This window comes from Pinus tabuliformis, chromosome 9, assembly GCF_031772625.1.
Source record: "Pinus tabuliformis cultivar Carrire ecotype Pingquan chromosome 9, CPIR1, whole genome shotgun sequence".
Taxonomy (NCBI): Eukaryota; Viridiplantae; Streptophyta; class Pinopsida; order Pinales; family Pinaceae; genus Pinus; species Pinus tabuliformis.
Window position 1 is genome coordinate 749339077 of NC_142307.1, and position 576716 is coordinate 749915792.

The following is a 576716-nucleotide window of genomic DNA, read 5'->3' on the forward strand; positions in this document are numbered from 1 at the left end:
GAAAAACAGCAGGTCATTTGAGCAGAAGCAGCAGTACATTTCAGCCACTTTGCTCTTGAAACCATGTCAGAAACCGAAACCGACTATGAGCAAAGTGATGACCGTGAGTCAACACCAGAAGTTGAGATATAAAGGAAGCCTCATAGGGGTGGTAAGAGTGGTCATCATCTGAGAGAGGAGCCCACCTCTTTGACCTATTTGCAGGCTTGTCCACTTGCAGTCACATGTTTCCGCTACCTCTCATGTTATGAATTTTGCGAGAGGATTTCTCAAATTCAGAACCATAGGGAATTGGCCCGCTTGTTTGTTTTGCATCTGCATGATGGGCATGTAAATCATGAAGACCGCAACTTAGCGCGCAAGAGACCCGGTGATTTGGTACCCGTTGAGCGAGAGGTTATGCTTCTCCAGGTCAATGCTCATTTGGAGAGGTTGCTGGCCAAGGCCAACAAAGATAAGGACCTGCTCCGGAACATGAAAAACCACTATTGGGCCCGAATGCACGTATGCAAGGCAAAAATGAAGGTGATCCAAGGGCGGTTGGCCAAGGCACTAAAACGACGAAAAGGCCCGATCCCCTCCACATCTTGGCTGAGGCTTCCTTGAAGGAGAATGATACTAAATGACTTAACTTCAGCACAAATTTCAAAAAATTTTGAGCATTTTTGGTCACTTGTGAATTTTTGGGCAAAAAATAGGTTTTCCTCCCCAACAGGTCGTGCGCCGCGCGCGACCTATTCCATGGCAACTCCATTTCAGGAAAACTCAGCTTTTTTGGATTTGTCATGCAAAGATACACCTTCTCAGCAATTACCAAGAGATTTCATCAAGTTTTGAGCCTCCAGAAGGTCAAAAAACAAGCAAAAAATGACTTTCTGCCACCTTTTTGACACACAGGAAGCAGTCTTGGGAGATTGCAATTTTGGAGGGGCAAATGGCCACCAAATTAAGAAATTCCACTTGGGTTGGAAATTAGACATCCAGACCTTTCCAACAAGCCCACTTTTGCTTCATTTGGACACCTGGAAGTGCCTCAAAAGCAGCTCCAAAGTAGCGTGACCTGTTCAGGATTAGGGCGCGACCTGTTGGGCAGTTTTTCACAGAAATCCACCTACAGCTCAGCAAAACGCAGTTTTGACTTGATTTGACTTTTTTGAGTGAATTTTGATCCTCCTTGTTGTAAATGATGTAATTTTATGATATTTTGACACTTATTTATCTCTTCTAGAAGATTCATTCATGAGATAGGCAAAAATTTAATGAATGAATTGGTTTCCTAGCTTATAGAGGCAAGTTGTTTTGACTGCCTAGTTTTTAGTGCTCAGTTTAGAATTGGTTGAAACAGCTCCTAGGATAGTGAGCTCGACCCCTAGAGGCAAGGAAAGATGTTAGATTGCCTATATTATGTACTTTCTTGGTCATTTTCATGGTTGGACTCTTGAGGGAGAAAGCTCTATTGTATTACTCATTGTATCTCTGCAATTTTGGCAAAGGAAGAAAGACCAGGGTTTTGCAGTCCTTTTTGGGATTCCTGTGGTTACATGTATTGATGGTGTGTTTCTATTTGTACTTGTAAGTTTGTTATGTGATTCATCTTCTTACTTTTCCTTCTGCAAATTAGGCAAATGAAGTGTTAAAGTAGAATTCATGATTGCCATGCTCTGCTTTTAAGTTTGCTTAATATTTATGTTTTCATCTGTCTAAAGAGAACCCTTGAAGGTTTCTTGCTCTCTTTAGCTCCTCACCGGTCATTCCTATCCATTCACTTAATTCAAAGGCATCAGTACAGTCTCCTACCTTGCCCCAAAGAACCCCCTGCAAAAACTGTGTCCAATCCCCGCACCCAAAATTGCCTTTCCCCAACTTTCCACCAAAACCCTAAAAATCCCAAATCAAACCTTTTATCAGTTTACTAGCCTAAAATCAGTGTTTCCTCATTGGTTATCTCGCCCGTTGAAGATCCCTATCGAGATAGACCGGAGAGAGCCCTCTCCTGCCCCGTAGGGCTAGCTACGAGGCTAAGTGGTTTGATGTTACCTTGGAGTTTACCTTTCTCAGCCTGAGGTGAAATTTCAAGCGCTAACATATTGGCAACCATACTGGGGAGAACAAATTGCTTGTTGATTGATGTGTTGGTTTCATAAGTCTTAGACGGAGCCTGAAGTTATGCCAGGTAGCCTTCGAAACGCTTTTGCTTTGCATTAGCGGAAGTAGATAAACGCTGCTTCAGTCAATCTCCGTGAGCTTGTGAATACAGCCACCTCGATTGTATTTCACCCCAGTATATTTGTAAACTCTAAACTTTTGGATGATTGGTTAAGAGTTTTCACAGGCTAATTGGCTATTTATTCCTTGATATCCAAACTGGCTTCAGATTCTGGTCATATATTCAAATCTCATTCATGTCCATCTGTTTTTGAGTATCTTGAAGACATTGATTTTGACGAGAGTTTCGAGTTGTCCTTGTTCAAAACTAAATCTGAAAGTGCACTTGATTCTCTAGTTCCCAACCCTGATTTTGCAGCCGCCCTTGAAATTGAGAGACACAATAAATTGGTTGACAATTTCATCCTAAGATCTCTTCAGTCAGATATTCACCCTACAAATCTTGCTGAGTTCATTGAAACTATATCTGTTCATATCAGATCCACTATCACGGCGCATGAGCAGTCCAATCCTCCTTTTATTTATGTTTCTCCTATAATCACTTATCTGGAATCTACAGTTGGTTCGCCCTCTACATCCCATACCACTTCTCCTCCTCATACTCCTCATACTACAGCTACACTCACTCCACCTGCTACTCCTAGACCCAATCTACCTAAAGCAATGGCTGCCCGATTTGCTCCTCTTGCTCTTCCCCAAAATCTGCATGATATGCCAGCCGATTATCAGAGTAAAATTCCCATGTTTGATGGCACTCCACAGAGTATTTCTGCTTAGCAACATATAGATAAAATGACGACTTTCTTTGATCTATATGAGATAGATGAAGAGGATGTAACTATGCATTTGTTTGTACAAACGTTTGATGGCGAAGTAAGAAAGTGGTTCAGAGGTTTGACAGCCCGGAGCATTGCTACCTTAGAGGCACTTCAAAGGCAGTTTCTAGATCGATGGGAAATCAGAAAGGATCTGCTTCAGATTAATTCCGAATACAACAACCTCAAGCGTAATCATGGTGAGTCCGTTCAAGACTACATAATCAGATTTAATACAGTGTACAATGCTATTCCCGATGATTTGAGACCGTCAAGAAAATCAGCACTTCTCAAATTCCCGGATGGCTTTGATCCGGAGATGGCTTATTCATTGCGAGATAGAGATCCGCCTACGTTGGAGGATATGCAGAAAATTGCTGTTAGTGTTGAAGCGAATTTGAATGATAAAAGAGCAAGGATGAAGGCAGAAAAGCGAGTCACAATCAAAGAAGAAGCTTCTACATCATATCAGCTCCTCCGTAAGGTTGAAAAGATTGAAAGGGCACTTGAACATACTCATCTTAGCAATCCGGAACCGCAAATCCGTAATCCTAATTTCCGAGGTCCGCAGCAGCCGCAATATAGAATAAAACAGCGTGAAACAAGAGCACAAGAGGCAGCAGTTCAGCAGCAAATTAAACCTCCTTTTCAGCAGAATTTTGTTAGCCAAGAATCCGAGGATGAAGGTGATACGGTGGGAGAAGAAAATCACTTTTTCACTCCAGATGATCTGCCTACCTATATTACAGAAGAAGAAGAATTTGTGAGAAATTCAGTCATACATCAGGATGAGCATTATATCCTGTCAAATGAGGCAGTACTTGAGGAAGAATCAGAGGAATACCAAAGAGGATATCTCAATGCTTTGTCCGCTCAGCAGAGGCAATTAAGAAACCGAGTTGTTCCCATAAATCCCATTCAGAAAAGGAAATATACTTCAACAAAGAATGATTCAGCTTCCCCACAGACAAAAGGAAAAGACATAAGCGATCCTTCAGCGAGTCAATCATCATCAGCAAGCAAGATAGATCAGCCATTAAGTACACCGAGAGATAAAGTTGAAAGAAGAGAAGTTCCGACTAAAGAAGGTGAGAAGGTTGCAGCTTTCAATTTGGAAAATGAAATTTCAAAGTTAAAAGTGTCCATTCCTTTGACGGAAATCATGAAGAACATCACTTACCGAGGCCAAATCTCCAAGATGCTGAATTTTGATCCAATGCTAGACACGGTGAATGTAGAAGATGATCAGCCGGAATTGATTTTTGGGCTTGCTTTAAATGGTGAGTCTCCTGAAAGTGATGTTCCTCCATTCTATATCAGTTTGCGATTGCATGAGTATGTTTTACATAATGCCATGTTTGACTCGGGAGCTTCGCATAATTTGATGCCGAAAGCAATTATGGAAAAGTTGGGGCTAGACATCACAAGGAAGTATCATGATTTGTATTCGTTTGATTCCAGTCGGGTAAAATGTATTGGTTTGATCAAGGACTTGGTGGTGAGCCTAGATCAAATCCCAGCAAAGAATGTTTTGATGGATGTGGTGGTGGCGGATATTCCTCCACGGTTCGGCATGTTGCTTTCGAGATCTTGGGGAGCCAAGCTCAAAGGTACACTTCAGCTTGATTTTTCCTATGCTACAATCCCGGTCTTTGGTCAAATGAGGAAGTTATATAGGGAGCAAAAGATGAAATACATGATCACTAGTAAGGAAAAGCCAGTGAATCATCCTGTAAATTATGTACATACAGATTTGGAATCGTTTGTTTTGTTTGCTGATAATTTTAATGAGATAGATAGCCAGTTGGTTCAAGCAGAAGATATACCAGACATTACAGAAAATTTTAGAGAAATTTTGAGAAAAGAAAGTGAAGAAAGGTCCGCTGTCCTGAAGCCAACAGCTGAAATGAACGGGCAGCAAACAGAAAATGCAGAGACATCACAATTTCAACATTTAGAAGATGATGAGGATGGTCTTTGGACCATGGATTTTGATGGCGCTGTGGGTAGCGATGGTGTTGGTATAGGTGTGTGGATTCGAAGTCCATTTTCTGTCCGAAACAAAGTCCCAAGCAAGGTACGAGTATGCTCTTACAAATTGGCATTTGATTGTTCAAACAATGAGGCGGAATATGAGGCTCTCATTGCTGGCCTGAAAATCCTTCGGAAGTTGAAGGCAAAGAAGATAGCAGTATATGGCGACTCTGAACTGGTTATAAAGCAAGTGAAAGGTGAGTTTCAGGCCAAGCATCCTCGTATGCGAGCATATCGAAATGCTGTCTTAGATATCTTAAAGCTGTTTTCTGAACATACTTTGACATGTGTACCCCGTATCCAAAATGGTGTTGTGGATGCATTGGCTAAGGCAGCGAGTAATCTAAAAATCCCCATGAATTCCAGCAATAAGTTTGAGATTTATGTGAAGCACCGTCCTACAGTCCCAGACAATCAAAGATGTTGGCAAGTTTTCCAAGATGATGAAGAAATCAAGGATTTTCTGCAAGTTGAAGGTGAGTTCAAAGACATTTCCATAGATACAGAACCTGAGGGAGTAAATCAAATGGATGTATTGCAGCTTAAAGACAATTTCATTCCTAAAGGATTAATTCCTTTGGAAGAGCTGTTTGATCAAGATGATGTGGCCCGCAAACCATCCTTGAGGCCAACGGAAGAAGGTGTCGAAGAAGTGAATCTTGGAACAGCTGAAAATCCAAAGATGGTGAAACTGTCGAAAGCATTGTCGCCAAAGGTAAAGAAAGAGTATATCAGATTGTTGTCTTCATTTTCTAATGTTTTTGCATGGGATTATTCAGATTTGAAGACTTATGACACAAGTATCATTCAGCATACCATTCCCATAAAGCCAAATCGAAAGCCTTTCCGACAAAAGTTGAGAAGAATTAATCCTAAGTTGCTGCCATTGATCGAGAAGGAATTTAACCGGTTGTACAAGTCTGGAATTATAGTGCCAATCAGATTTTCCGATTGGATTTCCAACTTGGTGCCTGTGAGAAAGAAGACCGGTGAGATCCGCTTGTGTATAGACTTTAGAAATCTGAACAAGGTGTCGCTAAAGGACAATTATCCGCTGCCCAAGATGGATCATATATTGCAGCGGGTAGTTGGGGCATCAAGGATGTCGCTACTTGATGGTTATTCCGGGTACAATCAGATTTTGGTGCATGAGGATGACCGTGACAAGACTGCATTCACTACTCCATGGGGAACATTTCATTATGCCAAGATGCCATTTGGATTGAAAAATGCAGGTGCCACCTTTCAGCAGGCGATGGACATGGCCTTTGCTAATGAGAAGGATGTCTTTTTGGTCGTTTATCTTGATGATTTAACTGTGTTTTCTAAATCTGATGAAGAACATTTGTATCATTTAACAATGGTGTTTCAAAAGTGCAGAAAATATGGTATCTCATTGAATCCAAAGAAGAGTCTTTGCGCCATGAGTTAAGGCAAGTTGTTGGGCCACATCATATCCAAAGATGGAATTCGTATAGATCCTGCATGTGTGGAAGCCATTCAGCAGTTAGAGCAGCCCCGAAACAAGAAAGAGATTCAGTCCTTCAATGGCAAGTTGAATTTTCTGCGCCGCTTTATTCCGAATCTTGCCGAGCACCTTAGAGAAATCACTAACATGCTTAAAAAGGACAGCCAGCTCAAGTGGACCGAAGAGGCGGTAAAGTCTTTCAATTTGGTAAAGTTAATTTTATCTTCAGCCCCAACTCTAATCAGCCCGGATTATACACAAGATTTTATTTTATTTTCATTTGCTTCTGAGCATACATTGGCAGCTGTGCTGATGCAAAAGAGAGATGGAGTTGAGAAGCCCATTGCTTTTTTCAGTCGTATTATAAGGGACAGAGCGCTGAAGTATGATATCATTGAAAAACAAGCATTGGCGCTGGTAAAAGCCTTGAAAGATTTCCGTGTGTACATACTGAATTCTCACATTTTGGCATATGTTCCTAATGCGGTTGTTAAAGATGTTTTGGTACAAGCGGAACCGGAAGGAAAGCGGGGTAAGTGGATTGCTGCATTGTTGGAGTATGATGTGGAAATCAAGCCTACCAAGCTGATCAAGGGCCAAGGTCTCGCTAAATTGATGGCTGAAACAAATCTCCATGTCCTAGACATTAATTTAATTGCTGCCTTGTCCGACGAAGATGAAGAAAATTCAGCGCTACAGGTATCTGATATCTTTATTTCCTCTCCTTGGTATGCTGATATTGTATATGTGCTTCAAAATTTGTCTTCACCTCCCGGAATGCCTCGAAACAAAGCTAGGACATTGAAGTTAAAGGCTGCCAAATTTTGCATCATCAAATCTGCACTATATTGGAAAGACCCCGGTGGCATATTGCTGAATTGTTTGGTCGAGGAGGAAGCTAAGAGAGCTGTAGAGGATTTTCACAAAGGTGACTGCGGGGGTCACTTGTTTTGGAAGACCACGGCAAACAAGATCCTAAGGGCAGGTTTCTATTGGCCTTTGTTGTTTTCAGTTGTATATAAAGCAGTCAAGAGTTGTCATGAATGTCAAATTTTTCAAGGAAAGCAGAAATTACAGCCCTTGCCTCTCAAGCCCATTGAAGTCAGCGCACCGTTTCAGCAGTGGGGCTTAGATTTCATCGGCGAAATTCATCCAGCATCTTCCGGGTAGCATCGATGGATATTGACAGCCACCGATTACTTCACGAAATGGATTGAAGCCATTCCCACCCGGCAGGCCATGGACTTGGTAATTATTTCTTTCCTTGAAAATAACATATTGTCACGTTTTGGCTGTCCACATAAGTTGATTACAGATAATGCAGCAGCGTTTAAATCAAAGAAGATGGTTGACTTTTGCTACAAATATAACATCGGCTTGGGGCATTCAACCGCCTATCATCCGCAAGGAAATGGGTTGGCTGAATCTTTGAATAAATCTTTGGTAAACATCATAAAGAAGTTACTGGAAAACAATAAGAAGAGCTGGCACAAACAATTAGTAAATGCATTATGGGTTGATCGTGTAAGTCAGAAAAAGTCAATTGGTATGTCACCCTTTGAACTAGTTTACGGGATAGATGCGGTGTTTCCTACTTCACTTAGTATTCCGGTAGCAAAGTTGCTTCAAGAAACTAGTGGTGAGGAGGATCCAATGCAAAGGCGGATTAGTCAAATGATTCATTTATAGCAGACTCGGAGGAGGTTCTTCAAAATACTCTTAAGTTGCAAGAGCGCGTAAAGAAAATCTATGACAGAAAATCAAAGCCGGATGATTTCCAGATAGATGATGTTGTTTTGAGGTGGGATGCCCGAAATGAAGACAAAGGGAAACATGGAAAGTTTGATAACTTATGGAAAGGTCCTTATAAGATTGCAGCATACCTTGGTCCAAATGCCTTTCTTCTCAAAGAAATGAATGGTGATGATTGTCTTGGAGGGTCGGTTAATGGCCGGCTGCTTAAAAGGTACCATGTCTGAGCATTTTCTGCTCTAGCCATTATCATTGTAATTACCATTTTACTTTTATTTCACTGCAAGTGTGAACTGATCTTTCATCTTTAGTCCGGGGCCCGCAGTGAAGGCTATAATTCTGAAGATGGAGATTGGTTGGTGTGAGTTTTTTATGTTGTTTTTATTAGTCTATTTCTGTCCAAAAGTTGAGTTAGTTTGGGTCAAAGTCAGTCCAATTTTAAGTCAGTTGTTAAAGTCAGTAAAGCTGTCCCGGTTTGGGTCACATATGTAAATAATGACTCCATTGCCCAATGATTGAAAGGCATTGGTCTGCTCTCCCAGAGGTATAAGGTTCTTGGTACCTCCAAGGAGCTACCATCCCCATTGGAGCCAATGTTAGAGTCGGTCTAGTAGCCCTCCATCAGTGATCAAAGCTCTTTGCATTTGCATAAGTAGGTGTCTCATCAGTGTCATCTCATTGCATTCCATTAGGCATGCCATAACCCTGATGGAGGAGCTGGTGTCTTTATTCCCCTCTTGGCACTGCTGGATCAAAGTTGTTTCAGTCAATAAACTCTTTCAAGGTTTCTTGTCTTGTCTTGAGGTCAAAAGTCCTAGATCTAGGGTTTAGGTCCAATTTGTCTTTGAGGTCATGTCTTTAAAAGTCAATAAATGCCCAGCAGGCCAGAGGGAGGACTATCAAAGTTTTTCTTCAAAAAAGATCTCATCTTGTACAACTACATTTTACCTTGGATTTAAAAACCCTGTTTTTAAATACAAGGTCATGTTTCCTCATTTTTGTAAAAAATTGTAAAAATTCAAAATTCTTTGAAAATCAGCATGCAGCCCTGGTCCCCTTTGCTAAGATTCCTCAGAAGCTATCCCTGCAAAAATTTTCAAGAGAGAGCATCAGTTCAATCAATTTCAGGACAAAAGGAAACCATAAAGTCAGCAAATTTTGAAAAAGTGTCAAGTTAAAAACATTAAAAAGAGGGTTTGAGGGGAAATTAATTTAAATCTAGCTTATAAAGCCCCTCTCTCCCTCCATTTGATCATCATTTGCCTCTAAGCAATAGTGAAGAGCGATTTGGAGAGAAATTGAGTGAAATTGTGGACAGAACCTGCGCGCGACCTATTGGGCAAGCGCGACCTGTCAGGGGGGTCTTACCAGTTGGGAAAATACACTGGCGTGACCTGTTGGGCGCGCGCGACCTGTCAGCACCTGCGCGTGACCTATTGGGAATTCATCCATAAAAAATCGCCAGTAAACTGCCAAACGACCCCAAAATTTTTCAAAATTGCAGGTAGGCCTCTGATCATCAAAGTATTTTGCTTGATAAAGAAAAATGAGCATGGGAAATGTGTTTTAATGCCATCAAGTTGAAATGAGAGGTTCATGTATATTTGCTTTAAAAATGTCAAAATGCAAGTAGAGATAGGGTTTTGTTTTGCTGCTCTCAAGGTCATCCCTTTCACTCCCATTTTTTCCCCCCACATCCCAACCATCTCCCTTGTCATTTTTACCTATTCTCCCTACTAAAAAATATCAAAGGCCCAACACCCTACCCATATCCCTAAAATCCAATAATATAAACTTAAACCCTACTTCCCATAAAATCTTTGCAAATGATAATGGTATGATGTTGTATATGTCATGATTCCTTCCCTTAATTCCCTTTTTCATGTATTTTCCCTAATTACCCTTAGCTCCCTTCCCTAACATCTCCCTTGTGTTATTTGTCCCCTTGAAGTAGCATTTCAAACAGGGAAAAACAGCAGGTCATTTGAGCAGAAGCAGCAGTACATTTCAGCCACTTTGCTCTTGAAACCATGTCAGAAACCGAAATCGACTATGAGCAAAGTGATGACCGTGAGTCAACACCAGAAGTTGAGATACAAAGGAGGCCTCATAGGGGTGGTAAGAGTGGTCATCATCTGAGAGAGGAGCCCACCTCTTTGACATTTTTGCAGGCTTGTCCACTTGCAGTCACATGTTTCCGCTACCTCTCATGTTATGAATTTTGCGAGAGGATTTCTCAAATTCAGCACCATAGGGAATTGGACCGCTTTTTTGTTTTGCATATGCATGATGGGCATGTAAATCTTGCAGGGGTGGATTTTATATTGTCATCTGAAATTATTGCTCAAGCAACAGGGATACCCAATGTGGGAGAAGAGTGGAACAAGCGCAAACTGTTGGACAGATCTCAGTATGAGCCCTACATTAAACCTGCCTACATGAGGTACATGACTGGTATGTTTCCCTTCAGATTTTTGAGGGATGAGTATGCTCCCTTGATGAGGCTCATCATGCGCTATTTCACCTGTGAGGGCAGATTTTCATATTTATATTCGTACCATATTCGTTTGTTGATGCATTTCACATGGGTACGGATGATGAACATACAATTTTTCATGTGCCGGAATATTGAGAAGATGATACCCTTGGTGCAGAGAAGGAGCCCAGCACAGCAACACAGGAGCATCTATCATTATGGTTTGATCCAGCTTGTGGTCATGCATCAGTTGGCTCAGCAGGGTATCCCATGGGAGGACTTTATCTCTCGAGATTTTTTCACTGGATCAGCATCATCACCCCTTGAGGTTGTTCATGAGGAGGGAGGGCCTTCACAGCAGCATGATATTCCTGGGACCAGACATGTCAGCTCCCCTCCATTGGTCACATATCAGAGAGGCCACAGGGCCTTATTTGCATCAGCTAGGCGAGTATTATCTCCACACCAGGTGGAAGGGGTCTCGCCTTCTTCATCAGCACCACGAGTGTTATCTCCACACCAGGTGGAAGGGGCCTCATCTCCGATAGTAGCACAGGTACCAGAGAGAGGCAAGCAGCCCAAGATTGATGAGGGGCCATCAGGTGTTCCAGGCATAGAGGTTGTTGATCTTGATATCAGTTCTCCTAGCCTAGAGCCAAAGGAGATCATTCAGCACCTAAGAGCTGAAAATGACTCATTGCAGCAAAGGTTGGACATGGAAAATTGGACAATCACCTACTTGGAGCAGCGCAACAAGCAACTGGAAGAGGAGCATACTCTTGATGAGTTGCGGAGGATCCATGAAGACCGCAACTTAGCGCGCAAGAGACCCGGTGATTTGGTACCCGTTGAGCGAGAGGCTATGCTTCTCCAGGTCAATGCTCATTTGGAGAGGTTGTTGGCCAAGGCCAACAAAGATAAGGACCTGCTCCGGAACATGAAAAACCACTATTGGGCCCGAATGCACGTATGCAAGGCAAAAATGAAGGTGATCCAAGGGTGGTTGGCCAAGGCACTAAAACGACGGAAAAGGCCCAATCCCCTCCACATCTTGGCTGAGGATTCCTTGAAGGAGCATGATACTAAATGACTTAACTTCAGCACAAATTTCAAAAAAATTTGAGCATTTTTGGTCACTTGTGAATTTTTGGGCAAAAAACAGGTTTTCCTCCCCAACAGGTCGCGCGCCGCGCGCGACCTATTCGATGGGCAACTCCATTTGGGGAAAACTCAGCATTTTTGGATTTGTCATGCAAATATACACCTGCTCAGCAATTACCAAGAGATTTCATCAAGTTTTGAGCCTCCAGAAGGTCAAAAAACAAGCAAAAAATGACTTTCTGCCACCTTTTTGACACACAGGAAGCAGTCTTGGGAGATTGCCATTTTGGAGGGGCAAATGGCCACCAAATTCAGCAATTCCACTTGGGTTGGAAAGTAGACATCTAGACCTTTCCAACAAGCCCACTTTTGCTTCATTTGGACACCTAGAAGTGCCTCAAAAGCAGCTCCAACGTAGCGCGACCTGTTCAGGATTAGGGCGCAACCTGTTGGGCAGTTTTTCACAGAAATCCACCTACAGCTCAGCAAAACGCAGTTTTGACTGGATTTGACTTTTTTGAGTGAATTTTGATCCTCCTTGTTGTAAATGATGTAATTTTATGATATTTTGACACTTATTTATCTCTTCTAGAAGATTCATTCATGAGATAGGCAAAAATTTAATGAATGAATTGGTTTCCTAGCTTATAGAGGCAAGTTGTTTTGACTGCCTAGTTTTTAGTGCTCAGTTTAGAATTGGTTGAAACAGCTCCTAGGATAGTGAGATCAACCCCTAGAGGCAAGGAAATATGTTAGATTGCCTATATTATGTACTTTCTTTTTCATTTTCATGGTTGGACTTTTGAGGGAGAAAGCTCTATTGTATTACTCATTGTATCTCTGCAATTTTGGCAAAGGAAGAAAGACCAGGGTTTTGCAGTCCTTTTTGGGATTCCTGTGGTTACATGTATTGATGGTGTGTTTCTATTTGTACTTGTAAGTTTGTTATGTGATTCATCTTCTTACTTTTCCTTCTGCAAATTAGGCAAATGAAGTGTTAAAGTAGAATTCATGATTGCCATGCTCTGCTTTTAAGTTTGCTTAATATTTATGTTTTCATCTGTCTAAAGAGAACCCTTGAAGGTTTCTTGCTCTCTTTAGCTCCTCACCGGTCATTCCTATCCATTCACTTAATTCAATGGCATTAGTACAGTCTCCTACCTTGCCCTAAAGAACCCCCTGCAAAAACTGTGTCCAATCCCCGCACCCAAAATTGCCTTTCCCCAACTTTCCACCAAAACCCTAAAATCCCCAAATCAAACCTTTTATCAGTTTACTAGCCTAAAATCAGTGTTTCCTCATTGGTTATCTCGCCCGTTGAAGATACCTATCGAGATAGACCGGAGAGAGCCCTCTCCTGCCCCATAGGGCTAGCTACGAGGCTAAGTGGTTTGATGTTACCTTGGAGTTTACCTTTCTCAGCCTGAGGTGAAATTTCAAGCACTAACATATACAACCCTGTTTTCTGGTTGTGTCCCTTTGTAAGTTGACACACTTTGCACCTAGTCACAAACCTCTGTACATCTCTACGCATCTTCGGTCAATAATAAAAGTGGCTCAACTGATCCAAAGTCTTGTCTATGCCAAAATGCCTAGCTAAACCTCCATTATGCTTTTCCTGGATTAAGTTCTATCTCATAGAACATTCCAGGATACACAATTGCCCTCCTTTGAACAACAACCCCTCCTGCATATTATAGTCCAACCATGAACTGTTATCCCTCAACAGTGGATTTTGGCAAGTTTCATAGGCTTCCATAAAATCTGCATATGTTTCATACAAGTCCTTAAGATGTTTGAATCCTAATACTTGTGTCGTGCTTTCTTGTAGGATCAAATTCCTCCTGCTTAATGCATCTGCCACTTTGTTGGCTTGACATCTGATGTGTTTCAACACAAATGTAAAACTCTTCAAGTACTCCACTCACTTCGCATGTTTATGGTTCAGCTTATCCTATTGCATAATATATTGTAATGCATAATTGTCTGAAAATAAGACAAATTCATTGGCCAATGGATAATGTCTCCAATGCCTTAGTGCTTGGACGACTGCATTAAATTCTTTGTCATAAGATGCGTACTTCTGCCTACTTTCATTTAATTTCTCACTGAAGTAGGCTACTGGCTTGTCTTCTTGGCTGAGTACTGCAGCAATGATTGTCCCACTGGCATCACAGCAAACTTGAAAAATTTTGCTAAAGTCTGGTAATCTTAAAATTGGTTTTTCAGTGATCTTCCTTTTCAACAGCTAAAAACTCTTCTCAGCTGATTTTGTCCAATGAAAATGATGATTTGCCTTCTTAATGGTGTCCACCATGGGTGCAAAAATTCCACTGAAACTTTTAATAAATTTGCGATAAAAACTCGTTAATCCATGAAAATTTTGTACCTCAAACAAACTCTTGGGAGACAGCCAGCTAACCATGGCTGCAACCTTCTCCGGATCCATTTTTAGTTCATTCTCGGAAATCACAAATCCCAAATAAATTAATTCTTTCTTGAAAAAATAACATTTCTTCTAATTTATCAGCAATCTAATTTGCTGCAATTTTTCTAATACATACCTGGCATGTCGGAAATTCTCTTCCTTAATTTTGTTGAATATAAGTATATCATCCAGATATACAAACACAAATTTACCAATGAATTCTTTCGGCATCTTGTTCATCAAACACATGAACGTGATGGGGGCATTGCTCACTCCAAATGGCATAACCAACCATTCAAATAAGCCTTCATTAGTCTTGAAAGTTGTCTTCCACTCATCACCTTCTTGAATCTTGATTTGGTGGTAGCTGCTTTTCAAGTCTATCTATGAAAAGTATGTTGCTCCACTCAAACAATCCATCGTATCATCCATTCGAGGTAAAGGAAACCTATACCTGATAGTGATCTTGTCAATTGCTTGGGAATCAGTGCACATCCGCCACTCACCTCCTTTCTTGGGAGCTAAAATAGTCGAAATCGCACAAGGGCTCAGACTTTCTCGAATCAACCCTTTATCCAACAACTCCTACACCTTCTTCCTGATTTCCTCATTGTCCTTCAAACTCATCCAGTAAGCAGCTTTGTTTGGAAAACTGGCTCCTAGAATGAAATAAATATGGTGAATAATGCTCTACTTTGGTGGCAATTTGTCTGGTAGATCATCTACCACAATATCACTAAATTCCTGCAACATGTCCTGTATCTCTACAGGCAAGTCAGTAATCTCAGTATGTATCAATATTATTTTTGGCCTTCACACAACTGCATATTTTACCTCATTATCCTCAATCTGTCGCAGAAACTCTTTTCCACCTAACAATAATGCTTTTGTTCCAGTGGTTTTTGTAGCATCCTTTTCCTTCATGGGCACTATTATATGCTTTATCCCATCTTTAACAAACCTGTAACAATTTATTTCCCTATCATGGACAACCTTTCTATCATACTGCCATGGTCTGCCCAGCAGAATATGGCACACGTCCATCGACATGATATTGCAAGTCACCTTGTCCTTGTACTTGCCAATATGAAAATCTACTTTGCACTGCTCATCGACCAGCAGTTCGTGCCCTTTTTGCAACCAAGACACCTTATATGGAGTTGGGTGCTTCAACTTCTTCAAACCCAATTTCCCCACCATTTCAGTAGCTACCAGATTATCAATACTTCCACTATCTATGATTAATTTGCAACATTTCCCATGCGACTTGCACACAGTTCGGAACAATGCTTTCCTCTGTGTCTGATCAGCTACTTCCTTAGCTAGTTTCAATAACACCTTGTTCAACACCAAGGCCTCCCCTGTTTTAGGCATATTCTCCACCTCCTGTGGTGGTGCCTCTGCTTCATCGGACTGAGCAACATATGCTCCCCTCTATCCAGTTTGTTCATTTTTAGGACATTCAAAGGACCTGTGTCCCCACTTGTGACACTTGTAACATAGATAGGCATTTCTTCTGCCTCTACCATTACCTCTTCCTCGTTGGTATGACCTTCCTCCTCTAGTGTTACCTTCCCTTTCAGTCTGTCCCGAAGTTTTCGAACTACTACCCTCTTCATTGCTATTGGCAGTCCTACCTCTACCAAAGGACTGTCCCCTACCTCTGCGAGAACCACGTCCCCTTTTGGCATTCTGTTTCCTGGCAATCTTTTCCTCTGCCTTCAAAGCACTCTGATAGGCTTCCTCTATGGTCTTAGGGGAAAGAATACTAATTTCATCTAGGATCTCCATCCGTAGACCATTTACAAACCTCGTTGTTTTCTCAGGGGTATCTTCAACATAGCCAGCTCTCAAGTTTACTTTATAAAATTCTTCAGTATATTCCTTTACGGTCATCATTCTTTGTCTCAGGTTCTGTACTTGTCTATAAAGGGAAATTTGGTAATCTTTAGGCAGAAATTTTCTCTTCATCTTAGCAATCATCCTATCCCATTTTTTAATCAATGGTTTGTTCAATCTTCTCCTTTCTGCCTGCACACTGTCCCACCATAGTGCTGCATGTCCTTTCAATTTGGTGACAACAAACCTGATCTTCTTGTCTTCGCTAATTTCTTCATATTCAAAATATTTATCTAGTTCACTTATCTAGTCCAACAATGCCTCTGTGGACAAACTGCCATCATAATTAGAAAGCTCTGGTCTTGGCTTGCTACTAGCCAGCAAAACTGATATCAACAATTTAATCTCTAGTCCTTCTTCATCTGACCCATCCATCGTGGATGCATTTTCTTCCTCACTGTCATCCCCACCTTTCGGTTATCTGTGCCTTCCTGCTTCCACTACTGCCAAACGTGCAGTTAAGGTCCTGATCTCTTCTCGTAGCCCTTCATCTGCTACTCTTTTGATGGCTCTACCTTGACCTCTTCTACCTACCTCCATATTTACCAAGAAAAGGGACTAACTGGCTCTGATTCCAAAAATTGGTGGCAATGCCGAGGAAAGGAAATGTGTTAACAAACTACTTAACTTCGTATATCTTCCGAATAAAATACCAGGGTTTTAGGTGTGAGGGTTTAATTCACTTTTAACTGTTTTGGCCTACCCCTTTGTACTGGCCTTGGTTTTGAAAATGTAGCTAATTCACATCTGCTGAGGGAAAACTAAGAGTTGGCCTCCATTCTTGCATCCACTATTGGTCTGGTTCGGCTCTGTGTATGCATTGTGCCTTCGCTTGTTTCCTATGGTGGTTTCTAATTTTAGTTCTAGTGTTGACTAGCCTTTGTGTATCCACAGGTTCTTCCCTTGCTACTTCTGTGGGCGGCTCAGCAAACACTATTTCAGGTAAATTTTTGTTTTGGTTTCATTTATGCATTTCATTTTTTTGTGATTCCAACCCTCTGGCCCCTTGGTGAGTAGGTAAACTTACCAATGGTGTTCTCGCTGGGAGAAACCCTTTGGCTAAGGACTCGGTTCTCGTCCTCTGACTTGGAGACAGGATTTTTCCAGGTAAACCCTTGTTCTTCCCTTCTTTTATCTACTCTTTGTCACCTTATTTTACTTTCCTTTCCGGTTTTTGACTACCCATCTCGTTTTCGTGGTGATGTGCAAGTCGTACTTGGAGAATGCTGCTCCATGACCTCGTTCTTGGGAGTCTTTGCGGCTTGGGGAAACAGGGTAGGATCCCTCCGTGATTGTCTTGTTTTTGCTTGTGTTATCCTTAGTCAGGCATAAACCCTTGGGGTTTCATTTTCTCAGTTATGTTTTGTATGGTTTTATGGGTTTCAAACCCTCACTGTCAGACTGGTCTTGGCCTGCAAAACGTTGTTTTCGGCACTTGTGGGTTTCGAAACCCTCTACTGTTTTGGTTTCATAAATGTATATTGAATTGTTAAATTTTGAAATGTAACAAATGCACAGGTGTGCTTGAATACTGAATGTAAATGTACCTGGGTTTCTGAGAAAGAATGTGATATCTTTGTTGGCTTTGCCTTTGTCTGGTTTCTGGTCTGAAATGCCTTCAGTCACGAGATTTCTGTCGATGTCATTCGGCCTCTTTAATGAAATACTTCACTATTTTGCTTAAAACAATATTTGAAGCACTAATGCACAGGAAAAAATAAATTGTCTTTCTTTCTTTATGACAGAGATTTTAGATTCATTTGCTTTCACATATACTCAAGAAAACAAATTGTAATTTCAATTTTTGTATTCTTTCTTCTCTCTAGATGGTAGACCCTCATAGTGGGGATCTGGTTTGGCTTTTATGCCTTACCAGTAGTCCCTTACAGTTGAGAAACTGTCCTTCAATTACCTTACAGTTATCTAACAGTTTCTTTAAACATACTCTTAACTAATCCTATTTTACTTGCTTGCTTAATTTTTAAAGGACAATGGTTGTATCAGCCTTAATTTAAATAAAAAAAAATTCGTAATTTTTTCCTTCCTTTCCAGTAGAAAGTAAAAAACCATTTCCAGATGTCACCTTTTCAATTGGATGCTCTTGCATCAGAAGGTAAGGTTGCTCCGCTCTCTTTCTCTGTCTGGAAATATGGTTACAAGTACAAATAAGTATGGTCTGTGGCCCATGGACTACTACAATGCACAAATCCTCTCTGTGTACTCCACCTACTATCCCTCTTGGCTATTTTTTCTCAACTATGGAACAAATGCACTCGAAAGAATGGAATCCATTTTCCCCCTAGTGGCCCGATTATAACACAACCTAACAGTCTACTAGTGGTTAAATTTGACTACCTCAACTATTAACCAAAGTTACAATATAGACTCTTCTAGAGTCTTTTACATCATAATCATGTGGTTATCTCCTTTTATATGAATAATCGGGGCTGATGCAACATCCTCCCGAATTATGGGTGTGAAAACAGGGATGTCAACTTTTGAGTGACATAAATTTTGCATACAAAGTCCGATTGACACGCTTCTTGCACCGTTGGAAAGATAATTGTGCATGGAATAGCATAAAAGAGTGCGGGGCTAAATTTTTAAAGCGCCCCACTCCCACACCCCCCCCCCCCCCCCCCCCCAAAAAAAAAAACATCGTTTGATGCCTCAAAATGCTCTCGGAAGGTTTCAAACCCCATTTTGCCAAACTGAGTCACGCCGTTAAAAATGATTCCATGAGCTAATTCCTCCACTTTTTCCACTCTGAATACATCAATATGAATGAAAAAAAATAGAATGATCCAATCCAGATCATTAATTTTGAGGAATTTTATGATTTACAAAGTAAATTGTGACATCTTCATTTGTAGGAATATAATGCTTACACAAGCCAAGTAAATTTTAAATAACATGTCCCTTTTGAGTTGGGCCAAGTGAGGAGTGAGTTAGTAATGAAAAAGAAGGTTATATAACAATATTTATATTTGGAAAAAAAAAAGAGAATTTGTGAATATCTTCAAAAATAAAATTGGTGGGTGAGGGAAGAAAAAGTTATTTGATAGCCTTTGCCCTTGAAAAACATATAAAACTATTTGTTAATATTTTCAAAATTTTATATTAAATGTTTCATATGTAGTTCTTTCTAAGTTCCTTTATTTCTTCCTTTCTTTGAATGGATGAAGAAGAATAATAACCATTATTAATTTCTTGATAATAATAAATATTATTTTAAATAATCATATCACTTTTTTATTGTCTTGAAAATATATGTAATTCTATTATATCAATATGAACATCAATTCATATGAGTGACTTAGATGGTGCCATCCTATGTGTGAGAGATAAAGAGGTGTTGAATGCTAAGTAGAGAAGAGCTCACAACTCTTGTGTGAACTTTGGAAAATTTGTGAAGACTTCTAAAGATTGGATACCCTTAATTTTTGAAGGACTATAACCTCTTAAGTTAGAAGAAAAGCTTGGATATATCTAATCTAATTTTTGTTAATAAAGGATATGGATATAAGAAGATTTATAGGTTCTTGGAACCCTTGCTTTCATGCCTACATTTGAGAGTATATAGGCCTAACGCTTGGAGTTATTGGTACTCTTCTTGAGTGTAAGGCCTTAACATGAGCTTAGCCTTTTACTTATGAAGTTGAATAAGTGTGAAGTTAAAGGTGTTGGACCTATCCTTACTTAGTAGAATCCAAAGGAGGGTTTAAGGGGAGTGTTTTTCCCTTGGGAAACATTTGGCAAAGATTTTAAAAAGTCAAGAGGAAAACTTGGAAATTTGAGGTGTATCACATGAAGTTATTTTTCATGCAAAGTAGCATGTATCACATAAAAACTAACTTCATGTTATGCAACATGTATCACATGAAAAATAACTTCATGGTGTTTGAGGTGTATCACATGAAGTTATTTTTCATGCAAAGTAGCATGTATCACATGAAAACTACCTTCATGTTATGCAACATGTATCACATGAAAAATAACTTCATGCTAGGCACCAAAGATGATGACCCTGAGACTCTTAGACTCATCCTCCTTAGAGCTACTAGGGACGACTATATAGATGTACTAAATCCCATGAGAGTTGGAGATGTCTCTTAGTTGACATATGAGGAAAGAAATGAGCTACAAACACAATACTCACATGCCAATAAAAATATGAAGGCAACCGTAGACTGAATGAATTATGAAGTCATCAAAAGGAGTCACTAGGATTGAGCTATTGTTGGCTTAGTGGGGCCTGACCCAGGTTCAGAGTTGATTTAGCCAAACAAATCCAGGTACTATTGGCCCTTTCGGAAACAATTTGCGAAGTGCAGACTGAGGTCTCACACGAAGTAGTATGGGAGGGTGCTAGAACCATGTTTCCGCACCTTGGAGATGTCTAATGAGTTCAAGTGGTCCAGAGTTTGAACTTGCGTGCAAGTCGCTACGCGCACGTTCTCTTACCTCACATCCTGATATACTGCCTTCATGCAACACCGAGGGGATGAACATCGCGCTCTACGTTATTACCCAAGACCTCAATGGTATTCCAACGTTAGTTAATTAACTTTGCCTATTTGAGTGCTTTAAGTATACTTAACAATATAAACCATTCATACAGGTGCACGTAGTAAATAAACAATATAATTGTAAATCGTACAAACATGCATTAACCCAAGAACAAATACATAAAATTATGATAAAACTTCTCTTTATTAATTCCTTCCTCGATTACAGACTCGACTCTGCCCTGCGCACTCAACTGCGAACTACTAGGCCTCTGCGCACTCAGCTGTAAAGCCTTCTCCTACTCTACGACCCAAAGACACACTTCACACTTGTGACTCAATCACTTAGACTTGTTATTCTTCTCCCTCCTTTTTCTCTTGCACTTAGAGCCTCACTCTATTTATACTATCCCATGGTCCGATCTATCCAGCCGACATTACATTACAAAACCTAGGGCAGACAACCCTGTGACTCTATTATACTTTGGCGCCCCGCACCCATAATTTGCGGAGATTTACAACAAAATTGGGTCAAAATTTGGGCTTTGAGCCCCTAAAACATGCCATGGGGGGATTCCATGCTCAACAGCCCCCCCACACAAACATCGCGACTCGCCCTCAAGTCACTCTGTCAGCGCGATGATTTTTGTGCGAAGTCCCTCCAACTGTTCTCGAACTGCATGGAGGTCGACAACACACTGAGATGCTGCTTACCGGATCTATTGCATGAGCTGTTCCGAGACCTCTGTGTCCGAATTGCTTCTCTACATCTATGCCGGTATCCCTTGCATTTGTTTATGGTCTCGCGCCTTTGTCCAGATCCTTGGAGGTGAAGACTATGCTTCTATGGTTAGCCAGATAATCGGGCCACCTATGTAGAGCTTCAAGCGGTTGCCATTCACTTTGCCTGGGAAAGGCTCTCCATTTAGTTTGACTAGCTGGACTGCGCCTCCATCTGTGACCTCCTTAACCACATATGGTCCCAGCCAATGCATTCTAAACTTTCCTGAAAATTTTTCAAACTTACTGTCATACAGCAACACTAAGTCATTTACCTTGAAGATGTACAAATTAATATAGCGATTGTGCCAAGATTTTTCACACTGCTTTTGTAATTGTTGATGAAAACTAGCCAAGAACCGTTCCTCCTCAAGTTCTTCTAATTTCGCGAGCTTTTCTTCCAGAGCTTCATGGTCTGTCATACCTATGAGCGCTGCTATGCACAAACTAGGTACAATATACTCCATTGGCATGACAACTTCCATGCCATAAACTAATTGGAAAGGTGTTTGTCCCATCAGTTTCTTGCACGTTGTCCTATAATCCCATAGTATTGCAGGTATGCGCAGGTTCCAATCGCTTCGCTGCACGTTGCACACTTTGGTTAGCACAGGTTCCAATCGCTTCGTTGCACGTTGCACACTTTGGTTAGCGCAGTCTCCAGTATTTTGTTGAATGCTTCTACTGTCCCATTGGCTTGTGGGTGATACGATGTGCTTTTCTGATGATACACCTGGAACTCTTCTGTGAGCGCACTAATGGTTTCGTTCAGGAAATGTGTACCACGATCGCTCATTAAGATTTTCGGACAGCCAAATCGATTCAACATGTGTTCAAACAAAAACTTCGTATCCATGGCGATCGTGTAGTCTTTGTCCGACTGCGCTTCTGCCTAGCGCGTTAGGTACTCCATCGCGGTGATGATGTATCGCGTGCCCGTTTTTCCCTGGGTTTTGATAGGTCCCATAAAGTCGATTTCCCACTTTTTGAAGGGTTGCAACGTCATTTGTGGATTTAAAGGCATTTTGTCCCTTCGCCATGGTTTACTGTTCCTTTGACATATATCACAAGCCTCACAGTGTGCTTTTGAATCTTGATGAAGGGTTGGCCACCACAACCCTACGTGAAGAATCTTTTGTGCGATTGCTCGTCCTACATAGTGTTCTCCTACAACACCCCATGTACTTCCCTGAGGATCTGACTTCGTTCAAATTCAGGTACGTACCTTGGAAATATCTCATCATTTTCCATTTTGTATAGGTGCCCCGCGATGACAGAAAAAACCACCGCACACACCACCAATTCCTTCTTTTGTTGGACGGAGTATTCCCTCAGTGCAGTCCATGTTGTTAGAAAGTGGATTATATCGTCGAAGTGTCTGTCTGTGACGTGAAAAACAAAGAGCTATGCATCAAGTAATCCTTCTTCCAAAATGGTAGGTTCCTCGCTCGTCTCAATATGCGACAAGTGATCTGGTCCTATGTTCAAGCGTCCAAGTTTTACCACGACCTCAAAGTCATATTCTTGGAACAATAAGAGCCACCTACATATGCGCCCCCCCAGCACATGCTTATTGACCAAGTATTTTAGCACGGAATGATCTGTATACATCTTGAAATTTCCTCCTAGAAGATAGTGCTGGTATTTTTGGAGCGCGTACACCATAGCCAATCCCTCGCGCTCAGTTGTGGAATAAGTCTTTTCAGCTTTGGACAATCTACGACTTGCAAACGCAATTGGGTGATCCAAGCCCTCTCCACCCTCTTGTGTGAGCACCGCTCCCAGCGCGATACATGACACATCAACATGGACATGAAACTCCACATCCCATTTTGGGAAGACGAGGATTGGAGCGGAGGCCAATTTCCCATTTAGGACATCCATGTTTTTCATGCAATCGTCATTCTAGCAGAATGTGACATCCTTTTTCAATAGTTTCTCCATCGGCGCGGTGATCTGGGCATAGCTTTTGATGAACTTCCTGTAGTACCCTGTGTGTCCCAAGGTAGCGCGCAACTATTTAACATTTCACGGTGCTTCCAAATTCAGAATTTCTACAATATTTGTGGGGTTGACCATTAGTCCCTATTTGTAGACCACATGTCCTAGTAGGTTCCCAAAGGGAATGAGGAATGTACACCTCTTAAGGTTCAGCGCAATCTGGTGTCTTCGGAAAGTATCCAGCATCAAGTGTAAGCTTGCTATGTGGTGCTTAACTAATCCAAAGACAATCCAATCATCCAGATAGACCTCCAGGAATTTGTGGATATATTCTTTGAAGGCGGCAACAACTATGTGCAAAAAGATGGCTGGCATGTTTTTTAACCCAAACGACATGACAGTGTATTGAAAGCATCCCCATTTAGTGGCGAAGGTGGTCTTTCTCCTGTCTTCCGGCCCGATTTTGATCTGGTGGTACCCTGAGAACCCATTGGTGAAAGAATATGCTTCTTGCCCGCCAACATTTTCTAATACTTCATCTGTGAACGAGGTTAGGAATGGGTTGTGTACACAGGCATCATTCAACTTCCTAAGGTCCATGCATATTCTTATCTAGCCATTCTGATTCTTCTCCTGCACTACCATAGGGCTCACCCAGTCGAATTCTTCCACCGGCTTAATAATTCGGGCTACGAGCATTTTGTCTAGTTCTACGCGGACCTTTTCTTTATACTTCGGATTCAAGTGGTAAGGCCTTTGCTTAACTGGCTTCATGTCGGGTTTTAGGGTGATCTTCATCATCCCTAAATCGCCAATGATCCCCTTTAAGTTCGTAATCTTGGTCGGGAATAAGTCTTGGTACTCGCGGAGTAGCTCAGCGACCTTATCCACCGTGGCATCATCCCAATAGTCATTGAGAATTGTGTACTTCGGTTCAACCTCCGTCCCAATGTTTACTTGCTTTGTTTTTAGCGGCACGGTGATGTCAGGATCTTCAATCAATGGTCCTTGAACCTCGCGATAGCCTTCAGTTTCTGGAATGTTAATTTTTCATGGATCCTCATCATCCTCCTCAATATTTACATTGTAACACTCCAACACGCAGCTCAACTGGGTTGCCCATTAGCTCTTGGGGTATTTTGAAGATAGTTGATTTTACTGCTTGTTGCAACAGTATCCCATCAACGATCCTCAAACATGAAGGTTAACAGAACCCTTCGCGCAAGATATCTCATTCGCTCATGCCATGGCGGAGCTCCGTCTCAATATACCAATTCATGGGTATGATATCTAGGGTATGATAGAACAAGTGCACCCACTCAGGTTGTGGCTCTTCCCTGTAGACCTTGGTCCATTTCGCGAGGTGTGCACGTGGATCATCCCATCTGTCATACTTGTTTGTTAGCTACATCTAAGGCGTCCCAAACCGCATGCGCATCATCCTTCGGAATTTGCACCAGTCCTCAAAATTTTGCTGGTGCATACCCCACCACCTTGTGGGCATAGCACCCAGTACCCATTTCAGAGCATCGAACCGCTGTTGTTCTAGTACTTGACTTTCAAATTTGTTCAGGATATCCTCCACCTCTGTCAACCCGTCATACATAGGTAGATCTCTTACCTCTATTGCCATGTAACGCAGTGACCTTATCATCATGTTGCATTTGAGCGTGGTTACCTCGTGTAACTGGTTCTTCCTTTGTTCTATTTCCTTGTCCGAATCTGAGGTGCAGGAGCTTTCACACTATCACAAGAGTCTACCATCCGTTGTTGGATTCACCCAATCTTACTCCCGTGCGGTTATCTTGTAAATACAATCTAGACCGTCGTCGCTATCGTAGTCGCGCACTGGCTCTGTGTAGCGCGATCCTTCCACAGGGTCTAAAGGTACCACTACGCGCAGTGAATTTTTCTCAAAAATCATCTTGCGCTTCTTTAGATTTATCACTCCATTCATGTCAGTGGCAAATTTTATTCCCAGTAGCGTGGGATAGGGATTGTTGTCATCAACAATCTCTATCACTTCGAAATATGCAAGCTCGCTCGCACCTTTTATATCTACCGTTATTCCCTGCAATCTTCCCATAGATAGGATCTTTTACTTGTTTTCCATTCGCAATTGAATAGGAGACCATTGCAGCAAAGGACTTCCCATGCGCTCCCATGTCTGCTTTGGCAAGATGTTCGCATCTGATCCTAGATCCAAAATCACTTGATCCATTTCATATTCCCCGATCTGCGTGGTCAATCTCATCTCTCTTCTTATTCGCATTGTGTGTTTCTCGAGCTTCTAGACTACATGTCGTTCTCCTGGCGTGATCCCAACAAATCTAGTTATGAGTTCTTGTAGCACCTTCACAGCCTTGCTGTCACGCAGCAGCTTCATGCATGTCTCCAAAAAGGTAGTGAGCATTGATGGGTCCATTTTCGATTCCACTTTGTCTTTACTACCTGAAGTGGAGGCCTCCGCAAAGCTCTTTTTAGCTTCCATGAATGTCTCCTTAGCGCGCTCTAAATCAAATTCTGATTCTTTTGTTGGAGCCTTGCAAACCCAAACACTCTCCTCGCATTGCTTGCCTTTGTCATCTCCTGTCATAATACCGCTTCGGAGCACGATATTTACATTTAAGTCTTCCTCGCATGGCTCAGACCTCATCATTTGCAGGTTTTGAGTTAGGGGAGGTTGGAGTGTTCCTTTATGTTAAGTTATGGTATGTTCTATGCTTATAACAATTTACTTCTTTTTCTTATTATATTCCACCGATTAGCAATCACATGTACGTAAAGTAAAGTGCAGATAGAACATTAAACGATCGACAGAAAACAAGCCAAGACAAGAGACATAAGATGTGGCGGCTAGCCAGGGACAAACCCCACAATGTGTGGGGAAACCCTTTGATCAAATCTTCTTTTATCTTCAATAATTCGGCAGAGAGAAATAGTACAATAAATCTGATTCATATCAGCAGTAGCAAACCCTAGATCAGTAGCATCAGCATTAGCGGCTTCATTATCAAACTAGGGCAGACCATATCTCACAAACCGACAGTCGGATTGACTTCATTCCACCACCAAAAGTTTCGGCTTCCAGAGGAGGTTCATATGAACCTACAGCGCAGTTTAGATGAGGAGATCTTCTAGGCCACGCAAGTCAATCTTTACTTCTGCAGTTGCAGCTTCAGTTTCAGCAGTTTCCAACTTCAAACTAGGGCAGTCGATATCTTGCAAACCGTTCGTCGGATTGAGTTCATTCCACCACCAAAAGTTGTGACTTTCAAAGGAGGTTCAGATGAACCTACAGCGCAGTTCCAAAGAGGAGATCTTCTAGGCCACGCAAGTCAATCTTTACTTCTGCAGTTGCAGCTTCAGTTTCAGCAGTTTCCGGCTTCAAACTAGGGCAGTCGATATCTTGCAAACCGTTCGTCGGATTGACTTCATTCCACCACCAAAAGTTGCGGCTTTCAAAGGAGGTTCAGATGAACCTACAGTACAGTTCTAAAGAGGAGATCCTCTAGGCCACGCAAGTCAATCTTTACTTCTGCAGTTGCATCTTCAAATTCAACAGCTTCCAGCTTCACATGTGTGAGAGAGAGAGACCCATTTCAGCGCAGTAGAGAAGAGACTCATATCTGCGCAGTAGAGAGAGAGAGAGATGTGATGAGATGAGTGAGTCCAAATGAGGAAAAGTCCTCTTATATTTATACACAACGTTGGTGGGTGAATAGATGCGACTGTTGGGCTTCTGAGACGACATGAGTTGTAGGTCGGCTTGATAATAATTCCATAATCAAAATAAATTCATATCTCCATGAATACTTATCAGAATCGGATGATCTTTATATCAATCCTACACCACTCGACGAGAGGAATCTAATAAAAATATTATCAGCCATGAATAAGATGACCCACATGAAGTTTTGCCCTGGTTGCCAATGTTAACACTCCCTCTCAACCATGGAGAACTTCATCTGCAATCTGTCTATCGGTCATTACTATTCATCCATCAAATGCACTGCCCTGTACAGCCTGACCCTTGCCCTGCTCTGCTCTGCCTGTTCTGCTTTGTCTTGTTCTGCCCTGCACTGATTTGTACTGTTTTGTTCTGTTCTGCTCTGCTCTTGCATTGTTCTGTTCTACTCTGCTTTTGTCCGAATTATGAAGAAGAAGAAATGATCGAGGATGTATCATACTGACTCAAAGTCAGTCTCAGAGTATGTACCACTGGTCCCAGACTAGTCTCAACCAACCCAAAGTCAACGTCATAGTGAGTACAACTCCAATGGTCCCAGACCAATATCATCCTCCACTGACTCAAAGTCAGTCTCAGAGTATGTACCACTGATCCCAGACCAGTCTCAACCGACCCGAAGTCAGCGTCATAGTATGGTACAACTCCTACCACTAGTCCCAGACCAGTATCATTGATCCCAGATCAATGGAGGTCATCCTAGCGTAGGGAGTACGGTAGTTACAACGATGCGTCCATCGGTACTACTATGGTCCCTAACTTCATTTCCCTGCTCATTGATCAGATGAGAGGTACTTCCCATGAGTCCTAGACTGCTTGGGTAGGATGCCTCGATAGGAGAACTAATCAATCCTGTCCTCACAGGAGAACACATCAATCCTGCTACAATTGCCATGGAGAACACATCAATCCAGGCCTCACAGGAGAACACATCAATCCTGCTACAATCGCCATGGAGAACACATCAATCCAGGCCTCATAGGAGAACTAATCATCCTGCTACACAGGAGAGCAAATCATCCTGTTCCACAAGAGAGCGAATCATCTTGTCCCACAAGAGAGCGAATCATCTTATTCCAGTGTGCACCACCAGGGGAGGGTGAGTCACCCTGTGGTCGTATGTTGCTCCAGTAATAACCGCAAGCCCTCAGAGCTCCCAGAGCTCAATGTATGCAACATGCAAGACCCTTGTACAAGGGTTTCTTACCGACTCCAATTCGTTTGGGAAAATCACAGATTAGATCTTTCCTCGGGACTTTGACAAGGTGTATCAACCTGTACATCATCTTAATGCGATGGAGCCTCCTTGCTCATCAACTTACCATATCCAAGATGATGTCTATCTGCTGGAGCAATCGACGAATACGGGATTCCTCAATAATCGAATCCCACCTCTGGTTGTTATAGAGAATCACAGTGGTATCCAATGTAAATCCAAATAGCTTACTGAAGAGCTTTCGCAACCAGACTACCTCACACGAGGTTATGCTAGCAATAATATATCCTGCTTCGGCGGTGCTCAAAGCCACCGACTTCTGCTTCCTGCTTATCCAGGATATCGAAGCAGATCCCAAGGTGAAATAGCACCCGAAAGTGCTCTTACGGTCCACCACACTGCCTGCCCAATCAACATCAGTATATCCAAGTAGTCTCACATCTCCGGCAGTGTATCTTAATCCATGAGAGATTGTGTCCTGAAGACATCTCAGAAGATTCTTGGCATCAATCCAGTGAGGCTCAACCAAATATGAGCTCACAATGTTAACTGCAAAACATATGTTAGGACGGAGGTTCGCCAAGAACATCAATGCGAATGAGTTTTTTGAAACTCAGAGGCATTTCCCAAGTCTGGTCCGACATCACTACCATATAACTTCTAAAAGTTAAGATCCTCGAGGTAGTCACAGGCTTGCAGTCCATCATACCGAATCTTTCCAATATATTTACCACATATTTTCCTTGAGATAGGAAAATTTCCCTTGGCTTCTGCCACACTTCAAGTCCTTGGTCCTTCATTTCAAATTCAGAAGCCATCTCCCTCTTACATTTGTGAATGAGAGGGTTTGCACCTGTTAGAAAGAGGTCATCCACATACAATACCGGTATGAGAGGCTTGTCATCTTCAACCTTAAAGTAAAGGTTAGGATCGGCTTCACTCCTAGTGAATCCCAGCTTCATCAAGTAGCTATCGATCCTCTCATACCATGCCCGGGGTGCTTGCTTCAGCCCATAGAGAGCTTTCTTCAACCTGCATACATGAGATTTTCGATCATAAATCTCAAATCCTTCGGGTTGCTCAACGTAGACCTCTTCTTTGATCGAGCCATGCAAGAACGTAGTCTTGACATCCATCTGATGTAGGTTCCATCCTTGTGAAGCGGCAAGGGCTATGATCGAGCGGATGGTCGTATATCTGGCAACAGGTGCAAATATCTCATCATAGTCTATACCTTCCTTTTGGGAGAAACCTCGAGCAACAAAACGAGCCTTATACTTTTCCGTGCTTCCATCTGCTGCATGCTTTATCTTGTAAAGCCATTTGGAAGTAACAACAGTCTTGTCCTGGGGTCTGGGAACTACTTCCCAAACATCATTCTTTATGATAGACTCATATTCTTCGGTCATAGCATCCTTTCATATTTGATGCTTGATGGCATCTGAGAATGACGAAGGCTCATTTTGTATGATCGTGCTCATGATGGTCAGGTATCCTTGATACCTATTAAGTTTCTTACTTTGATGGAAGGTTCCTCAGGGTGCAGCATGTCCTTTAGCATCATCAAGTAACCCCTTAAGCCATGAAGGCCTCTTCCTAGAAGAGGAAGGCTCATATGGAGGAGGATCAATCGGATCCATGGGTTCTGCTACATCAGGCATTGATTCATCATCCTTTTCTTTCGGTTCCCTGGTGTCGGCTTCTTGAGAGCTCCTCAAAGTCGGAAGATTGATCACCTTGCTGAGAGCCATATCTTCGTCAAAGGTGACATCATGACTAATTATGACTTCCCTTTGACCGGCTACATAGATTCTATAGCCTTTAGTATTTTCACCATAGCCCACGAAAATTCCCTTCTTTCCAGATGCTACCAATTTATTTATTTTCTCTTTCGGCACATGAAAGTATACAGGGCTTCCAAAAATTTTAAAATGAGAAACATCAGGTTTCTTACCGGTGAATTTTTCTTCAAGAGTCTTGGCACCCAATGCTTGATGAGGGCATCGATTTTGTACATATATGGCAGTGTTTGCAGCTTCAGCCCATAGAAACTTTGGAAGTATTTGATCATGTAGCATGGCCCGGACAACTTCCATCATTGTGTGGTTCTTCCTTCCCACCACACCATTCTGCTCAGGAGTATGTGGTGTAGTAGTCTCCCTCTTAATGCTAGCCTCAGATGTGCCTAAGTGAACCAACTGTAATATATCAGAGGTCTTGCTTTGGCTTGAGGGGAATGGTCCCCTTTTGAGCTTTCCTTCAGCACATCCCGGACATACACCTTCTTTCTCTACTTGGAATTCGGGCATCCCTGTTACCATTTGTCTTACATCGAGTATAGCTTTATAATGAAGGTGGGCAAACCTCCGATGCCAAAGTTCGGACTGAAGAGTTGTGTCACAAGACATGACACCTAGCGGACTTCCATCGACCTAATATAATGAATCAACACTAAACCCAAGAGTAAAGGCATATTTAACATTATTTTTCCATATACATACCTTGCCATTGCTGAAGGTTGCCTTGTAGCCTCTGTCTTCCATTGCCAAGATGGACACTAGGTTCCTTTTGAGGTCAGGTGCATTTAATACATCCTAGAATTTCTAGCCTTCTTGAATGCTTGTTCTCTTCCTTGATTCCCAACTCTCCTCTTACCTTTGCTGTTGAATTTGTCATTCCTTTGATTGTCATTAGAGGGATTTCGAGTTGCACCACTGCATACTATACCATGCTTCTCTAATCATGATTATCATCATGCTGCCCATGTCCATGATTTTATCCATCATAATGCTGCTCAAACTAGTGTGCATCATCATCATGCTATCCTATATGTCCATGATCTCATGTTGCCCTTTATGTCCATGATCTCATCCATAGTTTTCCCATTGTGAGTGCCATTTCTCTGTCAGTAATAGTTTCCCCAATAGATAGGAGATCGTTCTTGATCTCGGAGATTCTTAAGAAGTATGCTTGCATACTTTCATCTTTACCCTTCTTGATTTCCCTTAACTTATTTCTAAGAAACAAAACTTGATTTGCATCATTAACTTTAAATAAACTCACCAATATGTTGTAGATTTCCTTGGAGGTGTCTAGATCAGAGATGTAGGCCACCAAGCGCTTGTCGATAGAGTCCCGGATGATCTTCTTTGTTTTGACTTCTCCATTTTTCCATTTGTTCCAAGCAGCAGCATATGCATTTGATGAAGGCTCAACAATATTGCCTCTTACATGGTCCAACACTCCTTGATCTTCAAGGGTTAGATCGATAAACATCTTTCATCCGTGATAGTCAGCTTTCTCACGAAGCTTGTCTTCGGCAGGAAAGAGTGTTGAGGACCCCATAGTTCTTTTAGGATAGCCTTGCCAATCTTCTCTTCAATGATTGCTCTTGCTCTTGCTTGGGCTTTGTCTTCACCTCAGCTCTGATACCATGTTAAGTTATGGTATGTTCTATGCTTATAACAGTTTACTTCTTTTTCTTATTATATTCCACCGATTAGCAATCACATGTACGTAAAGTAAAGTGCAGATAGAACATTAAACGATCGACAGAAAACAAGCCAAGACAAGAGACACAAGATGTGGCGGCTAGCCAGGGACAAACCCCACAATGTGTGGGGAAACCCTTTGATCAAATCTTCTTTTATCTTCAATAATTCAGCAGAGAGAAATAGTACAATAAATCTTATTCATATCAGCAGTAGCAAACCCTAGATCAGTAGCATCAGCATTAGCGGCTTCATTATCAAACTAGGGCAGACCATATCTCACAAACCGACAGTCGGATTGACTTCATTCCACCACCAAAGGTTTCGGCTTCCAGAGGAGGTTCATATGAACCTACAGCGCAGTTCAGATGAGGAGATCTTCTAGGCCACGCAAGTCAATCTTTACTTCTGCAGTTGCAGCTTCAGTTTCAGCAGTTTCCGGCTTCAAACTAGGGCAGTCGATATCTTGCAAACCGTTCGTTGAATTGACTTCATTCCACCACCAAAAGTTGCGCTTTCAAAGGAGGTTCAGATGAACCTACAACGCAGTTCCAAAGAGGAGATCTTCTAGGCCACGCAAGTCAATCTTTACTTCTGCAGTTGCAGCTTCAGTTTCAGCAGTTTCCGGCTTCAAACTAGGGCAGTCGATATCTTGCAAACCGTTCGTCGGATTGACTTCATTCCACCACCAAAAGTTGCGGCTTTCAAAGGAGGTTCAGATGAACCTACAACGCAGTTCCAAAGAGGAGATCTTCTAGGCCACGCAAGTCAATCTTTACTTCTGCAGTTGCAGCTTCAAATTCAACAGCTTCTGGCTTCACATGTGAGAGAGAGAGAGACCCATTTCAGCACAGTAGAGAAGAGACTCATATCTGTGCAGTAGAGAGAGAGAGAGATGTGATGAGATGAGTGAGTCCAAATGAGGAAAAGTCCTCTTATATTTATACACAACGTTGGTGGGTGAATAGATGCGACTGTTGGGCCTCTGAGCCTACATGAGTTGTAGGTCGGCTTGATAATAATTCCATAATCAAAATAAATTCATATCTCCATGAATACTTATCGGAATCGGATGATCTTTATATCAATCCTACACCTCTCGACGAGAGGAATCTAATAAAAATATTATCAGCCATGAATAAGATGACCCACATGAAGTTTTTCCCTGGTTGCCAATTTTAACACTTTATTGTGCAGCCTCGCTATTAGCGTGGGATAGTCCTCTGTCTCATGATCAAATTGGGTACAATATAAACATGATGGTCTCATCAGATTTGTACAATCATGGGCATAATTCCCTGGCCCTCCGTAATTGTAACAAATTAGTTGGCCGCGACCTATTCCTAGTCCCATTCCACCTTGACCTCGTCCGTGCCCCTGAAATCCAGTGCGCGCCATCCATGCATTTTGATCGAGGGCCCATGTTTCGGTCTAAACTCTGTAGGTAGGAGTCCGATCCATCATCAGTTCATAACTTCTACAGGTGCGCTCATCGTGGCCTACTAACCTGCAAAAATTACAAAACAACTGCTGGGAAGTCTGCGTATACTTATGTAATAGATGGCAGTTATCTGTAGCATGCTTCCCTCCTATCTGACAAATCACGCACCATAATGCAGGCGCCATGCTCGGTCCTGCTTATGCCTCTGGTCTCAATGGCATTGGTCCTCCTCCCGCCAGGTAGTTCGTGAACACTAGACAATGGTCCTTGTCATGTGCCTGGCCCTTGTACTTTATGCACTATACATCCTCGCACGCTTCTAGGCGAGCTGTCCTGTCTTGTTTCAAACTCTGCATCTAAAGACACAAGTTTTTCAACTGCACGTGTATCTGTTGAACTCCCAGGTTAGGATCTTGTATTGGGGTCTCGTGCAATCTTATTACAATCTCCAAGGCCTCGACCTAAGTGGATAGCTTCTACTGTGACAACGCGTTCCTTAGATGCGACGTTAACGATGCTACAAATTATGCGCGGTGTTTCCCATCCGTCAAGGTCATGTTGGCTTCACGAATCATACCCTTCAGTCTCTGATCTAGCTCCCCAGGGGATCTCGCCTGGAAAAATTGCAATTTCCTTAAATCCAATGATCGACTGTGTCTCTGATTCTGGCCTACTAAATTCCCTGTTTAGCGCAGCTTGGATATCTGCAATCCCTTCATTCAGATTGTCATTGGAGTGCTTAATGTACCAAGTCAGTGTGCGATCCTGCAAAGCGCTGACCAATGTTGCTTTCTTTATATTGTCATCCGTGACTCCCTGTGCTTCCCATACAACCCTTACCATGAACCAAAATTAGTCCGAATCTTCATTCCCTACTCCTTTGAACACCGACAATTTTATCACGCTTGCAATATTGAACTGTGGTGGTGGCGAAGGTGTTGTGGGCGAAGAGGGGGTTGAAGATGGTGAAACTGGTGGTGGTTTAGGTGGAAGAGGTATGCGCAGATTTCGCTGCTTTATCAAACTGATCACACTTCTTGGTGAGACCTTCGCGAGCTCTTCCTCGCTTTCTTACAGAGGTGAAATCAAGGGGTTAGTTTCTAGTTCTACGCTACCTTCGTTTCTGTAGATCCTCCCACTTCGCGTAGCCCCAAACATAAATTTATTCGCATAACCCGATTTTCACACAGTAGAATTTTAATCCAAGTGTTCAAAGATTTAACATACTTACCTCGCGGTCATTTGAGGAAGCGTTGTTCTGCCTCGCTATAGCTGACTACCATATCTACTGGGAACTCGGTGATAAGTCCCCCTATAATTCGATCAAGCCAGTGATCCACAGTGCGCGCGATCTTATATTCCGATGCTTCCAGTTTTCACACCAACTCTGGAGTCCACACAATAGGTTTTTCAAGCCTACACCTTCCTTGACTATCTGCTAGCTTCACAATCCACTCGTACAACTCAGAGGGGAAGGATGCAAAGAAAATTTCATGGATTTCCGTATATAAGTAGCATTCTAACCACTCTTCCTTCGATAATCGCGGATTCCTATTTTCCTACACTGTGAACTTGTGAATATTCCTGTTGAACCACTCTTCAATTCCTTTCTTTGTCGGATTCCAGTGATACGACATCAAACATATCTATGCAGATCCCGGTCCTGACAACGGAACCATTTGTTGGCTTAGTGGGGCTTGACCCAAGTTCAGAGTTGATTTAGCCAAACAAATCCTGGTACTACAAGCCCTTTCGGCAACAATTTGTGGAGCACGGACTGAGGTCTCACCCGAAGTAGTATGGGAGGGTGCTAGAACCAGGTTTCCACACCTTGGAGATGTCTGATGAGTTCAAGTGGTCCACGGTTTGACCTTGCACGCAAGTCGCTATGCGCACTTTCCCTTACCTTGCACCCTGATATACTGCCTTCGCATAGCCCTATCGAGGGGCTGAACGTCACGCTCTGTGTTATTACCTAAGCCCTCAATGGTATTCCAACGTTAGTTAATTAACTTTTCCTATTTGAGCACTTTAAGTATACTTAACAATATAAACCATTCATATAGGTGCATGCAATAAATAAACAGTATAATTGTAAATCATATCAAACATGCATTAACCCAAGAACAGATACACAAAATAATGATAAAACTTCTCTTTCTTAATTCCTTCCTCGGTTACAGACTCAACTCCGCCCTGCGCACTCAGCTGCAGGGATCCGCACACTTAGCTACGGACTACTAGGCCTCTGCGCACTCATCTGTAGAGCCTTTTCCTACTCTATGACCCAAAGACACACTTCACACTTGTGACTTAATCACTTAGACTTGTTATTCTTCTCCCTCCTTTTTCTCTTACACTTAGAGCCTCGCTCTATTTATACAATCCCATGGTTCGTGGACCATTGGTAGGTCTATCTAGCCGACACAACATTACAAAACCTAGGGCGGACAACCCTATGACTCTATTATACTTTCGCGTCGCACGCCCGTAATTCGCGGAGCTTTACAACAAAATTGGGTGAAAACTTGGGCTTTAAGCCCCTAAAACATGCCTTGGGGGGATTCCATGCCCAACAACTATGAAACTTATTACATGATTTCAAGAATGATATCCTAAAATTGACTCAACTCACAATTAGATACCTTGCAGGGAAATAAGAAAGAAGAGGTACATTTGGAATTAGCCATATTTTGCTCCAAATGCCAAAAGAAGCACCTTCTTTGGGAACATCCTTTGAACAATGTGGTGTATGTTATTTTGCAATAGAAGCATGCAACCAAAGACTAACCTTCCTTGCCTTAGCTTAAGATAGTATAACAAGTTGTTAGTGAGGAAATTAAATAAATTTTCTTTGCAATCGAGAAGCAACCATGGCCACCTAGTGTGGCACAAGAGCCGCCTCAATATTTTGTTTCATACCAATATCCATCGCAAAATCGGTACTCATCCATGCCATGGTACCAATGGCTACGCATGCTCAAATCGAACCTTGTAAATAGGATTGGTGAGGGCCTTCATCCTTTGGGAACTTCCCCAACACACCCAGTAGTATCCTTAGTCACACCCACCATTCCAACATTCACAACAAATTTAATTACCATCTAATCAATCTCCTCAAAAACCACCTCAAATACTTTCCCAACCCATACCTAACCCTAATAATAAAGTTGTCTAGTCCACCTACAATGCTAATCTATCTCCATTTCAAACTTATTCATTTCTCCTGCAATAATAATGATATTCATTATGCTCAAGAAAAGTGATTAATGATAAGAATTCCCCTAATTTCCAAGAATATGAAGATGAGATTAGTCCCATAGAACTAGACGATCAAGTTATTAACTCTTCCTCTAGAACACAAACTACTACCTCAAATCCTAGCCAACAACACTAAGAGGGTAAATTCCAACTCCTCCACCTCTAAAAGATAAGGTTATATCTACACTTTAGCTTCAATTCTAAAATGTCTTCAAGAAGACTGATGGTCATCTCCTTGATGAAAGGTGTTTTTCCTATCTATCTTTGGATTATTTGGTTTCTCCCTTCCCTTTCCATAGATTGCCTCTCCTACAAATTTAGTCTTAAAGGACATCACTCAAAGCATACTCTATAATAAGTTTACAATTGCTTCTACCATTGACTCCACTTTCTTTAATCTAAGTTTTCCTTCATCGGTTTCATATTGATCCTTTATATCAGTTTGATTTGGCGTTTGGCTATGGGTTATTCCAAGCAATAATGGCTCTTCACTTGATAGAGATCCAAATCTAGTTTTCACCGTACACTCTAAAGGAAACAAGAAGCAATTCAAAATCACCCATTGTATCTATATTCTACATAATGAATTCCATTATAAACTAAACAACTACGCCTTTCTAATATAATAGCATATATTTCATATCTTATTAATCAATATCAAATACAAAACAAGTTAAATACACACAATATTCATCACAAAAGACAAAACAATTTTTATACTAGAAAATACCCCCCTTGGGTTAAAAAATTGATTCAAAAAATATAATGTGCTAACAAACAATTTTTTAGCTATGCACTGTTCACAGCTTTCTAGATTTATCATCCATGGAGATGTGCTTACATTGTTTGACAATCCTAATAATCAAAGTTGAAATTTCCCTAAAAGGAAAATCTTTCTTCTCTTCTTCCTTTGCTGCAATCTCACAATCAAGTTTCTCAATGAACAATGGGTTATTCAATCTTCTAACACACTAACTCTTGAATCCATCCTAAAATCTACCTTATGGGCCATTTAATTATCAATTATTCTTCATCTTGTGCCCTTTTAGTGACACAATGATTTGCTTCATGTGGTAATTAACGTCGTTGTCCAATGAATAATTCTTGATCCATAAATAACCCCTACCAAAAATCTCTCATTGACACATGTACAAAATAAAGATAGTTTTTGGCATAATTTATAGCTGAACCAAATCAATTCAATTGAGCAAATCACATACCTCATTGACATTAACATGAATGCATTAATTGATTCTAGTTTCAAAAAAACATATAGCAATTTTTTGTAGTCAATTCCCCTTAAGCAATGGAATTGGCCTAATTGAGCTTCCATATTCTAACTTGTCATTGATCCAATTTTGGATTATATAGATTACAATTTATATTGAGAATATTGGCCATTTTTTAGTGGAGTAATTATGTGACATTTAGCTTGGTGTAATTTTATAATATATAAAACTTGTTTTATTTATAGGGTGCATGATAATTTGCATTAGATGAAAGTATTTAACTTAAAACAAATTTGCAAACTCTTGCAATAACTAACTACACAATCTTTTCACTTTATTTTTTTGAACATTTCTTATTATATTATTTCACTTTCTTGCTAAGAAAACTATAGTTTTCTCTAAAGGACCTAGATTTAACTTGTCAAAAAGATAATACTTAGCTAACATTTGAATAATAAAATGATCTCTAATATTGTTCATTACATAAATTATCATTTTGCTTAATTTGTACAATGGTAATTTAGTACAAATTATATGAATTATGTTGAGTTAATTCACTAAATGAAGTCGAATTTGGAAATAACTTCCACTTGAATTTTCTGTATTCATATCTTCCCTTGTTGTTATTGTGTTTCACCTATAACACTCCCATATTGCTGTTATAATTTCAAAACACTTAAAGAATTGAATTTTGAAAAGGGATCAGAAAATATATTGTTGTTTCTTTTGTGTTTACATAGAATCAAATGGTGTAAGCATAAGAAAAACATGTTACCTTTTTCGATGAAGATGTTATGATGTACTTTTGAATATTTAATCTCACCTCCAATATAATTTGAACTTGTTATTCTAGATTGTTAAATTTGCTATCAATGGTTTGAATTGAAAGTTTTGTATAGAATCCACTTTACTTTGATGTTTAAATTTATTCGTTTTCCTTGAATTTATTGTTATATGCTATGATAATCTCATATATGCCATGTTTCTATATATCTTTTCATCAATGGAATTGGTAATGCAAGGCCATCGTGGTTGATCCAAGAACATTATGCTATGATAATCTCATATATGCCATGTTTCTATATATCTTTTCATCAATGGAATTGGTAACGCGAGCCCATAGTGGTTGATCCAAGAATATCATGCTATGATAATATCATATATGTCGTGTTTCTATATATCTTTTCATCAATGGAATTGGTAATGCAAGCCCATAGTGGTTGATCCAAGAATATGGGAAGTTGTGGCTTGAGCGCATAGGTCTCCTGACTCTCTTGGATTGCTATCTTACCACATTTATAAAAATTAGTTCTATTTCAAATAAATTTATGTAAATGGCATCAGGGAAAACTTTAGGGGCTAATATTAGTAGGTGGGCTCATTTTCTATGTTTTTTCCAAAAAAAAGATTCGCCAATTTCCATTTTTCGTAAAAATTGTTTGCCCAAATTTTAAATCATAAAATTATTTTACCTTAAAAATCGCCAAAATTTTATGAAGACTAGATAAAATCATTAGAAATTTGAATATTTTTACAAACATATCCTTAAACATTTTATAGTTTACATGTTAGGGACTATTAATATTCGCCAAGGTTTCTAAACTTTAAGATAAATTTTCATCCTTAAAATTTTCCCTGAATGACATAATATTAACATTTTTATGTGTTTTCTATCTTAAACAATATTGGCAAATAAAATGTGGATATAGTGGCTTCTAGTATACATTTGAATTCTCTTATTAGTCTATCATGGTATGCCAAACTTTTGGTAAAAGATAAAGATGGTATAAAATATAATCAATAAAGAAGTTTGAACTTTAAATGTTATCTAACAAATCAAAACAATAATAAATAAATAAAATCACTGTTATCACTCATTATGAAGTTTAAATATGTCAAGAAGTTTAAATATTGCAAAAATTAATTGTTAAAGAAATTCTTGTGAAAAAACAAAAAACAAGTTTGCCAATGTCAAAATAGGAGTTTCGGAATATTGTACAAATAATTGGAAATAATTATTTGAAAATATAGATGTAAAATAATAATTCAAGTTTGAAATTTAATCCTTATTTGTGTTTTAGATTAAGGATTTTTTTGTAAGATCAAATAGCTTATATTACTTTGAAAAACACATATTTACAAAATTGATAATCTCTACTTGTCTGCTGCTATAGAACCCAGACCAGTGGCATAAACTCAAAATTTTGAGATTATTTCTATTGTTCCTAATCTACTGAATTGATAAAACAAAATAAATATAGAGATCTACATAGAGAATGCTAAAAATATTGAAAAACATTGCCATATTGGAAAATAAAATATTAAACTAAGCATGAGCCATGAATTCCCTCATTCCACTAAATTATGTGTTTGATCTTGTTGAGGATCACCATCAGTGCCTCATGATGAGGGGTTTGTGCCTGTGATTTGCTCAGTGAAAAGGGTGACCTTCCTGTTGATGTTGTCCTTTTTTTCCAAGAGCTTGGCCATACAAATAATAATTTCCTGTTGAGTGTCAACCTTGTCAATGAGAACTCTCCCCATGAGAGTTTTTGTGTGCTAACACAGGTTGATGGTCTACATATAAGCAAATTCTCTAAGAAAATGCTCTGACTCTAGTGGAATTTCCAACATCAAGGATCCAATCTCTGATCTCCCGCTCCACGTGTGTCTCTGGGATGAACCCGAGCTTGTCTAACTTGCTCCTTGACCTCAGATATTGCTTTCTAGACATCTTCAAGGATAATATTCATGTGTCTTTCCATGGCTACCATGGTAAAGGATTGGGCACACGTGCTTCTCAGGGTTGGGGGACTGAAGTCAGGAGAGGGTGAAGCCCTAGGTTTGCCTCTTCTGGCTCTGCAGGAGGGTCCAACAAGGCGATGCGTTGGGAGAGACTAGCTGAGGAAGAAGGGTGTGAGCAAGAGTAAACAACCAAGCACCAAGCAAGGGACCGGGCCACCAAAACAGGGTGGAAATAGAGGGGGTTGGGGAAAAAAAGAGAAGCTAACAAAGGGACCAACAAACAACAAAGAAGAAAACACAGAAAGGGAGAAAAATCAAAGAGAAACAAGTGAGAAGTAGCCGTCCATATACATCGAGCCAAGAACAGGGATGGACGCCCAAAAACAAAAAGAACTTGCAGAGGACAAAGAAGTGAGCATAAATTGTTGTAGATTCAAAATTGAGTTGCAGGGAAGGATGATGAAAAAGCTGACCTTGAAAACAAAGATCCCACGAAGAGGATTGACATGCAAGAGCGAGAACAATTTGGAGCTATCAAGATGGTTGTCAATAATTGAAGACTCTATTTTCCTGTGCTCCATGAGGCTGTGCTAAGAACCCAAAGTTGTGAATCTTGAATAAATTTTGCCATAGCTGGTGGATTATAAACAAATTAGAGCTCCTCTTGCCCACAATGTTACACCATTCTCCCCATTCCTCTGTATAATGATCTTGCCCCTATCTATATTCTACCATGATTGTTGCTATGGGTCCTCTAATGTGCAAATCACCCCTCTAGTGTACCTTCCCAACTCCTCAAACACTTTCTCTCTGCACTAGTGCACTGAACACAAACTTACCAAACACTTTCTCTCTGCACTAGTGCACTGAACACAAACTTACCAATTTCATAGCATTCCTTGTGGCAACAGGGTGGCCATGAAGGCTACCAGGTGGAGGCAACCTGCCCCTGTTCATGCAAACCTCATCATTGTCATTGCATAGTGGATGGGCACCTCGTGAGGAATGTTTTAGATTAAAAATTAAAAAAAATACTTAGAAGCAAATAAAAATCCCCTAATATAATAATGCAATTAAAATTTTTTAAATATTTTGATTATTTATTAATAATGTTAATCTTATTATATATGTTAATACTTTCAAAAATTCTTCTTCCTAAATGTACTTGTTAAAATTAAAATTATCCTTCATTATCCCACTGTATGGAAAATTAATGAAAAATATTAAAACATTTTCAAGATTGACATATTCATAATAACATATTATTTGATATCCCAATTAGGCCCAATCAAAATTCATGCCATCGATTTATAATGGATTCAATTTTATGCGACTTCAATGTACAAGAAATCTGGACAATTTCCTTTTAATTTAACACACGCTTCAAATATTTTGTCGAAGAATATTGATACTTTCATCCATGTGGACGAAGATACATGCAGATAACATTACAGAGACTGGTCTGAAACAACTTATTTAATTGATAGCTTCCTCAAGCATTGTTTTTAACCTTTCCGGTCTCCAATCTAATAATGACAAATAAACATACGCGAACTACAATGTCCCTGAGACAAATGAGAAACATGGTTTTTTCAAAAAAATCTCTCGTAACTTGAAACTTTCTATCCCACGTATATGGAAAATCTAATAATCTAATAGAGACAATAATTAGGCTTCCACGACATTTATTTCTTTCATAAAGATACAATAATACACAAATGATGAGGAAACATACAATATACTGGAAACAGTAATGCAGAAATTGGAAATTTTCTATTCAGTAGCATCAATTTCTCCAGCGCCAAAATAGCAACCGACTACTACACCAATATAAAATTTCACGTGAACCGCAGTTGGAGAAATCACAGATTGCCATTCGTAAGCTTCTCAACTAACGCCAATCTCCCGTTGAACCGAAAAGAAATTGTTGAACATGCTAAATTGAAATCGAATACTGTAGAAGTTAGAAATCAATTCAAGACCTTCAGGGCACGCGCCTTCTCTTTGATCGTTTACTTCGCTTTGGTCGAGGATTATTGGCGTCTTTTCCATTAACACTAGCAGCATAAACCTGTTCTAATGATTCCTGCAAAAAAACACATCAGAAACAGATTAATCATTTAAGATAGAACTCGGCTGGTTGTAATTTCACTAAGTGGAACTCAAAACTCAAAATTTATGCTAACTGAAAATATAGTTTTGATCACTGTCCAGGTATTTATATTCGCATTAAATTTTATGTAAATATATTATCTATAGTGTTTCTATCTATTTATAACTTGAATCTGGTATTATTTTCTTAATCTCTCTATACAGCAATTCTTATATTAGGCATACAGATCAAATCTCTCTATTCCGTCTGCATCTATATTTGGCTAACATATATAGCAATTCTTATATTAGGCATATAGATCAAATCTCTCTATTCCGTCCGCATCTATATTTGGCTAACATATAGCATTAGCAATTATTTGTTATAAGTATTATATTGTTTTTAGACTCGCATATGATGACAAAAGCATTAGCCATGTGCATGGCAACATAGGCTATAGAACTAGCACCTTTCAGAGCAACAAGAACTTATCACCTTACAAATATGCTTTTTAATACAATATGTAGTTTGGACGGTCGAAAATTAAAGAACTTGGCCATTCTTGTCCCTTAACTTCCTAACTAACTGATACCAATATTATTGGACAACCAAATGACTTCGCTTTCTTTATTTAACTATGTCATAAATTTACCATCGTCTTTTATTAATGAGGGTAAGAGTTGTAAGTTGTTGAGATCCACCTATCAAATGGGTGAAAGCCACTTGTTGGCATCACTTCTCTTGCTCTAATATTCTTTCATAGTTCCACATATCATTAAGAGAGAAATCAAGGAAGCTAGGCTATTGAAATAAATAGAAATTAACAAGGTCTTACTAACTACACCTTAGCCCCAAGATGGCCTTTGTAGAGAAGCGCTTGTGATTGAGTCCTACATGTACTTTGGTTGAAGTAAGTCATCTTGTGTCAAGACACATCCCCATCCCCCCTTCTTCCACATTTTTCTTGAGAATAGATTTCACCAGGGATTATAGTGGACCTTGTAGCAATTTTTATTTGTATCTTTGGTTGATATGGGTATTCCACAAGGAAAAGGGATTAATACTCTTAGAGAAAAGGATATCCTAAATGGTTGCTTAGATCCCCTAAGAGGTATTAGAGGAGATAACAACATCATCATAAATCCTGCATACAAAAATCTAGGACTTATCATCCTCAACAAATCTTGGTACACAAATGGACTCCAACAACTATCTAAACATCTAATCTATCAAGTCACTGAAGTGCCTTGGCAAAATCTGGAGTAAATTAATCAAGATTATTGAGAGGCATCCTAATTATTTTCAGGACAGTAGAGTTCTCAAAAATGATTTTAGTTGCACCAAAGCTTGTGCATTTTATCTCCTTCCTAAGATTCATAAATCTGAAGTCATGGGAAGACCAATTGACAACTATAATGAGTATATGATTAAACTGGTGTCGAGATATCTTCACCATCATCCTATGCATTCTTTGTTTTCTTTCGTTTTCTTTTTCTTTTCTTTTCTTATTTCTTTTTGATTAGAGATTTGACCTCCACATTGCTTTGGTTGAAGTCCCCTAGACGATCTTTACACACCACACGCAGTATTGTACCTGATAGCTAATCGAAGGTCCTCTTGTTGTGTCTTGTTACCCACCAAAATCAGTAACCCCATAGGAGAAAACGTTTCTCCTACATTTGACAGCCAGCAGCCCCTAACATTCACTTCTCAATGATGATATGCCATGTGCCTTTTCCATATGCATCAGTGATATAGCGCACACCATCCGACATTCCTCTTAGATGAAGGCAGGCTACTATTCAAGAAGTACTTTGATCATTATGCAATCGGGTGCTTATACATGTTTGTTTTGGGCATTTATGTAATATCCCTTTCCAATCCACAACAATAGAGAGAAATGAAGTCATAGTCTACCATGATCCCTATTACCCACCAAAATGGGTAACCCCATAAGAGGAAATTTCTCATACATTTGACAGCCAGCCAGTCATCCAAATAACTAGCAGCCCCTGCCAACAACCATTAAACGATGATATGCCATGTGCCTCCGCCGTTTGCATCAGCGATGTGCCTTTCACCATCCAACATCAACACTTGGATGAAGGTGGGTTGCTATTCGAAAGGTACTTTGATTATTTTGCAATCGGATGCCTATACTTGTTTGTTTTGGGCATTTAGTATGGATAATGGGGTGATTTGGAAGATTGAAAAACCTTCATCGTAATTTTGTTCTCTCACCTTACCAAGGGGTTAATCATTGACCCTAGTCTAGTGGGGCCTCCCTTAAAGGCCCTTTGGTTTATAGGTGGGGCACTACTTGAAAGCCATGATTGAGATAGTATGTTCCATTTTCACTATGATATACTTAACATCTTCCATCCCACATTACAAGACCCATATCTCACCTCCATTCTTCAGGTACCACTTGTCATTAGTTCTTGGGGATTTGGCACTCATATGCTCACATACCATGAGTAGGGCCCAAATTTTTTTCCCTAGGAGGTTGATGTAGCTAAAAGAAAAGAAAAAGCATATCATGACCAAAACGAAACAAGAGAAGGAGAATCAAAATGAAAAAGATGGTTGAAGCATAAAGATTAGCACCTGGGAAAAAGCCCAGTGCAAACTCTTCCTAACTCAAATGGCCATCACCCAATTCCTAAGCACATGATGCTCCACTATATCAAAAGGGAATCCTTGCATCTCCCAACCTTGATGAGCATCAAAAGGGAACCCTTGCATGTCCCACAACCCCAATGAGCGATAAACTAACTCATCTTAAATGGGTAATAAAACTGCTACATCATACAAAGCAAGCTCTAACCCTTGAGCTATAAGCAGTAATACAAGGAATAATCAAGAAGTAAAACACGCAGAGAGGTGGAAAAACCAAGCCGAGATGGTAACTAGTGCATCTACGAATGCTCCCTCCTCACATCTATACACTCAGAATGTGGACATCCCCATCAGTGGGTCCCTTTTGACCAAGGCACTTGATCATTGAGTGTTCTCCCCTCCATTACTACATCATTATACACTAACAACTATTAATTGAAGGGTGGACTAGGGAAATGTCACTTCCCCTTCGGGGCCAGAAGCACCTACTAGGGTTCACCATTAGCCAGCGATACCAAGAGAGAAAATATGAAATTTCCTTAATTGTAACCACTGGGAATTAATCTTCTAACTTATATAGTTTATTCGTCTTCATAAATTATTATGGAAAATAACACTTATTCCACTACTGCAATCTTCACAAATAAATATAGGAACTGAGAACTAATTCACACACACAATTATGGACACCAATATTTTTGGACAAATCTTCCTTGGAAAAAACCCCAATGTGGGGAAAAGCAGTCTGCAGATGAGGGTTTAGATTAATTCTTCAGCAAATTAAAGAGTGCATCCACTGATTTGCTAACACAAGCAAAGCTCCAATAATTTTCTCTGCTCGAAAAATCGATCTGGAAACACAAATTTTCCTTCCACAAATCAAATCGACCTCCTGCCTACATCTTGTATTGGAAAAATTTGGAAGTGTGTAGGCACTCTAGGAATTTGCAACTCCTTCAACTCATTCCTGCAACTCCTTCCACATGCAACTCCACTGAGTTATTCGCTTTTACTCCCAGCAACTGGAAATCGAACAATTGCCCAGTAATGTGCACTGTCTAACTCACACTGGCTAGTGCGGCATCTCTGCAGAAAATTTTTGCCTCTATTCTCTTCTTTCAAAGTGTTGGAATCTCGTGAAGAATTCCTCCAGCAACCACTCCGCAATTTGTCTTGCTAAAACCCTTGTTGCTAGTGTCTCCTTCTGCTTCAACTGCACCCTTGTTAATCAATGCAACTGAGTAAGTCGAATTGCTTGAATTTGATCTATGTGTTCTCTAAGGCCCCATCAACTTGCCCTTATAATCTCTCGTTGAACAACCAACAACCATCATCTAATCACAATCGATGGCTAAGATCATCTTAACCCCATCAAATAACTTTTCCGGAAGTCTCTACAACAAGATTGGTTTTTCTCAATTAATTTGATTCAGAGTTTCGAGGGCGTGCTTTGGGCGGGAGCGGCTCAGGAGCGCTCTCCCGATAAAAAAATTTGCACTCCCTGCCAAAACAAGGAGCGATCTCGGGAGCGTCGCTCCCGGAGCGAAAATTAAAGCCAGGGAGCGACCCAAGCTTTTAATTTTCGCTCCGGGAGCGACGCGAGCGCCGCTGGGAGCGAATCACGCAAAAAAAATCCACAGACGCTAAAAAAAATTTAATTTAAAAGAAAAAAAAATGTTTTAAAAGGGCTTGGGGGGCAAAAAATATTTCATTGTGACTTGAATGAGCGAGGAGAAGCGAGGAGCGAGCGCCCAGGAGCAAGGAGCGAGCCCGCAGGGGGTAAGTAACTTAGTAATTTAGTAGTTTAAACTTTAGTTACTTAGTAATTTAGTAATTTAGTTTAGTTTAGTTAGTAATTTAGTAAATATATAACTTATTTAGTAAATAAATCATGAATCCAAATAAATTAAATAAAGTAATCTAAATTAATTAAATTAATTTTCTCATTCCTATTCCCATTCCCATTCCCATTAAATTTTGCAGATTCAAAAGCCTACAAATATCAAACATCATGGACCTGGTTATATTTCTTGGCATTTTCCTCTTTTTGGTCTCTTTTCTGGTTATTATGGTGCTGGAGAGTAGGAAACGGAGGGGCAAAAATGAAGAGGGGGATGAAGAAGCTAGAGAAAGTGGATTTAATAAAAACCACGGTGAGGAGGAGTTGGAGGAGGGTGAACATGACTCTCAAAAAATTAAACAAGACCAAACCCCATTGTGAAAATATGTTAACAGGTCTGAAGCAGGGAAAGGGGGTGGAACCACTAAATTTCATTGCCCCCATTGCGACAATAATTACACAGGTTCATACACTCGTGCCAGAAAACACCTCTGCGAGAAAAGATCATGGGATGGAGATAAACAAATAGGAATCAAAACTTGTGCAGCTGTGTCAACGACAGATAGAGCCAAATACATAAGGGAAGAGGAGGAAGCCCAATACAAATCTAAAAAATCAAGGGGTTTCTTTGAACCAAGCTCACAATCACAAGCACAAAGAACTCCTTCAGTGTCCTCCCAAGGCAGTGGATATGGAGGCATAGGGTCACCAGCTTAAGGCGTAGAACCATATTAGATTTCCATGATGAGGGTGTAGGAATGATGTGGATTCAAAAGTTTACAAGTTTCTCTATGCATGTGGGATACCATTCAATGTTCTTCGCTCACCTTATTGGCACGAAATGGTTTCTGCCATAAATGATGCCCCTAAAGGATACAAGAGCCCTAGGTATGACAAGGCAAGAACCGTTGGACTTGATCATGAAAAAGCAAAAATATCACATTCTTTGAATAGAATGACAAGTTCTTTTACTGACCATGGGGTGTCCATTGTATCTGATGGATGAACAAATGTAAAAGGCAAGCCATTGATAAGTGTTTTTGTTGTCTCTGTTAGTGGTGCCATCTTTCTAAATGTATATGATTACTCAGAGAAGTTCAAGACCACCATCAACATTGCAGAAGCATTACTTGAAAAAATTGACCATATTGGGCCATACAATGTCATCCAAGTCATCACTGATAATGCTCCTAATTGTAAGGCAGAAGGAGTAATTATTGAGGATAAATACCCCAACATATTTTGGTCTGGGTGATTGGTTCACACAATGAACCCTTTGATGCATGATGTTGTTAAGAACAAAAATGAACAATACAAATGGATTGGTGATTTGTACAAGAAAGGCAAACAAATGATAAAATTTATTACAAATCATAACAATACCCACGGCCTTTTCCGCAGTCACTCAAGATTGGAGTTGTTGAAGATTGCGAAGACTAGATTTGATAGCTATTACCTCACCTTCAAGCGCCTTTTGAAGGTAGGAGAGTCATTGGCTAGCATGGTATCAAGTCCACACTGACAGGTATTAAAGGAAAGGGCTACAAATGCAGCTGACAGGCAAGGTTTTGAACTGGTGGAGGAGGCCGCTCTTGATGGTATGTTTTGGTCAAGTGTGAAGCAAGTATTGAATTTCACCAAGCCCATTTATCACATGATTCAGTTTGCAGATACAGATAAAATAGTGATTGGCGAGATGTAATGGATACCATGTTGGGGCAAATAAAAGATATTGTTCATAAAAAAGATCCCAACTTGTACAAACTGATTCACGATTGTGTGTGTGTACGGTGGAATAAACTTAATATTCCACTACATTGCTTGGCGTATATCCTAATGCCAAAATACTACTCTACATCTTGGTTGGGCCAACTTGCACCAGGGGGTGGGATTAGGACCAAACCCCATTTAGATGCAGAGGTAACTAGAGGATATTTGGATGCATTAGAAAAGTTGGTACCTGACAGGGCCTTGAAATAGGCAGATACTTCAGTGGCACTGGTTTGTTTGGTACCTTCCATGCAATGGAAGATAGAGACAGATTTGATTCTCTCACATGGTGGGAAACATATGGCGGCCAGGGACTCTTGCCAAAATTGGCAAAAAAAGTTCTATCACAGGTTGTAAATACTTCTTCTGCAGAGAGGTGTTGGAACACCTCCAGCTTCATACATAATGTGAAAAGAAACAGACTCAATGAAAATTGGGCAGAAAGCTTGGTTTATGTGCACTACAACTTGAGGTTGTTGAGTCATTACTGTGATCAGGCTTATGAGGATCCCACATATAAAATTTGGGACAACCACCCAAAGGATGACAATTTGGAGGATGGCACTATACATCTTGAAGAACTAGAAGAGGAACTTATAAGGGATGAAGATGAAGCAGCTGCAACAGCTATGCCACCTCCACCATCCAGTAGCAGTGCTCGAGTTTTGAGTCTTGTTCCTTTGTTGTCGCCACCTCCATCTACACCCTCACATGGAGGGCATATGCCTTCTAGTTCTGGTCGTCATTCTGTGCGGGAGACTCCTAGAAGACCACCACGACCTGCTCATACAGGAGACTCTCGTGGCAAGGGCCACATGTAGATTTACAGTTTACAGTTTACTTGTCTTTTCTAGTTTCTATCAGTTTTCATAACTGTTGAGTCTTGAGTCCTTGACTCTTGACTCTTGACTCTTTCATATCATAATGATATTTTTTGTAAACAATATATGACTGTGAAAATGAAAGTTTGAAGTTTGAAGTTGGCAATTATAACTCATTGGTAATGATTGTGAATTATGAATATGATGCTTCGTGAAAGACTAAAGTTGTTTCATTTCATTTCATTATTCATAATTCATTTTATAACATTTCATTTTATGTTAACAGTTAGAACTTAGAAATATCTAAGATATTATTTCTTGTAATAGTTAAACTTATCTTACAAGTACAACTTTGGTGATCAATGATGATAAATGTTATATATTGAATTTTCAATTTTGAAAGTTTGAAGTTGAAACTTTAAGATTGAATTTGATGAATCATGATTCACGAGACTCAATATGTTGCAGTTGTAATATGTATGTTACTAACTTGTGGACATGGTTGATGAAGATTATAACTTCTAGATGATTGATGTGATATGGTTCAATGATCAATCTATGTTTTTTTATGTTTTTTTATATCTAATTCATCATTCTACATGTTTTTGTTGACATATATGTATCAAAAATTAAAAAATATAACATATATATATATATATATATATATATATATATATATTTTAAAAATCGCTCTGGGATTCGCTCCCAAATCAGGAGCTTTTGAAAATGTCGCTCCCCCTCCCCGCTTTCGCTCCTGCTCCAAAGTAACACTAATTTGATTTGATTAACTAGTTTTCCTAAGTTAGGAAAATATTTAATAATTGGCTAATTAATCTAATTGAGGTGTTTCTTATGAAACCTTTCCAAGGTATTGGATAAAATGTGTTCTTTAGCCTTGTAGACACCATAGAGACTAGAAGACTTGCCTACTGCTACCAAACACTAACAGTGCCTCTTAGAGAGGAAGGTGTTCTCCACTACTCCCATCTTTTCCTTAAAGTAGACAAACTTTGCCTTACCCAAGGATTTCGTGTGTATATCCACAACTTGTTGATCTGCGGGAACATGTTGTAGTCGAACTGATCCACATTACACACAATCTCTGATGAAATGGCATCTTATATTGATACACTTCGAACTATCATGAAAGACTGGATTCTCAAAGACTCTGATGCAACTCAAATTATCACAATCGATACTGCTCGAATCCATCTTCTAACCAAACAAACCCACTAGCAACTTTCGAAGCCAAATAGCATTGCATGTGTCCATGATCACTGCCATGTATTTTACCTCTGCAAAAACTCAGAGCCACGAACTTCTGATTCCTACTGCACTAGGAGACAACCCCTAATCCAATACTGAAACAACACCCTGAGGTGCTTTTCACATCACTGAACTGCCTGCCCAGTCTGCATCCATATATCCACAGAAATTGACAAGATCACCTTGAGCATATCTCAGACCATACTCGATTGTGCCACACAGATACCTCAATATGTGCCTCGTTGTTGTCCAATGCACTCTATTTGACTCCACCATAAACTGACTAAGAGTGTTGACTACAAAACAAATGTTTGGCCTTGTGTTGACCAGATACATAAGAGTTTCGATGAGTTGCCTATACAAGGTTGGGTCCACATCTGCATCTTCTGATGGAACTATCTTCCTCCAGTTCACAATCATAAACATGGACATAGGTCTATAGTCTTACATCTTGAATCTCTTTGGAATCTTCATAGTATATCTCCCTTGTCCAAAAGATCTCCCCGTCTGTTTACCATACCTCCAGTCCTACGAAGTAATGTATTAGCCCCAAGTCCTTCATCTCGAACTCTACTGCCAAGTCCCTCTTGCAATCCTTTATGAGCCCTAATGACCCTGTTAAGAAGAGATCATCCACATATAAAACCAATACAAGTGACTCACCTACTACCATCAGATACTAGAGGTTGGAATCAACTTTGCTTTTCACAAAGCTCGTCTGCTGTAAGTAGATATCTATTTGAACATACCATGCTCTACGAGCTTGTTTTAGCCCATATAATTCCCTCTTCAACCTGCATACATGTGTGTCCCTCTCATGCGTCTCAAACCCCTCTAGTAGTTCTATGTACACCTCTTCTATCACCCCATTCAAGAATGTAGTCTTGACGTACATCTCGTGAATCTGCATTGCTAATGAGATCACTGCCCAGATAGAGGTATTTCAGGTCACTAGTGCGAAGGTGTCCTCATAATCTATGCCTTCCTTCTGCACATACCCCTTAGCCATGAACCTTTCCTTATACTTTTCCATGTTGCCATCTGCAACATTTTTGATCTTGTAGATCCATTGAGAGCCTACAACTGTCCTGTCCATTGGTCTAGGCGTGACCTCCCATATATCCTTGATCATGATGGAGTTGTACTCCACCATGACATCCTACCACACCTGATGTTGTGCAACCTCATCATAACTGGAAAGCTTCTTGTTGATGACCCTTGTCACTAATGCCTTGTACTTGTCTAGTTATTTGTGCTCTCTAGTGCTTGCCCTAGGGCTCCCACAAACTCATGTGCACCTCTCTACTCCTTCCACTGGTGGCGGTTGGAGCTTCAAGCTCCTCATCCTGCCCCTATTGCTCTGTCTGTTATGAACTCGCAAGACCTCGTGCACCTGAGCTAGTGTTGGTCTACTCTAATCATATGTTGGCAACTCACAAGATCTCCTAAAGGCTTTCTCCTCCTCAAACTTCATGTCCCATCTCACGACGAACCTCTTGCTACCAAAAAAATATATCCTGTATGCCTTGGACATTTCGCTGTAACCAACAAAATAGCCCTTCTTTGCAGTCTGATCCTGTTCGGTGCATTTATCATCTAGGACAGGATAAGAAGAATGTTGGGTTGTGTTATATTCTTTGCACGACTAGCCTATGTAGTTAACTAGGAGGTTAGAGGGGGGGCCGAACCCCCTCTTCGTTGTGCTGATTGCACAGCGAGGGGGTCATTAGGGGGGCAGTAGCTCCCCTTGTCCGGGGGGTTTGAGGGGGGCAGGTAGCCCCCCTCTACAGGGTGTGGGGTAGCACCCCGGGGAAATTTTTTTTGGACCCTATATTAGGTTGGGTAGACCTACATATGGTTTTGTGCATGTTTTTTGCACATGGTTTTGGACGCGATGGTTTTTAGTCCATGGTATTGGATGCTTCAACATGCATAAGTATGTATTGTAACATTGAAAGGAACATAATGAAAAATCAAGCTAATAGTCCCAGTTTTGGGATCCAAGGGAAAATCTCTGTGCATATGTGTTTTATGTGTTATGCTCTTGCATTGTTTATTTTCTGTGTTTTAGAATTCGTATGCAGGTAATTTCTGTACGGGGTTAAAACCTACATTTGGTATCAGAGTTGTTTTGGCTTCAAGGGGACGCCTTTGTTGCTGAGGGGTTTCGCTCAGGCCTGTAGTAGACCCTGTTCAGTGGGAGATCTGCGAGATCGATTCCGGTGGTGAAAGAAGATGGCGAGCAGTGGAAAGATAGATATCGAGAAATTTAATGTTCAGAGTTTTAAGAAATGGAAACTCAAAATGGAGGATCTGTTGGTGGATAAAGATTAGTGGATTGCGTAAATCTAGGTACTAAACCAACGGGAGTGTCCGATGAAGAATGGACGAAGTTGGATCAGAAGGCAAAGAGCACAATACGATTGTGTGTCTCAGATTCAGTATTGCTGAATGTATTAGAGGAAGCTATGGCTAAGGCTTTGTGGGACAAGTTAGGGACTTTGTACCAATCTAAGTCTCTGGTGAATAATTTATTCGTACAGAAAAAGTTGTATAACCTGAGGATGAAAGATGGAGACTCGGTGACAAAGCATTTGAACGCATTTAACACCGTGGTAAGTCAGTGATTATCTGTTGATATTAAAATTTCAGATGAAGATAAGTGCATCAGTTTGTTGTGTTCTCTACCAGATTTGTGGGATACTCTGGTTATTGCAATAGGTAGCAATGCTGCTGCCTTGTGGTTTGATGAAATAGTCTCATCCTTGCTAATGGAGGAGATGAGACGGACAAATATGGAGAGCCAAAATGGTGATGCCTTGTCTGTACGAGGACAATCCCAGAACAAAAACAAAAATAAGTCATCGAGTGGGAGATCTAAATCTAGAGGGAGGTCTAAATCTCCAGGAAAACCTGTAAAGATGGTTTGCTAGAAATGCGGAAAGGAAGGGCACTACAAAAGGGACTGTAAATCTAAAGCTCTTGACAAAGGAAAAGGATCTGATGATGCTCCTTCTGCAGAGGCGAAAACCACCTCAGATGAAGGTTGGGATGTGTACTTGGCTTCTTCAAGTACAGATGTAGATCATAAGGCACAGTCGATTGACTCAGGTGCATCCTTTCACTTCACTCCCCATAAAGAGTGGTTCTGCGAGTATGACAAATATGATGGTGGTGATGTCTTCTTAGGGGATGATAGGAAGGCTAGAATCATTGATCGCGGAAAAATAAAGTTGAAGTTGCAAGGTGCAAGGGTTAGAACACTTCCAGGTGTTCTGCATATTCCTGCATTGGCTAGAAATCTGATTTCTGTAAGCAAGTTGGATGATGCAGGTGTAAAAACAATGTTCGAGAATGATACCTACAAGATGGTCCGGGGAGCACTAGTATTGATGCGGGGAGTTCGGATTGGAACTCTGTACAAGCTGCAAGGTAGCACTGTTATTGATGGGTGCAACAGTTCTGTGGTTCTTGAAAGTGTAGCAGAAAATGTAGTGGTCTCTGGAGAAAATACCATGTTATGGCATCAAAGGCTTGGACATATTGGAGAGAAGGGCCTTCGAATACTTCATGGTAAAGGTATGGTAGAAGGTATGACTAAAAGCTCTCTGGATTTTGATTTCTATGAAAATTGTGTATATGGAAAGCAGAATCGGGTGAGTTTCCCCTTTGGAGGTAAGAGGGCACAACAAATATTAGAGCTTGTGCACGTAATGTGTTTGGACCTATGAAGGTTCCATCACTGGGTAATTCTGTGTACTATGTATCATTTATAGATGACTTCTCAAGGAATACATGGATATATTTCCTCAAGAAGAAATCTGAAGTCTTTGACAGGTTTAAAGAATTTAAGGCTCTGGTGGAAAACCAAACAGAGAAGAAGATAAAGGTGCAGAGGACAGAGAACAGTAGAGAGTTTTGCAGCAAGGAATTTGAAGAATTCTGTAAGAAGTGTGGTATAGCACGGCAGAAGACTACTCCATACACATCTGAGAAAAATGGAGTTGCAGAAAAAATGAACAAGACGTTGACGGAAAGGGCAAGAATCATGCTCAGTGGTGCCAGGTTAGGACAGGAATTCTAAGCAGAGGCGGTGGAGACAACATGTTACCTGGTCAACAAATCACCTTCATCAACATTGGAGGATAAGACTCCACAAGAGGTATGCACTGGTAAAAAACCCTCTCTTTCACATTTGAGGGTATTTGGATGTGATGCATATGTACATGTTCCAAAGGAGAAAAGAACCAAGTTGGATGGTAAATCTGATTAGTGCATCTTTATTGGGTATAAGGATGGTTTAAAGGGTTATAAGCTTTGGAACCCAGTAACAAGGAAGGATGTGTATAGCCGAGATGTGGTGTTCAGAGAGGTGAAAGATGTTATTAAACATGAAGTCCAACCAAATGAACCTAAGAAGATAGAGTTAGAGCTCAAGAAGGAAGAATCAGACTCTACAACAGAGGAGGAATCAGAAGATGAAGAACCATAAACTGCAGGTGTGAGAAGATTAGTACAAGAAAGAAGGCATACAGAAAGGTATAGTCGATCTGATTTCTGTTCAAATTTTGCTTTATCTGTCACTGATGATGATTCCAGAATTGTGAAGGAAGCAGTAGATTCAGAGGATGGCAAACTCTAGAAAGAGGCCATGGTTGATGAAATGGCATCTTTGCACAAAAATGAAGCTTGGGATCTGGTGGAGTTGTCGACTGGAAGGAAACCCATTGGCAGCAAATGGGTGTTCAATAAGAAGACAAATGCAGAAGGAAAGGTGGAGAAATACAAAGCTCGATTGGTAGCAAAAGGTTATTCCCAGGTGCCGGGAATTGATTTTGGTGATATTTTTTCTCTTGTTGCCAAGGTAGCTTCTATTAGATTACTTTTGTCTGTTGTTGTTGCTTTTCATTTTGAGGTAGAATATATGGATGTGAAGACAACATTTCTTCACGGGGATCTAGAAAATGAGATCTATATGAAGCAACCTAAAGGATTTGCAGTGAAGGGTAAGCAAGAACTGGTATGCAAGTTAAAGAAGTCTTTGTATGGGTTAAAACAGTCACCAAGGATGTGGTATCAAAAATTTGATACATTTATGCGGGGACTTGGTTTCACCAGAAGCAAAGAAGATCACTGTGTGTATTTTAAATTAATTGGTGACTGTGTTATTTCTCTGGTCTTGTATGTGGATGACATGTTGCTGGCTGGAAATGACAAAGAAATTATCTAGGATTTGAAGACCCAATTGTCCTCCAAATTCGACATGAAAGATCTTGGTGTTGCAAACTATATTTTGGGCATGGAAATTAAAAGAGATTGAGCAGAGAGGAAGCTCTGGTTAAACCAGAGGAAGTATGTCGAGACAATATTGCAGAGGTTTAATATGCAAGATAGTAAACCAGTGAACGTTCCTATTCCTGTAGGTGTGAAGTTATCTGTTGAACAGTGTCCCAAGACACAAGAAGAGGAAGAGGACATGTCCCGTGTTCAATATGCAAGTGCAGTCGGTAGCCTGATATATGCAATGGTCTGTACTAGACCAGACATTGCACATGCTGTGGGAGTATTGAGCAGGTTTATGTCAAAACCAAGAAAGGAGCATTGGACAACAGTGAAGCGGGATTTCAGGGATTTGCGAGGCACTAGTGATTATGGTTTGTGCTACCAAGGAAGACCAGGATTGGACAGAGTGTTGGATATTCGTGGCTTTGTTGATGCACACTGGGTTGGAGATCTGGATCAGAGAAGATCTACAAGTGGGTATGTGTTTAACCTATTTGGAAGTGCAGTCAATCGAATGAGTAAGAAACAATCTGTAGTGGCACTATCAACTACAGAGGCAGAATACATCGCAGCCACTCATGCAAGAAAGGAAGCAGTTTGGTCGCAGAGACTGTGTTCAAGTATGGGATTACTACAGGGAGCTATAAGGATAGACTGTGACAGCCAAAGTGCAATTTTCTTAGCAAAGAACTCGGCTTATCATTCAAAGACAAAACACATTGATGTTCAGTATCATTTTGTGAGGGATATGATAGAAGACAAAAAGGTGTTGCTGGTAAAGGTGGACACTTCGAAGAACACTGTAGATGCATTGACAAAATTTGAGAGCTCTGAGAAGTTCTCTTGGTGTAGAAAAACGATGGGTGTTGTAGGGCTGGATAAATGACTAAGCTCTCTTGTGGTCCCTTGCGTAAAGAAAACAACAAGTGGGAGAATGTTGGGTTGTGTTATATTCGATGTGTCGATTGCGCAGTGGGGGGGTTACAGGGGGGCAGGTAGCCGCCCTCTACGGGGTCCAAGGCAGCGCCCCGGGGAAATTTTTTTTGGACCTTTTATTAGGTTGGGCGGACCTACCTATGGTTTTGTGCATGTTTTTCACACATGGTTTTGGACACGATGGTTTTCGGTTCATGGTATTGGATGCTTCGGCATGTATAAATATGTATTGTAACATTGAAAAGAACATAATGAAAAATCAAGCTGGTAGTCCCGATTTTGGGATCCAGGGGAAAATCTCTGTGTATATGTGTTTTATGTGTTATGCTCTTGCATTGTTTATTTTCTGTGTTTTAGAATTCGTATGTAGGTAATTTCTGTACGGGGTTAAAGCCTACACTAAAGGCTTTCTCCTCCTGGAACTTCACGTCCCATCTCACAACGAAACTCTTGCTACCAGAAATATATATCCTGTATGCCTTAGACGTTTCGCTGTAACCAACAAAATAGCCCTTCTTTGTAGTTTGATCCCGTTTGATGCATTTATCACTTGGCACATGGTAATATGCAATGCTACCAAAGATCCTGAAATGCCCGACCTTTGGCTTCTTCCTCGTGAATACCTCCTCTGAAGTTATCTTCCCCAACGCTCTGTGAGGAACCTTATTCTGTATGTACACTACCATGATACATGCCTTTGCCCATAGAAACATGGGCATATCCTAATCATTTAACATCACCTTTTCTGCCCTGACAATTGTCTTGTTCTTCTACTCCACAGCTCTATTATGTTGTGGATTGTATGGAGTTTTCCACTCTCTCCTGATGCCCTCCTTCACACAGAAACTTGTGAAGGCATTATCTGTGTACTCACCTTGATTATCCATACCAAGCACCTTGATCCTTTTACTTGTCATATTCTCTGCAAGAGCCTTAAACTCTTGGAAGCAACTGAAGACCTCATCTTTTGTCTTCAAGAAATAGATCCAGGTTTTCTTGGAGAAGTCATCTATGAGGGTCACAAAATACACATAAACCTTGTCAGATCTGGTGGACATTGGACCACAAATATCTGAGTGTACTAGCTAAAGCACACCACTCTCTCTACTGTCTCTCCTTAGGAATGTTGCCTTTGCGAACTTCCCAAGAACACACCCTCTGCACATATCATTGTGTTATTTGCTCAATTTTGGAACACCGGTCATGGTTTCTCTGAGCAACCTGAGCGCTCCATGGTGTAAGTGTCCCATCCTCCTATGCCACAACTCTCCCAAGTCTCTGCCACTGCTACCACTGTTGATCAGTGCATTTGGAGAATCAAACTGCAACTTGTATAACTTGTTGCTTCAAACCCCAATATTTTTGACCTTCCTCCAACTCAAGTGTTTAATGAACACCTTTTTCGCCGCGAAGTAGACATCATACCCCTTGTCCTATAGTGAGAAACTAAAATTAGGTTCATACCCAATCTTGGCACATGCAGCACATCTACAACACTGGTGTTCTTGCTTAACTCCCTTTGAATGTTGACGTTACCTCTCCCAACTGGAGTACATTTCATGTTGTTTCCCATTTGGATCTAGAAGTCCATCTGCTCCTCCTTGTAACTAGAGAAGTAGTCTCTAACTCCCATCATATGTGTTGATGCTCCACTGTCGATGTACCAAACACCTATGGACGTTGAGCTAGAGAGGCAAGCTATGAGAGCGAATTCATATTCCAACTGGAAGACAAATTTTCAATGTTCGCTGAAGTTGTTGTCTGCTTCCCCTTCTTGTCCTTCTTCTAGTTAGGGCATTGGCTGACACAGTGACCATGCTGACCACAACCAAAACATTTGACCTTTGATAGGGCTTTCTTCTTCTTCTCTTCTTTTGAGCCTTGTCCCTTACTAGGACCTGTTATCCACCAAAAGTGGGTGACCCCATAGGAGAAATTTTTCTCCTATATTTGTCTTCAACCGGCAGCCAGCAGCCCTGACAACCACCAGTGTAGCCGATATTATGCTAGTTGATCTCTGCTCCCTAAGCTAGTTGTATGTTCCCTCGCCCATCTGTTGAGAGTGTATGTTTGAAGGTGGGCCATCCAATCCTAAAGGTATGTCTTTCACTGTGAAATTGGGTGCTTATGCTTGTTTTTCTTGTGCACATTTGGGTATGGATTATTGGGTGACTTGGAAGAAAGAAAGGGTTTTGACTTTAATTTTGTTCCCTCACCTTAAATGGGGAGTTAATCCTCAACCTTAGTCTCGTGGGATCTCTCCTATTGGCTTGTAACTTTAGGATGGACCATTGTTTTAAGAAATGGCCATTTCGAAACCGAAATGGCCTGGTTGATCCGAGTTATTGGCCCAAGTTATGACCCGGCCATGGAAACGGTTCAGTTGGCCGAGTCATGGGTGACTTGGCCAACTCGGCCGTTTCCGTTATGACTCGGCCGAGTCACAAAAAAACGCCCAGCATCACGTCAAACTGCGATTTAATAAAATTTTAATGGATTTTTAAATTGTTTTTTGGTTGGTTTGGACTCCAAGCAGTTATATGAATTTTCTAAATGATTTTTGGGGTCCATTTCCCCCTCCCAAACCCTATTTAACACACCCAAGTGCTCTTATTCACTCACAACAATCTTATGCATTTGAGTGAGAGTCTTCTTTGAGAGTTAGTGAGCAGTTCTTGAGCTTGTTTTGGAGCAGCAGTGAGGAGTCTTGGAGGAGCATTGTAGCTGGAGTGAGGAGCTTCTTGGGCAGCCATTTGGAGCAGCATTGAGGAGCTGATTCTTGGAGCAAGCTTGAGGAGGCAGTTTGTGCCTGGAGGTATTTTTTTCCACCTCTATAAATCTGTTTTTTCTTGGTAAATTTTAGGTGCATATCTAGAAAGCTTAGAGAGTGTTTTTTGTCAAATAAATGAACATTGAATCAATGTTTTTTTTTTTTTTTCATTTTCAGATTGTTTGCTTTCATTTCCTAGTCAAAAAATGGCACCTAGAGCAAGAGATCCTGCTTGGGCATATGTTGAAATGGTTGATAGTCAAATGCAACGCAAATTTTTCCATAGGAAAATTAAGGAAGGTCCTGGGGGCATTAATAGGCTGAAACAACACTTGGCAGGGATTAGAGGCCAAATTACCCCATGTACCTCACCACAAATTGGGGAGATTAGAAAGAATTTGTTGGCCAACTTTGAGAAATTTAAAGAAGATAAGGCTAGGCAAAGAGACATACAGGCTGAAATTGGGAGGAAGAGGGAGATACAAAAAATGATGGCTACCAATCCCCACTATGATTTTGAGGGTTCTTCCTCTATCCCTCAAACTGATACATCCAACCCTTTCCGATATGTTCCTCCCACTTTTGGTTCTGTTCAAGATAAGGGAAAGGGTAGAATGAATTTGAAAAAGGGTGATGTGACTATCAAAAGTTATTTCACTCCCTCCTCTCCATCAGATGCACATGGTCCTGAAGTTAGTAAAGCTCAAATGCAGCCCACTTTAGATGACCATTGGAAGAAAGAATTGAGGGAGACTGCTTGTGAGTACATAGCTAGATGGTGGTATGATGCTGATATCCCCTTTAATGCTGCTCGTTCACCATATTATGAGCCTATGTTTGATGCCATACATGCTGTTGGAAAAGGCTTCAAAGGCCCTACTATGCATGAGCTAAGGGGGTTTCGTTTGCAGAAATAAATTCAATCCATTAATGAGTATTTGCAAGAGTTCAGGGACTCATGGGCAAGAACAGGGTGTACCATCATGTCAGATGGATGGACTGATCAAAGAAACCGTACCATCATAAACTTTCTTGTCTTTTGCCCACAGGGAACCATGTTTTTAAAATCAGTTGATGCATCTAATAAGATAAAAGATGGCCACTTGTTGTTTCAGCTATTGGATCAGGTTGTTGAGGAGGTGGGGGTGGCTAATGTTGTTCAAATCATCACAGATAATGCCTCTAACTATGTTCTTGCTGGTAAACTGTTAGAGGAAAAACACAAGACCATCTTTTGGACCCCATGCGCTGCACATTGCATAGACCTCATGCTTGAGGATATTGGAAAATTAGATTGGGTCAAAAACACTATAGATCATGCCAAAAGCATAGCAAAATTTATCTACAATCATACATTGGTTTTGAGCCTCATGAGGAAACACACTGGGGGCAAGGATATTATTAGGCCTGCCATCACTAGATTTGCTACACATTTTTTGACATTGCAATCTATGCTTTCCCAACATAGAAACTTGCAAAAGATGTTTTCCAGTGATGAATGGAATCAAAGCAATTGGTCTAACAAGCCAGAAGGCAAAGAATTGAAAAGGAAAGTCCATGAAGAAACTTTTTGGAGAAAGGCAGCAGAGATTGTGAAGCTTGCTGAGCCACTAGTTAAGGTGTTGCGGTTGGTGGATGGGGAAAGGTTGGCTATGGGCTTCATTTATGAAGCTATGGATCAAGCAAAGGAGCAAATAAAGACGGTATACAAGGATAGAGTGGCAAAGTATGGGCCCATTTGGGCAATCATTGGTGAAAGATGGAACAATCAACTCCATCGCCCTATACATGCAGCTGGGTATTTTTTGAACCCACGGTATCATTATAAAGCTAAGGAGTCAGGAGCTTTGAGGGGGAGGTCAGAGATGGACTGGTTGATTGCATTGAACGCATGATCCCATTGGAGTCTGATCAGCTGGAGATACACCGACAGGCCAATATCTTCAGCAATGCAGCAGGTACCTTTGGGAAGAACCTAGCAAAGATTGCAAGAGAAGCAGATGAGCCAGGTAAACAAAAATTTCAATTTTCAAATTCTTAATAGTTTTACTTTTTTTTTTAAAGTTTGTTAAATCGTTTATAATTTGAAAGTTAGATATAATTTGTAATTTTGTTGAGCTAACTCATTACACTCCTATGTTTTTTGCAGCACAATGGTGGGAGGCCTTTGGTGGCCATTGTCCTGAATTGCAAAGGTTTGCAATTCGTATTTTGAGTCAAACTTGCAGTGCATCTGGGTGTGAGCGCAATTGGGCTGTCTTTGAGAGGATTCACACAAAGAAGAGAAACCGTTTGGATCAAAAAATGGTTAAATTATCTAGTTTATGTCCAATACAACCTTCGGCTCAGACGAAACCATTTGCTAAACAAAAGACCTGATTCAGATCCCATTGTGTTGAAAGACATTGATCCAACATCAGATTGGGTAGTGGAGAGTTGTCCAGCAGAGTTTGATCCTGATGAGGATCTTGATTTAGATTTAGATATGGAGACATCAATTGAACTTGAACATGTTGTTCAACTTCAGCCTGTTCAGTTGAATGCAGATCCCAATCCACCAGCCTCAGTGTCACAGCCAGCAAGGACTCCAGTTGTAGGTGCTTCCTCTGCTCAGCCACGACAGAAGCGCAGCCGCATCTCTACTCTATCTCAGCTTGCATCTACTGCAGTTGCACAGCCTGCTAGTGGTACCACTTCTACAGTTGCAGTTGGAGATGATGATGATGAGGAGGAGCCATGGGGCCCCCTGTCTGACTCTGATGATGATGATCCAGAGATTGATCGACATGATCTTGGCTCCTCTGACAGTAGCTACTAGCCAGTAGTACTGTAGTACTAGTACTAGAGTCTAGTCACCGTCACAGTTTACTTTTGTTGTAGAGGCCATTTCTAGCCTCCTTGGTTATGTGTTTTTTGTTTTGAGTCTTCGATCATGTATGACAATTGACTATGTATTGCCATTGGGTACCATTTTGATATAATGGATTGGTTCATGAGCCTACTTTGATCATGTGTTGTCTTCCATCTATATTATAATGCTGTGTGTTTGGAAACATGAATGAAAATCTTTAAAATTATGTTTAAAATCTTTAAAATTATGTTTTTTTATAAAAAAAATAAATATTTAATGTATTTTTTACAACGACCGAGTCACTGAAATCGAGCCGGCCGAGTCATTACCGTTTCGGAGTCGGAGTCGGAGTCGATCCTCGGTCGAGTCGGAGTCGGAGTCGGAGTCTTAAAACATTGGGATGGACACTACTTGGGAAACCTTATTTTGGTAGCATGGTCTCGTTTTTCCGTTCCATATTTTTCACTCCCCTCCGCACATTACATGCTCTATTTCATCATCTTCCCTCTTCGGGTCAACATGACCATTGGGTCCACCAAGCTCTAGTGCTCCCCCTCCCCTTGTCCACATGTCTGGGTCAGGCCTAGAACAATACTCTGTTGGTTGATGCAACTAAAAATAAGGATAAAAACATATCATGGTCACATAGAAAAGGAAATGTACCACAAAATGCGAAAGATGGTTGGGAAAATTAAATTTAGCATGTGGGCAAAAGCCAAACATGAGCTCTACCCCTTATCATCATGGACATCACCTTGGTGCCTAGGGCCCCTATGATTGCCCCTTGCATCATTAAGGAACCCATGTATGTCCCAACCCTTGGTGGGTGATGAATTGCCCCACCTCAGGGGGTAATCACTGTTATATCATGAACATCATGGTCTCATCCCCTGGGGCCTCAAGAAATAAAATAAAAGAAAAATCAACAAAAGGCAAAAAGAAAGGTGGAAAAACAAAGGTCGGGGTAACTCATGTACCACAATTTCTCCCTCCTACATTCATACTCCCAAATATGTGGACATCCCTCATCATTACCACCATTGAGCTCATAGCATTTGGCCTTGAGACCCCTATGTCCCCATCCACCTCATAATTCTCCACATGACATCTACCATTTGAAAGATGTATCTTGGACATGTCTTTCCTTTTAGGAGTTGGGAACACCTACTAGGTTTGTTCATTAACTACTCCTACCTAGGGAGGTAACACCATTACATGATCAAGCCCCAAATTTGGAAAGGAAACCCACTATGAAGTCTCATGTCTACCCTTGATTAATGAGCTTATTCACTCAATTGCACTAATGAATTATTGTATCTAAAGGTGAGGAGACACATTGGATCTTATACAGGCTTCGTAAGTGGATTCATCATGGGATGGGAAACTTAACTGGGGCTCAAGCCCAGCAGAGGATCATATCAACACTTATAGAGGACACGTTGAGAGCCATGGGTTTCCATCATATGACACAACATTATCTCATTCCATGGGCATCCTCAACACTTTCAACGGCTTATTCATTAGCCCACATTATATGCGAGATGATGCACTTGTACCAGCAGTGCTCCTAGCCAACATAGCATCGTATACAAGGTTTGGCAGCTAATCCGAGGCTCAAAGGAGGTTTGTCTCAACTTGGAGACATGGAAGGGAAAGCACCATCTTTCGTGCCCTCATTTGAAGTAGTCTACATGTTTATTTTACACCAGGAGACCCATGAGACCACTACTTATGCCCCAGAGCCACTTTGAAGCACCACATGATGTTTTACTTGGACATCAACAGGCCATCCCCTTGACCATCATTCATGGAGCCCTCTTCTTAATCATGGCACCTTGAGGACTCAATTAGGCCTTCCAACGACCCTCCTACACCATTGCTTCATCATTTTGACTTCATTTTGGATGGCTTATTCTACAATTTATGAGCTATTTGGTGGACTTGTCACCAAAGTTATGTTATTTTGCACATTAAAATATTTTTAGGGGCATCTTAGGCTAATTCAAATTAAAAGAGGCTCATATAAATAAAGCTAAGCCTCATTTGTATCAAACATCGTCATCATCACTTGGATTCTTCTCTTATAAAAGAACTCACATTTTTTCTTTCGAAGTTATTGGAGTATCTTGGATGCACTATGATATTTGGAGCTGATTTTTTATCTTTTCTTGGAGCTATTTCTTGAATATGGATGGATATATTGCATGATTATCTTGTAAGTTCTTTTGTTGATGAAATCTTTCTCTTGAAAATGTCTAATGTATGTAATTGTAACAACTAATGTAAATGCTATTGAGCCCTAATTTTGTTGAAGAAATTTCTTGGAAGCTATTTGGCTGGCTCTTGCATATATTACTCATGATATAACATGCAATGAATGTTCCTAGTGAGGAAATTTTATTTTTCTTCATGAAACTCCATATTCTAATACTAGGTTATTGTTGAAGGTTGGTAGCTAGGGCATCAACTTTTAACCTCCTAAAGGACAAATTTGCCCAATCTAACCCATCTAGGACTCCATAGCCCAAAGGACTAGGAGTTGGTACAAGAGGTTTGGTGATCAACTTCTCTTTTCTCCATCGTTTCTCCTCCTAAATTTCAGTCCCCTAAAGGCAGGGTAGAAATCTTGAGCTTGCAACAAAATTTTAGGTGGGTATTTTTTGGGAATTTGAGGGTCCAAACATCAAGCTCAGGGTCTAGGCTACCTATGCTCCAAGTTTGGTGGGCATCTGCCTGAGTTTCATCCATAAAATCTATTGCCCTAGGTGCTACTCCAAGAGGGAAAACCTAAGTCTTTCTCTCTCACCTTGGGGAAGTCTTTGAGGGTTGTATGAGCATAGTATTCATTGAAATAAATCATAAGAAACCCTTTCTCCTCCCTTGCCTAGTGAGTACCATGGAAGTATTAATTCCTAGGATCATTCATAAAACCCTAGGTCTAACGCAAGTCTTTCCTGGTTTCTCAAAGGAATCAAAGAGCCTTTGGAAGTATTAAAATCATCACATATATATTCTTTGAGAGGTCCTACCTCGTCTCCTAAAATCTTGGCCTTACGAATACCGATTACCATCATCATATCTAAAACCCTAAGTCTTGATCTCTTCATCTTAAAGGTTTTCTCGGAGAGATTTTAGCTTCTTTGAAGCATCAAACTGTTATTTTTTCTATCCTTCAATGGGCTTTGTGGAAATCACTTCACACCTAAATCATTGATCAATTCATCATAAGTGATTCCCTTTCTATTGGAACTCCTCCCGTCAGTGAATGCTTGTAAAAAGCAGGGCACCTTGACTGAGGTGACAGAGTGTCATTGTCCCGTTGTTGTCACTTAGTCTAGTAGTTGTCCCTAAGGTTTCCCTTCCTTAGGGTCCTGCTAGATTGTGTGGTAATAGGACCCTTCTTCGCCTTTCCCTTCCCTGCTAGGGCGACATTTTCCTGCGCCTTTTCCACCTTTGGAACCTTACTGCTGCTACTGGTGCCATTAACCAAGCTGAGCATAAGCTCCTCCTAAGTGAAACCACTCCATAGGTGATCCCAATCTAGAAGTTTGTCTCACCCGGAAATCACTTCGATGAACATACTCCACTCCTTTGAGAACCCATGGAGTGTTATGCACACCAGCTCATCGTCACTCGGCTTGTCCCCTACTGCAACCAATTCATCCCTGACAAGTTGAAATCTGGTGAGATATGAAGTCACATCTTCACCCTTATGCATCTTGATGGTCCCCAACCTTTTCTTAAGAATCATCTTCCTGTTTTTTGAAGGATCTTGGTACAGTTTTACTATGGTATCCCATGTTTCCTTCATTGCCCCTTTCTTTGCGATATGTGGAACAATGTGGTCCTTGACTCCATCAAGGATCATCCTCTTTGTTTTGGCATTCTCCTTTTTATAAGTAGCCAATTGTTGTTGATCTGTCAGTACGACAATCACATTTTCCACATACTCCTTCATACCATACCCATCCAAAAGGAATGACACCCTGGCCTTCCAAACGCCAAAGTTGGAGGCTCCATCCAACCTGTCCTGATTTGTCAATCCTACTGCAACCATATTTGAAAATCCATGAAACTTAAATAAACTGGAGAAATTATTGAAGAAAACAAATTGGGTTAAAACCCTCGGTTTTCTCTTCCTGTTCCCTACGCTGATTTAATCTTGCAAATCCTCTGTGCCTAAATCTTCTTTAATACAAAGCTATGTTGCCAGGAAACGTGGGTTCAGGGACGGGTATGGGTGTGGGGACGGGGACGGGTACGCCATTTTTCAAAACAGGGTGCGTGGGTTCGTCGGTGGTATATATATATATAATATAGATATTATATTTTATAAATTATAATATATATGAATTTGTATATTTTTCAACTTTAAACAAGAAAATTAAAATATTTATGATTTAAACTTTAAATATTTAAACATGCACATCATTGAACATTCAACATTCACAATGAAATTTCAAAATTTCTAGTTTGATATCAAGTGCAAATTGGAGTTTACATATTAATAATAATCATGATATATGTCCATTGTCATACTACATTCAAAATTTGTCTTAAGGCATCTCCAAACAAGATCTGGGAAATTTTAAAATACTAAAATAAAATATCTAATAGTGAACAATGGCTTCCTCAAGCGATGTCATCAACATCACTCAGATCTTCAGTTAGCATGCTCTCCAAGTAGGGATCACTCTCATCCTGAGGCTCTTGCTCATCCATAGCAATTGGAGGTAGCTCAATAAGGCCATCTGGTTGTATCGCCTCGTCCACACACATAGCATCGTTTGTGTATTGGTTCCATCCCTTAAAAGGACCCTCGTATCCAAGGTCTTTTCGAGATATGAGACGAAGTGTGCTATGAACGTACACTAAGTTCTCTGCCTTCTTTGAGCCCAATATATTTCTCTTTACTAAATGGATAAAGGCATAAGTACTCCAATTCCTCTCGCAAGATGAAGAACTAGCTACCTAGAATATTAGGGGAAGCCCATTAAATTAATTAAAAAATAAAATATAAAAACTAAAAGAACCCAAAAGAACCTGATTTTGGCATTCCAAGTACCCATCATCAGGGCTCTCTGTACCCGTCAAGACAAAAGAACCCAATTTTTTTAAATGAAGAACCCGGTTCTTCATAGAGGAACCCGGTTCTTATGGGTTCTTCTCAGAAGCACCCGAACCCGAATCCGGTACTTGGGGACGAGAACCCGGGACGGGTTCGAGAACCCCATCCCTAGGTTCGGGAACCCATGCAACATAGATACAAAGTGAAATTTCCTTAATTGTGGCAACTGGAAATTAATCTTCTAACTTATGCAGTTTATTTGTCTTCAGAAATTATTACAACAAATAACGATTAATTCACAACTGCAATATTCACAAATAAATACCAGAACTGAGAACTATTGCACACACACAAAATTATGGACACCAATATTTTTGGACAAATCGTCCCTGGAAAAAACCCAATGTGGGGAAAACCAGTCTGCAAATGAGGATTTAGATTAATTCTTCAGCAAATTAAAGAGTACATCAACTGCTTGCCTAAAACTAGCTAAACTCCGGTAACTTTCTCCATTGGAAAAAATGATTTGGAAACATAGTTCCTTCTGCAAGTCATTTCATCCTCCTTCTGCAACTAGCACTTCTGCTTGCAACACGCACTGGAAAAATCTGGAAGTGCGTACTATTGAAAAGTGTAACTAGGTTCAGTCTTCATAATGACATGTGTAATTGTGATTTTATGTAATTGATGAAAAAGAAAAAGAAAATTATTATTGTAATGCTTGTCTCATGGGTTTCATGAGCAAGGAATTTTATTTTTAGTAATGGCTCCCATTGTGAGCCTTTACGATTTGTCATCTAGTCATAAAAGTCAATTTGAGTCTATGTCATGTAAGAAGGACCCTTCTTGGGCATGTTACATTTTGTATGAGTCATTAAATAAGTATGAAAGCCCTCCAAGACAAGCACAAGACCTCTCCTTCAAGTCGGCTTCAAAATAGAATAAATGATCTCCTCCAAATGACACGTCGGCTCACCCTCCAACAAGTCGGCTTATTTGATGAGGAAACAACTATAAATAGGGTAGCACGATGTCATTTCAGAATCAGAGTTTCGGTCATCATCAAGTCTGAAATAAAGGGTGCAAAGATCACCTAAGAAGGAGACTTATCATCTGCGAAGAAGGGAGAGGAGGAGAGCGAGGTATTGGGTATCATTTGGATATGTTTTAGGACACACCTCCGAAGAAGGAAGAGTACACTTGCTGCAGAAAGAGCTGAGAGAAATTACAGTCCTCCTAAGTAGCCCAATTGGAAGTAGGGCAAGTTTAAGAGGAAGTTGAGGCAAGCTAGAAGGAGTCCTTATGCAAAAGTGAAGGTCGAATTCAAGGAGCCTGAAACTAGTGAAGGTCTGAAGCACAAGGTAGCCGAAATTGAAGAGAAGTCGAGAAGAAGGAGAGGAAGGTTGACTATCGTTGACTAAGGATCTCATAAAGGAGGTTTTGTGTCTTGGTCTTGGAGTGGAAAACAAGTCAGGGGTCTTGGTCTTGGTATTCGTCATTTGGAATCTCTATGAGAAGAAGAATTTATTCAAGTTTTCCTCTCAAGTAGGAGAGGTTTTGACCCTGGCTGATAGCCTATATTCAGTGTCCCTTGTCTCTTTATGGTTTATGCCTTGGTAGTTGTTTGATGAAGAATAACACTATACTAACATAAGTAAAGAAGATCCTAATCTAAGAAGTAAAAAGCATTCACAAGCAATAATCTAAACAAGAGAAATCACTTAATATTGATGCCCTAGATTTCTCAACACATACAACCCTCCAGGAATTAGCATTACCTCAAGAAGTCATTCCTACAACTCCTTCTACCTAAAACTCGCTTGAGTTATTTTCTCTTCCTCTGGGCAATTGGAAATCCAATGTAGATAGTCACCACAGTCTCCCTAATGAAATTCCTCTAGGACCCTATCTGATTCATCTTTCAACAAACAATTTAGTAACATTTCTCCAGCATCTTTCCAATATAAATTATTGTCAATAATGCAGAATTTCAAAGATTTCATTTTAAGGAACCTTGCCTTGGTTTTAATTAAACTAGGAGGAGCACAGTGTTCCACGGGGACGCATCCCCCAGGGTTGGGTGCGCGCAACCCACGCACCCGGGACAGGGGGACATCTGGGGAAACATTTCCCCACGTCCCCCTTTTGGGTAGACGCGGGGAGACGCAGGGGGGACGTTTCCCCAGTGTGGGGGACGCGACTCCCCAAAAGGGGGCTATGCGTCCCCCATTAAATTTGCTTGTAAACAATGATTTATGACAGGGAAAACCTAATATTTGACCATATTTCCCTACTAATGCTATGCAATTCATGGTAATGTTAAATTCTTAAAGTAAAAGTGACATTCTCCTTTATCTTTCATTTTCATCCTTTTATTTAAATTTTTAACATTACCATGAAATGACTCAGGATGTTTGATAGTGGTTCCGACCTCATTGGATTTCATATGGAGAAAGAAGAATTTTAGATCTCACTCAAAATCCATCAGACTTAATAGTTTTTCAGGAATTCAAGATTCGATGGATTGCAATGTTTCCATTGCATTTTGTCATGTACAAGGGTATGGAATTTGTATTTAATCAAGAGCACCAAGCCCTCTTTGTACTTTAGAGTGACTTTTAGACCCATCACTCCACTGTTTTTGAGTTTTAGTTATATCAATTTACTATTCTAGTATTCAGATTTCAGTATTTATTATAGTCTATTTTGCTTAGTACTAATTAGATACTAGAATGATGAATGATGAATTCTAATTTTAAATCAATTTAGAATCTAGAATTATGAATGATGAATTTAATTTTTAAATCAATGTAGATTCTAGAATGGTGAATAATGAATAATGAATATGGATTGGAGTATTTCATTATTGAATCTCGTGGTCTATGGATGAATCATGTATGTATTAGTAATGATGATGAGTATGGATCAATGTATTTCATTATTTAATTCAATTATGTATGTATCATTGTATTTATGCTTTCATTATTGAATATGAATTTGAAATATATATATATATATATATATATATATATATATATAAAAAGGAAAAAAAATATATACCTCGACGTCCCCCTGTCCCCCCTAAATTTCCCTAAAATTTGAGGGTACTCCCACACGTCCCCCTTGTGCGTCTCCTCGCACTCGTGTCTTCCTGTCCCGAAGTCTTGGTGGAACATTGGAGGAGCATATAAGTTTTGTAAAACAAAAATTATATCAACATACCATGATGATGTGCTGAAAAATTTTGAGATCAGTGGACTCACCTACTCTTCCTGTTCATCTAATTTTGCAACAAAATTGATGTCTAACACATTACAATTGGACTCTTCCATAAGTTTTGCTAACCCTTGACCCTTGATAAGCTTTGTTGGTTTGATTTCAATATCGTATTCCAGAATGGTGGCAATCCATTTGCCCCTTTTGCCATCTGGATCTGCTTGTGTGAGTATGTCCTTGACAACTGCACTAGGGACAAAAGCAATAATATGTGAGTGAAAAATATAAACCCTGAAATCCTTGATTGCCTTAACCAATGCAAATGCCTGTTTTTCCATGATGTTGTATTTTAGTGATGCATCTCTCAATACTCTGCTGAAAAAGGCAATTGGTTGTTCATGTCCTTCAGCATTCTTCTGCAACAACACAGTTGTTATTGTATGATCAGACGCAAAAGAGAATACCATGAAATCTTTAGTAAAATCAAGACCTATTAAAATAGGTGCAGTTGTTAAAGATTTCTTGACCTTAGTGAAAGAATCCTTTGCATCATCATGCCATTTAATTTCAATATCCTTCTTTGTTATTTCTTTTAGGATTTTAGCCAAATTTGGTATAAATCTCCGAAGGAAGTTTATTTTTTCAATAAAGGATTGGACCTCTTTCTTGTTCCTAGGGGGATCTATTTTCAATATTGCTTCCTCTGCTAGGGTCAATTTTTATAACATCCATTGAAATGATGTGTCCTAGCAGTTTCCCCCTTCTAAACCAAATAATGTTTTCTTAGGGTTAAGAGAGATGCCAAATTTTCTACATTTTTCAAAAACTCTCCTTAAATGGAGCAAATGCTCCTCATCTGTCTTTGACATGACAGTGATATCATCCAAATAAATGACTATAAACCTACCTAATTCATTTGCAAAGGCAAAATCCATTGCTCTTTGGAATGTAGCCCCAACATTCATCAAACTGAAAGCCATTTTCACATACATGAAAGTGCCCCAGGGTGTTGTAAATGTTGTTTGGGATGTACTAGAACCTAGTTATAACCAGAAAATCAATCTAATAAAGAAATTCTTGTTGATCCAACTACCTTCTGCCGGATGTGGTCCATTTTGGGCAGAGGATAGTTATTTTTCAGAGAAGCTTTATTGAGATTTCTAAAATCAACACACAGTCTAATCTCCCCAATCTTTTTCCTAGTAGGAACTAAGTTTGATACCCATTTTGAAAGCCACAGGGGTACAATGATTTTGGCATCATACAGTTTCTTAACTTCTTTCTCAACTAAGGGCAAAAGCATTGGGTTGATCCTCCTAAGTTTCTATTTAAAAGGTTTGTTGTCCTCTTTTATAGGAATTTTATGTTGTACAATGCTAGTGTCATAGGACTTTAAATCCTCATAACTCCAAGCAAATACATCTATGTATTCTTAGAAAAGCTCTATATACTTTTGCTTTTCAGCTGAAGGCAAAGATTTGGACAATTTAACTATTTTAGGCTTTCCTTTGGTTCCTATGTTACATTCTTCCACATTGGTTCCAGTAGGTTCTTTTTAGGTTTTTTAGCCACATCATTAAAATCAAATAATTCTTCCAAGGGAACTAACCCTCTAGGAAAAACATTATCCTTCAACTGCAAAATTTATAACTCTTTTTTATCTTTATCCAATTCATTCAATTCTATTTTATTCATTATTTTATGTACATGATTATCTACATCACAATCTATGTCTATATTGGCATACTCGAATTCTTCCTTTGACTGCAAAAAAATTTCAGTCTGTTCATCATTTCCAAAAACTTGCTAGTCCCTGATGTTATATGGGACAACTGGTCAGTTTTTAACTTCAATTGTATACTAGTGACTAGGGCGATAAGGCATTTTGCAAGTACTAGATGAAGTAGCCATACCATCAGCTTTAATATTTTGATCTCTTGGAACTACAGATAACTCATACTCAACAAAACGTTCAAGGAAATCTAGAACAACATTCCTATAAGCCCTTATGAAGCAAACAAAGTTCCTTTTACAAATTAATTACTCCAGAATACTTGGAATATAAAGATATCCATGAGGATACAAATATTATATATTAAATATGTGAGTAAGAATGAATTATTTACAATGAGAACGAGAGGCTTGCTTATATATCAAGCGTCTCTTCATGGAGAGTCATGCCCTATTAGACATGCCTCTTCAACCTAACTATTGATTATTATTAACTAATCATTATTACAATTATTATTGTTTACATTATTTTATATATTTTATTTGTAACATTGCCTCCTTCCTCAAAAAGCTTTGTCCTCAAAGCCTGTCGATAAAAAGGCTTGATCTCTTTTTCGGCTTCGAACATCTTTCTCTCTCAGAATAGTCATCCTCGTTGATACAAGTTGATATGATCTTCTTAGTGACAAACAAAATTGTCGCACTGAGAAGGGATCAGACCATCCTAGATTAATCTTCTGTATAGTATTCTGATCACTGGAATTTTGTAACGACTTGTTAGCATAAGACTGGATTGAGGTTACATCACTATTATCTGGAACATCAGTTTGTTGTTTCGGTTCTGAATGGTTCAGATACGTAGCATGGTTGATTCGTCTATTCTCATGATTTGGATGCTGATATGGGACTTTACTTTCCCTTATTGGGCATGTGGCAATTTTTAGATTTTCTTCTGGCGAAGATGTTGTTGAGTTGGTTATGGAACATTCACTAGGGATGTTCATTGTTTGAACTGCAACATCTAAGCTTGTTGTTTCCTCAATTGACTTGTCTTCTTCAATTGTCATATTCATTGGGTCAGTATTCGTTCCCTTATTTTCAACTTGAACTGTTGCGACTGGAGATTTCGATACTTCTTCTTGAGTGAATTGTTCCAACTTATCTTTTAATGCTTTCTTATCATCCTTAAGCTTCTTAATTTGAGTGAGTAGACTTTGATTATGGTTTCTCAGACGTAAAAGTTCTTTGATTTCTGATTTATCAACTTTATTTTCAGTGTTTTGAAATTTAAGCTTTTCATCTTTTAGATCTCTGATTTGTTCTAATAAATTTTTATTAAGGTTCTTTAAATGCAAGGTTTCCTCTTCTTGTTCTGATAAGTGCTTCTTGAGTTCTTTTTTTGTGACCTTAGTCTTCTTCACTTGCGCCAATAATTTTTCGACGTGGTCCTTGAGACGAGAAATTTCTTCGTCCTTTTCCATTATTTCTTTGTAATGCATATCCACAAGATCTTTATGTTCGTGTTCTAACGCTTTCTTGTTTTGTTGGATTTTGGCTATTTTGCCATTCTCTTGATCTTTTAGCTGCACTTTCTCAGTACACTGGATTACATCATTCTGTGGGAGTGATGATGGATGTAGAGAATGGAATAGGGATTCCCTTCTCTTTTTCTCCTCAGCATATTGTCGCTCAAGTATTGTGATTACTTGTTCTACATCTCTTTGGAATTGTTTTTGTTTATTACTTAGAGATTCCATATTTTTTTTTTCACTTCTTTTATCTCCTTTTTTTTTATATACATATTTCAAATATTCTCTCCTCCTTTTTTTCATAATATAAAACCTTTTTTTATTCTTTTCTTTCTCTTTTCTTTCTTAATAAATACTTTTTTCTTTTTAAATAATTAATATAAAACTTCTCTTTATATATTTTTTTTGCAATCTTTTCTTTTATTCTTTCCCCATAATTTTTTTTTAATATTTAGATTTATATATATAACTATATAATATATGTATATATAAATAAATTATATATAATATATGTTATATAATATACAACTATTTAATATAATTTAGTTATATATATATTCTAAATATATATAATGAAAGTTCAATATCGAATTTAAGTCAAAATGAAACGGCACGACGGTTTGGCGGCAGACGTGGCCAGATAACGAGGTTAAGGAATTTGTGGATTGTCAAAGGTGGTCAACATAAGAATGGCAGTAGCTTCGTGGCGTTTAATGGGAGGCTGCAGTTGTGTGATCACGACAATCTACATCGGCATTGCAGAGTGGAAGTAACTGCGATATGGAAGAATTCGTGGGGCGAGAATTTGATAGCAGTGAATTGCACTGGAGCGGTAAGCTTCGATGGCTTGTGTGCACAGGTTCGCTTCAGCGTAGACGAATTCACGGTAGCGGTAGGACGATCGACAGAATATAGTTATATATATTAAATCACATACATTAATTTATGAAATCGTACGACCCACACACAATTGTTACACACGACTGTTGACAAAGTCGTGAGTCGACTTGTAAATGGAGTTGACGAGGGTTGATGTCGGAAAATAGGGGACTTGACAAGGTGAACACTGGGGGAGCCGTGGGGACAAAGGATGGAGGACGTTTGTGCAGAAATTCGTATGGTTATGGCGTGGTCGGACCTGCGGTTGGAAGAATGGAGCGATGGACTAGAGGAACAAGCAACCACATTGGATGCAATGGGTCGTTGTGGCAGCGTGCTATGTGTTGTGTAGCAACAATCGATTATGGCTATGGACATGGCGACAAACAGGGCATTATGTAGTGGTGGTTGTTAAGACAGGATAAGGAGTGGGGGTGATGACAGACACAGCAGCACAAACACGGACAGGTGGAAGAAGGAAGGCAGGACAGACAACACGGGGGAGTAGTGATTGATTGATGCGGTTTAGGTGTACAAACAACGGGTAGACACAGGCAATGGCGTGCAAGGCAGTGGACAGTGGAAGCCCACTGCAAGTAACTATGGGTACAACTGTGGAGGCAGCGTGTCTGTGGAGCGCAAGGCGTGGAATGGTGTGCAATAATTGAGAGAAGAAGGGAGCGAGAGAATGCGTATAGTACAGATTGCACTGGGATGCTTGACGTAAGGCCTAGGTGAGTGGTTAGGTTGTGGTGTCTCGGTTTTTTGTTTTTTTTTAAATATTTATATCAACCTTTTTAATTCTCTACTTTCTTTTAAATCTTTTAAATGGCCAAAGGCCTAGAGACAAATCTGGTGAATTGGAGAAACTCCAAAACTAGTAGTGAATGCTGGAATAATGACGGCAACACAATTGACGACAGGTTGATGGCCAAAGGCCTGGTGATCAGCCAAACGTGACTCCGATACCAAATGAAGCGAACAAACTTCCTTCTAAAAATTAATTACTCCAGAATACTTGGAATATAAAGATATCCATGAGGATGCAAATATTATATATTAAATATGTGAGTAAGAATTAATGATTTGCAATGAGAACGAGAGGCTTGCTTATATATCAAGTAAGTGTCTCTTGATGGAGAGTCATGTCCTATTAGACATGCCTCTTCAACCTAACTACTGATTACTATTAACTAATCATTATTACAATTATTATTGTTTACATTATTTTATATATTTTATTTGTAACACCTTAACTGTAATGTTCCAAACTTAAATAAACAGTGATATGCAAAGAAAAAACGATTTACATCACATAAATTTTAAACAATCAGCAAATGCTCATAAAACTCCAGAAGTAATAACCAGTTGATCCATTTTCTTAATCAATGGAGCAAGTACAATAGTATGGAGGAATGAACCTGGGCTTGCCTTAATGGAAAGCGTGACAGAACCCAGGTGATAATACAATGATCTCAAATGCTGGAAATGATTACTACTCTAATGCTCTACGCTGCCCAGAAAACTACACTACTAGCTAGAAAGGGACTACAATAAACTCCACCTCCGATGCTCAGAAAATGCTACAAAATTAACCTCAAGCTCCTTGACCAAAACCCAAAAAGTGTTTGGCCTATCTCGGAGCCAAAGTCGAACCCACAAAATGGTGAGAATTCCCCAACTAACTAACAATTCGCCCTATTATAAGAATTAGGATTTCAGGCCAGACTAGCATCTGAAAAATTCTGAAACTTTAACCACGGACTCCCCTTAGAAAACCCAAAAACACCCACGAAAGAATTTGGCTGGTTTAGACTTCTGAAATTCGACCCCCTTGGACCCTAGCTTCAGTTGCAACTGCAAAACTCAGCTTGCTGGAATCTACCTGTAAATCCTCCCGGAAATGGACCCAAAGTGCTGGGTTGACCTCCACTATCAATCCCCTGACTTCTCGGATGGGCTTCTGGCCTATGGCACCTGCTCCATAGCTCCACGAAATTGTTGGACTGGCCCTCTACGTTGTCCCCAAGCCCAGTAATTTGAACTGTTGGGATGCTGGTTTTGTTGGCTCCAAAACTCACAAAAAAGGTTGGCCCTTTGCCCTTTGTTTCTCTCCCAATCCTCTCGACAAATCCTTGATCACTAGTAGCTCCAAAGTCCCCCTGCGTATTCTCTAGCTAGCCGGAAATACACACTCCCTGTTGTGGCTGAATAGTAGTGTTATAACACACTCCTGGAACTCTTGAAATACTTATGGAACTGCCTCTCTAGGGCGGGCACGAATGGTCCCCTGAAGTAGAGGTTGAATCTTCCGCTTGAGAGATTCGTGGCTAAACAGCCGGTTAACTCAGCTAAACAGCAGAGCAAACTGTCAAGTAATTTTGATTGCAAGGTGTAAGAATGAATCCAAATGAGATCTCTCTCCTCCTTTTATCTTTGTGGGCCTTCCTTGCCTCATGTGGGCCCCTCCATCCAGCGCTTTGAATTCCCTCCAAACCATTCACATGGCCTAGTTCGAATTCCCACATGGGTGGCCCCCACCTTCCTCTAGCAACCAAATTAAGTCGAATTTCCTCCTAAGTCCCTAAGTTGAAAACGCTGGGTTCTTTCCCTTAGCCAAAATTGTGCAAAAATGTGTGGAAACACCATATTACAAATGGATTTGAGAAGGGACATGACAACCCTCCCCTCCCAAATGTTGCTTTTTCTCAAGCAACTCAAAGTTGGGTGCTCCAAAATGTGCTCACCCTCCCAGGTGGCATCCTCATCCGGCAAGCTCCTCCAATGCACCAAAAATCGCCTTTCCTCAAGTAATGCCTAAGCAAGCATCCTCTCTAATTGCTTCTCCCCACTGTCACTACAAAATGTGCCAAGGTCCCAGATGTGCCACTGGATGAAGCCTGACCTCTGCACTACCCTGATATAAAAGAATCCTTCAATACCAAGATCCCAGGCAACCCTATCCAACATGAAGCTCCCATCGCTCCATCCACTATCCTGCCCGGTGAAAGTACCAGAAGTCCCCTAGTCCATCAGTGACTCACTAAAGCCCAATGGAAGATCTGTATCATATCCCCCTGTAGTAGCCGACGCATCCCTAAAGGTTATTGAGTTGTGAAGAGCTGTGATGCCCTAGTTCCCTACTAGCCCCAGAGTGGTGCCAGCATGCTGGCGCTGCGCTACTCTGACTATGTCATACTCCCCATCGTGCGCAATCAATATCCCCCTCTCTTGGAACTCGATGGTGGAGTAATGAAATAGGCGAGACACATCCTGTCTGGGCATCTCCATGGCACCAAGGCCTACCCATCCAAATCTAACTTTGAACCTGTGCAACAACAGAGAATGTTTGCCTCCCCATATGATGAAACCCTCTGTGAACCCCCATGTGTCATCCCATGAGCGAACTATATCACCTTCTGCCATGACTCCGCTCATCACAAGTGATCTATCGATCAACTGAGTCCCTACATCCCATAGCCAAACCTGTTGCGGCATAGACTTATCAACGGATGGAATCCCTCTAGCCCTCATCTCTAGTCCCCGCATGTGATCACTATGTCCCCGCATGTGATCACTATATAGGCTCCATCTATCGCGGGCTAATCTGATGCATGCTAAACTACCCTGTGCCTGCCACTGTGTAGTACCGATGATCGTTGGGAGCCACATGTGCCAAAGAGCTACCCCCTGAATGCAACCAAATGATGGGTATCCGATACTCATAATCGACTTAGGGTATGTGGACCCCTCCTGTCCCTGCCAACCATCTCCCCTGGGTCTACCATCCGCCCTCTCAATAATGTGCCAATACAATGTCTGGAGGTTGAACACATATTGGAAAGCTACCTCAATCATACATGGTATCCACTGCTCATGCATGGTCCTAACATGCCCTATGGAAAGAGTGACACATGTCTCCCTTGTGACTTGCTCCCTAGGCGTAGATTCACTGATGAACGATATGCCACCCATGCAGATGATCAGCGAATCCCCCAACCTGTGGTTGTCAACTCGTGCGCCGACCCAATGCCACCACTGAGGAGTCTCTCCCCTAGTGTGTTGAGTGTCATCCCAATATCTTGGGTGAGCTCCCTGTCCCCAGTTACTCATGCCCAAAGCGTCAAAGGACAACATCCAAGTCGTCTGTCCCTGTAAGTGATGTATAAGAGGGACAGGCATGTGAGTCCCCATGGATACCATCGAGTATCGCTCATCTATGTTGTTATAGACATTTTTGGGCACTGTAACCCCAATCATAAATGTCCATAAACCAAGGGCTCTTAAGTCCCTAAAAGTGTTGTTCCAACCCCTAAAAGAACAAGGTCAGTTGATTACATCATCTCCCAGAAGTTCTCCATGAAAAACTACTCAGAACTGGTCAAAACTGGACCATCTCACCTGCTCCATGGTCAAAGTGCGCTACATCCCACCTAAATGCACATGGGAGGTGTGATGCATACTGAAAAGCCCTTCTATGGGGTGCAATGGGCGAGAGTGGACAAATGGCAGGGTCAATTTGCGAGGTGGAAGATCATGGAATCGTCTAGAAACTTCTCCTGTGACACTTGCCTCTCTGCATTCGCCCAGGGTTGAGTAAGAGATCATCAATCTCCAAGTGGAATCAAGAACTATCAGACAAAGGAAACTAATCAAATTCAAAAGCTGACTCACCCCCCTTGCAAACATCTATATATGGATCCCTCATCCCAGAGATCCAGGGGCTGGAATTTTGTATCTTGTAAGGAAGTGCTACTGGTTTCTTGGTGTAACATCATAGTGTTGGGTGATCTAAGCTTTTCATGAGGTGAAGAAGGGCTTTCTCGCTGAGAGGATGACGCTAGGTCAGAACAATTGGTTGTAATCCTCTTTGCTATTCTTGATTATTAATAAAGCTATTCAAGTTTTCCTCCACATTCTTGTATGATTGATGATATATGCATTTGTGTGGTCAATATATATCTAGTCCTATATTGTTTATGATAGTAGATCTCTGTTCTTGGATAGTGTTATGCTGCTTTGATTCCACAGGTGCTCTTTGAAGCTGGGTAGACGAGGAAGCGAGTGGCAAAGATCTATCAGAAGGGAGAGGAATCAAGCAAGGAACCAAGCGCAAGATAGAGGTTGGTCTCCTTTATTCCCCTCTTATCTACTTCTCATAAAGGAAAACGAAAGTGGTTTTAGTTTGTTTGTTTCTAAGGTAGCTACCAGCCTTAGTGGGACTAGCAGCTCTGCATAGACAGTAGATTTCCCGATAACAAAATGGCGACTTTGCTGGGGAGCGAATAGATTGTTTGTTTTTCTATATTTGTTTGCTTTTTAAACTTACAGACGGAGCCTGAAGTCAAGCCAACTAGCCTTCGAACTGCATTTGCTATGCAAATGCAAAGTAGATCAATGTCGCTTCAATCTATCTCCGGGTTTTGTTTATGAATTGAACAATCGATTTACAAACTCTCTAATTGCCCTTGTGGTGCCTCTAGTAACCTCCTTAGATCCACCCCTGTGATTTAATTACTGATTATCACTTGCTCGGCCAAAATCCCTGAACTGTGCTGCAAACTGTGATCAAGAACTGGATCAAAAGTCTCGCACTGTACCATCGCACCCTCTCTTCAAGGATATCAGTATGCATCGCACTTCCAGTGTGTTGTAGGTGGGATGCATACTGGAAACCCTGTGTAACAGGTGCGCTGATCAGAAAGGGCTAATTTTGCCTCCAGACTTTGGGTTTTTTCACTCCTTTCAGCTCTATTCAAGAGTTTTGTTGTCTGTAGTCAGTATACCTCTGTTGGAAACCCCCTTCCTTGCCATTATTCCGCCTCCATTGTCCAAAGAACTGTAAATGTTTTTATGTATTGTGAGCCATTTTCAGTTCTCTTTTACAAAGAAGTAGCGTAATTGAACTGTCGTTTCTTGATTTGGAAGTGTCGCAAGTGTCGTTTTCAGTCATAGAAGAGAATCCGATTGTTCTTGATAGTCGATTACACTGTTACTCTTGTATTTGATTTGGATTAGTAGTTTTTCAAGTATCGAAAGCAAGTTTTCAATTCCAAATAACAAAGTGTCGTCATTGTCTTCATTTTGTCTTGAAAAGAAACTTGTTAGTAATGTTGCTTTGAAAAATAATTCAGATTTGCGCTTAGCTTTCTTTCTATCATTCACACATTAAGAAGGCTAAAAACAAATACATGCATGTGCATTTGCATTTAGACTGTTTGTTGGCTTGATTTAGGATAGTGCATATAGTGTGTGCTCTCTGCTCTATGTTGAAAGAATATCGTCTCTCTTTCCTTAGTAGCTAGGATTTTCATTGCAAAAAGAAGATTAAACGATTGTTTATCATCTTAGATTGCATTTTAGGAATTGTATATCTACATCACGCGGTGAACCTGAAAGGCAAATTTCTTAAGCAAGATCAACTGTAAAATAAATTTAATGAATCTAAAAACGCTTTGGAACCCAACGCACAACATTTAGAAGTCTAGGCTAGAGACGTATTCCGACGTCGTAAAGCCTGGTAACTATTGTTTTCATTGCTGGTTGGTTGATTCCTCCACTTTGAGACGATAAGTGCCAGTACGGACTTGTGCTCCCACGTACTGTCGAGTATATATTCGGCGACCACAATAGGCTTTATCCTTTATCCATAGGAAGCCGTGTCTGCCGCCCTATCGATCGCAATGCACTGAACACAGCATTCGGGAAGATTGACTACCGTACCGTAAAAAGTATTCTGCAGTTTTGCGATTGGTTTGGTAATCCCTCTGTCTAGATTTCCAGAGTAGTCTCTTTCGTTCCTTTTCAGACTCCTTAAAGGAAAAGGTCCATCTGAGCACTTGTCACTTCAAGCTCATTAAAAATCGAAGGCGACTAGAGTCATCTTTTGTTTTTTCTCGACTCTTAAAAATTGAAAAAACAAGTTGTGTCAAAGCGTCTAAAATTTATTTTAATCGGAATAAACATCACCTTTCCTACGTTGGTCTTAGGTTGAGAAAAATGGAGTCCACCAACAAAGAATTTCCCCTTGGAGGAAATCCTAGTCTTTTCTCCTCTTGGGGAGATGTTGGTGCACCCCATATGGCCACATTGTCGCTTCCAGGATTGACAATCGGCTTGCCCATATGGCTCTTCTCGACCTCTGTTGTTCAGAACACTGTGACTCTTGAACAATCAAGTCAACAACTAAACGATACCAAAGTTACCCCCCAACCTTCTACTTCGTCCAATTCTCCCTCTCCTCCTTCCTCTTCGCTTGATGATGCTGGTAAAGCAAAAAATCAAGTAACTGAGAAGAAGGAGAAGAAGAAGAAAGAGCCGAAGGTGAAAAGGGGCAACCAGGCATCGTCTAGCGAAAATCCACACACGGCACCGTCCAGGCCTAAATCGACATGTGTCATTTGCAAAGGAGACCACTATCATCAAGATTGTCCTTGCATCCCTCAGATCTTAAGGGACTGGTCTCCTCGTTTGCACAATCCGGTGTCATCAACCTCTGACGATCATGTTGAGAATACACCGTCAACTAGTGAAAGTGAAGCCCCTGGACAAAAAGGAAAATGTAAATTTCCTTGTAAACTGTGTGAAGGCAATCACGCCGTCCACCGTTGTCCCTTCTTAGATGAGGCTAAAAGAGTTTTGGATGACCGTCCAGTTTCACCGTTACGGCTTCCTCCTGGATATAAGAAACTCTTGCCGAGTCCGTCACTAGTTGAAAATCCGGCTGACACGCCATTGTGGTCGGCCGAAGCGTCTATCATTGAAGATGAACCCTCTGAATCCACACCAGACGAAAGTCAAAAGGTCGAGGCGGCAGTTGACCCGGTCTTGCCTTCAGAAGGACCATCTTCAGATGATACAGTCACCGGAGAGAATAAGAATGACACTGTTCAAATTCTCTTCGTAAGCACAAACTCCAATGAACATGGGGGCAGTCTACCCGTTCCTTTACCGCGGGAAGGAAGTTCGTCAGAGTCATATCTGACCGTCTATTTGGTCCCACCTCCAAGCAACCTAGTTGTTTCCTTCGATTGGCATCTACTAGGCAGACCCTGTTTACCAGCTAGTGTACCATTTCGAATCATTGCTCAAATATATAGAATGGTTATGGCCGGTACCATCATAGATGAAGGGGCTTCTGTGAGTATCCTTTCCTCAACTACTTGGAAAGCGCTTGGTTCGCCATCGCTTTTGCCTGAAATGAGAAATCTAACAGGCTTTGACAAAGGAACCAGTCGACCGTTAGGGATCCTTCCCAATGTGCCGATAACATTGAGAAGGAAAACCGTTCACATGAACGTAATGGTAGTCCAAGGACCCCTGGATTATAATCTACTCCTTGGACGCGACTATATTTATTACATGGGAGCCATTGTCTTCTCACTCTTTAGAGTAATGTGTTTTCTGCATGAAGGAAGAGTGGTCAAGCTCGTAGACCAGCTTTCATTCCCCGGTTCACACATAGCAAATAGTCAAATACCATCCCTGAATGGTCTTTTCACGCAAGGAATGTCTCATCAATCCCCAGTCCGTCCACCTGATGAGCGCGAGTGATTCGAAGGACATGACTGAAACCCAGGGGGCATGCACCCTGGTCTGTTTCGGCAGGAAAACCTTGGGTATAGGGTAGGTTTCCGCGAAGGATATATGACTAGTCTATGAGATTAGACTGGAATAAGATTCCTTCGTCAAAGTTATGTCAGTGGAGCTAATTGCGCCACTCACCTTTGTTTATTTCGGTAGACATCGCCGAGGAAGTGTTTTGTCCGCAGTACGGATAGAACAATCTTTGGTAACTTGGAAATTTTTCGCTATACCCGGGGGCATGCAAACATTTTGGTGTGCAAGCGAAGAACGACCATTTATTTTTTTAAATTTGTAGGTCCTCTAACCCTTTAAACTCGTAGGATTGGTCGTTTCCTAACTTGCATAAAGAAAGGATGCGAGGCAAAGCTTTGAAAAAATGCCATTTTAAATGAGACATCCTTATTATACGACTGGATCGAGCAGTTTTAACGCGGAATTCAAGCTTGTTAAAAAATAAACATAAACAATGAGCAAACGTTCCCCCAGAGTTTAAGCTCAGTAAAAAATGAACCAATTTTCGATAAATAACCATCGTGAATGCATTATCATCAGCCTTTGAAGCCTTGGTCGTGTTCTCATCATCACCTCCACTCTGTATTGGCCGATCATTCACCTCCATTTGATTGTTTACCCTTTTTGAGGAACAGCTGCGAAGAGTGATCCTATTAGCCATCCTTATGACACTGCCGTGATTGGAAAATTCCAAACCTTACCTGGAATTAGCTACTACCCGAATTTATCACTCGTTCCTCGAAAAACGAGTCTCCTTTAAGCTCTTTTCATCTGACTCGTAAAATATGAAAAGATTGCCGAGCAATTGGCCTCTCCAGCTCGTTAAAGTGACCGGAAGTGCTATCCCTCCTTTAGATGTTAATATTTTTGGCCCTGAGGGATTATTACACAAAAAAATCGAGCGCTTGTTTTGTTCGGCTCGTCCCTTATTCACACCACGTGAATTGTACTGTAGTACCTTGAGGGTCATCATCATTATCGGTGATTCCTTTCACGCCTATTAACAGCTTACGTCATTGGCTGGTAATCAGGCGATGTCTTTCCATGTTCGACTCCAAAACATCTCTCACATGGATCGACTTGTACTTTGAGTGAAGATCGAACGAGATTGAAGACCTCGGATCTAGTTTCATCCATCCGGGCTGCGATATATATTCAGGAAAATAAAGACATTAAATGTACATCATTGCTGCACAGATAATCATCCAATCCAAGGGATGATGGCTCTACCAGAATCATCAGTCTGCACACAGACGATTGTTTGTCTTATGTACATGAAAATGAATTTATAAAGTTGAGCATGGAAATGCCCGCCTCAGCTAGATCATGAAAATGTTATGGAGATAATGTGTTGTATTGTATCTTATTACAAGTCGCCTTCTAGCTCGGAAAAACTTTGGATCCTCATGATAAAGCATTTCACCCGACATCAAAAGATTAACGACCTCATGCTTTAGGGGGCAACTGTTATAGACATTTTTGGGCACTGCAACCCCAATCATAAATTTCCATAAACCAAGGGCTCTTAAGTCCCTAAAAGTGTTGTTCCAACCCCTAAAAGAACAAGGTCAGTTGATTACATCATCTCCCAGAAGTTCTCCATGAAAAACTACTCAGAACTGGTCAAAACTGGACCATCTCACCTGCTCCATGGTCAAAGTGCGCTGCATCCCACCTAAATGCACACGGGAGGTGTGATGCATACTGAAAAGCCCTTCTATGGGGTGCAATGGGCGAGAGTGGACAAATGGCAGGGTCAATTTGCGAGGTGGAAGATCATGGAATCTTCCAGAAACTTCTCCTGTGACACTTGCCTCTCTGCATTCGCCCAGGGATGAGTAAGAGATCATCAATCTCCAAGTGGAATCAAGAACTATCAGAGAGAGGACACTAATCAAATCTCAAAAGCTGACTTATCCCCCTTGCAAAAGTCTATATATGGATCCCTCATCCCAGAGATCCAGGGGCTGGAATTTTGTATCTTGTAAGGAAGTGTCGCTAGTTTCTTGGTGTAACATCATAGTGTTGGGTGATCTAAGCTTTTCATGAGGTGAAGAAGGGCTTTCTTGCTGAGAGGATGACGCTGGGTCAGAACAATTGGTTGTAATCCTCTTTGCTATTCTTGATTATTAATAAAGCTATTCAATTTTTCCTCCACATTCTTGTATGATTGATGATATATGCATTTGTGTGGTCAATATATATCTGGTCCTATATTGTTTATGATAGTAGATCTCTGTTCTTGGATAGTGTTATGCTGCTTTGATTCCATAGGTGCTCTTTGAAGCTGGGTAGACGAGGAAGCAAGTGGCAAAGATCTATCAGAAGGGAGAGGAATCAAGCAAGGAACCAAGCGCAAGATAGAGGTTGGTTTCCTTTATTCCCCTCTTATCTACTTCTCATAAAGGAAAACGAAAGTGGTTTTAGTTTGTTTGTTTCTAAGGTAGCTACCAGCCTTAGTAGGACTAGCAGCTCTGCATAGACACTAGATTCCCCGATAACATATGTCCCTGTCGATCCTGGGTGAAGTACACCCAAAGGTATGCTTGGTGTCTCCGTCCATAAGTCTCCTTGGAGGCAACCCTCCAAGACCTCGTTGTGCAACACCATATGCCCCTGCATCCCACTGAGTATCCCTGTAGTCCTCGACCTGGCACTGTACCCTGCAACCTATCCCTGTACACCACTAGATACCCTGTGCTATTGTTGTACCATCCTGTACTCGATGTGAGGTGAGTTGCTCAATGCAAACCAACATACTACATCAAACAACCACGCATCTCCATGCTCCTCTGCAGGCCACTGTTCATCATTGCATACCACTATACAACACTAGATGCTAGGTTCTAAAATTGGGTTTGTATGCATCAGGTCGCATCCCTCTGCATAAGACTAGACTCTGCGGCATATCCTTGTGCACCCCTGGGTACCACTGCCTACTGTCGTACCACCCTGTATCATATGCCATCCTGCATGTGCCAATGCATCCACCAATCTGCTAGTAATCCCTCCATGATGTGGGCTACATCTCCCCATCTTCCCTGAAAGACTTGAGCAGTCTGACTCCTCACATGGCAATGGGAATGACAATATTGTGCCTATCCTCATTAGCTCTAGTGTCCAATATACAAATGACAGAGCATCGTCTCCATGTAATGCCCTATCCGGTGGTCTGCCGATGCCACCTCCTCCTACCAGCTCCTGCCATAGTAGGCTAATCACCCTATGACTCCATGCACAATCAATATGCCAAGACAACTCATGAAATTGGTCTGCTCCCCTGTCAAACCATCTTGTCACTAGTGTTGTCCTGGGCTCTAATGGGGATTTGAAAATGTGTGCGCACCAAATGTTGGATCCATCACGCAGTTACTACCGTCACCTAACGACTCTATGATGTGATGGGAAATGCCATCTAGATCCCAAAAATAGTCTAGCCCTCGAGTCCCTATGGTTATCCATGGCCTCTGTTGAAATGTGGCCATGGATGTATCCAACCGCCTAGCCTGCTCCATCGGGTACCAGCTCAGTACCTCTCACCACCCAATCCCAAAGGAGGGATCGAATGTACAATCCCTTGTGGAATAAACAAGCCCTCCAAGTTGATTCAGTGTCATACTCAGCTCATGTCGCTCAATCCTACTAACCTGGCCATCCCCTAGGGTATGTCTAAACAACATTGCCTCCCTCAATCCAATGCATAAGGGTGGGTTAATAACGTTGTAGATCTCGTCAATGTGCCTTTGAAACAAACTGTGCTGAAATCCCAATGTTCGGTCTCTATGCTGCCCCTCATCAATGGCTAGCCCAAAGGATGTTTTCACATCCTCCTCCATCATGGACTCAACATAAGCCTCCAACTGCTCCTAAATAAGCAATCCAACATGCAAGACATGCTCGCCAATCAGCTGCAGGTGACTATTGTCTGGTAACTATGGCATAGATCTAGATGCCTTTGTATCTATCAGCTCCTCATCAGCGGTGGAGATGTCTCTTGGCACCTCATCAACCTGTGGTGCACTACTATCACCTGAGTACTCAGTCACAACCCTGGATATCTCATCAATGGATACCTCAACAACGGATGGCACCTCCTCAATGGTGGACACCTCTGTGTCTCTTGGCACCTCATCAATGGAAGGCCCAGTGGGTGTGTGCTCTACTCTCTCCCCCAAGGTGTCAGCCAGAGCTATCAAAGGAACCTCCAACAAGGGTGACTCCTGCGTACACCGGACACATTGACATGTTCCTCACGCTCTAGTGTGCCAAAAAAAACCTCCTCCTTAGGCACCTGATATCTAAAGCCAGGTCTCCACCAATAAAAGCACCCCTCGGTCTCACCCTCTAACTATTCCTGTCCTGTTTGCTCCTTTTGAGGAGATCTGATGCCCTGAATCTATCGACTTTACCCACACAATGTAGATGGTTGCACCCCCACAGCCTGCACACCACTAATGTCTCTACTATAAGGATGAGAATGGATTTGATCCGACACCTTTCTCAACTGGATCAATCTCTCATCATTCCAATAGATTCCACCCCAGAATTCCTGCATACTAAATCTTTTTTGAGCCATAAGTTGTCTATGGTTTAACTCGTCACTGTGCATACATGCTCAAATCTTCCATGATCTAGATGGCTACCCCACAATTGGCCAAGATCATGGCTCTGATACCACTGTAATGTTCCAAACTAAAATAAACAGTGATATGCAAAGCAAAAACGATTTACAACACATAAACAGCAAATGCTCATAAAACTCCAAAAGTAATAACCAGCTGAGCCATTTTATTAATCAATGGAGCAAGTACAATAATATGGAGGAATGAACCTAGGCTTGCCTCAATGGCAAGCGTGACAGAACCCAGGTGATAATACAATGATCTTAAATGTTGGAAATCACTGCTCCTCTAATGCTCTGCACTGCCCAGAAAACTACAGTACTGGCTAGAAAGGGACTGCAAGAAACTCCACCTCCGTTGCTCATAAAATGCTGCAAATTTAACCTCAAGCTCCTTTACCAAAACCCACAAAAACCTAGAAAGGGTTTGGCCTATCTCCAACCCAAAGTCAAACCCACAAAATGGTGCGAATTCCCCAACTAACTAGCAATTCGCCCTACTATACGAATTAGGATTTCAGGCCCGAATAGCATCCAAAAAATTGTGAATCTTTAACTATGGATTCCCTCAAAAAACCCATAAAAACCCACGAAGGAATTTGGTTGGTTTAGACTTATGAAATTCGACCCCCTTGGAGCCCAGCGTCAGTTGCAACTACAAAACTCGGCCTGCTGGAATCTGCCTATAAATTCTCCTGGAAATGGACCCAAAGTGTTGGGCTGACCTCTGCTATCAATCCCCTGACTTCCCGAATGGGCTTCCAGTCTATGGCACCTGCTCCTTAGCTCCACGAAATTGCTACACTGACCCTCTGCATTATCCCCAAGCCCAGTAATTCGAACTACTGGGATGATGGTTCTGCTGGCTCCAAAACTCACAAGAAAGACTAGCCCTTTGTTTCTCTCCCAATCCTCTAACTCTCCCGGCAAATCCTTGATCATTGATAGCTCCAAACTCCCCCTGCATATTCTCCAGCTAGCCAGAAATATGCACTCCCTATTGTGGTTGAATGGTAGTGTTGTAACACACTCTTGGAACTCTTGAAATACTTATGGAACTGCCTCTCTAGGGCGGGAATGGATGATCCCCTGAAGTAGAGGTTGAACATCCCGCTTGAGAGATTCGTGGCTAAACAGTCAGTTGACTCAGCTAAATAGCAGAGCGAACAATCAAGTAATTTTGATTGCAAGGTGTAAGAATGAATCCAAATGAGAGTTCTCTCCTCCTTTTATCTTTGTGGGCCTTCCTTGCCTCATGCGGGCCCCTCCATCCAGCACTTTGAATTCCCTCCAAAACATTTGAATGGCGTAGTTCGAATTCCCACGTGGGTGGCCCCCACCTCCCACTAGCAACCAAATTAAGTCGAATTTCCTCCTAAGTCCCTAAGTCGAAAATGTTGGGTTCTTTCCCTTAGCCAAAATTGTGCAAAAATGTGTGAAAACACCCTGTTACAAATGTGTTTGAGAAGGGACATGACATTAACCTTGGATGTTTAGTTGAATATTCCCCTTTGATATGTTTAATTATGAGTTCAGAATCTCCATGAACTGAAATCCTCTTAGCACCTAATTTTTCAAAAGATGCAATCCTAGGATTAAAGCTTCATACTCAACTATATTATTGCTACAATGGAAGTTCAGTTTATATGAATGTCCTTCGGCTTTTCTAGTTTGTGAATTGAAAACCCATATACCTGCTCCTAATCCTTCTTTGCTTACAGCCCCATCAAAATCCATGTTCCATAAAGGTTCATTATCTTCATCCAGTTTTACCATGTCTATTTTGTTTTCTTCTATCTCACACAAATCAATTTCTAGATTAGGGAGTTTTCCTTCTATACCTCCATCATTATACAAGATAAAAGAGTCTAGGTCTGAATGAACTGAATACAAGGGATGGTTGTTTGGTCTATCTTGACTGCTAACCATGTATTTCATTAGGGTTTCTTTGTAAAGTCTCCTAGGCTGACCAAAAATAGGTATGGTAGCATAACTCATATCCATTTGCAGTGTGCCTTGCAACTTCGCCCCCCATGATCTAGAAAGAAGAATTCCATATTTTGGGGTATGTCTACCATTACAATATACATGACTATGCTTTTGGTAGGAATTTGAGCTACGGTGACACAAAGGTCTTTAATGAGACCAAGGCACCTTACCTTGCTGGAATCAAAAGAATACAAGTCTTTATATGGCCTAGTAATGTCAAGATTCAATTTCTCCATTATGGCTCAAGGAATTAAATTGTGTGAGGCACCAGAGTCAAGCATGGCATTGTGAAGGATTTTATCAAGGATATTGAGACTAACATAGAAAGGGGGAACATTTCCATCTTGGGGTTTACCTTCTACCTCTGGACCAAATAGCAGTTCAAGCTTGTCATCAACAAGGTTTATAGTATCTATTCCTTCTCCTACCTTTAAGGCTTTCATTACTTGTGTCCTATACACATTCTTATTCATCAGTTCAGTGAGGGGGGTTGAAATTTTAACTTTTTCCAATTCATTTTCTATGCTAAAAGAGGTTTGTGGCTTCTCTATTTCCTTGGGGTTCTGATGTTGTTTCTTAATGTTTTTTCTTTGAGTATCTTCTTTGGATTGACTAGAGGAAGGAACATCTTTAGTTTGACTAGAAGAAGGGATATCAATTTGAGTTTTCTTTGATTGATTATCGGCAGCCTTTTTGGAAGGAGTATAGAAATTTTCTTAGGAGGAGCATCAACAGTTTTTCTACTCCTGAGGTTATATTGCCCATGCACTTCCGTTATGGCATTCTAATATCCTTGTTTGTATTCCCCAGACTCTAAAGGAATTGTTTCTGGTTGTGAAAGAAGAAATTGATCTTGTTCTTCTTTAGTCAAAAAACTATGATCAATTTTTGTCTCCCCAGACAAATTGATTTGGTTTTCCTCTGAAAATTCTTCTATTCCCACTTCTTCTTCGGCATAGTTTTCCTGAAATGGAGGCCTAAGTCGCTGATCATTAGGGCTCCTCTATTCCCTTTGTTTTATCAAAGGTGGATTTCTTCTAAGATTTTGATTTCTGTTTTGAGAATTTGTTGGGTTATCCCTAGGAGGAGTTCTATCAGCCACTGTCATCCTCTCCATCATTCTTTCCATCGTTTTGACTAGATTGTCTATTTTTAAGTCTGATGAAGAAGAGGAAGGTTCCTCCTTGATGGTAACCCTTCTTTCAGTTTTAAGCTTGGCTTTTTTGGCTAATAAATTAACCTCTACTTTGACAACGTTACATTACATTTCTTTAAGTGTGGTAGGGTCTCTTTCCCTTAATTTCTAGACCATGTAAACATCAAACCCTTCAGGGAAATGAATAAGAACTAACCCTGGTGGGGGCTTTATAGCAATTGGAATGGCATTATAAACTCGATTAAACTTATCACAGTATTCTTCAACAGTTTCATCAGGCCCTCTTTTCAGATTTTTATATTCATTTAAAACTTGGAGGAGATTCTTTTTTGTTTCCCATCTGTTGAGGAAAGAGTGATGAAAGGCAGCGAGATCATTAATGGTAGTTGTTGATAAAGATTTAAACCAATTTCTTACCTCTCCATTAAGGCTTTGGGAAAACAACCTCATCTTCACATCATCTTCATCAACCTCCTGGAGGTCAAAGAAGTCATTCATTTTATCTACATGTTGTTGTGCAGTGAGGGCCCTAGTGCCATCAAATTTAGGAATCCTACTTTGATAGTCTTGACGCATGTTATGTGATTGGGCAAGTAAAACCAAGGGAGCATATCTGCCTGCCATGACTGGTATATGGGTAGGAACAATAGATGAAACAGTGTGATGTGTAGATGCAGAAGGGATTAAGACAGTTTGTATTATACTCCGTGATATTAATGGAGAGGTAGTGGTAACTGTTGAGGAGGTGGAAATAGTGGAAACAAGATGTAGAGATTGTATGATGTGAGAAGAAACAAAGAATGATAGGGATGAAAGTTCAACTGATTGTTGGATGTAGGCTTTGTGGATAGCTTGATCTAGGTCTGACACTAAGTCTTTTAATTTTTCAAACTGCTGGAGAGTTTGTTGGTCAAGATCCTGGTCTACAGACTGATGTTCAGATATGTATGGCTTTAATACAAACTCATCGATGACAATTTCAGCTACAAAGCTTTCAGACTTGGTTCTAAACAAACTGAGTTCAAAGGGTAGATCAAATTGAATGTCTTGTATGGTAATAAAACTCTCAAGAAAAGAATTGGCTCTTGGCAGAGCACTGTTACTTCATTGACTTTCGGTCAAGCTTTTCTTCCTTATCAATTTCTTAGGATTATCTAGGATATTGGGAGGATTCAGATCTGGTTGAGCTTTGGTATGAATTCTTTTAGGAACCAGATCTATATAGTATTTAACACACAATTACAGTATGTACAAAAATTACAACCTCAAAAACATTTATTTCTAAAAATAACTCTTAAATGTGCTGAAATAAAGTTTTTGAACCAGGGAAATGAAATTTTAAACAAAGATATGTTCAATTCCCCAGTATGGTTGCCAGGATGTTATCACTCCATAATTTTTGAGGTTGCAGAGTAAATCACAGAGGTAACCTTAGAACCACTTTGGAAACTGGGAATCCAACCCTTCCAGTTTCAGAGAGGGATCTCTCTATATGATTTAGCTTTGTTTTATTGATGATATTAGGCTAGTTATCATGTTCAGATTTGGGTTTTTTGTATTGTTGGGTTCAGTTGGTAGAATTAGGCCATTGGGCAATGGAGTCATAGGTTTATATTGATCAAACACAGAGTTTACAGGCTAAACTTACAAGGCAAGGTAGGCAACTTTACTGGATCCTTTAATATTTATGGTGTGAAAGAGGAAAAAGATAAAGCAATCCAATTAATAAACAGAGCAATTAAGAATTACGTTTTTTATTTTCAGAAGAAAACACGAAAATTATTCATAACTCAGATACAGAATGTACTTTTAAACAAATTTTGCTCGTACTCTTCTTAGAATAATTTAGATTATAGGAACATTTGTGAAAATAATGAAAACATTCAACTGAGAAAAATGCACTTCACCAATGAAATTGACACCAGAATCCTGTAATGCTTGAGCTGTATTACTGAGATATGATCAAAAGTAAGTCAGCGAGCTTCTTTATAATATAAGTCCTTTCTTTAAACTAATCCCAACCCTTCATAATTAGAATTATGAAGTACTTATAGAAAAATTTACAAAATATCTTGATTCACAATATCAAGATAGGATCCTAAAAATATCTAACAACTAATTACAAAAGTAGTATAAAAATTTAGGAATCTTCTTACTGCTGGAACTGTTAGTACCAACTCTAAGGAAAATTGTTGATGACTTGGCATCAAAATGTGTTGCCTTGCTTTTTGTCTGTTGGAGATGAAAATCTTTCACTCAATGATGTCACACAATTGATCCCATCTTTCATCACTGAGGATAGAAAGATTGAGTAACTTTCTATACACTTCGTCAACTTATGTATACTTCTCAAAGGTTGGCTTGTTGATGACAATGTGTTTGATTTCATGTTTGATAGTTAAATCAAACTCCAAAGATTCTAAGAAATATTTCCCTGTGATATGTCCCTTGATACCTGCAAATTTGAATTTATCTGTAGCAATAATATAAAGTTTATGACAATCATCCTCCAAGCTAATCAATCTATCATCTGGTGCTACTAATCCTAGTAATCCTCTCTGGTTCAATAAATTGAACTTGGTGTGCAATCTCTAGACAACATTTTCCAGAGTCAAAGTTGTGGTCTCCAATTGGGTCATCAAGTTTCTTTTTTGCAATACTTCCTTGATCTCCAAGATAGTCTCTGTCCTGTCTGCATTATACATGTGTTCTAATTCTGATCTAGTCTTTGAATTCAACACTTTAATCATGGTTGTGGCCTCGCCTGGTTTGTGCCCCAGGTCATCTCTAACCTGTTCTATTATGGTCTTAAATCTTTCTATCAGCTCTTCTTGTTCAAAAATGATCTGAATGGATGGTCAAATATTAGTCATTGCTTGACTAATTTCCAGCCACAAATATTCCCTGGCCTGTGCCAAAGTCTAAGCCATCAGTGACTCATTTTCCAATCTTTCAATCTTTTGGGCAAGCTGGTGAGATTTCTGCAACTCAGCTACATAGAAGTTGTCAATTTTCAACTTTTGTTCTTCCAGATTCTTCAATTTATTCTTTAGCTTATCATTATCTTGTCTCTGAAGAGACAGGTCCTGCATGAGTTTGTTCAGGTCACTTGAAGTTGATGTAGAATCCTCGGCTGTCCCTGCAACATAAATCAGTATAGTTGTGACTGTAGTCATAGCTAATTGTGCACCATCTTCCTTGTCTTTCAGTAACTTTTCTATTTTCTCTTCCATCTCCTTAGTCTGTATATTTTGCTCAATGATGAATTTGAGCATGTCTTCTTCATCCTACTCATTTTCTTCTATCTCTTTTGCTTGTGGATCCTCTGAAGATGGTAATTTAAGTTGCTTTCTAAGTGCTTCTATATTTGTGTCCTTTTTCTTCAGGATTTCTTCCACTGCTTTCACATCACTAGGATCATAACCCAGTTTGATCACTGGGTCCTCCAATGATTTGATTTTGTTGTCTTTTGCTAATGATGAGATTTTCTCGAGCTTTAATTGTGATTGGACATTGCTGAGTCGTGTCCTTAACTTTGAAGTTGTCATGGCAGTGTTGGCCATGGTGGAGAAAAGTATTTCTCCATAATGTCTATGCATATCCATTTGATCTATAGGATGTATCTGCTTTGCATCAAATGAAAAAATAGTCTTCTTGTAATCTGAAGGGGACTTTGGGAATGGCACTTGAGCTTGTAAAAATGCCATCTACATTCTTCCTTGCTCACTGTCAAATGTTGTTAATAGTCTATGCTGGGAAGTAGAGGCCTGTTTCCAAAACTGAAATGTGTTGGCCTTGAGTGATTCATTCTTCAGATTGATTTTCAGAAATTTATTGAAGATGTTTGGCTCATCTTGATTATCTCCCAATTATGTTGACTGTACTAATTTTGAAGGATCTTGTGAGGTCGAGGAGGATGGAGTTGCAGAGAAAAGATCCTTTGACCCTATTGAGACATGTGTACCAATCATGACAATGGTTTCCTGCCCTTCTTCATGCTGAATGGTGACTGTTTTAGGGTCAGTCTTTTGCCTTTTCTGATAAATAATGAATTCTTTGGCACTGATTTCTGTAACTGGTGAAGATCTTTCTTCCCTTGGTCTTTTGTTTTGCTTCTCTTGAGGCACTGGAGTTTGGGAGGTGGCTATTGACAGAGTCTGCTCCTCTGCTTCTTATAGTGTGTTTTCCTCCCACTGATTTTGATTGATGAATTTTTCAATCACTGGTCCAGGGGTATGATTATACAGCGTGGTTTTGTGTTCCAACCTTAAATTGGAAATTATACTGAAGGGGTCATAAGACCGGATAAAACTTAGGTGGAAATTCATTTGTTTGAGGATTGAATCTGCCTCATTCCCTGCTACTCTGCTAATACATATAAAAGGTCCCACTTGTGACTTAATTTTGAACTGTGATTTTTTTTTTACCTAAAACAAAGTGGAGTACATCCATGTCAATCATTTGCCTAATATATTCCAGAGAAAAGATACTCATTGGAACATATTTTCGCAGCTTATATGGGGGTAGTTCACACCCATATAACCTTATTTATGTATAGCTCTATACAAATACCAGTCTCCAGTTTTGGTCTGCTCACTTAGGTGCAAAATCCTCTTAATTTTTCGACTGATCCTTGGCTCAGTCTGACTGTTGAGAAGCCCTGCAGCGATATGAATAAACATGTCTATGAAATCTGTGAAACTGAACTCCATTGAATTTCTCCTCACCAATGAGGTCCACTCTATTACTGACTGACTGACTCCTTGATCATCTTGCTTTTGCAATACTATTGGAAATTTGTCACCTTGCTGAAAAAGGGACATATAAACTAACACAGATGGATATTTGAAGATGCCTTTGGTAGTGATCTTCATCAATGGTTCATGCATATTATCAGCCAAAAAGTGACTGAAATTAAACATGAAAGCTGGCTTATTCTCCTTAGAAAAATTGGAAAGAAAGCCTAGAATAGGCTCATCCACCCATTGGTCTGACTGGTACCCTAAAAGGCAAGACACTAAAGAGATGATCTGTTTAATTTTTTCTGGGAACATGGAAGTTGGATAGGGAGGGCTTTTCTTGGGAAGTTGAGCATCCTCTAGGAGGAAAATCTCAAATATTTGTGCTCTCTGAGGGAAGGTGAGTTTATGATACAGATCCATTAGGGCAGGTGCAGAAAAATAACTGAGAGAATCATTTTCAAGAATTAATAACATTTGGTTTATGGTTTCTGGCGAAATAGTGACCAGAATGTCTCCATTCTGGGCCACAATGGTTCTCTGAACTGGATTGTATTTGGTTTGACACCATATGATGAAATCAAGAAAATAATGGACCTGTGCAAACATGCACATGGGCAATAGGGATTCCCAGATACTGATGTCATCCCCCTGGTCCAGATAAGTTTGCTTCAACCAGTGGTGCAATTCAAAGAAGTCAAATTCACACTCATTATCAACAATTTTGTATTACTGGTTAGCCAAGGTTAAATGGTCGAGCTCCGAGGTGGCAGAGGACATAGCCTTTTCATCATTTGGTTTTGGATTGGAAGATTTCCCCTTTCCCTTAGGTGCCATATTTGAAAACTTTGGAAAGACAAAAGGGATGGCATAGACACGATTGGAACGCTACCTAGCTAGGTAAATTTGGCCCTGAATTGCAGAAAATAACGGGCGCTGGTGGTGGACGCGAGATGCAATATGAGAGATGAATACCTGTAAATTAAACAAGCAACAGTGCAAAGAAGGACCACACGGGGTTACTAGGTTTTATTTATAATGACCGAATTGGTGGTCGTTGCATGCAGATTCGTTACAGAACAAGTGAATTAGGGAAATGAATGATTAACGATTAATCGTAATGGGAGAGTGCCACGAGCTCATGGTGTAACGGATAGGTTGATGGGAGAATGAGGGAGGGACAGGTGGCGCGATGACGGGAGCAGAGAGTAGGATACGGGAGTTGACGTGGTTGACTATTGGCAGAAGCGAAGGATAGAAAGGTGGTTTTCGGAAGGGGGGTAGTGATATGTGGTTTGAGGCGGGGGGTGCGAACTCACGAGCAGCCGCCACGTAGCGTGGGGCCCGAGGATTGGATTACTGCTCTTCGTACCCCTCCCCCCCACCGATAATGATAAGATGGACTGGGGGGGCCAAAAACGATCCCCCGTCATTGATCTGGGTGGGGTAGATCAAGGTCGTTGAATCGTGCGCCCGATATATCACATGACAATAAAGCATGTTTTTCGTTTTCTGACTTTATAACAAAACCCAAACATTACCTCCAATACATATTTTTAATTGTGATAAAATAACACGATTAATTACTCTAAACCTAATTACTTATCCTAAGCATGATTAATCTATTCTAAAGGCACGTTTTGATTTGCAAGCCTTTTATTTTATTTTTCCTATTCAAAATAATATGAAATTTTATTTAAATACTTCATTGAACTTTAGCCAAGTTTAAACAGTTTGGCTAACTTTTCTCTAATCTAACTAACCATTTCAACCAAGATTAAGTTAGATGGTTGATTTATTTCCCTAACCTAACCTACTGGATCCAGTTTAATCATGATTAGCCACTATGATTCACTGAATCATTTATTTCTAAGTGACATTTAAACAAGCTGCATACTTATATACAAAAATTAAATGAAGGTCTTCATGTATTTTCTTCTTTTTCTGGTGGCATTTGGACTTGCTCATATATATATATATATATATATATATATATATATATATTGTCTTCTGTTTTCTTTGTTTTTGTTTTATATTTTCTTTCCTTTTTCTTGTCCCCTACAATTTTTTTTTTTCTTTTTTATTGGAAATAAATTTCAAACATGAAACATTATTTACATTTTTCAAATACAAAATCATCAGGTAAAAACAACTCCTCCTATGAAATATAGAACCCTAACAGACATCATTGGATTCCTCTGTAGGCTTCTTTACATTTCCTCTTACCAAGTCTAGTACCTTGTTCTTTTCAAGGATTAGGTCAATCCTCTTCTTCTAGGACCTGAAGTTAGGGCTCCTTCAAGTTTGTTTTCACCCTTGATAGAGTTAGACATCTTCCTTGAATATAATAGACTTCTTCCCTGGGATAGTCCCTTTGAATGGTTTCTAGATCAATTGCCTTTTCCTTCCTTCTTCACCAAAGATCTGAATCCATGTTAGAAAATCAAAAAGGCGGAAATATTTTCTTATTCTTGATAATTACTTGTGATGTTTCTTATTATTATGATTCTTTATATCTTCTTTCTTTTAATTCATCAAGCAATTACCAGAGCAACAACACATAAAACAATAGACACCAGATGTAGGCAAATGCCAAGGCAAAACCCCTCTCGAGGGGAAAACCCAATCAAGGTAATTCTTCCTTTCAATAGTAATCTTTGAGACTCTTCACCCTAGACCAAGACCAGACCTTCCATCCACAGCAAGTCAGCCTCTCAGAATTTCGACCTCTTTCCAGCAACTTCAACTAAGCAACAATTTACGACAACTAGCAGCTTCTGGCAACAGTGAAACTTGGAAGACTTTGATCTCCCAATCCGAGACATGAAACAAAGAGAGAGACACCGAAATTTCGATTTTCCTTCTCTCCTTAGACTTCCCCAAACTCGCATTCACTTCAATTCCCCGACAACAACATTCGCACCTTTTCCCAGCTATAAGATAACTTTGCACTTCTTCCCAGCTACAAGAGAATTTTGCACTTCTTCCTAGCTACAAGAGAATTCGAACTTGTGTGTGAGAATGATGCTCCAAATGAATTCAATGAGCTTGCTTTTTATAGGCTTCTTGTGGGGTCGAATAGGGTCCTTAGGCTGGCCTGATCTTCTTCTAGGCTGACATGGTGTGGAGATTACATAATACATATTTGACTTAATACTTGACCTTTCTACATGATTCAAAAGCCCAAGAAGGGTCTCTTTAAAAGTACAATAACTCTATAGACTCAGAATAAATCCTAGAAGTCCTCAATTGGGACTTTGGCCTAAAACAAGGTGACCCAAGCATGAAACCCATGCTTTAATAAGTCACAATAATAATAATAATAATCATTTTCTTTATTCTTTTGACAAGTACATTACATGATGACTCAAGTACATTATGAAGACTGAACATAGTTACATTTTCCAATATTGGAGACCCATGGAGACCACATGTTGGTACCCCAGAGGAGGATTTGGGGGCATTTCCTCAAAATTTGGATGATCCAGACACTTTGATACTTTCCACACCTCATCACACCTTGGCATGGCATTTGGAGCCCTAAAAGCGATTGACATCAACATTATGAGAGGCTACAACTCACACATGTGAGCATTTATGGTCTAATTTGTCATTAAGCTAGTAGGTTGGTTTGTAACCCATGTCTATCTTATGTCAAACTTGTTATTAAGGGCTTCATTAGGCTCAAAATTGTTTGAGGTAGACCTCATATAAATAGAGGTCACCTCACTTATGTTTTCATCATCACTTGTGGATCAATTGGGCCTCTCTAAAAGATTTCAACCTCGCTGAAATTAACTTATATCATGTGGAGATGTGATCTTTTGTGGAGTTTTTGCTTATGGGGCTTTTCTCTTACTTTGGATATGTCATTTTGGAACAATAATGGATTGGTTCATGCATTTTTATTTTAAGTATTCTATGTATTTGAATATCTTTATGGCTAGTGCATGGAATGGATAATGTTAGGATTTTTATGTGCTAGTTTTTGTTAAAAAAACTATTCTGAAATCTTGGCAATGGGATTGTATGCATTGCCCTTTTAAGATTTTGTGTTACAATCCCTTGAGTGATCTTCATGTTAATCTCTCCTTGATGACTTTTTTCCCTCATAAAATGATAGCTAGGGTATGAAACTAGGGTTTTCATACTCCCTTACTCCATTCTCGGTTATAGTTTTCTCCTACGTAGATCTCCCTCTAGACTCCACCACCCAAGGTCAAGCATTGGCCTTCCACATAGATGATCAAAACAAAATCAAAAGCTTCAAAAATCTCTTCTTTTTCTTCTCTTCCTAAAACTTCAGCGTTAAATATTTTGGTCTCCAAAATTCTGAGCCCCAAAACTTTTTTCCTTAAACGTTTTGCCCCTAAATTTTCAGCACCGAAATTTTGGCACTAAAATTTTCAGCCCCAAGTTTTCAACCCCTAAAATTTTGGCTTTGAAAATTTTGACCCCTAAATTTTTAAGCCCTTAAAATTTCATCCCTTCAAGGCAAGCTACTAGGGTTAGGATTTGAAGAAAAATTCAACTAGAGCTTGGGTGTTGAACTAATTTGAAGTCACTTCACCTTGTTGATCTTTAAAACATCGAAATCTAGCAATATGCATGGTTGAAATTGCTTCCCTAGGGTTGAAAAACCCTAATTCTACTCTAGGGTTGGAAAAACCCTAATTCTACTCTAAGGCTTCAACTAAGGGGCACTTGGAGGCCTTTTACTCCTTTTGTCAATCATACCAATTTTTATAAGCCTTTTCTTAGTCTTATGTGCCATAGTAAGACGTTATCATTGCTTATCCCTTAAACCCTAGGCGATAAGTACTTTTGATAGGTCCCTTGGGGAGCATGTTATCCCTCTTTTCACTAGATTGGACCTTATTCTTAGTTGGAGTTCCCTCCTTGAGCCTTTAGTAGGTTGCTCCTAAGGTATGTTATTCCTTGTCTAGTAAGATTGAGCTTTGTCCTTAATCAGAGTATCTCAAGTAAGCCTATTCAACCTCCTTTATAGGTTCCTTTGAGGGAACGCCTCTCCTTATTACATAGAATTGAGCCTTGTTCTTAGTCCTAGTACCCTGTCTGAGCCTATTCAATTGCCACCTTTGAACCCTATACCAAGAATATCCTCTAGGTGACTTAAATCGAGAAGACTCCCTTGTGAAAATCCACAAAAGAGTAGGAGGTGGTATGTTGCGGTGACAATGGGCATCCACCTCGTTGTTGCTTGGTCTAGCTCTTTTATTGTGAGCTCCCCTCAAGACCTAATATATTTTAAGGAAACAAGGGCTTCATTAGCTAAAACTACGTGAGTTAGACTTCATATAAATAAAGGTCACCTCATTGTTACATTTCATCATCACTTGTGGATTTTTTCGAGCCTCTTAGAGATTTCGCTCTAGCTCTTGTAGTTTGGTATTCTTGTGGAGATGTGATCTTTGTGGATATTTTTGCTATTGGAGACTAGTCCTTGTTGTGGAGACATTACTTTGGGATAATGAAGGATTTTTCATGGATATCATGTGAGTATTTTTATTATTGAATACCTTTTATGGTTATTGCATGAAATATATTTCGTTGGGGTTTCTATGTTCCTTGCCTAATTGCATATCTTTATATCAAACTTTGGTGGAATGTTGTATGCTATAATTAAAGAATCTTGAACATCCCTTGAGAATCTCATAGAAATATTTTCTCTTGATTTTAACCCCATATTGAGTGATAACTAGGGTTTTGAAGAGGAAAATTAGGGTTTTCCCCCTTACTCCCTTCTAGGGTTTGATATCTCCATAATAATTTTTCTTTAGACTCCATCACCCAAGAAGTAGGCATTGGCTTCCACATAAATGATCAAACACTACTATAACTTCATTATTTTCTCTCTCCTAAGCAATTTTGGCGCTTCAAGGCAAAGTACTAGGGCTAGGGCTAGGGCATAGGGCAAAATTCAACTAGGGTCAAGTCGTTAGTTTGTTATGAGGCTATCATTGCAATTTGGACCTTGTAAAATCAAAATCCTTTTGCATGGTTGGAATAGCTTCTTAAAATAGCATCCCTCGGGATGATGGCAAAAACCCTAGGAATTTTATCCCTAGGAAATGCCAATCTAGTGTTAAGACTTCAACTTAGGGCATATTGAAGGCTTGTGGTTCCATCTTGTTAACCATGCCTATCTTACAAACCTTTTCTTGGTCTTATATCCCTAAGTGTGCCACTTTTATAACATGTTACTCAAACCTAAGGCTATAAGTACTCTTCGTACGTACCTTGGAGGGCACATTATTCCTTATTCCAGTGGAGTGACCCTTGTTCTTAGTTTGAATGCCCTACGTAAGCCTATTAAAGTTGTCACCTTTGAACTATTTCCTTAAAATATCTATTTGGCGACCTATACTAAGCTGCCTCCCTCAGGGTGAAACTCCGCTAGAAAGTAAAGGATGGAGTGCTAAGGTGACAGTGGCCTCCACCCCATTATTGTATCTTGGTCTAGCCTTTGTCTTGTAAGGCCTCTAAAAAGACTTGCTATATTTTGAGGAAACATGTACAAAAGTGGCCACCTTGTTGAAAACACCCCACCTAGTGCAAACAATCAATTTTCTAGCAATTGGACTTGAACTTAAGACCTCCCAAAATCCTATTATAGAAAAAACTAGCACCTTAGTGCAAAGCCTCACTAGGAAACCTAAATCAAATGCAACAATGGAAATGCCACCACTCTCACGGTTACAACACAATTTAGCAACTTAGTGCAAAGCCTCACTAGGCAACCTAGATTGAGTGCAACAATGGGATTGTGGCCACTATCACCTCAATAACAATTCCCCTCAATTTAATGATAGACATAATCCACCACAAGGGAGCATTCCTTGGTAGGACATGGAGATCAAGTAACCCAATAAACTTAAGCTAAGGAGCCCCTAAGGACACTATAATAAATATCCACCAGAGATCAATATAGCCAATTGGGGTTCAAGGTGGAAAAGGAGTAATTTCCATATTTGGCTTCAAAGTTGTTATGGTTCAATCTAGAGGTTATATTTGACTTATATAGGCTCAAATAGGTTTCCCGAACTATTGAGAAATCTAGGTCAGCTAGATTAGGGTGATTTCTCTTTAATTTGATAATTGCTTGTTCTGTTCTTTTACTTGAACTTAATGTAGTTTTAATTAGCTTCTTCTTCACTTAATTATTATAGTGTTCTTATCATCAAACGACTACCAAATTATGAATATCAATAGAACAAGAGGACACAATATATAGGTTGCTAGCTAGGGCCAAAACCTCTCATTTGAGAGGAAAACCCACAAGAATTCCTCTCTTCTTATAGAATCTTCAAATGACGAATTCCAAGACATAAGACCCAAGACAAAGACCCCTCCAAGACCAAGTCAACCTCTCCTTTGATGAGCTTGTCCTTCACAAAGTCAACCCAAGTCAAACTACTTCAACACTTGAGATTTTCACCATCTGCTTCAGGTCTGCACTTTTCGGCGCTCCTGTAATTTTTTCAATTTCGCACGTGTGGGAGATGTAGGTCAAAACAAGGTGTCCTTCTTGCTCGCTTCTGTTCCTTAATAACTCGGCTTCCAAACTTGATGTTTTAGCTTCAGACTTCGGTCCTTTTAGTGGATTGCAATTTGAGTTTTGGCTGCAACAATGGATGCCCTAATACTTTTCGCACATGTGAGGAAGTAGCCCAAAATTTGTCTTTAGAACTTTGCTCTTTCTTCCTTTTGTTCTTCTCCTCTTCACTTACCTTCTTTTATCTCCTCCTTGTCCTTGTGATCGAACTTGTTGGATGATCTTCAAATGAGGTCGAGCACCTCTTATATATAGGCTTCCAGGAAGCCCTAATTAGGCTGACTTCATCATTGTAGGCCGACTAGTCTTCTTGCAGGCTGACTTGGTCTTAGAGGGAGACTTTTGACTCTTTTGACTCATAATAAATTTCTCTTACATGATACAAAATGTCTAATAGGGTATTTTACATATGACAATGACTCTTTGACTTCTTTGACTCTATGACAAAGCCTAGAAGCACAAAATGGGTGCTTTTACCTATAAATAAAATGACCTTGAGAGCATGAAACCCATGCCAAAATAATAATAATAATTTTCTTTTCTCTTTTACATCAAATCAAGATTACATAAGACATTATGAAGACCGAACCTAGTTACATATTTCAACATGAACAAACCAAACAAGGGAATACCCAAAAAAACACGAAATAGGGTTTAAAACAATGTTCCACCAAGGTTTCGGGACGAGGGGGCGAGGGACCAAGGATACACGGGAGCAGCCTATGCAAAAGCTCCCCACCAATTTTTAGGAAACATGGGGGGACGTCGGGGTCTTAAAAACTTATAAATAGAAAATATAATTTATAATGAATCATATCACTGAAACAAATTTAAAACGAAAAATTAAAACCTACAAAGCATGATCATTGATATGAATATCATTATCATATAAATTTAAAATTCTAATTTATAATCATACATCATACATTATCATTAAACCATATTGATGTTCCACTTCCTACTATGAACATTCAATATTGAACAGTGAATATTGACATAAAATTATAAAAGTCAAGTATGATACCTCAAGAGTCAAAATTTTATAGAATTATAAAAGTCAAGTCTGATACATCAAGAGTCAAAAATTTATAGAGTCAGAATAACATAAGAACATTAACATATCAAAAGATAAACAAGCATAATTTTGCTCAAGCCTCAAGGTAATGCCCCGCTAGTCTCTGCATCCAACTGTTGCATGAATAAATCAGGATCAACCATATCACCATTTGAATCTAAATCACTAGCATTCTCAAACATGTTTAGTGGCACACCAACCAACCCCATCTGTTTCTCATCAAGTCTCTCCTCCATATCTACCTGTGCATCATCCTCTGGATCAACATCCCATCATGTTGCTGGTCCTTTCAAATACTCAGGTGTCTTCCTATGCTCAAGACGTAGGCCACTGTGCACAACAACTAACTTCTCCGCTCTTTTAGAGGTAAGCTTGTTCTTCTTGATAGAGTGGATGAAGCTATATGTGGACCAATTCCTCTCTGCTGCAGAGGAACTAGCAATCTAAGACAACAAACACATAGCTAGATCTTTGAGCTCTGGAGCACTATCCCCATGCATCCTCCACCAACCAATCAGGTCATCTTGGGCTAGATCTATGCGATCTGCCCGAGAACCACATGTGTTGAAGGGGCCACTAAGAGATGCAAACTGAACAAACTATCTTCGAAATCTTTCCCCCTCCTCCTCATTGTATATCTTTGCAATTGCATCTAGGAAGCCATTCTTTACCTCAGGATCATCAACAGGAAGCACCCTCCCAGGTCTCTTAACATACCAGTTTGGGTTTAATGCATATGTTGCCATGTGCAAAGGTGTGTTCATGCGATCCCACCTACGCTGAATGATGGGTTGAATCTGGGATGTATAGAACTCTAATGAGGGCTCCCTCTGCTGAATGGCTACCTTCACACGACCCAACATGCTATCAAAGGTCTCATAGATTTCTCCAAGACTAGGAGCATCTGAATCAGTATAACGAATGGCCTCCACAACAGGGCCCAAGAATGACACCAAATAAGAACAATCTGCCCACCAATCATTGTCCAACACCTGAAGCCTGACCTTCTTCCCCGTGTCTGTCTTTGATTTTGACCACCTTGCCAACTCTGAACTCACAACCAAGGATCGTAGAGGTACTTGTACCTCTAGTATCCTCTCCAATAAGAGAAAATAGTTAGCATATCTAGTATCAGTGCGCTTGAGGAATTCCTTCCTCGTGTGAGCCCTGTAAATAGCCAAGGAGGTCTGGTGGTTGCAGATAAACATCTACACATCTCTTGCAGTTATCACCAAGTCTGATATCCACTGAATCTTGCCAATGTCCTTTAGTGCATTATTGAGTGCATGCACACAACAAGGAGTCCAAAAAATATGTTGATACCTGTTTTGAATCAATAACCCAGCTGATCTACAAACTGTTGTTGCATCTGTCACAACCTACAGCACATTATCAAGCCCAACATCCTCTATAGCTTCTCGAAGAAGCTAAAATTGGAAAGATGCATCCTTGCGCTTTCCAGAACAGTCAACAGCTTTAAGAAAGAATGGACCTTCTGAAGATGTCACTATGATGTTGATTAGTGGGCGTTTTCGGATGTCCGTTCATCCATCCATAATAATAGAGCAACCAAACCTCAATCATGTTTGTCTCATTCTCTCTTTTTGCACATTAATTTTGGACACTTGTCTATCTAAAATTGTTGTTTGTAGCTTATGTTCTTCGAGTGGTACATATGAAGGCCCTATTCTTGCAATTGCTTGGACCATTTCCTTGTGATAAGGAGAATGAACAACAAGGAAGGGAATTTCATTGGCAAAAAGAAATTTGCCAATCGCATCCTCTGTGTCATCTCGATCTAGAATGTTGTACATCCCAGACATTGTACCACCCATTGCACAAGAACGAGATGCACCAATAGAAACCTTTGTCTTTTTTGATAAAGCACTGAATGGAGGAATATTTGTGGATGGATCAACATGTCTGCTAGAAAACAATCCTTTTCCAGTGGTTGCCCTTTCTAGCCTCCAAAGTTGCTCTCTTTGAGCTGAATTCAAGTTCTTTGAGGGACACATATTGACTCCTTTACCTGTAATAGCCAAAATGTGTTGCTTCACCTTGGTATAGCTGCCAACAAAGTGATGCCCACAAATATTGCAGACCCTATCACGTGAGCCACCACCAACTTTTGAATTCTTTTCCGGCAGTCTGGTTGCATAGATTAGAAGCAGTTTTAGAGGATTAAATGTCCCCTTTTCAAATTTTTCCAGGTGGGCCTCGAGAATCTACACCATGTCTATTTTGGTTTCTTGCCCCCCTGTCACTGCATTCAATTTCTTCTTGTGCATCTTGTGGCTCACTACCACTGTCGCTGTTGTCACTATTCCCACTGTTCCCAAAAGAAGTCTAATTCTGACTCATAGTTGTAACTTTGTAAGTTGAATGACAAATGTAGGTTGCAGCTTGTAGTGAAAATAAAAAATTTTAAAAACATTACACGATCTGACTAATACTAACAACACACACATTGAACACTAAATTTTTGTTTTTTTAAATTTACAAGAAAAAACTTAAAATTAATACACAGTCAAAACTAAAAAAAAAAATGAAAAGAACACAGTCAAGTTTCACATTTTTTTTAAAAACACAGTCAAGTTTAAAAATAAAAAATAAAAAACACAGCCTACAAGACTGAGAAAATTTTTTAAAATTACAATTTTTGAATTTACAAAAAAAAAAAAATGGAAAAATTTAAAAAACAACAGTGGGTACTTACTATTACAGCTTGACTGTCGATGGGGGATGGAGGCTGCAAACTGGACAATGGACTATCAGCCTTCAGGCAGCACGGTGCAGTGGTCAGGCAACAGTAGCATGGTGCGGTGGTCACTGGTCAGGCAGCAGTAGCACGGTGCGGTGATCACTCGTCAGGCAGCAGTAGCAGTGAGCACGGTGCAGTGGTCAAGCAGAAGTCAGCACGGTGCTTTAGGTGACGACGTCCACAATGCTTCAGCCTTCAAGTGACGACATCCACGGTGTTTCAGGTGCAGCGTGGCTTCCAACAACGATGGCGACGAGTGTCCACGGTCCGAGTGATGGCGTCCGAGTGTTGCAGCAATGGTATCAGCGGCGTGATGGCATCCGAGTGTTACGAATACAGTGAGGGAGGGAGGGCAGCAAACACACTTAACAAGTTAACTTGAAAAGTTAAACAAAAACCCTTGCCCGATAAAAAAATTAAATTTATGATTTAAAAATTTTCATTTAAAAAAATCGAATTTGGTCAAAGGGAAACAACGCCCCTCGACCCCCCACGACCCCTTTTTCGGAAACAACCCCTCAACGGGAGGAAACAACCCCCTGGCACGTCCCCCTGTGTACCCTATTTTTTGGGAGCGTGGGGAAATGACCCCTTCTCATCCCCAGGTCCCCAAAGTGCGAGGGAGCTAGGAAACTCGACCCCTAGGGGGGGGGGGAGTCCCCGTGGAACACAAGTTTAAAATCAACAAATTGCATCAATACAATAGTTTATAACAACAAATTAAGTTCTTGAAAGTTTCAAACTATGATATAAAAGTGTAAAATAAAGGTTAAATATAGAAGTAAACTAGGAGATAAATTATAGCAATATTTGATGGTTATAAACGACATACAACAACAATAAGACCCTCAAAGTTAGCCCTAGAAAATGGTTGCAAGATGCATGTAAAGAAACATTTTTACTTCTCTAATGCACTTTTCAACAATGTCTAACCCTAAGGTATAGATCAATAAGTCATTTAACGCTGAAAGTATAAGATTTTCTTGTAAATACTAATTTACCATAAAACAAAAAGAAAAACATTTTTTATAATTAGGCAATTTCCACAAGAGAGATAGACTAGTGCCTTCTCAATCTACGGCATATGGAGTCTAAGAATCAAACTATTCCAAGTTTTCCTTGGAGTGTAAACAAGATTCAAACAAACTGGGGCAAGTAAACTAACTTTACTCTAAGGTTTGAGATCAAGGTTCTCAATATGTTTTAGATGATTAAGGGAAGGAACAGAGTATCTATTAACTCAAATTCTTGGAAGAAGTATAATGTACCCATTTTGAGTTTCCTCTACAGTACAGCGAGGATGGATTTGCGGGGTACGTGATGGCCAGGTCACAGGAGCAGGATTACATCATCAGAGGTCTCGAAGGGGTTTTTAGGAGTTTTATGGGATTCGACGACGTTCACTTGGCATATTCCATCATCAAGGTCAAATCTACACAACTTGCTTTTGGCTTCATTACATTATGATAATTCTTGTAAAATGATGTTAATATTGAGTCTAACTTAATTAATTATGCTTAAGGTGGCATTCTAAGAGGAATATTTGATGGAACATCTTAATGTAATAGCTCGTTGGAATTGGAATGAGAAGATCAACATGATGGGATGATGAGAAGTGATTTTCAGTGGCTATAGAAAGTATGGTGGGTAATTTACCATTTTCCCGAATTAAAAGTGACTTTAATTAGTCACTTAATTAAATAAAAGAAGGGGAAATTGATTAATTGAAGGAAAAAGGCCAAAAGTGATTTGAGTAAAGTAAAATAAAATTAAAAGCCACTTAAATGAAGTCAAGGGGGAGCTTCTAGAATAATACTAAGATAATCAAAATAAAATACTTCTAGAAGATTGGAGATCTATCTATCGAGCCTTTAAAAGGAGGAGAATGAGATCATTTGGAACATCTTGGTTTGGTTGTTTATTTGTTATAGTGAGGTTTGGAGAACGAATTTTCTAGCTTCAACAAGCCCAAGGACAAAAACCCTTGGGTTTCCATTGTGTGTGTTGGACGTGTTACCCACCACTTTGTGGGTGATATCCCCAGGGGAATTTTTTCTCCATGATGAGCCTCAGTTGACAGCCAGTAGCCCCTTGATGCCTCCTACTAGCTCATTGCGCCATTTCTCTGCCACTTGAGCTAGCCATGTGGTCCCTCACACACCTGTAATAATTGTATGTTTGAAGGTGAGCCTCCCGAATCTAAAGGTATGTCTTGTCATTTGGTAATTGAGTATTGGGTTTACTTATCATGGATATTTCTGGGTATGGATTGATAGGGGGATATTGCGAAAAGAGTGGGCTTAGTTTGCACTCTTGTCCCCTTGATCTCTTTTGGTTGTTATGCTAGGATCTTAGTCCCGTGGGATCTCTTTTATTAACCATTTGGTTCTAGGGTGCTACTACTTGGGAAACCCTAACTTTGGGTGTGTAGTCCCACTCCTTTATCCGCACATATTACTCCCTATCCACTCATTATACCCCCATTCATATTTTCTCCCACCTGGGTCCACATTCCCATTTTGGGTCCACATAGGGCTAGCCTCCCTATCCCTTTGCAACAACTCCCCTCATTTAGTGATGGAAACAATCCAACAAAAGGGAGCCTTCCCTAGTAGATATTACAAATAAAAAAAACCCAATAACACAATTACCTTAGGCTAAGTTTCCCCTAGAGGCTCTACAATGACTTCCACTGAAGGATAAGAACAGGAATTAGAGTATAGGGTGGATTAAAGCGAAATTCTAAGATTTGAGTTCAAAGGTCTATATGGCTCAGTCTAAAGGCTTAGGATAGCAAACAGAGGCTTAAATAGGTTCTCAAACACACACAGTCTAGAAATTACGCTTGTTTGCTAGAAACTAGCTCTTTAAATAAGAAATAGAAGGAAGAGAATAGTTTATAACAACAATAAAACTAGCCCCAAAATCTATAATTTAGAAAAGTGCAAAAATGAGGGATAAGAGAATGAATGGATTAGAGAATAAATACAACATTTTTTTTAGATTTAAGGAAATATAAAAGCACTAAAAACCGTAGATGCCAGCCTTAAAAAGGGTTGGAAAATGCTTGTAAAATGACACTTTGACTTTTCCAATTAATTAATAACAAACACTAGCCCTAGGACAATAACATCCAAGATAATTAATGCTGAAAATGTATGATTTTTTTTTAAATAAACCATAAAATTCTTGTAAAATGACACTTTAACTTTTCCAATTAATTAATAACAAACACTAGCCCTAGGACAGTAACATCCAAGATAATTAATGCTGAAAATGTATGATTTTGTTCTAAAAAAACCATAATTTACCCTAGACAAAATTTGGAATGAATTTAGGATTTCAAGGATTGCCACAATAAAAAGGACTAGTGCCTTCTCAATTTAGGGCTTGATGAAGTGATTCTTGTTGGAATTGTGTAAGTTTATTGCTATCATCTTCCATTTTGCATGCTATATTTCTGAAATTAGGGTTTCTATTGTGCCATATTGAAAAGCATAATATCTTTCTACGAAATCTTGATTCTTTATGGGATGTAAAAATTTGTCTTGCAACAATCCATCAAAGGAACTTGGTTCATGCATCCTTTGACCTTAAATCTCTCATATAGAGATGTTACTAGGGTTTCTAAGGGACGAAATTTGGTCTTCCACCCTCTTCATCCACAACCCTCTAACATAGGCCTCGCCTTAATTGACTCCAATGCCCAATTCAGAGAACCAATGAGTCTAGTTGTGGTGATCATCTTAACTTTTTACTAGCTTTCTAATTTCTTGCTAACTAGGGTTAGGGTTTCGTTTTAATTTGCATGTTATGGTAATTTTGAATCTATATGTTATTATTCTATTGATAAAAATTGCATTTAATACATTGAAAGGAAATTTTTAGCATTAGTTGCATTGTCTCAAAATTAGGATTGACATTTATGCTCTTATTGTTGTTTTATGCATCTTAAACCATGAAAAATGATAATTTTTTTCCTTTCCCTAGCTTAACTCTGGATAGTCTTCGATATTTTATTGAATGTAACCCTTATAGGCCATTTCTTGGATGCTATATGCTTCTGCACGCTGTAAATCTGCATATTAATAAAACCCTATTTTATAGCAGCCCTCTTCTAGTTCATTGGGTTTGGTGGAAAGTGTGCTTGACTGCTTGTATCTCTTATCATGGCCATGAAGGTCCTGCCAGTACCTTCCTCCATAACCATTAAACCATATAACACCCTTCAACCCTTGTTTATTGAAAATCTTGTTGGGTGATTTCTTTAGGGAAGCCTCCCTTGTGGGGATAACATCTACCACTAAATAGCTGGACAAAGGCCACTGAGTCGACAGTAGTAGCCAATCTAGTTGTTGCCATAAGACCTAGGTAGCTTAGTGAGGCTTTGCACTAGGCCTACTAGATTTTGCGGTAACATACCCTAAGTTTGCATCTTTGTTGAACTTAAATATTTTGATGTGCAGATCATAGAGGTAGCAAGTACACTAGCATGTACCTTCAATCTAAAAATCACTCCTATCTTCCATCAATTTGTGGATTTAATTGACATCATTTACTTCAAGGACAACACAGATCTTGGTCATTGGGTGCTATTAGAAGCCTCGAAATGTTAATCAATATTCCTTTTCTTCCTGAAAGCCTCACAATAACCCTTTCTGATTAATGACCTAAGCAAATATGAAAGATATCCTAGACCCTTCATTTTGCTAAGGGATTAGTTCGTCAAACACCTACGGTGGATAACAAAGGAAATTGCAACTGCATTGTTTTGGTAGAGTCTTTGTTAGGGAAAAGAAGCATTGCTTGACCAACTTTGTTTTAATAAATTTGAAAGAGAAAGATGCTGCCCCCACTTTTAATAAAATTTGGGTTACAATATGGCTTCCAAAAATCTGAACTTGGAAGCCACCTAAAGTTCTGAACCCTACACTCTTTCAGCTTTTCCAATAAGACACCACACTCAAACAAATCCCACAACCCAAAGTTTGTTGGAGAAACCAAAAGAAATTGAGTTCCTTTCTTATGTGCAGCAGGTAATCATCATCAAAGAATCAAATTAGGAGACAAACACAATTTTTTATATTATATCTTTATTTCTATTGAAAGTTTTTTGGGGGTGCGACTTACCCACAAATGCTTATTTTGAGAAAAACAATTTCTCATGTAGGTTAATTTTCATAAAGACTCTAGGGAATATTTATACTAGGTAACAGCCCTCATTTTTTCCCACAAGTTCCTTGATGAGATCATAAGGACTGAAACTAGTTTGGAATCTGGATACAGTACAAAGTGTGAAAATGATGACCATTTGGGGTTTTATGTAATATTCCACTTTCTTCATATCATATCCCCTAATTGTCTCTTGTCACCCATCTCTCTCTTCTTGGTGTTACCTCTCACGTGATGTTTGCCAGATGATGTTGATATGATTTTTGATGGACATGGGGATTGATATTAGTGCGATATATACTATGATGCATCAACAATAATAGTCAATACCAGAATAGGCATCATAGCAGTCCTCCAAAATGAAAAGATGACAAAACGAGATGGTCCATGAACAAATATGCATCCAAAAGATTAACATATTGGCCTGAAAGGCAACATCCTCTAGACACAGTCTGCTTGGGAAAGTTCTTCAACTCAGAAATCCTAATGCTACATGTGAGGGTAACAGGGCCTCCACTACATAACATGGACTTCTTTTGGCTTAGATGCTAGGTTTTGAGGCATAATCACTCACCAAATTTTTCAAGATTTGCCCCCAGTCTCATCCCTTTTGAAGATATCCCATTTGGGTGGGGTAACAGAACCAAGAAAGAAGCCCTGGCAGGAAGTTGAATAAATTGTCAAACTCACCAATGAACAAAGTGTAAGCTTTATTATTTGTAGTTTCCTATTTTTTATACTTAGCATGAAAACTCCCTTGGGATAATCTACGTGTTGTATTTGAAAGTCCTGGGACTACTAGTTGCTCATCCATAAACTTCAATATAATTTCTTTCTTTCTTTCTGCAAGAGGTTCTGCTTTTGCAAAATATGTCTTTGACCCAATCAAGAATGATGGCAGAAATTAGAAAAAGAATGAAGCCAATAAAGGAACATCACAATTAAAAGAAAGATATATATAATCTATATGTTGTATTCGAAAGTCCTGTGACTGCTAGTTGCCCATCCATGAACTTCAATATAATTTCTTTCTTTCTTTCTGCAAGAGGTTCTACTTTTGTCAAAATATGTCTTTGATGCAATCAAGAATGATGGCAGAAATTAGAAAAAGAATCAAGCCAATAAAGGAACATCGCAATTAAAAGAAAGATATGTATACCCAAAAAACCTGTACCTAGATTCAGCATTGGTACAAAATTTATCCCTTGTTATACTTATAACCCATTTTCATTAGATTCTTCATTGAGGATTCGAGTTGTAGTAACTACCTTTTCTGAAGATATGCTGTTCATTTTTCCATCACTCTCTTCATGGGCATCATCACTTTCAGATGATAAACTGACTGTTTGATATACATTTTGCTCTTTGACATCTGTTCCCATTTGTCTTTCGTGATCTAATTTCTTTCTTTCTTCTTCTGCCTTCCTCTGCCTAAATCTATCATTCCCAGTGACAATTAAGGTGATGAAAGGAATGTATCTTTAAAAATACTAGCATATTAGGTTATATAGAATATAAAATTTCAGATATAATTAAAGGTATATACTTTTAAGAAGAGAAATTAAAATTCTCACATTTCACCCCGGCGGGCTTCTTTTAAATCAGTGACAGCCTTTGATGATGAGCGTTTTGCCTGTCCGGCACTAATAATTCCATTACCATCTTCACTGACAACAAGTTTAGCACCCCCTAACTTACGAAGCCAAAGTTGTTGTGCTGTGCTTAAAATGTTATTCGTAAACCTGATACAAAACAGGACATAAGCCTCATCTAAAATCTAGATATTAGCCAATGCCATGCACACGACTGCCCTTCTTGGACCATATATATCACACATAAAATAAGAACACAAAACCAGCCATGACATCCAACAAAATAATAGCCAAATGAAGTATCAAAGTTGAACAAAAACAAGTTACACACATGGAGAAACATTATAACATTATTCAATCTCATTTGGTTTGTTGAATAACTACAATAGATAACACTCATTTTGCAAGTTTCCCAACAGAAACAATCCAAAGACAACATTTTATTTACATATCACAATTTCAAAATCTCTATTGGCATATTCTTAGTCTTTCCCTATCATTGTTGCATAATCAACATAACCATAATATTTAACATCATGGCATATATTCAGCAAATTTCTCTCTTCAGCAAACTCGGCCTTCTAATGAAGATGAAGGTCGGCCTCTCAAGAAAATATACTCAGCCCTCCACAGAAGATGAGTGAAATCAACCCAACACAAAGAAATGATACTTGGCCCCTCCAAAGATAATATGAATCAGTCTCCAAAATGATAGAATGCGGCCTCCAAAGAAAGACAGATAACTCATCTATAATGAACTCGGTCAGCCAAGAATGAAGAAGCAATTCGGCTCTTGAATATAAATTTGTGAGACTCGGCTTCTTGCTGCAATGAAAAATTCAATCCTTGGAAGAAGAATGACTCGACCCTCGAAATTAGCTCTCGGCCTCCACTCAGAAAATGCCTACAGCCTCCAAGGAAAATAGGCTCTTGACCTATTAGGAAATATACTCAACCTCCAAGATGATATGCTTTTGGCCTCCAAGAGATCAAGCACCCGGCCTTTGAGAAAATGTGCACTCGGCCTCTCTAAATCAATGTCACTCTGTCTCAATAAATTCTGAACTCCTCCTCCTAAAGGAAATGGTATTCAGCTTCCACACTTTTGAACTCGGCCCAAAGGAAACAACAATAAACTCGACCTCTTGAGATGAGTACAATCTCCCAATAATAGCAGTGTCAGCTCTGGCAAATATGTTTCACTTCAACACTAGAGAATCAACTGAAAAATCACTTGCACTGAGGATCAAATGAGAAATATGAATGATTTCTCCATAAGCCAACTAGGGTAGCACTTGAAGTCCACTAAAACCAGATAGAGAGCTTCGCCTAAAAGCCTAGAACTAGACTCGTTTGAGCCCCAATCAATCATCAAGAAATAAGCATAAACCAAAATGCTAGATAAATGACCTTCTTTCCTCTTTTATAAGATTTTGCCGGATCTTCTCCAATCTTCTAGAAATCTCCTTTTATTATTTTATTAATAAGCTACTTAGTCTATTGACTATTTCCCTCCTTTTCCCCAAGTGACTTTTTCCCCCTTTTATTTAACCATTAGATAAAATCTATTTTTCTCCTTTTATTTAATGAGTGATTTTTGTTACTAATTAAAGTCACTTCTATCTCTAGAAAATGCTTACAATGCCACCATGATCACATCAGCCTCCCAAAGCCCCTTTTCATCATCCTGTCTTGTAGATCTTTTCATCTTGATTCCAACGAGCTATTACACTAAGGTGTTTCTCCAAATAATTAGCCCAAAACAACACCTTAAAATATGCTTGTTAATAACTCTGTTTTACGGAAATCATCAAAAAGTAGCGGAACCAAGATCGGATTGCACGGAACTGATCTTTATGATGAAAGATGGCAAGATATCCCAGTCAACCCCCATAAAACTCCTCAAAACCGTCCAGTCCCACAAATAATGTAATCTTTCTCCTCTTACCTAGATGACATAGCTCTGGATGATGAAAGATGGCAAGATATCCCAGTCAACCCCCATAAAACTCCTCAAAACCATCCAGTCCCACAAATAATGTAATCTTTCTCCTCTTACCTGGATGACATAAGCTCTGGAAATATCCCTATTCACATCACAATATAATCCAAAAATTGGGGACATTATAGTCTCCCCTCCTCGAAATTGCTTGTCCTCAAGCAATGCCATCACACATTGTTGCTCCACAAGCTGGTCCAAATTAATACCAATGTCCCAAATGTGCCACTCCAGACCACTATATTATCCCAACATGTATGAATTCCATGATACCAGGGTCCCAAACCACCCTTATCTGTTGATTTGGGATAGCATCGGATGTGCTCTAGCCATGAAAATTGGTGGAGAGGCTAAAGCACATGAGATCTCCAAGACCCAGAAATGGTTTGGACAGATTGTATCCGGTTTGGGAGATATTAAAATAATTAATATTTTTAATGGAGTTCCTAAGTCTAAACTTAGGAAAAATAAAATATTAATGGGTATTAATATAAAATTGGGTTAGAAGGTTCTAAAAGTCATGGATCAAGCCAAATCTAATTTTAGTTGTTGATTAGAGATTTAATCTCAGTTGTTGAAGGACCAACAGGAAAAGTATAAGAGGAGGCTTGAGGGTCAGTTGGAGAACACACTAGAGTGATCAACCATTCGATTTGCTAGAGCGGCGTTGCTAACCAAATTCGAACCAGTGATCAGCAGCGAGGGGTAGTGAGTACTAGGCAGAGACAATGCCAAGAGACCAGCGCAAAAGCAGAGAGCGAGAGGCAGCGACTAGTTCAGGCCACGCAGAGCCCAACAGAGACAGCGCAGAGACTACAGGAGTGACGAAGAAGGTCCCAGAGGCTGTGCAGTGCCTCAAAGCGCTGACGCAGAGAGGTTTGAGGCTGATGCAGAGGCCAGAAGGGCCAACACAAAGCTTTAGAGACACTGGAGAGGTTTTCGTGGGACAGGTTTTCTGAATACCTGTTTCCAAATAAACAGGTACCGCTGCCGTGTATTTTTTCTCTATCGAGTGAGCTAATTAGGCACCCAATTCTACTCAAGGAAATACTACATAATAATAAACCTAGGTTGCACGAAAAGGGGAAACGGGTACGAGTTTCCGAAACGGGAAGCGATACGAAACGCGACCTCCCCAAATTTTGGAAACGGGGAAACACGAATATATATATATATATATATATATATAGGACATTTAAGAAATATGTGCAATCATAAAGCATATATGATACATTCTAATTTATTACATTATGATAAAATTGTCAGTTGTCAATGCATAAACTATAAGTCTCTAAATTTACATCACATTTACTCATGAATGATCACATAATGAAAATAGAAATATCCAAAATCAGCCACGAGAAATTTCTAATTTCTTGTCTCGTGCTTGATTGGGAGTCTCCTCCTACATAGTCGAACGACCTTAGTGCTCTTGATTAAATACAAGTTTCATACCCTAGTACCCTACATGCTTTTCATTATTGGGAGTCTCCCCTGCATAGAGGGCATGGTTCTCTTGATTAAATACAAGTTCCATACCCTAGTACATGATAAAATCCAATGGAAACATTGCAATCCCACCAATCCTGAAATCCTGAAAAACAGATAAGTCTGTTGGATTTTGAGTGACATCTAAAATTCTACTTTCTCCATATGAAATCCAATGAGAGCGAAACCACTCTCAAACATCCTGAGTCATTTCATGGTAATGTTAAAAATTTAAGTTAAAATGAAAAATAAAGGAGAATATCACTTTTACTTTAAGAATTTAACATTACCTTGAATTGCACATCAACACTAGGGCAAAAGTTCACTTTTATAACTTTAGACAGGCATCTAAAAGCAACTAGAAGTCACTAGGATAACCTACAAATAAATTAGAAAACAAATTTTAAAAAAAAAAAATTGAAAAAAAATACAAGTAAAAAGCTGAAATGTGAGTTGTACGGCCCTGAAACGCGTTTCAGGCCGTACTGGCCACGTTTCAGTTTCGTGAAACGTGGCAGTACGGCCATAAACGTGTTTCAAGGCCGTACCATACACGTTTCAACGTTTCGTACCCGTTTCCGTACGGAAACGCCCCCTTGCCCTACGTTTCCTGCAACATAGTAATAAACCCTAAGAATAGTTGCACCAGTTTCCCGCATTGGGTTTTTCTTGTAACATTTGTCCAAAAATAATAGTGTCACTTGTGTGTTTGTTTTCTTTCAGCTGATGATCTGTAGATGTTGTAACTATATTGTGTTTATTTCATTATTTAAATGTTTTAAATAACTTGTTCAAAATTTACAAGTAGAAGAAATAAACCAGCAGAATACAGATTAATTTTCTAACAGATAGACTTAGAAAATTCAACATTATCAATGTGAAGAATTCCTTGTGTTAAAATTTCTAAGTATTACCCATTAGAAATTTTATCTATATTCTCTGGTTTATTTCTCCTACTTGTTAATTACGAACACGTTATTTAAACAGATAAATATCGAAATAAACACAATACCGTCTTAACCATCTACAAATCAAGAGTTGAAAGAAATAGCAAACAAACAAGTGACACCATTATTTTTGGACAACTCGTCCCCAGAAAAACCCAACTTGGGAAAACCAGTGCAACAATTCTAAGGGTTATTTTATTATGCAGTTTATCTGAGTACAACGAGGTGCCAAACCAGCGCACCCGACATAGAAAATAACCTGGTAGTAATACCTCTCTATTCGGAAGCAGATATTCAGAAAATATGCCCCACGAAACCCTCTCCAATACAACTGAAGCACTGCATCAACCTTCTTGGCCTCTGTGTCAACCTGAAAACCCCCTGTGTCAGCTTTCTGAGGCTCTGCGCAGCCTCTATCGCTCTCAGCGTCACTCCAACTGTAATATTCCTAGCCCAGAATATTCCTCAAACCCCAGCAAAAACTCCAACCAAATATATGCAAATGATATAATAACCCAGAAGTGATAAAATAACAGTGGAACAACATATAATAATGTAAACCGGAAATATAAGCAGATACACAAGAAATGCAGTGAGAAATGCTAAGCCATTTTATTATACTGAGCAATAAAATGAGTACAAGAGGTGATTAGACAGATGGCACCTCAACTTGCACAAGGCAAGTGAAGAAATACTCTCAAAATAACAAGAAAGGCCTCTCTACATAGATGTTGTTGCTGTGCTGCTTTTGTTGCTAGGAAACAAATGATGATTTGGGGCTGCTCCCCTCCTCGAAAAACACTGAAACTCTTGATTCGGACTGTACTCAAGAATCCCAGAAAAACCCAGAAAGCTTTCCTAGAATGGTTGACCCCCGAAAAACACTCTCTTGGGGTTCTGCGCAGTTCCTTAATGCCCTGCGCTGCCACTGAAGAAATCCCCTCTAAACTCTGCCTGAAATATTGCCTGAAACCCTGCCAAAAATCCTCCAATGAGATAAGAGCGGGACCCTAGCTCAATCTCCCAGCATAAATCCACCTGCAAAACCCCAATCCAACACTACAACCAAAAAGAACTGTGTCCCTCTCCAAGTGTTGTGCAGTCCTCCAAAATGCTGATGAAACTGCTGCTGAAATGCTGATAAAACTACTGCTGAAATACCGATGGAAATACCTTGCCCGAGCAGGCACTCAAAGTCCCCCGGGGCTAAGGGTGAGATCTCCGAACAGAGACACTCAATGCACTAAACAGTGTTGCAGACCAGCTAAACAGCCAGCGTGCTCAGAAGTCGAAACGACTAGCTCAAAATGCACATAACTGAATGATCCAAAATGAGGGGGCTCCTCTCTATTTTATAGCCTCTGCCTCTCACAATCCCTAGGCTCACCTCCTCCTGCATGCTTCTTTTACCACGTGTTCTTCCCTCCTACACAGTCTCCCCATGTGTCTGCGTCGGCTCCATTTCTGCGTCCCCCATTTGGCCCCCTTGGCTCCCCTTTAAGTCACAACATTATGCTACCTAGGAAGTGACTTTTTATTCTAAAGTGAGTTATGTCCCCCTTCCTCACTTTTTTTTATTTACAAATAACTATAGAAGGCAAAAATTGAACAAAATCGAATATTCCAATTAGCCATAGCTAATTAGGAATATTACAGTCTCCCCCGGCAAAATGTTGCTTGTCCTCAAACAATTGAAGAGATGGATGTTGCAAGATCCTCTCACTCTACCAAGTGGCATCCTCATTGGCAAATTCTTCCACCTCACCAAGAATTCCCGAACCGTCCTGCTCCGCAGCTACCTCTCCCTGGTATCAATGATAGCCTCCGGCTGCAATACCAAATGCCCCTCGTCATCCATGGGTGGTAACTCATCTGTCACTGTCACCTGTTGCCCCAATTTTTCAGGCATGATTCATGAAAAACGTTATGAATCTTGCTGCCTTGGGGCAACTCCAGCTCATATGCAACCTGTCCAACCCTGTGTATCACCCTATACGGCCCATAAAAGCGGGGCTTGAGCTTCTCAGCTGCCTTCTGCTTTAGTGACAACTGTCGGTATGGCTGTAATCATAGGTAGACCATGTTCCCTACCTCGAACTGTCTCTCCACCTGACCCCTGTCGGCATACAACTTCTGTTGATTCTGTGCTGTAGCCATGTTATCCTTAAGAGCTCGGAGAATATCCTGACTCTCTTGGATCCAAATCTTGGCTCTGGGAGCCTTGCTATCACCAAACATCACGTCAACAAAAGATAAAGGATGATACCCATATAAGGCATAGAATGGTGACATACCAATGGACATGTGATGTGAAGTATTGTAGCAATACTCCCCTAGATGTAGCCACCTCAACCATGCTCGCTGCTACCCACTGACATAGTTACGCAAGTAGCCCTCTAGCCACTTGTTAACTATCTCTGTCTGCCCATCTGTCTGTGGGTGATAACTAGTACTCAGTGTCAAATCCATCCCCACCAACCGGAAAAGTTCCTGCCAAAATACGCCCATGAAATGACTGTCCCTATCACTGACGATGGTCTTGGGAAGACCATGTAACCTGAAAATCTCTCTAAAGAACAGCTCGGCCACCTATGTTGTTGTATAGTGTGAGGATATGGCAAAAAAATGTGCATACTTCGTCAGTCGATCAACGACGACAAAGATGCAATCCTTGCCCTGTACCGTGGGCAACCCTGTGATGAAGTCCATCGAAATACTCTCCCATTTCCCCTCCGGAATGGGAAGAGGCTGCAATAATCCCGCGGGATGGCTCATCTCTCCCTTGTTCCTCTGGCAAACATCGCACTCCCGGATGTGTTGGAGTACGTCCTCCTTGAGGCCCTTCCATGAGAACCTCTCCCTAATGGCCCTGTAGGTTTTGGTGAACCATTGATGTCCTGCCAATGGTGAATCATGTGATGCCTGGAGTATCTTCTTCTTGAGCTGAGACCCCTCAGTCAAGAAGATCCAGTCCCTGTAATAGATGATCTCATCGACCACCTTGTACCTGTCATCTAACACCTACCCATCTAGAACCTCAGATGCAAACCTGTCCTTGGAATACTCTACTAAGAGTCGAGCCCTCCAGTCTGTATCCAAGCTCATAAGAGACAACGTGGCTTGTCTACGTGAAAGGGCATCTGCTACCACGTTGTTCTTAAACTTGACATACTCAATATCAAAGTCATATGCTTGGATCTTGTTGATCCACTTCTGTTGCCTCTCCTGTAGCTGCTTTTGCTCCAAAAAGAACTTGAGGTTGTTGTGATCAGTCCTCACCCTGAACTTGTTACCCACAAAGTACTGTCAGTACTTAGCCAATGCATGCATGATGGCCAGCATCTCCTTGTCGTATATAGAATACAACCTCTCATGCGGAGGAGCTTCCAGCTCTCAAAGGCTATAGGGTGACCTCCCTGCATCAACACTGCGCCGATCCCCTCTCTCGACGCATCACACTCCAAAATAAATGGCTATGTAAAATCTGGCAATGCAAGCACTAGGCAGCTGCTCATAACCTCCTTGAGCCTGTCAAAGGCTTACTGTGTCGTATCTGACCAACTGAATGCCCCCTTCCTCGTCAAATCTGTCAGGGGTGCAGCAAGCTGCGGGAAACCTTTAACGAACTTCCGGTAGTAAGTACAAATGCCAATGAATCCTCGAAGTTCCGTCACATTTCTCGGCTCCGGCCATTCTCTGATGGCCCTGATCTTCTCCTCATGGACCCTCACTCTGTCCACCTCTATGATGTGTCCCAGATACAACATCTGCATCAACCCAAACTCGCATTTGGAGAGTTTGGCATAGAACTGCTGCTCCTGTAAGATACGTAATACCGTCTCAATGTGTTGGAGATGCTCCTCTCAAGTCCTGCTGTAAATGAGAATGTCATCAAAGAATACCAACACAAACTTCCTCAAGTGACTACAGAAGCTGTAATTCATACAGGACTGAAATGTAGCTGGGGCGTTAGTTAGCCCAAAAGGCATCACCAAGAACTCAAAGTGCCCATAGTGACACCTGAAGGCGGTCTTGGGAATGTCCTGCTCCCTCACGCGAATCTAATGGTACCCAGATCTCAAATCAATCTTTGAGAAGAAACTTGCCCCTCTCAACTCGTCCATCAACTCATCGAGCCTGGGTATGGCATACCTGTTCTTCGGGGTCTTCTTCTTCAAGGCCCTGTAGTCAATGCACATCCTCAATGTACCATATTTCTTCTTCACCAACACCACAGAAGAAGCAAAAGGACTCGTGCTCGGTCGGATATGCCCAAGAGCCAGCAACTCCTAGATAGCCCGCTCAATCTCATCCCGATAGGCCTTGGGGTGCCTATACGGGGTGGTGATCACGGCCTGTATGCCCTGCTCAACCTCGATGGTGTGCTCAAACCCTCGATCCGGTGGTTGTCCTGGTGGAATCTCCCCAAACACTATGGCATACCAATCAAGGATGGACTATATCTCTGGATGTACTGTCTGCACTATAGTCCCTGCCTCTAATGCACGCAGTTCCACTGCCCACTCTATGTCTCCCTTCCAGAAGACTGCCTCCCTCTGATGAGCCGAAACAATCTGAGGTGGATATGTGTGTTGTCCCCTTATCTTCTCATTCCTCCCTGTCTTCTCATCATCCCACTCCATATCTAGGGTCTTCCAATCTGTCATTACTTTCCCTACAGTGATAAGCCACTGAACACCCAGTATCATGTTGGTGTCCGGAATATCGACCATGAAAAAGTGGTCAGTCAATGTGTAGGTGCCCATTGTCACTGAAAGCTCTAGAACATAACGAGCACACGTCATGGTCTGATCTCCTGGGACCAAGACTAAAAACCCATCGAACCTCTCCCTCTATATACCTCTCCGCTCAACCATCTGGGCATCGATGAAGTTGTGGGTCACCCCACTGTCCACCAAAACTGATACTCGCTGGCCACGTACTGTCCGACGTACACGTAGCGTCAGATACTTGGGAACTCCTCGCAATGCTGCAAGGGCCCCTCCAGTAGGTGCAAAAGATGCACCACCTGCTGCTGGCGGTGGAGGTGGCAAAGATCCCTGTATGGCATGGCTATCTCCTGCCTCCACATCATCCTCGTCATCCTCTTCTCCAATGCTCTCGGAGAAGACCTCAATAAAATGTGCTTTGCCAGCTGCACATCTATGTCCCGGTGGCCACAACCCCTGACATGTGAAGCACAACCGCTTCTTCTTCAGCTCCCTCCTGGCACCGTCATCAAGCTGTACTCGTCCTGGATTCCCCTTTGGAGGAGGAATCCTCACACCCTTCCCCTTAGACTAAAAAGTCTGTCTCTGGGGGTAAGGTGTCTGAGTCCTGGGTAAGACATCCTTTAAGTCCCGGGTCCTGCTGATAGCGTCCTGGAGTGTGGCTGGTTTAATGGATCGGACTAAACCCCAGAGTGTCTCTGCTAACCCCTCAACATACATATAGACCCTCTGTGTCGTGGATAGGTCTGGCACCATCACGGAAACCCTCAAGAAATCTGCAATGTAGGTCTCTGGGCTCCCTGTCTGTTTGAACCTCATCAGCTCAACAAAATGCTGCTCTGGATCCCTCCAATAAAATCGCTCCATCAGTCTTCTGGTAAACTCGGCATATGTCGTCACTGTGGAGTGCCCCAGTGTAACCATCCCATGAAACCACCAATCCTTGGCCTCGCCATCCAAATGCAATGTTGCCACCTTGATGGCCTCTACCTCCGACATCTGGTTAAGTTGGAAATAAATGTCTAGCTTCTCCACCCAAGACTTTGCCGAACTGTTTGATGAACCATCAAACGTAGGCAAGTGGAATCTACTCGTTGCGCGGTGGGTGTCACCATCATGGTAATGTCGGTACCCTCTGTGATGGTCGCGGGGTCTACTGTCCCGCTGGAGCTGAACAAAATCTCTGAATGAGAGGGCTTCCCCGAACTCCTACACATAGGCCTGGTACTCTGCAAAATAATCGCCCATATGTTCGGGCTCTGCCTCTTGCTGGGTTACGGCCCCCGTGTCGGCTCCTAAGAAAGTGGGCATGGTAGAGCGTGTAGGGGCATGTGAGGCCACCTGCTGCACAATATCACGCTGCTCTGGCAAATGGTGGGATGCACATGATCCCTCACCAACCTGGAAAACCCGTGGGCTCTCACGCTGTCTATCCTCTACTGCCATGAATCTCTACTCCATCACCTCAATTTGTCTCGACAGATCCTGCACTGATTTGAGCAGCATATCTGCAAATCTCTTCCCATCCTCGTCTGCCATCTGATCCTTCTGCTCTGCGTCCACCACAGGCTCCTCCTGTTCTGCGTCCACCACCAGAACACAGTGTCCCTCTCCGTAGGTATTCTCCAACCTATGCTCACTATCTCTGTATTTCCTACCTCTGTAACAGATGTAGGGTTTTTCCCTGGTGTCATAGATTGCTAGCTCCACAGGCTGAGCTAGGTCTATGCTCTGATACCACTGTAATATTCTTAACCTAGAATATTCCTCAAACCCCAGCAAAACCTCCAACCAAATATATGCAAATGATATCATAACCCAAAAGTGATAAAATAACAGTGGAACAACATATAATAATGTAAACCAGAAATATAAGCAGATACACAAGAAATGCAGCGAGAAATGCTAAGCCATTTTATTATAATGAGCAATAAAATACGTACAAGAAGTGATTAGACAGATGGCACCTCGACTTGCACAAGGCAAGTGAAGAAATACTCTCAGAGTGACAAGAATGGCCTCTCTGCGTGGATGTTGCTACTAGGAAACAAATGATGATTTGGGGCTGCTCCCCTTCTCGGAAAAAGCTGAAACTCCGGATTTGGACTCTACTCAAGAAACCCAGAAAAACCCAGAAAGCTTTCTTGGAATGGCTGACTCCTGAAAAACACCCTCTTGGGGTTCTGCACAGTGCCTCAATGCCCTGCTGTTAAGTTATGGTATGTTCTATGCTTATAACAATTTACTTCTTTTTCTTATTATATTCCACAAATTAGCAATCGCATGTACATAAAGTAAAGTGCAGATATAACATTAAACGATCGACAAAAAACAAGCCAAGACAAGAGACACAAGATATGGCGGCTAGCCAGGGACAAACCCCACAATGTGTGGGGAAAACCTTGATCAAATCTTCTTTTATCTTCAATAATTCAGCAGAGAGAAATAGTACAATAAATCTGATTCATATCAGCAGTAGCAAACCCTATAACAATTTACTTCTTTTTCTTATTATATTCCACAAATTAGCAATCGCATGTACATAAAGTAAAGTGCAGATAGAACATCAAACGATCGACAAAAAACAAGCCAAGACAAGAGACACAAGATATGGCGGCTAGCCAGGGACAAACTCCACAATGTGTGGGGAAACCCTTGATCAAATCTTCTTTTATCTTCAATAATTCAGCAGAGAGAAATAGTACAATAAATCTTATTCATATTAGCAGTAGCAAACCCTAGATCAGCAGCATCAGCGTTAGCGGCTTCATCATCAAACTAGGGCAAACGATATCTCACAAACCGACTGTCAAATCGACTTGATTCCACCACCAAAAGTTGCAGCTTCCAGAGGAGGTTCAGATGAACCTACAGCGCAGTTCAGATGAGGAGATCTTCTAGTCCACGCAGGTCAATCTTTACTTCTGCAGTTGCAGCTTCAGCTTCGGCAGTTTCCGGCTTCAAACGAGGGCAATTGATATTTTGCAAACCGTCTGTCGGATTGACTTCATTCCACCACCAAAAGTTGCGGCTTCCAGAGGAGGTTCAGATGAACCTACAACGCAGTTCAGATGAGGAGATCTTCTAGTCCATGCAGGTCAATCTTTACTTCTGCAGTTGCAGCTTCAGTTTCGGCAGTTTCCAGCTTCAAACTAGGGCAGTCGATATCTTGCAAACCATCCATCGGATTGACTTCATTCCACCACCAAAAGTTGCAGCTTTCAGAGGAGATCCAGATGGACCTACAGCACAGTTCTAAGGAGGAGATATGATTGTCAACGCTGGTCAAACTTTGGATCTGCAGTTGCAGCTTGAGGTTTAACAGCTTCCGACTTCACATGTGTGAGAGAGAGACCCTTTTCTGCGCAGTAGAGAAGAGACTCATTTCTGCGCAATAGAGAGAGAGATGTGATGAGATGAATGAGTCCAAATGAGGAAAAGTCCTCTTATATTTATACACAACGTTGGTGTTTGAATAGATGTGACTGTTGGGCCTCTGAGCCTACATGAGTTGTAGGTCGGCTTGATAATAATTCCATAATCAAAATAAATTCATATCTCCATGAATACTTATCAGAATCGGATGATCTTTATATCAATCCTACACCTCTCGACGAGAGGAATCTAATAAAAATATTATCAACCATGAATAAGATGACCCACATGAAGTTTTGCCTTAGTTGCCAATTTTAACACTCCCTCTCAACTAGGGAAAACTTCATCTGCAATCTGTCTATCGGTCGTTACTATTCATCCATCAAATGCACTGCCCTATACAGCTTGTCCCTTGCCTTGCTCTACTCTATTCTGCCTGTTCTGCTTTGTCTTGTTCTGCCCTGTACTGATCTGTATTGTTTTTCTCTGTTCTGCTCTGCTCTTGCATTGTTCTGTTCTGCTCTGCTTTTGTCCGAATTATGAAGAAGAAGAAATAATTGAGGATGTAACACACTGACTCAAAGTCAGTCTCAGAGTATGTACCACTAGCCCCAGACCAGTCTCAACCAACCCGCAGTCAGTGTCATAGTGAGTATAACTCCACTAGTCCCAGACCAGTATCATCCTCCACTGACTCAAAGTCCATCTCAAAGTGCGTACCACTGGTCCCAAACCAGTGTCAACCAACCCGAAGTCAGCTTCATAGTAAGTACCACTCCTACCACTGGTCTCAGACCAGTATCGCAGTCTCAGAGAGTGTACCACTGGTCCCAGACCAGTCTCAACCGACCCAAAGTCAGCGTCATAGTATGTACCACCCTCACTGGTCCCAAACCAGTACTGCACTGACACGAAGTCAGTCTCAGAGTATGTACCACTAGTCCCAGACCAGTCTCAACTGACCCGAAGTCGGTGTCATAGTATGGTACAACTCCTACCACTAGTCCCAGACCAGTATCATTGATCCCAGATCAATGGAGGTCATCCTAGCATAGGGAGTACGGTAGATACAACGATGCGTCCATCGGTACTACTATGGTCCCTAACTTCATTTCCCTGCTCATTGATCAGATGAGAGGTACTTCCCATGAGTCCCAGACTGCATGGGTAGGATGCCTCGACAAGAGAACTTAATCAATCCCGTCCTCACAGGAGAACACATCAATCCTGCTACAATCACCATGGAGAACACATCAATCCAGGCCTCACATGAGAACACACCAATCCTGCTACAATCGCCATGGAGAACACATCAATCCAGGCCTCACAAGAGAACTAATCATCTTGTTCCAGAGTGCACCACCAGGGGAGGGTGAGTCACCCTGTGGTCGTATGTTGCTCCAGTAAGAACTGCAAGTCCTCAGAGCTCAATGTATGCAACATGCAGGGACACTTGTACAAGGGTTTCTTGACGACTCCAAGTCATTTGGGAAAATCACAGATTAGATCTTTCCTTGAGGCTTTGACAAGGTGTATAGACTTGTACATCATCTTAATGCGATGAAGCCGCCTTGCTCATCGACTTACCATATCCCAGATGATGTCTATTTGTTGGAGCAATTGACGGATACGGGATTCCTCAATAATCGAATCCCACCTTTGGTTGTTACAGAGAATCATAGTGGTATCCAATTTAAATCCAAACAGCTCACTAAAGATCTTTCACAACCACACTGCCTCACAGGAGGCAATGCTAACAGCAATATACTCTACTTCGGCGGTGCTAAAAGCCACCAACTTCTGCTTCCTACTCGTCCAGGATATCAAAGCAGATCCCAAGGTGCAACAGCACCCAGAAGTGCTCTTACAATCCACCACACTACCTGCTCAATTAGCATCAGTATATCCAAGTAGTCTCACATCTCCGGCAGTGTATCTTAACCCATTAGTAATTGTGCCACGAAGATATCTGAGAAGATTCTTGGCATCAATCCAGTGAGACTCAACCAAATATGAGCTCACAATGCTAACTGCAAAACATATGTTCGGACTGAGGTTTACCAAGAACATCAACACGAATGAGTTTTTGAAACTCATAGGCATTTCCCAAATCTGGTCCGACATCACTACCATATAACTTATGAAAGTTAAGATCCTTGAGGTAGTCACAGGCTTGCAGTCCATCACACCAAATATTTTTAGAATCTTCACCACATATGTTCCTTGAGATAGGAAAATTTCCCTTGGCTTCTGCCACACTTCAAGCCCTTGGTTCTTCATTTCAAATTCAGAAGCCAACTCCCTCTTACATTTGTGAATGAGAGGGTATGCACCTGTTAGAAAGATTTCATCCAAATACAACAACAGTATGAGAGGCTTGTCATCTTCAACCTTAAAGGTTAGGATCGGCTTCACTCCTACTGAATCCTAGCTTCATCAGGTAGCTGTCGATCCTCTCATACCATGCTCGGGGTGCTTGCTTCAGCCCATAGAGAGCCTTCTTCAACCTGCATACATGAGATTTTCGATCATAAATCTCAAATCCTTTGGGTTGCTCCACGTAGACCTCTTCTTTGATCGAACCGTTCAAGAACGCGGTCTTGACATCCATCTGACGTAGGTTCCATCCTTGTGAAGCCGCAAGGGCTATGATCGAGCGGATGGTCGTATATCTGGCAACAGGTGCAAATATCACATCATAGTCTATACCTTCCTTCTGAGAGAAACCACGAGCAACAAAACGAGCCTTATACTTTTCCATACTTTCATCTTCTGCATGCTTTATCTTGTAAAGCCATTTAGAAGTGACAATTGTCTTGTCCTAGGGTCTGGGAACTACTTCCCAGACATCATTCTCCATAATAGACTCATATTCTTTGGTCATAGCATCCTTCCATACTTGATGCTTGATGGCATTTGAGAATGATGGAGGCTCATTTTGTATGATCGTGCTCATGATGGTCAGGAATCCCTGATACTTGTCAGGTTTCTTACTTTCACAGAAGGTTCCTCGGGGTGCAGCATGTCCTTCAGCATCATCAAGTATCCCCCTAAGCCATGAAGGCCTCTTCCTAGAAGAGGGAGGCTCAGGTGGATAAATAAGATCCATGGGTTCCTCCACATCAGGCATTGTTACATCATCTACCCATAGAGACAGCTTCCACAATCGTATGGTTCTTCCTTTCTGCCACACCATTCTGCTCAGGAGTATGTGGTGTAGTAGTCTCCCTCTTAATGTCAGCCTCAGATATCACTGAGTGAACCAACTGTAATATATCGGAGGTCTTGCTTTGACTTGAGGGGAATGGTCCCCTTTTGAGCTTTCCTTCGGCACATCCCGGACATACACCTTCTTTCTCTACTTGGAATTCGGGCATCCCTGTTACCATCTGTCTTACATCGGGTAGAGCTTTGTAATGAAGGTGGGCAAACCTCCGATGCCAAAGTTCGGACTGAAGAGATGTGTCATAAGATATGACACCTAGCAGACTTCCATCGACCTGATATAATGAATCAACACGAAACCCAAGAGTAAAGGCATCTTTAACATTATTTTTCCATATACGTACCTTGCCATCACTGAAGATTACCTTGTAGCCTTTGTCTTCCATTGTCGAGATGGATACCAGGTTCTTTTCGAGATCAGGTACATATAATACATCTTGTAAGTGAATCGTATTACCTTGATTCAATTTGAGAGAAACATTGCCTACACCTTTCACGGGGTATTTCATGTCATCTCCAAGGACAATTTCCAGGTTAGTTTCTTTCTCTACCAGATTATGGAGTACTTCTTTGTAACCAGTGAAGTGTCTTGAGGCACCACTATCAATGACCCAAATTCCCATTGAGTTCGAAGGAGCGGAGGTAGATAGAGAAGCTGGTAGATAATATTCAACCCGCTTATTGTCAACAGTGTTAGATTCATACCTGGAATTTCTAGCCTTCTTGAATGGTTGCCCTCTTCCTTGATTTCCAGCATTCCTTTTACCTTTGCTGTTGAATTTTCGATTCCTTCGATTACCATGAGAGGGTTTTGATCATCGTCACAGTGAGAGTCCTTTATATTAGGGCATCCCCTTGCATAGTGACCTGCTTTATTGCAAATAAAACATCGTCCTTTTCTTCCACCCTTAGATCTAACCTTTCTTTTCGATTTAGACCCAGAATTATTTCTTTTCTTAGCATGAGAATAAAAAGCAGCAGGAGGACCTTTAGGCAAGGGAATTTCTTGCTCTTCTACCCTTGTTTCTTCTTGAATGCATCTAGCCATTAATTCCCCGAAACCAGGAATTACATTATTGTTCAGAAGAGTAGTCCTGAACACATACCATTCAGACGGTAATCCTCCAAGAGTTGTGAGTGCCATTTCTCTGTCAGTAATAGTCTCCCCAATAGACAGCAGCTCGTTCTTGATCTCAGTGATTCTTAAGAAATATGCTTGCATACTCTCATCTTTACACTTCTTGATTTCCCTCAACTTATTTCTAAGAAACAAAACTTGATTTGCATCATTAACTTTAAATAAACTCACCAGTCTATCGTAGATTTCCTTGGAGGTGTCTAGATCAGAGATGTAGGCCACCAAGCGCTTGTCGATAGAGTCCCAGATGATCTTCTTCGCTTTAATTTCTCTGTTCTTCCATTTGTTCCTAGCAGCAGGAGGTGCATTTGATGGAGGCTCAACAATATTGCTTCTCACAAGATCCAACACCCCTTGATCCTCAAGGGTTAGATCGATAGACATCTTCCATCCGAGATAGTCAGCCTTCTCACGAAGCTTGTCTTTGGCAGGAAAGAGTGTTGAGGACCCCATCGTTATTTTAGAATAGCTTTGCCAATCTTCTCTTCGGTGATTGCTCTTGCTCTTGCTTGGGCTTTGTCTTCACCTCAGCGCTGATACCATGTTAAGCTATGGTATGTTCTATGCGTATAACAGTTTACTTCTTTTTCTTATTATATTCCACAGATTAGCAATCGCATGTACATAAAGTAAAGTGCAGATAGAAAATTAAACGATCGACACAAAACAAGCCAAGACAAGAGACACAAGATGTGGCGGCTAGCCAGGGACAAACCCCACAATGTGTGGGGAAACCCTTTGATCAAATTTTCTTTTATCTTTAATAATTCAACAGAGAGAAATAGTACAATAAATCTGATTCATATCAGCAGTAGCAAACCCTAGATCAGCAGCATCAGCATTAGCGGCTTCATCATCAAACTAGGGCAGACGATATCTCACAAACTGACCATCAGATCGACTTGATTCCACCACCAAAAGTTGCAGCTTCCAGAGGAGGTTCAGATGAACCTGCAGCACAGTTCAGATGAGGAGATATTCTAGTCCACGCAGGTCAATCTTTACTTCTGCAGTTGCAGCTTCAGTTTCGGCAGTTTCCGGCTTCAAAATAGGGCAGTCAATATCTTGCAAACCGTCCGTCGGATTGACTTCATTCCTCCACCAAAAGTTGCGGCTTCCAGAGGAGGTTCAGATGAACCTATAGCGCAGTTCAGATGAGGAGATCTTCTAGTCCACCTAGTTCAATGACAATCTTTACTTCTGCAATTGCAGCTTCAATTTCGGCAGTTTCCGACTTCAAACTAAGGCAGTCGATATCTTGCAAACCGTCCGTTGGATTGACTTCATTCCACCACCAAACGTTGTGGCTTTTAGAGGAGATCCAGATGGACCTACAACACAGTTCTAAGGAGGAGATCTGATGGTCAACACTGGTCAAACCTTGGATCTGCAGTTGCAGCGTCAGGTTTAACAGCTTCCAGCTTCACATGTGTGTGAAAGAGACCCTTTTCTGCGCAGTAGAGAAGAGACTCATTTCTGTGCAGTAGAGAGAGAGAGATGTGATGAGATGAGTGAGTCCAAATGAGGAAAAATCCTCTTATATTTATACACAACGTTGGTGTTTGAATAGATGCGACTGTTGGGCTTCTGAGCCTACATGAGTTGTAGGTCGGCTTGATAATAATTCCAAAATCAAAATAAATTCATATCTCCATGAATACTTATCGAAATCGGATGATATTTATATCAATCCTACACCTTTCGACGAGAGGAATCTAATAAAAATATTATCAACCATGAATAAGATGACCCACATGAAGTTTTGCCCTAGTTGCCAATTTTAACACCTGCACTGCTACTAAAGAAAACCCCTCTAAACTTTGCTTGAAACATTGCCTGAAACCCTACCAAAAATCCTCCAATGAGACAAGAGCTGGACCCCTGCTCAATCTCCCAACATAAATCCACCTGCAAAACCCCAATCCAGCACTACAACCAAAAAGAACTGTGTCCCTCTCCAAGTACTGCGCAGTCCTCCAAAAATGCTGATGAAACTGCTGCTGAAATGCTAATAAAACTACTGCTGAAATACCGATGGAAATACCTTGCCCGAGCAGGCACTCGAAGTCCCCCGGGGCTAAGGGTGAGATCTCCGAACAGAGACACTCAATGCACTAAACAGTGCTGCAAACCAGCGAAACAGCCAGCGTGCTCAGAAGTCGAAACGACTAGCTCAAAATGCACATAACTGAATGATCCAAAATGAGGGGGCTCCTCTCTATTTTATAGCCTCTGCCTCTCACAATCCCTAGGCTCACCTCCTCCTGCGTGCTTCTCCTCTTGCCACGTGTTCTTCCCTCCTGCGCAGTCTCTCCATGTGTCTGCGTGGGCTCCATTTCTGTGTCCCCCTTTGGCCCCCTTGGCTCCCCTTTAAGTCACAACGTTGTGCTACCTAGGAAGTGACTTTTTATTCTAAAGTGAGTTATGTCCCCCTTCCTCACTTTTTATTTACAAATAACTATAGAAGGAAAAAATTGAACAAAATCGAATATTCCAATTAGCCATAGCTAATTAGGAATATTACAGTGCCCATCGTCACTGAAAGCTCTGGAACATAGCGAGCACACGTCATGGTCTGATCTCTTGGAACCAATACTGAAAACCCATCGAAGCTCTCTGTCTGAATACCTCTCCGCTCAACCATCTGTGCATCGATGAAGTTGTGGGTTGCCCCACTGTCAACCAAAACTGATAAGCGCTGGCCATGTACTGTCCCTCGTACGCGTAGCGTCAGATACTTGGAAACTTCTCGCAACGTTGCAAGGGCCCCTCCGATGGGTGCAAAAGGTGCACCACCTGCCACTAGTGGTGGAGGTGGCAAAGGTCATTGTATGTCATGGTTATCTCTTGCCTCGACATCCTCCTCGTCATCCTCTTCTCCACTACTCTCGGAGAATACCTCAATAAAATGTGCTTTGCCAGCAGCACATCTATGTCCTGGTGCCCATGGCCCCTAACACGTGAAGCACAACTGCTTCTTCTTCAGCTCCCTCTTGACATCATTGTCAATCTGCACTCGTTCTGGATTCCACTTTGGAGGTGGAATCCTCACATCCTTTCCCTTAGACTAGAGAGTCTGTCTCTGGGGGTAAAGTGTCCGGGTCCTGGGTAAGACATCCTGTAGGTCCCGGGTCCTGCTGATAACATCCTGAAGGGTGGTCGGTCTAGCGGATCTGACTAGACCCCGAAGTGGCTCTGCTAACCCCTCAACATACATATAGATCCTCTGTGCCGTGGATAGGTATGGAACCATCACAGAGACCCTCAAGAAATCTGCAATGTAGGTCTCTGGGCCCCCTATCTGTTTGAGCCTCGTCAACTCAACAAAATGTTGCTCTGGATCCCTCCGATCAAATCGCTCCATCAATCTCCTGGTAAACTCGGCATACGTCGTCACTATGGAGTGCCCCAGTGTAACCATCCCATGAAACCACCAATCCTAGGCCTCACCATCCAAATGCAATGTTGCCATCTTGATGGCCTTTGCCTCCGACATCTGGTTAAGCTAGAAATAAATGTCTAGCTTCTCCACCCAAGACTTTGCCGAACTGTTTGATGAGCCATCAGACGTGGCCAAGTGGAATCTACTCGCTGCACGATGGGTGTCGCCATCATGGTAATGTCGGTGCCCTCTGTGATGGTCGTGGGTCTGCTATCCCGCTGGAGCTGAACAAAATCTCTGAAAGAGAGGGCTTCCCTAAACTCCTGCCCATAGGCCTGGTACTCTGCAAAATAATCGCCCATATGTCCGGGCTTTGCCTCCTGCTGGGCTATGGCCCCTGTGTCTGCTCCTAAGAAAGTGGGCATGGTAGAACATGTAGGGGCATGTGAGGCCACCTGCTGCGCAGTATCACGCTGCTTTGGCAAGTGATGGGATGCACCTGATCCCTCACCAATCTGAAAAACTCGTGGGCTCTCACGCTGTCTGGCCTCTACTGTCGTGAATCTCTGCCCCATCACTTCAATCTGCCTCGACAGATCCTACACTGATTTGAGGAGCATATCCACAAATCTCTTCCCGTCCTCATCGGCCATCTGCTCTGCATCCACTACTAGCTCTCTCTGTTCTGCATCTACCACAGGCTCCACCTGTTCTGCGTCCACCACAAGAACACAATCTCCCTCCCCGTAGGTATTCTCCAACCTACGTCCAGTGTCTCTATTCCTCCTACCTTTGTAACAAATGTAGGGTTTTTCCCCTGGTGTCATAGATTGCTAGCTCCACAGGCTGAGCCAGATCTACGCTCTCATACCACTGTAATATTCCTAACCCATAATATTCCTCAAACCCCAACAAAAACTCCAACCAAATATATGCAAATGATATAATAACCCAGAAGTGATAAAATAACAGTGGAACAGCATATAATAATGTAAACCGAAAATATATACAGATACACAAGAAATGCTAAGCCATTTTATTATACTGAGCAATAAAATGAGTACAAGAGGTGATTAGACAAATGGCACCTCGATTTGCACAAGGCAAGTGAAGAAATACTCTCAGAATGACAAGAATGGCCTTTCTGCGTGGATGTTGCTGCTACTGCTAGGAAACAAATGATGATTTGGGGTTGCTCCCCTCCTCGTAAAAAGTTGAAACTCTGGATTCAGGCTCTACTCAAGAAACGCAGAAAAACCTAGAAAGCTTTCCTGGAATTGTCAACCCCCAAAAAACACCCTCTTGGGGTTCCGCGTAGTTCCTCAATGCCTTGCGCTGCCACTGAAGAAATTCCCTCTAAACTCTGCCTGAAACACTGCCTGAAACCCTGCCAAAAATCTTCCAATAAAACAAGAGCAGGACCCCTGCTCAATCTCCCAGCATAAATCCACCTACAAAACCCCAATCCAGCACTACAACCAAAAAGAACTGCGTCCCTCTCCAAGTGCTACGTAGTCCTCCAAAATACTGATGAAACTGCTGCTGAAATGCTGATAAAACTATTGTTGAAATACCGATGGAAATACCTTGCCAGAGCAGGCACTCGAAGTCCCCCAGGGCTAAGGGTGAGATCTCCGAACAGAGACACTCAATGCACTAAACAATGTTGCAGACCAGCGAAACAACCAGCGTGCTCAGAAGTCGAAACGACTAGCTCAAAATGCACATAACTGAATAATCCAAAATGAGGGGACTCCTCTCTATTTTATAGCCTTTGCCTCTCACGATCCCTAGGCTCACCTCCTCCTGCGTGCTTCTCCTCTTGCCACGTGTTCTTCCCTCTTCCGTAGTCTCCCCATGTGTCTGCGTGGGCTCCATTTCTGCGTCCCCCTTTGGCCCCCTTGGCTCCCCTTTAAGTCACAACATTGTGCTACCTAGGAAGTGACTTTTTATTCTAGAGTGAGTTATGTCCCCCTTCCTCACGTTTTTTATTTACAAATAACTATAGAAGGCAAAAATTGAACAAATCAAATATTCCAATTAGCCATAGCTAATTAGGAATATTACACCAACATCCTCTACGTGGATGGCGTGGGCCCTCCTAGCCTCTGCGCTGTCTCTGTTAGCCTCTGCGTGGCTCCTTCTACCTTCTGTGTTATGAAACCAGCTCAAGAAAAGATAGAAAAGATAGATCAACGCCTTAGAATTCAGCCTCTTCGAGGGGGCAACCTCCTTTACATTACATAAATGAACAATTCTTGAATAATTCAAATGACAAAACCTCCTTTCTATATATAGGAGTCTAAGGAGTCACAATATAATCCAGCCGACCTAACAATAATAATATATAGCCACAAAAATAACAATAGAGGGATTCTATAGGGCACAGTAATAACAATATGGGGGCAATAGGGGCACAACAATATTAATAAGGTGTATAACTACAATAGTAATGGGGTAATCACTAGTATTATAGGGACCCAACATGCCCCTCTCCTTCAAAAAAGTGTTGTCCTCAACGCTTGAGTAGTTTTGGATACTTCTGCATAAAATTCTCATCCTCCCATGTGGAATCTTCAGCGGATAAGTTCTTCCACTTGATAAGATACTCTGAAATTGAACGATTTCGTAGCTGTCGAGTTCTTGTTTCTATGACTGCTTCCGGTTCCAATATAATTTTTCCTTCCTCGTCAAGTTCTCGCAATATTCTTTGAACTGGGAGCTTGTCGCCTATAACCTTTTTTAAACATGAAACATGGAAAACTGGGTGCAATCGAGAAGCTGCAGGAAGCTCCAATTTGTATGCCATAGTACCAATCTTTTGCAACACCTTGTACGGACCATAATACTTTAGTGATAATTTATTATCCTTCTTAGCTTGCTTGAGGGACATTTGCTTATATGGTTGTAGCCTAGGAATACCCAATCACCTACATCAAAACTTCTTTCACTGTGATGTTGATCTGCCTGTTGTTTCATTCTATTATGTGCCAACACGAGGTTATCCTTTAAGAGTTGGAGGACTTGTTGTTGATGTTCGATGTGATGTTCCACTGCCTGAACCTTAGAATTTTCTCTTAAATATGATGTGATGGATGGTGGTTGATACCCATAAAGTGCCATAAATGGGGTCATTTTTGTTGTTGTATGGAAGGAAGTGTTATACCACCATTCAGCCAGAGGCAACCATTTGACCCATTGTGTCTGTTTATCAGATACAAAGCAACGAAGATATCCTTCCAAACATTTGTTTACTATCTCAGTTTCCCCATCAGATTGAGGATGATAAGATGAGCTATGAGCTAACTGAGTACCAAGACAAGAAAATAATTCTGTCCAAAAATTTCCAGTGAAAATGGGATCTCTGTCACTTACAATAATCTTTGGGTTTCCATGTAGCTTTTGAATTGTTTCCATAAATGCAGTAGAAACTATACTGGCTTTAAATGGATGTGATAATGCACAAAAGTGTGCATACTTGGTAAGTCTGTCAACTACCACCATGATGACACTCTTTCCCTCAGACTTGGGTAAACCTGTGATAAAATCCATTGAAACCTCCTCCTAACGTTGGCTTGGAATGGATAAGGTTGTAATAGACCCGGTGTCTTAATTTTTTCAACTTTATTTTGTTGGCAAACCAAACATTCAGCCACAAACTTTTGAATATCTGATTTAAGGCCATCCCCAAAAACTTCCTTCTTAACCCTGTTGTAAGTTTTTAAAAATCCTGAGTGCCCTCCTAAGGGAGAAGTGTGCAATTCCATAAGATCTTTTGTTTTAGCTAGGAATTCTTACAGAGGTATAAGCGATCTTTGTACCATAACGAATCATTTTGCAAGCTAAATGTATCAGACGTACTGGAATCTTGTTGTAACTTTCGAATAAGTGCCCACACTTCTTCGTCATTCTTCCATTCCTCCCTTGCTTCGTTTATCCAATCTGGTTGGATAATAGAAATGGCACACAACAATGCTTCCACATCCTCATCCTTTCTTGAGAGTGCATCTGCCACCACATTTTGCTTCCCTTTTTTGTAGATGATTTCAAAGTCATAACCCAACATCTTTGTGACCCACTTTTGTTGCTCTTCAGAGGATAATCTTTGTTGTAAAAAGTATTTAAGGCTATCATGATCCGTTTTTACCTTGAAGTGTCTTCCCATTAGGTAGGGTCGCCATTTTTTAAGTGCATGGAGTATTGCCAACATTTCCTTCTCATAAATAGCTTTGCTTAAAAACTTTCCCTTGATTGGACGACTTTCAAAAGCAATGGGTCTTTCATCTTGCATTAGAACAGCACCAATTCCATTTCCTGAAGCATCACATTCCACAATAAAGGTTTTTGTGAAGTTCGGTGTAGCTAAGACCGGTGCTTGGCACATTGCCTCTTTAAGATGTTCAAAGGCCTTTGTTGCTTCCGGAGTCCATGAAAATGCATCTTTCTTCAATAATGTTGTTAGAGGTGCTGCTATTCTCCCATAATTCTTAACAAACTTGCGATAATACCCTGTCAACCCGAGAAATCCTCGCAGATGCTTTATGGATGTGGGATTTTCCATTCCTTAATGGCTTTAATTTTGCTAGGGTCTACCTTAACTCCTTCATGAGATACAATATGACCCAAATATTCCACCTCCTGGACTCCAAAGAAACATTTGGATCTTTTTGCATATAATTGTTTCTCCTTCAATAGTTGTAGCACCTTGTCAACATGTTCAACATGATCCTTCCAAGACTTGCTGTAGATTAGTATATCATCAAAAAATACTAACACAAATTTTCTAAGGAATGGTTTGAAAATTGAATTCATCAAACCTTGAAATGTTGAAGGTGCATTGGTAAGGCCAAAAGGCATGACCAAAAATTCATAATGACCCTCATGAGTTCTAAATGTTGTTTTCGGAATGTCTTCAGTCTTCATTCTGATTTGATGATATCCTGAACGAAGATCCAACTTGGTGAAGTAAATTGATCCATGCAATTCATCCAGTAATTCATCAATGACAGGAATGGGGAACTTATCTTTAATAGTGAGCTTGTTGAGCTCCCTATAATCCGGACACATGCGCCATGATCCATCCTTCTTGTGCACCAATACTACTGGAGCAGAGAAAGAACTTTGACTCGGTTGAATTATACCAGCCTCTAGCATTTCTGCAACCATACGTTCAATTTCACTCTTTTGGACATAGGGATATCTGTACGGCCTGATGTTTGGAGGAACACTTCCTGGAATCAGATGAATAGCATGATCATGATCACGCATAGGTGGGAGACCTTTGGGAGTCTCAAATACCTTGGAATGATTGTCCAGGACTTTTTGGAGATCTGGAGAAATAGATGATTCCGATGTGGAAACATCTAGCAAGCAAAATTGTGCAATTACACCTCTTTGCTCCTTTTTTAGAAGCTTTGTCATACCATTAGAGCTGATTATCTTTCCTGGTTTCCCTGCAATACCCCTTAATTCAACTTCCTTTCCTTCCGTACAAAATTTGATGAAAAGTTCTTGAAAATTAAAAGCTATTGTACCCAGGGATTGTAGCCATTGGACTCCTAGTACAACATCAGCACCTCCCATTGGAATGGAAAGCATTGGGCTAGTCAATACATATTCTCCCATGGATAGCTTGATATTATGGCACTTTCCAGAGCAATTTATTGTTCCTCCATTTGCAATCATCACTTGACACTCTGGTGCTGGATATAGGAAGCAATTCAATTCTTTTGCTACCTTACAATGAATAAAATTGTGGGTGCTTCCTGAATCAATCAACACTATTACCTTTTTCTTCTTGATTTGTCCTTCTATCTTGATGGTTTGAGGAGTGGTAATTCCCGCCAATGCATTACAAGATATGGTCGGATTTATTTGTTCTTCATCTAGGCTTTGTTCCTGGAGTATATCCTCTTCTTTTGACCTTTCTTGCTCCTTTTCTTCTTCCTCTTCACAATCTATGTAGAATAATTTCTTCTCAGCACACTTATGACCTTTAGTGTATTTGCTATCACAACTGTAACAAAGCCCTTTTGCTTTTTTTTCTTCCAATTGTTGTGGTGTCAACCTTATAGGTTGTGGAAGACTAGGGGCAACAACACTTCCGTCTTTATAGTTGTGAGTGGTATGCTTCCTGGTTGCCATAATTTTGCTTTCCATTTTTCTTGCTAACCTGAATGCCTTTTCTAATGAATCAGGTTCCCAAAGGCGAACATCATGTTGGATATTATCCTTTAAAGACCCTATGAACACATCAATCCTATGCTCCTCTGGAATATCTTTTACCCTTATGTTCAATTTTTGGAACTCCTCAATGTGCTCCATTATTGAACCCTTTTGTTTGAGACTTATCAATTGGCTAAAAAAAGTGTTGCTTTTTGTATCCTCATAATGTGCTATCAATTCTTTCGTAAAAATTGCCCAAGTGATAAATGATTTACGAGAGCAAAGCCATTGATACCATACAAACTGATTTGGTTCCAAATATAAAGTTGCCATATGTACCTTTTGTGTGTTTTGCACATTATTGAGATCGAAGAATTGCTCCATCTGTAATATCCATGTGGCAGGATCCTTGCCATCAAACTTCCTCATATCGATTTTTGGAATATGGTAAGTCTTCGATCCAACATTAGCGTCTATGGAATCATGATTAACATTTATTTTGTTCTCATCATGAGTTTTTTTAGTACCATTTCACCCTTAGGGACCATTTCTTGTAGCAACTTATTCATATTTATCTTCAATTCGTCCATGTCTGTCTTCAAATCTATCTTCAAATCATCCATCTTAGCCTCCACGTCAATCATCTTAGCTTCTACGCCTTTCTTTAAACAGTCCATCTTAGCTTCTAGACCTTTCTTTAAACCATCCATCTTAGCTTCTACATCTTTCTTTAAACCATCCATCTTAGATTCTGTTCCTTTTTGTGCAAGGGACAGTTGTTGCACTTGGTCTTGTAATTTTGATATATCATGTTGCGTTTCTTCCTCTTCTTCATGAGTCATGCTAGAGCTTTCAAGTTCCTTACTAAGTGTTTGCATTTTCTTTCCTCGGGGCATCAGTTACCGATAATAATGCTCTACTATGCCCTTTGAATTCCTTCAAAATAAATTTTCAAACCAAGCTTAAGCAAAAATTTAAGAAAATCTACACACCTTTTTTCACTTTGTAGGAGCTCGATATTGCCTCTGATGTATCTCTGTACTTTCCAATCATCTAGTTCTGGATTTGTGAGCTGTAGTAGCCCTCTGTGTCCTCTTTCCAATGCCACAAGTCTGACCCAAATTGGATTCTCCAAGGAAGAGTTATGTGAAATCTCCCACAGTGACTTGCTTATAGACTAGTTCAGTAGAGCGAACTTGTACGACGTGCCACGAGTCACTGTTTCGACCTTTGGATCTGAAACATGCATACAAAAAACTATAGTCCGTCCTCTTTCTATACCTTCTTACGAAATTTCAATCCGATCCACAGAGAGAAAGTTATGACGATTTTCCCCAGGTCACATGTTTTGAATGTAATTCAGGAGTCTGCAAAAAGACCAACTTCCTCAGATCATATCTCCGCAAATATCACGCGAAAAGCTCTAAAATTTGGACCCAAGGTTCAGCGTGATTTCATCTCAAATGGGTTTTTTTTGCGACTTCTGAAACATCACAGAAAAAAAGTTATAGCGAAAATGCCACGATGACCTGTTTGGAGCAACGAAACCCTAGAATCTAAAGCTCTGATACCAAATGTTATGAAACCAGCTCAAGAAAAGATAGATCAACGCCTTAGAATTCAGCCTATTCGAGGGGGCAACCTCCTTTACATTACATAAATGAACAATTCTTGAATGATTCAAATGACAAAACCTCCTTTCTATATATAGGAGTCTAAGGAGTCACAATATAATCCAGCCGACCTAACAATAATAATATAAAGCCACAAAAATAACAATAGAGGGATTCTATGGGGCACAGTAATAACAATATGGGGGCAATAGGGGCACAACAATATTAATAAGGGGTATAACTACAATAGTAATGGGGTAATCACTAGTATTATAGGGACCCAACATTCTGCATCTGCCTCTTTGCCTCTGCACTGGTCCTCCGGCACTATCTCTGCCTCTCTGTCTCGTACTCACTGACCCTCGCTGCAAATTGATCACTGACTCGACTTTTCTTAGCAAACCACGCTCTAGAAAATCGAATGACTGGTCACTCTGGTTTGTTCTCCAACTGAGCCTTAAGCCTCCTCTTATACTTTTCCTCTTATACTTTTCTAGTTCTTCCTTCAACGGCCGAGATAATATCTCTAATCAATGACTAAGATTAAATTTGGCTTGATCAATGTCTTTTAGAACCTTCTAACCTAGTTTTATATTAATACCCATTAATATTTTATTTTTCCTAAGTTTAGACTTAGGAACTCCATGAAAAATATTAATTATTTTAATCTCCTAAATCGGGTAGAATCTGCCCAAACTATTTCTCAGTCTTGGAGATCTCATGTGCTTTAGCCTCTCCACCATTTTTCATGGCTAGAGCACATCCGATGCTACCCCAAATCAACACTCCCTCTTAGCGAGGATTGTGCTCTAGTAATACTCCATACTGAGCATCACCCTAATTATATGGCATCGGTACCTGTGCTAATGATAGGCCTCCTCGCCCAACATACTCTGTACTGTTACATCCTATACTGCTACCCATGGCTCTGCGACTACCACTGTTGCATCTGTACAACAGCTCCCTCTGCATCCGTGCTGCCGCTGGTCCTTTCTCCCAACACTGCATCTGCACTACAACCCCCTCTCATCATGCTGCATCTTGCTACTGCACTACAACTCAGTTACCAAGAAGTAAGTAACCGATCCACCCAACTATTAACATCCTTGTCAGGCTAGAAACACTCCCGATGTTGAACCTCTCTCTATCGCTATCTTGTGCTCCCTATACTATCTACACGTTGCTTCAACAACTCCCTACCTCTCGCACCGCTGCAAACCTCTCTGTGCCATTCTGCATTGTTGCAACCTCCTGTGTGCCTCTTGCACTATTGCAACCTACTAGCTCTGCGCTACTCAAGACTACTGCACTGTAGCTACTCTCTGTCGCTTCATCCGCATCTGTTTCTACCGACATCTGCCATCCTGCTACTTCTCACTTCGAGGCTCCTGTAGCAAGGTATAATCCAAGAGTTTGGGTATCTCAAGGATCCTGCCCCTCATTGCCTGTAGTCTTCTTGACTACAACTCGATGTCTCCCCACCTCTTCTCTAGAGGTACATGAGCACTCATGGCACAATCATCATCCTTCTCTACCTCTTTTTCCGCCTTCACTGCCGCTACATTGGAGTCAGACGCCTCTCCCTTATTCTTCTTCCTCAGACACTGGTTCGCATAATGCCTCAGTTCCCCACAGTTGAAGCACTTTCTTGGATAGGTGCTTTTTCTTCCTCTTCTTCTGCTTCCCCGCAAATCCCAAAGTTGCATCCTCTTCCTCTTCCTTCTTGATCCGAACTCCTTTGTTGCTCCTTCCCGTCTTGGACAGCTGTCTGATCTCTTCTTGGCAAAGAGTTGCCCATAATTCTTCCCAATCTAGAAGATTCGCCCTGCCCAGAATACTCTGGACAAATGTCTCCCACTCCTCGGAGACTGCGTTTAGGGTGGTCCTCACCATCAACTCCTGATCTGGCGTGGCCCCTATGGAAGTCAGTTGGTCCGTGATCTCCTTCAATTTGTCAAGGAAGTGATCTATCTGCTCCCCCTTATGCATCTGGTATGACCACAGTTGATTCTCTAATAACATCTTCCTTTGCACAGAAGTATGCTGGTACAATGTCTTCAAGGCGTCCCACATTTTCTTCGCCCTCTCCTTCTCGGCAATATGTTGGACCACATGATCCTTGACCCCATCAACGATGATGCATTTTTCTTTGGCCATTGCCTCGTACTTTTCATTGTCAGTCGGGTCAACTGGGATAGCCATTGTTTTCAAGGCGAAGGCCTTGATGCGATGTCTATCTAGAATGGACAGGATCTTGGCCTTCTAGACCACAAAGTTGGACGCTCTGTCCAGCCTATCCTGACCCCTCAGTCCATTCATGGCCATCTCTCTGCTCTTCCTTTCGACTCCTCCAAGTCTCTACTTCCCTTTGGAAGTTCTCTCTTCGACTCCCTCTGAGTCTCTACTTCCCGTCTGGAAGTTCGCCTACCAACCGTTGAGTCGCACCTCTCCGATCTCCTATGCACCTGCAACACTGATCTGGATTTCTTGGCTAGAAATCTACCTAGGTAGCAACTCCCTCTACCTAGGTTTTGCCCCGTTAGGTTCTGTTCTGTCTCTGCAGCAACAACACCCCACTAGCTTCACTCCCCGCAATCTGCCCACAGCTTCCTATGCCCCAGCAACTGAAGGACTGAGCCTCTAAGCTCCGCGCAATCCTGGCACTAGTTGAAATTCTCCCCTAGCCAATAGCGTCAACCCTCCTGGTCTCTGTGTGGCTCTTCATGAGCCTTTTCTGCCCTCCTCAGCCTCTGCGTTGGCCTCTCTCTAGCTCAGACTGATGACACAATCCATCTGCGTCAATCCTTATCCACCGCTTTCTGCTAAGAACAACTTCTTTGAACACATGCCACTGTGATTCTTTGTAACAACCGGAGGTGGGATTCGATTATTGAGGAATCCCGTATTCGTCGATTGCTCCAGCAGATAGACATCATCTGGGATATGGTAAGTCGATGAGCAAGGAGGCTCCATCGCATTAAGATGATGCACAGGTCGATACACCTTGTCAAAGCCCCGAGGAAAGATCTAATCTGTGATTTTCGCAAACGACTTGGAGTTGTCAAGAAACCCTTGTACAAGGGTCCTGCATGTTGCATACATTGAGCTCTAGGAGCTCTGAGGGCTTGCGGTTCTTACTGGAGCAACATACGACCACAGGGTGACTCACCCTCCCCAAGTGGTACGCACTGGAACAAGATGATTCACTCTCGTGGGACAAGATGATTCGCTCTCTTGTGGAACAGGATGATTTGCTCTCCTGTGTAGCAGGATTGATGTGTTCTCCTGTGAAGCCTGGATTGATGTGTTCTCCATGGCGATTGTAGCAGGATTGATGTGTTCTCCATGGCGATTGTAGCAGGATTGATGTGTTCTCCTGTGAGGTCTGGATTGATGTGTTTTCCATGGTGATTGTCGCAAGATTGATGTGTTCCCCTGTGAGGCCTGGATTGATGTGTTCACCATGGCGATTGTAGCAGGATTGATGTGTTCTCCTGTGAGGCCTGGATTGATGTGTTCTCCATGGCGATTGTAGCAAGATTGATGTGTTCTCCTGTGAGGACAGGATTGATTAGTTCTCCTGTCGAGGCATCCTACCCATGCACTCTGGGACTCATGGGAAGTATCTCTCATCTTATCAATGAGCAGGGAAATGAAGTTAGGGACCATAATAGTACCGATGGACGCATCGTTGTATCTACCATACTCCCTACGCTAGGATGACCTCCATTGATTTGGGATCAATGATACTGGTCTGGGACCAGTGGTAGGAGTTGTACCATACTATGACACTGACTTCGGGTCATTGAGTCTGGGACCAGTGGTACATAATCTGAGACTGACTTCGTGTCATTGCAGTATGGGTTTGGGACCAGTGAGAGTGGTACATACTATGATGCTGACTTCGGGTCGGTTGAGACTGGTCTGGGACCAGTGGTACACTCTCTGAGACTGCAATACTGGTCTGGGACCAGTGGTAGGAGTGGTACTTACTATGAAGCTGACTTCGGGTCGGTTGAGACTGGTCTGGGACCAGTGGAGTTGTACTCACTATGACGTTGACTTCGGGTTGGTTGTGACTGGTCTGTGACCAGTGGTACATACTCTAATACTGACTTTGAGTCAGTATGATACATCCTCGATCATTTCTTCTTCTTCATAATTCAGACAAAAGCAGAGCAGAACAGAACAAAGCAGAGCAGTGCATAACAGAGCAAAGCTGTACAGATCAGTACAAGGCAGAACAAGACAAAGCAGAATAGGCAGAATAGAGCAGAGTAGGGCAAGGGTCAAGCTGTACAAGTCAGTGCACTTGATGGATGAATAGTAACGACCAATAGACAAATTGCAGATGAATTTTTCCCTAGTTGAGAGGGAGTGTTAAAATTGGCAACTAGGGCCAAACTTCATGTGGGTCATCTTATTCATGGCTGATAATATGTTCATTAGATTCCTCTCGTCGAGAGGTGTAGGATTGATCTAAAGATCATCCAATTCCGATAAGTATTCATGGAGATATGAATTTATTTTGATTATGGAATTATTATCAAGCCGACCTACAACTCATGTAGGCTCAAAACCCCAACAGTCGCATCTATTCAAATATCATCAGTTGTGTATAAATACAAGAGGACTTTTCCTCATTTGCACTCACTCATATCATCACATCTCTCTCTCTCTCTACTATGCAGAAAAAAGTCTCTTCTCTACTGCGCAGAAAAGGGTCTCTCCCTCACACATGTGAAGCCGGAAGCTGCTAAAATTGAAGCTACAACTGCAGAAGTAAAGATTGACCTACGTGGACTAGGAGATATCCTCATCTGAACTGCGTTGTAGGTTCATCTGAACATCCTTTGAAAGCCGCAACTTTTGGTGGTAGAATCAAGTCAATCCGACGAACGGTTTGCAAGATATCGACTGCCCTAGTTTGAAGCCGGAAGTTGCTAAAACTGAAGCTGCAACTACAGAAGTAAAGATTGACCTGCGTAGACTAGAAGATCTCCTCATCTGAACTGTGTTGTAGGTTCATCTGAACCTCCTCTGGAAGCCGCAACTTTTGGTGGTGGAATCAAGCTGATCCGACAGTCGGTTTGTGAGATATCGTCTGCCCTAGTTTGATGATGAAGCCACTAATGCTGATGATGCTGATCTAGGGTTTGCTACTGCTGATATGAATCAGATTTATTGTACTATTTCTCTCTGCTGAATTATTGAAGATAAAAGAAGATTTGATCAAAGGGTTTCCTCACACATTGTGGGGTTTGTCCCTGGCTAGCCGCCACATCTTATGTCTCTTGTCTTGGCTTGTTTTCTGTCGATCGTTTAATGTTCTATCTGCACTTTACTTTATGTACATGTGATTGTTAATATGTGGAATATAATAAGGAAAAGAAGTAAACTGTTATAAGCATAGAACATACCATAACTTAACAGTAAAGCATATTTTAAATGCTAGAGTCAAAAAAAATGAGTCAAATCCCAATTGGACTTTTAAAAAAAGAAAATTTGAAATTTTTGGCTCCTAGTTTATCAAGTCGACCTCCCTACAAGTCAAGTCGACCCCCCTGCAAGTCAAGTCGACCCAGGTAGAGTCACACCCATTCAATCTAGCCAATTCACCATATAAAGGTAGCTCGACATCCTCCTCAAGGCACCAATTCACACTCTCTCAAGTAAGACAATTTTTGGGCATCCTAGAGCAAGACAAGAAGAAAAAAGAGGACGAAGAAAAGGGAAAAAATCATCTCTCTCTCTTCTCTAAATCGCACATCTAGAAGGACTCTCTCACTCTCTCTGCAGTTTGCACTTTTGTGGGCAATTCTGTCGTAGGGGCCGAAATTTTTGGGCAATTGCAGGGGGGTGTAATTATAGGATTCAGGCAGTTGCAAGATGGCCAAAATTTTGGGGAAGATTAGTAGAGCGAAGTCTTGGATCAGACTGAAGGGCTTGACTTGGAGGGTTTGACCAAGTTTGACCTTAAAGTTGCACTACAACATATATGGGGTTTGAAATGGATACGGCAAATTTTCAAAAAATCTGGATACCATACGACAAGGAAATGATATATATATATATATATATATATATATATATATATATATAGTTGCACAGGGACCCGTTCCCCCCAAAAATACTCACGTACCCTGCATCCCCATGTTCCGGGTACTTTTGGACCCTTAGGAAATGTCCCCAAACTGTTGGGGACTTGTTAGACATCCCCGAGATGTTCTGAACAAATTTCAGGGGTGTTCTAGACAGATTTCAGGGATGTTTTTGGCAGATTTCAATGGTTTTCTGGGCATATTTCAAGGATGTTTTGGGAAGGGATAATCCAAGCACAAAGCTTCAGTTTAGACAATCATGGACATTGATGATTGAACAATATAATCATTTTTTCCCATTCATTTTTTTTGGAATGCATTGAATCTAAATTTTTTGTACAAGTTGCAGCTCAAAACATGGGTTTTGTATGATGGGTTTCATTTTGGATTTCTAATGATTTAGATATTAGATTTTCAATGGTAAAATTACAAAAAGCACCCTCCATGTCAAGAAAACAGAAAATACAACCTTTTAAAAGGATGATCCTTGTGGTTATCTTTCATGTTCTTTCTTAGGTTAATCTCAGCTTTTAGATATTGTATGTGGGTTTTGAGGACACATTCAAGTTCAGTGCTTCCATCATCCCAACCCCAAGCATTGTGAAAACAATCAGATAGTTGTGAATTGGATTGAGTACTAAATGTTTAAATAAATTCCTATTCAATCCCCTTCTTAATCTGAAATATGAATTTAATATCAATAGAAAACCAAATTATTTTATAGTGGTTTTCAACACAACTATAAAAGTTTGCAAAACCTATTTAAAAGGGAATGCCTTTTGTGTTTAACATAGTCATTATTAGCAAGAAATATGAGGAAAAAAAACTAATATAAAGGCAGTTCTCCTTGATAGATTGTTTGTAATATTCCTAATGGGAAAATCACAATGATAACAAAGACATGTAATAAATTTCACAAATAAAATGTACTCAACAATTAACACAAACAGAAATGTTTCCTCAAACACCCAACTGGCTCATTTTCATTAATAAATATGCTAGAGAACAATAGAAGATGGATAAGGTGCACCTGAGCTTGCACAAGGCAAGCAACAAGCCTCAGGTGATCAACACAAAAGTGCCCAGCTGCTGTAGAATTGCGGCACTCAAAGAAGTTGCATTGTTCCTCCAAATATGCACTGCTAGCTAACTTCGAGCTCTAATTTACCCCCTCAAAACAACCCAAAAATTTTTGCAGATTTGGGAGTGTACTTCTTGCCAAAATCCCAGAAAAACACAGAAAAGGCTTTCCCTAGTTTTGACCCACCAATTTCAACCTCCTAGAGCTTGGCCCTCCTCCAACACTAGAAATTTGCACCTGTAGTTGTAACTGTTGTCATCTGCTCCCAAAATGCCAAGAATCCTCCCAACAACTCCCCCACAACCCAGCTCCTAAATCCTCCAATTTAGGCTCCTTCCAAGCAACCCACTCTAGTGACTGCACAGTCCTGGGTGAGGATGGCACAGTCCCTTCAATCAACAACTCGTCCTGAGTGCTTGGCTCCTCCTCCTGCTGTGATATCACTCTCTCGGATGACAACTAGATGAGAAAGCCTCCAGCAACACTTCACCCCCAAATCTCGACTCTATAGCGCCACCCAAACACACAGTCTCTCCCCCTACATCCCTGTTGCTCCCACTGCATCCTTGCTGAGCCAAGGCAACGTAATTCCCTAAAAGGGGTCGCTCTCTCTATCTCCAATCTACAAAGGAAAGCCCTCCTAGGGTGGCACTCGAGGTCCACCAAAGGGAAGGGATGAGCTTCACTCCTTGGGAAGCTCTGGTGCTAAACAACACATTGTAGCTTAGCTCAACAGCCAAAGCAACAATGAATTCTCAAATTGACAAAAGGCCCCAAATGTTGCTCCTCTCCTTCTATTTATGCTTGCTCCCTTAGGCTCCACGTAGGTCCCATCAAATATTTCGACCCCCAACTTACGAAAATCGAACTGCCTGTAAGGGCTGCATCTTTTTGGGTGTGTGAGTGATCCCCACAATCCACTAAAGGCATATTGACCCTCTTTTCTTCTAAGTTCTTCCACCAAAAATGCATTGAGCCAAAATAACAAAATTGACAAAAAAAATCCTCTCCTTGGGAGAACAATTAGGAAGGGACATTACATTGTTTATGGACCTTGCTACAAATTTAAAGTAGTTACACTTAAGTTTTCTAAAGCTAAAACTCATGTCTAGTGGCCAATAATGGAATGTCACTCAACCCCTTTTCAAATTGTTTGAGATTTTAATTGGCAAGTGTAAGGGTTGTGCATAATACTAACTTGAAACAACAACAAATGTTAATATTGAATTCTTCATATATATATTGTCATCCCCAACCCCCCGTCCCCTAAAAATTTGGGGGTGCACTCTAGTCGTTCCAGGGACTCGTCCCCCCGTCCTCATTGTTCTCCCATCCCCAAAACTAGTGCAACATAGATATATAATAAAACTTTCATATTATCATTCATCTTTGAGTCTTTAGAATCTAGATTCTATACTTAAAAATACATAATCATCATCATGAATTCAACATAAACAAATTATCATCATCAATTCAGTATAAAAATTGTCATAATCATCATCAATGATTATTATAACATTCAAGTTGGCACCTTTGATTAAAATGTCAATAACCACTCACAGTTTAAAGGAATATGAGATTGTTTTCAGAGTCACATCATACTTCACGAAATTATATATTTTTCTAATGAATTTGACAACATTAACACAGAGGCAACATAGTGAATTTGACTTTGTAAATAGTATGTTGCACAGTATCTTGGTCTAGACTCTAAAGGAGTCATGACATAGAAATATTGTTTAGTATCACTGAATATAATGTAAATTTAATCATTGTAAATAACAACGTCTACACATTATAAATTGGACTGTATTCCAGTAGCTACAACAGGGGATGCTCTGAAATTCATAGAAAGAAGTAAGTTGGATTTATTTATTTACAACCTAAGATCATATGACCAAGAATAAAGATTCCACAATTCAAGCAATTAAGTATTGTAAAGTATGATACTAGTAAAGAAATGCTGAGAAATTTAACCTAATGCAAAGAAACTTCTTCCACCAGCCAACTTTGTGGGTAACAACTTTCCTTCTTGATTTCATAGATACCTTATAAGTTTCCATTCCAAATTCCAAGTTTCCATCCTTTAGATCTAGTATTGTTGAAAACTTGTTGGCAAATACATCTATCATGTCATGAATCCTTTTTCAAGATAAATGTTCACTTTCAGATGAGATGTAGTCAGTAGATTCAAGGTTTGCAAAAAATCCAACTGCATTTACATGCTCTAGTCAAACAAACCTGGAATATATTCTTGCAATAAAGTGCCTAGAACATTGGAAACATGGAAAACTGTAAACCTAGAAACTTGGAAATGTATCCATATTTTCTGGAAACATATCCAACTTTTTTGGAAATGGATCAATTTTTCTTGAAACTCCTTTGAAACGTTTCCGATCTTAGGCTCATTGTTTCCAAAAAAGTGAAATGTGGCTGGAAAGGTTTCCATGTTGTTTCCAAGTTGTTTCGAATTCATTTCCATATCAAAAATGCCGAACAACATTTCTAGGAGTTGGGGGCAGCGTTTACAATAACTTAGGTTTGACAATATATTTGTTGAAGGTTGGTTTGACCTAGTTGATGGATAGAAGGTCTAGGTGTGTCTCTTGTTGAATTGAAGAATTTCACCATTGAAAATGTTGTTGGGTTTTTCACCTTGGTGGGTTTTCCCAAGGCAAATCTTGTGCTCCCTTTATGCATTTTGATCCGTATTGTTCTATTGTTCTTGTATGGTTGAATTTATAAAGTATAATTGCTTAATGATATATTGGAAAAATTAAAAGAATATCAAAATCATTAGAAGTAATTATCAATTTTCAAAAATATTGTGCTAGTATCTATTGCACTTGAAAAATCAACATGTTAAACCAGAGGAAGCCCTAATGCTAGAAGGCATTATTTGACAGTTGGAGACCCACAGAGACCACTCGATGGTACCCCAACTAGCACTTGGGACACCACAGGAGATATTGAGGTGGACTCGAGGGCAAACCCTCAAATTTTGGATCATACAGACATCTACTCACATTTGGACACCTCATCCCTCTTCAACATGGAATTTGGAGCCTTAATTAGGCATGATGTAAGCAATTAAAGAGGTTGCAACTCACATGTGTGGGCCATTATGTCTATTTTATCATTAGCTAATGGGTTGGCTTGTAACCCAAGTTCATTTAATGATCAAACTTGTTTTTAGGGGCTTTGTTAGGATAAATTAGGAGACCTTAGCCTCATATAGATAGAGGATAGGCTCAAATCATTTTCATCATCACTTGTGATCTAATTCGTGTGAAATTTCCTTAAAATGCAGCAACTGGAAATTTATTCTTCTAACTGATTAAATTATGTAATTTATTTGCTACGGAAAACAATGAATAAATCACACTGCAATTTTCACAAATAAAAACATTGCAGAAATATACTGGAAACTGAGAAAATGATAGCGCACACAATAAAATTGACACAACTATTTTTGGACAATTGTCCCAAAAAAAACCCAATGTGGCAAAAACGGTGCAACAGATGAGGATTTTATTATTATGCAGCAATGAAATTTCTGAGTACAATCTAGATGCAAAATTGGCTATTCTCAGTAAATAATCTGGCCAAAATTATTAAGGGAATTTCTCCCTTCTCCACAAGCAATCTCAGCATAACTTGCCTCAGAAAACTAGCCCTCCAAGAACCCTTACATAGGTCTTTACACAGTGCTTACACAAACCCTCACACACACAGCCTGAATCGTCCTTTGATCAAGTCATTTTGCCTGTTGCTGCCTCTGGAAGTGGTTCTCCGGCCCACTTGAAAATTATTCTAACCTTTGTCTACTGAATCAACCTCCTTCTAAGCCAAATCAAACTCCCCCACTGAAGTTGCCTGCACAACCTTTAGTGGAATAACTTGGCCTCTTGTTGCTTCCTCTCTAAAACTGGAAATTCCACTAGAATTCATTTTTGTTGCTCCCTTGTAATATCCCGTTTCTGAGATATTCCCCCAAACGCCAGTAAACTCCAACCAAATACGTATAAATGATATAATAACCGGGAAGCTCAAAGTGATGGAAATAACAATGGTGCAACATATAATAATATAAACATGAAATGTAGCAGATACTCAAGAAATGCAGAGAGAAATGCTAAGCCATTTTAAGATACTGAGTAATAGAATGAGTACAGGAGGCGATCAGAAAGATGGCACCTTGACTTGCACAAGGCAAGTGAAGAAATACACTCAGAATAGCAAAGGAATGGCCTCTCTCTGAACTGTGTCCAAGCTGCTGGAGAACTGTCGTGCTGTTGCTGCTGCTGGAAATCAAATGAGGATTTGGGGCTGTTCCCCTCCTCAGAAAATGCTGAAACTCTGGAATCAGACTCTACTCAAGAAACCCAGAAAAACCTAGGAAGCCTTTCTGAAATGGCAAACCCCCGAAAATCGCCCCCTTGAGGACCCACGCAATCCCTCAAGGCTTTGCGCTACCACTGAAATAAACCCACCAAAACTCTGCCTGAAAGTCAGCCAAAATCCTCAAATAGACAACGTCTGATCCCCTGCTCAAACTCCCAGCACAAAACCCCCTGCCAAACCTCAATCCAGAACGCCTGCCAGAAAGAACTGCATCATCCCTCTCAAGACTGTGCAGTCATCCAAGATGCTCAATCCTCCTGCCAAAATGCTGATGAAACTACTGCAAAAATACTGATGGAAATACCTTGCCCGAGCAGGCACTCGAAGTCCCCCGGGCTAAGGGTGAGATCTCCGAACAGAGACACTCAATGCACTAAACAGTGTTGCAGACTAGCTAAATAGCCGGCGTGCTCTAAGTTGAAGTGACTAGCTCAAATGCACATAATCGAATAAAAAAATGAGGGGGCTCCTCTCTCCTTTATAGCATTGGCCTCTCCTAATCTCAAGGCTCACCTCCTCCAACGTAATCCCCTCTTGCCACGTGTTCCTTTTCCATCTGTGCAGTCCCTCCAAGTGTCTGCGTGGACACCCATCTCTACGTGGTCCTTTGGCCCCCTTGGCTCCCCTTTAAGTCACAACGTTGTGCTACTAGGAAGTGACTTTTTATTCTAAAGTGAGTTATGTCCCCTTTCCCTCACCTTTTTATTTATAAATAACTATATAAGGCAAAATAGAGTACAATCGAATATTCCAATTAGCCATGGCTAATTAGGAATATTACAGTCTCCCCCAGCAAAATGTTGCTTGTCCTCAAGCAACTGAAGTGATGGATGCTGCAAAATTTTCTCATTCTCCCACATAAAATCCTCATTCAGAAAATTCTCCCACCTCACCAAGAATTCTCGGACCGTCCTGCTCCGCAGCTACCTCTCCCTAGTATCAATAATAGCCTCTGGCTGCAACACCAAATGCCCCTCATCATCCGTGGGTGGTAGCTCATCTGTCACTGTCACATGCTGTCCCAACGCCTTCTTCAGGCATGATACATGAAAAACGTTATGAATCTTGCTGCCTTGGGGCAGCTCCAACTCACAAGCAACCTATCCAATCTTGCGTATCACTCTGTATGGCCCATAAAAGTGGGGCTTGAGCTTCTCAGCCCCCTTCTGCTTTAGTGACGACTGTCGGTATGGCTGTAATCTTAGGTAGACCAAGTCCCTTACCTCAAACTGCCTCTCCACCTGACCCCTGTCAACATACAGCTTCTATTGGTTCTGCGCTGTAGCCATATTATCCTTGAGAGCTCGGAGAATATCCTGACTCTCTTGGATCCAAATCTTGGCTCTCGGAGCCTTGCTAGCACCAAACATCACATTAGCAAAAGATAGAGGATGATACCCATATAAAGCATAGAATGGTGACATACCAATGGACATGTGATGTGTAGTGTTGTAGCAGTACTCCCCCAGATGCAGCGACTTCAGCCATGCTCCCTGCTGCCCACTGACACAGTTACGCAAGTAGCCCTCCAGCCACTTGTTAACTATCTCTGTCTGCTTGTTCGTCTGTGGTTGATAACTGGTACTCGGTGTCAACTCCGTCCCCACCAACCGGAAAAGCTCCTACCAAAATCCGCCCATGAAACGGTTGTCCCTGTCACTGGTGATGGTCTTAGGAAGACCATGCAACCTGAAGATCTCTCTAAAGAATAGCTTGGCCACCTGTGCTGTTGTGTAGTGTGCGGATATGGCGAAAAAGTGTGAGTACTTTGTCAGTCGATCAACGACGACAAAGATGCAATCCTTGCCCTATATCATGGGCAACCCTGTGATGAAGTCCATCGAAATACACTCCCATTTCCCCTCTGGAATGGGAAGAGGCTGCAATAATCCTACGGGATGGTTCATCTCCCCCTTGTTCCTCTGGCAAACATCGCACTCCCGGACATGCTGGAGTACGTCCTCCTTGAGGCCCTTCCATGAGAACCTCTCTCTAATGGCCCTGTAGGTTTTGGTAAACCCCTGATGATGCCTGGAGTATCTTCTTTTTGAGCTGAGACCCCTCAGTCAAGAAGATCCAGTCCCTGTAGTAGATGATCTCATCGACCACCCTGTACCTATCATCCACCACCTACCCATCCAGAACCTCATATGCAAACCTATCCTTGGAGTACTCTACTAAAAGTCGAGCCCTCCAATCTGTGTCCAAGCTCATAAGAGACAATGTGTCTGGTCTACATGAAAGGGCATCTCGTACCACGTTGTTCTTACCCTTGACATACTCAATGTCAAAGTCATATGCTTGAATCTTACTGATCCACTTCTGCAGCCTCTCCTGTAGCTGCTTCTTCTCCAAAAAGAACCTGAGGCTGTTATGATTAGTCCTCACCCTGAACCTGTTACCCACTAAATACTGCTAGAACTTGGCCAATGCATGCATGATGGCCAGCATCTCCTTGTCGTATATAGAATACAACCTCTCGTGCGGAAGGAGCTTCTGGCTCTCGTAGGCTATACGATGACCTATGTGCATCAATACTACGTCGATCCCCTCTCCTGGCGCATCACACTCCAAAACAAATGGCTGCGTGAAATCTAGCAACGCAAGCACTGGGCAGCTGCTCATAACCTCCGTGAGCCTGTCAAAGGCTCGCTGCGTTGTGTCCGACTAGCTGAATGCCCCCTTCCTGGTCAGATCTGTCAGGGGTGCAGCGAGCTCTGAGAAACTCTTGACGAACTTCTGGTAGTAAGTACAAATGCCAATGAATCCCCGAAGTTCTGTCACGTTCCTCGGCTCTGGCCAATCTCTGATGGCCCTGATCTTCTCCTTGTGGACCCTCACTCCGTCCACCCATATGATGTGTCCCAAGTATAACATCCCCGTCAACCCAAACTCACAATTGGAGAGTTTGGCATAGAACTGTTGCTCCTCCAAGATGCGCAATACTGTCTCGATGTGCTGGAGATGCTCCTCCCAAGTCTTGCTGTAAATGAGGATATCATCAAAGAACACCAACACAAACTTCCTCAAGTGACTACGGAAGATGTGATTCATGCAGGACTGAAATGTAGCGAGTGCGTTGGTTAGCCCAAAGGGCATCACCAAGAACTCAAAGTGCCATTAGTGACACCTGAAGGTCGTCTTGGGAATGTCGTGCTCCCTCACGCGAATCTGATGGTACCCAGATCTCAAATCAATCTTTGAGAAGAACCATGCTCCTCCCATCTCATCCATCAACTCATCAATCCTGGGTATGGGGTACCTGTTCTTCAGTGTCTTCTTGTTCAGGGCCCTGTAGTCAATGCACATCCTCAATGTGTCGTCCTTCTTCTTCACCAACACAACAGAAGAAGCAAAAGGACTCGTGCTTGGCCGAATGTGCCCAAGGGCCAGCAACTCCTGAATGGCCCGCTCAATCTCATCTCGATAGGCATTGGGATGCCTATAGGGGGTAGTAATCACTGCCTGTATGCCCTGCTCAAGCTCAATGTTGTGCTCAAACCCTCGGTCCGGTGGCTGTCCCGGTGGAATCTCCCCAAACACTATGGCATACCGGTCGAGGATGGACTGTATCTCTGGATGTACCATCTGCCCTGTAGTCCCCGCCTCTGAGGCACGCAGCTCCACTGCCCACTCTACGTCTCCCTTCCGGAAGACTGCCTCCATCCGATGAGCCGAAAGAGTCTGAGGCGGATATGTGCGCTGTCCCTGTATCTTCTCATGCCTCCCTGTCTTCTCATCATCCCACTCCATCTCTAAGGTCTTCCAATCTGTCGTGACCTTCCCTAGAGTGATAAGCCACTGAACACCCAGTATCATGTTGGTGTCTGGAATATCGACCACGAAAAAGTGGTTAGTCAATGTATAGGTGCCCATCGTCACTAATAGCTCTGGAACATAACGAGCACACATCATGGTCTGATCTCCTGGGACCAAAACTGAAAACCCATCGAAGCTCTCGGTCTGTATACCTCTCCGCTCAACCATCTGTGCATTGATGAAGTTGTGGGTTGCCCCACTGTCAACCAAAACTGATACTCACTGGCCACGTACTGTCCCCCATATGCGCAGCGTCAAATACAAGGAATTCCTCGCAATGCTGCAAGGGCCCCTCCGGTAGGTGCAAAAGCTGCACCACCTGCTGTCGGTGGTGGGGTGGCAAAGGACCCTGCATGGCATGACTATCTCCTGCCTCCACATCATCCTCCTCATCCTCTTCCCCGCTGCTCTCGAAGAAGACCTCAATAAAATGTGCTTTGCCAGCAGCACATCTATGTCCTGGTGCCCACGGCTCCTGACAGGTAAAGCACAACCGCTTCTTTTTCAACTCCCTCCTGGCATCATCGTCAATCTGCGCTGGTCCTGGATTCCCCTTTGGAGGCGTAATCCTAACATCCTTCCCCTTAGACTAGAAAGTCTGTCTCTGGGGGTAAGGTGTCCGGGTCCTGGGTAAAACATCCTGTAAATCCCGAGTCCTGCTGATAGCATCCTGGAGTATGGCTGGTCTAGTAGATCGGACTAAACCCTGAAGTGGCTCTGCTAACCCCTCAATGTACATGTAGATCCTCCGTGCCATGGATAAATCTGGCACCATCACTGAAACCCTCAAGAAATCTGCAATGTAGGTCTCTGGGCTCCCGGTCTGTTTGAGCCTCATCAGCTCAACAAAGTGCTGCTCTGGATCCCTCTGGTCGAACCTCTCTATCAATCTCTTGGTGAACTTGGCATATGTTGTCACTATGGAGTGTCCGAGTGTAACCATCCCATAGAACCACCAATCCTAGGCCTCACCATCCAAATGTAATGTCGCCACCTTGATGGCCTCTGTCTTCGATATCTGGTTAAGCTGGAAGTAAATTTTAAGCTTCTCCACCCAAGACTTTGCCGAACTGTTTGATGAACCATCAAACATAGGCAAGTGGAATCTACTAGCTGCATGGTGGGTGTCACCATCATGATAGTGTCGGTATCCTCTGTGATGGTCGCGAGGTCTACTATCCCGCTGGAGCTAAACAAAGTCTCTAAATGAGAGAGCCTCCCTGAACTCCTGCCCATAGGCCTGGTACTCTGAAAAATAATCGCCCATATGACCGGGCTTTGCCTCCTGCTGGGCTCCGGCCCCCGTGTCTGCTCTTAAGAAAGTGGTCATGGTAGAGCATGTAGGGGCATGTGAGGCAATCTGCGGAGTAATATCATGCTAAGTGGTACCCTGCTTTGGAAAGTGGTGAGATGTACCCAATCCCTCACCAACGTGGAAAACCCGTGGGTTCTCACGTTGTCTAGCCTCCATTGCTGTGAATCTCTGCCTCATCACCTCAATCTGCCTCGACAGATCCTGCACTGATTTGAGGAGCATGTAAGCAAATCTCCTCCTGTCCTCATCTGCCATCGAATCCTCCTGCTCTGCGTCCACTACAGGCTCCTTCTGTTCTGCGTCCACCACAGGCTCCTGTTCTGCGTCCACCACCGGAACACAGTCTCCCTCTCTGTAAGTGTTCTCCAACCTACGCCCAGTGTCTCTATATCTCCTTCCTCTGTAACAAATGTAAGGCTTTTCCCTCGGTGTCATAGATTGCTAGCTCCACAGGCTAAGCCAGATCTATGCTCTGATACCACTGTAATATCCCGTTTCTAAGATATTCCCCCAAACCCCAGTAAACTCCAACCAAATACGTATAAATGATATAATAACCAGGAAGCTCAAAGTGATGGAAATAACAATGGCGCAACATATAATAATATAAACATGAAATGTAGCAGATAATCAAGAAATGCATAGAGAAATGCTAAGCCATTTTATTATACTGAGTAATAGAATGAGTACAGGAGGTGATCAGAAAGATGGCACCTCGACTTGCACAAGGCAAGTGAAGAAATACACTCAGAATAGCAAAGGAATGGCCTCTCTCTAAACTGCGTCCAAGCTACTGGAGAACTGTCGTGCTGCTACTGCTGCTGGAAATCAAATGAGAATTTGGGGCTATACCCCTCCTCAAAAAATGTTGAAACTCTTGAATCGAACTCTACTCAAGAAACCCAGAAAAACCCAAGAAGCTTTTCTGAAATGGCCGACCCCGAAAATCGCCCCCTTGAGGACCCACGCAATCCCTCAAGGCTCTATGCTGCCACTGAAATAAACCCACCAAAACTCTGCCTGAAACTCAGCTAAAATCCTCCAATATGCAGGTCTGATCCCCTGCTCAAACTCCCAGCACAAAACCCCCTGCAAAACCTCAATCCAGAACTCCTGCCAGAAAGAACTGCGTCATCCCTCTCAAGACTACGCAGTCATCCAAGATGCTCAATCCTCCTGCCAAAATGCTGATGAAACTACTGCAAAAATATTGATGGAAATACCTTGCCCGAGCAGGCACTCGAAGTCCCCCGGGGCTAAGGGTGAGATCTCCAATCGGAGACACTCAATGCACTAAACAGTGCTGCAGACTAGCTAAACAGCCAGCGTGCTCTAAGTCGAAATGACTAGCTCAAATGCACATAATCAAATGACAAAATGAGGGGGCTCCTCTCTCCTTTATAGCATTGGCCTCTCCTAATCCCAAGGCTCACCTCCTCCAACGTAATCCCCTCTTGCCACGTGTTCCTTTTCCATCTGCACAGTCCCTCCATGTCTCTGCGTGGGCCCCCATCTCTGCATGGTCCTTTCACCCCCTTGGCTCCCCTTTAAGTCACAACGTTGTGCTACTAGGAAGTGACTTTTTATTCTAAAGTGAGTTACGTCTCCTTTCCCTCACCTTTTTATTTATAAACAAATATAGAAGGAAAAATTGGGCAAAATCGAATATTCCAATTAACCATGGCTAATTAGGAATATTACATCCCTCTCTATCTTTGCGTCTCTTCTGGCTCGAAACTCTCTCCCTTTCTCGTTCTTTGTAGCTGGGTAGCTCGATCTGCAAAGGAACTCAACCTCCCAAGTGTGTTCTCCATCTACCCATTAATTTGTTCTTATAATCTATCGTTGGTGAACCAACGGCCATGATTAGATCCCCCATCAATAGCTAAGATCATCTCAAACTCGATCAGTGTGAGTTTCTAGATAATTCTCACTTTTCTCAATTAATTATTGTCACTTAATCACTTTTCCTAAGTTAGACTTAGGAGATATTTAATTATTGATCAATTAGCCTAATCGAGCCATCTCTAGGTGTTTTCTACTGAATTTTTTTCTAGGTTTTGGAGATCTAGTGTTTCTTAGCCTCTCTGACCAAAGTCGAGACTAGAACACCTATCTGATGCTACAAAACTAACAATTCGGCCTTCTTAGAGAATTTGGCCTAGCTTAATTTGAACCTTGTATCTTGTGAAGATGTGATCTATTGGGTATTTTTGCTTATGAAGCTATTATTTGGCCTTGGAGATGTATTTGATAAATCTTTGCACTTTGTGGCTATTGTATGGAATGGATAATTCTCTAGGGTTTCTATGTGTTTAAATTTCTGTCTATTACCCGTTAGTAATTTTATCTGTATTCTCTAGTTTATTTCGCCTACTTGTTTGATTACTAACAAGTTATTTAACCATATAAACACTGAAATAAACACAATACAATCTCAACCATCTACAGATCAACAACTGAAAGAAATAGACAAACACAAATGGGACACCGTTATTTTTGGACAATTGTCCCGGAAAAACCCAACTTCGGAAAATCGGTGCAATAGCTCTGAGGGTTTTATTATTAAGCAGATTTTCTTGAGTACACTGGGAGGCAAACTGGCTCACCCGACAGAGATAAATAATCTGGCAGTAATACCTCTCTTCGGAAGTAGATATTCTGAAAGTCTGCCCCATGAAACCCTCTCCATCACAATCTGAAGCACTGCGTCAACCCTCCTAGCCTCTGCATCAACTTGAACCCCTCTACGTCAACCCTATGAGGCTCCGCGCAGCCTCTCTGGCCCTCTACGTCACTTCTGCAGCCTCTGTGTGGATGACGTAGGCCCTTCTGGCCTTTACGCAGTCATTACTAGCCTCTGTGTGGCTCCCTCTGGTTCTGCGTCTGCCTCTTTGCTTCTGCGTTGGTCTTCCGGCACTATCTTTGCCTCTCTGCCTCATACTCACTGCCCCTCATTGCAACTCTAATCACTGGTTTGATTTCTCTTAGCAAACCCCGCTCTAGAAAATCGAACTGACTGATCACTCTGGTGTATCTCCAACTGACCCTCAAGCCTCCTCTTATACTTTTTCTGTTGAGTCTTCAACAGTCGAGATTACATCTCTAATCAATGGCTACGATTAGATTTGGCTTGATCCATGTTATTTGGAACCTTCTAATCTAGTTTTATATTAATACCCATTAACATTTTTATTTTCCTAAGTTTAGACTTAGGAACCCATTAAAAATATTAATTATTTTAATATCTCCTTCACTAGGTAGAATTTCCCCAAACCATTTCTGGGTCTTGGAGATCTCATGTGATTTAGCCTCTCCACCAATTTTCATGGCTAGAGCACATCCGATGCTACCCCAAATCAACACTCCCTCTTAGCGAGGAATGTGCTCTAGTAATACTCCACCACTGAGCATCACCCTGATTATATGGCACTGGTACATGTGCTGATGCTAGGCCTTCCTGCCCAACATCCTCTGCATTGTTGCATCCTGTACTGTTGCCCATGGCCCTACCACTGCCACTACTACATTTGTACGGCAACTCCCTCGGCATCCGTGCTATTGTTGGTCCTTTCTCCCAACATTGCATCTGCACTGTAGTTCTCTCTCATCATGCTGCATCATGTTGCCCATAGCACTACCACTGCTACTGCTGCACTGCAACTCAGTACTTGAGAAGTAAGTAACTAATCCACCCAACTACTGACATCCTTGTCAGGCTAGAAACCCTCCTGATGCTGAAACTCTCTCTCCCGCTAAACTGTGCTCCCTCTGCTACCACTGCACTGTTGCAACACCTCTGCGCCTGTCGCACTGCTGTGAACACCTCTATGCCTTATTGCACTGCTGCAACCTCCTCTGTGCCTCTCGCACTGCTGCAACCTCTCTCCATTGCCAGGTACTACTACACTCTAGCACTCTCTGTCGCTCCATCTACATCCACTTCTACCGACATCTGCCATCCTACTACTGTCACTTCGGGGCTCCTGTAGCTGGGTATGATCCAAGAGTTTGCGTACCTCAAGGAACCTACCCCTCATCGCTTGTAGTCTTCCTGACTACAGCTCGATGTCTACCCACCTCTTCTCTAGAGGTACATGAGAACTCATGGCACAATCGCCATCATCCTCTACCTCCTCAGCCTTCGTTGGCACTGCCTTAGAGTCAGACGCCTCTCCCTTATTCTTATTCCTAGGACACTGGTTTGCATAATGGCCCAGCTCCCCACAGTTGAAGCACTTAATCTTGGAGAGGTCATTTTTCTTCCTCTTCCCCTACTGCCCCGCAGATGCCAGAGTTGCATCCTCTTCCTCCTCTTTCTTGACTCAAGCTCCTTTGCTGCGACTTCCCATCTTGGTCAGTCGTCTGATCTCTTCTTGGCAAAGAGTTGCCCACAATTCTTCCCATCTAGGAAGATTCGCTTTGCCCAAAATGCTCTGGACGAACGTCTCCCACTCCTCGGAGACTACATTCAAGGCGATCCTCACCATTAACTCTTGATTTGGCGTGGCCCCTATGGAAGTCAGTTGGTCTCGAAACTCCTGCAACCTATCGAAGAAGTGATCTATCTACTCCCACTTCTGCATTTGGTACGACCGCAGCTGATTCTCCAGTAGCATCTTCCTCTACATGGAAGTGCCTTGATACAATGTCTTCAAGGTATCGCACATTTCCTTTGCCGTCTACTTCTCAGCAATATGTTGGACCACATGATCCTTGAACCCATCAAGGATTATGCATTTTGCCTTGGCCATGGCATCCTCATACTTTTCGTTATCAGCTAGGTCGACTGGGATAGCCACAGTTCTCAAGGTGAAGGCCTTGATGTGATGTCTATCTAGAACAGACAGGATCATGTCCTTCCAGATGACAAAGTTGGACACCCCATCCAGTCGGTCATGATCCCTCAGTCCGTTCATGGCCATCACTCTGCTCTTCTTTACAACTCCTCTGAGTCTCTACTCCCCCCTGGAAGTTCTCTCTTCGACTCCCTCTAAGCCTCTACTTCCCTCCTGGAAGTTCTCTGCTAGACTCCCTTTGAGTCTCGATTTCCCTCCTGGAAATCCTCCTGCCAACAGTGGAATCGCACCTCTCTGATCTCCTATGCTCCTGCAACACTAATCTAGATTTCTTGGCTAGAAATCTGCCTAGGTAGCGACTCCTTTCTACTTTGGTTCTGTCCCGTTAAGTACTGTTATGCCTTGACAGCAATAGCTCCCCACCAGCCTCACTCTCTGCAATCTGCCCACAGCTTCCTATGCCCCAGCAACTGAAGAATTGAGCCTCTAAGCTCTGCACAATCCCAGCAAGGTTGATTTTCTCCCCTGGCCAACTGCGTCAACCCTCCTAGTCTATGCGTGGCTCTTCGTGAGCCTCTTCTGCTTTCCTCTGCTTCTGCATTGGCCTCTCTCTGGCTCAAACTGATGATGCAGACCCTTTGCGTCAACCCTTCTCTATTGCTTTCTACCTAGGAACAACTTCTGTCACTCGGGACAGCTGTTTCCGCTGCAAATTTTTTGATTTAGTTGGCGCCTTCAGCTCTCCTGTGATCTGCAACGCTCTAGTACCATGTTGAAAATTCTAAGTATTACCCTTTAGAAATTTTATATGTATTCTTTGGTTTATTTCGCCTATATGTTTAATTACTAACAAGTTATTTAACCACATAAACACTGAAATAAACACAATATAGTCTCAACCATCTACAGATCAACAGCTGAAAGAAAAAGACAAACACACAAGGCACACCGTTATTTTTGGACAATCTTCGCCGGAAAAACCCAACTTGGGAAAACCGGTGCAGCGGTTCTAAGGGTTTTATTATTAAGCAGCTTTTCTTGAGTACATTGGGGGCCAAACTGGCTCACCCAACAAAGATAAATAATCTGGTAGTAATACCACTCTTCTGAAGCAGATATTCTGAAAGTCTGCCCCCAAAAAATCCTCTCCAGCACAATCTGAAGCACTATGTCAACCCTCCTGGCCTCTGCATCAGCCTGAATCCCTCTACGTCAACCCTCTGGGGCTCTGTGCAGCCTCTCTGGCCCTCTGTGTCACTTCTCTAGCCTCTGTGTAGATGATGCAAGCCCTTCTGGCCTCTGCGCAGTCACTACTGGCCTCTGTGTGGCTCCCTCTAGCTCTACGTCTGCCTCTCTGCTTCTACACTGGTCTTCCAGCACTATCTCTGCCTCTCTGCCTCGTACTCACTACCCCTCGTTGCAACTCTGATCACTAGTTCGATTTCTCTTAGCAAACCCCACTCTAGAAAATTAAACTGACTGATCACTCCGGTGTATCTCCAACTGACCCTCAAGCCTTCTCTTCTACTTTTTTTGTTGAGTCTTCAATGGCTGAGATTACATCTCTAATGAACGGCTAAGATTAGATTTGGCTTGATCGATGTCATTTGGAACCTTCTAACCCAGTTTTATATTAATAACAATTAATATTTTTATTTTCCTATGTTTCGACTTAGGAACCCATTAAAAATATTAATTATTTTAATATCTCCTTCACCGGGTAGAATTTCCCCAAACCATCTCTGGGTCTTGGAGATCTCATGTGCTTTAGCCTCTCCACCAATTTTCATGGCTAGAGCACATCCGATGCTACCCCAAATCAACACTATGTGCTAGTTATTATTGAAAATTATTCAATGAAATCTTACTAATATTATTGCATGCATTGCCCACCTATAGAATTTGTATCACAATCCCATGGGTGAATCTTTCAACTATCTCTCCCCATTGACTTTGCTCCCTCACAAAAGTGATAACTATGGTTTGCAACCTAGGGTTTCATAATTCCCTTACTCCTTGCTAGGGCTTAGTTGTATTCTCCTAAGTTAATCATCCCATAGACTCCATCACCCAAGGTTAAGGCACTGACCATGGTCACATTGTTCATCACCTTGAAAAATCAAATTAAATCTCATTCTTCTTCTCCTAAACCTAATTTCAGTCTCTTAAGAAAAGTCGTTGGCTAGGGCTAGGGCATTTATTTCAACTAGGGTTAATCTCGTTGCCTTGTGGAGAGATTCATCAATCAACACGTGGTTGTGAGGTAGTTTCCTTAAAATCACCCATTTCCCATGGCTAATTTATCTATTATAGGGCCAATCTCCTTTGCCCTAGCTAAATTGTGCCCTAGAAAAGCCCTAGTTTGCCTTAGGCTTCAACTTGAGACTTATTGAAGGCTTCTTGAGCCATAAATTGAGAATATACATCTATTGTAAGCCTTTTCTTGGCCTTGTGATCCTAGATAAGCCTATTAACCTTGCTTATTGATAAGCCCTAGGTCACACCCTAATTAGGCCTTTTCGAGGATGCGAATTGCCTTATTATGCTAGCTAAGCCCTGTTCTAAAGAAGAGAAGCCCTCCTTGGCCTATCTTTGTCACCTTTATCGCTAATACTTGATAAATCCTTTAGGTGACCTAATATAGGGAAGCCTCCCTTGTGGTGAAAGTCGACTAAAGAGCAGGAGGTAGTGGTTGTGGTGATAGTGGGCCAGACCTCATGTTGTTGTCCCTTGGCCTAGTTCTTGTGTTGTGACCTACCTTCACAAGACCTGCTAGATTTTGAGGTAATAGGACCTACTCATCCTTTAAGATCAGGATGCTTGGATTGTTAGTGCTCAATCAAAGCCTACCAGTTAAATATAGACTCCACCACTACGAACTAAAACATAACACCTAAGTCACAGGACACGAGGACACGAGTATTCGACACGAGACACAACAACCCCGAAAACAAGACACGAGGGACACGTTATATATATATATATATTAAAAAAAATACTAAAATATAGTGCTTGATCCATATAGATATGAATCATGATGATATCTATTTAGTATACACTTTTACTATTTAGTAATTTACTAATTAGGTTATTAATTTACTACATCAATGATGATCACAGTTCAATGTTCATTGTTCATGTTATAATTTTTGTTATTAGCTTCAAACAAGTTTGATCATGTTCAAACTTCACATAAGGTAGTTTATGAACTATAAATTTATATGTGTTCAAACTTCATTGTTGACTAGAGCGTTGATTGAGCTTTCCCTCCCTTTAGAGTCTAGACCTCAAAGGTGTAGTGAGCAATGAGCACATGACGGGGAGCTGGCATTTTTATCTCAACACAAGATCTATACGTGGTCACTCGTGTATAATTAATTTAAGTTATGTAGGCTATAACACAACTTACAAGAAATTTAAGGGCTCCAAACTCTCGGCAAAGCATGCGAACACTTGTCTCTTACATCTCCAGGTCCAGGTCGATGTGAAGTTGTGAGCATTGCGCTCGAATCTGATGGAATTCCTCACACTGCACAACAAATTGGATTCCGGCGACGATCAAACTCAACTTCGGTGGTGAAAAATGACAAAAAAACCTAAAAATAAACCATGTTGCAGGTTTTAAATGTCACTTTTCATGGGACACGTGTCCTAAGAACCAAAAACGTTAGAGTACGTTTTCACCACGTCCAAAACATGTGTCTTGATTAGAGGACACGAAGAAAAACGTTTTCGACACGTTTTAGGGCGGTTTTCGTGTCTGACACGTGGAATATGGGACACAAGACCCTGAGGGACGTGACCTGTGACTTAGCATAACACTTGTCAAACAAAGATTGAGAAGCATATGGTCTGGGAAAGCAGAATTGCACACACATTTTGGGAAATGAATCACGTCTATGCACGTTGTTCTTTTTTCTAGCTTGCTTCATTGGAAAGGAATCATTTTGAGGGACAGGTGGACAATCAAACAACATATATGCAACACAAGGTGGCAAGATGGAATCTCCTTGCCATGGAAAAGGTGTTGTTGATGTTCTTTCAATGGGGATGCCTACCCTTTTCAGTTCAGTGCGATTAAACTGTACAGAGAAGAATTGGCAATTCAGATCTCAGCTAGAAATGCCATTTTCTGTAAGAATGTAATTCTTGAGACTAGGGCTATGGAAGATAGGCCAGCACTCTAAAGTACACTGGAAGGACTGGTTTGTGTAGTAACCTGGGTTATTGATCTGTCTGCTATGTATTCTTTTTGGTGCATAATGTAATCAAACATGCATTTTCAAAATATAATTGTTTGAATACAAAACTCATCAATTCTAAATAACCCAACAAACTAGCCACTATTGAGATAAACCAGACATTATCATTAACTGTTCAGAAAAAAAGAGGAAAAAAGTGGATGGCACCTTGCTACTTCACATATCCATTGACTATATGAACAGATTCTTTATAATCATTGTAGAAAAGATAAAAACAAAGAAGTTGAATAACAAAGGTGCTTCGCTTTGAATTCTATGCAAATATTATTGTCTAGATCCAATATCATTATTTTTGGATGGCCTTCATCCACTCTGACTTGTTGAATATTTAATATCGCTTCTTTAGCCGTGACAGGAAAGAATAAATAAAGACACTAAAATAAGATTTCATCCTTTTATCCTAGAAAGAGAGAGAACTCGTAAATTGATAATCTTGAATGCTCACCAGTAAATGCTCAACCCTGATGGCACAGAAAGAGAGAAATAACCAATCATAAGAGGAAGAAACTTCAGTGCAATCTGTGTGTTTTTTTGACTTGGATCATTAGCCTGCAACATTCAGCCATAGCAGAACTAATCATATCAAATTAAAAATTGATGTCACGCATGCTTGATATGTACTGACCTGAACATCACAGACACTTGGGATTGAAACAATTATCCTAAGGATTATGCATGCTCTCCATTATATCTACTAAAAACAATATCCAGCACTGGAAGAACATACTTGAGGGGTCTGCATGATCTGCATTGATATATATTGAGAACCAACAAGCAACAACGGTAGAACAAGATAGGCAAAGGTGTCTGACCAACCTAGTGGTGGATGACCATCCTGCAAGGACAAAAGCCAGATCTCCAAATTAATGCCAAATTTCATCATGATTCCTACATTATACTTGGCATAATAAACAGACTAACCACATATACAAGATGTCATTCATGTTTGTTCCTTTGAATTTGTAAGACAAGTCAAAGGCAAGAAGTGGTAGACATTACATTATTAAATGCAATATATGTACGTAAAGGAATCTCAATTTTGATAAACCTATGAGTTACTTGATGTGGCATTACTTATAATTCCGTGGAATCATATTCAAACTACACTCACAAGAGCACACCATTGCATTGAACCATTCTCATAGCACAAAGCTATAAAGCAGTGTTTCATAATTGGAATCCAGAATTGAATAGAAAAATGAAGCCCAAAATTCAAGACAAAAGGGAATTAAAATCAAATAATACTATCCAATGGGACATTGTAAATCTGCATTTTCTGTTGAATTTAACATGACTGGTTTCTTAGAAGGCATGATTTTCCCCAGGAAGTCACCAAGACAAGCTAGAGATTTGATATTAGCTAGTAGTTACATAACAAAACTTGCCACATGTTTGTATGGTTTCAAAACATTAGGAATAATATTACAGCTAAGGGAAAGGGAATGGACGTTTTTCATATATAAGGCACAGATGCCCAAATAATGAAAACGTTGACCCAATCAACCGGTCAAGGAAAGAAACTTGAAAAAAGGCCTCAGTTTCTTTATTAATGGAGGCAGAAAAGAGGGGACATTGTAAAGCTGCATTTCTTGTTGATTTAAACAGGACATTTTTTTATAAGGCATTATATTCCACAGGAAGTCTCTAGAACATGCTGGAGATTTAATATCAGTTAATACTTACTTGACAAAACGTGTCACATCTTTGCATGGTTCCAAAGATTTAAAATAATATTACAGCTGGGGGAAAGGAGGGGATGGACATCTGATATGGAAGATGCAGATGCCCAAATAGTAAGAAGGTTGAACCAATCATCAGTTCAATAAATAAACTTGAGGAAATGCCTAAGTTTTTCTAATATGGAGATAGAAAAGAGTAGAAGATGAGCAAGAATTCCCTGAGGGGTAAGATCTTAACGAACATCAAATTTGACTGAAAAAATATAAAAACCCTTTTAGAAGTCCTCTATAAATAAAAGTCCAAAGTGGCACTGAATCTGAACAAATTGAAACCGAGATGAATTGAGACATATTTAAAAATATTAATCAACTGCAGAATCTCCATTCAGGCTTCAACAGAACCCAAGCCACAAGCCATGGAAACACAAGTTATTTTATGATCCACCAACTACATGATGCAATTTTCTGTCACCTTGGTAACAAGGTGATAGGAGAGTAGCTTTCGTCAAACAATGCTTTTTGTATTCCTTTATAGGAGTTTGTATTCCTTAAGGAAGTTTAAATAGTGACGGAGGGATCTGGAGATTAGTTTCAATCCAGCAAGGGAAAATGGAATCAAGAGATCAAATCCTAGAGGGCAAGCTTGTCAAAGGGTTGAGACTACAAAGACCACAATATGCATGTCTCAAGAAGAACTTAACATTTTTGAAAAATAGAAGTAAAGAAATGCTAGGAGTATTAGATTATGGTAGCAGCGGACATGTGTTCTAGTCTCTACGATGTCTAAGAGGCTAAGGAACACGAAACCTCCAAAACCCAGAAAAAGTTTCGTGAGAAAAGACTTGGAGACACCTCAATTAAATTAATTGGCCAATAATTAAATATTTCCTAACTTAGGAAAATTGGTTAATTAAAGTGAATTAATTGAGGGAGTTTGAATTTTCTCTAGAGACTTCTAGAAAAATTAATTGACGGAGTCAAGATAATATTTGCCATTAGTTCAGATGTGATCGTGACCATTGAGACTCCAATGAGAGATTAGAAGAGTGGGTCAAAGGGTTTGGAGAAGGCATCAATTGTGAGTTGAGCAGTTCAACTACTCAATTGTAAGTATTCAACAAGGGCACAATTGAAGCTAGGGAAGCATCAGAGGCAGGGGTTTCAGCAGAGATTTGGAAGTAGCAGTCTAGAGGAGATTTCCTCAGTATTTTCTAGTGTCTGGAAGACAGGAAGAAGAGGCTGAATTCATCTGCAAAGGAGGCTGCATCAGCTAGTGCAAGTAGCCAGATTTCCTAGTGCGAGTTTCCGAAAGAGACAACGTTTCAGTTGCTAGAGGCCGCATCTATTTTCCGAAGGCAGAGTGAGTAGATTTCAAAGGGAGACAACTTACTGGAAAGAGTTCCCAGTGGCTGATCGAATTTCTAGAGGCAGCAATGCGCATTTCCAGAGGCAGTGTGAATATCCTGGGAGAGTGCGAGTTGCTAAGAGAGGGTCAGATCAAGTTGCAGAGAGACAATTAGTCTCTAGATTATTTTGCCAGTGGAGATCAGTGTTTGCCGAAGATTTGCTAGTAAATGGAAACTAGTTGTAATTTCTCCTAAATTGTTGAATACTAATAAAAACCCTCATCTGCTACATTAGTTTTCCCTTCAGGGTTTCTCCAGGGACAATTGTCCAAAAATAACAGTGTCATATTTTCATGTGTGTGTGCATATTTATCAGTTCCAATTTATATCTTCTACGGCGTATTTTATTTGTGAAGATTGCAATTGCGAATTATTCTTTTTTTGTCATAATATTAATTTACAGAGGACAAATAAACTGCAAATGTAGGGAGAATAATATCTAGTAATTGCAATCATGGAAATTTAACATGCTATCAGAGCAGATAGGATCAGAGAGGCTCTAGAGCAAAGTGAGCAAGGGTGGTGCAATTTAGAGGGAGATTTGAAGCACAGAGAAACAAATCTGTGCAGGCCTAGCCAGGTTGTGCAATTTGATGCGGCAATAGTTCGATTTCCATTCCAGGGAGGTGATCCGAAGGAAAATCGATTTGTTTCAATTGCAGCAGCATATAGTGAGGTTACCGGAAAGGGTTTCCAATGAGCAGATCCGAGATTCACAGAGAAAATCTAGCACAAAGATTTGCAGCATAAGGGTTTTGCAATAGTAGATCAACGTAGGGCAAGGAACAAAAAGCACATGAGGGTTTCATTTCTCTAGTATTCTTAGAGTCATAGAAATGCCAATTTATCTGCAGATAACAGGGCCAAATCAAGTAGATAGAATAGCTAATTTACCCAGTTCACAGATCTGAAGCAATACTTTCATTTCCATTTACTGGATCTATTTTTCGTAGGAAGTGCCAGTAATTTTGGAGGACGGAGGGAGGCAGCATATGCACCGGAAAGAATTTCCAAAAGCATTTCTCAGTTGCCAAGTCAAGTTGCAGGATCCAGTGCAAGCTGTAGGATCCAGTGCGAGTTCCAAAGGTAGAGGGTGTGAATCTGCGCAGAAGGTCGAGTTCGTTTTTGCAGAGGAAACATAGTGTTTCCAGAGTGATTTTCCAGCTGGGGAAGTGAGGTCAATTTCCCCAGTTTATTGGATTTCAAAGATTTTCTCAAAGATGGTCACAACAGGACTAAGAGATCAAGACAAGTTTGATGAAGCCTCCAACTTTGGCATCTGGAAGGCTGGGATGTTGCCCTTGTTGGATTAGCATGGTCTGAAAGAGTTTATAACAGCAGTTGCTGTTGTACCAGCAAATCCTATCTTGTTACATGATTACAGGAAGGACATGGCCAAGGCTAAGAGGATGGTCCTCAACATAGTATGGGATCATATCGTCTTGCATACCACAGAAAATACTAGAGCGAAGGAGATGTGGGACGCCATCATCAAGTTATACAAGGATCCTTCCCAGAATCGGAAGATGATACTCAAGGAGAAGCTGAGAATAGTCAAGATGAACAAGGGCAAGAACGTAACATCCTATCTCACCAGGATTCAGTGAGTCAAAGATGAGCTTGCAATAGATGGAGAGAAGCCAGAAGAGGACGAACTGGTGCATACAACTCTAAATGGGTTTACAAAGGAATATCATATGTTTGCTCAGGTGATTACTGGATAGGACAAGCTACTAGATTGGGAATGCCTGTGAAGTGACTTTACTCAAGAAGAGTTGAGGCTCAATCTCATCAATGGTGCTACCAGTAGCAGTTGCAAGGGACCGAAGGTAGAGAAGGAAGAGGAAAGCGTTGCTCTTGTAGGAAAGGGAAAAGCAAAAAAAGGTCCCAACTAGGGACAAGACTCAAAGGGAGATCTGTCGAAGGTCAAGTGCTTCAAATGTGGTGACCTTGGTCACTGCGTCAGCTAGTGTCCAAAGAGGAAGAAGGACAAGAAGGGGAACCAGACAACAACTTCGACAGAGATTGAGGATTTGTCCACCAGATTGGAGGATGAGTTCATTATGTTTGCAACATTATCCTTAGGAGGAGGAGTATGGCACTCCAATATCCCAGATTAGGTAGGGTCCAAAGAAGCAGCAAGAAGGTCTACATCTAGCCAAGTAGGGCTTGATCAGTAGACCAGATCCAGTTGTTGTATGTTCCTCGGTTGGACCTTTGCTACAGGAGCCCAAAGTAGTGAAGTAGCAGGAGGATTGAAAGGTCAACATGGTCAGTTACTTGAAAGATAGTGCACAGCGAACTAGGCACAATCAAACACTTGAGAGACAGTTGCAAATCCAGTGACAATGACTCGGTAGATCAGGAGAGATCGAGTTTCCAATTGCAAGTGTGAATTGTAGGCAATTATATAAATGGGGTGGCAGTTTGAATGACCAATTGTAGAGTGCAGGCACAATTCCAACCAGAGAGAAACTCTAAGAAAGGGTTTCCAGCCAGAGCAAGTTTCAAGCATTCCAGCTAGGAACTAAGACAGAGATTTCCAATAGAAGAGGTTGTAGCAGAGGATGTGAATTGTCAGTGCGAAGCAGACAATTAGCCAATACGTGTTGCAGAAGCCACAGATTGTGATCTGGAGGAAGAGTGAGTAGCTTTAGTGACCAACAGGATGCAAAGTAACTATCGGGAAGGGTTCTCAAAGTCAATATTGAGTTTCCTAGTAGTAGCAGTGCTGCACAATCCAATTAGCCAGTGTGTGTAGCAATGCCGCACAATCCAATTAGCCAGTGTGTGTAGCAGTGCCGCACAATCCAATTAGCTAGTGTGTGTATCAAGCAGGAGTGCGAGTAGCAGGAAGGCCAAGTTGATTTGTTGGAAGGAAAAAAGATTTCCTCTTACTTTTCAATGGGAGAATGAGACTCACAGAGGCAATAATAGCAGCAGTGATAGCAGCAACCTAGAGACAATGCAAGGGCATCAGTATGGTGAGATTAGACTAGTGTAGTGAAACCATAGATTTGTTCAGCTACAGCATGTAGCATGTTAGTTTTTGTAGCATCGAATGTGTTATAGCCACGAATTTTGTGAAGAGCCTAGAATACAAGAGATCTCCAAAACCCAGAAATTGGTTCTGGAAATTCCACCTAGAGATGGCTTAATTAGATTATTAGCCGATTTTTAAATATTTCCTAAGTCTAAACTTAGTGAATATGATTAATTAATCATAATTAATTAAGTCAAGGTGTGAATGTTCTAGAAACTCACACGGATTGAATTCAAGATAATCCTAGCCATCGATTAAGAATTAATCTTGGTCACTGGATCCCCAACAGAGGATTATAAGAAGAAGTCGATGGGCACTTGGAAAAGACACTTGGAAGAAGTCGATGGGCACTTGGAAAAGACACTTGGAAGAAGTCAATGGGCACTTGAGCAGATTGATTTCCAGAGTAGCAACAGTCAGTTGCCAGAGAGAGAGCTAGTGAGATCGAAGCAATGAGAGAGGAGCAGAAACAGTGATCCGGTGGAAAGATTTTCCAGATCAAGAGAGGTAGTAGCAAGTGAGCTGAATTATCCTACAGAGGCAGTGTCGAGGGGCAGCGCAGTTGCTTCAATCGAGCAATTTGATTTGGAGAGAAGAAAAATCATTCTCAGTTCCACAGGACAGGAAGGAGTCCCAGAGAGCTGGAGAGACGATTTTCTCAGCATCCAGAGGCAGAACGACTTCATCAGAGCCCAATCTGAAGCAACTTGTCCAGCTAGCTACACAGAGCAACACAGAGCCTGATGTAGTGCTTGCTGATTTTGGGTAGCATCGAATGTGCTCTAGCCATGAAAATTGGTGGAGAGGCTAAAGCACATGAGATCTCCAATACCCAGAAATGGTTTGGGCAGAATCTAACCAGTTTGGGAGATATTAAAGTAATTAATATTTTTAATGGAGTCCCTAAGTCTAAACTTAGGGAAAATAAAATATTAATGTGAATTAGTATAAAATTGAGTTAGCATGGTCCAAAAGTCATGGATCAAGCCAGATCTAATCTTAGCCATTGATTAAGAACTTAATCTCGGTCGTTGAAATGTCAACGAGAAAAGTATAAGAGGAGGCTTGAGGGTCACTTGGAGAACACATCGAGTTGATCAAGAATTCGATTTTCTGGGGTAGGGCTTGCTGAGGAAATCGAAGGAGTGATCTGAGTTGCAACTGAGGGGCAGTGAATACAGAAGCAGAGAGGCAGAGAGGGTACCGGGAGCATCAGTGCAGAAGTTGGGAGAGGGTTGATGCAGAGCCAGCTAGAGGCCACGCAAAGGCAGCCAGGAGCTACGCTGTGTCAAAAAAAGCCAGTGTGGGAGACGTAGAGGCTCCAGAGGCTGACGCAGACCCTAAAGGTTGACGCTGGGAGATTTCGTGGGACAGATTAGGGCTGATATCTGTCTCCAACTGAGAGGTACTACTATAGAGCGCATTCTCTATTGGGTGACCCATTTCTAGCACCCATATTGTATTCTGAAACTGCTTAATAATAAAACCCTCAGATAGCTGCACCAGTTTTCCCACATTGGGTTTTTCCAAGGATATTAGTCCAAAAATAACGGTGTCACTTGCATTCTTGTTTTCCTTCAGTTGATGATTTGTATGTGTTGACATTGTACTTGTATTTATTTTCAGTATTTACATGGTAAATAACTTGTTAATTAACAGAACAAGTAGGAAGAAATAAATCAGAAAGTACAGGAAGGATTTCTAACAAATAGACTTAGAAAGTCCAACATGGTATCAGAGCGTGGTTGCAAATCACAGGATAACTGAGGGCATCAGCCGAGCAGAGTGGCAGCAGCAAAAATGGTTGTCCCGAGTGACAGAAGTTGTTCCTAGCAGAAAAGCAGCAACGAAGGGGTGACGCAGGCACCAGTTCAAGCCAAGAAGAGGATCAGCGCAGTGGTAGAGAGGAGCAGACCTGACCTACGCAGTACCCGGTCATCTTCCTTAGTGAGGAAGTATTGACACCTGTGGCCAGGAGGTGTGGATTTTGCTGGTGCCGGGATTGCGCAGAGCTCAGAGGCTCTAACCTTCAGTTTGCTAGGGCATAGGAGGCTGTGGGTAATTTGCGGAGTGAAGCTGGTGGGGTACTGTGGTCAAAACAGTACATAACAAGGCAGGACCAAGGAGAAGGGAGTTGTTGCTGAGGATTTCTAGCCAAGAAATCCGGATCAGTGGTGCAGTTGCACTAACGATTGGAGTTGGGGCATCTCGACATTGGTAGAGGGGTTTCCAGGAGGGAAATCGAGGCTAAGAGGGAGTCACACCGAGAACTTCCAAGAGGGAAGTAGAGAGACTCGGAAGAGTCGAAAGAGGAGCAGCGAAATGTCAGTGAATGGGGTAAGAGATCAGGACAGACTGGACGAAGCCTCAAACTTCGTAGTCTGGAAGGCCAGGATCTTGTCTGTTCTAGATAGGAATCATCTCAAGCACTTCGCCTTGAACATGATAGCGATTACAGTTGACCCCACTAAGAATGAAAAGTACCAGGAGGAAATGGCGAGGGCCAAGAGCATCATCCTTAACGAGGTCAAGGACCATGTGGTACCACATATTGCCGAAAAGGACATGGCAAATGCGATGTGGGAGGCCCTGAAGAAATTGTATCAACATACTTCTGTGCAGAGGAAGATGCTACTAGAAAATCAGTTGCGGTCATACCAGATGCATAAGGGAGAACAGATAGACACCTTCCTCGGTCAATTGAAGGAGATCTGGGATCAACTAACTTCCATTGGGGCCACCTCGGATGAGGAGATGATGGTGAGGACCGCATTGAATGCAGTCTCAAAGGATTGGGAGGTATCTCTGGACAGGTCGACCCTTCCAGATTGGGAGGAACTGTGGGCGGCTCTTCGTCAAGAAGAGATCAAAAGGCTAACCAAGGTGGGAAGCAGCGGCAAGGGGGTCAAAATCAAGGAGGAAGAGGAGGATGTTGCCCTAGCATCTAAGGGAAAACAGAAGAAACGGAAGAAAAAGGACCTCTCCAAGGTCAAATGCTTCCACTGTGGGGAACTAGGTCACTATGCGAGCCAGTGTCCGAGGAAGAAGAGCAAGGGAGAGGCTTCTGAGACCAAGGTTGCGCCAACAAGGGCGAAGAAAGAAGTGGAGACAGATGATGACTGTGCCATGAGTGCTCATATGCCACTTGGGAGGAAGTGGGGAGACATTGAGCTGTAGTCAGATGGACTATAGGTGATGAAGGGCAGGATCCTCGAGGTACCCAACCTCTTGGATTATACCTTGCTACGGGAACCCCAAAGAGGAGTAGCAGGACGAGCGGATGTCAGTAGAGACAGATGCGGATGGAGCGACAGAGGGAGCTACAATGTAGGAGTTCCAGGACAGCATGAGGCAGCAATGCGAGATGCACAGAGTTGTTGCAGCAGCGCAGAAGTCAGAAAGGGAGCACTTGTCAGTGACAGAGGGAGCTTCAGCGTCGAGAGTATTTCTAGCCTGATGGAGATGTCAGAGTTGGGAGATTAGTTACTTCTCAATAACTGAGTTGCAGTGTGGCAGTTAGCAGTGGCAGTGCTATGGGCTGAATGATGAGAGGGGTTGCAGTGCAGATGCAGTAATGGCAGTGGCAAGGCCATGGGCAGCAACACGGATGCAGAGGGAGCTGTCGTACAGATGTAGCAATGGCAGTGGCAAGCCCATGGGTAGCAGTACATGATGCAGCAGCGCAGACGATGTTGGGCAAAAGGCCTAGCATCAGCACAGGGACCGATGCCGGATGATCAGGGTGATGCTCAGTGAGGAGTATTACTAGAGCACAGTCCTCGCTAAGAGGGAGTGTTGATTTGGGGTAGCATCGGATGTGCTCTAGCCACGAAAATTGGTGGAGAGGCTAAAGCACATGAGATCTCCAATACCCAGAAATGGTTTGGGCAGAATCTAACTAGTTTGGGAGATATTAAAATAATTAATATTTTTAATGGAGTCCCTAAATCTAAACTTAAGGAAAATAAAATATTAATGTGCATTAATATAAAACTGAGTTAGAATGGTCCAAAAGTCATGGATCAAGCTAGATCTAATCTTAGTCGTTGATTAGGGACTTAATATCGGTCGTTGAAATGTCAACGAGAAAAGTATAAGAGGAGGCTTGAGGGTCACTTAAAGAACACACCGAGTTGATCAAAAATTCGATTTTTTGGGGCAGGGCTTGCTGCGAAAAATCGAAGGAGTGATCTGAGTTGCAGCTGAGGGGTAGTGAATACAAAAGCAGAGAGGCAAAGAGGGTACCGGGAGCATCAGCGCAGAAGCCGGGAGAGGGTTGACGCAGAGCCAGCTAGAGGCCATGCAGACGTAGCCAAAGGCCACGCAGAGGCATCCAGGCGCTGCGCAATGCCAGAAAGAGCCAATGTGGGAGATGCAGAGGCTCCAGAGGCTGACGCTGGGCTAGTTGGGCTAACGTTGGGAAAGTTGGGTTGACGCTGGGCCACAAAGACTAACGCAGACCCTAGAGGCTAACGCTGGGAGATTTTGTGGGGCAAATTGGCGCTGATATCTATCTCCAACTGAGAGGTACTACTGTCGAGGGCATTCTCTATTGGGTGAGCCATTTCTGGCACCCAGATTGTATTTTGAAACTGCTTAATAATAAAACCCTCAGATAGCTGCATTGGTTTTCCCGCATTGGGTTTTTCTGGGGACATTAGTCCAAAAATAACGGTGTCACTTGTGTTCTTGTTTTCCTTCAGTTGATGATCTGTGTGTGTTGAGACTATACTTGTATTTATTTTCAGTATTTACATGGTAAATAACTTGTTAATTAACAGAAAAAGTAGGAGGAAATAAATCAGAAAATGCAGGAAGGATTTCTAACAAATAGACTTAGAAATTCCAACAATGCTCCAGGAGGCTGAGTTTTCGATAGGGAAAGTTGAGCTAGAGATTGCTTGAGGGAGAAGGGTAATTCCCTTCAATATTTTTCTCAGATTTTCTTGTTGTTTGGATTGCCAGCTGGGCATCCATAGAATGATAGATGCACTCATATTTCACTATTGAATAATAAAATAAAACCCTCATTGTTGCATCGGTTTTCCCAAGTTGGGTTTTTCCAAGGAGATTGGTCCAAAAATAACTGTAAATTTATGTGTGTGTGCTAGCATTTCTTCCAGTGTCTATTCTTCTGTAGATTTATTTGTGTAGGTTGTAGTGTGAGTTATTCAGTATTCGTTGTAGGAAATACTAAATAGTGATTAATTTGTTAAATTAAAATAACAATTAGGTAAATAATTTCCAGTTGCTACAATAGGATTCTGATTTTCGGAATTTTCGCATAGCAGGTGAATCAAAGTAGCGCAGTAGCATGGTGCACAATGATTTCCAAAGAATTTTCATCGTAGATATTTCCAATTTCTCAGTGGCAGAGCGAGATCTATTTTATTTGCAAGGGGAGTATGAATTCTCTCGAGGAGTGCGAGTTCAGTGAAGCAAGGGGAGTTGATGGGACAATGAGATACCTTATCAGATCAGATCGATTTGTAGAGGAGACACAGTTTCCAGTTTGGCTATTTAATTTCTAATGGAGGCTAAGTTACTTTCCCAGTAGTGCGAGTTTGTCAGAGATTGTCGGAAGTTGGAACGCAACAACGAAGGTCAATTTAGGGTCTCAGCCAAATTGATGGGCCAAGTAGCTTCCAGGAGGTCAGATCAGCTAGCAGAAGTGAAGGAATAAATTTACCAGAGGTTTGATACTTTATGGAAACCAGTTGTATTACAGATATCAGACACCAGTAGTACAGATCAGTTCGAATACAACATGTTCCCACATACCAGCAGATGGATGATATACTCACGAAATCCTTGGGGTGGTAACTTTTAGGACTAGATTGTTCTCTGTTGTAGATAATTCCAATTTTAAGCCTTTTCAACATTTTCATATAACATTTGCCCCATAACTATGAAAATTCCCCAACTAGAATCCTTACTCCAGCAACTGATGATATTACTCCTATTTGTTAATTCGCTTAAACAAATTACTTGCAGTTTCCTATGGCAAATATCGTAATACATACACTGCATCCTTCACTAAATTTAAATATATGCGGAAACAAGAGACTGAGCAAGAAAGAAAATACAAAACAATAAACACCATTATTTTTGGACAAATGTTCCCGGAAAAACCCAATGCAGGAAAACCAGTGCAAAAATTCTGAGGGTTTATTATTATTAAGCAATAGCAAATTATGAATACATCTCTAAATACCTCTCGGGTTATTCAGTTACAGAGAGATTAATATTGGCAGAAAGATTTGTGAGATTACCTCACACAATCACTGAGAAAATACCAACTGATCTAGAAACTGAATGAAGTGCCTCTAGCAGGCCCTACGCTGCCTCTGCGCAATCCTCACGCAGTCCCTACGTCAACCTCTCTACGCACTGCGTCACCTAGTCTACTGATTGATTTGTTGCCCAAAGTCTCTGCTCTCAGCCTCCTAGTCTCACATCCCACTCCCGGCTTCTGAAACTGACACCCCCCAGCAAAATCTCGGACACTCTTTCACCCTCTGTGTGGCCCTACATTAGCCTCTGCGTCTGGGCTACTGGGTCACTCTCTGCCTCTCTCTACTGATGATTCTCGGGCTGAGAAAATCTCTCTCTCCGGATGTTATCCCTGCCCCTCAACTGCAAGAAATCTCCTTGATCAAAATTTCCTCCTGAGAACTTCTCACTTCATAAATTCGATCTCTTGATCTCTCAGTGTGTTTTCCAAATGACCCTCAAGCTCCATTAAATAATCTTCTCGTTGACATTCAACGGCCCAGATTAAAAGATAATCAATGGCTAAGATCATTTTAGCTTGATCCTTGTCTTCTTCCAGAAGTTACACCCACAATCAAATTAATACCCATTAATATTTTTAATTTCCTAAGATTAGACTTAGAGGCCTATTAAAAAATATTAATTATTTTAATAAAATTGTCACTGGGTGGAATTTCCCAAAACGCTTTCTGGCTTCTTCAGAATACATGTGCCCAAGCCTCCCTGACGCCTAGAGCACATCTGATGCTACCCCAAATCAACACTCCCTCTTAGCGACGAATATGGTCCAGCAATATACTGTTGCTACATACTGCTCTGACTCTGAAGCATCGTCTTCTGCGTTGTTGATGTCTGACATACTGTCCACCAACTACTATGGCATTGCTGCAACTGTACTGTTGTTGACACTACCACTATCAACACTGCATCCATACTATAGCTCCCTCTCAAGTGTTGCATCTTTGATGCAACTAGCACTGCCACTGTCAACTGTTACTGCACTACAAACTGTTGCTGCTTCTTAATCCACAACGAGAAAACACCCAAAATTACTGAACTAACTGTGTTTCGTATGATACTACGTGAACGTTGAAGTCTAACTGCTGCTAGTCTCTGTGTTGACCCTCTAAATCTATTGTGTTGTTGCTGACCTTTGCTTTGTGCCATATGCACTGCGTCCATGCGTCCCACCAGCTCTCCTCACGCTGAGGCTTCAACACTTCTCCCTCTAACACAGTGCCTGGAGAGTGGCACAGAGTAGTGGAGAAGCTTGGAGCAGCTTTCGTTGTCCAGCTAAGGAGTTGTCGTAGTTGTTGTGGGATCGATCATCCGTGGGTGATCAGCCAAAATGTCTATCTCTAAGGAGAGGTACTTCTGCCAAGGAAAATCTCTAAAGGGTGAGCCATTTCTGGCACCCTAGTTGTATTCAAAAACTGCGAAATAATAAAACCCTCATATCTGCTGCACTGGTTTTCTCGCATTGGGTTTTTCAGGGACGATTGTCCAAAAATAACAGTGTCCCTTGTGTGATTGTCTCAGTTATTTCAGTTGTTGATTTGTATATGTGTTGAGGTTGCATTTGTGTTTATTTCGGTATTTATATTTATAAATAACTTGTTAATGGAAAGAACAAGTAGGAGATAATAAACCAGATAATGCAGTAGGAATTTCTGACATGTCAGACTTCGAAATTTCAACATGGTATCAGAGCATTGCAGATCACAGGAGGACTGAAGGCAACAACAGTAATCTAAAGAATTTGCAGCAATAGTAGCGGTCCCGAGAGACAGTGCTATTCTAGAGCAGAAGTAGCTAGAGAGGAAGTGACGCAGAGCCTACGTCATCATTTCGAGCCAGGAGGAGGGTCAGCGCAGAGACAGAGAGGGGCAGATCAGACCTACGCAGTGCCCATCATCTTTCTCAGCCAAGAAGGATCGACGCTGTGGCCAGGAGGAGCAGAATCAGCATTTGTCGAGATTGCGTAGAGCCTAAAAGGCTAAGTTTCTTCAGTTGTCGGGGCTTGGGAAGCTGTGGGTAGATTGTGATTTGAGGAGTTGGTGGGATGTTGTTTATGTCGAAGCAGAACAGTGTCTAAGGAGACAGAGCCAAGGTAGAGGGAATCACTACCTCAACGGATTTCTAGCCAAGGAATCTAGATCCGTGTTGTAGCGCCAAAGGAGGATTGGAGAGGAGCAGTTCGACAGTTGGCCAGAGGATTTCTAGGAGGGAAATCAGGACTTAGAGGGAGATTTCCAGGAGGGGAGTCGAGACTCGGAGGGAGTCCAGAAGAGGAGCTAAAATGGCAATGAACGGATTGAGGGATCAAGCTAGGTTGGACGAGGCTTCCAACTTTGTCATCTGGAAGACCAAGATCCTGGCAATCCTAGACAGACATTGCATCAAGGACTTCGCCTTGAAAACTATAGTTGTCCCAGTTGATCCGAATGCTAATGAGATGATCCGAACTTAAATAGGAACGCAACAAATTACAGAGATAACCATAAACACAGATATGCAGCGGAAATAATACTTCATTTCATTAATGTAAAATACTGAAATATGCTTACAAATAGTAATGGAAATAAACCAGCTAGGGCGATGGTAGCTTATCTCTGAGAAGAGATGTGGTGCCTACATGCCTCTGAACTGTGTTACAATGAGGCTCGAAGGCCTATTTATTGTTGCAAAACAATGGAAAACCCTTCACATCCCAAAACCTAACCCTAGAAGATGAAACGCCAAATTGTGGGCCCCGTTTGGTTAAATTGGTACATCAATTTCCCGGGGTCGTAACTTTGGCATACGATCTCCGTTTGATGTGTACGATAGCTCGTTAGAAAGATCTATCCAAGCACTACCACTTTGGGAAGGGCAACATCAGTCCATGGATCCATATTGCCCCCAGATTTCCCAAAAAACGTCGTTTAGGGCCTCAAAACGGCTCCGAAAGTTCAGGACCCGAAAAGCTGCTAAAAATAGTAAATTGTGCTACAATTTAGGAAACTGAAAAACTGAAAGAGACAGTTGTGGGGGTCCAACTGGGATAGGTGGGTGGCCACCAACATCCACCTGGATCATTCCTCCCCCCTTAGGAAGCAATGGTCCCCATTGCGTTGAGTTCCTCCCTGAGATGAGGAAGCTTCTGCTGAGCTGGGTCTCTAGTGAGCTGTTCTGCAATCTCTAATGTGTCTAGTAATGGTGGGAAGCATGGCCGACGACAGTCCACATTGAACACTCGGTGCAAGCGAAGGAATGGAGGAATGTTGTGCTCCAAAGCATTATTTCCCATAGCCTTGGTAATGGTGTAAGGACCATGTCGATGTGGTCAGAGCTTCTGATGGGTTCTGGTAAGGCGTTCTCTCTGCAGATGTAACCAAACTTTGTCGCCCACCTCAAACTTGTGTGGTACCCCTGTGGGTGAGGAGAAGTTGTTCCTGTGTTCTGTCATGACCGTATCCCTTTGCTGTTGTTGCTGCATGGAGGAACCCTTTGTGGGGGTCATGGATGTAGCAACGATCTTCCCCTTACTTTGGGAGCGAACCAGACAGAAAATGAATTTCCTAGTCTGGGAGATGAGCTTGCTGCCTTTCTTGGCAGTGATCAAAGAGGTGGCAGTAGGTGGGGCTACATCTGGTATCCTGTATAATGAATTATTCAAAGAAATAATGACAGCACGAGGCCTTGACTCATACACAGCATGTCACCTCCATAAGTATGGCTGGCCTAATAGTACATCGCAAACATCCAAAGGTGTAACATCACACAATGCCTCGTCTGTGAAGGGCTTGATGCTATAGGGAAGGCGGCACTACTGGCGAACTTTGAAATCTCGTCCTTCATGAAGCCACCCAATACTGTACGGCTGTGGGTGTGGTGCAGTCGATAGGCCCAACCGCTTCACGACCTCTGTTGAAACGAGGTTCTTCTGGCTCCCACTGACAAAAATGAATTGCAGCAGTGAACCCTTCACCCACATTTGTGAGTGGAAAAGGCGCTCCCCCTCCTCTGGGTCTTTAGGCTCATTCTTCTGGATCTTGGCGGTGGCAACAGTGGCGCTGGGCTTCGCATCAATGATCTGCTTCCCTTTACCATTCCCCTTGTCGGGTTCTGGCTCAGGGTCAGAACATGCATCTGATTCGGAAGCCTTCAACTTGGCCACCAGCAACTACTTGGTCCGACACTCACTTGTGTTATGAGTGGGACTCTTGTGGAACTCACACCACTTTCTTGTGTTCTTCGGCTTCGTGGTGTTGTTCTTGTCTTGTGGCTTCGACGGATTGTCTTGGGTCACCCCGCCTTGGCTTTGTCCTTTGGGCTTCGGATTTGCAGAACCAAAGTCTCGCTTCTTCTGTTTGAACTTTTGCTCGATTTTGACAGCGTATCAGTATGCTATGCCGAGTGAGGAGATATTCAAGAACTCCATCTCTTCCTGGATGTATCTGTGTAGGCAGTCGTGGTATTTGAGTACCAGACGCAGCTTAGAATCTTTGATACCCAACTGTGTGCGAAGGGTATGAAAAATGTTTGTGAACTCTGGCACATCTTGGTCTCGTCCCTGCTGCAGTGTGGTCCATTTGATGTATTTGTCCTCATAGCTTTTGACAGGGTAATACTGCTCCTTGATGGCATCTTGAAAGTCATTCCATGTGGGTGCAGCTAAAAATAGTGAGCCTGTACTTTCATCCTTCTGCTCGCAGTAGGTTTCCCACCAGTCCTTGACGTGGGGGGCTGCTTTGAGAAGAGCGAAAACAATCTTTTCCCGACTTGAAGATTCATGAACAGAAAAATACCCATCTAGCAGATTTAACCATTTATCTACGGCATCTGCGTCTATTTGACCCTCGAAGATGGGGATTTCAAAATTAACTTGTACCTTAAACGGTGTGGCATTTCCACAGTAGCCTGTTGGAAGCCGATGCGTCGCCTCTGGGTAGCCGCTGAAGGATATGGGCAAAGTTGTCCATCATCGCATTCCTCTGTCGCTCAAGGGCTTCTTCGAGCAAGATTTTGATAGGATCTCCTACCTTCTCGTCTTTCCTCTCATCCCCCATGGGAGGCCGTTAGGATTTGCGAGGCTGGTCTTGCAAAGGTTCAACCAGCTCAAGCCCTAACTCCTTATATCCCGACCTCGTTGGGGACATGCAAAAAAAAACAGAGAAAAAGCAGACCGCTCTGATACCACTGATCCGAACTTAAATAGGAACGCAACAAATTACAGAAATAACCATAAACACAGATATGCAGCGCAAACAATACTTCATTTCATTAATGTAAAACACTGAAATATGCTTACAAACAGTAATGGAAATAAACCAACTAGGGCGATGGTAGCTTATCTCTGAGAAGAGATGTGGTGGCTACATGCCTCTGAATTGTGTTACAATGAGGCTCGAAGGCCTATTTATTGTTGCGAAACAATGGAAAACCCTTCACATCCCAAAACCTAACCCTAAAAGATGAAACGCCAAATTGTGGGCCCTGTTTGGGTAAATTGGTACATCAATTTCCCGGGGTCGTAACTTTGGAATACGATCTCCATTTGGCGTGTACAATAGCTCGTTAGAAAGATCTATCCGAGCACTACCACTTTGGGAAGAGCAACATTGGTCCATGGACCCATGTGACCCATGTTACCCCCAAATTTCCCAAAAAATGTCGTTTAGGGCCTCAAAACGGCTCCGGAAGTTCAGGACCCGAAAAACTGCTAAAAATAGTAAATTGTGCTACAATTTAGGAAACTGAAAAACTGAAAGAGACAATTGTGGGGGTCCAACTGGGATAGGTGTGTGGCCACCAACATCCACCTAGATCATGAGAAGTATGAGGAGGCTTAATCGAAAGCAAAATGTTTGATCCTAGACGGGGTCAAAGATCATGTCATACCACATATTGCTGAGAAGAACACAGCGAGGGAGATGTGGGAGGCACTGACCACCTTATACCAGGGCTCTTCCATGTAGAGGAAGATGCTATTGGAGAATCAGCTGCAGTCATATCAGATGCAGAAGGGAGAGTAGATAGATCCGTTCCTTCTCAGGTTGCAGGATATTCACGACCAGCTTACTTCCGTGGGGTCTACAGGGATCCAAAGTTTATGGTCAGGACTGCCTTGAATGCAGTCTCCGAGGGGAGGGAGACATTTGTCCAAAGTATTTTGGGCAGGCCTACTCTTCCCAGTTGGGAGGAGATGTGGGCAGCGCTTCACCAGGAAGAAATCAGGAGGATGACCAATGCGGGGAGTAGTGGCAAGGGAGGTTGAATCAAGAAAGAGGAGGAGGATGCATCTTTAGCATCTGCGGGACAACAAGGGAAGAGGAAGAAGAAGGACATCTCCAAGGTTAAGTGCTTCCATTGTGGGGAGCTGGGACATTATGCATCCCAGTGTCCCAGGAAGAAAAACAAGGGAGAGGCTTCTGATTCAAAGGCAACTCTAGCTAAGGCGGAGAAAGAGGTCGACACTGATGACGATTGTGCCATGAGTGCTCATGCGCCTCTAGAGAAGAGGTGGGGAGACATCGAGTTGTAGTCAGGAGGACTACATGCTAGGGGCAGGATCCTTGAGGTACTTAAACTCTTGGATCACATCCAGCTATGGGAGCCCTTAACGAAAGTAGCTGGATGACAAGGGTCGGGTGGAGAAAAGTGTAGTGGAGCAGCAAGACAATGCTTGGGTGCATAAATATGAGGCAGCGCAGTGGAGGTTACAGCAATGCGAGAGGCACAAAGGTGTATGCAGCAACGCAATTGCAGCAGAGGGAGCATAAGATAGCAGCAGAGGCAACTTCAGTTTCACGAAGCTTCCAGACTGACTGAGATGTTAGTATTTGGGAAAAGTCAGTTACCTACTTCTCGGTAACTAAGTTGCAGTGCAGCAGTTAGCAGTGGCAGTGCTAGGGGAAGCATGGGCATCATATTGAGAGGGAGCTGCAGTACAGGTGCGGCAGTGGCAATGCTAGGGGCAGCATGGGCATCATATTGAGAGGGAGCTGCAGTACAGGTGCAACAGTGGAGTGACAGTGTCATGGGCAGCAATACAGGAAGCAGCAGTACATGGGATTTGAGGCAGCAGGCCAAGCATCAACACAGGTACCGATGCGGAAAATCAGTGTGATGTTTCTATAGTGAAACATTGCTAGAGCACATTCCTCGCTAAGAGGGAGTGTTGATTTGTTGTAGCATCGGATGTGCTCTAGCCATGAAAATTGGTTGAGAGGGTAAAGCACATGAGATCTCTAAAACCCAGAAATCGTTTGGAGCAATTCTACCCGGATAAGGAGATATTAAAATAATTAATATTTTTAATGGGGTCCTAAGTATAAACTTGGGAAAATTAAAATATTAATGTGTATTAATATAATTTTGGGTTAGAAGGTTCCAAGAGATGAGGATCAAGCCAAATCTAATCTTAGCCATTGATTAGGGACTTAATCTCGGTCATTGAAGACTCAACAGGAAAAGTATAATATGAGGCTTGGGGGTCAATTGGAGATAACACCAAATTAATCAGTCAATTTGAGTTTCTGGAGCGGGGTTTGCTGAGAGAATCGAACCAATGATCTGCTGCAGCGAGGGGCAGTTCGGCAGAAGGCCGAGAATACATAGCAGAGAGACAGTGATAGTGCCAGAGTGTTGGCTTAGTGGGGCGTGACCCAGGTTCAAAAGTGATTTAGCCAAGCAAATCCCGGTGCTACTGGCCCTTTCGGCAACAGTCCGCGGTGCGCGGACTGAGGTCTCACCCGTAGTAGTATGAGAGGGTGCTGGAACCAGGTTTCCACACCCTGGGGATGTCTGATATGCGGTGATAGGGACGCAATCCAACCTTAGCGCTTACTAGGCTACGCGCCCCTGCGGGCGCGTTACGTCCTGTGTTACTGCCTTCACGGAGCTCTAACCCGAGCGCGACCCGTGTTGCTTATCCAAGTCTTCCTTAATTAGGTTCCGATCTCTAATTACTTAGAATATTTTCATACATAAAATTTCAGACAAGTGTTTATCAAGTGCGCACATATAAATAAACGAATAACACTTAATGCATAATATGAAAAAAGTAGATCCACGACCAGATGCACAATATTCCGAATCCAACATATCTTTATTAATGATCTTTCCAAGTTCAGTTCAAGTACAGACCCAACTCCGCCCTGCGCACTCAGCTGCAGGGGTCCGCGCACTCAGCTGCGAACTCTACTAGGCCTATGCGCACTCAGCTACAGAGCCTCTTCCTACCACTATGACCCAATACACTTCAGATCCACTTCTATTCTCTGACCATGCCTTCGCATCTATCTACTTACTTATTTCCCCAAAAAGACTTGCTTTACACTTAGAGCCTCACTCGGCTGACACAACTTTACATTATTTTACAATTCTTAGGGTGGACAACCCTATGATTCATCCTAGACTTTTGCGCTCCGCGCCCATACTTCGTAGAGTCTTTACATGATATTGACCAAAATTCGGGCTTTAATCCCCAAAAACATGTTGTGGGGGGGGATCCGCTGCCCAACAGGCCCCCAACACAATGATCGTGACTCGTCCCGAGTCACTGTGCAGCAATCCTGGCACGGAGCCCTTCCAACTGTGTTTGGGATGCGCGAAGGTCCACACAGCGCACTGCTCTGCCGTCTGTTGGATCTACTCTACCCGCTTGGCTGAATAGTCGTTGTCAGGGACAAATCCCTGTCTTAAAGCATGCATTACTTTCATCTGTGCGAGCTTTCTTTCAATGTCGGTGGTGATGAGGAAGGCCTCATCAATCCAAGGTTGGACGCGTGCTTTAAGTACTGCCTCTTTTTGGCGCGCTGCATCCACTTGCTCCTTCAATGCCTTCACCTGTTGTAGCTTTGCAAGTCGCTGGGTCATGACTACTGTCTTCATCGTCCTGCGCACACTATCATATTGCATTTGAAGCTCCCTCACCTCTGTTTCCAAGCGTTGTATGGTGGGGTCTTCCTGTAAGGAAGTGAGGACCCCAAAGGATTCTTCCAACATAGTGGTACAGGTCTGCACTACCTGTCCTATTTCCTCCAACCCCTTTTGGATAGCGCCAACGTGCTATTCCCGAACTTCTAGGGGCATGGATGACTGCGTCTTTAATCGTAGTTCAGCAATCTGAAGGTTGAGGTCCAGCTGGATCCTTGTTGCTTCCTCCTTTGCCTCGCGAAATCCACTGGCCAATTTGTGAATCCACACTCCTATTGGTAGGTCTGTCGCAATTTCTAGCTCTGGGGCGCGGCGACATGCTTCCTCTACTATCTACTCCAGCTGTTGATTCTGCGCCAACACTTCATCGCGTTGTAGGCTAAGCTGCTTGATGTTGATTCGTTGTTCACTGAGCATTTTCACTGCGCGTCCTTCCCTAGCGCGGAGTTCTGCTGTCGCTCCATCCTGCAGTTGGTATAATATATCTCACGGAAGGGCAGCCAAGTTTAGGCCAAGTCCCTTGATCCAGCCCACCGTGGCTCCATCCTTTGTGCTGTCTGCGGTCAGTGCTCCTTCCGATAGCACGACAGTGTTAGCCATTTTGGCCCACAACAACTGCTCTGTTGCCGATGTACCTGCGGCATTGTAGGTAACCACTGTTCCTTCTTATAGGGGCCGCACCTGAAGTCCCTGCAGTTGTGCCCTAAGGGCCCCCAACACAGTCTGCTGCTCCATCATTGCTTCCTGGAGCGCTTCCCTAGTGACCTTGCAAATGGTGTCACCGATGTCGTATAGGTCACCCTTTGTCAGTGTAATAGGCTCACCATCCAGTTTGGAAGCCTTGGTCTTCTTTCTAGGCTTGTTTGTTCCATACCGCGCAGCTATTTCAGTTGTGTAGATGTCGTGCTTAGGTCCACGCCTTCCGCTGTGTCGTCTGTCCCCTGTCCTGTGGTCAGGTCCGGGCCTCTTTCTTCTTGCGTCATGGTGGCCCTAGTTGTCGGTGTTGCTGCTGTTTTTTCAGCGGCCTGGGTCTATTCTGCAGCAGCCTCGCGGGAAGCCCTTCCCTCCTCAGCGAACTACTCATTGCGCTTCTGTTGTGCCAGTAGCTTGGTGGCATCCTTTTGTTTTTGTATCATTGTCTCATCACGCGCTGCCAAATCCGGGACGCGCCACACGAGTGGCCATGAGTCGAGCACAGTGAACACAACGTCATCGATCGCGATGAAAGGGAGTTTGGTCCAATTCTGCTCCACATCGTTTCGCGCTTTGATATACACATTGTGCATATCCGCCTTAAAGTCTGTAAAGCTCCACAGACTATCGTACACCGTGGGGGATAGGCGGGGCCTTTTGTTGATCCACATCCAGACACTTGCCTCCATGAGTATCCAGAAGATCTTGGTCTCGCGGATTCTCGTGGTGTCCTTTGTTGCCCAGAGCGACGCGTATTTTGCCGCTTCTGGCAAGTCCTGTTCAAGAGGAGGAAACTGACTGTCCTCAGGTAATTCCCCTGCAACCAACAAGATGGATAAGAGCAACCATGCGTAGTGGAAGGTCTTACCCTGCTCCTGAGCCTCCTTGAAATTCGTCAGAAACTCCTCATAGAGGAACTGCGCCCAGTTGAGCTATACCCCTTCTGCGCATTGTTTGGCCAGCGCAACAACTGTCGCTGGTACCTCGTTGCCACGACATTTTCTCATCACTTTTGCTGCTAGCAGCTGGGTGGCTACACGCACCCCTTTGTCTTGAATGCTAGTAATTACGTAGCCCCTCTGCTTTTTCTCCAACTTGTATTTCTTCTTCATGGCCTCTGCGAGCACCAAATCTCCGCTTTTGCCAGCTATTTCAAGAAATCTTGTGAATAAGCTCCGTCATGATAGGGATAAGCTCCTCCAGCCACAAGTACCCATCATGCACCAAGCAAAGCAGTTGCCTGATGACAAAGATCGTGATTGGTGCTCGGTGAAAGTGTGGAATCCATAGAAGGTGGAGTAGCCTGGCCTCTTCCACACCACGCAGCCATTTCCGCGGCTCTAGCGCTGTAACCGACCCTTCCTTGCTCTGTTTCATGAGTTGGCTAGTCTCCAAATGAGGGAACTTTTCATTGTCCGCGAGGTCCCAATCTTCAAATTTCATTGTGGGCACGCGGCCCAGAACCGAACCTTCAAACAGAATTCCCTCCGGGAGGAGCAGGGTTTGGAGTGCACTCTTAACGACATCCAAATCTTTGGGTACTTTTACTCTTCCTTTCCGTGGAGGGACATACTTGGGCAGTTTTGCTGCAGCGCGCACTGGCTGAATGTCTTCCTCCATTTCTTCACCCGCCTCAATCTCTTCTACGAACGCCTGGAGATCCTCCTCCTCATCATCTGTCTCAAGATTAATAGCCTTGCCCTTGTCTTCCATAGACAGTTTACCAAACCGCAGATTCTGCGGAGACATACGGACTAGTCCTACTGCCTCTGGATCCTTTTTGGGCCTCTGCGTCTGGGGCAATTTTGGAATTTCCGGTGCATCCCCCACTGGCGGCGTAGGGCTCTGCGCGGCTCACTTGGTTGTCGACATTAGTCTGTTCAAGAAGTCCTGCGTCTCCTTCGACAACGTCTCAAACACTAAACTTGCTCTCAAAGCCTCTAAATTAGGGTTCATACTCAATTGATAGCGCAACCACTGAATTCTCAAAACACCAAGGGTGGTTCAGCAGATAACCACTAGTGATTTATAGGCCCTTTTGAATTCAAATTCGATCGTTCCCCCCCTTATTCAGCTTATTAATGCGAGCTTGGCGGCAGATTGTCCCAAATCTAGTTCTGACTCCGTGTCTTAATTGCCCGTCGCTCGCTCCTTGTTGCCTTAAATTGGACGTCTTGTCATGAACAGTGATACCAACGGTCACTTCCCAGCCTACCCGCGCGAAAGGGCAGCCCCCTATGCATGAGTGCGTCCCTTGTGGCATACTGATCCGGCGCACAACCTCCTTGTCGCGCAGCTCCCCGATAGACTATTTTATAGTCCCGCACTCTCTTTCAACTGCTTGGAGCACTGACACTGTGCTTCCTACGGATAGTCAGGTGGTCGCATCACCTGTGTGAAGCTTCAATTTACCTTCCAACCCAGTCCGTGGGCACTCCTCAATTACCCTCGCGGCAGTCAGCACCTCGCGTTCTTCCTTGTGCAGTGTGCTCCCCTAGTTACTTTGCCTGGTAAGGTGCAGTCGCAGCCATGGTAGCAGAGCCACAAATTCTTGGCAGAAATTTTCTAATGCAGTAGTATGGCTGACCATATCTTGTCCTGTCATTCTTAGTTTCACGGCGCAACCTGCTGGTGCGATTTCGGTTTCCAGTTTGTTGATTTCTACGTCCATTAACATGCTTTTCCTCCTCAGCCGTACCCGATCTTCTTCGAGTTTGCGAAGTTTAAGGTCCCCTTGCCGGATGGCTTCCCGACTCTGCAGATGTTCGTCCTCGCGCGGCTGCATAATTCCTTCGTCCTGGGCCTCGCATACTGTCTCAACTGTGGGAGCTACTATGGGAGGGTTCCTTCCTTTCAAAACTATGGTCTCGACTCTGCTCTTCAGCTTCAGAATCGTCTCCATGCTCAGGTTTTTGTACATGGCCCTATAGGCCCATCGGACCACTGGTACGCATAGGTCCCAATCATATTGTCACGCTTGGTGAACTTTGTTCAGGATCCCACACACCTTCTGGAATGCTTCCGCGTGGAACATTTGTGGTGTGCATCGCCTTTCCTGCTGTTGTGCCCCGTTCTGATTTTTGATCCTGAGTTCGGGTTGTGCATGTGTGCATGTCTGTACCCATCGAGACAGGTGGGTGCGCAGGCCACTCCACCCTGGCTGACCAACTCTTGTTCGAGGCTGGGGGCTGGCAAACCGTAGGCATATCGTCCTTCTACATCCACCCTAGTCTTCAAACCTGCCTTGATGTGTACTCCACCATCGTGTGGGTGTTGCACGCAATGCCCATTTCAACGCATCGAACCACTGTTGTTCCAGTACTGCGCTTTCAAATTTGATCAAGAATTCATCCACCGTTGTCAATCCATCATATGTCGGCAGTTCTCGAGCCTCTATTGTCACGCAACGCAGTGATCTGATCATCATGTTGCAATTCAGCGTTGTCACCTCGTGCAACCGATTCTGCCAGCACTCTACTTCCTCATATAAAACCGAAGTGCAGGAGCTTTCGCACTCCCATGAGATTCTCCCATCCGCAGTCAGATTTACCCAATCCTAGTCTTGCGCAATTATCTTGTAAATACAATCCAGCTCATCGTCGCGCACCGGTTCAATGTAGCGCGCTCCTTCGGCTGGGTCCAGTTGGACTACTACGCGTAGTGACTTCTTCTCGAACCCAAATCTAGGATTTCCTGATCCATTTCATACTCACCAATCTGCATAGTCAATCTCATTTCCCTTCCGGTGCGCAATGCATGCTTCCCTAATTTCCGGACTATGTGCGATTCCTGACCCTGCGCACCTGGTGATCAGCTCCTGTAGTCCCTTAACTACCTTGCTGTCGCGCAGCAGTTTTATGCATGTCTCCAGAAATGTAGTAAGCATTGAAGGATCCATTCCTAGCTCTGGTTGATCCTTACTACCTGAAGTGGAGGCCTCTGTGAAGCTCTTCTTAGCTTCCATGAACGTCTCCTTTGCGCGTTCTAAGTCAAACTCAGGTTCCTTTGCAGGAGCCTTACGAACCCATGTATCTCCCTCTAGCTGCTTCCCCTTATCCTCTCCCGTGATCGCCCCGCTTCTGAGCATCATGTTTACATTCGAGTCTTCTTCACACGGTTCAACCTCGTCATTTGTATATTCTGAGTCGGAGGAGGCTGGAATACCCCTTTTTCGCACATCTATGTGATCAACGTAGGACAATCTATCGTTTCATGATCAAACTGAGCACAATACGAACAGGATATCCTCGTCGGGTTGGTGCAGTCGCAGGCATAGTGCCCTGGTCCTCCGCAATTGTAACAAATTCATTGTCCGCAGCCCCTCCCTGGTCCCATTCCTCCTCGTCCTCGACCTCGCCCCTAAAATCCAGTGCGCGCCATCACCGCAGCTGGATCAAGGGCTCGCATTTCTGTCTGCATCCTATAGGCTGGGGTCCGATTAATCATTAGCTCATAGTTGCGACAAGTGCGCTTGTCATGTCCTACCGACCTGCAGAAATTACAAAACAGCGGCTGGGGAGTCTTTGTATACTTCTACAACAAAAGACAATTATATGTCGTGTGTTTTCCTCCTATCTGACAGATCGCGCATCATAATGCGGGTGTCGCACTCGGCCCTGCCTGTGCCTCTAGTCTCAACGACATTGGCCCTCCTCCTGCCAAATAGTTTGTGAACACTCGATAGTGATCCTTGTCATGACCCTGGCCTTTGCATTTTATGCACCATACCTCCTCACGCGCCTCTAGCCGCGGTGCCCTATCTTGCTTCAAACTTTGCATTTCGAGGAATAGATTCTGTAGTTATGCGTGGATTTGTTGAACTCCCAACCCAGGGTCTTGTATCAAGGTCTCATGAAACCTCATGGCCATTTCCAACGCTTTGACTGGGTGGAAAGTTTCTGTTGTGACAGCGTCATCCTCAAGTGCGGTGTCAGAGATGCCACAAACCATGCGCGATGTTGTGCATCCGTTAGCGTCATATTGGCCTCACGGATCGTACTCTTCAGTGTTTGGTCTAGATCCCAGGGGGTTTCACCTGGAAGCATCGCGATCTCTTTAAACTCGATGATTGATTGTGTTTCTGACTTTGGCCTGCTGAATTCCCTGTTTAGCGCGATCTGGATTTCCGCTATTCCTGCGTTTGGGTGGTCGTTAGAGTGCTTGATATACCATGTCAACACACGATCCTGCAACACGCTCACCAATGTAGCCTTCTTAATATTGTCGTCCGTGATACCCTGCGCTTCCCATACTGCTCCTACCACGAACCAGAATTGGTCCAGATCTTCATTCCCTACCCCTCTGAATACTGGTAGTTTGATCGCGTTCACCATACTGAACTGTGGAGGTGGTGGAGGTGTAGTGGGTGGAGATGGAGGGGAGGGAGGTGAAGCGGGTGGTAGCATGGGTGGAGGTGGTAACTGCAGAATATGTTGTCTTATCAAACTGACCACGCTTCTCGGACAGACCTTAGCAAGCTCTTACTTGCTCTCTCGCGAAGGTGAAATTAAGGGACTGTTTCCTAATTCTTCGCTGCTTTTGTAGATCTTTCCGCTCCGTGTTGTCCCAAACATTAATGTATTCTCATGACCCTCTTTTCACACAATAACATCTTAATCCAAGTATTTAAAGACTTAATATACTTACCTCGCGATCCTTTGAGAAAGCATCATTCTGCTTCGTTGTAGCTCACAGTCGTGTCTACCGCAAACTCAGTGATAAATCCCCCTATTATCCGGTCGAGCCAATGGTCCACAGCTCGCGCGATCTTATCTTCTAATGCCTCTAGTCTGCGCACTAATTCCGAAGTCCACACTATTGGTTTGTCGAGCTTACACCTTCCCTCGCTATCGGCTAACCTCGCGATACACTCATACAATTCAGAAGGAAATGATGCAAAGAAAATCTCGTGGATTTCCGTATACACGTAGCGATCCAACCACCTTTTCTTACATACTTGCGGAGTTCTTTTTTCCTGTGTCGCGAACTCGTGAATCTTCTTGTCCAACCACGTTTCAATTTCCTTCTTTGTTGGGTTCCAATGGCACGACATCAGACATCCCTTAAGCAGATCCCGGTCCCTGCAACGGAACCATGTGTTGGCTTAGTGGGGCCTGACCCAAGTTCAGAAGTGATTTAGCCAAGCAAATCTCGGTACTACTAGCCCTTTTGGCAACAGTTCGCAGAGCGCGGACTGAGGTCTCACCCGAAGTAGTATGGGAGGGTGCTAGAACCAAGTTTCCGCACCCTGGGGATGTCTGATATGCGTTGATAGGGACGCGATCCAACCTTAGCGCTTACTGGGCTACGCGCACCTGTGGGCGCGTTACGTCCTATGTTACTGCCTTCATGGAGCTCTAACCCCAGCACGACCCGTGTTGCTTATCCAAGTCTTCCTTGATTAAGTTCTCATCACTAATTACTTAGAATATTTTCATACATAAACATTCAGACAAGTGTTTATCAAGTGCTCGCATATAAATAAACAGGTAACACTTAATGCATAATATCAAAAATATAGATCCACAACTAGATGCACAACATTCCGAATCCAACTTATCTTTATTAATGATCATTCCAAGTTCAGTTCAAGTACAGACCCAACTCCGCCGTGCACACTCAACTGCAGAGGTCCGCGCACTCGGTTGCGGACTCTACTAGGCCTCTGCGCACTCAGCTGCAGAGCCTCTTCCTACCACTACGACCCAATACACTTCAGATCCACTTCTATTCGCTGACCATGCCTTCGCATCTATCTACTTACTTATTTCCCCAAAACGACTTGCTTTACACTTAGCGCCTCGCTCTGTTTATACAATCCCATGGTCCGCGGACCATGGGTAGGCCGACACAACTTTACATTATTTTACAATTCTTAGGGCAGACAAACCTATGACTCATCCTAGACTTTCGCGCTCCGCGCCCGTACTTCGCGGAGTCTTTACATGACATTGACCAAAACTCGGGCTTTAAGCCCCAAAAACATGTTGTGGGGGGATCCGCTGCCCAACACAAAGAGACAGCGCAGAACCTGGGAAGGCTGATGTAGAGGTAGTTGAGACTGACGCAGAGGGTGTGGAGGCCAGCGTGGGTACCGCAAAGGGCAAGAGGGCTGACGCAGAGAGCCAAGTTGTTGACGCAAAGGCAACAGTAGATGCGTAAAGGCTAGCAGAGCTGACACAGGACCAAGAGGCAGCGCTGGAGATTTTCGTGGGGCGGATTAGAGCTGAGAGAGTGATGCAGTCCGTGGAGATTGAAGCAGATCAGTGGAGAAGCTTGGAGCAGCTTCCGTTGTCCAGCGATGGAGCTGTCATAGTTGTTGTGGGATCGATCATCCATGGGTGATCAGCGAGAATATCTGTCTCCAAGGAGAGGCACTTCTGCCAAGGAAAATCTCTGAAGGGTGAGCCATTTCTAACACCCTAGTTGTATTCAGAAACTGCATAATAATAAAACCCTCAAATCGCTGCACTGGTTTTCCCGCATTGGATTTTTCCAAGGACTATTGTCCAAAAATAATTGTGTCCCTTTTGTGATTGTCTTAGTTATTTCAGTTGCTAATTTGTATATGTGTTGAGGCTGCATTTGTGTTTATTTCGGTATTTATATTTATAAATAACTTGTTAATGGAAAGAAAAAGGAGATAATAAACCAGATAATCCAGTAGGAATTTCTGACGTGTCAGACTTAGAAATTTCAACAGGGATACTTAGAAATTTCAACAGGGATCATCTTGGTATCACCTTCTAAGAAGCATATCTTGTTTTCATATTGACTTGCTTTCCATTGCACAAATAACATAGCCGAGTATGAGGTCCTCAATTGGGGATTAGATCTAGGTCTTAGAAAGGGAAAAAAGCACCTAAAAGTAATAAGGTGCTTTGTTTCAAGATTTCTGAACTAGTACAGGTTCATTAATTGCTGCAATATATTTTCAGGATTCTTCACTGTGGACTCAGATAATAAAATCACCTGTTCGCTGGTTTTTCCCTTCGGGGTTTTGAAAGTAAAATATTCATGTCAATATTTTTTGAATGGTTTTCAGTTTTTGCTGTGCATTTTATAGTAAGTTCAGTGTATTTCGGTTCATAAAAATCAGTGCTGGAATATTTTCTCTTTTCCATGCATGCATATGGGTATAAAAAAAAGATATTGGGATTAGAAATCAGATCTGAGCTTAAGAAAACTAACACCCTCCGTGTCCCATGTCATCGTGTCAGGTGACTTAGCTTAACAGCAAAAAAAGCAATGGAAATGGCTAGGAAACACCTGAACCAAAACTCTTCTCCAGTGACAAAACTGCCCTAAAATAAAGCATTTATTACAGCAGAAATTTGAAGGCTTTTCCAACCATGAGAAATCAGCACTAAGAAAAAAATGGGGAACCATACATATATAACAAACCTGACAATATCATAACCTTCACAAGATATTCAACTAAGATCAAAGAGTTCTCTAAATAGCCCAACCACCTAAACAATGGAGTGAGCTTCTTTTATATAGAGCTCTGGCTTAATCTCCTTACAATACAATAATATTAATGGATTCTATATCCACTTTTCTCACTAGAAAATAAGGATAAAAAATGCATGAATGACTCAGATAATCTTCTCAAGTAGGGTGTTCCTCACTTAGGTATCTTTGATGGCGTTGTAGAGTGTGCATGACGCCTGCTTGGTGTTAACTATCTCATCCTTAGCTACAGCACTTTCCAAGAGGACCACTTAGTAACCTCCTTTTCCATAACAGCATAAAAAATAGGAGATAGAGTGCTACCTAGAGAGAGTGACATTGACCATTAAACAGGAGTCAGGAACAAAATAGTAGAAACTTAACTTTTGGGTTGAAGTTGTCCGTAAAAGGGAAACAAGGGAATGTTGATTTGGGGTAGCATTGGATGTGCTCTAGCCACGAAATTTGGTGGAGAGGTTGGGGCACATGAGATCTCCAATACCCAGAAAGGGTTTGGGCAGATTCTGAACAGATCAGGAGATATTAAAATAATTAATATTTTTAATGGAGTCCCTAAGTCCAAACATAGGGAACATAAAATATTAATGTGTGTTAATATGAATCTGTGTTAGAATGGTCCAAAAGACATGGATCAAGCCAGATCTAATCTTAGCCATTGATTAGGGACTTAATCTTGGCCTTTGAGATGTCAACAGGAGAAGTATAAGAGGAGGCTTGAGGGTCACTTGGAGAGCACGCCAGAGATCAGTCATTCTATTCTCTAGAGTGGGGTTTGCTAAGAGAGACAGAAACAGTGATCGGGAGAACAGTTGAGGGGCATTGAGTACAGAGAAACAAAGAAGACAAAGATTGTGTAGGGAGAGCAGCACAGCAGCCAAGGACGGTGACGCAGAGCCAGCAAGGGCTCACGCAGGGCCACACAGAGGCAACCAAGTGCTGCGCAGAGCACCAGAGGGGCCAGCGCAGCTGAAGCAGAGGCTCCCAGCGCTGACGCAAGGCCTCCTGGGGCTGACGCAAGCCTAGAAAGGCTGACACAAGGCCAGCGTGAGATAGAGAGGGGCTGATGCAGTCCAATTTGGGCAAACGCTGGGGTTACAGAGCAATTTTGTGTTGAGGAGCTGCCGGAAGAGTTTTCCAGGGTTTCAGCCAGGAGATTTCTCTCAAACTGTGAGGTATAGTTGCTAAGGAAATTCTCTGTTGGGTAGGCCAGTTTCAGCACCCAGATTGTACTTTGATATTGCTTAATAAGAAAACCCTCAGATAGCTGCACCGTTTTCCCGCATCGGGTTTTTTCGGGGACATTGGTCCAAAAATAATGGTGTCATGTGGTGTGTTTGTTCTTGTTTCTTTTAGTTGTTGATCTGTAATATGTTGAGCATTCACTGGTGTTTAGTTTCAGTATTTACTTTGTAAATAACTTGTTAAAGAAAAATAACAAGTAGGTAGGAATAAATCAGAAAAAGTGCATGAAGGGTTTCTAAACTAAGTAAACTTAGAAACTTCAACAGGGAACAGTGCCCCTCCTCCCCACCCCGCTTACAATGGTTTAGGGGCTTGTACAAGAAAAACTGAATGTGAATGCCTATGTTGTGCTCGACAGCTTAATCTGAGCGTATGTGAACTGCCCCCTCCATTGGCTCCATCAGACCCCCTTGAGCTAGGTACATCTTTCCTCCGTGACACGTTAGACCTAAAAGACATCACTTTCGATCGTGCATGGATGGGGCCCAACTCCACACTCTTCATTCGTTTCCAGACCTCTGAGGACTGTATGAGAACCCTTCAGGCCAGGAGAAAACTTACCTCACTCCCACCCTCACAAAGAATATCTTTTGATCGTAACCTCACCAAATCCTAACAGGCAGAACTCAAGTTATCCAGAGATCAAGCTGCAGTTGCACAGAAAGAAGGGAAATGGGCAGTTATCCATGACCTCAAAGCCATCATTTGAGATTCAACTCCTCGAGGATACTCCCAACCGTGGGCCAAATGATGCTCCCTTTCAAACGAAGGACATGATGGGGGGCACAATTCCACCATCTCGATTAGCTTTTGGAATTGTAATGGTATATTTTGGTCTTCCTGAGACAAGCTTCTTGACACAATTGGGTCTCGTGAACTCCTTTTCCTTACAGAGACATGTGAGTCCTATGCGAAGACCACCCTCGATTTATGGGTACCACTAAGCATGGTCTTGCAACCACGAAACAAGGGCCGACAACGTCAAAGTCTCAGGTGGTGTGGCATGTCTTATACGAGACTCCTTCCATGGCCATGTCACTTTGGTTTAATCAGATGAGCACGCCAGATTCCTGTGGGTCCAAATCCATCATAGTAGCCCCCTACTATGAGACAGATACATTGCAGTTTGCCACTTTTTGCTTGCCACATTGCACTTTTCACTTCATAGGGAGTCTGAGTGACCCCCTTTCCTTGACCTTGATACATACATCTACCACTACTCCTCCCTCAAAGATATCATCCTTCTAGGAGACTTTAATACGCAAACCAGAGACTTGCAAATGACCATTCATGACAAAATAGATGATGCATTTTTCCTCCAGGATTTGGAGCCAACATAGTGGGTCTTCATAAGAACTCGCAGGACAGGCATGGACCCCTCATAGGTTACAGGAGATACATGATCTTGAACGGGCTCCCTTGTTTCCCTAATTCAAGTGATTTTACTTTCTTTCCTCATAGCGGTGGAGCTAGTGTAGTTGACTATGTCCTAGCCATTCAGGACCTCCTCCCCCAAATCTAGCACTTCTTTGTCTCCACCTCACTTTGGCTGACCATGCTCTCCTCGCCTTCCCCATCTTTGCAACCTCTTCTTGTCCTCCCCCCAGCCCATTTTCCACCTGTAACACCTTTCTTTTGTTGGAAAATGTAACTAGTCTCAGTCTTCATAATTTGTACTATTTTATAAAAAGCAAAAGAAAAAGAAAAAATTATATATATATATATTGTTATTATTATTTTAGAAAAGCATGTTCTTCATGCTTTTAGGTTTTGAGTCAAGGAGTCAAAGTCCTATTTTGGACCTATTGTAAAAGAAAAGAAAAAGAAATTTTTATATGTAATTTTGAGACAGAAACCCCTCTAAATGCCAAGTCAGCCTACATGTAAGTTGGCTTTGCCCCAATGGGCATGTCAATTCACACCCTCTCTAAACTATATAAATAGAAGGAAGATGGAGCTCATTTGAACACACACACTTCATGGATTGTGGTCTGAAATATCGCAGAGAAGGTAGAGAAGAAGTGGAGAATCAAAGTTTGAAAGAAAGGATTTCTTCTTGAGCTATGATTTGTGGAATATCTGCCTTGGCACATCTCTTGTTGTTGGTCTCTTGCTGGTGAATCTACTGGAAAGAAAGAAAGCTTAATTTGGCATCTACTGGTGGAAACATTCTATGGTTATTGGTCTTGGATATCTCATTTGATCTAACTCTATAAGAAGAAAACTTCATGGGTTTTCCCCTTGGAGGGTTTTTGCCCTAGCTTGGAGCCTATATCGTGTGTTCTTTTTGTTTTTGTGATCTTATATTTATGTTATGGTAATTGTTTGATGAAAGAATCAAGATAAAAATTAAAAGAAGCTAACAAACTTCACAAGCAATTACTATGAAAAGGAAAATCTTAATTAAATCACAAGCCTCCCGATTTTCCACCATCTTTTTGATAGAGATTATGAAGACACCTATAATACGCAACCCAATACATTGCTCCCACCCATCTCTGACTTTAGAGCATTAGAAACAACCACAACTAAATACAACACTTTCCATGGCCCTCATGGAAGTAGCCCTTAACTCCTACCTCCGCTCCACTCGCAAGTCTCGCCCTAAAACTAACCCCGGAACTTGTCTTATGAACCGTTGGTTTGATGATGATTGAAAATCTTTCAATAAGTGTCTACGCCTCACACTTACGCATGACCCATATTCCTATCATAGCCTCTACAAAGCTTACCGTAGACTACTTCACTGCAAAAAAATGAACATTCCTCTCCCAATAAAGACAAGAACTTTGTTATGCTCTCTGCCACTCCTCGAAAGCTTTTTGGCGGGCCCTTTTTCCAAGACATCACACCATCTCTCCTGGCCTTAACCCCCATGCCATGTTCTCCTAAACCACCTCCCTTTACGAATTACCTGGACAACCCCCCACCCATATCACTTTCCCTCCCACCTTATGCCAAATCTTCTCTTAACTGGCAATCGAGAGAGCAACTAGAGCTTTAAGCACCAATAAAGTAGTTGACGAGGAAGCATTTTAGGCCAAATTCCTCAAGCATGGCATTCAGTGGCTTGAGTCATATATTGCAAATCTTTTTAACCATGTTGTTTGTTCAAGCTCCCCCCCTCCTGGACAACACATATCATCCATCATATCCACAAATTTGGGAGTAGTGTTGATCTGAATAACTACAGAACTATCATAGTGGGCCACACATTCTCCAAGCTTTATGTCGTAGTTCTACATCAATGGTTTTCTGAGGAACTGGAGAATCAACATCTCAAAGCTAGAGGAAAAGCATGCTTTCGCTTAGAATACCAGATGATTAATCACATCTTCATCCTCAGAGCCATCATTAAGGAGTCTCCCTCCATCACTCTTTGCAGGTTTACAATTGCTTTGTAGATTTCCGAAAAACTTTCGACACGATTCCAGGGGAGGATCTATTCCAAAGGCTCTGCAACATTGACATATCAAATACCCTCTTAAGTGTTATCGTGAGACTCTTTGAGTAAGTGTTAGGATGCCTCAAGGTGGCACACAGTCTTTCAGACTTCATTCAGAGTACTATTTGGGTGAAGTAGGGGTGTCCCCTCTCTAACTCTCTCTGGGATTTATACTGATATGCTTGAGTCTTTCCTCCATGAGAACATACAGTAGACTGACAGCTGCTTATTGCACCATGTTTTAATCTCCTTGCTCCTCTTCGGTTATGACTTGGTCTTGTTGGCCTGTACTCCCTGAGGGATTATAGAGACAGATTGACATGTTCGCTAGTTTCTGCAACTTTCGATAGTTGAAGGTCAACCTAGGTAAAACCAAGGTTATGATCTTCAACACATCGAAGAACTCTATTACAAACCTACACTTCTAATACCATGGGACAGAGACTGAGATCACCACATCTTACACTTAGTTGGGGGTATAGTTCACAGGACCTAGATTTAGTATGCGGCCAGCACTCCAACCTCAGCTCAACAAAGGTTACAGCTCCCTAGCCCTCATCAAGCGACAATGCTTTTAGGCATAGTTCTGGGCATCTCGTCCCAGCTCCACCTCATGGAGACCATTATCAGACCCATGGTCCTCTATGGTTCTGAGATTTGGGGACCTAGTATACTACAGTCAAATTAGGCCATGAAGGAGAGAGTATAGACCCTGCTTCTCTGGCATATCATCTGCTGCAAATGTATAGTTCTGTATCCCATTATTCAAGAAAAGTTCCAGGTCCACCCATTTCGCCTTGAGGTCATTTTTCACTTGGTCTCTTTCCTCCATGAAGCCAGGGCTTATAGAGACTTTGTTACCAAGAGAGAGAAATACCCCTATCTTTCACCTTGTCCTTTGGAGGCCATTGCTTCAGATACCCCTTCAGGTCGTGCTTGAATATGGTTCACAGAGGCATCTTTGCTCCTTTAGTCGATGACCATCTCCCCAAAGTGCCTTCCTCCATTTAGTTTCCCCCTTGACAGACCATCACATCTCTTACCAACTAAAGGCATACAAAATCAAGCCATCAAAGAGGATATCTATAGATTATACATTCAGGTCACTTGGACACTCCCCTCGGTGATCCTTAGCTCAAAGATGTCCTACCTAGAGAACTTTTTGGAGTTGCAAGATGGCCTCACCATCCGCCCCCTTTATACTCATAAGCACCAGATGCACTCACTAAAGATCCCACTAGGCTAGTTTCAAGTTGGATCTCATCAACTTCGAGTGGAGATGAATCACCAGATACCATGATCTAATAGGGTCTACCAGTTGTGCCACCTACAAGAGCCAAAGACTGAGATGCACCTCATTTTTTGGTGCCCCATATACTATGAGATTAGAGGACGATATCATTACCTGTATAGAGTCGAGAGGATCCCTCTCTACTTTCTTCCATTATCCTAATCAAAGATGCCTAGAAATTTTCATTAGGGAGATATTTAAACACAGATCTCAGATCCTGCATACCCTACCTCACTCGAGGACGATTTAGACTATCACAACATACTTTCAAGTTGATCAGGTTGATCAGAGAAACAAGCGACAAGTTTAGTCCCAGGGTATTTCAAACAGTAAATCAGTGAGACCTCGAGTCTCCCTCAGTTCCTCCCCTTTGGGAGGCCAACCGGTACCCTTGAGACTATGAAAATTTGGCTAACCCCAAATCCTATCGCAGTAATTGATGTTAATTCTTCTAATTGTTAATTCAATTAAACAGTTTACTTGTTGTGTGCTATGAAAAATATCGAATTAAATACACTGCAACCTTCATGAATAAATACTGCAAAATAAATAAAAAAGATGGAAGAAATAGATGCACACACACAAAATACATCGTTATTTTTGGACTAAGTCCCCGGAAAAACCCAACTCGTGAAAACCGATGCAGTAGCTAAGGGTTTAGATAATATGCAGTAGTGAAAAATAAGTACAATCTATGGATGCTTAAACTAGCAATCCAAACGGAGAAATAATCTACAATAATAACTAGTGAGAAAAATTTCTCACTCCGCAGGTGATCCAATACTGACCTCAGCTCGAATTGAGCTGTTCCTGGCTCCCTCTGCACAATCACTGCGTCAGCCTACGTAATTATTGCATCCCACAAGCTCAGAACTGCATCTCCTCTCACTATATCATCAACTGTTGTCTGGGAAACTGATACTCTTTGCCTCCAGACCCTTTGCCTAGCTTCTAGCTCAAAATTTCTCCTTCTCCCAGGAAAAACGGAAATCTCCCTGAGAGGGCTCTGCCCTGCCTTTACGCTGCCTCTCTATGGCAATCACTGCCTCTCTGCGATGTACTCATTGAAACTGGAAAAGCTTCCTCCAGCCTCATTATCATTGCCCCTCTCTCACTGTTTCATTCGCACTAAATCACCTCCGGCAACTAAATGTTGCTACTCCGGACATCGATTTCCGAGCAAAATTGAATGCTCAATTGATTTGGTGTATTTTCTCCAAGCCCCATCGACTTCCTCTTATAATCCTCCGTTGAGACTTCAACATCCACGATTAAATCTTAATCGATGGCTACAATTCACTAGAAATCGATCCATGTACTTTTCTAGAACATTCTCACCATGACTTAATTAATTTTGATTAATTAATCATATTTCCTAAGTTTAGACTTAGGAAATATTAAAAAACTAACTAATAAATCTAATTAAGTCGTCTCTAGGTGGAATTCCATAAACGATTTCTGGGTATTGGAGAATACACGTATTCTAGCCTCTCCACCAAATCTCGTGGCTAGAACACATCCGATGCTACAAACACTAACAAAGACTGTTGCAAAGGTGCCAAGTAGCACATCAAATCACTCACACCCAATGCGTCAAAGAATTTAGTACTAGATGATTCTTGAGCGGGGACTCCAACCCCCCCCCCCCACCATCAAGTTTCTCCCTAGCCCCAACGAAGCAGCCATAGACTTATACAAAGCTTCTTTCCATTAGCCTTAGATGTTAGCAATATCCCTCACACCTACATCCCCCCAAGACCATGCAGCTAGACTCCTCATTGGATCTAGAGGACTCTGATAGCGAGCCAGCGCCACTATTGCCCCCCTCGTCGTCGGCTATCAAACTCAGGCATTCATGACATCATCAACCTCCAATCTTGACATATTCACTTAGCCTTCTACATGAACCATTATATACATGTCTATAAGGTTGTCCTATTATTATTGTATCCTTCCTTACTTTGTTTTATCCTAGTTTTAGTTTTGGCATTTTTTAGGAGTTGCATTTGTAATCCTACATTGCACTTGTTTTGGTTGTATCATAATTGCGGGGGAGCGCCCCCCCCGGAACCCGCTCCCAAATCGCGCTCTGGGCGGGAGCGGCTCCGCAGCGATTTTCGGGAGCGCGCCCCCGAAAAAAATTTGCACTCCCTGCCATTTTTAGGAGCGGTCGCTCCGGAGCGAAATTTTAAGCCCGGGAGCGATCAGGGAGCGCTCGCTCCCGATCGCTCCCAGACATTAAAAAATCGCTCCGGGAGCGTTTCAAGCGGCGCCGGGAGCGATCCGGCGGAAAAAAAAAAATTCCACAGACCTCAAAAAAAAAAAAATTTAAAAAAAAATGTTTTAAAAGCCCAATGGGCCTAAAAAAACTTCATTATCACTTCATTGAGTCGAGTTTGTTGGAGAGCAAAAGCAAAGGAGCAAGGAGAAGCGAGGAGCAAGCCTGCAGAGGTAAGTAACTTAGTAATTTAGTTAGTTTAGTTAGTTTAATTTAGTTAGGTAGTAATTTAGTTAATTTAATTTAGTTTATTTAGTTTAAAAATCATGAATTTAAATTAAATTAATTAATCCCAATAAATTAAATTAATTTGCAGATTCAAAACCCTACAAACATCAAACACCATGGACCTGGCTATATTTCTTGCCATTTTGCTCTTCTTGGTCCCTTTTATGGTTATTATGGTGCTGGAGAGTAGGAAACGGAGGAGCCAAACTGAAGAGGGGGATGAAGAAGCTAGAGAAAATCGAATTGATGAAAACCCTGGTGAGGAGGAGCTGGAGGAGGGTGAACATGACCCTCAAAAAACTAAACAAGACCAAACCCCATTGTGGAAATATGTTAATAGGGTTGAAACAGGGAGAGGGGGTGGAACCACTAAATTTCATTGCCCCCATTGCAACACTGATTACACAGGTTCATACACCCATGCTAGAAGACACCTCTGCGGGAAAGGCCATGGGATGGAGACAAACAAATAGGAATCAAAACTTGTACAATGGTGTCAGCAGCGGATAGAGCCAAATACATAAGGGAAGAGGAGGAAGCCCAATACAAATCAAAAAAATCAAGAGGTTTCTTTGAACCAAGCTCACAATCACAAAGAACTCCTTCAGCATCCTCCCAAGGCAGTGGATATGGAGGCACAGGGTCATCATTTTTAAGGCATAGAACCAAATCAGATTTCCTTGATGAGGGGTGTAGGAATGATATGGATTCAAAGGTTTACAGGTTTCTCTATCCATTGTATCTGATGGATGGACAAATGTAAAAGGCAAGCCATTGATAAGTGTTCTTGTTGTGTCTGTTAGTGGTCCCATCTTTCTAACTACACATGATTACTCAGACAAGTTCAAGACCGCCATCAACATTGCAGAAGCATTACTTGAAACAATTGACCGTATTGGGCCATACAATGTCATCCAAGTCATCATTGATAATGCTCCTAATTGTAAGGCAGCGGGAGCAATTATTGAGGATAAATACCCCAACATATTTTGGTCTGGATGTTTGGTTCACACATTGAACCTTCTGTTGCATGATATTGTCAAGAACAAAAATGAACAATACCAATGGATTGGTGATTTGTACAAGAAAGGCAAACAAATGATCAAATTTATTACAAATCATAGCAATACCCATGGCCTTTTCCGCAGTCACTCAAGATTGGAGTTGTTGAAGATTGCGAATACCAGATTTGGTAGCTATTACCTCACCTTCAGGCGCCTTTTGAAGGTAAGAGAGTCATTGGCTAGCATGGTATCAAGTCCACATTGGCAGGTATTAAAGGAAAGGGCTACAAATGCAGCTGACAGGGGAGATTTTGAAATGTGGAGGAGGCCACTCTTGATGGTCAATTTTGGACAAGTGTGAGACAAGTATTGGATTTCACCAAGCCTATTTATCACATGATTCGGTTTGCAGATACAGACAAACCAGTGATTGGCGAGGTGTATGAGCAGATGGATACCATGTTGGGGGAAATAAAAGATATTGTTCCTAACAGAGATTCCGACTTGTACAAAATGATTCACGATTGTGTGTGTGAACGGTGGAATAGACTTAATCTTCCACTACATTGCTTGGCGTATATCCTTACGCCAAAATACTACCCTACATCTTGGTTGGGCCAACCTGCAGCAGGGGGTGGGGTTAGGACCAAACCCCATTTAGATCCAGAGGTAACTAGAGGATATTTGGAAGCATTAGAAAAGTTGGTACCTGACAGGGAGGAAGGTGCAGCTGTGCGCTTTGAAATAGGCAGATATTTCAGTGGCACTGGTTTGTATGGTAACTTCCATGCAATGGACGACAGAGATAGATTTGATACTCTCACATGCTGGGAAACATATGGCGGCCAGGGACTTTTGCCAAAATTGGCAAAAAAAGTTCTTTCACAGGTTGTAAATACTTCTTCTGCAGAGAGGTGTTGGAGCACCTACAGCTACATACATAATGTGAAAAGAAACAGACTCAATGAAAACCGAGCAGAAAGCTTGGTTTATGTGCACTACAACTTGAGGTTGTTGAGTCATTACTGTGATCAGGCTTATGAGGATCCCACATATAAAATTTGGGACAATCACCCAGAGGATGACAATTTGGAGGATGGCATTGTACATATTGAAGAACTGGAAGAGGAACTTGTAAGGGATGAAGATGAAGCAGCTGCAGCAGCCATGCCACCTCCACCTCCACCTCCACCATCCAGTAGCAGTGCTCGAGGTCCGAGTCTTGTTCCTTTGCTGTCGCCACCTCCATCTACACCCTCACGTGGAGGTTCTAGTTCTAGTCGTCGGTCTGTGCGGGAAACTCCTAGAAGACCACCACGACCTGCTTATACTCCTGGAGACTCTCGTGGCAAGGGCCACATGTAGATTTACAGTTTACTTGTCTTTTTTAGTTTCTATTAGACTTTAGTTTTCATAACTGTTGAGTTTTGAGTCCTTGACTCTTGACTCTTGACTCTTTCATATCATAATGATATTTTTTGTAAACAATATATCACTGTGACAATGAAAATTTGAAGTTTGAAGTTGGGCCTTGGCAATTATAACTCATTGGTAATGATTGTGAATTATCATTTATGAATATGACGCTTCGTGAAAGACTAAAGTTGTTTCATTTCATTTCATTATTCATGTTTCATTTTATAAATCTATAACATTTCATATCATGTTAACAGGAAATATCTAAGATATTACTTCTTGTAATGGTTAAACTTAGCTTACAAGTACAACTTTGGTGATCAATGATGATAAATGTTATTGAATTTTCAATTTTGAAAGCTTGAAGTTGAAACTTTAAGATTGAATTTGATGAATCATGATTCATGAGACTCAATATGTTGCAGTTGTAATATGTATTTTACTAACTTGTGGACATGGTTGATGACGATTTTAATGCATAGATGATTGATGTGATATGGTTCAATGATCAATCTATGTTTTTTTATGTTTTTTATGTCTAATTCATCATTCTACATGTTTTTGTTGACATATATGTATCAAAAATTAAAAAAAAAAATATATATATATATATATATATATTTAAAAAATCGCTCCCGGATTCGCTCCCAAACCGGGAGCTTCTGAAAATGGTCACTCCCGCTCCCAAGCAACATGGGGTTGTATCCTCTTGTTCCATTGGCCTATTTATGGTCATTCATTGGACATTAATAAAATTATTTTATTTACGAAAACACTCTTGGATCAAGCAATGAACAAGTCATTATGGAGGGGTCTGCCTAGATAGTGCACCATGACATATATCAAAATATCCCAAGATATAGGGGAATCCTCAAAAAATAAATATACAATTCATTAACCAAGCTTTGAAAGCCACTTGTGTTCATTTTGTGAATGTGTCCCTTTGAAATATGCTCATTTGATCAAATATCTAGGCTTTCTTATGCCATATGCAGCTTTCACCCTTGGAACACTCATCAATATAACCAATTGCCCTTCAAATAATATTAAATTTCTTTGTCAAGGAAGCACTCCTCAAGAAGAAAATCAAACATCCTCAAGATGCCCAAACAATGCCAAGTGTAACCATATGAGATAGGGTGCTCCTCAAACCAAGGGGTTCATCCACCTAGAGATGCCAACAAGATGTCCAAAATAGAAAATATAGACAATGTTCTCTCTAGCAAGCCAACTAACTCCCCAAAAAGTGGATTCCATTGATAGGCATGCCACTGTGGGTTTTGGTTGTTAAAACAGCCCCCTTAAAGTTAGAGATTCCCTCAAAAAATGTGCCAAGAAGCCTAAATCCATGTGCATTTGACCAAACCAACTCCAAATGGAAAAAACACTCAAAAGAAGGTGGGCATTCAAAAGAAGTGTGCAAGGTGGAGTGCTCCTCCATAAAATATATCATCCCTCTAGTAAACAATGATATATCTCAAGGTAAGCACCCTAGATATGTGTGCCATATAATGTAAGCACACCCCCTCAAGATGTAGACTCAAATAATATCATGTTAAAACCTTAGGAACCCCTAAGTTGATGGGTATTCCCAAAATGTGCAAGAACCCATGTGAATGCATATCATGCTAAACAAAAAGATAAAACCCTCATCAAACAAGGAACTCCTCCAAATCCACATGTACTATGATGTGGCATGCCTCCTGTTAGCGTAAGTGCTAAAACATATGCAAAGTCCATCCTGAAACTCTGTCTGCTATTGCGAAAATAAGATCTTTTGCACTGGTGTGAATGCTGGAGGACAGTAAACACAAGCTGCAAGGAGTATGCCCAGCTACTGGCTGTGATTCTTCATGACAGCATTGACATATGGTCAAGATATACTCATGAAAAGGCACTTTAACACACATAGAGAAGAGACACAGACAAAGAGCATCCTAGCAAATAAGAGCATGAATACTTTCTGAATAAGAAAACAAGACCTCTTAGGAAGGGCAACAGCAACATGAAAACATAGACCAAACCCTCAATGAAGGTAGAAGTATCCTTTAATCATGATAAACTCTGTTGCTTGTTCTCTCCCTCCAAGACACTGGATAGTTGGCTGACATGGAACACTCAAAGTATGCTGATATCATGAGTTTGCACTATACCTTCAGGTACAACAGATCTCAAAGAACATGATCAATTGCTGGTTCCATGTCTATACATGCTTTGTCAAAATGCCCTTCTCAAAGCACCAAAATGGATCATGCATTTTGAGGGGTAACAGTACCATTGCTCCATATGATACCCAGCTAGCATTGAGGATAGTGTCTAAAAGGAGGACACCTCCTTAATGGAGATTATTTACTGGTGATCAAAACTTCCATTTATTATCTTAAATACAATGTTAGCTGCTTGTGCATTAATTTATTTAATTTTACAAGTGATCACTTAGGCACTAAATTTTAACGCAGTACCTCACATACTTCCTCACCCATTACTTCCTAGTCTTTTTATATCTGTCTACTTTCTACATCTAAGTATACTCTTAACAATACGTTACTCCTAAACATGCACTAACAAGGCATTCGTAGTGGTACAACCTCTATCACTGTAATTTCAGTAAGAAAAATTAGCTTAAAGGTTACATTTATATAATTGTGAATTAGCCCTTGACACAAACAAAAGGACAACTTCATTAAAGTATATTGTTATGTTTACCGCAATTGCTATCAACCAAAGGTTTCAACATTTTTAGGAACTGCTAAGCTATTCCATTACCAAATCAGTAATTGCAATCATTTACAAAAGATTATATCTGGCATTGTTTATTATATTCCTGATATGTTGAAAGTGTACTTTACATTCAAAGGAAAAGAAGAAAAAAAAATAAGTGAGATGCACAAGCAAGTCTACATAATGAATAGGAAAACTAAACCACTTTTACACATTGAAACAGATGTATGAGCTTGACCAACATCTACTAAACGATTTTACAGCACACCTTAAATCCTAATCATATGAAGCATGCTCATTACCACAAATGGGAAGAGCCACGAAATGCCTGATCCATTTTGTCGAGCAGCAATTGTGGTTGGTCCAGCCAAAGAGGGAATCCAAAAGAAACCTTCTGTCAAAAGGCCCTTCAATCCAAGATCAAGCACAAGCGTTAAGAAAGACAGCTTCGCAAACCACAAAAAATAAAGATTATATCTAAACTGATGTTTGGACATTTGACTAGAAGGAACTTGTAAAGAACACAAGCCAATTGCAGATTTTCCTGATAAAATCTACATCAATACCTCATTAGCCACATTTGAAAGAGCCTGATATAGCCCAATCCAAACAGGCATTGTAGCAAGCGTGGGTAAGCATCCTGTTGATATATTAAAGTCAAAAGCAAACAAATTTCATTAAAATAAAAAATTTCATGTCCTGTTAACCTACCACTGATGCAAATTCTTCAACACTTCATCTTTGCAAGCGTAGACACAAACTGAAACTTCAATATGTTGATCTAAGAGTCATAAATATACATGTTTTAATTAGTAGCCCAACCAAAAGGGAACTTGGGAACATTGACTCATTCTAAAGATTTTAGAAAAACAATGCAACAGCACTTCACAATATCAATGAAATCATAATAAGAACTGTAAAAATAAGAACACAACCACAGTTTGTTAGCATTATGATCAGCGATAAGACAAGGAGACAATAAAAACCAGTGTCAATAACCCTTATACTGGAGATGGATGTCTACAGTGTTGAAGTATAATAGTTTTTCTGGTCCATGCAATAGTGCTAACTAATTTAGTCTTGTTGGCCAATACATTGCCAATACTGGTTGTACTTGTACAGATTGTATCCTTCAGTCCCGTTGACCTACTTATGGTCATTCATTGGACATTAATAAAATTATCTTATCTATGAAAACACCCTTGGACAAGCAATGAACAAGGCATTATGGAGGGGTTGGCCTAAATAGGTGTACACCATGATATATATCAAAATATCCCTAGATATAGGGGAATCCTCAAAAACTAAATAAACAATACAATAACCAAGCTTTGAAAGCCACTTGTGTTCACTTTGTGAATGTGTCCCTGGAAATATGCTCATTTGACCAAATATCTAGGGTTTCTTACGCCATGTGCACCTTTTATCCTTGGAACACTGTTCAATATAACCAGTTCCCCTTTAAATAATATTAAATTTCTTTGTCAAGGGAGCACTCCTCAAGAAGAAAATCAAGCATCCTCAAGATGCCCAAACAATGCCACGTGTAACCATACGAGATAGGGTGCTCCTCAAATAACAGACGCATGAAAGTGTTATCGTCATTCCAATTTTAGATAGTTGTCAGATCATTTAGAAGTGAAACTAAAACTTATCCAAGAATATTTCCAAGTGACCAAATCTTAACCATGATGATCCAACACCTGACTCAGTTGTTCTGCTGCTGATGGCTTCCAAATGGAATATAGTGAAGCTAATAGCTTTCAAATGGAATAACACTTACGAAATAGGTGAGTCAACGGAATGAAAAACCATCTACAAGTTGCCTTAGAAGCTGAGATATGCATTAAAGAGCAAGGTGCAGAGACAAATTGCAAAGCTCTTTAGATAAACTTATTTCCGCTTTTCTTTCCTGGAAAGAATTTGCGTGCCTGATTAGTTTGACTTAGTCAAGTAAACATGTGTCAATATGTATTATATTTATACTCTATTATGGACTTTTTACTGCACTCTTTTACCTGATCTCTTATCCTTTTTGTGTGATTTGGTCCAAAATGATCAGTCACCTACATTATCATATTTATTATTTGAAAAATACTTCTTATTTTATTTAGAAAACAATATGTACATGCAATTAATACTATGTACCAACATACAGATCCATCTTAAGTCTGGATCTATCAAACACCAAGAGGGACCAATCTATTGAGATGTAAATTTGGTGATCCTTGAAGATGGATCTAGAGAAGGTAAATATATTTCAATGTAAATATCATATTTATACTATTTCTTGTAAATTTGAATCTCTCATTTTCTCTCTATATTGCAGTTTTTATATTAGTTGTACATATCAACCCTTTCTTTTATATAAATAGATTTCATATGTATAGCTAATGTATTACTATTTAGAGAGAGAAAAGAAGGGAATCAAATTTATATAGAAATACTATAAATATTATATTTACATAAGAATAGTATTACACTTCTCTTCATCTTAGCCTAGCACCATCTTAAATAATCACAAATTTAAACCTCAAGAGATTTGATCTCTCTCGATACATATCAAAATCTTGTTAGAAATTAGCTAGGAAAAGTGTATTCTACATAGGTTTGGAGCTAACATGTGGGAAATTTTCCTAAAGTGACTTGGGATTTAATTTAAATTTGTGAGATATAAAGTTAATGAGAAAAAGTGCACTTTATTATTGACAACAAGAGATTAAAACATGGCCATTAGATCAAGAGGGCCCAAGATTAACTCTCAGCCCTTGATCTTGGAGGTTAGGTGGAAGGTCAAAGGTCTCAGTTTGTGTCTAAGAGGCTATGGAACACGAAATCTCCAAAACGCACAAAAGGTTTCGCGACAAAAGACTTGGAAACACCATAATTAAATTAATTAGCCATAATTAAAATATTTCCTAACTTAAGAAAATTGGTTAACTAAAGGGAATTAATTAAGGAAGTCTGATTCTGCTCTAGAGGCTTCTATTGATGAAGCCAAATTGATCTTAGCCATTGGTTGAGATGTAATCATGGTTGTTAAGACTCCAACAAGAGATTATAAGACCAATTCGAAGGAATTGGAGAAGACACAGTTCATGAGTTGAGCAGTTCAACTACCCAGTTGCAAATATTCAACAAGGGTGCAGTCAAATCTATGGAAAGCATCGGAGCGAGCAATCAGCAGAGATTCAGGAGGAGTCAACGGAATTTTCCTCAACAATTTTCCAGTGTTCAAGAGACAAGAAAGAGGAGGTCGAATTCATCTGTAGAGGACACCAAATACAACAGTCTGAGTTAGCCATATTACCCAGTGCAAGTTGTCGGAAGAACCGCATTTCAGTTGCCAACTGCCAGATCAAGGTCCCGGAAGCAGAGTGAGTGGGTTCCAGAGGCAAAGGGAGGCTAAACGACTTGCCTAGATGTGATTCTAGGGTTGTGCGATTTCTCCACAGCCAGATTTGCACATTCCAGCAGGGAATTCGACATCCAAACAAAAGGGTGTGAGTGGCTACGGTAGGCTAGATTAGTTGCAGAGAGAGACAAGGGTCTCTTCCAATTTATTTTTACAACAGTATATTGCCGAAGCTTTGCCAGATTGGCAAGCAGATCATTGTACTCTTGAATTGCTTAATATAATAATAAAACCTTCCTCTGCTACACTAGTTATTCATTCGGGGTTTTTCTAGGGATATTTGCCCAAAAACAACAATGTTATATTTTGTGTGTGAATCTATTTCTCAGTTCCGTATTTTATATTTCTACAACGCTTTAATTATGGAGAATGCAATTGTGAATTTATTGTTATTTGCCGAATAATAATTCAAAAGACAAATAAACTACTAACAGTTAGATGATATATCTCTAGCAATTGCATTCAAGGAGTTTTCACATGGTATAAGAGCGACAAAGATTGGATCAAAGGCTCTAAAAGCGAAGGAAGCGAGACTTGTGCAATTTAGAAGGAGATCTGAAGCATAAAATTCCAAATCTGCGCATGCCTAGCCAGCCGTGCAAATTGTAGGGAGGCAGAAATTCGATTTCTAGTCCAAGTCGGAGGAAAAGTTCAATTTGTCTAAGAGCAATAGCAACAGGGAATAAAGGGTGCCAGGAAGGGGTGTCCGGAGAGCAGATCAGTTATTTCATAGAGCAAATCTAGCACATTCATTTTGCAACAAGAGTTTTTCACCGCATATCAACGCAAGGCAAGGAAGAGAAAGCACACAAAGAAGGAATTTCCAAAAATTCTCAAAGGGTTTCCAGTTTTCCAGCAGCAGGAAAGGAGGCCATGATTTCCAGCGAGAAAAGGCCATAGTGTTGACTTCTATTAGCATCGGATGTGCTCTAAGTCTCAAATTTTGCAAGGAGGCTTAGACATATGTATTCGACAATACCCAGAAATCATTTTGGGAAATTCCACGCAGAAACAGTTTTATTAAAATAATTAATTATTTTTAATGGGACCCTAAGTCTAAACATAGGAAATTAAAATAATTAATGGGTATTAATCTAAACTGTGGGTGTAACTTCTAGAAGAAGACGAAGATCGAGTCCAAATGATTGGAGCCATTGATTAGAATCTAATCTAGGTCGTTGGTTCTCAACTAGAAGATTATAAGAAGGACATTGAGGGGCATTCGGAAATACACCAAAGGCAGATACTCAGTTACCCAAGTAAGTTCGATTTTCTCACTGGTCGAAGTTCGGCAAGAGAAAATTGAATCAGAGGGAGAGTTGCAGGTGAGAAAGAGAGAGAGGGTATCAACATCAGTCTAGAGGTCAAGAGCAGAAGACACAGAGCAGAAGGAGGGCAATGCAGAGGTTGTGACGCAGAGGACAGCACAAAGGCAGTGTGATGCAGGGATAGCGTAGATACCACGCAGGGGCTGACGCAGTGAGACGTCGAGGGGACAGCAGGTCCTCTCTTGGATCAGAAACTCGTCGAGAAGTGTCTGTAAAAATTCTCACAGAGAATCCTCTTCTATTCTGCTGGTTGTATCTTGTACATGAGATTTTTGCTGAAGAATAATAAAGAAACCCTCATCTGTTGCACCGGTTTTCCCACATTGGGTTTTTCTGGGGACATTTGTCCAAAAATAACTGTGTCATTGTGTTGTATCATTTTCTTGTTCAGTTTCTTGTTTCGACATATTATTTTTTATAGTGAATGTTGTAGTTGTATTTACTTTGATATTTACCGTAGAACACAGTAAATAACTTGTATGGTTTAACAAGTTGGAGAAGTAATATCAGTTGCTGCAGTAGGGATTCTAGGTTTAGGAATTTTCACATGATATCCGAGTTGCAGGTGAAGCAAGAAGAACAAATCCGAAAGACCCAGTGTTGAAGGAAGAAGGGAATTCAAAATTCTTGCAGAGGCAGCAATTCGAATCCCCAGAGGGTTTGCGCAGTTTAGGTCGGAGGGCTAGATTTTCGAGGGAAATCTCTCTCTGAATGAGTCAATAGAGAGGTAAGATGGCCAAATCGAGAGTTGTCAGCGGCAGAGGGAGCAATGCAGTAGAAGCTTCAATGAAGAGTTTTTTCTGATGGGACGTAGTTTTCTACAGGGAGTTGCTAGGCCAGGATAGCGTCAAAGATCGTTAGAAAAAATAACACAAAGATGGAAACTCAAGATGTCTCTGAATTATATTCTAGATTACAAGAAGAATTTGCATGCTTAGCAAGTTCAGCATTTGCATATGTTTGGTACATTGATAGCGGGGCTTCAACCCATATGACTAGAGTGCGAGAATATTTCTCGAGCTATCAAGAAGAACAAATAGACTTCCAAATTACTATGGGAAACAGAATGAAGTGTACTCCAGTAGGGAGAGGCACCATAGCATTTTAGATGGAAGCAAGAACCAGCATCCAAGTCACCAATATTTTGCATGTGTCCGGGTTAGGAATTAATCTAATTTCAGTGTCCCAGTTACAGGACAAGGGAGACGATGTATACTTCAATGGAAAGAAAGTATATGCAAACATCCAAGCTGGAAGAAGAAGAGACAAATCGGAACTCGAAGCAACAGAATGTATAGGTTGCAGCTCAAGTCTCCAATGGCACTGATAGGCAGTAGTCATAATGGTGAAAAGGAACTGAATGAATTATGGCACAAGCGAATGTGATGTTAGTTTCTGGTAGCATCGAAAGTGCTCTAGACTTGAAAATTGGTGAAAAAGCTAAGGCACGTGAGTTCTAAAAAACCTAGAAACTGTTTGGTGAAATTCCACACGAATTGTATTTTATTAAAATAATTAATATTTTTAATGGGGTTCCTAAGTTTAAATTTAGGGAAATTAAAATATTAATGGGTATTAATCAAAATATGGGTGAGAACAATTTAAAAGGCAGATCAAGTCATGTTTTAATCTTAGCCATTGATTAGAGACTTAATCTCATCCGTTGAAGTCTCAAAAGGAAAATTATAAGGAGGAGGCTTGGGATTCATTTAAAAACACACGAAGAGATTGAGGAAATCGATTTTCTAAGGTGAGAAGTTCTCGGGAGGAAAATCGATTGGGGAGATCTTGCAGCAGAGTGGCAGTGAGATTCTGGGAGAACGACTTTCTGGAGAATACAAGGCAGAGAGAGGACAGTGTTATATACCTAGGGGGGATAATATGGGGTACAAAGGGAGGTACCCAAGGGAATAATGTAATAATGGGATGGGCCATAGTAATAAATAAGGTGGTTAACCCGTATCATGTAAGGGACCACAAGTAGTTAGTAATAATGTAATGGGCCCATGGTATTAGATAGATAGTATTGAGGGAACCACGGTAATGACCCATGGTATTGTATGTATGAGGCCTATATAGAAGCAAGAGACTCCACATTGAGAGGTGTCAAAGAATATTGTATGAACAGGCATATGGCTTGTGGAGTGTTCTCCTTCCTTAAGGAGTGAATGTATGGTGTTGCGCTACCTTAAGGGTTTTGATCAATAAAGAAGCATTTCTATCTATTTCTATCTTATTGTTTCTGGGTTTATTTGCATTGTCTTATATTTTTGGGTCAGATCTATAACAAGTGGTATCAGAGCACTTTCTTGGGCAAAAAGTGGAGAATTTTTTTTTTTTTTTTTCCGGATTTCTAAGGCGGCGAGTTTGCAGATCAGATCTGTACGTTTTGGGGCAAAATCTACAAAATCTAATTGCAAATCTGGATTCTTGTGAAAAAATACCCGATTTCAAAAAAAAATCGACCGAATTGGAGGCCGAATGAAGGAGATATCGCTGATATAAAAATCAGTGGTGTTGCAGACATTTTTTCGGGGCAGTGAGTTTGCGATGCAGATCTGTACGTTTTGGGGCAAAATCTGCAAAATCTAATTGCAGATCAGGATTCTCTGTGGAAAAATACCTGATTTCAAAAAAAAATCAGTCGAATCGGAACCCGGATGAGGGAGATATCGTTGATTTAAAATCAGCGCTTTTTTCTGAATTTTTGGTGACAGCGGGAGAGTTGCAGTGCAGATCTGAAATTCCAGTGCCTGGATCAAGATTTCTATCACATGAGCAAATGCAGAATGGTTGTTCCATTTCCGAAAATAGATCATAATAGGGATTCTGAGCAATATTGACGGAATTGTAGCCATTTCAAATTTTCGCCAAAATTTTTTTGTGATGGCAGGCCTACATCAAAGTTTGAGAGACGTGTATAAATTTGATGGTTCTTATCCGACTAAATGGCTAGCACAAATGGAGAAATATTTCAGATTGAATTACATCATGGATGATGCGACTCAACTGAGTGTGGGAATCATGTACTTGGACCACGAAAGATGGTAATGGTGGCAGTGTCATCAGAAATGCCATCCAAGGACAACTACTTCACAGATGTTCGCAAAATCTATTTGTGCCCACTTTGACCATAAAATCTAATCTTGTGGGTCCTCTTACTAAGCTCACACAGGCAGACACACAACCTAGCAAAGATTTTATTTTTACAGGAAAGAAGGAAACCAAGAAACCTAAAGGGTTATGTTCTGTTGGTATCTCCTTATTGCAGGTTCATGGATTGATTCAAAAGAAGAAGATCATTGTTTCTATAAATCCTAGTTGCAAGCATAATTTTATCAAATTAATTTTGGCAAAAAAATTGCAAGTTCCAGCAAAACACATTGAAAACACATAGGTGGATGATGAGGATGTTCAAGTGTATAAGGATTTGAAGATTTCTATGGATAAGTATGTGTTGCATGGTGATTTTTATACTTCAGATATGGATAACATGAATGTTGTTGTGGGATATCCTTGAATAGAATCTGTGGGCACTATCAATATTAATGTGCAGAAGAAATTCCTGAAGTTCTAGTATAAAAAGAAGAAAATTACATTACAGGATATTTCCATCAATAAACAGGTAGAGTACATGGAGGTTGAAGCAGAAGATGTTCCAGGGACTGACATATCAAATGATGAGCCAGTGATGATTGACAATCAAATACAAACAGAGGCTGAAGCAGAAATAGTTACAGGTGCTGATACATCAGATGAGGGCTCAGTGGTTGAAGTAATATTGGAAGATAAGACACCACAACAAGCACCACAACGTGCACCAGATAACAGTCAGGCTCCAGTGAAGGGTGAATTAAAGAAAAAGACACCGTGGGTTAAAACTTCAACATATCATCACCCACATCACCCCGCAAAAAAACAACCAACAAGATGGCAACCAATTAGCCATAAGGACAACAACCTCCGCATGACGGATAGTGAGGAGCGAAGATCCACCTACTACACATCAACACAGAAGAGCTGCCACGGTCAACTTCCATCTCAAGCGAGTGAAGCACCAGCGAGATCGAGGGTTCACCTTTCTTTTGAATGGCTAGACGCACGTGCATGGTACCAGTGGACTACTCTTTTGAGTAGATCTTATTATTTGTGTTCTTCCCATGTTTCGGGGACGAAACATGTTAAGGGGAGCGGAATGTTATATACCTAGGGGGGATAATATGGGGTACAAAGGGAGGTACCCAAGGGAATAATGTAATAATGGGATGGGCCATAGTAATAAATAAGGTGGTTAACTCGTATCATGTAAGGGACCACAAGTAGTTAATAATAATGTAATGGGCCCATGATATTAGATAGATGGTATTGAGGAACCATGGTAATGACCCATGGTATTGTATGTATGAGGCCTATATAGAGGCTAGAGACTCCACATTGAGAGGTGTCAAGGAATATTGTATGAACAAGCATATGGCTTGTGGAGGGTTCTCCTTCCATAGGGAGTGAATGTATGGTGTTGCCCTACCTTAAGGGTTTTGATCAATAAAAAAGCATTTCTATCTATTTCTATCTTATTGTTTCTAGGTTTATTTGCATTGTCTTATATTTTTGGGTCAGATCTATAACAGAGAGAAAAATTTCCAGAGGAGGGTTGACGCTGGCCTACGTAGAGGCAACGCACTCAATGAAGGGAGTCAAGTTTCTCCAGAGGGAATTCGAAGTTTCAGTTGTCAAAAACCAGCGTCTGAAACTAGAGGCAAGAAAGTCGAATTCTCAGCCAGCAGAAGATCCAAAGCAGAGAGACAATGTAATACCCAAGAGGGGTGACACAAAAGCTGCCCAGGGGGGTGCAGTTTGACGCAGAGGCCATCAGAAGGTGCCGCAGAGCCTCCCAAAGCTGAGGATCAGTCACTGATTCTCCAGTGATAGTGTGAAATTATTTCACTAGTCTTTTGTCTAGTATTTTCTCTGTAAAGGATTGCTAGTTGAACATCCTAGACTTGTATTCAAAAAAATTTCCTACATAATAATAAACCCTCGGAGCTGCTGCACCAGTTTTCCCGCATTGAGTTTTTCCAGGGACTATTTTGTCCAAAAATAACTGTGTCCTATGTATCTTGTTCTTTGCTCAGTTTTCTGTTTCAAGTAATCAAATTTAAAGTAGTGTAGGTTGCATAAGTAATTTACTTCAGTGTTCAGAAGAATAACTTTATGAATGTAATTAAAATCAAGTAGGTGAAGTAAATTTAAATTTGTTGCAGTTGGGATTCCTTGAGGATTAGGAATTTTCACATGGGACAGTTACACCATGGAGCACTAAGGATGCTCAAAGAGACTGTTACAGGAGTTCCAGTCCTTAGTATTGAGCATGATGATTTATGTGGAGGATACGTAGTAGGGAAGTATGCTAAAGAATCTTTTTCTAGAAGTAACAATAGAGCAAAATGTGTATTGGGATTAATACACTCAGATATCTGTGGTCCAATGTCCACAAGAGCTTTTAATCGTGGCGAATACTTCGTCACCTTCATTGATGATCACTCTAGAAAAACCTAGATCTATTTCTTAAAAATCAACAATGAGGTTTTTGATTGATTCAGAGAGTTTAAGGCTCTCGTTGAAAATATGACAGGGAAAAAGATAAAGGTATTGCGTTCAGATAATGGTGGAGAATATACGGACAAAGACTTCACAAATTTCTGTGCAAAGGAGGGCATCAAAAGAGAATGGACAGCTCCATATAATCCAGAGCAGAATGGAGTAGTAGAGCGGAAAAATAGAACTATTATTGGGGCAACAAAAGCTATGTTGTTTGATCAGGACTTGCCTAGATTTTTATGGGCAAAGGCTTGCAACATAGTAGTATATATCCATAATAGAACTCCTCACAAAGCGTTGGGGAAGAGAACACCCAAAGGTGTCTTCACAGGGAAGAAGCCAGAAGTAAGTCATCTCAAGATATTTGGAAGTGTGGCATAGTGTCACATTCCAGACGAAAAGCACAGTAAACTAGATCAGACTGAACAAAAGGAGTAACTTGTAGGATATAGCAAGACCTCAAAGGAATACATAACCTACATTCCTAGCAGCAGGAAGATTGTAGTGAGGTGAGATGTCAAGTTCATGGAAGATAGAGCTTTCAGGAAATCTCCAGAGATGTCTGTAGAAGGTCAGTCAGTGCATGTTCCATTAGTCCAGCAGCAACAAAGGCAGCAAGGAGGATAGACACCTCAATCAAGTACAGTGACCAATACCAGCATTTCCTCGAAGAAGGAAATTCAGATAGTTTTTCAGCAAATGGAACGACAGGACTAAGCGAAGGATTTGATTGAGCCTCCCACCACAAGTGGTAGAAACAGCAGGGAAGTACAGCAGACGCTGAGGGACGCAAAGGAGTTTGTTGGAGCTCTTAGAACTGAGAAGAGGTAGCGTAGACAACGTGACAGATACCATGCCTTGGTCGCACAGGTTGAAGAACCCTCTAGCTTTCAGGAATTCGTTCACCACCAAGTGTGGGTGGATGCCATGGTAGAAGAGTATAGCTCTATCATGACAAATGATGTCTAGAAAGTAGTACCTAGACCAAAGGATAGATCAGTTGTAGGATTAGGGTCAATCTACAAGATCAAGTATGTTTCAGATGGCAGTATAGAGAAGTACAAGGCTAGGTTTGTGGCTAAAGGTTACGCACAGAAACAAGGAATAGACTATGAAGAGACCTTCGCCCTAGTAGCTCGATATACCTCTATCAGATCTATTATATCCCTAGTAGCTCAAATGGGATGGGAGATTCATCAGATGGATGTCAAGACAGCATTTCTGAATGAGGCGATAGAAGAAGAGGTTTATATAGAACAACTTGAATGCTTCGAAACGCATGAAAAGAGAACTCATGTGTGTAGATTAAAGAAAGCCCTGTATGGGCTCAAGCAAGCACCTAGAGCATGGTATGGTCGGATTGATAGTTACTTGCAGCAGTTGGCATTCGTCAAGAATGATGCTGATCCCAATCTCTACTAAATTCTAGAGAATGAGCCACTTATTCTAGTATTATATGTGGATGACTTGTTTTTAACAGGGTCATATAGGCTCATACAGGACTACAAGAAGAATCTTGAAGCAGAATTCAACATGAAGGATATGGGGTTCATGCATTATTTTCTAGGGTTAGAAGTTTGGCAGAAGAATGGACAGATCTTCCTTGGGCAAGGAAGATATGCTACATAAATTTTGAAGAGATTCAGAATGTAGGATTGTCAACCCATGGCTACTCCCATGATCACCAACTGGAAGAAAATAGATGCATCAGGAAGCAAGGAGGTGGACCCCACCTTGTACAGACGGATCATTGTGTCGCTCATGTACCTAGTCAACACTAAGCCAGATAATTGTTACACTGTTAATACCCTTAATCAGTGCATGGTGGAACCGGAAAGGGTGCATTGGGCAGCAGCTAGGCACACCCTGAGGTATGTGCGACCAGGATTTACTGCAATAATCAAAGTTGTATTAAACTCTTTGAGAATCCAATATTTCATAATTGGTCAAAACACATTGATATCAAATGTCAATTTATCTGACACTGTGTTTAGTGTGGGGCAGTACAACTGCAGTATGTCCCCACAGGAGATCAGGTAGCAGACGTACGCACAAAGGCTCTAGGAAGAGCTAAGTTCATTCAGTTCAAAGAGCAGATGGGTCTGGTAGAGAACTTGTTTCAGTAACAAAAACAGGAAATTTCTCAATTACAGTGGCAGGGAATGAGAGAGAATTGCAGTACAGATGCAATGTTGGGAGCGGCAAGGTCAGCAACAATACAGATGTAGCATTTGCGTAGTAGTTGGTGGGAAGTGATGTCAGACATCAGCGGCACAGAAGGAGATGTTACAGAACTGGGTGATGCTTTGGCAAGTCGCATTGCTAGAGCACATTCTACACTAAGAGGGAGTGTTGATTCTAGTGGCATCGGATGTGCTCTAAGTCTCAAATTTTGCAAGGAGGCTTAGACATATGTATTCCACAATACCTAGAAATCGTTTTGGGAAATTCCACCCGGAGATCTATCAGATCTAGGGAGTGTGAGTCCGATTCCGCTCCCAGATCTGATGATCTGAGGATCTCAACAGCTAGATCTAACAATTTAGCACAAAAAAATTAAATTTTTTGAATTTTTAAAGGAGGTATCGAGCTCGAAACCCTTCATGCATCACCCATAAAAAATATCTTATGATAAGCCTGGGATCAAATTTAAGATGGACTCTTCAGAAAACATGGATCGGGAGTTCGTTGGTTCAACCGAGAACTTCCCCGAACACCCGATGATCTAAAAAATCAAGACTTTCCTGCAAAACTCAATTTAACCATCAACATAGAGCGAGAAAACGATAATAAAATTCAAATTCAATAGAGATACCTGCTATTATATTCAAAACTTAAATTATCATTCAAACCCCAGCCACTGAGCAAGATACCTGTACTCAAATCACTCTTCAGAAAGCTACATCAATGGCTAAAAAGGAATCCGTACATGAAAATGACACATCTTACAGTATTTTCACAAAGAATAACACCAGCAGAAATTAATCCCAAAGTCTTCTTTATTGCTCAGAAAAAGATTACAAGAGAGTTTTTCGCTTAGTACACGATCCAGAGATCGGATGATACTGACTGACAAATGACCTCCTATTTAAAGATAAATCCTCCAACGGCTAGTTCGAGTGATCCTTGTCAAAGCAATCTCGACCGTTGATGAGGATCAAAATTTCTTTTAATCTCATCCGTCGAAATTTTAAATATTGAGGAAATTTCGTATTTTTCAATTAAATGCATTTTAATTAATTCAAAAATTAAATTTTTTGAATTAATTTCCTCGAAATTTTGACTTTGACTTAACCTCAGGGACCAAAGGCATAAAATTTAGCAAAATAATCAATTAACCTTAGTCCTTGGACCTCTTAAAATTTAATTTTTTAAAAGACCCACGAATTTTGCCTTTGGAAAATTTAAATTCACTTAGGACCTAGAATTAATCAAATGTCTAGCTTCAGATTTTAATTAATTTTGGCCGGAAAATTTAATTAATTAACCTATGAGGGGATAAATTATTTTTTAAACCCTCAAGACACTTTACATCATGATTTTTACATTTTTTACATCTCAAAGGGAAAAACCCATTTACAAAGGATCCTCACAGAGTACCCAGTTCTGCGACACAAATATAATCTAGCAGATCAAGCAATTTGTAATAAAATAACCTAACCAAATAATTAGGATTATTCCCAAATCACTTTTATATAGACTCGATCTAGAACACTAGGACTCCCCTAAGATCCCAGTGACAAAATCCATTCTAGCTTTGGGGTAAGGCCGAAGGAAAACTCTGACGACCATCCGAGAATGGATCGGTGAAACAAAAAACCTCCCGAAATGTAGATCATCACCAAAAAAGTAAGTTTACCTAGGTGATTACATACACGACACGGATCTGTTAAGATTATTTACATTATACACATGCAGACTGGGTTTACATTATAAGATGATCCTCAGGCTGATGATGATAGCTGGATGGCAGGAACACATCGATCAGGCGCTATCCCTTTTGTGAAAAAGGGGGTGTACTGCTATGGGTCTTTGACATGTAGTGGTCAACAAGACCCTAAGTCTAAACATAGGAAATTAAAATAACTAATGGGTATTAATCTAAATTGTGGGTGTAACTTCCAAAAAAAGACAAAGATCAGTCCAAATGATCCGAGCCATTGATTAGAATCTAATCTAGGTTGTTGGTTCTCAACTGGAAAATTATAAGAAGGAAAACGAGGGGCATATGGAAATACACCAGAGGCAGATATTCAGTTACCCAAGTAAGTTCGATTTTCTCACTGGTCAAAATTCGGCAAGAGAAAATCGAATCAGAGGGAGAGTTGTAGTTGAGAAGGAGAGAGAGAGGATATCAGCATCAGCCTGGAGGTCAGGAGCAGAAAACGCAAAGTAGAAGGAGGACAGCACAGAGGTTGTGACGTAGAGGACAACGTAGAAGCAGTGTGACGCTGGGATAGCGTATTTACCACACAGGGGCTAACGCAGTGAGATGCAGAGGGGGCAGCATGTCCTCTCTTGGATCAGAAACTCGTCGAGAAGTGTCTATAAAAAGTCTCACAAAGAATCCTCTTATTCCGCTGGTTGTATCTTGTACATGAGATTTTTGCTGAAGAATAATAAAGAAACCCTCATCTATTGTACCGGTTTTCCTACATTGGGTTTTTCTAGGCACATTTTTCCAAAACTAACTGTGTCATTGTGTTGTATCATTTTCTTGTTCAGTTTCTTGTTTCGGCATATTATTTTTTATATTGAATGTTGCAGTTGTATCTACTTTGATATTTACCATCGAACACAGTAAATAACTTGTATGGTTTAACAAGTAAAAGAAGCAATATCAGTTGTTGTAGTAGGGATTTCGGGTTTAGGAATTTTCACACATAGCAGGCAAACTGATTTTCCAGTGCGAGCTTGCCAGTCTATCCAGTGCATGCTTCAGGGTTAGCAGTGCGTGTGCTAGTATCGGAATAGGTTCTGGAGGTAAAGCGAGTTGCCCAAAGGAAAAGTAGCAAGCAATGCAAGTTACAGAAAGAGACTCCAAAGGCATGTGCGAGTACCCAGAGCAGATACGCACAGTCCAGAGAGGAGTGTGAGTGCAAAAGGGAGGCCGAGATAATTTGCTGAAAGGAAAACGAAATTTCCCAATTTATTTCTCCAATTTTTGAGTTTCGTAGAGATGGCTGCCGCAGGACTCAGAGATCAGGACAGGGTAGATGTAGCCTCCAACTTTGACATCTGGAAGGCCAAGATGCAATTCCTATTGGATGAATACAGTTTGAAGGAGTTTGTGACAATAGTTGATGTTGAGCCAACAGATCCTACTAGTACCATGAGTACAAGAAGGATATGGCCAAAGAAAAGAGGATGGTCCTTGACAGAGTTCGAGATCATATTGTTCTACATATCGCAGAAAAAGCATCAATGGAGAACATATGGAATGTTGTCGTAAAGTTGTAGCAGGATCCGTCTAAGAATCGAAAAATGATTCTCAAAGAAAAGTTGAGGACGGTCAAGATGCAAAAGAGCGAGAACATTACATACTATCTCACTACGATTCAGGTTATCAAAGATGAACTTGTAGTTGTTGGAGAGAAACCATCAGATATTGAGCTGGTGCGCACAACACTCAACGGATTTACCAAGGAGTGGTGTACATTCGTCCAAGAGATTTTTGGGCGAGGCACACTTCCTAGTTGGGAGCACCTATGGAGTGACTCCACTCAAGAGGAGCTAAGGCTCAGACTTGTAGATGGTACCACCACCAATCATGGCAAGGGATCAAAGGTAGAGAAGGAAGAAAAACACATTGCTATTCCAGGTAAGGGAAAAGTGAAGAAGGGTCCCAGTGAAGGACAAGACTCTAAAGGAGAGAAAAAGAAAAAGGAACTATCAAAGGTCAAGTACTTCAGTCGTGGTGAGTTTTGTCATTACGTTACCCAGTGTCCAAAGAGGAAAAAGACAAAAAGGGGAGCATATAACAGCTTTGGCAGAGATCGATGACCTGTCCGCTAGGTTGGAGGATGATTTCGCTATGTTTGCGGCATTATGCTAAGATGGAGGAGTATGGTACTCCTGTATGCCAGATCGAGCGGGGTCCGAGTGAGGAGTAGCAAGACGTCTAAATCTAGCCATAGCGACTTGATCAATAGGTCAGAGATAGTTGTTATTTAGGAGATTCCTTAGATGGATCATTACCTATGCTACGAGAGCCCGAGAGATAAAGTAGCAGGAGGAACAGTCATGATATGGGAGGTACATAAGTTCAATGTCAACAAGGTGCAATCAGATACTTAAGAGATAGTTGCAGTGCCAAAACCAAGTGTAGTCAAATACTCGAGAGACAGTTGCAGAGCTAGAACCAGGCATAGTCAGTTACATGAGAGATAGTGCAGAGCCGGCTAGGAGTAGTCAGACAGTCAAGAGATAGTTGTGGAGGTAGTTGCAGTGACACAAGCAGTGTGAATTGGGCAGTGGTAGAGAGCAAGGTGTAGTTCCAACCGGTGAGATTTCCTAGTTATTTCTAGTGGGAGATCAAGACTCAGAGGGAGTCCTGCTTCAAAGGGAGATGCCCTATGGAAGTTTGAATCTTCCGGTTCTAAGGAGATCGACACATAGTTGCAGTGATAGCAGTAGCTGTTATGCTCTTGACCTGCGAGAAGATACCATAATACCAAATATGCGAAGAAATATACCCAGAACACAGAACAATAAGAAATAACATGTATTTTATTATTTAGAAAGGAAAGCAATGTTCACTTGCCTCTTCGAGGGGGCAACCTCCAATAGAGTTGGGCTCAATTACAAAATAAGACACGACGCTCCTCAAGGGGAGTCTCTATCCTTTATATACGATTCATACATCCAATCCCATGGGTCAGTACCATGGTTCTTCTTAATACCATCTATCTAATCCCATGGTCCATTTGCAACTAACTGTGGCCCTTCTTTAAATGCGATTCAACCACTTACAATTATTAATATGGGCTTTATTGACTCTTTGACTAACTATAACTATGACTCGACCCTATTACATAAATAAGGGGGTTAGGGTTGGACCCTGACATGCCCTCCTCCATAAAAATAGTCTTGTCCCCAAGGCTGAAGCTGCGGAAACTGCGCAAGAACAGTGGTTGGTTCCCAAGTCACATCTTCTAGAAAGGTGTCTTTCCACTTGACGAGGACTTCCTTAATCGTGCGGCCGCGGGGGTGCCATTCTCATGTGTCAAGAACCTGTTCATGGTGGAGCCAGATTGAACCTTCTTCATCCAATTCCAGTAGACTGGTTTGAATTCTGGAATTGTTCCCAACCACTTTCTTGAGGCAGGAGACATGGAAGACGGGATGGATTTTTGCAGTGGGTGGCAAGGCTAGCTTGTAGCCTAGTTCTCCGATGCATTGAAGTATTTGATACGGTCCATAGAATTTTGGAGATAATTTCTGACAACCCTTATCTTTGAGTCATGTTTGCTTATATAGTTGCAGCCTCAAGAATACCTGATCCCCTTCTTGAAATTTGCGCTCTGAACGATGTTGGTCTGCCTGTTGCTTCATGTGATTTTGAGCTTGATGGAGATTCTCTTTGAGGTGGGCAAGCATGGTTGCACGGTTCTGTAGGAGTTGATCCACTGCTTGTACCTTAGAGCATCCCTAGATATAAGAAGTAGGTGAAGGGGGGAGTTGACCATAAACTGCTTCATATGGAGTCATCTTGGTAGTGGCATGATAGTTAGTATTATACCACCATTCGGCTAGAGGTAACCACTGTACCCATAGATGTTGCTTTTCTGAAGTGAAACACCTGAGGTAGGTCTCCAGACATTTGTTGACTGCTTCAGTTTGACCATCAATTTGGGGATGATAGGAAGTACTGAGTTGTAGTTGGGTACCTTGTAGCCTAAAGAGTTCTTGCCAAAAGTTATTGGTGAAGATCGGGTCACGATCAGACATAATGGAAGTGGGCATACCATGCAATTTGAAGATCTGGTCCATGAAAGATTGAGCCACCAAAGCGGGTGTAAAAGGGTGGGGTAGGGCGCAAAAATGAGCATACTTAGAAAGTCAGTCCAACCACCATGATGACTGACTTGTTTCCTGACTTCAGAAGACCAATAATGAAATCCATAGAAACCTCCGTCCAGATTGAGGCAGGGATGGGCAATGGCTGTAAGGTGCCTAGGGATTTCACTGTTTCTCCTTTGCGGCCCTGACACACATCACACTCAGCGACAAAAGTAAGAATGTCCTTTTTCATGCCTGTCCAAAAGAATGAACGTCGAGTGCGAGCATAAGTCTTCTGAAAGCCTGAATGGCCTGCAGTGGGAGATGAGTGCAACTCTACCAAAATGCGACTTTTAAGGGTGGATGTTGGTGATATCACTACTTTGTCCTTGTAGCGAAGAATCTCATCCTGCCAAGAGTAGCCCACTGTGGAATTTGGATCTTCCTGCAATTTATTAATGAGTTGGGAGAGCGAAGGATGTGAAAACCATTCCTTGCGAGCCTCTTCAATCCACTTTGGAATGGGAAGAGAGATTGCGAGCAGGGTGCTTTCCTCCTCAAATTGGCGTGATAAAGCATCCGCTACAACATTTTCATGCCCCTTTTGTAAATTATCTCATAATCATATCCCAACATTTTGGCTAGCCATTTATTTTGTTGTGGCGAGGATAAGCGTTGCTCCAAAAAATATTTAAGGCTTTGATGGTCTGTGCAGATATGGAAACGTCGCCCCAATAAGTATGGTCGCTAGGTATCCAGTATCCACTGCATGTAAGATGGCCATCATCTCCTTCTCATAGGTAGATTGTCCCAGATTTGTCCCACTTAGTTGTTGGCTAGTGAAGGCCAAGGGTCGACCTTCTTGCATTGAGACAGCCCCAATACCCGTACCTGAAGCATCACATTCAATCACAAAAGATTTGGCAAAGTCCGGTAGTGCCAATATGGGAGTGGAACACATGACATGTTTAAGAGCTATAAATGCCTGTTGCGCTTCACCATTCCAGAGGAATGAATTTTTCTTGAGAAGGTGAGTGAGAGGTCTAGCAATGCGACCATAATTGTGTACAAATTTGTGATAGTAGCCGGTGAGACCCAAAAATCCTCTCAAACTCTTCAACGTCTATGGTTGAGGCCAATCCTGCATTGCCTGGATCTTTTTGGGATCCACCCTAACACCTTCATGCCCCACAATGTGGCCCAAATACTCAACTTCTTTCATGCCAAAAGAGCACTTGGACAATTTGACAAATAATTTATGCTTCCGGAGCAGATCTACATGTTGAAGATGTTTTTCCCAGGGGACACTGTAGATGAGGACGTCATCAAAGAAAACAAGGACAAATTTTCTAAGATGTGGTTTGAGCAGGGGATTCATGAGGCTCTGAAAAGTGGATGGGGCATTACAGAGACCAAATGGCATGACCAAGAATTCATAATGGCCTTCATGAGTTCGGAAAGCAGTCTTTGGAATGTCTACTTCTTTCATGTGAATTTGGTGATAGCTCGAGCGAAGGTCGAGCTTAGTAAAGAATTGAGCCCCATTTAGTTCATCCAGCAAATCATCAACAACCAGGATGGGAAATTTATCTTTCACTGTTAGCTTGTTGAGGGCCCTGAAGTTTGGACACATACGCCATTCCCCATCTTTCTTGAGTACCATGACCATAGGTGATGAATAAGGACTAATGTTAGGACGAATGACACCGGCTTCCAGGAGTTCCTTGATGATTTTTTCAATTTCATTCTTTTGGGCGAAAGGATATCTATATGGGCGCACATTTCGTGGTTGTGCTCGTAGGACCAAAGTAATGTTATGATCATGTTCCCCTCTCGAGGGTGGAAGCTCATGAGGCTTGTCAAAGACCTGCAGATGGTTGTTTAAGACCTGTTGCATCTCAGGATGAATATGAAGAGAAGTGGGCTCGAAGGCCTAGATGGCATTAAATTGGGCTATAACTCCATGGTGGCCCTTTTCAACAACTTTTCCATCCTATGCGAATTGATGGTAGAAGGAGCACCTGCCTAGAGTCCGCGGAGGGTATGCATGTGGTCATTCTGCTTCAAGCTCATATATAACTCCTAGAAATCCATTGTGATTGGGCCGAGTGTGCGAAGCCATTCAGCACCCAAGACAATGTCACACCCACCCATGTTGATGGCAAACATGTGGGTCTTTAGGTGATAATCCACCATTTGAAGTTTGACATTTTTACAGCAGCCTTCACATTTCATTGTCCCCCCATCAGCAATCTGGACCTGGAAATTAGAGACTGCTTTGACAAAACAATGCACTGCTTCGACGACTCTTTGATGGATAAACTTATCTGTACTGCCACTATCAATCAAGATTACTACAGGGTGATGCTTGATAAAACCTCTGATTTTGAGAGTTTGGGGAGAAGTAATTCCTGCCAAAGCATGAAGCGAGATAACCGGTTCTTCTGGTGTAGCTGGGAGCTCATTTTCCGGCTAGTTGTCCTCATCTTCCTCCCCGGGTCCCTCAAACGATGGGGCTTCCTCAGATGAACTGTGATCAGTAGTATCAATTTGAAAGAATTTGGGTTTCTTACATTTATGCCCCGGGGAGTATTTCTCATCACAGTAGTAACACAATCCTTGCTTTCTTCTTTCCGCCTTTCCCGCTAGTGACACCTTTTGAACCTTAAGTGTTTGGGTAGTGCTCGGAGCCTGGGTGAGGCGTCCCTTGGCTATGAAATTTGGATGAGTCGACTGGGCCACTAACGCGCGTTCTACTTCCCGAGCTGTCTTGCAAGCTGCCAACCATGAGACTGGGTGGTGCATTCAGACGTGGGCTTGTATGGTGTCTTTGAGACCACTGATAAAACATTCCAAGTAGAATTCATCTGCTAGACCTCTTGTGCGGAAGGCTAATGTTTCAAAGGATTTAATATATTCTTTCACTATGCCTGTCTGTTGAAGCTTAGTAAGACGACCCAAAAAGTTAGATTCATGGTCGAAGCGATCAGAAAGGGCTTTTGAGAATATCTGCCAAGTCATTAGCCTTGCATAGCAGCGTTGATGCCACTGCCACCATTGCCATCTTTCTTGGTCCAAGTACAGGCTTCCCACACTTAGCTTAGTCACATCATCTCTGATGTGATTCAATGTGAAATATCGCTCCATTTGTGATAGTCATATGGCCGAATGAGAGCCATCAAATTTATACATGTCCAACTTGGGTGGTCGAGGCTGGAACTGTTGGTTGTTTCCAAAGAAGTGAAGAGAATGGCTAGATTCGCCCTCAAGGTTTTCATTAAAATCATATGCCTTTGATTGTTCCCCCGCCTTGCCCTTTGTGTTTGTGTCATTTAAGGACTGGATCTGCTTCGTTAATGCCTCCAAATTTTGTTCAAGGGTGTCTATCATCTCATTGGCCATAGCTTGAGCTCTGGTTTGTACCATGCATAGATCCGATGCACTTGTTACTGTGAAAAAAAAAAATTGGGACCACCTGAAATTTTGACGCTGACAAGTGAATGGTACCACCTTACTCAGCCAGTGGACCTGATTCTTATGGGCTAAGTCTCCTATAAGCGTCATGGGAGGGTCTCAGACTCTTTTTTGATAGATAATGATCTGAATGGCAGATTGGATTGTTGCGGCTGCGGCAGAACCCAACCTGCTAGATCTGATCTAGAGAGAGATAAGGGAACTATGGTCTCAAGGAGTGTCAGGGGCTATAGATCACAATATACATAAGGGTCCAACAGTAGTACTTGACCCAATCTTTCAGGGCACTAACCAAAGAGGATCAACCGTACCCTTAGCCGTACTACCCGACTACCCTATCATATGCGCAAGTAATCTCCGCGAGTGTTGTTCTCGGTGTACTGTAGCAACAAGACGGCTGACAGTTTATCTATGGTGAGGTTTCAAGTGAGCCCAAGGGTGCTTCCTATATACCCAGAGGGTACTTGGAAGACAGTCCGTGCGCGGTTCTGTCTAATGCGCTACTACTCGAAGGGGTACGCATAGGGGTTACAAGGGAGTCCAACAAGCGCCCCCAAATCCGCAAGTTTATGCGCTCAATGACAGATCCCATGGTTTAAAGACGCCAGAACACGTCTCTAGCCAAAAAAAATTCTGCTAAAAATGGGGATCCCACCGGCCCTGGAAAGTGCTCTGATACCACTTGTTATGTTCTTGACCTGCGAGAAGATACTAGAATACCAAATATGCGAAGAAATATACCCAGAACACAAAACAATAAGAAATAACAACATGTATTTTATTATTTAGAAAGGAAAGCAATATTTACTTGCCTCTTCGAGGGGGCAACCTCCAATAGAGTTGGGCTCGATTACAAAATAAGACACGACGCTCCTCAAGGGGATTCTCTATCCTGTATATAAGATTCATACATGCAATACCATGGGTCAGTACCATGGTTCTTATTAGTACCATCTATCTAATACCATGGCCCAATTGCAACTAACTGTGGTCTCTTCTTTAAATGCGGGTCAACCACTTAGAATTATATATATGGGCTTTATTTGACTCTTTAACTAACTATAACTATGACTCGACCCCATCCATCAACAGTGTGAGATCAGAGTATGCGCAGTAGCATGGTGGACAATGTTTGCCAGAGTATTTTCTTCACAGTGATTTCCAGTGACAGGGAGTCAGTTCAGCTTGAAGATGTGAAGGAAGGAGGTATCACAGATGTCAAACACCAACAGCATGGATCAGTTCAGCTACAACATGTTCCCATAGACCAGGAGGTGGTTATGCTCACGAAGGCCCTAGGGAGGGCTAAGTTCGTCTATTTCATAAAACAAATAGGTATAGTGGAGAGCGCATTCCTCGCTAAGAGAGAGTGTTAGTTTTTGGATATGGTAGAAGTGGACAAGCGTTCTAGTCTTGGTTTTTGTCTAAGACGCTAAGGAACACAAGATCTCCAAAACCCAGAAAAGGTTTCGCGAGAAAAGACTTGGAGACACTTTAATTAAATTAATTAGTCATAATTAAAATATTTCCTAAGTCTAACTTCGGGAAAAAAGTTAATTAAAGGGAAGCAATTAAGGAAGTCTGATTTTGCTCTGGAGGTTTCTATTGATAAAGTCAAATTGATCTTAGCCATTGGTTGAGATGTAATGGATCTTAGTCAAATTGATCTTAGCCCATGGCTCTCAACGCTCACCCTACAAGTGACATCATGACCCTCTCGAGGGCATGGATTCCGTATAGGTAGACCAAACCCCAAGATGAAGACCCACCTGCAATCCTGTATAAGATCTAATGCATCCCCTTACCTTCTAGTACAACAGTGCATTAGCGCAATTAAGCAAATGAGCTTACAAATCATGGAACCAAATGGGCACTTCATAGTGGCATGCCCTTCCATAATGGGCTTTAGAATTTACAAGTGTCCCCAAGCTCGAAAAGGAGGTTAATAAAGGACCCTATTAGGTGGTTTCAACCTCTAAGGGATGGTACATCCGTCAGATGGCAAGTGTCATATGAAATAATGAAGGAACGAAGTGGGGTAGCAGGGGAAGGCTCCAAGCCACATGTCATCGTACAAGGGTAGTTATAATGAGGGAAGCCCACACATGGGTGTATAGATGTAGGAGGGTGCAATCATGGTACATGAGTTACCTCAACCTTCGTTATTCCACCATTCTTCATATGTTTTTTTCCTTTTATCGATTTTTCTTTATTTTAACTGCCCAAGGCTCCAGGGAATGAGAGCATGATGTGAATGATATAGCAATGGATACCCCCTCAGGGTAGGGCATTTCATCGCTCACGAGTGGTTGGGACAATCATGGGTTCCTTAATGATGCAGGGGGGCTCACATAATGGGCCCTAGGAACCAGGGTGATGGTCGTAATGATAGGGGTAGAGCTAATGTTTAGCTTTTGCCCACGTGTTAAATTTTAATGTTTCGGCCATCTTTTGCATTTTATGGTACATTTCCTGTTGAGAGTGGCCAAATTATGCTTTTAACTTTCTTTTTAGCTGCATCAACCTCCGGGGCATCGTTTCAGGCCCGACCCAAAGCGTGGACAAGGGGAAGGGGAAGCTAATTGCTCGTGGACCCAAAGGACAAATGTCGACCCAAATGGAAAATATATGGAAAAGGCTTATAATGAGCAAAGGGGAGTGATGTATGTGGTGTCAAGAAGCGGGACCTGTTACTGCTCAAACTAACAGGGGACCTAAGGGGAATCCCTAAGGGAAAATGCTAGGCCAAGGGCAACAAATGGACACTTAGCTCACTGTCACCTCAGCTAAGGCTCCCTTCTACTTATGGATTTTCACCGATGGGAGAAGTCCCAATATATATGGAGTCACTAATGAATGATAATTCAATGGATATAAGTGCCTCAAACAAACCCTTCCCCAAAATGTTTGAAGGATGGAGTTTGCTTTCTTTCTAAGCAAGGTACTATGTATTCTAGGGAAAGGAAGAGAGGATTTGAGGGCTAGGTATCCCGATGGTTCTTGAAGAATAGTTCTTTGAAGGAGTGGGACCACATAGGGCCAAAAGGACCCAGTCTGGGGTATGAGGAAAGTATGAAATAATCAATAATTTTATTACCCTAGACAAGGTGGGAAGGATCAAAGAAATTATTTCACTTAATGATGTTGCTTTGACCCTAGGAAGTGTTAGCCTTGGGGATGGCAGGGCCAGTTTTGGTCCCAAAGCTAGGGCTTGGCTTTTCTCCCAACTCCACCGTCGGAATGTCTTCAAATTTGGAGGAGTGCTAGAGGAAAGGCCAGCGCAAGAGACCCTAGGAGATCGAACTTTTTCAATGACTAACTTGTCGGGAAATTGATGCCCTAGGCACCCCAATGTGGCTAGACTTGGGAGAAGGTGAAAAATAAGTGTTTTGGTCAGTGTTGATAATATCGCCGAAAAATCGGCGATATTCGCAAATATCGCGATATTTTCGGCGAGCCGAAATATCGCCCCGAAAAAATCGCGATATTTGCTGATTTCGAATTTATCGCGATATGCACGAGATTTCGGCGATATTTTGTCAAATAGCGCGAGACGACCATAAAAATCGCCGGCAGCCTTTATAAAATGGGTTTAGGGTTTTCGTTTGACGTCAATGAGCCATTCGAACTTTCGTGAGAGCTGGAGACGCTGCGAACGGTGGCTGCGGAGGGTTTGAAGTTTGAACTTTGGCTGTTGCGGAGGGTTTACAACTTTACAGGTATGCCGGATGCCCCAGCGTTATAATCAACAACGAATTCCATGCGGGATTGTTTGACGTCTGCCTTATGCGCTATACTATAAAGTTTAAACACAACTTAATTCATCGTTTATATATATATTATAGACTACAGCCTTTTAGCCATTCACATGTCTGGTGTTTTATTTCTCCATCTTTTATGTTCTATTTTTCGTTAAGCTTATTGTTCAGTGGTCAGATCTGTCACGACTCACAGTTACCAACTTACCACAATCATATTATACTAAATCGTTTCATATTCAGAGTCCAGACATAGCATTAGCAGTCTCCATACGATTCTCCCATAAACAATTTAGCATAGCATACAAGGGAATGCGAATGTTTGCAGATAGATAGTGCTCACTGCTAAGAATTATCATTTGGCAGATGATTATTGTAATATTTTAGGCTTCTGTACAATGTATTTCAAATCTTCTTTTTAATTTCAAAGTGAAATTTCAGAGATGACCACAACTCAAGTCTCAAACAATAGTTTTTTCTGTTTTAACTTTTTAAGTTTTTATAGCATTTCATGGGTGGTGTTGTGTCATATATTTGTTGCACACATAACGTATGCCCTAAGTTGATTGATATTTCTTCTAACTGCTTGAGCTTCTGTTGTATTTAACCGCATCTCATAAACCCACATCACTTTCATAGCAACAAATCTACACACTAATTTGCATATTACCCATATTTTAGAATGACAAAATTTGAAAATAATGCATGTATAAAAGTTTAAAACAGTGTAAATAAACAGACTCCAGAGTTCCTGAAAATAAACTAAGAGATCTAACCTGTGGGTTTTACAGTTTACTTGACATTGTTGCAACTAATTTTGTCTGTTGAGGTCTCTTCTTATGGATCATACTTTGAAGAATAATTTCTGAGTGAGTCTGGATAGCCATGATATGCAACCTCTAATGGTGAGAATGTAGTTCTGGGATGAAGTTATGAGAATTTTGGCAGTTGATTTGAATGTTTGGGATCTTCTTTACAGGCATTGGCACATTTTCTTTTAAGTTTTTCTTGGTTAAATGATAAATCTGAGGACATGGCATATGTGGTAGTATTATATTTTTTATTGTGTTCTTAAAAGTTAAAAAACATCTAAACACGGTAATACGGTATTGCTTTATTGAACTTAGTTCAAACTTCAAAGAAATAGTTCTCACCTTTTGACAGTTTCAATCTTTAGCAGATTCACTTTTTTTCCAAATCAATGGCGCTTGCTTTTGAGTCTATACAATGGTTCAAGAGCCACCATCTAACACTATTTTGGCTCAGCCGCTCAGATTCCTAACTTATTCCAAGACTGTCTACGACATATAGACTTAGCCTTTAGAATCTATCCTTACACTTTTAATTTTTAAAAGCTAGGCTATTAAAAATTTAATTTTCTTTCAAGACCTTTGGATTTTTCTTGTAGAACTTTGTTAAAGTTTATTCCATTTGTCTTTGAAGAATGAGGATTTGATATTGAGACCTGCACCCATGGAATTTCGTAAATTCGTATTACTTATTAAGTTATTAAGTTACTAATTCCAAATTTTTTTTGGTGCTGTAGGTTTCCTTTTGAGTTAGCAACTTAGCCCACTACAAAATACAAATATGCCAAAAAACTTGGACCCATTTTGGGAGTATGGGATCCCTGATGGTGGGACAAATCGTGCATATCTTTCATGCAAATTGTGTGGGGACAAGATGACAGGTGGGGTTACACGACTGAAATACCATCTTGCTAGACTCCCTGGACACGATGTTGGCATTTTTCAAGTTTCTAGTCCGGAGCTTATACGAAAAGCTCTTGAGGCAATTGAAGAAAAGGACAGAAAGAAGGAAGAGGCTGAAAGAAACAAAGCTGAACGTGCAGGTAGATCTTTTGGGATATCTTCTCCTGATTTTCATGTTCAGGGTAGTGGCCCTACTGGCCCTAGTGGGAGGGGCTCCACAACTGGCACACCATCACATGCTAGCGCTACTGCTAGTGTGAATGCGAGGTCATCATTTTTTGTTCCACGAACAGGAGCTGGAGCACAACCTGGCATAAAATCGCTTTATAAAAAAAAGGAGAAGGAAGAAGCAGATAAAGTCATGGGGAGGTGTATTTTTTGGAGCGACTTACCTCTCAGCATCACAAAAACCAATCCATTTTGGCAACCAATGTGTGATGCTATTGCTGTTGTGGGCCCAGGGTACAAAAGTGCTATTGCTGTTGTGGGCCCAGGGTACAAAAGTGCCACATATGAGGAGTTGCGGGGGCCAATTCTTCAAGCAGAAAAACAGGACATCAACTCTAGATTGGCAGAGTTGAAACAGACATGGGAAGTCACTGGATGCACAGTGATGTCTGATGGTTGGACAGATAGGAAGGGTAGGACCCTTCTAAATTTCTTGGTACATTGTCCTAAAGGTACCATGTTTATTAAATCGTTGGATGCATCAGAACATATCAAAGATGCAGCAACGATATGTGAGTTGTTAGATGGGTTCATTCAGGAGATTGGTGTGCAGAATGTGGTGCAAGTCGTAACAGACAATGCAGCTAATTATGTGTCTGCCGGCATAATGCTTATGGAGAGGCATCCCACATTGTTCTGGACTCCATGTGCAGCGCATTGTCTTGATTTGTTGCTTGAGGATATGGGGAAACTCTCCTTCATCAAGGAGGCAGTTGATATGGCTAGGAGCATCCCCAAGTTTATTTATAACCATGCTTTTGTTCTTAGCCTTATGAGGAGGTTCACTAGAAACAAGGAGTTGCGGCGTCCTGCCATCACACGTTTTGCCACAACCTTTATTACTCTTCAGTCTTTGCTTCGATGTCAGTTCGAGTTGAAGCAAATGTTTGTGTCTGATGATTGGCGTGCTTGTAGATACAGCAGGAGACCTGATGGGAGAGCCATTGAAAAAATGGTGTACTCTGAGACATTTTGCCGTGGAGTACAAGAAGCATGTGCAGTTAGCGAACCTATAGTAAAGGTTCTTAGATTGGTGGATGGAGAGAAGCCTGCAATGCCTTATTTGTATGAGGGCATGGATAGGGCCAAGGAGGCCATTCGTTCCTATTATGCAGACAAGGGTTCTGCTGGCCTTAATAGGCAGATGATGTTATGGGATGTGATCGATAGTCGGTGGACAGGGATGCTTCATCGACCCATTCATGCAGCAGCACTCTTCCTCAACCCTGCATTTGCATACAAATGCAATTTTCGTTTTGATGGCGAGGTGATGGAAGGGCTCCATTCCTGTATTGAGAGGATGGTACCTGATTCTGAGCTTCGTCGCAAAATCAGCCGCGAGATACATAGTTATCAGGATTCTGTTGGCCTATTTGGCTTTGATGATGCCATTAAGGAAAGGGCCCTCTTCATGCCACGTAAGTGACAAGTCATCACTCATTAGAAATTAGAAATTTGAATTTAATTATGTTTTAACTTTTAACTTTTAACTTTTAAGTTTTTGAATTTTTTATTTCATTATTTTGTTGTAGATCTTTGGTGGCGAAGCTATGGTGCAAGGGTACCAAATTTGCAAAATTTGGCTATACGAATCTTGAGTCAAACATGTAGCTCTTCAGGGTGTGAGCGCAATTGGAGTGTATTTGAGAAAATACACGCCAAAAAGCGCAACAGGTATAACTTTGAACTCAAGCCTTCAGTTGAGCAATTACACTTATTGTAATTTTTAATTTTTAATTTATGACCTTCAAGTGTCAAGAGTCAAGAGTCAAGACTCATTACTTTTTTTGACACTCTTACAGGTTGGAGTTCGCACGCCTCAACGATTTGGTGTATGTGCATTACAACATCCGACTTCGAGTGAGGCAAATAGAATCACCAGTGGATCCAGATGCCATTTCCTTAGACAATATTGATGTATTGTCTCCGTGGAGGGTGGAGTCTCAGGAGCCCATATTGGAGGAGTCACCTTCATGGTTAGAGCCAGTGGCAGATGATCCATTAGAGCAGGGGCAGCAAGAGGAGGACTCGGAGTCAGAGGAGCAGCAGCACTTAGAGGAGGAGCAGGAGGAGCAGGAGGAGGAGGGCACTGCGGGAGCATCAGCATCAACACCATCTGCTATAGATATAGGAGAGCATAGCTCCATGCCTATCACTCATTATTTGACATTAGGTGCAGAGGCAGTGTCAGGGCCTTCTACTACTAGGGGCAGGCCTGGCAAACAGCCCATCATGTTTTCCCGTAAAAGGGGGAGAGGGCAGTAGATAGATAGCTGTTGCCTGCTAGTTTTATTTGTTATGCTACATGTAACTCATGATGATGAGATACTTTTATTATTATATGTGATGTTATTTTGTATTGGTTCTCCACATTTGAGTCCTTGAATGGACAATTATCAGGGATTAGCACGATTTGGTATCGCCTTTGATATATCATTTCTATTTGACATCATATATATCAGTGTTTTCTTCATATTTATGTGCCAATGTGTTTATTTCATGTTGTTATTGCTTTATATGTTTAAAAATCTGAAAAAAATGAATATATTATGCATTTTTTATGCTTGCTTTTGTTGTTTAAATTCTGAACATGAAGATGTTGCTTTAAAAATTAAAATAGTTTCTTGAGTGTTTGCTGGGCACTGTATAGTTATACTCATTTAATGCCAATTTTTTGTTTTTTTTGTGCCCTAGGTTTGAATTAGTTCACTACAAATGTCAAATATGCCAAAAGCCTTGGACCCATTTTGGGAGTATGGGGAGGCTGTTGGTGGGGCAAATCAGGCATATATATCATGCAACTTGTGTGGGACCAAGATGTCAGGAGGGATTACACGATTGAAATACCATCTGGCTAAACTCTCTGCATATGATGCAGATGTGATGCCTTGTATGGTTTCTAGTGCAGAGGTTATACAAAAAGCTCGTGAAGCAATTGTTGAACAAGACAGAAAGAAAGCTGCTAGGGAGAGGCCAATGGTCTCAGATAGATAGCTGCTAGTTTTATTTGTTTTGCAACTTTTGCTACATATAAGTTTATAACTCATGATGATGAAATACTTTTAAAGTTTTATATATGTGATGTTGTTTTGTTTGAGTCCTTGATTGGACAATTATCACTATCAGGGATCAGCAGGATATGTGATGTTATTTTGTTTGAGTCCTTGATTGGACAATTATCAAGGATCAGCAGGATTTGGTATCGCCTTTGAAGTTTGATGTATCATTTCTATTTGACATCATATATATCAATGCCTTCTTCATATTTATGTGCCAATGTGTTTAAACTTTAGTTCATGTTGTTATTAACTTATTTCTTTATATGTTTAGAAATCTGAAAAAAATGAATATATTATGCATTTTTTATTTATAACTCATGATGATGAAATACTTTTAAAGTTTTATATATGTGATGTTGTTTTGTTTGAGTCCTTGAATGGACAATTATCACTATCAGGGATCAGCAGGATATGTGATGTTATTTTGTTTGAGTCCTTGATTGGACAATTATCAGGGATCAACAGGATTTGGTATCGCCTTTGAAGTTTGATGTATCATTTCTATTTGACATCATATAGAAGAATGCCTTCTTCATATTTATGTGCCAATGTGTTTAGTTCATGTTGTTATTGCTTTATATGTTTAGAAATCTGAAAAAAATGAATATATTATGCATTTTTTATGCTTGCCGATATTTTCGCCGATATTTCCGATAAGATATTTTCCGGACCCTCGCCGATATTTTCCCGATACCGATATTATCAACACTGGTTTTGGTGACCACCCTTGGTAGAACAATGCCTTAATCCTTGGGAGAATGGAGTCTATGTTGATTATGTGTAAGATTTCTTGGTTCCCAGTCAAGAAGGCCTCAAAATTACTTCACAAACCCTTCCAGGTCAAGTAAAAGCAATTTTGCAGCTTTTATATTTCAAATGTACAAGAGGAATGGCTTATCAAGGTCAGATTTACACCTAGGAGATTTCACTCATACTACATGGGCCAATACATGGAGAGAATGTATAACAGAGACAATCCCAAAATATTAAGCAATAATTTGCATGCAGCAATTAGCCTTAAAACAACGAAAATCCCATCCAGCATATGTGACAAAAGTAACAAGAATAACATCAAAAATCCATACTTACATGCAGTAGAGTATATCCAACCATTCACAAATGACAATAGAGAAGCTCCAAGAGAAGTTAGACCAATAACCATACATCAAAATTCATCCATAAATGCTCCAATTCATCCTCTATGGAAAAGTGCGAAATTCTCTAAAGAAGAGAGAGATCCAATCCAAAGTGATGATGAGAAATGATCTCAACTCACTTGTATTTATACACATCTAAGGAGTTTGAATTAAGCCTCCTTGGCCTACATAAGCCCCAAAAATAAAATAATGTGCTAATAATACAACCGTTTGGTGATAAGCCCACCAAACTAGATCACAAATGAAAAAGGAAGCCTCTCAAGAGGTCAAATAATAATCTATGCATATCGTAGAGCCCTCCAAGAGGCCTAATGAGATCCATGGGTGCCACAATGAAGAATAGGACCCTCAAAAGTAGTGGACAAGGGGTTGGCCCCTTGTAACAACCCGTGGTGTGCTCCAAATGATTGTGGGGGCGCATAAGTGTCCTCATGGGTCTCCAAACAAATCAAAGATGCCTGTAGGTTGCCCTCAAGGGATAGAATGATAATGTAAGAGATGCCACATCATTGTAGAAGTCCTGGATCATCCGCCGAGTGTGTGGTGTAGATCTGGGGCCAATTGGGCATGATGGATCAAATGCATCCTCCTCATCAAATAAGTGAACCATGAGCAATCTCTGAATGGTTGTAGGGATCCATGAAGTGTAATCTGTTGTTGTGAAGGCCCATGGCTCTGAACGCTCACCCTACATGTGCTAATGTAGCCCTCTGGAGGATTAGGGCCCCGTATATAGAGACCAAACCCAGATGGAAACCCTCTGCGATCCTCCATAAGATCAAATGTGTCCCCTAGCCTTCCAGTACAACAAGTCATTACAGAAATCGAGTAAATGAACTTACCTAATCATGCACCACAAGTGAGGACTTCATAATGGCCTTCCCTTCCATAATGGACTTTGAGATGTCCTAATGTCTTCTAATCTCCAAATGGGGTTAACCAAGTATCCTATTAGGTGGTTTCTACTTCTAAAGGGGATAATATAGTCGAGGTACATCCGCCATAAGGTGGTGGCATGTGGCAGATAGGTGAATGAAGTATGGAATGAAAATGGGCAACCCTAGGTCACATGTTAAGGCACAAGGGTAGCTATCAAGAGGGAAGCCCACACTTGGGTTTATAATGTGTAGGAGGGAGAAATCATGGTACATGAGGTGCCCTGGCCTTGATTTTTCCACCCTTCTTTATATGCCTTTTGCCTCTTTATGATTTTCTTTGATTATCTGCTCGGGGCTCGAGAGGTTAGAGCATGATGTACAAGATATAGCAGTGAATTCCCCCCTTTAAGGTGGGGCGGTTCATCGCCCACCAGGGGTTGGGACAATCATGGGTTCCTATATGATGAAGAAGGCTCATAGAACCTGTTGGAACCAGGGTGATGGCCATGAGGATAGGGTGGAGCTCATGTATTTCCTTTTGCCCACATGCTAAATGTTTTTGTCCCGGCCATCTTTTGCATTTTGTGGCACTTTTCCTGTTGAATGTGGCCATATATGTTTTTAACTTCCTTTTTAGCTGCATCAACCTTTGGGCTTTATTCCAAGCCATGACCCAAGGTGTGGGCAAGGGGATGGGGCAAGTTGACCTTGTGTGGGCTCGATGGAGGAATGTGGACATGGGTGGGAGAAATGATGGATGGCGTAATAATGAGTGGAAAGAGGGTAATATAAGCGGATAAGGGAGCGGGACCACGCAACCAAAATTGGGGTTTCCTGTGAGATACCATCCCTGAAACCAAATGGTCAGTAAAAGAGATCCCACAGGACTAGAATCCAAAATTAATTCCTAAAGGGGGTCTAGGGGACAGAAGCACATACCTAGCCCATTCTTTTCGCCAAATCCCCCCAATAATCCATGTCCAAAAGTGTCCATGATAAGCAAACTACAAAACTCAATTTCAAAATGACAAGGCATACCTTTAGATTCGGGAGGCCCACCTTCAAACATACGATCATGGCAGATGGGCGAGGGACCATCTGGCTGGCTCAAGTGGAGGAGAAAAGGCACAACGCGCTAGTTGATGACCGCAAGGGGCTAGTGGTTGTTGGCTGAGGACCATCTTGGAGAATAAATTTCTCCTAGGGATATTACCCTAAAAATGGTGGGCAACAGGACCAAGCAACCAAAATCAGTGTTTCCCATGTAATGCCACTAATAAAGCTAGTGACCAATAAAGGGGATCCCATGGGATTAGGATATAAGACTAACCACCAAGTTGGACAAGGGGACAAGAGTACAGACCTGGCCCATTCTTTCCGCCGAATCCCCCCACTAATCTATGTCCAGACGAGTCCATGATAAGTAAGCAAAAAACACAATTACATAACGAAATCCATACCTTCAGGGTTGGAAGGCCCACCTCCAACATACGATCATAAAAAGTGGGCGAGGGCACATAATCGTTGGCTCATGTGGTGGAGATAGTGGCACATCATGTTGAAAAGTGTAACTAGGTTCAGTCTTCATAATGACATGTAATTGTGACCTTTGTAATTGATGTAAAAAAGGGAATAAAATTATTTTTGTAAGCCTTGCTTTATGGGTTTCATGAGCACGTGATTTTATTTTAGCTGGCTCCCATTCAGAGCCTTAGGATTTGTTAGTAAGGTCAATGAATTAATGTCATGTATGAAGAGCTCTTCTTGAGCATATGTAAAATGTATGAGTCAATCAAGTTTCTAGAAAGCCCTCCAAAAGATAAGCACAGTCCTCCTCTTCCTATGTCGGCCTACAAGATGATATAATGGCTCATGTCGGCTCACTCAAGAAGACACATCCATTCAGTGCCCATGTCGGCTCACTCAAGAAGACACATCCATTCAATGCCCATGTCGGTTTAATATATATGGACCCATCACTATAAATAGGGTGGAAACACTTCGCATGAAACACAGTGAAAAATTTCGGATCCTTCTGTAGTTTTTGAAGCACTGTTACAATGAATTATTTCGGATATCTATTCACAGTGCAGAATTATGATAAGGTAAGGACAACAAGGATATCTAGGGATAAAACCTCATAGATTTCTGTGATTCTTGGACAGGTAACAGTAGAGGCAAGTTCTAATATATATCTCTAAAATTTCGATGAATAGAGACAGCAAGGATTCAGATCATCTATATTCTCGGTGAAGGACAAGACTACAGTTCTGTGGAAGGGAATTCGGATTCATCTCTAAAGTAGATCAGAAGTAAATTGGTCTCTGGATAGACCACAATCCGAAGCTCTTGAAGTAGTCACAGTTTCGTGTTATGCTACAGTGATTCGGTACTATCACTGCTAGAAGAATTCGATCTCTCACAGAAGAAAGGTCACAATAGATCTCATTGTTGTTACAAAGAAGGAAGGGTTCGTTGGTATATTAGAAGGCAGTGAATATGGTTCAGTGTCTGAAGTTTAAGGAACCCAGAAAAAGCAATCAAGAAGGAGGAGGAGGACTTGTGTCTTGATCAGGGAGTGGCTAATAGGTCAAGGGTCTCTGTAAGAAGAATTTGTGCAGGTTTTCCTCTCAAAGAGTGAGAGGCTTTGGCCCTGGCTCATAGCCTACATATTGTGTCTCTTGTCTATTTATGTTCTTGCATTGGTCACTGTTTGATGAAGAAGAACACTAAGACTCTAATGTAAAGAAGATCCTAATCTAATCAAGTAAAAAGCATTCACAAGCAGTCACCAAAGAAGAGAAATCAACTATGGTATGAGAGCTAAGGTGCTAAATTCAAAGGAAGGGCATCTAATCAAAGAGACATTCAAGGATCGAGTTTCAAGAAAGGCATCTAAGGAAGTTGGAGGTTATCAAAGAAAAAGATCAAGATCTACATTGAAGAATAAAACCCTAGATCAAAGAAGTAGTCTACAGCAGCAAAAGTTTTGGATCCTCTGGTCATCATCAAAAGACCACAAAAACCCTCATCAAGTTATCTACAAAGCAAAGTAGCTCGAAGGAATTTAAAAATGAATATCACATCATCTTGGAGAAATTCGAAACCCTAGAAGCAATTTTGATCTGCACTCATTCACTACCAAAGAAGTTGAAGTATCTTGAAAGCAAGGCATTATCATCATCTTTAAAGCTATGAGGCAAGTTCCCTCTCATTCAAGCAAGGTTCCTCTCCTTTCCCTTGAAGAAGATCATCCAAGGAAGCAACAAATACATCTTATTCGACCACCATCAAAGTGATAAAGTAAGAAGATTTCATCTTCACTTGTCAAGTAAGTATCTTTCATTCTTTAATCAATTTGGTAAAAAGACTTCATGTTTGCAAGCAGAGCTATAAGATGGATGGGTCATCGAAATTCCTTGCATAGAAAAGGAGGATAGATATAGTCCTCGAAGAAAGTGAAGTCATTGAACATATCTCCTAAGAATTCATGGAAAGAGATTCTTATGAAAGGTCCCCTCATATAGCAATATTGAAGAAATCACAAAGATTTATATGATAAACTCGTAAGAATACTCTCTGAAGATGCGGTAAAGAAGGTCACATGACTTAGATCTCATCTACACAAAAATTAAAGGTATCAAAGGATGCAGGGATATATTCATAAGATCTCAACTACGAGATCTGGGAGAGATGATAAAGAAGATAATCACCATTGATCTAAAATGCACTAACTGATGATCAAGGTAACAAATATCCATGGAGATAAGAAAGTTACCACATTCGACAACTTGTGGTTTCTATGCAAGATAGAAGAAGACAAGTTGAGGGAAAAAGTATTGAAGGTTGAATGACTCAAACATTTGCAAGAAGGAAAGAAAGTTTGGAAAATTCTGGTTCTCAGAAAAGAAAGAAGAGCATAGCTAAGATTCAATGCTATGGATGTAAAGACTATGGACTTTACAGGAAAGATTGTCCTAAAGGGACAATATCAAAAGAAAGGAAGTCCAAACAAAGAGGAAGTAAGAGATCTTGATTGAGATAGTCTCCTTCAAAAAGTTTCTTATCATAGCTCCTAAACATTATAGGATATGGCTATAATAAATAATAAGACACATCATGGCATCATGGAATCATTAGAAACAAGAGCTCGTGACATCACCATAGGAAACATGAAGGATGTATGATAGTCAACTTTGAAGGATATAGCTCTTGGTGACCTCATTGAAAAATCAAAGGAAGAAGTCATCCAGGACAAGTCTCATCATACATCTGTTTAAAAGGGAAACATCTGCTGAATAAGGATATGTGAGATGGAATCCTCATTGGAGGATTCACCGATCTAGAGAGAAAGCAAGTGTTTCATCAAAAACTCCAATTTGTGGAGTTCATGGGATGATGGTATGATGACATGAGAGATGAAGCAGATCAAGGGGTTGAAGATCTTTTCAATCAAGGAAGTTGTTGAAAGAAACCTAGATGACCTAAAGGTAAATAAAGTATGTATGCTTGTATTTAATATTATAAAGTCATGCCATATGGTTGCTGATAACAAGGATCACTACTTCTATTTTGAAGCATGATCAAAGGAAAGGAATCTCCTCCTATGAAAGAATGTCGGAAGGCATGAGTCGCACTAGATGAAATCAACATAATATGTCCTCATATGAAGTATGAGGTGGTTGACTACAATTGAGGAACTTTGATTGGAAGCCCTGAGAATGAAGTGTGTGAAGAGATGGGAAGAGAGCATGATAATACGCAATGATGGTAGAAGGCATTCAACATCCAAAGTCCAAGAGGATGTGACTAGAATACCTCCCGGAACGATGTGAAGACTCTAATGGAAATCGGAAAAAGATAGAGACCCTTGACACTAAATATTTGTGGGAGATATGTCACTTTGTATACAGGATGTGTTGATTTGGGGTAGCATCAGATGTGCTCTAGCCACGAAAATTGGTGGAGAGGCTAAAGCACATGAGATCTCCTATACCCAGAAAGGGTTTGGGCAGATTCTAAACAGTTTGGGAGATATCAAAATAATAATATTTTTAATGGAGTCCCTAAGTCTAAACTTAGGGAAATTAAAATATTAATATGAATTAATATAAAACTATGTTAGAATGGTCCAAAAGTCATGGATCAAGCCAGATCTAATCTTCGTCGTTGATTAGGGACTTAATCTCGGCTGTTGATTTGTCAATGAGAAAAGTATAAGAGGAGGCTTGAGGGTCACTTGGAGAAAACACCAAGAGATCAAGATTTCAACTTTCTGGGGCTTGGTTTGCTAAGAAAGTTGAGAGAGTGATCAGAGTTGTAGCTAAGGGGAAGTGAATACAGAAGCAGAGAGGCAGAGATAGCAACAAGAGGATCAGCGCAGTAGCCAAAGAGAGGGACGCAGAGGCAGCCAAGGGTTCACGCAGAGCGACCTAGGGCTCATGCAGAGGCAGCCAGGAGTTGCGCAGTGCCTCAGAGGGTCAGCTAGATGACGCAAAGGGCCAGAGGGTTGACGTAGTGCCTCCAGAGGCTGACGCAGGCCAAGCCGGAGTGACGTTTGGCTAACACTAGGCCAAAGAGAGGCTGACGCAGTCCCTAAAGGCTGACGTTGGGGTTTCATGGGGCAAATTGGAGCCGTGGAGCTGCCAGAGTGTTTATCCGAGGTTTCAGCCAGAATATCTGCTTCCGAGTAGAGAGGTACTACTGCCAAGATTTTTCTTTTTTGGGTGAGTTGGATTTGGCACCCAGATTGTATTCTGAAACTGCCTAATAAATCAAACCCTCATATAGCTACACCGCTTTTCCCACATTGGGTTTTTCTGGGGACCTTAGTCCAAAAACAACGGTGTCAGTTGTGTGCTTGTTTCTATTTCCTTCAGTGGATGATTTGTAATGTGTTGAGCATGCATTTGTATTTATTTCCAGTATTTACATGGTAAATAACTTGTTAATTAACAGAACAAGTAGGTAGGAATAAATCAGTAAAGTGCATGAATGGTTTCTAACGTGTCAGACTTAGAAATTCCAACAGGATGTTGATACTTACAGGAAGATGTCATGGTAAAAGATCATCACAAAGGTAATTTTGATTTGAAGTGCTCATTGATTATTTTTGAACTAACATTTGGTTGGGCTTATGTAGGACTGTCAAAGGAAAGATCTGTGAATGACTTCCAAGCAGACCATATAGAAGGATGTAATGTCCTTCCGAAAAATATGGCATGAAAGCATAATGACATGAAGCAAAGCCAGATGGAAAATCTGATGGATCACTTTCTAATGAGTTAAGAACATGACTAACTCATGGATAAAAGTGATGGATGATCTGTGCCCTATGTAGAAGTTCCCAAAGATGAAGACTCCTTGACGAAGAAGAAATTCATGACATCAAAGGAAGGATCTCTTCAAGAAGCTAGTTGTTTCAGGATCTCCACATGAGGAGCTGTAATAGGTCCCTAGTTAAGAGGGAGCCTGAAAAGAAGCTTATTACTTCGAAGAAACTTGGAAAATTCCTAAGCAGGGAGCTTAGGTACATTCCTTTGTGATAGGAATGAGTACATTCCTTTAATGGAATATGTCCTCCTGGTTTGAAAAGGAGAGATAGACATGTCGTTCTGTTCTTCACCTGGAAAGACAGAATGGAGGATTGTGTAATCATTTGGCATCCGATGCTCTTTGAGGATGAGATAGGAAATCCAACAGTAAGAGTAATCATGGAGGACCAATATTCTTTGTGGGACAGGGGAGTCCAAGAAAAGAATGGTCCTTATGGAGCATATCCTGACTGAACCCAGGTGGGGTATGTTCCTGGAGAGACAATGATGAGTATGTCTATAAATCATTCGCCTCACCAGCATTGTGATCTGATTTTGTTGAGAGATAGAGTTGTTAATCAAGGCCTTGCTATATAACAATGTTGGTTGATATGATGCTATACAAATGAGTTACAAATACGAATTCTTCTTATCAGAAATTTTTCAGATTGAGAATGTCCAAGTACCATTATGAATACCTCCCTAGTTAAGAGAGAGTGTTGAAAACTGTAACTAGGTTTTGTCTTCATAATGACATGTAGTTGTGACTTTTGTAATTGATGTAATAAATGAAATAAAATTACTTTTGTAAGCCTTGCTTCATGGGTTTCATGAGCAAGTGATTTTATTTTAGCTGGCTCTCATTGAGAGCCTTAGGATTTGTCATTAAGGTCAAAGAATTAATGTAATGTATGAAGAGATCTTCTTGAGCATATGTAAAATGTATATGAGTCAATAAAGTGTCTAGAAGGTCCTCCAAAAGATAAGCACATTCCTCCTCTTCCTGTGTTGGCCTACAAGATGATATAATGGCTCATGTCGGCTCACTCAAGAAGACACATCCATTTGGTGCTCATGTCGGCTCACTCAAGAAAACACATCCATTTGGTGCTCATGTCGGCTTAATATATGTGGACCAATCACTATAAATAGGGTGGAAACACTTCGCATAAAACACAGTGAAAAAGTTAGGATCCTTCTATAGTTTTCGGAGGGCAGCTATAGTGAAGTATTTCGAATGTCTATTCACAGTGCGGATTTCTAATAAGGTAAGGACAGCGAAGAGATCTAGGGACAGACCCTCATAGATCTCTGTGATTTTAGGATGAGTAGTAGCAAAGGCAAGTTCTGATATATATCTCTGAAATTTCGGTGAATAGAGACAACAAGGACTCAGATAATCTATATTCTCGGTGAAAGACAAGACTACAGTGCTGTGGAAGGGAATTAGGATTCATCTCTAAAGTAGATCAGAAGTATATTGGTCTATGGATAGACCACAGTTCGAAGCTCTTGAAGTAGCCACAGTTTCGTGTTATGCTACAGTGATTTGATACTATCACTGCTGGAAGAATTCGATCTCTCACAGAAGAAAGGTCACAATAGATCTCATTGTTGTTACAAAGAAGGAAGGGTTCGTTGGTATATTAGAAGGCAGCGAATATGGTTCAGTGTCTGAAGTTTAAGGAACCCAGAAAAAGCAATCAAGAAGGAGGAGGACTTGTGTCTTGATCAGGGAGTGGCTAATAGGTCAAGGGTCTTGGTCCTGGTATTCGTCAATTTGAATCTCTATAAGAATAATTTGTGCGGGTTTTCCTCTCAAAGAGTGAGAGGTTTTGGCCCTATATCATAGCCTACATGTTGTGTCTCTGGTCTATTTATGTTCCTGCATTGGTTACTATTTCATGAAGAAGAACACTAAGAATCTAACATAAAGAAGATCCTAATCTAATCAAGTAAAAAGCATTGACAAGCAGTCACCAAAGAAGAGAAATCAACTAATTATAATGCCATAGATTTCTCAACACATCGAGCTATCTGGTGGCTGCAAGGGGCTATTAACTGCGGGCGAAAGATAATATAACAGAAAAATTTCTCCTATGGGTGTCACCCACTAGTGGTGGGTAAGATTTGGCTCCAACTAGGGCATGATCTCTCAACAGAGTGCACGAACGTACTCGAACGGGGAGGTCATGAGAACACCAACAATCTCTTGGGATCACAAACTTGTTTCCTGCACATCAAAGACTAAGCACATAAGGCAACATGTTTTTGTGGCGTCTTATGATCGCCCATGCTTTTGTTAGGCCATAAAAATCAACAAGAAATAAAATTTAATTCTGAATGCAATGCATGTAACCTAACATGAGAATAGAATATGATGTTAGTTCTAATGCGAAAATCAACATGCAATGCGTCCTACTCTAACATGCATATTACATCATGCAAATACTAAGTGTAATCATAGACCCAATGCAACCTGTTGTCGCGCAGAGTGTCTAGGCACCGCGACAACGCTCAGACCAGGCGGTGTCACCCTGATCCTTGATCTCTCCATTTAAGCCGTCTCCCTAGGTTAAGGGGGTAGACCCTATGGGATAAGGAAAACCAACTGGGAACCAGCTGGGTTGTGAGACACAGTGAGGCAAACAAGCACCTGGAGACTTTTGGAAATTGATTAACCCTTTAAATATTTAAGACCAGTGCCTTCGCTAGATGAAGTGAAAATATGCTTACGAACAAACCTTTCAACAATTGCTTGAAAATATTTACTGAAATGTCTAACATTTAAAACAATCAAGCAACAATTAATTTCACCAAATGTAAGACATTCAAAGGATGCATAGAGCTCTAGCAATTAAATTTCAAAGGATCAAAATTCATTATTCAACCATGAAATTCAAATGCTAACCAGTTCTTAAAATGATTTACCACGTTCAGATAGCCAATATTCAAATAAAATTTAAGCACATTTGACTATATAAAAATGACAAATATTAATCCCACATTAAAATTTTTAGCCTTAGCGGAAAAGATACACCAAAATTGTAAATGTGACAAATCCTTAAGTGAATATGCCAAGACTAAAGGTGACAAAATAAAAACAAAATTTAATGATTAAAATCAAAATAAAAACTAAATTCCAAACCAAAGAAAGGAAAAAAACTTATTATGATTTTTTTGTTTTTATATTTTTCTAATTTTTATTATTATTATTATATATATATATATATATATATATATATATATATATATATATATTATGACATTTTTTAATATTATTTTTGAAGTCAAGAATTTAAACAAAACTAAACTAAATTTAAAATCTAAATAAAAATTTAGATCTAAAACCTAAATCAAATCCAATTTTTTTTTTCTTTTTTTAATGAGATGTTTGATTTATGTTAAAATCAAAAGAAAACTAAACTTAAAACAAGAACAAAAAAAAAATAATAATAATAATAATTCTAATTGTCAGAACTAAAGCGTAACTTAAGAAAAAAAACAAACTAAACTAAAAAAAATTAATTCTGAAATCTAAATATATTAACCCTAAGCTAAACTATAAAACTTAACTCAATATATAAAAAAATCGTAAATGTCAAAATCTAACCTATACACACAAAGGAAAAAATGAGTGTATTTTTTTTTAATGTGCAGGTCTTCGACAGCGGCAAGGAAATGAGGATACCGCGATGGAACTGCGCTTGCAGGTTAGGGAGCGAGGAATGGCAATGGAGGGACGCAGTTGCAACAGGAGCCTAAAAGGATGGACGCGGGTTTGGGCAGAAGTTAAGCAACGAATAAAGGGAATAGAGCAGCGTTGAGGGACATATGACTACAGAAGATGCAGCGAGGAATGCAGCAGGTAGAGGAGCGATGAGTTGAAACGCTGAAGGTTTTTGGACAACAAAATCACGTGGAGGAGAGCAGCGACTTGGAGAGGCCGGATGGAGCTCGAGCAGAGAGCCACGAGAATGATTTTTGTTTGCAGGTGCATGGAACGTGGAGGGGCTCGACGAATGGAGGACGCAGGCAAAGGGATAGCCAACTAGAACAACGTTGAAGGCTACAGAAAATCGTGGCAGCGTGAGGTGAAATGAAAAGCAGAGGGGCAGTGTAGAGATCAATGGAGTACGTTGCGTGAGTTTTAGAAGAATGTGTGGGCAAAGGAAGAGCGAATTTGCATGTGGTTTGGCAGGTATGGAAGGGGGAAGCTGACAGCAGCAGCGTGCAGGTGATTTGGTGACAACAATAAGGAATGGCAGCTCGTTGGTGAACACGGCGAGGACAGGAGTGAAACGCAGAGTGAGTAAAATAGACGCTGCAGGTTGAACGTGGAGGAGGCATCATGAGGGAGTTTGCAGCAGATGGGTATGGAGGGCTGCGCGGAAGAGAACAGTGGATTCCTCACGTGCAGAGGGGAAGAATAGGCAGCTTGCGTGGAGAAAAGAAGCTGCGGAGAGGTTTCAACGTAGGCCGAACATGGCATAGAGCAGCGTGAAGGACGCAGATTTTGGGCAGCAGAGAAACTGAACTGGTGACCCAGAAACCCTTCAACAAATGGCTTTTCAGAAAACTTAATTAAAATCTAAAATATTTCTGCTTCGGATTGCCTGATGAAAACCCCGCAAAATTTTCCACATATGAAGTAAATATTCCTGCCAGAACTAAACCTGAGGCCAGATCTTATCCTCCAGAGCCTAGATCTGGCTTCGGACAAAATGTTTTATTCCGACCTGCAACTTGCAATAACAAAAACCGAACACCCAGAAATAAAATATGCAAGAAACAAAACTATAAACCCTAAAACCAGCTAAATAATTACAATATTCACAGTTTAAAGGCTCTAAATAGCCAGATTTATCAATATGCCACAGAAATATTTTCAAGATTTTAAGTTCAATATGAGGTGCTTCAAAAAACCCTTCATGCATTCACAAGAAAAATTTCTAATGATAAGTCCAAAATCAAAACTAGCTGGGCTCTTCAGAAAACGCTTCTCGGGAGTTGGCTAGTTCAGCCGAGAACTTCCCCAAATGTCCGTTAATCTTCAAAATCAAGATTTCCTACACAACTTACTTCAATCATTAACAAAGAGGGAGAAAACGATACTAAAATCCAGATCTAGTGGAGATACCTGCCATCATATTCAGAAATTTAACTACCATTCAAACCCTAGTGACTAAACAAAATACCTGTGTTTGAAATCACTTTTCATAAAGCTATCATCAATGGCTGAAATTAAATTTATGCAGAAAAATAAAACATCTTACAGCATTTCTGGAAGAGCAAAACCAGCAAGATTTCAACCCCAAAGTCTTTCTTTATTGCACATGAAAAACGATTACAAGAAAGCTTTCTTTAGCACAAGACTCACAGATCCCATGATCTCAAATGACCCCTTGGCACCCTATTTAAAGAAAATTTTCCCAACGGATAGTTCGAGTGATCCATGTCAAATTGATCTCGACCGTCGATGAGGATCAAAATTTCTTTTAATCTCATCTGTGGAATTTTTTAAATGCATTTTAATATATTAAAAATTAAAATTTTGCATTATTTCCTCAAAACTTTGACTTATTATTATTTTTTTTTTTTATTATTATTAGTTTCAATTTTTATTTTATATTTATTTAAAGAGACCCTCGAACTTAGCCTTTGGAAAAATCACCTAGGACCTAGGACTTATGAGGGGATAAAACATTTTCTAACCCTCAAAACACTTTACATCATGACTTTTACAATTTTACATCTCAAGAGGGAAAAACCCATTTGACATAGACCCTCATAGACTACCCAGTTCTGCGACACAAACATAATCTAGCAAATCAAGCAATTTGTAATAAAATAGCCTAACCAAATAGTTAGGACTATTCCCAAATCACTTTTACATAGACTCGACAATGTACATTAGGAGTCCCCTAAGATTCTAATGACAAAATCCATTCTGGCTTTGGGGTTAGGCTGAAGGAAAACTCTGTCGATCATGGATCAGTGAGACAAAAAACCTTCCGGAATATAGATTATCACTAGAAAATTAGGTTTACCTAGGCAATTACATGCATGACATAGATCTGCTAAGATTATTTACAGTTTACACATGCGGACTAGGTTTGCAAAATAACACAATTACGCTGATGATAATCGAATGGCACTGGCGTGTCGATCAAGTGCATTTCCTTTTGCGCAAAAAAGGGGGTGCACTGCTATGGATCGTTGACACGTAGTGGTCAATATCTAGCTCTACTTTGGGACACGTTGCTGCATTATAGGAATGTGAGAATCCAGAATCTGCGTCCATGCAACACACAACAAAACATAAGTAGCGTCCATCCAAAAATCATCACATAACATTAGGCACAGAAAAGATATAAGCTCTTCATTTATTAACTAACTAGTAACATGAAAAGTAAATCTAATCCTAAAACAGAAACAAAATGCTGAAATAACAAGGAGTAGGGTTAGAAATACAATACAGAGGATGCCCCATGGCATCAGATATCATCTTTGAAGAAAAGCTTGAGCATTTGGCCATTTGCAGGTAACTCCAGTGGTTCGCCATCCAATTTGCTCAAGTGGAATGAGTTTGGTCCAGCAATGTCTCGAATGATGTACGGTCACAACCACAAACTGTCGAACTTCTTATGTTTTCCTAGTTTTTCATTCTTGCGATCCCAAAGAAGTACCATATCTCCAACCTACAAAGATCTAGCTCGAGATGATTTATCAAAGTTTTTCTTAATGTTAGATTGATTTTTACATAGATTATCAAAGGTTGTCCTACGAGCTTCATCTAACTCCACAATTTGATCGATACCATTCTGAACAACATCTTTATTAGTGGAAAAATGTTGAAGGAGTTGATAAGCTGGCAATTTAAGGTGCACAGGTAAGGTTACATCCAAGCCATAAACCAATTCACAAGGACTTTTACTAGTAGCTTTCTTTTTAGTAATCCTATCTGCCCATAAAGCATATTTGATTTTGCTATCCCAAGATCTTTTATTATCTCCTACGATCTTCTTGATAATGGTTATGAGATTTTTATTACTTGACTCAGCAAGACCATTTCCCTGAGGATAGTAATTGAGGAATGAGATAAGACAATGACATACTTGAAACAAAAAGATGAAAATTCTGAAGAACTAAAAGCCTTGGCATTATCAGTAGTGATCTTAGCCGAGACACCAAATCTAGTAATGATATTATTTTCAATGAAATCCATAATGACCTTTTCAGTGGCATTCTTAGCAGGGATGGCTTCAACACATTTAGTGAAATAATCAGTAGCAGTCAAAATCCATGAGTAGCCATTGCTAAAATTTTCATGAAACTTCCCAATGAAGTCCAGACCCCAATGCTGAAAAGGTGCCTCCACAACGACAAGTTGTAAGGGCAGGGCAACAAGCTTTTGTTTCCTAGTGGACAGTTGACAGGCTTGACAACTCCTAACAAACTTATGCACATCAGAAAAAATTGAAGGCCAATAATAACCAGCTCTCAGAATTTTGTGGGCAGTAGTTCTAGCAGCGTAATGACCACCACAAAATCCTGAATGAAACTCAGAAACTAATTTCTTGGACTCAATTTCATTAACACATCTAAGTACTATGCCCTCAGGATTTTTCCATCCAAGGCCATCCTTCATTAGGCAATACTTAGTGGCTTTTAATCTAAGAGCCCTTCTCTTATGAGCGACTAAATGGTTAAGACATGTAAGGTTTATCAGGTAATAAACAATGTCCTTGTACCATTCATGCTCTCCTAATATTTGCAACTCAGGTGAAGATAGATCGTTATGACAAATCAAACAAGAGCCTTTTCATTACCTTCGGTCAACATTTGAGCCAAGCCTTGGCCTTTCACTAACATGGTGGGTCTAATCTCTAAATCATATTCTTGTATTTTAGTAACCCACCTAGCACGAGTCCCTAAGAAATTAGTTTGAGTTAATATATCTTTAACAGCAGAATGTGGGACAAAAGCAATGATTTTAGAATAACCCACATAAGTTTTGAAATGCTTAAGATATTTGACTAAGGCATAGGCTTGCTTTTCCATGGTGTTGTACTTTAATTCAGAATTTTGAAGCGCTCTACTCATGAAAGCAATAGGCTGCTCGTGATCATCTTTATTTTTTTGCAATAAAACACCAGCAATGGTATCCTTGGAAGCGAAAGAGAAAATCATGAAATCCTTAGAGTAGTCGGGACTAACTAAGACAGGGGCTCTTGCAATAGCACCTTTGATATCCTGAAAAGCCTTTTTGTTGTGTTCTTGCCAAACAAATCTTACATCTTTCTTCTGAAGACTCTGAATAGGCTTAGCTATTTCTGCGTAATTTGGAATAAACCTTCTAAGAAAGTTTGTTTTTCCAAGAAAAGACTGTAGGGATTTAAGATTATGGGGAAGAGGGATCTTTTGGATAGCCTCAACTCTTTCAGGATCAATCTTAGTTCCATCTTTAGAAATGATATGGCCAAGTAATTTCCCTTCGATTACCCCAAAAACAGACCTAGCCAGATTTAAATAAATCCCATACTCTCTACATCTATCAAAAACTTGCCAAAGATGACTTATATGACTAATACCATCCTTAGAAAAAACAGTAAGATCATCTTGGTAAATTTCGATAAATTTCCCAATTAAACCCTTGAAGGCATAATCCATAGCCCTTTGAAATGTAGACCCAGTGTTGGTTAATCCAAATAGCATTCTAATGTATTCGAAGTACCCCATGGTGTGGTGAATGTGGTTTTGTGACGATTCTCTTTTTTAACCCATACCTGATTATATCCAGAAAAACCATATAGCAATGACATCATTCTAGAACCAGTTACTCTTTGCAACAGAGTCTCCATGTTTGGCAAAGGGTAATTATCCTTCTTACATGCTAGATTAAGATTTCGAAAATCGAAACAAAGCCTTATCGTACCATTCATTTTCCTAACAATCACCAAGTTGGAACACCATGTTGAATGTCTCGTTTGAGCGATAATTCCTGCTGCAAGCATCTTTGAAAGCTCTTTTTGAACCAAAGGGGCTAACTTAGGATTAATCTGCCTAAGCTTCTGGTGAAAGGGTTTAGCATTTTCATCTTTTAAGGGGATAGTATGTTCCATGACATCTTCCCTATAGCCTTTCAATTCATCATAAGAAAATGCTAAAACATCTCGATATTCGTGAAGTAAATTGATTAACTCTTTTCTTTCTTCAACACTAGTACCTTTACCAATTTTAACAATCTTTGGGTTCGTAGGAGTACCAATGTTTATCTCGATATATTCGTCTAGATCCATTTTATTTTCCTCCTTCAACTTTGTGGCATCATGCCGATCGAAGTGTTGTTCTAAAGCAACCGCATTCCTAGGAGTAGGATTTATGATATGCTCATGATTACCAGATCCATCCTCCTCAGAATTTATCCGAAAATTTGCAAACTCATCCAGACTATCAAGAAAACGAATCACTTGCTTTTCATCATTAAAGACTTGCCAATGCTCCGAGTTATCTGGAACAAACGGCCTAAATATAACTTCCATTTTAATCTTATCCTTAATTAGCTCATCAGATAACTGCAAGGTAGTAGATGCTACAGCAAGTTCATCAGCAAAACTATTATGTTCTCTTGGGATAGCTTCAAGGTCAAGAGCATCAAAGTGTTCCATAGTATCCCATAAAGCATTCTGATAATTCCTTCACCTATGGTTTCTACATGTGAATTTATCTTTAAGCTGCATGATAATTAAGTCAGAATCCCCCTTAATGCTAAGCAACTTAATCCTTAAAGACTTTGCCAACTCAAGACCCAACAATAAACCCTCATATTCAGCCACGTTGTTGGTTGCTTCAAATTCCAATCGATAGGCAAACTTGAATATATGACCAAGTGGTCATTTTAACAATATCCTGCACGTTTACCATGCCTAGACGATGCACCATCAAAATACATGTACCAAACTTTATCACTGAGGTCCCTAATCTTTTTATCAACCTTATCACCAGGGGGAATTATGAAATTAGACATGATAGCATAATTCCCAATGTCCGATTGTTCTTTAATTATCTCATTATGAGGTCTCTTAGGATCTTCAACATGGAAGTTTCTCTCGGGCTCTCTATTAAGTCTCACAAAACCATCACCTCTAGGAGAAGGGATCATAGCATACAACCAATTCATTTGAATACTTCCTCCTAGATCAGAGGCCCATTCTCTGGATAAAAGCATACCCCAAGCATCAAGCACATCAACAACAACAATGTCCATAACAATCATAATGTCCGGGTAAACTGATAAATGAACTTGTAAATCTTTGATCAAACCATGAACTTCAATCTTCTTAGAATCCATGGCACATATATTGTAGTAGGGTCTAGAAACTCTTAAATTAAGTTGTTCCATGACCCTCTTAGTCATGACACAACCTGATGCACCAGAACCCAACATGCAATTATTCAAATTATATTTATTTTCCAACAAGGTGATAAGAAAGGCTGGTGATCTTTGTTATCTGAATCTAAACTTCGCAAATATATGGGAGCATTGTAATAATCAACTTCCAAGGTCTTCTGTTGAGAAATATTTACTTGAGGACCCTGAATAGCTTTTAGTAACTTATCTCTTTGAGAAGGCATTTTCACAATCTCGGAGACAGGAACCCAGATTTTCGCATTGTTAAACCAACTTCCCAAATCAACATCTAATCCAGAGTTTAAACTTGGATTAAAGGTTCGAGGGGGATGGGATTCCCGCTCTGATCTTTATCTCTTCTCTGACAAGTCAAACCTTTGTCTCTAGCAATTTCCATGACTTGCTCTGGAGAGGGTTTTTCGCCATATAACTTAGCCAAAATATCATTTTCATTTTCAAGATTATTTATACCAAAAGCTGACGAGGGATGCATAACGTCTCGACTATTTTCCTTAACCTCCATCCAATCGTTCATAGACAAAGGAAACTTGTTACCCACTACATTTATTTGATCAGTTGCCCCAAACATTCCATTATCCAAAATTCTTCTAACGATGGGACCAGTGTTGCACGAAGCACCCCCCCCCCCCGGTTCCAAGCCCCGAAGCGCGTCCCGTACGGAAGCGCCTAGGAAGCTTGGTCGGAAGCAGCGCTTCCGAATTCAGAAGCGCCGCTTCGACTTTTTTAGCCGCTTCCTGGAAATTTGGAAGCGCTGTACGGAAGGGCCGCTTCCGAAGCGCCGCTTCCGAAGCGCGCTTCGTACGGTGCTTCGGGCGTCGGAAGCGTGGCGCTTCGGAGGAGGAAGCGTGGAGCTTCGGAGGAGGAAGCGTACGCTTCCAGAAAAGCTTCCGGAAAAGTGTTTAGAAAATCGTTTTTTTTCAATTTTTTTTTAAATTTTAGGTGAGTTTGCTTGTTGGGGATGGGTCCACCTTGGGTTAGGGTGACGAATGAAGGCAAAAAAAAATATAAATATAGCAGATGCTCCCTCATGGTAATGTTAAATTCTTAAAGTAAAAGTGACATTCTCCTTTATTTTTCATTTTCATCCTTTTACTTAAATTTTTAACATTACCATGAAATGACTCAGGATGTTTGAGAGTGGTTCCAGCCTCATTGGACTTCATATGGAGAAAATAAAATTTCATATCCTATTCAAAATTCAGCAGACTTAACAGTTTTCAGGAATTCAGGATCAATGGGATTGTGGCATTTCATTAGATTATATCAAGTATGAAGGTATGCGATTAGCATTTAATCAAGAGCACCAAGCCCTATATGTACCCTAGTGTTGGTGGTGTTAATTGTTGAACTCCTTTGTCACGCGGCACGCCCTTAGCAAAAAATTACCTTTCAATCAAGTCAAAATCATCGATCAAACATGTTAAGCTTTTTCTACCATATTTTAAGTCTTGAATTAGGTAGTTTGATCAAAATTGGGCAATGTTGACTAATATCCCTAGACAATCGAGGTAGAGGCAAAGGCTAGACAAGAGGAGAAGAATCTAGATTCTAGATCATTAATGTACAATGGATGTTATATCTATCTTGATTTATGCAAAAATATGCATGTTTTCATGTCTTCTACAATTAATTTGGTATTTGGGATGTTTGTTTTGAGTATAAATGCAAAAAAATATAAAAATATATATATATAGCAGACGCTTCCGCGGACGCTTCGCTTCCTATATTTTTGGAAAATGACGCTTCGGCGTCCCCGCTTCCAAAAAACGCTTCCGCTTCGTGCAACATTGGATGGGACAAGTAGCCTCCTCATGAAGAGCATCACAAACCCGACAGTAAGGCAGAGCATCATCGACCAAATTAGTAAGCAGATTAGGAGGTCTCTGCTCACTAGATTGACCCTTCTTTTGCCAATTATTATTTCTATTATTATTATTATTTCTCGGCTGGAAATTTTGCGTTTGCACTCTTTCCATTTGGACCAACCTATTCTGTAAAGTAGCTATCTCCTTAGCATGGTTAGATGTTAATTTCGCTTGAATAATTTCCATGCTTCCGATCTTCTGGAGCAATTTCTGAACAAGCTTGCTATCAGGTTCTTTAACCGCCTTTCCTTTAGGTTCTTTTAGTTTCGTAGCGGCCCTATCGAAACCTGGGATCTCAGACTTCCCAGATGCTGCATTGTCCTTTTCAAGTTCCACTGCTAAGGCTTGGAAATCCCAATAATCATGAAGTTTAGCGCGTCTCAACTCATAGGAAGGCTCAGGGCTAAAGGCGTCAATATAAAAATCTCGAAGAGATTTGTCGATAGGTTTATAATCTTGAGCTAACTCTTTAATAATATCATTAAACCTTTTATTAAATTCTTCAGCGATTTCATTCTCTCTCTTTTTGATTATGCTGATAGCTTTCACGAGGTGTCTTCCTTCTCTCTTATCTCCATACTTTTCCTTAAAGGCATTAACAATCAATTGTAAGGAATCAAATGAATTTTGAGGCTTTTTCGTAAACCAATCTAAAGCATCACCCTCCAAGGTTAGAACAAAAAGGGTCAATTTAACATCTTCATGATTAAAATCAGTAGCGCTTGCGTACTTCCCCGGCCATGAACTAAAAGCTTTCAGATGTGAATTAGCACTAATTGCGTTATCTCCCTGAAAGATAGGCACTTTATCCATTCCATGCTTTGGAATACCATTGGGATAACCCTGAATGTTAGCAAAGTTACACGGGGCGAATATGTCCATGATGTCGTGCTCAACTGGGCTAGTAAAGAGCAAGCGGATATCAGAGAGGGCTTTTTGTCCGAGGTTAACAAGAAGTGTACGAGAAGAGAGTTTGTGTAATCATAGTCTAAGATCCCTTTCAGGATCAGGAGCAGGATTAACCAAACTACTTGGATGTCTTCTAGTATACACTCTTGCCAAGGATATATGAAGTGGAGTCGCCACCCGGACAAAAAGTGTAACACGGAAAAACACGGAAGGAAGGAGCTAAGGACAGGAAAGGACGAGAGGAAAGAAACGAGATGAATGTCGAAGGAACCAAAGACAGAAAAAACTCTATCCCTGGCAACGGCGCCAAAAAATGTTGTCGCGAAGAGTGTCTAGGCACCGCGACAACGCTCAGACCGGGGGCTGTCACCCTGATCCTCGATCTCTTCGTTTAAGCCGTCTCCCTAAGCTAAGGGGGGTAGACCCTATGGGATAAGAAAGATCAACTGGGAACCAGCTAGGTTGGGAGACACAGCGAGGCAAACAAGCACCTGGAGACTTTTGAAAATTGATTAACCCTTTAAATATTCAAGACCAATGCCTTTGCTAGATGAAGTGAAAATATGCTTACAAACAAACCTTTCAACAATTGCTTGAAAATATTTACTGAAATGTCTAGCATTTAAAACAATGAAGCAATAATTAATTTCACCACATGTAAGACATTCAAAGGATGCATAGAGCTCTAGCAATTAAATTTCAAAGGATCAAAATTCATTATTCAACCATGAAATTTAAATGCTAACCATTTCCTAAAATGATTTACCACTTTCAGATAGCTAATCTTCAAATAAAATTTAAGCGCATTTAACTATATAAAAATGACAAATATTAATCCCACATTAAAATTTTTAGCCTTAGTGAACAAGCTACACCAAAATTGTAAATGTGACAAATCGTTAAGTGAATATGCCAAAACTAAATGTGACAAAATATATATATATATATATTTTAATGATTAAAGTCAAAATAAAAAATAAATTCCAAACGAAAAAAAATAAAAATAAAAAATAAAAAAACAAACAAACAAACAAAACAAAACAAACAAACAAACAAAAAAACTTTTTATGATTTTTTTTATTTTTATATTTTTCTAAAAATATATCTATCTATATATATATATATATATATATATATATATATATATATGATATATTTTTTATTATTATTTTTAAAATCAAAAATTTAAACAAAACAAAACTAAATTTAAAATCTAAATAAAAATTTAGATCTAAAACCTAAATCAAATATAAATTTTTCTTTTTTTTATGAGATTTTTTATTTATGTTAAAATCAAAACTAAACTAAACCTTTTTTTCTTTTTAAAGAAATTCTAATTGTCAGAACTAAAGCCTAACTTAAGAAAAAAAGAAAACTAAACAGAACAAAAAAAAAAAAAAAAAAAAATTAATTCTGAAATCTAGATATATTAACCCTAAGCTAAACTATAAAACTTAACTCAAAAAAACGTAAATGTCAAAATCTAAGCTAGACACACAAAGGAAAAAATGAGCGTATTTTTTTTTTAACGTGCAGGTCTTCGACGACGGCAAGGAAATGAGGATAGCGCGATGGAACTGCGTTTGCAGGTTAGGGAGCGAGGAATGGCAATGGAGGGACGCAGTTGCAGCGGGAGCCTGAAAGGATGGACGCGGGTTTGGGCAGAAGTTAAGCAACGAATAAAGGGAATGGAGCAGCGTTTGAGGGACATATAACTGCGGAAGACGCAGCGAGGAATGGAGCAGGTAGAGGAGCGATGAGTTGAAACGCTGAAGGTTTTTGGACAGCAAAATCGCATGGAGGAGAGCAGCGACTTGGAGAGGCCGGATGGAGCTCGAGCAGAGAGCCACGGGAATGATTTTTGTTTGCAGGTGCGTGGAAGGGCTCGACGAATGGAGGACGCAGGCAAAGGGATAGCCAACTAGAACAGCGTTGAAGGCTGCAGAGAATCGTGGCAACGTGAGGTGAAATGAAACGCAGAGGGGCAGCGTAGAGATCTATGTTGCACGCAAGCGCCCCCCCCCCTTTCGATCCCGCTCCCAATCCGCGCTCCGGGCGGGAGCGACTCAGGAGCGGGTCGGGAGCACGCTCCCGAAATCGCTCCCGAAATCATTTCGGGAGCGCGCTCCCTAAAAAAAATTCGCTCCCTGCCTTTTCGGGAGCGATTTCGGGAGCGTTTTGCCTTTTTTGCAATTTTTTTTTTGTAGTAATGTTTGAACTACAATTTTTTTTGAAAGAAACAAATAATTTTTGAGTGGGGCAGCTTAATGATCAAGTCTAAGACCTAGTATTGATATGCTATTTATGGTAATGTTAAATTCTTAAAGTAAAAGTGACATTCTCCTTAATATTCATTTTCATCATTTTACTTAAATTTTTAACATTACCATGAAATGACTCAGGATGTTTGAGAGTGGTTCCGGCCTCATTGGATTTCATATGGAGAAAGTAGAATTTTAGATTTCAAAATCCAGCAGACTTATCAGTTTTTCAAGATTTCAGGATTGGGGGATTGCCATGTTTTCATTGAATTTTGTCATGTATTAGGGTATGGAACTCGTATTTAATCAAGAGCACCAATCCTTCTATGTACCTTGATGTTAGTGACATTGGTTGTCAAACTCCTCTATCATGACCCGCCTAAAAATGTACGCATCACTCAAACAAAATCTTGACTTGACATGCTATGCTTGTTCTATCTTATGTTAATGCTTAGAGGGTGATATTAATGACAAAGATCCCTATATAGATACAAAGGTAATGACAAAGATACCTTTGGATATTAATGCTTAGAGGGTGATATTAATGACAAAGATCCTGATTTTCCAACAAGACTAAAAAATTAGACATTTCTCGTGGTGGCAAGAGGCCCAAGCATAAGAAATAGATAATAGATTTACTTCTCTTTTCTAGTTTCTAGTAGCTTTTATAACTATTGTCTCTTTCATATTTATTATGATATTTTTTTAAACAATATATGACAATTTAAGTTTGAAGTTGGCAATTATAACTCATTAGTAATGAATTATGAATATGATGCTTCATGAAAGTTGAAAGTTGTTTCATTTCATTTCATTTTATAACATTTCATTTCATGTTAGATATTATTTGTTGTAATGGTTACACTTAGCTTACAAGTACAACTTTGGTGATCAATGATGATAAATGTTATATATTGAATTCTGAAAGCTTGAAACTTTAATATTGATGAATCATGAGACTCAATAAGTTGTATGTTACTATGTTACTAACTTGTGGGCATGGTTGATGAAGATTATAACTTCTAGATGATTGTTGTTGTATGGTTCAATCTATGTTTTTTATATCTAATTCATTATTCTACATGTTTTTGTTGACATATATGTATCAAAATATAAAATATATATATATATATATATATATATATATATATATAAAAAATGCTCCGGGATTCGCTCCCAAACCAGGAGCTTCTGAAAATGTCGCTCCCGCTCCCATTTTTGCTCCCGCTCCCCACTTTCGCTCCCTCTCCCAAGTAACATTGGTAGAGATCAATGGAGTACGCTCTGTGAGTTTTGGAAGAATGTGTGGGCAAAGGAAGAGCGGATTTGCATGTGGTTTGGCAGGTATGGAAGGGGGAAGCTGACGATGGCAGCGTGCAAGTGATTTGGTGACAACAATAAGGAATGGCAACTCGTTGGTGAACGCAGCGAGGACATGAGTGAAACGCAGCGTGAGGAAAATAGAGGTTTCACACTGAACGTGGAGGAGGCAGCGTGAGGGAGTTTGTAGCAGATGGGTATGGAGGGCTGCGCGGAAGAGAACAGTGGAGTCCTCACGCAGCGGAGGGGATGAAAAAGCAGCTTGCGTGGAGAAAAGGAACTACAGAGAGGTTTCAACGTAGGACGAACATGACAGAGAGCAACGTGAAGGACGCAGATTTTGGGTAGCAGAGAAACTGAACTGGTGACCCAGAAACCCTTGAACAAATGGGTTTTCAGAAAACTTAATTAAAATCTAAAATCTTTCTGCTTCAAATTGCCTGATGAAAACCCCGCAAAATTTTCTAGATATGAAGTAAATATTCCTGCCAGAACTGAACTTGAGGCCAGATCTTACCATCCATGGCCTAGATCTGGCTTCGGACAAAATGTTTTCTTCCGACCAGCAACTTGCAATAACAAAAACCAAACACCCATAAATAAAATATGCAAGAAACAAAACTATAAACCCTAAAACCAGCTAAATAATTACAATATTCACAGTTTAAAAGCTCTAAATAGCTAGATTTATCAATATGCCATAGAAATATTTTCAAGATGTTAAGTTCAATATGAGGTGCTTCGGAAAACCCTTCATGCATTCACAAAAGAAATTTCTAATGATAAGCCCGGAATCAAAACTAGCTGGGCTCTTCAGAAAATGCTTCTCAGGAGTTAGCTGGTTCAGCGAAGAACTTCCCCAAACGTCCGTTAATCTTCAAAATCAAGATTTCCTGCACAGCTTACTTCAACCATTAACAAAGAGGGAGAAAATGATACTAAAATCCAAATCTAATGGAGATACCTACCATCACATTTAGAAATTTAACTACCATTCAAACCCTAGCGACTAAACAAGATACCTGTGTTTGAAATCACTCTTCATAAAGCTATCATCAATGGTTGAAATTAAATTTACGCAGAAAAATAAAACATCGTAGAGCATTTTCGGAAGAGTAACATCAACAAGATTTCAACCCCAAAGTCTTTCTTTATTGCACATGAAAAATGATTACAAGAGAGTTTTCTTTAGCACAAGACTCACAAATCCCACGATCTCAAATGACCCCTTGACACCCTATTTAAAGAAAAATTTCCCAACGGCTAATTCGAGTGATCCATGTCAAAGTGATCTCGACCGTCGATGAGGATCAAAATTTCTTTTAATCTCATCCGTCGAATGTTTTAAATGCATTTTAATATATTAAAAATTAAAATTTTGCATTTATTTCCTCAAAACTTTGACTTATTATTATTCTATTATTTTTTTTATTTTTTTTTATTATTATTATTTTGATTTTTTATTTTTTATTTATTTAGAGCGACCCTCGAACTTAGCCTTTGGAAAAATCACCTAGGACCTACGACTTATGAGGGGATAAAACATTTTCTAACCCTCAAGACACTTTACATCATGACTTTTACAATTTTACATCTCAAGGGGGAAAAACGCATTTGACATAGACCCTCATAGACTACCCAGTTCTGCGACACAAACATAATCTCGCAGATCAAGCAATTTGTAATAAAATAACCTAACCAAATAGTTAGGACTATTCCCAAATCACTTTTACATAGACTCAACAAAGTACACTAGGAGTCTCCTAAGATTCTAATGACAAAATCCATTCCGACTTTGGTGTTAGGCTGAAGGAAAACTCTGCCGATCATGGATCGATGAGACAAAAAACCTTCAAGAATGTAGATTATCACTAGAAAATTAGGTTTACCTAGGCAATTACATGCATGACATAGATCTGCTAAGATTATTTACAATTTACACATGCGGACTGGGTTTACAAAATAACACGATCAGGCTGATGATGATAGTCGAATGGCACTAACGCGTGGATCAAGCGTTATCCCTTTTGCGCAAAAAAGGGGGTGTACTGCTATGGGTCGTTGACACAGTGGTCAACACAACCAAAATATCATCCAATCATTATGAGAACACCTCCTCTTCTACTTACTCATACAATAGATCTAGAGGTATGGGCAGGAATGGCCATATCGACGGTCACAAGGGCGGGAGGTGAGAAAATAAAATGACCACACATGGAGGATCATGGGTGAAAGGGGAATGAAAGGATACAACTTACTTGTTAGGATCCTTTGCTTTAACTGTCAGGCCAGGAGTAACTCTGAATGAATTTGTTGCAATTGCATTAAAATAGAACATAGATATATACATGGAGAGGGAGACCATTGGGTTTCATCTCCCTATGTCTCTTCGTCTTCCAATTTTGTTTATTTAGCTATTTAGAATATTTACATAGGATTCATAATCCCAAAGATTAGGTGTTAAACATTCCCCCCCCCAATCTGAAGGGATGTTGGTGAGTCCAAGCATCATTCTGAATCTTTCAAACTTTTCCCTTCCAAGCACTTTGGTGAAGATGTCTGCAATCTACTCATTTCTGGAACAATGTCGTAGGTGAATTGTTTGGCCTCAACATGATGTCAAATCAGATGGTATTTTGTATTGATATGCTTCGTTCAATCACCGAATTTTGGGTTCATGGCCAACTTTATTGCAGAAGTGTTGTTAATTAAAAGAGGAGTTTAATGTACTTGTTTCTCCTACAAATCTTCCAAAATTTTCCTAAGCCACACAATTTCCTTCGTTGCTCCAGCTGCTACCACATATTATGCCTCAGTTGTGGCATCTGATGGAACTGATCGTTTATGTGACCTCCAGGAGATAGCTCCTTATCCAAAACCCATAACATAACCTAAAGTAGATACTTCAGTTTCTTTATCTCCATCAAAATCTGAATCAGAGTGTCCAATCAAGCTGAAGTCACCCACCTATTTATACTTGAGCCCAAAGTCTTGAGTTCCCTTCAAGTACTTTAGAACTCTTTTTGCAACAAACCAATGACCCTCAAAAGGCTTTTGCATAAACCTAGAGAGGATTCCAACAGCAAATGAAATGTTTGGTTTGGTACTAGTTAGGTAGTTGAGACTTCCTATGAGTTGTCTATACTTCGTTGCATCCTCAAATTCTTTTCCTTCAGTGGATGTGAGCTATAAGTTATGTTCCACTAGAGTGGTCAAAGGATTGCACTCATGCATGCACCCTTCTTGGGCTTCGTACGATGTAAAAAGAATTATTTTTTAGTCAAAAATGAATTATGTAACCTCCACACCAAGTCGGCCTCAAGGAAGGCAATTTGACCTCATTGGAAAGCTATATATACAAGGCAGTTCGACTTCATTTGGAGGATCTCACTCTCTCAAGCATAGTTCGAAATCTGAAGCTGGAAGCTAGAAGCTGGAAAAATGTGAAGTTGAAGGAAGGGGCTAAAAGGAATGCGAGTTTGGTCAAGAAGGAAGGGAAGAAGAAAATCGAAGTTTTGGTGTGTGTCTCTCTCTCTCTCGTGTGGGTTGGTTTAGGAGATCGAAGTCTCCCTTTCAAGGTTGAAGTTGTTGCTGATACTGGAAAGTGGAAGTTGTTGTTGATGACAGCCAAGTCGAAGTTGTTGCCGTTGATGTCGGAAGCTGCCAAGTCGAAGTTGCTGCTGATGTTGGAAGCTACCAAGTCGAAGTTGCTAGGGTTGAAGTGTTGTTGCTACTAGGTCGAAGGTTGGATTGAGCAAGAAGAGGTTAGCTTGGTGTGGAGGAGGCCTTTGTCTAGGTTGAAGAGTCTCAAGGAAAACTATTGAAGGAAGAGATTTTGACTGGGTTTTCCCATAGATAGGGGTTTTCCCTGGCAGAGTGCCTACATCTTGTGTCTTGTGTTTTTGTGATATTCATGCACACATAATTTGGTAATTGCTTGATGAAAGATAATATAACAAATAAGTAAAAGAAGCCAACATAATTCACAAGTAATTATCAAGAAAGAGAAATCTAACCCCAATCCTACTATCATTGATTTATCAACATGGTTTCAGAGCTAAGGTCAAAGAAGAATGAAGATCACATCGTTGGCTTGAAGGAAATGATTACTCCCTCTATGATAAGAATGGGATTCAATACTGTAGGAAGTTGTATCAAAAAGATCTTCTACTACTTATTCAACAAAGTCAAAATCCAAGGGTTCCTGGCTGCACTTATAGGTTCACATAATAATGATAATGCATGGATTATTGGCAGTGAAGCATCTAGGCATATGAAAAGAAAGAGTAAACAACCACACACTCTATCAAAGGAATCATCTTCTCATATATTGGAGTTGGGAGATAACAAAAGCTATTAAGAATCCTGGGATCAACATCATTAAAAGCTGGAGAATGGAGCTAAGGTGAAGGAAGAGGAAAAGACAATTTGCCAAAAGACAGGGATCAAGCAAACTTTGCCAAAGAAGTTAGACCAAAGAAGAACATGATGGTGTTGATTTGGGGTAGCATCGGATGTGCTCTAAGCCTCAAATTTTGCAGGGAGACTTGGGCACAGGTATTCCAAATAACCTAGAAAGCGTTTTGGGAAATTCCACCCAGAAGTAATTTTATTAAAATAATTAATATTTTTAATGGGGTTCCTAAGTCTAAACTTAAGAAAATTAAAATATTAATAGGTATTAATCTAATCAGGGGTGAAACTTCTAGAAAAAGCCACGGATCAAGCCAAAACAATCTGAGCCTTTGATTATGATTTAATCTAGGTCATTAGTTGTCCAACACGAAGATATAAGAAGGGGGATGAGGGTCATTTGGAAAACACACAGAGAGATTGAAGAAATCGATTTTCTGAAGTGAGAAGTTCTAAGGAGGAAAATCGATTGAGGAGATATCTTGCAGTTGAGGGGCAGGGATTGTAGTTTCCGGAGAGAGAGATTCTCATCCGGAGATACATCAGCAGAGAGAGGCAGTGAGTGATCCAGAAGGCTTGACGCAGGGCCAGAAGGCCCATGCAGAAGCAGCACAAAGGGAGAAAAATTAGAAAGTCAGAGTAGAGGGTCAGTTTCAGCAGCCGGAAGTCGCGCTGTGAGACCGGGAGGCTAATAGCAGTGACTCTGGTCTACTGATCAATTCCCTAGCTGGCAGACGTAGTGCCTAAAAGGGTTGACGTTGGGACAGTGTAGAGGCAGCGCAGAGATAGCGCAGTGCCTGCCAGGGGCACTTCATCCAGTAGTCGAAACAGCAGGGACTTTTTCTCAGTGATTGTGAGGTAAACTCACAAAGCTTCTGTCAGTATTTCTCTCTATCACTGAATAACCCTATGAGGTATTTAGTGATGTATTCAGATTTTGCTACTGCTTAATAATAATAAATTCTTAGAGTTGTTGCACCGGTTTTCCCGTATTGGGTTTTTCCAGGGACTTTTGTCCAGAAATAATTGCGTCCTATGTGTTTCTATTTTCCTTGCTCAGTTTCTATGTTTCAGAATCATATTTAATTGGTGTAGGCTGCTTCAGTTATTTACTTCAATGTTTCATTAAGAAATCTGAAATAAGCTTGTAATGTAATTTACAATCTAGGTGAAGTAGATTCAGCTAGTTGCAGTAGAATTCCTGACACTGTTAGATCTAGGAATTTTCACATGGTATCAGAGTTGTTGATGTGAAATAGGGAAGAGCAGATCTAGCACTGAAGCAAGGGCCAACTCGCCGCAACAAGTAGCACTTCGAATCCCCTGAGGGATAGTAGCAAGCAGCACTTCGAATCCCTTGAGGGATAGCGTAGTTCTAGCCAAGAGGGATATATTTTCGTGGGTGTCTCTCTCTGAGTGAGCCAACAAAGAGGTAAAATTGTTGGATCGAGAATTTGTTGAGGCAAAGGGAGCCATGCAGAGCTAGAGGGACGCAGTTTTCTGCGAGCTAAGTGCTGGGCAGAAAAGCCATCAAAAGGAAGAAGCAGAACGCATAGTGAGGGAATACTTCCTTAGTGATTTCTTGCCGAGGAAAATAGTATTTCTCAATTGCTGGATAGTAGAGGAGCAACAGCTTACCAACTCCATCAGGGAGTGCGTAAGGCAGCCTAGGAGCTACGCAGTAGGGAGAAAGAGGGAGTTGTTCGACATTTTTCAGAGGATATGGCAACCAGTGGCTTGAGGGATCAGGACAGGTTGGACGGGGCTTCCAACTATGCCATCTGGAAGGCTAGAATGACCTTCATTCTAGATGAGCATGCCCTCAAGATGTATGTTGATAATGTGGTAGCTGTCCCTGTGGATGCAGATCCACTGAAGAACAACAAGGCTGGGATGGCTAAGGTGAAAAGGATGATCCTGGATGGAATCAAGGATCATGTGGTGTGCCCCGTTGCTAGCAAAGGGACTGCTAAGGAGATGTGGGATGCCTTAGCCACATCGTATCAGGGATCTTCCAAGCAGCGGAAGATGTACTTGGAGCAGAAGATGAGATCTACTCAGATGCAGAAGGGATAAAGTGTGGATCCATTCCTCACGAAACTGAAGGAGACCCGTGATGTGCTATCAGTTGCGGGGCATACACCTCGGGATTCAGAGTTAGTAAGATTAGCTCTAAATTCCATCTCGGATGAGTGGCAAATCTTTGTCCAAAGTATCCTGGGCAGAGCAAATTGGGACGAATGTGGGCAGCTCTAAAACAAGAAGAGTTGAGGACAGACCTGCTCAAGGTCAAACTTGACAAGAGCAATAGCAACAGTGGGTCGAAGCCCAAAGTAGAGGAGGAGGATAACGCAACCCTTGCATCGAAGGGACAGCAGGGGCAATAGAGACGAAAGAAGGACGTCTCAAAGGTGAAACGTTTCAGATGTGGCGAGATGGGCCACTATGCATCCCAGTGTCCTTTGAAGAAAAAGGACAAGGACGAGAAGCATGATCCTAAGATTGCAGCTGCTAAAATCAAACAGGAGGAGTTCACCACGACAACCAAGATACCTCCAGGATAGAGGTGGGTTGATATAGAACTATAATTCGATAGAGCTACAGATGGCAAGGATCCTTGAGGAGCCCACCTCTTGGATCATCACCTTGCTACGGGAACCCATGATCAGCAGTAGCAGGATGGAGGAGTTTTTGGTTAGTGCCATGGAGTGTTGATTCGACAGATGGAGTGGTTAGTAGCACCAGAATGTGAGCAGCGTAGAGCAGAGAGGCAACAGTGTGAGGAGGCACAATGCAGAGCTTCAACAACACAGTGGCTTCAAAAGAGAGTGTGGGACTAGCAGTCGTCGAGATTTCAACACCAAGGTGTATCCACTGGATACTTGTCCAATTTTGGGTGTTTTCAGTTGCTTCTCTCAGCAACTGAGTTGCAGTACAGATGCAGTGTTAACAGTGGCAGTGCTAAAAGCATAGTAGATGCAGCATTTGAGAGGGACTTGTAGTACAGATGTAGCATTGGTAGTGGCACTGTCAAAGGCAGCGGTACAGTAGCAGCAGCAGCAGCACAGTAGTTGGTGGACAACATGTCAGACATCAGCGATGCAAAGGACGATGCTTCAGAGTCATAGCAGTATGCAATAGCAGTGTATTGCTGAAGCACATTCCTCGCTAAGAGGGAGTGTTGATTTGGGGTAGCATCAGATGTGCTCTAAGCCTCAAATTTTGCAGGGAGGCTTGGGCACAAGTATTCCAAAGAACCCAAAAATCGTTTTGGGAAATTCCACCTAGAAGTGATTTTATTAACATAATTAATATTTTTAATGGGGTTCCTAAGTCTAAACTTAGGAAAATTAAAATATTAATGGGTATTAATCTAATCAGGGGTGAAACTTCTAGAAAAGGCCACAGATCAAGCCAAAATGATCTGAGCCTTTGATTACGATTTAATCTAGGCCGTTTGTTGTCCAACAGGAAGATATAAGAAGGGGCTTGACGGTCATTTGGAAAACACACAGAGGTATTGAGGAAATCGATTTTCTGAAATGAGAAGTTCTTAGGAGGAAAAATCGATTGAGGAGATCTCTTGTAGTTGAGGGGCAGGGATAGCAACTTCCGAGGAGAGAGATTCTCAACCAGAGATACATCAGCAGAGAGAGGCAGTGAGTGATCCACAAGCCTTGACATAAGGCCAGAAGGGCCATGCAGAAGCAACGCAGAGGGAGAGAGAGAAAGTCGAAAGTCAGAGTAGAGGGTTAATGTCAGCAGCCGGAAGTAGGGGTGTGAGACAAGGACGCTGAGAGCAATGACTTTGGGCTACTGATCGATTCCCCAGTGATGCAGTGCTTGAAAGGGTTGACGATGGGACAATGTAGAGGCAGCACAGAGATAGCACAATCCCTAACAGGGGCACTTCATCCAGCAGCCGGAACAACCGAGACTTTTTCTCAATGACTGTGTGAGGTAAACTCACAATGCTTCTGCCAATATTTCTCTTTGAAACTGAATAACCCTGTGAGGTATGCAGTGATGTATTCATATTTTGCTATTGCTTAATAATAATAAACCCTCAGAGTTGTTGCACCGATTTTCCCGCAATGGGTTTTTCCGGGGACTTTTGTCCAAAAATAATTGTGTCCTATGTGTTTCTATTTTCCTTGCTCAGTTTCTATGTTTCAGAATCATATTTAATTAGTGTAGGCTGCTTAAGTAATTTACTTCAATGTTTCATGAAGAAATCTAAAATAAGCTTGTAATGTAATTTACAATCTAGGTGAAGTAGATTCAGCTGGTTGTAGTAGGATTCCTAACACTGTTAGATCTAGGAATTTTCACAGATGGAAGGACTCGAAGTCAAAGACCTATTTGCTAGGAACTCTTAGGGACTCTATCCCTTGCATCCCTCAAGCTTGGAAGGAGCCCTTCTCAACTTCCTAAGATAAGTATCTTACTCCTTGTATTGTCTTTCATATTCGGTTTCCCTTACTTATCTAAGTTTGTTTATATTAAGTGCTAATCACATTTCTAGTCATATTTTTGTTTAGAAAAGAATTGTTGAATACTCAAGGAACATGAAAGAAGGCTATACAAAAACAAAGCATTGGGTTTGTTAAGAAACAAAAGGTATGTTTTGAATTACAAGTTTTTGATATTTATCCTTGATTAACTATTACTAACATTTTTTGTCTAGCTTTCTTGTATCTTAAAGATTCTTCACTGGGTGATTCATCATTAGATAAATCTACCCTCCTTATATCTCTAATTATTCTTGTGGAACCCTAGAAAGGTTCATTGTCAAAACCCTAACTTAAGGGTATGTCAATGATTATGTGTTATACCCTAATATGCTTATGGTTATTGTGAAAGAAAATGTATGATGTTTTGATGAAGTCGTGTTTGGGACTTTGGTGTGGTTATGGAAACCCTAACTTGTTCGGATTGAATGATAATGTCTGAAATCCTGAACCTTTGAAGTATTGGTAATTTAGGGTTTGCTATGTTTTGAAATCCTAGATCATTATGGTTTGGTAGGGTGTATAATCAAGACACTTATAATGTCCTAGAAATGAAATCCTTGGCATGTGTGTGTTTGTCTGATAAAACCCTAGTCTGATCAAGTTTGTTATATGTCTAATTGTTATTCATATTTGAGTAGTTGGGTTTGACTAACACATGTTATGAGATACCTATGCATGATGATGGAATCCTGTATGAGTTGACCTGTTTGTTGGTGGTCGTGAGTCTTAGGGTTTGGAAATAAGTCCTAGTCGAAGTTTGATTCTCTAGGATGATAGTATTTGTGAATTCTAGGGTTTTGTAATTAAACCTTAGTAGAAGTCCAAATCTCTAATATATGATGACTATGTAATAATTTGAGATTTGTATAAGACTATTGAAATCTGAGATTTAGTCTTAGGGTTTGGAACTAAGTCCTCATGAGTCTTAGGGTTTGGAACTAAGTCCTCATGAGTCTTAGGGTTTGGAACTAAGTCCTAGTCGAAGTTTGATTCTCTAGGATGATAGTATTTGTGAATTCTAGGGTTTTGTAATTAAACCTTAGTAGAAGTCCAAATCTCTAATATATGATGACTATGTGATAATTTGAGATTTGTGTAAGATTGTTGAAATCTGAGATTTAGTTATGATTGATGTTGGATTGTTTGAGAAAATCTAAGGTTTGCAACAAACCCTAGTGGAAGCTAGTCATGATGTTGATTGAGCTGTGATTGGTTTTAACTACTGAAATCTCATGTATAAAATCTGGGGTTTACATGAAATCCTGGTAGGAAGGCTAACATGTGAATTATGAAGTTGTTAGATACTTTGTAGATCTATATTTGTTTGAATTGTTTCTAGGGTTTGCTATATGTTGTAGTAGGGTATGTCATACCTTTCTAAGAAACATTGAAACCCTAGATGTAATGAAAGTTGTTATGAAATGCTCGAAGTTTTAATGAAGTAGCCTAAGGTTTATGATAAAATCCTTAGCAAGAAGTTGAAGAGTATGTGTCTCTTCTTTGTAATTAAGTTTGGGCATCTGATATATAAAGTTGAATGCTTTTGTGATTTTGATATGGTTAACTTCATGCTTCTATAGATTTGGTTGTACTTGCTATCTAAGTTGTGCAGGTACGTGATCTTCAAGATAGTGAAGATGTTCGTAAAGTAAAGTTGATGTGATAAGCATGATGTGAATAATGATGGTCATGACAACTCTAATGAGAAGGATGGAAGCCATGAAGGATTCTCCGATGTCGTAGAAAAGAAGTTGAGCCCCCTAAGTTAAGAGGGAGCTTGAATGAAAGGAATCTCCCTAGGATAAGAGGGAGCTTGGGTATATTCCTTGTATAGGAATGATTAGATCCTCCCTGGCTAAGAGGGAGTGATGGATATGGTTCTCTACTTCATGTGTCATGCACTAGACTAGGACTAATAGTCATAAGTTTTAGTGAAGGCCATGAGTGAGAGAAGAAAATTGGAGAATGTATTTTGAAGGGTTGCTGAGATAAGAAAAGTCGGATCAATTTGTGGAATATGTTGTTGCATGAGAAGTAGGAAAGAAAGTTGTATGGTTGAAGAATCTTCTATCAAGATTCATTGGAAAAGCTCTAAATCCTACTATGAAAAGTTGAGAAGCAACATCAAATTGTCTAAAAGATCCCTGAGGTTTGTATCTATTTATATACATTTGAAAGTTTTTTACTGATTGGGGTGGTGTTTATACAGGTAAATATCTCGGAAGTTTAATAGCATGTTTTACATGCCTAAAGTTTTCGATCAGTTTGATTGGGAGAGATTTGGTGTCGATCTGTTTCATCGGGGAGGATTTGTTACCAATTGAAATAGTCGGGATGTTGAGGCTTTGTGTGTGAGACATTACCTGGGAGGACATATGGCCAGCACTATGTGTTGATGTCTAGTTCTTGAAGTAGGGAGGGTGGCGTTGGTCGTAGAGCTCTGACCTCAGATACACACCTAGATCCCTGGGTTGATGGTTAGTAAGTAAGCCTGATGGTAACTAGAGAAGTTGAAAGATTTAGTCCATATTAGTCCCACTTGGATAGATTTCCCTGGTCAGGAATCTAGTCCGTGGCATTGCAGTGCCTAAACTGTTGAGAGACCTTTGATAGATTGCCCTAATCAGGAATCTAGTCCATGGCATTGTGGTGCCTAAACTCTTCATAGTTCATATAGTTTGAGATCTTCCGTATGAATACCTCCTTAGTTAAGAGGGAGTGTTGAAAAATGTAACTAGGTTTGGTCTTCATAAAATGTATTTGTCAAAAGAATTTTTATTATTGTTACAATGACTTATTAAAGCATGGGTTTCAGGCCTGGGCCATCGTTTTATTAGTCAAAGTCCCCATTGTGGACTTCTAGAATTAATAAAGAGTGATTAGAGTCATTATATATTTTATGACACCCTTCATGGGCTTTCAAACGAGTAAAAGGAATCATTTTTGAGTAAAAATTGAATTATGTAACCTCCACACCAAGTCGGCCTCAAGGAAGACAATTCGACCTCATTGGAAGGCTATATATACAAGGTAGCTCGACTTCATTTGGAGCATCTCACTCTCTCAAGCATAGTTCGATATCTGAAGCTGGAAGCTAGAAAAATGTGAAGTTGAAGGAAGGGGCTAAAAGGAGTGCAAGTTTGGTCAAGAAGGAAGGGAAGAAGAAAATTGAAGTTTTGGTGTCTCTCTCTCTCTCTCGTGAGGGTTGGTTTAGGAGATCGAAGTCTCCTTTTCAAGGTCGAAGTTGTTGCTGATGCCAAAAATTTGAAGTCGTTGGTGATGCCGGAAGCTGCAGCTAATGCCAGAAGTTGCCAAGTCGAAGCTACTGCTGATGCCGAAAGCTACCAAGTCGAAGCTAGTGTTGATGTCGGACGCTGCTACTAATGTCGGAAGCTGCCAAGTCGAAGCTGCTACGGTTGAAGTGTCGTTGCTACTAGGTCGAAGGTTGGATCGAAGAAGAAGAGGTTGGTTTGGTGTGAAGGAGGTCTTTGTCTAGGTTGAAGAGTCTCAAGGAAAACTATTGAAGGAAGAGATTTTGACTGGCTTTTCCCCAAGATAGGAGTTTTTCCCTGGCAGAGTGCCTGCATCTTCTGTCTTGTGTTTTTGTGATATTCATGCACACATAATTTGGTAATTGCTTGATGAAAGATAATATAACAAATAAGCAAAAGAAGCCAACATAATTCACAAGTAATTATCAAGAAAGAGAAATCTAACCCTAATCCTACTAGCATTGATTTCTCAACAATCCCCCCACTAATCCATGTCTAATTGGGTCCATGATAAATAAGCAAAAATACCCAATTACATAATGAAACCCATACCTTCGATGTTGGAAGGGCCACCTTCAAACATAAGATCATAACAAATGGGCGAGCGCGCATAATGGTTGGCTCAGGTGGCCGAGATGGTAGCACATCGAGCTATCTGATGGCTACAAGGGGTTGTTGGTTGTCGATTGGAGGCAAAACTTTCTCCTATGGGTGTCACCCATTGGTGATGGGTAATAGTTCAACTCACATTGTATTTCATATGGATAAAGTAGAATTTTAGATCTCACTCAAAATCCAGCAGCCTTAACAATGCTTCAGGATTTCAGGATTGGGGGGATTGCAATGTTTCCATTGGATTTTGTTGTGTATGAGGGTATCAAACTAGCATTTAATCAGGAACATCAACCCCTCTATGTACCTTGATGTTAGTGGCATTGTTTGTTGAACTCCTTTATCATGATCCTACTAAAAATGTACCCATCACTTAAACAAAATCTCAAATTGACATGCTAAGCATTTTTTATCTTATTTTAATACTTAGAGGGTGATACTGATGACGAAAATCCCAATATAGGCAAATATTTTGGTGATAGGTAGGTATTTGTAGTAGCATGATTACTTTTGGATGTTATAGGCCATCTAGATCTTGTTTTTTGATGTATTTTTGGTTCAAATATGGATTGCACTCGGTGTTATTTTGGTTATGTGCACGCTTACATGCTCTATAAATGAAAACTTTTGTTTATTTGTGTATAAGTGGTTTGGATTCATATGGATGCACATGAATATATGTCATTTTCTTTAAAATTTGAATATTTTATGTGTTTTTGGTTGACCAGTTTTTTGGTGTGTTTTTTTTACCAGTTTTCGTCCGACTCTGACCGATTCCCAGTCCAGGTGGTCTACCAGTTTGATGATGGGTTCGGTTCTCATAACATTGGCCTCTCTCGATCTTGGGTGAAATCACATTTGAAGACTAATGAATTATTAACTTTGCATTCCATAAAGAGGGCTTCTTACTTGCATCTACTTTATTTATGATTTCATATCTGGCTGTCGTTTAATTATTCATGATTAGTTGGTTACACATTATTACCCTTCTTTTCGTTAACCTTTTTGAGCTACTATGTAAATTTTCTTCTCTAATGTAACAAATATGTCCCAAAAAAAATATTGCATCCAATAGTTAAAAAATACAAGCCCCATTTATCTTCAACTTCACTACTTTGTAATTTACATATGAATTTACGGAAAAGATTGGAAATGAAAAAACATATGATGCAGGTTTGAGCAGCTTGGATGTATATTTTACTGCTTTGTTATTCATATGCAGCTATAAAAAAACAAAGAAAAAAAGACAAGATTCAAGTTTGAGCAACTTGAATGGAACTTTAGTCAGGGGCATTTTAAAAATGATGGAACCAAAATTAGTATATGTCATGTGACAACTATATTTTTCTCATATAAATGAACACCAAAAGGATTTTGGATGGTTTTGAAAACATTATGAGTTTGATCCAAACTTAAAACAATATATCTTTCATTCCTCGTAATATATATATATATATATATATATATATATATATATATCCATGGAATATACGTATACTGTCAATACTGTAAACATCCATCATGTCACTTGCAGGAATTGAACCTGGGTGCGGAGGATTCCATTCCTTCCTCCCAACCACCCAGGATAACCCCAACTGATATATATATATATATATAAAATGTTCGTAGATAGCTTTGTCTTGTCTAAAAATTTATGGCCAAGTACATTTTTTTCTGATGGAGAAAACAATTGCTGTCAAACTTATTAAAGGGACAAAGCCTTGGAGCATAATAAGTTTTTGGATGACATATAAAATGTGGTACAACTACTTGTAGCTTCCAAAAAAATCAAATGGAAATGGGTGGCTGTCTCTGGTGAAGATAGGTAGCAATGCCAAGAGAGAGCTTTTAAAGGAGTCACCAACAATCATTGTCAACCTACTCAATCACAAGGCAATACCCTTGGCCAGAATAAATTGTAGATTATAGATAGGAAAATGGGCAATATTATGTAGGCTCACAATGAATCAAGATGAGAATGTTGATGTAAGAAATGTAGAGCATTAACATTCATGTTGTGAAGAACAAAGAGAGAGAAAAGTACATTCACTTTTGTAAATGGCACACACGTGAGCACAAAACACAAGTGCATCAACCGAGAGTCAAGAAACGATTGCTCACTTTTCAAGCATTTGAACAAATATCCATTACTTCTATTATTGAGAAGAACAAAAAGCTGTCATATCTAATATTACTTATCTCACAAGGCCTATTACTTATGAACAAAAATATTTATCTTAGATTTTCTATAAAAATATATAAATGGTAGTAAATAATTAAATGCTTATTATGTTTTTGAGTCAATAAATACTAAACCAGGATAACAGTGGGTATACAAACACCTGCTAGTGGATTTACTCCAGCTTGCTTGTACAATCGAGAAGTCTCAAGTTGTATCCGTTCCTGTATCACAATAAGGAATAGAAACTCACAACCAAAAGGTAAAATGTGTCTATGTCTCAAATAGAATCCTCTAAAGATGATGCAAACAAGAGAAGGAATCATATAGTTGGTTTAAAACTAAATTTCATTGAAATAATTATTTCCTGCTATCTTTTATCCCTTCAATTCCAAGAATATTTATAACGGAACATTCAACAACTGCAACTGAATTGTGAGATTAAATAAGGCTTTAATACTAAAAATTTTGGCCTGCTATCTTTTCTCCCTTCAATTCCAAGAATATTTATGAGGAACATTCAATAACTACAACTGAATTGTGAAATAAAATAAGGTGTGAATACTAAAAATTTTGGAAACCTAATTTGTTATTAATGACGTAAATTAACATCCATTTAATCATACACCAAAGGCATTATAATAGAAATACGTATTCCAGATGAGTAAAAAGTGAACAGCCACAAAGAAAACCAAGCACAAGAATAAAATACAAGTATGATTAAGAAAACATTTGAATTTCATCCAAACCACAAAACAAACACTATAGTATTTCTAAATGACATAGAATATAAACATCTGCCATATCTAGACCTTTGGCTTTCGTCGACAAAGAAAAAAAATATGGGACCATGAAGGGATTAATTCAATAGCTTCCATTTCTAATACCCAAGCATTCACTACAATGAATCTATTGATTTTGGGTAGCATCGGATGTGCTCTAACTCTGAAATTTTGTGGAGGGCTAGAACACATGAGATCTCCAAGACTCAAAAATCGTTTCGAGAAATTCCACCCGGATGAGGAGTTAGTAAAATAATTAATATTTTTAATGGGTTCCTAAGTCTAAACTTGGGAAAATAAAAATATGGGTGAGAAACTTCTAAGTGACAAGGATCAAGTCTATTTTAATCTTACCGTTGATTAGGGACTTAATCTCGGCCGTTGATTCATCAACAAAAAAAGTATAAGAGGAGAAATGAGGGAAAGTTGGAGATACACCGAGTGATCAGTCAATTTGATTTTTCTAGGGCGTGGTTTGCTAAGAAAATCGAATAGGTGATCTGAGTTGCTGTGAGAGGGGCAGAAGCAGAGATTTGGATCGGAAAGGAGTTCCGAGCCAAATAGTACCAGGCAGAGAGGCAGCAGTAGCATCAGAGAGGCAGCGTAGAGGCCTACGCAGCCCAGGAAGGGGCTCACAGTGTTGATGCAAGCCAAGAGGGTCTCTTGCAGTGGCAGTGCAGGATATTCGTCAGAAGTTCGAGATTTTGTTGGAGAAGCGAGGTTCTGAGCCGGGAGGGCTGAACAACAGTCTTCCTCCAGCAAATCGATCCAGCAAAAGGGGTGACGTAGTCTCCTAGAGGCAAGATGCTGGCCCAAGCAGTGATTGCGTCGAGATTTCGCGGTGTTTGCCAGAGTCAGGCCACTCGTATGTATTTCTTGTTGCCAAGATTTCTCTGAAAGGTTAGTCGGTGTGAGAGGCAACCTATTGTACTCAAATTCTGCTTGCTTAGTAATACAAACCCTCTATTTGTTGCACCGCTTTTCCCACATTAGGTTTTTCCAGGGACGTGTTGTCCAAAAATAACGGTGTCCCTTGTGTGTTTGTCTCATATTTGTTTCAGTTTATGATCTATATGTCAATGTAATCTGCAGTAGTGTTTTTCATCACTGTTTATAAATTAAATAACTTTTTGAATGTAATAACAAGTAGGAAATGATAAACCAGTGATTGCAGTAGGATTTTGATGTGTAGATTCAAAAATTTTCACATGGTATCGAAGCATTGCAGATCATACGACGCTGAAGCCATCAGCCGGGAGAGCCAGCGAAAACTGTTGCAGAGAAGCAGTGGTCCAGAGTGACAGCGTTGTTTCAGAGCCAAAGGAGCAGCTGAAGGAGTGACGTAGAGGGTCACGAAGTGCCTGCATTATCATTTCGAGCCTATACAGGGTGACGCAATACCCGAGAGGAGCTCACGCAGTGACTATGTCAACTCTCTGGGCCAGCGCAGAGCCTGAGAGCTAAATCAGTCAGTTGTCGGGACAGGAGAAGCAATGCAGTTTCGATCTATGGTAATGGTGGGACGTTGTTGTTTTTCGTGCAGAACAATGTCTAAGGAGACAGAGTCGAGGTAGAGGGAGTCTCTGCCTTGACAGATTTTTGGCCAAAGAAATCTAGATCTGGGTTGCTAAGCAGCAGCAAAGGAGGATTGGAGAGGAGTGATTCGACATTTGGCGAGAGGATTTCTGTGAAGGAAATCTGGACTCAAAGGGAGTCTGGAAATAACTTGTTACTTAGAGGATTTCTAGCGCCAAAGAAATCTAGATCTGAGTCTTGTTGTGGCAGCAGTAAGAGAGGGAGAAGAGAACTTGTTCTACACTTGATTTGAGCAAAGATGGCAGTCAATGGATTGAGGAATTAGGACAGATTGGACGGGGCTTCCAATTTTGTCATCTGGAAGGCTAGGATCCTAGCAATCCTAGACAAGAATCGCATCAAGGACTATGCATTGAAGGTAGTTGTTGTTTTGGTCGATGTTGATCTGCTGAAGAAGTATGAGGAGGCCCAGGCGAAGGCAAAATGCATGATTCTAGAAGTGGTCAAAGATCATGTGGTCCCACACATTGCTGAGAAGGAAACAGCAAGGGAGATGTGGGAGACGCCGACTTGTACCAAAGGACTTCCATTCAACGGAACATGTTATTGGAGAATCAGCTGAGACAGTACCAAATGCAGAATGGAGAAGAGACCGATCCCTTCCTCCTCGGGTTGCAAGGGACTTAAGACCAGCTGACTTCCGTGGGGTCTACACCAAATCCTGAGTTCATGGTCAGGACTGCTCTGAATGCAGTCACCAAAGACTGGAAGACATTTGTCCAGAGTATCTTGGGCAGAGCTTCTCTCCCCAATTGGGAGGAGATGTGGGCAGCTCTTCGACAGGAAGAGATCAACAGGTTGACCAAGGCAGGGAGTAGTGGCAGAGGAGACCAAGTCAAGAAAGAGGAGGAGGAGGATGCAACTCTCACATCATCGGGACAGCATGGGTGGCAGAAAAGGAAGAAAAATGATATATCCAAGGTCAAATGCTTCAGGTGTGGTGAACTAGGACATTTTGTCACTCAGTGCCCCCGGAAGAAGGGCAAGGAAGAGGCTTCTGACTCGAAGTTTGCTCCAGCGAAATCTGACAAGGAGGATGATGACGAGGATTGTGCCATGAGTGTTGATGCGCCTCAGAAGAGGTGGGGTGTAATGTCCCAAACCAAGGAAATTTGGAACAAACCCTTCAAATCAAATTATCTAGCACTTAACAGGAAATTGCCATGGAAACCCAAACACCAGAAATTTGACTCAAACCATAAACTCACAGATTGCATAAAATCTCATTAAAAATCACAACATGAAGAACAATGAGAAATGCAACAACCAAAATCCAGCTTTATTATATATAGATGTATGTCAATACAAAAGCTAGGAATGACTCTCCGGTCTCCAAACTAAAACAGAAAAACAATCACTACACTTGTGGATTCTAAATGAATCCACCAAGGGGAGATGGGTGCTCGCCCAATCTCTCTAAATCACCCGAGGGTTTTCGTCCTGGGGCTACCAATGAGACTATTCAAAAGGCAGCTAACCAAGGAAGAACTTATGAGGATGCAAGTGACAAGAAAGGAGCAAATTTGTTCATCTAACCACTTGAGTAGTGCTGGTAAAAACAAGGACGCTTCCTGCGTAAAGGTTCAAATAGACAACAAGAATGAATTGAGGAAAAATCTTTGCTTCGCTGCAAGGGACCTTAGCAGCCTAATCACTCATGCTCAGGTAAAATAGTAGAGATGACAGGGGCAGAACAAGAGGGGATTTCTTCTAATAATTCTAACGAGAATGAAACAAGTTCTTCTACTATAGTTGAGTCCATTGATGAGCAATCATGTGAATATGTTGACAACTGATCACTTATGCATCCATGTTTGATGGCTGAAAATGATTAGCATAAGGAGGAGATAAATGAAACTCCTAGTGACCCGCAAATTGTTCCTATGTGTGAGGAAGGCCGAGGAGAAGAGCACTTGGAGGTACATCAACATGAGGAGGAGCATGACATACATAGTGTGCATTACAAGTCATCTTTGGAGACCCTGTTGAAAGCTCAAGTTGGAGTCGTGGCCAAGGGAGTTGAGCATTGTTAGTTTTAGGTATGTTCTATGCTAGAGCAATTTATTTCAATTTTCACAATTAGCTCAATATCTTTTCCAGATTAGCAATCACATCAGCATTAAAGTAAACTGCAGATAGAACATAAATATAAATCGCAGAAGACAAGCTAAGACAAGAGGACACAAGATGTGGCGCTAGCCAGGGACAAACCCCAATGTGGGGAAACCCTTGATCAATTCTTCTTTTATGTTCTTCAATAGTTCAGCAGAGAAAGAGAGAGAGATAGTACATTTACAACAGAAGTCATCATTTTGACTTTTTATATCTATATGAGATCAGTTGAAGACATGCTACTTCCACTGATTCTCCAAGGTGACTGCTTCACCTATCATAGTGTTGTATTTCGTCACGGCGTTGCACCTAGTCATTGAGCTACTCCCATCACTGAGTTGCTCCCATCACCATGCTACAACTCATCATCATGTTGCACTTTATTATTATGTTGTACTTCATCGTCTCAGTGCATTTACAACAGAAGTCATCATTTTGACTTTCTATATCTATATGAGATCAGTTGAAGACATGCTACTTCCATTGATTCTCCAAGGTGACTGCTTCACCTATCATAGTGTTGTATTTCGTCACAGCGTTGCACCTAGTCACTGAGCTACTCCCATCACTGAGTTGCTCCCATCACCATGCTACAACTCATCATCATGTTGCACTTTATTATTATGTTGTACTTCATCGTCTCAGTGCTACACCCAAATATCACTGAGTTGTTCTCAACATCATGGATCTACATCTAATGTTGTACACATTGTTGATCTGCCTACTATGTTGTACTTGATTATCAGTTGCACTTGTCACAGTTTTTTCACCCAATCTTACGCACAAGATATACTCAATACATCATCAAGCTGCAATGCCTTGTTGCTACATCATGCTGTTGTTATACTCTTGTTTCTTCATCATGCTGCAACACTATACTTATGTTGCTTCATTATACTGCCATATGTATATCAGCCTTAGCTGCTTGCTATGGCTTGCAGCCTAGCAAAGCAGCTAGGCTATAGTTCCAAAATCCTCCAAGCAGTCCCAAACTAAACAATCCTTATTTTGTCATGTTGTCACCTACAGCAATACGATTTTATACACTGTCCTTTCTGACCTCTTTATATTGTGACTCAGCTTCCTTGCAAACTGAGCTCAAGAATAGCCCTATCATGCCCAAACGTCCCTGAAATAGACCACGTTGTAACCTATAGCGATGTGGCTTTATCACAGAATTCCCACATTGATTTTTATAGACTCCTTCACGATGTTATAGGGCTCCTTCTGCTGCAGTTAGGTCACCTCTTGTTGCGGCTAGGTCTCTCCTCATCTTGATGCGGTTATGGCTTCATAATCTGCAACTATGGCTTTATTATAACAATGGCTAGATCTCCTCTCTATGGCAGTGGTTAGATGTCTCCCTTGACTGTGTATTAGGCCCTCTTCCTTGCTGTGGATTAGGCCTCCCTCAACTACAGTTAGGGCCTCCTTTAGTAAATGGATGAGGGCTTCTTTAGACAGCGTATAAGTGCCTCCATTTGCTACTGAGATCATCATTGATAGCTGTCAAGAGTACCTTCAAATAGGGCACCCTTGAATGTTGTGGATAGATTTATTGTGGCTAGGGCATCATACTGCAGCTAGGGCGTCATCTGTGGCTAGGGCATCATCTTAGGCTAGCGTATATTCTTAGTGTCTCTCCTCCACCAAAACCCAAAGACGTGAAGAGGAGGAGATCACATGAAGAGTATATGTGTGTGGCAAATGACTTCAACTCCTCTTCTATTTATACTAAAACGTAGAGGTTGAATAAACATGACTGTTGGGCTTCTGAGCCTACATAAGTTGCTGGACGACTTGACAATTTGTCCATAATCAAAATAAATTCATATCTTCATAAATACTTATCGAAATCGGATGATCTATAGATCAATCCTACACCTCTCGATGAGAGGGATTAAAGAAAAATATCAACTGCAATAAATAAGATGACCCACATGGAATTTGGCCCTAGTTTCCAATTTTAACACTCCCTCTAAAATAGGGAGAACTCCATCTGTTGATCCATGTCCGACTGTACTATCTTTTCCATCAGTGCCCTGCACTGATCTGCTCTGCTCTGATCTGTTGGCTCTGCTCAAACTATGAAGAAAAAGAAGTGATTGAGGATGTATCATACCATCCTCCACTGACCCGAAGTCAGTCTCAGAGTGTGTACCACTTTCACTGGTCCCAGACCAGTTCTCTACTGACACGAAGTTAGTCTCAGAGTGTGTACCACTCTCACTGGTCCTAGACCAGTATCATTGATCCTAGATCAATGGAGGTCATCCTAGCATAAGAAGTACGGTAGATACAACGATGCGTCCATCGATAGAACTACTATGGTCCCTATCCTCATTTCCCTACTCATTGGTCAGATGAGAGGTACTTCCCATGAGTCCCAGACTGCATGGGTAAGATGCCTCGAGAGGAGACCTAATCATCCTGTCCATAGGAGAACGAATCATCCTGTCCAGTGGATGCCACGGAGAACTAATCATCCTGGCCTATAGGAGAACGAATCATCCTGTTCCACAGTCGCCATGGAGAACTAATCATCCTGGCCCACAGGAGAACTAATCATCCTGTTCCACAGTCGCCATGGAGAACGATCATCCTGGCCCATAGGAGAACTAATCATCATGTTCCATAGTCGCCACAAGGTATCACAGGGGAAGGTTGAACCTGTCATCTTGTACATAGTGCACCACCAGGGGAGGGTGAGTCGCCCTGTGGTCATATGTTGCTCCAGTAAGTACCCAATGCCCCCCTGGAGCTCCCAAAGCTCAATACATCATACTTGACCCTTATAAGAGGGTTTCTGAACGACACCAAGTCGTTCTCGGAAAGTCAGGAATTTGACCTTTCCCAGGAGCTTTGTCAAAATGTCAGCGACCTATACATTTGTCTCAATACGATGGAGCCTCCTTGCTCATCGACTTACCATATCCCAAATAAGGCAGTATTTGATGTCTATCTGCTAGAGCAATCATCGAATATGGGATTCCTCAATAATCGAATCCCACCTCTGGTTGTCACAAAGAATCACAGTGTTATTCATCATGTGTGCAAACAGCTCACTTAGGAGCTTCTGCAACCATGCAGCTTCACAGGAGATCATACTTGTAGCTATGTATCCGGTCTCGGCGATGCTTATAACAACCGACTTCTGCTTCCTGCTCATCCACGATATCGAAGCAGAATCCAAAGAGAACTAGCATTGAGAAGTTCTCTAGTGTTCCTCCACACTGCCTACCCGGTCAGCATTCGAATAGTCATGCAGTTTCATATTTCCGGCAGTGTATCTCAATCCATGGGAGATTGTGCCCCGAAGATATCTCAGAAGATTCTTGGCACTAATCCAGTGAGGCTCAACCAAATATGAGCTCATCATGCTAACTGCAAAACATATGTCCAGACATAAGTTCACCAAGAACATTAATGCGAATGAGTTTATGAAACTCAGAGGCATCTGGTCCGACATCACTACCATATAACTTCTGAAAGTTAATATCCTCGAGGTAGTCACAGGCTTGCAGTTTATCATTCCACATTTGGAATCCAACTCCCTCTTACTTCTACAAATGAGAGGGTTTGCACCTATCAGAAATAGGTCATCCTCATAAGGTGCTGGTATGAGAGGTCTATCATCCACAACCTTCGAGTAATGGTTTGGATCGGTTTCACTCCTAGTGAATCTCAGCTTCATCTGACAGCTATCAATCCTTTCATACTATGCGCAGGGAGTTTTGCTTCAAGCCATAGAGGGCTTTCTTCCACCTATATACATGAGATTCCTGATCATGAATCTCAAACTCCTCAGGTTGTTTCAAACCTGTGGACCTGCTACATGAGGGGAATGGTCCCCTTGTAAGATTTTCTTTTGGTACATCTCAGACATGTACTTTCATGCTCTTTTTGAATTCAGGCATCCCTGTCACCATCTAACTCACAGACCTTCAGTGTTATGTGTCATTACACATCGTCCCCAGTGGACTTCCTGCAACTTGATACAACCCTAAACTCAAAAACATCTTTGAAAATTCTATTTTCAAACACGTACCTTTCCATCGATGAGTGCCACCCTGAAACCTTTGACTTCCATTGCTGAAATGGACACCAGGTTCTTCTTGCGATTAGGTACATAAAAGAGATTTTGTAAATGAATTGAGTTACCCTCATTCAGTTGACGGATACCATTCCCTACATCCTTTCCAGGATAGGTGGCATCGGCTCCAAGTATAATCCCACGGTTGTTTCCATCTCTACCAAATTAGAGAGTGCACCCATCTATCCAATGAAGTGCCTTGAAGCACTACAATCAATAAGCTAGATTCCCAAAGAATCTAAAAGAGAGGGCCAATACAAGATAACGCTTCTTTATCTTATCATAAACAACATTTGATTCTTCATACCTAGGGTTCCTTGCTTTCTTTGAAGAGTCGACCATTTCCTTGATGACCTGCATTACCTGTCATTCCTTTGATCATTGAAGATGTCCCTGGAATGATTGTTATCTTCATCAAGAGATGTGTCTCTGCCATTCGGACACTCCTTCGCATAATGGCCGAACTTATTGCAACCAAGGCATCCGCCTTTCCTTCCACCCTTAGATCCGAACTTCCCAATGAAGTGATCTTTAGGTAGGCCATCAGAAACTTCCGCTACGCCATTCTGATAATATTCTCTGCTTCGACTTCACCCTCAGTGAATTTGAAGAGGGATAAGGAATCCACTGATCCTTTTGTCCTTTCCCAACTGTCTTCGGTGATTGCTCTTTCACTCTTGCTTTGGCAGTCTTCACCTCAACTTTGATACCATGTTAATTTTAGGTATGTTCTATGCTAGAGCAATTTATTTCAATTTTCACAATTAGCTCAATATCTTTTCCAGACTAGCAATCACATCATCATTAAAGTAAACTGCAGATAGAACATAAATATAAATCGCAGAAGACAAGCCAAGACAAGAGGACACAAGATGTGGCGCTAGCCAGGGACAAACCCCAACGTGGGGAAACCCTTGATCAATTCTTCTTTTATGTTCTTCAATAGTTCAGCAGAGAAAGAGAGAGAGAGAGATAGTACATTTACAACAGAAGTCACCATTTTGACTTTGTATATCTATATGAAATCAGTTGAAGACATGCTACTTCAACTGATTCTCCAAGGTGACTGCTTCACCTATCATAGTGTTGTATTTCGTCACAGTGCTGCACCTAGTCACTGAGCTACTCCCATCACCATGCCGCGACTCATCATCATGCTGCACTTTATTATTATGGTGTACTTCATCGTCTCAGTGCTGCACCCAAATATCACTGAGTTGTTCTTAACATCATGGATCTGCATCTAATGTTGTACACATTGTTGATCTGCCTGCTATGTTGTACTTGATTATCAGTTGCACTTGTCACAGTGTTTTCACCCAATCTTACACACAAGATATACTCAATACATCATCATGCTGCAATGCCTTGTTGCTACATCATGCTGCTGTTATACTTTTGTTGCTTCATCATGCTGCAACACTATACTTTTGTTGCTTCATTATACTGCCATATGTATATCAGCCTTAGCTGCTTGCTATGGCTTGCAGCCTAGCAAAGCAGCTAGGCTATAGTTCCAAAATCCTCCAAGCAGTCCCAAACTAAACAATCTTTCTATTGTCATGCTGTCACCTACAGCAATCCAATTTTATACATTGTCCTTTCTGACCTCTTTATATTGTGACTCAGCTTCCTTGCAAACCGAGCTCAAGAACAGCCCTGTCATGCCCAAACATCCCTGAAATAGACCACGTTGTAACCTGAATCGATGTGGCTTTATCACAGAATTCCCACGCTGATTTTTCTAGACTCCTTCACGATGTAATAGGGCTCCTTCTGCTGCAGCTAGGTCACCTCTTGTTGTGGCTAGGTCTCTCCTCATCTTGATGCGGTTATGGCTTCATAATCTGCAGCTACGGCTTTATTATAACAGTGGCTAGATCTCCTCTCTAGGGCTGTGCTTAGATGTCTCCCCTGACTATGTATTAGGCCCTCTTCCTTGCTGTGGATTAGGCCTCTCTCAACTGCAATTAGGGCCTCCTTTAGTCAACAGATGAGGGCTTCTTTAGACAGCGTATAAGTGCCTCACTTTGCTGCTGAGATCATCATTGATAGCTGTCAAGAGTACCTTCAAATAGGGCAACCTTAAATGTTGCGAATAGATTTACTGCGGCTAGGGCATCATACTGTAGCTAGGGCATCATCTGCGGCCAGCGTATATTCTTAGTGTCTCTCCTCCACCAAAACCCAAAGACGTGGAAAGGAGGAGATCACATGAAGAGTATATGTGTGTGGCAAATGACTTCAACTCCTCTTCTATTTATGCTAAAACATAGAGGTTGAATAGACGTGACTGTTGGGCTTCTGAGCCTACATAAGTTGCTGGACGACTTGACAATTTGTCCATAATCAAAATAAATTCATATCTTCATAAATACTTATCGGAATCGGATGATCTTTAGATCAACCCTACACCTCTCGATGAGAGGGATTCAAGAAAAATATCAGCTTCCATAAATAAGATGACCCACATGGAGTTTGGCCCTAGCTGCCAATTTTAACAAGCATCCACCTTTGGGGCCAACCATTGATGAGGTGCAAGTAGATGCAGAGGCATCCAGGAGGGCTACAGGACTTTCAAGTGAGAGCCACAAGAGAGAGTCTGAGCATTTCATGACAGATCTTATGGCGATGAAGAAGAAAACCCAAACACTTGAAGGCACCATCTTGTAGCAAATCAGTAAACTTGAGGAGCTTGGAGTTGTGTGTACCAAGTCAAAGGCCAAGTTGTCGAGCACTGGGAAACAATTAGGCTAGCAATCTATGACACCGGGGGAAAAGCCCTACATTTGTTACAGAGGTAGCAAATACAGAGACAGTGGGCGTAGGTTGGAGAACACCTACGGGGAGGGAGACTGTGTTCTTGTAGTGGACGCAGAACAGGAGGAGCTTGTGGTGGACGCAGAACAGAAGGAGCCTATGGTGGACGCAAAGCAGATGGTAGACGAGGACAGGAAGAGATTTGCGGATATGCTCCTCAAATCAGTGCAAGATCTGTCGAGGCAGATTGAGGTGATGGGGCAGAGATTCACAGTAGTAACAGCGTGAGAGCCCACGGGTTTTCCAAGTTGGTGAGGGGTCGGGTGCATCCAACCATTTGCCAGAGTAGCGTGATACTACTCAGGAGGTGGCCTCACATGCCCCTACACGCTCTACCATGCCCACTTTCTTAGGAGCAGACACGGGGGCCAGAGCCCAACAAGAGGCAAAGCCCGGTCATATGGGCGATTATTTTGCAGAGTACCAGGCCTATGGGTAGGAGTTCAGGGAGGCTCTCTCATTCAGAGACTTTGTTCAGCTCCAGCGGGATAGTAGACCTTGCAACCATCATAGAGGATACCGACATTATCATGATGGTGACACCCACCGTGCAGCTAGTAGATTCCACTTGCCTACGTTTGATGGTTCATCAAACAGTTCGGCAAAGTCTTGGGTGGAGAAGCTGGACATTTACTTCTAGCTTAACCAGATGTCGGAGAGAGAGGCCATCAAGGTGGCGACATTACATTTGGATGGTGAGGCCCAGGATTGGTGGTTCCATGGGATGGTTACACTCGGACACTCCACAGTGATGACATATGCCGAGTTCACCAGGAGGTTGATAGAGAGGTTCGACCGGAGAGATCCAGAGCAGCATTTTGTTGAGCTGGCGAGGCTCAAACAGACCGGGAGCCCAAAAAGCTACATTGCAGATTTCTTAAGGGTTTCAATGATGGTGCTAGATCTATCCACGGCACGGAGGATCTACATGTACTTTGAGGGGTTAGTAGAGCAACTTCGGGGTTTAGTCCGATCCACTAGACCAGCCACACTCCAGGATGCTATTAGCAGGACCCGGGATTTACAGGATGTCTTACCCAGGTCCCGGACACCTTACCCCAAGACACAGACTTTCCAGTCTAAGGGGAAGGATGTGAGGATTCCACCTCCAAAGGGGAATCCAGGATGAGCGCAAATTGACGATGATGCCAGGAGGGAGCTGAAGAAGAAGCGATTGTGCTTTACCTGTCAGGAGGCGTGGGCACCGGGACATAGATGTGCTGCTGGCAAAGCACATTTTATTGAGGTCTTCTCCGAGAGAAGCGGGGAAGAGGATGACGTGGAGGCAGGAGATAGTCATGCCGCGCAAGATCCTTTGCCACCTCCACCACCAGCAGCAAGTGGTGCGGCTTTTGCACCTACCGGAGTGGCCCTTGCAGCATTGCGAGGAGTTCCCAAGTATTTGACACTACGCGTACGGGGGACAGTACGTGGCCAGCGAGTATCAGTTTTAGTTGACAGTGGGGCAACCCACAACTTCATCGATGCACAGATGGTTGAGCAGAGAGGTATACAAACAGAGAGCTTCGATAGGTTTTCAGTTTTGGTCCCAGGAGATCAGACCATGATGTGTGCTCATTATGTTCCAGAGCTATCAATGACGAAAGGCACCTATACACTGACTGACCACTTTTTCGTGGTCGATATTCCATACACCAACATGATACTGGGTGTTCAGTGGCTTATCACTCTAGGGAAGGTCACGACAGATTGGAAGACCCTAGAGATGGAGTGGGATGATGAGAAGACAGGGAGGCATGAGAAGATACGAGGGCAACACACATATCCGCCTCAGACTGTTTCGGCTCATCGGATGGAGGCAGTCTTCCGGAAGGGAGACGTAGAGTGGGCAGTGGAGCTGCGTGCATCAGAGGCAGGGACTACAGGGCAGATGGTGCATCCAGAGATACAATCCATCCTTGACTGGTATGCCATAGTGTTTGGGGAGATTCCGCTGGGACAGCCACCGGACCGGGGGTTTGAGCACACCATTGAGCTTGAGCAGGGCATACAGGCAGTGATTACTACCCCCTATAGGCATCCCAAGGCCTATCGGGATGAGATTGAGCGGGCCATTCAGGAGTTGCTGGCTCTTGGGCACATTCGGCCGAGCACGAGTCCTTTTGCTTCTTCCGTGGTGTTGGTGAAGAAGAAGGACAGCACACTGAGGATGTGCATTGACTACAGGGCCTTGAACAAGAAGACACTGAAAAACAGGTACCCCATACCCAGGATCGATGAGTTGAGAGGAGCATGGTTCTTCTCAAAGATTGATTTGAGATCTGAGTACCATCAGATTCGCGTGAGGGAGCACGGCATTCCCAAGACCGCCTTCAGGTGTCACTATGGGCATTTGAGTTCTTGGTGAGGATCTTGGGACTAACCAACGCCCCTGCTACATTTCAGTCCTGCGTGAATGACATCTTCCGCAGTCACTTGAGGAAGTTTGTGTTGGTATTCTTTGACGATATCCCCATTTACAGCAGGACTTGGGAGGAGCATCTCCAGCACATTGAGACAGTGTTGCACATCTTGCAGGAGCAGCAGTTCTACGCCAAGCTCTCCAAGTGCGAGTTTGGGTTGACGGAGATGTTGTACTTGGGACACATCATAGGGGTGGATGGAGTGAGGGTCCACGAGGAGAAGATCAGGGCCATCATAGATTGGCCGGAGCCAAGGAACGTGACAGAACTTTGAGGATTCACTGGCATTTGTACTTACTACAGGAAGTTCGTCAAGAGTTTCTCACAGCTTGCTGCACCCCTCACAGATCTGACCAAGAAGGGGGAATTCAGCTAGTTGGATACATCGTAGTGAACCTTTGACAAGCTCAAGGAGGTTATGAGCAGCTGCCCAGTGCTTACGTTGCCAGATTTCATGCAGCCATTTGTTTTGGAGTGTGATGCGTCGGGAGAGGGGATAGGCGCAGTATTGATGCAGGGAGGTCACCCTATAGCTTATGAGAGGCGGAAGCTCCTTCCGCACGAGAGGTTGTATTCTATATACGACAAGGAGATGCTGGTCATCATGCATGCATTGGCCAAGTTCCGGCAGTATTTAGTGGGTAACAGGTTCAGGGTGAGGACTGATCACAATAGCCTCAGGTTCTTTTTGGAGCAGAAGCAACTACAGGAGAGGCAGCAGAAGTGGATCAGTAAGATCCAAGCATATGACTTTGACATTGAGTATGTCAAGGGTAAGAACAACGTGGTCTCAGATGCCCTTTCACGTAGACCAGCCACGTTGTCTCTTATGAGCTTGGACACAGACTGGAGGGCTCAACTCTTAGTAGAGTACTCCAAGGACAAGTTTGCATGTGAGATTCTAGATGGGCAGGTGGCGGATGACAGATACAGGGTGGTCGATGAGATCATCTACTACAGGGACAGGATCTTCTTGACTGAGGGATCTCAGCTCAAGAAGAAGATACTTTGGCCTTCACATAATTCACCATTGGTTGGCCATCAGGGGTTTACCAAAACCTACAGGGCCATTAGAGAAAGGTTCTCATGGAAGGGCCTCAAGGAGGACGTATCCAGCATATCTGGGAGTGCAATGTTTGCTAGAGGAACAAGGGGGAGATGAGCCATCCCGCAGGTTTATTGCAGCCTCTTCCCATTCCGGAGGGGAAATGGGAGTGTATTTCGATGGACTTCATCACAGGGTTGCCTGTGGTACAGGGCAAGGATTGTATCTTTGTCGTCATTGATTGACTGACAAAGTACGCACATTTTTTTGCCATATCCGCACACCACACAGCAGCACAGGTGGTTGAGCTGTTTTTCAGAGAGGTCTTCAGGCTACATGGTCTTCCTAAGACCATCGTCAGTGACAGGGACAGCCATTTCATGGGCAGGTTTTGGCAGGAGCTTTTCCGGTTAGTGGGAACGGAGTCGACACCAAGTACCAGTTATCACCCACAAAAGGACGGGCAGACAGAGATAGTTAACAAGTGGTTGGAGGGCTACTTGCGTAACTATGTCAGTGGGCAACAGCGAGCATGGCTGAGGTGGCTGCATCTGTGGGAGTACTGCTACAACACTACACATCACATGTCCATTGGTATGTCACCATTCTATGCTTTGTATGGATATCATCCTTTGTCTTTTGCTGACGTGATGTTTGGTGATAGCAAGGCTTCGAGAGCCAAGATTTGGATCCAAGAGAGTCAGGATATTCTCCGAGCTCTCAAGGACAATATGTCTACAGCGCAGAACCAGCAAAAGCTATATGCTGACAAGGGTTGGGTGGAGAGACAGTTTGAGGTAGGGAACTTGGTCTACCTACGATTACAACCATATTGACAGTCGTCACTGAAGCAGAAGGGGGCTGAGAAGCTCAAGCCCTGCTTTTATGGGCCATACAGGGTGATATGCAGGATTGGACAGGTTGCATATGAGTTGGAGCTGCCCCAACGCAACAAGATTCATAACGTTTTTCATGTATCATGCCTGAAGAAGGCATTGGGGCAGCAGGTGACAGTGACAGATGAGCTACCACCCATAGATGATGAGGGGCATTTGGTGTTGCAGCCAGAGGCTATTATTGATACCAGGGAGAGGCAGCTGCAGAGCAAGACGATCCGGGAATTCTTGGTGAGGTGGAAGAATTTACCGGATGAGGATGCCACTTGGGAGAGCAAGAAAATTTTGCAGTATCCATCACTTCAGTTGCTTGAGGACAAGCAACATTTTGCCAGGGGAGACTATAATATTCCTAATTAGCCATGGCTAATTGGAATATTCGACTTTTGCTCAATTTTGCCTTCTATAGTTAGTTATGAATAAAAAGGTGAGTAAATGGTGACATAACTCACTTTCAAACTAAAAGTCACTCCCTAGTAGCACAACGTTGTAACTTAACTAGGAGCCAAGGGGGGCCAAAGGACCATGTAGAGGAGGGGCCCACGTAGACACTTGGAGGGAGTCGGGACTGCGCAGAGGCATAGGAAAATGTGGCAAGAGGGGGGCTACCTTGGAGAAGGTTGGCTTTAGGGTTTGAGAGGGGCCGACGTTATAAAGGAGAGAGGAGCCTCCTCATTTTAGCATTCAATTATGTGCATTTGAGCTAGTCACTTCGACTTAGAGCATGTTGGCTGTTTAGCTAGTCTGCAACACTATTTAGTGCATTGAGTGTCTCCGTTCGGAGATCTCACCCTTAGCCCTGGGGGACTTCGAGTGCTTGCTCGGGCAAGGTATTTCCATCAGTATTTTTGCAGTAGTTTCATCAGCATTTTGGTAGGAGGATTGAGCATCTTGGATGACTGCGCAGTCTTGAGAGGGATGACGCAGTTCTTCCTGGCAGGAGTTCTGGATTGAGGTTTTGCAGGGGCATTTGAACTTGGGAGATTGAGCAGGGGATCAGCCATTGCATATTGGAAGATTTTTGTTGAGTTTCAGGTAGAGTTGTGGTGGGATTTATTCAGTGGCAGCGCAGAGCCTTGAGGAATTGCGTGGGTCCTCAAGGGGGCGATTTTCGGGGTTCGGCCATTTCAGAAAAGCTTTCTGGGTTTTTTTGGGTTTCTTGAGTAGAGTCCGATTCCAGAGTTTCAGCATTTTCTGAGGGGAACAGCCCCAAATCTTCATTTGATTTCTAGTAGCAGCAGCAGCACAGCATTTCTCGAGCAGCTTGGACGCAGTTCAGAGAGAGGCCATTCCTTTGCTATTCTGAGTGTATTTCTTCACATGCCTTGTGCAAGTTGAGGTGCCATCTTTCTGATCACCTACTGTACTCATTCTATTACTTAGTATATGGCTTAGCATTTCTCTCTGCATTTCTCGAGTATCTGCTTATATTTCATGTTTATATTATTATATGTTGCACCATTGTTATTTCCATCACTTTGAGCTTCCCGGTTATTATATAAGTTGTACGTATTTGGTTGGAGTTTACTGGGGTTTGGGGCAATGTTGCACGAAGCGCCCCCCCCCCCCCCCCCCCCCCGAGCGGATCGAAGCCCCGAAGGGCGTCCCGTACGGAAGCACCTAGGAAGCGTGGCTCGAAGCGGCGCTTCCGAATTCGGAAGCGTCGCTTCCTGTTTTTTAGCCGCTTCCTGGAATTTTGAAAGCGCGGTACGAAAGCGCCGCTTCCAGGCCTCCGAAGCGTGCTTCGGGCCTCAGAAGCGTGGCGCTTCAGAGGAGGAAGCGTACGCTTCGGAAAGGAGGCCGCGCGCAAGGCAAAAAACGATTTTTTTTTTTTTTTTAATTTATGTTAACTTAACATAAAGGGGGTGGGTTAGGGCGAGGTTAGAGTGAGATTAAGGTGAGGAATAAAAAGAATAAATCCCCCATTGATTCCTCATTTTCCCACTTTGAGTTTATGAGAGTTGGAGAAGAGAAGAGAGGAGAGGAGAAGAGAAGAGAGGAGAGCTGGGAGGAATGAAGGAGTGAAGGAGGAGGAGCTTGGAGGACTTCATCTACAAGAGCTAAAGAGGTAAGTTCAAACCCCAAACTCCCTTATTTTTTTGACAATTTTTTTGTATTTTTCTCCTTCCTCTCCTACTCTTTCCCATTGTTTCTCCTTGCTCCTTTACTTACAGGGTGTCCACCACCTATATCCATATTCCAAGATGGTGTTCTTTTGGCTTCTATGTATCATTCCACTCTTGGTTTTAATGATAGCAAGGGGGAATAGAAATAGAAGGGATGAAACACAAGAGGACAGTGGTCCCAATATGAGTGACCCAATGTATGATGAGGAGGAAGGGTTTGAAGAGGAAGGGGATGAACCTGAAGAGGACATTGAAACACAAGATGGGAAAGCTACACCAACACCCTTGTGGAACTATGTGACCAAACTTGATGGCGGAAAGGGTGGTGGATCTTACAAATTTGTGTGCCCTCATGGTTGTCATGAAGGAAAACCATATTGTGGTTCATATACCCATTTGTGGAGGCATCTTTGTGGGGTGTTGGACAGTGATGAAAAAAAGGGTCCTGTGGGGGTACAAATTTGCCCAAACATTTCAACTGAAGAAAGAAGAAAATACATCCAAATAGAGATCGCTGCACAATAAAAAAACAAGACACAAAGAACTCATTCTGAATCAAGTGCAACCTCTAAATTTGGTAGCTGCTCATCTCCTCATGGTACTTCTGCAAGCTCTGGAGGTAGAAGAACAATAGGGGATTTCCTTAATGTTGCTGGGAGGGATGATGTGGATGGAAAGATAGTCTGTTTTCTTTGTGCTTGCGGTGTACCATTCAATGTGCTTCGCTCTCCCTATTGGCATGAAATGGTAAAGGCCATCAATGAAGCCCCAAAAGGATACAAGGCCCCCAACTATGAGAAAGCTAGAACAGTGTTATTAGAAAGAGAAAAAGCTAAGGTTCAAAGAGCTTTGACACGTTTTACAAATGAGTGGGTAGATTCTGGGGTATCCATTGTATCAGATGGGTGGACAAATATTAGAAACCAACATTTGATAAATGTTCTTGGTGTTTCTTCTAGTGGTGCAGTATTTATTACATGTCATGACTCCTCCTCCATCACTGCATCTGCACAAAACATTGCAGTTCTCCTATTGAAATCAATCAAAGATATTGGTCCGAATAATGTGGTTCAAGTGATCACAGATAATGCAGCAAATTGTAACGCAGCAGGAAAAATTATTGAGCATACTCATCCACACATCTTTTGGTCTGGGTGCCTGGTTCACACATTGAACCTTTTGATGCATGATATTGTGAAGCACAAAGAATGTGGGTGGATTACGGAGCTTTACAGGAGAGGGAAGCAGCTCATTAAATTTATCACAGGGCATACAAGGGTAAACTACTTCTATGGCACTTACTCCAAGTTGCAGTTGCTTAAAATTGCAATGACAAGATTTGCTAGTTATTACCTCACCTTTAGGCAGCTAGTGAAGGTGAGACAAGCTTTAACTAATCTGGTGTGTGCTGAAACATGGGATGAAATTAACACTGACATAGATGGTGCTAATGCAGTCAAGGACACTGTTCTTGACAGTTACTATTGGTCACAGGTTAAATATGTTTTGCAATTCACCAAACCAATTTATTACATGATCAAGTTTGCAGATTCAGATCGACCAATAATTGGGGAGGTGTATGAGCAAATGGATAGCATGTTGGGGCAGATTAAAGACATTGTTGAGCCTAGAGATACCACCTTGTACAATTATATTCGTGTAGAGGTGCAAAACCGATGGGAAATGCTAAATGTTCCATTGCATGCATTAGCATATGTTTTGACACCTAAATACTATCATCCATCATGGCTTTCAACACCAGCACCTGGGGGGGGGAAGCAGGAGAAAACCACACCAAGATCAAGAAGTTCACAAAAAATATATGGCTGCATTGAGTAAATTAATCCCTGATGAGGAGGAGGCTGCATTGGTACGGAGACAGGTGAGCAACTATACGCTTAACACTGGTCCATTTGGGAGCATGCATGCAATTAAAGATCGAGAGACTTTTTCTTCTCTCGAGTGGTGGAACATGCATGGAGGGGGTACTCCACTTCTACAGGGTTTGGCATTGCGGGTGCTATCACAAGTGGTAAACACTTCTTCTGCAGAGAGGTGTTGGAGCTCTTATTCTTTCATCCACAGTGTTAAAAGGAACAGGTTGAGTTTAGACTAGGCAAAGAGCTTGGTTTATGTTCATTACAACTTGCGATTGTTGTCCCATTACTGTGAAGATGGGACAAGAATCCAGAGGAACCCAATTTGGAGGATGGAGTGTTGCGATTAGAGCAATTAGAGGATGCTCTTATCCAGGTATGTCCATTGTGGTATGAATTTTCCAATTTTTCCTTATAAAGCATTTCTCTAATTCATTTTTTTTAATTCTTTTGTTAACTAGTGTTTTCTTTTGCATGAATTTTTTGAGCGATTCCAGGATGATGATGATCGTGTTGATATGCCACCCCCACCCCCACCCCCATCTGGTCCCTTGGTTCCTAGGTTCCATGGTTCAACACCAATAGCAGGGGGTTCTTCTTCATCAGTTTCAGTGCCACTTCCACAACTTCCACCGACACCATCTTCTTCATTGCCACCACGTGGAGGCCACCGCCCGCCGACACGTTCTGTTCGTGGTGGAAGGAGGAGAGATTAGTAGATATATTCACAGTCTACTACTTTTTGTCATAGATTACTCATTAGACTTATAGGCTTGTGAATTTGAATTTTGAACCTTTTTTGTCTTGGCGGTGACCAAGTGACATATTTTCTAAACATTATTATTTGAATTTTGGACATGACAAATGTTGACAGTTGCTCACTTGCTAGATAAATCATAATATGCTCTATGTTTTATGTTTTATAATATGCTTAAATGTTTTATGTTTTATAATATGCTTAAAAATTTGATGTATGTTTGTAATAGCTAGAATATAGATGATTGTTGTACATACTCGTAACTACAATGGAATCATGGATGCCATATCTATCTTGATTTATGCAAAAATATGCATGTTTTCATGTCTTCTACAATTAATTTGCTATTTGGGATGTTTGTTTTGAGTATAAATGGAAAAAAATAAATATATATATATATAGTAGACGCTTCCACGGACGCTTCGCTTCCTAGATTTTTGGAAAATGACGCTTCCGCTTCCAAAAAACGCTCCCACTTCGTGCAACATTGGTTTGGGGAATATCTTTGGAACAGGATATTACAAAGGACAACCCAGTGTTCAAGTTGAACCCTCCTATTGGATTAATAAATAAAAACTAAAATTCATCTTTCTTGCTTTTAAGTGATTTTCTGAATTTCCAGTTTTCTAACAATGGCATTAATGATGAATGAATTTGTAATGAAAAACAACAAGGACCTCCTTCGTTAGGAGCCTCTTCCATTATTTGTTTATGCATCTTAAGCTATTGTCAATTAGTGATTTTTTATTTCTGTTCATGAAGTAGTATTCTAGAAGAAGGACAAATCTGGTTCTCCTAAGTTAGAAGCCACTTCTCCTACTTATTACATAATGAATTAGAAATTACTTAGTTGAATTTTATATTTGTAATATGCACTTCTAATTAGTTTATAATTGCATTTCCTTCAGTTTCCATAACTTATCTTCTAAAGTTGATTATAGTTGATATCCATACATTTTGGACATGCTTTTAAGTTCTACAAACTTGAATTGATAATGAAATCCTTGTGTTAATTTACTCAATAAATTAGCCCAACAACGGCACAGCAAATCATTGATGATAATATGAAAAAAGCGCAACTAGCCACAACGTTGCAGGACAAAGCGTTGAGCTGGTACATTAAGTTCAGCATAGATAGGCCCAACGCGACTATGCTAGAAACCTAGCAAGCGCTGAATAGTGCATTCAAGAAGCCCAAATCTCAGGCTCAGTTTCTAACAAAGCTCAAGGAGATTCAGCAGAGGGTAAATGAGTTCGCGTGGGACTTTGATCAAAGATTAAAATGTCTGATTTAACAACCTAATATGACTATTACAGATACTCAGCATAGAAACTAGTATATTGCTTCACTCCTACCGCATCTGAGATTGCCATTGTCATAGTAGAAAATAGGAACACAAGCAGATGTAGTAGATATCACCATGGGATTCGAAGCTTCACCAGTGCAGGATATGAATATAGGGGTACAGCAGATTCAATCGCAGCTGGCAAGCCTGCACATGGATTTGCAGAGCCTGAAGGGAAAGGAAGCCCAGCTCGAGTTGCGCGCAAAAGGTTGGTGCCTGAAGTGTAAAGACCAAGGTCATGACAAGGACCACTGTCTTGTTTATCACAACTACCTCATTGGAGGAGGTCATGTTCCTCTAAAACCAGAAAACATCGTTGGACCGAGCAAGGGAGTACCCTTATGGTGCACTATCTGTCGGATAGTTGGGAAGCGCGCGACTGATAACTGTCATCTCCTACAAAAATTTGTGGAAACACCATAGCAATTGTTTTGTACTCTCTGTAAATCAGTTGGGCATGATGAGCGCAATTGCCGGAGTTACGAACTGACAATGGAGCGAACCCCTACATATCGAATGCAGATGGAAAATCGGCCTCAAGATTAGGGCGCAGGTGCAGCGGAGAGAGGATTCCAGGGCCGAGGAAGAGGACGAGGAGGGGCTGGCAGGGGTCGCAGACAAATCATTTGTTATAATTGTGGAAAAACATGACATTTTGCGTGCGACTGTTAGAACCCAACGCATCAACCCTGCCAGTATTGCCGACAGTTTGATCATGTAATAGAAGATTGCTCAGTACTAATAGCCAAGATGCAAGAGAAGAAGACGCAAACACCTATGCAGAATATTCAGATGATGAGGGCGGAACCTCGCGAAGAGGAACCTAGCATCAATATAGTAATGAGAAGTGGATTGCCACTAGAGATGATAAGGGAAAAACAATTGTTGTTTGATTTGATAAGGTCGACTATGCACACTTTGGCACCAGTATAGAGGTTCGCACGATTACAGGAAGGAAAGCAGCTACAGGCTAAAATTGAAGAGATGCTCTGGAAAGAGACCATTCTTAGGGACAAAATACAGCATTGGACAGAGGAAGCCGGCTAGCTCACTCTGTTAGTACAAAACAAGTTGAATGGCATACAGCAAACCCAAAGGATAATGGGCCTCGTTGTGGAAGGCCCCACTATAGAGAAGCTAGTCGAGGAGGTGCAGCAGGTAGCGATGCAGGGAACAGCTGATCTGCAGGTTCTGAAGTTGGAATTTCACGAACTCCTAGTCAAGATTCAAGCGCCAGCTAAGTGACTCGAGGACGAGTCACCAAATTGTGTTGGGGACCTGTTGGTATGGAGTCCCTGGGGTTAATTTTGTTAAATTTTGTAAGTCTTTTTTTTGTAAAGATGTAAAGTCTCCGCAATTTGTTGAAGCGGAGCGCGAAGATAGTAAGAGTCAAAGGGGCTTTAGTCCCTTAGGTGGGTAGGTGATAGGAAGGTTTTGGGACCCGCCCATGGTCCGCGAACCATGGTATTATAAAAGCAAGGCTATAAATAGAAGAGTCATAGTGAGTCTAAGAAATAATAATAAATTGATAGAAATCTTTGTAAGGGCAAGGTAGCTAAGGCAAGAAAGGTTTGTTCCCATACTTAGGCGAAGGGGAAAGCTCCTACAGCTGAGTGCGCGGAGACCTTGTTAAGTCTGCAGGCTGAGTGCGTAGGCCCCTACAGCTAAGTGCGTCGAGACCTTCGTAAGTCTGCAGGCTGAATGCACGGCCCCTGCAGCTAAGTTCACAGGGAAAAGGAGTCTGTATCTAAACAATTACATCTAATAAAAACTGTTTTGATCCAATACTTGTGCATCTGTGTATTATTTCTTACCTCTGCAAGTTTCTGTATTTTCGCTTTGTATCGCAATTTATATGGATAAATGTTATCTTGTGCACGAAAGTGGTAGATCAGTACTATTTATGCAAGTTATGAATAATTAAAAACCTTCGCAAAGATCTAGATACTGTTAAAGTGAATTATTGTAATTCTTTGTCTCGGAAGGGTTAGGGTTCGCGAAAATAGAAATAAGACCTAGGAGCTACAGGAACCTATCACATAGGACTCTAGGTGCATAAACCTGGATTTGTCATCCCCCAATACTGCTTCGGGTGAGACTGCAGCCTGCACTACGTGGGTTGTTGATGAAAGGGCCAGCGGTTTAAGATTTTGTTCGTCAGGCCCCATCAGGTTTTGAATACAGTCCGTTGTTAGGATCTTCTGATAGTTACGAAGAGGGTAATATCATGAGAACACCGCGAAATGCGCTACAGCTTGTAAGTCAGGGTATCGCAGGGATACCTCATCCATCCACTCCACCCCCTTCTCCACCTCAGCCTCACACACCTACACCTATGCCTCCACCTCTACCTCCACCCCCACGTCCATCATTTAATATGGCGAATACACTGAAGATGACTGTGTTTAAGGGTATGGGCTCTGAAGACCCCGAACAATTTTGGTTTGTCACGGATGTTGTATGGACGGCACAGCAAATCACTGATGATAATATGAAGAAAGGGAGCTAGTCAGCGTTGTAGGATAGAGCACTGAGTTGGTAGATTAAGTTATGCACAGATAGGCCCAACGCGACTATGCTAGAAACCCAGCAAGCGCTGAATAGTGAATTCAAGAAGCCCAAATCTCAGGCTCAGTCTATAATAGAGCTCAAGGAGATTTAGCAGAGGGTAAATGAGTCCGCGTGGGACTTTGATCAAAGATTAAAATGTATGATTCAACAAACTAATACGACTATTACAGATACTCAACATAGAGATTGGTATATTGCTTCGCTCTTACCGCATCTGAGATTGCGATTGTCACAGCATAAAATAGGAACACAAGCAGAGGCAGTAGAGATCCCCATGAGATTAGAAGCTTCACAAGTACAAGAAACGAATATAGGGGTACAGCAGATTCAATCACCATTGGCAAGCCTGCACATGGAGTTGCAGAGCCTGAAGAAGAGAAAGGAATCCCAGCCAGAGGTGCGCGCAGAGGTTTGGTGCCTAAAGTGTAAAGGCTAGGGTCATGACAAGGACCATTGTCCTATTTATCACAACTACCTCATTGGGGGAGGTCTTGTTCCTCTAAAACCAAAAAACATCGTTGGACCGAGCGCGAGAGTACCCTTATGGTGCGCTATCTATCAGATAGCTAAGAAGCATGCGACTGATAACTGTCATCTCCTACAAAAATTTGTGCAAACAACACAACAGTTGTTTTGTACTTTCTATAAATCAGTTGGGCATGATGAGCGCAATTGTCGGACTTACGAACTGATGATGGAGCAGACCCCTGTGTATAGAATGCAGACAGAAAATTGGCCTCAGGATCAAGGCGCAGGTGAAGCACGCGAAGGATTCCAAGGTCGAGGAAGAGGACGAGTAGGCGGGGCTGACAGGGGTCGCGGACAAATAATTTGTTATAATTGTGGAGAAGCAGGGCATTTTGCGCGCGACTGTTAGAATCCAACGCATCAGTCCTACCAATATTGCCAACAATTTGATCATGTAATTGAAGATTGCCCAATACTAATAGCAAAGATACAGGTGGAGAAGATGCAAACACCTACACAGAATATTTAGATGATGAGGGTGGGACCTCGCGAAGAGGAACCTAGCATTAATATAGTAACGATAAGTGGCATTGCCACTGGAGAAGATAAGGGGAAGCAGTCGGAAACTGAAGGATGGGTACGCAAGGATACGGGGAAGGAAGTTGGATTTGATCTCAATCGGGGTAAAGAAACCTTTATGGAAGCTAAAAATAGCTTCACTAAGGCCTCTACCTCAAGAGGTCAGGAGAAATTTGGCGGAACCAATGAAGCGCAAGATGTAAATCCTTCGATATTAGCTACTTTTCTGAAGACTTGTACGAAGTTATTACGGGATAGAAAGGTGGTAGAAGGGCTTCAAGAATTAATTGATAATTGTACAGGTAAGATCAAGCCTCCTCCAAAACAACGCATTGTACTCACAGTTAGCAAAAGCAAGAAACGAACAGGTCGTGAAATGAGGCTAACAGCGCAGATTGGAGAATACGAAATGGAGCAGGTAATTCTCGATCTAGGATCTGATGCAAATGTGCTACCAAAACAAACTTGGGAAAAAATGGAGAGACCTGAGTTGCAGTGGTCTCCTATCCAGCTTCGCATCGTCAATCAACAGAAAATCATTCCGATGGGGGAACGGTGGATATTGAATGAGCAAGAGATTTGGTCGATTTTTGCAGTGATTGAGATAGTGGACGATAGTAATCCTTACCCTGCACTATTGGGCATCGATTGGGCCTTCGATATGGATGCGATCATTAACCTTAAGGAACGCAGAATGACATTTGAGAGGAAAGAGTTTCGAGTAATTGTTACCCTGGATCCAACTAAAGGTGCACGATACACGAAACTAGTCCGCGATTATGAAGAAGAGGACGATCTGGATTAGATATATAAGATCACTGTGTTGATTATGGGTAGCATCGGATGTGCTCTATCTCTGAAATTTTTTGGAGGGGCTAGAACACATGAGATCTTCAAAACCCAAAAATCGTTTGGAGAAATTCGACCCGAATGAGGAGTTATTCAAATAATTAATATTTTTAATGGGTTCCTAAGTCTAAACTTAGGAAAACAAAAATATTAATGGGTATTAATAAGAATATGCGTGAGAAAACTTCTAAGTGACGAGGATCAAGTCTTTTTTAATCTTAGTCGTGATTAGGGACTTAATATCGGCCATTGATTCATCAACAGGAAAAGTATAAGAGGAGGCTTGAGGGTCAGTTGTAGATACACTTGAGAGATCAGTCAGTTCGGTTTTTTTGGGGCGAGGTTTGCTGAGAAAATCGAACAAGTGATCTGTTGCAATAAGAGCAGCAGTAGTAGAGAGTTGGATCAAAAAGGAGTTCTGAGCCAACGAGTACCAGGCAGAGAGGCAACAATAGCATCAGAGAGGCAGAGCAGACTCCTACGCAGCCCAAAAAGGGGCTCGGGCCAAGAGGGTTCTTGCAGTGGCAATGCAAGATAATCATCGGGAGTTTGAGATTTCACTGGGAGTTCGATGTTCGTAGCCGAGAGCGCTGAAGTCGAAGCTCGTGTGAGCAAATTGATCCAGCAGAGAAGTGACACAGTCTCCTAGAGGCAAGATGTTGGCCCACACAGAGCAGATTGTTCTGGGATTTTTGCAGTTCTTGCCAGAGTCAGCCATTCACTGGATCAGTTGTGACTTGGAGAACGAGGTAAACCCTCGCATGTATTTCTTGCAGCGGAGATTTGTTTGAAAGGTTAGCCGATGTGAGAGGCAACATGTTGTACTCAGATTCTGCTTGCTTAATAATACAAACCCTCTATATGCTTCACCGGTTTTCTCGCATTGGGTTTTTCCGGGGACGTTTGTCCAAAAATAACAGTGTCCCTTGTGTATTTGTCTCGTTCTATTTTCAGTTCATGATCTGTATGTATGTGTAGTCTACAATAGTGTTTTCATCGTTGTTTAAATAATTAAACAACTTGTTGAATGTAAAAACAAGTAGGAGATGATAAACCAGTGATTGCAGTAGGATTTCTGATGTGTAGATTCAGAAATTTTCACATGGTATCGGAGCATTGCAGATCATAGGAGACTGAAGACACCAGTCGGGAGATCCAGAAAATTTGCTACAGAGAAACAGCTCTCCTGAGTGACAGCGTTGTTTCAGTGGCAGAGGAGCAGTTGCAGGATTGACGTTGAGCCAAGGTAGTGACGCAGGGGCTCACGCAGTACCTGCGTCAGCATTCCGAGCCTGTAGTGGGTGACACAATACCCGAGAGGAGCTCACGCAGTGACTGCGTCCGCTGTCTAGGCCAACACAGAACCTGAGAGGCTCAATTCAGTCAGTTGTTGGCGCTGAAGAAGCAGTTCAATCAGTGGAGCTGGTGGGACGTTGTTGTTGTTGGTGCAGAACAGTATCTGTGGAGACAAAGCTGAGGTAAAGGGAGTCACTGCCTTGACAAATTTCTAGCCAAAGCAATCTAGATCAGGGGTTGCAAAAGGAAAGAAGGATTGGAGAGGAGTGATTTGACACTTGGCCGGAGGATTTCCACGAAGGAAATCAAGACTCAAAGGGAGTGTAGAGGAGCTTGTTCCTTAGAGGATTTCTAGCGTCGAAGAAATTCAGATCCGAGTCTTGCTGGATTAATATCAGGAGAGGGAGAAGAGAACCTGTCCTATATTTGTTGACCAGAGATGGCAGTCAATGGACTGAGAGATAAGATAGATTGATGGAGCATCCAATTTTGTCATCTGGAAGACCAGGACCCTAGCAATCCCAAGCAAACATCACATCAAGGACTATGCCTTGAAAGTAGTTGTTCTAGTCAATGTTGATCTGTTAAAGAAGTACGAGGAGGCCCAGGCAAAGGCCAAGTGCATGATCCTAGACGGGGTCAAGGATCATGTAGTACCACACATTGCTGAGAAGGAAATAGCAAAGGAGATGTGGGAGGTGTTGACCAACTTTTACCCGGGCACTTCCGTCCAACGGAAAATGCTATTAGAAAATCAGTTGTGACAGTACCAGATGCAGAAGGGAGAAGAGATCAATCCCTTCCTCCTCAGGTTGCAAGGGATTCACGACCAGTTGACTTTCGTGGGGTCTACACCAAATCCTAAGTTCATGGTCAACACTGCCCTGAATGCAGTCACCAAGGATTGGGAGACATTTGTCCAAAGTATCTTGGGCAGAGCGACTCTCCCTAGTTGGGAGGAGATGTGGGCAGCTCTTCGACAAGAAGAGATTAGGAGGTTGACCAAGGCAGGGAGTAGCGGCAAAGGAGCCCGGGTCAAGGAGGAGGAGGATGCAGCTCTCGCATCATCGGGACAGCAAGGGCAGCAAAAGAGAAAGAAGAAGGATATTTCCAAGGTCAGATGCTTCAAGTGTGGGGAACTTGGACATTTCACCACTCAGTGCCCCCGGAAGAAGGGCAAGGAGGAGGCTTCTAACTCGAAGGCTGCTCCAGCGAAAGCTGACAGGGAAGGCGAGGATGACGATTGTGCCATGAGTGCTCATGCGCCTCTGGAGAAGAGGTGGGGCGACATGGAGTTGTAGTCGAGAGGACTACATGATGGGCAGGATCCTTGAGGTGCCCAAACTCTTGGATCACATACGGCTACAGGAGCCCTTAACGATAGTAGCAAAATGACGACTGTCGATTTGAGCGTGGTGTGATGGAGCGATAGTGGCAGAGCTAGAGTGCCAAATTCTGAGGCAACGCAGTGGATGTTGTAGCAATGCGAGAGGCATAGAGCAGTTTGCAACAGCGCAGTAGCAGCAGAGGGTCAACACAGATTAGCAACAGAAGTAGCTTCAGCATCATGAGGCATCCAGACTGACCAACATGTCAGTTTTTGGGAGAGGTTTCAATTGCTTACTTCTCAGCAACTGTGTTGCAGTGCAGCAGTTAGCACTGGCAGTGCTATGGGCATCATGAGCCAGCATTTTGAGATGGAGTTGTAGTACAGATATAGCAGTGACTGTCTAAGTCACCAAGTTCGTGTTCGTGTTAGAGTTTGGCGACCTTGAAATACGAATAAAGTTCGGCACCTAAAATTTTGCTTATAAAGTTCGACATAAAATTTGACATACAGAAATTTGAAAAAAAAAAAACATATATATATATATATAATCAATTTAAAGTCAAATTCAAAGTCCATAATGCACATTGCAAACACATAAGATTATTGCTCAAACATTTAAATCATTTCCACATAATTTTATAAACCATGAAAGCGAGTGCCAATAAAGAACCAACTTCCATACATGTAACATAGTAAACAAGGTGAGAAATTCATCATAGGTATTCACACCCATATCAAATTCAACAAAACCATGGGCCATATCAGATTTCATATATTGAAAAACAATCTGATAAAAAAGTATTCAAAATATATAAACTCGAAAGTTTAAAGTAGCTTGGCAATTTTAGAAATTGTTCATGCAAAAAGTAAACTAGGAATCTAAAACAGGAACACAATTTTATTCTTGATGTTCTTGTGGCCCACTTGTTATATCAAAAAGCTCTATATCATCAAGAGCAGTAGGAGCTTTGAATCCGCTAGATGCTTCAGCATCAGATTCATCACTCAATTCCCTATCAATGTCACTATCAATGTACAAGTCAACTTCATCCATTGCTGCATTTGGAATAGGATCGATCCACGGAGTAGAGGAATTGGATGACTCTTTAGCCACATTTTTCAAAGTCAACTGCAAGTTACTACGAACATAAACAAGATCTTCTAACCTTCCAGATAACAATCTATTTCTTTTCTTGGAATGAATATGGTCAAAGGAACTCCAATTCCTTTCACATGCTGATGCACTTGATCCCTCGCTTAAGATACGAATTGCAAACTTTTGCAATTCTGGTGTCCCTAAACCATAAAATTCCCACCACACTGTTGGATCACTTCTGCTCCTATCATATTTTGTTGATTGTGTTCCAAATAACCCTTCTTCTAACATGTATGCCCTCAACTAACTTCTGACCAAGCCTGCAATTTCTGGATCTGGATTTAGCTTCTCAATAGCCTAAATAAGTCCATTCATGACTTCTTGATCCCTATGTCTTGGTAACCCAAACAATCTAGAGTCCAAATAGCATGTTGTTGCGTGTAATGGACTATGCATCATCTTCCATCTTTGATCAATTAAATCCCATATCTCCTGGTAATCAACTTCCACATTATTAAAAGCACTTGCAATGGTCTCTTTGCAACGATCAATGCTTTCATAAACAAAACCCATACAAGGTTTGTCACCATCAACCATGCAGAGCACATTAACAATTGGGCCACATATTTTTAAAACCTTGTTTGCATTTTCCCAAAAACCATTATTGAGCACTATTTGTTCAACATTTTTCCCCTTAGTTTCTTTTGAAAGGATAGATCTCTCCCACTCAGTATTGCAAAAAACAGCTCTTAGGCTCGCTTTTTCCTCAACAACTCTTTTCAGAGTAATATAAAAAGTGGCAAACCTTGTATCACAAGGCCTCAACAACTCTTTTGATGCATTCTTCCTATATATGCTCAAAGTGAGACAATGGTTGATGATGAAGTTTGCAATTGTTTTGGCTCTTCGGATTGTCTCATTGACCCAAGGAAATTTGGCTAAGTCATGCAACATTAAATCCAAGCAGTGAGTTGCACAATGGGTTCAATAAATGTGTTTATACTTTTCCATAATTAGCTTCCCTGCACCAACACAATTTGATGCAGTATCTGTAATAACATGGACAACATTTTCATCCCCGACCTCTTGAATCGCTTCATCCAAAATTCCAAAAATAAATTCTGATGTCTTCACTCGATCCATTGCATTTACTGCCTTCAAGAAAAGTACCCCTTGAGGACTATAAACAAGCACATTGATCAATGGGTGATAACACAAATCTAACCAACCTTCAGATCCGGGAGGAACATATCCCTTCCCAGAATCAAAGACCTTTTTAATTACATTTTAAAATATGGACTCCTCGCCACATTAAAGGGAATTGCAAAGGCATAAAAGAATTCTACAACAGCATCATCAACTTCTTGTATCTCAACAGGTTTCCAGAATTGATTTAATGTTTTGGTTCCACCTGTTTTTACTTGAGTAAAACTTGATCCATCAATGGTTGAGATTGCATTAATGGTGTTGGAGGAAAACATGGCAATCTCCCTCTCAATTCACTGTCTCTTATTTGCCATTTTCTCCTTTTCCATCTTTGAAGGGAAATAGTCTTTCTCCACTTTGGTTTTTTGTTCATCAGAGATCTTAGTGCAGCCTTCAACACCACCTCCACTTCCATTGATAACACTAAGAAGGTGATCCACTGCTCTACTTAAAGAGCCAACGAATTGAGGTCCACACCGCTGACACAAAAGATTTCCCCCTCTTTTTTGACAAAATTCCATGCTACAGTAGTTGCTTTTGGGGGTGCCATTGAAATTTGAAGGTTCTGAACTTCTGATTATTGAAGACTGAGGTGAAGGCTTGAAGCCTGAAATGTCTGCAATTTTTTTTTAATTTACATTTTAATTAGTTTTATATTTTTTTTATAGAATGAAATTATGAAAGTTTGAAACTATAATTTATAAAATAAATTTAAAGAGACTGGATCTCTCAGGCTGAAGCCTAAGAGTCCAAACACTATATTAAAAAAACTAGTGAACTGTAATTTGTGATTTACTGATAAATTGTATTTAACTGTTAAAAACTAGTAAATTGTAATGAACTGATAAAAAAAATGTGTATTTTAATTTTTGACTTACCTATAGGCTGGAGTCTGGACAGTGCGTCTTGCTTGAGGTTGCTTGAAGGCTTGTGGAGGCTACTTGAAGGCGGTTCACTGCCCTGTCAAAAGTTAGAACTGCAACCCTTGGGCCTCAACAAAACTATGTACGCATGCAGTGTGCCACTGTGCAGGAGGCTGAGTTGTGTGGCGGTTGGCCGAGCTGTGTGGCAGCTGGCCGAGCTGTGTATGTCGACGTGCTGCACTGCACACCTGTAGGCTGTGTATGGCGTCGAGACTCCAAAACCCGCCGAAAACCTTTTGAAAACCCGCGGAGAACTGTCACCTGTGTATGTTGTGGACTAGTCAGTTCTGTTTAAAGTGGTCACCGTTCTGTTTATAAAACAAAACACAGAACCCGCAGACCGCAAATAATGAAACCTAACCAACGGACCCGAAAACAATGAAACCTAAGCCGCGGGCTGCAAACAATGAAACCAAACCCACGAGCCCGCAAACAATGAAACCTATTTTTTTTTTAAACAGCAAATACAAACGAATAATTTTTAAATTTTTTTAAAACGGAGAAAAAAAAGAATACAAACGAATTTAATGGCGTTTTTTTTATTAAAGTTCGGCATTTTGTTCGTCATTGTTCATGTTTGCCATTTTGTTTGAGTTCTGCATTTTGTTCGGCGAACTTGAATGAATAAATTCGAATTCGGTTGAAGTTTGGCGAATTTTCGAATTTATTCGTTCAAGTTCGTTGAACCCGATGACTAAGGTGACAGTGGCAGTGTCATGGGCAACAGTACAGGTTGCAACACTGCAGTGGATGAAGGGCATCAGGCCAAGCATCAGCAACACAGAGAACCGATGCAGTGGATCAGTGTAGTACTTCTGTTGAGAAGTGTTACTAGAGCACATTCCTCGCTAAGAGGGAGTGTTGATTTTGGGTAGCATCGGATGTGCTCTAGATCCGAAAATTTGTGGATGGATTAGAACACATGAGATTTCCAAAACCTAGAAATCGTTTGGAAAAATTCCAACCGGATGAGGAGTTATTAAAATAATTAATATTTTTAATGGGTTCCTAAGTCTAAACTTAGGAAAATATAAATATTAATGGGTATTAATAAGAATATGGGTGGATAGGTAATAGTTAAGTTGGGGGTTCTTTTTATCGGAGCGATGGAGGCGATTTTGGGACTTAGGGTTTCAGAAGGTATCCTCAGCGCCGCCGCGGTTCCAAGAGCCCTGATCTGCACTGGATCGGCTAGATGCCTGGCCGATGGAAACTATGAGCACGATGCCCCGTTTGGGTCCTGGTCGGAATCAGTTGATGGAAAAGATCTTTTCGAACTGAACCACGACAAACTGCGTTTCTCCTCCTTCAGGGGGCAGAGGGATTTCTTCACGGCGGCATCAGAAATCCTATGTCTGGAGTTTTATGCCCCAAAACAACGGATCCTCACCTTGTCTCGTCTCGTTACGCCATCGTACAAGGACTATTGGCACAGGTATGGCAAACCGGCTGGCGAATATGGAGGAAAGAGGGTTATGCCAGCTTTCATGCCCCACTGTAGCATCCCAGGGACTCGATCCACCAATCTCGGGCGGAACTTAAAGGGCAAAACCGTAGATCGGGTATGGGGTGGAAGTAAAGCCCAGGGTTCGCGGTGTTATGAAGCTCCATCGCTCTCTGCAACGCAGATCTGGGATATTACCACATCGACGCCGCCTAACAACAGAGGATTTGAAGCCTCTTTCCTGCTAACGAGCGATAAAAAATTCGGCGTCCCTAGGACTCCCGCATCTTCTCATCTCTACCCCACGCGGCAAAAGCAGGATAAGAAGGCCCTGCAAAGCCCCAGCCGTCTGTTGTCTCAGTTCGGCAGAGGCAAGCAAATCTCGGGCTTCTCTGCCCCTTATCAGATCCAGATCAAGCTTTTATCTGGAAAAACCCTGCTTCAATGGGTAAAATCGTCGGATCTAGTGCAGGATCTCAAGCAGGCTCTGAAAATCAAGTTGGGGATACCCTCTACAGCACAACGACTTCTCCATGAAGGTAAACAACTCGAGGATCTCTTCCCCTTGTCTTTTTACAGCATTCAGAGAAATTCCTCCATAGCTCTTACCCTTCGTCTAAGAGGGGGCACTGCAGGGCAGTCATCCTCAGCCAAGGCGTTTTCCTATAAAGAGGCTGTCCATGCTAAGATGCCTGAAAGAACAGTTCCACCAGCTCAAGCTCCCAAGCCTTTCCTGGTGGATAAACTGGAGGAATCCCCTTCCATAGAAATAAAACATCCATCTCTGGATGAGCAAACCCAACATTTTGCGGAACATGGCATTATCTGCAGGTTTAATGGGCTATGGCCGCGTACAGCAGACCTCTACCAATGGATCCAATCCAACTGGACCAACAACTGCAAGACTTTGCTATGCTCAAAAGGATTTTTCATCGTCGTGTTTGCCTTTGAGGAGGACTATCAAAAAGCCTTAACTGGTGGCCCATGGTTCTGGGGTGCAGCTGGTTTATTCCTCACTCCTTGGTTCCCAAATTTCGACCCCTCTACAGCAGTTATCACCAAACTCCCCATTTGGGTCAGACTTCCAAACCTCCCAGCGAATCTCTGGCACTTTGCGGTTTTCCAAGGGATTGGCAACACACTAGGACGCCTACTCGACACGGACGTCTCCAGAGGGGAAAAGGGCCTATACACTTACGCCAGGATCTGTGCAGAAATAGACATAAGCAAAGGTCTCCCGGACCAGATCAATCTCAAAATAGGAGATTTCCATTGGACTCAGACTTTGGATTACGAGAACACAGCCTTCCGCTGCCGCATCTGCCATCATACAGGCCACCTTCAGAGTTCTTGTCCCACGATGCCAGCCCAAAAGAAGAAAGCCAATGCTAAGTAGAAATCCAAAAGCTAGAAGCCACATGATCCTCCTCCCATGGACGATTTTGACTTCAGCTCCGATGAAGAGGGAGGAAATAAGGAAGATGGGGCAGCAGCGTCAGAACCGGATCCGTTCTCGGCAGGTCCTGCGGATTCGTCAGTCATACCAGTCGCTCAGAAAAGGAACCATGAATCCTCCACCTCGGACTCAGAAAAGGAGACCTCTCCGTCGGTTCATCTAAGTTTGCAAGTCGTGACAGCTCAGCAAAATCCTCCGGAGTGGGTCAAAGTTGGGAAAAAGAAAGGGAAAAAATGCAGAATAGTGGATTCTGCACATGTGGGGTAGAATCCTCTGTTCAGTTCTTGCTCCATTGTTCCTCTTGTGTCTTCTTGCTCTTTTGCTCCTCATGTGCTCCATTCTTAGGAGCCGAGGTGGACTACCAATCCTTTCCGGCTGCCTATGTTCTTGATTCTCTTGCTTGTAACCACGCATTGTACAATATGTTTTCTTAATAGAATTAGTTTTTACCGAGAAAAAAAAAAAAAATAAGAATATGGGTGATAAAATTCTAAGTGAGGAGGATCAAGTCTGTTTTATTCTTAGTCGTTGATTAGGGACTTAATCTCGGTTGTTGATTCATCAATAGGAAAAGTATAAGAGGAAACTTGAGGGTCATTTGGAGATACACCAAGCGATCAGTCAATTCGATTTTTTTGAGGCGTGGTTTGCTGAGAAAATCAAATAGGTGACTTGAGTTGTAGTGAGAGGAGTAGAAGCAGAGATTTGGATCGGAAAGGAGTTCTGAGCCAAAGAGTACCAGGCAGAGAGGCAGCAGTAGCATCAAAGAGGCAACACAGATACCTACACAGCCCAGGAAGGGGCTCACGCAGTGCTGATGCAGGCCAAGAGGGTCTCTTGTAGTGGCAGAGCAGGATATTCGTCAAAAGTTCGAGATTTTGCTGGAGAAGCGAGGTTTTGAGCCGAGAGGGCTAAAGTCTAAGTTCTTGTGAGCAAATCGATCCAGCAGAGAAGTGATGTAATCTCCCAGAGGCAAGACGCTGGACCACACAGAGCAGATTGTGCTGGGATTTTCGCAGTGCTTGCTAGAGTCGACCATTCAGTGGATCAATTGTGACTTGGAGAACGAGGTAAACCCTCGTTTGTATTTCTTGCTGCCGAGATTTCTCTGAAAGGTTAGCCGATGTGAAATGCAACCTGTTGTACTTAGATTTTGCTTGCTTAATAATAAAAACCCTCGATATGTTGCACCGGTTCTCCCACATTGGATTTTTTCGAGAACGTTTGTCCAAAAATAACGGTGTCCCTTGTGTATTTGTCTCATTCTATTTTCAGTTCATGATCTATATGTATGTGTAGTCTGCAATAGTGTTTTCATCGTTGTTTAAATAATTCAATAACTTGTTGAATGTAAAAACAAGTAGGAGATGATAAACCAGTGATTGCAGTAGGATTTCTAATGTGTAGATTCAAAAAATTTCACACACTGTGCGTGATAAGGACTGGATCAATCCTACAGTAGATGGACGAATTACATGTGATAGATATAGCTCTTGCACCTCAAATTTCGACGAAGAGCTTGAGCATTGGCATAACAGATTACATGAAGTCTCCTTGTTGCGCTGCAACATGTTGACCAAATCGCTTCACTGCATTTCCATGGAGGTACAAAATCTCCCTCATTATGATGGTTTAGATGATGTTAATTTGTTTCTAGATAAGTTTGAAAGGGAGGTGCCAGAAGAGCATCGGTTCCAGGCACTAGTTCTGGCACTGTGTGCTACGTCTGCCCGTTACTGGGGTACGCATAAGGACAGCTCACTGATTGAAAATAATACAGGCAAATGATGAAGTTGAGGTTCAGGTACGCCAATACCCATATGACGGAGAAATACACTGGAAAAGATGATCCGCGCGAGCATCTGGTGCGGTGGACTAAAGCATGGGGAGAGAGCCCTCAGCCTGAATGGGTGCACATCTTTTGTCACATCTTGGATACCATTTCGATGAACTGGTACTTGGAAACGGAGCTACGCCATGGAACAATCGAGTGGGATATCCTCAAGGAAAGTTTCATGTTAACCTTCAGCTTTGAGGATGGCTTTGAATGTATTGATGAAGCGCTCCAAGAAATTAAGGCTGCGATCTTTAGAATGCTTGAGGACCTGGTAGAATGGGTTCAACCAGATTGGAATACGCAGCTGCGCCATGCGCTGGAATGCTATAATGTAACTATAGAAGAAGAAGAAGATGACCCTAGGAATATCAATATTTTGGAGTCTGAGGGACAGCGCGAAGTCTAAGGACCCAAAGCAGCGATCCCTGACATAGCAGAACCTTTGAAGACTAGACAGGTAAACATTGGATCAGCCACACAGCCGAAGTTTGTTAAAATAGGCGACTATTGGGATGAGGGTACAGTTGATAAGGTCGCGAAACTATTGCGCGAATACTAGGACTTGTTTCCCACCAAGTTCTCAATCTGAAAGGGATAGTAGGCAATTTAGGCATGATGAAGATTACTTTGAAGCCAGATGTGAAGCCTATAAAACAACGACCCTACCATTTGAATCCCAAATATAAGGAAAAGGTGCGCAAAGAGTTGGACAAGATGCTCGAAGCTGGGATCATTGAGCCAGTGGAGGAATCAGACTGGGTAAGTCCTATGGTAGTTCAGGAGAAAAAGCAACAGGATGAAATCCAGATATGCGTAGATCTAAGGAAGCTCAATGATGCATGCGTTCATGACCCGTTTCCAACACCATTTACAGATGAAGTCCTGGAGAATGTTGGAGGGCAGGAAGCCTATTCATTCACTGATGGGTTCTCGGGGTACCATCAGATCAAGATCGCGCTGGAGGATCGCAGCAAGACCACCTTCGCGACAGAATGGGGATGTTTTCAATATACGGTAATGCCATTTGGATTGAAGAATGCACCTGCGATCTTCTCACGAGTAGTAATTGCAGCTTTTAAGGAATTCATCCACAAATTCTTAGAAGTGTACTTTGATGATTGGATTGTATTTGGGTTGGTAAAGTGCCATATTGCAAGTCTGCACCTTATGTTGGACACCTGCCGCAAACATTAGATCACCCTGAATTTGAAAAAATGCATCTTTTGTGTTCCTTATGGAATATTGTTGGGTCATGTGGTTTGCAAGCAAGGATTGATGGTAGATCCTGCAAAGATAGCAGTTATTGTCAATTTGGATGCCCCGAAGAACGTAAAACAGTTGTGTGCGACACTGAGCCACACGGGGTATTATAGAAAGTTTATCAAGACATATGCACAAATCACTGCGCCAATGGAGAAACTGTTGAAGAAAGATGTGACATTCCGCTAGGCTGAAGAGTGTCAGAACAGTTTAGATATTCTGAAGAACAAAATGGTCACTGTTAGTGTCGGTCTTGAAAGCCCTCCATCAGTGATCAAAGCTCTTTGCATTTGCATTAGTAGGTGTCTCATCAGTGTCAAAGTTTGCATCCCGTAAGGCATGCCATAACCCTGATGGAGGGGCTGGTCTATTCATACCCCTCTTGGCTTTGCTGGATCAGGTCATATCAGTCATTGAGTTTTTCAAGCTTGTCTTGATGTGTCTTAATGTCAAAATTCTAGGTCTAGGGTTTTGGTCATTTGTCTCTGCAAGGTCATGTCTCTGAAAGTCCTTGAGTGACCAGCAAGCCAGAGGGAGGATGGTAAACATGTTTCTTTGATATTTTCATCATGTACAGTTCATTTCTAACCTTGGATTTAAAAACTCTGTTTTTAAAATCCAAGGTCATGATAAATTTTGTAAAAAGAATAAATTTCCAAAAAGTCTTCAAAAAGGCAGCAACAACCCTGGTCCCCTTGCCACAGTCCTTCAGATGATCTACCTGCAAAAAGAATCAGGTCAAAGCACTCAAAAAGTCAACTTCAGGATAAAGGAAACCAAAAAATCAGTGTTTTAAAAAAGTGTCAAAATAGACTTTATAAAGTGGGTTTATGGATGAAATTTTTTCAAATGAAGATTATAAAAGGTAATATTCCCTCCTTTCACTCTCATTGTGCATTTCAAAGCTTGCAAGAGAGATTGTGAGAGAGTGATAGGCGAAAGAGGCAAAAACACAGTGATTTCGGGCAGTTAGCAGGTGCGCGACCCGTTCAAGCCTGTGCGCGACCTGTTGGGCGGTGCGCGACCCGTCCAGGGCACTCCAGCAGTGTAAATTTACTACGGGCACGACCCGTTGGGCTGTGCGCGACCCGTTGGGGAGCCTGCGCGACCCGTTCAGCTGTCTGCAATCAAACTTCAACCAAATTCCTTCATCTCCCTTCAAATCTTCTCAAACGCTCGAGGTAGGGTCTTTACTCATTGTTTTGGAGATGGATGATGAAAATAAGCTTGTATGCTATGATTCTAACCTCACATCAAGCGAATGAAAAGACTTATATGGCTGCTTGTTAATGTTTGTAAAATGCTAGGGTTTTGTGACTGTTTCAAGTGATTTTGTCCCATTTGGTCCCTTCCCTTTTTCCCCTTTCATTCACAATCATGCTTTCATCTCTGTCCCATATTATTTGCACATAAAATGTGAACTTTTTTCCCCATCCCTAATCTATAAACCCTACCCCTCTCCCAAGCACATAAAACCCTAATTCCCTTTACCATACACATGCAAAAATAAAAGCAAAAAGAAAGGATACATTTGCAAATAAAGAAAAGAGTCATGTGAAAATAAATGTTGCTGTATATCTAAAGTCATGTACATAACCCCTACATGCCCTTGACATCCCCTTGTACATGAAAACCTTCCCTCTATGTTAAAACAATGTACATGTACTCCTTATCAAAAAACTTGCCTTATGATACACATGAACTCCTATAAGTAAATTTGGTGTATGGTTTCCCTATGTCCCTATTGATACATGTATGCTTCTTCCATGTTTACTATCACACATGTTTTTTGTCCCATATACAAACATCTTTGCAAATGATTTCCTAAATTCAAATACATGTTCCTATAAGCATGATCATTTGTAAAATTTCCCTTGAAATTCCCTGTTATTTTCATGTATTCCCATTCCTTGTTAAGAAGTTCCCTCCCCTAACATTCCCCTCATGTTTTTCCCCTTGAAACAGCATAGAGTTCAGCACTTTTGCAGGCAGAGGCAGCAATTCAATTTGTCCTTCAGTTTGTCCACTTTGCTCCAAAACCATGTCAGAAACCGAAACTTATGAGCAAAGTGATGACCATTCATCATCTACGGAGATTGAGGAACAGAGGCCTCGTAGAGGGGGTAAGGGAGGCCATCATAAGCGGGAGGAGCCTACTTCTTTGGCAGAATTACAGGCTTGTCCTTTGGCAGTGAATTGTTTCCAGTATATGTCTTGCTATCAGTTTTGTGAGAGGATCTCTCGGATTCAGCATCATAGAGAGTTGGCCCGCTTGTTTGTCTTACACCTCCATGATGGACATGTCACTCTTGCAGGGGTGAACTTCATATTGACACCTGAGGTGATTTCAGAGGCTACAGGGATACCGAATGTAGGTGAGGTGTGGCCTAAGCGCAGGTTACTTGATTTTGTTCACTTTGAGCCTTATGTCCGGCCATCATTTGTGAGACTATTGACGGGTGTCTTCCCATTCAGATTTCTCCGGAGCGAGTATGCTCCCCTCATGAGACTTATCATGCATTATTTTACATGTGAGGGCAGATTTTCACAGGTGTATTCATATCACATTCGCCTGTTGATGCATTTCACCCGGGTGAGGATGATGAACCTCCCGGTCTTCCTGTTTCATAACATTCAGAGGATGGTGCCTATGTTGCAGAGGAAGACCCTGGCCTAGCAGTACAGGAGCCTTTGCCACTATGGTTTGATCCAGCTCATAGTCTCTCATCAGTTGACTCAGCAGGGCATCTTATGGGAGGAGTTCATCTCCCGTGAGTTTTTCACAGTGCCACCTCAGCCACATCAGGAGGCCATTCATGAGGAGGGAGGACCATCTCAGCAGCCTGATGCTCCCATCACCCGACATGTCAGCTCCACTCCTTTGGTCACCTATCAGAAAGGCCCAAGGGCCTTATTTGCAGCAGCTAGGCGAGTACTATCTCCACAGCAGGTGGAAGGGGTCTCGCCTTCATCTTCAGATCAGCGAGTGTTATCTCCACATCAGGTGGAAGGGGCCTCGCTATCTTCGCCAGCACAGGTATTGCAGAGGGGCAAAGAGCTCATGATTCATGAGGATCCAGTGATTGATCTCGAGGTCAGTTCTCCTAGCCAAGAGGCAAAGGAGATCATTCAGCAGCTCAGGGCCGAGAATGATGTTTTGCAGCGGAGACTTGAGGGTGCCCAATGGACCATCACTTATCTAGAGCAGCGGAACACACAGCTTGAGGAGGAGAAGGCGCTTGATGAGCTTTGGAGGATTCGTAGTGACCGAGTCCTAAACCGTAGGAGGCCCGGTGATCCATTGCCTGCTGACCGGGAGTCATTGCTCATTCAGGAGAATGCCCACTTGGAGAGGCTGTTGGCTAAGGCCAACCAAGAGAAAAAGCTGTTAAGGAACATGAAGAATCACTATTGGGCGAGGATGCATGTTTGCAAGGCCAAGATGAAAATGTTCCAAAGGAGGTTGTCCGAGGCTCTTAGGCGGAAGAAGAAGACCAACCCACTCTGTATCTTGGCTGAGGCATCCCTCAAGGATCATGACACCCACTAACCTCTTCACAGCACCAAGCACAAAAAATTTTGGAAGTTTTGGCTCATTTTTGGCATTTTCGGGAAATTTACAGGTTTTGGCTTCTCAACGGGTCTCACCCCCGGTGAGACCCTTTGTCATCGTAGCTCCATTTTGCAAAAACTCAACATTTTGGATTTGTCATGCAAAGTTACACATGCCTATGGATGGACTTGAGTTTTCATGGAGTTTTGGGCCTCCAAAAGGTCAAAATACAGCCAAATTTTGACTTTCTGCCCCTTTTTTGAGTTGCAGAAGTAGTCTTGGGAGAATTGACTTTTGACTGGGCAAATGACCTCCAAATCCAAAAATTCCAGTTGGGTTGGAAAGTAGACTCAGAGACCTTTCCAACGAGCTATCCTGCACCTCATTCTGACACCGGGAAGGCCTCCAAACAGGGCTCCAAAGTGCGCGACCCGTTGAGGAGGATGTGCGCGACCCGTTGAGGGAACTTTGCCAGATTTGACCAGTTCAGCCCAGAAATTGCAGTTTAGCTCCAGTTTGACTTTCTGAGGTCGATGGTGGTCCTCTTGACTGTACTTGTGGCACTTTTTGGATACTTTTACTCTTGTTTAACTCTTCTAGAAGATTCTTGCATGTAAAAGGGTAAAATTGACTGTATGAACTGGTTTCCAAGTTTATAGAGGCAAGTTGTTTTGACTGCCTATTTTGTAGTGCTTAGTTTAGAAGTGGTTCAAACAGCTCCTAGGATAGTGAGCTCGACCCATGGAGGCAGGGAAAGAGGTTAGATCATCTATATTATGTACTTTCTTGCTCATTTTCATGGTTGGACTCTTGAGGGAGAAGCTATCACTGTATTATTTCACTTGTATCTCTGCGATTTTTGGCTAAGGAAGACCAGGGTTTTGCAGTCATCTTTGGAATTCTTGTGGACTCATTGTGTTGATGGTGTGTCTCTTCATGTTATTGTAAGCTTTGTTATGTGATTCATTTCCTTTCTATACTGCTGCATATTAAACAAATGAAGTGATAAAGTTAGAATTCATGTCTGCCATGCTCTACTTTTAAATTTGTTTAATTTCTATGTTTTCTGCTGTCTAAAGAGAATTCAAATCCATTGTTTGCTCTCTTTGGCCTTCTTATCTTTCTTCCTAATCATCCACTTCAGCTAAAGACATCAATACAGGCTCCTACCTCGCCCCAAAGACCCCCCTGCAGAAACTATGTCAAATCCCCGCACCACAAATTGCAGCTCCTCAATTTGCCACCAAAAACTCAAAAACCCCCCCAAATCAACCTTCAAATCAGTTTACTAGCCTAATATCAGTGTTACCCATTTGGTCATCTCATCAATTGAAGATCTACCGAGATTGACCGGAGAGAGCCTTCTCCTGCCCCGTAGGGCTAGCTACGAGGCTGAATGGTTTGATGTAGCTTTGAGGTTTGCCTTTTCAGCCTGAGGTGAAATTTCAAGTGCTAACATACTGGCGACCATACTGGGGAGAACAAATTGCTTGTTTGCTCATTGATGTGTTTAATTCATAAGCTTAGACGGAGCCTGAAGTTACGCCAGGAAGCCTTCGAAAACGCTCTTGTTTTACATCAGCGCAAGTAGATAAACGCTGCTTCAGTCAATCTCCGTGAGCTTGTGAGGATAGCGCTTCTTTGACATCTTATCCCCATGTATTTGTTAACTCTGAGCCGTGGATGATAGGTTGAGAGTTTTCACAGGCTGAATGCTTTTTCTTTCCTAGTTATTTCGAGAAAACAAGCTGGCTACAGATCCTAGACCCATTTTCAGATCTCATTCATGCCCAGCTATTTTTTATTATCTTGAAGATTTAGATTTTGACGAAAGCTTTGAGTTGTCTCTGTTTAGAGCTAAGTCTGAAAGTGCGCTCGATTCTCTAGTTCTTGACCCTGATTTTGCAGTTGTTATTGAGTTTGAGAGACATAATAAATTGGTTGAAAATTTCATTTTAAGACATCTTCAGTCAAGTGTTCAAGCCACTACCCTTGCTGATTTTGTTGAGAGTATCTCTGATCACATTGGATCTACTATCACGGCTCACGAAGAGTCTTACCCTCCTTACGTTGCAGTTTCACCTATAATCACCTATCCTGAATCAGCAGCCGGTTCTCCTCCTTCGTCTCCCACACCTCCCACTCCCCCAACTCCACAAACTACACCTCCTCTTATAATAATCCCTGCTATCACAGCTCCTCCACTTCATACACATCCTACTCCCCCACCTAGAGCAATGGCTGCCCGGTTTGCCCCATTGGTTTTACCTGCAAATCTCCATGATATGCCAGCTGATTATCAGAGTAAAATTCCCATGTTTGATGGTACTCCACAGAGTATTACAGCTCAGCAACATATCGATAAGATGACCACATTTTTTGATCTATATGAGTTAGATGAAGAGGATGTTACCATGCGGTTATTCGTGCAAACATTTGCAGGAGAAGTTAGAAAATGGTTCAGAGGGTTGACAGCCAATAGCATCACTACTTTGGAAGCACTTCAGAATCAGTTTTTAGATCGGTGGGAAATCAGAAAGGATCCGCTTCAAATCAATGCCGAATACAACAACCTCAAGCGTAATCCGGGTGAGTCTGTTCAAGATTACATAATCAGATTCAATACAATTTATAATGCTATTCCCGATGATTTGAGGCCATCTAGAAAATCAGCACTTCTCAAATTCCCGGATGGTTTTGATCCGGAGATGGCATATTCATTGAGAGATAGAGATCCGCCTACCTTGGAGGAGATGCAGAAAATTGCTGTCAGCGTTGAGGCAAATTTGAATGACAAAAGAGCAAGGATGAAGGCGGAAAAGCGAGTTACAATCAAGGAGGAAGCATCCACATCAAATCAGGTTCTTGAGCAGATAAAGAAGGCACTTGAAAAGATGACTATTGACAAGCCGGAGCCTCAGATTCGTAATCCCAATTTCAGAGGTCAACAACAGCAACAATATAGGATCAAGCAGCGTGAAACAAAGGCACAAGACACAGCACCTCAGCAGCAAATGAAACCACCTTTTCAGCAGAATTTTGTTAGTCAAGAGTCTGAAGATGAGGGTGATAATGTTGGCGAGGAAAATCATTTCTTTACCCCTGATGATATGCCTACATATATCACGGAAGAAGATGAGTTGGTGAGTAATTCTGTCTTTCCCCAAGATGAGCATTATATTTTGTCAAATGATATGATACTTGAAGAAGAATCTGAAGAATATCAAAGAGGGTATTTGAATGCATTATCAGCTCAGCAAGGACAGCAAAGGCAATTGAGAAGCCGGGCTATTCCTATAAATCCCGTGCAGAAGAAGAAAGACATTGCAGCAAAGAATGATTCGGTTTCCTCAAAGGGTAAAGATATAGCCGGTTCATCATCAGCTCAAACATCATCGGCAGCTAAAATTGACCAGCCATCAAATGCACCAAAGGATAAAGCTGAGAAAAGAGATAATCCGGCAAAGGAAGGTGAGAAGTTTCCAGTTTTCAGTTTGGAGAATGAAATTGCAAAGCTGAAGATACCTATTCCTTTAACGGAGGTCATGAAGAATGCCACTTACCGAGGCCAAATTTCCAAGTTGCTGAATGTTGATCCAATGCTTGACATGGTGAATGTACAAGATGATCAGCCGGAATTGATCTTTGGGCCAGCTTTGAATGGTGAGTCTCCCGAGAGTGATATTCCTCCATTTTATATACGTTTGTGTTTGCATGAGTTTGTGTTGCACAATGCCATGTTTGACTCGGGAGCTTCACATAATTTGATGCCAAAAACAATCATGGAGAAGCTGGGGCTTGACATCACAAGGAAGTATCATGATTTGTATTCGTTTGATTCCAGCCGGGTGAGATGCATTGGCTTGATCAAAGACTTAGTGGTGAGTTTAGATCAAATTCCAGCGAAGAATGGTTTGATGTAGCTTTGAGGTTTGCCTTTTCAGCCTGAGGTGAAATTTCAAGTGCTAACAGTCACCACGCCCATTCTGGTCTTCGCCGATTGGCAAAAGGAGTTCCATGTGCATGTGGATGCTTCTTGTATTGCGCTAGGTGCGGTGCTGACCCAACCAGGTGAAGATGATATTGATCATTCTATAGCATTTGCTAGTAGGAAGTTGTCTAAGGCAGAGAAGAACTACTCGACTACAGAGTGCAAGGGATTGACTATGGTGTACACGCTACAGAAATTCCAGCGCTATCTGTTAGGTGCACACTTCAAGATATATACAGACCGCTCTGCTCTAAAATACCTGGTCAATAAGCCTCTGTTGGGGGGAAGATCTGCAAATGGTTGTTTCTCTTTCAGGAGTATGATTTCAAGGTAATAGTGAAACCTGGACGATTGAATGTTGGTCCTTATCATCTCTCCCAAATTGAGACTGGTGATGAGCCTACTAGTTTGGAAGAAGGGTTACCTGATGTGCAACTCTTTGCTGTTTGTGTCACAGACGATCACTTTGCTTACATAATCCAGTTTTTAACAACTGGCACAGCCCCAGAAGGATATTCTACGCAACAGAAGAAGGAGTTGGTGGTGCGTGCATATGATTTTTCTGTGATCGTTGGACACCTATATAAAATGGGTTGTGATGAGATATTGTGTCGATATGTCCCAGAGTTTGAACGACCGAGCATCCTCGCAGAAGCACATGGAGGAGTGGCAAGAGGCCACTATGCAGGAAGAGTGACCACGCAGGAATTTGCTGGCCAACGGTACATAAGGATGCAAAAGTGTATTGTAGGGCATGCAATGCTTGTCAAAGGACGGGGAAACCATCGTGGAGGGACGAATTGCCCTTGAATCCACAGACAACTTTGCAGGCATTTGACAAATGGGCAATTGATTTTGTCGGTCCAATCCAACCACCAAGGAAAAAGACAGAAGCGCAATATATTATTACAGCAACTGAATACTTGACGCGATGAGTGGAAGCACAGCCGGTAAAGGATTGTAGCACAGCTACTGCTGCGAAGTTTATCTTTGAGTATATCCTATCCCGATTTGGCTGTCCTAAGATATTAATGAGCGATAGCGGTATGCACTTATTAAACGAAACGGTTGTCGCACTGCTTGAAGAATTCCAAGCCTATCATCAAAAAAGTATGCCCTATCATCCTCAAGCTAATGGTATGGTTGAAGCCTTCAACAAAATTCTGGAGAGCGCTCTAACGAAGGTTTGCAATGCAAAGCGAAATGACTGGGATGTACGCATACCAGCAGTCCTATGGGCATATAGAACTACTTGTAAAAAGTTGACAGGCCAAACCCCTTTCAAATTGGTCTATGGGCAAGAGGCTGTGATGCCCATGGAATATATTGTGCCGAGTCTGCGGATTGCAGCGCTAACCAATATGGTTGATTGCGAGACTATGGAGGAGCGCCTCGCGCAGCTGAAAGAATTGGAAGAGGATCGGTTTTTAGCATGATTTCACCAACAGGTGCAAAAGGAGCGCGAAAAGGCATGGCATGATCGACATATAAAGCAGCGCACCTTCCAGGTTAATCATTTGGTCTTATTATATGACAACAAGTTTACAAAATTTCCTAGAAAGTTTCAAATGCATTAGCTTGGGCCCTATGTGGTAAAGGAAATTACGGATGGTGGCGCAATTCAGCTCGCGAAGCTGAATGGAGAATTGTTTCCAGGCAGACTCAATGGCAATCGATTGAAGTTGTACAAAGGGGATCCCGCCCCTATGCAATGAATATATGATGGCAGGATAGTCTTAATACTCTAGGCAGTTGCAAGGAAGTACGGGACTATAAGCTACACTGCCCGAAAACTAAAATGACAAGTAAGAGGGTTGTGCGATGGAAGAAAAAAGGGCGTCGTGGGGAGCTGCACCATGGAGGTTGGTGTCGTGCAACCGAGTCAAAAAGTAGTCGTTGGGTGCACTGTAGATGATTGGATGGCTAAATTTCCGTTAGGAGTTAGGAGGAGTGGGGAGAGCGCATTTATAGGGAAAATCTTTGGAAATCTGCCACCAAAGATGCATTAATTATAGAAATTTGGAGGAAACGGGTGGATTCGAATTTGAATTCACCTATAAATCTGATAGGCCGCCCGAATTAGAACACTTTGCATGATGAGAATTGATTTTCAGTTTTTCTGCCTTGTGTTGCGCCAAGAGATGAACTGTATGTCCGACCTAGATTGGGAAGAACTCTTTTCACGACCAGGGTTGGCTGACGTACCTGAGTTTCTCCGTGAGCGTTTTCTGGCCAGAATGACTGCAACTCCCCCTGAAACAGAAGCAACGCCCTCTGAAGTCACACCCTCCGCCGAAGCATCGCCCTCTATTCCCACGAGAGTTCAAACTATGACGCCTCGGTCTCCTAGACCTAAGTCCTCTACAACTGATAAAAAACAGAAAAAGCAGCAGCAAGTTCCGATGAGGCAATCACCGCGAAAGATTCCCACACAGATCCAACAGAAGGGGAAAATGGACAAAGCAAAGCAGCCGCATGAGCCCCTTGACTTAGATGAAGAAGAACTTCACGGAGGCATCGAGGAGATGGATGCCGAAGAGGGTGAGCCTATGACTCGGCTCCCGAAGTACATCCCACCACGTAAGGGCAAAGCCAAAGCCTAAATGTTGAAATTTCTAAGTTTGACACGTCAGAAATTCCTACTACATTATCTAGTTTATTATCTCCTAATTGTTCTTTCCATTAACAAGTTATTTATAAATATAAATACCAAAGTAAACACAAATGCAGCCTCAACACATACACAGATCAGCAACTGAAATAACTGAGACAATCACACAAGGGACATTATTATTTTTGGACAATCGTCCCCGGAAAAACCCAATGCGGAAAAACCGATGGAGCAGATATGAGGGTTTTATTATTATGCAGTGTTTGAATGAAACTAGGGTGCCAGAAATGGCTCACCCTTCAGAGAATGCCCTCGGCAGTAGTACCTCTCTTCAGAGACAGATATTCTGGCAGCTGGCTCATCACCCACCGAATGATCGATCCCACAGCAACTACGGCAGCTCCTTAGTTGGACTGCGAAAGTTGCTCCAAGCTTCTCCACTACTCTGCGTCACTCTGCTAGGGACTATGTCACCCTCTCAGCTCCAGTCTATCCCATGAAAATCTCCAGCGCTGCCTCTTGGCCCTACGTCAGCGTTGCTAGCCTCTGCGCAACTACTGCTGCCTCTGTGTCAGCCACTTGGCTATCTGTGTCAACCCTCTGGCCCTCTGCGTCACCCACGCTGGCCTCCTCAGCCTCTGCGTCAACCTTCCCAGGCTTCGCGCTGTCTCTCTGGCACTATCTCTGCCTCTCTGCTATGTATTCTCGACCTTCTGCCGAACTACCCCTCACTGCAACAGATCATTGGTTCGATTCTCTCAGCAAACCCCGCTCTAGAAAATCGAACTAACTGATCAATTTGGTGTATCTCCAAATGACCCTCAAGCCTCCTCTTATACTTTTCCTGTTGAGTCTTCAACGGCCGAGATTAAGTCCCTAATCAATGGCTAAGATTAGATTTGGCTTTATCCTAGTCTCTTAGAACCTTCTAACCCAAAATTATATTAATACACCTTAATATTTTAATTTTCCTAATTTTATACTTAGGAACCCATTAAAAATATTAATTATTTTAATATCTCCTCATCCGGGTAAAATTTCTCCAAACGATTTCTCGATTTTGGAGATTTCATGTGCTTTAGCCTCTCCACTAATTTTCATGGCTAGAGCGCATCTGATGCTACCACAAATCAACACTCCCTCTTAGCGAGGAATGTGCTCTAGTAATGCTTCACCATGGAAACATCACACTGATCCTCCGCACCGGTACCTGTGTTGATGTTTGGCCTGCTTCCTCACATCCCCTGCACTGTTGCTCCCTATACTGTTGCCCATGACACTGCCACTGCCACTGCTACATCTATACTGCAACTCCCTCTCAATATGTTGCCCATGCTTCCCCTAGCACTGCCACTGCTAACTGCTGCACAACAACTCAGTTACCGAGAAGTGGGTAACTGACTTCTCCCAAACACTGACATCCCAATTAGTCTGGAAGCTTACTAAAACTGAAGCTACCTCTGCTGCTATCATGTGCTCCCTTTGCTACCACTGCGTCGCTGCATACACCTTTGTGCCTCTCGCACTACTACAACCTCCACTACGCTGCCTCAAATTTCTGCACCCAAGCACTGCCTTGTTACTCCACTACACTTTGCTCCACCCGACCCCTGTCATCTTGCTACTCTCGATAAGGGCTCCTGTAGTCGGATATGATGCAAGAGTTTGGGCACCTCAAGGATCTTGCCCCTAGTATGTAGTCCTCCTGAATACAACTCGATGTCTCCCCACCTCTTCTCTAGAGGTGCATGAACGCTCATGGTACAGTCGTCATCTATCTCAACCTCTTTCTCCGCCTTACTTGGAGCTGCCTTAGAATCGGAAGCCTCTCCCTTGTTTTTCTTCATGGGGCAATGGGATGCATAATGTCCCAGCTCCCCACAGTGGAAGCACTTCACCTTGGAGATGTCCTTCTTCTTCCTCTTTCCTTGTTGTCCTGCAGATGCTAGAGTCGCATCCTCCTCCTCTTTCTTGATTCGACCTCCCTTGCCACTACTCCCTGCCTTGGTCATTCTCTTGATCTCTTCATGGCGAAGAGCTGCCCACATCTTCTTCCACCCAAGAAGAGTAGCCCTGCCCAAAATACTTTAGAAAAATGTCTCCCACTCCTCAGAGACTGCATTCAGGGCAGTCCTGACCATAAATTCTAAATCCGGTGTAGACCCCATGGAAGTAAGCTGGTCACAAATCTCCTGCAACCTGAGAAGGAATGGATCTATTTGCTCTCCCTTCTGCATCTGATATGACCGCAGTTGATTCTCCAATAGCATCTTTCTCTGCACGGAAGTGCCCTGATACAAGGTCGTCAAAGTGTCCCACATCTCCTTTGTTGTGTTCTTCTCAGCAATATGTGGTATGACATGATCTTTGACCCCGTCAAGGATCATGCACTTCGCCCTCGCCATTGCATCCTCATACTTTTCATTCTCAGTTGGGTCAACTGGGATAGCAACGGTTCTCAATGCAAAGTCCTTGATGCGATGTCGATCCAGGATTGCCAGGATCCTGGCCTTCCAGATGACAAAGTTGGAAGCCCCGTCCAAGTTGTCCTAATCCCTCAGTCTGTTCACTGCCATTTTAGCTCCTCTTCCGGACTCCCTCTAAATCTCGACTTCCCTTCTGGAAATCTCCCTCTAAGTCTTGATTTCCCTCCTGGAAATCCTCTAGCCAGTTGTCGAACCGCTCCTCTCCAATCCTCCTTGCCACTGTAACTCGGATCTGTATTTCTTGGTTGGAAATTCATCAAGGTAGCAACTCCCTCTACCTTGGTTTTGTCTCTGTAGACACTGTTCTACTTCAACAGAAACAACGTCCCACCAGCTCCTCAAATCACAATCTGCCCATAGCTCCCCAAGCCCCAGCAACCGAAGAAACTGAGCCTTTCAGGCTCTGCGCAATCCCGACAATAGCTGAATCTGCACCTCCTGGCCACAACGTCAATCCTTCCTGGCTGAGAAAGATGACTAGGCACTACGTAGGTCTAATTTGCCCCACTCTGCCTCTGCGTTACCCTCCTCCTGGCTCGAAATGATGACGCAAGCTCTGAGTCACTTCCTCTCTAGCTGCTTCTGCTCTGGAACAACGTTGTCTCTCGGGACTACTGCTACAGCTGCAAATTCTTCAGATTACTACTGGTGCCTTCAGTGAATCAGTTCTCCTCTGATCTGCAACCCTCTGATACCATGTTGAAATTTCTAAGTCTAACACATCAAAAATTCCTACTGCATTATCTAGTTTAATATCTCCTACTTATTCTTTCCATTAACAAGTTATTTATAAATATAAATACCGAAATAAACACAAATGCAGCGTCAACACATATACAGATCAAAAACTGCAATAACTGAGACAATCACACAAGGGACACCGTTATTCTTGAACAATCCTCCTCGAAAAAACTCAATGCGGGAAAATCAGTGCAGCAGATATGAGGGTTTTATTATTATGCAGTTTCTGAATACAACTAGGTTGCCAGAAATGGCTCACCCTTCAGAGAATGCCCTCGGCAGTAGTACCTCTCTTCGGAGACAGATATTCTGGTTGATCACCCACCAATGATCGATCCCACAGCAACTACGGTAGCTCCTTAGCTGAACAACGAAAGTTGCTCCAAGCTTCTCCACTACTCTGCGTCACTCTGCTAGGGAAAGCGTCACCCTCTCAGCTCTAGTCTATCCCACGAAAATCTCCAGCGCTGCCTCTTGGCCCTGCGTCAGCTCTGCTAGCCTCTGTGCAGCTACCAGCCCTCTAGCCCTCTGCGTCACCCACGCTGGCCTCCTCAACCTCTGCGTCAGTCCCAACTGCCTCTGCATCAGCCGCCCCAGGCTCTGCGTTCTCTCTGGCACTATCTCTGCCTCTCTGCTATGTATTCTCGACCTTCTGCTGAACTGCCCCTCGCTGCAACAAATCATTGGTTCGATTCTCTCAGCAAACCCCACTCCAGAAAATCGAACTGACTGATCAATTTGGTGTATCTCCAACTGACCCTCAAGCCTCCTCTTATACTTTTCCTGTTGAGTCTTCAACGGCCGAGATTAAGTCCCTAATCAACGGCTAAGATTAGATTTGGCTTGATCCTCGTCTCTTGGAACCTTCTAACCCAAAATTATATTAATACACATTAATATTTTAATTTTTCTATGTTTATACTTAGGACCCCATTAAAAATATTAATTATTTTAATATCTCCTCATCCGGGTAGAATTTCTCCAAACGATTTCTGGGTTTTGGAGATCTCATGTGCTTTAGCCTCTCCACCAATTTTCATGGCTAAAGCACATCTGATGCTACCACAAATCAACACTAAAGACCCGAACACTGCAAAATTCATGGTCTCTACACCACTGTTGCCAGAGAAGTTGGTGATTGAGGGCGCGTTGTTGGGCTACATTCCATCGCTCAAGTTGGAGGATTGGGACTTGGCAAATCATGAGAAGTTCCCTCAGCTTGCGCCGAACAAATATTTGGCCAAAATCTACTATGAGGAAACTGGGGTCACACACTTAGAACCAATGAAGTGGGTTGCGAGAGTTGAGAAAGCGGGCCTTCTGAACATGCTCTGGGTGTCGCACTTCAACCGGACGAACATTAACACTGTATGCGTTCGACACTTACTCAACCTGGTGCACGATGGGTGCCTCTGGCTAGGAGAAACCATCCCTACCACTGACATGCTAATCCACCAGATCACCTTACTTCCCCATCAAGGTGTGGATCCAGCAAAAGCTTTTAGAGGAAACACAAAGGAGCAGCAACCCGGGGATCAGATGAAGAGCAAGTTCGGGTTGGTTAAGAAGTCGCGCGGATATTCCATCTGCTCCATCTCAGACAAAGCGGTACAGTTCGCCGCACAGATTTTGGCATGCAAGATCATGCAGAAGTGTCGCACAAACGAGGTTTCGACGCTAGTGATTTCCTTAGCTGTGCAATGTGCCAAAGGAGTCCAGTACAACTGGGTTTAGTATTTGTGCAAGGAGTTTTTAGCGAATTGTCAAGAGGCTCAGGATGAAGGCAAGGCCTTCACTATGCTTGGTTATTATTGTTGATCGTCTTAGTAGCATGAAGGATGTCGGAGGACAATCAGTTTCATCTTCAAGACCCAGACCTTCTGGCGGCAGCAAAGTTCACTTCACTATGGGCAACAAAGGACGCAGAGCGGGTCACGGAGACCAAGATGTTTTGGGTGCTAGTAGAGATGGATTTGCACATGGTGATCAACCAAAGGCCGTGGCCATCACCTACTTTGCATGATCAACTTGACCCCTACGTGGAGTTCAACGCGGATTTCCACAATGTATCTATTCGTGCACGTCAAGATCCAAAGAAGGTATGGTATAAGTTGTCTTACCTTGTTGGCGAGGCAAATGTACAAGAGATCGTTGGTAAATGGCCAGGGGATTGGCTGGTCCCATTAAATCCAGGCGCAGGAACGAGCAAGGCAACGGAAGGTACCACCGCGCAGACCTCAGCAGCAGCAAAACAGAAGGAGGCAGAGCAGGCTGCAGCTCGAGAGAAAGTTGCGTAGCAGAAGGAAGTTGTTACCAAGGAAGCTACTGATAAGGTAGTTGCTGACAAAAAGAAGGGGGGGACAAAGAAACTACCATAGAGGTTGAGGAGTCTAATTCTCAGCACACCCATGACCAGGAAGAGTCAAAGGTAGAATGCGGGGGCGTGAAGCAAGGAACCCCCTTTCTGGTCAAGAAAAGACCGAACCAGACAACCTTGGGACCACGAAAGAAGCAAAAGTCCACAAGATTCTCCCAGGTGGATCCGCTAGTCCTCACTGAAGGGGACTTAGACAAAATTGGAGACAAGGTCCAAGATACGACAACAGAGTTATGGACCCAATTTGAGCAGCAACCAGCAGGTGCTGGGAAATGTGCAGAAAGATCTGCACAACCTGCAGATCCAGACATGGCGACTGCAAGCGAGCGTAGGTCAAGCGATCGAAATTCAGGCGACACTGTAGCAAGCGAGCGTGATAGTACTAGACACCGATCGGACTTTGGATCTCCGAGTGATCCAGTTTTCGAACGGGACCCTTCTCGTCCAATCAGAAGAGGCCAATTCCTAGCTGTCACAGCTGAAGGATTTGGGCATCAACCTTGTGGCACTCCCTATCCAGAGTCTACATGAATTGCACCAAGGTGTCTCCGATGAGCTAAGGGTTAGGAAGCAGCATGCACTGCAAGTCATTAACGAAGCTAAGACCAATAATCAGTAGATATTCCATGAAAAGGCACAGGCACTAAAAGAGAAAGATGAGTTTGTTACACACAGCCAGAACTTAGAAGCAACGATTACACAGGCATGTAATGCGATGCCTGAACTCAACATTCCAACAAAAAAGATACAGAAGCTAGTTGCGGCGGTCAAGGAGTCAAAAGATGAAATCTGTCGAGTCCGATTTGAGCTGCAGTTACAAATTTAGGAGTTGCAGCTGAAGCTACAGCCCACGACTCCGCTAGAGGTTCGGGAGTAGTAGGGAGCAGCCATCAAGGAAGGAATGGCCACATTAGACGCAGCAGTCAAGGACTGCACAGAATTATTTGAGCAGACCATGGAGCTTTGGACATCCCTGCAGGAGGACCCCACTCTGCAGAAGATCGGTACTGACATTAGAGAAAACATAAGTTTTTTAATGAGATGAGGTCGAATGCGTGCACTTTGGTGCCAGTACAGCATTCGCGCAGTTACAGGAAGGAAAGTAGCTACAGACTGAAATTGAAGAGCTGCGCCGGAAAGAAACCATTCTTAAGGCCAGAACACAACGTCACACAAAGGAAGCCAGCCAGCTCACTCTATCAATACGAAACAAGTTGAAGGGCATCCAACAAACTCAAAGGACAATGGGCCTCGCAGTGGAAGGCCCCACTGCAGAGAAGCTAGTCGAGGAGGTGCAGCAGGCAGCAATGCAGGGAACAACTGATCTGCAGGTTCTAAAGTTGGAATTCCGCAAACTCCAAGTCAAGATTGAAGCGTTGGCTGAGTGACTCGAGGACGAGTCACCAAATAGTGTTCAGGGCCTGTTGTGATGGGGTCCTTGGGTTAATTTTGTTAAATTTTGTAAGTCTTTTTTCTAAGATGTAAAGTCTCTGCGATTTGTGGAAGCGGAGCGCGAAGAGAGTAAGAGTCAAAGGGGCTTTAGTCCCTTAGGTGGGTAAGTGATAGTAAGGTTTTGAGACTCGCCCATGGTCTGCGGACCATGGTGTTGTAAAAGCAAGGCTATAAATAGAAGAGTCATTGTGAGTCTAAGAAATAATAATAAATTGATAGAAATCTTTTTTAAGGGCAAGGTATCTAAGGCAAGAAAGGGTTGTTCCTGTACTTAAGCGAAGGGGAAGGCTCCTGCAGCTGAGTGCACGGAGACCTTGGTAAGTCCACAGGCTGAGTGCGTTGTATCTGAACAATTACATCTAATAAACATTGTTTTTATCCAATACTTGTGCATCTGTGTATTATTTCTTACTTCTGCAAGTTTCTGTATTTTCGCTCGTATCGCAATTTATATGGATAAATGTTATCTTGTGCGCGAAAGTGGTAGATCAGTACTATTTATGCATGTTATGAATAATTAAAAGCCTTCGTGAAGATCTAGATACTGCTAAAGTGAATTACTGTAATTATTTGTCTCGAAAGGGTTAGGGTTCGCGAAAATAGGAATAAGCCCTAAGAGTCGCAGGAACCTATCACACAGGCCTCGGGATGTAGAAACCTGGTTTTGAAATCCCCCAATACTGCTTCGAGTGAGACTGCAACCTGTGCTACGCGCATCGTTGTTGAAAGGGCCAGCAGTTTAGGGATTTGTTGGTTGGCGCAAATAACTTTAAACCTAGGTCAGGGCCCATCAAGCCAACACCAAGCGCAGAGGCAACGCAGAGGGTGAGAGAATCCGAGATTTTGCTGGGAGAGTCAGTTTCAGACACCGGAAGTCGGGGTGTGAGACCGGGAGGCTGAGAGTAGAGACTCCAGGCAGCAAATCGATCAGCACATTGGGTGACACAGTGCCTAGAGAGGTTGACATAGGGACTGCGTGAGGACCGCGCAGAAGCAGCGTAGGGCCTGCCAGAGGCACTTCATTCAGTATCCGGATCAGACAAAATTTTCTCAGTGATTGTGTGAGGTAATATCACAAATCTTTCTGCCAGTATTTCTCTCTGTAACTGAATAACCTGAGAGGTATTCAGAGATTTATTCAAAATTTGCTACTGCTAAAAAATAATAAACCTTCAGATCTGCTGCACCGATTTTCCCGCATTGGGTTTTTCCAGGGACATTTGTCCAAAAATAACGGTGTCATTTGTGTTGTATTTTCTTTCTTGCTCAGTGTCTTGTTTCCACATAATATTTAATTAAGAGAAGGTTGCAATGTATGTATTACGATATTCGTCATAGGAAACTGCAAGTAATTTGTTTAAGGGAATTAAAAAATAGGAGTAATAACGTTAATTGCTGTAGTAGGAGTTCTTGTTCTGGAATTTTCACATGAAGTGCCTTGAGGCACCACTATCAATCAACCAATGGTCCAATATATCTGGAGGAAAGGCTATGGAGAGGGTTGTCACCTTTCCATCATCCTTATTTCTTCTTGAGTGCATTTGGCCAATAGTTCATCAAATCCTAGAATCCTGTCATTGTTGAGAATGGTAGTGTTGAACACATCCCAATCTCTTGTAAAGCCCCCAAGTGCAATAAAAGAGAGTTCCTGGTCACCAATGATTTCACCAATAGATAGGAGATCATTCTTGATCTTACTAATCCTCATGAAGTAGGATTGGATGGATTCTCCTCTATCCATCGTGATATCTTTCAACTAGTTCTTGAGAAACAGAATTTGATTTGCATTGTTTACTTTGAACATCCCAACTAGATTTTCATACATCTCCTTAGATGTTTCCAAATAGAAATATATGCAACCAAAGGTTTATGAATGGAATCAACAACAATCTTCATAGTTTTTACCTCACCTTTCCTATATTTGGTTTGTGCAGCAACAGATGCATTTGAAGGAGGCTCTACTATTCTTCCTTTAACATAGTCCATGGCATCATTATCATCCAAAGTCAAATTCAAAGTCATCTTCCGTGCATGATAGTCGAACTTGTCCTTAAGCTTGTCCTCGGATTTGAAGAAAGATGTAGTCGTCATTGGGACTAGTTCTAAGTCCTTGTTCAACGGCTTCTCTTAGTGATTGCTTTGCTTTACTCTTTCTTGGGCTTTGTCTTCACCTGAGCTCTAATACCATGTTGATTTTAGATAACAATGGTATGTTCTATGCTTAAGCACAATTTACTTCAATGTTCCTTTAGCAGGCCAATGACAGTTTCCAATTATATCCAGTAGTAATCACATTAACTTATAAACATTGACAGTAAATGCAGATAGAGCATAAAATCATATACAGAAGACAAGCCAAGACAAGAAGACACAAGATGTGGCAGATGCCATGGACAAACCTTAATGTGGGGAAACCCTTTGATCAAATCTTATTATTCTTCAATAGTTCAGTAGAGAGAGTACAAATATCATAAATACGAGCCCAAAACAGATTTGCCAAATCCGTAGTCAATAAAACCCTAACCAGAAAGTCAACGGTGGTCAAAGCTCCCCCAAATCAACCCCTAATCAACTCGGTCAACGACAAAATAGTATGGCCTCCAAAGAGGGTCAAAATCAACCCAAAATAGCTCGATCAACCCAAAAAATCCTTGCTGTGATTTTTGTGGTCAAACAAAAAGTCAACATTGCAATCAACGTGGTCAAAATGTCCCCAATTGCCTCGATTTGTGTGCCAAATAATGTGGCCTAAGAAGATCGAAGTTCTGGCCCAAAAACAGAAATCAACATTTGGTCAAAGCACCCAAGTCAACACTGGTCAATGCTACCCTAATCACAGAAATTTCGGCCTCCTGAAATCAGCCTTCCTTTGTTAAAATTGGCAACTAGGGCCAAACTTCATGTGGCTTATCTTATTAATGGCTGATAATATGTTCATTAGATTCCTCTCGTCGAGAGGTGTAGGATTGATCTAAAGATCATCCGATTCCGATAAGTATTCATGGAGATATGAATTTATTTTGATTATGGAATTATTATCAAGCCGACCTACAACTCATGTAGGCTCAGAAGTCCAACAATCGCATCTATTCAAACATCAACAGTTGTGTATAAATACAAGAGGCTTTTCGTCATTTGCACTCACTCACCTCATCACATCTCTCTCTCTCTACTGCACAGAAAAGAGTCTCTTCTCTACTGCGCAGAAAAGGGTCTCTCTCTCACACATGTGAAGCCGGAAGCTGCTGAAACTGAAGCTGCAACTGCAAATCCAAACTTTGACCAGCGTGGACCATCAAACCTCCTCTTCTGATCTGCGCTGTAGGTTCATCTGAACCTCCTCTGAAGGCTGCAACTTTTGGTGGTGGAATCAAGTCAATCTGACGGACGGTTTGCGAGATATCGACTGAACTAGTTTGAAGGAAGCTGTTGAAACTGAAGTTGCAACTGCAGAAGTGAAGTTTGACCTACGTGGACCAAAAGATCTCCTCATCTGAACTGCGTTGTAGGTTCATCTGAACCTCCTCTGAAGGCTGCAACTTTTGGTGGTGGAATCAAGTCAATCCAACGGATGGTTTGCGATATATCGACTGCCCTAGTTTGAAGGAAGCTGTTGAAACTGAAGCTACAACTACAGAAGTGAAGTTTGGCCTGCGTGGACCAGAAGATCTCCTCATCTGAACTGCGTTGTAGGTTCATCTGAACCTCCTCTGAAGGCTACAATTTTTGGTGGTGGAATCAAGCCGATCCGACGGTCAGTTTGTGAGATATCAACTGCCCTAGTTTTGATGATGAAACCGCTAATGTTGATGCTGCTAATCTAGAGTTTGCTACTGCTGATATAAATCAAATTTATTGCACTATTTCTCTCTGTTGAATTATTGAAGATAAAAGAAGATTTGATCAAAGGGTTTCCCCACACATTGTGGGGTTTGTCCCTGGCTAGCCGCCACATCTTGTGTCTCTTGTCTTGGCTTGTTTTCTGTCGATCATTTAATGTTCTATTTGCACTTTACTTTATGTACATGTGATTGCTAATCTATGGAATATAATAAGAAAAAGAAGTAAATTGTTATAAGCATAGAACATACCATAACTTAACATGGTATCAGAGCTGAGGTGAAGACAAAGCCTAAGCAAGAGCAAGAGCAATCACCAAAGAGAAGATTGGCAAGGCTATGCTAAAAGAACTATGGAGTCCTCAACACTCTTTCCTGCCGAAGACAAGCTCTGTGAGAAAGCTGACTATCACAGATGGAAGATGTCTATCGATCTAACCCTAGAAGATCAAGGAGTGTTGGATAATGTAAGAGGTAATATTGTTTAGCCTCCATCAAATGCATCCACTGCTACCTGGAACAAATGGAAAAATGGAGAAGTCAAAACAAAGAAGATCATCCGAGACTCTATCGACAAGCACTTGGTGGCTTACATCTCTGAACTAGACACCTCCAAGGAAATCTACGATAGACTGATGAGTTTATTTAAAGTCAATGATGCAAATCAAGTTTTGTTTCTTAGAAATAAGCTGAGCGAAATCAAGAAGGGTAAAGATGAGAGTATGCAAGCATACTTTTTAAGAATCACCGAGATCAAGAAGGATCTCCTATCTATTAGGGAAACTATTACTAACCGGGAAATGGCACTCACAACTCTTGGAGGATTACCATCTGAATGGTACGTGTTTAGGACTACTCTTCTGAACAATAATGTAATTCCTGGTTTCGAGGAATTAATGGCTAGATGCATTCAAGAAGAAACAAGGGTAGAAGAGCAAGAAGTGCCCTTGCCTACAGGTCCTCCTGCTACATTTTCTTCTCATGCTAAGAAAAGAAATAATTCCGGGTCTAAATCAAAAAGAAAGGCTGGACCCAAGGGTGGAAGAAAAGGACAATGTTACATTTGCAATAAAGCAGGTCAATATGCAAGGGAATGCCCTAATGGAAAGGACTCTCACCGAGATGATCAAAATCCCTCCCATGGCAATCAAAGGAATGGCAAATTCAATAGCAAAAGTAAGAGAAGAGCTGGGAATCAAGGAAGAGGACAACCATTCAAGAAGGCTATAAATTCCAGGATGTATTAAATGCACCTGACCTCAAAAAGAACCTGGTGTCCATCTCGGCAATGGAAGACAAAGGCTACAAGGTAACCTTCAGCGATGGCAAGGTACATATATGGAAAAATAATGTTAAATATGCCTTTACTCTTGGGTTTCGTGTTGATTCATTATATCAGGTCAATGGAAGTCCGCTAGGTGTCATGTCTTATGACACATCTCTTCAGTCCGAACTTTGGCACCGGAGGTTTGCCCCCCTTCATTATAAAGATCTACTCGGTATAAGACAAATGGTGACAGGGATGCCCGAATTCCGAGTAGAGAAAGAAGGTGTATGTCTAGGATGTGCCGAAGGAAAGCTCAAAAGGGGGCCATTCCCCTCAAGCCAAAGCAAGACCTCCGATATATTACAGTTGGTTCACTCAGGCATATCTGAGGCTGGCATTAAAAGGGAGACTACTACACCACATAATCCTGAGCAGAATGGTGTGGCGGAAAGGAAGAACCGTACGATTGTGGAAGTTGTCTCTATGGGTAGATGATGTAACAATTCTTGATGTGGAGGAACCCATGGATCCTATTTATCCACCTGAGCCTTCCTCTTCTACGAAGAGGCCTTCATGGCTTAGGGGAATACTTGATGATGCTGAAGAACATGCTGCACCTTGAGGAACCTTCCGTGAAAGTAAGAAACCTAACAGGTATCAGGGATACCTAACCATCATGAGCACGATCATACAAAATGAGCCTTCATCATTCTCAGATGTCGTCAAGCATCAAGTATGTAAGGATGCTATGACCAAAGAATAAGAGTCTATTATGGAGAATGATGTCTGGGAAGTAGTTCCCAAACCCTAGGACAAGATAATTGTTACTTCAAAATGGCTTTACAAGATAAAGCTGCAGCAGATGGAAGTACGGAATAGTACAAGGCTCGTTTTGTTGCTTATGCTTTCTCCCAGAAGGAAGGTATAGACTATGATGTGATATTTGCACCTGTTGCCAGATACATGACCATCTGCTTGATCATAGCCCTTGTGGCTTCACAAGGATGGACCTACATCAGATGGATGTCAAGACCGCGTTCTTGCATGGTTCGATCAAAGAAGAGGTCTATGTGGAACAACCCGAAGGATTTGAGATTTATGATTGAAAATCTCATGTATGCAGGTTGAAGAAGGCTCTCTATGGGCTGAAGCAAGCACCCCGAGCATGGTATGAGAGGATCGATAGCTACTTGATGAAGCTGGGATTCACTAGGAGTGAAGTCGATCCTAACCTTTACCTTAAGGTTGAAGATGAAAAGCCTCTCAAACTGGTGTTGTATGTGGATGACCTCTTTCTAACAGGTGCATACCCTCTCATTCACAAATGTAAGAGGGAGTTGACTTCTGAATTTGAAATGAAGAACCAAGGACTTGAAGTGTGGCAGAAGCCAAGGGAAATTTTCCTATCTCAAGGAAAATATGTGGTGAAGATTCTGAAAAGATTTGGTATGATGGACTACAAGCCGCTGACTACCTCGAGGATCTTAACTTTCAGAGGTTATATGGCAGTGATGTCGGACCAGATTTGGGAATGCCTCCGAGTTTCAAAAACTCATTCGCATTGATGTTCTTGGTGAACCTCCATCCGAACATATGTTTTGCAGTTAGCATTGTGAGCTCATATTTGGTTGAGCCTCACTAGATTCGTGCCAAGAATGTTCTGAGATGTCTTCAAGACACAATCTCTCATGGATTGAGATACACTGTCGGAAATATGAAACTGCATGATTATTCGAACGCTGATTAGGCAAGTAGTGTGGAGGATCATTGGAGCACTTTTAGTGTTGTTTCTCTTTGGATTCTGCTTCTATATAATGGATGAGTAGGAAGCAGAAGTCGGTTGCCATAAGCATTGTCGAGACCAGATACATATCTACGAGTATGATCTCATATGAAGCTGCCTGGTTGGGGAAGCTCTTCAGTGAGCTGTTTGAACACATACCACTGTGATTCTCTATAACAACCAGAGGTTGGATTCGATTATTGAGGAATCCTGTATTCGTCGATTGCTCCAGCAGATAGACATCATCTGGGATATGGTAAGTCGATGAGCAAGGAGGCTCCATTGCATTAAGATGATGTACAGGTCAATACACCTTGTCAAAGCCCCGAGGAAAAATCTAATCTGTGATTTTCCCAAACGACTTGGAGTCGTCAAGAAACCCTTGTACAAGGGTCCTGCATTTTGCATACATTGAGCTTTGGGAGCTCTGAGGGCTTGCGGTTCTTACAGGAGCAACATACGACCACAGGGTGACTCACCCTCCCTTGGTGGTGCGCACTGTGACAAGATGATTCGCTCTCTTGTGGGACAAGATGATTCGCTCTCTTGTGGAACAGGATGATTCACTCTCCTCTGTAGTAGGATGATTAGTTCTCCTATGAGGCCTGGATTGATACGTTCTCCATGGCGACTGTAGCAGGATTGATGTGTTCTCCTGTGAGGCCTGGATTGATGTGTTCTCCATGGCGATTGTAGCAGGATTGATGTGTTCTCCTGTGAGCCCTGGATTGATGTGTTCTCCATGGCGGCCTGGATTGATGTGTTCTCCATGGCGGCCTGGATTGATGTGTTCTCCATGGCGATTGTAGCAAGATTGATGTGTTCTCCTGTGAGGACGAGATTGATTAAGTTCTCCAGTCGAGACATCCTACCCATGCAGTCTGGGACTCATGGGAAGTACCTCTCATCTGATCAATGAGCAGAGAAATGAAGTTAGGGACCATAGTAGTACCGATGGACGCATCGTTGTATCTACCATACTCCCTACGCTAGGATGACCTCTATTGATCTGGGATCAATGATACTAGTCTGGGACCAGTGATAGGAGTAGTACATTCTATGACACTGACTTCGGGTCGGTTGTTACTGGTCTGGGACCAGTGGTACACACTCTGAGACTGACTTTGAGTTAGTGGAGGATGTTACTGGTATGGGACCAGCGGCAGGAGTTGTACTCACTATGACACTGACTTGGGGTTGGTTGAGACTGGTATGGGACCAGTGGTACATACTCTGAGACTGACTTTGAGTCAGTATGATACATCCTCAATCATTTCTTCTTCTTCATAATTTGGACAAAAGCAGAGCAGAACAGAACAAAGTAGAGCAGAGCATAACAGGGCAGAGCAGTACAGATCAGTATAGGGCAGAACAAGACAAAGCAGAACAGGCAAAATAGAGCAGAGCAGGGCAAGGGTCAGGTTGTACAGGGCAGTGCGTTTGATGGATGAATAGTAGCGACCGACAGACAGATTGCAGATGAAGTTCTCCCTAGTTGAGAGGGAGTTTTAAAATTGGCAACTAGGGCCAAGCTTCATGTGGGTCATCTTATTCATGGCTAATAATATGTTCATTAGATTCCTCTCGTCGAGAGGTGTAGGATTGATCTAAAGATCATCCGATTCCGATAAGTATTCATGGAGATATGAATTTATTTTGATTATGGAATTATTATCAAGCCGACCTACAACTCATGTAGGCTCAGAAGCCCAACCATGGCATCTATTCAAACATCAACAGTTGTGCATAAATACAGGAGGACTTTTCCTCATTTGCACTCACTCATCTCAGCACATCTCTCTCTCTACTGCGCAAAAAAAAAATCTCTTCTCTACTGCGCAGAAAAGGGTCTCTCTCTCACACATGTAAAGCAGAAGCTGTTGAAACTGAAGCTGCAACTGCAGATCCAAACTTTGGCCAGCGCGGACCATCAAACCTCCTCTTCTGATCTGCGTTGTAGGTTCATCTGAACCTCCTCTGAAAGCTGCAACTTTTGGTGGTGGAATCAAGTCAATCCAATGGACGGTTTGTGAGATATCGACCGCCCTAGTTTGAAGGAAGCCGCTGAAACTGAAGCTGCAACAGCAGAAGTGAAGTTTGACCTGCATGGACCAAAAGATCTCCTCATCTGAACTGCGTTGTAGGTTCATATGAAGTTATGAACCTCCTCTGAGGCTGCAACTTTCGGTGGTGGAATCAAGTCAATCCGACGGACGGTTTGCGAGATATCAACTGCCCTAGTTTGAAGGAAGCTACTGAAACTGAAGCTGCAATTGCAGAAGTGAAGTTTGACCTGCATGGACCAGAAGATCTCCTCATCTGAATTGCGTTGTAGGTTCATCTGAACCTCCTCTGAAGGCTGCAACTTTTGGTGGTGGAATCAAGCCGATCCGACGGTCAGTTTGTGAGATATCGACTGCCCTAGTTTTGATGATGAAGCCACTAATGCTGATGCTGCTGATCTAGGGTTTGCTACTACTGATATAAATCAGATTTATTGTACTATTTCACTCTGCTGAATTGTTGAAGATAAAAGAAGATTTGATCAAAGGGTTTCCCCACACAATGTGGGGCTTGTCCCTCGCTAGCCGCCACATCTTGTGTCTCTTGTCTTGGCTTGTTTTCTGTCGATCATTTAATGTTCTATCTGCACTTTACTTTATGTACATGTGATTGCTAACCTGTGGAATATAATAAGACAAAGAAGTAAACTGTTACGAGCATAGAACATACCATAACTTAACATCCTTCCACACGTGCGAAGAGAAAGAGAGCCTCCAAGTGTATGAACCAATCAAGAGAGGAGAGAGAAGATGATGTGATGGGATGAGTGAGCATCCAATGAAAGAAGGGTCACTCCTATTTATACAATTCGTTGAGGGTGAGAAAACACATCCATTGTTGATTTCTAGTAGCATCGGATGTACTTTAAGCCTCAAAATTTGCAAGGAGGCTAGGAAACATGTATTCCAGAATACCCAAAAATCGTTTTGGGAAATTCCACCAAGAGAAGGTTTTTTTAAATAATTAATTATTTTTAATGGAGGAATAAGTCTAAATTTAGGAAATTAAAATAATTAGAGGGTATTAATTAAATTGGGAGTGTAACTTCTAGAAGACGAGGATCAAGCCAAAATGATCTAAGCCATTGATTAGAATCTAATTTGGGTCATTAGTTACTCAATGACAAGATTATCAGAATAGGCTTGATGGGCATTTGGAAGACACATCGGGTGAGAGATAAGGAGATCGATTTCTGAAGAGAGCAGCGCAGCAATGGTCGGAGAAGCGATCGAAGTGATTTCTTGCAGCGAGGGGCAGGGATAGTTTCCGAAGGCAGTTTTCTTGATCCAGAGAGTACAAGGCAGAGAGGGCAGAAAGATGTCTAGAGAGGCTGATGCAGGGCCGTGCAGAGTTACGTTGTCGCAGCGTAGAGCTTCAGAGGGAGTCCGAAATTCTGCTAAGAAACTGTTCGGATCTAGAGCTAGAGTCGGAGTGTCAGACAGGGAGGACAGAGGGCCGAAGTTTCCAGCCAACAAAGGATCAGAGGAGGTGCAACCCAGTCCCAACAACAGTGATGCAATGATAGCATGAGTGTGACGCAGTACTGCGCAGAAACTGCACAGAAGCAGCGCAGAGGCTCACTTCAAACGCAGATCAGTGCTGATAGGGTGAGATCATCTCAGTATTTTTTGTCCAGATAGATCTCTATATGGGATTGCCAGTTTGGGCATCCAAAGACTTGTACTCAGAAATTACTGCTTAATAATTAAAAACCTCAGTTGTTGCACCAGTTTTCCCACATTAGGTTTTTCCGGGGACATTGGTCCAAAAACAACAGTGTCACTTGTGTGTTATTTCCTTCTTGCTCAATTCTTGTTTCCGCATATTATTTAAAGTTGGGAATGCTACAGTTGTATTTACTTCGATATTTACAGTAGAACACAGTAAATAACTTGCACGGATTAACAAGTAGGAGTAGTAATATCAGTTTGTTGTAGTAGTGATTCGGGGATTCTTGAATTTTCACATGGTATCAAAGCTCTGGTGAAGCAAGGGAGCAGACCGAAAGAGCCCAGCGCTGAAGAGAAGGAGGGAGATTGAAGCACTGCTTAGGCAGCAGATCGAATCCCCAGAGCGATTACGCAGTCTAAGCCAGAGGGGAAAGATTCTCAAGGAAGATCTCTCTCTCTAAGTGAGTTGACAAAGAGGTAAGATTTCTAGATCGAGATTTGTCAGTCGCAGAGGGAGCAACACAGCATCAAATTCAGCGTAGAGCAGTTTTCTGGTGAGAGAGTTTTCTACAACAGTTGCTGGGACAGAGAAATATTAGAAGAGAGAAGGAAACACTATTTGAGGGAATTTCTTCCTCATAATTCCTAGCCAAGGAATTTGATTTCTCATTTGCTGAGCAGCAGGAGAGAGGAGGCAATTCAACATTTTGTTGGCAGAGATGGCAGCTAATGGGCTGCGAGATCAAGATCAGTTGGATGGAGCATCCAACTATGAGATCTAGAAGGCTAGGATATCATGCCTTTTGGATGAGCATGATCTCAAGATGTATGTCGATGGTGTGGTAGTTGTACCCACTAATGCAAATCCACTCAAGAAGTACAAGGCTGAGATGGCGAAGGCCAGGCAGTCGATCCTCGGCGGAGTGAGGGATCACGTTGTATGTCACATAGCTAGCAAAGGGAAGAGCAAAGAGATATGGGATGCCTTGGCTATGCTATATCAAGGATCTTCCGAGCAGCAGAAGATGTATTTGGAGGAGAAGTTGAGATCAACAAGGATGGAAAAAGGGGAACGCATTGATCTGTTCCTGTCAAAGCTTTAGGAAGTCCGAGATCAGTTGGTAGTTGTAGGATCAACACCTCAGCCTACAGAGATGGTGAGGTTGGCCTTGAATTCAGTGTCAGAAGAATGGGAAGTATTTGTCCAGAGTATCTTGGGCAGAGAGAGATTGTCGGATTGGGAGGGAATGTGGGCCGCTCTTCAGCAGGAATAGATGAGACGAGACTTAGTCAAGTGCAAACTTGATGGTAGAAGCAACAGTGGAATGAAGCCCAAGGAGGGGACAGAGAATGTAGCCCTTGCATCAAAGGGGCAGTAGGAGCAACAGAAGAAGAAGAAAAATGTCTCTAAGATCAAATGTTTTCGATGTCGTGAATCTGGTCACTACGCTACGCAGTGTCCTCTCAAGAAGGAGGACAAGGACGAGAAACATGATCCACAGGCTGCAACCGCAATGATCGAGGAGGAGGAGTTTGCCATGACTGCCTAGATACCTCCAGGGGAGAGGTGGGGTGACCTAGTACTGTAGTTTGAAAGAACTGTTTATGGGTAGGATCCTTTAGGAGTCCACCTCTTGGATCAATACCTTGCTACAAGAGCCCATATTAGAAGTAGCAGGATGGACCAGGGTCAGTTGGTGCAAAAGAATGTCAGAGTGACAGTTGCAGTGGCTAGGAGCGCCAGAATATGAGCAACGTAGAGCTAGTGTTAGTAGCAGTGCAGTTGGCACTGAGCAAAGTCAGCAGCAACACAGTGACTTCAGTGACAGCGTAGAGACTAGACACAGTCAGAACTCCAGCAGCAGATGCATTACATTGACCACCTTTGGTTCAGTATTTTGTATGCTTTTCCGTTGTTGTTGCAGCAATAGCAGCAATTGGAGAGGGTTGCAGTGTTCACAGTGGCAGGGCCAGCAGCAGCACGAATGCAACATTTGCGCAATAGCTGGTGGGCAGTGATGTCAGACATCAACAGCGCCAAGGGAGATGTTACAAAGAAGGGTGATGCTTCAGCAGGTTGCATTACTAGAGCACATTCCTCACTACGAGGGAGTGTTGATTTTTGGTAGCATCGGATGTGCTCTAAGCCTCAAAGTTTGTAGGGAGGCTAGGAAACATGTATTCCAGAATACCCAGAAATCGTTTTGGGAAATTCCACCCAAAGAAGGTTTTGTTAAAATAATTAATTAAATGGAGGCCTAAGTCTAAACTTACGAAATTAAAATAATTAAAGGGTATTAATTAAACTGGGGGTGTAACTTCTAGAAGAAGATGAGGATCAAGCCAAAATGATTTGAGCCATTGATTAGAATCTAATCTCAGTCGTTGGTTACTCAACGAGAAGATTATAAGAAGAGGCTTGATGGGCATTTGGAAGACAACTTGGGTGAGAGATAAAGAGATTGATTTCTGAAGAGAGCAGCGCAGCAGCTGTCTGCGAAGTGATCGAAGTGATTTCTTGCAGTGAGGGGCAAGGATAGTTTCCAAACGAAGTTTCCTAATCTAGAGAATACAAGGCAGAGGAAAGAAATACGTCCAGAGAGGCTGACGCAGGGCCACGCAGAGCTATGTTGTGGCAGCGCAAAGTTTCAGAGGGAGTCTGAAATTTCGCTGAGGAACAGACGGGATCTAGTGCTGGAGTCGGGGTGTGAGACCGGGAGGACAGAGGGTCGAAGTTTCCTACCAGCAAAGGATCAGAGGAGGTGCAATGCAGTGCCAGCAGCAATGACGTGGTGACTACATGTGTGTGACGCAGTACTACGCAAAGGCTCACCTCCAGCACAGATCAGTGTCGGGTTTTTCCAATGACAGGGTGAGATCATCTCACTCTTTTTTGTCCAGTTAGATCTTTGTATAGCATTGCCAGTTTGGGCATCCGAAGAATTGTACTCATAAATTACTGCTTAATAATATAAATCCTCTATTGCTTCACCGGTTTTCCCAAATTGGGTTTTTCCGGGGACATTGGTCCAAAAACAACGGTGTCACTTGTGTGTTATTTCTTTCTTGCTCAGTTCTTGTTTTCGCATATTATTTAAAGTTGTGAAGGTTGCAATTGTATTTACTTCGATATTTACAGTAGAACATAGTAAATAACTTGCATGGATTAACAAGTAGGAGAAGTGATTCGAGGATTCTCGAATTTTCACATCCATTGGACTTCATGAGCCTACATTGACTGAGGTCAACCTTGACAAATTGTCCATAATAAGAATATATTCATAATTCCATTTTTGCTTGTCAGAATGAGACGATCTTTATATCAAAATTGTACCTCTCATAAAGAGGAATCCAATGCAATAATCATATCCATCATATTAGCTGTCCTAAGGTGGAAGTTGGCCTTAGTTTCCAATTTTAACATTCTTTGAGTAGTTTGTGCTCTAGAAAACCCTAACCCTGGCTAGGACTTCATCTTAAGGCTTAGATTTAGGGTTTTCTATTCTCCTTTGTTGATTTTATCTTTAGAAAACCCTTTCTATGTTGCATGTATGCCTAGAAACCCCTTTGCTGCCATAAATCTTGAAGCCCTAGGTCGTACTCGTCATTCATGGGCTTGTTGTAGGATACACATCTCCTATACAAGAGGAATTGTGCCTTTTTTCCATTTAAAGAGTTTCTTTGCCTAGTCTGTATCTATACCACCTTGAGACATATCATCTAAAATAACATTTACGTGATCACTGGGAAGCCTTCCTTGTGGTGCAATTCCACTAAAGCGTAGGAGGAAAATTGTTGAGGTGACAGTGGCACTCTCTCTCATTGTTTCAACAAGGTCTGGCCTTTGCCTTGTGAAACCTTTCACAAGAACTGGTAGATTTTTGAGGCAATAGGGCTCACCAAGTCCAAACCCAATGCAAGTTTGACTACTTTGAAAGTGTCAAAGCATGACTGATAAGAAAACTAACTGAAAAAATGATTATAGAAGAACAATACAATTGAAAATTTGGCCCATCCATTTTCATATATATCTTATCTTATTTGAAAAATTAATGCCATCCCAAATTTCCCTTTTCTATGTAGAAAAATGTAAGGGACAAATAGCAATGTTGTCTGTTGACCACTACGTGTCAACAACCCATAGTAGTACACCCCCTTTTTTCAGAAAAGGGATAGCACCTGATTGATGTGTCCGTGACATCCAGCTATCATCATCAGCCTGATTGTCATGTTATAATGTAAACCCATTCTGCATGTATATGATGTAAATAATCTCAGCAGATCTGTGTCATGTATGTAATTGCCTAGGTAAACCTATTTTTCTGGTAACGATCTACATTCTGAGAGGTTTTTTGTCTAACCGATCCATTCTCGGATGGTCGGCAGAGTTTTCCTTCAGCGTTACCCCAAAGCTAGAATGAATTTTGTCACCAGGATCTTAGGCGAGTCCTAGTGTTATAGATCGAGTCTATGTAAAAGTGATTTGGGAATAATCCTAACTATTTGGTTAGGTTATTTTATTACAAATTGCTTAGTCTGTTGGATTATATTTGTGTCGCAGAAATGGGCAGTCTGTGAGGGTCCATTTCAAATGGGTTTCCCCCTCGTGATGTAAAAAATGTAAAAATCATGATGTAAAGTGTCTTGAGGGTTAGAAGAATAATTTATCCCCTCATAGGTTAATTGATTAAAATTTATGGCCAAAATTAATTAAAATCCTAAGCCAAAAAATTAATTAATTATAGGTCCTAAGTAAATTTAAATTTTGCAAAGGAAAACTTCTTGGGTCCTTTAAAAATTAAATTTTAAGAGATCCAGGGACTAAGGTTAATTGATTATTTTGCTAAATTTTAAGCCTTTGGTCCCTGGGGTTAAGTCAAAGTCAAAATTTTGAGGAAATTAATTCAAAATTTTAATTTTTGAATTAATTAAAATGCATTTAATTGGAAAATTCGAAATTTCCTTAATAATTAAAATTTTGACGGATGAGATTAAAAGAAATTTTGATCCTCATCAATGGTCGCGATTAATTTTATAAGGATCACTCGAACTAGCCGTTGGAAGATTTATCTTTAAATAGGAGGTCAGTTGTCAGTTGAGATCATTCGATCTTTGAGCCGTGTGCTAAGTGAAATCTCTCTTGTAATATTTTTATGAGCAATAAAGAAAAACTTTGGGGTTAATTTCTGCTGGTGTTACTCTTCGTGGAATTGTTGTAAGATGTGTTATTTTCATGCATAGATTTCTTTTTAGCCATTGATGATAGCTTTCTAAAGAGTGATTTGAGCACGGGTATCTTGCTCAATCAATGGGGTTTGAATGGTAATTTAAGTTTTGAATATAATCGCAGGTATCTCTATTAGATCTGAATTTTATTATCGTTTTCTCGCCCTATGTTGATGGTTGAACTGAGTTGTGCAGGAAATTCTTGATATTTTTTAGATCATCGAGCGTTCAGGGAAGTTTTCAATTGGACCAGCCAACTCCCGATTAGTATTTTCTGAAGATCCCAGCTTGATTTGATCCCGGGCTTATTATAAGAAATTTTATTGGTGATGCATGAAGGGTTTTGGGTGAAGCACCTCCATTTAAATTTAAAATTTCAAAACTTTTCTGTGCTAAATTGATAAATCTGGCTTTTAAGAGCCTTAGATTATCAGAAATGGGAGCTGAGTTAGACTCACACTCGCCAGATCTGGGAGCTAAGTTGGACTCTCACTCGCCAGATCTGGTAGATTTGCTATTCCTGTGCATGGATCTATAAAATTTTATTTTGTTTTTTGGGTTTTTCTGACTAGGGTTTCTAGGGTTTCATTTATCTCCGGGTCTTGGGTGTTTGTATTTTCAGGTACAGGTTGCAGATCTGAAGGTGAAGTTGGATTTTGAAGTCAGATCTAGGCCCTAGAGGGTAAGATCTAGCCTCAAAACCAGCTTTTGCAGGGGCATTATTTGCAGTCCAAGGGTTTCTTAAAAAAATTTAAATATAGAAAGGGCTTCGATTATAAATCTGAAATCAAAACATATCAAGTTAATCTGGAAATTTTTGGGTTTTATTGGGCCGCAATTTTCCATTTTGTCTGTTGCCTGGGTTTTTTCCAGCAGATTATTTTCGAAATCGTTTTGAGATTGTTTTTTGCTGCCTGATATTTTTCCAGAAAAATTAGTTTCCAATTTTTCTTAGAGGGTTTTGTTGCCTTGGGTTTTGTTCCTCTCCCTTGTTGTCTGAAATTGCTTAATCTCTCTCCATTCTACGTAACTCCCTTCCCTCTCCTCAGATTTCCCTTGAATTTCATCTGCTACCCGTCGAGCAGATCTTCTTCCGCCGTCGCAGCCGCCATCCCTTTCTCCCTCTACGCAAACCCGCATCTTTTCTCTTCTTCCGACCTATGCAATCTCTACACGTTGTCCCTTCTTCCTCACGCTGCTTCATCCATTAATTTGCAAACCCTCATCACTGCTATCTCCAGCTTTTTCTCCGTCATTGCCAAAACCTTCCACGTCCTCCTCGCTGCCCTTTGATTTTGCCTTATTCTCTGCCTCAGCTCTTGTCTTCTCCATTCCGCAACTCCAGATCAACATCCATAACGTTGCCCTCATACCTGCGCCTTCCTCCCGCGTTCCTTTTCCCTTCTATCCCCAACCCTCCATAAACCACAACCCTGCCTTTTCTCCATACGCTGCCACAGAAATCCGCAGCGCTCCCTCTGTCGTCGTCCTCCACCACCACTGTCCAAGCCTCCCGCATACCTACAAGCAAACCATCAAACACAGCTTCCATCGCACCTCCATCCCTGTTCGCGTTGAGCTCCTTTCTCCTTCGGCTGTCGAAAACCTTAAAACCTGCAAAACTGTAAAAGTCGATTTGCTTTGTTTTGTATAGCTTTGATTTATAGAGATTTCGTTTATTTTAGTTTTAAGTTTATATTTAGGTTAGGGTTTTCGCATGATTTTTTTTTGTTAAGTTTCATGCATTCGATTTCATTTTTTCATACATCTTCGATTTCTTTTTTTCTTATTGGTGTGTTCATTGTTTTTAGATAGGTAGGTTTGGGTCTTCATTTTAGGATTTTTGTTTGTTCTAATTCATTTTGATATATTTTCTTTTTTATTTAAAACAAAACAAACAAATCAAATTTTGAAATTCAAATTTTTCTTGGTTTTTCGATTTCTCTTTTTTGTTTGAATTCACTTTTGTTTTCATTTTCTTTTTTTTATTTATTTTGAGTTTGATTTTTTCATTAAAATTCAAAAAATCTTTAAAAATATAAATATCTAAAAACCCTAAAAAACCTAAAAAGTTTATTTTATGTGGCTAAAAAATAAATCGAAATAAATTTTCACACTTAAAGATTTTAAATTTTTTATGTGGCCTCTGGCCCATTAAAAAATTTTAAAAAATTATTAAGCCAATTCGATATGTTTTGGTCACTTTTTAAAAATGAAAGATTTTTATTGATCATTTACCGCATTTAGTCTTACTTAGCACATTGAAAAAGATTTCCTAAAGGACTAGCTAAATTTGTCAATTTTTTAATTCCTTCTTGGTGTCTTTGGTGCTAAGGATAAAATCTAAAGAAAATATTGTGGTATCAAAACTTTTCTATAGTTAAAAAGCGTTTAAATTTTTTGCATCTAAAGATTAACTATTGGAAAGTGGTAATTTTCCTAGATTTGGGTCAATAAGCATACATCTTTTAATTCTAGGATCGAAATTGGTTAGCATTTTAAATTTCATGATTGTTTAATGTATTTGGATCTCTATAAATTTAATTGCTAGAACATTGTGCATCTGTTGAATATCTTGCATCTATTAAAATTGATCGTCTTTGCTTGGATTATTTAATGCTCGTTACATGCTAGAGATTTTACAAATGTTTTCAAGTGATTTTTAAAGAATCTTGTCATGGAACCATAATAGATTGCATACCTTTGTTTCCTAAGCTGAATATTTGTGAAAGTTTGTTGACATTGATATCGAATTGCAAAGTATTTTTTGTTCTCTTTGAGCTAAATTGTATCAAGAAGATTTGAGATAAGCTGGTGTTTTAATTGTAATATCTTCAAGAGTTTATCATTTAAGTCTTCATCTAATAAAGCGAACATCTCATTTGGGTAATTGAGGGCTTTGCGACATAAGTGTTTTCCCATCCTCGAGTCTAGCTTCATCTCATCTTCCAGTCCATTTGCATATAAGTTAACTTTGCATAGATAAAATTTACTTCCAAGCATAATCTTGGTCGATAGACAGATAGATCTCCATCCGTCTTTTCTTAAGAAGCTCGTTTTAATAGTACTTAAAACGGTGAACTTGCAGTGATCAGAGCCACAGTTCTCTGTAGCGTCGGAGGCACCGGGTATGTTAGAAGTTCAGGAGAGGTATCGTTAATCACACCTTAATGTGCTTCTCCTGGCCTTCTCTCTTCCAATTACTAGAAAATCAGGCTCAACACAGAAAGGATTGAAGGATTCACAATCTAAGTAGGCATTTAACTAAAAACAACCAAGATTCTTGCATATCACATTTAGTTTTAGGATTTGCATTTCATATAAGATAGTCATTCACCTAAGCAGCAGTTGTTAATCGATTACTTGGTCTTCATTTCCCTAGCAAAATCGTTGACTCCATAAGGGACTGGTATTAATCGTTTAAAATCTAATCAAATCCTAGGTCTTGCTGAATCTTAATCAAGTACTTGATCGCTTCGCTATGTCTCCAAAACTGGTTGGTTCCCAACTAGTTCTTCTTCATTCCCTTTTTCCATAGGGTCTACCACCCTTAGCCTGCTGTAGAGAGACAGCTTAAATGGAGAGATTGGGGATCAGGGTGACAGCCCCCAATCTGAGCGTTGTTGTGATGCCTAGACATTCTGTGCAACAACATTGTCAAATCTGATGATCATTGAAATTAAACACAATGATTTTCTCCAATCAACTTCACCACTGTACCTTGAAGGAAATCTTTTTTTCTAATCCATCATGGATATTTCTTCTAGTCTTTAAACTTATATTTTGCAGAACTGGCCCCAGAATTTGCTACTTGATGATCTATTAAACAAAAATGCTATGGTGGAGCAAGCTACAATCCTTTGGCTGAAGATCCAACTTTGTATTAATGGTGATGGTGCTTCATGAAAGAATAAAATTATTCAATCGGTTTGCAGCAAGGCAATTTAAAGCCAGTAAAATACTAAAAAGCAAAGACATGAGAAATTGCATAAAGCAGTGTCAGATTATGGAGTAATAGGTTCCTTTTATGGGAAGGGAAATGTTACAGAACCACATTAAAAGTATGTTGACTGAGTTTTATACAGATGGCTTCATTGAAAAGACTATTATATCTTATCTAAAATAAATTTCATTCATCATAGCTGCAGTGAAGTATTCACTGTGGGTCTAAACTTTAAAATTAACTTGAAAGACTTGAATGTGCTCTACAAGAAGAAACCATACAAGTAATAATCAATCCAACAAAGATTACAACTAACCTGATCACCTTTATATCGTTCCTGAATGGCTTTTATTTTGGGTTGAAGGTTCTGCATGGCCAATGTTGACTCGACCTGCATGGTTAAATTTGAAAAGACACTAATTTGTTCAGAGTCCGTTGAGAACATTAATATTCATCACAAACTTGAGAAATCACAACTGTATCAGATTATATGAAGGGACAAAATTCAGAAGTATATGAGGAACAAATGCATAAACAGCTTTTCAAATAAGTTGAAATTAGTCCTAAAAGTAAATGAGAAGTCCACATTACTTGGAACCATTGTTGATCAAGAATCAATTTACACACAATATTTTATTGAAGTCTAAAAAAAAGTAATTGTGTGTGATATGTGGTGATATAAGCTGGTTATCATTTTGGTGTGTTAAGTCTACAAACCCTTGGAAATCTTGTGAAGTTGTCTTTCTAAGGCACTGGATTTGGTTTTCATTGGTCTAAGTCAGTAATTACCTTAATGGAAAAAAATGGTAAAAAATGTATTCTCAACAGTTGGCATTGTTGAGAAGTGTTACCACTCATATAGCAGGAGGTATTTGATCCAATTGTAGACACTGCTAGTCAGGTGGTGCTAGGAGTGTTTTGGATTTTTGCCTTGTCTTGTTATCAGATGCACAGATATCAGTGATCATCATTTGGCATTATCCTTATGATGGACAGACAGATGCAAGATTATCAGATGGAGCTTTATGGTTATTGAGGGGCATCATGGTTTGTGCTCACACTCTTCTTAGCACTTCCCTTATGACTATGTCAACCACCTTTGGGTAGGTGCTGAGGTGTTTTGAGGAGAGTTGTTCCTATGCATACTTGTGTGCCTATTATTGTTGGCCCTTAGGGCACATCACAGTGGAGGAATTGTTTCTGATGGTTTATTATTGGTATACCATAGATGATGTGTATTGTCTTCCTAGTTGGCATCATCATCTCATGTCTACATCAGCATTCATGTACACTTTGAGCATCATTATTATTCATTGTATATGTATTATTAGCACATGTATGAGGCATGTCCTCCTTCATGCATCCATGTTCATACATTAGATCTTATTTAATATATTTGTGAACTAGTGTTTCATCCATCAGTGTGAACAAAGGTAGTCATCACTATCACTCTTCTAGAAAATTTTAAGTGAATTGAACATTTCCTCATGAGTATGTACTTCTAGAACTACTAAAAAGGGCAGCCAACTTCAGGGGCAGTTATCTTTTGACAGAGTGCCCAGAATTTTGTTTGTATAGGAACTAAACCTATTGTGAAGCATATCTGATGGATCTCAAGCTTGAAGTGCCTCAACCATACCTTTAGGTAGTGAAGAACTTCAACACACAAACCCAAACGATGGCAAGGGAGAAGAACATTTCAATTTCAACATCGAAAAATTAAAGATTAATCATAAAATGTTCTCTAGCCAACAATTTTCATTTTCCCTTCCTTAATTTTTTTCCTTTTTTGTGTTTTATTTTAAACAAATTAAAAATTTCAAAGATAAATCAATATATATATTGTTTTCCTTAGTTCAAGTTAGTATTATTCAATTCTAATTAATATTGCTAGCTTGAATTATAATTCAAGTTAAATATTTTCTGAAGTTTTAAATTCATTATTTTAAAATCAACTTGGAAATTTTATTAGAAATTTAATAACCAAGCGTTGCAGGTTTTCTATGTCATTAACAAAGTCGTAATTTCATTTCAGATCTTGGTTAATTTCACATTTGAGGTTATCTTTAATCCAAAGATTGCCATTCTTTTTTTAAATATTAAATCTTGCCTTGTCATATGGATTAGGTGGGATTTCTTGTTAAATGGTATTAAAATCGTTAAATTTTCTGAGCATCTTATTTATTCTAAGTCAATTTAATGAAGATTTTCCTTTCACAAATTACATAATATCAATTCTTTCAATAAGATGGCAACAATACAATGATTGAACACTAATGTAGGATAGTTTAGCATGATAACTTTAACATTTGTATAATTTATATGCTTGTCGTACACACATTTTATGATTTAATTTCTGAGTTGTTTCATGGTTAAAATGTGTCTCTAAAATGCTTATCCCTATTGTAGATGAAATCTGGTTTATTGCAAAAAAATTATTATCTTTTACTTGAACTTTAATTTCTGGTTTATATGATTTTGCGCACTAATGTCACAAAAGCTAGTAAGCCTTGCAAGGAGACTCGCAAGACAAGGACCAGACCATGTCGTAACAATAAGGGAGATTGCCCCTGTCACCTCAGCAATCTTCCTCCTGCTCTTTAGTGGAATTTCACCAGAAAGGAGGCTTCCTAGTGCTCACCTATAAGGATATTCAAAGTTCTAGGGTTCAAGGTGATGAAATATAGGCTAGGTGAAGACACTCTTTGATGGACAAAGGCTCAATTCTTCTTGATAAGGAGCAACATATCATGCACCTAGATTAGATAGAGACTTGTATAATCTAGGGTTTCTTGATATGCAACAACAAAGGAGTACCTAGACACATAAAAGTCAAAGAAAGGGTTTGCTAGAAAATTAGGTCAAAAAAATAATAGAGCAAACCCTTAATCTAAGCCTCAAGTTGAAGCTATGCTAGGGTTAGGGTTTCCAAGGCACAAAATTATCTAGAGAAGGATGACATCAGCCCTCCTAAAGAAAGATTTACCATGAATAAAGCTATATTTTGCATTAAAAGTATTATATAGATAAATATTAGGTTTTTATTCCACAAACAAACATTTGCAATGCCCTAAATCAATTCGGACCTAGGAAAAATACCTAGTGGCTTGCCTTAAAGGCCTAGGGAATATAAAAGAAGAAGAGAATAGTTTTTGAAGGTTTTTGATCAACACAAAATTTACCAGTGCCTAGTCCTACTTGGGTGATGGACTCTTATGTAATTTTTAGAGGCAAGTGACAAATGATTGGAGTAAGGGGAAAACTCTTTTCCACTTTATAAACCCTAACTATCTTTTTTGTAAAGGAACAAATTAAATAGGAGATGTACACTAGGAGTTCTCCAATGGATTTCAAGGAAGAAGTATTTAACATGCAAAATTTAACTAAAAATTCCCACAAATATTATGCATTTAATCATGCATCATAGAAAAACCTTAGCAAAAATTCAATTACATGTAAAACAATGAAAAATCTATAATAAACTTACAATTATTCCATGAAAAGACCTCCTTTCAATACCAAAAAGACATCTCCAATACACAAGCCAATCTCTTGTAGCGAATGCTCCATAAAAATCACATCTCCATAAGTAGCGAATTACACAAAGGCTAAGTCGTGCCCTCGAAGAGGGGCCAAAACTCAAGTGAGGGATGCTTTATATACGAATTGTCTTTACTGCGACTTTTTGGAAGCTTTTCAGGTGGTTTTTTCCAGTCTAATTTCTCTTAAATCCGGTACGAATTTATTGAAATCACAAGCTTGATGGGTAATCCTTTCATAATAGAAGTGCCCCAGGGGTTTTCCAGGGTGTTGAATCCATATATACAGTCAAAAAACCAGTTTCAATAACACAAATCAAGATTTCACCTCAAATTTTTCCGCCGGAATCCAGCATCGGAAAGTCCAAAAAGTCGCACTAAAGACAACTCCCTTTATATATATGAAGCTTGTCCCTCACTTTTACAAAATAAAACTAGCCTACAAGCCCTAAAACAAGTTTAATTTTGAGTGTTCATCAAGATAAGGGGTTACAAGCCAACCCCATAGCTCAAAATAATAAAAATATGTCATAAAATTCCACACGTGTGGGTTGATATCCCCCATAAGCATGATTTAATGCCCTTTTTGGGCAATAAATGTTGTGAAAGTGCATGGATGGGCTACTGGGATGTCCCATCGCCATAATCAACTCCAATATTTGAGGAGAAGATCTCAAGAAGTGCCTCAAAATGCTTCCAAGTGTCAAAACCATGCTCTGGGTGACATACATCACCTTCTCAAGGGCTAGGAGTATGATGAGGCATCATCTCTCTCCAGCACTGGGACTCCAAGTGCTAATACAAGCCCACCCTTGTCATCCCTGGGATGACCATCTCATCTGGACTCAGAATCAAGCCATGCCCATTAAATATTGTCAAGACCATCCTGAGGACATGTTGGGTTTGTTGGGTACATCATCAAGAATACCCAACACCAAGCAAGAGGAGCTTAATGTTTCAGCATCTGGGGATGCTCTGAGGTGCCAATCATCTGCTAGGGTCATCAAAGTACCCAATGTTCTACTCTTGAGCGACAATGTTGCATCTGCAAGGTCATCACTACTCTCTGGAAATGTAAAACAACCTGGACATGATGTGTAGTGGAGACATGAAATGTGTCCTCAAGGCCTTTGTAATTGTGTGAAGGGCCACCTCAAAAAACCATCTCAAATTCAAGTGAAATTTACCAATCATAGGGACAATGACCATAGATGCATCATAGTGGACCATACTTAATTGCTAAGTGCATAATAATACTTCAAACTCGGATCACCTTCAAATATCTAACTATAACAAGTCTTGTAAAAGTGTTCCCTACCTGTGTTAAGGATGCCTAAATGGTCAACCCCAATGGGTGCTTCCAACCCCTAATGGGAAGTGACGTGTCGAAGGTCAACCCTTCAATTCATAGTTGTTTGTAATAATTGAAAACGATGTTGAGAAACCAATAGGCTTGTAGCTTAGGGTTGACTTCTCTATCATGATAATTACTTGTGAATGTTTGTTGGCTTTATTAAATTTTATGTTCTTCTTCATTAGGCAATTACCATAAGTACAAAACATGAAGATCACATGAGACAAAAAACACAAAGATGTAGGATCCAAGACAGGTAAAAAACCCCACAAGGGGGAAAACGCAATAAAAATTCTCTTCTTATAGAACCATATCAAAGTGAGACATCCAGGACCCAAGACCTCCACAAGGAACCAAGTCAGCCCTCCTTCAGATCTTCTCCAACCAAAAAAAGTCAACAAGAATCAAAGCTAGTCAAACCTCTTCAAGTCAGAATTTTGGACCTGCAACTTTGCAGGGTTGCCCAAGCACCTTCGCACGTGTGAACATAAACAAAATTTCGGCCATGTAATTCGCAGAGTTACCCCAGCGCCTTAGCACGTGTGAATAGAGATAAGTAAAAATTTGATTTTTCTTCTTTCTTTAGATTCTTCTTCTCTCTCCTTGGCCTTCGCTCTATTTCTTCTTCATTTCTCTTTAAAGTCGACCTGTACTTTTGTTCACATGTGGGTGTCCATATTAAAAATAATTTTTTCCTTAACCAAATTAAATTCTTTCAAGGGCAAGGAGGGGTCTTTTTTGATGAGGAAAACTATCCAAAGGAGGGAATTTGTCCATGAGCTACCAAATTAACACTCCCTCTCAACTAGGGAGAAATTACTGACTGTAACATGTGTCCCATCTCAATTATCAAATCAAATATCATCTTTACTCATCTGTTGAACACACTCAAATCCAAAAGAAGAGGAATTTAGCATCAGACGGGAGCTCAAGCTACAACCCTCTATCCAATAATCGTCACAGGGGAGTTACAACTTAACCCACATCATAGGGGAGCCCAACTCAACCCACTATCCAAGGGCAATAGGCAGGATACAGCTTACCATGGAAGTAAGGATCACAGAGATATCCTGTTGTCTGTTGATCTTCCCATCAAGACCCTAAAGAGTCAAGTGGTAGAACACCTACATCCACTACCTTGGGAGGAGATACACACTTACCCTACAAGGCAAGGATCAGACACAACCCAAGGCACTTGGGGGAGATACACACTTACCCTACAAGGTAAGGATCAGACACACCCAAGTCATCTTCTCAACCCATTGGCTAGATGGGAGGAACAATCCCAACAAGCTCAGCTTGTGGGTAGGATGCATACTAGGGTATACTCAGCAGGGGAAGATACACATTTATTGTGAGGTAAGGATCAGACATGCCTCGAGATGACAATAGGGGAGATCCACACTTACCATGAGGTAAGGATTAGACATAACTATTTTCCACAAGTTCCCTCAACCCCAGGAGCTCTTTGGCTCAATTCCTCACCTTGGGAGATCAGACAAGAGGGAAGAGAATTGCTCAGCGTCCTCGATCAGTCGGGACCCTTACTTGGAAGGGTCACATGTTGATTTTGGGTAGCATCGGATGTGCTCTAGCCATGAAATTTGGTGGAGAGGCTAGGCACATGAGATCTCCAAGACCCAGCAATCGTTTGAAGAAATTCCACCCGGATGAGGAGTTATTGAAATAATTAATATTTTTAATGGGTTCCTGAGTCTAAACTTAGGAAAATAGAAATATTGATGTGTATTAATAAAATATGGGTGAGAAAGTTCTAAGTGACGAGTATCAAGCTAGTTCTAATCTTAGCCATTGATTAGGGACTTAATCTCGGCCGTTGAAGACTCAACAGGAAAAGTATAAGAGGAGGCTGGAGGGTCAGTTGGAGATACACCAAGTGATCAAAGAATTTGATTTTCTGGGGCAAGGTTTCCTGAGGAAATCGAGTTAGTGATCATAGTTGCAGCGAGGGTTAGTTCAGTAAGGGATTTTTATTCGAGGTTGAAGAATACATAGCAGAGAGGCAGTGTAGTGCCAGGAGAGACAACACAGGCCCTAGAAGTGTTGACGCGGAGGCCATTAAGCTGACGAATAGGACGCAAAGGGCTGATGCAGTGAGACACAGAAGCCGCAAAGGCTAACGCTGGGCCTCAGATGCAACGCTGGGGAGATTTTGTGGGGCAGACTCGGAGCAGATCAACAGATTCTGAGCCGAGAGAGGGTGACGCAGTTCCAGAGCAGTGCTTGGAGAAACGTTCGTTGTCCATCATAGGGAACAGTCGGAGTCGCTACGGGGTTTGATCATCCGTTTGCTGATTTGCCGAAATATTCGTCTCCAAATAGAGGTACTACTACCAAGGATATTCTTTGTTGGGTGAGCCATTTCTGGCACCCTAACTGTATTCACAAAATCTGCTTAATAATACAAACCCTCTATATGCTGCACCGATTTTCCCGAATTGGGTTTTCCTGGGGACGATTGTCCAAAAATAACAGTGTCCCTTGTGTTATCGTCTCTATTTATTTCAGTGTATGATCTGTATATTTGTTAAGGCTGCAATAGTGTTTACTTCGATGTTTATGCAATTAAATAACTTGTTAATGTAAAGAACAACTAAGAGATTGTAAACTGGTAATTGCAGTAGGGGTTTCTGATGTGTTAGATTCAGGAATTTTCACATCACATCCATCAGTCCAAGCTGCTCTCTAAAGACCAAGAACTTCCATTTTGGCAAAGCCTTCGTGAGTATGTTTGCAATCTGCTCATCAGTTGAAATATGACGAAGTCTCACAGCTCGTCTCTGCACCATGTCATGTATGTCATGATATTTGATCTCAATGTGCTTAGACTTGTCATGAAACACGAGATTCTCTACCAAACAGATCCCACTCTTGTTGTCATAATAGATCACTGTCATATCTAGGACCTGTTCAAATAGCTCTCCAAAGAGCTTCCTCAACCAAACAGCCTCATAGCTAGCCATGCTGGCAGCAATATACTCTGCCTATGTCGTACTCAAAGACACAAACTTTTGTTTCTTGCTCATCCAAGATATCATGGCAAATCCCAAGCTAAAGCAGCACTCGGATGTGCTCTTCCTGTCAATAATGTTTCCAACCCAGTCAGCATTAGTGTATCCATGTAGTCTCACATCTTCAGAAGTATATCTCAAACCAAGGTTGATCATTCCATGCAAATATTTCAAAATGTGTTTGGCAGCAACCCAATGTGCATGATGGCGCTTAGTCATGAATTGACTCAAAGCATTCACTGCAAAGCATATATCCGGACAGGTGTTCACAAGGGACATTAGTGCCCCAATCAATTGTTGATACTTAGAAGGGTTAGCCATGTCAGGTCCAACAACATCTCTGCATAACTTCTCGAAGTTAATATCCATCAACATGGCTAGGGACTTGCATTCAATCATTCTAAACTTTATCAATAGCTTCATGACATATTTTCCTTGAGAAAGGAAAATCTCTCCACATCTCTGCCAAACCTCTAGTCCCAGAAAGTAATGCATCATACCAAGATCCTTCATTTCGAATTCAGATGTCAGCTCCCTCTTACGCTCTAGCATCAGGGGCTCACTACTAGTCAAGAATAGATTGTCAACATATAAAACCAAAATCAAAGGCATACCTTGGACCACTTTGAAGTAGAGGTTTGGATCGAAACTGCTTCTTGTGAATCCAAACTTCACCAGATAATGTCAATTCAGGCATACCATGCTCAGGGAGCTTGCTTCAAACCATATAATGCTTTCTTCAAACTGCAAACATGAGTCTTCTTGTCCTTTACTTCAAATCTCAGAGGTTTCTCAACATATACTTCTTCCTATAGTATGCCATGAAGAAATGTTCTCTTTACATCCATCTGGTGAAGTGTCCATCCTTGACTAGTGGCAAGAGCAACAATCGATCTAACAATAGTGCAGCGGGCAACAGGAGCAAATATATCGTCATAGTCTTCTCCCTCTTTCTGGGAGAAACCTCGGGCCACGAACCTTGCTTTGTACTTCTCAATGCTTCCATCAGCTCCATGTTTGATCTTATATAGCCATTTTGAAGTTATGACAGACTTTCCCTTAGGTCTTGGCACAACATCCCATACATCATTCTTCATAATCGATGCATATTCTTCAGCCATGGCATCCTTCCAAACTTGTTCTTTCACTGCTTCTTCAAAAGTAGAAAGCTCAGCCTGGATCATAGTGCTCATAGTTGCAATGTATCCTTAATATCAGCATGGCTTCTTACTCTCTTTAAAAATCATTTTGGCACGAACATGTTTCTCAGCATCCTATAGAGTACCACGAAGCCATAATGGTCTCTTCTTGGCAGGGAGATCACTTGGAGGAGGATCCAAGGGGTCCATAGGCTCCATGGGATCATAAACTATGTCCTTTTCGGATTCGAGTACAAACAGACCTTCTAGTATGTCATCATCATCTTTATTCTCAGGAGGAGGAAGATCCCTTGCTTTCCCAAGAGCGGCATCTTCATTGAAAGTTACATCCCTGCTAAAATCGGTCTTCCTTTGAATCGATATGTATATTCTAAATGCTTTAGAATTTTCACAATAACCAACAAGCATACCTTTCTTTCTGATGGCTTCCAGCTTGTTCCTCTTGTACATCGGCACATGAAAGTATACGAGGCAACCAAATATCCTTAGATGTCCAATGTCAGGCTTCACACCTGTGAATACTTCTTCAGGGTCTTTTTGTCCAATGCTTGATGAGGAACCTTGCTTTGAACATATATCATTATTTTTCTAGCTTCTTCCTAGAGGAATTTCGGCAACTTCTAATCATGCAGCATAGCTCGGGTAGCGATTTCGGCCACTCCATTTTGTTCAAGGTAGTAAGGTACAATAACTTCCTTCTTGATTCCAGCATGCTTGCAAAAGTCAATGAACTCATTTGAAATGTATTCTCCACCATCGTCGAATTGGAAGACTTTGATCTTCTTCCTTGTTCGATTTTTTATCAGTGCCTTGAAATCCTTGAACATATCAAAAGCCTCATCCTTGTGCTTTAAGTAGTATATCCATGTCTTCCTGGAGAAATCATCAATGAAGATTATGTAGTAGAGATGTCCACCAATAGAGTGCACAGGCATGGGTCCGCATAGGTCAGAATGAATAAGTTGAAGAATATCATCAGTCTTGTTCTCGCTAGAGGGGAATGGACCCCTTGTCTTCTTACCACTGGCACACCCCGGACAAACTCCATCCTAGAGACTTTCTTCAATTTTGGTAGGGCTTCATAATGTGGATGTGCTAACCTTTAGTGCCATAACTCACTTTGATGATTAGTATCGTGGACCATTGCCATAAAAGGTATTCCATTGACTCTATAGAGTCCTTCAACTCTAGATTGTGAAGAATTGGTGACCCAATTCCTACTGCAACAAATTGATGATATTTAAGGCAAATATCGAAATACATACATTGCAGCCTTCACAAAATAAATACTGCAGAAACAAAAATTTTGCACAGGAGAGAAATAAACACACACACACAAATACACCATTGTTTTGAACAAATGTCCCTGGAAAAACCCAACTCGGGAAAATTGGTGCAGCAGCTGAGGGTTTTATTATTATGCAATAGTTTCTGAGTACAAATCGTTAGATGCCCAAACTGGAAATCTGATACAGAGAATAAAATGGCAAAGAGGTAGTGAGAAAAATCTCACATTGTCACTGGCGATCCGAATCTAATCTAGGCTTTGGACGGCTAGCCCCACGCTGCCTCTGCGTCAGAGTACGCAGATCTGCGTCGTAGCCACTAGGAACTGTGTCACCCTTCTTGTTGTTCGATTTGCCTTTGTAACTTCGACTCTCTGGCCCTCTGGTCTCACACCCCGGCTTCCGACACTAGATCTCAACTGCTCCCAGCAAATTACGGATTCCCCTAAAGCTCTACGCTGCCTCTGCATGTCACTGTGCTGCATCTTTGAACCTCTCAATGCCTTCTCTGTCTTGCACTCTCCAGAACTGGAAAACTTCCCTTCGATCTACTATCCCTGCCCCTTGCTACAGGAAGATCACCCGATCTCTCTCCGACAACTCAATGCTACTACTCTCGAGAAATCGATCTCTTTATCTCACTATCTCAGTGTGTTCTCCAAGTGCCCATCAAGCTCCTTATAATCTCTCATTGGAGCACCAACAACCAAGATTAAAACATAATCAAAGGCTAATATTAACTGGGAGTTGATCCTCGTCTTCTTCTAGAAGATTCAAACAAGATTTAATCAATACCCTTTGTTGTCGCGCAAACTGACACGACAACGCTCAGACCGGGGGCTGTCACTCTGATCCCCGATCCCTCCGTTTAAGCCTGTCTCCCGCGGCTAAGGGGGGTAGTCCCTGTGAGATGATGAGACCAACTGTCGACTAGTTGGTTGGGAGACACGAGATACGATACAAAAAAAGCACTCGATGGATTTGATTAATTTAGCAGACCAGTGCCTTAAGAGATTGTGGCTAAAACGGTTACTTGTTAAATGATATAAAAATATGGACCATGAACAGCAATCATCTATCATCAGCTAAATTACAATGCTCTTAGAATGACCAAAACGATATCCAGCGATTGAGAATTTTCAAGAAATGAATGCTTTAAACCACCACGAATCATAAACCATTAACCAGATATCGATTTCGCATCTCGACTTGAAAGCTTAGATCTCAGCATAACATGATATTTCCCGAAAAATAACTAGATCTGACAAAGAAAATTTTCCGCAAAATTTTAATATTTTTTCAAAATTTTTTAAATCTTTTTCAAATTTTTTATTTTTCAATTTTATAAAAATGAAAATTAAAAATCTAAAAATTAAAATTTAAAATCTATTCTAAAACTAAAATCTAAGAAATTTAACTATACAAAAATATAACCCTAAGTCTAAAAACTGAATAAAATCTTTTTATTGTTATTTCTTTTTTTTTATAAATAAAAAATCTAATCTAATTAGGATCTAAATAAAAACTAAAATATAAAACATAAATTTAAAATCTATATACTAATCAAAAACTGACCAAGCCTAAGATCTAAATTTAAATAACCTAACAAAAATGAACCAAAACAAAAGACTTAATTCTAAAATTAAACTACGCTTACTTACGCTATGCATCATATAATGTGATAAAACCTACGCAATGCACGCTGGCCTCTAACTGTGGCAATCTTCAAACGACGGCAGAGAATCGATAATGATGCGTGGCTCCGGCAGACCAAGGAAAATACGCACAGGGTTCCGAATGGCAATACCTGGTGTGATGTGGAAAGATCGAAAAGGAAAATGCGGCTTCAAGGAAAACACGCAGCCGGCTGTCCAGATTGCACTAGCGATCAGAACTGCAAAAAACAATACCCACGTGAAAGCCCTAAAGGAAATCCGCAGACGGTTTCATCAAAAGAAATTTCGGCTTCAGGAAAAACACACAGTCAAAGAGACCCGACACATATGCCCAAACAAAATTCGATTTTTATGCTCTGCCTGCATGAAAATGGAAACGATTTTACCTGGACAACTTTGAAAAAAATGGAGATCGATTGCACGGTTACCTGGAGACGATGGCTTGCAATGACTTGAAGAAATTACCTCACCTGAAGTTTTCCTGCGTTTTTAAGTATTTTCTGAAGCTCCCACGTCAGAATGTAAACTGATAGCATATGCGTTTTCCAGCTCTTGACGGCGGTGTGAGCATGACAGTCATCCACAGGCTTTACTTGTTTCACGCGGCGAACATTACCAGATATGCAGTGATCGATGGCAATAGCAGTTGTTGAGACGCGTGGGTAAACAGCTCTTTGTCCTGGCTTTACGTAAATGGTAAATGAGCAGAGAAGGGTATTTGAAATGCTCCCTCGACAGCCAGCCCAGCAGATGGGCAGACAATCAACACAGTACTAGAGGAAAACCCTTTTCTCGATTTTGTCTTGGTAATCCTGCAGGAAAAGAACAATGGCAGATATACACAAAGTTTTGCAGTAAACCCTTGAAAATTTGCCCAAAATCACAAAAATTATAGCTCTGGACAGCCAGATTTGACAATAATTGCAGTAATATTTTGGAATATCAGAAATTTTGAACTTTACTATGAACAGAAAGAAAATCTCTCATGTAAAACAGGAAGTAAACTTTAAATGATTAACCCAGGGCACAATCAGCTGGGCTCTGCACAGAAGAGCCTGTGGGAGTCGGCTGGTTCAGCCCAGAACTTCCCCAAACGCCCACCAGTATTCCTTACTAAAAGGTTTTCTTGCACATCTCAAACAACCATCAGCAAAGAGAGAGAGAAATGCTGCTATATTTCAGGAAATAATGGAGATACCTGCCATTATTTCAGAAACCCTACAACATTCAAACCCTAGCACATGAGCAAGATACCTGTACTCACAATACTCTGAAAACCAGCTATTATTTACTGCTGAAAACTGAAATATGCAGAAAAAACAAACATCTCACAGCAATTCCAGAGAGTAACACCAGCCAGTTTTGAACCCCAAAGTCTTTTTATTAACCAGAAAATCCAATTACAAGAGAGCTTTTTCAGTACCGACTCACAGATCAAATAAACCTGAAATGACCCCTAGCACCCTACTTAAAGGAAATGCCTCCAACGGCTAGTTCGAGCGATCCATGCAGAAATGATCTCGACCGTTGATGAGGATCAAGACATCTCTTGATCTCATTCGTCGATTTATTCACTTAAAATATTATTATTTTATTAGTTAGGGTTTTTGCTTTATTTTTTAATTTTTTATTATTTTTTATTTATTTCATTTTTTAATTTTTACTTATTTTATTATGGATCATCGAACTAAGCCTTCGGAAAACATCACCTAGGACCTAGGACTTAGGACTCATGAGGGGATTTAAAACATTTTTCGACCCTCAGGACACATTACATCATGACTTTTACAATTTACATCTTAAGGGAGAAAACCCCTTTAACATAGACCCTCACAAATCACCAAGTTCTGCGACACAACTATAATCTAGCAGATCAACACACTAGGATTCTCCTAAAATTCCAATGACAAAATCAATCCCGGCTTTGGGGTCAGGTTTGAAGGAAAACTCTGCCGATCCGTGGATCGGTGAGACGAAAAACCTTCCGGGACGTAGATTATCATCAGAAAGTTAGGTCCACCTAGGCAAATTACATACATGACTCATGTCTGCTAAGATTATTTACAATCAATACATGCAGACTGGGTTTACAATCAAAAAGATCAAGTTGCTGATGATGGCAGGATGGCACGAACATGCTGATCAGGTGCTGCCCCTTTTTGCCAAGAAAAGGGGGATGTACTGCATGGGTAGTTGACCAGTAGAGGTCAACACCCTTTAATTAATTACATTTCCTAAGTTTAGACTTAGAAATACATTAAAAAATGATTAATTGTTTTAATTAAACCATCTCTAGGTGGAATTTTCCCAAACGATTTCTGGGTATCGAAGAATGCATGTCTTAGCCACTCTGCAAAATCTCGAGGCTACAACACCGCTGATGCTACAGAAACCAACAATCCCTCTTAGCAAGGAATGTCCTCTAGTGTTGCAACCCACTGAAGCATCACTCTATCTCTGCACCATCTCCTGCTGCGCTGCTAATGTCTAGCCCTACTTCCCACCAACCACTGCGCAACTCTGATTGTTGCATCTGTGTTGCTGTTGGCCCTGTTGAACTGTTGCCAACACTGCATCTGTGCTGCAACCTTCTCCAATTGTTGTTGTTGCAACTGCAATGGAAAAGCATCCAAAATACTGAACCAACTGTGGTTAGTATGATGCATCTACCACTCGAGTCTTGACTGCTGCTAGACTCTACGCTGCCACTGAAGCCTCTGCGCTGCTGCTGACTCTACACTGTGCCAACTGCATTATTGCCAACTCTGCTCTGTGCTGCTCAATCCCTGACCTGCTACTAGCTACCGCATATGTCACTCTCGCACTTGACTGCACCGACGGCCATTGATCCATCCTTCTACAGCATGTCTTGGGCTCCCGTAGCAAGGTATGATTCATGAGGTGGACCTCCTCAAGAATCATGCCCATCCTGTAGCTCTCTTTGGCTACAACTCCATATCACCCCACCTCACCACTGGAGGTTGTGAGAATTTGGATGCCCAAATTCCCACTGCAGCAACCGATTACGTTTCCCCTATTTGTTAATTATTGATCCAAATTATTTACTTTTTCCTGCAGTAAACATTGAAACGAATACACTGCAGCCTACATTTAAATTTATAAGCGGAAACAAGAAACTAAACAAGAAAGAAATATAACACATCTACACAGTTATTTTTGGACAAATGTCCCCGGAAAAACCCAATGCGGGAAAACCGGTGTAGCAGCTCCGAAGGTTTTATTATTATGCAGTAGTAATTTCTGAATACAATCTCTAGATGCCTTCCCGAAAATCCAATTACAGACAATATCACTGACAGAGAGATAAGTGAGGTTACCACACACTATCACTGGAAATCCTGGTTGATCCAGCCACTGAATGAGCTGCCCCTAGCTACCTCTACGCAGTCACTACGTCAGCCTAGCATCACCCCTTCAATTGATCAATTTGCCTCTGAGATTCTGACTTTTTCTCTCCCGGTCTCACACTTCGACTTCCAGCTCAGAAGTCGATCTCCCCAACAAATTTTCGGACTTCCTTAGGGCTATGTGTTGCCTCTGCATCAGCCTACACTGCCTCTGTGTGGCCCTGCATCAGCCTCTTCTAGCTCTACGTTGCCTTTCCCAGATCTCTCTATACCTCCTTTATTGAGTATTCTCCATCCCGGAAAGATTTCCCTTTAGATACTATCCCTGCCCCTCACTGCAAAAGATCACTATTGAAAATCTCTCCAGCAGTTGCTCTGCTTCAGAAAATCAAACTTCTGATCTCCCCTCTGTGTGTTCTCCAAGTGCCCCTCAAGCCTCTTCTTATATCTTTATGTTGGACAACCAACGGCCCAAATTAACTTCTAATCAATGGCTTAGATCATTTTGGCTTGATCATCGTCTTCTTCTAGAAGTTACACCCACAGTTTAGATTAATACCCATTAATTATTTTAATTTCCTAAGTTTAGACTTAGGATCCCATTAAAAATAATTAATTATTTTAATAAAACTATCTCCGGGTGGAATTTCCCAAAACGATTTCTGGGTATTGGAGAATGCATGCGTCTAAGCCTCCCTGCAAATTTTGAGACTTAGAGCACATTCGATGCTACCAGAAATCACCACCCCCTCTTAGAGAGGAATGTGCTCTAGCAATGCACCCTGTTGAAGCATCACTCTGTTCTGTGATATTTCCTTCTGCGTTGCTGATGTCTGACACCCTGTCCACCAACTACTGCGCAAATGCTACATATGTACTATTGCTCACACTACCATTGCCAACACTGCATATGTACTGCAACTCCCTCTCAAATTCTGCATCCATGCTACTGTTGGCCCTATCACTGCCAAGACTGCATTTGCACTGCATCCTTCTCCAACTGTTGTTGCTACTGCATCAACAACGGAAAAGCATCCCAAATTACTGAACAAGTGTTCAGCATGATGCATTTTGTTGCTCGAGTTATGACTGCTGCTAGTCTCTGCGCTGACCCTCTAAAGCCTCTGCGCTGCTGCTAACCTCTACTTTGTGCCATCTACACTGCTACCAACTCTGCTCTACGTTGCTCAGGCTCTGGCACTACTAGCCACTACAACTGTCACTTCGTCACTCCTCTGCACCAACTGACACTGGTCCATCTTACTACTGATCTGGGTTCCTGTAGCAAGGAATTGATCCAAGAGGTGGGCTCCTCAAGGATCCTGTCCATCTCTAGTCCTTTCGAACTATAGCTCTAAATCACCCCACCTCCCCCTGGAGATGCTTAGGCTGTCATGGCAAACTCCTCCTCCTCGATCTTCGCGGCTCCAACCTTCGGATCATGCTTCTTATCTTTGTCCTTCTTCCTGAGAGGACATTGTGTTGCATAGTGACCGAATTCACCACCCCTGAAGCATTTGATCTTCGAAACATCTTTCTTCTTCTTGTGTTGCTCCTGTTGTACCTTGGATGCGAGGGTTGCATTCTCTTCCTCCTCCTTGGGCTTCGACCCACTGCTGTTGCTTCCATCAAGTTTACACTTGACCAAGTCTCTCCTCAGTTCCTCTTGCTTAAGCGTTGCCCACATTTCATCCAAGTTTGGCAAAGTCACCCTGCCCAGGATGCTCTGGACAAAGACTTGCCACTCCTCAAATACTGAATTTAGGGCGAGTATTACCATCTCGAAACCTTGAGTTGTTGACCCCACAACTACCAGGCTCCAGCTCATCTAGGGTCTCTTGAAGCTTACTGAGGAACGGATCAATGCGCTCCCCCTTCTGCATTTGCAAATATCTCATCTTCTGCTCTAAGTACATCTTCCGTTGCTCAGAGGATCCTTAATACAGCGTCGACAATGCATCCCACATCTCTTTGGCAGTCCCTCTACCAGCGATGTGACAAACTACATGATCCTTCATTCTGTCGAGGATCATTCGCTTTGTCTTCGCCATCTCTCCCTTGTACTTCTTGAGTGGATCTGAATCTGCAGGCACAGCTACCACACTGTCGACATAGGTCTTGAGAAAATGCTCATCCAGAAGGCACAACATCCTTGCCTTCCAGATCACATAGTTGGATGCACCATCCAACCGATCCTGATCTCTCAACCCACTGGCTGCCATCTCTGCCAACGAAAAAGTCGAATGACCTTCTCTCTCCTCTGCACTGCTGCTAGGCTAGCCTACGCACTCCCTACTGGAGTCAATAGATCTGTTGCTCCCTGCTCCTACTCAGCTAATTGAGAATTCGAATTCCTTGCCTAGGAATTCTCTTAGAAGGAAATTCCCTCAAGTGTCTCTCTTCTTCCTTTTGACGTCTTTCTGCCCAGCGTCTGCCTGCAAAAAACTACATCACACCAGGAACCTCTCTTCGCTGAAGCTTTTGTTGCGCTGCTCCCTCTGCCGCTGACAAATCTCGATCTGGAAATCCTACATCTCTGTCGACTCACTCAGAGAGATATTTACCACGAAAATCTTGCCCTCCTAGCTTGAACTGCGCAATCCCTCTGGGATTTGTTTTCCTACCTATGCAGCACTTCGACTTCCCTTCTTCCTTCAGCGTTTGGCTCTTCCGACATTATTCTCTTGTTTCACCTGCAACTTTGATACCATGTGAAAATCTGGATGCCCAAATTCCTAGTGCAGCCACTGATTACGTTTCTCCTATTTGTTAATTATTGAACCAAATTATTTATTGTTTCCTACAGCAAACAGTGAAACGAATACACTGCAGCCTGCACCATTTAAATTTATAAGCGGAAACAAGAAACTGAACAAGAAAGAAATACAACACATCTACACAGTTATTTTTGGACAAATGTCCCCGGAAAAACCCAATGTGGGAAAACCGATGCGGCAACTCTGAGGGTTTTATTATTATGCAGTAGTAACTTCTCAATACAATCCCTGGATGCCTTCTTGGCAATCCAGTCACAGAGAATATCAGTGACAGAGAGACAAGTGAGGTTACCTCACACTATCACTGGAAATCCTAGTTGATCTAGCCATTGAATGAGCTGCCTCTACGCATTCACTGCGTCAGCCCAGCGTCACCGCTTCAGCTGATCGATTTGCCTTTGAGATTTTGTCTTCTGCTCTCCCGGTCTCACACCCAGACTTCCAGCTCAGAAATTGATCTCCCAAGCAAATTTCTAGACTTCCTCAAGGCTCTACGTAGCCTTTGCGTGACCCTGCGTCAACCTCTTCTGGCTCTGCGCTGCCTCTCCCAGATCTCTCTCTGCCTCCTTTGTTGAGTATTCTCCGGAAGATTTCCCTTCGAATACTATCCCTGCCCCTCACTGCAAAAGATCATTATCGAAAATCTCTCTGGCAGTTGCTCTGCTTCAGAAAATCGAAATTTTGATCTCCCCTATGTGTGTCCTCCAAGTGCCCCTCAAGCTTCTTCTTATATCTTTTTGTTGGACAACCAACGGCCCAGATTAACTTATAATCAATGGCTTAGATCGTTTTGGCTTGATCCTCGTCTTCTTCTAGAAGTTACAACCACAGTTTAGATTAATACCCATTAATTAGTTTAATTTCCTAAGTTTAGACTTAGGGTCCCATTAAAAATAATTAATTATTTTAATAAAACTGTCTCCGGGTGGAATTTCCCAAAACGATTTCTAGGTATTGGAGAATGCATGTTTCTAAGCCTCCCTGCAAATTTTGAGACTTAGAGCACATCCAATGATGCCAAAAATCAACAGAGGTAACTCGATGATCATGGCAGACTCTTCCTCCAGTCTGGAGGACAGCGTGTCGATCTCAGCGGATGCAGCATGTTGAACCTGCTTCTCCTCCTTGTCCTTCTTTCTGAGAAGATATTAAGTGTTGTAGTTACCAAGCTCACCACACATAAAGCATTTGATCTTGGAAATGTCCTTCTTTCTTCTGTGTTGCTACCATTACCCCTTAGATGCAAGGGCCACGTCTTCCTCTTTCTTGCTTTGTCCCACTATTGTTGTTTCCACTGATGGTGGCCTTCACCAGATCTCGCCTCATCTCCTCCTGCTACAAATCAGCCCACACACGTTCCCAATCTGACAATTTTCTCTGCCCAGGATACTCGGGACGAAAACTAGTCATTCTTCATAAATGTTGTCCAACACTAATTGTACAAACTCTGTAGGCTGGGGCGTTGATCCAACTGAAGCCAGCTGATCCCGGACATCCTGAAGCCTAGTAAGGAAGGGGTCTACACACTCCCCTTTCTACATAGTACATCCTCATGCATCTCAGCATCTCCTCAAGATGTGAAAATTCCACAACAAGAACCCCTACTGCTGCAACTGATGATATTACTCCTATTTGTTAAATTCCTTTAAACAAATTACTTGCAGTTTCCTACGGCAAATATCGTAATACATGCGTTGCAGCCTTTACTTAATTAAATATTATGCAGAAACAAGATACTGAGCAAGAAAGAAAATACAACACAATAGACACCGTTATTTTTGGACAAATGTCCCCAGAAAAACCCAATGCGGAAAACCGATGCAGCAAATCTGAAGGTTTATTATTATTAAGCAGTAGCAAATTCTAAATACATCTCTGAATACCTCTCAGGTTATTCAATTACAGAGAGAAATACTGGAAAAAAATATTTGTGAGATTACCTCACACAATCACTGAGAAATGAACTATGGCACAAGAGGATGGGAGACTTACACCATGGGGCTCTAAGAATTCTCGGGAAAACAATATCAGGAGTTCCAGAATTAAGTACCAAACGAGATGATGTATGCAGAGGATCAGCACTAGGCAAGTACGCCAAGGCAGCATTTTCCAAAAAGCAACAATAGGGCTAAGAGTGTTTTGGGATTGATACACTCAAATATCTGTGGACCCATGTCCACAAAAGCTCTTAGTGGTGCTGAATATTTCGTCACCTTCATTGATGACCATTTCATAAAGACTTGGATCTACTTTCTAAAAACCAAGGATGAGGTTTTTGGTCGATTCAAAGAGTTCAAGGCTCTTGTTGAGAATCTAACAAGAAAGAAGATAAAAATATTGCGCCCAGACAATGGTGGAGAATACATCTACAAGGACTTCACCGTTTTCTGTACAAGGGAATGCATTAGAAGAGAGTGGACAACCCCCTATAATCCAGAGCAAAATGGAGTAGCAGAAAGGAAGAATCGAACTATTGATGAAGCAGCGAGGGCAATGTTGTATGATCAGGATATGCCCAAGTTTCTATGGGCAGAAGCATGCAACACGACAGTGTATATCCAAAACAGGACTCTTGACAAGGCATTAGGTAAAATTACTCCGGAGAGTGTCTTCACCAGTAAGAAGCCTGAGGTGAGTCATTTCAAGATATTTGGGAGTTTGGCATACTATCATGTACTCGAAGAAAAGAGGAAGAAATTGGATCAGATTGCAGAGAAAGAATATCTTGTAAGATATAGCAAGAATGCTAAGGCATATAGAGTCTATCTTCCGGGGAATAGGAAGATCGTAATTCGACGGGATGTAAAGTTCATGGAGGACAGAGCTTTCAGAAAATCCCGAGAAATGCCTTCTGAAGAGCAATCAAAGGATGATCCGTTGGTCTAGCCACTTCGACCAGCAGAAACTAGCGCTAGTATTTCTCCTAAAGGCAAAACTCCAGAGGTGGAGCCTCAAGAAGAGGAGGAGCAAATAGATATACCCACTACCAGTGGTAGAACGAGCTGGGAACTTCGACAGATACTACGAAATGCAGAGGATTTTGTCGGGGCACCCAGGAACAAGAAAAGGGAGCGTAGACAGCCAAACAGATACCAAGCCTTGGTGGCTCAGGTTGGAGAACCCTCCAGTTTTCAGGAGGTTATTCAGCATCAAGTATGGGTAGATGCTATGGTGGAGGAATGCAGTTCCATAATGGTCAATGATGTCTAAGAAGTGGTACCTAGGCCTTGGGACAGTTCAGTTGTACGGTCGAGATGGCTCTACAAAGTCAAATATGCTACAGATGGCAGTGTAGAAAAATACGAAGCTAGGTTTGTGGCTAAAGGTTTGCTCAGAAGGAAGGGATAGACTATGAAGAAACCTTCGCCCCAGTAGCCACGTATACTTCTATTAGATCCGTGATATCCCTTGCAACTCAAATGGGGTGGGAGATTCACCAGATGGATGTCAAGACGGCGTTCTTGAACAGGGTGATAGAAGAAGAAGTATACATTGAACAACCAGAGGGTTTTGAGACACATGAGAAGAAATCTCATGTATGCAGATTGAAGAAAGCTCTGTATGGGCTTAAACAATCACCTAGAGCATGGTACGGTCGAATTGATGGCTACTTGCAGAAGATGGGATTCGTCAAGAGTGACGCAGATCCTAACCTCTACTATCTGGTTGTAGAGAATGAGCCTCTAATCCTGGTTTTATATGTGGATGATCTCTTTCTGACAGGGTCATCAAAAATTGCGAGAACCTAGCCACAGAATTCGACATGAAGGATTTGGGACAGATGCATTATTTCCTGGGGTTGGAAGTTTGGCAGCAGAAGGGTGAGATTTTCCTTGGGCAAGGGAGATACGCTACAGAGATTTTGAAAAGATTTAGGATGCAGAACTGTAGACCTATGGATACTCCAATGATCACCAATTGGAAGAAGATTGATGCATCCGAAGATAAAGAAGTCGATCCCACCTTGTACAGGCAGCTCATAGGGTCCCTGATGTATCTGGTCAATACCAAGTCGGCCATTTGTTACGCTGTCAACACCCTCGGTCAGTGCATGGTAGAACCAAAGAGGGAGCACTGGATAGCAGCCAAGCATGTTCTCAGATATATTCGAGGAACAGTCGAGCATGGACTAATGTACACCCAAGGCAATGACATCAGGTTGAGTGGGTTCATTGACCCAAATTGCGCTGGAAGTTCAGTAGATCGGAAAAGTACCACTGGGTACTGTTTCGGCATTGGATTGGGAATGACCTCCTGGTGTAGTAGGAAATAGAAATCCGTGGCTCTGAGCTCAGCTGAAGTTGAATATATGGCAGCTAGCACAGCTTCGTGCGAAGCCATATGGCTTATGAAATTGCTTGTGAATCTATTCAGGAGAAAGATGGAAGCAACCAGTATTTTGTGTGATAATCAGAGTTGCATCAAGCTCTCTGAGAATCCAGTGTTTCATGATCGGCAGAAGCACATTGATATGAGGTGTCACTTTATCAGACACTGTGTCCAACGAAGGGCAGTACAATTAAGGTACACCCCAACAGGAGAACAGGTGGCAGACATTCTCACCAAGGCCCTAGGAAGAACAAAGTTTGTTTACTTCAGGGAGAAGATGGGGATAGTGAAGAATCCGTTTCAGTAGCATAAGCGGATAGTATAAGGAGTTGCATTGCAGTAGCTAGCAGTGGCAATGCTATGGGTAGCATGATGCAACATATTCAGAGGGAACTGCAGTACAGATGTAGCAGTGACAGCTACAGTGTCAGGGGCAGCAGTACAGGTTGCAGCAGCGCAGTGGATGAGGGGCAGTAGGCCGAGCATCAACAACGCAGAAGACCGATGTCGTGGATCAGTGTGATGCTTCTATTGGGAAGTATTGCTAGAGCACATTCCTATCTAAGAGGGAGTGTTGATTTGGGTAGCATCGGATGTGCTCTAGCTCCGAAATTTTGTGGAGGGACTAGAACACATGAGATCTCCAAGACCCAGAAATCGTTTGGAGAAATTCCACCCATATGAGGAGTTATTAAAATAATTAATATTTTTAATGGGTTCCTAAGTCTAAACTTAAGAAAATAAAAATATTAATGGGTATTAATTAAGATAAGGGTGAGAAGCTTCTAAGAGACGAGGATCGAGTCTGTTTTAATCTTAGCCATTTATTATAGACTTAATCTCAGTCGTTGATTCATCAATAGGAAAAGTATAAGAGAAGACTTGAGAGACATTTAGAGACACACCGAGCAAATACTCAATAACCCGAGGGAAATCGATTCTCAAGGAGGAGTTTGATTTCAGAGGGAGAGTTGTAGGGTGAAGGAAGAGGAGGACATCAGTAGCAGTCAGAGACTGAGGAGGAGGTGATGCAGGGCATTCGAGAGACAGCGCAGAGGGAAGAGCAGGGAAACAGCACCATTAGAGACGTATTCCTCATACAGACTGACGCAAAGGTGACGCAGAAGCAAGTGAAGGGTCTCCATGGTTTCAGAACTTCTCCAGGAGGAGGAGAAATTGTCTCGGGTGTTTCTCTCAGAAGTGTCTCAATTTTTCTGTAGAATCATTCCTTGTAAAGCGATTGTTGCTGAAGATTAATAAATAAACCCTCATCTACTGCACCGGTTTTCCCACATTGGGTTTTTCCGGGGACAATTGTCCAAAAACAACTGTGTTGATGTGATTGATTCTTGTGCTTGTATATCACTGTTATTTTCTCTATGTAATTATGTGATAACTGCAGTAGAATTTATTTTAATGTTTACTGAAGGGTTTCATAAATAACTTATTATGAGAGATAAGTAGGTGAAATAAATCAGTTACTACAGTAGAATTTCATGTTAGAAATTTTCACAGTCTACTGATCGATTCGCTGCCCGGAGTCTCTGCTCTCAACCTCCCGGTCTCACACCCTGGCTCCTGACTTCTGAAACTGACTATCCCCAGCAAAATCTCGGACTCTCTCTCACCCTCTGCAATGCCTCTGCGTGGCCATGTGTTAGCCTCTTTGTCTGGGCTACTCGATCACTCTCTACCTCTCTCTACTGATGATTCTCCAACTAAGAAAATCTTTCTCTCTCCAGATGCTATCCCTGCCCCTCAACTGCAAAAAATCTGCTCAATCAAAACTTCCTCCTTAGAACTTCTCACTTCAGAAATTCGATCTCTTGATCTCTCGGTGTGTTTTCCAAATGACGTGCAAGCTCCCTTAAATAATCTTCTCGTTGACATTCAATGACCCAGATTAAAAGCTAATCAATGGCTAAGATCATTTTGGCTTGATCCTTGTCTTCTTCTAGAAGTTACACCCACAATTAGAATAATACCCATAAATATTTTTAATTTCCTAAGTGTAGACTTAGGGTCCCATTAAAAAATATTAATTATTTTAATAAAATTGTCTCTGGGTGGAAATTCCCAAAACACTTTCTGGGTTCTTTGGAATACATGTGCCCAAGCCTCCCAGCAAAATTTGAGGCCTAGAGCACATCTGATGCTACCCCAAATCAACACAAGATACATCTTCCCCTGCTAAGAAGATCCTTCGTACAGTGTAGCTAGTGCTTCCCACATCTGTCGGGCAATATCTTTGCCAGCTATGTGAGATACCACAAGTACTTGAACCCCATCGAGAATAAATCTTTTAGCTCTCGCCATCTCTTTCTTGTATTTCTTAAGCGGATCCACATCTACAAGTACAGCGACCACACTATCGACATAAGTTTTGATATCGTGCTCATCTAGAAGGCAGGAAATTCTAGCCTTCCAGATCACATAGTTAGAGGCTCCGTCCAACCGATCTTGATCTCTCAACCCAGTTGATGCCATTTCCCTGAAAAATATGTCGAACTCCTCCTCTTCTCCTCTGCACAGTTGTTGCCAAACTATTCGCACTCCCTTTTGGAGTGAGAAATCCTGCACACAACCACTGCTACTCTGCTGAGAAAATTCGAACTTCTTGGCTAGAAGTCCCCTGAGGAAAGAATTCCCTCAGTGTATGCTCTTCCTTCCTCCTAACACTATTTGCACTAGCAAGCTATTGCAAAATCTGCGTCCCAGCTAAAGATCTGCTCTGCAAGGAAACTGCTGCTACTCCCTCTGTCGCTAGTACTCTTCGATCTGGAAAGTTTTATTCTCTATCAACTCAGTCAGAGAAGTAAAATTCTCACGAAAAATTGACCCTTTTTGCCCAAGGAAATACGCTGCCCCCGAGGGTTTTGATTTGATGCCTATGCAGAAATTCGAACTACCTCCTTCCTTCTGCACTGAGCTCTCCGGCTTACAATCTGTGCTTTGATACCATGTGAAAAATCAACCCAATTCCTACTGCAACAAACTGACGATATTTCTCATATTTGTTAAATTACTTTAAACAAATTATTGCAGTGTTCTACAGCAAATATCGAAATACATACACTGCAGCCTTCACAAAATAAATACTGCAAAGAACTCTGCACAAGAGAGAAATCAACACACACAAATACACCATTGTTTTTGTACAAACGTCCCCGGAAAAACCCAACTTGGGAAAATCGGTGCAGCAACTGAGGTTTTTATTATTATGCAGTAGTTTTTTAGTACAAATCACTAGATGCCCAAACTGGCAATCTGATACAGAGAATAAACTGGCAAAGCGGTAGTGAGAAAAATCTCACACTGTCACTGGCGATCTGAATCTGGTCCAGGCTCTGGATGGCTAGCCCCACGCCGCCTTTGCGTCAGCCTACGCAGATCTAAATCGCAACCTCTAGGAACTGCGTCACCCTTCTTGCTAGTCGATTTTCCTCTGGAACTTCGACTCTTTGGCCCTCTAGTCTCACACCCCGACTTCCGGCACTAGATATCCACTGCTCCCAGCAAATTACAAATTCCCTCTAAAGCTCTACGTTGCCTCTCTGTGGCACTGTGCTACCTCTCTGAACCTCTCATTTCCTTCTCTGCCTTGCACTCTCCGAAATTGGAAAACTTCCCTCTGATCCACTACCCCTACCCCTCACTACAAGAAGATCAGTCGATCTCTCTCCGGCAACTCAGCGTTGCTACTCTTGAGAAATTCGATCTCTTGATCTCACTATCTCAGTGTGTTCTCCAAGTGCCTTTCAAGCTCCTTCTTATAATCTCTCGTTGGAGCACCAACGACCAAGATTAAAACATAATCAAAGGCTAAAATTAACTGGGAGTTGATCCTCGTCTTCTTTTATAAGATTCGCACCAGATTTAATTAATACCCTTTAATTAATCACATTTCCTAAGTTTAGACTTAGGATTACATTAAAAATTATTAATTATTTTAATTAAACCATCTCTAGGTGGAATTGTCCCAAACGATTTATGGGTATTGAAGACTGTATGTGTCTTAGTCTCTCTGCAAAATCTCGAGGCTAGAGCACATCCGATGCTACAAAAATCAACATAGATCCTAAGGTAAAAGAATATCTCATGCGAGATTCCTTAGGCCAAGTGAGGACTTTTCTCTTTATGAAAGCTACTCGCATGCCCTTATCTTCCAAAGCGGAAATAGATACAAGTTCTTCTTTAAACCCAGAACATACATCACATCATGAAGAAGAATGGATTCACCAACGTTCAAATGAAATTTGAAAGAACCAAAACCCTTCACAAGATGAGTAGAGTTATCTCCAAGAATGATTGTCAAACTTGTCTCCCTCTCAACCAAGTTAGAGAGGACTTCCTTGTACCCAGAGGAATGTCCAGAATCCCCACTATCTACCAACCAAATATCATGTGAATCCGAAGGGGAAGAATTAGAAAGAGCAAAAATTAAAACATATTCAGATTGACTAGCAGCTACATTGTTTTCATACCTAGAATTTCTTGTTCTCTTTTGAGGACAATGGCCTTCTTCATAGTCATCTGGAGTATCTCTTCTCCTTCTATCATCCCTTCTTCTTCTATTGTCTCTTCTTATTCTATCATCATTTTTTCTCATATCGTTGTACTTGTTATTGTTGCCTTGGTTGGATCTTGGAGCATCTCTCTTTTTCAAATAGTCTCGTGCATAGTGACCATACTTGTGGCAATTGAAGCATTCAACTTGAGGCCTGTGTTTTCTCGATCTTTTTCTTGTAGTCTTTTGATTCGAGAGAGAACTTTGTTGAATTGGATGGTCTCCCTCTACCTTTCCTTATCTTATCTTGTGTAACAAATGCGGAGGGTTTTCCTTCTTCGCGCTTTTAAATCCTTCCTCGGACAATCATCCTAGTTTCCTCTTGAGTGCATTTTCCAACAAGCTCATCAAATGTCGAGAGTCTATTCTTGTTAGTTATAGTAATAATGAAGGTTCCCAAATAGGAGGAATACCTTGAAGAGTGATCATCACCAACTCTCTATCGGATATAGTCTCACCAGCAGTCTGCAGTTGATCTCTTAGTTGAGATACCCTCATGATATAGGATTGCACAGATTCTCCCTTATTCATTTTCAAATCCTTGAGCTTATTTTTCAAGGAGAGGATATGATTCAAATTGTTTACTTGATACATCCCAACAAACTTATCATAAATGTCTTTAGAACTCTTCAAATTACCAACATAAACAATTAAATGATCTTGTGAACAATCAATGAGAATTTTCTTAGCTTTGAGGTCACCTTTCTTGTTCCTGTCTTGATAGTAGCAGAAGGATTCGTCGGAGGCTCAGGAAACTTTCCTTGCACATATTCCAAAACATCTTTGTCATCCAATATGACTTCCAACCTAATCTTCCAAGCAGCAATGTTAGGTGAGTCACCAAGCTTCTCATTATCTTTGATGTAAAAGGTAGACATCTTGACCAAATCAAATAGGCTCCTACAACTTTCAAAAATGATTGCTCTTGTCTCTTGCCTCCTTGGGCTTGACTTCACCTTAGCTCTGATACCATGCTAATTTTATGTTGATCTATGTTGTTACAATTACTTTAGCACAATTCTTATCTTCAATTAGCAATCTTTAAATACAATTTAATCTTCCAATGATCAATAGCAATTGTAGATAGAACAGTAAATGCAATATACAGTAGACAATCAAGAGCAATGACAAGAGACACAAGAATTTTGGTCAATACCAGGGAAAATCCCCACAAGGGGGAAAACCCTTTCAAATTCTTGTTCTTATTAGATTGTCATAAAATGCTCAGCAAATAGAGAATACAATGTTCCAATTCACCAATCACAAGGCTATCTAGCAAAATCAACCAAACAATATCCAAGAGATGAACACAATATACAGATCTTATCAAAATCAAAGTTCCCAAGCCTGTGATCAACGGTCAAAGTCTGTAGTCAACAGTCAAGAATATCTTAGGTCACAGTCGCATGGAGCTAGTGACCATGCATGCGGATGAAGCTTTCCAACCGTAGGGAGAACCCTATCAAGCATGCAGCTACAACTGAGATTTCCATGAACCAAGCTTGAGGCTCTAGAACAAAACTTATTTTTCACACATGCAAGCTTGGACCCTGTAAGAACCAATGTCGCTAACAAATCTCAGACCAGTACGAACCAATCCAAAGAAGAGAGAGAAGAAGATGCTTGTTGATGATGTCCAAATGAGCTTCACTTGACTTGTATTTACATGCTTCCAAGGGTGCCCAATTTCTCTTTAAAGTTGACTTGTACATTTGTGCACATGTGGGTGTCCATATTAAAAATACATCTTTCCTTAACCAATTAAATTCTTCCAAGGGCTAGGAGGGAACTTTCTTAATGAGGAAGACTGTCCAAAGCAGGGAATTTGTCCCTTAGCTTCCAGATTAACAAAATCAATGAGTATATGAGTGATCAAATGAGGTCGAAGTCTCTTCCTTTTATAGTTGTCCAAGAGGTCGAAGATGCTTCGAGGCAAAGCCAACTTGGTCTTGTGGGACAAAATGACTCCTTTGGACTCAAAATAAGAAATTTCTATTTGTTACAAATAGTCCAAATGGGACTTTGACATATGATAAAATTTATTTTTGACTCAATAAACCCTAGAAGCATGAAGAACATGCATTGACTAGAAAATAATAATAATAAAATTTATTTTTCTTCTTTTTGCTTTTACATGAAATATATATAATACAAAGATAATTATGAAGACCAAACCTAGTTACATTTTCAACACAGAGGGGAAATACTTCATGGCAAGGTGCCATGGTCATGGGACCAGTTGATGGAGGTCCACCGATCTGAGTGTATAGATGTATGGTGGGATAAATCATGGAGCCATGAGTTACCCCTTTCCTTGGCATTCTTTTCCCACCCCTCTAGTGTGCCTTATATTTCTTTTTTATAATGCTTTGATAGGGAGCATAACTTAGGTGTCCAAGCTTGTTTTTAATGATATTGCTTCATTTATCCCTTAATAATGAGTCATCTTCTCGCTCATCAAAGTTGGAACATGCAAGGGCTCCTTTAATGCTCCAAAACTCATTAATTCTAATCTCTACGGAACAAATGGGACCACCCTTTTCAAGGTCTTCAGAAAGTGTATCATTAAACTTAATATCCATGAAAAGGGTGGAGCTTACCTCAACTTCACTTGTCAAAGCATCATTTTTAGCAGGATTTTGTACAATAAAATCATGCTCGTCTCCTAGATCATCTTCAAGGTCATTTCAATGTGTTTATCTTGATGATCTAAAAGGGACTCTTCCTCTTGCTTATGGTATTCTTCTTCATCCCAAGTTCCAACCTTGATTTTTTCAATCAATGGAATGAATAGGATTTTCTTCAATATGTTCTACTTGATAATCAAGGGTGATGTTCTCTTTCAGATGACAATGATCTTCTTCCTTAGCTTCTACATCTTCAGAGGGATGAAGAAGGCATTCCCTTTGGATGGCTATGGCCAAATCTTGAAGGGCATCTTCACCACTTTGAAACATTGGCCCCCAATACTTAAGAAACTTTTCAATAAATACCTTAATAGAGGGAATGCTTCTAGGTCCACAGGAATATTTAACCCATTCACATTGATCAGTCCCAAGAGAGTTAATGAATAACCTCATGAGAGCATCCTCGTGAACTTTGAAGCATACTTGATGGATTTTGTTACGTGATTAATTACCAAAGAAGGATCACCGTCAAATTTTGGAATGTTTATCACAGAATTTGTATCACAATGATTTGGATATTCAGGAATATCCTTGACATCCAAAGCAAGGGAGATCATGTAAATCCCAAGGAGTCATTGCCTTGAGTCTTGCATGACAACTAAATGAGGAGTCGCCAAGGTGAATTCAAAATGCCTTAATAGATGCTTGTTTCACCCTACAAGCATAGAAGCATTTAAAACCCAATGAAGAACTAGGTCTTCGCTCTTCCAATGGAGTCACAAGATAAGTAGATTTATCCTTGTCTATGGGATAAGCTCAATCAAGGAAATGACACTTAGACTTATGATTACGAGTAGGTTGTTTAATTCCTCCTCAGCAATAATGCCAAAAATGTTGCCTCAAAATGTAGCAGGCCTTCTGAGAGGCCTCATAAGGCAAGAGCCAGACTACGACAAAATAATGAGGTGGATGAAACTATCACCTTATCATTCCACTTCCTACTTTTTAGTGGAATTTTGAAGGTTTTAACCCTATACGGAATCTACCTGCAAATGAATTCTTAAAAAAAAAAAAAAAAATATACAATGGCGAGAACAGAAAATATAAACAAAGATTTTTCTATTGGAACCCAAAACCAGGAAAACCAGATTTATTTTTCCATAATATTCCTTTCAATGTTACAATACATTATATACATGACGAAGCATTCATAGACCCCCAATCCATTAACCCTGTATTAGAACATAATCGTAGTTCCCTTGATCAGATCTACAAAATACCATGGGTGGGTCCGCCTAGAAAAAATTCAAGGCACTTCCCTAAACCCCGAGCAGGGGGGTTACCACCCCACTGCACCCATCGAAATGTAACCATTAGAGAAATTTTGAGGTCTCAAATGGGCTTCCTAAGGAATATTATAAAATAATAGTGGAAATTATAAAATAAGATTACAGTAAATCATCAAATTTTAGAGAGAAAAAAGAAAAAACTACTTTTTCAACTCGTATTTTCAACTAATCTCCCTACAATTTTACTCAAATTTCGAGCGAGAGCACTTGTTGGATGCAGAATTTATTTTCTCATCCAAGGAGTACCCATTTTGCATACTTTCGATGGACCCTACTATAGGAAAAATGAAAAATACAAAATTTGAGTAAAACCGTAGGGAAATAAGTTGAAAAAGTATTTTTTTTATTTTTTGTTTTTTAATCTTTAACTTTTTTACTCAAAAAATGGTAAATCATCCCCCATGTTTGACATCATTATCTTGAATCTTATTGGTTGTTATAAAGTTGATTTTGGTTGTACATTTTTGTTTTAAGGCCCATTTTTTACCTCAAAATTTCTCTAATGAACGCCTGCAACTAGTCGTGCAAACTATATAACACATACCCAACATTCTCCCACTTGTTTTCTTTGCAAACAAGGGCCACTAGAGTACACAATCATTAGTCCAACGCCCCAACACCCATTGTTTCTCTACACCAAGAAAACTTTTCACTGCACATAAACCTTGTCAATGCATCTGCAACATTCTTCAAAGTGTCCACCTTTAATTGCAACACATTTTTATCTTCAACCATATCCCTCACAAAGTGATACTAAACATCAATATGCTTTGTCTTTGAATGATAAGCAGGGTTCTTTAAAATTGCACTTTGGTCGTCACAATCTATCCTTATAGCTCGTTGTAACAACCCCATACCTAAACACAATCTCTGCAACCAAACTACTTCCTTGCTTGCATGCGTGGCTACCATGTATTTAGCCTCTGTAGTTAAAGTGCCACTACAGATAGTCTCTTGCTCATCCAATTGACTGCTCCTCGAAATAAATTAAACACATACCCACTTGTATATCTTCTCTAATCCAGATCTCCAACCCAGCCTGCATCAACAAAGCCATGTATGTCCAAAACTTTGTCCAATCCTGGTCTTCTTTGGTAGCAGAAACCATAATAATTAGTGCCACACAAATACCTGAAACCTGCTTTATTGTTATCCAATGCTCCTTCCCTAGTTTGACATATACCTTCTCAGTACTCCCACTACATGTGCAATGTCTGGTCCCATACAGACCATTGCATACATCAAACTACAAGCTGCACTGGCATATGGAACATGAGACATGTCCTATTCCCCTTCATGTGTTTTGGGGCAGCGTTCGGCAGATAACTTTACCAAGGTTGTGTGGGAGCGACCCCACCCCCGAATCCACTCCCGAAGCACGCTCTGTTCGAGAGCGCATCAAGAGCGACCCCGGGGGCGCACTCCCGAAATTCGTTCCCTGTGAGAGCAAATTTCAAGTTTTGAAAGCGTGTTCCCTGGTCTAATGGGAGCGATCACTCCCGCATCGCTCCGGGAGCGACTTTTAAAGTCAGGGAGAGAAACGAAAGCGATTGCTCCCTCACCAACAAAAATGCTTCAACTGCAAAAGAGAAACCCATGCGGGGTTTTTTGGGAGGGAGGGAGGGAAGGGGCCAAAATAAATAAAAGGCCTCCTCCCCTCCCATAATGCATCATTTGCATGATTGAGATAGCAAGAGAGGGCTTTTGGAACTTGATTTGAAGAGGTGAGGGAGAGGAAGATTGAGAAGCATGCTTGTGGATCTTGAGGAGCTTGCAAGGGAAACTGGAGCTTGGGATTGAAGGCACCATTGGAGAGCCAAAGAGGTAGGGTCTAATCCCATTCTTTTTATTTTTCCATGTAGCATTTGTGTTTTTATATGTTCGATCGTGATCGCTCCCGTTCGCTCTGGGAGCAACTTCTAAAGTCGAGGAGCGAAACGGAAACCATCACTCCTATGCAAAAAAAATGATCCGACAACAAAAGAGAAACCTACGCGAATTTTTTGGTGAGGAACAGAGCTAAAAGAAATAAAAGGCCTCCTCCCCTCCCACAATGCATCATTTGCATGATTGAGAGAGCAAGAGAGGGATTTTGGAGCTTGAGTTGAGAAGGTGAGTGAAAGGAAGATTGAGAAGGTTGCTTGAGGAGCTTGAGGAGCTTGCAAGGGAAATTGGAGCTTGGGATTGAAGGCACCATTGGAGAGCCAATGAGGTAGGGTCTAATCCCATTCATTTTATTTTTCCATGTAGCATTTTTGTATTTTATATGTTCATTGTTGAATGAAAGATGTTCTCTTCTCTATTTCCCATTCCCATTCCTCCTCCATTTTATTGCATGCAAGAAACTATAATTCCACCAAACGTCATGGCTATATGGCTTGGCATTCTCCTGATGTTGGTTCTTTTTTTTGTTATGATGTTGAGGAGCAAAAGGAGTGATGAAGAGGATGAAGTGGTGGGTAGTGTGAAAATTCCAAAACTGAAATCCTATTGCAGCAACTGGAATTTATTTTTCTAACTAATAATTATTTTAACAATTTATCTGTTAAGGCAAATATCAAATAAATCACATTGCAACCTTCACAAATAAAACTACGGAAGTAATAGTGCTGGAAAATGAGAAAATACTAGCACACACAATAAAAAGGGCACTGTTATTTTTGGGCAATTGTCTCGGAAAAACCCAACTTGGGAAAATCGGTGCAGCATTGAGGGTTTTTATTATTAAGCAGCAATGAAATCTAAGTGCAATAATCTGGATGTCGAATCTGGCAACCCTATAGAGAGAAATATTGGCAAAAATCTAGTGAGGATTTTTCCTCACCCCACAGACAAATTCGGCACTGAAGAATGGTCTCTGAAACCCTCTACAAATTGTCGTGCGTCACCCTTTGCGTGGGCTCTGCGCAGGATCTAATTAGTACAATCTAGATCTCAATCTGAGCTACCTCTTTTGTTTGCCACTGACTCTGGAAACGCTTCTCCCACCCCAGCAAAATTCTTCTGCCACCGAAACACTAAAACGACTTCCCGAATCTGTAAATCGAACTGCCTTAAAGGCTACTGCGCAGTCCCTGCATCAGCCTCACCGTGGCTCTTCTGCCTCTCTACAAATGCACTCACTGGATCTAGAAATCTTCCTCTGGCCTCAATGTCCTTGCCCCTCGTTGTTTCGTCTTCTTCACTAAAGCTCGAACTCTCCGGAAACTGACTGTTGCTACTCTGGAAAATCGAATTCTCCAAGTGGCTCTAGTGTATTCTCTATCACCACATTGATCCCTTCTTATATCTTCCTGTTGGGACTCCAACGGCCAAGATTAAATCTTAATCGATGGCTCAGATCATTTCTGGATTGATCCGTGTGAGTTTCTAGAGAATTCTCACCTTGACTTAATTAATTCTGATTAATTAACCAGTTTTCCCAAGTTTAGACTTAGGAAACATTAAAAAATAGGTTAATAATCTAATTAAGTCATTTCTAAGTGGAATTTCTAAAAACGATTTCTAGGTTTTGGAGATCTCATGCTTTCTAGCGTCTTCCCCAAATTTCGTGGCAAGAACACATCTAATGCTACAAAAACTAGCACTCCCTCTTGGTGAGAATTGTGCTCTCTAGTGCTACACATCCTGCCACAACATCGTGTCTCTGTATCACCTCCTGTCACGTTGTTGATGTTTGGCTACTACTGCCCACCAACTACTACGCAACTCTGATGTTGCATGGTGTTGCTGCTGACACTGCCATACTGCTACCAACACTGCATCTATACTGCAACTCCCTTTCATCTATTATTGTTGCTACTGCAACTGAGAAGCATCCAAAATACTGAATCATCTGTGTTCAGTATGATGCATTTGTCTCCCAAGCCTCTGGCTGCTACTAGCATTTGCACTGTCACTAAAGACTTTGTGTTGCTGCCAACTCTGCACTGAGCCACCTACTCTGTTGTTAACATTGCACTGTGCTCCTCAGGATCTGTCTACTACTAGTTTGCAACTGTCACTCTGGTACTAACTGCATCAACTGCCATTGATCCATCCTGCTACTGAATATTGTGGGCCCCCCCGTAGCTAGGTAATGATCCATGAGGTGAACTCCTCAAGGACCCTGCCCATGTCTGCAACTCTCTAGGACTATAACTCCATATTGCACCACCTCTCACCTAGAGGTATGGCAGCAAACATAGCAAAATCTTATCTACTCATACTATTGCTGCTACTGCTTTGCTAATGCTTCTGCACTGCTGCTGCAACTCCTGTAATAATGAGTCTGATCTCCCCAGATCCTGAAGTACTAGCTTCCATAGGGATGCTCCCTTTGAAACTAGACTCCCTCTGAGTCTCGATCTCCCTATGGGAAATCTCTTTACTCCCTCCTAGCAACTCGCACTGTCCTCCTGCACTAGAAACTGGACTACGAAGTTCTGCACTGGGAATCTTTAGGTTGGAACTACACCTGCATACTGCAACTAGGCAATTCACATTGCCTGTGTCACTACATCTAGCTCTGCAACTATCTCTTGGGTGTACTAACTGCAACTAGATCTGCAACTGCCATCTAAATGATTGACAGTGCCTGCAAACACTGAATCAACCATCGTCAATCTCGTCTACATTGATAAGTATCGATTACCTCTCTTTGTCGTTCTTTAGAGTCTCCTTAAGTTATGTTGCCCACCATTGTTGTTTTAATGGCGATAAGGGCCACATTCCCGAATTCTTCACTAGAGATAATGCAGACTACACATTTGATCTCAGTGAACATATTACAATATTTACTATTTACCACTATAGGATTTACTATATATAGAGAGCCAGGAATCCCAATGAGATTTTTGACTACACCATTGATAGGAACATTCCTATGGAGCCAGTCGAAAGGTCACCAAAAATCCATTATCAAAATCATTTGTATATGTTTCATCTCCCAAAAGACCTCGCACAAAAAATTTACAGTCCTTTATCCCAATTCATTTATTATCATTCTCTGACTGAAATGCCATCAATAGTGAATCAACTCCACAAACAGTAACATAATCATTGTCTTCATAAGCAATAGGTCGAGCACAATAATGCAATCCGCAAAAAACTTGATGAAATTTGGTAAATCTTTGGTAGAATCTATAGCGTTCACATGCTCACCCTCTTTATTAGATATCCTTTGTAGAAGTTGCCATGCACTTGTTATTTCCAGTGTTCCACGGGGACGCGTCCCCCAGGGTCGGGTGCGCGCACCCCTCGCACCCCACGCACCCGGGACGGGGAGTCTCTTGGGGGTGCGTTTCCCCACGCACCCTTTTTGGGGAGTCTTGGGGAGACGCAAGGGGGTGCGTTTCCCCAGTGTGGGAGTCTAGACTCCCCAAAAAGGGTGCTTCTGGGCGTCCCCCTTCAGTATGGGAGTCTAGACTCCCCAAAAAGGGTGCGCCTGGGCGTCCCCCTTTAAATTTTTCTAATAAGACTTAAAAATTCAAAATAAAAAATAAAAAATTCAAAACTCAAAACCATTAAATTTTATTTTTTTTAAACTAAATAACTAAAACTTAAAAGTCTAAAAAAAAATTAAAATTAAAACTAAATAACTAAAACTTAAAAGCCTAAACCTTAAAGTTTAAAGCTCATTTCATTTCAACCCAAAGTCATTTCCATTTCCCTCTCAACTATTTTTGAGTTTGAACTTTGAAACTTTGAGTTATATAGATTTAGTGTTCAAACTTTGAAAATATACTAGTATGTTTTGCTTTCAATTTAGATTCTAGAATGATGGATGATGAATTTAGTTTTTAAATCAATGTAGATTGTAGAATGATGAACCATTGAATGATGAATGATATCGATCAATGTTTTTGAATATTTTATTATTGATTTTTATTTTTGTTTTTCGAATCTCATGGTATGTATGAATAATAATTAATTCAATAATGAGACTTGTCACTTGAATATGTCATATGAATGATGTATGTATCAAAATGAACGATGAGGATGGATCAATGATTCAAATTTCAATTGTCTATTTAATATTTTTATGCTTTCATTATTGAACAGTGAACAATGAATATGAAATTGAATTATATATATATATATATATATATATATATACCTCGACGACTCCCCGCACCCCCAAAATTTCCCTAAAATTTGAGGGTACTCCCACACGTCCCCCCTGTGCGTCTCCCCGCACCCGCGTCTCCCCGCACCGGAGTCTTGGTGGAACATTGGTTATTTCATATCGCATTTGAGATCCAATAACCACTAGAATATGAAACCCAGAGAGATTATCTGCCTAACCAAGCAGTGTATCACTTAACCATGCAATCCCAGAATCATTGATGTGTGCCTCAAACTTTCTTGCCATTTCTCTCATGTGTCTCTCTTGTATGGCATCGATAATCTTCCCTGTATCATTGCTAATGACCTTTGTCTGTTGTGGACATGGAGCACCATATGTAATATAACCCGTGGTCACTCTGCTAGGTAATGACACGGCATAAATACCCCAAAGCCCTGCATAAACAAGAGCTCCATGTTCATTAATAGATATGACTCATGGCTAAGTGATCCTTGGAGCCTTCCTAGACATCTGCCATATTTCATCAATGGTGATCTCACTCCTTTCAAGTAGAATGTCTACAATGGTTTCTATTGCAAAATGATATTCTTTCAAAGCAAATCGCACATATTCATCCCTTAATGCTTTATCTTTGGACCCAAATGCACCGTAACATCCTCTTTAGTTTGATAAAAGATTTTTCCAAGAGCGATCATGTCAGTCTATAGAATGAGATACTCAGCATATGCACCAACTTCTGAAAGGGTTGTTCCTATTAACCACGATAGGTGGTTTCTCCCGAATATTTCTTCCTCAACAATCCTTGGAGCACAAGCACGAACTATTGAACTAAAAAAATTAGATTTTCTCACATAAACGTGGTTTTTTGGCCCTAGTCTATCTAAAAGCTTCTCATCTCCTTCCTTAGGTTCAACAAAAAAAAATTCTACCAGAGGAATAAATGTCTTCATATTCCTCTTTTAGGTCCTCAAGGGTGCCAATCCCAAAACATGTAGCAATTTTTCTAGCATTTGGCCAGAAGAGGGTTTCATGCAATTAACCAATTTTCTTCAGCCATGTTTCTTTGTCTCGAGACATGTCCATATACTTCATTTCTCTAAATTCAAAGGCATTTTTTAATGGATCGTAACCAAGCCCATATAATTTGTTCTTTGGATGAATGATAAAGACAAGTGTGTTATGATGAGCCTGAACCACAACATCAACATCCAACACCATCATTAGTTTTCTCCTCTCTAATGACTTCTCCTTGCATATGTGGTTGTCTTTCAACACCATATCCGATTTTTGGTGATAGAGAGGATTAATTATTTTGTGCAAATGCAAGGAAAGCTTTTCGAGCCTCCCAATGTGACTTTGGTGAAAATATCCCTTCTTGCCTTTTGAATGTTTCTAATAGCTCTTCCTTTTCACTATAATCTTTGTCATTTAGAGCTTCTACAATACAACATCTGCAACCATATACTCAAATTCAAAATAAGGGCAAATTTTGTGAGAGAGGGGTTTGGCACTGGTAGGCTCCTTACATTTTAAGGCTTTGTAAATATGTCCTCCAACCAATTGATCACGTGTTTTTGAAAACCCCTATATTAAAGAATCTAGTTTGTTGTCGGCAAACAAGAACGGTCTCCAACACCATCAAACAAAAGAGGAGCAGATGGACCAGTTATTAGTTGACGAGTAGGAATAATAGAGCCAATGAACCGAGAGGCCCTCCATGTTGAGAAACCAAGATGATTGATTTCTCTTAACTTGATAATTACTTGTGAATGTTTGTTGGCTTCTTATTAGTTATATTATCTTCTTCATCAAGTAATTATACAAATGTGCAGAAATATAAAGATCACAAAGAGACAAAGAACACCAAAAATTAGGCTCCAAGCCAGGGCAAAACCCCACAAGGGTGAAAACCTAACAATCCTTCTTATAGAATTAGATCAAAATGAGATATCCAAGACCCAATACCAAGACCAAGACCAAAAACTATCACAAAGATCCAAGTCAACCTTCCTCCAAGTCTCCTCCAATCGTGTCAAGCGCTAGTCAACGCTTGGTTAGACTCTTCTAAAATCTAATCAAATCACATAATTTTTCGGACCAACAATGAAGGCCAAATTTCAGCCCTATAATTTTCGCAGAGATGCAACACAAAATCCTTGCATGTGTGAGCATAAACAAGACGGAAAACCCGAATTTTTATCTCTCCTTAGACTTCCTTCTCTCTCCTTAGACTTCCTTCTCTCTCTTTTGACTTCGGCTCTTTTTCTTCTTGATTAGGTATAGAAATCAATGATGATGTGATGTGTGAATGTATGTCTCCAAGAGGTCGATTTGACTCATATATGTACCTATCCAGGAGGGTCGAATAGCTGCCACATAGGCCGACTTGTCCAATGAGGGTCGACTTAGTCTTGTGTTGACTCTTTGACTCAAAATAAAACTTCTTTTTCTTTTTTTCTTACAAAAGCCCAAATGTGACTTGACTCAAATACATTTCTTTTTGACTCATAATAAATTATCTTTGACTCTTTTGAGTCTATAAGCATGAAGAACATGCTTTGACAAAAAATAAAACAATAATAATAAATATAATAAATGTCAATGATAAAAATTACATTTTATTACATTATGAAGACCAACACTAGTTACATTTTCAACACTCCCTCTTAACTAGGGAGGTATTCATAATGACCCAACAGGATACTCTCAAGTTGAAATATCCAGATAAGAAAGGATTTGGATAGATAAGCATCAATGATGATAACATCATCATAGCCAACATTGTCAAAATACCAAGGCCTTGAAAAGTAAGCTCTATCTCTCCACAAGATCAGAGCACAATGTTGGGAGGCATAAATTTTGGACACCACTGCCTCTCAAGGCACATACACCACCTTGGGTATTCACCAAGGTATGCCCCCACAGGACCATTTCCTACTCTACTGTCACAATATTTGACACCAGGAAATGTTGGTACTCAGGACTATTCTTATCTTAGATCAATGTACTTGACTTACGGCGGTTAGTCCTGGTCACAGTACAGATCTTCAAAGAATATCGGTCCCAGATGCTTATCCAATCCACCATTCTCCCTACCAGTGTTCATGCACTAGGCTTATGGTTGTTAGTCTTAGTCATAGTACATGACACATGGAGAACACGGTGTCCACCCTCACTCCCTCCCAGGGAGGAGATCCTCACTCCCTCTCAACTAGGAAGCAATCATCCACAAGCCTAAGCTTCTCTCATAAAAATACTCTGAAGAGACACTTCATCAATGCATCAGCTACTTGTTTGTCCTGAGGAGATCCATTGTAGCTTCTCGAATTCTATCTACATCACATCATAACAAGCTTCGACCTTCCTGGTTTTCTGACAATCTTCCTATCCAATCCAACATGTCATCAAATAGTCCATCACACCATTTTACAGAGCCAAACTGCTTCATAGCTAATCGTACAAACTTTCATGTTCTCTTCCTTCATAGTGCAACAAAAAACTACTTCATGCTCTATCCAGAAATATACCAACTTTCAAATAGATTCAACCATTGTTAGTATCTGTATTTATCATTAGCACAACAAACTCAATAGATGTAACCTCAAATCCCAAGTTGTAAGATCCTTTATGTTAATTTCTACTTCTAGCTCCCTCTGAAGTCAATAGCACTTCCTTCGCATTATAAGAGAATCTAGCTTCACATTCTTCCAAGAAATTACATTGAATAAGTAGAAATGAATAACATTAGTTCTTCCAATGATGTATTCAAAATTCGAAACAATCAGCTGCTAGATCAAACCTCTTTAGTGATATAGTCATATATCTATAAATTGTCAACCAACCTACTAGGAGAATCCTGATAATAAGCATATTTTGACTTTTTGCCCAACTATCTAGAAGTAATATATCTTATCAACATGTATCGTGTTCTGCCTCCAACTACCTTTGAAGATAATGTCTCTAATCCATGAGTCCCTCTTAGATATATAATTGCAAGGTCTTTTATGAACATAAGACTCCTCTATGATAAGAGTAACCTTCTGAAGCAAGTGAATTTCTTCCTTTGGCTAATAGAAACTACTTTTGAAGCTTGCTTCTATGCTGCCATATAATGTATAAGTTGCCTGCTTTTGTTGAAAAATATTTGCTACTTCCTTCTAGTTCTTGCATTTATCAAAATCTGCTTCCGAAATGCTTTGTGCTAGTAGTACTATTTGACTGATTTTATTGTGTGAGATCAACTTCGTTTTCACTGAAATCATAGGGTTGCAAATTGATTTATAACTCTTTTTCTGTTCCTATTGACAACCTATAGTCCTTGCAACTAAGAGAGATGATGGTTGTCTTTAAATCTTCCTGATGTGGACAGCATGTCAGACATCAGGGGCGCAGAGGACAATGTTATGAAGTCAGGGTGATGCTTCAGTGGGAAGCATTGCTAGAGCACATTCCTCGCTAAGAGGGAGTGTTGATTTCTGGTAGCATCAGATGTGCTCTAAGTCTCAAATTTTGCAGAGAGGCTTAGACACATGCATTCTCCAATACCCAGAAATCGTTTTGGGAAATTCCACCCAGAGACAGTTTTATTAAAATAATTAATTATTTTTAATGGGTCCCTAAGTCTAAACTTAGGAAATTAAAATAATTAATGGGTATTAATCTAAATTGTGGGTGTAACTTCTAGAAGAAGGCGGAGATCAAGTCAATATGATCCTAGCCATTGATTAGAATCTAATCTAGGTCGTTGATTGATCAATGAGAGGATTATAAGAGAAGGCTTGATGGGCACTTGGAGAATACACCGAGAGAGTTCAGAAGATTGAATTTCTGAAGCAGAGCAGCCGTCAGAGAGAGATTCGAAGTGAGATTTTGCAATGAGGGGCAGGGATAGTATCCAAAGGGAAATCTTTCCCAGACGGAGGATACTCAGCAGACAAGGCAGAGGAAGATCCAGTAGTGGCAGCGCTGAGCCAAAGGGGTTGACGCAGAGCCACGAAGAGGCAGAGCAGAAGCCAAGAGGGAGTCTGAAATTTCAAAGGAATTCGAGTTTCAGAAGCCGAGAGCCGGGGTGTGAGACCGGCAAGCAGAAATCGAATCACCTGGGTAGCAAATCGACCAACCAGAGGATTGACACTGTCCCCAATGATCTTGACGCTGGGCTAACATAGACACTGCGCAGAGGCAGCACAGAGGCAACCAAAAAAGTCGGGGCAATCTTTTTGGGGCTGGATCAGCCAAGATTTCCAGTGATAGTGTGAGGTAATCTCACAAATCTCTCTGTCAGGTTTATTCTCTGTAACTGGAATGTTGGGAAGGCTTCCAGAGATGTAGTCAGATTTTAGTATTGCATAATAATGAAACCTTCAGATTTGTTGCACCGGTTTTCCCACATTGTGTTTTTCCAGGGACGTTTGTCCAAAAATAACGGTGTTATTTTGTTGTATTTTCTTTCTTGCTCAGTCTCTTGTTTCTACATATAACTTAATTAAGTGAAGGTTGCAGTGTATGTATTTCAATATTTGTTGTAGGAAACTGCAAATAACTTGTTCATATAAATCTAACAAGTAGGAGAAATATCATCAATTGCTACAATAGGAATTCCAGTTTAGGAATGTTCACACTACGCTGGTTGATCAAATAGGCCGAAATTCGGCCCTGAGGTAGCCACAAAAAATCAATGTACCAATCTACAAACTTCTATCAAATCCACAGTCAAGGAATGCGTTCAACTCTGGTCAACATCCCAATGTAAAAGCGAAATTACAGTCAGCAAGAATTAATGTACTTATGAAGTATTTGGCTTTCAAAGATGATCTGAACTGAAGTCAAACAGATGTCAAAAATGCCCAAGTCAAATATTGTTAACGTAGCTCCAATAAGAAATGTCAACGCAGCTGAAAGAGTCTTCCTTTTGTCCTTGTCACGTGTGGTGTCTCTCTTTGTATTGCAAACCGAACTTGCTTGGTGATTGTGCTTCAAATGAGTGCCAACGATGCCCAATATATATGAGTGTGAGTTGTAAAGTTGTGAGGTCAACTTGTTCAATTTACAATTATGATTTTTCTTAATGGTTTCCAATGAAAAATGCCAACCGTCGCTATTCAAATTTTCAACAGTATCTAAATGTTTTATGATGGTCATCTCATGAAATACATTTATTTTTGTTTTGATGTGATTTTGTATTATCTGTAAAAACTCATGTCTTGTGACAGATATCATATTTGAGCATCAATGTCTGTGTTGAAAATGTAGTGAGTGAAGGTCTTCCAGCTTGTGCCTTAGCCAGTCAAGACTCAAAACCTCAATTTGTCTTTCTCTAGCATGAGTGAGAGCTCAAGAGGTAGACTTCAGTTATGGTCAGTCTATTTCTAGTTTACTGAAAGAATCATCAAGATTGCATGGTGGAGTCTTCTTCAGTTTGACTACAGAACGAGGTGGCAGTTACAAGTTCAATTAGAACGAGTTAGTCTTCAGTGTTGAATGGAGAGAGAACGGGTTAAGAACTCCAGTGTTGATTGGAGAGAGGACGAGTACAACTCTCAGTTAACTCACAATAGGGACTTGAGCTTCTAAATTGAGGAAGGCCTTTTTGCATGATCGAATTGGGTCTATTAAGAGGAGGACGAAGGCACAAGATCGAACAAGTTTGTGAAATCAATTACTTGTGTGTGCACGCGCAGATTTGAGGAGCTTGTGCCCTAAGAAATAGGAGGCCACAAGTGCGCAAGGAAATAGGGGATTTGCACTACAAAAAAGGAGTCAGAATTTGCGATAGGAAATAGGAGGATTTGGGCAAGGAAATAGGTGCTGCTAGTGCACAAGGAAATAGGAGCAGGGATCAGGGGATTAGAAGAGCAATTCAAGGCTAGTTCAGCACGAGAACAACTGTGTTCTCAGAGAGACAGATTGCTTTGTAATAGATCCAATTGCTTAAGGACTGTCAATAAAATACCAGAACAAAGAAAGCAGATTTTCCCATTTGGGTTTCTTGGGTAAAACAAGAGTGTGAATTTGTGTGAATGTGTTTTTATCTCTCAATTATTTTCCATCGCTTATAGATTGTTAAGAAACTTTGTATCTTGGTAAAAGTAAATTTGGTTTCAGTTTTCAGTTGCCTTGTTTTCAGTAATTCATCTAAGTAGTTGCATAGTTTCAAGAAGATTAACAGTCTGATGTACCACTTGACATCTTATATTGCAGTTTTATTTTCTATATAATAATATGTTTGTTTGATGTGAATGTTGATGTTGCTTTACAAATTTAAAAAATTGGAAAAAAAAAAAAAAAAATTATTATCCTTGTATGTTTTTAAGCTTCCCAATAATTTCAATATTTTCACTGCTATTACCAATAAGTTATATACCAAACCATTGGCAATAAATTCCTAATAACAATAAATGTAAAATTGGTTTTAAATCATAAGATTTATAAATTATATTAATTTATTAGCCATCTTATGAATTCTCTCATATGGAAGTTACATACATTGAATGAAATGAGCTCTCTCTTTTGAAATTACAGACATATATAAAATAAAACAACCAAAAAAAGTCTACATTTAATGGAAGACCTAGATAAAAATTTCAAAACATCAATATACGAAATAAACCATAATACAAGAAAATCCAAAGTAATTCTAAATATAGAATAGGACAAAGAAAGCTTCGCACTCATAGTGAAATGATTTTTAAAACATTTATTATTCCAATAAAAGTTTTTCCTTCTTCGTTATACTTCCACAAGATTATTAACTTATCCTAGATTTTTTTAATATAATGTATGCGTTTACAATTTCATAAAGTTGTTAAAACGTTACTAGAATTGACCCATGAACCCAACTGTTATTTACCCAGCTAATTTTAAAATTCACCATTCACTTCTTTCTTTTCTTTTTCAATAGGTCTTGCTCTCCTAATTTACTGAATATTGAATTTTTTTCCAAAAAACATGTATGCAGTCACTTTTTTTTGGCGACAATTGCGATCCATTAATGGCAAAACAGATTCCAAGTTTGGACCAAATTCTAAATGCATATACAGGTGTTTCAAAGGACTGTCCCATATTATGAGGCTTTGCAACTCAATTGAGAAGGGATTCTGCCAATGTTGCTTATTACAGAAATGAAATATGATGATCTAAAGCTTCAACGGTCTAATTTTAAGTCTTAAATTCATCCTTTAAGGTAAATTTTAGTCTTTGTCAACTTTCATTTTCATATACATTGCTCTTAAAAATGGGATTCACTACAACTAGAACAGATATCTACATATAGAAAACTTTGTCAAAGCATTTTCAAGCATATTGGTTGCACGAAAAAAATTTGATGAACTGAATATGAGCTCAAATATTCCAACAGTAGTTTTAAATTCATATTCAACTTGAATATCATTATCAGTACTTGTAGACAGGATATTTAAATTGCACAGTGAGCAGAATATCTACAATTTGAATACATCAGAAAATATCTACATAGAAGTGAAATTGAATTCATATGTACCTGCTTTTTGGTCAACGGGAAGGTGGCTATTTTCACAAGAACTGTCAGTGTAATAATTGCAAAACCATATGCATATGGAACATGCACTGTTGTAAGTCCATCCTTCAAGACCTACAGAACAACCACTAAGATTAGGCAAAGAAAATCTTTAAGAATTCGAACCTTCTTGATGATATTCAAGATGAAAAATTGTCTTCAAATTTGGCCTCCACTCATGTGGCCAGCTAAAAGAAGAAAGTAAAAAAATGAACGTGAATGACAGAAGCTCATAGGAAATGTATAGCATTAATGCCATAGAATCAAAAATAATTATTTAACCTCTGCTAATTCTTTACTAAGAGGTAATGTTAAATCACATTGAAGTATTTTCACCAATGTCTCCGCTGGTCCCAAGAAGGGCAATGGCAAAATAATTCCTACTAATATAACACTGTGCAATCATGCAATGGTAACAAGAAGCAACTTAAGAGCCAAACACTTTCTTAGTGTGCCTAAGACACAGCAGTTAAATATTTATATGAAAGTCAGTTGTTATATATAATCAGACATAAAACGGATATCAATATCAATTAATAACCAAAAAGTGGTTAATGGGGCTGTCAACTACAGTGTCTCAATGGCATCCCTAACGGTTCTGTACACTAATTATCAAGAAAATACAGAAATACAATGAATATGGCATAAAACATTTGTCTGGAATCACTGTAAGATAGGAGAGGCCATCCAATCTGTTATGCTCTTGACCTGCAAGAAATTCCAGAATACCAAATATGCGAAGAAATACAACCTAGAACACAGAACAAAATGAGAAAAACAGCAAGTATTTTATTATTCAGAGATGAAAGCAATGTTCACTTGCCTCTTCGAGGAGGCAACCTCCAGCAAAGCGGAGCTCGATTACAAAATAAGACTCTATATTTCTCAATGGGGAGTCTTTATCCTTTATATAGGATTCATACACACTATACCATGGGTCATTACCATGGTTCTCTCAATACCATCTATCTAATACCATGGCCCGTTTGCAACTAATTGTGGTCCCTTTCTGCCCACGGGGCTTTGGATTGACGGTGAATGGGTGCGCTGTTAAGGCACTCCTTGTGATAGGTCACTGATTCAAATCCCCCGTGGGTACTTAAGTTAGTCTTAACTAGAAAAAAAAACTGTGGTCCCTTTCTTAAATGTGGGTCAACCACTTACAATTATTAATACGGGCTTTATTGACTCTTTAACTAACTATAACTATGACTCGACCCTATTACATAAATAAAGGGGTTAGGGTTGGACACTAACATGCCCTCCTCCATCAAAACCAGCCTTGTCCTCGAGGCTGAAGCTGCAGAAACTGCTGAAGAACAGTGGCTGGTTCCCAGGTCGCATCTTTTGGAGAGGTGTCTTTCCACTTGACGAGGACTTCCTTGATCGTGCGGCCACGCAGATGTCATTCTCGCGTATCGAGGACCTGTTCAGGTTGGAGCCAGAGTGAACCTTCTTCATCCAATTAAGGTAGACTGGTTTGAATTTTGCAACTGTCCCCCACCACTTTCTTGAGGCATGATACATGGAAGACTAGATGGATTTTTGAAGTTAGTGGCAAGGCCAACTTGTAGGCTATTGCTCCAATGCGCTGAAGTATTTGATAAGGTCCGTAGAATTTTGGAGCTAATTTTTGGCAGCCCTTTTCTTTGAGCGATGTTTGCTTATATGGTTGCAGCCGCAGGAATACCTGATCCCCTTCTTGAAATGTGCGCTCTGAACGATGTTGGTCTGCCTATTGCTTCATTCGATTCTGAGCTTGATGGAGATTATCTTTGAGACGGGCTATCATGGTTGCACGGTTCTATAGGAGTAGATCCATTGCTTGCACCTTAGAGCATCCAGGGATATAAGAAATAGGTGAAGGTGGGAGTTGACCATACACTACTTCATATGGAGTCATCTTGGTGGCTACATGATAGTTAGTATTATACCACCATTCAGCTAAGCGTAGCCACTGTACCCATTGATGTTGCTTTTCTGAAGTGAAGCACCTTAAGTATGTCTCCAAACATTTGTTGACTACTGCAGTTTGACCATCAGTTTGGGGATGATAAGAAGTAATTAGTTGGAGTTGGGTGCCTTGTAGCTTGAAAAGTTCTTGCCAAAAGTTACTGGTGAAAGTCGGATCACGATCAGACACAATGGAAGTGGGCATGCCATGCAGTTTGAAAATCTGGTCCATGAAAGCTTGAGCTACCAAAGTGGGGGTAAATGGGTGGGGTAGAGCGCAAAAATGAACATATTTAGAGATTTTGTCCACAACCACCATGATGAGTGATTTGTTGCCTGACTTCGAGAGACGAGTAATGAAATCCATAGAAACATCCACCAAATGGAGGTAGGGATTGGCAATGGTTGTAAGGTGCCTAGTAACTTGACTGTTTCTCCTTTGTGCCGTTGACACACCTCACATTCAGCTACAAAAGTAAGAATGTCAGTTTTCATGCATGTCCAAAGGAAAGAACGACGAGTGCGAGCATAAGTCTTTTGAAAGCCTGCATGGCCTGTAGTGGGAGATGAGTGCATCTCTGCCAAAATGCAAGTTTTGAGAGTGGATGTCGGCAATATAACTACTTTATCCTTGTAGCGAAGAATTTCATCCTTCCAAGAGTAGCCAACTGAGGAATTAGGATCTCCTCTCAAGTTATTAATGAGTTGGGAGAGAGAGGGGTTGTGAAAACCATTCCTTGTGGGCTTCTTCAATCCAATCGGGTATGGGAAGAGAGATTGATAGCAGGGTGCTTTCATCCTCAAATTGGCGAGATAAGGCATCTGCTACTACATTGTCACGCCCTTTCTTGTAAATTATCTCATAATCATATCCCAACATTTTGGCCAGCCATTTATTTTGTTGGGGCGAGGATAGACGTTGCTCCAAAAAATATTTGAGGCTTTGATGGTCTGTACAGATTTGGAAACGCCGCCCCAATAAGTATGGTCGCCAGGTATCTACTGCATGTAAGATGGCCATCATCTCCTTCTCATAGGTAGATTGTCCCAGATGTTTCCCACTCAGTTGTTGGCTGGTGAAAGCCAAGGGTCGACCTTCCTGCATTAAGACAGCACCAATACCAGTACCTGAAGCATCACATTCAATCACAAAAGATTTGGTGAAGTCGGGTAGTGCCAATACGGGAGTGGAACACATGGCCTGTTTGAGAGCCATAAACGCCTGTTGTGTTGCATCAGTCCAGAGGAATGAATTTTTCTTGAGAAGGTTAGTGAGGGGTCTAGCAATGCGACCATAATTGCGGACAAATTTGCGATAGTAGCCGGTGAGACCCAAGAATCCCCTCAAACTCTTCAAGGTTTTTGGTTGGGGCCAATCTTGCATTGCCTGTATCTTTTTGGGATCCACCCGAACACCTTCACGACCCACAATGTGGCCCAAATACTCAACTTCTTCCATGCCAAAAGAGCACTTGGACAATTTGACAAATAATTTGTGATTCCGGAGCAGTTGCAAGAGCAAGTCTACATGCTGAAGATGTTTTTCCTAGGTTAGGCTGTAGATGAGAATGTCATCAAAGAAAACGAGGACAAATTTTCGAAGATATGGTTTCAGCAGGTGATTCATGAGGCTTTGAAAAGTGGATGGGGCATTATAGAGACCAAATGGCATGACCAAGAATTCATAATGGCCTTCATGAGTTCGGAAAGCAGTCTTGGGAATGTCTATCCGGCCCCGCTACCGCCCACCGCCCCACTTTCAAATTGACCACCCCCTATTCTTTATTGTGTAGGCGAGGACACCGAAGCTGGTGGGCTTGGTTGCATATGCTTCTGGGACTGGACATGGAACTGGTCCACTCACCCTTGCTTCTGACTATTCAACAGCTTATTCAATTGGATCAATGTCCGCTGCTTAGGTTCTAGTTAATAATAAACAGCTCAATCAACGACTGGTAATTGCAGTAGGTCAGTCCAACAGAAAGTAATCCTTCCGGCTAAAGCAGTCCCTTCAAATAAGGGGTTGTATCATGTCACCTTAAGTCTGTGTTGTGTCTAGGCCTGAACCTTGAAAAGGGAGCCTGCTTGTATAATAAAGAAAGCTAAATTGGGTCAAAGCTCTGGGTCAAAAGAAAGGGCAGTGGATAGGGTTCCTAACTCAAAGTCTGTCTGTAAAAGCAGACACCCCTTGCCTTCCTTCTAGCTGGTGCTGTAGAGTGAGTTTACTGGCCCTCCTTCCCAGAGATATGGTCGGGTGAGCAATCACTTGCTATGCTTTCAACCTGAAATGAAAACCGAATCTCATTATATTACGTATATAATTCATGACCAGAAGATCCCGCTAGGAAGGTGCTTGAGCTCCCTCATATAGGAAGCATAATTACGTGTCTTGTTTAGTTCAAACGCACCGCCCAAATCACTCCGTAAGCGGCGAGTTGGTCTCCGGTGCAAGTAGACTACTTTATTGGGAGGAAGCACCAGCAACAAAATGGATCGGAGAATCGTCAGCCTTTCCCTCCCTCTCTCTACACACGCTTTCAGAGAATCTCTCAGCGAGAATTAGGAGGGATCCTTCCTTCCCTCGTTATTTCTAAGCTCCTGTTAGCATAAACTCCTCCTATCTCTCTCTCAAATGGAAAAATGGCATTTTAGGACGTTCCAACCAATAGCTGGGACGAGCGCTTGCTAGTTGGTTGGCCCTGTCCTCCCTACCCACTTTCAAAGCCAGCATATTTGATGTCCCCCGAAGGATTGCTTTCGCTCCGAGGGAGGCGCATAGTGGAATAAATTGATTCGCTGAAGCCTCTCCATCACCAGCCGATGCCCAGGGAAAGAAAGAAACCAAATCGGCTGATGGATGCCCACCAATCAAATCGAGGTTTGTAACAGTTACCCAAGTGGGTTCCTCCTTATCTAAGCCTCAGGAATCCTTTCTTGGACCGGCCATCTCGACGACGAACCAAATGAAAACCTTGCAGGAGACGAGACGGGTTGGAAAACGGCAAACAATGCTCTATGTGAAGCCCTTCCATCCAATCATCCAATGCTATAAGTTTGGGGGGCATTACAAAGTAGGATAAGTGAGGCAGGCAGTCAATATCGGTGGGTAAATAGAAGAGGTAGTTGGTGGTGATAAGAGGTACTAAAATTAAAGGGAAGCATATCCTAGCAATGTGGTCTGTCTTCATTCATAAATTGTATCTGGGTGACCGAGTTCAATTCAGCTCGTCCCCCCGAGAAAGAATTATAACCTTTACTATTTACCTTCCATAGGCTCACTTGCCTTAACTTAGAGCATTTGTATTTACTTCTTCAGCCTATTTCCCTTTACTTACGTGCATCCACCTGTTAGACCTTACTTTTAAGCCTTCAACCTGCTTAGAATATGGGGGGAGGGGAGGCTGGATGGATGGAGTGCTGCCTGCCCAACCAATTCATTCTACCAGGAAGATCAGTAGAGTACGAAACTATTCACTCTTGACTTGACCCTTACTTAAGTGCATCTACCTGTTCCACCAGACCTTTACTTACTGCTTGCTCTTACCAACCCATTGATTCAGCCAGAACTGATGAGATCATATCAGATCAGATATCAGATGATGGGGTAGGACTCAGCTGCCTCCCTTTACCTTGACTCTTACCAACTACCCACCTGCTTAACCTCACGACTTACCTCACCTATGCCCCATACAACCTTGCCCAACTTCCAATAGAAAGAGCTTTTGGTTGGACCGCCATCTGGAAAACTACCACAACATATAGAATCTATTTCAGGAATTCCACTACTAGAAATTCATGAAAGGCTCACCGAATTCAGGGTACTGTTTCATATAGAATATATGTCCGGAATTCCGCTACTATAAATGGGAATTTAGCTACTGGAATATGATCAATTTCTTCATGCACCATGTATGAAATGACATAGAGAATATATGCTTTTCATATCCCTCCTTCCCTCAGTCACATCTCTCTGGTCATGTCAGAAATGACATAGAGAATATCAGTCATAAATCTCTCTCCTTCTCTCAGGAGCATCTCTCTGGTCACATCAAATCTGGTATGACACATATCTCGAGTCATGACTGGAAGAAATGGAAATAGATCGACCATAATGACATATATAATGTAATGACGGAATCTCTCTCCTTCAAAACCCGATAACGTAATGACATCTCATTCATTCATGCATAATGACATAGAGAATATCGGAATCTCTCTCCCTCTCTCAATCTCTCTGGTTCAGAAATGACATATATAATAGAAGTAATGAATCTCTCTCATTCAGAAATCTAGACCTGAGAAGTATTCTATACGAAATCTAGAAAGCTAATCAGCAATGTATTCTATACGAAATATTGATTCCGGAGAAAGAAGTGGAGCAAGCAAACACAGAGACGAAAGGGCGCCAGAATCTGGCCTTCCTTCTTTTTTGGGGCAAACATAACGTGGGCTCCCCGATCGCATGTATCTAGATCCACGGGACCAAGAAGGTACTGAACCGATAGTTTTTGGGAGCCTTATATGCTTGGGGGGGAGAGCGCAAATGCTACTAGCTAGAATAATGAACTTCCTCTTGCTTGCTTTTCACCCGAGCCATTAAGAAATAGCTTATGATATAATCAATATGGACCCGGGAAGCATGCAGGGGAAGGAATATAGCGTAAATCCATAAATATTGGTTCTGGTGGTCTTATTTTCCTTCCTGGTCTTCAAGATAAGATTCCGGCTATGGGGGGGGTGGGGAAGGAATAGTTGAAAAGAATAGCTGGCCATTTACTCCATCCATTAGGGTTGAGCCTCTTATTAAGTTTAGAACCAGAGTAGCCGCTTTAGCGGGCTAGCTGCTGGTATTCGAAATGTGATGGATAGACTACGCTTACCACTTTCCGTTCGTGTCCGCCATTGGTGAGCAATGAATTGGGTGGGGGGTCATTTTCATTTTAAGGGGGGTTTGGTAGTTGCTTGATAGAGCTCCATAGCTTCGTACCTACCATCCTCCCATTCGTAAGGTGTTGGTGCTCGCTAGTGTTGGCTAGGTTCGTACCTACCATCTCCCATTCGTACTTATAACAGATAGTTACTTAGGAAGGTGTTGTAGTTCACTTGCCATCCTCCCATTAGACTAGAGCTGGCTAGGAAGGAAATGCAATGCAACGAAGGTGCTTTAGTTCGATAGGTCAGGGCTACAGAAGGAACCACAAGAGAGTGGCAACCACTGGACTAAAACTTAACTACCCACACCTGCTTACTTACCAGAGTAGCCACTTTAGCGGGCTGGCTGCTCGTATTCGAAATGCGATGGATAGACTACGCTTACCAATTTCCGTTCGTGTCTGCCAATGATGAGCAATGAATTGGGGGGGGGATCACTTTCATTTTAAAGGGGGTTTGGTAGTTGCTCGATAGAGCTCCATAGCTTCGTACCTACCATCCTCCCATTCGTAAGGTGCTGGTGCTCGCTAGAGCTGGCTAGGTTCGTACCTATAACAGATAGTTACTTAGAAAGGTGTTGTAGTTCGCTTGCCATTCTCCCATTAGACTAGAGCTGGCTAGGAAGGAAATGCAATGCAACGAAGGTGCTTTCGTTCGATAGGTCAGGGCTACAAAAGGAACCACAAGAGAGTGGCAACCACTGGACTAAAACTTAACTGCACTATACAACTGCTCGCTCACACCATGAGGTCCTGCGGAGCCCGCCCCCCTTCACTTATTAAGTAATTGGGGGGCTCTAATGACTTGCCTAAATGAAAGCTAAAGCCATCCCCTTAGCTGAAGCCATTTTTGTTTGTTTCGCCTTTCAATATTCTTTCTTTAAGGAACAACTGCCCAGCCTCGTTGGGAGTGCTTGAGCGCTCACCAGCGTAGGATACTCCGTTGTTAGAGATGGAACAACTGCGGCAGGGACTGCAGTAGGGACTACCTTGGTAGGAGCTAGCAACTGCCTTGGTAGGAGGAACAACTTCCTCTACCCAACAATTCGAAGGAACAACTCCCTTTACCCTTCCTAAATGCGGGCCTCTACCCTTCCTAAGACCTACCCTTATTTCTCACTAAAGCCCGAGACCTTCATCGCCCTACCTGCACTTTGCTAGCCCTACCCCTCCTTCTCAAGCCCTCTAAAGCTCTACCGGAACTTGATACCTTTGGGTTTCAGTGTGTGCCCCAATACCATAAAGACTGGGATAACCCTCTAATCTACTTGCCTGCCCCCTTCCTTCCCGCCCCCCTTACTTCTTATAAAGCCCACACCTCCTTACTTACCACCCTTTCACTTTCTGAATTGAACTGATTCACCTCCACATATGATGCTATTAAGAGTCTCCTTACCTTCACCATATCACATTCCTTATCTTTGTTTCTCTTACTAACGTGAATGTACTTCTCAAGAGATCAAGGAAATGTGGAACGAAAAAGCAAGGTACGAAGCCGCTTGTCCCTCCGGGGGGCAAGGTGCGAAGCCGCCAAAGAATAAATAGGAGGGGTATGGTGTGAAGCCGCCAGAGAATAAATAGGAGGGGCAAAGAGCGAAGCCGCCAGAGAATAAATAGGAGGGGCAAGGTGCGAATTTGGTGATTGCCAAAGCGAAGATCTAGCTTAGTAAAGAATTGAGCACCATCTAGTTCATCAAGCAGATCATCAACAACCGAGATAGGGAATTTGTCTTTGACAATGAGCTTGTTGAGGGCCCTGAAGTCTGGACACATGCACCATTCCCTTGAGCACCATGACCACTGGTGATGAATAAGGACTAATGTTAGGACGAATAACACCGGCGTCAAGGAGTTCCTTGATGATTTTTTCAACTTCATTCTTTTGGGAGAAAGGATATCGATATGGACGCACATTCGACAGTTGTGCCCCTAGGACCAAAGTGATGTTATGATCATGTTCCCCTCTAGAGGGTGGAAGCTCTTTAGGTTTGTCAAATACCTATTGGTGGCGATTTAAGACCTATTGCATCTCAGGATGAATATGAAGAGTAGTGGGCTCTATGGCCTGGATGGCATTAAACTGGGCGATAACTCCATGATGGCCCTTTTTCAACAACTTTTCCATGCGATGCGAGCTGATGATAGAAGGAGCACCTGCCTGGAGTCCACGGAGGGTATGCATGTGGTCATTCTACTTAAAGCTCATATATAACTCCTAGAAATCCATGGTGATTGGGCCTAGTGTGCAAAGCCATTCAGCACCCAAGACAATGTCACAACCACCCATGTTAATCGCAAACATGTGGGTCTTTAGGTGGTAGTCTACCATCTGAAGTTTGATATTTTCGCAACGGCCTTCACATTTCATTGTCTCCTCATCAGCAATCTAGACCTAGAAATTAGAGACTACCCTAACAAACAATGAACAGCTTCGGTGACTCGCTGATGGATAAAGTTATGAGTGCTGCCATTATCAATCAATTCTACTACAGAGCAATGTTTAATAAAGCCTTTGATTTTGAGAGTTTGGGGCGTAGAAATGCCCGCCAAAGCATGTAGCAAGATAACTGGTTCCTCTGGGGTAGCTAGGAGTTCATTGTCCTGCTGGGTTTCCTCAACTTCGTCCTCTGGTCCCTCAACAGGTGGGGCTTCCTCAAATGAGTTGTGATCAGTAACATCCAATGTTTTAAAACTCCAACTCGGCCGAGGGTTGACTCCGACTCCGACTCCGACTCGGTATCGACTCGGCTAGCTCGATTTCAATGACTCGGTCGTTGTAAAAAATACATTAAATATTTATTTTTTTATAAAAACACATAATTTTAAAGATTTTCATTCATGTTTCCAAACACAAAGCATTAGAATATAGATAGAAGACAACATATGATCAAAGTAGGCTCATGAATATATCCATTATATCAAAATGGCACCCAGTGCATTGTCCAATACATACACGATGATGATATAGAGATCAAAACAAAAACACATAACCAAGGAGGCTAGAAATCGCCTCTACAACAAAAGTTTGTGACCAGTACTACTGGCTACTGTTAGAGTTGCCAACATCATCTGGCTCAACCTCTGGATCAGAGTCAGACAGGGAAACCCAAGGAGTCCCCAAAAATGAAATTTCAAAAAAATGTCGCTAAGTGACTTGACCAGCCACTATTACCGAGCCGGCCGGGTTGTTACCGAGCCGGCCGAGTCATTAGCCAACTCGGCCGGGTTGTTACCGAGCCGGCCGAGTCATTAGCCAACTCGGCCGGCCGATCCAGTTCAAAGGCTGAGTTGACCCGGTTGGGCTATGACTCGGACCAACTCGGCTGAATCGAAGTCGAAACAACCAATTTTTAAAACAGTGGTAACATCAATTTGAAAGAATTTGGGTTCCTTGCATTTATGCCCGGGGGAGTATTTATCATCACAGTAGTAGCACAATCCTTGTTTTCTTCTTTCAACCATTTCTGCTGGAGACACCTTTTGAACCTTAAGTGTTTGGGTAGGGCCCTGAGCCTGGGTGGGGCATTCCTTGGCTATGAAATTTGAACTAGGTGACTGGGCAGCTAAAGCACATTCCACTTCGATAGTCTGTGTGCAAGCGTCCATCCATGTAGGTGGGTGGTGCATCCAGACATGGGCTTGGATGGCTTCTTTGAGACCACTTATAAAACATTCCAAGTAGAATTCATCTCCCAAACCTTCTGTGTGGATGGCCAATGTCTCAAAGGCTGCAATGTAGTCTTTTACTGTGCCTGTCTGTCGAAGCTTAGTAAGACGACCCAAAAATTTAGATTCTCTGTCAAAGCGGTCACAAAGAGATTTTGAGAACACTTGCCAAGTTATGTTCTCGAGATAGCATTTCCGATGCCACTGCCACCATTGCCATCTCTCTTGGTCCAAGTAAAGGGCTCCCACACGTAGTTTAGTTTGATCATCTCGGATATCATTCAGAATGAAATATTGTTCCATTTGTGCTACCCATACTGTCGGATTAGAGCCATCAAATTTATACATGTCAAACTTGGGTGGGCAAGGGTGGGAATGTTGGTGATTTCCATGGAAGTGAATATGATGGCTAGATTCTCCTTCAAGGTCTGCATTAATACCATGTACCTCCGGATGCAACCCCAACATGCTCATTTTGAATTGTGCCATGAATTGTTGCATCTATTCCGCTAGGCCCTGGAAAGAATCCAACATTTGTTCAAGGCGCTCGATCTTCTTGTTGGCAATGACTTGAGCTCTAGTTGCTACCATACACAAATCTTGGTCACTTGTCATCACTTTGAAAAAAATTGGGACCCCCTGAAAACTGAAGCTGACAAGTGAATGGTACCACTGCGATCAACGCGTCGTCCAGAATCTTATGGGCTAAGTCTCTTGTAAGCGTCCCGGGAAGGCCTCCGAATGGAGTTTTACTCCATGCTGATCAATACTGCAGTGCCCAAATTGCAGAAAACTTGATCCTTCCCAATGTCCTGCGAAAATCGAGCCCAAACTATAGGAGCCACAAGCCTCACTGCGCAAAAGTTCAAATCCGCCTACAAAACCCCAACTGCTGAATGTGAGTTGGACTACAGCGGTGACAAAACCCCAACTGCTAGATCTAAATCGTACTGTGGCAGTAGAACCTCAACTGGTGGATCTGCTTGTTGCGGCGGCGACAGAACCTCAACTGCTAGATCTGATCTAGCAAATAAGATAATGGGCGATCTTCAAAGAGTCGAGGGAACTATGGTCTCAAAGGAGTGTCAGGTGCTACAAATCGCAATATACATAAGGGTCCAACAATAGTACTTGGCCCAATCTTTCAGGGCACTAACTAAGGAGGATCAACTGTACCCTTATCCGTACTACCCGACTACCCTATCGTACGCGCGAGTAATCTCCCTGAGTGCTATTCTCAGTGTATTGTAGCAGCAAGACGGCCGACGGTTTATCTAAAGCGAGGTTTCAAGTGAGCCTAAGGGGCTTCCGATATACCCAAAGGGTATGTGGAAGGCAGTCCGTGCGCGGTTCTGTCTAATGCGCTACTACTCGAAGGGATACCCACAGGGGTTACAAGGGAGTCCAACAAGCGTGACCACCTCTTGTATTTCCTACATGCATGCCTCCCCAAATCCACAAGTTTATGCGCTCAACGACAGATCCCATGGTTTAAAGACGTCGAAACACGTCTCTAGCCTAAAAAAAAAACTGCCAAAAATGGAGGTACCACCGGCCCTGGAAAGTGCTCTGATACCACTTGTTATGCTCTTGACCTACAAGAAATTCCAGAATACCAAATATGCAAGAAATACAACCTAGAACACAGAACAAAATGAGAAAAACAACAAGTATTTTATTATTCAGAGATGAAAGAAATGTTCACTTGCCTCTTCGAGGGGGCAACCTCCAGCAAAGCAGAGCTCGATTACAAAATAAGACTCGATATTTCTCAATGGGGAGTCTCTATCCTTTATATAGGATTCATACATATAATACCATGGGTCATTACCATGGTTCTCTCAATACTATTTATCTAATACCATGGCTCGTTTGCAACTAACTGTGCTCCCTTTCTTAAATGTGGGTCAACCACTTACAATTATTAATACGGGCTTTATTGACTCTTTAACTAACTATAATTATGACTCATCCCTATTACATAAATAAGGGGGTTAGGGTTGGACCCTAACATAATCTTTTGCCTCCCAAATGTACACTCAAGTGATAAATCTCTGAAACACTAGTGCAACCCTAGGGGAACTCGAGAAGGTTGTCCATTGTCACCCTAATAATCCTTCCTCTCTCTCTAAGCTTGCTCTCCTCCAACATGTTACATCCTAAAGCTGCACTTGTAAAATATTCAAGTCCACACAAGATAGCAAACCTCAGGCGAGTTTTTAGAAATCCTACCTAATATCACCTCAGTAGGATTTCCCTGTTGGAGTTGTAACTAGGTTCAATCTTCATAAATATATTTTATTATAGATGTATTTATTTTGTCAACCATGTTCTTCATACCAAAAAAAAAATTTTGTATCATGTCCCATTTGGACATTTGAAAGAAAAAGAAAATTAATTTTTAAAAGACATATTTTAGTGTCTCCAAGTTGACCAAATCTGCCCTCCAAAAGACAAGTCGGCCTGCCCTAAGGACGTGTCTCTTCGCATGAACGAACAACTATATATTGGCATCTATACTCCATCACTTGGCAACCAATTCGACTTCGTTTGTGGAAAATTTCGGACATCCATGGCATCTCTGCGACATATGAACCTCCTGAAGCACTACATTTTTTGTGATATGTGAGTCTCTTAGCACTGTACTTCTGTGATGATGCGAGCTTCTATGGTACCTTCTCTCTGTAACATGCGAAGTTTCCTGAGGATTATACTTTTGTGATCATCCTTCTGTGGATCCAAGTGTTTCTGTGGAAGTATACCTCTGTGGATCTGAGCTTTCTATAAGACTATATTTATGTGGATCCTAACTACCTAAGACATTATTGCTTCTATGTTTATGCCAACTTCTATCCCTGTGGGACGTGGCATCTAAGGACAGATAGGTGGCAAACTTATTGAAGAACCTATTGACAGAATTATGGCAGAATTTGGGTTGTTGGTAGAAGGTTGACTTGCCATTTGGATCATTGGTTAGTTTGACTTGGATTTATCTTGTTAACAAAGAATCTATAAGGAAAGGATTGATGGGTTTTTCCCTGGCCTCTGGCCTAACTTCTGGTATCTTTTGTATCTAGTGCACTGTGATCTTTAATTTTCTTGCTAAATTGATAATTGTTTGATGAATAACAAAGAAGAAATAAAAGGGAATAATAAATTATCATGATCAGAAATTCATACTTGCAATTGAATTTCCAACATGGTATCAAAGCATAGGTTAGAAGGCAACCTTGAATTTAGAGCTACAAGAAGTTTTGTAATTGGAGCAAAGTCACTGTCTAAGATCCAAGTCACTTAAGAACAGATCGATGCATCCAAGGGGTCTGTTGGGAATCACGATTGTCGTTAGAAGAAAACCCGTAGGTGTTAGTCAATGATCGCATCGCCAGAGATAAGGATCCATGAGAGGCAGTTAGTCCATGTCGCGAAACACACGGGGAGCGTTGGTTTATCCAATGTCCAACAATCACCCCCCAACGCAAGCCGAGTGTGTATCAAACTTGTGACCTACGCTCTGATGTGACTTGTTCGGAATCACGATTGTCGTTAAACCAAAACCCGCAGGTGTTAATCAATGATCGCATCGCCAGAGATAAGGATCCACGATTCATCACTAGAGCAGTCACTAGACTTGCATTTTCTTGACTTCTTAGATGCTTTAAATGTTTCTTCATTATGTGATGAGTTTCTTATCCTCATTCCATATGTAGTGAGAATTTCGTGAAGCTCGTCGATTTTTAGAATCTGCAAATCCTTTAATTCTTCTATGACAGAGACTTTGGCATCAAAATGCAGAGGAAGAGACCTCATAATTTTTTGAACAATTTTTGTTTATTCAACTGTTTCACCAAGTCCTTCAAGAAAATGAACCACTTCATCTACTCGAAGAAATAAGCAACAACATCTTCTTAATCATTCATTTTCAGGCTTTCAAATTGTCTCCGGAAAGTCTGAATCTTTGCCTTCTTTACTTTGTGATCTCCTCCATAGTTGCTTACAAGCTTGTCCCACATCTCTTTAGCTCATTCACACTGCATAACTTACAAATTCTTAATCTAACAAGCTAGTTAAGGTGGACTTCATAGCTTTTGCATTGGATACATAAGCCTTTTCCCCATCTTGATCAGCTGGAGGAGAAGATCAAACCTTATATCCATCTAAAATAGACTGCCAAACTTCAGCACTAAGAGACATCAAGTGGGTTTTGATTCTTATCTTCCAAAAGGAAAAATTTGCTCCATCAAACAAAGGAATTTTGATTGAGCATTCTTGAATAGCAATGGCCCCTATAAGATCTTCTTCTAGTCGTTAGACTATTCTTGAAGAATCATGCTCTGATACCAATTGCTGGAAATACACAGTGATACTAAGAGGGGGATGAATCAGTATCACACAAATTAAATTCTTTTCACTTTATTAATGTTAAAACTAAAATCACATCACATAATCAATCATCAACACAATGCATAAACACAGAGATAAAAGTGGAAATCCAAACTTGAAGAAAGAACACTTGAATGCTTTTCAAACAGTCTTCAATTTATTACAACCACTTGTGAGGACACCAATCCTCTATAAGCACCAACCAACAAAAATTGCAGGCCCCAATCTGTCAAGAAGATGAGGACTCCAATCCTCAGTAAGCACCAACTTACAATTGTTTTATTGTTCAAGAGACAGTGTTTAGGCTTAGTAACTATTCAAAAGAAGGTTTGCCCTCCTAGTAGCTTGTACTCAAACTCAGCTAGAATTTGGCCTCCACAAGGATTGCAACTTGATCCCCAATAAATCTTTGCCTCCAACAAGAACTGAAACTCAGCCTCAGCCAGGACTGAAACTCAGCCTCAACTAGGACTAAAACTCAACCTCGACAGGACTAAAAACTTAGCCTCAACCAAGACTGAAACTCGGCCTCTAAACAGAACAAGACCCTTCCCAAAAGATGTGCCAAAAAAACCTCACACAGAATGCTTCTCTAACTTGGCTTCACTTCACTTCTTGTTGGTCCATGAGGTATGAACCTCATATTTGCTCCTTTGCTCTCCTAATAAACATAATTGAATGCTTGAGCGAGTTGTTAGAAATACTCCTTCTCACACCTATTTATAGCGCATTTTGGGTCTAGCGTAGGGTTGACTTGTCCACTGGCTAGGTCGACTTGTCCATTGGCTAGGTCGACTTGTGCAACTAGGAGGACGTATAATGACTATTCAAAAAGTCACTAATCCTCAACCAGGAGTTATAAGGCATGCCATATATCATTGGAAAGGTCTCAAAATATATTATTTGATTATGTATCTTTCTCTTTCATTTGGACAGCCTTTGACAACAATAACAACCATTTTCAACAAAGGGTGTATTCGGTGACTTTCGCACGCCTAAACACTTAGGCCTATGTAGAAGTACATGTTTGAGCTACAAACATCAACATAGTTGAGCTCAAAGAAGCTAGCAAGGGCATCTAGTAGTCTATGAAGAGCCTTGGGTGAGGAGGCTAAAGAGGACTACACCATTGAACGACATCCAATCATCTATGAAGAGCCCGAGCAAGGCGGCTAAAAGGACCACGTTACCAACAAACAATATTATTACAATCATGACCTTGTGTTTAATGCAACCATCATCAAAATTAATATTCTATAACGTACATTTCCAACTCATTAATTCCCAAACAATATAAGTGATAGGCAGCCAGCCCTATTTGACTCCAAAGTACCCCTGATGTAGTCAAAAAGACCCTGTTGTGTATGAAAATGCCCGACAACTAATAAAAAGATGACTATTTAAGTAAAATAAAGAAAAAAAAGGGAAATGACAAAAAATAGAGGGTTCCTATGTATCATTAGGTAGAGATGTGAAGGTAGCGAGAAAAGAACAAGTACTTGCAGCAATACAAATCACTAAGAAGGTGCAAAAGCACTAATAAATGTATTATTATGCCATTTAAACATTGATGACACCACAACTAGATGTATCGTAACCAGTATTATTATGCCATTTAAACATTGATGGCACCACAACTAGATGTATCGTAACCAAGTTTTGATCTTGGGACCTCAGGTGCCCACCACACTCCCATTGCATTAATGCGGATTGTGTTTCCATAATTATATGGTAAGCCTTCTCCACAAAATGTGTAATAAATTCGCGATGGTAGAAAGAGTTTATGTTGACAATCATGACCGAATATCTCTGTTGTTTCTCTAGGTTTGACAACCCTGCCTTTGTGAAATTATACTAACTCAAAAGTATGACATATAATCTATCACTTTTAGGTGCCTAAATACATCATATAAGGTGCCTCCATCTCAGTGCAGAACTGATGGTGTGAGTTGTCTAGTTTGATATCTCTATTATATTTATGTTTCAGTCCCATTGATCCTTTTTAGTGACATGTAGACATTAATATACCAATATAGATTCATCTGAACTCCAGATCTATTAAGCACCAAAAAGTATCAAAAAATATTGAGATACAAATTTCTCTATGTTTAAAAGATCCCAAAATTAAAATGGATCTAAGCCGGTATGGATGTGTTTATATGGATGTGTTTGTGAATTAATATTGTAAATATTATTTTTAAGAACAGGAATGCTTTTTATATATTTTGATTGTAAGCATCAATGTGACACGTCCCATTCATGCCAAGCATTTTTTGTTTCTATAAATATTAGATTGGGCCAACTTATGCCATGTGGACATTGCACACCTCCCTTATAGTGGCTGTAAAATGCACCTGGCTTATCTCTGCCCAACTAGTTAAATTAAATTAAATATTAGAGGCAGCTAACAATTTAACCAAGGGGACTGGACTAGTTGGTCAAGAAGGAATGGAGATATTTCCCACCAGGTTCAGTGGCCCCCAAAGCGTGTAGTATGTTCAGCCCTCTGAAAAACCAGCTCTTCATGGGCAAGCAAGCCGTCGCCCTAGTGCCAACTACAATTCGACCTCGGCGTTGAATGGTTGGCGGTAATTAAAAATATTAAGCAAGCATTCAGTCACCAGTTTCCTCTATTTAATTTACAATTTAGTTCATTTTGAACTCTTTTCAAATAACCTGAACGCAAACTAGAAAATCCCAAACATTCGTCACTTGGCTAAGACGCTCCATACTGGAAACCGTTGAAAGTTACCTACGATGAAAATTCAAATCAAGTTTAAGCAGTAATTCGAATATATACAAAGCTTCGGTTATTTGGCACATAATTCGAAGGCCATAGACTCCATATTAGCAAAATAACATCGAATTTCAACTACAATTAATCTTCAGACAGTACAAATTTATAAACAATGGGTCATAAGCTGAAACACAGAAGCCCATATATTACAAGAAAGATTACCTACCTTCAGAAAGCCTTCTAATCCATCTGCAATAAAGCCGAACCAGCCTCCGTTGGTCTTCTGATCAGGGGCAACACTGTCGGACGTTGCGACGGCAGCATCGGCCAGGGTATAGAGCAGCCCCTCCGCCCTGCTCACGAGCCTCGGAATGTCCACGTAAGCGTCCAGCTGGTCAGGGGGCGGCAACTGCTGCAAGCTGAAACGAACCTTAACCTTCACCCGACGAGACTGGAGCAGAGGACGTCTTGGTGTAAAAAAGGAGGAATGTGACGGTCTGCGGATCGAGGCTCGCTGGTGCGTGAGTGACAGGCAAGGCGAAACGCTTGCCGTAGCCATAGACATTTTTGCCTATTGGTTATGTCACCCCACCTCCCCAAGCGAGATGTTGCAGAGGAGAAATAGATAGAAGAAAAGGAGGCACTCGGAGGACCATTCAAGTATCATGGAAATTATCCGTATAACACTGAACACGTAATGCATCCAAATTGTCGTCATAATTTTATCGTTCCTTCGCGGAATTCGTCTTTCAAATCCACACCACAAATATAGTCGGTTCTATTCGTAGTGTATAGAAATTTTATATTAAAAATTAATTTTAAAATAAGAAAATTTTAAATATATTAATTAAATGGCGAATAGTTTTAATAAAATATATAAAAAGAGTATTATAAACATCGAAAGTGGGAAGAAAATATACGGAATACAAACCATACACTGTTAATTTCAAGTTGATTGCGATAATTATATTCTGGTTGTTTTTATAATAAAAAATTAACATAAGAAAGAGTGAAAGGTTGTATTTGATAGATTTATATTTCTTGAAAGAAGAATTTTATTAGTAGGTTTGAAAACGTTCCACTCGAAAATAATTTTATGTAATATCGTTTCAAAAAATCATTATGGATTATTAAATTCTGAAATTAAAAATTTATATTTTGTTTAATAAAAAAAGTTAAGAAATATCCATGGAAATGAGTCCGTAAAATATATGATAAAATAAAAAGGTTTTAAAATGATAAAATTTAGATTCGTTAGGTGTGAAGTTATTTTTTTTAAGTAATTGGAATACATTATCATTTGTGTTGTTAGAGATTGTATGGTTTCTTATTTGTGTCGTTAGAGATTGTATTGTTTTTTCCTTAATTTGATATAATATTTTATAAATTATATCAAACATCATATTGGGATGTTTTGTCTACACGTTTGGAACCAATGAGTGTGGTTCATAGTCAGGGCAAGTTGAAGAACCAGATCCTCGCTACAAGTTAAATAGAAAAGCAGATCATCCACCAATTGTATTAGATGAGGGACTAAAAAATTAAAATAAGAAAAAATGAAAAGATTGGATTTGATAGATTTATATTCCTTGAAGAAAAATTTTATTAGTAAGTTTGAAAACGTTCCACCAGACAATAATTTTATGTAATATCGTTTCAAAAAATCATTATGGACTATTAAAATCTGAAATTAAAAATTTATATTTTATTTAATAAAAAAAAGTTAAGAAATACCCATGGAAATGAGTCTGTAAGATATTAAAAAAAAATGGTTTTAAAATGATAAAATTTAGATTTTGTTAGGTGTGAAGTTTTTTTTTTAAGTAATTGGAATACATTATCATTTGTGTCCTTAGAGATTGTATTGTTTCTTATTTGTGTCGTTAGAGATTGTATTATTTTTTTCCTTAATTTGATATAATATTTTATAAATTATATCAAATTGTTTAATTAAGATTTAAATTAAAATATATGATATTAATATTATTAATTTTAATTTTTTTATGAGAACCAACTATATTAGATCAGTCCCTTTTAAGTTGTCCTGACGATGAACCACACTCGTTGGTTCTAAACGCTTAGACAAAAACATCCCAATGTGATTTACAGTAAAAAATCTTCTCATAAAAAATTAAAATTAATAATATTAATATCATATATTTTAATTTAAATCTTAATTAAACAATTTGATATAATTTATAAAATATTATATCAAATTAAGGAAAAAAACAATACAATCTCTGACGACACAAATAAGAAACCATACAATATCTAACCACACAAATGATAATGTATTCCAATTACTTTAAAAAAAAAAAAACTTCACACCTAACAAAATCTAAATTTTATCATTTTAAAACCATTTTTTTTATCATATATCTTACATACTCATTTCCATGGGTATTTCTTAACTTTTTTTATTAAATAAAATATAAAATTTTAATTTCGGATTTTAATAATCCATAATGATTTTTTGAAACTATATTACATAAAATTATTTTCTGGTGTAATGTTTTCAAACTTACTAATAAAATTCTTCTTCAATAAATATAAATCTATCAAATCCAATCTTTTACTTTTTCTTATTTTAATTTTTTAGTTTTGATCTAATAGAGTTGGTGGATGATCTGCTTTTCTATTTAACTTGTAGCCAGGATCTGGTTTTTCAACTTGCCCTACGATGAACCACACTAGTTGGTTAAAAACGCATCGACAAAAGCATCCCAAAAAGATTTAGGCCGAAAAATCTTCTCATAAAACTGGAAATGGATCACAGAAGCCTCAACAATATAAATTGTATTCTAATGGTTTTGGTTTTGATTTTTAATTAAAATTTATTAACAAAAAAAATTAAGAAATTGTATTTTTTTTTTAAATTATATTTTTGAAAATATTAATAAATTGAATGTCTTACTCTTTCAAAAATATTTGAATTATATAAATTATAAATTTAAATTCAGATTTTCAACAAAGTTCAAAAGTATTTAAAATCTTCTCATAAAAATTGATATGGATCACAGAAGCCTAAACAATATAAATTGTATTCTAATGGTTTTGGTTTTGATTTTTAATTAAAATTTATTAATAAAAAAATTAAGAAATTGTAATTTTTTATTTTTTAAATTATATTTTTGAAAATATTAATAAATTGATTGTCTTACTCTTTCAAAAATATTTGAATTATATAAATTATAAATTTAAATTTAAAATTTCAACCAAGTTCAAAAGTATTTAAAACATATAAATTATAAATTTCAATTCAACAAATTTCAATTAATTAAATTTCAAATTCTTATTAAATTTTAGATAAAATTAACTAAAATAGATATAAAAAGTAGCCTAACTTATAAAGGAAATAGATTTTTCACTAGACTTTAGCAAAACAATTTAAAAAAAATGTGATTTTTTTATATTTAAAATGCATTTCTGAATGAATAAATAGATTCAACACATTAAAAACTCCCTGAATTACAGCTTAAACGATTTAAACTCTAGTTTTTCAAAATCTCAACTCTATTTTAATTAAAATTAACCAAAAAATATATATATTTTGTCTATAAATTAAAATACACCTATAAAAAAATTTCAAAACACAAAAAAATTAAAATCCACACTCAAAATATACATAATTAAATAAAATTAAAAAAAAATCAGTTCAACAATAATTTTTTGGAAAGTTTATTCTCATTTCCCAACGTCAAAGGGATATCTTATTTTCCTTCCCGAAATGCACTGGCTCACTTCATAGAATTTTGGAAGAAAGAAAAGTATGGCTGAAATGGTTTGATTAGCGTAAGAAGGTTAAAAGATCGGAATTTATATAAATTACCATATTGAGAATGTTTTAAAATTCTCTTTGAAATAAATATATTTATAAATAAATTAAAAATATTTATTTTATTCAATATTTAATTAATTTAAGATAATAAAAGATTTTAAAAATTATATATATTGTAGAAATTTTCATTGTAGATTAACTTAATTATACAATATAACTAAAGCAAAATACTTAATCTATTTTTACAATCAAACTTGCGGAAGCTTAATCGATTTGAGCAGGATCAAGCAAAACACATATAATAGAGAAAAAGAATCAATACACATGAAACATAGAAGAATACTCTGGGGAAAGCTTCAGCTAAAAACCCCGCTATCTGTATTATCATATAAGGTGGAAATACATCAAGATTACACAAAGTTTTAGCTCTCACAGCGAACCAACTCTCAGTGTAATCCTTCTAGATGCTCACAAGCAAACAAGGCTTCTCACAAACCTTCTCCTTAGCCCTCCAAGCCTCCTATTTCCTTGCGCTATTTCTCCTGGGTGATCCTACTGTTACCAAGTGTAACACTGATCACTCACACTGATCTCACACCCTGTAAAACTGCGCAATCCTCAAGGAACCTTATTCCTTCTGCATGGATGAGTTTCCTTTATAGGAAAATTCCTCCAACTGATAATACAATGTCCCTATCTTTAATCTCAACTGGGTCTTTGTCTAAACTGACATGCATGAGTTATTTATGAGAGAATCTTCAGTTATCTGGAGTACACTAGTTTCATGCATGCATGCATTAACTGACTGAACTCACAATTAATTCCACAAACTGTTTGGAACTAATCTAACTGGACTTAACTCAGTTAACTGAGCTAACTAATTACAACTCAAATACAACTCATCATTGTCTCCTTAATTAAGGGATAACTTCCTTAATCAAAGGGATAACTTTTGTATGACTTCACACAGACTTCATGTTTGAATTTCTCTAACTAATTAACTCAAGATGAATTAATTAATTATTTTTCAAATAGCTGGTGAGACTAAATTTGAATTTTAATTCACAATTCTAATTCAAGGACAAATCAAAATTGGAATATCCTGAAATGCTATCAATGCTATTTTTAGCATTTCTTGTTGCTATTTTCAACACTCCCTCTCAACAAGAAAGGAATTCAACTTGATCCCGATCCTAAACCTTTGGGATGTTCTGCATGCAACACTTCTTTCTAGTGTTGTTGCTCCAGCAACTCCAAAAACAAAAAATATCCAACCTGAATCAGAATGATGCCTCTGTCAGCAAAATCTCTGACTATTATTGCTTCTGTCGACTGAAAACTCTGCACCTCTGCTGACTCAACCTTTCTGCATTGTTGTCAATCCTTCTTTGCGCTCTTCAGTATCTGACTGCTCTAGCCTCTATCACTTTGATCTCTAACTACTTCAGTCCCACTGATTCCTCCCATTACTATCTACTTTGGGCTCCCGTAGCAAGGTATGATCCATGAGATAAAACCTCCCAATGGAACCTGCCCAATTTCAGCCTTCTTGGGACTATCACTTCACATCGCCCCACCTCACACTTGGAGGTATGACTACATGTGCTCCCTCTGCCCACTTGGCTCGAAATTTCCCCCTACTGGAGGTCTCTACATGAGCGGATGCCTCCACTCGGTCTCCTCTCAGCATCTCCAATTGTGGCTCCTCCACAATTGTCTGAGACTTCTTCTGAGGCTGCATGTTGAGAGGTAATTTACTCTCCCTCTCAACCACCAAGTCTTTAACATTTGCCTTGCTCCTCAAGACTTTGCATGCATCTTGAACCTCAAGAGCATACAGGTTCTGTACCCGTGAACCGATCTGTTTCACCTGTCCCGTGGTGATGTGTCTGAGGAAAACCTTTCCCTTACTAAAGACAACATCGTAGCCTTTTTCCTCCAACATCGCGATCGATACCAAGTTCTTCTTCAGTCCAAGCACATACTTCACATCTGTCAAGGTGATAGAAGCTCCATGCTCCCTCTGAAAAGCAACTATGCCCACTCCTGAACACTATACCTTTCGTTGTCACCCATATCTATGAGTATCTTGAGGTCTTTCTCCTCCAAGGTACTGAATAAACTTTTATCGTCGGTCATGTGGAATGAGGCTCCACTGTCAAGAAACCAATTACAACCCATCATCGAAGACACCATGCATGTGATGAGGGTGAAGTCCATCTTGAACTGAGAGGCCAATGCCTCACCTTTAGATCCTTCCAAGAATCCCTTCTTGGACTTCTTCGATGGGCAATTAGTCGCATAATGACCCATCTCGTGACAATTAAAGCATCTCACTTTAGATTTGTCACCCAATTCGGTTTGGGATGAGAATCCTTCTCCTTCCCTTTCCTTACCTTACTCGCTAAGGCTAGACTTTCTTCATCCTCCTTGGATAAAGAACCATCTCATATGCTCCTCCTGATCTCCTCCTGCATAAGATCCGACCATAGTCGTTCCCAATCCGGCAGTTTTTCCCTTCCATTCATAGAGTCCTAGTAGCTATGCCAGCTCTTTGGAAGGCCAAGGAGAGCGAGGCTCACCATATCATCATCGGCTATCATTATTCTTACACTTCCAAGCTCATCTTTGCAGGTGGTGAGATTGTTCAGATATGTAGAAATTGTGTCGCCCTTTTCACACTTGATTTTCCAAAGCTTGTCCTTGAGCGCTAGTTTCCTCTGGTCGCTATTGTTCTGATATATGTTCTTCAATGTCTTCCACATTGAAAACAGATTCTCCTTCCCATGGAGACTCAAGACAATATGGTCTTGAACTCCTTCCAGAAGAATCCTCCTCGCCTTCGCCACACACTTCTTCCATTCAGCCAATTCTTGGGCATTAGCTGCAGCTGGCTTGGGGATTTCTTGATCAATGAAATCCTTCAAACCATTGTCTTCTAATACTGCTTCCATGCGATCCTTCCATGCTATGTAATTCGAGTTGCCATCTAGTGCATACTCGAGTCTCAAGCCATTGAATGCCATTGGTGAACTTTGAGGTGTGATAAGAATTCGATTTTGTAAGTGCAATCAAGAACTTCAAACTTTGACTTTTCCCTTCTCAGTATGCTGTTCACAGCTCTAATGAACTTGGCTCTGATACCATGTAGAAATTCTCACTGTAGATTAACTTGATTATGCAATATAACTAAAGCAAAATACTTAATCTACTTCTACAATCAAACTTGTGGAAGCTTAATCTATTTGAGCAAGATCAAGTAGAACACATATAACAGAGAAGAAGAATCAATACACATGAAACATAGAAGAATACTCTGGGGAAAGCCTCAACTAAAAACCCCGCTATCTGTATTATCATACAAGGTGGAAATACATCAAGATTACACAAATCTTCAGCTCTCACAACTAACCAGCTCTCTGTACAATCCTCCTGGATGCTCACAAGCAAACAAGGCTTCTCACAAACCTTCTCCTCAGCCCTCCAAGCCTCCTATTTCTTTGCGTTGTTTCTCCTGGGTGATCCTATTGTTACCAAGTGTAACAGTGACCACTCACATTGATCTCACACCCTGTAAAACTGCGCAATCCTCAAGGAACCTTATTCCTTTTGCATGGATGAGTTCCCTTTATAGGAAAATTCCTCCAACTGATAGTATAATGTCCATGTCTTCAATCTCAACTGGGTCTTTGTCTGAACTAACATGCATGAGTTATTTATGAGAGAATCTTCAGTTATCAGGAGTACACTAGTTTCATGTGTGCATGCATTAACTGAATGAACTCAGAATTAGTTCCACAAACAGTTTGGAACTAATCTAACTGGACTTAACTCAGTTAACTGAGCTAACTAATTACAACTCAAATACAACTCATCCTTATCTCCTTAATTAAGGAATAACTTCCTCAACCAAAGGGATAATTGTTGCATGACTTCACAAAGACTTCATGTTTGAATTTCTCCAACTAATTAACTCAAGATGAATTAATTAGTTATTTTTCAAACAACTGGTGAGACTATATTCGAATTTTAATTCACAATTCTAATTCATGGACAAATCAAAATTAGAATATCTTGAAATGTTATCTTTAGCAATGCTATTTTTAGCATTTCTTGTTGCTATTTTCAACATATATTTTTATATATGAAAAATGGAACATTTTGCACATACAAAAATTTAACTAATAAGATGAAAGTGTAAAAGATTCAAATAAAATATAAATATATATGTCGAAATATAAAAATATTTAATTAAGAGGATAAAAGTGCACGAGTGAGTAAAATATGAATGTATATGGTAAAACATAAATCACTTTTAACCTATAAATTTAAAAATATATATACTTTATTTAATATTTAATAAATTTAGAATAATAAAATTATATATATATATATATATATAGAGATATAGAGTTATTTGATACACCCAAAAATTTATAAGTGAGATAGGAGTGTATAAGATTCAAATGAAAGAATGAAATATGATTGTTTATGTCAAAATATAAAAATGTTTAAGTAAGAGATAGGAGATTCAAATGAGAGCAAAATATAAATGTGTATGTCAAAAAATAAAGCATTGGTTAAATCATTGGAAAGGAAGAAGTCATTTTGCAATATCATAATATTATTAAATATTACTATTTGAAAAGAAAATGTAATGTGATACAAAATTATAATATAAAAGAAAATGTAGATATTATAGGAAGGTGATTAACATTAATTTCAAGATTTAAGATTTTTTTTTTTTTTTTTTTAAGAATAGAATCAAAACAAGTTTTATAGTGAAATAGAATATTGTATTTGTTTATAGTGGATCAAAATAATTTGTCATTTTTATAATATCTAGAATATCTAAAATGAAAAACATATTTTTTATAAATATATGTATATCTATATTAAATTAAAATTTCAAAATGTCTATAATTACTTCAAAAACAAAATAATTGTAATGTGATACAAAATTATAATATAAAAGAAAATGGAGATATTATAGGAAGGTGATCAACACTAATTAAAAAAATTAAGAATATTTTTTTTTATTTTGATTGACATCAAGTATTGTCAATATAAAAACACACTCTCACAATAGAATATTACACAAAATTTATAAAACATTGTGGATCAAAAAAAAATTGTCATTTTTATAATATTTAAAAATTTGAAAATGAATTTTCTTTTTTAATATTATATATACATCCATATTAAATTACAATTTCAAAATATTTATAATTATAACTATTTAGTAATATTTGTTTCACATAAAAATAGTTTGTTTTTTGTTTGTTTTGTTTTGTTTTTTTTTTGTTTTTTTTTCTAAATAAGACTATACTACTATTCACATTAAAAGTGTAAAATTACAACATAGTGAGCAAAATGAACCAGCTGGCCAGAAAGGAAGGCCGCATGAAACAGCAAGTGTCCAGAGCACAGATGTTGGACAAGACCATGTTTTGCAGTCCCGCGCAGGGGATCCAGAGGAACACAAACAGCAAAAACAAACAGCAGAAACAAAAGATTGACCTCGACACAATAGCAGATACTAAGATCGACACATTTGACAAAAAAGCCCTCGCTACTGGGCCGCAAAACCTGTTAAGAAGCTGCAAAGCTTGATTAAACTTCCGGAATCTCCTCCACGATCCTGCACCATCCTCCGTCAGCCAGGTCCTGGGCTTGGGTCTCCTCATTCTCGTTCGAAACCGGAGGCACAGGCGCCATTGTAGTGTCATTGACAATGCTAGCCAGCGGTTCCATATCTCGCGGTGAGCCTGCAATTGGCATCGGAACACTGGATTCGCCCTCTTCTTGGGCTTCCTCTAGAAAGAGGATTGAAACATGGGCAGTGATCCGAGGGCGATTAAGGGAACAGTTGAAAGTGAAGATTGTTGAGCCGAAGGAGGGCGAAGACGAGGAGCCTGGGGAGCTGGGTTCGAGAAATTGGTTGGGCCTCAGAATGTTCCCTCTTCCACTGCAAGAGCGTGGGTGCTGACTCGAGGTGGCATCACCGGAGGAAGGGCGAGAAGGAGCGCCCCGCGCGGTGCCTCTGCGGCTGAGCATTCTTTGGCGGAGCCGAGGCATGACAGCACCGTAATGGATTACAGAACAAACCACCGGAGAGGTATATCGCAGTCCAAACACACAGGCCAGCGGACGGGAGCCCAAAGCCGCAGCGGGAGACGGTGAAGTAGAGCAAGAGCCCAACCAACACGGAGGCTTCGAGCTAGCAGCGCCCGCGCCCATCCAACACAACACAAGAAACAACAGAGTGTAACCATGGCGGAAACTGGTTAATAAGCATTTTCCCCTGCCTCGAGACCCTCCCGCCATAACTATGGCATTCATGGGAGCCGAGAGCCGATACCAGCCAGCGCGTGCGAAGATGGATGACAAATTAATGTTAACATCAAACATTCCCTTACACCCTGTTAAACCCACCTGCATATGATCCTCCCTCCACATGGCTTCCGGTCCGCTGTACAAGGCTGGCAGGTGGCGTCTCGGCTCCGCCCACTCCAGTCCCATCGCAATGAAGGCAGCATTAAGCACCCACATCCGAGGAAAAATAATATTTTTTTAAACAAATCGAATAATTTAATTTAAATATATATGATAAATCAAATTTAATTTTAATAAATATTAAACCATGACATCAACCTAATATGTTATTTTATTGTCAATTTCATTTTAGAGACAAAAAAATCAACATGATAATGATGATTTAAAATAAAAGAATTGGTATTAAAAGTTTTTGAGCGGACATTAGTGTGTCGATTTCATTTTAGAGGCAAAAGATCAACCTGATAATGATGATTTAAAATAAAAGAATTGGTATTAAAAGTTTTGAGCGGACATTAGTGTGTAGTTTAATTGCAATGGTTATAATTTATTAAATTGGACAAAGAATCTTATTATAATATGTTTTATAAAAGGTGCTTTAGTGAAGCATATGTAATTTTATACATGTGTAGGGGTGGTCCTTAGGTGGTCAAAAGTTACCGAAAAACTTTTTCGTAATTTCGTGCTTTGGTGGACTTTGCTGTGAGTATTGTATTTTCTTGTTTAATTCTCAGGAATTTTTGAACCATTCTCACATATCGTCCTTTAATGTGACAAACGTATTTGTAATGGTCAAAGTCCTCGCGGATGAAAACATATATATTTTTTTTCAAAAAGAAAGTAGTATTTATACTTATAAAAAAAAGTGTGTTGTATATGCAACAGTAATAAGCATTATTCCATTAAAAAATTAAAATCCAATCGAGCTTTAGCGGTTTTGTTAAGTAATGTTTATTTTTACTATTTGGTATTGCGTGGAGCTTATGTTATTGTTTATGTAGTGATATTTATGATTGGTTTTAAGTTATTAGTTTTTTTATACTAGTGTATTTTATTTTTTATTTTTATTTTTTTAAGTTTTTGGTTGACGTCAACCTGTCGTCGCATCTTTGGCTCCGGATTTTGAGAGTCGGCATCATCCTGTGATGCACAGTAGATCGGGTTGATTTGATTGTGCAGTGTAGGTAGAAGAAATGACGATCTTTCGTATAGTTGGGAATTAACTTGGGTTGCTTTAAACTCTGGTGGTGTAAATTTTGTTTAAAGACTGTTGGTGGAGAATTTATTATGGTTAACGGATTATTGGTAAGCGGACTTAGTTGTTTTCAATGTTCAAATGGGCTATTTTATTTTTTCCTTGGTGTTGTGGTGCTCACTGAGGCTAGATTTGTTGTTTATGTGCCTGCGTTTTCTGCGCGGCATAACTCCTTGTCATGCTTTCTTTGTTACCAAGTGAGTTATTTTTTAATTCGTTGGATGCAAGCAGTAAACTTTTTGTGCAGAACGTTGAAGATGTTTGGTTATGTGGCAGGACATAGGGTTGCCAACTTCCTCAAGGACCATCTGACAGGTAAATGTATGGAAATTATTTTCTTGTTTAATCATCGTGGTGCATAATTTGGAGTTCTAATGGTTCATTGTTTCGCAAAATTTGCAGGTGAGACTTTAGAATATAAAGCATAAAAATTGTTCGAGTAAGCGGATTGCTGGTTTCTACAGACAGAAACCTGGTGAGTTTTTGAGTTCTCTCTGCGAGCAAACTCTGTTTTAATGGGTGATTTTATTTCTTAACAAAAGTGTTAAATACATTGTGGGGTCGAGTTTCGATGGTTTGGATGCAATGTTGTAGGAATAGACCAGTTGTGATTGACCGCAACTAGGTCAGAGGTCAACCCATCTTTGCATTTGTGGAAGTCCTGTGAACAAGGCATCGACGATGATTCCATATGTTATGCTTTTAAATTGTCTATCGATCTTGATTCCATGTTTTTCTATAGCGGTTATGACGAAGATTTCCCGTAATTTACTCTGAAAGTTGCAAAGCCGAGAGTATAGGGATCTTTGCATTTTCAGAAGGCTCATGAGCAAGGTGGAAGCTTTGAATCCATATCATGTTGTTTTATATAGTCAGGGGTTTGGAGTTCTATTGACATAAACATCTAGCTCCGGAAGAAAATAACTTTGAACTCAACCAAGCGCAACGCATAGACACAAGAGTGTGTTAATTATTAAGTTTCTAAAATTTGAAATGTCGTAAGTTGATGCATTTTTCCGTTTTACGAGACTTGTGAACAAGGTCTCGAGGCGAACTCGATGTCGTGGTCTTTTAAATACTCGGGGAGTCGAAGTTCTATTAGAATAAATATTTAGGTGGCGAAGAAAATAACGCCGACCTGTGTCGGGCCCGACGCATATACGTAATGATTTAAGTTTCTAAAATTTGTGGTGTCGGAAGTTGGCCGATATTTCCATTTCCACAAGGCCCTTAAGCAATTAATATATGAAAAAATAAATAAATAAGCTTTGTTTGATCGTTAAATTTGCAGTTCAGTGTTTCATCCTGCATATGCGAGTTTTCTCATGGCTTTTACATTCAGTCCATTGTCATAGGACACATTGTTGCTTTTAATTTGTTTTTCAGAACACTAAATTTATTGGAATAAAAGTTATAGTTTAACTGACGGGAAATTACAGTGTCAGATAATTCCCAACTAGAAAAACAAAACATAAAAGAATTGACGTCAAAATTCAACTTTCGACGATACTGGAGAACATTTCAGACCAATGCTACCAGTATTTTGAGTTTCCAACAATGGGATTTTCTAATGTACGTTCTTCCTAAATTTTATGCATAAAGGAACATGCTTGAGCCACAGTCTTAAGATTACGTTTAAAAAAATCAAATTTAGAATAAGGGCATCTCTCTCCATTTCAATTTTTTAGGTTTCTTTGGGGTTGAAGGAAACCCATAGTCAAGATCAGGTCTGACTTCGTGGTGGGCAATCAGCCTATCTGTGGAGAAGAATCATAAGGAAAAGGTCGACATCTGACCCATCTTGGCAAAGGTTGAGTTTCAAGCGATCTTGAACTTGCAACTGTCGTTTAAGTTGGTTGTTTTCGACTTTTGTAATTTATGAACCATAATTACATTATTTTTTTCTTTAAGCGAGGGATAACGGGTTCATATTTTTTAAACAATTTAATACTATTTTATTTTAATTTGTACGTAGTTTTTGAATTTGTTATCTTAAACTTTTATATAGAAAGAATAATAATCTTTCTGTAAAATTGCTTTAACTAAATTTGTCTTATAAAAATAAGTTGCTGAACTTATTTTCTTATCAATAAAAAATACAGTATTTTAAATTATATTTATTAAATAATATGTTATATGAAAAAACAAAATAATCAATTATAGACACATATGTTTCTTTTGTGGGCCTTTGTAGAAGCAAGTCGGAAGGTCGGGCTAACTATGAGGTCGGAGGTGGCCGTTGTAAACACGCATAACTATACACACATATTTCTTTTGTGGCCTCTAATGAAGACAAGTCGGAGGTCGGCCCCCACTATGAGGTCGGATATCAGCACTGTTGTTCAAATGGTCTCTCTAAACACTCCCGACTACTGACACTCTACGACCAATTCGGCTCCAGCTTCAATACTTCATGCAAGCTAGTGCGAGGTCAAAAAAAATCGATGGAGGTTGGGATATCTATTTGATTTAAATATTATTTTAATCAAAATTATTGGTGTACACATTAATGTTGATATTATGTGAGATTAAATTATTGTGTTGGTATTTCAGTTTTTTTATTAAATATAATTTTCCTTTTGTATGCTCAACACGACTACATCTTCAACATGTCCAATATATCACCCCGATCGGGGCGGGGAATTGAACCGATGACTTCACATCAAGGTGTGCCTTAACAGAGCACATGATCATCGTTTATATAAGACCTCGTGGGATTTATTCAATATAAATTTTTGTGTTTTGTTTACTAGAATCCAGGGTCATTGTTATTATTATTATTATTATTTCTTATAAACGAGTTAAATGAAGTTTATGATCAGGTTTATCATGACTTGATATGTTATAAATTAAATCTTAAATATCTATTGATATTAGTTGTTATTATACATTCACTATGTGACATTTGGCGAACAAAAAAATTGTTAATGTAAATTTAAGTTTTTTATAAATATAAATAAGCAAGGAAATAATTTATATATATATATATATATATATATATGATAAATATGTATCATTAGTATTTGAAAAAGAAAAGAAAAATAACCATATTCACATTATTTTTTTCTTTAAAGAAGGAATAACTAGTTCACATCTTTTAAACATTTTTCCTTAAAAGAATAGTTTATTCAAATTATTTTTTTATTGAAAAAAAATTATTAAACAATATGTTATATAAAAAAACAAAATAATAAATTGTAAGGAGGCCAATTATACATATATGTTTCTTTTTTGGGCCTTGCTAGGAGCAAGTCAGAGGTCGAGCTGGCTATGAGGTCAGAGGTCGGCATTGTCCTCTGAACAATGATATGAAATTCCATGACCAATTCGGCTCCTTGTAAACACACCCAACTATACTTACATATTTATTTTGTCGTCCCTATTGAATGCAAGTCGGAAATCGGGTTTGCCTATTAGGTCAGAATTCGACTCTGTCGTTTGAATGGTCTCTCTGGACACTCCTGACTATTGACAGTCCCCGAACAAATCGACTCCAACTATAATACTACATGGAAGTTGGTGCGAGCGCTGAAAATTTGAACGGAGATTGCGATATGTGTTATATTTAAATATTATTTTAATCAAAATTATTCACATATACATTAATGTTGATATTAGGTGAGATGAGAGTGCTTTGTTGTTTTATAAGGAAATGAGCAACAATGATCAAATTATCTTGCTTCATGGTTTTTATCGTTTGTGTTGAGATTTCAGAGTAATGATGTCATTTATTACCTGCAAATTGTAACTTATTCTATCGTCCATGCTTTATTTATGTTGTAATACATATGTGGCTTGTGATGTATTTTTTTATTCAATATAGATTGAAAATATAATTTTTGGGTTTTGTTTTCTAAAATCCAGGTCCACTGTTATTATTAATTTATTTTTTTTATAAACAAATTAAATGAGGCCTATGATCAGGTCTATCATTAGTTGATATGTTATGAACTAAAAATTAAATATCTAGTTAAATTAGTTATTATTATACATTCACTGTGTAACATTTAGAGAAAAAAATGTTTAATTTAAATTTAATTTTTTTTATAAAAATAAATAAGCAAGCAAATCATTTCTATGTTTGATTTTTTTCCCCTTCCCTAAATCAATTTTGTTTTAAATTGGAAAACTATATTAGAAAATTATATATTACAGAGCAACATAACACATAAAATATATTGCAGAAATACAAACACAGAAAACACATAAAACAAGAGAGACACAGATATACGTGGTTCACCCAATTTGGGCTACGTCCATGGAGAAACAGCCAGTCCTTCCTTTTATATTATCCAGCAAACTGAAGAGATACAACCTATAGTAGATCCGTTGTAATTCCCTCTTCGCTCTCACGCAATCTCCTCTCTCTTTCTCTTTCAAAATATAGATCTACATAGACGCAATACAATTCCCTCATATATAGCGAGGGGTTGCCTTCTAGGGCAAAAAACCCAAAATTAAACATAACTTCTACCGTCAGATCTCCGCCTAATGAACGACTCAAATTGACTATGAAATTACAACATTTTACAAGGCAAGTTTACATATATTTTTAGCTTTAGGGGCACTTCCCTCAATCCCCCTGCCAAGGGGGGCTCCCAAAGGTCGCAGCCCCCCCCCCTAGACCCCCCTTGTAGCGTAAATATTACGGGCGGCGTTGCCGCCACATTATGAACTAGGGTCCAATGCAGTGATACCTCTGAATAAAGAAGATAATCAGGCTCCACACCCAACAATCTCCCACTTGGAGACTGATTATAGAAACTCCATTACTTCTTCATTTGTTGGACAATGACTCCAATTTGGACCTGGTTGTTTCTCATCTTCTTCATCATACTTGAAGACCAATTGAAACTGAGTAGAATCTCAGTTTCTCCCTGGTTACAAGTTTTCTTAACATATCTGCAGGATTCTGGCTAGTGTATATCTTTTCCAGCTTCAACTTTCCATCTTCCAACGTTGACCGTATGAAAGGATACTTGAGCTATATATGTTTTGTCTTGGAATGAAATGTAGAGTTCTTTGCAAGATGTATGGTGCTCTGGCTATCACTGTATAACCTGCCCAAATCTTTCTTCTTACCCAATTCATCCAGAAACCTTTGTAACCAAATCATTTCTTTACTAGCCTCTGTAGCAGCAACACACTCTGCTTTCGTTGTTGAGAGTGCAACAACACTTTGCAATTTTGAAACCCAACTAACAGTTGTTCCACCTACAGTAAACACATACCCTGTTGTGCTCCTTCTTCTATCTCTATCACCCGCCATATCTGCATCAACATATCCCTGTAGAGTAATGCTTGAACCACCAAAGCATAATTCTTGATTTGTGGTACCTCTCAAATACCTGAGAATCTACTTCACTGCCATCCAATGTTCTTTCCCTGGATTTTTCATGTACCTGCTTACAACTCCCACTGCGTGTGCAATATCAGGCCTTGTGCAGACCATTGCATACATTAAGCTTCCAACCGCTGATGCATATGGAACTTTAGACATATATTCCATTTCTTCATGTGCAATATCAAGCCTTGTGCAGACCATTGCATACATTAAGCTTCCAACCGTTGATGCATATGGAACTTTAGACATATAATCCATTTCTTCCTGAGTCTTGGGACACATTTCCTTACTTAGTTTGAAATGGCTAGCCAAAGGTATACTAATTGGTTTTTCATTTTGCATATTCAACCTTTTCAACACCTTTTGTATGTACTCACAATGAGACAATGTTAATTTGTGATTCTTCCTGTCTTTAGTTATTCTCATACCAAGGATTTGTTTTGCAGCACCCAAATCCTTCATTGCAAATAAGTTTGCCAATTTTCTTGTGAGCACATTTATTTCCTGCATGTTGGAACCTACAACAAGCATGTCATCTACATATAATAACAATATAATATAGCTGCCATCATTTTTCCTTTTGAGATAAGCACAATGATCAGAGTGACATCTAGTATAACCTTATTTAGACATAAAGCTGTCAAATTTTAGATACCACTGCCTTGGAGCCTATTTTAAGCCATACAAGCTCTTCTTCAACCTGCACACTAGTTTCTCCTTCCCTTTTACCTCATATCCTTGTGGCTGCTGCATATATATCTCTTCCTCCAAATCACCATGGAGAAAAGTTGTCTTTACATCTAACTGCTCAAGATGCAAATCTTCAACTGATTGAAATCATTTTAGCAACAGGGGGAAATATCTCATCAAAGTCTATACCCTTTGTTAGTGCCTAGATCTACCTCAGGCTGAAGGAAGGCAGGTCTAGGGTAAAATCAAACCACGCTTAACCTGGTAGCTAGCCCTACTAGGTCAGGAGAGGGCTCTCTTCTTGTCAATCTCAGTTAGAATATGGAAATTAGGGCTTGAGATGACTGAAATTAGATGCTGATTTTAGGCTAGGTATATTAGGTCAGAGGATTTTGTTTGATTTTGATGGTTGGTTGCTAGATCAAATGAAGAAGGCAACTTTGGGTTCGGGAAATCAACTCAGATTTGCAGGGGGTTCTGTGGGGCGAGGTAGGTAGGTGTTTTGGCACTTTGAATTGGGTGTGATGGTAAGTCTAAGACCGGTGAGGAGTTGGAGAGGGCATGCAAGGTTCATGAGTCCTCTTCAAACAACAGAAAACATTTAAAACTAAATGTAACCTCAAGGCAGAGCACTGAATATCAATGGATTCCACCTATTAATCTTGATTCATTTAGTTATGAAGAAAAAGATAGATGCTGGCACATATACACATAAGAGAAACTAAATAACAAAGGAAGAAACAATGCCAAGACACATTACCACAAGAATCCCACAAAATGCTGCAAAACCCTGGTTCATTTCCTTGCCAAACTGCAGAAGTGATTTACAATGAAGCTCAAAGCATCCACAAGAGTCCAACCTTGACAAATGACTAAGAAAGTACATGATATAGGCATAAAACCACCTATGCTAGCCATCAGGGGTCAAATCCATGAGTCAAGGAGCTGTTTCAACAACATCTAAACTAGGAACTAGAAAATAGGCAGTGGAACAGCTTGCCTCTAAAACTATGGAAACTGATTCATTCAACCTCAAACCACCTCTAACTGATGTATCTACCCCCTCAAGTCATTTTTCATCATATTTACATCATATTACATCATATTACATCATTAATTTACCAAGGAGAAGAGAAAAAGTCAACTGATAGTCAAACTAGGCGAAATTCTAAGTTTTTAGGCAAAATTGGCAAAAATTTGCCTGATGCGCAGCGCCCTGAGCCTGATGCACAGTGCCACTTCAAGGCTGATTTTGGAGGCCTTCCACTTCACCAAATCAGGCCCAAGATAGCTTGTTGGAAAGCTCTACCTATCTAGTTTCTGGAACACTTTGAATTTTCTGATTTGGAGTTGATTTGCCCCTCCAAAAATCATTTCTCCCAAGACTGGTTCCTGTGGGTCCAAAAAGTGGCAGAGAGGGCAACTTTTAGGTGTTTTTTTTCTCTTTAGGTGACCCAGATCTCCTCCAAATTTTATGAAACTTTTTGGGTTGCATTTTTTTCCATGAGGAATCCAAAAATGCAAGCCATTTTGCAAAATACTGAGCCAAATCAATGGCGCTGCGCATTAGTTGGAAATTCCTGTGTTTTTAATTACAAAACTGTGAAATGACAGAAATTTCCCAAAATTTCTCCAAATTTGGCAAGAGGCAAGCTTACTAACTACTTTGCTGAGCTAATGAAGCTTTAGCCAAAATTTTAAGTTTATCTTGTTCCTTCTTGGCCCTCAAGGTTCTCTTTAACTTAGCTTTTAGCCTGTTTATCCTTGTCTTATAAATATTATTCTGAGCTAAGTAATGATAAGCCATATGGCACAACGTTTTCTTTTCCTTGTTAGCTTTCTCAAGCATCTTCTCAAGGTGAATGTTCACCTTTTCCAACCATAACTCTCGGTCAGCCTCAATTTCTTGCTCAAGGGATGTCATTTTGATTTTTCTTTTCTTACCACTTGCCTATTTTCTCTAATTGTTTGCAACTCCATAATAGCTTGCTTATCTTCCAGTTGCTTGTTTTCCTGCTCAAGATAGTTGATGATCCATTTGGCCCTCTCAAGGTCAAGTGATAAGGCTTGGATTTCAGCCTCCTTCTCTTTGATAATCATATCCTTGAAGCTTGAGCTTTAAGAGCCCAAATCAGTGTCATCCTCCTCAATCAACACAAAATCCATGTCTTTCCCTTCAATAGGGCTCTCTTCATGCATCTGTTTCTTTCCTTTGTCTCTACCTTGTACCTATTTAGTTGGAGAAGAAGGCAAAGCCCCTTTCACCCCCAGTGAAGATAGCATTTGCTTGTGGTCCGGTGAAGAAAACGAGACCCATTCCACCCTTGGTGGAGATAGTACTCGTTTGGCAGCTGCAAAAATCATCCTAGTGCCTCTTTCATAAGTAACAAACACAGGAACATGAGCCTCTTCTATTTTAGTTTCAGGCTCTTTTTGTTGCCCGGAAGGTTCACCTTCCTCTTGAGGATCTGCAAATACTTGAGGCCTCTTGAAGCATTCATGGGAAATGAAAGTTTCCCATGACACTCCCAACTGAGTGAGGTGATGCAAAACAACAATTTTGATGACAACAAAATGATAAATACTATTGAGCTGCTGTGGATATGGTTTTCTTTTTGCAATCACAGTCATCCTCTCTATGTTTTTACATATGAAATAAGGAATACTCATCATTCTGATCCTGTTGGAGTGCATAAGTAATCTGATATGGTAGGCATAAAGTCTAGAGAACCTACCCTCATATGTGAAGTATTTGATGATAAGCTTCATGAGTGGAACATACTGATCCTCCAAGAATTTGAAAGGAAACACCCTTCTAAGTTTACCATGATATTTGGCCTTGATATAAGGTTCATAATGTTGCTTACTGATATTCTGTCTTTTGTTCCACTTTTCCCCTACATCTGGCATTCTTGTAGCTTCTGCAATGATAGCTAGTGAAAGAGTGAAATTGACCCTAGCAAGATGCACCACATTATTTTCCATGTTTATGACAAACCGCCTTGCTAACTCATGGTGGTATTTGACCCTCTCAACCATCTCACAAAATCAAAATAGGACTGATATCTAAAGCATGTGGTGGCTAGAGGACAAGCAAGGAGTTCACTCATGCTAATAGGTTCCTCCCTAATGATTTTTCCACCCTTGTGAGGTTTCCTGGGCTGCACATTTCTTTCCTTTGAGCTATCACTAAGTGTTTCTTCTTCAAAACTTGATTCAATGCTTCTTTCCATGATGCTTGTCTTAGGGATGTGATATGGTGATGGTATGGTGAACAATGACAATGGGTGAGAAAGAGGATGAGTATGAAGAGATTTTGCAAATGTGAAGTAGAGTAGGGGAATGAAGGGACAGATTTAGGAAATTAGGGTTTTGGCTTATGAGGGGCTTAGGGTTTGATGAAGGGAATTAGCTTCTTAGGGGAATAGGGAAAGGGAAAATGAAATTAATGGGTAGATTTAGGGCAATGAAGTGTGGAAAAGGGGAAAAGATGCTGGTTTTGTAATGCAATGAAAATTTTGCAATGAGATGAAATTGTATGAAGGCAAGCTAGCGTTTGATTTTTAGGAAGCAAAACTGATGAAAAAACCATGAAGAAGACTAATCTCAGCTCAATATCGATGAAAACTTACTTGTAGGAGTGAAATGTAACGTTTGGGAGAGTTTAGGATGAATTTGAGTGGTTTTAGAACCTTCCTGGCCAATGCGCAGTGCACTGGGTCCAATCTTTCAACCACTAAGCCAAGAAAACAATATTTATTCTCAGGTGTGAGTCGGCTGGATTTCAAGCTAAGAAACAATGATGTTAAAAAACTATGATCAATCTAAAATTTTGCTATCTCATCCCTTAAAAACAATAACATTTTACTAGATAATGAATTTTCCACATACCCCGTCATCGGTGATTACCATCAACGTTCTAAAAACTGGATCCTTTGGCAGTGAAGTCGAAGCTTAGGGTCTTGAACATTGGAGTCATCAGGTAGATGATTTCAGCCTTCATATGTGTCTGACTGTTGTCCACCATCAGCAATCAGATCTGCAACTTGAATGATATTTCCCGGAGAAGATCTGTCACCTCTTCCCCAGTGGAGTCGCCACTATGTTAGAGCCTAGATCAACCTCAGGCTGAAGGGAGCCAATCCTAGGATAACATCAAACCACGCTTAACCGGTAGCTAGCCCTACTAGGTCGGGAGAGGGCTCTCTCCTTGTCAATATCAATTAGGATATTGGAAATTAGGGCTTGAGATGATTGAATTTAATGTATATTTTAGGCTAGGTATAGTAGCTCAGGGTTTCTGGTTTGATTTTTAGGTTTTGGGTCGAAACAACAAGAGAAAGGATGATTTGGATTATGGCATCAATGTCAGTTTCTGCTGGCAAACCTGGGGCAAATTAAGTGCCATGTTCAGCCAAGTGAAGATTGTAAATGTGAGAAGTATAAGGGAGAAAGCCCGCTGCCCTGTAGGCATCAAACAAAGGATGGATCTACAACAGCAACTTTAGATGAAAGAGAATAACGAGGTTGCTCAACAAAGCATCTAACAACGGATGAATTCTGCTAAAACTACCATTACAACTAACAACAAAATCATCATGAAAGGAGCATCATTATGGATGAATTCCTAACATATCACTTAGATAATGCTGAAACAAAGGAGAAAAACATAATGTGTAAATGAATTACAGGAGAAAAAACATACTGAACATTTAAGCACTGTGATGAATCCCAGGCCTAAAGGGCAAAAACTGCTTTATTATGATATTCAATAAAACTTTACACAGTCCAAATGCTTCTTTGCTGCCAAAATCAAACCTCTACACTATGAAATTCATAAAATATATACATTTTCTCATCCTTGTACTAAGGGAATTGAGCTCAACCATCTTCCTCAAAATAGAATCAGTTACATTAAACTTTGACCGAATTTCTGAAAATAGGTGTTGAAGATGAACTCGTGTCTCCTAAACCATAGCATCTATTACAAAATTGAAAGATGTTTTTGTAGATAAGGTCATTTTGGAGAAAAAAACTCTCTCAAATTTTGGAAATTCGTTTCCAGTTGCTTGTAATCTGTGCCACAAAATCATCTCTAAAACAGAAAATCATTAAAAATTTAAATCTGTGAAAAATGAGCTGTAAAGATCTAGTCACATATCCCAATTCATGACACCTGTGAATAAACTGAAATAGGTTTTTGTTGTATGGCTCGTGATTAACAAAAACCTCCTTGTTTTTTTCAAAATTACTTTTCATCTGTTGTAAAATGGCACCGCACTAAAATGACTAAAACAGTAAAATAAATGAAAATTTTGCTTTGTTTTAATGCAAGCTCCAAATATCACTTCATATCTCCCACATAGTAGCACCTGAGCATAAACGGGAGATTTTTGTTATTTGGTATGTGATGGACAAAAACCTCTTTCACTTTTGAAAAATTCCTTACCATTATTTCAGAAACTGATCTTGTACTAAACTTGTCATTGTGTGCAGCAATTGACCTCAAAACATGCATAACCAAGAATCACTCATTCATTTTGATCATATATTCTGATCCAGAAACCGGTTACAGGAGTGTGATATACCGATGGAAAGATTTTTCCGAGCTTCTTCTGATGGACACATTTGTGACATGTTTTGTGCTGAATATCATGTGCAAAACATCTAACCAAACAAAACCTAGTAAGAGCTCATGTTGATCCTTGGTGATAGGCTGCGAAGGCTGGAACTAACACCCTTTTTCTGTGCAAACCCTTTAACCACAAGTCTAGCTTTATACCTTTTTCTACCTTCATATTCTTCCTTCAACCTGTAAACCCATTTATTTTGCAATGTTGTTTTATCTGCAGGCAACCTGACTAAGTCCCAAGTCTGGTTATGTGCTAAGGAGTCCACCTCTTCTTTCATGGCTTGCTCCCACTTCTTCCTGGTTTCTACCTTCAATGCTTCTTCATAACATTCTGGTTTAGGAGAATCAGTCAACAATACATAATATAATGAAGGAGAGTATCGTTCAGGGGGTCTACCTATCCTGGTAGATCTTTTAACACCACTTTTAGGTGTTTGAGGTGCTTGTTGTTGTTGTAGTTATTGTTTCGGTTGTTGATCATTATGATTTTCAGGCACCATCACTTTTTCTGTGATCTCATTAAGCACTGTGTATTCTTTGTTTTCTTTTTCATGTTTCTTTTCCTGCAGCTAATCCTTATACAAAACATTTTCATTGACCATCTCTACTCCTAATGATTTTGTGTTTTTCAAGATCATAAAAGCTATAACCAAAATCATTAACACCATATCCAATAAAGGTACATTTATTTTATTTTGCCTAAAGCATTGTTCTATTTTCTTTATTAATGTGGACAAAGGCTTCACAACCAAAAGTTTTTAAAAAGGAGTAATTTACCTTTCCTCTCGAATACCACCATCCAAGGAATTTGAAGGCCCTTTGTTTACTAGATAAACAACAGTATCTACAACATCTGCCCAAAATTGTAAAGGCAATCCTACATGCAATCTCCTGCACCTTGAACGCTCCATGATTGTTTTGTTCATCCTTTCTGACACACCATTTTCTTGTGGTGTTCCTGGAACTATCTTCTCTCTCCGAATTCCATTCTCTGAACAATACATATCAAACTCTTTGCTATAATATTCACCTCCATTGTCTAATCTGAGACACTTCAACCTTTTTCCTGTCTCATTTTCAACCAAAGCTTTCCATTTCTTGAAAGTATCAAATATATCAGATTTGTTTCAAATACAATAAATCTAGGTCTTTCTGGTTGCATCATCAATAAAAGTAACATAATAATGAGAGCCACCAAGAGATTATACCTGAGCAGGTCCCCATACATATGTATGCACAAGCTCATATTTTTCGCTCTTCTTTTCTTTCCCAACTTTGAGGAATCTAACTCTCTTATGTTTTCCATAAACACAATTCTCACAAAATTTTAAATCAACACGCTTCAAACTTGGAAACAAGTTTCTTGAGTGAAGAATCTGCATCCCCTTCTCACTTATGTGCCCAAGCCTATGATGCCACAATCTCGTATATGCTCCTGTAGAGATTAAAGAATTAACAGAATTAGAAATACCATTGCATAAATACAATGTACCAACTTTTTCTCCTTTTGCTATTACCAGGGCTCCTTTAGTGACCTTCCAAGCTTTATCTGTAAAAGTAGTTACACAACCTTCACCTCTCAACTGCCCTGTTGAAATTAGATTTTTATTTAGATCTGGAACATGCCTTACCTCCTTCAATAGCCATTGATTTCCATTTTTCTATTTTATGAAAATTGTACCCAATCCAATGATTTTACATGGTTTATCATCACCTAATCGAACCTGTCCAAAATCTCCTTGAACATAATCATGAAAATTTTTCCTATCAGGTGTGGCATGGAATGAGGCCCCTGAATCTACCACCCAGGCATCAATAATATTTTCTAATGAAATAATCAAAGCATATTGCAACATATCACCTACACATTCGCTTCATGATTGTTTTCTTGTTGCGTGTCTCCTTCTTTTCCCTTTCGAGACTTGCAGTCTTTCTTCAGGTGTCCTTTCTTCCCGCATTTCCAGCACACTATCCCCGATCTGGATTTGGATATGCCTTTCCTTGACTTACTGCAATATCTTGGGCTCTTTCCTCTTTCCATTTTTCTTCCCCTAGTCTCTGTAGTCAAAGCATTACTGGATGTCTCACCGGAGCTTTTCCGTCGCATTTCCTCGCTAAGGATTGCACCGAAAATATCATCAAACTTTAGAGTACTAGATCCAGAGACAGAGTTACTAATGGCCATAACTAAACCATTCCAACTTTCTGGCAATGAGCATAGAAATAACAAAGCCCTAACTTCATCATCAAAATTTACCCCTACAGAACTTAACTAATTGGTAACTGTATTAAATTCATTTAAATGATCAGCAACAGATCCACCTTTTGACATCTTCATATTAAAACGCTTCATAAGAAATACCTTATTTGAGGCCGAGGGTTTTTCATATAGTTTGGCCAATGTTGACATTAAACCCTCTGTTGTCGTTTCCTTTGAAATATTAAAGGCTACCGACGCCGCTAGGAATAGCCGTATTGTTCCAAGTGCCTTTCTATCGAGAATATCCCATTATGTGTCTGTCATACTCCTTGGCTTCTTTGCCTTTCCACTCAATGGTTGGTACAGATCTTTCTGGTACAAATAATCTTCCCTCTGCATCTTCCACCGCTGATAGTTTTGAACGTTAAATTTTTCGACCCTAAATCTACCATATTCTGCCATTTCTCCCACTCGAACCAGGAACCCTTCTCTCCTGCAAGTTTATCAGGCAAATAGATCTTCGGCTCTCATACCAATTGTTAGAAAATTATATATTACAAAGCAACATAACACATAAAATATATTGCAGATTACAAACACATAAAGCACATAAAACAAGAGAGACACAGATATACGTGGTTCACCCAATTTGGGCTACGTCCACGAAGAAACAGTCAGTCCTTCCTTTTATATTATTCAGCAAACTGAAGAGATACAACCTACAACATATCCAATGTAATTCCCTCTTCGCTCTCACACAATCTCCTCTCTCTTTCTCGCTCAGAATACAGATCTACATAGACGCAATACAATTTCCTTATATATAGTGAGGGGTTGGCTTTTAGGGAAAAAAACCCTAAATTAGACATAACTTCTATCGTTAGATCTCTTATTAACGAACGACTCAGATTGACTACGAAATTACTTTTACAAGGCAATTTTACATCTATTTTTAGCTGCTCCCAAAGGTCGCAACCGCCCCCCCTGGACCCCCCTTACAGCGTAAATATTACGAGCGTCGTTGCCACCACATTATGAACGGGGTCCAATGCAGCGATACATCTGAATAAAGAAGAATATCAGGCTCCACACCCAACAAGCTATTTATTTAAATGACAATTTTAGATAATGGATTCTAAAATATTAAGTTTATATATATATATATATATATATATATATATATAGATATAGATATAGATATAGATATAGATATAGATATAGATATAGATATAGATATAGATATAGATATATATATATATATATATATATATATATATATATCTATATATATATATATATATAGACATTTTATTATTTTTATTAGTGGTTTTTGTAAATCATGATGCATTGTTTGATATTCATTTAACAGACGTTATAAAAAAAATATAATTAATTTGAGCAACAAAAATATGGAGTCGTGAATACAAATCGCTAATGTAAATTATTCTATCTAGGTGTTTTATGTAAATAGATCATGCATTAGTTTACCATCTTCATAATATTTATAATGGAGCTTTGGAATATATATTTTTAGGATTCGATAAAGTGATTGCTATATTAGCTGAGAAATATTTGATTCTGTGTGTGCTTTTCATTTTATAGATATGTGGTCGTAATGATTAAGATGTTGCAGACATTTGTGCAAGTTTGAATTTGTTCTAAAATTTAAAGTGCTAAATATTTTTTATCTAGATAGGACAATATCCAAAACTTTACAATTTTATTTTTTTTCTCAGAAATTGAAAATTAACTTTATTCATGTTCATTAATTTGGGGATAAATTACACGTTATTTATGTCAAGCAAAACTTAGAAAAGAAAAATCAATTATGGAATAATATTAATGTTTTTATATAGCAATTATGTGTTGTTTTTTCCAAACAAGTGAAAAGCAATAAAAGACAAAAGGGAACTAGAAGGAATTAAATAACCTTATAACCTTTGTTTTTTTTTCTAAGTAAAACTATTCTATTGATATGTAACAAAATAAAAGTACAACGAGGCTATGGCCTCAGCATTTCTGAACAACATTTGTCACAAAATATCACAGCTTAAGCGCGACTGCCCCTTCGAGGGGGAAACCAGTCCATGAAACCAGATAAAAACCCACGCAGGGGTTACAAGTTTTGACAAAAAACAAAACATATCAAAAATCAACCGAAAGAAAAGTTTTCACAAAGCACAACATAGCAAATATCAACCAACAACATAAGAAAACTCCAGCTGGCAGAAGGGCGACACCTGGCAGCCTAGTTGTCAATCAGGATGGACCTCCTGGAGGTCGTCTGTGGTAGGCTCTTCCACAATAGGACACACATACTTGTACCACTCCTCCTCCTCTGCTGATGTGCCGCGCAGTATTCCATGAGCTGGTTGAGTGCCAGCAGAGCTACCCTCTGTTGCATGCTTGCCGGACGTGTCTCCTGCTCTGCCACTGGTTGCCTTCGTGTCTCCAGCTCTGCCTTCGGTGGTCGGCTGGCTGCCAACCAACTCCTCTCCATGCGGGGTGGCATAGTCCTCAACCAGCTGCTGCTTTCCTGGGTCTCGAGCATTCTTGTTCCGCTGAGTAGCCCTCTGCTGCTCACTGTTGTTCCTTGGCTGAGCGTCCTGCGTGTTGGAAATAATACTGAGAGGGGGGGGGTGAATCAGTATTATCACATTAATAAAACTTTTTCATTTCCATAATCAGATTCATATATGCTACTTCCACAACTTCTTATGATTAAGTTAATTGATCTTCAATGAGTGCATTAGAACATTATCAACCATATTATCATATAACAGATGCTGTAATAGAGAATAGATCATCACACATAAGGCACACACATGAACACCATGATATAAGGTGGAAACCCAATGCGGGAGAAAAACCACCTGCTGCAAGTCATCTCAATCTTCTTCTTAATAAGAAAATCCTTTTACAATATTTGTACTGGTGCAGTCTTATACCAGTACGGGAGCTACAACCCCCTTTGCTCTTGTACTAGCCGATCCATTTACTAGTACGCAGGCTGCTACCTGCTACAATGCTCCAAAGATCTCCCTTAGCTTTTGTACTAGCTTAGATACTAGTACATAGGCGCTGGCCTACAATCTTCTCTCCTCCAGGTACCACGTTTCATCAATTTTCAGACTGGATACACTGAAGCACAACACATAATCTGAAAGGCCACTTTTCATCCAATTTTCATACTGGACCCAACAACAACATTGAAGCTCATAATCAAACAACCTTCTGAATCACCCAATCACCAGATCCATACATATACAATGATATTATGAGAGTTATCAACCAGATCTAGTACATAAAGATAAGTCATTAATCATGCTGTTATCTGAACTCAATACCAGTAACCAAACATCAGTTATGCACCCAAAACCCTGCAGAATAGTCAAAGGCAGTTAAAACAAATTTTAAGCAGGGATCGCAACTTCACTGGTATAGATCTGCGGATATCTGTACTACCTCCGCACCTGCGCCTTCTGTGGCGCCGCGACCACCGCACCTGCGCCTTCTGTGGCGCCTTCTATGGCGCCTTCTGTGGCGTCTCCGCACTGCGCCTTCTGTGGCGCCTCCACACTGCGCCTTCTGTGGCGCCTCCACACTGCGCCTTCTGTGGCGCCTCTGTGGCGTCTCCGCACTGCGCCTTCTATGGCGCCTCTGCACTGCGCCTTCTGTGGCGCCTCTGCACTGCGCCTTCTGTGGCGCCTCCGCACTGCACCTTCTGTGGCGCCTCTGCATTGCGCCTTCTGTGGCGCCTCCGCACTGCGCCTTCTGTGGCGCCTCCGCACTGCGCCTTCTGTGGCGCCTCCGCACTGCGTCTTCTGTGGCGCCTCCGCACTGCGCCTTCTGTGGCGCCTCCGCACTGCGCCTTCTGTGGCGCCTCTGTGGCGCCTCCGCACTGTGCCTTCTGTGGCGTCTCCGCACTGCGCCTTCTGTGGCGCCTCCGCACTGCGCCTTCTGTGGCGCCTCCGCACTTCCGCAGCTGCAGCGCTCGAGAGATCACCCTTCACAGATTCGCTTTCAACTTCACTTTCATAGATCAAACTTTCAAAACAATAACCCAATATTTCAGATCTTAAGATATTCAATTGCAAGGATGAATTCGCCAAGTGATCTCCTTTGCTTTATATAGGGTTAGGCCTTTCACAATACCACGGGCCAAAACCATAGGATCAAAAAAATGTTGGACTAATACCATGAACCAACCATGAAAGTACGTGAGATCAACACTTTTGACGAAGTACCATGGTCCAAAACCATAGGTTCAAATACCAAGGACTAACTACCATGGACCAAAGGTAAGTTCTCCAACATATACGCGCTTTTCCTCATAGGTTCAAATACCAAGGACTAACTACCATGGACCAAAGGTAAGTTCTCCAACATATACGCGCTTTTCCTCACATGAAAGTGCGTGAACTTTTTCTCTACATGAAATAAACTTTTCTCTGCATAAAAGTGCGTGAACTTTTCTCTACATGAAATAAACTTTTCTCTGCATAAAAGTGCGTGAACTTTTCTCTACATGAAATAAACTTTTCTCTGCATATAAGTGCGTGAACTTTTCTCTACACTATAATTTATTATCTGAGATGAGTGGGTTGCCATCAAGTACAACATATGTATCATAATGCCAACACTGCGGGTCAATTTCCTCAGTACAGGTGATGGTAACAGTGGCGGTGATGACAGGCCTATGTAGAGTGTTGTGGAAGTAGAATTGAGTCCTGTGAGGAGTGGGGTGAGGGGGAAGGGGAAAATTGGTAGTATGGACGGTTGCGTTCATTCTGCGGTCACCCTGGAGCTGAGCCCGCCCTCTGCCACTTTGGGTATCTGGATACCTGCTAGAGAAGGAGCTATAGGGATGTGGGATGACTGGAGAAGAGGAGGGGGAAGCAGATTCAGGGCTAGGCATAGCGGGAGGATGCATGCTTCCACCACGACTGCCTCCTCTTCTGCTACGCATGCGGTGGTAGATGCGCGCTGTTGGGACTCAGAAATGTCATATTTTCATCCACCTTTTTCTTCACTATTCCTTACATTTCATAATCCCATTAACCTTTTATCATTTCATTTTCATAAATACATTTGGGTTTCACCTTCTTATTTTCCATTTTATTCATTTTTGTATTACAAGCGAATTTATGATTAAGTATTAGAAAATATACATATTTTTATATATATCTCAAGAATATGTGAGTTTTGTGATGTGTAGGAAATAGGTGAAGAATTAATATCTCCTCCACCGTATTAAGGAGATAATTATGCAAGCCTATTCCTAAGGAGAAAATCATGGAGAATCTGGTTGGCATATCTTATCCTATTCCTAAGGAGCAAATCATGGAGGATTTGGTTGGCATATCTTATCCTATTCCTAAGGAGAAAATCATAGAGGATTTGGTTGGCATATCTTATCCAATTCCTAAGGAGAAGATCATGGAGGATTTGGTTGGCATATCTTATCCAAGATATGTGAGAGATTTATGGAGGATTCAAAGGGATCATATTTTGTAATAATGGGAAAGTAGATTAGTGGATGATCATTATGAGTTGTTACTCATCCCATTGTATAAATAGGAGTACAATCTCCTCCATTTGTAATCTGGAAGTTTTTGTAATCTTAGAATTTTGAAATAAAGGATCATACTTCAATTTTGCTTCTACATCTGAGTCTCCATTGAAGTGGTATGCTTGTGGAGTTGTGGAGGGCCCCCATGGCCTCACTTGCATGCTTATTTCTTTATAATTTATTTTATGTTTTTGTTTGATTTCAGCTTTCAAGTTTTGTTAAATGTTCTAATATTGGAAGAATCTTATTTGAAGGTGTTCTTGTAAGAGGACTGTAAGATTTCAAACAATTATTAGATCTAGGTTTATTTCATTTCAGCTTTTAATTTCTTATTAGATGTTCTAATGTTGGAAGAGATCTTGTAGAATATGTTCTTGTAAGAGAATCATAGATCTCAGACAATTGTTAGATCTAAGTTTGATTAGTCATTGAAAGAGATCTTAATGAATATGTTCCTGTAAGGGGACTTTAAGATCTTGGACAAATTAGGAATCTTTCTAGATCTATATATTTTAGATAAGCACTTCTAAGTTTACCTTTCTGGGTTGACATTAAATTAAACTCTAATTTGCATCTGCATTTTAGACCACACATTTTGGCGCCGTTGCCGGGGAAGTGCAACTAGAAGGATTTAGTAATTATTTCATGCATTTGTTTTTATGGACTAATTTGTGGAACTTGGTGACAGCAGGTTTGTAAAGGAGTTCAAAGTTTGGAGCATTCTTTTTTTTTTTCATTTTCGCACATAGATAAGTTAAGTTAAGTTTTTATTTTAAACCCCCCATTTCTCACTAATCCATCTATAGATGAGGGCTTTGACAATGTTGAACAAGTGCTTCTTGGAGAGCAAGGACAATAACCTTGAGCCAACTCTAAGACAGGATTCTCACATACTTGCAAAACATAATGTAAAATTTTTAAATCTTGATGTGAGCATGCTCGAAATTTTAGTCTGTAGATGGCTTCACTAGAAGCATGCTTTTACTTAGAAAATAAAACATCTTTTAAGTTAATGTAGAATAGATTAGAAAAATAAAAATGAGATCTCATTAGAAGTCATTATCATTAGAAGTTTTTAGTTTTGTTTTCAAAAAATAAATCATCATGAATAAATTCAGTGGCACATCTTTGCATTTCTATGTCTTGTTTCTGTATCACGGGTGAGCCAGGAGCCTGATTATCGGAAATATTTGTCTTCCGGGAGTCTAAATGCCCCCGTGACATTGCAGAAAGAGTGTAGATAATGCAAGGTTTTTTCGCAGATCTTAATTGTGTTTTATCCATCCACGCTAACCTGCATAAATAAAAATAAATCAAGAGATTAGTATGCTCTCTTCCTGCGCTTCGTGCGATCTGGAAGATCAGAAAATCTATTGATTTATTCCAATAAAAATACTCTTACTGGAAAACTAATCTGCAATGCGACAATAGAGAATTTTGTGAATGAAAATAAATAAATAAATAAATAAAAAAATAAAAAAATAAATTTAGATGAAATTTAGTTAGTTAGTTAGTTAGTTAGTTTGTTTTTTTTTTAGATTTAGAAAACAAAGCAATTAAAAAATAATAATAATAATAAAAATCCAACCATACAGCACACAATCACACGAATATGTTCAGAATGGAGCTCCGTGGATCCAGACTGAGTGAGTAATAAAGGATGCCATTCACACTACAATTCTGTACAGTTCGATAGCCAAATCTTTCATTCTCTGTTCCTACCATGTGGTAGGTCAGTCGCCTATACATCAGGCAACAAATATTCGCTGTGGGATTTCGATCTTTAAATGAAAGGAGAACTTAACGCCATATGAGGTAATTTTTGTGTCGCTGGGCTTCGCGAGTTTTTTGATTCTTCAGTCTTTAACCCTGGATTTACCTTTTTGCGTTTTAAGGAAATAGATTTTCTTTTTGGTAAATTTTGGAGTGCACGCTGTCTTGTGTTTACCTTTAAGCTTTGATTGCCTGTAGTCTTTTGAACCTAAAACCAGCTAGCAGGATTGCGAATGCTTTAGTTTGTGGGTTAAGGGTTAAGAATCTGCGGTTTTGTTCTAAAAGAGTAAATGTTTGGACAGATTGTAGAGACAATTACAAGAACTGAAAAGTTTCAGCTGGATCCGCTTGGATTTCCTAATTTGAAGCTTAAATACATTCCGGCTGCATATTCTTTAATTTTGAGCAAAAGCTTGTCAAATTCTTCAGCTAGAAGGCAGAAGGCTCAAAGCAAGCAAACGTCGAGTTGTTTTTTTATTATCATTGAACTGAAACACCTTGGTCCAGTTGTTTTCCATTACAAAGGCATTAAGAAATTTGTCGGCAGCCGATACGATATTGACAATTAAAATGGATAGTTCCAATGAAAGCATTTTGTGTGAAGAGAATCTGCAGATTAATAGTCCATGGTCAAAAGATTTGAATACTCATTGCATCAAGGGTTTGAAGCAAATACCTCTAATTATAATGTCATCAAACGCATGTGCCACCAACGAATACCCAGAGCTCTGGTCACAACTCCATTTGACTGACTAAAATGCCTCCTCTATATTCAATTTAGTGAAAAAAAAAAAATTGGTTTTGACTTATCTTGGAGAGATTTGGCATTTGCATTATCTTCTCTTGATTTTCTAGACAAAAAGCCAGATTTTTCATTGATTCTAGAGGATTTTGTGTGTTTTTTCTAGGATATTGGAAAAAAATCCATTTTAGTAATTTTCTATATTAGTTTTTAATTGATTTCTTTATTTAAAAAAAATGATTTTTTTTTTGCTATTAAATAATAATAATAATAATAATAATAATAATAAAATTCTCACAAAATTCATGCAGGTCTGAAAATAAAAAATGGAACACTTGGAAACAAATTTTGAGGATCGATTTATCAAACATTTGGAGGATTCTATAAATGATGATTATCTTGTTTCAATAGCTTCAAGTTGGCATTAAATATTCACGTTGAATGCTTTTATATCACATACTAATATGTAGAACACAACAGATCTTTCTAATGCCAATCTTTTTGCCGAGCATATTTCATCTGACCCAAACAGGGAGTATTACTTTTCATGGTTATTTTAAGAATGGATTGATTGTCATATCATGATTAAGTCAATTTAAAAACTTTGATTGTCCTTAATATGTTTTATTTGGTGCGAAATTTTTGCGTAAGAATCATGAAGGAAATGGCCATTTCTTCTTGAACACACTTATGTTTTCTTTCTGCCAAGGTTTTTTTACAGGTTACAGGATAATCAAATGATCATAAGGAGATTACATTATGACGACAATTGGTCTTCCAAAGACTCAATTCATGAAAAATTCTAAAGACAAATCCAACTCCACAACCACTACCTTGCACCTCCCTTTTTGACGCACATTTTGAATTCCACCAATTGTAAATCCATAAAGCATGACATTTCCAGCAAGAGTTCATCTTCATACACCATGAATTTTTCACGACTTCATACATATTTGCCTTCTAGTTTTTCTTTTGAATAAAACTCATTCCCTTTCCATGATTACATTGCCTTGTTTTCCTCGCCATGCTGATCCACACTGCTTGTCCGTGAGTTCTTTCCATTATAGTCCTACCAAATATTTTTGTGCAAACTCGCGTTGACTGATGTGGGATTCCTTAAGGCCCACCTTTCAACAAGTCTTGCCCCATCGACATCAGCACCTTATCTGGGAAATAGACTAGAGTTCCTTTTGAGTACCTAGAGGCTTGCATGCCTTAATGGCAAGTTCTCTCGCTGGCGATCATGGGAATACATCAATGTCCCTTGATCTTCAGATCTTGCAAGTGGCTCGACCTCGACACATCCATTTGCACTTCGCAAGATGTACTCAGGTACCTTGGCACTCATTGACATCAATGGTGAGTTGCCTCGCATTGGTTAACGACATACATCAATGGCCGGTATTCCAATGATTTATATTCATGCTCGACATCGACACATTCATTCGCATGTTTAGAATTGTACCATCGGGTTTGTAGCGGGTGAAGACTATACACTTTTTCACAACTCCCTCAGCAGTTACAGCAGCATTCATTCTGATCTATGAGAGTACCACAGTTCCACTTTCAGCGTTTCTCTTTTCCATGATTCAGCATCAGCAGTTCAGATTCCTTCATCTCCCAAAATCTAGTTACAACAACATCAGTCACATTTTCCTGATCCAGCAGCAGCAGCAGCTACATTCCTATTGCATAGTTCATCATTCTTGGGTAAGTAGAGGTATGTTGTTTTCTAATCTTTAATCATGCAATTCCTGATATGCTAATTTGAATATTTTGGAAAATTCCCTCACCATGCTACATTTCCTTTCATGAGCCATGTCAAGTTGCATGAGGACATGCAACCAATTCAGTTGGAGGGGGGGGGGGGAGAACTATATTCACTATATATTCACTTCCATGATTCCATTTTTTCACCACACTACATATTCACTTCGATGATTCCATTTCTTGACCACTATCACTCCATTTTTTTCATTTACCATTCACCAACATTTATTTTCCAATGATACTTTGTTGCACTTTGCTTCATATGCAATATTGGCATGCTTCATTAATATTACAAAAGGGCTTTCTTATGCACATTAATAGCTTATGATTTCCAGTGAGTGTTTAGATTATTATTGAAGAAAAGAGAACAGAAAACGAAACGAATGTTGTTAACACAAGAACCAACATTCTTTGTATTCATGGTTGTCACACAAGAACCAACCATAAGAAAATGTAAGTTGTTACTCATGTCTTTCACATATCCTGGAAACATTCATTATTAAAGACATCATCATGTAAAGCCAAAGTTGTTCAAGATGCCAAATGTTCTTAAAGAGACCCATGCATGGTTGCATGAGGACATGCAACAAGTTCAGTTGGGGAGGATGTTGGGACTCAGAAATGTCATATTTTCATCCACCTTTTTCTTCGCTATTCCTTACATTTCATCATCCCATTAACCTTTTATCATATCATTTTCATAAATACATTTGGGTTTCACCTTCTTATTTTCCATTTTATTCATTTTTGTATTACAAGTGAATTTATGATTAAATATTAGAAAATATACATATTTTTATATATATCTCAAGAATATGTGAGTTTTGTGATGTGTAGGAAATATGTGAAGAATTAATATCTCCTCCACCATATTAAGGAGATAATTATGCAAGCCTATTCCTAAGGAGAAAATCATGGAGAATCTGGTTGGCATATCTTATCCTATTCCTAAGGAGCAAATCATGGAGGATTTGGTTGGCATATCTTATCCTATTCCTAAGGAGAAAATCATAGAGGATTTGGTTGGCATATCTTATCCAATTCCTAAGGAGAAGATCATGGAGGATTTGGTTGGCATATCTTATCCAATTCCTAAGGAGAAGATCATGGAGGATTTGGTTGGCATATCTTATCCAAGATATGTGAGAGATTAATGGAGGATTCAAAGGGATCATATTTAGTAATAATGGGAAAGTAGTTAAAAATGCTTGAGAGATTTGTGGGATCATATTTTGTAATAATGGGAAAGTAGATTAGTGGATGATCATTATGAGTTTGTTACTCATCCCATTGTATAAATAGGAGTACAATCTCCTCCATTTGCAATCTGGAAGTTTTTGTAATCTTAGAATTTTGGAGTATGTAATCTGAGAAGCTTAGAGTTGTAATCTTAGAGTTGGTTTGCAATGGAGATTTTGAAATAAAGGATCATATTTCAATTTTTCTTCTACATCTGAGTCTCCATTGAAGTGGTGTGCTTGTGGAGTTATGGAGGGCCCCCATGGCCTCACTTGCATGCTTATTTGTTTATAATTTATTTTATGTTTTTGTTTGATTTCAGTTTTCAAGTTTTGTTAAATGTTCTAATATTGGAAGAGTCATATTTGAAGGTGTTCTTGTAATTCGTCATAGAGCTATCACTTGTTGAATCAAAGGAATGGCTGTGCAGAGGGAAAACAAAGGGATTTTGGGCTGGAATCAGCTTACAATGCATGGTTTGGGAGAAATGATACCCATTTCCCACATCCACGCAGCTAAGCAGCCAACATCGACTGCCAGTGACAGTTCGAGAGCAAGGCTCCGCTACCTGAGGAGGGTAAGTGCTATTGATCAGAGGAGGAAAGACTGCATTATGGTCTGCGGAGGCCATTTCCTTAAACTTGTTACAGAGTTCTCGACTTGAGCACCGTATTAATGGTGCCTGCAAGTTGCCATGAATTCGCTTCATGCTGGCCTGGGAGGGGACGCAGGTGGCCATGTGGCCAAGCCTCCCACCGTCCTTCCATCTAATCATCATTAATGACATGGTGATCACCCTCATCTGCGTACCTTATAACCTTTGTTATTTGCAATTGTGGTGTTTAATAACATTTAATGTCTAAACACTTAAAGACAATTATAAGATTTTTCTAGTTGCATTGTCAATAAAAGTAACATAATAACGAGAGCCACTGAGAGATGATACCTGAGCAGGTCCCCATACATCTGTATGCACAAGCTCTAATTTTTCGCTCTTCTTTTCTTTCCCAACTCTGAGGAATCTGACTCTCTTTTGTTTTCCATAAACACAATTCTCACAGAATTTTAAATCAACATGCTTCAAACCTGGAAACAAATTTCTTGAGTGAAGAATCTGCATCCCCTTCTCACTCATGTGCCCAAGCCTATGATGCCACAATGTCGTATCTGCTCCTATAGAGGTTAAAGAATTAACATAATTAGAAATACCATTGCATAAATACAATGTACCAACCTTTTCTCCTTTTGCTATTACCAGGGCTCCTTTAGTGACCTTCCAAGTTTTATCTGTAAAAGTAGTTACACAACCTTCACCTCCCAACTACCCTGTTGAAATTAGATTTTTCTTCAGATCTGGAACATGCCTTACCTCCTTCAATAGCCATTGATTTCCATTTTGCTATTTTATGAAAATTGTACCCATTCCAATGATTTTACAGGGTTTATCATCACCCAATCGAACCTGTCCAAAATATACTTGAACATAATCATGAAAATGTTTCCTATCAGGTGTGGCATGGAATGAGGCCCCTAAATCTACCACCCAGGCATCAATAATATTTTCTAATGAAAGAATCAAAGCATCTTGCAACACATCACCTGTCACATTCGCTTCATGATTGTTTTCTTGCTACGCGTCTCCTTCTTTTCCCTTCCGAGACTTGCAGTCTTTCTTCAGGTGTCCTTTCTTCTCACATTTCCAGCACACTATCCCCAATGGACTTGGATCTGCCTTTCCTTGACTTATTGCGATATCCTGGGCTCTTTCCTCTTTCCATTTTTCTTCCCCTAGCCTCTGTAGTCAAATCATTACCTGATGTCTCACCGGAACTTTTCGGTCGCATTTCCTCATTAAGGATTGCACCGATAACATCATCAAACTTTAAAGTACTAGATCCAGAGACAAAGTTACTAATGGCCATAACTAAACCATTCCAAATTTCTGGCAATGAGCATAGAAATAACAGAGCCCTAACTTCATCATCAAAATTTACTCCTATAGAACTTAACTGATTGGTAACTGTATTAAATTCATTTAAATGATCAGCAACAGATCCACCTTCTGACATCTTCATATTAAATAAACGCTTCATAATAAATACCTTATTTGAGGCCAAGGGTTTTTCATATAGTTTGGCCAATGTCAACATTAAACCCTCTATTGTCGTTTCCTTTGAAATATTAAAGGCTACCGACGCCGCTAGGCACAGCCGTATTGTTCCAAGTGCCTTTCTGTCGAGAATATCCCATTCTGTGTCTGTCATACTCGTCGACTTCTTTGCCTTTCCGCTCAATGGTTGGTACAGATCTTTCTGGTACAAATAATCTTCCATCTGCATCTTCCACAGCTGATAGTTTTGGCCGTTAAATTTTTTGACCCTAAACCTACCATCTTCTGCCATTTCTCCCACTCGAACCAGGAACCCTTCTCTCCTACGAGTTTATTAGGAAAATAGACCTTCAGTTCTCATACCATTTGTTAGAAAAATATATATACAAAGCAACGGAACACATAAAATATATTGCAGAAATACAAACACAAAAAACACATAAAACAAGAGAGACACAGATATACGTGGTTCACCCAATTTGGGCTACGTCCACAGAGAAACAGTCAGTCCTTCCTTTTATATTATCCAGCAAACTAAAGAGATACAACCTACAACAGATCCAATGTAATTCCCTCTTCACTCTCACAATATCTCCTCTCTCTTTCTTGCTCAGAATATAGATCTACATAGACGCAATACAATTCCCTCATATATAGCGAGGGGTTGCCTTCTAGGGAAAAAACCTAAATTAAACATAACTTCTACCATCAGATCTCCGCCTAATAAACGGCTTAGATTGACTACGAAATTACAACATTTAAAAGGCAATTTTACATCTATTTTTAGCTTCGGGGGTCTCCCAAAGGTCGCAACCGCCCCCCCTAGACCCCCCCTACAACGTAAATATTACGGGTGGCGTTGCCACTACATTATGAACTGGGGTCCAATGCAGTGATACCTCTGAATAAAGAAGATAATCAGGCTCCACACCCAACAAACTATTTATTTAAATTACAATTTTAGATAATGGATTCTAAAATATTAAATTTATATATATATATAGACATTTTATTATTTTTATTACTGGTTTTTGTAAATCATGATATATCTATATATCTATATATATATATATAGACATTTTATTATTTTTATTACTGGTTTTTGTAAATCATGATACATTGTTTGATATTCATTTAATAGACGTTATAAAAAAAAATGTAATTAATTTGAGCAACAAAAATATAGAGTCGTGGATACAAATCGCTAATATAAATTATTCTATCTAGGTGTTTTATGTAAATAGATCATGCATTAGTTTACCGTCTTCATAATATTTATAATGGAGCTTTGAAATATATATTTTTAGGATTCGATAAAGTGATTGCTATATTAGCTGAGACATATTTGATCCTGTGTGTGCTTTTTATTTTATAGATATGGGGTCATAATAATTAAGATGTTGTAGACATTTGTGAAAGTTTGAATTTGTTCTAAAATTTAAAGTGCTAATTTTTTTTATGTAGATAGGACAATATCCAACACTTCACAATTTTTTTTCAGAAATTGAAAATTAACTTTATTCTTGTTCATTAATTTGGGGATAAATTACACGTTATTTATGTCTAGGTGGCAAGCAAAACTTAGAAAAAAAATGAATTATGGAATAATATTAATGTTTTTATAAAGCAATTATGTGCCTTTTTTTTTCAAAACAAGTGAAAAGCAATAAAAGACAAAAGGGAACTAGAAGTAATTAAATAACCTTATAACCTTTGTTATTTGCAATTGTGGTGTTTAATAGCATTTAATGTCTAAACACTTAAAGACAATTATAAGTTTTTTCAAATACTTTTAGATACTTAGATTTAACTTTTTTGGTCAATTGACATTTAATATGATTCGAAGTACAATGTCTAATTTGTTTACAGTTGAACATCTTCAACTAACGAAATTAGTTTTTAGAACACTTTTTCATGATATTATTTATTATAGTTGATACTAAAAAGCCTTTGAAGAGTAGTATTATTTAGATTGTTAAACATTAATTTGACTTAATGATATAGTGGATGCAAGTGATCTCTGCTATTTTGGTTGGAATATGTTATAAAACAGTGTTATGCAATTGTGAATGATTTTGAGTCATGGAATGTGTAGTTGTGCAATTGTCAAAATCGTTGCAACAACTTATAGAAGAGGGGGAGACTAATAATCAGAAATTGGATAAAACAAAGAAGAGGAAAAACAATGAGCAATTTGAATGCAATTTCCATGGTAGGTGGATTAGTTGTAGTTTTACTTGGTGCAAATGTTTGTGTTGTTGCATGCAATATCTTTGTTCAAATCCAGGGAGTAGTGAATGGCTGTCAAAGGCCAACATGCAACAAAATTGTTTTTGTGTGATTTAAATGATAAATTTGTTGATTCACTATGTGTCATGTGAGAAAGAATTTTCACAAATTATAATGCTAAAATCAATAGATATTACATGCACCTCTAAATCTCATAGTCATTTTTGTTGTGTATGTCTACTTGGAATCTTTATTCCAAGATGAGTGGCTATAGAAGCTTAAATTATTTCATTTCTAGACAATTTTGGTGCAATATGTTTTGCTCAAATTGACACATTTACTAAAGTACATATGCAATTTAATGTAGTTATAGAACTATGATTAATATTGAGCAATGGTTTTTATTTGCAATTTTTGTAGTCATGTGTGGCTAGAATGTTATTTGTTATTTATGGCATAGTAGATAATGCTTTCAATGGCTAGCAAACAATATGATACAAACTCACGATGTCCACCTCGATTTCCAATTTAATGTAGTTATAGTACAATGATTACAATTGGGCAATGATTTTTCATTTCCTTTTCTTTAGTCACGTGTCACTATAATGTTGTTTGTTACGTATGACATAGTAGGCGATGCTTTCAATTACTAGTAAACAATATGATACAAAATGACATTACCCATCTTTGGTCATTGTTATTTGCACACACACACACACACACACACACACACACACACACACATGTATGTATGATCTAGTGCCATTGAATGCAATGTTAGTTTGTCTTTGTACACAAGTGTTGTGTACATTGCATAAATTCATGGCTACGGTGCTATAAATATTGTTGTACCTTTGCATAAATTGTTGACGGTTCTCATGTAGTCTCATTCTAAGTATGTCAATCTCTCAATGATCAATGGGTGATCACGAATACCTATGAGCTATTTATAGGCTATGCATGAAGAAAAAGTATATAGAATTAATGTGATTGATGTTATTGTGTCATAAATCATAGAGAGACAATTTAGATAGAAGAATTCTAAAATCATATATATAGCAAAAAAATCTAGAATTTTTATGGCAAAAAAAGTTGGATAGGTATTTGTCCAAAAAACAAAAATGTGTGGTGTTTTTTATTGATCAAAACACTTACAATTTTTCTTTGGTGCTTCTTGCTACATAGAAATATCAATTACTAGTTTTTATAGTTTTCACTTTTTCCATTAAATCCATGCATTGTTTTTTGTCCACCAATTATGTCTGGGTTTTGTTCCTGCATATGCACACACTAGCTATGAGACTTTCTCCAACTGTTATGATGTGGATATGTCAAAAGACTACGTTGTCCATGCGTTAACCATACATATGCTCAATCAATTGGAACTATATCCATTTGCACCAAGTTTATAAAAAAAAAAATACTACATTCTACTAGGAACCTAAATACTTCACATTTTATTTGATAGCATAATGTCTTTATAATGCAACAATAGGTTAGTGACTTGGAGATGTGCAATTGATAACTTTATAGTAATACGCATTTGAATATGTTTATTATTTCAATAAACTTTTGAATATGATTATTGTTTTAAGTAGTTTTATGCTTGTTATTTTAAATTAAAGTTTTTTATTATAGAAAGCTATATTGTAATTTGTTTTTGAAACTAATATTTGAATTCTATTTGCCTTGTACATTTTGAAAAGAATTTATAGTAATTATCAAAAAATAAAATACGAAATTTTGCAAATTAAATATTGTGTTTTTGAAATTTGTTAAAATAATAATAATGCTTTTGTTGCTATTATTTTAAATTGCATAAATGTCTTTAGTTTTAAATCATGTTTCAATTGCAAAAAATGCAATTTTCAAGGTTCCTTATGGCCATTTATTCTACTCCTTTGTCACGGTGCTAGGTGCTCATTTTCGGAGTATTGATAAACAAAAAACAAGAAAAAAGGATAGTCACAAAGACAATGCAAGCTAGATAATATATGAGGTCTAAAAAATTTCTAGTATCATATGTGGTGATTGAACATTCAATGAAATACATGCTCTTAATGTTATAAATCATTGTCACATTTGGACAATTTGTTAGATTATCTCAATATACTTTATGGAAATGAAAAATAGTTTGCGTTGAAAGGATCAAAATTGCAAGAAATTGATCACATGTTATCTAGATTCAATTTACATATATTAGAGCACTTCTTCTATTATCCTGTAACTGTTTGTTTGACTCATTTTTTGTTCTTATTCACTTTTGTTATAGTTCAACTGAAATACAACATGGAATTATAAAACACTTTCGACATTGCTTATCTCATGGACATGATGTTTCTTTGCATTCATTGCATACATAATTGACTCATGAATACCTTCAAAATCTTTATCATGTTAATGATCTTGAAATGTACTTGGAAGGTTTGTCTACCCCTTCTTATATTTGTGCTCCATCTACAATTAGCTTATGGGGGGGTGCATTTTGTATCAAATGATTCTCCAAGTGGTTGTTAGTTCTAATCAATGTTTGGCTATCTACAAATGGCGAAGCATATATACGGTTCAATTCAAACATTCATGGCTATCAATGTAATAATTTTCTACATAATCAAAATCTTACATGTGGACATTTTGAACCACTCTTGTTACATAGCACAATTGATATTGTAGCTTCAATAGATATAACAATTGGCCCATGCATTTGTCCATACCAATTTTCACTTAGACAATTTGACATATTGTCAATTGAGAAAATCTTATTTGAACAAGGTTTCTTGATCTATCGATAAAATTTCAATGACTATCATGACTCTTTGTTTGAGTCAATTTGCACGCTTGCACCATGGTTTGATATGTCCAATATGAGAAAAACAATTGCACAAATTTTCTACAATTGTTTCATTTGCAGTGACGATAGAGATATCAATTGCTTACAACAATGCATGAGTACTTGAAATACTGAACAAGAGCAATGTATCAATGATTGGCAAGCTTATATTATAAACTTATCAATGTCATATGCATATGGACATATAGAGGGAAAAAGTTTTTCAATGCAATGGATATGTGAACTCCTTGATGTTAACATATATATCTGGAATATAGAAACAAAAGATATTTCCTTGAGATTCTATTCATCAAAAATTTGCTCCAAAGTCTTTTACCTTATGCATGTACCAATATCTACAGCACATGCACATTTCCATGCAATGACAAGGCACCACAAATGCTCTAAAGAATCTCGAAAAGAGAAAATTGCAAGCTGATCTCAAGTGTACCTTGTAGATATATTGTTAGAAAAGAATCTAGGTTTGCTAGATGTTCTACTCAATTAAAGCATTTGTCAATTGACAATACAATAAATAATAATAAATAAAACAAAAAACAAAAAACAAAACAAAAACAAAAAAGTTGAAGTATCAAGAGATTCCACATCATCAAATGGGGACAATAATCCTTTTTCAATGGAGACACAAAATAACAAAGAAGTCTCTACTTCTTTTTCCAATGGATATAGTAAATGGTACACTCACTTATGTCAGATGAAATCTGTAATACGAGCACAAGGTGCTATAATACAAGAAGCACAAAAGAAACATGTAAAGTAAAATAAAGCAATCGAGGCATATTTGCAATCAATCCAAGACACACCTACATATGCATGTTTCATTTGTGATATATTGTTCTTTGGAAAGGACATGCAATCTATTAACAAAGACATATTATCTACTATTTGCTATCTGATGCCTGCTTCAAACTTCAAAGCCATTAAAGTCAATGAAAAAATATAAAAATATTGTAATAATGCAATACTCAATGAAAAAGTGCCTACATTTGCATCACCTCTTCATATTTGATGAAATGTAAAATTGATCTCTATTACACAATTGACATATTTGGAAGAGAGATTAGTGGCACCAATGATGGATTTTGCACGAATAAGACAACCTCGTTACAAAATATCACAAATTGGATTAACAGGAATAATCATAAGTGCTCCTTCTAGTCTAGATAGAATTAAGAGAGCATTACCTAGAGATATTGATGACAATATGACAGTTGGAATTATGCTAAAAAGAAAATTGGAATATGTTGACGGTGCTGGAAATCCGTCAACCAAGGGGTCTCCCCGATGTGAAGTCACAATTAGACCTCACACTATTTGGTATAGTATCCCCATCCATAATGTCATCTTGGCTGTTGCATATCTCAAAGATATTCCTTGGCTCTAACTGTCAGCACGAGGGATGGATGCAATGGTGTCTTCAAAAAGCGAGGAGGTGTGCTTGGTGAGTGTTCATTTGTAAATGTGTCAAGGTTCTTCTACTGTGGAGAGGGGAGAAAAGTGAGCCTATAAATGAGAGGTAGTAGTGCCACCCAAGAAGAGACACACACGAACCAGAAGGATCCGTCTAACATCCAGTGGAATAATCCACAGAGGATGCGATAGTCATTACAACCAACAAATGAAGAAATATTTGTCTAATATCCTGCAGAATAGTCCACAAGGATGGGACAACAATAACAACCATTACAACACATTCTCAATAAGTTAAGTACAAAAATAACCGAAATAGTTCAACTATCTTAGCACATGCGAAAGAAAACATGAAATAAAGACATCCACATAACAGTCTTACAAACATTCATAATCCTTGCATGGAGAACGCGCTGGCCTTGAAGGATTTTGTCATTAAGTAAAAGTTCCACGACAAATGTTTACAATTTACATCACTAGCTTCAGTAGTGGAACATTGGAGCCACTCCTTGCTCCTCAAAGAACTAGCTTATCTCTCTAATGCTTTGTGGGAGGAGCGAAGGTGAAAAGTCCTTTGCTCATACAATGAGGGAGTATATATAACCAAGGGGTGATTCTTCCCTCCTTTTGACTCTTCAATTACCTTCATGAATGATTGACTTCCTATGACTTTTCAGCTTACATGACTCTCCATATTACATATGTGTTCTTTGGACTTCCACTTTACGATGAATACAATATACATGGTCCACAATGATGATGTGGCATATGAAAACTCATGAAAAGACATGACATAGCACTATTGATATGAATTGATTGAATGATGTGGCAATTTCAAGCCATTGCTACTACTATGAATGATGTTTGCTTGAGAATTCTCTTGTCATCCAGCTCCTCATGGATTGGTGATATGAATCTTCAATGATCTCAAGTCTTGAGTTGTGGTCGCAAGTTGGTGTCCCTTTGCTTTTCCTTAATAGATAAGCCTGCATGCTTAGCTACAGGAATGTATTTTGTATATCCTCCTCCTTAATCCCCTTCTTCATCATCTTGCCATCACATGATAAGATACTTGTATCTACAATTCACTCATGACAAGGCAATATCATCCCCAAAAACCTTCTAGCCTAAAATTATGCATTCTAATTGATGGATTGAACCGTAACCAGGTAGCAGGCTGGAAAGGGGGGCTCAATGACTGCACCTTGCGTAGTTCTAGCAAACAGGGTTAAGGCTTGAGGCCTGAGACTGCGTAATGCACAATTCAAGTTGGGTTGAGGGACGAGTCTGCGCAGTTTTGGCATCCAGTGGGATAGGTTGAAGGGATGGTCACCGCAGGAGAATTTTGCATAGTTCTAAGAGTCAAGGGAGGTTGGTTCATTGCGGGACTGCAAATTTTAGAGGCCCAGGGAGAGATCTTGGGGCTTGTTCTTCCTAATTGAGCTTAAGAGGAGAGATTACATACCTTTTTTGATCTCATTGGGAAGAGTGTGAGGCTTGTCAAAGAAGAGGAGATTCCTGCTTGGACTCTGGGAGGAGCTTGTACAACATCAAGGCACCAAAGGTTGTAAAGTTCTTCTATTTTCAAAGTTAATACAATCAAGTTTATTTTTCTCAATAAACTGTGTTTTATGGTTTATTTCATGGATTCCTTGATCACCATGATGAATATGATTTATTATATTAGCTATGTAGGTGTTATTTGATGTGTGCTTGTTTATGATTGCAGGTTCTTAAAAGGAAACTCTTTCGGGCGGTCGAAGCGTGGCTGCCACAAACTAGCGTTGGACTTAAGGTAGGGTCTAAAACACCTCTTGGTTTTTATTAATAAATCGCATATATTTAGAGAAACTAGCTCCCATGACTGTTGCACTAAGCAATTCCTGAGCCTAAGACCCAACCTTCACCTCTAGAATTACGTAATCCTCTCACACAACCTAACCTTAACTACACATTGCGCAAGCTAAATTCCATCAGCATTTCACCTCAAAAATATTCAGCTTTCAACCTCCTCAGTAACAAGCCCAATGCTTCATTTTATAGTGCAAAGGAAGGAGGTTACAGGTCCACCTATGAAGGGATAGAGTCCTCCTTCAAAGGGATAATCTCCTCACATCAAGGGGTTAGCTCCTTAAGGTATGGGATGCATGAACCTTAAAGGAGCAAACTTGCCACCTCAAGATTCCTTCTAGAAGCTTCCAGAAATGACTCAAAGTGAGTTTTTAAGAATATACTTGCGCCTTTTTGACTTTTACAGGGGTCCGCACCCATCACATAGAGACAGAGTGGTCTGGTACGCAGGGTACATGACCAGTAGGTGCGAGACCATAGGTAATGCTAAGAGAAAGTGCGGAACTAGAGTTTTAGAGACTTTTAAGGGCTTTCTCTTATTTTTCAAGGCTTGACATGAAGAAATGAGGTTTAAGACTCGCAAAGGAGGAAAGTATGAGTGGTGATAGACTCACACTGATTGCAGAATGTCATGGTGACAATATTTTGTGTAATAGCTAGGAACTGCAAATTATGTAGAATAATAGGTCAAGGTCACAACTGGAGGACTAGAACTGCACAATGTGCAGTCTAGGCAGGTCAGGTGAGGTCAATTTTCTGGGTTGGGAAGCCTCTTTGGAAATGGTTAAGTGTTAGACCAGTGAGACTAATGTGTGAAGTGCTAAACCTTAGACTATTTTCTAACACTTAGAATACTTGATGAATCAACAACATCTGATCACCCATGACACACAAACAATACATTTGCTCGTGTGTGACTACTCTATGACCAGTTACGATGAGTGAGACACCACAAATACACTTTACAACGACCGTGATGATACTTGTGCGACAGTGCTCAAAACTTTGTGAATGAGTGCAGCAGGTGTTTATATGGTTCGGAAAAATCATAAACACAAAGATGGACCCTTGAAACCACTAGAATGAGCTTTCGCACTTGATGTGACAACCCACATGCTAAAACACGACATTTCACTTAAGTAATAAACGAGACCAAAACACTCCAAAAAGATACATGAAATGAGTCTTAGTGTTTGTGATAACAATGTACAAGACCAAGGAAGGCTCTAAAATTGAGCATAGGCCAAAATTTTGGAGGGTGTTGCAACCGCTACAACACTTGGTGACACACTAGTAGAATTCCAACTTCTTTGTTTTGGTTAACTCTTTCGTGCATGGCCTTGGTTCTTCGGGGAGTAATGATTCATCATGTAGATTACATTGGGCCTTTCCACTTACCCCAGGACTATACATGGTCCCCTCTGTACCTTCTCGGTTGAACACAACATAAGATTCAACATAATTACAATGTTTCGAGTTGGGAAGGGTAGTGTAGCTCTTAAGCTTAAGATTTACAAAGTATATTTTTTCATCTCTGTTGTTGGTCCACTGCTAGCAGGCCTAGACAATACCTCGACAAAGTCACGCATGAACACAAGCATTGCTCTTCTACCAGTGAACCTGGACAGTATCCTAGCGGAGTTGCTTGCTTCACCTCTTTGCACAGGAAGCCTTTCTCTTCTTTCGCCTTTATTTATTTATTTAAATAGAACCGTGCATTGACACTTTTTTATTTTGGGGCAAAAGAGGGATCCTGAGTTATTGAGAACAAAAGAGGTTGTTCCTTCAGAGAAGCATATAGAGACCTTTGATTTAGGTTTGCTCGTTTATATTTTTCCTCTTCTCTGTTTCTACTAGTTGGATAAGCTTGAGGACACCAAAACCTAAAGACCAAGTGTGGGCATGAGGTTTCTGGACTAGACATAGGTTCATGGTTGGACAAAAACTCTCCTTACGGATTAATCATATTTTTCGTCGAAACTTCATCGGCCAAAAGATGTAACCAACACAAGGTAGACAAACTGAAGGCTAGGAAAATGCTAAAGTGTCACAAGATCCTTTATAGTTCGGCCACTCACATACTTAGAAGCCACAACATGTCCTAGCAAAACACTTATTCACACGATCAAAATAAAAGAGACAAACAATGAGAAAGAAAACAAAATAGACAAAAGGAAAGGAAAGGTAACACACAACAAGGGAACACAATCCAAAGATGAATAAAAGACGCTAAATGAAAGCATAATGAAAGAGAAAGTAAGAAAAGACAAGAGAGACTGAAGAGAATAACATGGGATGGGTGTAAGAGAAGGAAACTAAGGTGAAACTAATCCTACTCCTGAACTAACAACTGGAGGTCAGGGTCATGTATAATGGAATATCTACTAAAGCCAATGTAATTGTTCTCGACATGCATCCACAAAGATATGAACAATTAAAACAAATATATAGTAATGTGCAATAGAAAAGATTAAAAATTGAATAACTTGCACAAACATTTGAAGGTCTTGCCTGTGGGCAGAAAGATGTATCACAACCACTACTTTCATCCAATCCACATTCTTACCTCTCTGACAGAAATCATAATCGCAAAAACCTCAAAGACTTATTATGAATGCACCTTATTTTGTGTCATCCTACTTAGCGAGCATGAGAAAATGCCGAAACTTGTTTACTATAATGGAGCTTATCGAATAAGACTGCTCCAACCATTCAGCGATTGGATCATAAAATACATGATGATCCTCTTGAAAACCCCAAAATCTTTGAAAATATGGATTTTCAATTAGAGGCACAAGATTATAACGAAAATCACGTGAGGGAAAATAGATCTGATCATATTCAGTAGTCATGTTCAGACGACGAGGACCTGACATAACCATCAGTAGAGACTGAAGTGCCTCAACCGCTTGACAAAAATCCAAATAGTAAGATGTTAAACAATGAAGATCGAAGGATGTAAAACAACTGCCATTGGATATAATAGTGGGAAAATGATAACATGAATGAAAGTCATCAAAGACAGAATAATGATCAGATGAACTAATTAAAGCATCAGATTCCCAATTTGTGATGAAGGAAGATAAATCAATTTGAATAGTTCTATGAATGCTTTGAATAATCGAACCAAGTTCCTTGCAAGCCAAATGTGACACATTGTTTTCTTGTAACTGGTGATAAACTGCGCAAGCATCGTAATCATGAAAAGAATTTAGAAGGGATGTCAGCAAAACAAATACATGAAACCAATCAGGACATGGTGAATGGAGAAGAACTTGATTCGTACGATAGCTCATGCATTTATTATTACTCAAGAGGATATCTGGTGTGATGAAGATCAATGTTTGTGATATGATACTCGCAAGGAAAGCTAGAAGATGCTCATCATGAAATGAACCTGATATGTATGACTCCTTCAGCTAAGGATGGTATTTGGAATGATCAACTTCACAATTCCATGACTATATGAGAGACACATATTCCAAACCCCAAGTTTGTTGGGAGAGATTTGCATGAAGATGAATGAACTGAAAAAGATTCATGAATCCAGTCGGAAGTAAAATCTTGGAAATTTGAAAGATCACATCCGAGGTACCAGACATTTCTCAAGAATAAATTTTCATCGAGTGAAACCATGCAAAGAGAAGGATCATGTGGGAGAAACAAGATATGACTTAGTTCAGGGGGCTTACCAGACTCGTGAGATCCTGACATAACCATCAACAGAAGTTGAAGTGCCTCGACTCCCTGGAAGGTCCCAAAACTTTCCAGAATTGTAAAATCACATTTTTAAGATTGTACCAGATTGTGCATGGTGTGAGGGTAGTTGCTACTACCAGTTTCAATAAGCCCACTTCTCACCATATTGAAACTGTCTTTGTCACTAGTTTGATTGGATTCTTCAATTTCAATAACTAGATTACTCAAGTCAAAAGGTTCTTCTGATCGTGAATTCAAAGATAAACGAATCGAGGAATTTTCATGAGCAAGATGATTTGAAGAGTTGTCTTCATGCAAGTGAAGAGATGATGAGGGCTTGGAAGAGTACTAAAATATTTGATTGTTTTCATTTGCAACATGAATAATCGCACCAACTTGTTCCAATAGAGAAGTTAACTCATTGAATGATGGACGTGAAGAACATGGAGTACCCGTGTCACAAGTAGATGTATCGTAGATGGTAGAGCACGAGGGATAGTGAGATGAAGAGGAAGTTTTGGTAATCACATATTCTTTAACTGAATTAGATTTTGGATCCAAAGTAAAATCTTCATGAGAAACCAAAAAATCAACTAATGCACTTGGGCATTCATGATTGTATGCATCAATAAAATCATCATCATTGGAATGGTTGTTGCCTGAGGCTACATATTGATTGAAATAATTGTTTGCATTTGATTCACTATCAAGATTAGAAGATTGACAATCACCCAAGAATGGAAGCACATAATCTTGACACGAAGGATCTTGACAAAAATAATAAATATTGAGAGCATCCCCACCTTCCTGCTCCTCTGCTTGTGTAAAGTGACTGCCTTGAACCTGATCGCAATTTGAACCAACAACATAGAAATCAAGAGAGTGTGAAAGACTAGCTAGTGGAGCAGATTGGTCGAGGATATCATGATACAAAGAGTCAAGGCATGTAGATGAGAGAGTATAACAAGAATTCAGACTAGAGTTATGAACAACGGGATCACCTTGTGGAGTAGAGGAGTTAGTCTTCACCATAGGTTTCATGAGCCATTATGGAATTTCCTCCATTAATTTTGAATCATGAATAGAAGAAGAATGATAATTAGGTTGATTGGGAATTTGATTTGCATATTTTTTAACTTTATTGCTATAACACGGAGGCACCCACATCAGGCCTAGAAAATGAGGAGGACAAGGCACAAAAGGAGTAGTAGGTTCCTCCTCCGAAATCAGAGGTGTGTCATGATTCATAGGAGTTGGGGGAGTATAAAAAGCAGGGGGTTTAGGTTCTGTGTAAGAGATAAGAACCAAGCGCTCAAACTCTTGTTTCAAGAAATCCTGATTCATGTCTTCTTTAGAAATTTCACAACAAAGGTGAAGGAATCGATCCAAAAAATCCTCAACTGATTCTAGGCTTCATTCTTAAGAGATTGATTGTTTTAGAAACATCTCAGTAATTATGCCTATCAAAGGCTTGATGGAACTCCCCGAGGAACTGATGAAGGGAATGGATTGAAGCAGGTGGCAAGGTATGGCACGATTGATTAACATGAGCTTCAAGGGTGAAGAATAAAAGCACACAAGCAAATTCGTCATCGTCGAATTTGTAAGATTCACAAAATTTAAGAAAATAAGAAATGTGCTCGGTTATGGGTGTTCCATCCTCACCATTAAACTTTAACTGGGACAAGTGATCGAGAAGCTCGTCGGGTATTGAAAATTGATAAAGGGAAAAATTGGAGAAACACCCCGGGAGTAAGATTGGTGTATGTGCCATTTATATAAGAGGCTCAAACCAGATTCAACAGGCTCAACTTGTCATTTGGCCCTCCTTCTAGCGCAAATGTTGACGGTGCTAGAAATCTGTCAACAAAGAGGTCTGCCCGATGTGAAGTCCCAATTAGACCTCACACCATTTGGTGTAAGGGACCCATATGGAATGTCGGCTCAGTTGCCATATATCTCAAAGATATGCCTTGGCTCTAACTATCAGCACAAAGGAGGGATGCAATGGTATCTTCGAAAAGCGAGGAGGTGTGCTTGGTGAGTGTTCAATTGTAAATGTGTCAAGGTTCTTTTATTGTAGAGAAAGGGGGGGGGGGGGGGGATTGAGCCTCTAAATGAGAGGTAGTAGTACCATCCAAGAAGAGACACACACGAACCAGAAGGATCCATCTAACATCCAACGAAATAGTCCACAGAGGATGCGACGGTCACTACAACCAACAAATGAAGAAAGACCTGACTAATATCCTGCAAAATAGTCCACAAGGATTAGACAACAATAAAAACCATTACAACACATTCTCAATAATTTAAGTACTAAAATAACCCAAATATTTTAACTATCTTAGCACATGTGAAAGCAAACATGAAATACAAACATCCACAAAATAGTATTACAAACATTCATAATCCATGCATGGAGAACCTAGTTGCCTTGAAGGCTTCTTTCATTAAGTAAAATTTCCAAGACACATGTTTACAATGTACATCACTAGCTCAAGTAGTGGAACATTGGAGCCACTCCTTTCTCCTCAAAGAACCAGCTTATCTCTCCAATGCCTTGTGGGAGGAGCCAAGGTGAAAAATCCTTTGCTCATACAATGAGGGATTATATATAACCAAGGGGTGATGCTTTCCCTCCTTTTGACTCTTCGACTACCCTCATGGTTGTTTGACTTCCTATGAATTTTCATCTTACATGACTCTCCATATTACATATGTGTCCTTTGGACTTCCAATTTACAATGAATACAATATACATGGTCCATAATGATGATGTGGCATATGATAGATCATGACAAGACATGACATAACATTTTTTATATGAGGCTTGAATTATGTGGAAATGTCAAGCCATTGTTGCTATTGTAAATGATGTATGCTTGAGAATGCTCTTGTCTTCCACCTCCTCATAGCTTGGTGATAGGAATATTCAATGATCTCAAGTCTTGAGTTGTGATCGCTAGGCGGTGCTCCTTTACTTTTCCTTGTGTTGAAGCCTCAAAATTCTGCTGCTCCAACATGGGGGATAACCACCCAGTCCAGATCTTGAAGGCAACTTGTTTTCCTTTTGATGTGGTGGCTCCAATTGGGGATGATGGGACTAGTTTCTCAGAATGGGTTTGAAAATGAGAATGGGTGGTTTTCAAGTGATTGCAATAAGAATAATGATAACTAAATGACCTATTATGTCATGCAAATCTCTAATTAGCTCAATCTAATTTAAACCCAGGGTATTATGTGTGATATGCGATCTAAAAAGATATAGGTTTGGTATGTGATAATAAAGATCATTCATGTGTTAAATAGAGATGATAACATGTAAATATAATTTCTTTGACTAAATAGTTAGTCAAATAAATGTGTAAATTATATCACATATATTTAATGATCATATATTAAAATAAATGCTTTCAACTAAGCATCATACAGTAGTGCAACTAGCACATAACATAATGAACATACTCCATATATAATTCATGAAAATGAAATGTTATCACTAATTTAATAAAACAAAATTGATCATACAAGATAAAAGTACCATATGTGTGAGGTTCTGTTCATTTGACTAGTGACATAGATCAGCTCATTTCTTCAATCAAATTATTCTCCAAGCATACAGTAGTGCATCAACAAAGGAAAGTAGTTTGATATTCAAAAGTAATGACCATGTTCCATAATTTCATCAAGGCATTCACAAACATACAGAAGTGCATTATTTGCAAACGTTTTTGATAAAATCGTGGATCCTTCTCTAAATACATGAGAAGGGTATAAATATCATCTAACTAAAGTTCAAAAATATATTATACAAAATATTTGAGGAGGTTTCAAACAACCTTCCTCTTAACTAGCAACTAACTCTAAAAATAAAAGTGGTTTGATGACCGGAGGTTATGAAGATGCCTTGCTGTCTGCCAGCTTTTCCTTGAGGTTGCATATGTCGGACATTGGTTTTACTTGAGGAGGTGCCCCGAATTGTGTTTTGACATATCGTGCAAAAATGGCATTTGTAAGAGGTGGCAACATCCTTTGCGTTGAATTGAGTGAGCAATTCAGTGTCATAATTTGGTTGTGAGGTTTGACAAGAAATTTCCAATATGCCTCCCAGTCGGTCTTTGATAATTTTGTGATCGCCTCCCTTTGGATTTTCATCTTTGCTTTCCAATTTTTATCCAAGTCATTCAAATCTGGCAGTGACTTTGGATTACCTTCTTTTATCAAGTTGGTGGTGTGCAAAGTGTGATTGACTGCTTTTATTATATTCTTTGTCACTCTTGTTGCTCTTGCTATCGCTAATTTTGCATGCTTGATCTGCGCATCCCAATCTGTCAATAATATGTCTTTGTGTTTTCTTCTATTTCAAGAAGATTGGCGCTTCTTCCTTCTTCAAATTATTGCCATTCAATGTAGTCAGAGATCTTAGTATTTAAGTCATTAAACTCGGTTCTTTGATCAATTGTCTTATTTGTTAATTGATCACTAGTATTCAGATAACAGGAGATATGGGACGTTCTCTGGCAGAATAGATCTTGCTATTTTGACAGAATGGAGTTTAGCTCCAATGCCTCTTTGATGAATTCATCAATAGTGGGGACATATTTATATTTCTCCATAGCCTCTTGCAGCTCTTGGATTTGCATGTTCTTTGCAGAAATGTCTTCTTCATGGCTTATCCTAAGTACTTCCATACTTTGTTGCAATTAGACTATTTGTTCTGCGGCTTGCTTGTTCACATTTGCTTTCTCGATTTCCTGTTGTTGCTCAAGTTGTGCTATCCTTTCTTCCTTTTCCCTTAACAAAACAGATACTTCAATGGCTTTATCCATGGTGGAAGTAGCATATGCCCCTATAAATTGTGACAGCCTAGTTAAATTTTCAGTTGGATTTGAAGGAATATCCCTCCAGACTATATCCATTTGTTCATTCCCTGGTGGGATTTTAAGGTGTTTCCACTCTCCTTCTTTTCCTTTGTCTTCTTACTGCAGCCTTATGTAGTGGGCTGTAGAATACATCTAAAGGAGGTATTTCTGTAACCTTTAAGATAATCTCAGATGTCGGAAATGTAGGAATGATTTATGTATTCTGCGAACTTGTCCCTTGCTCATTCATTAGCTCATACTTTGAAATTTTATGAGTTTGTAGTGGAGTATGATATCTTTTAGTTTCTTCAACATCTGTTGGTTTGGTAGTATCTTGGAGTTTTTTATTAAACTGGTCCCATTCCTGCTCCATATCGCTGCCTTTGCCTTTGGGACCGGTATCCTGAGTTAGGTCACTTTTGACTTGTTTCTCAGCTGACCTTCTGTTGGATTCCGCTATAGCCTTTGTTTCCTGTGTCTTCCCTGTGTCTTGGGTTGCATTCACCTAAGATTCTATGCGAGAATTTGGTCCTTCTTTGTTAATAGTTACACTTGGTGTAGGTTTTTCAATAGTTCTTAACAAATGCAATGGGATTGTTTCGAGCCTCTGATTTCTAAATTCCTAAAACCTTTCAAAGTCATCAAGATTCAAATTCACCTTCACCCAATCAATGCTTGTTCAAATGATTTAGGTGATTGTAAAAATCTTCAAATTCATGAGATTTATGGATAAAGGTTTTGACCTTTAGTGTTGTAGTAACATTTTGTGTTACTTTCTCTGGGTCAAATTGCCTCTTTGGCAGAGTATGCAGCCTGAGGCTCTCTATGTTTAGTAATTATTTGTTTGCATGGTTGAAGTTTTCCAATGAAAAAGAACCACACCGGATGGGAAAGGGTGGACATAGTGATTTTTTTCTATCTTTCAAGGTCTTGGTTAAGCCTTTTCCAACATTTTGGTGAGCTATTTCTATGGCTAACAACTTGTCGGAGACATACAAAGGGAGTACATGTGGTTCGGCTGTACTATCCTAAATTCTAATATATGTGAACCATTGTTCAGCAAAGTACTTGCCTACTATGAGAAGGTCTATAGTCGCTTCCTTAGAAAATCTGGGGGCCTTCTTATCAAAAATCATTTGATGTAATGGTAGAATAACACCATGGCATATCTTGTAAAAATGGGGTACAAAATGGGATTCCCACATCTGTCTGTGACTAGATGAATGGGGTATGGGTCTTGCAGGGTCCATTTCCAACCCGTAATTGGAAACTTAGTATAGAAACAGATAGAGTACATGATATAGGCAGTCATATACAATGGAGGAAGGTTCTTTGTGGAGGTGGATCTCTTTTGACGATATTCAGAAATAGTTGTAGCTAAGTTATCGGATATGATAGTAGCCCAGTTCATTATATGAGAATTGACACATGCATCAATTAAAGGGACCCATTCCATAGATAAATTGGTATTATTAGGCATTCCATATAATCTACATAACATAGAAGCTGCATAGTTATGGGGATTTGCTAAAGAAGCTATGGGGTACATACCCGTCTTATCATATTTGAATTTGTTTTCTAGGACTCTCCATCCCTGAATCATATTAAGGGGTTCTTCATTTTGTTTCAAGAACTTGGACAGGAATGATTTATCATATATATCTTGAGGGTCAGGAAGATGATACATTTGTTTCAAACCCTCAACTTTAATTGATCCCACCAATGCCATATTTGAGTTCTTGAATTGTCTGTCTTCAATATTGACATTTTCCACCACCCATCTAACCATATCTGTGTATGGTAGTATCTTGCCTATTGCTTCTATTCTGTGAAGAAAAGAGAAAGCAACATCTTTGAATTGAACTCCCGAGGGTTTTATTGAATCTGTTGTTGCCTCAGAGACAGTAATTTTAGGCCGCTCATCTTCAAGTCTATTGTAGATGACTTCCCACATCGTTGCTCCTAGATCAGCACTGCAAATTGTATCAACAAATATGGGCGACGTCTCTCAAACCTCAGACTTTGAAACACTCTGTTGCTTCTTCTTTTGCATTACTTTCCGTAAGGACATCTCTTTTGAAGCTTCCCTGAAATGAAAGAGAGATATATCAGTGCACATAGTAGAGGGAAATTAAGGCTGAGAGCTCCTTGAAATGACTTGAATCGTGGGAAGATTTTGAATGCAATCTCTATGTTAACATGCCATAACTTGAAAACATCAACTTCTCTCCTCAAGCTACTAAACAATAATTTTTCTATCAACCTACTTAATATTTCATTAAAACTCAGTAACTTCCCATGCTTCATGCCTTATTTGCTGCATCGCGACTTTCGAACGTTGCAATATAGCGTTGCTTGGAGATAATGCGAAATGCAATTGCGAAACATTGCAATATCGCATTTCGCAATTTTTAAGGGTGGCATTTTTTTTTAAATTGCGACTTGCAAAGTGCGATCGCATATTCTTAGAGTTTCATGATCGGAAAATCGCAGTGAGGGCTTTATCACATATCACATTTCGGGATTTTCTTTAGGATGTTTATAATTGTCACATGGAAAACTGCGAAATGCGATTTGCGATAAAAGTTTTTAAGTATGGGTTGCATTCTAAATGTTTTAAGGAAAATTTGTAGAGTTAGCATTTATTTTCAAAGGCTAAAAATTTAAAAGGGTCCCCATTTATATGTCAAATATTAACTATTACTCCCTATAAATGGAGGGGTTGTTACATAGTACAACAATTGGCGATTCACTTGGGAGAACCAGTTATCTCTAATTGGTCTTTTTAAATTTCTAAAACTTTCAAAAATTTGAAGAGTTAAAGGAATAATAATTACATGAGTTATAAACTAAACAACATTTCTCTGAAATCATAATCAGTCACTCAATATTTATTTATTCAACTACTTTACTCTTGTAGTGATAAAAATACAAATGTTTGCATCAGTCAATACTAACATTTAAAGAGATATAGTAGGTGTCTTCTAAAGATTATTTTTTATTGTTTACTCATTTATCATAGATAGAGCCTCTACTACCAGTAGGCATTCAAAGCCTTGGCAGGGTTATCTTTTAATCAATATTGATTCATTGTCCCATCTGAAGCAATTCTCAGAATTCAAAATTATATTCATTTGCTTTCTTTCTCGTTTGGATCTTGTTTTTTCCTTTCATGTAATTTTTCTTTTCAAGTTTCTTAAAAGACATTGTCTAGGCTTGGTAACCCAATAATGACAAAGCCATTCACTGGTTGTAACTAAATTGAACAAGCTGGCTCTTGATGAGACCCCTTGTCCTTTGATTGATTAGATCATTGACTATTACCTTGTTTTGATATGCAGTATTGGTAATATCAGTTTAATTGTTCCCCTATGATCATGGTAAACAAGCTCGTAATGAGTCTTGTTATCTTTTAAATTTTGCATATTTTAGAATTACACTCTAAAAAAAAATTATCAGATGGGGTGAATCATTGGCACTTTTTAAGAGTTTTGGGTGATAATAATAGAGTTTTGAGATACTCATCTGTAGAAAGTCCTTACTAGGTTAAAGATTCTTTTCTTGACTAATAACAAAACATATATACTTTATAAAGATAAGGGTTTGTTCATAGAATAAGTGTTTGTAGCAAGGTAAATTTTTTCCAAAGAAATAGGGTTCATTTTGATACTCAAATGCTCTAATTATTTATTTAACTTTTCATATTTATAGAAGTGAAAAATCAAAATGTTGTCAGAGACTTTATTTTGAGAAGCCAAAAGTAAATACTACTTAACCTTTATTTTCCTAAGAATCTTATAGACAATATGATACAAAATTAGAATAGGTTGTCTTCTAAGAAAAGTATTTTTTCAAAATTTGCCCATTAATGGCCAAGGAATCAATTCTACCTGATAAATAAGAGAAATGTTGATGGACCAATTTTCCCAATGATTTGGAAAGGTCCAAGCCGCAATCTTTGGAATTTGGTGTGTTTGCCCTTTTCCTCATGTGCTTTGTTGCATTTCAAAACCAGATCACCTATTTCAAAGGTTTTATGACTGGTAGAGGTTGTATTAAAAGAGGCTTTGACTAACTGTTGATGATGGGAATGGGTGGCTTTAGCTTTTTCTCTTTCTTCTTCAAGCTTAAGGATCTGAAATTGTCTTGCTTGAAGGGAAGAGGATGAATTTTCATTAATAAATTGCACTAGGGCGAGAGATGGGATTGCTATGTTTGTGGGGAGAACTCCTTCTTTTCCATAAACAAAGCAAAAGGAGAAGAAATGATTGAGGCCTTCTATGTTATTCTATCTGCCCAAAGAGCAAATATCAATTGTGCCAATTCCTATGATTTTGGTCTATAGTCCGCTTGATGATTCTAGTAAGGTTTTTGTTTGTTGATTCGCCAAATCCATTACCTTGTGGATAATAGTTGGCTGAATAGCTCAATCTGAAACCTTTTTTAAGGCAAATTCTACCATAGTATTTCCAGAAAAATAAGATGCATTATCAAACATTAAATCTGTGGGTAAGCCAAACCTAGTGATTACGTACTGATCAATAAAGTCTCTAATACTTTTTGTGTTAGCTACCTTTAGTGGGATAGATTCTACCCATTTCTTGAAATAATCAATAGCTGTAAAGATGTACTTGTGTTGCTTGGAAGCATTAGGAACAATCTCACCAATTATATCTAATCCCCATTGTTCAAATGGTTGTTGGATATTCACTGGTTGTAAAGGAATGATGGTTTCTTTTCTCTTCCAGCTACAATTTGACAAGTTTTGCATTTTCTTGCATAGTCATGTGCATCCTTAAATAGTTGGCCAATAATAACCTGCATGGAGGATTTTGTGAGCTATGGTGTTTCCTCCGAAATGACCTCCAACTGGTCCATCATGTAACTCCTGCATAACCTTTTCAGCTTCAGGTTTTTCTAGGCATCTTAATAATACTGAATCATATTTTTTTCTAAATAACACATCATCAATTAATTCATACTAATTTGATTTCAACCTTAAAGCATGCTTTGTTTTGTAATTGAGATGAATATGAGCATATCCATTCTTTAAATAAAACTTCAAATCAACATACTGTGATTGTGCATCGTTGAGGCTTACCTATGATATTTGCACTTCATCACCTTGGTCTTCTTCTATTGATAAGTTGGAAGCTCCAGTTAGCATCCTGCAAAAACCTTGGCCCCTAACAATCTTAGTTGGTTAGATTTATACTGGCTCTTTTCTCCCCCACTTCTCTTTGAATCAATAATTGCCTTACTGCAAGGTAAGGTACTACTATTTTTGTATGATTTTTGAGGAGAAACGGTCTGAAATGTTTTAAGGTTTTAAAGACAGCAAAAGCTTGTTTATCAATAGCTAATTAGTTTAGCTTGGCACCCTGTAAATTGGAACTGAAAAAAGAGATAGGTGCCTCGATGTTTTGATTGTTCAGCTGTGTTAAAACTGTTGCATATGATGTATCAGATGAAAATGTGTACAATACAAAAGGTTTGAGAAAGTATGGAGTTGTTAAAGAAGGAGCATTGATAATGGCTTTTTTTATTAACTCAAATGACTCTCTTTCATCTTTACCCCATTTGAAGACTGCATTCTTTCTTATCATTGATTGAAGGGGTAGAACAATCTGTGAAAAATCGGGAACAAATATTTTTACAAAATTAATCTGGCCTAGGAATGATTGCATGGTCTTTTTGTTATGTGGGAGAGGAATCTTTTCAATTTCTTGGATTCTTTCACGATTAATATAAATTCCTTTCTTGGACACTATTAATCTGAGAAGCTTGCCTTATGCTAAGGCAAAGTATGACTTTTTGGGATTTAGAGAAATGCCATATTTCTTGCATCTTTCAAAAATATGCTTTAGGTCATTCAAATGATTGTTTTTGTTCCTAGAGTAGACTATGATGTGATCTAGGTAAATAAAAATTGATTTATTAATCATACCTTTAAAATCAATATCCATGGTGCATTGAAATGTAGCACCTGCATTGATAAGTCCAAAAGGCATCTTCTAGTAAGCGTAGGTCCCCCATTTGGTCCTGAATGTTGTCTTGAGTTTGTCATCTGGATGTACAAGAATCTGATTGTATCCTGAAAATCCATCTAGAAAAGACATTAACCCAAAGCCTGCAACTGATTGCAATATTTTCTCCATGGTAGGCAAAGGAAATTTATCCTTTTGACAACCTTTATTCATGTTCCTAAAATCAATACAAATCCTAATATCTCCATTCTTTTTCTTGACAGCAACCATATTTGATACCCATTTTGAGTGTCTAACGGGAAATATTATCTTTGCTTTTAGAAGTTTGTTCAATTCAGATTTGATTTGGCTTTCAAGGTTTGGATTAATCTTTCTAAGATTCTATTGAACTAGTTTCTCATTAGAGGTCATCAGTATAGTGTGTTGGATTACAGAGGTATCATAGGTCTTGAGATCTGAATAATTCCAGGCAAAGACACCTTTATATGTTTTCAACAATTTGATGAATGATATCCTTTCTTCAGATGATAAACCAAGACGTAGGTTGACATTTTGAGGCTTTTCAGTTGTGCCTAGGTTTACCACTTCAAATCTCAAAGTAGAACTCTGAGTCTTGGAGTTGGTAATATTTTTAAATCTGTCTTTCAAATCATAAATATCTTCCATTTTGACTAGAGACTTTGGAATTGGATTTTGATCTTGTTTATGGTTGATTTTCAAGTCTGTTCATGTTCATCTATGATTTGTTCCTCATAAGATCCTTTTGATTTAAGGAAATCAATTATATCAGCATCATTATTAAACACTCTTCAATTTGTTACATTATCAGGGATGGATGGTCTAAAAATTAACTCTATAGAAAATCTATCTGGACTAAATTCCTCTGAAGGTATAAGCTTAGATGCTACATTGGTAACTAAATCAACACTTGCATTTTGTAATCTGGGGACTGAAGAAATATTAAAAGCAATGAAGTGAGAAGTAAGATTATGAGCTAAGGATTGATAATGTTTGAGATGCCTAGACACACAATGGATTGTGTTTCTTACCTATTTAATAACTATTTCAGAGTCTCCATATACTTGCAAATACTTGACATCAAGGCCAATGGCTTTGTACAACCCTTGAATAAAGGCCAATGGCTTTCTGCAATATTGTTAGTGCATTGAAATTCAAGCCTGCAGGCTAACATGGTTTTCTCTCCTTGTGGGTTGATTAAGATACATCCAGCACCTACACCATCTTCAGACTTGGAACCATCAAAATAAAGAGTCCAGAATAATGAATTATCTACAAGTTTATCAACTACATCTATACACTTGGAAGCATTTGTTTGTGAAAAAATTTCTATCTGAGATACTACAACATTATCTAGAAAGGGAGATCTTTGTGCATTAAAGGATCCCAAGAATGACTCAGCTGAGTAATTTCCAATGATATTATTGGTGAAAGCTACAGGTTCATTGCTTCCCTCGAGATCAGTGACTGTGTACTTCATGAATTTCTCATGGTCTACTCTGATTTGGTTAGGTTTACCATTGTATGGTAACCACATATGAGACCAATCAGTTGCAAAGTATCTGTGTAACTTTTCATACCATTCCCTACTCAAAATTAAACCATACAATTCAAGGATATCAGCCACTATAATATCGATTATCTGTGAAACTTTTGGATTGGAGGAAAGCCTGATTGAAACTAATATCATTTCTCCAAGTACCTCTACTTTTGTCCTATCCAGTTGAACTATGTGTACAACAGATTTTTGAGGTGTAATATTTAATTTGGTGCACATAGTTCTTGGCATGATGTTTGAAGAGGCTCTTGAATCAACAAGACAATTATGGACATTTTTGTTGAAAATCTCATAAGTAAGAAGAAATGGAGTATGAGAAATAGATCTATCACCTATTAGAACTAGGTCTATGGGATTTACTTTGTTTGAAGATGAAGGAGGATTTCCCATATCTTTAGCAGCTTGAGTAACTACAACAGATGGTAAAGGAGCTACATGAACTGCTTTTAATTCTCTAAGTAAAATTTTATATTCTTGTTTGAGTTTAGTCAATTCATGCAATGAAATATTTGCTCTCGTATTTTTCATATCTTCGACTATATTATATTCCACTGTATTCGAGATTACTAAAGTTTTGGAAGCAGTTGGAGGATCTAATGGAATAGAATCAGTTTGAGTAGTCTTAGATTTCTTACTTACTGTCTTCTCCTTTACAGGAGTAGCAACTTTCTGTTTCTGATTTGTTATAGATGTATCATTAGAGCTTTTACTTCTTGTAGTTGCTGGCATAGCTTCTGCTTCCTCTTCAGTTGGCAAAATAAAGTGCCACATTCCATTTAACTCAACTTCTTCTTCAGTTGTTGAGTCTTCTTCCAGTTCTTGATCGGATTCAACGTTTGAAATAATATTTGGTGGTTGGGATGTATAAGAAGGATTTCTCTTGAAGGGGCGAAAAGCTTTCTTGGGAGCAGATGATTCTGCAACCTGTTTCTTGATTTCGACCATTTCATTTGACATGGTCTTTAACACATTTTGAAGGCCTTCAAGGTCGAAAGGGTCCTTTGGAGCTTTCTTTTTTGAATCTTCCTTGAATGTTACTTTCTTTGATTTCCTTTCTTCTATCTGTGACCTCTTTTCTAAGGCAATAATTCTCCTTTCTACAGACAACGCTTCTTTCATGTTTTCTACAAGGGTAGCCTTATTGGCTTTATATACAAAAATTGTGATATTAGAGGAAAGGTAGGATATGTACCACTCTATTTGTACATATACTGCAGGTCTAGAGGCAACTAGGATTTTGTTCAACAACTTGTTAAATATGGAGTTAAAGTCTTTGATCCTTTCATTTGAACTTGCTTTTAGGTTGGAAAGATCATTGATTAAATATGCCACAGTTCTATCATCACCAAATTTTGCAAGAAATATTTCTTCAAAAGTGTCCTAGTTTCTTATTGAGCCTACTGGAAGGGAAAAATACCAGGATCCTGCAAATCCCTGGAAAGTATAAGGACACAATTTGATAACAACATATTCATGTGCAACTCCATTAAGATTCATCGCTAACATAAAGTTATTTAGATGTTCTTCGATAGGAAGAACATCATCGGGATTATACTTAGGTAACCATTTTTCCGGTTTTGTCGGGAGAGCATTTGGATTAGCAATTAGTACAACACCAGGTTTTGTCCAAGGTTGAGCAGGTTGATTGGCCATAACTTGTGTTGAAGGTTGCGAAGATGAGGAAGAAGATCCATAAATAGATAGGGATGGTGAAGCACTTACTACTGGACTAATACTACTACTAGTAGCCCTAATTGTTTGAGACAAAAAAATGGATTGTTGAGAAGAGGCGGATTGAGTAGAAGTGAACGGGGAAGTAAATGGAGGGAAAGGTCATGTGATCTCACTGGTATCTCATTCAGATTTTGATGTGGCAACTTTCTTACGTCATGAATGAATGGGAAACTCAAAAGGGGTTATTCCAAGCTTTTCACTTTGTAGTCGAGTTAATACACCAGTATCTCGTAATAGGGAAATGACACTTTCTTCAGAAGCTTAAGGATTTTCAGGTTTCTCTGCAGAAATGGATATTTGTTACAATTTTTGTATTAAGGAGTGAACTTCGGGAGACTCATGAATGTAATCTAAAGAAGGTGGTCGTCTTAATACTTCAGGAAACGAGGGAGAGGTTTCTACAACTTCAGATTTATGATTCGAAGATTTTGAACGAGATCTAAAAGAAGTAGAAGTTGTGGAGGGGTTTTGACTCTTATGAACATTTTTCAATTGATATTTAGATTTATATGTCATTCATAGTTGGATGGACCTCCTTCTAGCGCCAAAATGTTGAAGCCTCAGAATTCTGCTCCTCCAACATGGGGGATAACCACCCGATCTGAACATGAAGGCAACTCCTTTTTTGTTTGATGTGGTGGCTCCGACTGGGGATGATGGGGCCAGTTTACCATAATGGGTTTGAAAATGGGAATGGGTTTGAAACTGGGAATGAAAGTACCATATGTGTGAGGTTCTGCTCATTTGACTAGTGACATAGATCAGCTCCTTTCTTCAATCAAATTATTCTCCAAGCATACAATAGTGCATCAACAAAGGAAAGTAGTTTGATATTCAAAAGTAATGACCATGTTCCATAATTTCATCAAGGTATTCACAAACTTACAGAAGTGAATTCTTTGCAAATGCTTTTGATAAAATTGTGGACCCTTCTCTAAATGCATGAGAAGGGTATAAATACTATCTAACTAAAGTTCAAAAATAGATCATGCAAAATATTTGAGGAGGCTTCAAACAACCTTCCTCTTAACTATCAACTAACTCTAAAAAGAAAAGTGACTTGTTGACCAAAGGTTATGAAGATGTCTTGTTGTCTGCCAGCTTTTCCTTGAGGTCGCATATGTCGGACATTAGTCTTACTTGAGGAGGTGCCCCGAATTGCGTTCTGACCTGTCCTGCGAAGATGACATCTGTAAGAGGTGGAAACATCCTTTCCGTTGAATTGAGTGAGCAATTTAGTGTCATAATTTGGCTGTGAGGTTTGACAAGAAATTTCCAATATGCCTCCAAGTCTGCCTTTGATCATTTTCTGATCGCCTCCCTTTGGATTTTCATCTTTGCTTTCCAGTTTTTATCCAAGTCATTCAAATCTGGCAGTGACTTTGGATTAACTTCTTTCATCAAGTTGGTGGTGTGCAAAATGTGATTGACTGCTTTTATTATATTCTTTGCCACTCCTGTTGCTCTTGCTATTGCCAATTCTGCCTGCTTAATCTGCGCATCCCAATCTGTGAATAATATGTCTTTGTGTGTTTCTTCTATTTCTGGAAGATTAGCGCTTCTTCCTTTAGATTCTTTCCATTCAATGTAGTCAGAGATCTTAGTATTTAAGTCATTAAACACGATTCTCTGATCAATTGCCTTATTTGTTAATTGATCACTAGTATTCAGATAAGGGGTGACATGGGACATTCTCTGGAAGAATAGATCTTGTTGTTTTGATAGAATGGAGTTTAGCTCCAATGCCTCTTTGATGAATTCATCAACAGTGGGGACATATTTATATTTCGCCATAGCCTCTTGCAACTCTTAGATTTGCATGTTCTTTGCAGAGATGTTTGCTTCGTGGCTTATCTTAGGTACTTCCATACTTTGTTGCAATTGGACTATTTGTTCTGCGACTTGCTTGTTCACATTTGCTTTCTTAATTTCCAGCTGTTGCTCAAGTTGTGCTATCCTTTCTTCCCTTTCCCTTAACAAAACAAATACATCAATGGCTTTGTCCATGGTAGCAGTAGCATATGCCCCTGTAAATTATGACAGTGTGGTTAAATTTTCAGCTGGATTTGAAGGAATATCCCTCCAGAGTATATCCATTTGTTCATTCCCTGGTGGGATTTCAGGGGTTTCCACTCTCCTTCTTTTCCTTTGTCTTATTACTACAACCTTATGAAGTGGTCTATAGAATACATCTAAAGGAGGTATTTATGTAACCTTTAAGATAATCTTAGATGTCAGAAATGTAGGAATGATTTTTGTATTCTGCAAATTTGTCCCTTGCTCATTCATTAGCTCAGACTCTAAACTTTTCTAAGTTTGCTACGGAGTATGATATCCTATAGCTTCTTCAACATCCATTGGTTAGGCAGTGTCTTGGATTTTTTTATTCAACTGGTCCCATTCCTGCTCCATATCGTTGTCGTTGCCTTTGGGACCGATATCCTGGGTTAGGTCACTTTTGGCCTGTTTCTCAACTGACCTTCTGCTGGATTTCGCTGCAGCCTTTGTTTCCTGTGCCTTCCCTATGTCCATGGCTGCATTCACTTGAGATTCTGCGAGAATTTGGTCCTTCATTGTTTATAGTTACACTTGGCATAGGTTTGTCAATAGTTCTTAACAAATGCAATGGGATTGTTTCAAGCTTCTGATTTCTAAATTCCTGAAACCTTTCAAAGTCATCGGGATTCAAATTCACCTTTGCCCAATCGAATTCTTGTTTGAATGATTCAACTGATTGTAAAAAAGCTTCAAATTCGTGAGCTTCATGGATAAAGAGTTTGATATTTAGTCTTGTAGTAACATTTTGTGCTACTTTCTCTGGGTCAAATTGCCTCTTTGGCATAGTATGTAGACCGAGGCTCTCTATGTTTAGTAATTCTTTGTTTGCATGGTTGAAGTTTTCCAATGAAAAAGAACCACACTGGATGGGAAAGGGTGGCAATAATGATTTTTTGCTATCTTTCAAGGTCTTGGTTAAGCCTTTTCCAATAGTTTGGTGAGCTATTTCTCTGGCTAATAGCTTTTCAGAGACATACAAAGCGAGTACATGTGGTTTGGTTGTACTGCTGTAAACTCTGATATATGTGAACCATTGTTCAACAAAGTACGTGCCTACTACAAGAAGGTTTGTAGCGGCTTCCGTAGAAAATCTGGGGCCCTTCTTATCAAAAATCATTTGATGTAATGGTAGAATAACACCATGGCATATCTTAGGTACAAAATGGGATTCCCACATCTGTTTGTGACTAAGATGGATGGGGTATGGGTCTTGCAAGGTCCATTTCCAACCCATAATTGGAAACTTAGTACATAAACAAATATAGTCCATAATATAGGCACTCATATAAAATGGAGGAAGGTTCTCTGTGGAGGTGGTTCTCTTTCGACGATATTCAGAAATAGCAGTAGCTAAGTTATCAGATAAGATAGTAGCCTAATTCATTATGTGAGAATTAACACATGCATCGATTAAAGGGGCCCATTCTATAGAGAACTTGGTATTATTAGGCATTCCATACAATCTACATAACATAGAAGTTGCATAGTTATGGGGATTTTCTAAAGAAGCTATGGGGTACATACCTGTCTTATCATATTTGAATTTGTTTTCTAAGACTCTCTATCCCTGAATCATCTTAAAGGGTTCTTCATTCTACTTCATGAACTTGGCCAGGAATGATTTATCATATATATCCTGAGGGTCAGGAAGATGATACATTTATTTCAAATCTTCAGCTTTAAATGATCCCATCAGCTCCATCTTTGAGTTCTTGAATTATCTGTCTTCAATATTGACATTTTCCACCACCCATCTAACCATATCCGTGTATGGTAGTATCTTGGCTCTTTTTCCTATTCTGTGAAGAAAAGAGCAAGCAACATCTTTGAATTGAACTCCCGCGGATTTTATTGAATATGTTGTTGCCTTAGTGACAATAATTTTAGGCCGCTCATCTTCAAGTCTATTGTAGATGACTTCCCATGCCGTTGCTCCTCCATCAACACTGCAAACTGTATCAGCAAATATGGGTGACATCTCTGAAACCTCAGACTCTGAAACACTCTGTTGCTTCTGCTTTTGCATTACTTTCTGTAAGGACATCTCTTTTGAAGCTTCCCTGAAATGAAAGAGAGATATATCAACGCACACAGTAGAGGGCAATTAAGGCTGAGAGCTCTTTGAAATGACTTGAATCGTGGGAATATTTTGAATGCAATCTCTATGTTAACTAGCCATAACTTGAAAACATCAACTTCTCTCCTCGAGCTGCTAAACAATAATTGCTTTGTCAACCTACTTAATATTTCATTAAAACTCAGTAACTTCCCACGCTTCACACCTTATTTGCCGCATCACAACTTTCGAACATTGCAATATAGCGCTGCTTGGAGACAATGCGAAATGCAATTACGAAACATTGCAATATCGCATTTTGCAATTTTTAAGGGATAACATAATGACATTTGTTGGCTTAGTGGGGCCTGACCCAGGTTCAAAAGTGATTTAGCCAAGAAAATCCTGGTACTACGGGTTCTTTCGGCAACAGTCCGCGGAGCGCGGACTGAGGTCTCACCTGAAGTAGTATGGGAGGGTGCTAGAACCAGGTTTCTGCACCTTGGGGATGTCTGAAATGAGGTGATTGATACACGATCCAACCTTCACACTTACTGCGCTATGCGCACCTGTGGGTACCCCACGCCCTGTGATACTGTCTTCACGCAATTCTAACCGGAACGCAACCCGTGTTATTTACCCAAGTCTTCTTTAATTAGTCTCTGTTAGCTGATTACTTATTCACATATAAGCATTCATACAAGTATTCATCAAGTGCGTGTAGTAAATAAATAGAGTAAAAGTAATGTATGACATCAACATAAGGGTTCAAGAAAACATGCATAGAATAAACTTCTCTTTATTAACTTTCAATTCCAAGTACATACCCAACTCCGGGTCCGCACTCAGCTGTAGGGGTCCGCGCACTCAGCTGCGAACTCTACTAGGCCTCTGTGCACTCAGCTACAGAGCCTCTTCCTACTACTACTACCTAGTACACTTCAGATCCCACTCTATGCTTTAACCATGCCTTTGCTCTTCTATCTATCTTCTATTAAGCTTAGTTTTTTTACACTTAGAGCCTTGCTCTATTTATACAATCCCATGGTCCGCAGACCATGGGTAGGCCGACACAACTTTACATTAAATTACAATTCTTAGGGCGGAACACCCTATGACTCGATTATACAATTCACACTCCGTGCCTGTACTTTGCGGAGTTCTACAGCATCTTTGACCAAAACCTGGGCTTTAAGCCCAAAAACCTACTGCGAGATCCCATGCCTAACAGGCCCCCAACATAATCATCGTGACTCGTCCCGAGTCACTCTGCTAGTGCGACAATCTTTGCGCGGAGTCCATCAAGCAGGTCTCGTGCAGCTTGGATGTCTGCGCCACACTGTTCTGCTGTCTGCTGTACTTGTTGCACACGTATCTCTGAACCTTCGTGAGCAGGGTCACCTCCTTTCCTAACCACATAAAGTCCCTACATTTGTGCTAGCTTTCCTTCGATGGTAGTTGTAATTGTGAAAGCTTCATCGATCCATGGCTGGATGCGCGTTTTAAGCAAGGCTTCTTTTTGTCACGCGACATCTAACTGGTCCTTTAGTGCCCTTGCCTACTGCAGTTTGGCAAGTCATTGAGTAAGGGCGATCGTTTGCATGGTCCCCCAAACACTGTCATATTCCTGTTGCAACTTGCGCGCCTCTGTCTCTAGGCATTGTAGGTTTGGATCTTCCTGTAGGTATGTAAGCATGGTTAGTGCTTGATCCAACATCCCGGTGCAGTCCTGTATCGCTTGGCCAATTTTCTCCAACCCCATTTGGATAGTGCGGGCGCGTTTCCCTTTGACTTCTAGGGGCGTGGAGGGCTGCGCCTTCAATCGTAGCTCGACGATCTGCAGGTTCAGTTCCAACTAAACCTTTGTCATTTTCTCCCTGGCCTCACGGACTCTGGCTACCAATCGGTGGATCCGCTTTGCTGCTGGTAGCTTTGCCAGCACGACCAACTCTGGGACGCTCCTACATGCATCCTCTACCACCTTCTCTAGTCCGCGAGCCTGCGCAATCAGCTCATCAAGCTGGAGGCTGAGCTGATCCATGTTGACGTTCTACTCGTTCAAGACCTGGATCACGCGACCTTCCTTAGCACGGAGCTCTACAATGACCACATCCTACAACTGGTATAGGGTTTCACGCGGCAGGGCTACCAAGTTTAAGCCTACGCCTTTCATGCTGCTCATCGCAGCCTGGTCAACTTCGCTTGCTGTTGCTAGCGCACCTTCGGGCAACACGAAAGGGTTGTCCATATGGGCACGCAACGTCTGTTCGGCCTCTGCGGTTCCTGCTGCGATGTATGGAGCCATTGTACCTGTTTGGGGGGGCTGTACCTGTAAGCCTTGTAGCTATGCTCTGAGCGCCCCCAACACAGTGTTCTGCTCCATCATTACCTCTTGGAGTGCGTCCTTAGTGACATCGTGAACAATTTCGCCAATGTTAAAAAAATCACCTTCTGTGAGCATGATCGGGTCAACGGATGTATTTTTCGCCTTCACCTTCTTCCTGGGAGTTGTTTTCTCAGGGACGCATGGTCGCTTGAGTTGGGTCGATGCTAAACCAGGGTCCGCGTGCTCTTCTGTCCTGTCCACTTCCCTGGTCTGCTGCCCCGTGGACATCACCTGGTCCTCCTCGGGCTCTTCTTTCGGCGCTGTAGTTTGTTCTGCTGTCTGCGATGCTCCTATTGCTGCCTCCTTAGCCTTTTTTCGCGCCATTGCCTCTAATGTTGTTTCACGCGGAGCCTTAACCTCCGCAACTGCCTTCTCATTACGCCACTTCTCGACCAACTTTGTGATACGACGCTTGGCTACTTCCTTTTACTTCTGCACAGCTGCCTTTTCCACCTCAACCAAGTTTGGTGCGCCCCACTCCGAAGGCCAAGACTCCATCACTACAAAGATTGCATCATCTGTTGCGATGAACGAAAGTTCACCCATTTCTGCACGGGATCCTTGCACGCCCAGATATACAGGTTATGCATATCTGCCTTGAACTCTGTCGAGCTCTACAAGCTGTTATAAATTGTGGGAGACAGGCGCGGCCTTCGGTTGATCCACATTCGGATTCTCATCTCCATGAACACCTAGAACACCTTCGTCTCGCGAATCCTCTTCGCATCTTTTGTAGCCCAGAGTGAGGTGTACCTCGCAGCTTTGGGCAGATCATGCTCAATATTGGGAAACTAGCTGTCCTTCTATAGTTACCCTACAACCAACAAGATGGATAAGAGCAACCACGCATAGTGGAAGGTCTTACCCTACTCCTGGGCCTCCTTGTAGTTTGTCAGAAACTCCTCGCAGAGGAACTGTGCCCAGTTGAACTGTACCCCCTCCATGCACTGCTCTGCTAGCACAATCACAAACGCTGGTACTTCATCGGCATAGTATATCCTCATCAGCTTGTCGCCCAACAACTAGGTGGCTATGCGCACCCCTTTGTCCTTAATGCTTGTGATTGCGTACCCCCGCTTTTTCTTCTCTAGTTTATACTTGACCTTCATAGCTTCTGTGAGGGCCAAGTCGCTTCTTTTTCCCACTATGGCCACGGGGTTGTGTCCTTTGAAAGGCAGTCGAGAAATTTTGTGAATTAGGTCAGCCGTGACACGTGGTCGCTTGAGTTGGGTCGATGCTGAACCAGGGTCCACGCGCTCTTCTGTCCTGTCCACTTCCCTGGTCTACTGCCCTGTGGACATCACCTGGCCCTCCTCGGGCTCTTCTTTTGGCGCTGTAGTTTGTTCTGCTGTCTGCGATGCTCCTATTGCTGCCTCCTTAGCCTTTTTTTGCACCGCTGCCTCTAATGTTGTTTCACGTGGAGCCTTAACCTCTGCAGCTGCCTTCTCATTGTGCCACTTCTCGACCAGCTTTGTGATACGATGCTTGGTTTCTTCCTTTTACTTTTGCGCGGTTGCCTTTCCACCTCAACCAAGTCTGGTGTGCGCCACTCTGAAGGCCAAGACTCATCACTACAAAGATCGCATCATCTGTTCCGATGAACGGAAGTTCACCCATTTCTGCACGGGATCCTTGCATGCCCGGATATACAGGTTATGCATATCCGCCTTGAACTCTGCCAAGCTCTACAAGTTGTTATAAACCGTGGGAGACAGGCACGGCCTTCGGTTGATCCACATTCGGATGCTCACCTCCATGAACACCCAGAACACCTTCGTCTCGCGAATCCTCTTCACATCTTTTGTAGCCCAGAGCGAGGTGTACCTCGCAGCTTCAGGCAGATCATGCTCAATATTGGGAAACTGGTTGTCCTCCGGTAGTTCCCCTACAACCAACAAGATGGATAAGAGCAACCACGCATAGTGGAAGGTCTTACCCTGCTCTTGGGCCTCCTTGTAGTTCATCAGAAACTCCTCGCAGAGGAACTACACCCAGTTGAACTGTACCCCCTCTGCGCACTGCTCTGCCAGCACAATCACAGACGCTGGTACTTCATCGGCATGGTATATCCTCATCAGCTTACCGACAAACAACTGGGTGGCTATGCGCACCCCTTTGTCCTTAATGCTTATGATTGCGTACCCCCGCTTTTTCTTCTCTAGTTTATACTTGACCTTCATAGCTTCTGCGAGGGCCAAGTCGCTTCTTTTTCCCACTATGGCTGTGGGGTTGTGTCCTTTGAAGGGCAGTCGAGAAATTTTGTGAATTAGGTCGACCGTGATGGGAATAGGCTCCTCTAACCAGATATACCCATCATGCACCAGGCACAACAGCTGCCTGATGACGAAAATGGTGATGGGCGCGCGATGGTAGTGGGGTATCCATTGCAGATGGAGTAACCCAGCCTTCTCCACACCGCGCAACCATTTTTGCGGCTCCAAAACTGTAACGGGCCCCTCTGAATTTTGTTTCATTAAACTCTTCGTGACCAGGTGTGGGAACTTCTCGTTGTCCGTGAGGTCCCAATCCTCGAACTTCATTGTAGGTACTCGTCCCAAAGGTGGACCTTCAAACATTATACCATTGGGGAGGAGCGGGGTCTGGAGCGTAGTCTTCATGGCCTCTAGGTCTTTCGGTATCTTGAATTTCCCTTTCCACGAGGAGACGTACATGGGTAACTTTGTTGCGGAAGGCATTGGTGAGACATCCTCCTCCACATCGTCTTGTGCCTCAATTTGAGCGATTAGAGTTTGAAAGTCTTCCTCGTCTTCGTCTAATTCAACGGTGACGACTTTGCCTTTTTCTTCCATTGACAATTTGCTGAACCGTGGGTTTCTCAGGGATACACGGACTGGGCCTATAGTATGCTTATCTTTCTTCGGTCGTGGCATCCGTGGTGATTTTGGAACTTCTGGCGCAATTGCCACCTCTCTGGGCTCCTCATGGGCCATATGGGGCTTCGCGGTATCTTCAGCTAATCGCACTCCTGGTATGGTAGCAGTCATCGTGTCGACAGACAAAGGTGGTAAAAGTACGTGATGCTCACTGCTCTGTAATTGCACAATTCCCAAACAACCAAGTGTTGCCTGGTGGCTAGCCTTGGGGATTTTATAACATCTTTTGAATTTGAATTCGACCATTCCCCCCACTTCTGAGTCATTAGTGCCTTCTTGGCGGCATATAGTCCCAAATCTAGCTCTTAATTCATGTCTTAACTGCCCGCTGCCCACTCCTCTTTGCCTTAAATTAGACATCTTGTCGTGAACAGTGACACCAACAATCACCTCCCAGCCTACCCGCGCGGCAGCGCAACCCCCTATGTGTGGGCACGACCCCTGTGACATACTGATCTTGCGCGTAACCTCCTTATCACGCAGCTCCCAAACAGACTCTTTTATAGTCCCGCGCTCTCTTTCAATTGCTTGGAGCGCTAAGACTGTGCTTTTGACGGCTAGTCAGATGGCTGCACCACCTGCGCGAGACTTCAATTCACCTTCCAACCTAGTCCGCAGGCACTCCTCAATTACCCTCACAAGAGTCAGCACCGCGCGTTCTTCCTTATGCGATGTGCTCCCTTGGTTACTTTGTCTGGTAAGGTGCGGTCGCAGCCGTGGTAGCAGAGTCACAAATGCTCAACGACAATCTTCTACTATAGTAGTATGGTTGTCCATATCTAGTCTTGTCATTCTTAGTTTATCGACGAGACATGCTTGTGCGATTTCGTTTTCCAGTTTTTTGATCTCCACTTCCATTAGCATGCTTTTCTTCGTCAAGTCATATCCGATCTTCTTCGAGGTCGCGAAATTTAAGGTTCCCTCACCGAATGACTTCCTGAATCTGCATATATTCGTCTTTACGTAGCTACACAATTCCTTCATCCTGGTCCTTGCGTACTATCCCAACTATGGGAGCTATTGCGTGAGGGTTCCTTTCCTCCAAAACTATGGTCTCAACTCTGCTCCTCAACTTCGAAATTGTCTCCACGCTCAGGTTTTTGCACATGGCCTTATAGGCCCATCGAATCGTTGGCATGCACAGGTCCTAATTAGTTCTTCTCACCTAGTGAGCCCTGTTCAGGACTTCGCATACCTTATTGAATGCTTCCACGTGGAACGTTTGTGGTGTGTGTCGCCTTTCCTACTGTTGTGTCCTGTTCTGGTGTGCTTGCTGCCCCGCACATGTATGTACCCGTTGAGACAGGTGGGCGCAAGTTGCTCCGTCCTTGCTGACCAACTCTTGTTTGAAGTTGGCGGCCTCCAAACCATAGGTGCATCATCCTTCTACATCCATGCCAGTCCTCGAAATTTCCTTGATGTGTACCCCACCATCGTGCAGGTGTTGCGCGCAGTGCCCACTTCAACGTATCGAAGCACTGCTGTTCCTGTACTGCGCTTTCAAATTTGCTGAGGAATTCATCCACTGTCGTTAATCCATCATATGTAGACAACTCTCTTGCCTCTGTTGTCACGCAACACAGTGATCTAATCATCATGTTGCAATTGAACGTTGTCACTTCGTGCAACTGATTCTGCCATCGCTATACTTCTTCGTCCGAATCTGAAGTGCAGGAGCTTTCGCGCTCCCAATAGATCCTCCCATCTGTAGTCGGATTCACCCAATCCTGGTCTCACACAATTATCTTATAAAGACAATCAAGATATTCGTCACTATCGTTATCGCGCATTGGTTTAGTGTAGCGCACTCCTTCGGTAGGGTCCAGTGGGACTACTATGCGTAGTGACTTTTTCTCGAAGATCATTTTGCGCTTCTTTAGGTTGATGACTCCGTTCATATCGGTGGCCCAGTCAATTCCTAACAACGCGAGATAGGGATTGTTGTCATCGACAATTTCTATTACTTCAAAGTCCACCTGCGCGCTTGCGCCTTCAATATCAACTGTTACCCCTTACAGTCTTCCCATGGGCAAAATCTTTTGTTGGTTTGACATTTGTAATTGAATAGGGACCATTGTAACACAGGCCTGCCCATGCGTTCCCATGTTCACTTTGGTAACACATTCGTGTCCAAACCCAGATCTAAGATTACCCAATCCATTTCATGCTCACCAATCTGCGCAGTCAACCTCATTTCCCTTCCAATGCACAATGCATGCTTTCCCAATTTCCTGAATACGCATGGTTCTCTTGACCCCACACACCTGGTGATCAATTCCTGTAGTCCTTTAACTACCTTGTTGTTGCACAGTAGTTTCATGCATGTCTCCAGAAAGGTAGTGAGCATTGAAGGATCCATTCCTGGCTCTGGTTGATCCTTACTACCTGAAGTGGAGGCCTCCGCGAAGCTCTTCTTAGCTTCCATGAATGTCTCCTTTGCGCGTTCTAAGTCAAACTCGGGTTCCTTTGTAGGAGCCTTGCGAACCCATGTACTTTCCTCTGGCTATTTCCCCGTATCTTCTCCCGTGGCCGTATTGCTTCTGAGCATCATGTTTACATTCGGGTCTTCTTTGTGTAGCTCAGACCTCATCATTTGTATATTCTAAGTCGGGGGAGGTTGGAATACCCCTTTTTCGCGCATCTTTGTGATCAACGTAGGACAGTCTATTGTTTCATGATCAAACTGAGCACAATATGAATAGGATATCCTCGTCGGGTTGGTACAATTGCAGGCATAGTGCCCTGGTCCTCCGCAATTGTAACAAATTAATTTTCCACGGCCTCTTCCTGGTCCCATTCCACCTCGTCCTCGACCTCGCCCCTAAAATCCAGCACGTGCCATGCCTGCATCTGGGTCGAGGGCTCGCGTTCGATTTGCATCCTATAGGCTGGGGTCCGATCCATCATTAGCTCGTAACTACAATAAGTGTGCTCATTGTAGCCTACCGACCTGCAGAAATTACAAAACAATTGTTGGGGTGTCTGTGTATATTTCTGCAGCAAATGACAATTGTCTGTCATGTGTTTCCCTCCTATCTGACAGATCACGCACCATAAAGCGGGTGCCACACTCGGCCCTGCTTGCGCCTCCGGTCTTAGCGGCATTGGCCCTCCTCCTTCTTAGTAGTTCGCGAATACTAGGCAATGATCCTTGTCATGGCCCTGGCCTTTTCACTTTATGCACCATACTTCCTCGTGCGCCTCTGGACACGATGCCCTATCCTACTTTAAGCTTTGCATTTCCAAACCCAAATTTTGTAGTTGCACGTGGATTTATTGAACTCCCAACCCAGGGTCTTGTATCGGGGTCTCATGCAATCTCATTTCCATTTCCAACGCTTCGGCCTAGGTGGAAAGTTTCTGTTGTGACAGTGCCGTCCTCAAGTGCGGTGCTAGAGATGCTACAAACCATGCGCGATGTTGTCCATCTGTCAACGTCATATTGGCTTCGCGGATCGTACTCTTCAGCCGTTGATCCAGATCCCAGGGGGTCTCACCCAGGAGCATCGCAATCTCTTTAAACTCGATGATTGATTGTGTTTCTGACTTTGGTATGCTAAATTCCCTGTTCAACGTGTTCTGGATCTCTGTTATCCCTACGTTTGGGTGGTCATTAGAATGCTTGATATACCATGTTAATGCGTGATCCTGCAGCGCATTCACTAATGTAGCCTTCTTAATATTGTCGTCTGTGACACCTTGTGCTTCCCATACTGCTCTTACCATGAACCAGAATTGGTCTGGATCCTCATTCCCTACTCCTCTGAATACTGGTAGTTTGATCGCGCTCGCCATACTGAACTGTGGAGGTGATGGAGGTGGAGTGGGTGGCGATGGAGGTGAGGGAGGTGAAGCAGGTGGTGGTGTGGGTGGAAGTGGTAACCGCGGAATGTGTTGCCTTATCAAACTGACCGCGCTTCTTGGAGAGACCTTCGTGAGCTCTTCCTCGCTCTCTCGTAAGGGTGAAATTAAGGGACTGTTTTCTAATTCTTTGCTACTTTTGTAGATTTTCTCGCTCCACGTAGTCCCAAACATTAATGTATTCACATGACCCTTTTCTCACACAATAGCATCTTAATCAAAGTATTCAAAGACTTAATATACTTACCTCGCAGTCGTTTAATAAAGCATCATTCTCCTTCATTGTAGCTCACAGTCGTGTCTACCAGAAACTCAGTGATAAATCCCCCTATTATCCAGTCGAGCCAATGGTCCACAACTTGTGCGATCTTATCTTTTGATGCTTCTAGTTTGTGCACTAATTCTGATTCTACACTATCGATTTGTGGAGCCTACACCTTCCTTGGCTGTCGGATAACTTCTCAATCCACTCATACAGCTCAGAAGGAAAGGATGCAAAGAAAATCTCAGGGATTTCCGTATACACGTAGCGCTCCAACCACTTTTCCTTGGATACTTGCGGAGTTCTGTTTTCCTGCGTCGCGAACTTGTTAATCTTCTTGTTCAACCACTCTTCGATTTCCTTCTTGGTTGGGTTCTAGTGGCACGACATCAGACATCCCTTATGCAGATCCCAGTCCTGGCAATGGAACCATTTGTTGGCTTAGTGGGGCCTGACCCAAGTTCAAAAGTGATTTAGCCAAGCAAATCCCGGTACTACTGGCCCTTTCGGCAACAGTCCGCGGAGCGTGGACTGAGGTCTCACCCGAAGTAGTATGGGAGGGTGCTAGAACCAGGTTTTCGCACCCTGGGGATGTTTGACATGAGGTGATTGATACGCGGTCCAACCTTTGCACTTACTGTGCTACGTGCACCTGCAGGTACCTCGCGCCCTATGATACTGTCTTCGCGCAGTTCTAACCGCAGCGCGACCCGTGTTATTTACCCAAGTCTTCCTTAATTAGTATTTGTTAGTTGATTACTTAGATTAAATTCACATATAAGCATTCATACGAGTATTCATCAAGTGCGCGCAGTAAATAAACAGAGTAAAAGTAATGTATGACATCAACATAAGGATTCAAGAACATATGCATAGAATAAAATTCTCTTTATTAACTTTCAATTCCAAGTACAGACTCGACTCCGCCCTGTGCACTCAGTTGCAAGGGTTTGCACGCTTAGTTGCAGACTCTACTAGGCCTCTGCGCACTCAGCTCCAGAGCCTCTTCCTACTACTATGACCCAGTACACTTCAGATCCCACTCTATGCTTTGACCGTGCCTTCGCTCTTCTATCTATCTTCTATTAAGCTTAGATTTTTTTACACTTAGAGCCTCACTCTATTTATACAATTCCATGGTCCGCAAACCATGGGTAGGTTGACACAACTTTACATTAAATTACAATTCTTAGGGTGGACAACCCTATGACTAGATTATACAATTCGCACTCCGCGCCCGTACATCGCGGAGTTCTACACCATCTTTGACCAAAACCTGTTGCAGGGGATCCCATGCCCAACAACATCCTTTATTAAATTGTGACTTGCGAAGTGCGATTGCATATTCTTAGAGTGTCGTGATCGGAAAATCGTAGTGGGGGCTTTATCACATATCGCATTTTGGGATTTTCTTTAGGATGTTTCTAATTGTCACATGGAAAACTACGAAATGCGATAAAAGTTTTAAGTATGAGTTTCATTCTAAAGGTTAAGGCAAATTTGTAGACTTAGCATTTATTTTCAAAGGCTAAAAATTTAAAAGGGTCCCCATTTATATGTCAAATATTAACTATTACTCCCTATAAATGGGGGGGTTGTTACATAGTACAACGTCTTGACAGATGGGGTTTCTATAATACTTTCAATTATGAATCAAATATAAGAAGGGAAGCACAAAAAAGTTAGCCAACATGCTTTGAAGGCCACCCGCATCAATTATCACAACTATGGGAACTTTGATGCAAATGGAGCCATTCACCCATGATACATACAAAGAGACATGTTCAAAGGATGAGGACTTCAAGGAGGTGTTTCAATAGTTGTATAACTAGATTCATGTGCACGAAAGTGACAACACTGTTTACTACCATGTCTAGGATGGGTTACTCTATATACTTGATTCCTAAATATGAGTGATTGCAGCTAATTAGAGAGGCCCACGCCTCCAAGGTTGCAAGGCACTTTGGTGTAGATAATACAATGAAAATCTTGCAGAGGTATGTGTATTGACCCAAGATACAAGAATAGGTAGTTAGGTTCATAAAAGGATGTATGCTTTTTATGACAACTAGGAGGGGACATGACTAGATGTTCATGGTAGTTGACAGGTTCAACAAGATGTGTGTTCTAATGCCCTATAAAAAGACCATTAGTAGGCAAGAAGCAACAAAATTGTTCTTTAAACAAGCATGGGTGCACATTGGGATATCAAGGAGCATCATTTTAGACAGGGACATGAGATTTCTTAGTGCCCATTTTGGACTACATTATGCAAGAAGATGGACACAAAGTTGAAGAGGTCTAGAAAATTCCATCCTTAGAGATATGGGTATACAAAAGTAGTCAACAAGACTTTGGTGCATGTTTTGAGGTGTTACAATTTGAAGCATTTGAATACTTGGAATGAAAATATGGTATATATACAACACTCCTATAACAGGGTAGTTGGCACTCCTACTGGTAATTCCCCATTTCAAACTAGTTTTGGGTAATTGCCACCTTCACCTTTAGATATTTCAAATGGCCAACAAGGAGGAGCAAGGGAGGATCATACTAGGGATGCTTTAAGGGAATAAATACTTGTAGAAAATATAAATAAAATTCATATACATATACAAGAGACTGCAAAAGTGACAGGATTCAGGAAAAATATAAGTCTAGGCATGATCAACACAGAACAAAGAACTCGTTCAATGTGGGAGACCAATTATGGTTACAATTGAACAAGGAGAGGTTACAAATTCCTACTAAGAAAATCATGGATTTGTGGTATGGTCCCTTTGAGATACAGGAAAAGGTGGGAGGTAACACCTTTAGACTCAATCTACCCTCATACATGTGCAGCTACTAAGTTCTGAATGTGGAGAAACTAAAACTCTATGAACCTTGCATGCTAGATCATGAAGAGGAACATTTCATACCTTCTTTAGAGGATTTGGCACTAGGTGCTCAAGCAGAGTTAAAAAAAGATATAATTTTGTAGAAGAGGTCAAAAACTACAATATTGGGGTAGTATGGCCTTTAGAAGATTGTGTTGAAAGGATAAATTCCAACCAAAGGCTAAATGGTACACCCAAGAGAAGGTGGAGAATTTTTTTTCTCACATCATTTAATAGAAGATTTTTGGGACCAGAAGCCTCCCAAAATGGGCGATGTGATCCATATTGGATCATTATATTTTTTCTCATGTATCTCAATGCTTTTAGAGTGGAAAATGTGGAGGATTCGGCTCATGGGACCATTTATACGAGCAGGACCTAGTTTGGTAAATTTGGGTCTGAAACCTTCCAAAAGCATTTTGAAGCATCAAATGGTGTTCTTTCAGGGTAAAAATTTGTTGATGTAGTGTTGAACATTTCTTTTCCTATTTTACACATAGATACCTTTCCAAAAGGCACTAGAAATTCCTCGATCAGAGTTTGTATTCAAAATTTATACCACTTAGAAGTTTACCTTCTAGTTTTGACCACCATAGTTTAAGAGGATGCCATGTCAACCCCCATTATTCATTGAAAAGGAGCTAGATAAGTGATTGTGATGAAGACTGTAGAAGGGTCCATCTTGTAACTTACGTTAAGAGTGAGGGATTCAAACACTAGTTGGCTAGCGGGTTGTGTTATAATCATGCTACTAGGAGGAAAAGGGGTTACATTCTTTTGAGAGGATTTTGTTCTATAGACAAGCACAATATCCGAGAGGTATAGGAAGAGAGTACAAAGAGAGAATTTTTGCACTGCAGTAGCCCATGAGCCACAATCCTTAATTCTTTGTACTTGCAACTATTTTCTATTCAGAGAAAGAGAGCAAGGAGGCCTCACCTTTCAAATGGGTTTTCTCCTGAAATGGTTTCCCATGTTATATCTTGTGTCAATAATGGTTTGTGAGTTTTTATTTTGAAGTGATCTATTTTCTACATAATTATAATTTGCATGCATACACAATAAATAGTAATTTACATATCCAAAAATCTAAATAGAAATAAACCCTCATAGTGTAGATTTTGGATTTTCAAGTATAATTTTATCAGATCTATTGTGACAAACTGTCATGGAATATCCACAATAGTTTACAGATCATTCTCCAACACCACTCTTCTTTAATCCTAATCAATAAATAATTCAAATGAATGTTTACTTTAAATTATAGCCACTACCATTATTTAGTTAGTAGACAATGCAAGGTTAATGTGAGCATTGGTTTATACTTGGATCATCCTTACGACAACCAAAAATTACCTGTAGATGAAATACCAAACAACACCTCTCCTTGAATAGTTCTTATTACATAAAAACTCCATTCATTTAATTAATGATTTAGTTTTATTCTTTCATTCCCTCCTTAACCACGCTTCCATTTAGAAGTCAAAGAAATTAGAATGGCCATTCACCCACACTTGGAAAGGTCTCACTTCCAACTATTACCATGTGAGTAAAAACCAACAACAACTCAAATACATATTAATGATTGGATTTAGCTATTAATGAGAACACGAGAAAAAATAAAAAAATATTCCAAGCGATTTGTTAAACTTGAATTATCCTTGACTACTGAGAACACACAACATATTTGGAAAGAGATGTTTGATGCAGTTTGCTAGTAGTATAGTATTTCCATTTGTTTCCTATAAGATACCACTCAATGAACTAAGGGAGAGGTTATTGTGCCTACCCAAGTAAAGGGCTCAAACAAAGTTATTCTTGGTGTATACTACCTTTGGAAGATTTGAGTTTACATGCTTCCTAAAGATGCATGAGGCCTATAGGAGGGTACGTACAACCTATGGGAGCTCCAAATATAATCAATAATTTATCAAAGATTGGTTGTCATGCACTAGAAAAAAATTCCCAACAACCTTAATGAACAATACTAGATATAAATCAGGAGCCTACATTTAGTAAGAAATGGAAATAGCTTTGGAATGGAAACCATTGATTTCGAGGATGGGGTGGAAATCTAATAATGGAGGTCACTAGCTGTTGACACCTCTAATGGACAAGAAAAACTAGAGTATGCAGAAATGTATAACTCTAATTATAATATTCCTGTCCATCCACTCTCATTGTCCATTGAAAACCATTGAAATATATAGAGAATCATAACCAATGCAATAAACAAATCGACACAATAAATAAAATACACAAAGAGATTCATATGATACATTGTTTACCCTAAAAACCCATATGAGAAAACCATCATTCAATGGTTGTCTGGTCTATTTCAACAACAAGAAGACTAATGGGCTCAGCATTACATTTCCCATTCTTTAGTCTTTCTCTCCTATTATTATTTTTCTCTTTCTCTTATTTCTCTCTTTTCTCTCATTTACTTGAACATTTGAATTATATTTAAATACTTCATAAGATTCTTCATAAATCACTTGATTATACTTACAAGTGCTAAGTCTTACAACCATTTTCTTGTTCAAATCCATTTCAGACCAGTTCCTTATCTTTCTCTTTTTGATGTAATGTGATTGGAAGAGAAAAAGATAAGGGTCTTGGGTATGTGATATATACTTTGCATGGCTACCTCTTTGCATTGTATGTTGCACTAGGAACAGTGGGGCGGTCAACTCTTGGAAGCTCCCATCCGCAAGGGTTTTAGGTAGTTCACCCCACCCCACCACCCCCCAACACAAAAAAAGGCAACTTTTTGCATCCATTTTTGGTGATTTTTAGCACATGGTTTTTACTTTTAGTGATTTTGTGGCATGTGGAGGTTAAACCCATGTTTTTTATTTTAGTTAAGGAACTACAGTTGTGTTCTAATATAGGTTAAATGGATTAGCATATTATGGATTTTGTGGGATATACATGTTGTATTGTAATATTGTAAATAAGAATATACCATAAACCATTTCTAATTTTCTCAGTTTGGGTTTCTAGGGAAAAATATTTGTGTTGATGTACGTGTGTGTGTGTGTGACTTTTCATATTTTGTATTATTTATTAATAATCTATTTAAAACAATTGATTGTACAAGGTTAACAACTAAATTTGATATAAGAGTTTTTGCTTCAAGGGGATGTTTTTGTGGCTAGTGGGTTTGGCTCGAGCCTATAATAGACCTTGTTACAATGAGATATCCACATAACTTATTCTTGTGGTAAATGGAAATGGTTAGCAATTCCAAGATAGATATCGAGAAATTCAATGGGTAAAGTTTTGAGGTGTGGAAACTCAAAATGGAATACTTGTTACTGGTAAAATATTATTTGATCATTATGGATCCAGGTACTACAACAAAAATATGTCAACAAAATACTAGACCAAGTTGGATCAAAAGGCAAAGAGCACAATATGGTCATGCCTCTCAAATTCAGTATCTTGAATGTTACCAGATAAGCTACAATGAAGGCATTTTGGAACAAGCTAAGGACTTTGTATCACTCTAAGTCCTTGGTGAATAAATTGTTCTTATAGAAAAATTTGTATAACCTAACGATGAAAGATGGAGACTCAATGACAGAGCATTTGAACGCCTTCAATATTGTTGTAAGTTAGCTGCTATTTGTTGATATTAATATTTCCAATGAAGATAAGTTGTTAAAAATAGTAACAAGAAATTCCAATTTAATTTGTCCTTCAATTAAATTGTGAATTAAATCAAAAATATATTCTCATAGCAATTTGTAATAGTTAACTAAGTTAAATTGACTTAGTTGACTTAGGAAATAAAAGTTGGAAGTTTATCTAGAGTCATGTAGAGTGATCCCTAGATTTTAGGGGCCTAGGTTGAGTTCTTTTGGTTATAATTAATTAACTCAGTCTAACCAAGTTATAGTCAGTTAAACTAGTTATAACTGTTGGATGAACTAGTAGGAGGTATAATAGTGGGGACGGGTACCAGTGCATCCTCGGTACCACACTAGTTAACTAAATATTCACTTATAAATAACTCATGCATGTCAGTTCAGAGGAAGACACAATTGAGATTAGAGTTCAGGGACAGTGTACTATCAATTGTATAATTTTCCGAGTTGTACAGATGGTGCATACAATCAATTCATGGCCTATGGATGGATTACACATTTATGGAGAGTGGATTTCCCAATTAAATATAGGCTAATTCTCTTAGGAATTGCACAAGGAAGTAGGGGCTTGGCAGGCAGCAGAATTGGCTAAGTGTTGGCTTGAGATGGCTTGTGAAGCAGAGAGATAGATTGTACTAGGGTAGGAATTTTTCGGGTTGAACAAGCATTGCATTTTATTCTCAGAGCTTTTGGTTAATGCAATATATATAGTCGAGGTTTTTAGTAGTTGCTTTCCCCAGAGAAATATTGTGTTATGTGTGATTGATATTCTTCCTCTTTAATTATTGTTTTCATCGATCAATCATGGTTTCCGCTAAAGAGTAGAGTAGATTCTTGTCTTTTGTTTTAGCATATCACATAATTTGTTGAATCTATAGTAAAAATATACATGGTATTGGAGCTGAAGACTGTATAGAAGAGGAGAAGTCCATTTTGTTGTGCAGGTGAAATCAAATTTGCAAGTTCATACTTCAGAATCAACAATATGTCATTCTATGGTTTGAGACTTGAGTATGCCTTGGAGGGAAACTCGAATTACATAGCTTGGAAGGACAGGATGGAGGTAGTTCCGGAAAACAATGGCCTCAAGGAATTCATAGATCATGATATTCCCAAGCCTCCAGCATCGAATGCTAAAGATATGGCTGAATGGAGAAAGTGTGTGGCAAAAGCACAAAGGATTATCCTGGAAGGAGTTAGAGATCACATTGTCTCAAATCTTCACGGTAAGGACACTCCATTTGCAATGTGGAAGGCATTGATGGACCTGTTTCAAAATAGTAGTGACCATAGAAATTTGGCACTGAATGACAAACTCAGAAAGATCAAGATGGAGAAGGGTGACTTAATTCTAAATTACTTGACCAATTTCACCCAATGTCGGGATGAGCTTGGAAGTGTCGGGATTACTATTATCGAAAATGATTTGTTGAGCCTAGAACTTCTAGGACTTCCCAAGAGTTGGCATAGTTACCAAGACTCTGTTAATGGGAGGGAGAAGCTACCAAAGTGGAAGCAGTTGTGGTATGACTTGGTACAGGAAGAGATTCAACGGAACAACAGAGACGGATCCTCATCAAAGCATGATGATGAGGAGATTGTGCCTTAGTGGGTAAGGAAAAGAAAACAAATGCGAATTCATCTCATTCCAAATCAGATTCTTGTTAGGGCGGAAAGAAGAAGGACATGTTGAAAGTCAAGTGCTTTCACTGTCGTGAACTGGGATATTTTTCCACAAAGTGTCTACTCAAGAAGGTCAGTAAGAAGCCCTCAGGAGGAGCGGAAGGTGAGGCTCTTAATTCATAATTTGAACTAGACTTTACCCTCACCTCTTGTATGGTGTCATCGATGATGGGTAGTGTGTGGTACCTAGACAGTGGAGCTTCTTTCCACATGACTACTAACAAAGAGCTCTTCAATAAATTGGAGGAGAAGTATCTCCATATGTATATCGAGATGGGTGATGATGGGATGTATAACACTACCGAGATTGGAACATTTATCTTTCATAGGGAGTTGGGTTCTCCCCTCACTTTGTGAGATGTTATATATGTTCCTAGTTTGAAGAAGAACTTGGTATATGTTTCCATGTTAGAGGATAGAGGCTATGATGTGATATTTAGTAAGGGAAAGGCGTTCCTTAGTCACATAGCCAAATGATAGGTGAAGAGGATATGGGTTCAAGTAAATAATCTCTACAAGTTGGAATTAGAGGATTGTGTTGCCTTGAGCATGAAAGCAGAGAAGGTGCAAAGCCAAGACATCAGTGAGTTGTGGCACAGGAAGTTGGGTCACTTACATCATTGTGCTTTGAAGATCATGCAACAAATTTCTACCAGTCTTCCCAAGGGCACACTAGAGAATGTAGACACATGCAAAGGTGTACATTAGTAAGTACAACAAGGCTTCCTTTCATGAAAAATATAGTTGAACACAGGTGATCCTCAATCAAGTTCACTCGGATGTGTGTGGACCGTTCTCGACAACATCAAAGACCAAGCACATGTATTATGTTATATTTGTTGATGATTTTTCTTGAAAGTGTTGGATCTTCTTCATACAGAAGATAGATCTTACTTTTGAAAAAAATTGTGGATTTAAAGCATTGGTCGAGAAAGATACTAGCAGGAACGTTAAAGATCTCAGGAGTGATAATGGTGGAGAGTATGTGTCGAATGAGTTCAAAAAATTTTGCGCATAAGAAGGAATTCGACGAGAGTTGATAGAACCTCATAACCCACAACAGAATGGGGTGGCTGGAAGGAAGAACATAAGCATTGTAGGAGCGGCACAAGCGATGTTGCATGATTAGGGCCTACCACTACACTTGTGGGCTGAACCATGCAACATAGTTGTTTATTTGCATAATAGAAGCCCTCGTCAAATTCTTGGGTTGAGTACACCGGAAGAGGCTTTTTTAGGGAAGAAACCAAATGTGGGACACTTCAGGATGTTTGGTTCATCAGTCTACTGCCATGTAACGAAAGATGTATGGAAAACGCTTGAGCCAACAACTGAGTTGAGCATATTCTTGGGGTACACTAATACACCTCAAAACTATTAGGTTTACCTGCCAACCAACAGGATGACAGTGGTTTGCAGAGATGTAAAATTCGATGAAGAGAAGCCCATGAGATGTTCCCTTGAAAGGGAGCTTCAACTACATGCGGTTGAGGAGCTTTTAGCTCCAAAGGAGGAACCTTAGGATGATGTGGAGCAGCCACATGCAGAGGATCATGGAGTGGAGACACCCACTCATGCAGAGTCTTCCAGAGATGGTAGAAAGTGCACCAAATATGCTGACAAGTTATTGTATGATGCTAGAGAGAATGTGGGAGCACCCACATCACAGCGCATGCAAAGGAGGTCACAAGAGAGGTACATTGGCTACATGGCTCTGATGAGAAAATGTGTAGAGACTAAGCCATCCTCTTTTGAGGAAGTAGTCAACAGCCAGTTTAGGTTGATGCCATGGATGAGAAGTATGACTCAATTGTCAAGAAAAATGTTTGGGATGTGCTTCCAAGACCGACAGACAAGTGAATGGTGTGTTCTATATGGCTTTACAAGGTAAAGAAAGTAGCGGATGGTCATGTAGAGAAACACAAGGCCAGGTTTGTGCCAAAGGTTTTTCTTAGGTGGAGGGGATTGATTATGATGAGACTTTTGCTCCTGTTGCAAGGTACTCATCAATCAGATCCATTCTAGCATTGCTAGCTTGGATGGGATGGAAGATACATCAGATGGATGTAAAGACAACATTCCTTAATGGCATGATTGAGGAAGAGGTGTATATTGAGCAACCTGAAGGATTTGAGACCTTCAATAGAGATTCACATGTGAGTCGGCTCAAGCGAGCGTTGTATGGGCTGAAAAAAGTACGCCGTGCTTGGTACACCATGATCGATAGCTATTTCACCAGGTTTGGCTTCACCAATAGTGAAGAAGATGCAAACCTTTACCATATTCTAGTTGAATGTAAATTCTTGATTATTGTTTTATATGTCGACGATTTGATTTTGACGGATGATGATAAGTTGATCAAGTCTTGCAAAGAGGATCTTGCAAGAGAGTTTGAAATGAAGGACTTGGGGCTCATGCACTACTTTTTGGGTATGGAATTATGGCAAGGTGATGAGAAAATTTTTGTCTCTCAAGGCAAGTATGCAAACGAGATACTCAAAAGGTTCCACATGGAGAGGAGTAAACCCATGGAGACTCCTCTAGCTGGTAATTGGAGGAAGAAGGATGATACTTCAGGTGAAGTATTGGAGGCTACTATTTACAAGCAACTTGTGGGTTCACTCATGTATTTGGTGAACACATGACCGGACATGTGTTATGCAATTAACCAACTTAGTCAAGTGATGGTTAAGCCGACCAAGTTGTATTGGAAGGCAACCAAACATGTGTTGAGATACCTCAGAGGCACTACTCAGTATGGTTTATGGTACAGATGGACAAAGGGAGTGAAGCTTCAAGGCTTCACCGATGCAGACTGCACATTGATTCCATCCGACAAGAAGAGCACATCAGGTGGGATCTTGAGTATTGGGTCAACAATTGTTTCTTGGTATAGCAGGAAATAAAGATCAATTGCACTCAGTTCAACAGAAGTAGAGTACATGGTTGTTAGTCAAGAAACTTGTGAGGCTATCTGGATGAGGAAGATTATTGTTGGTTTTTTTTGTCAGCAAATGGATCCAACTGTGATTTACTTTGACAATCAGAGTTGTATCAAACTCTCTGAAAATCCAGTTTTTCATGATCGGTCCAAGCATATTGATATCTAGTATCATCATCTTCGAGATTGTGTGTGTTGGTCCCCAATTTTGTACCTATTTTACAACTACTATTCTACTGTTCCTATCGATATTTACTCCCTTTTTATCCTTTTTTACCATGTTGTTACTACCAGACTACATTATTTTGCAAATGGAGGTAGAATATTTACTTAATGTTGTTTTCATGTGATTTTGATTAGTTTAAGTACATATTAATGGACTTAGAGGGACTACATCATCAATCCAGGCCAGAGAGAGGCCAATGTAGAGGCTGAGGGGCGCAGAAAGAGGCTCACGTAGAGACGAGGGGGTTGATGCAGTTGGATGAGGGAGCAATTTTGCCAGTGTTGGGATTGCGTAGAGCCTAGAGGCTCAGTCCTTCAGTTGTTGCGGCATAGGAATCTATGGGCAGTTTGTGGGAGCAAAGATGGTGGGGTACTGTGGGCAGAACAATACCTAACAGGGAAAAACCAAGGTAGAGGGAGTTGCTACCGAGGCAGATTTCTAGACAAGGAATCTGGATCAGTGTTGCGGGTGCACAAAAGATCGAAGAGGTGCAACTTAATGATTGGAAGGAGGATTTCTAGAAGGGAAATCAGGACTCAGAGGGATTCTAGCAGAGAACTTCTAGGCAGGAAGTAGAGAGACTCAACAAGAGTCGAAAGGAGAACTTCCAGAGGGAAGTAGAAAGAATCGGTGGAGTCGACAGAAGATCAGAGAGATGGTCGTGAATGGACTGAGGGATCAAGACAGGCTAGACAGGGCATCGAGCTTTGTGGTCTAGAAGGCTAGGATCTTTTCTATTCTAGATAGACATCGCATCAAGGGCTTCGCCTTGAGAACAATGACTATCCCAGTTGACCTGATAGCTAATGAGAAGTACGAGGAGGTAATGGCCAAGGAAAAATGCATCATCCTTGATGGGGTCAAGGATCACGTGGTCCAACATATTGCCGAGAAGGAGAGGAAAAAGGAAATGTGGACACCTTGAAGACATTGTACCAACACACTTCAGTGCAGAGGAGGACGTTACTTGAGAATCAATTGCAGTCATACCAGATGCAAAAGGGGGAGCAGATAGATCGAGTTGTAGTCAGGAGGACTACGGGCGATGAGGGGCAGGATCCTTGAGGTACCCAGCCTCTTGGATTATACCTTGCTATGGGAGCCCTGAAATGGAGTAGCAGGATTGGAGATGCCAATAGAGACAGATGCAGATGAAGCAACAAACAGTGCTACAGTGCAGCAGTCCTCGGGCAGCATGAGGCTAGCAGGCTGCAACAATTCGAGAGGCACGAGAGTGTTGCAATGGTGTAGGATGGAACAGAGAGGTTTTCAATGATGCAATATGTAGGGAGTTGTTGCGGTAGCGCAGATGTCAGCAGAGGGAGAATTTGTTAGCGACAGAGGGAGCTTTAGCATCGGGAGTGTTTCTATCCTGACAGGGATGTCAGAAGTTGGGCAGATCAGTTACTTACTTCTCATTAACTGAGTTCCAGTGCATTAACGGTTAGCAGTAGCACAATGCAGCATGATGAGAGCGGGTTGCAGTGCAGATGCAGTGTTGGGAGAAAAGACGAGCATCAACACAAATGCAAAGGGAGTTTCAGTGGCAATGGCATGCCCATCGGCAGCAGTATAGGATGCAGCAGTGCAGAGGATGTTGGGCGAGGAGGCCTAGCATCAACACAGGTACCGGTGCCAGATAATCAGAGTGATGCTCAGTGAGGAGTATTACTAGAGCACAATCCTCGCTAAGAGGGAGTGTTGATTTACGGTAGCATCGGATGTAATCTAGCAATGAAAATCGGTGGAGAGGCTAAAGCACATGAGATCTCCAAGACCCAGAAATGGTTTGGACAGATTGTACGATATTAAAATAATTAATATATTTAATGGAGTTCCTAAATCTAAGCTTAGGAAAAATAAAATATTAATGGGTATTAATATAAAAATGGGTTAGAAGGTTCCAAAATTCATGGATCAAGCCAAATATAATCTTAGTCATAGATTAGAGATTTAATCTCGGTCATTGAAGGACCAACGAGAAAAGTATAAGAGGAGACTTGAGGGTCAGTTGGAAGACACACCAGAGTGATCAGTCATTCATTTTTCTAGAGATGGGTTGCTAAGAAAAGTCGAATCAATGATCAGCAGTGAGGGGCAGTGAGTACTGGATAGAGAGGCAGAGACAATGCCAAGAGAGCAGTGTAGAAGCAGAGAGTGAGAGGTAGCAGTCATAGCAGGCCATGCAAAGCCCAGTAGAGACATCATAGAGGCTAGAGGGACTGCGTCATCTAGGTAGAGAGTAGTTGGAGTGACGCAGAGGGTCCCAGAGGCTGTGCAATGCCTCAGAGCGCTGATGCATAGGCTATAAGGGCCAACGTAGAGCTTCAGAGTCGCTAGAGAGGGTTTCATGGGATATGTTTTCTGAATACCTGTTTCTAAATAGAGAGGTATTGTTGGCAATTATTTTTCTCTATTGGGTGAGCCGGTTTGACACCCATTTGTACTCAAGGAAATACTGCATAATAATAAACCCTCAGAATAGTTGCACCGGTTTTCTCGCATTGGGTTTTTCCAGGGACATTTGTCCAAAAATAATGGTGTCACTTGTTCGTTTGTTTTCTTTTAGTTGATGATATGTAGATGTTGAGATTGTATTGTGTTTATTTTGTTATTATATGTTTTAAATAACTTGTTTGAATTTAAAAAGTAGAAGAAATAAACCAAAAGAAAACAGATTAAATTTCTAACGGATAGACTTAGAAATTTCAACACGCACTCGTTTCCAGGATTTCAAAAATAAAAAAGGAATTCTATTATATCAATGCATTATAAAAATTTAGCACACCGGTAATTTATCTTAACCAGTGGGCGTTACTAAAAAAACGCACCAATGTGTTTTTCTATGAAACACACCAACGTTCCAGCAAAAGTGAAAAAAAAATGCACATTTGTTTTTTCCAGATTGAAAATGAGCGGTAAATGTTTTTTTGAAATATAATTTCATAAAGTCTTTTAAATATTAAGAAGTTATTCACAATTTCCTTATTTTTCCCAAAAATTTAAGGGACAAATCTGCAAGAGAGACAAACTGGGAGCACTGTGGAGCAGCATAATATTTGCAACAACAAAACTATTCAGAAGATCAGAAGTGGAAAGGTATGGTGATTCACTGAAAACCCTGCATTGTATAATTTTTAAATTTTAATGTTGATTTTACTAATACATTCTTTTACAATTTCTATTAGATTTAATTAAAAGATAGATTTGTAAGAGAGACATACTCGGAGCACTATGGAGCAGCAAAATACTTTGGAACAACAGATCAACTATTTAGAAGATCATAATTTGAAAGGTATGGTGATTCAATCAAACTCCTACATAGTAAAAATTTTAAACTTTACACTTGATTTTACTAAAAACAAACTTTATAATGTCTCTTAGATTTAATTAAAATTCAAAATAAATAAATAAAAACCCTGCATAGTAAAATTTTTACTATTGATTTTACTAATAATTTTTTTACAACCTCTCTTCCTATTTAGATTTAATTGAAATTTAGAAAAAAACAAAAAAAAAACATTTGTTACCTTAAACCCTTGCTTATTCTTGCTTATGTGACTGCAAAATTTCACCTTAGGGTTTAACTTCATCTACCACTTCATAATTAGGGCTATTTATTATAGGCATTTTAGATTTAAGGGGTTTGTGTATTACTATATATAAGGTGTTTGACATGTAAAGCATGGGGACTAGTTGTTGAATGGGATCCAAACCCTACGACCCTATCTGTTTAAAAAAAAAAAACTTTTGTTTACCTCTGTGTTACGTTTTAAAAAACACACCAGTGCTTCATGTTTGATATAATGCATCGGGGTGCTTATGACAAATAGCATCGTTAAGTCAAAAAACATCTTTTTATTTTTTTTGTTTTCGTTTAAAAAATATATATTGTTGTCGGTTTTCAATTATTAAAAGCTTAGTGCGTTTAGTAAAGGATAGCACACTTGTGCCCCATTGTTATATAACGCACCAGGGCACCTATGGCCAATAGCACTGTTAAGTAAAAAAACATGTGTTTATTTTCTTGTCTTCTATTTTTATTGTGATGATGGTGCTTTTATCGTTACATATCACACCATCATAATTTAAATTTAAAAAAAAAATAATAATAATTTTCATTGTCGGTGCTTAATAATTAAACGCCTGGTGCATTTACTATATTAAACACAACGATGTGTTTATTCACATAAGCGCACTAGTTTCCAGAGCTCTTTTTGGCTGAAACTTATGTGATTTATTTATAAAATATATTTAATGGCTTTTGTATTAAAAGATATAGGTTGTATATTCATAAAACAATGCCTAAGAAGTGGTCAAGCAACAAAAAAAATTGATCGACACAATGATAACACATCCAAAAAATAAATAAATAAATAAATCCTTTGTAAATTCTTTACAAAATTAATATGTTTGAACTATATGTGAGTTTAACTAATAGGTATTGGTTAGTGTGAGTCATGCAGAGCCACAAAATCAGGAAGCTCGATAAGATTATTTATGATATAAGTGCAAAAGAGCGTAAAAGCCTATGGAAAAATTGTAGAAGGATGAATGAGGTGAATGAAAAAATACTATTCAATATGAGTTTTTTCTTTTGATTGTTCATTAATAATACACTTAAGAATATTAAATAGCATATTTCAAAGAACCTATTCATTTGCATATATCTAATGTTCTACAGGCAGAAACAACGAAGGAAAAGAATGTTGTTCTAAGAATTTATTTTTATTTTTTATAAAACATGTAAATGACGATGAATTGGTCCTTAGCTCATCTGGAGAGGTGCTGGAGGTTAATGAAAGGGGGATTTTTTTTACATAATTATGAGGGATATAGTGGAACGAACGTATAGACGTACTTTCCACTTATAATACAAAAATCAATCCAATGATTCCAAGATCAAATTTATATTAAAACTACAAGACGCGTTTATGGTCAATGAGACTTGTTAGATTTGCAATAGCGAAAACATACAACAACAAAAAATAATCATTCAAAAAGTAATATTCCTAATAAAAATGTTTTTTCTAGAATTATATGTATATATTAATACAAAGCATTCATTTATTAATATCAATTTTGTTATATTTAGTTTTCATATATAAAAATATATGTAATTTATTACTTTTTAAGGAAGATGATGAAAATCCTAAAGTCTCAACGAGATGATATCCGAAACAGGCCAATAGGAATGTCCAAAAAAATGTACAAGGAGATGGTCAAAGAAATGGACATAATTGCATCACAGGAGGAGCCATCTCAACAACAACGTGCTTCAAATGTATGTAACTATAGAAATTTTCTATTAGGTAAATATAAACAAATATGTTACCATTAAATATTAAATTTCAAGTATTTTCTTGCAGAAAAGAAAACAAAATGGAACCCATTTAGCACATAAAACAGGATGACAAGGAAGAAAAGGGTTGATATCAAAGTTTGTAAGTAATTTTTAATATTTCCTTATACGAAATTAACATTTTATTTTTATATCTTTTAATTTGTTTTACAACAACCATCCTTGAATGTCTTGAAATAGGTGCTAACATACAAAGAAGAGCCATCAGAAGAATTGATTGACATTGGGTTAAATATGGATTGTGAGTATATGTCGGCATATCAAAAATTAATAGTGGATTTTGTATCTATGTTGCTTTAGTTCTATGAGTTTATAATTAATAGAACAAAAAAATCCTTTATATTAAATCTATTATTCATTATGGGGTATAAAACTTGCAGGAAACAAAGTATGGAACTACGCCAACAGAAGAGTTGTTGCAACAAGGCATGCGACTTGGTTTTGAAATCATGTGTATAATTCATGAGTCACTTCTTGCTATGGTACTTTGCTATTCCATTTAAATTGATGTATATTATTTATTTCAATTTTCATTATTCTCACCAATTTAGATACACTCATTACACTTTATTTTTATGTTTGCAAATGGAATAAGAAAAATACGAAAACAATCAATGCAATCAACAAAACATCTGTCCAAATAACCCAAGTCATGGAAATACCTTGAGCAGTACTAACAATAGTTCTAACAAAGAATGATGATCTATTTGGATATCAATGCAATTTGTTGTATTATTTTAAATAATTGTCTGTGAAAATCACACATTTTTTTTTAATGTAATGGACATAGTGTCCCAATTGAAATACGAGGGGTTGCCGATAACTATCCCGTTTTGTATGACAAAAAGCATCTTATTCATATATAATAAAATATTTTTAATTTATTCTATTGCATTGTCCAATGTCGCTGTGAAATGTTACACCATTGATTAAATATTATAATGAAAAGATGTGAAATCTGATGATATAACAAATTAATCCAAACATCATATACAAATGCACTAATAAAAAATAATTTATATGGATATTGTTATAAGATATATTTTGATTTTTAAATGAATAATGGATTTTAAAAATCACAATAATTGCATTGTCACGAGTCGATGTTTCTAAAAAAAATAAAATGGACACCAGGACATCATATATTAATGCACACCACTCTAAATACGATTTTTTGAGAAATGATATTTATAATAATAAAAAATGGTATCGTCTATAAAAAAAGATATAATGATAAAAAATCTTGGTGCATTTGTAAAAAAAATAATGCATTGGTGTGTTATACTATGTAAAAGCATCGGTCGGGCAAGACTTTTTTTTAATGTCCCGATGCCTTTCTTGAAAATTGCAGCATTGGGGCGTTCGGAAACAAATGAGAACTAGGGCATTATACTCTTCAAGCATCGACATTGTTTGCATTTAACGCCCTGGTGCATTGTAATTCTTAAAGCACTAGTGCTTTCATAGAACCAATGCCTTGATGCTCCATAATATTGTTTCCACCCCTAGTGCATTATTCAAATTAACATCCATGTTTCTTTTATATTAGTAGCGAACCAGTGCGTTTGTGCAACACATAAGCATCGGGTCTGCAAAATATTTTTACTTGCCTCGGTGTGGTTCCTGAAAAATACTTCTTGGAGTGTTTGTCTAATAGATAAGCACCAGGGAGGTATAGTTTTCAAGCACCGATGTTGTTTGCATTCAATGCCCTGGTGCATTTATTTAAATTTGCATCAACAATGATTTTATAGTGTTAGCGCATCGGTGCTTTTTTTCCATTAAGCACACTGCTAAAACCTTTGGTCGCCCAATTTTTTTTAGTTGTGAAGAAGTTTCGTTATTAGCTCCGCAAGAACATCTGCTACCACAAACAGATGTTGTAAAAAAAAATTGACATTTTTTGCCAAGTTTATAACACTAAAAACCATCATTATAACCTCCGCTAGAATGTATTTCCCTTGTAGTGCACCTGTCATATGGTATGAGGCTCCACTATCAATGTACCATATGTTATAAGGTGTGTCACTAGTGGAAAAATCACCATCAATGAGAAATCCCTCTCGAACATGGTGGAGAACTCATCCACCACTGCTAAAGTTGCAACTCTCATTTATTTATTTATTATGACACATAATAGCATAATGTCCTTTGTTTTGGCAATCAAATCATCTCAATTTGCTCATATCCTTCTCCTTCTCCATCTGTTTACCCTTCTACTTTGCCCAGCTCATGGAGCCCTTCTTGGCCTTCTTCTCGCCTTTTGTTGTAAGAGAAACATTCTCGTCATCTCCCCCACCATGCTTCCCTCCACTCTTGGCATTCCACCTTATATCCTCTTGATGGAAATTATCCCACATTCTTCCCCAATCTGAAGATTCTCATGGGTTACTATTTCATCAATGAAGGCATCCCAACTCGTGGTAAATCCACTCATGGTTGATCTAACCAGTTTCTAATCAGAGATGGTTTCTCCCACAACTACCAACTCATCTCTCACTTGTTAAATCTTGGCGAGATATGAGAAAATTGTGTAAGTTTTGGTCATCTTGATTTGCATTAATTTTTCGCTCAACACCATTTTTCTATTCTCATTAGTGCTTTTGAAAAGTTTGATTAATGTTGGCCACACTTGAAAGGCATAAGTCTTCCCTGAAACATGAGAAATAAGGTGGCCTTTAACAACATCTAGAAGGAGCCTCTTGGCCTTAACATTCATCTTGTTAAAATCAACCGATTGTACCGGATCAGTGGTTGGAACTATTGTATTCTCAACAATATCCTTTAGTTCAAACTCTTGAAGCACCAATACAAAAATTTCCTTCCATGGACTAAAATTATCAGCCCTATTACCCCTATTGAATACACATTGTTTCAAATTCAGTGATTTCTCATCAAGTTTAATGCCCAACACACATTAAAAATGATGTTGCCATAAACATGAATATTTTCAAAAATTGAAACACATAGAATCTGCTTCTACTTTTACACTTTTGTTGAGATAAAACATAAGAATACCCACAAAAATTTGACACATTTGTTTTTGGTCAAATGAACCTGGAAAAAACCCTAAGGGAAAACCAGTGAAAGAGAGGAGGAATTTATTTCTTATCAAAATTTTTCTACAACAGTATAAATCAATAATAAATACAACTTACCTCCCATGGAAATCATGCCCAGATTTCCCAGAAAATCATGCTAACTTTCTCCTTGAAGTTTGTGCCTTTGATGCTTAGACAACCATGCCACACTTTGCCACCATTTCATTTTGTCCTCTGTCTAGAACTGTGTGTAGTATGTTGTACCAACTGACAACATTTAATGTTGTTATAATCTCCTAAAAACTCATGCCCAACATCTTGAAAAAAGTGCCAATTCTAGGCTACAATTAATGCAACAGAAATACCCTTGACATATACCACAGTCCTATAAATACGGCTTATAAACCCTATGTGCTTCGACAAACCATGCAAACATATTGCTTCCTTGGAGAATCATGCAATGAGTTGCATATTTTTGTTCTTTCTACAAGGAATGAATCTTCTCTCTTCAACAACCTAATAAGCATGATGAAAAAGGTGTCAAATACATATTTTTCCTCAGCATTCCTAATATGAAATCTAGAGTTGAGACTTTGTAAGACATCTTGAGTATAGGAAATAATGTAAATAATCTTGTGGCCGTGCTTTTACCCTTCACCATAGTGAGAGTGTTCCATCTCTCCATACACTTTCTTATTTCTTTACATAATTTTTTCCCAATGATACCTCACTTCCAAGAATTTGATGGTCTTATCTTGTCCAAAGTGTGTTTCTAAATCTCCATTATGAAATTCTCTTCAAATTATTGTGTGCCATCCCTTTGACAATGCTTAATTTCTTTCCTTTAAACAAATATCCATCTAGTAGGAATTACCATAACTTTGCACTATGACCATGTAATATGAGATTTCTACATATCTCCTGAATTTTAGTAAAATATTAGTGTTGCATATACACATCTCCCATCTATAAAAATACAATGGATTCATTCTAAATTGTTGTCAAAGAATATCTCTTTCGCTAAATATATTTTCAACTCTATTCTCTTTTAAAAATTTGTGCTTCAACACCTAAGTGTAGCTCCACATTATTAGGGTCCACTTCATCTGTCTCTTATTCATCTTTGTTTTATGCTAAATAAAATTTATCACTTGAAGGTCTACATAAAAAATGAAATTATTTATTAATCAGTATTGTCTTTAGTGATTCAATATATGTAATTTCACATATGACTTGTCAATTTTGAGTAGTTAATTTGTGTCTCATGCAATTTTTAACTAAAGTACATTAATTGATCATCCATCTTGACTCAAAATTGTGTTAGTAGCCTCACCACTTGCATCTTGATCAATATGAAATACTTTGTTAAAATTAGGTAACACAAAGGCAATGCCCTCGACAAAACTTTGCTTCGACATCTTAAGAACCTTTTGTGTTAATGTATCCCAATTGAGTCCACAAGTATTCATGCACTCAATCATTAATGAGCATACATTGTTTAATCCCTTGATGAATTTCTCACAAAGTTGAAAATACCATGGACACCATTACCTCTTTAACATATTTTGGTGTAAGTGAATCTCAAATAATTCTTTCATTAAATCCATGTACAAATGTCCTTCTCTTAGAATAAATCCAAGATACACCAACACATCTTTCATGAACTCGTATTTCTTCATATTGATGCACAATTTCCTTCTACTTAGCACCTTGAACATAAATATTAGATGTTGTACATGTTCTTGTTTACTATTGTTAAAACACAAATGTTATTCAGAAATGCATCCACAAACTTACCAAAATATGGTTATGTGAAAATCAATTGTATGAATGTACTCAATCCATTGGTAAAGCCAAGACTGAATAGACAACCATTCACACAATCCAACCTTACTAGCACTTGAATGCAATTCTCCATTCATCACCTTCTCTTATCTTCATATTTCGGTATCTTCTTCTCAAGTCTATTTTTGAGAATTTTCTCACACCACACATATTATCCATCAATTCATCCATTCTCCACAATGGAAATACATACTTGATCGTGATCTTGCTCAATGCTCTACCTATGTGCACATTCACCATATTTCAATTTCTTTGATATTACCAAGGTTGGAACTACAAAAGATATTACACTTTCCCTTTTGATACCTTTTCTAATAACTCTAATATTTATCTATTCAACTCCACACTCTTGAGTGGGTCCATTCTTAATGAATCTTTATTTAGAAAATAGTATTGTGTTTGAAAAATCAAGCTAATCTCATGTGCAATCTTTCTTTTTAATGATAATTGTGCAAATTCATATTCCTACACTCATTTGTGAATTCCTAAGGTAAATTCTTGACTTCCTTAGGAACTTAATTCTTCTTCAAACATATTTCTTCATCTTCTTTGTGTTATTGACTTGTTCTCTTAATTTTGTTTAAATAACTACATAATATTATTTCATTTCCTTGTTGATGCTTGGAAATTACTTGATTTTCACCAACAAGAATTCATGTTGTTCATCATCCTTCAATGAAAGCAATTATATTCACTTGCAATCCATGGTGATAGTGTATATGTTATTCTTTCCATCGTGCATTTCACATCTAGCAAACTACCATGGTCTTCACAACAATAAGTGATAAACAACCATGAGAATGTCATTGTATAATATCTCATTCCTATAATCATCTATGTGAAAGGCAAAGTTTACTCTAGTCTATCATAGTCACATCATAACCTTTTTGGAAGAATAACAACCTATATGTTGAGGAGTGTTTTTGTTGCACTAACCCTAATTTTTCTACCATATTTGTAGTAACCATGTTCTCCATACTTTGATAACAATTATAAATTTTATACTACTTAATTATATACTTTCCTTTCATTTTTAAGATGCTCTTTCTTATCCATGTCTCTTATTTTATTATTTATTGTTCTTGTACAATTATACCTCCACTCATCATCAAGTTCTCTCCTCTTTTGAATGATATATTTGGGATGGTTTGTTTGTCCTTAGACTTCTCTCCTTGCACTAACTAAGCTCTAAGTTTAGTTTTCCCCATGGAAATACATTGTGGGCCTTCAAATATTTCATGGAGTTCATCACATGTATTATGATTAATGACTTCATGTATGTTACCTCATAAATATTATTCACAAGCTCTTCCATGCACTTTTGGATGTATATATTCCTTTTGTAGTGTATATATTGTCTCCATGTGCATCATTACCCTTATGGATTGCACCATGTCCTCTTGCACATGACCTATATCCTTTCCAAAAGAATTTATGTTATCATTATGTGCTAGTTCCTCCTCCACCTTAGCATTAATTGATAGGTTTCCTTGACATGATGTCTTATGTAGTCTTATCTCATCTTGGATGGTGAATTTCATATCATTCTTGCATCTAAAAACTTTTTGATCTTCTACTTCATGACATATAGTAGATATAGATAATTTGTAGAACTCTTTAGAATACTTCCATACACTCCACTCCTTATTTTATATATTTTTCTCTCATCATAATGATATCTACTTATAATCTCAAGGCAAGAACTTATCATGCAAATTTGGACTATCTTACTCTAAGTTTGTATCTTCTATTTCTTTCTATACACTAGTTATTGTTGCAAAAACTCTCACTAAATTTTTGCACGTCCCTTCAACCTTGTAACTTTAGACTTCTTCCTTTATGGGTCTTTGAACATTTCCTTCTTAAAGTATCTCTCCATCTTTCTTAGCTAATCTACCAGGGCTTCAACCTTCAAAGGATCATCAGAAGATAAGATGTCCACTCTCACATTTCGTATATTCTTTGAATATTTTATTAATTGTAATGCATGATCATTTCCTTATGCAATTTGTTCTTCATTCTCTTTTGTTTTTGGTTCAAAATTAGATTCTTTAAGCTTGCCACTCAGCATTATCTCCAATATTTGATTTACCTTCTCAATTATTATACATATCATTGTTGTTCCACTTGTAAATGGAGTTGTTCAATCATGGTCCACTTGAAAAATTCCAAGTTTAGCCACCTCATATTCCTACAAGAATATTAACCTTTTGGGATACTAAATGTTGTAGGGAAGTGCACCATGAATGCATTCTTTATTTTGTGTGCAAGATAAACATAATCACTCTCTAAACCCATATTAAGAGACACTTTACATATTTAAAAAACTCAATCAATCTACTTTCCACAAAAAGCAAGTAGTAGTAGTAGCATTCACATGGTAATTATGAAACCATGAACATTGCACATCAACAACAACATCAATTCAATTAAAAGTCAAGGTGTTTCTCTCAAGTTATCAATGCAGATGATCCTCTTTAAATTTTGGCAGTATTGTTTCACATAACAACCGACAATCCATTTCTCTCATCTTATTGAAAGGCCAAATTCTCAAGGTTATTTTTTTAACTTTCCACATATAAACAAAGTCTTGTTGTGTTACATGCATGAATGCCCAATTTCAAATGTGAAAATATTTATGATTATGCTCCCATATTTTGAATGCACATATGTTTGGAGCTTTTTCTTAGTTTATCAAATTAAAAAGTCATCTCAAATTAAGGTTAATAACAAAATTACCCAAAATAAGAAATAATAATGATACCAATCATATTCACTTGTGAAAATACCACTTGCAATCCACAACAACAAATAATAGATTAACTGACACCAATTCCACTTGGAACAGAATAAAAATAACATGCCACACAATGATGCATAACAAACCATCACATCACATGATTTGAAAACACAATTTACTAGAACAAATCCTTTAGTAGAGAGGAAGAAGAGGAGGAGATTCTATAATTATCATAGAAACTATTCCAATAAACCACAATATAGGAATATCCAAATATTATTTCACACACATGCACACTCTATCACACAATACATCCCAGGAAGAAAAAGGGGAAGGATGACCAAGCATGCATACTCACCCCATAACCAATCAATTGTTTTATTCTTAGAAGACACCACTCCCTTGTAACTTCTCTTGTTATCATAATAATCATGGTATGTTGAGACATATATGTTGTTGCAGACTAGCCCTCACAACCAATATGGGATAATAGGAAAGAGGAGAGGATATTTTAGAATCATGGAAGTTATTCAAAGGCACAACAGGATAGGCATATATGACTATTGTGGATAATGGAGAAGAGGAGAGGATATTTTAGAATCATGGAAGTTATTCAAAGACACAACATGATAGGCATATCTAACTATTGTATGGCACTCACACAACTAGACAACATTTCCCACAAAGAATAAGGGGAAGGCCAAGCAATCAAGTGTACTCACCCACTAAGGAAGAAATTTAAATATACGTTATAACTGTACACCATCCATAATTGGTCATGAAATGAACACAAACTCACCATGTACTACCATCACCAACTATCGATTCAAATGTGAATTGATAGTAGGGATAAATACATTTTAAATCCATGATGTTTATAATGTCTTGTTGGGTAATTTAATTGTGAGTTAAATTACTCAGCATTAAATTATTAATCCAGGTTCATATACTTGTGAAGTACACTACACTATATGTGCTAGGAAATCAAATTTCAATTTTAATTCTAAAACAAGAATTATAATTTATCAATAGCAATAAATGAATGGTAAACCTATGCAAATGAATCAAAAGAATGTGATGGAGTGAAAATGAAATCTTAATACTAAAAAGAAATTGAATTTTAAAGACTACAAATGCAAGGAAAATATATGAGATGAAATCTAGTTAAAGCACACACACATACTTAATTTTGATGAAAGCAATGAAATGGCTATTCTTGAAGGCAGTAAAAGCAAACACAGCTATTCTAATCTAGTGAAAGTAAGGACAATTTATTCTAGGAAAGCAAAGCACTTTTAATTTAATGAAGGCAAAGGCACTTATGCTAATTAAAGCAGTAAATCTAATCTAATGGAAACATTTGAACTTAATCTACCAAAGCATGAAATCTCAATCTATGAAAACATTTGAAATTTATTCTATGAAAGAATGGAAATCTTTAATCTAGAAAGGCGAGTGAATCTAATCTATGAAAGCTTGTAAATTTATCTATGAAAATGATATAATTAACTAAGAAACTAGATGGTGGAACGAGGCCACTCTCGACAAGCTCAAAAATATCCCCCGGTTTTTATGCTGGGGGATATGATTAGGACGAAATCGTAAATTTTTTCATGATGTTATACCCTAGCCTGAAAATATAGGTGCACAGGCCCTTGCAATCTATAATTTACTCCCTGAAGAAGAACAATGATCCAGACCATGTGTTACTCCCCCTGAAAAATATTGATCGATCTATTCCATGGGCTTATTTTGATGCATATGCAAAAAATGGTAGATGTGGTGGGGGGGCAGTATTGTATCTCAACGATGATCATTATTTTAAGATGCAATCTGGCCTAAGAGGTGGTAAAAAAACTTCTCAGAGCTATACAACCTCAAATTATTATTATTATATTCACTTGAAAACGGTTGCCGACAACTATAGATATTTGGTGACTCTAGACTTGTCATTGACTGGTTTGATCTTCGTACTACTTGTCACACACACACTCAGGTCATTATTGGAGGAGTTTATATTGATTAAAGCACATTTTGATGTTATCACTTGCCAACACATTTATAGGGACAGGGACACACTTTCTGATCAACTTTCCAAGGTGGGCACACAAGAGCCTCACGGGACATGGTTGATTACAAAACATAATGGCAATGATCATTATTAGTACTATCATTTCCCCTTCATAGAACATCTGTTGACTAAAGTTGCATCATAATGACATATTTTCCATTTTGATATATAATTGGCTCATCACAACGAACAATGTTGCATATGATAGATGACATATTTACTTTTGTATATGGATAGTGAGATAGTTGCAATATTTATATGCTTATAACATACATAAATGAATAATATTTATGTCAAATTTTGTATGAACTATTCATGGTATAACACTCAGATGTTTGTTGAGTGATTGTCTGCCACAATTTTGATATGCTTTATGCATCTACAACATGTAATTTTCACTATATACATAATGAAAATTACGATTTTTCCTTGGGGGGGGGGGGGGGGGAACTAAGAAAGAATTGAAGATTGTAAAGAAATTCATAGATTCAACCTCTTTTCAAATCTTAGAGTTAATTCATAAATTAAAACCATGATACGCCTATGAATGCTTATGCAAGAAACTATGTGATGAAATAATCTATGATATGCGTATGAATGCAAATGAAATGAGTGCGCAAAGAAGAAGCTAAAGAAGTAAATATTTTTGGTATTTTATATGTAATTCAAACGCTTGATCTAAAAAAGAACATAAATGAAATGAGCATAAAAGAATGTAGAGGTTGTGCATAAAAAACAAAGCATCTAATCAAAAGACTTAAAATAAACCTTGCAAAAAATGAGCATAGAAGAAACTAATATATCTTGCATAAATGAAACATTCAAATACGATCGTACTCATGAAGGCGCCCTCTTGAAGCACACGAGAGGTGGAAAGCTCAAGAAACTATTGATCAAACACCAAATCTCATCATGAAGGCATAACCATATCAAAGGATTATATTAACTGAACAATGCATGAACTTCAATAGTATTCATCAAACACAAGCATAACTTTAGCATTCAAAACTTAACACACCTTTTGAATGGAGAAGACACTCCTATTTATACAAAAACTAAGATAACTAATTAATAGATGTCGATCCACAAATCTCTCCTAGATCCACAAATATATCATGTGCTTACAACCATGTGTTAAAATCTAGTAAGTAAAGTCTATACATATCCTCTCACAAATCTCCCATAGCTTTGATAGGAGTCATTTATGAAAACTTCCATGATTCTTCTCCATGAAATATGTTTGATCAATGATCCCAAATATTCAAGAGTTTGAAGAGGAAATTCGAATTTGACACTTAGAGGCCAAATATGACTTTGCTAGAATCTTCAAATATGCCTACAAACATCACAAAACTCGTCCAACTTTTAGATATAAGTGAATACATGTTATTTTTCTAATATTTAACCATAAATTCACTTGAAATACTAAAATAAATGCTTTGGAAAATAATAAGTATAAACCCATATATCATCATGAAAATGGTCTTAGTGTAAGGTGATGGAGCTTGCAGAATATGGTAAATACTAAAGGAAATTGAAAGAAAAGAGAGTTATGACATTTTGGAGAGCCAACATGTCCCATACTTGGTGAGGCAAGGAAACTGGAATACTTTGGGTGTTCCTAAAGGTTTTCACACTTTTAATTAATGCCACTCAAAAATATTATCAAAGATGATAGGGTAATGAAATATAGGACACATCATAAATTTTCCTCCATTGATATTCCTTTACTATCAAAAATAGATTTGTTTTTTTTTAATTGAAGCCTTAACCTCTATTAACTGAAAAAAGGATCTACATGCTTTAATTCTAAAAGGGGGTGGGTCACCATTGCAACCTCCATTGAAAAAACCAAAATTTCAAAATTAGGCCTAGCTTACAACAAAATACCCATTAACATTACTTTATTAATTGGAAAAAGTATGTGTATGCTTTAATATGAAAAGGGATGAGGGTCGCCATTGCTACCTCCCCTAGAAAATTCAAAATTTCAAAAATTAGGTCTAAGTGGTGACAAACCACCTATTAGTATGATTTTTTTTTGAAGATCGGTTATTGTGTTTTCTACTCCAAAAAGAGAAAAAAAGAGAAAGCTCCCATTACAAAAGGCCTTTTGGAAAAAAGTATGCAAATGGAGGAAGATGAGGGAGCGCAGTCCCTGGTTCCCCAAGCCTTACATCCGAAATTTCCAGGATTTCCAACTACATTCTTCTTATAGAGCCTAACAAACTGGTTGAGCATATATTTACATTTACAACACATATGAAAACTTATGAAAATAGTGACAAAGTACTGGAGGAAAGACTGATCAGAGGTCTTCTAAAACTGGTTGACTGAAGGTTCCTGCTGGGATCAAATTCTACTGCCCTGATAGTTGGAGTTTTCACCTGTCTGATTGATGATTAATCCCTTGAGCTATTTGACATAATCCTCCATGTGATGGCACTTGTCTTTCAAAGTTTCCATTTCAGTGTTCTAGTCATTAAGTTTCTTTCTTAGGAGAGCATTCTCAGACTTTGACTGTATCCTATAATCCTTGATTGTCTCACGAAGTTGATCAATCATGAATTTATTTTCCCTGCAAACCACACATTTGTCATTTTGAGAGGCTCTGTCTAGCGGATTCATGTCCATGGATGCATTGTGAGCTGATTGATCACTTCTTTGTTGACTGGTGAAAGGGTTGGGCAGCAACAACAAAGATATGGAGGGGAGATCAACAGAAGGGAGGCTCAACGAGGAAAGGGAAGAACCAAGGGGGCAGGAAGAATGAAAGGAAATTGTGCAAGAAGATGCAGAGGGCAAGCAACTCGTTGAAAGGAAGAGCGCAGAGGAGATAAATAGAACTTATGAATGAAGAGGGAGAGAAGACGTTGGAGGATAGGCTAGCAGCTAAGGAAGGCAAGCTAGGAGACGCGATACGACAAGGACAGAAGGAAAAGAGCAGAGGGAGAAGGAAGTGCAGAGTTGGTAGGGGGAAAGAAACTGCAACATGAGATGAGGAGAAGCAAGGAGGGAGCACGAATAAATAGAAGGGTGGAGGGGAGGAAGGAGAGGAGGATCAGGATAGCCACTGGGAGATCACAGGCGACGTGTGAGAGCATGAATAGCTTGGGATACGAGATGGGACATGGCAGGAGGTCGAGGAAGATATGAATGAGATATCATATTAGGGAATAATGAAGAATGGTGATATTAATCAACCTGCAGTCCCTATGTTGAAGTGAAATTGACAGAATTTGCCTACAGGAATATTTATGGGATTGGGATTTGAACAATGTCATGTGAAATTTGAGACTCACCGGGAGACCGTGAAACTGCTATGTTGGCTTGAATGTCTATGGTTTTATTGTTCCCTCTCAAAATATGTTTGAATGAGACCTTTCCCATATTAACCAAATTTTTCCTAATTCATTTAATAATTTGACTCAATGCCTTGCTTGTCAAAGTGCTTCTCTCAACCATCGCTTGAATTATGATGGCCGAGTCACCCAAAATTATTGGGTTCTGCATTTTCCTTTGTTTTAGAATTGTTGTGCCTAACAATAATCCATAAGATTCTACTTTATTATTTGAAATTTCCCAAAGGCCCCATTCATAAGTAGTTGGATTATTTCCATATGATTCAAAAAGGGTGCCTCTAGGTCTAGCTTTTCTAGGGTTAGCCTTGGAGGCACCATTAGGTCTCTATAATACTAGTGATTCCCCCATTACTATTGTCGTTGTATCCCTTATTGTTATTGTTGTGTCCCTATTGTCCCCATATTGTTATTATTGTGCCCCATAGAATCCCACTATTGTTATTTTTGTGCCTTTATATTATTATTGTTAGGTTGGCTTTGGTTATATTGTGACCCCTTAGATTCCTATATATAGAAATGAGGTTTTGTCATTTGAATCATAGAAGAATTTTTCATTTGTGTAATGTAAAGGAGTTGTTCCCCTTAAAGAGGCTTATTTCTAAGGTGTTGATCTATCTTTTCTATCTTTTTGTGAGTTGGTTTCATAACATTTGGTATCAGAGCTTTGGATTCTAGGGTTTCGCTACTCCAAACAGGTCATCGTGAAATTTTCACTATAACTTTTTTGCTACAAAGTTTCAGAAGCTAAAAAAAAAACCCATTTGAGACAGAATTGGTTTGAACCTCAGGCCCGAATTTCAGATATTTTATCGCTACATTTTCGAAGATATAATCTAAGGAAGTTAGGGTTTTTGGAGACCCCCGAATTACATTCCAAACAGGTGACCTTGGGAAAATCGTCATAAATTTCATTCTGAGCATCAGATTAAATTTTCGTAAGAAGTTACAAAAAGAGGACAGACTGTAGTTTTTTTGGGTATCATTTTTAGAACCTGAGGTTGAAACAGTGATCCACGGCACATTGTACAAGTTTTCTCTACTGAACTAGTCTATACTCAGGTCATCGTGGGAGATTTGGTATAACTCTTCATTGGAGAATCCAATCTTGATCAGAATTGTGGGGTTAGAAAGATTACTCAGAGGGTTACTATAGGAAGAAATTTCAGACCTTGGAGATCCAAAATTATAGAGATACATTATATTCAATATCGAGCTCCTACAAAGTGAAAAAAGGTGTGTAGTTTTTTTTTTAATTTTTTCATAAGCTTGGTTTGAAAAATTAGTTTGAAGGAATTCAAAGGGCATAGTGAAGCATTATTATCGGTAATTGATGCCCCGAAGAAAGAAAATGGAAACACTTAGTAAGCAACCTGAAAGCTCTAGCATGACTCATGAATAAGAGGAAGAAATGCAACATGATATATCAAAATTACGAGACCAAGTGCAACAAATTTCACTCGCACAAAAAGTAACAGAAGCTAAGATGGATGGTTTAAAGAAAGACGTAGAAGCTAAGATGTATGGCATGGAAGCTAATATGGATGGTTTAAAGAAAGGTGTAGAAGCTAAGATGAATGACGTGGAAGCTAAGATGGACGGCGTGGAAGCTAAGATGGATGGCGTGGAAGCTAAGATGGATGATTTAAAGAAAGGCATGGAAGATTTGAAGACAGATTTGACAAAGTTTCTACAAGAAATGCTTACTAATGGTGAAAGTGTAGTAAAGGAAACTCATGATGAGAACAAAATAAATGTTAATCATGATTTCATAGACTTTAACATTGGATCGAAGAACCACCATGTTCCAAAGATCGATATGAGGAAGTTTGATGGCAAGGATCCCGAAACATGGATACTATAGATGGAGCAATTTTTTGATCTCCATAATGTGCAAAACACACAAAAGGTAAGCATTGCAACTTCATATTTGGAACCAAATTAGTTTGTATGGTATTGATGGCTTTGCTCTCGTAAACAAATTGTCACTTGGGCTATTTTTACGGATGAAATGATAGCACATTATGATGATACAGAAAGCAACACTTTTTTTAGCCAATTGATAAATCGCAAACAAAAGGGTTCAATGATGGAGCACATTGAGGACTTCCAAAAATTGAATATAAGGGTAAAATATATTCTAGAGGAGCATAGAATTGATGTGTTCATAGGGACTTTAAAAGATAACATTCAACATAAGGTTTGCCTTCAGGAACCAAATTCATTAGAGAAGGCATTCAAGTTGGCAAGAAAAATGGAAAGAAAAATTATGGCAACAAAGAAGCCTACCACTCACAATCATAAAGATGGAAGTGTTGCTACCCCTAGCCATACAAAACCTACAAGTTTGACACCACAACAATTGGAAGAAAAAAGAGCAAAAGTGCTTTGTTACAGTTGTGATAGCAAATACATTAAAGGTCATAAGTGTGCCAGCAAGAAATTATTTTACATAGATTGTGAAGAGGAGGAAGAAAAGGAACAGAAAACGTCAAAAGAAGAGGATATACACCAGGAATAAACCCTAGAAAAAGAAGAAAAGAATTTGACCATATCTTGTAATGCATTGGCTGGAATTACCACTCCTCAAACTATTAACATAGAAGGGCATATCAAGAAGAAAAAGGTAATAGTGTTGATTGATTCGGGAAGTACCTATAATTTTATTCAATGTAAGATAGCCAAGGAATTGAATTGCTTCCTATATCCAGCACCAAAGTGTCAAGTGATGGTTGCAAGTGGAGGAACCATAAATCGCTCAGGAAAGTCCCATAATATCAAGCTATCCATGGGAGAATATGTATTGAATAGCCCAATTCTTTCCATTCCAATGGGTGGTGCTGATGTTGTACCAGGAGTCCAATGGCTACAATCCTTGGGTACAATAGATTTTAATTTTCAAGAACTTTTCATGAAATTCTCTTCAAAAGGAAAGGAATTTGAATTAAGGGGTATTGCAGGGAAACCAGGAAAGATAATTAGCTCTAACGGAATGACAAAGCTTCTAAAGAAAGAACAACGAGCCATAATTGCACAATTATGTTCACTAGAGGTTTCCACATCGAAATCATCCATTTCTCCAGATCTCCAAAAAGTCTTGGACAATCATTCCAAGGTATTTGAGACTCCCAAAGGCCTCCCATCTATTCGTGATCATGATCATGCTATTAATTTGATTCCAGGAAGTGTTCCTCCAAACATGAGGCCTTACAGATATCCCTATGTCCAAAAGAGTGAAATTGAATGTATGGTTGCAGAAATGCTAGAGGCTGGTATAATTCAACCTAGTCAAAGTTCTTTCTCTGCTCCAGTAGTATTGGTTCACAAGAAGGATGCATCATGGCGCATGTGTCCGAATTATAGGGAGCTCAACAAGCTCACTATTAAAGATAAAATTCCCATTCATGTCATTGATGAATTATTGGATGAACTGCATGGATCAATTTACTTCACCAAGTTGAATCTTCGTTCAACATATCATCAAATCAGAATGAAGACTGAAGACATTCCAAAAACAACATTTAGAACTCATGAGGGTCTTTATGAATTTTTGGTCATGCCTTTTGGCCTTACTAATGGACCTTCTACATTTCAAGGTTTGATGAATTCCATTTTCAAACCCTTCCTTAGAAAATTTGTGTTAGTATTTTTCGATGATATACTAATTTACAACAAGTCTTGGAAGGATAATGTCCAACATGTTGACATGGTGCTTCGGAGGAGAAATAATTATATGCAAAAATCTCCAAATGCTTCTGTGGAGTACAAAAGGTGGAATATCTGGGTCATATTGTATCTCATGAAGGTGTTAAGGTAGAACCTAGCAAAATTAAAACCATTAAGGAATGGAAAATCCCCACATCCATAAAGCATCTATGAGGATTTCTCGGGTTGACAAGGTACTATCGCAAGTTTGTTAAGAATTATGGGAGAATAGCAACACCTCTAACAACATTATTGAAGAAAGATGCATTTTCATGGACTCCAGAAGCAACGAAGGCCTTTGAACATCTTATTGAGGCAATGTGTGAAGCACCAGTCTTAGCTACATCATACTTCACAAAAACCTTTATTGTGGAATGTGATGCCTCAGGAAATTGAATTGGTGTTGTTTTAATGCAAGAAGAAAGACCTATTGCTTTTGAAAGTTGTCCAATCAAAGGAAAGTATTTACACAAAGCTATTTATGAGAGGAAATGTTGGCAATACTACAAATGGAGACCCTACCTAATGGGAATACATTTCAAGGTAAAAACAGATCATGATAGTCTTAAATACTTTTTAGAACAAAGATTATCTTCAGAAGAGCAGCAAAAATGGGTCACAAAGATGTTGGGTTATGACTTTGAAATCATCTACAAAAAAGGGAAGAAAAATGTTGTGGCAAATACACTCTCAAGAAAGGATGAGGATGTGGAAGCATTTCTTTGCGCCATTTCTATTATCCAACCAGATTGGATAAACGAAGCAAGGGATGAATGGAAGAATGACGAGGAAGTGTGGGCACTCATTCAAAAGATACAACAAGATCCCTTTACATCTGATACATTTAGCTGGAAAAATGATTCGTTATGGTGCAAGGATCGGTTATACCTATGTAAAAATTCCTAACTCAAACAAAAGATTCTTAGGGAATTGCACACCTCTCCCTTAGGAGGGCACTCAAGATTTCTAAAAACCTACCATAGGGTTAAGAAGGATTTTTTTGGGATGGCCTTAAATAGGATATTCAAAAGTTTGTGGCGGAATGTTTGGTTTGCCAACAAAATAAAGTTGAAACAATTAAGACCCCAGGACTATTCCAACCTTTATCCATTCCAAGCCAATGTTGGGAGGAGGTTTCAATGGATTTTATCACAGGTTTACTGAAGTCTAAAGGAAAGAGTGTTATCATGGTGGTAGTTAACAGACTTACCAAGTATGCACACTTTTGTGCATTATCTCATCCATTTAAAGCGAGTACAGTTTCTACTATATTTATGGAAACAATTCAAAAGCTACATGGCAACCCAAAGATTATTGTAAGTGACAAAGATCTCATTTTCACTAGAATTTTTGGTCATAATTATTTTCTTGTCTTGGTACTCAGTTAGCTCATAGCTCACCTTATCATCCTCAATATGATGGGAAAACTGAGATAGTAAACAAATGTTTGGAAGGATATCTTCATTGCTTTGTATATGATAAACAGACACAGCGGGTCAAATGGTTGCCTTTGGCTGAATAGTGGTATAACACTTCCTTCCATACTGCAACAAAAATGACCCCATTTATGGCACTCCATGGATATCATCCACCATCCATCACATCCTATTTAAGAGAAATTCTAAGGTTCAAGCAGTGGAAGATCACATCGAGCATTAGCAACAAGTTCTCCAACTCTTAAAGGATAACCTCATCTTGGCGTAGAATAGAATGAAACAACATGCAGATCAACATCGCAGTGAAAGAAGTTTTGATGTAGGTGATTGGGTATTCCTACGGCTACAACCATATAAAAAAATGTCCCTCAAGCAAGCTAAGAAGGATAATAAATTATCACCAAAGTATTATCGTCCGCATAAGGTGTTGCAAAAGATAGGTACTATGGCATACAAATTGGAGCTTCCTGCAGCTTCCCAAGTGCACCCAATTTTCCATGTTTCATGCTTAAAGAAGGTTATAGGTGACAAGATTCCAATTCAAACAATATTGCCAGAACTTGATGAGGAAGGAAAAATCATATTGGAACCTGAAGCAGTTCGTTATCACCTGGATTGAACCTCAGGCTGAAGGAAGGCAATGCCAGGGTAACCACAAACCATGCTTAGCCAAGTAGCTAGCCCTACCAGGCCAGGAGAGGGCTCTCTTCGTAAGGAGCTCAACCAAGATGATTAGATTAGGAAAACGATATTAGGCTAGGTATAGTAGCATAAGGTTTGATTTGATTTTGAAGGGTTTTGCTGGATCAGGAGGAGCCAAACAGTTTGGGCAAGGAAATTAGGTCAAAATTGCAGGGTTTCAATGGGGCAAGGTAGGCACAAGGCTCAACACTCTAGGGTTTGATGGGTGAGGTGATTCAAGACAGGTGAGGAGCTAGAAAGAGCATGTGAGCAACATGGATTCTTCCTAAACTGAAGAAAACATAGACTGTGAAATGTCTACCCAAAACAGAGCATAAAGATATGGATTCTGCCTCTCAAACTTGTATACATTCACATAAAGACAATGAAATGATGAAATGGAGTCAAAAATACATTCTAACACATGAAAACATAAGAAAAACTAAACTGAACATCATACCACATGGATCCCAAAGAAATAGCTGCAACTTTTCATTAATCTCTTACTAAAACTGATACAAAATGATGTCTCTTCAAAGCATAAGCATCCAACTAAGTCCAACCCATACAATGACTGAGGAAAAGCATCATATAGACCCCAAACAACTCATCCTAAGCTCAAGGGGTTGAATCCATGAGAAGAGGAGTTGTTTCTAACAAGATCTTAACTGCAAACAAGAAAATAGGGTTGTCAAAGTGACTCATCCCTAACCCAAACAAACTGATACATTACATCTCATGAACTTGTTTTACCTGATGAATCTACCCTAGTAAGCTCTAGAAGCATCCTAATCACATTTAAATGATCAATTACAAAGATAAAATCATGATTTTCCATGGTGAAAATGAAAACTGGGACAAAACAATGAAAAACTGGACAATTTGTCAAACACGCAGCGACCTTGGTCAAACGCGCAGTGTCCTCTTCAAGATGACTTTTGACTGCCTTCCTGATGTCCAAATCTAGCCCAGGATATCTCATTGGAAATCTTATCTTGTCTAGTTTCTAGAACTGCCCTTGGTTTTCAAAATGGGCTTCATTTACCCCTCCAAAATTGCAATCTCCCAAGACTGCTCAAACGCGCAGTGACCAGGCCAGAAAAGAGGCAGAAAGGTGATTTTTTGGTAGTTTTTGACCCTTTTGGCTGACCAGTTTTGCTCCAAATTCTTAGAAAAAGTATAGGGTGCATGTACTCATCATTCTGAATCCAAAAATGCTGACCATTTGCTCATTGGATGCCCCAAACAAAAGCGCAATGTCCTAGGTGTTGCGTGTTTGACCATGCTGACTGTGCCAAAATTTCTTCAAAAAACACAGCAAAACATATCTTGCTAAAATTGTTCAAAAATGGCCAAAATTGGTGGGTTGACAGATGGCTATATGTTTGATGCATGGAGTGATGAGAGATGCCATGAGTTCTCTGGTGTTTGTTGGCTCATATCTGATAATTTTTCCTCCTTTCTTATATTTCCTCCTCTGTTGTGTTTCTTCCTCACTCTGACTTTGGTGTTCTCCTTCTGCCATGATTTGTTGCTATCAAAACCCTAGGGAAATGGCAGAATGGACTATGGGTATGGGAAATGTGGAATGATGTGAGGAGAGATGATGAGGAAGATATGGGTATGTGTGGAATGAGGGAGGTGATAGGGGATAGTTGTTAAGTGAAGGGGGAATAGTAATGAAAGCTAGGAAATGTGTTTTGAGATGGTAGGAATGTATGAGTAGGGTTTGATCTTAGGAATAACAAAAAACAACATAAACCCTATGTAGGTGAATAATGGAGGGAAGGAGTGAGTAAATTTGCCACCAACCTGATTTGTTGAAGTATATGATGACCAACTTGGTGGCGATGTAGGGTTTCTAGCACGTTTTAGCTCCTTCCAGGCGAACGCGCAATGACCTGGTCAAATGCGCAGCGACCTCTACAGGAGTGTAGCGCCGCCATTGGAAGAGTAGAGCCATAAGATGAAAGCAGATCCAATCATCTTGAAAGTGGCCATAGCAACAGAAAAGAAGAGCAAAATAGAGAAAGTAGGAAGAAGAGATGAAGCATAGGGAAGAACAAAAGCAGAGGAGATTGGAAGAAGAAAGGCAGCTAATAGAAGAAGACGAAGTAGCACGAAAACAAGTCGAGGAACAAGAGAAGAACCGACTAATAGAAGAGGAGAGAAAATAGATTCATGAGAAGGAAATTGCTCAGGAAATCAAGGAATTGATTTTGATTCAAGACATGGAGGTGGAACCGAAGCCGCTAAACCAATATGTTGATCTTATGGCAAGCATTAAGCAGGTCACCATTCAGTCTCCCCCTCCTTCGTCAGTAGAGCAATCTCCAAGCGAAGAAGAGGAAATTGTTCCTCTTAATGATGGTCCATTCATGGACACGTACAATCTGACTTATGATGAGATTCAAAAGAACATTATACAAGCAAGAAAGAAACATTTTCCAAATGATCTTACATCTCCTGCATTCATTAGATAAAGGGTGATTGTAACAGATACAAAGAGAAATCTAGAGTCCATAGCCGCAACAAACTTGGCCTTCACAGGTTCTACCAAGTTAAAAACGAAGTACCTCATGGTCGAGAAAAGGAAAATGGAAAAGAACTTGCAAGCTACAAGGAAACAAATTGAGTAGATCCAAGCAGAGGTCCAGAAAGAAACTACTGCATAGGTATATATGGAAAAACTTAAGGCAACCATACTTGGTGAAGTATCGACATTGGGAGAAACCATGTGGAGCCTGATGAGGAGCTCATCACTGTGCATAAAACAGTTGTCTGCTGTACGTTGACATGCAAAAAAAGTGAAAATATAATTCTAAATCCCTCAAGGTTGTCCATATAGCCATCACTGGAGTGCATGAGTGGTCAATGTAGTACAAAAGGGCATCGTCCGAATAGGCAAAGAAAACAAGGCAACAGACAGAGTTGGAGAAAGCATAAGTGCAGATGATCATTCGAAGAAACAAACAACTTGCCTCATTCATCACCAATATTAAGGCATCATATTTATGATTATACAATAACACAAACTTCATGGTGAAATCACATAAGATCCCTTCAGTTGGCTCACCCACCAAAGCCAAGTGCAGGAATTAAGTTAGGCAGGAGGTCCAAGAATACTTGGACCAGCTCAGATAGATAGCCACCAAGGAATATTTGGAGGTGAATAGGAACAATATGCAGAAATACATTGGTGGCCCTATCCATATCAACACCATGTTCAAATCAGTTCTAAATCAGTCTACCCGGATGCAATGGAGGCTAGATTCTGCTTCCAGCCTGATCCCATCGCACAGTTTGGGGAAGTCATCACACAATACAAGGCTTTGCACTGTTATGTGACCAAGGAGCTACAAGTCGATGTGGCCAAGCTAGAGTTTCCCCAAATTCAATCTTAACTTGTTTTGTCTTATCAGGTTGTCTAGTTGACTCTACCCAATTTTGTCTTACATGGGTATGAGCGATATTGTAATATTTTTTGTAATTAATTGTAAGTGAAATTACAAATGTCAATTGTGGAATGTGAAGATTCATTTGTAATGAAGTCCAAAGTTCATGGTTGAAGGCAGTCAAACAGTAATGAGGGAAGTGGAAGAGTCACAAAGTGAATATTGACCTCTTTTATTATAAATATACCCTTATTACTCATGTAAAGGGATTTTGGGAGCCAAACTTTTGCCTAGGCTTTTGGCTTAGGATCAGGAGCTTGGGAGTTTTATTGAGAAACTTTACTTCTCCGTAGCATAGAAGGAGGATATTTCTTTGGAGGAGCAGGTATAGACTTCATGTTCCACTATTGGGACTAGTGGTTCGTCAATGGCATATGTATGCTTGAAACTTTCACTTTAATAAAATCTCAGAGCATACACATTTTCCTGCATATTTTGTGAATATAGTATGACTATTGTTGTTGTGTTTGCAATATATGTTATTCCATTTATTCTAATGCTTATGAACTATTTAGTTTGCGTTAGTATGAATCTTGTTGAATGTGTGTTGTTGTATATTTCAATTATGGTTAACTTGTGAACTATTTTGTAGGCTAAATTGTGATTCCTTTTATGCTCGTGTGTTCCTTTCAAGATGCATACTATTACAGGCTTTTGAGGGGCTCAATCACTTCCCCTTTGTCATGTTAGAAACTTTCACGCATCATCCTGGATCCTTGATAGAGTCACACACTTGTTTCACCAAAGTCACGAATACACCATTCTATGCATGATTGCAGCGAAGGCACATCATTAAAACCCACTTATTTGATGAGCCATATTCCGGATGGGTCTCCTACTCCAAATGGTGTGAGGTATAATTGGGACTTCATATCGGGGAGACCCCCTGAATGTTGGTGGGTCGAGGACTGTTAACACTAACCTAACCCTATTTCTTTATTTTTTCTATGCTTAATCGTTTTATATTATTTAATTACCATTATGTCTTAATTTCCCTCTATTCCTTGGAGTTTCTTCATTTTGTTAATTTGATCCTCCTCTCAACCGCTATAATATTTGTCCTCATAAAATTAACTCCCCAACACTTTTTTCCCTGATGAAGAGTGGAGTGTCCACTTGAAGCATTAAACATTTCAAACCAATTCACATAGTCTAACTCCAAAAATATCACATTCAATAGTTTAATGGAATTTTATCAAAGTTTCTTTCTTGACTATATCATAAATGATTAACCATAGAATAATACCATGGAGTGTTTGAGACTAGTTTCTATACAACCTCGAGGTCTAGTCTTGAATTGGCCAAGACTTGATACTACAAGCAAATCAAACACCTAGTTCCTAAGTGGATTTCATCTAAAAAATGGACATGGATTTAATTAGGGAAAATATAGGTTTCTAGGTATTCCATTTTATTTATAAGCCTCCCCTAAGGGCTTGTGGGAAGTGGTAGTGCAACAAATAAATAAGAATATCAATCAGTGGATCATTGAGCCCATGGAATTAACATTCAAATTCCAAATGTGTACCATCGTACTATAAATTACCCATGTCTACTTCTCTTCTTGTGGGATCCCTTCAAATGTAAACTATAGGTGCCTCAAAAAGGCTCTTTACAACTTTCTATAGGCCAAACTTGATCAAATTCTAGGTTTCCATAGGGTAGTTGAGAATTATGTTGTATGCTTTGAGAATTTGGAGGATTGGACATCATTAGAATCAGGCTTCAAGCTTATGGACTATGTACTAAGCATATGATAATTCGAATTATGGAAGACACAAAGGCTTGGAATGTACTTCTTAGGCTCCACACTAGGTAATGTGTATGTCTAAGAAAAAATGTGTGGCATGGATTTTATCTCCATATGATCTTAATAACCCACATTGGGTCAAAATTCTAAGTACTTTCGTTGTATAGAGTATTTAGAGTGCCTAGGAAGCACTCGAAACCACCCTAATCTAGAAAGAATCGTCCCTTAGAATGAATCTCTCTTTTAATGAGCATTACTTATGGTGGTCATCTTTGATTCTTTTTGTAGGTAATTAATTAGTCAAATCCCCCTCGTTTTCACTTGTGGGGATATTTTGAAAAGGAATTCACTTGATTTACGATTTATTTGATATCCTCTCTAGAAATTGAATCACACATGCTACTCTCAAAATAAAGTACATTAGTAAATACTAATAAGATTATAATGGATCGAATGTAGGGGCTCATCCCTTATGACTTGATGGTAAAATGATGCCTTCCAACATGTCATGCTTAGTGGCATGATTGGAAATGGAGTACAACTATTACTCATTGTACAAGTCGACTATGGGATACAATGGTTCCATTCTAAGCCCTTACTTGAAGAATTGTTTAGCAAAGTTTGGCAACTAAATTCTAAGCTAAAGATGTGGTTATTTTGATTACTTAGCATAAGGAAACTCATTTTTCAACCAAAAAAAACATTTTTTTAGTGGTGGGAGGTCTCCTCATAGATAAGATATTCACATAGCTAAGACTGGAAAACCCATGTTGTTTGCAATATGGACATGTGGAAACCTTGAAGTGACCTTTCTTGGTGTCCCCTTGCTAAACATGTACGGGCATGGGTAGAATATGTTTGTTAGCAATATTTTTCTACATCCTTTACATTGTGTTTCTTTGTTATGAGACTGATACCCATGGGCCATTGAGTTTTTGCCCACTTACATTCTTTTCTAGACCAAATACTTCTTCTAGATATGTAAAACAAGGAATGATGTTTTGTTTTAATGGTGTTTTTTTCTTCACATCAATTCTCTTGGCTTGATTTAGCACTTGTATGTGTTAAATTTGAATTGTGGATTATTGTAGAGACTCAACAAAATATGATTTCATATGTAGCATCTCCAACAACTTCTCAAGTATTAGCACGGGGCCCCATGTATGATGAACATAATACATCCAAACCCTCCTACTCCATTTGATTTTCTTGGCTTACAAAGGCTACTTTATTAACCTGGCTCCATTAACTTGAATCACAAGAAGGATCTCCATAGTGTTGTTTGATAGACTTACAAGCAAGAAGAGCATGCGCATAGTATTTTTGCTAGAACCCTACACCATGATTCCCATTATATAAACTGTTATCTTGGAGGGGCCCGAGCCCACAAAGCCACCCACCAATGAGTGGAGTCGTATGGTTCTTATTGATATCATTCTCCAATAATTAGATGGGGTAAAGCCCTAGAGGATCATGATGACCCTCCTCCAGTAATTGGTTGGTTCATGACACATTTAATTGTATTAAGCATAAGCCCTTTTTATGTTTGTTACAACTATCACTTAAAATTCATACTAATATCTAAAGAAAACTTGAAGACAGAATTATGGAATAAACACATAGAGAAAATGAAAAAATATATCCAAAATTGGGCATGAACTGGCTCAACCTAGTAGGCAGAGTGATTTTAATCAAATCAATGCTCACAGCTCTTCTAATCTATCAATTGCAGCTATCTTAGCTCCAACAAGAATCCATAAGCAAATCGAGCTAGTAATAAGGGGATTCCTATGGCAAGGGGGGAAATTTGACTCAAAAAAGTTTAGCTTAGTCAAATGGGATCAAGTCACCGGTTATTATGAAAAGGAGGCCTGTCAATATGACTCCCTGTTCACCTGAACTTGGCTCTTGGGGCAAAAATAGCATAGAGGTTTATCACAGGAAAGGACTATCGGTGGAAGAAAGTCCTAGAAGCTAAATTTATTAATCATGTTAGAACTCTCCTTCTAGAAGAAGGCTTCCCAATTAGACCTTGCACTCAAGTATGGAACTTAGTCAAAAAATCCCTTCCGCTCATCAAGGAGAACTCTTCTAAGCTTCCTGGGAATGGAAAATGCATCAAAATTTGGGACGATAGCATTATGGGAAACCCTCCCCTAGCCAACCAAGAAAATATTCAAAACTTAAGAGGTTGGATGAGCGCAAATGGAACCAATGCCTTGAAAGATATCTCTCTATGGAAAAATGGTAATTGAGCAAAATGGAGGACCACTAATCTTCCTTGAAACCTCAAACCTCAATGGAATTCTTTAATAATCCTTCTAAAGGGAGCTGCCTCTCTAAGCTTTGATTCCCAAGATTCATTCAGATGGGACCCTAACGGTGGAAAGTGCTCAGTGAAATATGGTTATATGACCATCCAAGCTCGACAAGGCAAACAAGATTGGGTTCATTGGAGAACTATGTGGAAATCTGAAAGTTTACCAAAGGTCAAAATATCCATCTGGACATTTTTAAAAGGCAAAGTCCTAACTGCTGACAATCTTTAAAAAAAGGGTTTTGCAGGCCCTTCTAGATGTCCAATGTGCCTAATGAGTGAAGAAAGCATCCAACATCTTTTCCTCAACTACTCCTTCGCTCGAGAATGTTGGCACCTTCTAGTAAGGCCTCTAGAAATCAATGTGCATCTATCTCAGTCTTTCAATGAATTCTTCACAAACTGGAAAAGGGAATACCCATACTCCCTAAAAAAAGGAAACCATCAAAAGGTATTGGAACAGCCTGCCCTCCTTTCTGTGCCGACAACTCTAGTTGGCAAGAAACCAACAAATTTTCAACGATAGACCTCCAATCATCAGTAATGTATTATCAAGGACCTGGGGTTTGACAATTGAATTCTTATCATCAAAAGGAGTAAAACCAATAGACACCAACTAGATTCAATAAGAGGAGAGAACCTATACTAATTATGCAGTGATCATGCCTAATAGGCCAAGCATCATCATTTTAAATCCTAATGTTCAAAACTAGAAAATAAGATTAAACAGTGATGAATTCGTCTTGTGGATGAAAAATCTAAATAGACCCTGCCTCCATTTTGATGGTGCATGTTATGAAACCAGCTCACAAAAAGATAGAAAAGATAGATCAACGCCTTAGAAATAAGCCTCTTCAAGGAGGCAACCTCCTTTACATTACACAAATGAACAATTCTTTGATGATTCAAATGAAAAAACCTCCTTTCTATATATAGGAGTCTAAGGGGTCACAATATAACCAAAGCCGACCTAACAATAATAATATAAAGGCACAAACATAACAATAGTAGGATTCTATGGGGCACAATAATAACAATATGTGGACAATAGGGGCACAACAATAACAATAAGGGATACAACGACAATAGTAATGGGAGAATCACTAGTATTATAGGGACCTAAAATGCCCCTCTCCTTCAAAAAAGTGTTGTCCTCAATGCTTGAGTAGTTCTGGATGCTTCTGTATAAAATTATCATCCTCCCATGTGGAACCTTCAACGGGTAAGTTCTTCCACTTGATGAGATACTCTAAAATTGATCGATTTTGTAGCTATCGAGTTTTTGTTTCTTTGACTGTGTTAGTGTAAGTATATGCATACTTCCATCAGGGATCAAATCTGCTCTTTGAATTTTCATTTTAGGTGTCTCAAACTGAATTTTTAATCATTCCATTAGGTCATGTTAAAATGGTCCACTGATGGTTGTCCATTGACCTCCTAAGTCATTTGCTATTCAATTGTTGTTCAATTGACCTCCTGCGTCATTTGTTGTTCAATTGCTATTCAATTGACCTCTCGCTGTTCAATCCATTTGCTTCCTCCATCTCATCATATCATCATATATCAAACTTTCATCACTATGAGCATTATGATCAATGGGCAATCATGTTTCAAAGAATTTTCCATCACAAACACTACTATATTGACATCAATGACAACCTAGATTAACAATCTCTCCCTTTGTCATTGATGGCAATATTCTTCTTCTCATTCAGTTGAGGTTTCAAATATGTTACTATAAGTGTCAAGGTAGTTGTCTTTCCATTAGGTCTTAGGGTTCATTTCCAAGGTCAAAAGCATGATTTCAAATGTAAATAAAGGGCAGCAAAGGTATGAGGATGACCAATAAACAAAGAGTAATTGTCAATAAGTCATAATGATTGTATAAAGATCTTTTGTCACTGATGCAATTTTTATCTCAAAAACATGTTTTTGAGATGAAAACAGAGTATTTTAGTTTGCTTATATTTTTTGATGTAATTTAAGTCATTATATGTAATAATTGTTCCTAATGTTGCCCAAGCATGTCTCCTTGCTACAAGAAATGAAACCATTGAAGAAATCAATTCAATCAAAGCATCATCCACATACCAAGAGCAAAAAAGGGTCAGAAAGTAAAATAGGCATTAAGGTGAGAATTTGAAAAATGGCAAAGAACTTTAGAAAGTGGGTATGAAAACTCATAAATTAAAGTCAATTCAAGTATAAAGCCTCTCAAGACACTCATGAAAGCCTCATTTTCACTCTAGCACTCTCACAAATCCTTAGCAAAAGAAAATTGGCGATTTTAAGGTGAAGTTGGGTAAAACAGAGCAAGATGACGCGTTCAGCAGGGTCGTTGTGCATTTAGCTTGGTCATTGTGCTCCTGTAAAGGTCGATGTGTGTTTTCCAGAGATCCCAGTGTTATTTACAAATTGTGTGCAACTTTCCTCTTGCCCTTTTCGCGCACTGGGTTGCACCTTTTTGCTAGTGCTGCCTCTAAAGTGAATTATTTCCGAGGAGTAACTTGTGATGTTCTTGCGAAGTTGATTGGTTTGAGAGACTTGGAGGAATTGTAACAATTCTCCATTTCTTCTTCCCCGGGCCAGTAAAATGTCGCACTTGGCCACTGGAAATGAATCCTCACATAGTGTTCTTTGCAGACATTCCTAGGATCGTACTAATATCTAAAGAAAACTTGAAGACAGAATTATGGAATAAACACATAGAGAAAATGAAAAAATATATCCAAAATTGGAGCATGAACTGGCTCAACCTAGTAGGCAGAGTGATTTTAATCAAATCAATGCTCACAGCTCTTCTAATCTATCAATTGCAGCGATCTTAGCTCCAACAAGAATCCATAAGCAAATCGAGCTAGTAATAAGGGGATTCCTATGGCAAGGGGGGAAATTTGACTCAAAAAAGTTTAGCTTAGTCAAATGGGATCAAGTCACCGGTTATTATGAAAAGGAGGCCTGTCAATACGACTCCCTGTTCACCTGAACTTGGCTCTTGGGGCAAAAATAGCATAGAGGTTTATCACAGGAAAGGATTATCGGTGGAAGAAAGTCCTAGAAGCTAAATTTATTAATCATGTTAGAACTCTCCTTCTAGAAGAAGGCTTCCCAATTAGACCTTGCACTCAAGTATGGAACTTAGTCAAAAAATCCCTTCCGCTCATTAAGGAGAACTCTTCTAAGCTTCTTGGGAATGGAAAATGCATAAAAATTTGGGACGATAGCATTATGGGAAACCCTCCCCTAGCCAACCAAGAAAATATTCAAAACTTAAGAGGTTGGATGAGCGCAAATGGAACCAACGCCTTGAAAGATATCTCTCTATGGAAAAATGGTAATTGAGCAAAATGGAGGACCACTAATCTTCCTTGAAACCTCAAACCTCAATGGAATTCTTTAATAATCCTTCTAAAGGGAGCTGCCTCTCTAAGCTTTGATTCCCAAGATTCATTCAGATGGGACCCTAAAGGTGGAAAGTACTCAGTGAAATATGGTTATATGACCATCCAAGCTCGACAAGGCAAACAAGATTGGGTTCATTGGAGAACTATGTGGAAATCTGAAAGTTTACCAAAGGTCAAAATATCCATCTGGACATTTTTAAAAGGCAAAGTCCTAACTGCTGACAATCTTAAAAAATAGGGTTTTGCAGGCCCTTCTAGATGTCCAATGTGCCTAATGAGTGAAGAAAGCATCCAACATCTTTTCCTCAACTACTCCTTCGCTCAAGAATGTTGGCACCTTCTAGTAAGGCCTCTAGAAATCAATGTGCATCTATCTCAGTCTTTCAATGAATTCTTCACAAACTGGAAAAGGGAATACCCATACTCCCTAAAAAAAGGAAACCATCAAAAGGTATTGGAACAGCCTGCCCTCCTTTCTGTGCCGGTAGCTCTAGTTGGCAAGAAACCAACAAATTTTCAACGATAGACCTCCAATCATCAGTAATGTATTATCAAGGACCTGGGGTTTGACAATTGAATTCTTATCATCAAAAGGAGTAAAACCAATAGACACCAACTAGATTCAATAAGAGGAGAGAACCTATACTAATTATGCAGTGATCATGCCTAATAGGCCAAGCATCATCATTTTAAATCCTAATGTTCAAAACTAGAAAATAAGATTAAACAGTGATGAATTCGTCTTGTGGATGAAAAATCTAAATAGACCCTGCCTCCATTTTGATGGTGCATGTTATGAAACCAGCTCACAAAAAGATAGAAAAGATAGATCAACGCCTTAGAAATAAGCCTCTTCAAGGTGGCAACCTCCTTTACATTACACAAATGAACAATTCTTTGATGATTCAAATGAAAAAACCTCCTTTCTATATATAGGAGTCTAAGGGGTCACAATATAACCAAAGCCGACCAAACAATAATAATATAAAGGCACAAACATAACAATAGTAGGATTCTATGGGGCACAATAATAACAATATGTGGACAATAGGGGCACAACAATAACAATAAGGGATACAACGACAATAGTAATGGGAGAATCACTAGTATTATAGGGACCTAAAATGCCCCTCTCCTTCAAAAAAGTGTTGTCCTCAATGCTTGAGTAGTTCTGGATGCTTCTGTATAAAATTATCATCCTCCCATGTGGAACCTTCAACGGGTAAGTTCTTCCACTTGATGAGATACTCTAAAATTGATCGATTTTGTAGCTATCGAGTTTTTGTTTCTTTGACTGTGTTAGTGTAAGTATATGCATACTTCCATCAGGGATCAAATCTGCTCTTTGAATTTTCATTTTAGGTGTCTCAAACTGAATTTTTAATCATTCCATTACGTCATGTTAAAATGGTCCACTGATGGTTGTCCATTGACCTCCTGAGTCATTTGCTATTCAATTGTTGTTCAATTGACCTCCTGCGTCATTTGTTGTTCAATTGCTATTCAATTGACCTCCCGCTGTTCAATCCATTTGCTTCCTCCATCTCATCATATCATCATATATCAAACTTTCATCACTATGAGCATTATGATCAATGGGCAATCATGTTTCAAAGAATTTTCCATCACAAACACTACTATATTGACATCAATGACAACCTAGATTAACAATCTCTCCCTTTGTCATTGATGGCAATATTCTTCTTCTCATTCAGTTGAGGTTTCAAATATGTTACTATAAGTGTCAAGGTAGTTGTCTTTCCTTTAGGTCTTAGGGTTCATTTCCAAGGTCAAAAGCATGATTTCAAATGTAAATAAAGGGCAACAAAGGCATGAGGATGACCAATAAACAAAGAGTAATTCTCAATAAGGCATAATGATTGTATAAAGATCTTTTGTCACTGATGCAATTTTTATCTCAAAAACATGTTTTTGAGATGAAAACAGAGTATTTTAGTTTGCTTATATTTTTTGATGTAATTTAAGTCATTATATGTAATAATTGTTCCCAATGTTGCCCAAGCATGTCTCCTTGCTACAAGAAATGAAACCATTGAAGAAATCAGTTCAATCAAAGCATCATCCACATACCAAGAGCAAAAAAGGGTCAGAAAGTAAAATAGGCATTAAAGTGAGAATTTGAAAAATGACAAAGAACTTTAGAAAGTGGGTATGAAAACTCATAAATTAAAGTCAATTCAAGTATAAAGCCTCTCAAGACACTCATGAAAGCCTCATTTTCACTCTAGCACTCTCACAACTCCTTAGCAAAAGAAAATTGGCGATTTTAAGGTGAAGTTGGGTAAAACAGAGCAAGATGACGCGTTCAGCAGGGTCGTTGTGCATTTAGCTTGGTCATTGTGCTCCTGTAAAGGTCGATGTGTGTTTTCCAGAGATCCCAGTGTTATTTACAAATTGTGTGCAACTTTCCTCTTGCCCTTTTCGCGCACTGGGTTGCACCTTTTTGCTAGTGCTGCCTCTAAAGTGAATTATTTCCGAGGAGTAACTTGTGATGTTCTTGTGAAGTTGATTGGTTTGAGAGACTTGGAGGAATTGTAACAATTCTCCATTTCTTCCTCCCTGGGCCAGTAAAATGTCGCACTTGGCCACTGGAAATGAATCCTCACATAGTCTTCTTTGCAGACATTCCTAGGATCGTACGGATTGCATCCTGGACAACCAAATGTTAATTTCTCTATATTCTTGCCTTCGGTGTCTACAAGCTTCAAATTCTCAATCTCATATAATCCAATTTGCAAAGGAAGAACGGGCCAAGGTGCCTTCTTCTTCCGGTGCGACACTCTTGTTAACTCTGTGGAGAGATGATAAGCGACTTCTTGTATGAAAAACTTGTTGGTGGCATACCTTGAAATAAGATGTGGAGTCTTCTAACCCCCAAACACTCTAAATAAGGTGCCATAAGGCGAGGCAAATCGATTTTTTAATTCTGGCATTGCTTCCATTGCCCCATGCGACATGCAAAATGGCTCTTCCTGAAAAATTAACATGTACAATGGAATTAGGAAGTGATTATTTATATTTTCCATCACTCCTTTGTAATTGCACTCTGAAAGAAGCTTTCAGTAAATGTGCACAACAGTTTATTTTGGTGACCCAGTTCAATTCATCCCAGGAAAAGAGTTCTAAGCACAGATTGCATCCAACAGGCAGGAATACATGTAGAACATGACTTTCTTACATTTGGGATGGTTTTTGGCATTGTTTACATGGGTCCTTAATTGTTGAGCCATCAAATCCAACTAGTTGAATTATTTTCCTCATTCACAACCTGGTTAAGCAAGAATTCCCAACCTTCTGGAGAGGTCTCAATACTGCATTGGCCATAAATATGACAACATAATGTTATGAAGTACTGATAAGCCTTCCTGATGGATTTGGTATTGTAAGTGTTTTTGGGTGTTTGCCAGAATTAAGAAGGGTATTTCACCCAACTTTTGACGATATCCTTTTTGCTCAAGTAGTCGGTGTCTGCATAGAAGTGGGAATCCATGTAAGATTATAGCAACGAAAAATGATACATAATCTAAAAGTCATGTGCCATAAAAGATGCAAGCCTCTGTCCACTGGAGCTATTGAGAGTCATGGTCTTGTTACATGTATGGGACAATATCTAGTTGAAAATGTCTGCACATGGAAAAATCGGGTACCTGCATGCAATATTGTGTAATCCTGATCTTTGGACATTGGCATACACGTGTTGGTCTTCTAGATCTGCTTTGAAGATTTTTGATAAGAACACGTCGTTCACCTTCTACCATGTAATGTCTAACACTTTCTCTATGAACAACAAAGTATTTGAGTAAACTAGAACATTCACTAGAGTACTCTCAACTGCCTCCCCGATGCTGCTCTTTGTAGTGTCCTTTGAGATATATCTCTTGGGAGCCATAGTGACAGTAACTGATCAAGAGAAGTGCTCAAAATTTTAGCACCTATAGGAGAAAAATGCACTCATGTCAAACATAAATTAGCTCAAGAAAAATGACTCACAAATCAAGTTCAAGGCAACAACCACAAGACTAAGAGGGAAAACTACACAATTCCTGAGCTAAAGGTGGGAGACTAGCTTCATGAACTACACATTGTGCAGTCTCAACAGTTAAGTGAAATGCTTGAGGCTTGAGACTATGCAATACGCAGTCTCAACCTAGGTAGATTGAGGGAGATAGTGCACATTATGTAGAGTCAGAGGGAAAGCCTAAGGCTTGAGACTTGGACTTGCGCAATGCCCAGTTGAACATGGAAACTGCTAGCCAAGTGGAGGGCATATCTTCCCGGGAAGAGGATGGGAAAGTGGCATATTTGAGTGTTGGTGCAAGTAAGAGTGAAAATCTAACTAATGAAAGATAAACCAATGAAGATCAAATGCAGAAGATCAACATGCAAAAGGAAATTCAAGCTTGCATAGGGAGTCACTAAAACAATGACCACTAATGGGTAAAAACAAGAATCTGATGCGACGCTTGTAAAATGAAAACAATGCACTGAACCAACACTTGTACAAGCTAATATAAGATAACACGCCAGTAACTATGAAGAGAAACAAGTGAAACAACACTCACAAAATTGAAACGATAAAAAGCGACAAAAGAAAAACTCACTCAAAAAAGTGCCACACACTCAACTAAAGGTTTCTTGATCTCCTTAGGAAGGCTATGTGTGTGAAAATTAGCTCTAGGGGCGTTTATTATATAGATCTAGGCTAAAATCAAGGAAAATACACCACTTGCCTGAAAGTCATAATTAGCAGCTTAGTGGACTGAACCGGACATCAATTGGGAAACTCCTATTTTTTAGGGATGCCAACTCTACTTTTTCGGGAAACTGATTTTTCACATTGGAAAAAGAGATTGCACAATTCCAAGGCTCATGAGGTTGTAAAATTCCTTGCCTCAGTGAATTGGACAGTTTTTTAAGGGGAAGGATGGCTCTACGCAATTTATGAACTCAAGGCCAAGCTTCTCTCCAGGATTGTGCAGTTTTTGAGCTCAAGGTTGGGCTCCCTCTCTGGATTGCACAATTCAGATCCTTAAGGTTGGCCTGCCTTCCAATATTGCGCATTTTTTGACGAGAAGACTGAAAAAGTTGTAAATTCAAGGCAAGAGATAGCTTGTGACTAAAAAGTATCAAATCAGGATCAAAACAACACATCACAAGCACTGCATGAAAGATAAGTCTTTAAGATAACATGAATACTTGACGACAATGAATGATGATCTCGTTGTAGAAATTCCTTGTAGATTCAAACTACAGATTGTAATATGCTAAAACAGTTGACTTGAATATACTCTACTCAACAATGGAAACAATAAACGATCAATGAAATCACAAAGCATATAAGAGAAAGAATTCAATCACACATAATACAATGATTTTATGGGGAAAGCCATAGCTAAAAACCCCTGTTATCTCTATATTGCATTAATCAGAAAATATGAGAAAATTACAATGCTTTTCTCAAGCCTGAACAACCTCCACACTATCTTTATCTATCTCACTGCTTCATAGGCAAGCCTTGGATGAATACAATGTGCTCTGCTCAACCTGCACAAGTATTTTCTATCCTCTGCCTGACTATCTGCCTTTGGAAAATACTTAGCCAAATTCCTAGCCTTCCAATCTTCTACTTCCTTGCGTTGTTCCCTTGGGAATTAGCCTCTATTTAATAGGAAAATTCCTCAACTATGAATTTCACAATCCTCGTAGGCCTTCCTCTGATTGCATGCACCATCTATTTAATTTAGATGATTTTACAACTGATAGTACACTGTCCCTGAACTCCAATCTCAACTAGGTCTTTCTCTGATCTGACATGCATGAGTTAATTATGAGTGAATCTTCAATTTACTGGTTGATCACTGTAGGTAGCACCCCACTACTGTAGGCTGCACCCCACTACTGCAGGTTACACCCCACTACTACAGGTTACACCCCACTACTGGACCTCCCACTAATTCCTCCATCAGTTGGGACTAGTTTAACTGAATTCAACTCAGTTAGACAAAATTAAATAATTACAAATCAAAACAAACTAAACTAGTGCTCCTAATATTACGAGACACTCTACATGACTCTAGTTAGACCCTCAACTTGAATTAACCGGGCTAACTAAGTCAAATTAACTTAGTTAACTATTACAAGTTGTCATGGGATGTGGAATTACAATTTATTCCCAACTTAATTCAAGGACAAACTAAATTAGGATTTTTCTTGATGTTATTTAACATTTTTTTTTGTTATTTTTAACACTCCCTTTCAACAAGAGAAGAATTCAAGTCTATCTCGATCCGTACCTTTGGAATGTTTTGCATGCAACTTTTGTCACTGTTGTTGTTTCTATTGCAACATCTGTAACCAAAAAGCATCCAAACAAAATAAACTGAATCAACAGTGTCTACAACTGTCTACTAGGAAAATTGTGTTTTTATTGACTCTGCCACTGAGCCTTCTACTCTGCTGTCAACACTGCTATGCACTCCTCAGTATCTGACTGACACTGATCCTCCTGCTACTGAACACTATGGACCCTCGTAGTAAGGTAATGATCCATGAGTCAAAAACAACTCAATTGACCCTTCCCTAATTTTTGCACTCTTGGGACTATGGTTTCATATCACCCCACCTCACAATTGGAGGTATGGTTGCATGTGCTCTTCCTGTCCACTTGGATCAAAATTCCCCACCTACTGGAGGTCTATGCTTGAGTGGATGTCTCCACTCGATCTCCTCTTTGCTTCTCCAATTGTGGCTACATGTTGAGAGGTAATTTATGCTCCCTCTCAACCACCAAGTCTCTAACTCTACCTCTCTCCTCAAGACTTTGCATGCATAAGCTAAATATCATCTACTCATATTGTTGTTGCTACTGCTCTACTGCTACTTCCACCCTACTGCTACAACCACTGCAATAATGAGCATGTTCTCCCCAGATCTTGAAGTACTAGCTTCCATAGGGTTGCTCCCTCTAAAACTAGACTCCCTTTCATAGGGTTACTTCCTCTAAAAGTAGACTCCCTCTAAGTCTCGATCTCCCTGTGGGAAATATATATGCTCCTCATTCTGCCAACATCAATGATAAAAACTCCTTTTTGTGTCACTAAACATTGGCTCATTGATATGCCCACTAGCATCCTTCTAGCTCCATTAAGAAGTCTGCACATAGGGTCTTCTGGATCTATCCTCAACTAGAGCTACATCAATCTGCAAGGACAACTTTGAATTCTTCTCTTCTATTATGATTTAAGCTCAGATACCATGTAGAATTTTCTTCTAATCTAGCTCCGATACCATGTAGAAATTTCTACAAATCTAGCTCTGATACCTAGTAGAAATTCCCTATAGATTCAAATTGCAGATTCTAACATGCTAAAACAATTGACTTCAATCTACTCTACTCATCAGCGAAAACAATAAATGATCAATGAAATCACATAGCATATAAGAGAAATAATTCAATCACACATAACATAATGATTTTATGGGGAAAGCCAAAGCTAAAAACCCCTATTATCTCTATATTGCATTAATCAGAAAATATGAGAATATTACAATGCTTTTCTCAAGCCCGAGAAACCTCTGCATTATCTTTATCTATCTCACTACTTCCTAGGCAAGCCTTAGATGAATACGATATGCTCTGCTCAACCTTAAGCTCAAGTTGCACAAGTATTTTCTATCCTCTGCCTGACTGATTACCTTTGGCCAATACTTAGCCAAATTCTTAGCCTTCCAAGCTCCTACTTCCTTGCGTTGTTCCCTTGGGAATTAGACTCTATTTAAATGGGAAATGATTCAATTATGAATTGTACAATCCTCATAGGCCTTCCTCTAATTGCATGCACCATCAGTTTAATTTAGATGATTTTACAACTGATAGTACATTGTCCCTGAACTGCAATCTCAACTGGGTCTTTCTCTGATTTGACATGCATGAATTAATTATGAGTGAATCTTCATTTTACTGGTTGATCATTGTAGGCAACACCCCACTACTGCAGGTTGCACCCCACTACTGCAGGTTACACCACACTACTGCAGGTTATGCCCCACTACTGCAGGTTACACCCCACTGTTCAATAGGCAACACCACACTGTACATCAAGCAACACCCCACACGACTATAGGTTGCACCCCACTATTGCAAGTTACACCCCACTATTCGACAGGAAACACCACACTATACATCAGGAAACACCCCACTCGACTGTAGGTTACACCCCACTACTGGACCTCCTACTAATTCTGTTGGACACCTAATCCTCAATGGATTAGTGTGGAAGCCAAATAGACAAAAGGAAATCCAAGAGACCTTGGGATGTGAAACCCAACGGTCAAACCATGTACTATAAATGTATATCATTTGTTAATAAAAATGTACTCTCATGTTTTATCTTTTCTGTTTGTCTTTGCCATGTGTGTGTTTAACATGGTATCAGAGTAGGCGTATCCCTGCCCTGCATAATTAGTTTGAGCCATTTGTTTTATGGTCTTTATGTGCAGGTCATTTCTACCATCACTTATGAATATTTTCTCATCTAAATTCTAGCTGCCACCTCCGTCATTTCTCCAGCGCCATTTTTGGCCTCCCTCTGCTTTGTAACTCCCTATTCTGGTTATTTTTTGCCTTGCATATAGAGCGTTGCCCCTCTACTCTTCTCTGACTGGTTTTTTATAATTACCTGCATATAACGCTACGCTGCCTTGACATATAATCCTGATGCATATATAATGCGTTGCCCTGACATGATATAATCCGCTGTTTTATATAATGCACTGCCCTGATATGGTTTGCCTGTTCTACCCATATTGCAGAAACTGGCATCACTGACAGCTAGAGCGCAGGTTTCAAATTTAGGTTTTTGCATCGTAACTCCACTGCCATTATACTCTGTCCTGCTCCTCAACTTCCGGAGAAAGATCATTTGGAATTCCAAGCATCTGATGGACACTTTTGGGTGTTTCACAACTCTTAATTATCTCAGCAATTTTTCGACAAACCAAGCGTGAAAGACTCGGGATATTAAGAAAGTGGTTCGCCATTGCAATTTCAAAGAGGGTTTCACAATCGATTTCCAGGAACTGGACATCCCATGGATTGATATCATCTATGGTCTCCATGGGTCGTGGCGTATAATCTATATGATATATGCAGAAGCCTTTTGTCTCAAAATGCATAAGCAAGTGTCGTTTCTTGTGCTTCCTATGGCTTGTCTTCCTTTCCATATCTATAATTAATGAACTCGGCTAGCACGACAGTTTGGTTTAGAGTTTTAGTTGAGTACTTCATTTGGTTGCATTGGTAAAAGGGGTGCATTCAAACTATGGTGGGTTTGCTTGTGTTGGTATCATATATATTTCTTGAACACTGGTTCCATTGAACGCTGGTCCAGTTTAGCTCAAAACGCTGGTATTCGTTGCTTGGCACTCCACTTATCATTCATTGCATCAAAATGGCTGAGATCATAATCAGCTGTGGCAGATAGAAAGACGCGGAGCCTTGAAGAACCTTCGCCACCCTCAAGCCTGGCATACTCTTCCATTATCTCTGTGATTGAATACTGGAGCGTGATTTGTGTTTCTGCATTGAAGAATCTCCAACATCATTATGCATGCCGAGCACTTCTGTATGTTGAGATTTTGAAGGCAGTGTGTTGCAATATTATTTCAATTCAAATCCCTAGGAGTTGTTTGTGAGCACTATATTTGGTTTTGTGGTGAGTTGAAAGCATATTACCCACAATCTTGGTTGAACTATGCGCTTGAACTGGATGATCCATTGGTGAATTTAATTTCGAGCTGAATATTTTTGAAGGTCATGGTAAAATGCTATGGTATATATGACCAGCAGTGATACATATTCAATATATGGTATGCATTGAGTTCCCATAAAACAAAGGTGGTGCTGAAATGATGTTCGAAGACTCCCGCGCATCACTGTGTATTGGTGAAGAAGGTGCATTGAACAATTCATGATAGAACATTGAAGATATGCCGAGAATACAACTTGGTGATATATGCAAAGTTAGTTTTGGCACTATTCAAGTTATTTCCATGTGAATTGATATACTGTGCATTGGTCATTTTGGTGTGGTTCCATATACTGTGCGTTGGTTGTTTTGGTATGGTTCCATTAACCATGCATTGATTTCCCTTAAAAACGATGCTCCTGTGTTCATACATGCATTAAAGTTTTGAATAGTCATAGTTCATACATGCATTGAAATTTATTGGGTTGTAGATGGCATGTGTTGAATAGACTAAATAAAAGAGATGGAAAATAAAGGTGGGAAAGTGGTATTTTTTTATAGCTATGGGGTCATAACAGATTTAGGAATCGAATGAATATGTGCTGGGCTCTAGCCTCTAGGCCATGGCGGGTATGATAAATCCGTTATATAACAGTCTCCATGCAACCGTAATTCAATGAATTGTGATTGCGCGGAGCGGAGTGGAGTGTGATCAGTCCTGCCCTCCTGCCTGCCTGTCAGTCATGTCATGTCTTGTGAGTAAAGAAAGAAGAGGGCATGCAGAGCAAGTGAAATTTGTGAATACCGTCGGGCTATATTTGGTTTTTGTATTTTGAGGACCGAGTATCATATGTGAATTAATTACTGGGCATATGCATGTGTCCGAATAGTTCTGGAAGACCATGTATAGTTCTGGAAGACCATGTATGGTGAATGCTTTGTGCATTTAATTTTTTATGGCCACCCTCATGCGTCAATTCATATATTATATATGAATTGCTTCAACATTCAAAAATTTTGATACGCTGTTTTCATAACTGTTGTTTTGACATATATATGTTGTTCAGCTTTGGCACACCACAACAAGCAATTTGCAGTTTATGAGATTATGTACAACTCTTTCTCTAGCGATCTATAATCCCACAATTGTAGTTGTTCCACATGTTATCATCAATGGTTACAAGAATGTATTAGCAGTCGCTATTGAACTTGACTTTTCTTTTCCACTGGCTGAGAAAGTGAAGGAGAATTTGAAGGATCCAAGAAAGTTTGCAGTTGTTGCTGCCCCAATGTGGCATTGTATTTAAAACTCATTATAGTTTTTTATCTACATGCATTGATTCCTTGATTCGACTGCTACATAAGCGTTTGGTGGGTTGTATAAAGGCAATGATTGTTTTAAAAAATAAAAGTAATCTTTTGTGAAGAGAAGTCTAGTCGGTTGTATTGTCAGAACATAGTGCTGGTCATGAGTAAACTCTTATTTTCATGTAATGGATTGTAATTGGTGCTTGCTGGTTGCACATTGATCATTTGTTGCACATTTATAAAGGATATTGCTGTGTACTGTGAGTGGGTATTACTTTTCTGCATTGAGTAGTAGTTGTGATCAGTTTTTAAGGTGTAATTCTGACATTAAAGAAAAATGGCAAGAATCAATGAAATATTAGAGTTCCTCAAAATTCTCATATTGTCTACCACTCATGATACGTTAAAAGTCAGCAAAGTTTCTCTCACAGACATTTAGGTCTATCTACAAAATGCACAAGAGAAAATTAATTTTTTGCAGCTCGAATCTCAGCTACAGCAAGAAGAGTTAAAACAGAGGAGTCATTCTGAACCTGTTTCTGTTCAAAACAATGAAACAGACTCCCATAAACAGCAAGACAATATTGTTGAAGTTCATTAAGATCTAATGCCCAATAAAGCAACAATTGTACATGCAGATGCAGAAACTTAGTTTTCACTTCCCAAGCCCATCATCAGACCTTGGGAACAACTTGTCCACAACAAGCACATAATTGGTCTTGGATATGACAAGGATGTGTCCTTTCATATTCCAGACTACTCAAAGCCCATTCAGTTTCAAAGTGTTGGATTCCTTCATGACAATTCACCTCCAGTTGTTCTAGATTCTGCCCCTCTTCCACAACAACAGCAACAACAACAGATTGTGAAATGCCAACACTGTGACCGAGTTGGCCATTTGAAAGATCATTGTTTTGATCTTCATCCATGTAAGCACTGTCATAAAACGACCCATTCTTCACACAGATGCTTCAGAAACAAACGTCCTGCAAGATCAAAGATTCATCTTGGATGGATTGCTTCTTGGTAATGGGCATCAACAACGAAGAAGATATTCTAATCACATGTCAGGACTTGTTCTAGAGTATTGAACAGTCTTGCAGTTGAGTTTTCTCCATCATCTCACCTTGTATTTGACAGGGGGGAAATGATGGTCATATACAAGCTTCAAAGTCACATCAAGCGAGCCTGAGCCACAACTTGCCACACCAGTTTCAGATTTGTAGCCAGAAACAAAGATGCCCCTGAGCATGCCTTCAGTTGGTAATCTGGGACACTTCCTCTAGTAGAAGACTTCAGCTTCTTGCCAGTTTCGGAAGAATTCCAGGAATAGAGTTGGCGACACTTCCTCTTGTTGGTCACCCTTAAACCATCACATGTTGAGACTTCCCTTTTTAGGTTGAAGTTCTCCCTTTTATGCGGGGTGAGACCTCCCTTTCATGGTTGAATGTTTCCCTCTTCAAAACAATTGGAGCACTTCCTCTAGCAGAAGACTTCAGCTTCTTGCTAGTTTTGGAAGAGTTCAGAGAACTGCACTAAGTGTTCCAGTGTTGGTGGTCATCCTTAAACCACTGCCCTTTATACCAACATTTCAGAGAGCACATTCAACCTAGTGCTTCCATGTATTTTGCACATTTTGTATTACAACTCTATTCTTGGACTCATACATAACCCTTCGGATTAAGGGGGGGAATGTTGGACACCTAATCCTCAATGGGTTAGTGTAGAAGCCGAATAGACAAAAGGAAGTCCAAGAGACCTTGAGATGTGAAACCCAACGGTCAAACCATGTACTATAAATGTATATCATTTGTTAATAAAAATGTACTCTCATGTTTTATCTTTCCTCTTTGTCTTTGCCATGTGTGTGTTTAGCAAATACCTCCATCAGTTGGAACTCGTTTAACTGAATTTAACTCAGTTAGACTGAATTAAATAATTACAACTCAAAATAAAGTCAACTAGTGCTCCTAATTGTAGGAGACACTCTACATGACTCTAGTTAGAACCTCAACTCAAATTAACTGGGCTAACTAAGTAAAATTAACTTAGTTAACTATTACAAGTTGTCATGAGATGTGGAATTATAATTTATTCCCAATTTAATTCAAGGAAAAATTAAATTAGGATTTTTCTTGATGCTATTTTTAACATTTCTTGTCGTTATTTTCAACACTTTTGTGGACAAAAGGAAGGCTCCAAAATATAAGCATGGGAAAATTTTTGGAGGGTGGTTGTAGCAGCTACAACAGTTAGAAGAAAGAAAATAATAAAATTGAGGAAAAAATATATAAAGATGAAAGTTGAAATAAATTAAAAGAAAAGAGACCATGGAAGGTGATAAGAAGAAGGGCCAAATAAGAATAATAAAAGAAATAAACATTGAGGAAGGGGGAAGAGAGAGAAGAGAGAAGACAGAGAGAGACTAGGAAGCACGAAAAATGGGGGGAGAAGAACCAAAGTGAGAAGGAGGGATTTTTTTATTTATTGACTGAACCAATGAATGGCAGGTTTCCAAGATTGGATCAATTTATCTCCATCTCCTTGATTAAAGTTATTGGGGTTCTTTTCAATTTCAATTGTGTCTCGAATGATACAAGAGGAGTAACAAGCTTCAAAAGGCAAGAATTTTGGTTTGGTCAAAATAGATAGGGTATTTAGAGTTGTGAAAGTGCTCAACTATCGCTGAATTTGAAGTACAATTTATGATGAAATTCAACAATATGTTCTTTGAGGCAGGCTTTGAACGACTCACTAATTTTTCCGATATAAGATTTGCCACATGAGCACATAATTTATTATACCTAGGGTTGAGCATCGGTTTAGGCCTATCTTTAGGAAATTTGAACAATTGTTTAAGAGTTTTGAATGGTTTAAAAATATTTTTGATATTCTTCTTGGTTAGAACATTGACAATCAAATTAATAGTGCCTTGAATGTATGGAATATAGATGAGACCATGAGGTTTGGGAGGATTTTGAATTAGTAGATTTAGGGTTTTGGGTGGAAAAAAAAGCTCTATGGATTTCAAAGGATGAGTCCCCATTTCCATGAAAGTCTGGGTTTTATCTTTTTCAAAGAATTGGGAAGCTGGGATATGAGAGGCATGGGTTACGAGGGTCTTAAAAACCACAAAATTTTGTGGGAGGTAATGACGTGATTGGTTATGAATTTATCTGTTTGTGGGTATTTTTCAAGTAAACTTGATGGGTATAGATAGTTGTGAGGTTGATGTGAGATAAGGACATCAAGTAAAGGTAGAGAATTATCATTTTGGACTTCCATGGTAAATTAGATGTGGAGGGATAAGTTGTTTAGGTGGTTGGGAAATGAGATAATAGCAAGGTGGCCATGAGGCCAAATCACAAAGGTACCATCTAGGAAATGATCCCATCATTTAGATTTTAGAGGAAAACCCTTTAAGGTTGAATCTTTAAAATGTTCCATAAAGATGTTGGCAACCACTGGGGATAAGGAGGATCCCATGGTCTTTCCTTGAGTTTGCTCATAGAAGACCCCTTTGAAAGTGAATAAAGTTCAGGAAAGACAAATGTTAATGAAGTTAAGAGTTTCATGGTTGACATGACTAGAGATAATAATAAGCGCCTCAGGAACATGAATTTTGGTGAATAAGGAGATGATATCAAAACTCGTCATGATGTCATGATCATTAAGATGAAGAAGTTGAATTTTTTTAATAAACTTTGTAGTGTCTTTATTAAAGAAGGGAGTATTCCAAAAAGAAGGTTGTAGTTTGTCTACAAGGAATCTAGATAGAGCATTAGTGGGGGCTCCTTTAGCATTAACTATAAGTCTAACTAGGATATCTTTCTTATGGACTTTAGGTTTCTTATAGATTCTCAGGGTATGGGGGTTGTGGGGAATAATATGTTTTTGGATGCTAGGGTTCAGGGAGGAGCATTTGATGGATTTGGTAATTAAGGATGTGATTGAATTCATGGGATTATTTGGGAGGGGTTTGCATGATGAGGAATATGGGAGATTTAAAAGTTTAGACTCGTAGTAAAAAATGTCCATCATAATAATACAATTGCATTTATTAGCTTTTAGGTTGATAATATTAGGGTTGTCATTAATCTAACAAATAGATTGAAATCCATCCTTGGGAAGATTTGGTTAAGGGGGTTTTAAATGAAAAATAATTATGATGCATTCTTGTCAATTTTCTTTCGCTTCATGGGCAAGGAGACGATGAGTAATGGATTCAATGGCACAAAAAATGTCTTCCATTAGAATGTGATGGAGGGAGAGGGAAAAGTTAAAGCCTTTCTCTAGGATTTGGATGATGGGAGAGTCAAAATGAGACAAAATAATGTTTATGGTAGTAGAAGGGATAGAATGAGAGAGAATTATATTCTCAAGGGACTAGTGCCTAAAATTGTAATAATATAAAGGGCTAATTCACATAGTGTGGCTCTAGAAATATCACATGTATTATGAACAATTGCGGAAACCTTCATTCCCATTAACTAATTGACCAAATTTCAACTCGAAGAGAGGAACCCCTCAAATTTACCCCACGTTGAATTGGGAGTTAAAATACTCCAATGCCTTAGTATCCATGATAGAGAGCGCTAAGTCCAAGGGACAACCTCATACATGAACATACCAATTTCCTTTCATTTTCATCGGTAAATAAAAAGGTGGGCCAAGGCACTCGCAAAGTAGTTTTCAAGATAGGTGAGGAAAGATGTCCCATACCATACATAATTCAATGTAGCCAAGATGAAGGGATAGTCAATTTGGTCATAGGATTTCTTAGAGTTAATCTTGATTATAAAAGCATCAAATTCTAAAGTTCGATCCCATCCCATTCCTTTCTATATCGAAATGAGATTGTTAAGAATGTAGAAATCCTTGATAAAGCTAGTTTTCTTAGTGATCAGGTGATCCATTTTAAGATAAAAAATTAAAGTGCCCATAAATTCTTGAAACCAACACCAAAACAAAGTACTTGTCGTTCTGAATCCAATGACGGATGTTTCACCTCAATCCGACAATGTATGCTCAAGTTATTGCGTGCTGACCATTTGGTGAAACAACTAAAATTTGAGTAGGGCAGTTGATTGGGATTCCGTAATGCTGAGTCAGCAGGCTGACTATGCAAGGTACAACCCAATGACAACTTGACACTTGGTAGGTTCTGGTTCGTTGGTTGATGGTCGAATTTGATTGGTTCATACTATGGTATGTGGACCAATGAAGTGGTGCCACATGGCCTAGTCATGGCTTGCCACGTGGCACCCCAACAGAGGTCAAAACTTTTGCTATGGCTAGATTTCCACTAGAGGGATTTGAACTCAAGACCAAAAAACCACCATTGCAGTGCTTTACCAATCGCGTTGCGGGTGTTCCTTGTTATACCTTGTGGCACATTTATATTTAAATGATATGTGTTTTGTTGTTGGGGGATGGGGTCAGGGCTAAGACTTGGCCCCTGGTCACCTTACCACCATGGGACCATAGGCAGCAAGAGACGAGGGCTTCATCTTAGCCCTCGTCCAAGGTTCTGGCACTCATGTTTATCAACCACTAGACCAACGCCAACAAATGGGGAGCGGAAGCATTGGGACTAGCCCACGGTCGTGGTGCATTGCATGGGACCACAACGAAGGGCTCGATGGAGGGCGTGAAGGCTAGGCCCTATCCCAGGGTGTATGGAATTTCATGTGACCACAACGCGGAGTTTTGGGTGTTAGGCGGAGGTGCTACAAAGTGGGGGCCAACACCGGGGTCATATGCCGCCACAGTACCACGTGCTAGCAGAATGGGGGCTCTGACAGTTAGGACGAGCCATTGGCTCAACCCTTGGACACTTGGCACCCCATGTGACCACGTGCCCAAGATTTAAGGGCTTAACTGGCAGGGGCGAGCATTAAGGTCCAGCGCTCGGCCCTATGTGGCCCATATGGCCATAATTTTCAGACTTATGGGGTCATTGGGTAATTTAATAATCCAACATAATGCACTCTGGGAGGGTGAATTTGTCGCTTAGTTAGTGAATTTCGGGCGGATTTGTAGGACTGTTAGATAGAAGGTCGAATTTGTAGGATGCTTAATAGTCAAGTTCATGGGTGAGCTTAGAAGCTCATATCTTTTTTAGTTTTTGACCAAATTGAGCTCAGAAAGAGTGCACTTAGGGTTTTTTTGATGTTCTGAATCCATTGGTAACCTCTAATTTCTTATTTGAGCACATCTACAGAGCCTTTTTTTACAAGTTTGAGATTAAAGGTGTATCGATTAGTCAGGGTTTGTAAGTAGTTTTGGAAGGTATTCAGGCATGGAGAAGACCTTGTGGGGGTATTCTCACCTTGAGAAGTCTACTGTAGTAGCTGTAACTTGTAGGGTTCAACTCATGTTCAATTTATCTTAACGTGAAGTTTTGTTTATGTGCTTCAATGTGGAATTGAAGTGTTCACATGCTCTTTTTAGCTCATTTCAGTTGGAGTATGTCATCTTTGTAGGAGATGCTTTGAGTTGTTGTTGTTTGTGAGAGTTATTTGTAGGAGAACATTACCTTGTAGGGGTGATGGCCACATGTTTACCTATAGAAAATGTTTATGTACTTCATTTGGTATTGAATATATGAGTGGTCTAGTCATGTTGATAGACCTGGAGATGTAGCCCAGGAGGGGTGAACACCATCAACAAACCTTTTGTTATGCTCTTCATTATGCCTACATGGAATATGTGATGTTATGTTCATTATGTTAAGTTACACATGAAGAACAATTCATGATTTGAAGAGACATTGGAAAAACCTATTTGTTTCAAGACCCATTTTTACCTTGCAAAGCGTCGACATGGTCATAATTTTTGTTTTATTTGATTTTGGAAAAAAGGAAGAAATCACCTAATCCAATTTAACATCAGTTTGGTATCATAGCACTAGTTGAACAAGTTACAAGAATGTGTAGCAAAAAGAGTCTTCAAGTGTTGTAGGAGAAGAATTTGGTTCTTCTGATGGAGAACATAAAATTGAGAAGGATGTTAAGGATGTTAGAGATAGCAAAAGAGGAGAAGAGGCACATGCGCTTTGTATTGTAGGAAGTGCTTGATGAGAAAGCTACAAGAGAAACCTCCATAGTGAAGTCAATATGTGGTCATGGTTCAAATCATGGTTTTGGACCATATGTGGAAGATGTTGCATGTGCATTTTTCAAACATATTCAAGAAGCACACCATATTCCAGTGGATGAGAGTGGATGGCTAGAGTCATCTACAAGTTGGCCAATTATCGTCATCATCAAAAGTTGAAATGATGAATGAAAAGTTTAAGGAGGTAATTAGCATCTCAAGTACCAATCCTTCCATTTATATGCATAACAAGTCTTTTGCAACATTTGAGCAACATACCAAAGGCATAGGTATGAAGTTTCTTTCCATGATGGGATATGAAGGTGGAGGCCTCGACATAAATGGCCAAAGTATTACCAATCGAATTATGGTTGAGGAGAGGTTGAAGTATATGAGATTGGGATATGGTCGAAGGGAGTTTGGAGAATGCTCCAAATGACTTGAGGCACATCAACCATCTAAGAATGAGATGTCACCACCTTGTGACAACTATCAAAGTTGCAGCTCTAGAGATAGATATAACTCTCAAGAGTGTTTTCCAATGCATGGAAATTTTGAATATTTATGAAATAAGTACCCTTGTACATTTTGTGATGCACTTGACCATTGCATGGTTGTATTTGACCAACATATGATAATGGTTAAAATAATGAAGAAAATTTTAGGCATTAAGCATAATGAATCTACTTCACATGAGAGAACTTCTATGTCAACAAACAAGAGGAAGTTATTATGTACTCATTAAAAGGTGCATGGGCATGACACTGAACGATGTTGGAAGTTGCATCAAGAACTTCATTCAAATAAAGGTAAAGAGATTATGCTACATAATGCATTGAAAACAAGAGGTGGCAAAGAGATAAGGATGTTGCGGTGATATCTCAACAACGTCAAACAGAGGGTTAAGAGGATAGATAACCAGTCCAAGCTGACCGTCAGTGGTTGGCGAGTTATCTGGAGTTCGAACGCGATTGTCTAGAGATTTCGGGCCAAGATCAACAGATGACCCTGAATCGAAAGTAGGCAGAGGACGAGATGAAAATGGTTGAACACTCAAAACAATTGCGAGTTCAACATTTTGGTCTTCAAGTGACTCTGATAACTCAGGAAACGACTCCTCAGACAATCTTTCAAACGGAGGAGAGGAAGAGGAATTGGGTGAACCAGATGGTTCAGCCACGATGACCTTGTCTTAGTCGACAAAACAAATAACTTCAAGGCTTTAAAAATGTAATTTTAAGGGAACTCGCGATTTGGTCAAAAGAATAATGGGATGTTTTGGATCGTGGGCAATCAATTATTAAGACACATAAAAGACTGATGTTCTTTCACTTTTTAAGAGTCGAGAAAGAAACAAATATGACTCTCTCACTTTCGATTGGAAACAAGCTCGAAAGGACAAATTCTCGAATGATCTTTTAAATTTAATGAGTCAAAAAGATCAAATGACTACTCTGGATGATCTAGGTAAACAGGATTACCAGGCAACCGTGAATAGAAGAATACCTCTTGGCGAACCAAGAAGTACGAGCAGGAAATCAACCCAAATGTTGTGTTCAGTGTATCACATTTGCAAGGCAGTCAACTTGACTTCCTAAGGATAAAAGGATTGCAATCTAGTGGGGTCTCCCATTATATACTCGACGGTACAAGGAGCACAATTCCATACTAGCGTTGTCTAATGCCGAAGCTAACGATAGCTGCTAAGTTTAAAGACGCCGAAACACGTCTCTAACCTAGACCTTCTAGATATGATCGTTAATGTCAAATGCGCCTTAGGTTAATTGAATTCATTTTAGAGTTGATCTTGAGTTAAGTTTCAATTTTCAGGTCTTAGCGATGCTACTCAAAAAACCTAAAATGCAACTAAATGGGACAAGACCCTTTCAATTCGATGAAATTCCTACACTAGAGAGGGTAGAAACTACTCAATCAAATGCAAACAACCAAGCAACTGAAAATGAAATGATCTTTCACTACTTCACTTTTTCAAAAAAATAAACTAATGAAAAATGCATTCCAATTCCTAATTTCCTGACAAGCACTTATCTATTAGTCCTTTCAAAATGAAAAAATTCTCTTCCTTTTTCAAATGTTGATGCAATTCTAGTCTTTAAAAAGATGCAAATTTCGTAACACGATGATGCAACAGGCTAGAATTTCATACTTTCTCATGAAACCATGAAACAAACTTCGCATACAAACTTTCAATGAAAAAGTTTTCGAGACAATGAGCTCTTCAAGCAGATGAAAACATGAAAAGAGAAGTTCATTCAGATCAATGAAACACCGACTTTACCAAACACAAGGCCAACAATGTAATCTATGCCGGAAAGAGACGTTCAAGCTAGTAAACGAAACTTTTTCAAACTTGTGTAAAAAGAGGTCAAAGTCATAAAAGGACCAAAAAGCAAATGCAAGGAGTAAACACACCTACAACCGGACTTAATGAGTCCACAAGCTGTTGAATGGGCGACTAACTAGATGCCCTAGTGTCGTTGGCCACTCAATGACTCAATCAATCAAATAACAAGATGACAAACCAACAATAAAGCAAAACCAAATGAAAAGTAGCCTTCTAATCAGGGAGAAAATAGTAAAAAAGGCTCACAGGGTAAAAAACACAAGAGCAGAACACACTAGCCAAGATTGGGGCCAAGCCCTAATCTTCACTTACAGGCATCGACGCGACCGCCTAACTGACAACAAGCGCCAGAGGCTGGTTGGTGCGACTGTTCCTCAATAATTTGCACTGGTTGGCGTGACTATCAGCGAATTAAATGCGTTGGTCGAGGTAACTAAGGAAAAATAAAAATAAAAATTCAAAACAGGGACTAGATCTGCTACTATGAATTTTAGACTCAGGCCAGTAAGCATGAGAAAAGAAATAGAACCAAAGGGAAAACGTGAAACTAGAAAAATTCTCACGAAATCATGAAATCCAAAACAAACAAAAAGATGGGATCTCCCCAGCGGAGTCACCAATTTGTGGTGAAGTAAAATTATAAGTGCAGACACGAACGAATTCCTCTAGCCCGATAATGGGTCTAGCCACAACAGATACATTCTATGTAAGATTTCCTTAGGTTAGAATCAATCAAGAGGGCCTACCTCTTGGTCGCTTATCCTACTTGATGATGTCCTCACTTGCTCATCCTAGCAATCTCTCGCTTCCTTCTTCAAGCTCCTGAAACAAGTAAACAACAACAACACAAAAACATAATAATAGACAAATTTCAATTCAACCTACTTAACGAGTCAAGAAGCATTAAGACATGGATATGTAATATTACAAAACATGTAGGAAATCAATTGATAGTTGCATATATTAATATCAAAGAGAGATTACAACCATTCGTCATGACGATGTAGTCTTCCTCTGACAAGACCAGGTTCCCACACACTTCTACTAGCATACCACTTTGGCTTCAAACACCAATAGTTTAAAGGCTCCTCCCTTTAGGCTTCACTCCAAACCAAACAGACTTCTCCCTCACACAACTAGATGGCTACAACTAGTAATAGCTTGCTTGTCTAATCCAAAATAGTATACTCACACTCATCCAAAACTCTAACTATGACTAGGACTAGTTTGTGCTTGGGAAGAAGGGAGGTTTATATAGGAAATATGGATGGGAGATGGATCCTCTTCTCATGGGAGAAGGACTTATCCCTTGAGGTAGTTCCATCATTATAGGGGAAAGGAGCCCAAACTATCATCCTCGACCCCATCCGACAAAACCATTTACCAGACTTTCGTTACGGAGCTTCTAGAGCTGGAAGCTCCAGCTCTAATTTAAAAAACTTTCCATAACAGGACCGACGCGACTGGAACATAGCTCAGTTGCACCAGTCGACGCAGGGAATTGTGCTAATCTCTGCACATCGGCGCGATGAAGACAAAGGCCATTAGTGCCGGTCTTGTAAACTGGGCAAAACAAAAGTTTCAGGGGAAATGGTGCAAAAGGGAAATGATATGCTCATGGAGAGGGACATAATGGGAGTTTCTTCATGAGGGAAAAACATGTGGGGTTCACTGTAGAGGTCCTCCAGGATCAAGGAACAGGGAGTATAGGGACAGTGACAAAATTTTATGTAACACTAGGGAAGTAAACATTTGGAGTCCAAAAGTTCTTAGGGGGAGGTGTGATCAGGTGATCAATTTAAAGTTCAAAAATGAAAGTGCCAAGAAATTATTGAAACTAGCGCCAAATCGAAGTGCTTTTCGTTCTGAATCCAACATCGTTTGTTTCACCTCAATATGACACCGTGTTCTCAAGTTATCGCGTGTTGATCATTTGGTGAAACAACTAAATTTGAGCAAGGCAGTTGACTAGGATTCCTTACTGTTGAGTCAGTAGGGTAACTATGCAAGGTATGTCCCAACGATAAGCTAACACTTGGAAGGTTCTGGGTTGTTGGTTGATGGTCAAATTTGATTGGTTCATACTGTGGTATGTGGACCAATGAATTGGTGCCATGTGGCCCAGTCATGGGTTTCCACATGGCAACCCAACTGAGGTAAAAAAATTTGTTATGGCCAAACTTCCACTAGAGGGATTCGAACTCGAGACCACATAATCAACATTGCAACACTTTACCATTCGCGATGCGAGTGTTCCTTGTTATACTTAGTGGTGCATTTATATTTAAATGGTATGTGTTTTGTTGTTGGGGGGCGGGGATGGGGACGGGGCCAGAGGTAAGCCCTGTCCCTTGACCTAAGGGTTCGACACCCACGTTTATCAACCACTGGACCAACACCAACAAACGGGGGGCGGAAGCATTGGGACTAGCCCACAGTTGTGGCGTGTTGCATAGGACCATAGTGAAGGGCTCAACAGAAGGCACAAAGGCTAGGCCCCAGCCCAGGCCATATGGTCGTTCACGTGACCACATCACAGATTTTTGGGGGGTAAGCGGAGGTGCTATGAAGTGGGGGCCAACCCTGGGGTTATATGTCGCACCATGACCATGCACCAATAGAATGGGAGCTCCGATAGTTAGGGTCGGTCGTTGGCCAGACCCTTGGACCCTTGGCACCCCATGTGACCATGTTCTCAAGATTTAAGGGCTTAAACGGTGGGGGCAGGCGTTAAAGCACAACCCTTGGCCCTATGTGGCCCATATGGCCATAATCTTCGGAATTATGGGGTCATTGGGAAATTTAATCATCCAACATAATGCACCGGCCAAGGGCGAATTTGTTGCTTAGTTAGCGAATTTCAAGGTGTATTTGTAGGACTATTAGACAAAAGGTTGAATTTGTAGGATGATTAATAATTAAATTCATGGGTGAGCTTAGGAGCTCATATATTTTTGAGTTTTTGACCAAACTGAGCTAGGAAAGAGTGCACTTAGGGGTTTTTTGATGTTCTAAATCCATTGGTAACCTCTAAGTTCTTATTTGAGAACATATACAAAGACTTTTTGCAAGTTTGAGATTAAAGGTGTATGGATCAGTCAGGGTTTGTAAGCAATTCTGGAAGGTATTTAGGCATGGAGAACACCTTGTAGGGGTATTCTCACCTTCATAAGTCTACTACAATAGTTGTACTTTGCAGGGTTCAGCTCATGTTCAACTTCTCTTAACATGAATTTTTGTTTACGTGCTTCAATGTGGAATTGAAGTGTTCACATGCTCTTTTTAGCTCATTCAGTTGGAGTATGTTATCTTTGTAGGAGATGCTTTGAGTTGCTGCTATTTGTGAGAGTTCTTTGTAGGAGAACATTACCTTGTAGGGTTAATAGCCACATGTTTACCTACAACAAACGTTTATGTACTTCATTTGATATTGAATATATGAGTGGTCTAGTCATGTTGATAGGCTAGGAGATGTAGCCCGAGAGGGGTGAACTCAATCAACAAACCTTTTTTCATTCTCTTCATTATGCCTACATGGATTATGTGATGTTATATTCATTATGATAAGTGACATATGAAGACTAATTCATGATTTAAAGAGACATTGGAAAAAGCTATTTGTTTCAAGACCCATTTTTACCTTGCAAAGCGTCGACACACTTAATTTTTGTTTTATTTGATTTTGGAAAAGAGGAAGAAATCACCTAATCCAATTTCAAATCACTTAGCCTAATTAATCTTGGGACTAGATGGTTCAAATTAGGAACCAAGGCATTGGCTAAGATTTTATAAGAAGTATGAGTAGAGTAATACAGTGCTAGTTTATGACTGTCTTTGAGAGTCTTGCTTTAGGTATGAACAAAATAAGGCCTAAATTGATGATTATCCACAAAGAATCGCACGAAAAATTCTTGTAAACCTGTAATAGATTTGGGCCAACAAAATTGTAGGTAGCCTTGTAGAATTCATAAGGAAATTCATCCACAATAGGGCCTTATCACAAGCCACTTCATGAAGGGCTACAATTAACTCATTGAGGTAAGTTTTTACCTATTTGGCTCTCTTTTCCTCCTCAATGTGCTTATGAGGAACGATGTTAAGCCATTTTTTGGTTAGCTTTGTGCAAGTCCACTATCATCTCTTAGGTTTGGAATAACATCTTTATGTGTTCCAAAAGTTCTAGAAAAATGATCTCTTGATGGGTCAAATAACCCATATTTATCTTTAAGGCATAAATGGGTTCCCCAAATTCTTTAGTGGCTAGAGCTTTGAATGATGCTTTTGTAATCTTGTCACCTACTTTCATCTATTGCAACTGAGCACACAATTGAACACTTTTGACACAACACATATATTGGTGGTAAGTGGCATTTATAGGTCTAACTTACTTATCTTGATCATATATATCCCATTGCAAGTCTTTGATAATGCCATCTAGCTCATGGCATAACGCATAATCGCAAACTACCAAATTTTGGCTATTTGGTACCCATACCCATATCAAAGGCCATAATTTTGGAAATAACATTATCCCACCAAGTAACCTAATCATAGTCTACACATCATTGAGGAATGATCTTTCATCCCATTCAGATACATGAAAAGTAGTACGATCTCTGTAGATGGGAGACATTTGGAACATACTAGGATTTGGGAATACACACTACTTGACCTCCTAAGAAATAGATAAGGTGATGGGTTTGTAGTCAAATATAGTGGTGGTGTTGTCCACATGGATTGGCCATCCTTTTATAGAGTAAAAGAAAGTATTTTTGTTTTGATAATAGGGATCGATCCAATTGTTGATGAATCCTCTTGGCTACTTAGTGAAAATAAGTTCACTGGAATCCTATTTCTAGTCACACTTAGGGTCATAGAGTCAATTCTCACCACACCTCTTTCTCTCCAACTAATAGCCATATAGGAAGTGCCTCTTCTTTATCTGCCTCTAATCCCCATAGACAAGAAAAGTAGCTTCAAGGAGTTCAACAACCATCTAATGGTAAAATGTTGTGTGCTCACTAACATTAATAAAGGCATTGACATTGGCTAACCCTAAAAGTTGGTTGTCCAAGTTAAGAAGAATCCATACAAGTCTCTAGAAAGGGTTTGTACTTGAATGAACAACAATAATAAGAAACTTGGGAGATACAAGGATCATGATTCCCCCCTTTCCATTAGTATAATCTAAAAAAAAAAACTCTATTGTTGGTCCAAGTGATCAACTTGGCAATATGAAGCACAAAACATACAATTTTGGCCTCTTATAAACAAAGAATATATGTCCCACCTAGAATAGACAACAACTAGTGTAATATGTTTTTCACTAGGGTTGTTAAGGCCTTGAGAATTCCAAGAGTTCATTTTAATTAAAAGCCAACAACACTATGCATCTTTGCCTTGTTGTTCTTGAGGCCTTGAATAACAAAGAAGGAATTGTAAAACGACAGATCACTAGTCTAAAAATCAAAAAATATGTTGGCAACACATCCTATAGAGATAGATATAATCTCTTTGGGAGTTTGTAAGCTATCAAAAAGAGAGAGCTTGCTAGCTACCACCACCCACATGTATGGAACTAAAGGATGCCTTTGAGGCCTCAATGTTTTCTTACTTACTTGGATAGATTAAGGAGGAGGCCTTAGAGGTTGAAGGCTTATGACTAGGGGATTTCTTAGGTTGGAACTTGGTCAAATTTTGCACTCTTACCCTTAAACATAATTTTTTTTGATACCACTTCACTTGCCTTATGTGCTCACAAAGCTTTGGGAGCAAGAAGGGCTTGTGAAGTTGGGGCTATTTTGTTTTTGATTGGGGACATGAATATGTAATCTTGAATGTGAAGGTCAAGACATTAGTAGGGGGAGTAAGATTGTGTAGATTCATATGGCAGAGTCACTAATGATTCAATTGACCACCCATCTGAATGTACATAAAATTCTTTAGGTCTAGGATAGGTTAATCTACACATAGACATGACATTGAGGGAGGGGGATAAAAAATATCTTATTATTTTCATAAATAAAATCTCCCAACAAAGTGGTACTTCACCATAGTGTTGACCAAAATTGCATAGGAAGGTAGGAAAAATCTACCCAAACTAGGCATAAAGTTTTTACTACTTTGACAATTGAGAAGTTAGGGTTTCAATAGTTAAGGATTGCTTATGTATTCTTGCATATATAGGGGAATTGATTCAATATCTACCTCACATGAGAAGGGTCACAAATCTGGAACATGAAAGGACCTTTAATCAATGCCACATGTATGTGCTATGCTAACTATTGGGCTCCTATACCTCATGGACCTAGTTTTGAACAATCACTTCACAATGTACCCTTCCAACAAAGTAGCAAGGAAGCCCTTATGAAACTCATGACATAGACTAGCATAACTAAGACCATATAATTCAATACGAGGAGGAGGGTCATTACCTCAAGGTATACATTTAAAATGAAGTTCTAAGGAGCCTTGGGTGTCATCACCAACTTTTGGTTCAGAGTTGCTATCATGAATAATCATAGAAAGGGTAGGGCGAGCCATTATGACTCACCTTATGACAAAAGGTCATTGGTTTAACGACTTAATTAGGCCACACTCAAAGTTGAAAAGATAATATGAACATACAATCCACAATTGAAGATCACAATTTTCAAACCATTAACTCTAGTCTTTAAGAATATATATTTAGATATTACAATTTTTTATACCATTACTTGCAAATTACAACAACCCGTAAGGGGACAAGGACTTGTTGGTTAATTAACCCTTGTTAGTTGGTTCACTTTCCTGTGATGGTTCAAATTTGATATTTAGATAAGGTATTGGTTGGAAAATACTACCCACTCTCCCTCCCATCAACCTATCAACTCACATTGTCTTCGATGGTCGCCTCTTATGCAGTTTGAAGATAAGCCTCTAACACTTATTTGTATTTCCACGTGCATTAATCATCTCCCTCTTAATCTTCTTCCTTAACTAGTTTTTTTTTTTTTACATCCCTTTGAGTTTCCTATCTACTTGGTTAAAATGAGATGGGTGATGAGAGTGGCACAAATGACCTCGAATTTCATTCCAATAGTTGGATCACTATGGTGAAAAATTAAATAATAAAACTTGAGATGGCAAAATAGAACAAAGGTGCTTAATCACATTTCATTTAAAATGGACGGATCTAAAATAAACCATTCGAATTCTATGATTATTTTTATACATGCCGATAGATAGGCTATATTGCAATCAATGTGTCCAACTATTAGACATGTTATATTGCAATCAATGTGTCAAACTATGTTTGACTTTTAAGTAATTTGTAAATTTTTTTCTATTTTTTTTTAATTTTTTTTTATGGTTTTACAATATTTAAATATTAAATCAAATATTTGATAATTATAAAAATATTTTTCTTTTTTTTTGAAAAATGTGTTTCAATTTTATAATTGGACAAGGGCAATAAAATGACTAATTTTATGTGCTTTAAAATGCATTTTCCAGAATAAAAAGTTTAATTAAAAAATAAAATTAAAAAAATCCATTATAACTCCAAGTGACGCTTCAATTGTATTATGTAGATATATATTAAATACCTCAAAGATTCTTGCACCTCACATTACAAAAATCTTCAACAACATCATACAACGGGGGTTCCCCACAGATTAGACAACTAGTCTGACAATACCTCTTTTCAAGAGTGGTGATGTCAATATTCCCTCCAATTATAGGACCATAATGACAAACCCCTTATTTGCAAAGTTATTTGGAAGCATGTTAGAAAATAAAATTAGCAAGTGGGCAGAAGAAACAGATAAGCATGCTAAAGGGAAAACATGTTTTAGACCTAAACATTCCACATTTGATCATTGCAGAATTTTAAGGCACATCATTGAAAAAGTTTGGGAGAAAAAGGAAGAAGCCTTTTCAGAAAAGCATTTGACACGGTTCTTAGGGATAAGTTGTGGCATAGAATGGAGGAACTTAAAGTTCCTAAACATTTGAGAGCAATTGTGCATAGGCTATATGAAGAGGTGAAAATCAAAATTAGAACTTCAATAGGCATTTCTGAAAGTTTTAGAAGCAATATCGGGGTCAAGCAAGGTTGCTCATTGTCTCCTACCCTTTTTGGTTTATATATTGACAAGCTTGAGGAGTGGTTAAATTTGTAAGGGGGTGGTCGTATCCATTTGAGCAAGTTTGTTATAAGGCTTCTTTTGTATGCAGATGATCTTATTCTGATTGCTAAATCTACTCTTGGTTTGCAAGAGCACTTACTATCCCTTGAACACTTTTGTAGAAGGGTGGGATGAAAGTCAATATTAGCAAAACAAAAGTAGTGGTTTTCTCTAAAAAATAAAGCATAACCAACATAAGTTCTACTTTGAATGCAACAATCCAGAGGAAGTTGCGAATTACAAATACCCCAAAATTGACTTCAACAAAAATCTAAGCTAGTATGGTTGTATAAGGAAAATAACTTTGGGGGGTTGGAAAGCATTTTATGCTTTTCAAAATAGGTGTAGAGTGGCAGAGTTATGGGACTGGAAAACCACTCAAACTCTTTTTGGGCTTCTAGTGATTCCGATGATTCTCTATGGTTGTGAATTGTGGGCCAACAATACATTTGACATGCAGTGGAAACAAATTGAGAAAATTCAGAAGCGTTTGATTACAAAAAATTCAAAATTAAAAGTGCAATTCCTTATCCTATCTTGTTAAGTCAAAGAGGGGTTGCTCCTATTGAAGCAATTTCTATGGTGCGAGTCATAAGTATTTAAAAAAAAATAAGCAAATGGAAGAGGGCATATGACCTAAGGTTGTCTTTAATGACATATTGTGCAAAAGAAGGAAGATTTGGATGCAACAAAATAACAAATGATTTAGTAAATGTGGTATTTGCTTGAACACATGCCCCATAAACAATAAAGAGATAAAGGTTTTTGTTATGGATAAGTTCCACAAGCGTATTTGGGATAAGGAGCTAGGGAGAAATAAAAAATACTATATTGAAGTGTTTAATCCCACTCACCATCATCAACAAAAAGCGTACATATAGGCCAATATTACTTGAAGAGCCAAAATTCTTATTGCTAAGTTAAAGATTAATATCCGTTGTGAAACAGGGTGTTGTAAAACACCAAAAGAAGAGTGGGAGGAAAGAGTATGCATTTTTTGTTCTTTTGGAAAGTGGAAACATAAAAACATTTCGTTTTAGAATGTGAGGCCTTCAAAGAGAACAGGGAAAGTTATGCGGATATTATGGCAGCTAGCTCTTGCGATACTCTATTTAGCAAGGGGTTTGTCGAGAATATGAGAGCGTTTATTGTGAGGCTTCACAAGAAAATGGTCGAATACATCAACTAGATGAAGAATCAATTTGTCCCATAGGCTACCTTTAGCCTCGTGGACGTTAAAATAATTTATTTATTATTTTTTTTCTTACCCTTTAATATATCTTTTTATTATTTCGTTTTATTCATTGTTTTATAATGTTAATCTTACCATGGGCAAATGAAATAAATGTAAAGTACTGGATGTGACACATGCACAAACACACAGAATAAATTGATTAATTTTGTAAATAGTTAAATTAATTTATTATTATTATTATTTTCCAACTCCTTATTTTTTTTTTTTTTTTAAATAATAAGCATATAATAAGAAGTAAAATATTTGCATGTGGTAAGTAATAAAAATATATACATTGCCAAATATTTAATGCAATCTACTAAAGACCAGCTATTGCTTGATTTTGTAAATAATTAAATTAATATTTTATTATTAGTTTTCCACCCTCCTAATGTTTTTTTTGGTTTTTAAATAATATGTATTAAGTAATAAAATT

The 576716-nt window shown here is 40.2% G+C and overlaps 2 protein-coding genes across 2 annotated transcripts; one reads left to right on the top strand and one right to left on the bottom strand.

The window, feature by feature from the left end:
- Positions 1-41957: 41957 nt before the first annotated feature.
- LOC149150869 (inner membrane protein PPF-1, chloroplastic-like) lies at positions 41958-422313 on the bottom strand. Its single transcript, XM_089437957.1, has 11 exons — positions 421859-422313; positions 403927-404037; positions 358615-358689; positions 283271-283331; positions 212972-213045; positions 212708-212812; positions 169020-169127; positions 168738-168841; positions 114432-114599; positions 114126-114294; positions 41958-42585 (listed from the first exon to the last, which is right to left on the bottom strand). Exons 1-11 carry the CDS (start codon positions 422195-422197, stop codon positions 42484-42486), a joined length of 1416 nt encoding a protein of 471 aa, XP_089294083.1. The 5' UTR covers positions 422198-422313; the 3' UTR covers positions 41958-42483.
- LOC149150870 (uncharacterized) lies at positions 241220-243016 on the top strand. Its single transcript, XM_089439175.1, has 3 exons — positions 241220-241337; positions 241452-241593; positions 241722-243016. Exons 1-3 carry the CDS (start codon positions 241220-241222, stop codon positions 242182-242184), a joined length of 723 nt encoding a protein of 240 aa, XP_089295301.1. The 3' UTR covers positions 242185-243016.
- Positions 422314-576716: the final 154403 nt, after the last annotated feature.

Excerpts from the sequence above, each read along its gene's own strand:
- LOC149150870 (XM_089439175.1), top strand. The coding sequence starts at position 241,220 with ATGGTACCTGATTCTGAGCTTCGTCGCAAAATCAGCCGCGAGATACAT. Across the intron at positions 241,338-241,451 it reads AAGGGCCCTCTTCATGCCAC|ATCTTTGGTGGCGAAGCTAT; the intron begins GTAAGTGACAAG and ends ATTTTGTTGTAG. Across the intron at positions 241,594-241,721 it reads CACGCCAAAAAGCGCAACAG|GTTGGAGTTCGCACGCCTCA; the intron begins GTATAACTTTGA and ends ACACTCTTACAG.
- LOC149150869 (XM_089437957.1), bottom strand. The coding sequence starts at position 422,197 with ATGTCTATGGCTACGGCAAGCGTTTCGCCTTGCCTGTCACTCACGCAC. Across the intron at positions 169,128-212,707 it reads CGTGGCTCTTCCCATTTGTG|GATGGTCATCCACCACTAGG; the intron begins GTAATGAGCATG and ends TTGTCCTTGCAG. Across the intron at positions 168,842-169,019 it reads AGATCATGCAGACCCCTCAA|GCTAATGATCCAAGTCAAAA; the intron begins GTATGTTCTTCC and ends TGAATGTTGCAG.